The sequence below is a fragment of the Podarcis erhardii genome, assembly GCF_964252035.2.
Source record: "Podarcis erhardii genome assembly, chromosome: 17".
Taxonomy (NCBI): domain Eukaryota; kingdom Metazoa; phylum Chordata; class Lepidosauria; order Squamata; family Lacertidae; genus Podarcis; species Podarcis erhardii.
In genome coordinates this window covers 34936431-35509080 of record NC_138515.1, presented here as the reverse complement: position 1 = coordinate 35509080, position 572650 = coordinate 34936431, and the positions used below count along the sequence as shown (strand labels likewise).

Below are 572650 nucleotides of genomic sequence, written 5' to 3'. Positions count from 1 at the left end.
CACCTGCACCAAGTAAACAAATCTTTATCTGGAGCTCCAGCCTTTCTTCCAGTGCTCAGCGGCTGTGATCGATGCAGAATTAGGCAGTCAAAAGCAGCCTGAGGGACGGCACCCTGCACTTCTGAATTAAGAGATTAAAAAAAAAACCCCAAGCAAGCAGAATGTATGAAAGTCACCTGAGCTATTCCCCAAGACCTGCTGGATATTATGGGTATCGGCTGGGAAATGTGCACATTACCCCTAACATATATATCTCTATCTCTAAATAACATTATGCACACCTGACAAAGCGGTCTACAGTCCACCAAAGGCGATGCCACAATAAATGCCCTTTAAGGTGCTGCAAGACTCTCTCAGTGCTTTTGGGTGCAAACAGTTCTATTCCAACGTGCTTTGACAAATCTTGAAGAAATCTCATCACCTAAGACACTGGAGAGGGATGCAACCAAGTCATGCAGGAGAGGATAAAATCTATGCCATTAAGAAGGCAATTGTGCATATTTTGTACGTATTTATGGAAATTAAGGAAAATCAGGAGCATGCACCGGCACACGTCTAATTCTCCTTAAACAACAGCCAACTGTAATTGTAAGAATCTCAATAGCTCTAACTTGCTCCATTCCTGCTTACCAATTTCCTGCAACTTCGTTAAAAGTAAATATTGGCAATAAAATAAAATAAAAACCCAGCTCACGGCATCAAATATGAACAGACACTTGACAAAATGTCTTCTCGTCTTTGAAATTTCAGTGCAAAAGAATGAACACCTTGGAAGAGGTGAAAGTGGATCCCGCTGGATCAAGAATATATAATAAACAAAATCCATACAATGGATTCATGAAATAATTATTCCAGATGTGAGTCAAAAGCAGAGGAGCCAAAGAAATCAGCTGTGCTGTCAAATTCCTTCTTCTACACACTGGTTCTCCCCCTTTGCTCCAATGAGGGTTGTTTTCATCTTTCCGTTGCAAGAGCTGCTGAAACAGAGAGCAACAAGAATATATTTTAATGAAACTATGCTTAAGGCCAGGCTGGTGTTACAGAACAGATTAATGAAAAGCAATCTCAAGAGACTGCAAATTTGATTGGAGCAGCAGCAGAGGATCCTTTCCCTTTCGGGGCATTTCCCCCACTCAAAATCACCCACCACCACCACTGCCTGACATATATTTCCTGCTGGGGGGGGGACATTTGGGAGGGGGGGTTCCAGAAAGAGAGGTGTACAATTGCACAATTAGGCATGTGCAACTGCCTTTTTTCTGGGCCACTAACACATGAAGAAGTGGCTCGAAGTGCAATTTTTTAAGCAGAACCCCAAGCACAGCAGCTGGTCCCACACATCTTCCAGCTTGCCAACATTCTCAGGAGAGGTCTGTTTGGAGCATTAAAAATACCCCACAGCAAGAAGAAAAGGCTCATAAAGAGGTGGGTAAGATGATAGTAAGGATGTTGGAAGAAAGACAGGTTACTAAAACACATATTAAAATCATTTCTAATTAAAGTAGTGTTGAAGACTGAATCCTCTTTTAGGCTTTGCTGTAATAATTATTTTAAAAGGCAGTGGGGCATTTATATAAGTGCATACACTCAACCTCAGTTCCCGAACGCCTCCGCTTTGGAATGTTTTGGCTCCCAAACGCCAAAAACCCAGAAGCAACTGCTCCGGTTTTCGAACGATTTTTGGAAACCGAACATCCTATGCAGCTTCCGTTTTGAGTTTCCCTATTGTAATGAGGTTTCCGCTTTCAGTTTTCGGTTGTCAAACATTTCGGAAGTCAAATGGTCTTCTGGAACGGATTACGTTTGACAACCAAGATTGACTGTATAGTCCTATAGACTATAGATCTATAGTCCGCCTTTCCTCAACAAGCTCATGGCATAAGACCTTTTCAAATAAAAACGCTAATGGGGTTTTGGGCTCTCCGCTGCAGCTGGCAAGGTGGTGGTCCGTGTCGTTTTGGCCCCTTGGGCCACATTTTATCTGCAGTTATTGTGCTGTATGTCTCAGCTGCAAAAACTGAAACAGCTTTGGACACGTTTTGATTTAAGGCTGTTTTGCCCTGTTCATATGAACTACTACATCCCTGTTCAAACCAGCTTTTTATGCCCTTTGCAAACAAATGTGTTGAGATGTGTCTGTCTGTACACAAATGTGTGGGGTGTGTCTGTGCCAAACTGGGACTTTGAAATAAAGCCTAGTTTCAAGCATTCTTTTATTTTTAACCTTCTGTGAACATTTCAGTCTCCTGCTTTAAAACAGAGGTGAAGAAACTGTGGCACTCCAGATAATGTTGGATTTCAACTCCCTTTATTCCCTGGGCAGATCTACATTCATGGTTTATAATGTTAGGAAAGGGTTAAGAAAATGTTTCAAAATGTAAGGGTCATATTAAATTTAGCTTAGAACATTAATCATGCACTATTAAAATGTGACACAAGAGGGCACTGCAGAGGAACTAGTTATTATAAACCAGATAGAAGTTGTGGAAAGGAAACTAAGTGAAACCAAATGGGACTGATGTTTAATGATGCTTAAAAGGCGAGTATAGATCCTGGCCCTGACTTCTCTCCATGTTGACTGGGGCTGATGGGAGTTGACATCAACATCTGCAGGATCATGGATTCACAACCCAAGTTTTACAAACAAAAACCAGGCTCAAAGCGGCCAAGCTCAGAAGCGCTGCATGCTGCAACATTAGATTGCAGGGCCCCATCTGGTTTATTTTTGTTCTGAGATAGATAGATAGATAGATAGATAGATAGATAGATAGATAGATAGAATATTATATTCTCTTTTAATTGTCACCCATCCTGAGTCTTCATGCTGTGGAAGGCAATGACTAAATGGATACAGTGGTACCTTGGTTCTCAAAGTTCTCAAACGCCTTGGTACTCAAACAACTTGGAACCCAAACACTGCAAACCCGGAAGTACGTGTTCCGGTTTGCGAACTTTTTCCGTTAGTCGAACATGCTCCATTTTGAGTATTACGCTTCCGATTTGAGTGCCACACTTCCGTTTTGAGTGTTACACTGAAGTCTGTCTGGTTTTGCTATTTATTTTGCATTTTTGTTTTTGTGGCTCTTTTGTTTTGAACCCAGTTCAGCTACTGAATGATTGATTGTGTGACTGCAGTACATTGTTTATTGCTTTCGTTTTATGGATCAATGGTCTCGTTAGATAGTAAAATTCATGTTAAATTGCTGTTTGAGGGTTTTTTTTTTAAAAGACTATAACGGATTAATCCATTTTGCATTACTTTCTATGGGAAAGCGCGCCTTGGTTTTGGAATGCTTTGGTTTTGGAGCAGACGTCTGGAACAGATTAAGTTTGAAAACCAAGGTAAAGGTAAAGGGACCCCTGACCATTAGGTCCAGTCATGGCCGACTCTGGGGTTGTGGCGCTCATCTCGCTTTACTGGCCGAGGGAGCCGGCGTCCAGCTTCCGGGTCATGTGGCCAGCAGGACTAAGCCACTTCTGGTGAACCAGAGCAGCGCACGGAAACGACCTTTACCTTCCCGCTGGAGCGGTACCTATTTATCTACTTGCACTCTGGTGTGCTTTCGAACTGCTAGGTTGGCAGGAGCTGGGACCAAGCAACGGGAGCTCACCTCGTCGTAGGGATTCGAATTGCAACCTTCTGATCAGCAAGTCCTAGGCTCTGTGGTTTAACCCACAGCGCCACCCGCGTCCCTTTGCTTTTGGAACGGACTTGCGGAACAGATTAAATTTGAGAACCAAGGTACCACGGTATATTAACAGGCAACTACAAACTATTTTGCCTCGCCAGGGGAAGTAGAATCTGTCACCTTTTAAAATCAAGGCAACAGAAAATAAAAACGAAGCAGGGGATAAAATGGCTGCTGATAAAAAGGACTATAAAGAGTACATTCAACTCGCAACTTTTTGCAATTTCAACTTTCTGCTGTTGATGGCCAGCAGGCTGAACTCACACAAATTAAATGCATGGAAGCCGGACAGCTTAAAAGTGCTTTTTTGTGTGCAGGGTCTTCCCAACGGAAAAAGAGCTTTTAAGCTCTTGGTCTTGCTTGAGGTGGTGGGTAAGGCCAGTTCAGTGCGCTGGCTCCAGAAGGGGGCATTCCAAGGGGTTGTTTTGACTAGATGTGATTTGGGCTTTATGCACTATCCCTGGAACGTAATCCCCATGTAAGACGGGGTATCTAGTTGGCCACTGGGAGAACAGGATGCTGGACTAGATGGGCCATTGGCCTGATCCTGCAGGGCTCCTCTTACGTTCCTATATACACAAAGAAGGGAAATTACGTGCAAATCAAAAGCTCTCTGCCAGGATGCTTCACCCTGGCCCTGCTAATAAATATATTGCCCCATATATATTTTGTAGGTGTTTCGTTCCATGGGCTTCAAACAGAACTTTTTAAAAGGAGTGTTATATAGCATGTCGAAGTTAGTCCATAAAGAACAGACGTACATTTTCTATACAGGAGGAACCAGCTTACTACTACCATCATGATGACACATATTATGAACAGCACTCGGGTGATGCGTCTATTTCTCCCGTTAGCAGTAATTCCTTAGAAAGAAAATTTGAAAACAACAGGTTAAAAAAGAGCCATCTCAAATCAATACTTTTGGATTGATTTCATGGATCAGGTCAATGTCTTTGGATGCAGAGGGGAACAAACCCCAAACACTCAACACCTTCAATGCAAAAATGTTCAGCTGAATGGTATAAAGGTAGAAGACCAAGAACCCACCTTTAATCCCTACATGCAAAAGGCAATTTAGTTTTATTTATTTTTTTACTGCATTTGTACTTCTTTCTCAATCCGTCTCATGCACACTCTGTTTTGCTCCTTTTCCCTCTCTCTTGGGATATATCTTCCTCCCAGTGAACCCCTGGGAAGGTTGATGGTTGAGGGATGGGTAGCAGTCTCTAACAGAATTATTAATGCAGATACCAAACTATAATTCCCAGGAATTTGAGGGAAAAACCATGACATTTATGGACTTTCCCCTCAACTTTCTTACTTAAAAATGAAAAAAAATGTTGCCCGACTGGTGTAACCCATCTTGGGTTAGGCTGCAGTCTGGGGGTTCTGACCCACCAGCACAGACTATTGTTGGATATTTTTCAGTGTTTGATTTTATATTGTTATTTAAGGCCATTCCTATACACACACACACAACCTGAAGCAGTATGTGAAAAAGACATTACAAATATACAATAAACTATTGAAAACTGCAGTAAACATGCAATAAAGTATTGTAAAATACAAAAAGACAGGGTCCATCTTAATGAGCAGGGAAAGCCTAGGTGAAGAGATGTCTGAAGCAGGTAACTGATGGTGCTTCCCTGTGGTGGTGTTGTGTGTGTGTGTGTGTGTGTGTGTGTGTATTCACTACCTGTATTCACTAAGTAATGAAGGGAAGTTTACAAGTTCCATAAAGAGCCAGTGTTGTGCAGCAGTGTCAGACTAGGACCTGGGAGACCCAGGTTCAAATTCCCACCCAGCCCTGACCTTGGACCAGTCACGGCCTCTCAGCCCATTCTACCTCGCAGGTTTGTTGTGGGAATTACATGTGGAGGCCAGAATCACGGGCACCACCAGGCCAGAGCAGTGGAGGCAGCCGGGGGGGGGCCAACTGGCATGGGCCTACGATTTTGAGGGTGGCCAACTCCAAGTCCCCATGGCAATGGCAAAGAGGGACCCTTTGGGAAAGATGAATGAAATGGGCCCTACATTGTATATCTAGCCTGGGCCTCTTATACCAGCTTGACACAGCCTGGCGTGCCACCTTATGCACCCTGAAGGAAAATGGTGGGAAACAAGCAAGCAATGATAAAGGCCAACGGGATAAACACTTACCTGACAGGTAACACTTTTGCACACTGATGGATGTGCTGGCGTTTGAATTGGTGGTGGTTATGGTACATGTGATTTGCTCAGAAGGGTTTAGGCTTCCCTTAATGCTGACCACAGGCTGGTCAGAAAGAAAGGTATTTTTTAATTCCCAGTGGTAGGTCACAGGTGGATGCTGGAAGCCTGGCATGCAGAACACCTGGATGCTGTTATTGTCAACACGGCAGATTAAAAGAGGTGACCGTAGCTCTCCTGCAGAGCGGAAGTAAATGGGTGAGACTCCGCTCTATTTCTCCTTGACATCTGGAGGCGAGGCAGTGGAAGTGCTGGCCCAGTGCCTTGCCTCCGTAATGGACTGGATGAGAGCCAACAAACGGAAGCTCAATCCAGATAAGAGAAGGCCTGTTCTCGTGTTGCCACTCTCTAGACCTCTCGAGGAGGAGGAGGAGGCACACAAAGAAGGGCCTTCGAAGATGCTCTCAGGGTCTGGGGAGGTTCATACGGAAAGAGGCGGTCCTTGAGGTACTGCGGACTGCACTGGGCCCGGAAACTAATTGGTAGCCAGTGCAGTCGGACCAGGACCGGTGTCAGATGCTCACACCGATCCGGGGAGCAACCTGGCCCAGTGCAGTCGGACCAAGATTGGTGCAATATGCTCAAACCGTCTTACTCCGGTGAGCCACCTGGCCGCTGAATTCTGCACTAGCCGAAGTTTCCCCACTGCCTTCAGAGGCAGCCCTTTGTAGAAGGCATTGCAGCAATCCAACCAGAGCATAAGGTAGGGACCCACGTGGCACTGCGGTCTAAACCACTGACCCTCTTGAGCCACAGCTGTCAACCTTCCCTTTTTTTGCAGGAAATTCCCTTATTCCAGCGCTGTTTCCCGCTGCTATCCTGGATTGTTAGATATCCCCTAGACTGTCCCTGGGACAGGTGAGGCTGCTGACCCCTTCTTTTTGAGGCTGCTGATCCCTTATTTTCAAATCTGAAAGTTGACAGCTATGTCTCATGCTTGCCAGTCAGAAGATTGGCGGTTCGAATCCCTGCAACGGGACAGGGTGAGCTCCCCTTGCTCAGTCCCTGCTCCTGCCAACCGAGCAGTTTGAGAGCAGGCCCCAAAGGGCAAGTAGATCCAGAGGTACCACTCCGGCGGGAAGGCAACCGCTCTTTCTGGGCGCCGGCTCCCCTGGCCAGGAAGGTGAGCTGAGCGCCGCAGCCCCAGAGTGGCCATGACTGGACTTAACGGTCGGGGTCCTTTCCCTTCTGTGAACCCCCGAGTAGCTTGCTTCGCCCTGTCCGGATCGGGGCGCAGCTGGGGGGCAGCCAAGGATCCCGGAGGCCCCAGCTGGGAGGAGCGGCTCCTTCCGAGGAAGCCCAGCCCCGCCCGGGCCCTTTGCTCCCCTCTCTCGAGCCGGAGGAGCCGCTTGCTTACCCGGCGGGGCGGCGGAGCCGAGGGGGCCTCTCGCCCCAAGCAGCGCCGCCAGAAGCAGCACCGCCAGCCGCCTCCCGCCCCGGGGCCCCGCCATGCCCGCCCTCGCCCGGCGCCGCCCCTTGCCGGCCCGCCGCGCCCTCCCGGCCGCCTCCCGGGAAGCTTCGGGCCCGAGAGGAGGGAGGGAGGCGGCATTCCTCGCGCCGCCACGGGGCGGCCGGCGGAACTCGCCGCCTCAGGAGGGGAACCTGGGCCTCTCTCCTGCTGGGCGGGGGGGGGGGGGCCTCGCCCCGCAGATTGGGGGGGGGTGTGATCCACGCCTTGCCAGCAGTTCTGTGGAGGGGGGCTCACCCGCCCCCGACATTTTAGTCCAGCTCCCACCCAGTTGGATTTCAGAGAGAGAGAGAGAGAGAGGACCCGCCTTGCCATTGGGATCTTGCAGATGGAATCATTGGAAATCCCCCCCCCCGGCACCCCCCCCCCCTTCTTGCACTCACTTGTGCACATTCGCGAAGAAAATGGTGTTGGGCGCAGCACTGCAGCAGTTCTGCCCCAGAAAGCTGTTTGAAACAGATTCAATGCTTTTGGTGAATGCTGCATCTTTCCCTTTGAGTGAATGGGAGCGGGGGGGGGGGTGCCAGGTGGCACCTGTGAAACATCACCACACACCTTCAAAGAAACAGAAGCACAATGGGTGGGCCTCCGTTAAGGTGGGATTTTGGATTGGATTTACTTCCCTTAGCGGATGCTCCCCATACTGGGAAACCCCCTCATTTAATGGCGGTGATGGGAGTGCTGGCAAAGTAATGGAGGATAATGATTTCATGGGTATCTGTCAAGGCCAGGATGAGGCGAAGAAAACTGAAGCGCAGGAAGCATTGCCATGCTCTAATCCACCACAGGGAAATCTGGGGGGGTCCAGGATTCCTCTTTGCAGGGATGAGCCCTAGGCCCATGCGCCAGCATGCTCATGGCCTCCCTCCAAACAGCCACCAGACATGCTGTCGGCAGGGGGCGGTTGTTAAGCATCTGCATGCTGGGCATAGACTCATAGAACAGTGGAGCTGGAAGGATCTGTGCCCCCTGGCAGCATGGGGGCTTCACTCTTTCTCCAGTTATCAATGCTTCTTGCAACTCCCTCCCCTGCTGGGTTTTCCCACCTCCCCTGCCAGCCTGCTCTGAGACCAGCGCACCTAAAAGCTGAAAGGAAGGATGGCATGGAGAGAATGAGAGAGTGCAGAGCAGTACAGGGAGTCAGCAGCTAGCCAAGTTTATTTGTTAGAAACCTTGGTCATCACAAAAACACTAAAAATGCAAACAGTATAGAAGTGCATCTTGACATAAGGCGGCCCCCGATCCACAGAACCCCTTGTTGTGCAATGAAATTTTGAGCTGCTAAGGCAAACAAAAACTCCTTATACCTAGCAGGGGTGCCAACTGGAATAAATTATTGTGGGGGTCCCCACATAACTGATCACATGGCGCAGTACACACACACACCATTTGAATGGGAATGCACATCATCTTTGTGGGGGCCCAGCCCCCTCAAATATTTCATTTCAGGGGCCAAAGCCCCCACGGCCCCTCGGAGTTGGCTCCTATGATACCTAGTTTTATTTATCCCCACCCACCAATAAATAACACAGGCAGACAAGATAGCTATCAAAGGTTCAAAAAATTAATATTTCCTCAGGTGCAGTCCTTCACACATTCCAGGCAGTCCTAATTGCCTGACACAATCCCAGCAGAGCAAATTCTGGTGGTGTACCTTCAGGGCAATCAATCCTTTGCCTAAGTTGGGCATTTGTTACTTTCACATGAAAGACAGAGCAGCAGCTTGAGAAATTAATTCATTGGGTACAAAGTGCCCTTGGAGATAGACTTTCTCCTGTCGTGTTTGCAGCATCTTCTGCACAGCCTCTTGCCATTGATCTGAGGCCGCCAATCAACAGCTTCATTCCATCCCTATCTTTTGAAACAGAGTTAGTAAACAGTGCTTTGACTTTTGGCCAGATGGTTGTGTGGCTTTGATTCACCAGTGTTTGTCCAGCGGTCTGAACAGAGGGGTCATTGAAATGCATAGAAAACAGGACTTGGAACTCCTCCTACTGAGCTGACGCCTGGATTCAACGGATTGTTGCAAAGGGGAAAGGAGCTGCTAGTGTCCCAAGCCTCAGTGCTTGTTGACCATTGACCAAGACCCCAGACTGATCCACTGGGCTTTAGTTCACACACTCGTTCATCTACTACAACCAGGAAGGACCCATCAGGGAAGATGGTTACTGACCTAAGGAGATGTCCTCTCTTAACGATCATGGTACGACTGCTTTTCATCTTTGTTGGTGCAGGTAAGGAAGATACTGGCAGGAGTTTGAATGGCAGAAGTGGAGAGAGCCAGGATGCCTCTCACCATGGTGCATTTTGACAGTGAGCTCAACAAACAGTAATGCAAACGAAGGCATGCAGGTGGGTTGAGATAAAGGTACACAGCTGGTCATCTCTCAAGCTGAGCTCTCAACCATATGCTCAGGGCTCCTCTTGTTTTGCAGGCCCAACTAGTGCAGCTTAAAGGAGACGGGCTGCAGGAAAGCAAAGGGAGGCAAGCAACCTGCCCCCCTCAGGATTTGTTCTGCTGCCTGGCCAGAAACATTTAGTGCAGTGGGAAAATATGTGTGCTGGGAACTAAGCTTTGTGCAGTTGGGCAAACAGAGTTTGAAAAGGAGATGGATTATTTACTTGAGAAGAAATGGGTGGGGGAAAGGTAAAAATACACAGAAAATGAAGATTAATATTATCTCTTTTGTCAGATTCTGTTATCTTATACTAACAGTAGATCGTCATCATCATCTAAAACCAAACCTGGGTGGCCCTTGCACCTCTCAGTTTGAAAGCAAAAAAATAAGATTGATTAAAAATAAGATTTATTCAAAACACCCCACCAGGGTCTTGCATGCAGTAGCTTTCCGTACCTGTGCGGAGGGAAGCTGAGCCATGGAATGTTGAGGTTGTGATTTTGGGGTGGGGTGGCCTGTTTGATCCCCTGACATATTATTGTATCCTTGAGGAGAGAGTTGCGTTGGAGGGGCATAAGTCTGAAGGTTTCACAGCATAAATTTTCTATAGGAGTCCTCCCGCCACCCCAGTGTTGGCCAAATAAGATCAGAATCTAGGCTGAAATCTTCACTTTCCCAGAAGAGTCCAGACAAAAACGATTTCTCCAAAGTTGTCTCTAAGACTTTCAACAACTTTTCTTGTGCATAGTTAAAGGGATGGGATGTGGGAAGCTTCAGAGAAGCTATGCAAACTGTGGAAACGGATCCTTGGTGTTTGAAGCACCATTTAATAATACCACACAAGTTTTATTTAGTGCTTTTGTTACATAACAGCTGGCTGTGTGTACTTTGCTTACATCTCATTTCAGGGTCTGAAAATATTACAAGAAGCCAAGCATGCACCGATTTCCAGTCTGCAAACTTATTGCGCGGCAGCAGTCTAAAAGTTCAGTTTCTCCTGTTCTCCTCTTCCAACCCCAGCTGTGGACAGCTGCTCTCCACACGTGAGGACTTGCAGAACTCCAGTTTCAATGCCACCTTGGGAACCAAAGTAATAATCCATGGTTTCAGGTACAAACATTAAAAAAAAAAAATGGATGGTCAAGCTAAAGTTAGATTAAGTGGCAGCCATTTTCCTTGTTTACAGCTTTTCCATTTGTGTGGGGACTTTCGATGGCCCAAAGTGAAGCACAAGACCAGCCATCGAAAAGCTAGCACTCGGGGTTTTCAGATGAACCCCCTTGCATGTCACAAGCATGGGGCTGCCTTCTGGCCAATGTGCTCACCCACTGTATTCTGCTGGCTGCATGTTCAAGAAGCATGTGCAGCAACTAGGGATGCCGGAAGAGTTTGGTTCGGTTCACATTTTAATAGCATGTGAAACTCCCTAATTTGTACTTCCTCAAACAATATGCAAAAGGAAACACAGTTATCTGCTGGAATTCACGCTTCTCCAAATTTAGGGGGTGCAGTGCTCCAGCTCCCCCCCCCTCCCAGTGCAAAAGTCAGCATGAGCTCCTGCCTTCTTCCCTTGCTTCTGTCTTCTCAGGGTCTTGGGTACGAAGCCCTCCTGGATAGATGGGCTGATCAAGGCCTTGCTGCAGGCAGCCCAAGGCAATGTGATTGCTGTCGACTGGGTCCATGGCAGCACAGCAGCCTATTATGCCGCAGTGGAAAATGTGATGAAGTTGGCGCTAGAAATAGCCAGTTTTATTCGCAAGTTGCTGGTAGGTGGAAATGGATTTCTGAGTTTGGGTGTTTCACGAAAATGGGCCAACCAGCTACAAAATGGGGGTGGAGAGGAGCATAATCAACTGGCAATTACGGACATAATTTTGTCTATATATCTAATCCCTCCCTCGAAGTTGCTAAACTCTTTGCCACCTCAGGGTGTTCCACACTTCAGTATTCCCCAAGCTGGGTAAAGACATTGTCTCAGACTCCCTTTTATAGAAAGTATCTGCAGGTCCAGAGGCATTAAGTTGTGAAAAGATTTTATTTTATATTTTCCCTCCCCCTCCATGCTTCTCAAAAAAACCCACAAACTTCTTACTCATCTCCTGTCATTTCTTCTCCTCTAATACTAAATTTGTGTCCTATTCCCACCTGCAAACTGCCAGTTTCCATCTCTGCTCCATACTCCTTTCATATTCATTTCTTCCTCCGGTAACAGCTTCCCCACTTATCCCCGTCCTATCTGTCCCTGGTGAATTGCTATGACGTTTAAAAATATTGGCCCTTTTATTCTCTCTTTCTAACTTTCTTTAAAGCCCAAAACTGATCCTTTTCCCACAGAGAAGGGATGAGGGACTTCTGGGTTCAGCTGGAGACTTGATAGGAAGGAGAGGGGAGTACTGTGTGTGTGTGTGTGTGTGTGTGTGTGTGTGTGTGCGCGCGTGTGTGTGTGTGCGTGCATGAGTGTGAAGCAGAGGGGCTAGAAAGCTCAACAGAAGCCCTAGGGGACTTCTCCTTTTCCTCTCTCTCAGTGTGTCCATTTCCTCTCTTCCTTCTTCTTCCTTTCTTCCTCTTCAACCTTTCATTCTATAGCCTCTAGTGGCATAGCATGGTGGGGCAAGGGGGGCCGTGGCCCCAGGGACAGAATTCTAACAGGGCACAACCCAGCGCCCTCACGACAGGCTCCCTTGTGTGGCTGCTGCCTTCCAGAGCCACGGGGAGGCAAGTCACACGCGAGCTGGATCTTGAGGGCTGCAATGGTGCCTCCTTCTCCTCATGGCCAGTGAAGGGACACCTGCCCCGGGCAGAACTGCTGCTGGCCAGAAAAGCATGCACCCCGTGGCGGGAGCATGGAAAGGAGAGCTGCCCACTCAGCTGGGATCGGCTGGCACCTGTCCTCGTGCTGTGCGGCCCAGGAGAGATGGCCAGGGAAGGCTGTGCTTGGTGCCTCGGCCAGCTCTCCACCACCCTCCTCTTAGGCCTGCTGCAGCTGCGGCTCTGGTGCCACCAAGCCTGCCCAAGAACACCAGCTGATGCAGGAGCTCGCTGAGCGCATGAACGCAGCAACTGGCAAGCAGCCTCCATGAGGAGCGGCCACCACAGGGGCACAGCGAAGTTCCATTATTGCCTCCTGCACGACGCCTGCCAGGAGGTTAGGGGGAGCAATCCTTGCCTTGCCCGGGGTGCTAGCAACGCATGCTATGCCACTGATAGATTTGCTTTCTAGCCAGCCCCTGTTCTGATGCTTTCCTATGTGCTGTACATGTGGGGAGCCGTTGCTAGTGACCATCCACCAAAAGGCTTGCAAGACAAAGGGAAAGGCAGCAGTGATGAGATCTACGGGAACCTCTGGAGGGCTTTAGGGAAGAAAAATGACGGAACTGCGTCAATTAATCCTGTTCATCCTAACTTTTCAGGACTTGGGAGTGCCTGAGAAGTCCATCCACCTTATTGGGGTGAGCCTTGGAGCCCATGCCGGGGGTTTGGTAGGCCATTTCTTTGAAGGCCGACTGGGAAGGATTACTGGTAAGGAGAATAAAAAGGAAAAATGTCTATATTAGCCCATGAAAAAGAAAATCTGAAATGAAGGATTCTTGGCCACTTTGCCATTACACCTATCAAGGTGATTTCTAGCAATCCTACTGGTTTGACTAGTTTGACATATCCACAGTCAAAATTCAAGGGCTGGATAACCTCTTAAACCTTTTTTGAGATGATTTATGTATGTTCCCACTGTAGCCCATGTTTGGTTAGCCCCAAAACAGAAAATGAGTGAGGTCCCAACTAAAGAATGACAACTTAAATTGACAGATTATGCACAACTCACACTTAACATATAGAATAAGAGAACAAGAAGAACTTGTTGAAAGAAGATTGGAAAACGTTTATTGAATATATGGGAAATATATTGAATATATGGGAAATAATTGTATACAGCTGAAAACGCTGGCAGAATTAAGATAAATTCAACAGTTTTGATGGATGTAATAATGGAATACTGAATGGTATAGTTTTTGTAAAATATGCAGGGATTTATGATATATAAAATGAACCATGGAAAGAGAAGAAGGAAAGTCATTGATATCTTCAGGATGTAAAACAATTATTTTAAATTGTAAAACAGAAAAATTAATAAAAATTACACACACACATTCACAAAATCATGGAAAGGATATTGATGCCTCTTTAGTTCAATATTTATAGAATTAATTGGAATAGCTAAAGTATTTGGCACAATGTATTAAGAAAAAAAGTTGATGGTAAGAAAAATGTAGGATGCCCACAGATGTTTAATAGCCACTACAAAATGTTGAGGATTATAGCACAAGCCCCAAAATCCAAGATCCATAAGAGAGTCTGGATCTTGGGCTAAACTGCTGCAAGGGCCCTTTGGCTGAGCTAGAGACCTGCTGAGCTGGGGCTAAGTCCATAGAACCTAAAGCCGCAATACGCATGCCCGTTTAAGTCCCCCCAAAGGGGTGTTCTGAGGGGCGAGATGAGGCAAAGAGAGGTTTACACCCACCCCAAACCGTAGCATATTTGGAAGGAGCATCAGTGTACCTCTCCTGAGACATTTTCTTGTCTGCTTTTGTCTTTCTTGCAGTAGATCTTCCTGCAGAGGAAGGAACTGCAATTACACACTTTGCACAACATCAAAAGCTTTTCCTCCTTTGAACGCCAAAGTTGCTGAACCCAGAGTGCTAGCGGAACTCTGACTCTGGGCATATTTCACCCAGGGCTCTCTAGTCACTATATTTATAATTTCTCTCACCAGTGCCACGTCTGGAGGGGGATGTAAAAGGGGCACACTCCTCAGGGGGCATTTTAGGAGGGCAGCAAAATTATGTGGGGGCTCCTGGAAGGTGGCCCAGCGGGAGGCAAGCAAAATGGGGGTTGGGCTGAGGGGGCGCCATTGCTCCTGTTCCTCTCGCAGCCTATTATTCGGGTTTGGCCAACATGGGGGCATCTTTTGGCTCTTCTGACCCAACCACTGAAACCTCAGAGCTCTGAGGTTGCCCTCTGCTCTCATCTAGTGATCCCCCCTGAGCCTAGAGAGAGGCCTCTTACATGGGGTGGGAAGCTACGGAGGGCATCCAGGCTACTCCAGCAACGAGGGGCGGTAGCAGACAGGGCCAGTGTTATGTACTGAGTTGAATAGGATCCAAAATGCAGCAGTCTGATTGGTCCTAGAACAATAGGATCCAAAATGCAACAGTCTGATTGGTCCTAGAACAATAGGATCCAGAATGCAGCAGTCTGATTGGTCCTAGAACAATAGGATCCAGAATGCAGCAGTCTGATTGGTCCTAGAAGAATAGGACCCAGAATGCAGCAGTCTGATTGGCCCTAGAACAATAGGATCCAAAATGCAACAGTCTGATTGGTCCTAGAACAATAGGATTCAGAATGCAGCAGTCTGATTGGTCCTAGAACAATAGGATCCAGAATGCAGCAGTCTGACTGGTCCTAGAAGAATAGGACCCAGAATGCAGCAGTCTGATTGGTCCTAGAACAATAGGATCCAAAATGCAACAGTCTGATTGGTCCTAGAACAATAGGATTCAGAATGCAGCAGTCTGATTGGTCCTAGAACAATGCAGCAGTATGATTGGTCTGCAGGAGCCACCCAATCCAGCTCCAGATGGAAGTGAATCCACAACCTGATTGGCCTACAGGAGAATTCCGGAATTAGCCAATCATGTGCAGCCCATTGTGTAAATAATGTATATAAAGCAGATACTTTGGGGAAATTTTCATTCCTCCTCACCACTATCAGCTGAATAAAGAGCATGAAATCCACTCTCGACTCTGAGTATATTTCAGCCAGAAAGTTTCCAAAGGTGGGGGACTTTGTAGCAAAGACCTCTGAGAGCTTGCAGAATCTCTCCCCCCCCCCCCCCCCCGTCCCTGCATCACGGAGTCATCACAATCTGTACCCCCACCCCCATAAGGTGGAGCTAGACTGGCTGAAAGCAGGGTAGAGAGTGGGCAGGCAGATCTGGAAGGGGGGTCAGGAGGAAGTGCAGAGATCGTGGCTGGGAGAGCGGGCAGTTGTGCAGATTATTGCCAACTTCAGCAAAATTTTGCCGATCCGGCAGTGGCTGTCACAGTCTTCTTTGCCTTCAGTGGTGCTATGAATACGATTTTTTATTTAAAAAAATAGTCCCTTGATATTCCTGAGCATTTTGGTGTCAGAAATGCTTTTGCTGCAATTTGGTTTGAGGCTAAGCTGTTCCCGGAGCCAGATTGTCTCATCTACCAGGGCTGCAGCCCAAGCAAAAGAACAATACAGTGGTACCTCGGGTTACATACGCTTCAGGTTACAGACGCTTCAGGTTACAGACTCCACTAACCCAGAAATAGTACCTCGGGTAAAGAACTTTGCTTCAGGATGAGAACAGAAATCATGCTCCGGCGGCATGGCAGCAGTGGGAGGCCCCATTAGCTAAAGAACAGCTTCAGGTTAAGAACAGACCTCAAGAACGAATTAAGTTCTTAACCCGAGGTACCACTGTAGTTGAGAGATCAAGGACTAGATTGGTTGAGAGATCAAGGACTAGATTGGTAAAGAAAAAGTTTTATATGCGTTGTATGTGCAATATAGGACGCGGGTGGCGCTGTGGGTTAAACCACAGAGCCTAGGACTTGCCGATCAGAAGGTCGGCGGTTCGAATCCCCGCGACATGGTGAGCTCCCGTTGCTTGGTCCCAGCTCCTGCCAACCTAGCAGTTCAAAAGCACATCAAAGTGCAAGTAGATAAATAGGTACCGATCCGGCGGGAAGGTAAATGGCGTTTCCGTGCGCAGCTCTGGTTCGCCAGAAGCGGCTTACTCCTGCTGGCCACATGACCCGGAAGCTATATGCCAGCTCCCTTGGCCAGTAAAGCAAGATGAGCACCGCGACCCCAGAGTCAGCCACGACTGGACCTAATGGTCAGGGGCCCCTTTACCATTACCTTTATGTGCAATATAACACTGCGACACTAGTTGGTGCTGTGGAGTCCCATCTTTCCCTACCGGATTTCCCTGTATGAGTTTACCACGCGTTGAACTGAATCGCCTCTTTGATGAGTCTAGAATCCAGCCCTAGCCACAGACTTCCCAAACCATAGTAGTACTCTGTTTTTCATCCATATTCCAGGTCTGGATCCTGCAGGGCCCAAGTATACCAAGGCCAGCCGCGAAGAGCGCCTAGATCCTGCAGATGCTGTCTTTGTGGAAGCCATTCACACGGATGCAGACAGTACGTTGGTTGCACTGGCCAATCCCATGATGCTTCCCAAGCCCTTTCTTTGCCCCTCCTTCTGCATTGTGGAGAGCTGGAGCCGAGTTTTATGAAGATACTAACCAAAACACCCTGCTTCCTGCGGTGGTGAACATGCAGGAGGTCCAAGCTCTCTAATCAAGGTGGTCACTTGGTGAATGTTGTCCCTACCACTCTCTATTCCTGGCCAGGAGAAGATAGAAGTTAATTTGTCTGCTCACTTTTTTTGACTGCCATCAGTACAGTTGTACCTTGGCTCCCAAATGCACTGCGAGTTTAACGTTTTGACTCCCGAACACCGCAAACCTGGAAGTGAGTGTTCCAGTTTGCGAATGTTCTTTGGAACTTGAGCGTCTGATGCAGCTTCCGATTGGCTGCAGGAAGCTCCAATCAGAAGCCGCGCCTTGGTTTCCGAACATTTGGGAAGTCAAACGGACTTCCGGAACAGATTCCATTCGACTTCCAAGGTACGACTGTATATGTTGTGGCTTACAGAGTTCCACAGGCAAAATGTAGGCAAACCCCTGTTCTCAAGGAGCTTATAATATAAAACAAGCAAAGGGGAGAGATAGAGATCTCTATAGGTCCCTCCAAAGCCTATGATTTTATATCTGTAAGGTGGTAGTCTGTAGTAGAAGGAACTGCTGAAGTGGTCAAAGCAGTTAATGCCCCCAGCTAAGTCCTTTTTACATGTCTAAAATGTTGGTCAAGTACAAGGGTCTTGCCATAGAAGCTAGTGATACTTTGAGAAGGAGAGGGCAGGTCTTTCCTCCACCTGCTTGCCTGTCTGGAGAACATGTCCTCTTATAGGTAGGAGACCAAGGCTGGCCTTTATCTAGTCTCACCTGGAGCTGGGGAGCCACAGAGAGACTAGATTTGTTCTCTGTGCTGAGTACAAAGAAAGCTAACTGGGAAATAAGATTGGCTGGAGTGTTAATGCTGTGAAACCCTCCAGCTTATATGTGTGTGCAAGTGAAGCCATATATCATAAAGAAACCAGTGACCTGCATCCCAGAGAAATCAAACCCACGATTTGCTCTCACACCCCTGAAGTCTCTCACCACTCAGAGATTGCGGTACATATAACAGTGCCTTTTTTCCTATACGAGTAGTCTTTCTCCCATTCTGGCTGGCACACAACAGTGAATTGCACTACTGTATTTAAGTTTTTTAAATTATTATTATTATTATTATTATTATTATTATTATTATTATTATTATTTCACAAGATCAACATACAATGTGGGTGCAATAAAACCTCAGAGCACTTTGCAAAAAGGTTAAAACAATAAAATGATCGGTTAAGAATATTTATAAACAATTGCTGGTTCACTGTTAGTATGTGCTTTGTTAGTGTATGTTATTAATTTCTGAGTGCTAATACTTTCCCTTTGTTATATTTAGCATTTATATTAACATTACTAAAGTCTACAAATTGTAATAAAAAAGTCTATTTTATAGATCCACAGCACATTGTTTTGTTGTTGTTTAATCATTTAGTCGTGTCCGACTCTTCGTGACCCCCTGGACCAGAGCACGCCAGGTGTTCTTATGATAAGATCTCTCCCTCTCCCATATATGTGCGTTCGTGTGTGTGTGCGCGCGCGCACACACACACATAAAGGTTTTGAGAATTAGGTTAATGGATTTTCCATTTGTGGTCAACCCTTCTAACTGGGACTTTGTCCTGAATATCCAGATGGAATATTTCGAATGCGAGATAGTAGTGCAATCCTAACTCAGGTCTTCTTTCAGATTTTGGCATCCGGATACCTGTTGGCCACATTGATTACTATGTCAACGGCGGCAGAGATCAGCCTGGATGTCCCCGTTTTATATCATCTGGTAAGCTTACTAATAGAAGCTGCTTTTCATTGCCATTCATCACTCCTAACCATTTATCATTGCAAGTTTTCAATGAAATGGAGGTAGGCTGTGTCAGCAGGTCCCTCTATTCAAGTCCTGCTTTTGCCCCTCTCTCTCATTCCAGTGAGTGCTGTCAAAGTAGTAGCAGGTTTGCCAGCTGGGCCGGCCCACCCACAAGGCAAGGTGAGGTGGCTGCCTCAGGCAGCAGGATCCAAAAGGGCAGAAATCTTTGCACTGATGTCCATATTCCCTTAGCAATGAATACAACCCATGGCAGCAAGTTCCTCAATTTATTATTTCGTTTTTATTAATTTTGTCGGTCACTTTATCTTGTTGCCCAGGGCAAACAAATAGATAATAAACCACACATTGATACATTGAAACTAAGCAGAAAGAGAAATACCCATACATCTTAAATCTCTAAAAAGCCAAAGGTAGTTAAAATTAATTGTTGTAGAGACTCTCCACGACACGCGGAATTGAGTTTCATAGCTTAACTGGTGTGTTATATGTGCACTAGTTTTATTGAATTTTCTCTGATACTTATTTAGAGAAATGTAACTAAGTGGTACTGCAGGGACGCGGGTGGCGCTGTGGGCAAAACCTCAGTGCCTAGGACTTGCTGATTGTAAGGTCGGCGGTTCGAATCCCCGCGGCAGGGTGAGCTTCCGTCGTTCGGTCCCAGCTCCTGCCAACCTAGCAGTTCGAAAGCACCCTTAAGTGCAAGTAGATAAATAGGGACCGCTTACTAGCGGGAAGTAAACGGCTTTTCCGTGTGCTGCTCTGGTGCTGGCTCGCCAGAGCAGCTTCGTCACGCTGGCCACGTGACCCGGAAGTGTCTTCGGACGGTGCCGGCTCCCGGCCTCTTGAGCGAGATGAGTGCGCAACCCCAGAGTTGGTCACGACTGGCCCGTACAGGCAGGGGTACCTTTACCGTTACCTTTTAACTAAGTGGTAAAATAATATGGGCTGATATAGCCTTAAAATATATTTTACCCCATCTGGTGCTCCATGTATTTATGGTGATGTTTACATTGAGATCAGATTCCTATAAATATTTTTGACACTTTCTGTTGTAACAACAACAACAACAATTCTACTCTGGGTGGATTCCCAGCCCCCCAAAATCTGAAAAAACGCCAGACATTTCCTTTAAAATGTAAAATCCACCCTGATGGGCGTGTTGGCCCCCGAAAAGAGGACATGTCCGGGTTTTCCCAGACATATGGCAACGCAGTGCTTCTGGGTGCATAATCTTTGCCAAAGGTGAGAAATGCTATTCCACCCGCTGAGTTGATAATCAGGAGTGCTTGCCACATTTTCTGTGCTGTTTTTCTCTTCTTCAGGCTATAACTACCTGATCTGCGACCATATGAGATCGGTGCATTTCTACATCAGCGCCTTGACTGACCCCTGTCCCATGATGGCTTTCCCTTGCACGAGTTACAAGGATTTCTTAACTGGCCACTGCTTGGACTGTTTGAACCCTTTCCCCCTCTCCTGTCCAACAATAGGTATGTTGCTCAGCTTGTCTCTTGGATGAATTAGAAGCAGCATCAGGCATGCAGAGGGATCCAGAAATCCAGAATTTGGCTGGAAATTTTGAGTGTAGGAGAGGTGTCAGGGATCCAGTCTTGACTGTCAGGAGTGGAGCTGAAGTCTTACTGTCCTTAACAATCATGTTGTAATTTCTACACGGAATTGCAGACATAAACTCTGAATGGCAGGATGTAAGATTAAATAGCCCGAATCGATGCAAGCACCCCTGCCAATGGTTTCGTGAGTTGCTTTGCCTTCAAACTGTGGCTTGGCACTGTATGAATCAGCCTCGGCAAAGCAGCACCAGGCTCACACCCTCCTGCATCTTGTGTGGCCAGGAGAAAGAGTTCTGCTGAGAATCCGTTCAGTGTTAAATATTCTCCGCAATGCGTGCAAATCAGAAATTCTGCTTTAAATGGTTAGTTGCTAAACAAGCCAGTCTCAAAGCATGGGCTATGAAGCGGGCTTATTTGACACCATGCAGAGTGAGAAAAGTCCTTGGCCCCCCTTGGTGGCTAACCTCTCAGGCGGCAACATGAGACAGGTAACCCAGTCAGGTGAGCTGCGACACAGGTGTTTGGTACCCATGAACTGCCTGCCTGTGCACATGGCATAATTTGAGGTGACCGATAATCAGATCTAGAACTGCAGTCCAGTTTGGGATCCACATTTAGTGGTCTGGAGATCCAATTTGTGTGCCTTTATCTGTACCCGTAGGCATTCATGTATAAAAGTTACTGATAATGAAGTACAGTCGTACCTCGGCTCCCAAACACCTTGGGAGTTCCTGCTCCCGAATGATCAGAAACCAGAAGTGAGTGTTCCAGTTTTTGAACGTTCTTTTGGAAGCCAAACGTCTGACGGGACCTTCCTGCAGCCAATCGGAAGCTGCACTTTGGTTTCTGAATGTTTTGGAAGTCGAACGGACTTCTGGAACGGATTCCGTTTGACTTCCGAGCTACAGCTGTCTTTGTCTTCCTGATACACCCTCAAGTAAAAAGCCACTTGTCTTGCATTGTACTCTATACTGAGCTCAAGCCAGAGTTTCTCTGGTTTTTACTACCACTTGGCGTTCCCACACTCAGGTCGCCACAGAGATATCACAGGGATGGGTTATTTCCTACCATTTCCTACTACATCCCTTCCGACTAAGGCTGGGCAGGTGTTGGAATGGAAAATACCTGATCCCTTCTCTGGTTAAAGGCTTGGAGAGAACCAGACCCCCCACCCCAGCTGTTCTTAGGTCTGTAAGGAGAGGGGGAAACGCAGGTACAGGTGCTGTAATAATAATAATAATAATAATAATAATAATAATAATAATAATAATAATAATTTATTTATACCCCGCCCATCTGGCTGGGCTTCCCCAGCCACTCTGGATGGCTTCCCAAAAAATTAAAATACTGTAATACATCAAACATTAAAAGCTTCCCTAAACAGGGCTGCCTTCAGATGTCTTCTAAAAGTCTGGTAGTTGTTTTTCTCTTTGACATCTGATGGGAGGGCATTCCACAGGGCGGGTGCCACTACCGAGAAGGCCCTCTGCCTGGTTCCCTGTAACTTGGCTTCTCGCAGGGAGGTGAACTGCCAGAAGGCCCTCGGTTCTACACCTCAGTGTCTGGGCTGAACGATGGGGGTGGAGACGCTCCTTCAGATATACTGTTCTTGGGGTGTTTTTCTTTTTCTTTGCAGAGCTACCAGCAGGTCTCTCTGTGTGAGAGAGATTGGTTGCTTCACATTGCGGAAAAGTAGTTCGGAGGAAAGAGTTTACCACTTCCTCATCTTCAAAGAAGCAGCCAGGCCTTAGGCTCTGTGCTGGTTCTTGCTTTACTAATCACAGACCTTTCCTGGTTTAGACCAGGAGGCAACCCTTGGCAAGGGGCCGGGTGTCAATTCAAGCAAACAGTCTCTTACTTGTGGTGACAGCTAACACCAAAGAAGAGGAGTAGCAAAACACCTCCCCTGCTCCCAATTGGTATTTTTACTTTCCAAATTATGAAGCTTCTACATATACTTCCTCCGTGAGCCAGTCTTGTGCTACGCTGAGGAGACCTGGCCACAATTCCCATCGTATCCACGAAGCTCAGTGGTCCCCGTTTGGTCCGTCTCCTTACTTCAGAGGGTTGTTGTGAGGATAAAATGAGAGGAAATTCATGTGTGCTGCCCTGAGCTGCAAATGTGACCATAACAGTCTCTTAGTAACAAAACAGCTTTGTTCTCATTCCCTCTCTTTGCTCAGACAGTAGAAAATAAAACCACCAAAGAAGGGATGTATGAGAAACGAGCCTAGAGGTGGTCTTGTTTTGTGATCTAGATTCTGATCTTGCTTATGCTTAACACAGAGTTACAGAAATATCTTCAGTGGTGATGTTGATGATATTTATTTATTTATACGCCACCCATCGTGACGCATACAGAGATAACAGCGTACATGTCTCCAAAGGCTCTTCTTCTTTCCTCATACCAAGTTCTTCTAAGAGATGCGTTTGACAGTTTGTATACCCATGCACAATAAGCAAAACAAGAGAGATGTGTTTTCTCATTTCACATATATTCTACATCTGCTAGCTATGCTGAGGACTGAAAATCTCCCCCTTGACTGCTGGGTATCTTATTCAGCCTTCCTCTCACATACTTCTCTGACATAAGGACTAGAAACTTCATTTATTCTTGTTTTAGGACTGCTAGACAATGGAGGAGTCCACGTGGGGAAGCTATCGACAGAGGTCAAGGTTTACCTGACCACAGCTGCATCAGCACCATTCTGTGGTGAGTGCATCCAGAGGGCTGAGATTTTCTTGATATTTCACGGCAACAGTAGAGAATATAAAAACCCCACAGAGAGCCCCTTACAGATGTAGGGTAGGGAATGGGCTCTCATGCACTGTTCTCACACATCTGACCTGTGCACATTTGTTTGAAGGCCTGCGTGGAGCCTGCAGATGCGCATCTCTCTCCATATGATTGGGAACTGTGTTTTTTCACAGTCACATGGGAGACCTCTAGACACACAGAGCACCTATCTAGGCTTTGTGCAGACTATCAAATAAACTTGTCGGGCATGGGTGGAGCACAATGCCATGATCTACTACCAATCTTTGGGGGGCCAGAGCGAGGACCTTTGGAATTTGGAGGAAAGCACATTGGGTGTTAGTCGGACAAAGTGGCTGCCACAGAGCCATGGCCTAACACAAAATGGCAGGAGAGAGGGTGTAGCATAAAAGAAAATGGCTTCCACATCTTAAAAGAAAAGAAAAATAGACGGGGCCACAAAACGTGGGGGCATCGCCTTCCCATTGGTCCCCAAAGGGAAAAAACCTGTGCCAGCCATTGCCATACTTACAGATAGATGCTATTTGCACCTCTTTTCTGTTCAGAATGGAAATTAAAACAGGTGTTCTGTCCTAGAATCCAATGAACTGTGGGTAGGTTTAAGGGGGCATGTTCACTGTAGGAGAGCCTGAGCCAATGCAAACAGGAATTTAGCAGGAGGAGCAAACAGTCTAATGCATTATGGATTTTGAGGGTATATTTATTGGGACCATTCGCAGGCCCCGTAAGAGGGACACTCAGTCATGCTGATTCCATGCTGGCAACCCCTGATCCATGCAGATCTTTAGATAAACGTGTAGGTCAGGAGTGGAACAGCTGCTATGATCCTGCCCCCCCCCCTGCACATGTAGCATGTACAATTTAAAGATCTGAAAGGGGCTCGTGGGGGCTACTGCTTCACTAATGCTGGCTGCGTGAATTGATTTCTCTTCACTTGATGGCTGGAACTGAATGTGTGAATTGGCTCCAGTAAAAAGCATTCATGGTCAGAGATAGAAAAGTTCAGTCTGTAGTGTTAAGGTCTCTGATGCTGAGGAACCAGCTCTGAAAAATCTGTAAAACACATCCAGAGCTGTGGATTATGTCAGTTCCTAACCCTGACTCTAACCTTTAACAAAGGAGCAGTTAAATGGTTTGAAGAGGGGTAAATTATGGATGGCTTTGCAGAAGATATAGCAGCCATCTTCTGTTCAAGCCGGAGTCTAAAGATATTCAGTGCTTTTTGCCCAAAATGTGATCTCTGTTGCCTAGTGTATCATAGCCTGGTAGAATTTCGCCTGCAGACAAGGAGGACTTCGGACACCAACATTGAGATAGCCTTTCTCAGCAGCAACTCCTCATTCAGCACCAGCATCATCATGTAAGTAACAACGGACAACTTTGATGCGCTTCTCACGATTCTCTCTGTCGCCTTTTCCTTTCAAGATTTGCTTAGCTGACCGTGCAATCCTATGCATGGTTCTTCAAAAGTAAGGCCCATTAAGTCCAATGTGACTTACTCCAAGGTGAGTGTGTACAGAATTGCAGCCTAAGTATCTTCACGAGACTCTCTGCAACAGTCACGTTTGTGGAATATAACAGCAGCACAAACTTCCACCCAAGAGTAGACACTTTCCCCTTCCCCTTCCCCTAAATAACAGGATTATTACTTTGAACCTTCATCAATTTCCTGGGGAAGATCCACCCACTGAGATCATTCACCTAGAAGCACATTATTGTATTATGAACCACTTCCCTTATCATCCCACTCCTCCCATATTTCCACCAAACTCAGCCAAGGAACACACAGTTGTTGACCAGAGACACGTCTTTATTATTCATTAGTTGGCAGGTGAAAGCAAGCAGCAACTCATGCGATTCCTTCCCAGGGACTGCAACCATTGTACTTGAAAGTGTTACTTGCAAGCTAGTAGCATCCTGCCAGAAGAATGCCTGATTGGCAAGGATAAGGGGCCACATGGGGACACTGAGCACCACAGATCCAGAGAAGAGGGTGTCAGTCTCCAGCTTTTCAGCAAAAGGGGTGGCCCAGTCTGAAGATGGTGGTTCTTTCTCAAAACACTGGCATGCACATCCCTGAAACAGCCCAAGGCATCCACATCTGCTTGCAGAACCATGTTGTTGCAGAACTAGGCCCCCCTTCAGAGCCAAAATTTCAACGTGGGATGAATCCAAGGTGACCTAGCTCATGGAAGCCTTTGAAGGTGTAGTCTCTGGCTGTGGGTGTGCAGCCCATCAGGGGATGGTACATAAACTGATAGAGGGGAGTGGTCCCCTGTTGCTGCAACTACTCCAAAGGGTGTGGACTGGGAAACAGCTGCCTAGACACTAGGCTGGTGTGTGGGGGTATTCGGAGCTGTAGAAGTGACTTTGTCAGCTTTGACAGTAAAGCTTTAACTATCTACCATGTGCGTTCCTTTGGATGGAGAGGGCCCTTGGCAGTCAGGGCCAGGCACTTCACTCATAAGTTCTCTGAGACGCCTTTTCAATTTATGTTAATAGCAAATGTGTGAGCCAGGAGATTGCATTTTCTTTGAAATAAAGAAAAACACTCCCATTGGCATGCAGCAGGAGAGAAACCACCCTGTCCCCAGGACACCTTAGACTATGAGCAGCACTGGGTTAGGGTAGTTGCAATATTGCTTAAGTACAAATTGAACAGTAGGGGGACCAACAGGTAAAAAAAAGGTGAAAGTAAAGGAGCCCCTGGACGGTTAAGTCCAGTCAAAGGTGACTATGGGGTTGCGGTGCTCATCTTGTTTTCAGGCCAAGGGAGCTGGTGTTTGTCCACAGACAGCTTTCCGGGTCATGTGGCCAGCAGGACTAAACCGCTTCTGGCGCAACAGAACACCATGACAGAAACCAGACTGCATAGAAACGCCATTTACCTTCCTGCCACAGTGGTACCTATTTTTCGAATCGCTAGGTTGGCAGGAGCTGGAACAGAGCAACAGGAGCTCACTCCGTTGCAGGGATTCGAACCGCCAGCCTTCCAGTCGGCAAGCCCAAGAGGCTCAGTGGTTTAGACCACAGCACCACCCGCGTCCCAACAAACCACCTAGTTGTCCACCCCTAGAGGTGGGCATACTGTCGAATAGTTTTGCAGTGCCCTATCAGAACATTTCATTGTTTGCTCATTGCTGAGAATAGGGAGATTAGTTTACATTTTGCTAGGTCAGTCTTGTTGTCTTTCTTGATTATTGGGGCCACCCTTCTTTCATTCCACCCCTTGGATAATTGGCCTCTCTTGTTTAGAGCTGTAAACATGGGACTGTAAATTGTTGTTGTAGTTGTTGTTAATGTGTGTAATATATATATATAGAGAGAGAGAGAGAGAGAGAGAGAGAGATTGTTGAGGGAAGGCAAGCAACATCCCTCTTTCCTGCAGGAGGCTTGTCATCTGACTCCTTTGTTCTTTCTGCCACAGAGAGAATTGCTCTTCAGCTGCCAGCCTTGCAGGCTTGTTTACTATGCTAAAACCTGACAGAGCAAAAAGATTGTGGAGCAACTTCTCTCATTTTACCGAAAGGGAAGGTGATGGGACTTCCCAAACATAATCTTGGGCAATTTCACCCTCTTTTTGCACCCAGGAGGAAACCTTGCTGCTCCCCCACCTCCCTTTTTTTTACTCTTCCCTTTTGTAAAGCTTAGGAAACAGTCAAAGAAAGAGGAAGGGACACGCAAATACATACAAAGAAATAAACCAACAAATGTAATGGTGAAGGTGCAGCCAGGAGGGACGTGAAGAGGTGCAGGGATTAACCTCCCATAATCTCATTGCACGTGCAAAAGACGACACACCCATCAAAGGACTGGAAAGTAGAAATATAGGGCATGCACACTGGTAGAGTTTATGCTACTATTTCCTAGTGGGCTCAGGGTGGAGGTAAATCAGGCATGTCCACAGCCCGTTTTGGGGGCCTAATCCAGCCCACCAGCAGGTTCAATCCGGCCCCTACGGTCGGCCCTCACACATGTTCACTGCATCAGATCTGGGCCTCTTTGTAAAAATTTTGGGCACCCCTGGGGTAAATGGAATGGGGGGGGGGAACAGGGAATAACAGCTGGGGAAACATGAGCTGTTTACAGAAGGCTGGTAATATTGTGTGGACACTGAGGTCCAGCTCCGAGGGCCTTCTGGCGGTTCCCTCAGTCAGTGCGAGAAGTGAAGCTACAGGGAACCAGGCAGAGGGCCTTCTCAGTAGTGGCACCCGCCCACCAGATGTTAAAGAAATAAACCACCATCTGATGTTTAGAAGACATCTGAAGGCAACCCTGTTTAGGGAAGTTTTTAAAGTTTGATCTTTTGTCGTGTTTTTAATATTCTGTTGGGAGCAGCCCAGAGTGGCTGGGGATGGAGAACCAAGAACCCCCTGGGAAGAGAAGGAACATTCTTCTCTGAAGCCCAGCTGACTTGGACAAGAATCGACCAAATATGGATAACTAGAGGTCTGGCACCCAAGGTTAGAAAAGTGGAAATCTGCCCAAAGACCTGCTCCGACCATAATGCACTGAAGATGGACATGACACTATTGCCAACCGGTTCCTTTAGATGGAAGATGAATGACAACTTGTTTAGAGACCAGGAGATTATTAAGAAGGCCCCAAAAACTTTGAAGGATTACTTTGAGATAAATATGAACACTACGGTGGAAAAAAGAACTATCTGGGACGCAAACAAAGCTGTGATGAGGGGGTTCTTGATACAACAGAATGCCGTAAAGAAAAGGACACAAAATGAAAGGAAAGATAAGATCTTGCAGAAAATCAAAGAACTGGAGAAGAAGTTAAGATCAAATCCGAAGTCACAGCCGATTCTGAGAGAAATTAAACTTTACCAAGCACAATATTCTGAATTGATAAACCAGGAAATAGAGTGGAAGATTAAATTAATGAAACAAAAAACTTTTGAATCGGCGAATAAATGTGGGAAACTGCTTGCGTGGCAGTTGAAGAAGAGACAAAAATTAAATACAGTCACAAATTTAGAAATTGAAGGAAGAAATATTCAGAACCCCATGGAAATTAGAAAGTGCTTCCAGAGATACTTCAAAAAGTTATATACTCAAGGGCCGCAAGACAAGGTTGAGATGAAACAATTTTTGGAAAGAAATGGACTAACAAAGTTGTCACAAAAAAACAGATTAATCCTGAACAACAAAATAACACAACAAGAGATTGAACAAGCCATTCAGAACATGCAACTGGGCAAATCTCCAGGGCCAGACGGCTTGACTTCCAAATATTATAAGACATTAAAAGACTATTTGATCCAACCAATGATGGAGGTCTGTAACGAAATTATGGAGGGGAAGAGGGCGCCGGAATCGTGGAAGGAAGCCTTTATCACATTGATACCAAAACTGGAAACTGAAAAGACACAACTCAAGAACTATCGTCCCATTTCCCTTTTAAATGTGGATTACAAAATATTTGCAGATGTTTTGGCAAGTAGATTTAAAAGAGTTTTAAACGAGGTAATTCACAAAGACCAAGCAGGCTTTCTCCCAGGTAGACACATGTTTGCCAATACAAGGAACATTATTGACATTCTGGAACTTTTGCAAACAGATATAAACACAAAAGCAGTCCTAATTTTTATAGATGCGGAGAAGGCCTTTGATAATATTTCTTGGAAATTTATGAAGGGAAATCTAAAAGAAATGGGAGTGGGACGGGGGTTTGAGAATGGGATTGATGCAATATATTCAGAACAAAAGGCCAAATTGATAGTTAACAATGTGGTTACAGAAGAGTTCAAAATTGAAAAAGGAACACGACAAGGCTGCCCGATTTCCCCTCTGTTATTTATTTCGGTTCTGGAGGTGCTCTTGAACATGATCAGAGGGGACCGGTTGGTGGAAGGGATTCAGGTCGGAGCGAAACAATACAAACTCAAAGCTTTTGGAGATGACCTAGTTTTGACCCTGCAGGAGCCAGAATCTAGTACGAAAAGAGTATTACAATTGATTCAGGACTTTGGTCAGGTGGCGGGATTTAAATTAAACAAACAGAAAACCAAGGTGCTGGGAAAAAATTTGACAGATACAGAGTCAGAACGGTTTCAGAGAGAAACAGAACTAACTATGGTTAAAAAGGTAAAGTACCTAGGGGTAAACATAACAGCTAAAAATCTGAGTCTATTTAAGGATAACTATGAAAAATGTTGGTCTGAAATTAAGAGAGACTTGGACAGTTGGACAAAACTGAAGCTTTCTTTGCTAGGCCGAATTGCTGCTATTAAGATGAATGTATTGCCAAAAATGTTGTTTTTGTTTCAAACACTACAGATTGTGGACAAGACGGAGTGCTTCCGGAAGTGGCAGAAAGATATATCTAAATTTGTCTGGCAGGGCAAAAAGCCCAGAATTAAGTTTAAGATATTAACAGATGCGAAAGAAAGAGGGGGCTTTGCCCTGCCAGACTTAAAGCTGTACTATGAAGCCGCAGCTTTCTGCTGGCTAAAAGACTGGCTACTTCTCGAAGATACTGATGTATTGGACTTGGAAGGTTTTAACAATGCTTTTGGTTGGCATGCATACTTATGGTATGACAAAGTTAAGATCAATAAGGCCTTTAAGAACCATATTGTCAGGAAGGCAGTGTTCAATGTCTGGACAAAATATAAAGACTTATTGGAAAATAAAACTCCAAGGTGGCTTTCGCCTCTGGAAGCTAAGGCCCGAAAAAGACCCAATATGGAGGCCAAATGGCCAAAATATTGGGAAATATTAGAAAAAGATGGAGACAATTGGAAATTGCAGAGTTTGGAGAAAATGAAGGATAAGGTGCGAGACTGGTTACATTATGCTCAGATTAAAGAAGTTTTTAAAAATGACAAAAAGTTAGGGTTCCAGGTGGAGAAATCGAAGTTAGAAACAGAATTGTTAGAACCAAAAACTAAGGTACTATCTAGAATGTATAACTTGCTGTTAAAATGGAATACACAAGACGAAATGGTTAAATCGGCTATGATAAAGTGGGTGCAGGACATTGGGCATAACATTATGTTTGAGGATTGGGAAAGGTTGTGGACCACTGGGTTGAACTTCACCGCATGTAATGCTCTGAAGGAAAATGTAATGAAAATGATATATAGATGGTACATGACCCCAGTTAAACTTGCCAAAATATACCATTCGTCTGATAATAAATGTTGGAAATGTAAAGAAAATGAAGGAACATTCTTTCACCTCTGGTGGACATGCCCTAGGGTGAAGGCCTTCTGGGAAATGATATATAATGAGTTGAAAAAGGTATTTAAGTATACCTTCACTAAGAAACCAGAGGCCTTCCTTCTGGGTATTGTCGGCCAGAAGGTGTTAAAGAAGGACCGAACATTCTTTATGTATGCAACAACGGCAGCAAGGATACTCATCACAAAAAACTGGAAAACCCAAGATCTACCCACACTGGAAGAGTGGCAGATGCAACTGATGGACTATATGCAACTGGCCGAGATGACTGGCAGAATCCGAGACCTGGGAGAAGAGAAAATGGAGGAAGACTGGAAGAAATTTAAGATGTATCTACAAAAACATTGTAATTTGGTTGAATGTTAAGAAGGATGCTAGATTATAAAAAATTGGCCACCACTAAATTAGATTTAAATTTGATGATAAGTGAGACTAAAGAAAATATAAAAATTTTTTGGAAGAATTGCTAGATTATATTTGAATGAGTGGATATGAGATTGTAAACAAGTTGATAATTTGTTTGGAAAAAAAACTTTTAATGATGTAAATGGGAGCGGGAGACGTGAGGGAGTCCAAAGAAGTGATGAAACTATGTTTGTGACAGAAGTAAGATTGTTTATTATTTGTGCATTTATATTTAAAAACTTTAATAAATATTTATATAAAATAAAAAAACAGAGTGGCTGGGGAAACCCAGCCAGATGGGCGGGGTATAAATAATAAAATTATTATTATTGTTCCCAAAATATGTGAATGGGGCATATAAAGGATTGTCTGTAAACACCTTAAAGTTTGGGTGAGCAAACAAAAGCCACACATTTATCCTGCAGGCACAAAAAGTCCCTGTTGCTCACTCACACCCCCTTGTTGTGTTTCGCAGACCCAAGCAGCAGACCGTAGGCAAATGCCTCCTGCCCCACTCTGCCCCACTGTGCCAGATGAAAAGCGTGGTGCTGCAGTACCGTCACAAGACCTGGAGGAGGAATAAAGACGAGACTCCTGTTTTGGGCCAGTTCTGTACTGCTCCCCTGCCTGTCGACACCAGGTAACCAAGATGCATGATTGCTAAGGACAACTGGCAAGGAAATTTTACCGAGTGAGGAATGGAAAGCCTTTTTGTCTTTATTTTATGGTGTTTGGGGTCCACGCAGATAATCAAGAGGTTAACATGAGGGATTTCTTCCCTTTTCATTTGGGGTTGCTCTCAAAGCCCAGACAATGCCCACTTGTGTGGGAGAAACTGGAAATATAAAACAAGCCATTGCCTCCCAAACCGAGACCTGTCACTACAGCTGCCTTGCATGTCCCACCCTTTTACATGGTTTTGGATGTTTTGTGGTATTTTATGCATTGTGACCTTCCATTATTTTTATTGATTATAGTTTAGGAATTCTTTATTGTAATCGTTAAGTGTAAACAGTTCATTATTGGCTGACATATAATTCTACTGTTTACTATTGGAATCTATTCCAATTGAATATTGCTTTATTTGATACAAGTTGTATATTTTAAAGTTATGTTTGTATTATATTATGGTTTTTGGTATTGGATCAGATTATTAGAAGGTGCGTGATCTTTGCTGTCTGTTTTGTTGTTTCTTCATCTTGCAAATCGCCTTTTCTATAGTAATATAGAAAAGAGGTATACAAATTAAAAGTGAAATGAAATGAAAATGAAGGCTGGCAGGCTGACAAAACAGCCTGAACAATCCTGAGGTGGCCGCTTCCCCTTGCCTCCTGGGTGGGCCGGCCCGAGGCCTGAGGCCCTGTGGCTCTGGCCTTGCACAGGACAGATGTGCAGTGGGTAACCAGCTTGATGTGTTGCAGATGTTGGACTCCAATTCTCAAAAGGGCCAATAAAAGTTGTACTATGAGAGCTGTTGTCTAATCTTCTAGTCACCATGTTGGCTGATTTAATATACCTTTACCAAAAAACCTCCCCACCTCCCAACCCTATCCCTGGATTTGTTAGCATCCTTTAACTTCAGTCTTTTTCTTTTACAGTAAGGAGATATTCTGTCTCCCTCAGCTGCTGACTCTGACACGAAACAACCCACTTCTACATGGCCTCACCGTTGCCTGTGATTAGCACAATTGAGCTAAGAGATAGCAAGAAGAGTCCATAAGGGTGGAGGCATATATTCTAAAATAAAAAATGTGATAGAAGCCCGGTTGCCGGGGAATTAAGTGGATGCAGATACAGAAATTCTCTCAGTTCCCGTGTTCTCTGAGTGTTTAGGAATGGGATTCTTTGAAGCAAATGTGAGCTGCATTTGTCCACAGCACATTCCTGTCTGTAGATTAGACATAATTAATGTTGCGTTCTTTACATGTCGCTTTGCTTGATGTTTCGTAATGCTGTTATCCTGAAACTCCCTGCGAGAGGAAGATTTTATTATTCCCTCCCTCTTCTACATCACCTCAATATACTAGCTGACAGCATGCTGGGAGTCAGCAGACTATGAGAGACTGGGAACACTTCCATTCCCAAGTCAATCCAGGAAGAGTTTGCCCATTTCTAGTGATGAGTGTTACCTGTAGAGGTCGTATTGTTTCCGATAACAGCTGCTAAAACTCAGCCATTTGCAAAACAAGTGCAGTCATCACTGAGGAGTGTCTGATATCATGATTTTGGCTCAGGTATTCACTGATGCTAATAGTCTCCTTTGATATTCTGTTTGTAGGTTCTGCTGCAGCTGTTATGCTTTCCTAACATGTCAAAGCAAGTAGCATGTAAACTATGTATTATGACATCAGATTGTTCAAAGTGGTGAGAAGGAAAAAGGATTGCACGCTTGAGTACCCCCAAGGGGGGGGGGAGCACTGGATACAACTACAGTATGTGATTTACTGAGTCAATAATAAAACATAACAAGAGAAAGAGGATTATGTGGTTTATATATTATCGGTTCTGTACTGTGGCATACCATCAGGGGGAGAAGCACTGCATTTAGGGTGCCTGAATTGGCAAGGAAAGAAGTATTGGGTTGTGATAGTCAACAAAAATGTTGTGTCATTGAGTGGTAGCTGTGAAACAAGGTGAAATAAAACTGGCAATATCATAATGCCATTATAAAAATCTATGGTGCAATCGCACCTGGAATACTGTGTCTAGTTCTGGTTGTCTTGCCTGAAAAAGGATATAGAGCTGGAAAAGGTTCAAACAAGGGCAACCAAAATGATTGAGGGGCTGGAGCAACTCCCTTACAAGGAAATATTGCAATTTGGGGGCCTTTCTAATTTAGAGAAAATGTAAAGCGGGACATGATGCAAGGTAAGGTAAAAGGTAAAGGATCCCTGGAAAGTTAAGTCCAGTCAAAGGCGACTATGAGATTGCTGTATTCATCTTGCTTTCAGGCCGAGGGAGCCGGCGTTTGTCCACAGACAGCTTTCTGGGTCATGTGGCCAGCATGACTGAACCACTTCTGGCGCAACGGGACACTGTGACAGAAGCCAGAGCGCACAGAAATGTTGTTTACCTTCCCACTGCAGTGGTACCTATTTATCTACTTGCACTGGGCTGCTTTCGAACTGCTAGGTTGGCAGGAGCTGGGACAGAGCAACGGGAGCTCACCCTGTCGTGGGGATTTGAACCGCTGACCTTCTGATCGGCAGGCCCAAGATGCTCGGTGGTTTAGACCACAGCGCCACCTGCACATGGTGTGGGAAAGTGGATAGAGAGAGGTTCTCTCTTTCTCATAACATTAGGACTTGGCCCCGTCCAATGAAGCTGGATGTTGGACAAAAGAAAATCCTTATTTACGCAGTGCATAGTAAATTTGCTCCCACAAGATGCAATAATGGCTTCCACAGTGGATGGCTTTAAAAGTTGTTGTTGTTGTTTAGTCGTTTAGTCGTGTCCGACTCTTTGTGACCCCCTGAGCACGCCAGGCACTTCTGTCTTCCACTGCCTCCTGCAATTTGGTCAAACTCATGCTGGTAGCTTCGAGAACACTGTCCCACCATCTCGTCCTCTGTCGTCCCCTTCTCCTTGTGCCCTCCATCTTTGCCATGCATCAGGGTCTTTTCCAGGGAGTCTTCTCTTCACATGAGGTGGCCAAAGTCTTGGAGCCTCAGCTTCAGGATCTGTCCTTCCAGTGAGCACTCAGGGCTGATTTCCTTCAGAATGGATGCGTTTGATCTTCTTGCAGTCCATGGGACTCTCCAGAGTCTCCTCCAGCACCAGAATTCTTTAAAAGAGGAGTAGGCCAATCCATGCAGGATGGAGCTATCCGTGGCTGCCAGGCATGATGACTATGCTCTGCTTCCAGAGTTGGAGCCAGCAGGCTCCTGAATATCATTTTGGGAATCCCAAGTGGGGATTGTGAGCTTCCTATCTCATAGAAGCATCTGATTGGCCACCATGACAACAGGATGTTGGACTAAATGTGCCTTTGGCCTGATCCAGTCGAGCAGTTCTTCTGCTTACAACTGCCAACATCCCTGGCCTTTGGCCATGTCAGATCTTGTTTCCGGATGCAGCATCTAGAGAGCAGCTGAACTCTCCGATTCAAACTTTATCCTAACAGTTTCCCTCAATGTTCTTGAATTGCCCTGGAGTCGCCCTTTGGCTCACATCTGCATTCTGTTCTCCTGCACCCTCTTTACAGAGCCGTCAATTCCCAAACTACCAGTTTGTACCCACTGGGGGAGGAAGGGGTGGGTGGTGTGTGCGGCCCAGCCTGGGTGTCATTCCTGACCGGGGGGGTGACATCGCTGCCCCCCAGGGACACTCGCCGTGGGCGGCACCCCCCTGGGACACTCACTGCTCACCGCAGGCAGCACTCCCCATGAGTAGCTGACCCTGCCCCCCCCCCGAGTGCACAGCATGGGTGCCGGAGCAGCTAGCTCCGCCTCTGTTTGTACCCCCAGTTGAGGTAAAAGTCACTCTACTGCAAGAAAGGTCAGTCATATACGTAGGTTATGACTTCCTCCTTCCAACCATCCCCTCTTAAATTTCAGTTCCAGCTAGGCAGCGTTTATCCTTCGTCAGCCAGATCGGAAGACATGAAGAAGAGAATACAGTGGTACCTTGGGTCACAGACGCTTCAGGTTACAGACACTTCAGGCTACAGACTCCGCTAACCCAGAAATATTACCTCGGGTTAAGAACTTTGCTTCAGGATGAGAACAGAAATCGCACGGTGGCAGCAGGCGGCCCCATTAGCTAAAGTGATGCTTCAGGTTAAGAACAGTTTCAGGTTTTTAATATAAGATGTTAGCTTAAAGACATGCCCATATTGTACTCCTGCTGCCAGCAGACTACAGACTGCGTGTGATCGAGATCGCAAGTCGCTGTGTGCATTATCCCATAATCTTTGCTTTAACATCTTTACGGCACCTTCATAACCCAGGTAATACAGTTGGGGGGTGACAGACCAATAGAGGTGGCTTTTTCTGCAGTGTTGGATGGCAGGTTGAGAGGAGTTCCCTACCAGGACAAACTTTGCTCGTGTGCTCAAGACATTGATTCCATAAAACATATTTTGTTGCACTGTGCAAAACATGAGCAAGCCAGGGCTGAACTGATACTACCCTTGCTGGTACCTTTCCCGGGAAAATCAGAGGCTCACTATGTCAGGTTCCTATTGGAAGACCGGACAAACACTAGAACATTAGCAGTGGCAAAGTTTTTATCGGTGGTTGCAAGAACCAATGATCCCTATATTCTGAAAAAGATGCTTGTTTAACCTGGAGGTAGGCTGTATGAATTGTGTATTGCTTTGTAACGATTTGTTGGGTCTCTGGACCATAATAAAGATTGATTGAGTTTCAGGTTAAAAACGGACCTCAAGAACGAATTAAGTTCTTAACCCAAGGTGCCACTGTAATTCCCTCCTAATATGTTTTGCAATAGAAGACTACTCAACAGCCCCTCAACAGAGAGCAAATTCCATTCATTAGCTATAGATACCATTTCCCAGACGTTTAATTCACCTCACAGCAGAATCGTACGGCAAGTGCTCAAGAGTACAGACAATCAGAAAGCGCCCGGTGCCACTGCAGCTCAACAATCTGTGGGAAGTGTTCCAACATCACACTTCAGTCTCATGCATGCACTTCCAAGTGCGCCATGCTGGTGCTGGTGCAATCCACGTGTCGACACACAAGTAATGAGCACCATTATGATCAGCCATGAGTGACCATATGGTGACGTCTTTGAGAGTCCAAACTCTTTCTCTAGAGTTCTGGGGTCTGCGTAGGAGCCAGAGGGGCTCGTCTTTCTGCAGAGGCCTGGCGATTACTCCTCAGGAGGCTTCCAGAAGCTGCAGGACAAAAAGCATATTGTCATTCTCGTTAGAACTTTTTATCCACATTGTTATGCATTTGTGGGTTCCAGAGTTTATGGGTGCAATACACCCATAATTTGTGGATCTAGTAAATGTTGGCGTTTAATCAGTGCTTGGAGTATTGAAATTGGCCAGATGCTGGATTGAGCCAAACCTCTGCTCAGGAAATTGCCTGGGAGAACCATCAAGGAGATACAGTGGTACCTCGGTTTTCGAACGTCTCCGTTGACAAACATTTTGGTTTATGAATGCTGTAAACACAGAAGTAAATTCTTCGGTTTTAGAACAAGCCTCAGAAGTCAAACATGCCACGTGGCTTCCACTATGTGCAAGATCCGGAGGCCTAGCTGTCAGCTGTTGAGTCTTCGGTTTTCAAACGTTTCAAAACTAGGACCCTCGTACCTACGGGACCGCCTCTCCTGGTCTCCCCTGCGGAGGACCTTAAGGTCCATAAATAACAACACTTTGTCAGGTCCTAATTTGCAACTTCTTGAACTGGCTTTGAAAGCTTATGCTGAACCTACATATCTAGCAGGTATAACATCCAGGCAGGCCTGAGGCTCAAACCTCACATTTGAAGCTGCTTGGATCGGGGCTACTTGCCAGGGACAGTGCTGAGGAGAGCTGCACTGAGAAGGAATGGTGGGAGCCTCCCCCTCCCCCTGTATCTTCCCAAGAGCAGAAGGACAGTATAGATTTGGAATAGTGGTTTGCAGAGGGGCATAGTTCAGAAGGCAGAAGCTGAGAAATACTGGATGGGGAACAGCTAGCAGAAGAAACATTAGAAGAGAGAGAGTTAACAGAGTCACAGTTTCTGGACAGCATTCACCCCCCTTCTCCAAGGACATGGAGAGCTCAGAAAGTGTTAGAACTGAAAACGCAGAAGTGATAAGCTCAGGTTACAAGACATAGGAGTGGCGTAGATTAATAGGGACAAAGGGGGAGGAGTGACCCTTAATTGGGAGCACCGCCATTTCTAGGAGACGCACTCTTTGTTCTCTCACTGTGATTATTAAAGATTCTAACTGGTAAGATCGTTTGATCTTTTGTTACTGCCATGGGGGAGGAAGCCAATTCCCCAAAGCCTGACACTACTTCGTGCTGTAAGGAGGACTCAGACTAGCCTTTGGGAGTCTAGATGTGCGTCCTTCACATCCTGCAAGGAAAACCAGCACAATGGTGTGCACAGCATGCTGGACACATCAAACCCCACCTCCCAGCACACACAGTTGTGTTTCTTCCTAACGTCACAAAGAGTACTTACTTACACAGGGTGATGTGTGCCCATGTTAGAAGTGCCCTCACTTCATATATTCCCCTTCGCTCAAATAGTCCATAAAGGACCCTGTCAACTCAGCAAAATCTTCCAATACAAGACTGGTAGAATCCTCACCAGACAGGTCACTGTCAGGCCGAGGTCTCCTGAGATGGGCAGGAGGGGCAGGAGGAGACACAGTGCAAGGGGCCGCAGGAGCTGTCTGGACAAAGGTGGGCGAAAGGCCCGAGGGTGCTGCTGGACCCTCGCTTTCCTCTGGTTCTTTCTCCAGCTCCATGTCAGAAGAGGCAGGTCCCAGGACGTGGTAGAGGCTGGGAAGGCGGATGTCAAACCGCAAGCCGAATTTAGCAAAAAGCTTCTCATTCAAGGCATACAGTTTCTCTGAGATGTCAAAGCCAAGGAGGACTGAGAAGAGGCGGGCAATATAGCGCTCTTTGGCCAGGAGCAAGTAGAGATCCTTCCTTTGCCAAGTGATGAAGCTACAGTCAGTCTCTGCTGTCAGCGTTACCTGCAGAGGGAAGGAGAGAGGAGAGGTGGCTACATCAGACCTTTTTATTGAGTGTAAAAAAAAGTCACCACGCTGTCCGAACTTCTGCTGCAATACTGTCCCTGTTAAGTTGTGGGCGAACATATCAGACGACACAGCGATTCTTCAGACAGCTCTTGTTTATTCACAGGCCAGAACAGAACTGAACTGAACGGTTCAGCCAGCCTGCTTATATAGAGCTCCACTACAACGTAACTGTAACCACTTTCTGTAGCTATCCAATCACTGAATGCCACTTTCAATCCCTTATTTGCATATGTGGACCTGAGTGAAAACTATCTACAGTACCTCCCTGCTGGCCCAGGGTGAGAACTTCAGTACATAACACCCCCCAGGGCAAAAAATGTATGAGGGCTCCAGATTAATGAGAGGGTGTTTATGTTGCCTTTGAATTCAGATGTTTTTGGAAAGGAGATTTTACAATAAATATGCCTGGAAAAGTTTGTATTGTACTGTAGGAGTGTTTTTTTTACTATAAAACGCCTTAGTACTGAAAGATAACCTCTTCTCAGGTGTATCTACCTGTGCCCCATGATTATCAGCTGAGGCTCTCCTTCAAGTATCCTCATAATCAGATATATGGGAGATGTGGACACAGAAGAGGACCTTTTTAACAGTGACACACAAATGTACACTACTGTGGAATGTTCTTCTCGAAGAAGCATACCTGCAATCAACCATAATGTATTTTTGGTGCCAGGTGAAGATCTTTTTATTTTCAGAGTCTTTAAAAATTACTTAAAATTAGGAAATAGTGAACATTAACATTTTAATCTCTGAATCTCACCGTGATTTTAGGTGTTTTTACATCACAAAGATGCTCTCTGCTGCTCTGCAAATAGCTACACAACAAATCCTAAAATCCATAACAAATTATGTTCTAGCAGAGTTCATACATACAAGTTTCAAACACAGCTTAATAATATGTGGCTGAACTGCATGTACAAACTCTGCTCAGACATAATTTCTTACAGTTTTTAGGATTTTTGTTAGGCGTTTTCTTAGATTCGCAATTATAGGCTGTTAAATTTGTTTATTGCCAAGAGAAGTTTGGTGATGGGGCCTCCGATAAATGTAATGAATAACATTTGCCTCCACTGTGTGCGTTATGCTTGCACAGGTGTAAATAAAGCAAATATCGCAAACCACTGTATGGTGCCGATTCTCTCTGACACCCAACAACACCGTTCCTGTATTTTATCTGAAATCATTTAAATGAGAGCTGCTTCTTTTGTTTTTACAGGTTTGGGGAAATGCAAAACTCTGGCAAGAGAGAAAAGATGTGTGTTTCCCCAGACTTGTAAAATGTACACAGGATTTCATTCACTGGAGTGGGTAAATGAGACGTTGGCATGTGCAAGATGGCAAGAGCTCAGCCGCGTTATCCCAGAGGCCTCCCTGGGTCCAGGAACCTCCTTGGCCAAGACCCAAGGAATGGTGGCTTGGGAAGTAGAACACGGACAGGCGACACGCCATGTCCTTGAGTCTGATATTTAATGCTGCTGCCAAGCAAGCAGTTGCTTAGGTCTCTTCACTGAGGGGAGCCAGAATAGGATTGCTTTCCTAAGAGAGGACTGAAAGACTTCAGAGGATGAGAAACCCATTTTCCAAGCAGCATTTTCCAGCAATTAGAAAACTTGGTCAGCTTATAGTGAAGTCCTATAATGTTATTCCAATGCAATAAAAATCAGTTTTTGCTGTTTTCTACAAGAAACGCAGTCAAACCTAATAGGGAAAAAGGATCGGCTTCTAAGGGAAGCAAGAGGAATGCTACTGTGCTTGTTTCCTTGATACAGCCTCAGGCTTTAAAAATAATCTGATGCTTCAAGGAAATTTCAGCCAGTTTTACGAGCGTGAGGGCAAAATTAGAGATGTGACAAGCTGCCAAACTGTCTCCCTGTTGTTGTTTTTAAAAAAGCACACACACAGAAAATGTTGATTATGAGCAGAAAAATATCCAGAAGGGAATGGGTTAAAGTGTGTGTGTGTGTGTGTGTGTGTGTGTGTGAGAGAGAGAGAGAGAGAGAGAGAGAGAGAGAGAGAGAGAGTGTTCACACACACACACACACACACACACACACACGTGTTCTTCAGAGCCTCCCATGGCTGTTTTTTGGTTTAAAAAAGAAAAAGAAAATTGAGGAAACATAATGTATGTCATATTTTTAGTTTAGGCAGCAACAAAACAGTACAGAATGTACAAAAGAAGTACGGTATGATGTCTGTGATGTTGAGCTCATGAATTTGGAAAACGGCAAGCATCAAAGACCATTGCAGCCTATGCATTCACAGACAGCTAAGACTTGAAGCATCCTGGAAAGGGCCCAAATTTGCCACCTCCTTTCTTCCTAAAACTGTGTCCCATATCTTATCTACATCCCCCCTTAACTTTTGTAGCACAGCTATTCCATGAAGACGTTCGCCTCAGAGGCAGCTGCTGGGCGCTCCATACAGGAATGGATATTTGAGATTTTTCCAGGGCTTGTCACTGTGCATTCTATTTTAAAGTTTCCTGCAGGCCATCACCGTCCCATTGAGTACAGTGAACAATCCATTTATCAGCCCAGACGACAAAGCTCTTACTGTGTCACAGATCCTGACTCTGAATTCTTAAAAGGACCTCAGACACAGTGCGGCACCATTCATTCCAAACATTTATGCAGGAATTGTACTTGGGCAATTTGGGGAGGGCTTACTGTGTGTTTTAAAAGAATTTTTTGATAGAGCAATCTTATAGCGTGTGGAGTTGTCCAGTGTTAAAAATACTGTGACGTGGATGTCCCATAATAATGAAGACGTTAGCCACAAAGTCAGCTTTCCTCTGGAATGTCATGGCCATTTCAAACGTATACAGCTGGTCTCAAGAGAATTTAAAGGCAAGCTGAACCCAGGACACCTCAGCTTTGAATCCCAACCCTTGGGCTTTGGGGGTCCAGTTGCTTTGGAGATCCAAACAGTTATTTTAAGCATCCCCGATTTGGATTTTCACCTTTCTTTTGTTTAACGGCAGATCTCCATAGATCACCACAGACACTGCTTTTGAAAGTCTCCTCGCTTTCAAAGTACAGTCGTACCTCGGCTCCTGAACGCATTGGGAGGCGAACGTTCCTGCTCCCGAAAGATCGAAAACCAGAAGTGAATATTCTGGTTTTCGAACGTTCTTTTGGAAGCCGAACGTCTGATGGGGCTTCTGCAGGAGCTTCCTGCAGCCGATCAGAAGCCGTGCTTTGGTTTCCAAACATTTCAGAAGTCAAACGGACTTCCGGAATGGATTCTGTTTGACTTCCGAGGTACAATTTGTATGCAGCTTGCTATGTGGCACCAGTGGGGTAGAGGTTGGATTACTAAGAAGCATAAGCCCAAAGATTTATTGAGGGCATGGAATGACTAGAGCAGTTCTTTGCCTCTATTACACCCTCAGAGGTCAAGGAAATAAACAACCACGGTCAAACCTTGGCTCCCGAACAGCTCCGTTTTCGAACAATTCAGCTCCCGAATGCCAAAAACCCGGAAGTAAATGCTCCGGTTTTCGAACATTTATTGGAAGCCGAACACCCAATGTGGCTTCTGCTGAGTGCAGGAAGATCTTGCAACCAATCAGAAGCCGTAATTCAGTTGTCAGAACATTTTGGAAGCCTGGAACGGGCTTCCAGGTCGGATTACGTTTGACAACTGAGGTTTGACTGTATCTGACTTTTGGAAGACATCTGAAGGGAAGTTTTTAATGTTTGATGTCTCACTGTGTTGTAATTTGTTGGAAGTTGCCCAGAGTGGCTGGGGGAAGCCAGTCAGATGGGTGGCATATAAATAAGTTGTTGTTCTTGTTGTTATATGATTCTGACCCAGAAAGTAAACAAAGAAACAAAAACCTCCACACACACAACACACAATCTCAAAAAAACCCCAAGATGCAATTGTGTTCTGTGAGGTTACCTGAAATGTTCCCTCTTCCGAAGGGGGCAGTGATTCCCACTCCGGGGAATCCAGGAATTGATATGGGAAGACATAATGTAGAAATTGTCCGTCCTGGCTTACTCTAACCCTAATTGGGGCAGGGGGAAGGAAAAAGACATATTTTAAAGCAGATTCATTTTTTAAAAATTCTTCCCAAAGTTTATATAGTGCATTATAATACCTGCCCCCACCCCAAGGTGGATCTCAACAGAAATTACTCTTGTGCCACTGGCCTCGCATCTGATGGTAGGGGCACGTGGAAAATGATCTGGCAGGTATCTGTGAGAGCAGGTAAGTGGTCCTCATGCAGTTGTGCAAACATTTTTTTAAAAATATGTATTAATTTGTTGGATTCACATCCCACCTTTGCATTAAGGCAGTCAAGGCAGTTTATAATATAAAATATTAACCTATCCTAACAAATGCATACCCTCCAACATTTCTCCAATGGAAATTTGGACGTCCTGGTACAAAATTTGGACGTCCTTGGAGATAGTACAAGAATACTTGGTTAGTCTAGATGTATTCAAGTCTCCAGGGCCAGATGAACTGCATCCAAGAGTATTAAAAGAACTGGCAGATGTGATCTCAGAACCACTGGCAGTCATCTTTGAGAATTCCTGGAGAACAGGCGAAGTCCCGGCAGACTGGAGGAGGGCAAATGTTGTCCCTATTTTCAAAAAGGGGAAAAGAGAGGACCCTAATTGGGGCAGGGGGAAGGAAAAAGACATATTTTAAAGCAGATTCATTTTTTAAAAATTCTTCCCAAAGTTTATATAGTGCATTAATAATTACCGCCCAGTCAGTCTGACATCAATACCAGGGAAGATTCTGGAGCAGATCATTAAGCAAACAGTATGTGAGCACCTAGAAAGGAATACTGTGATCACCAATAGTCAGCATGGATTTCTGAAAAATAAGTCATGTCAGACGAACCTGATCTCGTTTATTTGACAGAATTACAAGCCTGGTAGATGAAGGGAACGCAGTGGATATAGCCTACCTTGATTTCAGCAAGGCATTTGACAAGGTGCCCCATGATATTCTTGTAAAGAAGCTGGTAAAATGCGGTCTTGACTATGCTACCACTCAGTGGATTTGTAACTGGCTGACTGACCGAACCCAAAGGGTGCTCATCAATGGTTCCTCTTCATCCTGGAGAAGAGTGACTAGTGGGGTGCCACAGGGTTCTGTCTTGGGCCCGGTCTTATTCAACATCTTGGATGGTGGACTCAAGGGCATCCTGATCAAATTTGCAGATGACACCAAACTGGGAGGGGTGGCTAACACCCCAGAAGACAGGATCACACTTCAAAACGACCTTGACAGAATAGAGAACTGGGCCAAAACAAACAAGATGAATTTTAACAGGGAGAAATGTAAAGTATTGCACTTGGGCAAAAAAAATGAGAGGCACAAATACAAGATGGGTGACACCTGGCTTGAGAGCAGTACATGTGAAAAGGATCTAGGAGTCTTGGTTGACCACAAACTTGACATGAGCCAACAGTGTGACGTGGCAGCTAAAAAAGCCAATGCAATTCTGGACTGCATCAATAGGAGTATAGCATCTAGATCAAGGGAAGTAATAGTGCCACTGTATTCTGCTCTGGTCAGACCTCACCTGGAGTACTGTGTCCAGTTCTGGGCACCACAGTTCAAGAAGGACACTGACAAACTGGAACGTGTCCAGAGGAGGGCAACCAAAATGGTCAAAGACCTGGAAACGATGCCTTATGAGGAACGGCTAAGGGAGCTGGGCATGTTCAGCCTGGAGAAGAGGAGGTTAAGGGGTGATATGATAGCCATGTTCTAATATATAAAAGGATGTCACATAGAGGAGGGAGAAAGGTTGTTTTCTGCTGCTCCAGAGAAGCGGACACGGAGCAATGGTTCCAAACTACAAGAAAGAAGATTCCACCTAAACATTAGGAAGAACTTCCTGACAGTAAGAGCTGTTCGACAGTGGAATTTGCTGCCAAGGAGTGTGGTGGAGTCTCCTTCTTTGGAGGTCTTTAAGCAAAGGCTTGACAACCATATGTCAGGAGTGCTCTGATGGTGTTTCCTGCTTTGCAGGGGGTTGGACTTGATGGCCCTTGTGGTCTCTTCCAACTCTATGATTCTATGATTCTATGAAAATATTATCAGGCCAACTTCAGGAGCTGATAGGCATTTGGTTCCAGGCCTGAGTTTCTCTTAGGCCTTCCCAGAAAGCACACACGTCTTAAATAGCTCCGGAGTGGGTGGGTGGGGTGAGGGGGCCCTGACATGTCTCTCAGGGTTGTAAAAACAGAAAGCAATGGCAAGGAGCTTCAAAAGAACCACTCCAAATGGAGTGAATGGTTTTCGACATGAGTTGCGCAGCAAAATATCACTTGATAAAGATAGGAAACGAAATTTCTGCATAAAACTCAAAAAGAAAAGGCCAAAACAACCCCTAGAAGGCAGGATACGTGCTTATTATAAGCAACACATGTGTACAGAACAGGATAGACAGCGATCCAGTCGTGGATAATTTGCACCAGCGAACAGGCAGAGTAGCTCAAGTTCCGCTTAGGCAATTGCATCATCAACATCATCATCATCATTTAATACAGTATCATCTATGCATATGACATTTTACAAGATTAAAGGCTACATTGAGAATTGTGTGATAATGGCAATTATTATTCTATATTATAGTGGTACCTCGGGTTAAGAACTTAATTCGTTCTGGAGGTCCGTTCTTAACCTGAAACTGTTCTTAACCTGAAGCACCACTTTAGCTCATGGGGCCTCCCGCTGCCGCCTCGCCGCCGGAGCACGATTTCTGTTCTCATCCTGAAGTAAAGTTCTTAACCCGAGGTGCTATTTCTGGGTTAGTGGAGTCTTTAACCCGAAGCGTCTGTAACCTGAGGTACCACTGTATTCTATATTTATACACTGCCTTTCCCCCCTGATGGGACAGTATGGTCTTTGGTGCAAAAACTGGCCATGGACTCTTCAGTTCTCTTTGTTGCAAATCCCCTACAGCCATCTCCTTTCCCTTACGTTTTATGTGCCCCAACCCTAATTCCTCCAGGTTGTGACAACTGCAAAACAGTCTCCAAATTCTGCATCACAGCATAAACTAAAACAAGCCAACGAATCAAGCAAACTAGGTAAAACCTGGCCCACGGTAGAAATATTTTTCTTTTTTAATGTAAAATTCCGGATCCCTTGAGTGTGGAACACTTCAGACTTAACCAACATATGACAGAAAAGAATGGAATAGATACAACCCAATTACGGTAACTGTTCCCCACCATACAAACAAACCCTGAACCAACCTTCAGCTGCCACATTTAAAGCTTGTTTTTTTTTTTAACCCTTTGAGGAGCTGAAGCATCATTGTTGTTTGCCAGCTGCTTTATCTGCTTTGTCAGGTAACCTTACCTGAAAACAAGGATTCACTTGCAAGGAGCCATGACCTTAATTTTACAGTACACCTGTCTCCCTAAATGCTGAGGGTCAGATTACATGACTGCAGGGCCATGTGCAACTTTAGCTCAACAGTCCTGCAAAGCATCCTCAGGAGGAGACCATTTGCAACAGAAAAGCATTATGGATGGGGTCCTTAAGCCCCCCCCTCCTTCCCCTTTTCCCATGGATAGCCATGTTTAGAAGGTAAAAAAAAAAGCCTAAATCTGTAAGAAGGTAAAGCTGGGCTGCACAACTTCAGCATACAAGCTGGGACTTCAGAACCTCCAAGTGTTCCTATTTTCCAGGGACAGTCCTGGATTTACAGAAGACATCCCAGTTTCTGATTTGATCCGGGAATGTCCCGATTTTCCTTAGAACGTCCCTATTTCCATCGGAGAAATGTTGGAAAGTATAGAGTTATGTGACCCCCGAGCCAAGGAGATAAGTAACTAGACAACCTTTAGAAGACATCTGAAGGCATAGGGAAGTTTTCTAATGTTTACTTTGTTATTATGTTTTTATATATGCTGGAAGCTGCCCAGAGTGGCTGGGGTAACCCAGTCAGATGGGCAGGGTATCAATAATAATATTATTATTATTTTGGAATAGGACGTCCCTATTTTCATTGGATAAATGTTGGAAGGTATGGGATGGAATGCTTCTTCATACATACACACATAAGGAGCCCTCCATTAAGAAAACTAGATCAGAGAGGAAGTTCTAACCTAGTCTTCTCAGTGGCATACAAGGTCTTTTTTGGAAAAAATGACAAGAAGGGGGTATTCTATCACATGAGTTGAGTCCTCAAATGCAGAGTACAGTGATACAGCGAAGACACAGGTTTTACCACCTATGTGAGAACTCGGAGAATGCATGGGTTGGTTTGTTTTTCATGCCACTCCATCTATTTTTCAAAAGCACCAGATGGGTCAGTTTTCTAATGCCAAGAAAAAATATTGTCAGGGGAAGGTGAGGCCTACCTGCCAGACAACAAGAATGACAGACGATCAATTGAGGTCTTGCCCTCCACAGCATAGTTCTGGTCTTTGGCCAGGGGCAAAACCTGTTCCTCACAACACTTGACGATTTCTTTGTAGACCTGAGGTGGCACTTGCAGAGGCTGACACAGTTGCTTGTAGAGCATGTCGAATTCTTCAGGGAAGGCATGTTGACGGAGTTGGTAAACTAGGTGAGCCAACTGAAGCAGACAGATCAGAACTAAGAGCATGTTCCAGATGAAGATGTCCAGTCCACAAGCATCTAGCCAGCCCCAGAGCGCAGCGCAGAAGAAACCAGCGGTCAAGAAGCCAAAGATGAAGATGGAGCCGACCGTTCCACTTCCTCCCATGAATCCCAGGAGGAGGAGGAAGCCAGCAAGGTGATAGATTGCTCCTTCCATATACTGCCTCCATCCCTCACATAAAACTGGGTAGAAAACAATCCGATCCAAGAGGGTGGTGTTTGTACTCATTTTCCTTGTCTCCTAACCTCTGCACCAATATGTCTTGAAAAATTATATTGGAGAACTTGTAAAACCAGTTCCTAGAACTGGAGCTGAACAGTAGCTATGTCTTTCTCAACCTGTGGGTCCCCAGAACATTTTCAAAATTATTAATGCGTTTGCACCAAACACCCCCAGCAACCCCTTCCCACAAAGTGGAAGACCACATGAGGTTTGCAGGAGTCCAGTATCATACCAATCAGCTGCACCAACTTGCAAAAGCACCAGAACCTCAATCTGGAAGGAAGCGGCACCTTTCCGTTTGATAGCTCCCTGAAAGAAGAGCTGCGGCTTGCTCCCTTGCCGGCCGAGTGAGAAAATGAAAATAGACTCAGCAGCAGCAGCCAGGGCAGAAGGGGCGGGGAAGGGAGCAGCGGAGGGTACTTGTGTTTAATTTGGAATGTGTAGCACATTCCGGCCACGGAAAGCAGAGCGACCCCAAATAGATAACCATGTTTGGAATTGAAATCCAAGAAGCAGAGGCTGAGAGGCGAAGAGAGGCCAGCCGGGCGATTGCCACTTAACATAACCCAGAGAACTAGATTACACGTAGTATTGTCTGTGTAGATGCTTTCAGTCTGTTCCCAGAGCTTGCTTGGCAGAACAAATTGCCTCTCATATCACAAGGCGGGGGGAGGAATTCCCTCTATCATGAACTGCAAGCCACAGAAAACAAGATAAGGTAGGATTTTAGGAAGGGGGGGCGTGTTGGCTGTAGACCACAGTATCCAAAGCAAGTGGCGACAGCTGGGATTTTAAAAATTAGACAGAAGCTGTGGACCAGAGTCTGGTCAAACAAGCTGCAATATTTGGAGGCTGCAAATTTTATAAATGATTCAAACAGAAGACTGGAGTGGTCAACGAAGGAAGGTTGCTTGACCTCTAACCGTGATAAATCAGAAGAACATCTGCTTTGCGCTCCCATTTCTTGCTTGGTGTTCCCCAAAACTACTTCCTTCCAGTGGTGGAACGCTTTGATTCCTATTTTTCAGCCACTAGAATGACACAACAGATGCGGTGGAGTGGACTTTCCACTTTTAAAATTGTGCTGGGTCTGACTGCAGAGAAAGAGAGTACGGCAGAGCTTTCCAAATTTGCATCATGACATTTTAGTGTGTCGGCTTTAGTGTGCAGGTGTGTCACGTGAATGCTCCCGGCGCTCCTCCCGGGGCTGGAAATGGGTTATTTTAACCTTCCTTTTGCTAGTAAAACTGAATTACTGTGTCGTGAACTGAAGCACGTCTAAAAAGTGTATCACCGACGTGAAAAGTTTCGAAAGCTCTGGAGTACCGGGGGTCTGAGGGGGACAAGTATTCCTGTCTTTCTCAGTGAGATAGGAAGACAGCTGAGCTGCTGTCACAAAGCAATGTCAGAAAAGCCTTACCTTACATTATCAATATACCGGTAGTTTTTCTCAGCAGGAATGTGAGCAGGTTTATGTGTAAATACTGCATTGGGCAGGGAGGGGGGAAACGGAAAGAGATGAAAATTATTCCCTTAAAAATGGAGTAAAATATAGTATTTTCCCTTTCTTTCAAAATAGAGTGATCCCCAAGAAAACAGAAGCTGGCCATCCTGCTATAAGGCATTTTCATTTATGATTTTATGTGAAGTGGAAAGAACTATCAGGCAACAAGGAACCCAGGATTAAGATGGTATTCAGACTTCAAATCACCCTATAAAACCTGCAGAGTTAAACTGATCTCACTTGATTCAGCAGAGGAAACACAGCCCAGAATAACTAAGGAGATAGTACAAGAATACTTGGCTAGATTAGATGTATTCAAGTCTCCAGGGCCAGATGAACTGCATCCAAGAGTATTAAAAGAACTGGCAGATGTGATCTCAGAACCACTGGCAGTCATCTTTGAGAATTCCTGGAGAACAGGCGAAATTCCGGCAGACTGGAGGAGGGCAAATGTTGTCCCTATTTTCAAAAAGGGGAAAAGAGAGGACCCAAATAATTATCGCCCAGTCAGTCTGACATCAATACCAGGGAAGATTCTGGAGCAGATCATTAAGCAAACAGTCTGTGAGCACCTAGAAAGGAATACTGTGATCACCAACAGTCAGCATGGATTTCTGAAAAATAAGTCATGTCAGACTAACCTGATCTCGTTTTTTGACAGAATTACAAGCCTGGTAGATGAAGGGAACGCAGTGGATGTAGTCTACCTTGATTTCAGCAAGGCATTTGACAAGGTGCCCCATGATATTCTTGTAAAGAAGCTGGTAAAATGCGGTCTTGACTCTGCTACCACTCAGTGGATTTGTAACTGGCTGACTGACCGAACCCAAAGGGTGCTCATCAATGGTTCCTCTTCATCCTGGAGAAGAGTGACTAGTGGGGTGCCACAGGGTTCTGTCTTGGGCCCAGTCTTATTCAACATCTTTATCAACGACTTGGATGATGGACTCAAGGGCATCCTGATCAAATTTGCAGATGACACCAAACTGGGAGGGGTGGCTAACACCCCAGAGGACAGGATCACACTTCAAAACGACCTTGACAAATTAGAGAACTGGGCCAAAACAAACAAGATGAATTTTAACAGGGAGAAATGTAAAGTATTGCACTTGGGCAAAAAAAATGAGAGGCACAAATACAAGATGGGTGACACCTGGCTTGAGAGCAGTACATGTGAAAAGGATCTAGGAGTCTTGGTTGACCACAAACTTGACATGAGCCAACAGTGTGACGCGGCAGCTAAAAAAGCCAATGCAATTCTGGGCTGCATCAATAGGAGTATTGCATCTAGATCAAGGGAAGTAATAGTGCCACTGTATTCTGCTCTGGTCAGACCTCACCTGGAGTACTGTGTCCAGTTCTGGGCACCACAGTTCAAGAAGGACACTGACAAACTGGAACGTGTCCAGAGGAGAGCAACCAAAATGGTCAAAGGCCTGGAAACGATGCCTTATGAGGAACGGCTAAGGGAGCTGGGCATGTTTAGCCTGGAGAAGAGGAGGTTAAGGGGTGATATGATAGCCATGTTCAAATATATAAAAGGATGTCACATAGAGGAGGGAGAAAGGTTGTTTTCTGCTGCTCCAGAGAAGCGGACACGGAGCAATGGCTCCAAACTACAAGAAAGAAGATTCCACCTAAACATTAGGAAGAACTTCCTGACAGTAAGAGCTGTTTGACAGTGGAATTTGCTGCCAAGGAGTGTGGTGGAGTCTCCTTCTTTGGAGGTCTTTAAGCAGAGGCTTGACAACCATATGTCTGGAGTGCTCTGATGGTGTTTCCTGCTTGGCAGGGGGTTGGACTCGATGGCCCTCGTGGTCTCTTCCAACTCTTCTATGATTCTATGATTCTATTCACACTTCTGAGCACATAACAGTGTGGTATACTTTACATTTTTCTTGGCTTCCTTGAAAAAAAGTGGCAGTATGCAAGGATTGGAGTTTTAAGAGTTTGAAATGCAAAACAATGTCCTAAAAAAATTATGATTGGTGCACACCTTAAAGATAATCGTTTTGTGTCACCGAATACAAAATATCAGGTTGACCCTTTCATCAAGAGGGACAAAAGACACCTCACACACTGCAAGATAACATGTCCTTGCAGATTTAAGTTATCCAAAGTAAGTTTTGGGTGCAAAGATTTCAATATTCTCAGAACATCTGAAGTGTGTTTAATCTTGCCTGGCCTCCTTGGGAACAGGTACGCAGGGCCCAATTCAAAGTGCTGGTGCTGACCTATAAAACCTTCCATGACTCAAGACAAGACCTGAAGGACAAACCTCTTCCCACATGAACCGACCCAGACCCTGCACTTGTCACCCAAGTCCCTTCTCTGTGTCCCCCTCCCTGAGAGATTTGGAGGGTGACAGGAAAACAGGCCTTTTCTGTGGTGGCTCTTTCTCGAGGCTCACCTGGCGCCATCATTAAATGTCTTTAGGCTCCAGGCAAACATTTGTCCTTATCCAAGCCTTCAGTCATTAAATATTCTTGTTTAGTTGTTTAGTCGTGTCCGCCTCTTTGTGCCCCCCTGGACCAGAGCACGCCAGGCCCTCCTGTCTTCCACTGCCTCCCTCATGCTGGGAGCTTCGCGAACAGTATCCAACCATCTCGTCCTCTGTCGTCCCCTTCCCCTTGCGCCCTCCATCTTCCCCAACATCAGGGTCTTTTCCAGGGAGTCTTCTCATGAGGTGGCCAAAGGATTGGAGCCTCAGCTTCAGGATCTGTCCTTCCAGTGAGCACTCAGGGCTGATTTCCTTCAGAATGGAGAGGTTGGATCTTCTTGCAGTCCATGGGACTCTCAAGAGTCTCCTCCAGCACCAAAATAAATACAGTGGTGCCCCGCAAGACGAACGCCTCGCAAGACGGAAAACCCGCTAGACGAAAGGGTTTTCCGTTTTGGAGGCGCTTCGCAAGACGAATTTCCCTATGGGCTTGCTTCGCAAGACGACAGCCCATAGGGAAATCTCCGGGACAGTGGGGAAGCGCAGCTCGTCTTCCCCGCTGTCCTCGGACCTCCTCCGAAGCCTGGCGGCGGGGCGGGGACACCTCCTCCCGCCGCCGGGCTTCGGAAGGATGCCCCGATGCCGGGCGGCGAGGCGGGAAAGTCTCCCCCTGCCGCCTGGCATCGGAACGATGTCCCGAAGCCGAGCGGCGGGGCGGGAAAGTCTCCCCCCGCCGCCTGGCATCGGAACGATGTCCCGAAGCCGAGCGGCGGGGCGGGAAAGTCTCCCCCCGCCGCCTGGCATCGGAACGATGTCCCGAAGCCGGGCGGCGGGGCGGGAAAGTCTCCCCCCGCCGCCCGGCATCGGAACGATGTCCCGAAGCCGGGCGGCGAGGCGGGAAAGTCTCCCCCCGCCGCCCGGCATCGGAACGATGCCCCGATGCCGGGCGGCGAGGCGGGAAAGTCTCCCCCCGCCGCCCGGCTTCGGGGCAGGAACGCCTCCCCCCGCCGCCCGGCTTCGGGGCATCGTCCCGATGCCGGGCGGCGGGGCGAGAAAGCCTCCCCCCGCCGCCTGGCATCGGAACGATGTCCCGAAGCCGGGCGGCGGGGCCGCGAAGCCTGGGCACGCTGGCAACTCTCCGCAAGGAGCGCCCAGGCTTCGTCCCCCCTGCTTGCCTTCCCAGGGGCTTTTAAATCGCCCGGACAGCGGAGAAGTCCTCCGCTGTCCCGGGCGATTTTAAAATGCCGCCAGAAGAGGTCGGGGGAAGGCGGTTTCCATAGGAACGCATTAATTGATTTTCAATGCATTCCTATGGAAAACCGTGCATCGCAAGACGAAAAACTCGCAAGACGAAGAGACTTGCGGAACGAATTAATTTCGTCTTGCGAGGCACCACTGTATAAGATTGTCCTAATAATTTATTCTAATTTCAGAATTTAGGATTTCCATACATAAGGCCTTTGTGTGAGAGTTAGAAATTCTAATCTATTATCAGCCTTCAAGGAAAAATACTAGTGGAGAATACAGAAAACATATCAGAATGCAGAAGTCAACAGTTGTATCCAGTGCTTTTTTTCTGGGGGGACACAGGGCTATGCATACCCCTAAACATTTTGTGAATCTTTGTACTTTTGTCCATTTACTGTATTTATTGTTCCCGATTTGAACTGTAAAATGGTGATTTTCTTGAGTCAAAATGAGAGTACCCCTAAACATTTTTTAGAAAAAAACAACACTGGTTGTATCCATGGTGGCTTTGTCTGAGCAAAAAGTAGTTTTTCTCTTGCAAGTTGGGTACCAGATTTTTAGTGAACCCCCCCTACTGATTTGTAGTGCCCATGCACCACCCCAAAAGCTGTTCCTGAGGGACCCTCTAGATCAGTGTTTCCCAACCTTTGGTCTCTAGCTGTTTTTGGACTACACTTCCCATCATCCCTGACCACTGGTCTTGCTCGCTAAGTATGATGGGAGTTGTAGTTCAAAAACAGCTGGAGACCCAAGGTTGGGAAACACTGCTCTAGATATAATAGGATATGACAAGGACACTGCAAAGGGGAGGGGAGGTGGCCAGAGACCAATAAAAATCTGGCGCCTCAACTTCTAGGAGCACATTTTGCTAAAGCAACACTGCCAGTGGATGCGATTCCACAGAAAACGGAACTCCATCATGCAGCTGCTCTCAGTTAAGGAGCTCAATTACATTGAGCTAATTCTGATTCAGTAATATTGAGCAGACTAGTATTCTCTGAAATTTACAAGAACTGAAATGTCTTCAAGTGTCCTTTTTTCTGTTTTACACACATCAGAGTCTGAAGGTGTCAGAGGCAGCTTTCATTTTATTTATTTATTGACAAAATAATTCCATCTACAAACTTTACACAGGCCAGGGCCTGTCCTGCACTTCAATATAAGGTCACTTGGAAAGCTTTGCATCTTACTCTGAAATCCCTGACAGAAAGATTAAATACAAATCTAACAAATAAAAGAAAACCAACCAACCCAGCTTCACCACCCAACTACGCAGTTGACATTTGTGCAGCTTTGCTATGGATTTACTACAGCAGCCTCTGCTCAAGAGAGGTAAATCACACAATGCTGGAACCCATGAATTATATTTTTCACACACAAAATATTATTATGTCCATCTACCAAGCTGGGTAGCCGTGCAGCCTCCATACAGCAAATCTGCAAATTGATTTTGACCTCTGCTGAAAAAGGAGCTTGGCAGATTGCAATGGAAACTTGAGTACGTGCACACATATTTGCCCAATCCCACAGCATCTCTGAATTCAACCAACTTTGTTTTTATTGATTTAGCATATTTAATTCCAGTGAATACATGGGAGGGTGGTGACATAGTTTCTCAGATACAACTGCATCATACAGGAACCCGTTTTGTTGTGCTCAAATGAGAATGCTAAAACGTTTATTCAGGAGAATCTCTCATATTATCACTTAGGCAGGATCCAGCCATGGAAGAAGACTGTAACACAACACACTCCTCTGATTTTAGAATCCATCGTATTTTTCCCCAATAAATTCATCTTCTGATAAATAAACACCCGTGCTCAAGCAGCCATGAAGAGTAAAGTCCCCAAACTAATATTTCAACAGCAAATCACCTAGAGGGAAAAGGGAGAAAAGGTACAATAAGAAGCAGTTTTAGCTATATATCTCATCTATTAGCAATGATGTTCCTCTAAAACTTATGTTGGGAAGTTAATGAAAGCAATACCTGCAAGTAGAACATACCAAGGATTAATTTATGCCTTATTTGTAGTTATTTTACGTCTGCCATCCTCACGGCTACCTGCCACCACAGAACTGGCGGTTTTACTTAACCACAGCGACTTTGAAGACTTACTGGACTTGGAAGGTTAACACAATGGAAAATATACTTCAAACTTTCGACAGAATGTTTGTACCCAAAGAATCACTAGCAGAAGCCTGTCCAAGGAAGGAGAGTCTGCAACTTGTTCCAGTGCTAAATTTCCCTTGCATTTAACAAAATCTATCTCCTGGCTTGTTACAAATCTAAAAGCATCAGTCACCCAATGCTTGCTTTTGTCAGGCATACAAAGTAGACACATTGACATTTTTGCCCAACGATTTTTAAGGTGTTTGGTAAAGTATATTCAGAGTACTTATGAAAGGCTCTCTCATCATGTTTTGATGTTCAAACAATACACTATAAAAGGAAGTTTATTTACTCCAAACTTCCTGTTTTAAATTCTTTACAAGCCTAAATCTGCAGGGGCATGTTTACTATGTTAAAAGGTATTATCATGGTAATGACCCCTTGTTTGTTTTATTATTACATTCATATACCACATTCAAGTGGGACGCAGGTGGCGCTGTGGGTTAAAATACAGAGCCTCTTGGGCTTGCCGATCAGGTCAACGGTTTGAATCCCCATGACAGGGTGAGCTGCCATTGCTCAGTCCCTGCTCCTGCCAACCTAGCAGTTCAAAAGCACCTCAAAGTGCAAGTAGATAAATAGGTACCGCTCCGAAGGGAAGGTAAACAGCGTTTCCGTGCGCTGCTCTGGTTTGTCAGAAGCGGCTTAGTCATGCTGGCCACATGACCCGGAAGTTGTACGCCAGCTCCCTCGGCCAATAAAGCGAGATGAGCGCGCAACCCCAGAGTCGGCCACAACTGGACCTAACGGTCGGGGGTCCCTTTACCTTTACCTTACCACATTCAAAGAGCTCAAAAGTGGCACAGACACTTCTCCCCTCTCCATTTTATCCTCACAACAGCCTTGTGAGGTAGGCTGGGCAGAGAAAAAGTGAATAGCCCAAAGTCACTCAGCGGGCTTCATGGTTGAGCATGGATTTGAACCCTCGTCTTCTAGGTCCAACACCCTAGCCACAACTCCACCCTGGCTTCTCATCATTATGATTATTCTCCAGAGAAACCTCATGGTTTCAGTGTAGTGCTCAAACACTGCATTTAGTTTAATGCCATTACATCATCATCATCATCATCATCATCATCATCATTATTATTATTATTAATACCCCACCCATCTGGCTGGGTTTCCCCAGCCACTCTGGGCAGCTCACAACAGAAATAAATAATAATAATAAGCAAAAAAACCCCAGACATTAAAAACTTCCCTAAACAGGGCTGCCTTCAGCTGTCTTCTAAAAGTCAGATAGTTGTTGATTTCCTTGACATCTGGTGGGAGGGCGTTCCACAGGGAGGGTGCTACTGCCAAGAAGGCCCTCTGCCCAGTTCCCTGTAACCTCACTTCTCGCAGTGAGGGAATCGCCAGAAGGCCCTCAGAGCTGGACCTCACAGTCTGGGCTGAACGATGGGGGTGGAGACGCTCCTTCAGGTCTACTGGACCCTGTGTGTCATTGCCAGTAGTCAGAGCAACTTGTTCTAGGTTCATTTAATTGTATATATTATCATAATCCATTCCTGAATGCAGTATATATTATCTTTTCCTGAACCCTGAATAGCACGGCAGACAAAACAGTATTTATATGGCATTTCTACATCAACAATATTACATTTTGTTACAGAGTTCCTCCAGAGAAGTGGGAAGTTATATTCATGACCTTTTTAATGTTTTTACACAATGGAAATATGGCACTGTTAGAAAATGTGGAGAACAGCAATGAAAATGGTCGCTGTGCACTCCTGCTGCAGTGGCAGAACAAAGTTCTGAGACTCTATAAAAACTTTTTTAAAAAAAGCAGTGCCACAGTATATTACCAAATTTAAAGGGGGAGTAGACCTACAGAAGTGTTGTAGATATCACAAGCTCTAACCAACTGATGTCCTTGACATCACACAACAATCTCCATGTTCCACACAACAGTCACAAATGCAATTCCCCCCACAGGGGTTAAACTGCTGTAGCAATGTTACCTTGACAACTAAGGTAAAGGACACCTGACCATTAGGTCCAGTCGTGACCGACTCTGGGGTTGCGCGCTCATCTCGCTCTATAGGCTGAGGGAGCCGGCATTTGTCCGCAGACAGCTTCCAGGTCATGTGGCCAGCATGACTAAGCCGCTTCTGGCGAACCAGAGCAGCGCACAAAAACGCCATTTACCTTCCCACCAGAGCGGTACCTATTTATCTACTTGCACTTTGACGTGCTTTCAAACTGCTAGGTTGGCAGGAGCAGGAACCGAGCAACAGGAGCTCACCCCGTCGCGGGGATTCGAACTGCAACCTTCTGATTGGCAAGTCCTAGGCTCTCTGGTTTAACCCACAGCGCCACCCGCGTCCCTCACCTTGACAGCTCCCAGCATGCATTTCCCCTGGAAAATGGCTCCGTTGCAAGAGGACATCCATTTACCTTCCAAACATTCAGATGTGTGCTTCATCTTGCTCATATCTTAAAACCCAAGGCTCTCATGCACTCCTTGTGGGCCTCAATAAGAGCACCACAGTGTTCTTCTCCTTTTTCGATGATGCTGCAAGACAAAATTTCCCAATTAAGCAATTTCACAAATTAGGTAGTTGACTCGATCAGCGCTGAGGAAGACTAGCCTGGATTTGACTGCACTCTTTGGTACAAATGTCCAACTGTACCTGCATTTTCAGATTATGCTTTCTTCCTCCAAAGGAATGAATGGTTGCAGTTGCGTCCCATTCAGATCACCTTTCTGCTAAGGTTACAGGAAAGCTGCATGTTGTTGGTTAAAAAGGATCACGTAAACTGTCTTTTATGTTTTACAAAATGCAGTGGCTGATGTTTTGATGTGAAGAGAGGAGAAGAGGGGTCCAAGAGGTGTTTTCCCATTGAAGCGTTCTCACCAGCTTCTCAGAAAGCATGGAAATATAAGGGATGGGAAATCCCTGTATGGGACAGCTACATATTCCGGCACTGCAGGGGCTTGGAGTGGATCAGAGCTTTCCTTTTTTTTTTTTTTAAATACTTTTTTATTCGAGCTTTAAATAATACACATGTCTATATAAATATACATTGTACAAATCATCATATCACTGAACGTATAAACATACATATAAATAAATTATTGTTCATTTTTTCTTTTTTACAAAAGAGGAAAGAAAAAAAAAGGATCAAAAAACAAAAATTTCTTATCATCAAAACAAACAAAAAAAAAACAAAAAAAAAACCCTTTGGACTTTATTTAGTCCTGGACTTCCCTCCACCCTATTGGTAAGTATCAAATAATCCTACATTCACGTATTTTCTCTTAATCTTAAATATTAGACATTCTCTGTTAGAGTTAATCCAGGCCCACAGTGTCTTCTACTATTTATTTTCAATATATTTCCAGTATTTACTCCAATTTTTATGAAATTTTTGCTCATCTTGGTCTCGTATTCTACCCGTTAATCTAGCAAGTTCGGCGTATTCCACCATTTTAACCTGCCAATCACTTATACTAGGTATGGTTTCCATTTTCCAGTTTTGTGCCAGCATAGTTCTTGCGGCTGTGGTGGCATAGAGGAATATATTCTTGTCTTCTTTTTTAATCTCTTTACCCAACATTCCTAGCAGAAAGGCTTCAGGTTTTTTGGGAAAAGTATATTTAAGAATTTTTTTAAGTTCATTATATATTAGTTCCCAAATTTTTTTCACTTTATTACATAACCACCACATGTGGTAAAAATCGCCTTCTGCTTCCCCACATTTCCAGCATCTTTTGTTCTTTAACCTGTAGATTTTAGCTATATTCCGGCACTGCAGGGGCTTGGAGTGGATCAGAGCTTTCCAAACTGTGTGTGGCGACACATTCGTGCGTCAACTGCAGCCTGTCGGTGCGTCAAGTGAACACTCCACCAGGGGCTGGAAAGAGGCTAGTTTTGTCAGTTTGCATTTCTTAGCGCAGAAAGTATTGATCTGATGTGTAGAGATCTTTCCTATTCTACTTAATTCAAGAGGGTTCTGGAAGCTTCTGTGTGTGAAAGAAACAAGCAGAAGGTTCATGACTGGATTATTCCTGGCTTAAAGTGGTTTTGTTCTCTCTTTTCTGTCAGGGCCATGCTGACTATAAAAGTAGGGCCAGAAGGAGCCTGGGTTTCATTTTCTCTATCTGTTTTCCTTCTGGGGGGGTGTTCCGTACGTAGTACAGTGCTACCTCAGGTTAAGTACTTCATTCGTTCCGGAGGTCCGTTCTTAACCTGAAACTGTTCTTAACCTGAAGCACCACTTTAGCTCATGGGGCCTCCTGCAACCGCACGATTTCTGTTCTCATCCTGAAGCAAAGTTCTGAACCCGAGATACTATTTCTGGGTGAGCGGAGTCTGTAACCTGAAGCGTCTGTAACCCGAGGTACCACTGTATGTTTAGTGTTAAGGTTTAGACTTGTTACAAGTTATTTGCAAGTTACTTGTAAGTGAAGTCTGTTGCAACTGGGTTTCTTATGGACAGGGCCAATCCTGAATGTGCTGGATTTGTGGCCATTATGCTCAGGAAACATTAATTGCCTCGTCTATTTTGGGGGAATCCTCCAACGTGCTTTAAGTTTTTACTCTGCTAACTAGACATGGGAATCTGTTCTGGAGAATTTCAATGACAAGCTTGACCTCTGGTTTGCTAGTCAAACCGAATTAGCGTGTCGTGGAAAGACGCGTGTCTAGAGGAGTGTCTCGCCCACCTGCCAAGTTGGGTGAGCTCCGTCCCCTCCGAGTCCCCCCCGACTCTGCGATGCTCCCCCCAAGGCGAGACCCCCCCCCGAGAGGAAAGGAGCATTTCCAGCAGGGGCTCCGCTTCCTCCTCCTGAGGAGAAAGAGGAGGAGAGCTCCCGACCCCCCCCCCCGCCCGTGCCCGGTCCCCTGGGGCCCCCGAAGCCCAGCCTGAGGCTTCCGAGGGCCACACTGAGCCCCCCGCTCCGCCCCCCCCCCGTTACCCACCAGGCGTCGCGCGCCCGCTTGGTCTCCGGGCAGGCGCAGCAGGGCTTGAGGGAGGCCGGAGGCTTCTGCTCGGCCGCCGCCGCCGCCGCCGCCGCGGGAGACGGGAGACCCGGGGAGTCGCGGGGGGCCACGCTCGACATGGCGGCTGCCCAGGCGCAGAGAGACGGCGCCGGATGTCCGCCTCCCCGCCCCACTCACTTCCGCCGCCTCTTCCGCCACACTTGGCTCGCCATTGGATGCCCAGCGAGGGGGGCGGGGCGTGTGGGGTCGGGGGGAGTGCGCCTGCGCGCGCGCCGCAGAGCGGACAAAGACCCGAAATGATAGAGGTGGGAGGACGCGGCTTCAAGAACTGCGCGAGGGTTTATTGCAGCAAAATAAAATAAAATAAAATAAAAATACACGACAGCACAATCGCCTTGGTTTGCATTTTGGCCCAAGGGGGGGTGGAGAGGAGGCAGAACTAGGCTGGGCCAGCCTGCAGCCTTCAACCTTTTCAGGATCAGATCCTGCATTTCATATTGCAGCTGTAAGAAGGGTTTTGTTTCTTATCCACCCACCCCGTTTATGCCCACTTTTCTTTTTTAAAAGGAGTGGCCGTGTCACGCTGGAATGAAAAAGTACCAGGCTCTAAGAAAGAAAAAAAGAGAAGGATAAAAGAAGGCAGACGAAGGGGCAACAACTTCAGCGAGAAGCGGGGTTTGTTGGTTTGTTTTGAATGGAATAATAAAGCACCATATTTAGCAAACCCCAAAAAAGAAAGAAAAAAAGAAAAGTATTACGCTCCAAAATGCTTTCTGACACTGTTACTGTATTTGGGACTGCAAGCTCTGCAGAACAAGCAGCCTGCCCTCTTGTCCTCATAGATTCACAGAGTTGTGGAGGTGGAAGGGGCAACCAGGGTCATCTAGTCCAACCCCCTGCAAGTCAGGACTCTTCCGTGAAGTCCTACGCACACTGACGATGCTATGCGAAGAAATGCAAGCTTAAAAGCTAAGGGAATTCTGGACTCCTTTCCCTCCCTCTCCTCTCCTAAAAGAAAAGGGAAAAACCCAAAGAGAAATTAGCAGCGGTGTCTCTGATATGATCAAGACCTGACCCACTACTGGAAGACAAATGCACTAAGCAACACATGGATACAAGCATTACAGTGGTACCTCAGGTTACAGATGCTTCAGGTTACATACGCTTCAGGTTACAGACTCCGCTAACCCAGAAATAGCACCTCGGGTTCAGAACTTTGCCTCAGGATGAGAACAGAAATTGCACGGCAGCAGGGGGCCCCATTAGCTAAAGTGGTGCTTCAGGTGAAGAACAGTTTCAGGTTAAGAACGGACCTCCAGAATGAATAAGTTCTTAACCCGAGGTACCACTGTATATCCAATGTCCTAAACATTGCTTTACCTGCCTTGTAAAAAAGAGGGGGGAAACTGTCAGGCAACCCAGGTCTCCCTAGGAATGAAGTTCCACAAGTTTAGAGTTGCAAAGGAGGCCCCAATCCCACAGCTGAGCAGAAAAAAACCCCACAAACCCATGATACAAAATTGGCATTGGGTTGCAACAAAGGCCCGTCTGGTCAGTCTGCCTGCTGCCACATCTCCCTGAAGAAGCTTTGCACTCCTTTTAATGTGCATGCAGCAAAGCATCGCAAAGCATCCCAAGTTATTGAGAAGAGGGGCAGGGGGTGCACACACATCCTTCCTAGAAGAGCATCCTTTCTCAAACTTTGGGGTCCCAGTATGTTGTTGGACTACAACTCCCATCATCCCTAGCAGGAAGGGCCGGCTGTCAGGGATGATGGGGGTTGTAGTCCAACAGCGACTTGGGCACTAAGGTCGAGATAGGCTACTGCTCTACACTTCAGAAGAATCTTTATTTGCATCAGCCACTAGCCATAGCAATAAAATAAAATAAAACGTACTGAAGACAGAGGTAAAAACTTAACTATAGAAAATACATTTTGTGGGTTTACATATATAATCAAATAATTGCCCTCCCCAAAAAATCTTGCAGTTTTTGCTCTCACCAGGTCATCTTGATCTGCTAAAAAAAAGGACACAGCAGCAATGGTTGAGTGACCCAGGAAGGACAGAAATTTGTTGTTGTTGAGTCGTTTAGTCGTGTCCGCCTCTTGGTGACCCCCTGAACCAGAGCACGCCAGGCACTCCTGGTTTCCACTGCCTCCCTCATGCTGGGAGCTTCCAGAACACTGTCCCACCATCTCATCCTCTGTCGTCCCCTTCTCCTTGTGCCCTCCATCTTTCCCAACATCAGGGTCTTTTCCAGGGAGTCTTCTCTTCTCATGAGGTGGCCAAAGTCTTGGAGCCTCAGCTTCAGGATCTGTCCTTCCAGTGAGCACTCAGGGCTGGTTTCCTTCAGAATGGATGCGTTTGATCTTCTTGCAGTCCATGGGACTCTCAAGAGTCTCCTCCAGCACCAGAATTCAAAAGCATCAATTCTTCGGCGATCAGCCTTCTTTATGGTCCAGCTCTCACTTCCATACATCACTACTGGGAAAACCATAGCTTGAACTATACAAACCTTTGTCGGCAAGGTGATGTCTCTGCTTTTTAAGATGCTGTCTAGGTTTGCCATCACCTTTCTCCCAAGGAGCAGGTGTCTTTTAATTTCGCGGCTGCTGTCCCCATCGGCAGTGGAGGGGTAAGAACCTCCCTCCTCAACTCTTTCTAAAGAGTGCAAGCTCCGCAACCAGAAAGAAGAGGAACACCAAGAAGACTGGAAGAAATTTAAAGACTATTTGAATAAATAGGCCTAGGATTAAATTGGGATTAAATAAATAAATAAATAAATGTACGATAAGAAAAGTTAGGAACTATGATTGTGACTGTGATATGGTTTTATGAAATAATGATATTGGAAACTGCTATATATAATTACTAAGAAACTCATATGGAAGAGATTTGAGGAAGTCAAATAATATGTTTATGAAGATGGATTTTAATTAATTAATTGAGTTTTAGTTTATGTGGTGATTTGTTGTATTTTATGCTTTATATTCTTTTTTCTTTTTCTTTTCCCCCCGTTTCATTCTTTTTCCTTTATTATTGTTAACTTTATCTTCTGTTTATGGATGGAAAATAAGAACTATTATTGTGCAGGAGAAGAAAAGAGCGCGGGCTCCTCTGGCCTTTTCCTCTCTCTCGGGCTCCAGGTGTGCGAGGAGGCCGCGCCCCCTCCCCGCCCGGCCGGCGTTGCTATGGAGACGGCTTGGGCCTCGCGGGCGCGGCGAGGCGGCGGCGAGATGAGCCGCGCGGTGACGGTGGGTCGGGCGGCGGCGGCGGCCCCCGGGGCTCGCCACCGCCGGGCCGTGGCGCCCAGCCGGGCCTTCGACTTCCTCTACGGTGATTGGCGGCAGCAGCGCGGGGAAGGGGAAGGGGCGCCGGGCGCCGAGGGAGCCGGGCGGCGGGCGGGCGGGCGGGGCGGGCGGGCATCTCGGCCGTCTGCCGCCGCCTCCTCCCTCCCTCGCGGGGACTCCGGGCGGCCGACAGACACCAAGAAGAAGAAGAAGAGCTGGAAAGAGAGAGAGAGAGGCGGGCGGGGGCGCCATCGCGTGGAACACACAACTAAACCCGGAGATCCATTGAAAACACAGATCAGTACTATAAAGACAGCGCAGGAAGTGGCATGGTTGATAATAATAATAATAATAATAATAATAATAATAATAATAATAATAATAATATTTTAATACCCTGCTTTTCCCCCAGACACAGGGACTCACAAGCAGTTTACAGATAAAAATAAGAAGAGCTAACAACAAAGCATGGGGAGGAGGGAGGGAGGAAATCGTGTGGGTTTTCTTTAAAAAAACCCACAAATATGGAAATTTTTATAAATTTATAAAAAGCAGTTTACAGATAAAAGAGAAGAGCAGCTAAAAACAGAGCATGGGGAGGAGGGAGGGAGGAAATCATTAAAAAAAAACCCAACCACAATTAATCATGGAAATACATTAAAAACACAGGTATTTACAACAAAGACAGCACAGGAAGTGGCATTGTTATTATTATTTTTATATCCTGCTTTTCCCCCTGAAAGGGACTCCCAAGAACTCCCAAGCAGTTTACAGATAAAAATAAGAACAGCTAAAAACGAGGGGGAGGGGAATAATCATTTGAAAATACAATTAAACATGAATAGAATTAAGACTAAAGCACCCATAAAGATAGTCAAAGTGGGGCTTCATGGGAGCAGCGCCCACAACAGGCACACAGAACCACAACATGCCGTAATAAAGGTGGATTATACCCTCCCTTCCAGTGAGTGCAGAAGACAGGAGATCATATTCATTTCCTGCTTAAAATAAAAGTTGTCACCAATGATGTTTCAATCAATAGTTGCAACTCATGTTAGAGCACATTGTCTTTACCACTACCAGCCGCTGCCCTGGGTGAGTGCTGCAAAGTGGAGTTTGTGTTTTTTTTCTTGCTACCTTTACACCTCTGCTCTAATGTGTTGGCTGCAAACATCAATTTACACAGGTAACTATGTACCTGTTTTACTATGTTTAGGCATTTCACTCCCCATCCCCAATGTGATTCCTGGAAATGCAAGTTGGCATGAGATTTTATTTTCCCTATAGTTATCCTGTTATTGCCCACCCCCCACCCCCCACCCCCCACCCCCCACCCCGTAAAGTCATTTGGGAAGCTATTATTTCCACCAGTTTTTCTGACGCTTTGACACATTTTGACATTTAGCTCTTACCATTCGCTCACCGATGTGGTTGATGAAAGCAGTAATCAATATTATTTATCTGTTTTCTGTTTTTTGTATCACAGCCTTTTAACAGCGCTCCTCATCCAAATCAGCAGGAAAATTATGATATTTCCTTTCAACCTTTTTTTATTGTGGTAGCACATCTGATTTGATTGATTGATTGATTTAATTTCTATACTGTTTAATATATTAAAATTTTCTCTAATTGGTGTACAGAAAACTGAAGCAACAGAAAACTTAAGCAAACTATTACATTTTTAAATGTTACATTAATACCAAGTTACACACACACACACACACACACACACATACATATATATAAATTTATTTTCCTTCTGAAACATCTCTCAACCTCTGGGTTCTCACCCAGGGTCCAAACAAACTCTCAGCTCACCCTTGAAAGTCTCTCAACAAGAAGAGTTTGTGGAAATGGCAGACCTCACCCTAGTCTTTCACTCTAGACTTCCTTTATGTGGGCAAGCCCCAGGTGGATGGTACTTCCGCAGGCTGCCCACAGCTGTGCCCCATTCAGCTCCACACTCGACAACCAGCTCCAGGTAGAGCAGGTTTGTTTATTTTTCTAAGGGGCCCAAAGAATGGGAAAAGGTACTCCCCACACTCACAGCTGTTTCTTCAGCTGGACACACACGCACCCAACATGAGTGCTGCAAACAGCATCACCACCTTCTTATTGTGGCATCCCCGTCTAATCCTCTCCCCCTGCCCATGTGGTTGCTGGAAAAAGGAACTTAAACCAACTATATTCCCCAATCTTACTTTATGTTGTTGAGATGTGTAGCTCCCCCCCCCCTTCCCGGCCCTTAAACACCATAGTGCTTACACAGCAAGGGACACACTAAGTGCATCTCTCTAAAAACAGGAAAACAATGGGAAGTGAAACAAACATTTGACCAGGAGTGTCACATAAAACAAACCCAGTACTTAACCTGGTTCAACTATTAGAAACAACGTTCCCCCCACCAGCCAGATGTGCCACAAGGAAACTAGGAGGGGCTAAAAGGTGCACGCCTCTTCATGTTCCATGGCAGACGTGACACGGAAAGGGGGAAGAAAAGAGGCTGCCATGAAGTGCAGGGCAAGTCACGGGCCAGCACTTTGCTCTCCAGACTCCAGGTGAGCCCTACCATTGCCAAGGCTAGCCTGAGTCAGTCTTGGTGTCTGCGCTGAGGCAGTGTAAGCCCTCGTTGGTAGCAACGTTTCATCTGAGCCACCAGTTTCAAAGTGAAAGAATAGCTGGGAGGAAGGGGAAAGGTCCTATACGGTATCACTCAGCCTAATATTCCTTCATAAGTTTAATGAAAATGTTTCTATTGAATGTATTTATATGTGTTTTAGATCCATTATATACACTTTCAAGTGAGAGAGACCATGCACAAGCAACAGTCCAGTCTCATCTGCTTCACGATGAAATGGTAGGTGGTTGCAGTCTTTAAACAGTTCTTGCAGAACTGTACTCTCATATTTCTATGCAAAATACATTTGCTGAATGGCTTTTCAAGTTAATGGACTATGCAGAGATGGCGAAGCTGGCACAAAAATAAGAGGTCAAAAAGATGAGATCTTTGTTGAAGAGTAGAGGTTCTTTTCGGACTGTTAGAGGAAAAAACTACAGCCAAATGAAATTGTGAGCAGGATTTGAATAATAGGCAAGGGAAGTAGAATAAATCAGTGATAAATATAAGTTATAATACAGTAGAATATAAATGGCAGTTATGGCAGCAGATAAAGAAGCACAACAGGAATAGAGATGTAAGGATGGGAAGTCAAAATGCAAGAAATTATTATATTGAAAGTGAATTGAATATTGTCAAATTTTGTGTAAAAAAACTAGTAAAATTATTTTTAAAAAATTAAAAAATACATTTGCTGAGAGATAAAATTGGAAATATACTTCATAAGCAGAGAAACAGCTTTAAAGACAGGGCATTATCTATACATGACACCAGATTTTGCCCACCCACAGATTTTGGATCAGTGCTGGCAGGAGATAATTGCACCAGCAAAGGCTGCCAACCTGCTAACACTGAGGGACACTGGAACTATATGACTTTTTGTATATAAAATTGTTACAGAAAGATTTTGGAATAATTACATGGCCTTTAAATAAAGGCAGTAACTGCCCATGGCTACTGTGAAACATTTCTTTTCAGATTCCCTTGTAATTTATAGTGTAAACCTAAAAGTGGCAGTTGATTCTCTGTGGATACACATTAGTAAGGTTTGGCAGTGAATGTGTTTATTTGTCTACTATACATTACCAGGGAGAGAATTTCCAGAAACAATTGTTTGTATCCTGGAAATTCCTCTCTCATCAGTGCAGCCTTGTGTCTGTTTTAATTATCTAAGAAGTTAGGCATAGGAAAGTTATGACTAAAAGGAAGAAGAAAAAGGCACTAATTTATAAAGCACCAAACTTCTTGATTCAAAAGGTTTTGCAGCTCTGACCAGGCCAGGGATGCAAAGGAGCGTTTTCCCTTTGCAGCCACTGCTTGATTTGAAGCCAGACTGCTTGATTCAAGCCCATTTGCAAAGGGACTTTTTTTGTTCAAGGCAAAGGAGGAACTGGAAGCACAGTTAGAGGGCTTTCAAATCTGTCCATTAAAGCTGGCATCCAGTGGTTGACAAGGAGACAGCCCTGCCCATCTGTCAAGTAGTCAGCGGTAGCAGATGAGCTCAAGATCCTGGTCATTTCCCAATATTTATGTTTCCACACAAATACTAGCTCTTGTGATGTTATTCTCCATATATTTACCTGCAATATTTGCCTTTTCTATCTTTTTTCCATATAAAAAAGAGGAAAGTGCCGGCATTTAAAACCATGTTCAGTAACCTGATTCACTATCCACCATACTCTATGCAATTAGAAGAAATAAACCCTGTTCCCCCATTCATTGACCGAAGATGGAGAGGAAGGGCAGAACGGCGCATTGAGGCTCTTCAGAAGCTTGCTAGGTAAGGGCCCTCCGGAGTTGTAAATGTTTTTTTGAAACGATTGTTTAGCCTTAGTTGCATTTCCCCACAAAGTAGGTCAGCCCTTGGCATGAATGTAGCTTAGCCCTAATTCCATCTAAAATATGGCTGCAGAAACAAAGAACCATTTCTTATTTTAATTTAATTTATTGGTGTGGCTTATTCACTTCAGTGCTGATGATGGCCAGACTACCCATCTCTTTGCCATGATCGCAAACTTCACGTACAGCAAAACTTTTCAGATGGTGGCTCTAGGAAATGGCCAAATGGAGGTATAACCAAATGGCATAATTTCAAAGTTGAGGTCATATAGCTTTTCATGCACAGTATATTTTACTGCAATGTATGTAGTGCAGCACAGAAGCTTTTCTCACCAGTTTCACAGACCTGACAGCCCTTGTTAAGGATCCTGCTTCATTTTTTATCCTGCCGCATTTGGACAGAAAACCCAAGAAAGCTAGATATGCAATATTTAAAGCAATGGAAACATAGGAATCTGCCTAATACTGAGACAGACCAATCATTTGTTTGTCTAGCCCAAAACTGATGACATTGACTTGCAGTGTAACAACTTCAGACCAAAGGGAAGATGTCAGTGGTTGAGGTTTCTGACTGATTTCAAGGGCAGCCCCACAGAGAATGCATTATAGTAATCAAACCTGGAGGTAACAAGAGTGAGAATGACTATGGTGAGGTCTGGCCTATTTCGGAAAGGGTATAGCTGGCAAACCAGCTGAAACCGATAAAAGGTACTGCTTGTTACTGCTTCTATAATTAGTGCCAATTCAAGGGCCCACCCCTAAACTTTTAGGGCAGGTGTGGGGAAACTATGGAACCGGCAGATGCTGTTGGGCTCCAAGTCCCATCAGCTCCAGCCAATGGTCAGGGATGATAGGAATTGTAGTCCAACATTGGATAAACCACAGGTTTTCCATCCCTATTAACAGGGAGTCAAACCCCATAACATGCTGCACACCTAATTTCAAGACTGAAGGACACTAAATACCAGCACTTCATTCTTGCCTGGAATGATTTCCATTTCAGCCACAAGTGACAGAGTTTAGTGTTTCTGCTGCCTCTCTGAATACGATGTAAGTGTGAGAGGGCACTAGGTGTCACTAGCATAATGTTGGTTCTGTAGCTTCAATCTCTGTGCATCTTTACCCAAGAATTTCAGCTAGAATAGATGGTGAAAAGCATGAGGGAAAAGACAGAATTCTGTGGGTCCCAATAGGGGCTGTGCATTAATCTCCCAGCGCTGCTTTCTGAGGTCTACCCTCTGGAAAGAAGGTTTTCTTTAAAAAAGAAAGATAAAGGACCCCTAACAGTTAAGTCCAGTCGCAAATGACTCTGAGGTTGCGGTGCTCATCTCGCTTTACTGGCCGAGGGCAGCCGATGTTTGTCCGCAGACAGTTTTTCCCGGTCATGTGGCCAGCATGATTAAGCCGCCTCTGGCGAGCCAGAGCAGCACACGGAAACGCTGCTTACCTTCCCGCCGGAGCGGTACCTATTTATCTACTTGCACTTTGAGGTGCTTTCGAACCGCTAGGTTGGCAGGAGCAGGGACTGAGCAAAAGTGTTTCGCACACCCAGAGAAGTCCAGGACAATCAGGAGGGTCATACTTCCTCTGTGCATCTTGTGACACATCTCTGACCATCTCTGGGTGACCAGGGCAGGTTCCATCCCAACTTTGGGCCAAAAGTCCCGTTGAAAATGATCTACATAATAACCAAGGGTGTCTGGAACAACTCTCCCTCCAGGAGATTCTTGGGCAGGTGCCCAATTTATACATTGTATTCTAGCAGGAGATATCAGTTTCTTACCACACCTTCTTTTTTAAAAATTAGATCTCAACCCTCACTTCAGATTCCAAGAATTGAATATGAAGATCCTGATGTTGGTGGAAGGAATCGCTGGAAGTATTTTGAACGGTGGGCACTGAACAGAGCAAATCATACTCGATTGCAATACGTGTTTTTATCATGACCAAATAAATGAGTATTCCACCAAAATATGTGGAAAGGACATTTCTGTATTTTGAGTTTCCCAAGGCATGGGAGTGTCTTGATCATATCATTTGATTTCATGTGTGTGTGAAGGCTGTCAATCACAAGAAGCACCTCTTGCAATCTATGTTAGACACCCACATGTCTCCATCCAGGCAAGGAAGAGTTTGAGGACGTGTCGCAGCCAGGAGGGCACAGAGCAGGACTTGCTAAGGGTGTAGGCTGAGCGGGGGCACGGCTGGGAGAGTCTCATGGGCCGGATAGAAAGGCCGGAAGGACCACAAATTGGCCCTCAAAGGCATCTTAAGCAGTATCCTACCTCTAAATATGAGAATAGTGACTGAAAAGTGTCCATTACAACTGCAAGGTAGCTAAATAATAAGCTTGTTAATGGACCAGACAGCCTAGGAGAGCTGTGCTAACTGAGGAAATGTTCTGCTTGTTTCCTTCCCTGAGTTGGCCTAAACTCACTTTTCTCTCTTTTCAGACCTTTCATCCCATTTCATAAGCCGATGCCACTAAATGTTGTCTATGCAATGTCCAAGTAAGTAATGATATGCTGGCCTAAGTTTGTTCTCACATGGTGATCCCGTTGTTTTTCAAGAAGCTGATGTTTCTAGTATTGAAAAGTCCCCCCAAAAAAGAAAGGAAGAAACTTTCCCCCGTAGGAGAGGGTTGCCTGTCCTTAGTTATCTGATCATTGGTTGGTTGACTGACTAAATGATTGGCAAAGATAAGGAGGGAAACATAGACTTCCCAATCCCTATAATGACCCTGTGAAATGCATGCAGATGCCACCCTAGTTCACAGATCCAGTTATACCTTGACAAATTAGAAAGCAAATTTCTGTGGGGTGGGGACTTCAGGTAATTTGGGGTGGGGTGGGGGTGGGAGGGAGTTGTGCTCACTTCATTAACTGCTGAAGGGGTGTTTTTGCTATTATAGTTTCAGGTGGCACTTCCTGGAAAAGCCACAGTGGCACATCCAGAGAGTTTCATACTATATTATGACTGTAAAAGTTGTCTAGCAAACAAAAAGAACCTTAGGTCTCAACAGATTGTCAGTGTGGTGCAATGCCGAGAATGGGGGACTGTGACCATAGAGACCTGGGTTCAAATCTCTGCTTAGCTGCACTTGGGTACTCTCATGCCAACTTTCCCCAACCTGATACTCACCAGATGTTTGGGACTACAATGCCCATCTTCTCCAGCCATTGGCCCTGCTGGCTGGGGCTGAAGGAGAGTTGTAGCCCCCCAAAAGCATCTGGAGGGTAAGAGGTTGTGGAAAACTGTCTCACTCAGAGAAACTACCTCACAAGATTGTTTTGAGGACATTGTACAGTCATACCTCGGTTTTCCAAAGTAATCCATTCCAGAAGACGGTTCGAGTTCTGAAACGTACAAAAACCAAAACTTCGGTACAGAAAACTCAATACGGAAGCTGTGTGGCATGTTTGAATTCTGAGGCATATTCAAAAACCAAAGAATTTACTTCTGGGTTTACAACGTTTGAAAACCAAAATGTTCATCAGCGGAGATGTTCAAAAACTGAGATACCGCTGTACATTGGTAATATAAACATGCGATAAACAAGGCAATCAAAAAATAGTTTGTTTCATAAAATTTATATACCGCTTGGTTGTAAAAACAATAAAAAATTCAATAACTATGGTCTAATTTAATAATAATAATAAAGTTTTTTAAAAACAACAACAATGACCTTAATTTCCTTTTAAGTGGGTGAAAACATTTTGAAATGTATTGTTTTGCTCTCCTTTGCTTTTTAGGCCAGAGGCATACATTGACAAGGTGAAATCCAGGGACAAGCCAGCTTATCTCATTTCACGAAGTGTGGGTACACAGACGGATTATCGGGATGGTGAAGCTCAGACAGATCCCTACAGCCCTGAATATGTGGTGCCTCCAGGTTCCATCCCTGAGCTCCTGACCCTTGTCACGCTGACCTGGGGTGAGTTGAGCAAAGGACTGATGAGGGCTCTTTCCGACTTGCATGAAGCAAAAACACAGTTTTCTGAATGTTAGAAGATGGGTTTGCTCCCACATTCCACAGACGAAATGGACCCAGTTCCCTGATCTATTACCAGAGCATTTGAGTTGGTTATAAATTCCTCAGTTAGGCTCAGCAGGTTTTTAGCAGTTCTAGTAATGCAGAAAAAGCTAAATCTTTTGCATTGTACATTGATTTTAACTTGTTAATAATTTCAGGTTTCTTATTCCTGCCTGTGCTAGTGGCTAAAGGAAGATTAGTACTTTGTCCCACTGATTTCAGTGGAACTTAAGAGCTATTAATTTTAGTTGGATGTGAACCATAGTATTGGGCCACAATGGAAAGTTCCTCCAAATGTTTTTGTTATTATTGTTATGTTTATTTGTATGCTGCTTCCTCATAATTATGGTCAAGACAGCTTACAGAAACAGTAAATGAAACAACAATATATAGGATATCCATAAATAAGAACAACCAGAAAAAATACGCATCTAGCTTACAAACCTTTCACTAACAAAACCAAATCCCGAAAAATATCAGTAGCCGAAATTGCTGTTGGCATCCATCTGCCTGGAGAGACAATGGCGTGTGCCTCCAGGGATGAAGTCAAACTGCTGTGTTAGCAGTGACCTCACTGTGGTGCAGGTCTGGGGGGGGGCTTGTCTGGAGGTTCTGGGCTGCCCAGAGGACAAGACCCCCATCTTGGCCTTGCTGATGTGGTCCAAAGAAAAGCAGAACAGTATGTTTGACACCAGCTTGGTGCAGGAGTTGCTGAAAGGGAGAGTATAAGGTGCCATCCAGTGCTTTTTTCCTAAAAAAAAAAAAGTTTAGAGGTACTCTCATTTTGATTCAAGAAAACCACCATTTTATAGTTCAAATCGGGGGAAATAAATTCAGTAAATGGACAAAAGTACAAAGGATATGCATTACCTCGTATTACACAGCTGACAGCTCATAGTAACTTCCATTACTTCCAAATCTCCCATTAGATTCACACAATGTTAAGCGTTCCCCTGTGTCCCCCCAGAAAAAAGGACTGGAACTGTCTTACGGACTCTGCTCTGGATTTGTGGAGGGTTTACTCCTCAGCCTTTTCTTCTGAAGGTATCCTGCAAGTCAGTGGGCATTTAGGATCAGAGATTTCCTTCTTCTAGATCAGCTGTTTGTCCCAGGCTGACAAGCTCCATCTGTCCAGTAGCACATTTATACTGTATTTATATTTATAATATTTATATTTATATTTCCAGGGCAGCTTACAACAAAACACTATTAAAAATACAGTGTATAATAATTAATAACAATAAAAGACAGCTATGGAACTACAACATTCTTTATATCAGAGTTAGCATTAAACAATTTACAACCCAGAGTTAATGCCTAATTAAAAAGCCTGACTGAATAAAATGTTTTCATCTGGTGCCAGATTCAAAGTCTATCAGAGCAGCAGCAGTACAGAAGGGCAGCAGAAAGTGCAAATTGCATTTGTCTTAATTAACATTACAGCAGCAGAAAATATGCTCACATCTTCTGTTATCCCAGCTACGTACAAGCGATGACCAAGCAGCCTCTCTATTTTATTGGCCAAGTTCTGCAAGAGAAACCTGACTCTTTTCATGATTACTGTAATGAGAGCACCTGCAGTTTAGTCACTTTTAAAAAACACCAGCTTTTGGCCACCTCAGAAGTGTATGTGTTTTTCATACTTCCGTTTAGGCAGCTTTTTGCATTGTGGTTTATAAATTATATCACATTGGTAAAAAATAAGCTATACGCTCTTATTGTTTCCTGCCCTTTGAAGGACGGGGCCTTCCAGCAACCCAGGCAGAAGTGGAAGTGATTGAACGAGCCCGAGAAAAGCGAGCCTGGGAGGCAACGCTCCCCCCGCTCAGCGATGCCACACAGATTGCAAAGAGGCGGAGGATGATGGAGGAAATGGAGAGGAAAGAGTGGGCCTTCCGGGAAGTAGAAATAGAGGAGTAAGTCTTTCATTTTTACCTTCCTGTTTTCGTAGCTCATGGTCCTAAGGAATCTCTGCTCAAGTTCAAAACAAGCAACCAAAACAGGTTCTGAACAGAAACAGTAACTTCAGGAGACCATCGCTTTAACCACAATTCAAAGTGTTGGTGCTGACCTTTAAAGCCCTAAATGGCCTCGGTCCAGTGTACCTGAAGGAGCGTCTCCACCTCCATTGTTCAGCCCAGACTGTGAGGTCCAGATCCGAGGGCCTTCTGGCGGTTCCCTCTCTGCGAGAAGTGAGGTTACAAGGAGCCAGGCAGAGGGCCTTCTCTGTAGTGGCGCCCACCCTGTGGAACGCCCTCCCATCAGATGTCGAGGAAATAAACAACTATCTGACTTTTAGAAGACATCTGAGGGAAACCCAGTTTAGGGAAGTTTTTAATGTTTGATGTTTTATCATGTTTTTAATATTCTGTTGAGAGCTGCGCAGAGTGGCTGGGAAAACCCAGCCAGATGGGCGGGGTATAAATAATAAATTATTAGTAATATCATCATCATTGTTATCATCATCGTATCCATGATGGATAAGTTAATGGTCCTCCATGTGCACGTGTCCCTAGAGATTAGTTTCCAAACTGGGCCATAGTTAGTGGTATACAGTTGATTTAGATTCTTTGTCACCATGAACCCTAGATACCTAAGTTTGGTATGGCGTACCAGGATTTGAAAACCCTCATTATCCTAGACTGTTCCCCCAGTGGGATGTTAAAAAACATCATATCTGATTTGCCAAAATGAAATTTCAGGCCTGCCACCTCTTGAAAAGACCTCATAGGCTCTTGACAACCAGGTGCTTCTTTTTAATTAGCAGGAAATGTTTGTGGGCGTGGCCACCATACATAGCTGGCAGGCTGCATTTATTTTATTGGGTCATTGGTTCTGCAAGCCATTATAAAAGGTACATGATAAAAATGTGCACTGGATATTTGGAACAAAAAAAGAGAAACATTTGTTATAGGTAAATCATCTAAATCAGGCTTCCTCAACCTCGGCCCTCCAGATGTTTTGGCCTACAACCCCCATGATCCCTGGCTAGCAGGATCAGTGGTCAGGGATGATGGGAATTGTAGTCTCAAAACATCTGGAGGGCCGAGGTGGAGGAAGCCTGATCTCTATAAGGATGGCAGTAGTGTTTGAGATCTGTTGAACCCTCTTCTTTTCCTCTTCTTTTTTTGAAGATTGCAAGAAGTTAGACTAGAACTCTTAAAGGCTCTGCTGAGGAAAAGGGAAGAGAACCGCAACGAACTGATGGTCAGTCGCTTGGATGCTCACTGGTTTAACCTCATGCAAGAAAAAGAAGAAAGAATTAAAAAAATTCAGCATGAACATATAAAAGGTAAAGGAAATGGTAATGGAGTAGAAAGTCTATACCACTGTCTGCTTTCCCAAGCTATAGAAAGCTGATACATATTTTCATTTAGATGTGTATCTTGTCTGAAATTCCTTCTCAGCAATCCGAAGACTGATAGCCAAGGGGAAAAATGTGGAAGGAAAACTGGATAAAAGAAATGTCATCAGGGACTACACTGAATTTGATTCACAGCCTTATGCTCCTCTATCAAGAATTGGCTACTTTCCAGACAATAGAGCCGACCGTTTCATAGTGAAGAACCCCTTTCTCAACACCTATCAAGGTCAGTCAGGCTAAGGAAATCTTCTAGTCCCTTTTCCCTTTTCCTGGACACATGTAAGCTACAAAGGACATGCAGACTTCATCTCCTTTCTGTTCAGGGGAAGGTCAGTGTCAGGTGCTCTGTTGTAATCTCTGTGCCTGATAAGGCCACATTGGATCAAAGTGAGTCACTCTCTTTCATCACAATTCCAATTTCTCTGTTCTTCCTCCACTTCCGCTTCCACCCCACCCCAATGCTTGCATTCTCTCTTTCCTAGGATTACTTGAGCTGGAGGCATCTCTTCCTGACTCCGTCACTCAGCCCCGAACTGAAGCTCCCAAAAGGAAGACCACCACTAAGGATGGGTTTATTAAACGGTCGGCTAGGCTAGAATTGGAACTGGCACAGGTTTACCAGGTACAGTGCTTTATGTGAGGCCATTGCAACGCTTCCTACCTGAAATCTGTCTCTTGCTTTGCTTCCTGAATACCAGCTTTAGGCCATTCTAGGCAAGAAAACTGTGTGCTGCTTTCTTAACCTCATTTTCATAAGCCTCTTTTAAGAAAGCAAAAATGTATGTATGTGTCTATGTTTGTTGTTGTTTGTATTGTTTGGTGTTGTTTCGTTGTTAAAATTGGAAAATTAATAAAAATTATTTAAAAAAGAAAAAGAAAACTGTGTGCTGAGGCAGAGGCGCCATCTTGGGTGTCAAGGCTGTGGGAATGTTGTGGAAAGTAGGAGAGGATATATTGATTAAATATTATCCCTCCTCACTCAAGCTAGTGAGCAAGGAGCAGAGCACATTTCCTTGTACATTTCAGGAAGCTAGTTGATGGATTCGTGAGATCATTTAAGTTAACCAAACCAGTCTGGCTTGTCCAGTCTGGATTGTTCCTGGTAAATTTCCCCTTTATTTCCCTCTTAAAAATAATAACATGACAGTCTTCTTTAAAAGTAATGGTAAAGTCCGAAAGAAAAAAATGGAATCCGAAAGAAAAAAATGGAAAAAGGCGAAAAGAGGAAGGTGGCTGTGTCACTAGCCCTTTTGTAGGGTCTGCTGGAGTCTCACCCATCTACCTGGTCACACACAGGGGGGGAGGCTCCAGAGCAAGTATGACAAGAATGCCTTCCTGTCTGGAGCAACATTCCCGTGTGTGTCTACTCTAGGTAACAGGAATTATATTTGACTGCTTCAGTGATGATACATCCCACAAATGGCACCCACAAAATTTTTACTGTGAGTGCCTGGCCAGGCTACCAAACATATTGTGTGCTGCAACAGGGCGCTCCATCTGCCCTTCCACTGCGGCAGCGACATGTGACGTCATGCAGGTACATGACATCACATACACACACACACACACACACACACACTGGGCCCCCACAATGCTGGGTGGAACCTGGCGTGCCTGTGCTGAGGAGAAACCGTGCCATCTATTTTTAGAGGTTGCAGGCTGCTATTCAACTTCTCTTGTTCCTTTTACCTTCATACCATCCTTCTTCATTCTCTTCTCCTTCCCAGCCTCCCCTCATTATCCCATTACTTTCTAGCAGATTGGGAAAATATGTGAAATGAATAGTGCCAATGTAAAACATGGACCAGCTGTTATAAATGTTTTGTACTACTGCAACAGTTTTTTGGGTGAATTAAGAAAACAAAAATAGTGAAGAGATGCTCTTCAGGTCACTTAGGCCTAGTTCCTCCGGTGCTACTAACTTCTTTTCCAGATATTGCAAGACAGAAAGAAAAAGGTTAAGGAGCCGCATAAACCACTTCGTTTCCTTGAGAAGGTATCAAAGATCCCCGCTCGTCCTCCTACTCCAACACTGGAAGTGCCTTCACTGGTAGGTGGAATATTTCTGACACTCTGAGGGGCCTTGGCCTATCTCCAAGGCGGGCTGCAGTTTTGGTGTGGGTGGAGGAAGATCAGAAAGGCAACAGGTAGAAATAATGACAGGCAGACAAGGGTCAGAGACAAGGGCGGAATCAGACCAGGCAGAAGATCAAGTTCCAAGGCACAATAGAGGGTTGAAGAGCTCAGAATCAAGTGGTAGGTCTAAGGCAGGCAAGGCCACAACCTGACAAGGTGACGGTGGTCCGGGAAAGAAGGAGAGAAAGTGGGCAGCATCCTCATTCTTCAGATAAGTTCCTTAGACTCAACAAAGGTTGCTTGGTTCTGAGAGCTTAATGGGGTCTGGCGTCTCACGATTGTTTTGGAAAATCAGCTGACAGTATTCAAGCTGGAATGGGGGCCTAGAGGTCTCCCTTTCCCCTAAGGCCTAGAGCACAACCTCCAACATTCCCCGTGTCTTTCAGTGCAGTGAGTCAGCAGCACCAAAAGATGCCCATCTTTTGGTGACACAGTTTTACAGAAGCCAGCTGACTTGCATGGGAATGCAGGCCACTGCAAGTGCTTGCTCACCGTCCTCCCTGAGCTGGGCAGCAGCACTGGAGTGGGAAGATGGGACATTCTGGGATCAAATCAGAAGCTGGGATGGCTTCTGTAAGTCTGAGATGTCCCAGGAAAGTTGAGACACTTGAAGGATATGCTAGAGTCCTCCTGATCTCCTGTGGGCCTGGAGTGCCGGTAGCACAGGAGGCAAGTTACAGTGGAGACTAGCTGCTGGAGGCCCTGGATTTAGAAATACACACCTTAACACCTTATATTGCTATTGCCACAAGTATACTGTTGTGCCTGAAATTATATACATTTGGATTAGAAAAACAGGAGCGTTTACAGTTTTTGGGTGTATAACACTTTGCCTTTTACAAACCAGTCTTAAAAAGTTGGCAGGCTGCATTCTCTTCTGCTTTTACGGTGCCTTCCCTTTGCAGGATTCAAAACCTTCCTCCATTTGTTAAAATGTCGTACCCCAGAAGTTGAATGGACTCCATTCCGGAAGTCCGTTCAACTTCCAAAACGTTCAGAAACCAAGGCACGGCTTCCGATTGGCCGCAGGAAGCTCCTGGAGCCAATCAGAAGCCGCAGAAGCCATGACGGACGTTCGGGTACCAAAGAACATTCGCAAACCGGAACACTCACTTCTGGGTTTGTGGTGTTCGGGAGCCAAAACGTTCAATTTGCAAGGCATTCAGGATCCAAGGTATGACTATATTTATATTTACTTAATGTACATATTTCAGTATATATAAAATAATGTATACTTTAAAACTTTACTGCAATTAATTTGCTTCCCCCCGTAATGGATTTCTGTAAAATTTTAGGCTAATGCTGTAGCAGAGACTGCTTTATATTAAGTCAGCTGAAACTATCTCCTATTTAGCATTTTATACAGATTCGGGATACATCAGGGCAGGAATTTATTATGGAATCAGTGTCGCTTAGGCATGCAAGTTTTCCAGTGCCCACATGACATCATCATCCTCAAAATGACAGTCCATTCTTTTTTCTTTTTAATATTTATTCCATTACTGGGAGGAAACTTATTAAGTAAGAATAGCCTGTTCTACACCTGCAGTTACTGCTGATTTGGAATCTCATTAGCACTTTCGCCTTCTTTTTATGGTTTGCCACATGTCTAGTAATGTTTCAGTGACTGGCCTCTAATGTCACACCCCTACTTGATGGAAGAGTGAAGGAAGAGGGATTGTGGGGTGTGACAGAGAAACACAGCCCCGATACATTCTGTGAAGCATGGCCCCCTGGGTGTGGATGGCAAGCAGTGGAATAGCAATGAATAGCCACTACTAAAAGAAGGGGAATGTATGGAAGCTAACATGCCTAACATGCACACAGAATATTCAGATCCTAAGCATCCTTAGAGTAGATTTGTGCTTTAAAAATCTAATTCCCCAATCTTTCCATTGCTAAGCTTCCCTTATCTCTCCCCCCCCCCCCCATATCTGTAAACCAACTAGGCTGGTATACAGGGATTAAAGTCAATAAATGTGAGCCACATTCTCAGAAATCTAGGTAATATTGTACAGATCATTCAGTGATGTCCTTTCCTGAGTGTCTTCCTGCAACAAAGCAGTTGGCAATGGCAAACTCTTCTTGTCTTTTGCAGATTGAAGAAGAGAGAGAACTTGCTGTGATTACACTGCAGAGCTTAATCCGAGGCAGAGCTATCCAGAATATGGTATTCTCTTGGTTTTTCTTTTCTTAAGCATCTAGTGGCAGATTAAAAACAAAATAATGAGAGAAAGGTGCTGATAGGCCAGCACAAGAATCTTGGGAGAAAGGAGAAATTGGGGTGTGTGGGATGGGTGGCTGCACTTGGAACAGAGCTTGGGTGGATCTTTAATAAAGATGTAAGTAAGCCTGCAGTCCAGGGAGGAGGAGAAATAAGAAGACAGCACAACCATCCTCCTTTATTTTGTTTTGGAATGATGATATTTCTTCCCCCAAGCAAGATGTACCTTCTTTGGGCTAGAGTCAAGTGGGTTTTTAAGTTATTCAGCTGCCTTGCTGGGCTTTAGAGAAAATAAATCCCTTGACCTCACATAGCTATTTAGGACACACTTGAGTCCGTTACTAGGGAGAAATTCATTATAACTAGAAGAGGAGTCTGGTTGGATCAGGCTGATGACCCACCTAGTCCAGCATCCTGTTATTGCAGTGGTCAGCCAATGCCTCTGAGAAGCCTGTAAGCGGGAGCTGAGGGCAAGGGCTCTCTTCCTGCTTGCGTTCTCGGAATATTTCACATAGCTGTATTGATAAAGACCACCAATGTGCTTTTGCCTAGTGTCAGACCTGGTCACCCCTTGTCTGAACACCAGGATCTCCTTTCCTGGTTTATTTCTCACGGTCAAGATCAGCTTCCCACCCTACTTCTCTGGAGTGGATAATCAAAGTGTGGAAATTAATGGTTCTGCAAAAATTAACTTGTCAAATACATGAAAAGCAAGTGTTATTCCTTTCCCGATATATTGTTTCCTTTCTTTAAATACATTGTGACTCTGAAGGGGAAACAGAACACTCCCCATAAATTCAGATTTGTTTCCCTGTGTTGTCAAGCATAGCCTGGTTCTTTAACATAGTTTGTTTCTCTACCTGGAGAAATGATTCTCTTATGAGGGAGTAGGCGGCTATATTTATGTTTTATTTGTATTTTACTTGTTCTGTTTGTTTATAAAACCATGTAAAAACTAGGGTAATTTATATATTTAAAAAATGAGATGACAACAATAAAGTTTGGTGGAAGAGAACATTCAGTGAAGCTGCATCTTCATTCCTTCCTTCCCTCTGACTTCCTGACAGATGTTTGAAGGGAAGGAAAAGCGACTGGAACTGATCCGCGAGTTGCGCACCACTCATGCGCTTCAGGAGGATGGGCAGCTGTTGAAGAAGGCGGAGAAGCAAGTGACGTTGGCCTTGCAGAGGCAGCGGGATCTGCATGAACACAAGGTCTGGCCATAGACAGAGAGGCAGCGGACCAGTGTCTGGTCTAAAGTCTTTCCCTTCTGTCTCCTACAACAATGTCTGCAACAGAAGCTTATGATGGAAGATGGCATTTGGTCATCTGAGGGAGGAATATAATCTCATAGGGAGGGCTTTGTTCAAGATAGGGCTTACTAGGAGTTTTGTATGCTAGGGTTACACAGAGGAACAAGATGGCTGGGTTAGCCAGTTGTTGGAGTCATTACTTTAGGCAACTTGCGCCGACTGAGGAGGTAGCTGTTAGGTGGCTTTGCAGCTAGTTGCCTGACCAAACCCAGAGAGTGCTCATTAAAGGTTCCTCATCATCCTGGATAAAAGTGACAAGTGGTTCGCCGCAGGGCTCTCTCCTGGGCCCATTGTTGTTCAACATCTTTCTAAATGACTTGGATGAAGGAATTGAGGGGTTGCTCATCAAATTTGCAGTTGACACCAAACGGGGAGGGGTAGCTGATGCTGTAGAAGGCAGAACCGGGTTTCAAAATGACCTCAACAGATTGGAGAACTGGGCTCAAGCTAACAAAATGAATGTCACTAGGGACAAATGTCTAGGTTCTGCACTTAGGCAGAAACAACTAGCTGCACAAATATAAGATGGGGGACACCTGGCTTGCCAGTAGTACATGTGAAATGGATCCCTTCTTCCTTTGGGGGTTCTCCAGCGGTTTGCTCCCACCATTCCTGTGTAAAACCAGTCCATGACCTGCAGGTGTAGTTGGACTCCCAACTCCCATCAGCTCCAAACCACCAACTAGTGTGGGAATTGCAGCCCTGCAACATCTGGAGGGCACCACGTTGCCTATCTCAGTGCAGCAGCAGCAGCAGCACACTATTCCAGATTACTTTCACGTCTCCGGAAATAGCATGCATAATCTTTTCAAGGCTGGGTTCTGATGCTCAGGCCTGGAGCTCATTTCCTGTGGAAAAAGTAACTTGTTTCATAGAACGGAGAATAATTCTTCCGCGTTGCATTTAGATGTCTCTCATGGAAAAGCACTTGGCTCGGGTGGAAGGAAGAGCCCTCTCCAACATGCTAGATTTCCTCTCCAAAGAGCTGATTCGGCTCCAAGACGAACGGAGGATCCACGCTTTTGCTATGCTTGCTGAAAGGCAACGCCGAATTCGGGAAGCCGAGGAGAGCGGCCGCCGGCAAGTGGAGGAGCGGCGCAGGCGTGAGGAAGATGAGATCTTTAGACAGGTATGTGGGGGGACTGCAGCCCCAGTCATGGGGCTTGAAGTTTGTCCTGATACCTGCACAGTAAACTGAGTCAAGTGTGCTGTCCCTGTGGGAATTATTTGTAGAGGACTCTTTCTGCAGGGCAAGAGGGAGCTAGACTGCTGTGGGGATGTGCAGGGCTCTCACAGTCGAGGGAGCATAGAGAGCATACTTTTTATCATCGTGTTTCATCCCAGTATTCGACATGGACCCATGAACCCACCTTCTGAGGCCCTTCTTCCTGTGCCGCCTCCTCCTCGAGAGGCCCAGAGGGTGGCAGCACGAGAACGGGGCCTTCTCTGCAGTGGCTCCCTGTCTGTGGAATGCTCTCCCCGGGGAAGTTCACCTGGCGCTGTCATTATACTCCTTGAAGCGCCAGGCAAAAACGTTCCTTTTTAACCAGGCCTTTGGTTGTCCTGACTGACATCCTTTTAAAATGTGGCTTTTTTTTGAGGGGGGGGGTGTTATTGTTTTTATTTTATATACAGTGGTACCTCTGGTTGCGAATGGGATCTGTTCCGGAGGCCCGTTCGCAACCCTGAAAAGAACGCAACCCGCGTTTGCGCATGCATGGGTCGCAATTTGCGGCTTCTGCGCATGCGGTGAAACCCGGAAGTAATCCGTTCCGGTACTTCCGGGTCACCACGGGACGCAACCTGAAAATGCTCGACCTGAAGCAAACGTAACATGAGGTATGGCTGCATTGTGATCTTTTCTGTGAACCGCCCTAAGACCTCCATGTATAGGGTGGTATATAAATTCAATAAATGATCATAATAATAATGTCTAGATTCTGTCACAGAGTACACATTCCATACTTTGGAGTAAACTCTGACCATTCTGCATACCTGACAGCTGATCCTTGGGCTGAACGTCTATGTGCGAAAGTAAATCCGCAGATAGATAACTTAGTCACACAAACGCAAAAGCGAGCTTTGTGTTATTTATTCTTATATCTCACCCTTCCTCCCAGCTGGGGTTGGCTGGCAATGATCATTAGGCCAAGTGAGGCAAAGTCTTCAGGTGGCAGATGCTCTGGGAGGGGAGCAGCAGCGGAAGCTCCCAGCTAACTCCTCCTGAGCCTCTCCCCCCCCCCCAACATCTTCCTCTCTTGGAGGACAGAGCTGGGTAAGCCATACAGCCTCTCCGAAGGCCCCTAAAGTAGTCTGACACCTCACGTGCAGAGGAAGTGAGCTTGTGCGTGTTGGAAATGAAGAACCACCACCATCTTGGCCTCAGGTAGCAAATGTATTGGACTGGCTATAGGAAAACAAGAGTTGGAATCGCATCAGTCCCTTCCACAATAGAGCCCTTTAGGGCTGGAGAGGCGATGCTTTTCCACAATAAATTGGAATTGCGATTAAAAGTGTGATTCTACACAGCATTTAATCTAGTGCTATTTTAACTAGAAATGCCTCCCCCCTCCCCCCGCCGGCCAAGAGCTTCTGAAATGCCTACTCAGAAGTAAGTTCCATTCAGCAGAGGTTATTGGCAACTTAAAAGGATATTGCTTGCCAGTCAGCTGTTCTTGTTGCTTCCAGTTGATCCTGGGGCTGGGGCTGGCAGATTTTTGAGAAATTTATCATTGAGCAGCTCGTTAATTGACACATGTCAGTGTCTTTGGGGTGCGGCACCAACTAAAAAGGGGAAGAGATCCACAGCTAAAGAATCTCTCCCCTACCCCTCCAAGAAATAAGCTGGAATGAGGCAGTTCAGAAAAAGGCTATTTAATGGGAAATTACACACTAATCCATCAGCCAGAATCAATAAAACAGGTACAGCCAGCAAAGCGAATGTGTTTCATTCAAAGGTACAAGATGTGAAAAGCCTTCATAGCACCCCCCACCCACCCTTTGGACAGGCACCTGATACAATAGCATTGTAGGATTTAAAAGTCACTACAAATCTTTTTTTAGGGGGGTTGCAAGATAGGGGGCATGAAATGCAGAAAATACTGGAAGTCTACAATTTGGAAACATCATTTGAACACACTGTAAAATGGTATACAAAGGTCCTAGTGTGGAAGCACCCGACCTATAAATGATTTGTGCTCACTCATCATAGGAGATGGTGCTAAGAAGGAAATTCTGCTTGGGGCTGTTTCCAGGTTGTTAAGGTGCACCAGAGTACAGTTGACTCCTACCTGGAAGATGTCATCCTGGACAGCATGGAGACCACGGCTGACGAACAAGCTAGAGAAGAGATTCAAAGAGTGGCTGTGGAAATCAACGACATCGCTTATGAAATGGAAACACGGTATATTCTCCAGGGAACAGCAGCATATATCGCAATATAAAGTATTGTGGCACCTTAAAGTCTTAACCATTTTTGTGCAGGTTCGTATCCTGCCGGCTACATGCAAAGTGTAATATTTTGGTTCCCTGCAGATTGCTCAGTGGGTAGATTTTATTGTGGCATAAAGGTTTGTGGACTAGAGCCCCTTTTGCCCATAACGTGCACTTCATAAAAGTGTACATGTCACAGTAAATCTGTTGTTCTTTGAGGTGCCACAAGACACTCTCCTGATGTTGTTGCAACAGACTAATTCAGCTATCTGTGTGAGATGCTGTGACCCTTAAAGCCTAGCAGATGCTAAAAAAAAAGATTTGTAATGGCCATCTAACCGAGGAAGAAGCTTGATTCAAAAAGTATTTCACTGTGAGTGTGATGTGAACAGCAGTTCTCTGTGCCCACCTGTGGTTTTTGTACCATATTGCAAACTTTTAAAGTTTGTGTATATTCCTTTGTACAGAGTTGTTCCAACTCGGGCATGTAGCTCGTATATATTTTATTATATATTTTTCACACCAGCGAGATGCCTCTCCTTCATCCATTTGCCCTGGATCCTGCATTGCTCCTCTTTCCTGAAAGATAGATAGCAAATGCAGGTCCTCCCCTTCCCCTGGAGTAGCGCCCATCCTGATCATGGTGTGGAAGTGAGGTACTACCCCGCTCCTGTCAGATATGGTCTTACGCCCCCTTCCCATCATGTAGGAAGTGTCCTCACTGACAGAACATGCACAAATATTACTGTTTCTCTTTTTTAAAAAAACAAAAACCCTCCTGATGTGAAACAAAAAAGAGCGGAGGAATTGGGATGAGAGAGGAAATGAAGATAATGACAAAAATAGAACCTTTTGTACAAATGATCTCCTCTTTAGTCGAACACATCTTCAGTCTGAAGAAATTGTGGCCGAGCTGGTTTATAGTTTCCTGATCCCCGAAGTGAGGAAAATGGCCATCAAGGAGAAAGGTAGGAAGTGTGAACAGCTTGTTTATCTCCCGAGATTACTTAAGTCTTAAAAGGGGATGCGGGTGGCACTGTGGTCTAAACCACCGAGTCTCTTGGGCTTATCGACCAGAAGGTTGGCGGTTCAAATCCCCGCAACAGTGAGTTCCCGTTGCTCTGTCTCAGCTGCTGCCAACCTAGCAGTTTGAAAGCACGCCAGTGCAAGTAGATAAATAGGTATCGCTGTGGTGGGAAGGTAAACGGTGTTTCCGTGCACTCTGGTTTCCGTCACGGTGTCCCATTGTGCCAGAAGCGGTTTAGTCATGCTGGCCAAATGACCCGGAAAGCTGTCTGTGTACCAACGCCGGCTCCCTTGGCCTGAAAGCGAGATGAGCACCACAACCCGTTGCCTTTGACTGGACTTAACCGTCCAGGGGGCCTTTACCTTTGTGTCTTACCATAAATTTTGGATATGTTTTTTTCCTTTTAAAAGAAGAGGCTCGTGCTGCAGTGTGAGCCTTTCCATGCCTGCCCACTTCCTCCACTACCGTCCTAGAAGGCAGTGGGGGATTCCTGTATAGGAGTGTCCTCTCCCTTTGCCATTTTTAATTATTTTGCTCTAATTCCTTTGAGATCTCCTTTGCATAGCTCTCTGACACCTTTAGAAGGCCCTCCCCTGGGGGCCTCTTGTTTCTTCAAATGTAATCCAGGGTGCATTTTCCCATCCTTGTTCTGAAATGAGTGTGGGAGCCAGCTCTGGCAGAATTTTATTTCTGTGTCACAGGAGTCTCTCAAAAGGTGGACTTGGCAAGCCACCCGAGTCTCTGCTGGTGATGTTAGCAGCTCTTGCTTTCCAGGGTTTCCCTTTGTTTTGGAAGACCGTGGCTGACTTAGCTGAGCGGAGGCCGACCCCTTGGTCAGGAAGTTTCTCTTACACACCTGTCTCCTGCTGAGTTAAGAGAATGATGTGGGAGATGAGGGAGCCCGATTCACCATTCTCACTGTTGGCCTGCCTTGGATCTACCACTTTCTCCTGCACAGTGAGACAGTCCCAGAGAAAGCACATTCACGCAGCTCATCAGATCATTCATGGGACTACAGAGACGACCGTGGGACAGCTCTTTGAGCTCCAACTGGCCACTGGTGTCGAACTTTCTCAGCTAGCAATCCCAAGTGCAGATCTGCCTCCTGCAACAGCTGAAGAACAAGGCGCTCCTGAGCCCCACGAGCTGCATGAATCCCATGAGTCGCATGAGCCGCAGATTCCAGTCAGTCAAACAGAGCCTGAAATGCCACCTGAAGGTGATGGTACAGACCCCTCAGGCAGTGAAGAAACGGAAAAGAAATAAGGTACACTTAGAATTGTGTTCCTTCCCAGTCCTGCTCATGAGGCATCATGGTCCCACCTATGCACAAGAAGGCCCATCCTGGGGGGGGGGGGTTGGTTTCAGGGAAGCTTTGGCCTTTGTTTGTAGCCGTCACTTGAATTGTTTGCTTTTCTCTGTTCCATCAGTTAGCAAGCAGAGTGGATGTACCTGCAGCAAAGTTGGGGGGTGGGGTGGGCTTTTGTTGGTGGTTGCCGATACTTGCCTGGGAATTTTTTTCTTGCCCGTTTTCAGAGTGATGCTTCCATATGTCTCTCTGCCTCCCCCCCCTCCCAATTTGGTCAAAGAACTTTTTCGTTTCTTACCCAGGGACAAGAAAGCTTGCCCTGGACTCCAGTGAAGTCTCAGAAATTTTGAAATAGTGTGGAAAACAGTTGTCCTTGAATGGATACATAGCCTATTTCTATGCCTGTTGGCTCAGTCCTACTGTGGTCAATGGAGCTTACTTGCAGGAAAGAATGCAAAGGGTTAGTTGTCATTACATAGCTAGTATGAAGCTTACCCTTGGGTTGGATTTTTAACAGATTTTGTGAGAACTATTTGATCAGGGTTACAGATATGTTTCCAAGTGAATTCAGCTGTTGTAAGTTGAGTATTTTTTATTAAGTTCGAGTTTGTATGTCTCTTGTGTAAACCGATAGTGTCTAATTGGGTCATAAATCTGATGTTTATAGTATTACAGTGGACCCTCTGGATATGAACTTAATTTGTTCCAGGGGTCCGTTCGCATCCCAAAAATTTCATAGAGGCGCACTTCTGCACATGATTGAGCGCTTCTGCGCAAGCGGCGAAACCTGGAAGTATACACTTCTGGGTTTGCCATGGCCGGCTTAACCCGAAGATTCTGTATCCAGAGGGATACGAAGAGGAGATACAACCGTATAGGGATTCTTTAGGAGAAATCAGATGAAGTTTCATTATTGAGGTGTTTTCGTGTTTAAGACCCATTATGCAAACTCTTGCACATTGTTTCATAATGATGTGTATTTTTTAAAATGAGTTTTACAATTCTCATTATTCATTGCTGATGGTTTGTATATCTTGCTTTTCTAGTTGCCCCTGAGGAACCAGCAAAAGGCTTGAAGTACCTTGGACTAATATTCACCTCTGAGGTCTTCCCCCCATTTTTTGCATTGTGCCCTCCTTTCTTTCTAAAACATCTTTGTGTTTACCATATCAAACAAACCGAGAGCAACAGCAGAATAATTTTTTAAATATTTTCATAGACTGCAGCGTTAAAATCTTGAAATCCAATTGGCAGCAAGAAAAATAAGAGTTTTGCAAGAAAAGCAGAACAATTAGAAATACTTCAAAAAACATACATTTGCCACCCCGAAGCTTAGGGTTAGGGCTGTTGTTTTTTTGCAGCTGCGGGGAAAAGACAGCACACAGGAGAGTTTGGAAGTCTTGTATCTTCTCATCATAGAATAAATCACGCCCAACTACCAAAACTCTGGGACTAGAGGGAAAGTCTTGCAGAGAAGCCCTACAACCTCTCTTTGTCTCCTCTTCAAGCTCCAGCAGCCTTGGAAAGACTTGGGCAAAGGAAACCAGAGAGAGACAAGCAAGTAAGGAATCTGCAGAAGAAGGGATGTTCTTGTGAAAGACAGAGCAAGAATAGGGCACACAAGAAGAGACGGAGTAAAAGAAGTCAGGGCTGGAACATATTGCTGCCCTGTGATCTTCCAGCTTTGGGACAGTTGCTCCTAGGACAGGGGCCATTTCCTGAAGATAGGGCATAGGAAGGTAAGACTAGTCAAAGGTCCTAGGCATGGCCAGCTCAGGGTAGCAGGGCGCAAGGCACAGCAAAAAGGAGCTTGTGGAAAGCTCACAATGGGCATCGCTTGCCATGACACAGTCAGGGACAACTGCTGAAACTTCAAGGCTTTCTGAAGGTAGGCTGGCTGGCACTTTAACCCCCCCCACCACCTTGGGTTTTCTGTTCTTTTCAAGGACCATCACCTTGTTCTAGAACCACGGACTGCTGTGCATTGAGGGATGAAATGGTTGAGTGTCCTTTGGAGGAGTCCACACCTTTTGGCCTAGATGGTCTACGACGAAGGAATAACCCTCCTCCTCCTCCTAATGCATCTGTTCTCCAAATCTGCCTGTGAGCCAGATGGAGGATATGGGCAGAGAACGCAACAGTTGTGGGAGAGCCAGGGCAAACAGAAGCGGAGTAGGGGAGGGAAGGTGAATAGGGAGAAAATCAGAAGCAATGTAGGAGTGGCTGCCACCTCCCTCCCCCAAGATGGACTCTTCTTATTGGCTATCTAAGAACTGAAAACGAGAAGTGCCAGCCTCCCAGGATTACTTCAAGCGTCTTCCCAAAACTTCTGCTCTGCCCCAACCTGGCTGTCGCGTGTATGATTAATAAAAATGAAGGAGTCTTTTTTGCAATATATTTTTTTAATTTATTGAAGCAGTAGTCACATGACCTTGCATCTAGCCTTTTAGTATAGTAACAGAATAGATCTGACCAGTCATTCGGCTTGAAAAAGAAATTTTCTTTTGCGCAAACAAACATCACATTGAATACATACATTATCCAGGACTGAAACCCAGCTCAGAGATAGCAACGTGCCGATTTGTTGGAGGAACAGCCCCACAAGACATGGTTATTATAAACTCTTCACACCATCACCAGGTTTACTCAGGGGCTCAAAGAAAGGAAGTGCATTATAATATTTCTCAGCACATCTTGCAGATAAAGTAGGGTCATCAAGGATGATAACTGTCAAAGGGTTCCTCTTCCTTTCCATCAGATCAAATGGTTTGGTGGAAGACAGAAGCTGTTATCTCTTGCAAAAGTATCACAGATTAATACAGACCATTTAAGAAAACATGCTAGCTCCCTGTGTTTATTATATAAAGAGTCAAACCCCCTTGTTGGGCGGGGTGAGGAACAGTTCTGGAAAAAGGTGAATAGGAGCAGAAGAAGAGACTTTTAATGGAGGTGGGATACAGAAAAGTTCCAAGAGTTTTGAAATAAAGACCACACACTTTGTATTTTTAAATTTCATGTCCAGGCTAACCTACTTTTTATTTAATGCAAATTACAGTACCAGTTAACTATTTCCGAACCAAGTCACACAGAACAAAATGTATTTACAAAGGAGCAGAAGGGAGGAGGCAAAATAATAAAACATTAAGCATACTCTCCACAAAAAAGTTTATATTTAAAATGAAAAAATTAATCAGTCACAGAGGCATTCAAGTAGTAATAATGTTATACATGTTTTGCTTCTTCTTTGAATCAAGACAGCTTTGTACGTGTATGCAATAGTTTGTATACAACCCACAGTCCATTATATATAGATTTTAGATTTTCTGCTTTTAAGATGGAAGTGATCACGGTAATTGTGTGCACAAGCCCAAGTGATCTATCAGCAACATAGTAACAAACGCAAATTTTACAGGCAAGCATATTATTTATATATATAAACGTTCATTTATATATATAAATTGTTTTTTTCCCAAAAAAACCAAGAACAAACAACACAAGGAAGGAAAATATGTATCTCAAGCTAACCCTTTAGGTACAAGTCTTTATTACGCCTTTTCATTTTGCTTTTATTGCCTTGTCACAAATGAAGCAAGAAATTAGCCTCTATAGAAATATTGGGAATTCAAAGGCTTTCTGATGTATACACCTGGCAAATGTAGGTCCTGGGTTACATACTAAACTGTGCTTTTCATTACTGGCTTTGACCTCTAGTGGCTGGGATTTATAATGGATAATAGTTTATTGGTAGCATTTCTTAAGAAGCATTACTAATCTGGGAACATTTCAGATTAACACTAATTATGGACATTCACCATCACTTGGCTTATTTATAAAAAGAAGTATATGCTCAAGTATCAGTCAGATGACTTCAGAGTAATCTTTGTTGATTCCACACACCCCTTTGTTTAAAGGAAGGTACTTCAAAATTAAGATAAGTGTCTTGATTGACTTTCAGATGGGGACACAGAATATTGTTAATGCCATCTCAGGGACATGCACAGTTGCAATGCAGACAAAGGATAGATCAAGAGACCATTAAGGTACTTCATTTAAAAACAAGCCACAAAAACAGACTTCGGAGTGGACTGTCAGAAACAAAATGCTATCACTGACCTTTGTGTCACCAGAAAAAGTGCAGCCTCCGCCTTACTGGAATGAACACAAGATGATTACAAAAAGACAAAAAGCCAAAAACAAAACAGAAACCTTTGGTTTGATAAAAAGTTCAGCATTTTGCCACCGAAGAAGAGAACCTCACGTGGAATACTAACAAGGTCAAACACACAAGTGAGCAGAGTTTTCAAAGCAAGGCCTTTGTGCTGGGCACAGAAATTAAGGTCAACTTCAAAATGACTTTCATAAGAAAATAAAACTTCGGGGTGAGAGGGAGGGCAAGTGATAATCTACAACTACAGACTCTCAATACCACAGATTAATCTCTGGCCAAAAAAAGCAGAAAGGATGTGTGAGTGAGTGAGTGAGACCCCAATTCTTCCACCCCCCTGCTGCCCCCACCCCCCATTCCATGACAGCTTCTTTGCAAAGCCCTATTTTGCCTCTACAGAAACAAAGACTAAACTAAAGCTCCTAGCCAGAAGCTGTTGTCTACAAGTAACTCTGGACAAACGTACTGGGAAAAGACGAGCAAAATGTAAACTTGCCACTTAGATGCCAAGATAGCAAACGTAAAATGAAACCGGTCACTGCTATTGTGGGTAAGGAGAGAAACTTTTAAACACCTACGAACAAAGCCATGGTTTGAAGTAAAAATAAAAATAAAAATTGAATGAATTTTCTTTTTAATTATACTACTGACATGAAATAACTCAAAGAAGTGAAACAAAGATTTCCATGTGTGAGACATCTGGTACAAAAAAAGGAATAAAATAAAATTTAAAAAAAAATATGGAAGCAAAGGCACTCCAAACTATATAGATATACTATACATCGCTAGAGTTATTGTTACAATAATACAGGCCGGTTATCTACTGTACAGAGTTAAAACTATATGGCTTTAAAAAGCTCGTCTACATTTTGTCTGATTATTAAAACAGATTTAACTGCCCTGAATGGTAACGTTTTGCTCATTAACAGCAGTTCCTGGGTCCACATATTTACATACAAAGCAATACAACTCAAAATTTTAAGAACAACTAATGTACAAACTTGAATTTGGTGAGGAGCTTTTGTCTTGTTTATTTACAAAAATGGTATTGAAACACCTGGATCTAGATTTGTATAAAATTTTGTCTGCAGTCCCGCCATGATCCACGAGAAAATAAAACCATCAGGATCTCAGTTTACACATACACACACACATACACACACAAAACAATTTTTTTAAAAAATAATTAACGCTTTTCATTCTTCTTCCCTGCTAGCATCAAACTAACAGTAATGCAAATCCTAAGACACCATCTCTCTCCTGAGCCTAGACTGTCCTGCTCTCATGACTGCAAACTGAGTTTTCTCTAGGTCATCCTCCTGCTTGTTCAAGTGTCTCAAGAGCTCTGATCACGAGGGCTATAAATCAACATGGAAGACACCTATAGGCTCCTTTCCTACAGCGAGATCCCCTTCCAGGCCTCTAGAAAACTGGAGTGTTTAAACAAATATGGGTTCCATACCCATTCCCCTTGAGGCTATTTTAATAACCATGTATCTGAACTTTCTGTTCATCCTTTTTTGAGACAGCCCAACAGCTCCCTCCTTGACAAGCACCTTTAATCAGATGAGACTCTCAGACCCAGCTTCATAAACGTGAGAAGAAAGAGGAGGCCTTGTTGCCTTCCAGTGGCTGCATCTGCATAATGCTGAGTTTCCCCCGGGCCAAATCAGCAAATCATGTTTCAAAAGAGTCAACAACGAAATAAACTCTCACAAGCACCAAGATGACTGAGATTCATTTGAATGAGTGTAAGGCTAGGTGAGCACATCTCTCAATCAAAGGAGAAAGCTAGACGTAAAGAGCCTGCCTCGGTTGCTCCGGCAGCAATGGCATTCCTTCTTGCAACTTCCCTAACGCCTTTCAAGAAGTATTGCTTTCGCTTCAAAAACAGAGAGACTTGACTTCTTGCCACTACAAAATAACCCAGAACACAGACACTAGAAACAGGCATTTCTGCTTCAGTCAGACCAATTATAGATTAAAAAATAAAAAGCAGCACTGTATCTATGTATATATTTATAATATATATATATGTATATGTATATGTGCATATATACACACACACTTAGCTTTCTATAAGTCAGCAAGAGCAAGTAAACTGATTTGTCTACTCATTAATATACTACCATTGTGAAAGCACCACAACAGCAACCGTGGAAGATCAATAAATAAAGATTAGAAAGAAGGAAGCTTTAAAAAAAAAAAAAGGTGACATTAAATACAAAATTCCAGATTTGGATTTTAAAATCACCTAAAAAAAAAGTGTTGATTTGAGAGCTCTAATTGCAATGGAAGTTTACGTCCATTCACGTTATAAACCCTGGCATTGTTTTCCTGTTTGCTTCTTTGAGAAAGAAGCCAGTTTAGAGTTTAAAAAAGAAGGGAGGCAAGGTGTAGAAGTACCTCTCCACTGGTTTCCTGTCTGTTTTCTGCACCTGGAGGGAGGGTACACTTGCTCCCACCTGTTGAAGAATGCAAGTGACTGACTATGGTCTCTTTTGTGCTTTACAGAACCTTTAATGTTCAGGGATCTTTAAGGTAGGTGAATGAGCATTTTTCATTCAAGCCGATAGTCTGTGTGTGTATATGTAACATACATATCTGCAGAATTCTCCAATGCTAGAACGGAATTTAAGATCAAGATTTGCCCTTAAGCTTTATTCATACAGCAGTTGCCCCCCCCCCCTGGCTTTGGCAATTCAGTGTATTTTAGACCTCACATTTTCCTTCCTCCTCATCCCAACTCAAAGATAGTTAAGGTCTCCTGTGTATGTTATTCATGGTGAGCAACTCCTGCTAAGCTCCCAACCAAATTCAAGTTGTGCACTACACCAAAAGTTGAAACTTCACTTAAAAATACAAGGCTTAACAAAAGGAGCTTCGGCAGAATGAGGGTTCTCCTTTCTGTTGTGGGGGGGCATGAGATAAGATTCCTGATTCTAAAGTACACAACAGCAATTGTTTGAAATTAGAAGATTGTCCTGGGAAGAGACATTGGTGTGTTCTATTGCTCCACTTCCCCTCTTCCCACCCCACCTCTTCCCCTGCCCCAAAGGGCCCGCAGCAGAGTGAGCACACAATGAAACTGGTTTGAATTTCTATTTTACAAGGTTAAATAAGAACAACAATAAAAAAAAAAATCGAACACTATAATGAACAGGTTTTTTTTCCTCTTTTTAAGTTTTCTTTCCAAATGTGACCAGCGTTGCTGAGCAAGACTCAAAATTACTGGCGATTGTTCCTGTACAGGTTGCTGCTTGTGACCAGTTCAGGTGGAGTTGGAGGCTGATGCTGAAGCTACATTATTGGTCTGAACTCGATCTCCTGCATTGGCATCTGCAAACACCGCAAAAGAAAGCAAAGACACCGGTTAAATATTGGAAACTTGCTGCTTGCGGGCAGGCCTCTTAAGCCAGCTGTAGCAAGGGGAGAGACACCTGAATGTCAGCGAGAAATTGGGCACTTTTTAAAAGGGCCTGTTTGGTACCTGGAAAACAAGAGAGTCCTCTTCTGGCAGGAGAGTTACAAGCATGTAGAAGAGCAGACAAGCCTCACCTCAACCCCCAATGTTTGCTGGCTCCTTTTCGATACGAAGTCCCTGAACAAGGCTTCTGCTTCCACATAATCAGGAATCCTGGTAAGGTAGGGATCCTGATCCTGTGGAGACTTCTAATTTATTTGGTAGAACATGCACAACAGCTCAGCATGCAAAGGTCTCGGAGGAGCTGGTGTGCTGGGGGATATTGGGAGGTTGGTTTGCACTTTTAATCCTTGTGAGTTCCAGCAAACATGCAAAGATGGCTAAGGCCTAGATCAGACTATTTGGTTCAACTACAGCTGGACATGCCCCAAAGTCATGGCTCTGGGAAAGCAATGGCAGGGCCTGAGGCCAAGAACAGGTTTCACGTGCCACACACTGAAGGGTTGGGAAAGCAGGGAAAAAACATCTCTGCCCCTTTTCTCATGAACACAGCCAGCAGATTGTGAGGTACTGATAAATCAAGAGGAACCAAGCAATATCGGAAGGAAAGGTGGCAGCATGTTACAGTGATCCCTGGCTATATCTGGGGCAGTTCCTCGCATAAAACCCGTCTGACTAATAAACCTTGGCCAATCATGGTTCTTTACCAAATAGCTGAGGTTTAGGCCTCACATACGCAACATCTTTTGAACATAATTTACTGATGAACAGGTATTAAACACTTGATTGATATAAGCAGACACAAATAAACAGGATGCTAAGAGGTGACACTATTTGATTCTACAGAGTTAGAAAAGTATTGGGAGCCCCCTATGCTCCTTTTCCCTAACTCCTCTCCTGAATTCAGTAGACAATAAAAACAGGGTTTGGAACAGCGGTGTGATCTACTGAGTCCATAATAAAACACAGCAAGAGGGAAAGGATAATTTAAGAAGGGTTTCATGGTGCAAATCAAAGCAATTACAAAATTTTATATCAAAAAAAGAAAAATGTTGGACTGCAATAAATTGAGACACTCGCATAGACCTATAGTATCTGATGTTCGTGAGTTGCTCTATTTGGTAGCTATTGCTATCTGAAAAAAGTGGGAGAGGTAGCAATGCTGCGAAGTTTACTGTGATGGGGCTGTCCGGTACTTGGTGAGCCATCTTTACAGAAGACAATAGCTCTGCAAGTACCCGAATTCTCATTCTCATTCTCTGGTTGGTGCTGCTAAAAAGAAAGAAGGTTGACCTGATCTCTCCCTCTTCCAGAGGAGTGGGGAATCCACTTTCTGCTGGATGGTGTAGTTCTCCTAAAGTCTACCTACAACGGGAAAGCTTTATTTTGCTTGAAACATACGCATTATGTGCTGGTGGAGCTCTGCTTTTGTTCTGCTAAAGTGCAGTTGCAGAGGAGAGCTGCTCCCCCACTATTTAGCAAAGAAAAACCAAGCACTTCTGTACTTTGCACGTTCTGCTTGGCATTCACAAAACCTGCTGTCATTGCAGGAGCCTTTGGGAGAAGTACATCGCCAGCAGACATCACCTTCTTTTCCTCTTCTAGCAACAGGGACAGCTGCTGCTGCCACTGGAGGGGGGGCAGTTGGTAAAAGGGTTGAAGCACATGAATTCATATTTTGCTCAATAATGAATTAGTTTTGCCCACTGATTCCTGGATAAAGTATTTCTGAGACAATCTGATGTAAGCGAGAGCCATCTCTACCAAAAGGCTGCTATCCATTAGATCAAACGAGAAAAATAATGGGGGGGGGGGGGGAGAGACACTTAACTTTGTGTAATATAATTAAGTAGCTCTTTAACATTTTTAAACAGTCATATAAATACCCAAGTAGGAAAAAAGGATGAGTCAATAAATGCAGAACATACTCATTAAACCAGACTCCACAGCCAGCTATAGATCACCAATACATTTTTCATTCTCTGATGAATCTGTAATTGTCCCAACATACAATGGTTTAGGCAAAGGTTGGCTGTGCCATGCAGGGCTGGACTGTGCTATAGGGTTCCCAAGAGGCAGTGATATACCCCGGGGTATAGGGTGGTATAAAACAAACAAACAAATAAATAAATAAAATAAGCAAATGGCTGGGAGTGCACTTTAAGGTTCCCAGATATTCGCTGGCAGCTGGCTGTGGTTTTGGGCAAACCGCCTTAGGTAGCTAAGTATTTAAGTTTACAGAAGACACCAAAGCACTGAGGATGATAAAATTCCAAGCAACCAGAATGCGCCAAAATGGCTCCGCTAAGCTGAACAAATAGTGAACAAAGTGGCAAGAAGTGTAAAATGGTGAACCACTGAAGCAAACAAATGCTTATTGCATACACATTTTGAACTAGTGCCTATTATCCAGGAAAGAGATGTTGGGACCGTAGCAGCTAGTGCTATTAAAACTTGACTTGTTATGCATCAGCAGTGAAAAGGACAAACTCTATGTTAGGGTTTATTGAGAGAGAGATTGAAAATATAGCATTGTAATGCCCTTTTATGCATCAAATCAATGACATAGCAAGATTGGGAATCCTGTATGTAGTTCTGGTTACCCACTCATTTTTATTTCTAACTTTGGTCAACGCAATCTAGGGATGTGGCATTCATCACATTTCCCCTGAAGAACCTGTTCCGCAGTTTGTTGGTGCTGCTTAATCTAGCTCTGCTGCTGGACACTGAAGTAGCATTCAGGAGCTTGCAGTATTTTTACCAATTGTGTTCCCTCTTCAAGAGAGATGACCCGGCACATCTCAGTCCAAGCAGAGTCATGTAAGAGATGAGGTCCTTCAGATACTCTGGACTCAAGTTATATAGGGCTTTATAGCTCATAACCAGTAATGGACTGGTACCCTGTGGTGCTGCTGTGACGGTGTTTCTAGTCTCCCTGCAATTAGCTCCAGGGAGCAAACTGGCTGCAGCATCGTGGACCAGCTGAAGTTTCCAAATACTTTTCAAAGGCCTCCACACATACAGGTCATTGCAGGAATCCAAACAGGATGTAACTAAGGCATCATGGCCAGAGCAGACATCTCCAGGAACAGGAACAGTGCACTAGTTTTAAATGTGCAAATGTGCTCCTGGCCACTGCCTAAATCTGGCCATTAAGGGTTCAATCTGTGAATACTCCCAAGCTGCGAACCTGAGTTTTTCAGGGAGTGTAACCCCCTCCAGCACATAATGAATCCCTAGTCCCTCATCTGCCTTTCAACTGACCATGACCTTCAATTTTTTCACCTTCCTCCAGTCCGTTACTAACACCAAACCAGCTTCGTCATATTTAGATGGAGAGATGGAATGGTGGCAGCAACCCCCAAAACTCTGGACAACCTCTCCTAGAGGCATCCTGCAAATGTTAAATAGCATTGGGGCAGGACAGACCCCGAGGGACACCTCAGGTTAAGAGCAGCAAACAGAAGACCCACAGCAACACCTCCCCTAGGACTAAGTGGCTCAGGAGCACCATCCCTCAAGGACTGCCTCTCTCCTTATGACCCTACCAGGCCCTTCTTTGTACCCCTCCTCAAGCAGTCCAGAGGGTGGCAATATGAGAGCAGGCCTTTTCTGCAATGGCTCCCTCTTTGTGGAATTCTCTCCCCAGGGAGGTTTGGCTGGCACCTTCTTTATGCACCTTTAGGCGCCAGGTGACAATGTTCCTCTTTAACCAGGCCTTTGGCTGAGTGACATCTGGTACCCTTCAAAATGTGTTGCGGAAGGGGGGATTATCAGGTTGTCTTTGCTCTTATTTTTGTTATGTATTTTGTGTTTATTACATTGTAATTTTATGTTGTGAACAACCCTGAGATCTACGGATATAGGGAGGTATGCATATACAAGACATAAATAATCACAATAAGATTATACAAGCACCATAAAACAGTGCCTCCAAATCCCATCCCAGTGAGGTGTCCCACAGAGAAACCAGGGCCAATGGTATCGAAGGTCCAGGAGAGCCAACTCCTCTTGTCTGGTTCCTGATGTAGGTCATCCACTAACACAACCAATGCTTTTTCTGTCCCATAATCATGGCTGGAGCCAGTATTAAATGGATATGGATGGTCTGTCTCATTCAGAAAAGCTTGGAGCTGAGAAGCGGCCACACACTCCAGCACCGTGCCTAAGAATGGAATATTGGGGACTGGCCAGTCATTATACAAAACAGTGGGTTTCAGGGAGGGCTTTTTCAGCAGAAGTCTTATCACTGCCTCTTTATGGCAGGCTGCAACCCTGCTTTGCTGAACATGTTCAATCGCCACCCTTACCCACTTGGTTAGTCTTCCTCGGCTGCTTTCATGAGCCAGGAAGGGCAAGGATCCTGCACACACGTGGTGGCCCTCACCTCTCTAAGAAACCTGTCCCCATCCTCAGGCTGCACTATCCCAGTAAGTACAGGTGTTGAAATTGGAAATCTGGAGTGGAAATTGCTGGTGTTCCCTTATTCACCCCATGTCTGAAATGGAAATCAATCTAGCAAACACAATTGGTATTGGCTGCTATTTTTTCCTTTTCAGTTCGCAAACAAGATATGATCAGTAACTGAGGACACACCGTGTCAGGGAAGACAGTTTGGGGGGGGGGTGGAATAGTTTCGCAAGCAGAAACGTGGCAGGCATGAAGGAAGTCTCACCTGAGGCTGCTGGAACATTTGTCGGGGTTGAAGCAGCTGCCTGATTCCGAGCATGAGCAGGTATGAGGGTCGAAGCCAGAGACGGATTACTTGACAGTTCTAGAAGGAAGTTGAAGAAGAGAGTATTCACAACCAGCCCACAGGGAGCCTCTGCCAGTCGCTTCACAGTGTCTCCTATCCCACATCAGCCACATGGCCATGTCTTGCTAAGAATCTATGATTCTAACAGGCTTTCCCAGAGCTGGAAACTGCTCAGACAACTTCACTGGGCAAAGACTGTCATCCTTTGCATCTTCTTTTCTGTTGAAAAGGTATTTCTCTGCCATGACGTCTGCCAAATTGCCTATATTGCACTTCTTTTAATTTAAATTTCCCCCTTGTTGTTTTTGTACAGACTGTGTATTTGTGCATTTCTACACCCACACACTCTGCGCTCTTGGAACTGTGAGCTATTTAAAACAAACAAGCAAAATGATTAGTACGATTACACCACTAAATCACACCAATAATGTTGAAGGGAAGCGAGTATGAACTATGAGACTGAAGCAGCTGGTATTATATTGCAATCACTCTACCTTCCAAATCCCTAAAAAAAACTGTCGTTATTAGTACTATTTCAGCTAGAGTACAAAAATGAACTGCTACAGACATGCCCTTGGAATGCGAGTTTCAAAAGAGTATTCTAATTGCTTAATGACTTCTTGTGACTGCATTCTTAACATCCTCTGCTGAGGCTGGGACTGCCTACGGCCAGCTCTGTCTGGTACCCCAACTATAGCAATATCTAGACCAGGATCACTTGGCCACTGTAGTCCATGCATCCTTAACCTCGAGACGGGATTACTGCAATGTGCTGTATCTGGGGCTGCCCTTGGGCCTGGTCCAGAAGCAGTATCTGCTGTAGAATGCAGCAGCTGGACTGCTGGTGGGGGGCAGACATACAACAGTGTGTGACAGCTATACTGAACTAAAACATCTGCACTGGCTGCTCACGTGGTACTGGGCCAGAGTCAAGGTTCTCATTGATCCTGTGCCCAGGATACCTTAAGGGCAATTATATCACAGTTTGACCAATGGAGGGAAGATGAGGTATACCTTAATTTGGTTCTGGACTATGTTCCTGAAACAGTATACAGAGTTGCCAGGCATTATAGTCGGGCCAAGCAGACACTCCCGATGATATTTGTGAAGGTAGGTAAAATGAAACGATAACCTAGATGGTTGGTTGCTTGGTTGTTACATCAGACATAGGGCAGCAACCAGGTTTAGATGTTCGCTGCTAATGCCCTTTGTTTCTTTCTAATGGCGGCCTCTTGCCCATTGTGCAGTGCTGCTCTGGAGAGCTCCTGGGCAATGGAGACGCTTGGTTGGGGAGCCTGCTGCTACTGCAAAGGGTGGGACGCTCAGGTGTGCCATACGACTGCCCTCTTCTTGAAAGGAAGTGCAGGCTTGTCTGAGTGAGGGTTGATTTCGACACGCTGTCGTATCTACATGAGATTTCATAGCATACCTTTTTCAAGCGGTATTGCACATGGAGAGGGAAGTGTATAGATGATACACGTATGTTTTTATTTATGCAGACGGTTGGGCTAGATGACCCTCGTGGTCCCTCCCAACTCTACAATTCTATGAGATCACCCAGAAGAGTGCTGCTAATTGTCCCCTGTGTTCCAGAGGCCTGGCTGGCTTCAACTAAAAGTCAGTGCTTCACATCACCAGTCCCATGCTGTGGAACATTGCTCCAACAGAAATTTGGCAGCTGCCCTCACTTTTGACTTTCAGGTGTCTCTTGAATACCTTTATAGGGACAGGCCTTTACAAAAAGTGAAATTATAGAAGAAATGTAATTTAAAACTTAGTAATTTGCATCTTCATATCAATATATTTTTCCAAGAATTTATAAAATATTAAAAATGAACTCATACATAAAATTATCATGATCAAATGCTGCAGCTTATTACTATGCTTCATGATTTAGCTCTATGTCACCTATATTTGTTCTCATTTTGTTTTGTAATACATACATTTTCTCTTAATAAAGTATTTTTCAAAAATTATTCAAAGTATCCCCAAAAAAGGGCATTAAATCAGGACCGTAAATCAGAATGTTATGTCTATTTATACTGGTCAAAATGTAACAGACTGAATTGTGGAATACTTACGTGTTGCTGTTTATTTGATTCTGTGCTGCCCTAGATGGAGGTGGAGGGTGAATTAGCTGGCTGTAAATTATGTTTAATGCTGCCAGTGATTTTTTTTTGTAGACCCAAGGTTCATTTGGTGAAAAATGGTTGGCTGGGGCTTAGCTGTGTTATGGATATGGTTGGTGGGAATGCTTGATAGTGAGGTTTATAGGTGGACCTTTGTCAAGGTTGGATTTGGTAGACGTTACAGGCCGTGGTGGCGGCTTCTATTTCAGTTATGTTGTTTAGTTTCTAATGATGCTTTATACCAGGAATTTTATTGTACAGTGGTGCCCCGCAAGACGAATGCCTCGCTAAACGAAAAACCCGCAAGACAAAAGGGTTTTCCGATTTTTAGCGGCTTCGCAAGACGAATTTCCCTATGGGCTTGCTTCGCAAGACGAAAGCCCATAGGGAAATCTCCGGGGACAGCGGGGAAGCGCAGCGCGCCTTCTCCTCTGTTCCTGGACCTGTCCTGAAGGCTTGCGGTGGGAGGTCCGGGAACAGAGGAGAAGGCGCGCAGCGCTTCTCCTCTGTTCCCGGGGCTTGCGGTGGGAGGAGGGTTTTTCCTCCGCACCGCCAGCCTTCAGAACAGCATTCTGAATGTTGGCGGTGGGGAGGAAAGCCCTCCTCCCACCGCAAGCCTTCAGGACAGGTCCGGGAACAGAGGGGAAGGCAGCAGCGCTTCTCCTCTGTTCCCGGACCTGTCTTGAAGACTTGCGGTTGGAGGAAGGTTTTCCTCCCCACCGCCAACATTCAGAAGGCTGTTCTGAAGGCTGGCGGTGGGAAGAAAAGCCCTTCTCCCCCGCCAGCCTTCAGAAGAGTTCCCCGCAGAAGAGTTCTCCAAGCTGCGGATAGCAGCCTGCTGCCCCTATCCGCAGCTTGGAGAGCCCTGTGGGGAAGTCCTGCAGGGCTCCCCAAGCTGCGAATGTCTGCCCCGCGCGAGGGGCGCTCTGAAGCAGAGCGCCCCTCGTGCGGGGCAGCAGCCTGCTATCCGCAGCTTGGAGAGCCCTGCGGGGAAGTCCTGCAGGGCTCCCCAAGCTGCGAATGTCTGCCCCGCGCGAGGGGCGCTCTGCTTCAGAGCGCCCCTCGCGCCGGGCAGCAGGCTGCTATCCGCAGCCTAGGCAGCCCTGCAGGAACTCTTCTGAAGGCTGGCGGTGGGAGAAGGGCTTTTCTTCCCACCGCCAGCCTTCAGAAGGCTGTTCTGAAGGCTGGCGGTGGGGAGAAAAGTCCTTCTCCCCCCGCCAGCCCTCAGAAGAGGTCCGGGGACAGACTGTCCCCGGACCTGGTCTGAAGGCGGTCTCCCTAGGAACGCATTAATTGATTTTCAATGCATTCCTATGGGAAACCGTGCTTCGCAAGACGAAAAACTCGCAAGAAGAAAAAACTTGCGGAACGAATTAATTTCGTCTTGCGAGGCACCACTGTATTTGATTTTTATTTGTAAAGAATCCATGGGCCGCACACTGAATTAAATCTCCATTTAAAAAAAATTAAAGTGTATTTAATATTAATATACACAATTAATATTTTTAATTAAATATATGTAATTAAATACACACTAGATTTAATTGATTTAATTATTAAACAATTCCATTACACAGACAGAAGTATGTGCTTTCATTAACAATTTGTGACACGTGCCATTTTTAAAAAAGGCTTTATGGTGTTTTTTTCTTGAATGTTGCCAAGGGCCACCCAAAAAGGCCCTGAGGCTGCAGGGACCACCCTGGCCTGAAGAATGCTCTGGTAGAGACCAAACGATAAGAAGAAGGAGCTTCCCCATAAGATGGTGGAGAGGAAAAGCCAGGAGGTTCCCTCCATCCATCCTTTTGTCCTTGGGCAATAAGGACACAAGGGCTACAGATCCCCGGGGGCGGGGAGTGATTTCTGGATTACTTACTTTTGAAGTCAATCACAATCTGTCTGCTGGTAGCCAGCCAGATCAAAACAGTTCTGACTGTCTAAATGGCTAATTGAACTCTCCTCTGTCTCTAACAACTCATAGAGACTAGATGACCCAATATTCATGGGCAAATGACCTATGCCCAAACTATCCCTATTTTTCCTGATACATCACTGCTTCTATCCCCCTCCCTGGGGGCTTCCAATTTGTCTTTCAGGGATGACTTTTTAAAATAGGCTTTTTTTTTTAATGTCTACATGTGCCCTACTAAAGGTAAAGGCTAAAGGGACCCCGACCATTAGGTCCAGACGTGGCCGACTCTGGGGTTGTGGCGCTCATCTCGCTTTATTGGCTGAGGGAGCCGGCGTACAGCTTCCGGGTCATGTGGCCAGCAGGACTAAGCCGCTTCTGGCGAACCAGAGCAGCGCATGGAAATGCCGTTTACCTTCCCACTGGAGCGGTACCTATTTATCTACTTGCACTTTGAGGTGCTTTCAAACTGCTAGGTTGGCAGGAGCAGGGACCGAGCAACGGGAGCTCACCCCGTTGTGGGGATTCGAACCGCCGACCTTCTGATTGGCAAGTCCTAGGCTCTGTGCCAGGCTTACACTATGTTGAATACAACCATTAATTTCCCCTCCAGCCTGCCATTTACAGAACAGCAGAAATAATCCAAGACATACCAGTGATTTTAACAATATTAGTTTGAACTGCCTCAAGTAATTCAGTCCTGAGATAAGGCAAATTAAACATCCTGTTCAGAGCAGTGTTGTGGTTACTTCCCTATATGCAGAAATGGAAGTTGACATGCTGGGTCTTGGGTCAAGAGGAACTGGCAGCATTTACTGTTACCAATGCAACCAGGAAAGGAAGTACCATAACCCAGAGTGGAGCAAATGCTTTAGAGGCAGAAAAGGTGCATCCCAAGAGCAGCAGCATTTGTGCGCTTGGAAAAGACTATCCCAGCACTCTCAGCACCCTTTCGAAACCTGACAAGTGGCCATGGCCCTTTCACTGACTTTAACATAGAAAAGGGTATCTTCAAATAGGGCTGCAATATTATTAACTGGCTAGATTAAAAAAAACAACAACTTTAAATTAATTAATTAACATGAATAAAAATAAATATAAAAGGTACTGCTGATTAAGCAGGTAACATTTTATTTTAAAAAATTATTTCCAATATAAAGACAGCAGATGGCAAATATTATCTTCTCTCACATGCCAGCAGAGATGCCTCTTCCAATGCCTGCTTTGACACATAGCATCCTATAAAAGAAAATATGCTTCTGGCTTCAGATCTTTTTTAACCATGTGCAAATTAAATTGATATGTTAACTATAGTTGCCATAAATTGTTGAGCTGCTTCTTCTTTTTGGCAAAGCTGTTTGGCAAAATTGCAAGAAGAAAAATGCTGTTTTTGAGCTATTTGGGGGGGGGGGGGAAACAGCCCTGCCGACATGGGCAAATCCAGACGTATGGCAACCCTATGTTAACTGAAATGCATGAGAGTAATTGTAATTGGGTAGCAGCCATCTTTCCAAAGAATCTGAACAATACAGGCCACAAATTCTGCTTCTGTTTTACAACCCCTAACAACTGTACAGTTCTTGAAAACATGTGCAAGGCAACTGCGAAAACATACTTCCTTAGCCTGCATTTCAGCTGATCCCCTAAATCTGGACTCCTGGATGTCCTAAGTTACATACTCAATTAGCTTATTAAATACGATTCCTGGTAAAAATGTGAACATGAGCAGTAGTCTCTATTCTTCCAAGAATATTTTAATCTTCTATCTAACAAGCAATTTCATCTATGACTAACTAGGAATTGAATGTCCCAGTAATAATGGCAATCATGACACAGAAGCATCAGCCTATTGAGATTATGGATGCGTATCTATGTCAAACAGCCTTTCTTCGATCAAGCCCGATTGACTGAGGGGTAAAAAAGTCTCTCTCTCAGACTTTATTTTGAACCCTTTCTCTACACCTTCTCAACACAGTTCACTCTTTGAAATATTTCCACTCTTTCCAGCTGCCCAACCTTTCTATCCATCCCTTCTGACCACTATTGGAAATGATGCCATCTTTGTGCCATAAGAAACTGCGGACACACAATCTTCCTCCATGCTCCCAGACTACCTTGAGTGGTGAAGTTAAAGAGTGCAGGTTTCTCTCGCCCACTCGGTAATTTGATGTTTGGGTCCCGTAATTCATCGAAGAAAGAGTGTGCGCATGCTTCCAGCGGAGTCAGGCGTGCCGTGGGGGTATATTCCAGCAGACGGCTACATAGCGCTATTGCTTCTGGTGGAGTGCGGGGCCGGAAGACCTACGGCAGAACAAGAGGGACAGTCCGTCAATACTCTTCTTTGCTCTTGTCGTTGAAGGACAGAGAATCTGAGGAACTAAACCGCTCAGAGTAGGAATGAGACATTAGCTTATAGAGTACTGAAGCTTAATCAAGCTTCTAGGGTTGAATGGTTAAGTGCAAGGAAGGTTGTTGTACTAAGGTGAAGTTACAAGGTCACAGGGTGGGGGGAACACAAGACACAGCTGAGAAGAACTTTTAGGAAGAGAGAAATAATCCATTCCAAACATAACAGGAATGCAGTCAGCCATGCATATGGGTTGGAGGAGAGAGAAAAGCAAATGAGCAGGATTTTCTGAAGACCACGTTCTGAAGCATATACTGAAAGCAAAACTTTTAAAGATTTCCACCTTTTAAGCAACCAACTGATTTTGTACTGGGTGTGGATTTATGCTGACTGGTAGGGACACTGATCAGGTCTCATAGTTTTGGTTTATCCTTTAATAATACACAGCAAGTAATTAATTAGGATAACTTCCAAATTTTAGGCGTTTGGGAGTATTGCCGAAGGGTACTCAGCCAGCTAGTTTTTCTCTCAGACATTTGCCTTTGGAGGTCAGGTCAAACAGCATATATTTCCACTATTCACAATCAGTCTTTTGTCACCAATGTTGCACTCCATCTACCTTCTCCTCTCTCACACACATAAAAATTAAATAACCACACATTCACAGGTTCCTTAAGCATTTTCTTTCACCTACACTACAGGTGCAATATATGTCATGAGCCAACAGTATATGTAAAATCTTGAGACAAGGGTGGGACAAAAACTGGCAAATCCAACTCACAAAACACAAAGCATGAGATTCAGCTGTGACAGCTCACTTGCAGAGTGGAAACCTGCTTTTGCCATGAGACTTTTGCTTCCCCTTCTTCCCCATCCCTGCACACACCCAAAATCCGCCCAGGAAGGACGCTCAATCCTCTGGAGCAGATTTTTGGGTGCATGGAAGGCTGCTAGCGGGAAGAGAGGAAGGAGAAACCCCACCGAGGGAACAGATTCCCACGCATGTAAAGTTGGACCAAACCCCAAAGCAATAGCATATACCACATGCAAAATCAACTGCAAATCTGCTCAAACAGATTTTGAAGAGAAGATATTTAAATTCAGCAGAACATAAACTGCGTCAAGAATCTCCTCATCAGTAATAATGGTATAGGCTATTGGTGGGATTTATCAAGAGTTCTGAGTTCGTACAGAAAGCTAGTTTACATATGTGAGGGAAAGTAAAAAAGCTGAAGAATTAAAAGACAAGAATTAAGTTAAGGTAGGCAAACGATCACATAAGCAAAACTCTTCTGCAGTGTCCAGATGTTGCAAGAACTATTAGACTGAACCAGGCTGCGGCTTACTTTCATGCCTGGGACAACTGTGGGAATAAGTAGTAATACCATAGTCTGAGAGGAATCCTGTGGACCTCTAAAACAGACCATGATATTAGCCCCTCTCCTGCTCTAGCCTGCTCAGGCCAAGAGAGAAGCCAAAGCAAGTTCTCTCTCCCCACGTGTATTGAATGTAGGGGTGCTCTTTTCAACCCAGGAAGACATTACCATGTTTCACAGCCATAGATTTTCTTTACTCTTAAAAATCAAAACTACACACACGTCAATGTAGTATCAATGTAGAGGAGGGAAAACTGGTCTGGGAGAATCAACAGGGGAAGGAATGTTTAACTATTCCCTCTTGCAAATGTCATGAACACAGAAGCTCACCTGTCTCCCCCACCCTAAACTGAATTTGTGCTTAGTTCTAGTTTCAGAACCCAGCTGCAGAGGGAGACAAGGAAAGGGCTAAGCAACCTCACAAAACACCTCTGAAAACTCAGCACTTCTCCTCCTCTTGCTGGGTTAGGAGAGGTCATGAGAAGCTACTGCATCTGGCTTCCCTGGTACTACTCTGGCAGCAACTCCTGAATAAGAGACAGTGGCATCTTCTTGGAGCTACTTTTAAGTGCAACCTGTGACGTGGGTTTATCTTTTACATTTTTACCAGGTGTCCCCTTCACTTACAACAGGGATGGGGAATTTGTGGCCCAGGTGATGTGGGACTACAGCTCACACTATCCCTGCTCACTGGCTGTTCTGGTTGGAACTGATGGCGGATGGAGTCCAACAACAAAATATCTGGAGGACCTCAGGTTACCCATCCTAGAAACAATTTAAAAAACCACATTTCATCTCATAAATTTTGGGGAAATCATCTCCATTAAAGAAGTTCAAATTCTTTTTTCCAGATACATAATCCATCAAGTTACTGAAAATCCCACATTCAAATCTGAATATACATTAAACCAAAACTTTCCCCAAATTTTATGAACCCCAAATATTGTCCTAGAGCTTGTCAAATAAAACTGTACCCCTCCACCATATGAAATCAGGTGGAAATTCAACCTAAGGTTGAAATGCTTTAGGTATACTTGCCTCCTTTAAAATAAAATGATGCTTTGTATTTTTCTTCATTACTACTATCTTTAGATGAACTGCTAACTGTGGAACATTCCTTTCTTTCTTTCTTTTTTTACTTGTCTAGCAGAACTCAGGCGGACTCTATCTTTCACTCCTTCCATGAGTAAGCAAAAGCTATTCACACTTAGTATGTCCTATAATGTACTGTAGCATGTATTGTAGCTTCCACTATAACTGCAGGCCCTCATGAAGATCAGGTTGCCCTTTCTCTGCTGGGACTTGGAAAAAGTAATTTGATACAGAATGTACTAGAGTAACAATGCCAGAAAATTGAAAGCCCAACCGCCGCAAGAAACTAGCAGCTAAAAACTGAACAATGTTGAGAGAGAGAGAGAACATTTGGCTCAGTGACCTCAATGGCTGCTTGGTGTCAACTCTTCCATCCTCATTTTTGCCTCTCCTCCTCCAACAATAAACCTGATGATATGAAAAAATATTTATGTACATACCCGTACTCCTGAGGTGAAATGTCCTGTTCCTGACGAGTCCTAAAGATGATAATGCAGTGAAATAATCCAAACAGGGGGAGTCAATCCAAAATAATAGTCCAGCAAGGAAAAATATATCCAATATTATCAGAAATCCATGGTGATGGGGAAATATTAAATGTTTAATACAATTAGAACCTTTAAACATCAGTCTCCATAGCAGCAAGTCCAACTTTTAAAAAAATGATTTTGCAAGGGTGAGGCATAGTATAGAAACATTTTATTTTAAATGCATGTTCCAATGCCAGTGACTTTAGTAAAAAGTAACAAAAAGATGAAATCAAATGTCTATGTAGAAGTAAAATTATACTGAATTTTCAATATTAAACTGCAGTCTTCTTCCCAGTCTTGGAGACAGATTTCCACAGACATGGGGGGAAACATGAGACATGCTCTCATGTACAGACTACTCTTTTTTTCTCCTCCCCTTGTCCCAAAAGCACAAGATGAGAAGTGTTTTTGAAACCGCACATGTAATAGATAAAGATCTTTAAGATTCAGTACTAAAAATAACTATTTTAAATTTCTATAAGCTATGTGTGTATCAGGCCGCCGCGGATTATTCTTCATTTTGGATTGACTTCCCCGCCAATGGATTGTTAGTGTTTAGCTTTTTTGGCAGATATCTCTTTAGGATGCTTCAGGAACTGGACATGACATTTCAGAAGTGCTGGTAAGATCTTAACTGTCCCCTGCCCCTTGATTGTGGCTTCCTTCCTTATGCCCTCATGGCCATTTAAAAGGGGGGGGGAGGATTTGTTTGGTTTTTTCTTTTACAAGCGCACACTGATAATGAAAGAAACACACTACCGTTGTTTAATTCTTCTTACTTACTGCAACCTCTTCTACTGCCTTATTCACCCACCAAGAACTACATAGAAGCATACAAACAACAAACATTAAAAGCAAGGGACTGTCACAGTTACAGGTTAAGTGGTCGATAATACAGGTTGCCAACACTTAAGCACAATGGGCCGCATTGCAAGCTGGGGGTGGTCTCAGCGTTCTATTGTGCCTAGGTGCAAAAGGGCAGGTGGCAAAGTACACTGTTAGCTGTGAACCGTCCTCACTATTATGTTTTAAGCATCATGGTTACTGTGTTTAATGTAGTTTTCAGTGAGGGAATTTCTGGGGCAAATAATCCGCGGATTATATTTTAGTCTGCGGACTAAAATTTAGCACTCGGTCTGAAAACCGGCCCGTCACAGTGAAATCTATTGCAATCTAAAATAAGTCTTGGTGAAGGAAAGGAAAAGCTAAGAGCACAAAAGAGAATGCAATTGGGCAGACTAACCTTTAGTATGCAGACTAAATACGGCCAGATAAAATGCACAGGAAAGCCACACGCAGAAAACAAAAACTAAAATAAAACATGTGAACACTGATAGGAACTTTTCAAGTAACTTTTAAATATTATCTCACTTGTTCATTAACATATGTTATCATGGTCACAGCTATTTTAGGTAGACTTGCTTGATTAGTTAAATAATTTTCACAGAGGAAACCACACTGAAAAATGCATATCTACATGTGGGCCCTGCAACATAATGTTCCTTTGTGGAGCAGCCCTGTTCAGCGCTCAAGCCAACCATAGTCTCAATTCCATGATATTCCACTTCAATTTTCCTTCCCCTCCATTACTGGAATGAAAAGTTAAGAATGAAGAGATGCTATTATCACCATGTAAGTTGCTTTGGACTATTTTATAAATTAACAAATATGATTCAAGTAATCTTAAATGAATTGGTTGGGCAGAAAGTAGAGATGACAAGTTTCTAAATTCTGTTTTGAAACAGTGGATTACAATAATTTAGAAAGAAGTACTTTCTAAATTATTGTGATCTCTGATTCAAAGCAGAACTTATGCTGAAAAGCGGGGCAACAACTCAAAACATTCATTATTGAAAAAAGGTGATTTTTCCCCCTTTCCCTATTATTTGTACAAGAGCTCTACTTCTCAATACAGTGGTGCCCCGCAAGACGAACGCCTCGCAAGACGGAAAACCCGCTAGATGAAAGGGTTTTCCGTTTTGGAGGCGCTTCGCAAAACGAATTTCCCTATGGGCTTGCTTCGCAAGACGATAATGTCTTGCGAGTTCCTGCGGGGTTTTTTCCCTCCCCCCCCCCTTTTCCTAAGCCCTAATCCGCTTATCAGCTGATCCGCTGATAAGCCGCTAAAAGCCGCTAAGCCGCTAATAGCGCTAATCCGCTAAGCCGTCAATGGGCTTGCTTCGCAAGACGAAAAAACCGCTAGATGAAGAGACTCGCGGAACGGATTAATTTCATCTTGCGAGGCACCACTGTATATCATCAGGGCTGAATCAGTGCCATGATGGATCCTGAGATGTAGCAGACTTTTCCAACTCCAAACTCATGTACCTGACAGTTCTGCACACATATGAGCATACACACACACACACACACACACACACACACACGAAGAGTAGAAGAGAGCTACATCATGCACAACAAAATGCAGGAGAGAAGAAACTGCTACACCTTTCCCATGCTTCCTGAAAGCAAAAAAAATCCACCCCCTCCCCACCGACATGCATTCATTTTGCAAAGGGGTCTCCCTGAGTAAAGGGAAATGGGGCTGCTGGTCTTGTTTCTGACTTCATGCAACTTCTGTGGCCCAACATAAGGGGCACTCTTGCAGCTCTCCACTACCCTCAGAAGCTCAGAGAGTTGACACCCAGAGGAGGGCATTTTCATATAAGCAGTCACACAAGCTTATACAGTCATACCTCAGGTTGCAAAAGTGATCCATGCGGGAGGCTCGTTCGTAACCCGCAGCGTTTGCAACCCACAGTGCCGCGTCTGCACATGCTTGTGATGCGATTTGGTGCTTCTGCACATGTGCAAAGTGCAATTTAGCGCTTCTGAGCATGCGCTGAAACCCGGAAGTAACCCGTTCCAGTACTTCCGGGTTTGGCGCGGTCTGCAACCCACAGTGTTCGCAACCCGAGGTATGACTGTAAACCAAAGTCGGTTTTTTATTTAAAAGGAACTGACTATTCAAAACAGTATGGAATGCTACTCAGCCTATCTTGGGGCAGTAGGCTGTAAGTAGAAAGCATAAGGGCTGTCCTCCAGGAGCCTGTGGAGAAAGTGTGGATAGCTCCCCCCTTCCTCCTTCTCCCCGCCTCCCTCTCTCTCATACACACCCACCAGTAAATCTGGAGAAGTGGGAGCATGTAATAAGACATGGCTGAAACAAAATACTGTGCTGTGGAATCCATGTATGCAGGGCTGGCCCAAGACATTCTGCTAAGGTGGACCATCAACCAAGTTATTTTGGCACCTGAGACAGAAAATCCCTCTCATTCCCAGAAGCAAAAACAATAATAGAACTAACAATTTGCTGCCCTTTCATCACCCCCCCCCAAAAAAAAATCAGCTGCCAGAGGCGGCCTTTTCCTAGTGGCAGGACTGGCCCTTTACGAGAGGAAAATGAAGTTCTAAGGACACATCTGTGTGACACCCAAAATGAAACTTTTGCATCTCTCCTGTTCTGCAGGTGGCAGAAAACATAGGGAAAAAGAACATGCTTTCTGCTCTACATGGTTCCGGCCATCAAATACAGCCATTGGGGCTGCATGAATGGGGCAAATGAATTTTGACCCGATGCAATGAAGGTTTGTCACTTGCTTTGAGGAAGGCAAGGTCTCCACAAATGCATATGATGGGAAGTAGCAACTGTCTGTTTTCAGAGGAATCCCAAGCGGCGAAGAATGAAGCAGCAGGTGAATGCAGATTGTTGAAACATTGCAGGGAGAGACATCATGATGTAAAGCAGTGGGTCCTGAAGAGGAATGCAAGGGTGCGAAGGCACCTCATTTGCTTTCGCTCTCAGGTAGTGGGGCAACCTAAAGGAAGTGCCTGTTATATGACTAGACAATAACAGCTATTAAGAAGAGGGAGGAAGGCACCCTGCAGCTAAAAATCCATAGTGGCAGTAGTCTTGCACATTTTGTTTTCTAAAGAACACAAAGGTTACCCAACCTACAAAACGAGAGGCTGATGTGTAACCTATTTATTTATTTATTTAGTTAAAACATTTCTACCCCATCTTTTGAGTAAGATACCCAAGGTTGTGAACAATAACTAAAGGCAACAAAACAGTCATTGCAACAATAAGATCAAGGAACACAACAGCAAATAAAATAAGTAGCTGAAAGGCCAAACATTCTGGTGAAAATAAAACATGCCAGGAAAAATGTAAATAATAACCTTCCATGCACCACACTAAATACTCCAAGAGGAGCTAAAACACTTTCTAGAGGTGGCCAATAATGACTTACCTGGAACCTAAACCCTGTGGACTGGGATAATTTTTGTTGTTTTTACTAGGAGTCTTAATTAATACAAGCCCTAGGAGCACACGGTTATCCGAGGGCCACAGGACCTCAATTTCCCTAACCTAAAACTAGGGGTGGGGAGGAGGAAGCAGGGGTAACCCTGCAACTGGTCAGAGACCTTTCTAATGAGAAGAACTCTGGACTCATGGGCATCTGAGGGAATACTTTGGTTCTGACCCAACCAGTTCAACCAGCGTTCAGACTTTCTTGGATGAACTCCAGTTTCCGCCAAGCAAGGCATCCTTCTTATCGGTCTAGCAGGTGGCCTTGTTCCAATGGTGCTTCCCTTTGCTACTGTCTCCCCCAACTTTATGCCCTGCTGGTGTAAGCCCTCCTGGATTGTGGATTTATCAGTTCATTTACTTCATTGGCTCCCTCTGTGACCCAGTAAGATTCCTATGTGTAGAATGTCTTTCGAGTTACACTTCCATATGCTCATTCTACAGTAACTTTATGGGGTAATTTGGATGTGAAAATGAAGAGGAAGTCCTTAGTGAAAGAATTGGGTTGACAGCCAGATACCAGTTAACAGCATCAGATTGAGAACATTTGCCATTTTCAATTTTGCGGTCTAGCTGCCACTTACCACTAGAGCTGAATCACCGTATCTTCAACTACAGCTCCTTTTAGTGTCTATTTAGGAAATGTCAGATTTGAGTGCCTTAATGTCTCCTATTTTTGCTGGAAGAAATAACTGGATCTTCACGGTAAACTAATAGAGTGTTCTATTCATTCTATTAATGAAACACTGCTTTATCATCTATTTGGCTGTTTCTTTAATTTTTAGCCAAAACTGAGTCAACAGAACATGATGTTTCTGGTATGCTGGACTCCAGCATGCCTTTGTAGGAAGAAATGATGTAACACTGAAAATGTTTTGAGGCATACAATGTGGTCATGGTCCTATGGTGTCTTCTTTCTGGCCAGAAACTATTGTTCATATTAATGTTGTCTGGGATATTTGCAGATGATCACACACTCTTAAATTATATCCTTGAGGTATGGTGACTAACAGATGGACAACAAAAGTGAATTCTGTGAGCCTTTTGGTGGCCCAAAGATTAAATTGCAAGGTTAGAAGTCTAAACATCCACTATGTACCACTCAGTGGTCTGAAGATCTCTGCCCTTTATCTGAGCACATGGTTTATAACTATTTGGACATAGGAACTGCTTATATTAATCTATACATTTAAATTAGGATTGATGTAATATTTGTATTATCAATGTCAACTGCCTTTGTTTGTTTTTTCTCCTTTCCCTCTATTATATTTTCAAGTTTGTTTTTAAAATTGCCCCGTGCAACAAAAATTACCAGAAATCTACAAAGAAGGCTTCTCAATTGTTATGGCAGCAATTATAGCAATGAACTCTCAGTGCTCTAGCCACAGTAACAGAGGAAACAAGGAGTAAGACTCCACCTACTGACCTGAAGATAAAATTAACCGGGCCATTAAGGGCTTTAAAAGTAAAATTGTAGTGCCTTGAACTGAACCTGCTACATGTTTCCTATACCCATGTTGAGCCTCACGAACTATCTACCAAGGATGGCTTCACAGACAATGTGTTGGATAATTGTCATGAAATCATTTTTTAGTGAGGACAGAGTGCAACCAGCTCACACTTAAGGAGCTCTTTCACGGAGAAAATAATCCCACTGAAAGCACAGAACCTGTTTGTCCCCAAATGAGCTGACCTCTTAAGCATCAACATTTCTACCCTGCCTGAATTCTTAAGTCAATTTAATTGCCCCCATCCAGCCAATAAAAGGCATTCAAGAAACCCTCACTATCTGGATTAGATGAAAATGAAAAACAGAGTTGGGCGTCTTCAGCATACTCATAATGTCACATCCCAAAACGTGCTTGTCTCTTCCAGCAGCCACAAATTTCAAAAGAATTAAATACTATTGGGTAGAACAACAGTCACTCAATATTACCCTCAATTTTGCTCAGACAGGAGTGGAACTATCAGAGTGTGAAGCCTGAATACTGAACAGCTTCTAGCAACCATATAGCGTACAATCCCTAGAACCTTTGTTGCAGATGGTAAACCACCACAACAAAAGTGATTTCTATTCTGTATTCTGCCCTAATTCTGGATTGATATGGATCATGGAGATAAATATAATCCAAGGGTCACTGGAATTGCAACCCTGCTGCCTACCCATCATCTCTCCCTCCAATTTTGTACTCAAAATTGATTTCAGCAAGACCCTCTCAGTTAAGAGGACATGTCTAAGCTGAAGTTGTCCGAGGAAATATATGGAGGAAAACACACTCTGTCCCATTCACAGCTGCAATCCTTCCCTCCAGAAGAATAATGTGGCAAGGGGGAGAAAAGCTTGCCCTGGCATCCACAGCAGAGATGAGGCAACTGCAAAGCTTGCTTCTCCCCACCCGGCTCCAAGTGAGCTGAAGGGAAGCTCACTTTGGTTTCTGGCACTTTACAGAGAAACAAGTACTAAGAGGTGTGTGGATGTATGTTTTTTGCTTGTTTACAATTGTACTGTGATACTACTTCCCTGTGAGGCAGGAAATGATTCTATTTTCATTCTATCGCTCACCTAAAGAAAGAGAATCATATAGGTTCACAATACATCAGGCCCTGCTTGTCTCCTTATTGGTGTGGACAACAGCTATAAACATGAACGATAAGGATCTCTATTCATTTTTATTTTTGATTAATAGCCAGAACATTCATGACAAGTGTGATATAATAACATCACCAAATTTTGTATAGCGAAGTGCTACTGTGGAGGAATCCAGTCAATACTTCTTTCCTTTCTCTCCCTACACACCTCACTTTTCTTTCACCCCCTCCAAAAACACTCAGCTTTCCATAACCACAATGAGCATTCTTAACCCTCAATGGGCTTTAATTCCTAAATTTGTTTCGTATGTCTACAAGCCTTGGGGCTAACCTGAGCATACTGCAGCCTCCCTCTTGTTCCTCAGTTACTTTGTTTCAGCTAAAATCCTATCAATATTCACCAGCTGAATCTCCTGTTAAACAGGGTGAAGCTAATCAAGTAATAAGGCACCCTGAAACTTCCATATTTACACAAGACTTCACACACACACACACACACACACACACACACACACACGAGAGTTGGCTATGGAGAAGAAAGGGTTGGATTCCCAGTACATACGTAGGAGGGGGTGGGATGTAAAGGAAGGTGTAGTTGAAAAGAGAAATATGTGTTTCACCCCACCTGACTGGAAGTGTCTTCCAGTTACAGTAACAAAAATACTATTGTGGACATGGTTAAAATACTCGCATTAACATTTATAGGACCACTGAGTAATAGTGCCTTGGTTTGCCCATTAACTTGTAAAGATTAATGTATGGACCTCAGCGTATCCTCTCCAGGCACCCACTACTAGTTCAAAGAGGCTCTCACCTTAGTCCATGGATGTGCCTTAATCTGGGGAAATTTAAATTCAGTGTAGTTTGGATTCATTTCTCTAATCTGTTCTCTTGTAGGAGTTCCAAGGACCTAGAAAACAGAAAACGTGGTCTATTAGCACCTTGAGACAATATAGCTATTGCAGCCAACATCTGCAGCACGCAGCACTTATAGAAAAAGGAATGGATGCAAACAGGAACTGCACATTGAGTGATCTCTCCAACTGCGGCCAAGTTTACATTTTAATCACTGGCTGTATCTCTTACTATTCCCTGGAGTACCGATCACATAATTAATTCAAATGTATGTAGGACTATGCACCATAATTAACATTATGCAGACCATCTCTGAAGCACTTAGATAATTTTGTACAAAATGCACTTTAGATAAGCCAAGTGCTACCTTAAACATACTTTATTTTACTACCAACAAAAACAAGAACCTTCATATGAGTACGTTCTATATAAGAAACGCCCTTTTTTCCCCTCCTCATGGTGTGTGAGTGACGGATGATTTGTGTCCAGCTCCGTTAAAAAACACACAGCCTTTGAGGGGATGCAGCCCTATCTGCAGCATCTGATCACAGCAACTCCGTCGCAGAATGTATATTCTACGAGACCTATTCAGACCTGCATTTGCAAGCACAAAAGTTGTATAAGGAGCCAAAGCACACAGCATGTTCTACAATGTGGACATGTTAAGACTTAAAATTTTGCTGTCAAGAGAAGATGAACACTGAAGGACAACGGCTGTAGCAGAAACTCCTACAGAATGAATTTCATTGGCTATACACCAAGAGATCTAAATGAAGAACTAAACTGAATATGATGAACTGAACAAAATCTATTATTTTTGTCTGCATGAGAATGATATATCTGTGTGCATTTATATAAGTTTGACCACTGAATTTTGTGGAGAATGATTTTGTTCTGTCAATTACAGATTGAAAACCACCTCTTGACGCTGATATAAGCCGACCTAGTTTCACAACTTATCCTCTACGTTCCTCAATTCCAGGCATGCAATTCCTTTTGACAACTTCTCTGGCCTTGATATCTATCACATGTAAGTTACAGGGCTCTGTTTTTTGTTTTTTGAAGTTGGATTGCGGGAATACACAACCAACTTAGGATTGGGGCAAAATACATGGAAGGAAACTTCTGAGTCGCAGTAAATACACCTGCTTCACAAATAAGCAGAAGATTTCACTCCTTTCCATAGCTAGGGAAGACTACTTGCTACTGGATCATGTCACAATTGAGGAGCAATTAACATTGTGAGGGGTGTGGGGAGCAGGAATCATTATGTCTGGCCATTTGGTAGTGATTCCAATACGTATTTTTGCACTTTTAGATACGTTTTCTGTTTTATATTTATTACTTATTTAGGTTATTCATATCCTGCTTTTCATGGTAGAAAGATTCACAAAATGGGTTTCTTGCATTTCTAATGTAGTGAAGCGACTCTGAGTGTCCTATGTGCAGAAGGGGTAAAAATGACTTTTTTACTTACCTGGAAAATAAAAGCCAGTATCACATTTACTTTTAAATATAAGGAGGGTTTTATATAAACCAAAGTTACATTAAAATTACTATTATTTCATTTCCAATTTAAAATGATGCCCAAATAATAATAAAAACCCCTCATACCTTGATTATTTCCACCAACTGATCTACACCACTGTCACCTGGAAAAATTGGTTGTCCTAGCAACAGCTCTGCCAATACACAGCCTGCAGACCAAACATCTGGGGGAGGGGGGAAGAAACACAGGAAGATATTGTGGGTTACATATATCCATTTTCTCTCTCTCTATATATATATATATATGCACGTGCACGCACATATATATATATATATACACGCACAGTATAAATAGAAATAGAAACAGAACAGTAAGGCTTACTTTACCAGGTAAGCATTTAGGCAGCTGCAGAGAAGCACCGACAACGTTCATACAAATGGTACCTTATATGAATCTGTACCAGGTCAAAACTTGCAAAGCAAAATTATATACAAAAGTAACTCAGTAAGACGGTGCCGGTGTTCTTTTCAGATTTTGCCAGTTTCCACACACCCCTCCCTCTAATATGAAATTCATTCTATTCCAGAGATATTTCCATTTGCATCTCCATGCTGCTGCTCACATCCCCACTCACTCTCATTCCAGACCTTGATGCCTTGGCTCACCACCTTCCTCTCTAACAACATCCCAGTGCTCTTCCCTGGTAACTTCAACATGTGTGGTTCTTTTAAAAATGTGTTCTTAGTAACAAAATCTTACTCAGTATTACAGAGCCATTATTGGTTAGAGTGTTGGACTAGGACCTGGAGAACCACAGTTCAAATGCCCTCACCATCACGAAGCTCACTGGGTTACCTTGGGACAGGTACACACTCTCAGCCTAACCTGCCTCACAGGGTTTTTGTGAGAATAAAATCAGGGAGGAGAACTATGTATGTCACTTTGAGCTCCCTGGAGGAAAAGTGGAATATAAATAAATAAATAAAATATTTATATATACAATGTAAAATTTAAATCTCAAAAGAGGAGGAAGGAACTGTGCATTCTGGCTTCTAGTTTACAAGGAAGGACAAAGCAGCATAGCTCAAAGAAGACAACTGCACACTATTGTCTACAATACGGTATTGTGGCAAAGAAAGCCAAAGTCACTTTTTAGGCTGCAAGAAAAGAAGCCTAGTTTCCAATATTTCAGAAAGAACAGTGCTGCTCTACCAATACTGACAAGATCGCATGCAGAGTACTCTGCTTCAGTCCCAGGTATAGGTTAGAAAAGCCATCCCCAATCTGGTGCCTTCCAGATGTTTTGGACTACAACTCCCATCAGCCTCAGCTAGCAGTATGCATTAGAAGAATGATCCTGCTATTCTGGAAAGGGTTCAGGGAATGCTTGATGTGGCATGCTGAAAATGATTCAGGAAACAGCAATGGTAAGGCAATGGACTCATTAACTGGAACTATGCATTTTCAGGTGACCACATAAGCTGACCATATCAGCTAGAAAACTGAAGATTTCACTTATGTAATAAATAATGGGTGGATCATGGCTGACATTCCGCTTCTTATATTTCTGCTTGTTCTAGAGCTGTGGTAGAAATGTCTCATTTTAAATGCAACATGGTAGCAAACTGGATTTATACTGAGAGACCCAGATTCAAATCCTCAAGCATCCATGAAGGTCATTGGATAAGTATGGACCAGCATCGCTATTTCTCAGTCTAATTACCTAACAGTGTTGTTGCAAGGATAAGAACTGAGGGAGAAAGGCCACGTACATTGCCCTCAGCTCACTGGAGGACTGGCAGGATTTGTAAAATATGCAATTAATCAATCCAATAATCTCTATGCCAGTCCAGGGTCTGATGCCATAAACTTCCCTGCAGCAGACTTTGGGTAACCTTTATGCCTTTTATAGTTGGGCTATCTCACTACAAAGCATAGCTTGCATCCTGCAGAAATAAACAAAGGTGGCATTGTTGATATGGCGCAAAAAAAAAAAAAAAGAAGGATCAGAAAATGCCACGATGTCACACAGAAATAGAGGTGGAAGGTCCTGAATACTAGAATTTGCCTCAGCACCATTTAACAGGATGCTGAAAATATAGCAGATGAGAATCTTTTATCTTGATTTTCAGGTTGGTTTTATAATGGAACAGCATGGGTCACCTACAATTCATTGCAAATAATGGCTATGCATGTGAACTATAGCTTTGGGGGGGGGGTGGAAGTGCAGTGTTCCATAATAGCTCCTCAACAGGAAGATTTTAAGCGGTTTGGTTGTTGTTGTATTTCAGGATAGTTGTGATTGTGTAGTCTACCATTCTGATCACATAAAACAACTATTTTAAAAATAAATACACACATACCTATACTGGAGGTATAATCTGTAGCTCCAAAGATCAACTCTGGTGCCCTATAGTACCGAGAGCAGATATAAGAGACATTAGGCTCTCCACGAACAAGCTGTTTTGCACTAGACATGAGGAAAGAAAAAGGAAGACGTTATTTTTTAAAACAAAAACATGCAGTGCAATTAAACATACAAATGTTATTTTGCTTTAAGATGAACCTTCATTTGCAGCTCTTCACTACGTAGACCTCCTGTTGCCTAATTCCTTTTCACTTTCCCAAAGTCTGGGAGAAGGCACAGATGTTTAGGATCAGGGGCAACAGAACCACAGGATCCGAACTACAGAAAAGGCCCAACATCTTTAACAACAGCATGACAGCTGTGTTATCAAAATATTCTGTCTCATTATGAATCTAATTCAGAAAAGGATACCACTGCTATCACATTCAACAGACAGAGGGAGTTAAGACATCATGAAACACATTAACTGTGTTTTAGCTTCCTGGTCTTTGCAATACAATGTACCACAAGGTACAATCTTGTCCCCAATGCTGTTTAAAGCTATATAAGGTCTATGGATGAAGTCCTTAGGAACTGGGGGCAAAGTGTCATCACTGCTCTACTTCGCCATAACACCTGAGTCACAAGGGGTTTTGCATGATCTGGGCCATTCTCTGGGTGCACTGCTGGACTGGATGAGGGCCAATAAACTGAGCTTAAACCTTGGAAACAAAGAGACACTCTGGGTTGGTAGTTCCCATGCCCACAAGACACATCACAGCTAGGCTACTGATGGGGACAGACCATCGCCAGAGCATAACTGCAGCGCTCAAAAGTCTGGAGCGCTCAAAAATCTGGAGCACTCAAATGTCTGCAGCGCTCAAATGTACTGGCTGCCCGTACATTACCAGGCCAGGTTCAAGGTTTTTGTATTAATTTAAAAACCCTTAAAATGCTTAGAGACTATTGCAGTTAAGTGGTATAGAAATTGTTCAAATAAAATAAAATAATGAATTCCCCAGACACTTCAATCATTAATTCTTCTATTGTCCTGTATTGGATTAGAAATGTCCTTATGCTGTCAAGTCTTACAAATTTCAACTACTCCATTAGGCACTAAAGTCCATCTAATGACCTGCTGGGGTCAAGAGGAGGGGTAGTCAAATGTTGCACTCCCAGCCGTGGCAATGAAGTGGCCCTGCAGAACTGCTCTTCCATCCTCTCCTGCAGCCTGATGAATGGCTGCTGCCAAGTGACAGCCGCTGGAGAGAGACTGGCATCTGAGCAAAGCAGATATTGGCCCTGCATCCCTTCACTTCTATGCTGTAACAATAATGCCGCTGTGTAGTTTGCCTGTCTTTAAAATATTTACTTTCAGACAGATTTTCTTTGACCATATTTGCCACAAGACTAATGTATTTATTGCGACGAGACTTAATGTGTGGTACAAAATGGCCTAGCTGTTGCTTCACCATAAACTTCAATATACATACCTATCCGACATGACTCAGCCATGGAAAATTTAATGCAGAGGCAATCACACACACTTTGCTCATTTCCAAAATTAAGTGTAATACTGTTATAAATGGCAGTGGCCTTGTCATGCAAGCCAGAATAACCACAACTACTGAAATGGAGCTCAGGATAAACACCACTGTCCCTCCACTATGTTCAACTGGACTAATTTTTGCCAGAGACACTTACCTTCCAAAATCACAAAGTTTTAGGACAGCTGTGTCGGGGTCCAGCAAAAGATTTTGTGGTTTTATATCCCGATGGCATATTCCAAAGGAATGGATATAGGCTAAACTTCGGAATAGTTGATACATGTATAACTGTAATATAAATAAGAGATTTTAAAATAAATATTATCTCCCATACTAAAACATGGCAGGAGGTTTAACGTACTAACTTTTCTATAATGCTTGACAACTAAAAATATGGTTAAAATGAACACTTTGATGTAATGTCCAAACACTGTCCTTTTTTCATAATAAATGTATTCTGTGTTTTATTTTTTTCTTTCACACTTGTCTTCCACTTCAGAATTCAAAGCAGCTTAATAATAGAAATCAAAACAGTAGCAGAATAAAAAATAGAAGTATAAAATTATTGGAAAGATTAGACAATAGCAAATTCTAGTTCATCAGTTATTTTATCAATTAAACTAATTAACACTACTCTGCATCAAATCCAAAGAGGTTTAACACTTCCTCCTCATTTATAAAAATAGAGAAAAGCTGAATACTATTTTAAATTTTATGGAAACAAGTACTGTGGAAAGCTGAGAAAATATTTACATGCAAGAAAAAAGAATGAAAATCGAAGGGAACAGGAAATCCAAAAATATTTTTTAAGAAAGGCCCAGCTGACAATGGGGACAATTATAGAACAATTAGTACCTATTATGAACAAGTTACGGTATATTTCAGATTCTATGGCAGCGTTTGATCTGCTCCCCCAGAGACAAGCTACGACTGAAACTGAGTAATGTCATTGTTGATAAAAGACTGCTCCATCTTAGTCTCTGAAAAGAAGTCTACACAAAAGTGTCAGTTATTGGATGGTCAAACTCCAGAACAGGTAAAGAGTATTAAGTACCTATACAGTATTTCTTGGACCACATATAGACTCTATGATGTCCAGAAAGTGAATACAAGTGAGAGAGGCATTACGAAGGGTGAGCTCTCTCACACAATTAAGTTACAGAGCTCAGCTCTTTTATGGAGTTCTACTGTGGGGATAGTCATCTGAGAACTGGGTCAAAATACATTAAAAAAAACTTATTGGAGTCCCTATAAATACCCTGCCTCATTAATAGGAGGGGTCTTTCACTCTCTTCCAGAGCTATGGGACAATATTTCTTACCAATTAGACTTACAGTGGTGCCTCGCAAGACGAAAAGAATCCGTTCCGCGATTCTCTTCGTCTAGCGGTTTTTTCGTCTTGCGAAGCAAGCCCATTGACGGCTTAGCGGATTAGCGCTATTAGCGGCTTAGCGGCTTTTAGCGGCTTAGAAAAAGGGGGGGAAGGGGGGGAAAACCGCAGGAACTCGCAAGACATTTTCGTCTTGCGAAGCAAGCCCATAGGAAATTCGTTTTGCGAAGCGCCTCCAAAACGGAAAACTCTTTCGTCTAGCGAGTTTTCCGTCTTGCGAGGCATTCGTCTTGCGGGGCACCACTGTATTAGTTGTTTGTTACCTGTGGAAACCAGGGAAGAAAAGCCGTTTGGCTCAAGCCACACCGAGAGAATCCAAAGCTCTCCAAGGAGAGTTGCATACTCTATTTTTGCAGTCAGCAAATGGGAAGCAGACTAGTGACTAAACCAGGGACCTAGCATGATCTAAATCCATCCCCTTTTCAAATTCCTAACTAATTATCTGATTTTTATTTTATCTGTCCTAAATGTGAAACAGGGGTGCAAGATCTACTACCATTAAAATATAAGAGAGAAATGAAAGAGGTAGATATACAATAAGCTTGTTTAAGTTTTTCTCAAATCCATAATTGCAACTTCTGAACTCTAAGGAACCATTCCATCCTGATATTTAAATTTATATTCTATTTGTATTTATATTATATTTATATTGTACTTAAATCCTGATATTTGAATTTAAATTTCACCTACTAATGGGTGGCTTCAATTATTCTCACACGGAGAATAATTCCAGGCATGACGAAGAGGTAAAATGTCTAAATATCCTTAAAAACTGTGCCATAGATTAGCTGGTCATGGAACCAACCAGAGGGAAGTCAGCCCTGAATTTAATTTTAAGTGGCACGCAGACACACAGAAGTTAGTGCAAGCTGTGCTTTTGAACCGGCCGGGAAAAGTGACCACAGTACAAACAAATTCAACATGTATGTAAGTGGACAACTGCCAAGAAAATTAAACACAGTCACGTTTAACTCCAGAAATGGAAACTTCCTCTTTTAGCAAAAGAAATTTAAGCAGACAACAAAGGATACATAAATAAAATAAAAGACTGAGCAGTACGTTGCTAAAAATAGAATAAACAATGACAAAAATCTTTAAATACATGAGTAGCAGGAGACTGGCCAGGGAGCCGGTTGGATCATAGGATGAAAAGAGTTAAAGTTGTGCAAAAGGAGGAGAAACAGACTAAGAAAGAAACTGAATGACTTATCTGCATCTGTCTTTACAATGGAAGATAAAGGGAGACTCCATACACCTGAACTTTTGAAGAAACTGAGGAACTGAGGCCAATTGTAGAGACAAGGGACCAAGTTCTTGTACTCCTGGCCAATGAGCCAAACCATTTCCTCCAAACCATGCATACCTGTTAAACAGCTGGTGCCACTGGGTGATGGGCAGGGTTCAATTCTGCTGAGTACTGCTTTGCCAGCATGTTCCCTGTGGGCAATATGCTGGCAAAGAAGAGCCTTTCCCCCAAACCCGCGAGTCAACCTGACTGACAGGTGGGTGGTACCAAACATCTGTCAAAGTTAGCCGGGGGGGGGGGGAGATATCTATCTGGCCTGCTGAGCCAAAAGGGTTCCCCATCCCTGTTATAGGCCTTACCAACAAAGTAAAAACGATCATAACATATTGTCTTGTCAAATCTTGTGCTGAAGTCTTGCCGGTGGGTTTCCCACAGGCCTCTGGTTGGCCACTATGAGAACAGGATACTGGACTAGGTGAGCTGTTGGCCTGATCCTGCAGGCTCTTCTTATATCACCAAGTCCAGATGGCATCTACCTGAGAGCATTTAAGAACTCAAATGTGGAATCGCTTATCTGACATTATCTGACATTTAGAAGACATCTGAAGGCAGCCCTGTTCAGGGAAGTTCCTAATGTGTGACATTTTAATGTATTTTTTATCTTTTATCATCATCATCATCTTGCTTTACCTTTTTTTTATTAACATAAAATAAAAATGCAAACAAACAAGAGGTGGGTCCTTCTGCATTATCATTACATTACACCACATTTCTAATATAACAGCTTTGTTTTATTACTGGAATGGCTCATAAGAAGGGGACAATAGAACAGAGTATGTTACAATAAAAAGATCTATGGATTTTGCTGGTTTTTAATCTAACTCTTTCTGTTCTACTATTTATACATAATCCACACCCTTTAAACACACTGAGGATCGGGGGGGTGGGGTGGCAGCAGTGTCTTTCTCCAGAAGGCCCTCGGAGCTGGACCTCAGTGTCCGGGTAGAACGATGGGGGTGGAGACGCTAATTTCAATTCATTTATTGTCCAAACACTTGCCAGGACATGTCAAGCAGAAGCTATTCATCAGAAGAGAATCAACAAAGCTATTCCTGCTCAATATCTAAAATAGTCCTTGTCGTTTTTGGGTTTTTTATCAGTACTTCCAAGATATTGCAAGAATCAGCCTTTCTAGTTTTTTGGCACTTTGCTATATAAGCTGGAAACCCATTGGAAATGGCAAATGGAAGCCATTTTGGCATATGGGTTGTATAACTATATAAGTAATAAAATTGTAAGGATGTCATCATGCTGCAGTTCATGGGGCCACCACTGGGTAGTGCTGCAACTACAGCATGATGACCAACTAGACCAGTGGTGTCAAAGCTTTTTTCAAAGAGGGCCAGATTTGATGAAGTGAAGGGCCGTGAAGGCTGACCAAAGGGCCGACCAAAGTTGTTAACCTTTTTTATTATTTTACCCCAGGAAAAACTGCCACAGGGGCCGGATTGAACCGACCGACCGGACGGATTAGGCCCCCGAAACGGACTTTGGACATGCCTGAACTAGACTCTCAAAGCTACTGGGCCATCACAGCAGCTCAGAGGCAGAGGAGGAGGAGGAAGACAGAGGCAGGACATCCCTGGCCCAGGCCAATGAGGGTATCAGCATGCCAGACAAGTAGACTGGCTAAGCCAGCCTTCAGCTTCACAACTGCAGCAGACTGAGATGGAAAAGGGAAAGCAGCCTGCACCACTCCTTTTGGATTGGAGTTTGAAAGAATCAGTGTCGGGCTTAATCGTCCAACCTTCCCAAACACCCTTTGTTGCTGCCACTGCTTGCAAAATTAAGGGGAACAAAGGAGATAAAGTCTCCTCTTCCCTCCCCAACATGGCTGCCGCCGCCACAGCTGTTGCTGTGATAAAGAGAAGTTTGTATTTTAAAATGCAGCAAGGGGGGGGGGGACTACATAAAAGATTGGTAAGGTGTATAGGGAGGGGGAAAGGGGTTGGCAGGTGGGAGATGGGCTGGAAAGCAGGGGTAGTAACCCCTAGCAACCTAACAGAATCATAGAATTGTAGAGTTGGGAGGGACCACGAGGGTCATCTAGCCCAACCGTCTGCATAAATAAAAACATACGTGTATCATCTATACACTTCCCTCTCCATGTGCAATACCGCTTGAAAAAGGTATGCTATGAAATCTCATGTAGATACGACAGCGTGTCGAAATCGACCCTCACTCAGACAAGCCTGCACTTCCTTTCAAGAAGAGGGCAGTCGTATGGCACACCTGAGCGTCCCACCCTTTGCAGTAGCAGCAGGCTCCCCAACCAAGCGTCTCCATTGCCAAGGAGCTCTCCAGAGCAGCACTGCACAATGGGCAAGAGGCTGCCATTAGAAAGAAACAAAGGGCATTAGCAGCGAACATCTAAACCTGGTTGCTGCCCTATGTCTGATGTAACAACCAAGCAACCAACCATCTAGGTTATCGTTTCATTTTACCTACCTTCACAAATATCATCGGGAGTGTCTGCTTGGCCCGACTATAATGCCTGGCAACTCTGTATACTGTTTCAGGAACATAGTCCAGAACCAAATTAAGGTATACCTCATCTTTCTGGAAATGGGAAAAAGGAAAAAGACAGGGATGAAAGAAGAAAGATTATATGAAACCAGAAGTATGGTATTTTTTATGGTGCTTTTTACAGGAGGGAAACCATATATTTTTTTAACACAATCTTGTTTACATCCATAGACTATATACCAGTAAATGCATTAACTTTTGTAGCACAAGACAACCATGTCTGTAAATGCCATATCATGCTGATTACATTTTTTCAGTGCAAATGAGGCCAGGCAAGTGGTAGGATTACTTTGACCCATATTTCAACCCCTTGAAAAAGGTATTCATCTCTTTAAAAGGAACTGTATTTAAAACATACGCAAGTATATGGTGACATGGTATCTTCAGTAACAGATTGAAGGGCAGGCTTTCTGGACAATGTGTGTATGAGAACTAGGTACCATGAAGCATGGCTTGGGAAGACTGGAAAGAAGAAACCAATAAATTTAGAAACCGCAAAATGTGTCCTAAATGAGGCACGTGGCTGTAACAGTTCCTTCCCAATGAGTGCCATTTGCAATTATATTTTGCACATTTGAGATTTTACAGGGTACAGTTAAAATACTGCCTCTGTAGGCATATGCGTTCCAAATGATCAGCATGTTGTAGCAGAAGGCAGGGTGGGGCACTGGTGCTCTAGCCTCCGATGTCACTGTTGCCTACTGGGAGGGTGAGAGGGAGGGGACATGCAGCGGCAAAGATGGTGTGGAGCAAAAGCACTGGCAGAAGTGGTGGGTTGCCTTTGCTGGGCATGTCTTGCTCCCCCCCTGCGTCCCAGTATGCAGCAATGATGTGGGCAACCAAAGATCAGATGAGCACTACTGCCCCACCCTGCCACATGCTACAGCTCCTGACCAGAGTCTCTCTAACCAATTATTCATCTGATTTAGCTTCTCTATATCTTTCTCTTACTCTCTTTATAAAAGATTCTATTAATGTGGTCTCCCTGTCCAGAAGAGGGTGCTGAAGATGCCAGCTCAAGTTCTCATTAAATTACTCCTCCTTGCCACTGTTGGTTCACTCCTCCACCTTCTGACTTTGAGGGCAACTTTTGTAGGATGGTGACAAGAATGAGGAGGAGGAGGAGGAGGATGCACAACTGCCTGAAGTTTGCCAGCAACTGCTGATTCCACTACTCAGCTGCTACCATCTCACAAACCCAAATGATTTGCTTCCTGCGCGCCTCTCAAAACGTACCTTCTCTCCACTGGAGTAAAAGAAATAGCGCAATCTGACAATGTTACAATGATCGAGCTTTCTCATGATTTGAAGCTCTCGATTCTGAAAAAGAGAATAATATTTGGCAGATATTACAAAGGCACACAATCTTTGCATTAATTTATTTATATACTGCTCACTTGTCAAAATGGCTTCTAAATGTTTCAGTTACAGATAGGTAGCCGTGTTGGTCTGCCATAGTCAAAACAAAATAAAAAAATTCCTTCCAGTAGCACCTTAAAGACCAACTAAGTTAGTTCTAGGTATGAGCTTTCGTGTGCATGTGTGTATCTGAAGAAGTGTGCATGCACACGAAAGCTCATACCTAGAACTAACTTAGTTGGTCTTTAAGGTGCTACTGGAAGGAATTTTTTTATTTTGTTTTGGCTTCTAAATGGTTTGCAAGTATACAGCCAAGTATAAAAATATATTATTAATATTAACAGTAATATAATTTTATCGAAACATTTAGAATGAAACATTTTAAGACAATTAAAATAGAGTAACAGTTAAAACAGAAATTACAACAAATAGATCAAGCCAGGAATTGAGGGTAATGCTTCTCTAAACAGGTGGGTCTTCACGAGTCAGCAGTGAAGCTCCTCATATTTCAGCAGGGAGATTAATTTCATATGTAAGAGTTTAAACTCATTTGTTTTGTTATAAATTATCTCTCATTAAAACACAATTGTTTATTTACAATATTTATATACTTCCCAATAACCAAGTTTTTCTGTACAGCTAATTGTAAAAACCGAAAACTTCAAGAAGTAAAATATAAACATGAAAAATGAGACAGAACCAAACAGAATATTACATTAGTGCAAAGAATTTTAAAAACACTAAAATAATTAAGACTAAATGGTCTGGGGAACTAAAATAGTATTTCTCTGGCACTGAACAGACCCCCCAAGTAAGTGTCAAGTGATGGTATCTGATGAAGGCATTCCACAACTGGGGTGTGACTACTAAAAAGGAATTCTTTCTAGTAACTGCCCACTGCGCTCCATTTGTCAAACGACGTTAGTATGTGGAAGGCATGAGGAAAGGATTCAAGAACATTTCAGCATGGCTAACCTATATTTTGCTTTTCAGAAAAGCTTATGAATCTTAGACAGTGTCACACACCATTGTGCATAATTCATCTAATTTTGCACTTTAATTCACTACAGAAGTAAGGCTACACCTGAAACTAGCATTGACTCTGGGACAGTAAAACTCAGTCTACAATCTCTGTCATTCTCTAGTTCAGGGATCTACCACTGTGGGGGGCCTGAGGGCACATTTGAAAATCTAAGGAAAGTTCGCAGCAGTGAAGCACCAATTTTACAGAAAAGACTGATGTACTCAGGGACCCCCACCACCATCACAGAAAAAAAAATACAACAGGCCAAATCCATGGAACAAGCAAACAACCCCAACCAAAACACACAAATAAAATTTAAAAACTGAAGGGGCACAAGGCTTTGGGGGGCACCATGATACCTTTGAGTATCTATCTAGGGACCCCAGCTTTAGTTTGGGGGCAGATAGGCAAGTTAAAGCTATTCCTAAAGCCTTAAAGCCCAGCATTAGAGGTCTCTTTCCTGCTCCAAAGCAATATCCTTACTTCCAAATTCAAAAGCAAAAAGGTGTCTCTTGACATAAAAAGATTACCTGTTACTTATTTTTCAGGCTGTTTCTCTGCACCAGCTCATCCTTCCATTTCAGAGACCTATTACTCTCTCTTAGCCCATTTAAACTAGTTATAGCTAATTAACATTTCAGACGGTTAAAAAGGAAGTACCTTCACAAAGCCCACTTCCAGGAACAACCTGGACCTGAGCAAAAGTATCAGTCAGAAGAACATTCAACACTACCTCCATTTATAAAAAATATTCATATGTGTTTGGTAGACAATCAAATGGACACAACTAGGTCAATTCCAATTAGAGCAAGCTGGTTCCTCAGTATCTTCTGGGTACTCCATGCAACAACACATTTACTTGAGTCTGCATGTACGCTGGTCATCAGATGAAACTTTCGGAACCCATATTAGAGAGCCAGAATAGTAAAATAGCTATTAGACTGTTCATTTGGGCCTCAGGAGAACCTAGGTTTAAATCCCTGCTTAACTATGAAGGTAGCTCAGTAGCTTTGAACAAGTCATTATCATGCAGATTAGCCTACTTCATATGGCTGTACAAGGATAAAATGAGAATAATTCCATGTATCCCACTTCCCTGATCTCTTTCAACAAATAATTTTCAAATCCACTTCAGGGCCAAATTACATGTAACATTAAACACATCTTTCTATCTAGCCTACAGGATTGGTTTTTTAAACGCAAACTTCAAAGCCAAGGAAGGCTGATAATTAACAGGATCAGAGCAGAAACCAAGAAGGGATTTCCTCCTCTGTTGCAGTTCCAAAGAAAACATCTCTCCTGAACCTGGTACTGTATTTTTCACTCCATAAGACACACCTGACCATAAGATGCACCTAGTTTTCAGAGGAGGAAAACAAGAAAACAAAATATTCTGAGTGAACGGTGGATGTGTGATTTTTGTGGTTCATGCTGTGGCCACAGACATGATATGTGATCTGATGGTGAATTTGGGGTGACCCAATGCAAAAATCCTGAGAATCCATCTGGATCTGTGCTTTGTAACCACATTTTTGCACCACTGTGGCCCCATGAAACAGTGGGTGCATGGTTTTTTTGGTGCAGGCTGTAGCCATGGACATGATATGTGATCTGATAGTGAATTTGAGGTGACCCAATGCAAAAATCCCAAGGATCCACGAGCTTTTACCTCCCCCCCTCCCAGGCAGCCTCCTTTATCGCTAACATCCCTTATCTCCCTTCTGATCGCTTGCCGATCAGCTGCTCAGTGGCTTCGTTTCAACACCCCCTTCCCTCTTGTTTGCTTTAGCATCTCTTCCTTAGCTGGAGCAGTTTTTTGCTCCTCCTTTTCTTCTAATTTCTCTCCTCATTGCTTGTTTTAGTATTCCTGTCTCCTCTCCTTGCAAGTTTGCGGTCTTTATGCCTCCCCCCCCCCGGCAACCTCCTTTACCCGCAGCCTTATCTCCCTCCTGATCGCTTGCCGATCAGCTGCTCAGCAGCTTCCTTTCAACACCCCCTTCCCTCTTTTTTTTTTTTAAAGCAAGATCTGCTTTTCGCCCCTGGGCAATGCGGCTCCAGGGAACACACATTCGCTCCATAAGACGCACAGGCATTTCCCCTTACTTTTTAGGAGGGAAAAAGTGTGTCTTATAGAGCGAAAAATATGGTATTTGCTTTGGAGGTTGTTGGGTCAAGCAAGGAGAGGAGGCAGACCTCAAAACCCTCCACAATAGAACCCTCCACCACCCCACAATAAAATACAAAACAGTCTATTCTTGCTTGGAGTTAATTTTAATTTTGATTGCTCATATTACATCGCAGAGCCTGATTCCCCCCCCCCCTGAATCTTTTTGTCCCTCCTTTACTTCAGGAAGTGACCAAGACTCTTCCAGACCCCGCACACCAATGAAGCTTATTTTCTAATAAGGGAAGGGTTAAGGACATAGTGAATCCCAAACTTTGGTCTTCTGCTTGTAGGTGTATGAGCTGTCCAGGTCCTTACTTCTGTCACTCAGGATGCCTGGGGAAAGCACTGAGTTGTAAGCTAAAGCCCAGGTTCCCTTTGTCCCTTCACACTCTTTTGGCCAGTTAATAGCTGGTTCCGATCCCTTTCTAAGGACCAGGTGAGCTATAAGGGGTCAGGAACTTTGACTGAAACCACCATCTTTTTCTTGCCCCTTCCCTGTGCAGCAGTTTCACCAGAAATTTAAATGCCTCCGTGTTGCTTCACTCTGCCTCATGGGGTTCATCCCTGTTATTGACTTGGATGGAGGCTGATCTGCTCAGCAGAGGTGTACTGCACCAGCTGTGTGGTTCATAAGCAGTTGAGTGACTCAGCTGCTTCTATGTAAAGCCAGATCCTCATCTATCCCTGGGAAGCAGTGACAGGGGTAAATCTCCCGCTGGCTCAATGTATTATTACTTGGTAGTTGGTCTGAAGGCTGGCATAGTGAGGGAGCTGTTGAGTCCTTTAGCCACTGCTGATCAGAGATGCTGGAGCAATCTCCAATTTCTCGATGGGAGAAGTGTCTGGTGGCAACAGATAAAAAGACTGGGCACAAGAGAATCACATTCTGCTGGTTCATCCAGACACCCTCCCAGCAAGAAATAGACTGCCCCAGGGGAAATCTCCAACTACCCAGGGGGGAGCGTGCCTAAAGGAAGCAGTGCAACCTTAATATATTGGAAAAACTTGAAGTTTTAAAAATGAAATGACTAAGAAAGTAGTTTTCTTTCCACCTGATTGTTGAGATGTCATCACATCACTACAAGGTCAAAAGAAATGCATTACAGTTCAAAGGCAGAATTTCCAGCTTCCTTCCTATATATCCTGCACAAAAATACAATCATAAGACTACAGTGTCAATGCTCACCATATACTCCCTAGGGAAACATCATTCATCAAGGACTGACTCATAAGAACAGAATAAATAGTAGCATAATGAATGTTCTTAACTTTTCTTACTTCTTACCTTAAACCTCTTGTCTTGCAGAACTTTCTTAATGGCAACCAGTTCTCCTGAATCACAGAGCTTGGCCTGATATACGACACCAAAAGATCCATTTCCAATCACTTTGGTGTCTGTGTAACTAACTTCTTGAGGCCTGTCTGGACCCTGTCCAGGAGTTGCTACCACTGTGGTCACTTTGCTGCCATCTTTGTCTCCTGGAATATACAAAAAGTGAGACAGTTAATAGGGAAAAATCTATTACAAAAGAAAATATCACACAAGGTATATGTCCATATAGAAAACTGTGTTATGAGAGATAGCTTTTTTCCTTATAAAAAGAGTATTCCAACTACTTATTTGTTCCACAATATATATATTTTATTTTTGCAGTTTTCTATTTTCATAAGATGGAGAAATATAAGCTGACATATTTATTATTGCTTATACTGTTCCAATGAATATTGATCTACTGATTTTACTGAAACTACTGCAATAAATCTTGAGTATCTGGCTAAAACCTGTAAAGTGCTATTCAGGTGAGATCCTGATAAAAAAAGGACATTGCTGTGCAAAGTCAGAGATCTGGGACACATGATCCCCACTGTAACACATTTCTACTTTTCTGCAGATAAAAGCATTCCTATCCAGTTCTCCTTTTAGCTTCTTCTCTCTGAAGACTTTGAAGATTTGGCATTCAGGTTATCAGTAGCATCAGGGTTAAGAACACAAAAAGATAAAAGTTCTTACATTATATTTGGCAGAATATCAGTAAGATTTGGGCTCCCTTATTGTTTTTCAGTGTTAGTTACAACAGAGTATATTGGCCAACTATGAAAATAACCTGAACTCAACTGGGTTGCTTCTTTGAGAAACATATTCTTTTAAATATGCAGAGCACTGAAAAATACTATAATAAAATCAATACTGAAAGGTTAACATTGCAGAAGCACTCAAACAGAAACTCTGTGCTGGAAAGAACTCATCCTTTTTTTGTTTTCAGTTTTACAATTACACCATTTTCCATTCTTATACAGTAGTTCTTTTCGACTTCCCACTCAGCATTCCATGACAGTTCTTTTTAATTCTTGCTCAGCGGCATATGCATCAATTCTTTCATCTTATTTTCCACACTTTAGTATCTTTTATATTGTCTACTCTTGGTCACAAAGTATCCCCTACCTGGAATTTATATTTGAGGACATTTTTTTGGTAAATATTCCCCTAGATATTCTCACTCACTCATCTTTTTGTCATCTTGATTTCTTATTTTGGATGTCATACTGGCAAGCTCTGCATATTCAGTTAATTTATTTAGCCATAGTTCTTTCCCTGGGGCCTCTCTTTGTTTCCAGTATCTTGCTTATACAGTGGTGCCTCGCAAGACGAAATTATTCCGTTCCATGAGGCTCTTCATATAGCGGTTTTTTCGTCTTGCGAAGCAAGCCCATTGACAGTTTAGCGGGTTAGCGCTATTAGCGGTTTAGCGGCTTATCAGCGGATCAGCTGATAAGCGGATTAGGGCTTAGGAAAAGGGGGGGGGGAGGGAAAAAAACCCGCAGGAACTCGCAAGACATTTTCGTCTTGCGAAGCAAGCCCATAGGGAAATTCGTTTTGCGGAGCGCCTCCAAAACGGAAAACCCTTTCGTCTAGCGGGTTTTCCGTCTTGCGAGGCATTCGTCTTGCGGGGCACCACTGTACTATCCTCACAGCTGTTGCTGCATATAGAAATAGGCTGTGAGCCTTCTTTGGTAACTCATTCCCAAGTATGCCTAGAAGGAGTGCTTCCGGTTTCTTGGGAAATGTGAATTTAAATATATTTTTTAACTTGTTGTACACCATCTCCCAAAATTCCTTTGCTCATTTACATTTCCACCGTAAATGAATAAATGTACCCTCTACTTCTAGACATTTACAGCATAGTTTTGAGCTTCTTTTATACACTATAGTTTGATTGGTGTCAAATACCATCTATATTGTATTTTTTTGGCATATTTTCTTTTATATGATCATGCAGAGTTCATTATTGAATTCCATATTTTTTCCCACTCAGCAATTTCAATAATATGCCTAATATCAATAGCCCATTTTGTTATTGCCTCCTTTATAAGTTCATCTTTAGTCTCCCTTTCTAGCAATAGTTTATATATTTTAGATATTATTATTTTTTGTTAGACCCTAAAATCACTTTTTCACATTCTGATTCTTCTTGTACAAATCGTTTTCATCTTTTTTAAAAATCTGCTTTGTTTGGAAGTATTGAAACCAGTCAAGTATCCAATTTTGACACCTCCTCCCTATCTCTTAGTTTTATGTTGCCATTTTATATTCAAGGAGGTCTTTGTCTGTTTCCCAGATCATATCCATATGTATCCTTTTTACTGCAACCGCTTTCACCAACCAGGAGTGTTGCTTTCTAAAATATATTTATGCCTCATCCAGACCTTAGACAGACACATGATTTAAAAATCCCTTGTGAACCCTAGTTTTCTTATACCAGAGATAGGGACGTGGATGTCACTGTGGGTTAAGCCACAGAGCCTAGGGCTTGCCGATCAGAAGGTCGGCGGTTCAAATCCCCGTGACAGGGTGATCTCCCGTTGCTCAGTCACTGCTCCTGCCAACCTAGCAGTTTGAAAGCACGTCAAAGTGCAAGTAGATAAATAGGTACCGCTCCGGCGGGAAGGTAAACAGCGTTTCCATGCGCTGCTCTGGTTCAGAAGCAGCTTAGTCATGCTGGCCACATGACCCGGAAGCTGTACATGACCGGTCCGCCAGTAAAGCGAGATGAGCGCCGCAACCCCAGTGTCTGTCATGACTGCACCTAATGGTCAGGGGTCCTTTACCTTTATACACGTGCCACCCATAGATCAGATCAGCACCAGTATATTTACACCCTTCAATTTGATCCACTCTTTCATCCATCTTAAACAGGTTGCTTCATAATATAATTTCAAATCTGGAAAAGCAAACCCCCCTCATGTTTTTCATCTGTTAGTATTTTATATTTAATCTTTGTTTTTTTCTTTTGCCATAGAAAGTTTAGTATGTCTTTTTTCCATTGTGTAAAGCAATTGGAGTTGGATATTACCGGTAATGATTGAAATAAAAATATCATTTTGGGGAGAACATACATTTTAATTACAGATATTCTACCCAAAAATGACAGATTCGTTTGCTCCCATTTTTTAAAGTCTTTTTTAATTTCGGTCCACACACTTTTATAGTTATCTTGAAATAAGTTCAGATTTTTAGATGCAATCCAAACTCCTAAGTATTTAATTTTCTTTTCCACTTTATTTCCCAATTTTATTAATAAATCTACATTTTAAAAAACAGACAAAGATGGTGGACATGTTGCCACCTAATAAAGCATAAAATCAACAATATGCATACAGTATAGGTACAAAATATCCATTCCTCATACATTCAAATAAAAATGTTTATAATTCACTAATCACTCATCTCCGACCCTGCTCTGTCCAGACCCGCTGGTCCTGGAAACAAGGAGAAACTGTATTATGAAAGAGTCCTGAGTATCTGTTTCTTAAAAGACACTTAATGCAACATCCAGATCAAGTTTTCACTGAGGCAGGGGCATATTATTGTTTGGTGTGGTGTGAAAATAGCAAAAAACTAATCTAGAGTTTCCTTGCTCCCAGCTACTCATAACTGATGTGTTAGTTTGTCCACAATGGCTACATCCCATACATTGTGATACAACAGTGACAAGTCCAGGCATTCCATATTCTTCTATTTTTGAACTATCGGTAGGATGCTATTAGAAATATTAGTAACTCTTTTAATGTCTGAATTACTATGCTCATATATACTTAATAGACATAATTGAGGGGTAAGCTCAGTGTTTTATTTCAATATCTGAGCTATTTTCTGAGAAACCTCTAACAGAAAGCATGCCACTAACAAGCACTCCCAATCCTACCACAGTATGCACTTTTATGACTACAATTTCTCCAACTTTTTGAGTTACGCCTACTAAAACCACTGGGGCAAGCAAAGTTGCAGCTGCATCAAAAGGGATTGGCAGAGAACTCTGAAGCCTCAACTATCAGCTGATTGTCAGTGCTTCAAAGACTCTCTGCAGGCACCAAGGATCAGCTGATAGGAGGAGGAGCCTGAAAAGAACCTTGCGCAGCTGAAATCCCAACCATCATCTGAGATCAGCTGCACAGAAAGCAGTTTGTATTCAAAGTGCTCCCTCCAATGCTTTGAATGCAAACAGCTTCCCCTGGAAAGAAAGAAAAAAATGAGGGTTTTCTTTTCTTTCCAGAGGAAGCTATATGAAGTTTTTTCCACAAAGGCAAAAATGCTCCATTTTAGGAACATTCTCCCCCCCGCAGATACTTTAAGGCGCCTGCTGTACTGGCTCCACTCATCAAATTCAGAACTTGAGCTTTCACCACAACCAGGTTTGATTCAGGAATTCAGCACAGTGCCCAAACATAGGTCTACAGGTGACAAAATAAGGCACAACAGAGCTTTAAGTTATATGACCAGGCATTGCTAAGCTGCTGATTCAACGAGCAACATACACTCCACACTGTGCCGGCTAGGCACTCCTCTGAGTTGGCCAAACATGCAGTGTCAGCTTGCACCACCACTGGCGCCACTGTGTCCTTTGAGATTGAGATGCCAAAAGTAGCTTAACTACCTAGGTACCTCTCCTAGGGGGAAGGCTTCTCCCTGAAAGGAAAGGGCTCTCTAGCCAGTTCTCTCTTGCAGGTACAGAAGCACCCAGAAGACCCACAGATAATTCATTCCAGCCCTCCTGGAGATCCAAATCTCCCCCCATCCAATGCCACTAGGACCTTCCCCTACATCATCCATGTCTTGGTGGCCATAACCCTAAACCCCTACCCACTAGAGCTCTCGCCAGATCAGACTCCCCCAAAACCAGCCCATTCCTCCTCTGCATCAGACCACCATCTCCAGGAAGTGTCCTAGGGACTCATTACATCTCTCGTTAACCAAGGATGAACTAACTGGCGTTTCCAGGGACCCTCTTTGAAAGTGTGCTCCTGGCTGGGCGGTATCTGGTTTTCAACATTGTGATATACCATCAGTTAAACATCGTGATATACCAACATATCATGATGTCCAAAAGAAGGATGTAGAGGCATTGGCTGACTTCAAGGTTTCTCCTGCATTGTGATTTTTGCCAGCACTTGTTCTTGTGATTCACTGCCCCCTGCATGAGGCAGGGGAGAGTTGAGTCGGCAGAGTTAACAGGGGCTGCAGGAATCAAGCGAAGCTTTGGCTGGCTTCATCATTTTTCCCACTGTGTTTTTTGCATGGCACACAGACACATACCATGATTCGCGATATATTGCCAGGTCAAAAATTATGAAACAGATATCACGAAATGGACTTCAAACCGGTTTTGGACAATATATTGATATTTCGCCCAGGCCTACAGATGACTGGTGCTGAAAGCACAGCTTCAAAGGGGGTTGCTATAACCACCAAACAACAGATTGACAATTGTACAAAACTCCTTTGAACTTTTAACAGATTATGCAATGATGTCAAGTGATTTACAGGTGGCCTGCATGTGAAAGGAGAGGTAAGCATCTCATGTTTCCTAACCTTGCTCTAAAACAAAATTTTCTTTTTCCTCTTTCACGCACATTGACTACACAGTATCATTGAGATTCTTGGGCTTCCCAAGTATTGCACAGCACACACACCAGAAAAAAGCATACTGGCAATATATTAAAAAGTATTTGTACATAGGTTATCAGCAACCAAGGGTTTTCCAGACTTTTTAGGTATTCTTGGCAGATCCCAAAGCAATTATTTTCAGTTCACAAAAAAGTATTATCAAGATACTTAGCATGTGGACATGCAGGTTTATGTTTATGCAGCACTGTCCAGTAATATGGACAGACATTCTGCCTAATTAGTAACACAACCACTTTTCAGTAGCTAGGATTATCTACACACATGCCTTCTCATTCCATTTAAGAAAGACAGTTCTACTAGAACTGGCTACAAACTTGGGACATTATCAAGCTAAAGTTAAGCATGTTTAAGACCTGCTGATTTCAGTGCCAGGGATATATGAGCAGGTGCTTAACCCAACATGGTTAATTGGGCACATACTCAGCTCCATGCAGAATTAAGCATCTACATTTTTTTAAAATTAGGAAAACCAGAGGGCCTTGGTGCCAAGGGAGATGTTTATGATAGTGCAGTTTCTGCTGCCATTGTGGTGGGGACTCCAGGTCTAGTGCATGCTGGTTGCTGGGACACTTACAAAACAACGCATAAGCACCACATTCCTTCCTTCTTGCAGTTGTTATTGTCATATGCTGACAGTGAACTGCTTTTCCTTTGCTTCAAAAGTTGGGAGGCAGAATACTACAGGGCTCAACAAACCTCCCCCACATTTCCATTTTGGAGTTGGAAGAAAGAATAGGCTCATGATGAACAGAATGTGTTTCTAGCCCTAAGATTACTTCAAAAAATTACTTTTCCTTACTGAATATGTCTACCAATGGCTATTGATAGCAATAATAGCCCCAAATGGAACCTCAATAACAGACACCAGACATAAACAGTAGGGGATTGCTATTAACATTAAATCCTGTTCGTGAACTTCTCAAAAGCACCTAACTGGCCACTGTGGGAGAAAAGATGGACTAGATTGGCTTTGGTCTGAATGAATATTCAGGATCAATTTATGTTTTAACTGTGAAGAAATCTTAAAAAGTTTGCTTTGTAAATTTAAATACATGCCAATCAATGGATCATGGGAATTCCAGAAAGGGAGAAAAAGCAGACCCTAAAATTGTAGGGTCAGCCGATTCCTGCCATTCAGGCCACACTCAAGCAATTTCACTATTCAAAATTAACCACTTTAGTGAAGGCAGTTGGTTTTACACTTCCTCAGATTCAAAGCTATATAGATCAGTTATTCTCAGATCATACTTTATGAGACATTCTGACATCTTTTACAGGCTAAATACAGAACAAAATCCCTAAACAAAACTCACTTCTTTATGTGAAGTAAACTGTTGCAAACAGCATAGATTATAAAATGACTATAGCTTCATTGAGACAACCATATCTTAATAATCCACAAGATGAACAAGGCTTTTGCTCTTCAGTCAAACTATGATTAAACCAGGGATATTCTAATTATTAATAATTCTATGCTTGTCTAACTATGGGGAAATGTGGCTACAGCAGTGTTAGGAATTAGCCAGGCGCCAGGCGGATGTGCATCCACTGGCAGAGGAATGGGAGTGCAGGGGGAGCACACCGCCCCCGGCAGCGCGATCCCAGTGGGGTGCCATTGAGGCTGACCCGCTCCACGCACTGGGTGCCATACCCCCGCAGGCGACATGCCACGCCCCCAGGATGCGCGCCAGCCCCGCCCCCACCTACTCTCTGACCCCCCCCCCACTGTGTGCATCTGGCTATCAACCACTTGCAACCAAGTGAAGAAGCCTGGTCACCAGGATGGCCCCTGACATCTCCACCATCGGGAGAATTCTATCAGTTATATTTTATCTGCACAATCAGAATGAATTTTAGAAACCATCAAGTCATACTGAAAATGTCTTGCCCAAAAATGGCAACTAGGCATTCCATTTTTGCAACTGTTACCCTTGCTTAAGGAATCATTTGGGACCTAGCATATATATTTGAGTTTCTAAGTCTGGGCTACAATTGAGGAACAAGCCCAAATCTTAAAACAAATTTCAAACCAGTTTGCTTATAGTCCACTTGATTGGGGGGACCCCAGGATCTTTGCTTGTCTTGAAGCTGGCAATCATAGTTTTCCAGTTCAAAAAAGTGGAAAACTATGACTAGGCACTACTGCATAGCATTCCAGTATACCACAAAGGGATGAATGAAGAGGCTTGCTGTGTATTCATTTTGTATTTTATGTCATGAACCACTTTGTGATCTTCAGATGAAACAGGGTATTCAAATTTTAATAATAATGATGATGATGATGTCAGATCTATAAAGTCCTGTTGACTGTGGAATGTGGAGTTAACTTTTGGTATAAAGGTTAACATCAGTCCATTATACCAGTGTTTTTCAACCACTGTTCCACGGCACACTAGTCGCGAGATGTTGCCGGGTGTGCCGTGGGAAAAATTGAAAAATTCGAAAGATTTTTTTTTTAAAAATGTCAAGTTTTCACCCACTAGGCAGGCGCCGGACTGTGTCCTGGGTATGGGGGGTGGTGGGGTTTTTTACTCCACCCTCGGCCAGCAGGGGCGCTGATTGGCGCTCCTCAGGGGGACACCCTCCACTTTTCTGATGTCCGGGCTGTGATTGGTCCAGACTCCAGCCTGGACCTATCACAGTAGGACATCATCTTCCGACTTCCTTCCCGCCCGAGCACACTGTGCGCAGCAGCGGAGAGAAGAAGACGTCGTGACTCGAGTCACCAGGAGGACCGGAGCAGGAGGAGATGGACGGAGACCAGGACTTGGCGGGAGTCGGCATTGCAGAGAGACCGCATCTGGATCCAGACCAGGCCGCAGGTGCAGCGTGAGGTGAGGAGGTCATCTGGAACCAGTCGGTCACGGTCGGATCTGGATTTGGAGGAAACATGAGCAGAAGAGCAGAAGAGCGCTGACTGATGGATCTGGATGGAGACATGCGCAGAAGAGTGCTGAGTGTGACGGACAGCGGCTATCTGGAGGAGACAAGCGCAGTAAGTACTGAGTGACAGTGAGATACTGCAGTGATGGACAAGTTTTTGAAAAGGAAAGAACTGGATTCTGAACAAAATTTGGAGCCAGATGAGAGCCCAAGTATGAGTGGGGATCAAAAGAAAGCAAAGATGGTTAGCTCAAGCAAATTCTCTGGCACAAGGCAATATAGCGAAAGCTATATTTCATTTGGATTTACTTTCACCGGAGATGCAAACAAACCAACTCCACTGTGCGTGGTGTGTGGTGAAAAGCTAGCTAACAGTGCTATGGTCCCAAGCAAACTTGAACGCCATCTCCAAACGAAACACCCTTCGCTTCAAAACAAGAATGCGGACTATTTTGTGCGCCTGCGTGAAAACACGGAGAAACAGGCAACTTTCATGAGAAAAACCACAAAGGTAAATGAAAGAGCTCTTAAAGCTAGCTATCAAGTTGCTGAACTTATAGCCAAGTCAAAAAAGTCGCACACTGTGGCAGAGACATTAATACTTCCCGCCTGCAAAGCCATTGTAGAGGAGATGCTCGGACCTGAAGCAGCTAAGGAAATATCCAAAGTCCCTCTCTCAGACAACACAATTTCCAGACGTATTAATGACATGTCTGCAGACATCAAAAGTGTGGTTTTGGAAAAGATCCGTATCAGTGAGAAATTTGCATTGCAACTTGACAAGTCTACTGACATCAGTGGACATGCTCAACTCTTGGCCAATGTGCGTTTTGTTGCTGGTGATGCAATTAGAGAAAACTTTTTTTTGCAAGGCATTGCCAGAAAAAACAACAGGAGAAGAAATTTTTCGGGTCACATCAGAATACCTTGAACAAGGAGGACTTAAGTGGGAAAACTGCACAAGTGTCTGCACCGATGGAGCTGCAGCCATGGTCGGGCACACCAAAGGCTTTGTAAGCAGAGTGAAGGAAAGAAATCCAGATGTGATTGTTACGCATTGTTTTTTACACCGTGAGGCCCTCGTAGCCAAGACTTTACCAGCAGACCTAGTTCATGTGTTGGATGATGTTGTGCACATGATAAACTTTGTAAAGTCACGACCCGTGAAAAGTCGCATATTTGCAGCTTTGTGTGAGGAGATGGGAGCGAAGCATAAAACTTTGCTGTTTCATACGGAGGTCCGGTGGTTGTCGCGTGGCAAGGTCTTGGTTCGTGTGTATGAGCTGCGGGAGGAACTTAAAGTGTTTCTGACAAATGAGAGGTCAGATTACGCAAAGCTGCTTGCAAGTGATGAGTGGTGTGCAAGGCTGGCACACCTGGCAGATATATTTCATCATCCGAATGAACTGAACACACGAATGCAAGGCCGAAATGAAAACCTGCCTACAAGTACAGATAAAATAAATGGATTCCGTTCAAAGGTGCAACTCTGGCATCAACACGTGGAAAGTGGCAATCTTGAAATGTTCACACTCACCAAGCAATGGCAAGGTGTTCGCACTGCTGCACTGTGTGAGATAATAGGTAAACATTTAAAAACTCTCGAGGAGAAGTTGTCATTTTATTTCTCTTCAGTCTCCACTGAATGCCTTGACTGGGTTAGGGACCCTTATAGCTCAGCATCAGTTGGTGGAAAGGACATGACTTTACAGGAGCAGGAGGAACTAACTGAACTGAGACAAAATCGTGGTTTCAAGCTAAGATTTGCTGATCTACCTTTGGGCAGTTTTTGGTTGGATACTGCCAAGGAGTTCCCCCTTCTGGCAAACAAAGCTATTTTGACATTGCTCCCATTTTCCACTACATATCTGTGTGAGATGAGCTTTTCAAGCATGAATGCTATAAAAACTAAATACAGAGAGAGACTGAGAGGCTGTTGACGAAGAGCTACATGTGTGTCTTTCTTCGATTCCAGCCAGAATATCAGCTTTGTTTGTGTTCAGCCAAACAGGCCCAGGTTGCGCACTGAATAAAGTATTTTATATTTTTTCATATTTCTGTTTACTTACTATTTCATAATAAAGTAATTATAAAATACTTTCTTTGTGTTTATCTGATTCCTATTCAAGAGAATTGCTTTATATATAGTCAATATAGGCACAGAGTTAAATTTTTTAACATTTTCTAATGGTGGTGTGACTCGTGATTTTTTTCATGAAACAAGTGTGCCTTTGCCCAAAAAAGGTTGAAAAACACTGCATTATACTACAAGATCTCTATAGATTATACACAATTCTTTTAAGATGGACAAGGTCCCAAGTTCAGACATGAGTCTTGCTGAGGTCACAGAAACCAGGAACAGCACTTTGCACAATAGGATTCAGAGTGGCACCTTCTTCAGGGGCTTGAACAGTAGGCGTTGTAAGACCATCATGACAGTATGTCGATCTCATGTTGGGAACGTATGTTGTATCACGGACTGCTTGAGATAAGGATGTGAGCCAATGAACATCTAGATAGGATCGAGGACAATGCTGAAACCTGTCTTTTCAACATGTTTGGTTTGAGACCCAATTTGAACCCATCTTGTAGGAACAGTACAATTTCTGGTAGTGGCACTTTGGAAGAGCTTTTGTGTTTCTTCTTGTACCAGCATAAGAAGGTCTCCCAGGTAGAACCACAGGGGTGACTGGTTTGTGGGAGGCAAAAAATGCTGGGATTATAGTCCAGAAATCCACCCCTTTGTGAGTCTTTTCCCGGTGGTCTTCCAAATGGTCAAGTTCAGCCATACTGAGTGGATGTTTGAGCAGCTCCTGATGTGCTGGCAGAGTCCATGATAGCGCTACGGCCAGACACAATATATCTGAGAACCACAGCTGACTTGGCTAAAATGGCACTGAGGCATTGCAGGTACCATTAGAATGAATTCTGTCTTCTCCAGCCATATTTTCTTTAGCAAACTTGCAAGTAAGAGGGTCAGATGAAAGGCATCCCATCCCTTCCACCATGTGGGATGGGAATCTGATGAAGCATCTTCTGAGTTGGTGGTCTGAGTCAGATGTGAATGGTTTCACTTCATTTTGTGCCACATTTTCTTGTATATCTGTCTACAGAGGTGCTACAGCCCAGGCCTTAGCAGTGGTCTGCTCAGCCAGTCCACCTGAATGTTCTCTGTCCCCTTGACGTGGCTCATTGTCAGGGAGGAAAGATAGTAAGCCTCCTTTTATTGACAGTGCCCTGAGTAGGATGACATCCAGTTAGAAGTACAGATGAATCCCTTCCTTACATATTGTATCATGAGTGACCATGATTGTCATGCATATCAGGCCAAACAGTAAAACACATGTGATCACTGCCACACAAGTACTTTATAGTTTCTTGATCTTTCATTATAATCAACACGACTGGACTGAACTGAACTGCTTTATCAACCCACTCATATATTTGTAGAATGCCAGCAAATTGGGGGGGAAACGGAAAAGGATGAGCCAATATGATACAAAAAAGGGTCCAAATTTTCAGACCACTGGATGGATGCTATGGTAGTTTCAAATGCTTCTTCTTGATGCTACCATTGACATAACTGGCAGACATATACCGTAGAAGTCCCTTCCCTGCGTTTTGAAATTAAAAGTCTTCTCCACATTTTCTCTGCCTAAGCCCTCTTAGTGATGAGTTCCCTTGATCCAACACATACTGTATCATTTTTATAAAGAAACTTTTGCAACAATATCCCCAGAATGAAGGGCAATCCTGTTCCTTTCCAGTACTGAACACAAGGTTCCTACCTCAGGTGGTCAAGATAGTGGCAGTCACCAGATATTCATCTCCACACATTATCAGATTGTTTTTAGTCAAAACTGTCACTTTCTCCTTCTTTTCCCATCAGCAAACATCTCACTGCTCCAAAGGTCGATACCAAATGCTCTCCATCGTTGGAAACAGACAATCTCATAATGCTTGGAATACTATATACTATATACTGCCTCAGCTCAAAAAAGGCTATTGCGAAGTTGGGAAAGTTCAGCAAAAGGCAACTGAAATTATCAAGGAGCTGGGAAAACATTCCTGTGAGGTAACATCACATTTGGAGGGGTTCTAGTTTGGGGGGGGGATGTGAGTAAATGGGGAGGGGGCATAATAAAAGATGCATAAAACTCTGCAAGGTGTGGAGAAAGGGAAGAGTGAAGAATGTTCTCAATAATACTAGAACTAAGGGTCATTCAATGAAGCTAAATGTGGGAGGATTGAGGGCAGAAAAAAAGAAATACTTCTTCACACAGAGCATAGTATAGAATTCACTAGCACAACATGCAATGACAGCCACCAAATTAGACAGCTTTAAAACAAGTTTAGACAAATCCATGGAGAATAAAGCTATCATCAGCGACTACCGTTATGGGAGACTATATGGCTCTGTATACCAATGGCTGGAGTGGACTCATGTCTTGCCTCCAGGCTTTCCACACACATCTGGTTGGCCACTGCAGGAACAAAACGTTGGACTAAATGGACCTTTGTTCATATGTTCCTTTTTAGACCCCGTGGCTCCAGGCATAAGTGAGTTAGCATTCAACTTCCTCCTCCAGGCACACCTCCCATAGGAAATGGGAAAGTGCCCTAGTGACCCTTGCAATCTCCCATTTCATGATTATGGGGGGGGGTGCCTGGCTACAGTGTTGTTGTTGTTTAGTCATGTCCGACTCTTCGTGACCCCATGAACCAGAGCACGCCAGGCCCTTCTGTCTTCCACTGCCTCCCGCAGTAGCCTGGCTACAGTAGCTCACCTCAAAAAAGCATCATCAACGGAGGACTGGGAGCATCAATTTTTTAAACAATTGGGTCAAGAACTTTCATTCATCATTTTGATTCATCAATTAAAGCTGCAGCCCTAATTTTAAAATAAAGGGTGGCATTCAGCATAACACTAAATGCATGCACATAATGAGGTCCACTCGTGCAACAAGACTCCCCCCCATAAGGCTGAATGTCACCTAAACCTTTTCTGTGGGTTCCCCTAGCCTTCCAGAGAAAATGGGGGGCACAGGGGGCAGATAGAGGGACGAGAGGAAAGAAGTCCCAGGTGTGCAAGCAAACATCATTCCATGCATGTAACAACTTAGTTGAATATCACCTTTCATTTCCACCAATGAATAACCCTGAAGTCATCAGGAACTGTAAAGGTTTTTGATATACCTTATTTTTCGCCCTATTGGACGCACCGGCCCATAGGACGCACCTAGTTTTTTTGAGGGGGGGGGGAAATCAAGGAAAAAGATTTTATTTTCCCCCCAGGTTTGCGCAGCCATCCCCAAGCTAGAAGAGGGAGACGGAGCGCTCCGTCTCCCTTTTCTGCCTTCAGGGACAGCTTCTCTAGCCTCCGTAGGGCGGCGGCTTGCCCCGCTGTCCCCCGAGCTTGTGGGGCTGGCGATGGGGAGAAGCAAGCTTGCTTCTCCCCCCCCCCCCCCGCCAGCCTCCAGACCAGGTCCGGGAATAGCGGGGTGGCGGCGCTCCGCCTCCCCGCTATCCCCCGAGCTTGTGGGGCTGGCGATGGGGAGAAGCAAGCACACACATTTCCCCTTCATTTTTGGAGGGGGAAAAGTGCGTCCTATAGAGCGAAAAATACAGTAAGCATGTTTATATTGAAAGTATTAATAATTATGTAGCAACCCTGCATAGAGTAATATAAGCAAACAGTGACCTCTTCCAAGCTCAGGAAAATACAATCCAAAATGTTAATAATGAAGGCGAAAATTGTAACAAGTAATGAATATAAACAAAAACTGTCCTAAGTCTGTGTAAACAGTTGGTAGCTGGATGATGTGACAGTCTGTAGTGATGAAATGGCACTCCATGCAAACTAAATACAAATACATTATTTCAAAACACAAATTTCATCATAATTTGGGAATACATTGTCTCCCTGGAGACAAATCCCATTTGATAGCTTCTGTTGTAACCATGTTAATTTAATAATCCAAACAGCTATCACATTATTTCTCTCTTTCTCTCTCTCCTACCCCATATATGAAGCTGCCTTTTTTCAAGTCAGACCAGCAACCCATCTGCCCAATACTGCCTACTCCAGCTATGTCCACAACATCTGGAGGTATCCTGTTGGCTTACAACCATTATCCACGATCACTGGCCATGGTGGGTGGAGCCAATGAGTTGTAATCCAAAACACCTGGAGGGTGCCATGTTGGCTTTCCCTGGTCTACTTTGTCTGGCAGTGGTTTTTAATGGCCACAGGCAGAAATCTTTCCCATCACCTGCTGTTTAATCTTTTAACCAAAGACGCCAAGGACCGAAACTGAGAAGCATGCAGAGTGTGCACTCTAATACTGAGCCTCCCCATTCTTCCTACCCTTACTGTATTGATTTTAAAAAGTGTTCTTAACATGATCTTATGCATGTTTGCTCCAAAGTAATTCTTACAGACTTCAGTGGTACTTATGCCCAAGGAAGTGGAGAGATTGGAATATCAAAATTGACTCAACTGCAACTTCCAAGTGCTGTCCGCCCACATGCGCAATGAAGAAGCAAGAGTGAGGTCAGTACTATGCATTGCACAGCCTGTTTTAAAACACAGCTAGACAACAAAAAGAGGGTGGGTACTCTGCTGGAAAGAGTCTACTTTTTCATACCCCAAATACAAAATTAGAGTAAGCAGAGAGATGTCACCATAAAATCAGAACTTTTGCAGTCAACTGTTCCAAGGGAAAACCAAGTACGTAATCAACAGATAAGTCAGCATCCTCAGGGGCATTTCACCTGCTTTTGTGTTTTCTTTCTGTCAATCTGGCCTTGAGGTAAGAGCGAAATTGAGACTGCCTGGCCAAGGGGTCTCGGGGAAGACCCCTTCCAGAAACAATAATCCCAGAATCTGTTTCTCTCCTGTGACTCAACTGACTTAGAATGAAATAATTCACATCCCTGCCACCACCATTTAAGACAAAAGGAAACTTTCAGGTAGTTGCAGGTGGCAGAAATGAAGGAGCAACTGTCACAAGGAGGTAACAGGAAATATGAGCAGAATTATGGTTGCATGGGCAAATAAAAAGATTTTAAAAGTACAGACAAGTGTGCTGGGTAGCAGGACAAGATGGTAGCCAGTGTATACATTTTAGAAAGTTTCTGTGAGAGACATGACTGATTTTGGAAGCAGAAAGTGAGAAGACCTAGCTGTATCAATGAACGGTCCAAGAGAATATAGGCAGCCTTCTTATGCAACTTTAGGTGAGAGTTTAGCCCCCAAAACATGGTAGGACTTTCTTCTAAGGAAACATTCATAAGTTGGCGCTGAAAACAAGAGACCAACAGGTTGCTTTCTTTGCGTGCAGAAATACAGATCACTCACAGATAGGAGAAACCGCTTTTAAGACCTGAAGATGATAAGCACACTTTCAGGGACTGCCTCATTGGTCATCAAGACCATGAACAGACCCTACATGGCTATTTATCTTAATGACTTGAAGGATTTAAGCGTCATGAGACAATCAAGAGGAGGCAACCAGGCCACTGAAGACCAGCAGAGATGTGTGCCACTCCTTGCAATGTCTCCTAATGTGAGAATAATCTAAAGTGACCTGTTTTAAAGTGGCAACAGTAATGTCTATCCCAAGTAAGACACAGGAGGAAAGCCTATTTTCATTCAGTCACATTCAGTGTGAAAAAGAGTGCAAAGAAATTTTGAATTATTATTATTTATTGAATTTATATACTGCCCTATACCCGGAGGTCTCAGGGCAGAAAATATCAACCTAAAAATGAATGATAGTATTATAATATATAAAACAGGTATGAGTAAGAAAATAATTTAATGTGGAGTGTATGAAGACTCAGAGATTCAATTGGATCATTCAAATTACATTACTGAAGAGACATTATGACTTTATGCACTGAAAACTACTCATCCCTACCAATTACATGAACGTGTTGAATAGTGACATTTCACGTGGTTTTCATTCCTCTTTTTGTAACAATGAGTGTAGCGGCAGCATTTACACTTAGGAGGGCCACAATGCTTATTACATTTTCCTAACTGTAACCTCCACTGAACACTATGGCCAGAATTGGATTATTTATATCCTGTATTGATGAAATACGAATGAGACTTCTGGACACACATGCAACCACTTTGTGCAAGACAACAAACAAATTAGGAAGTTTTCAGTTAACCATGGTTTCCTATTTTGCCAAAGTAGGGCTTGCCTTTGAAGACTGTTCAGAAACTGCAATGGGCGCAGAATCTGGCAACCAAATTGCTGACCAGACAGTCTGAATATGTAACACCAGTTCTAGCACAACTGCACAGGCTTCTAATCAGTTTCCAGGATCAATTCAAGATGCTAGTTTTGACCTGTTAATCCTTATGCAGCACAGGACCCCAGTACCTTAGGGTGCACCTCTCTTCACATGAACTAACACGGATTCCATGCTCATAATCTAAGGCCCTTCTCTATGTGTCTTGTCCGAGGGAAGTGAAGAGGGTAGCAACATGGGAACTGGGCTTCTTAACAGTTGCTTCCCATTTACAGAACACTCTCCCCAGGGAAGCACACCTGGTGCCATCATTACCCATTTTTAGGCATCAGGCAAAAAACTCTTTTCCATTGGGCTTTTGACTTTTAATTATCTGTGCCCCCCTTCAGTGGATTGGATGTCTTACTCCCTAGCTTTTACTCCATTTCAGTTGTACGTTGCTTTTAATGTATGCTTTAAGTTGCTTTGAGTGACTTTTGGGGTTTTTTAAAAAAGTGACCCATAAGTTCAAATCAGAATAAGATGCTTTCTAACAAGGGGGGTGCATGCACAACCGTAAGGCTCCTTCATATGCATTCATAAGCAGAGATGTGAGAGTATACAATCATAGCCAGTGGATCTTGCTTTCAAGAAAACATGCACAGGATTGCTCTGCATTGACTTTGTGGTAAGCAACACTCCTACATTTATGAAAAGCTTTCGTTACAGAAAAGAACATTATCCACAATATAAAGTAATATACTATCAGTATATACAGTATTTTTAAGACAATCCATTTTATACCAAATCAATAGTAGAAATTGCAGAAACAGCTAATTAAATGCATATTGCACATAGGAGAAATGGATCTATTCCCTTGGTTTATTAACAGACAAAAGGGCACTTTTAATTTATTTACAGAATATATGCTGATTTGTTTCTGCAAACCTAATTTTAAAACATTTAAGCCTTTCTGTTACCAAATATATATCTTAAAAAATATTAGTGGCACCAAATCAGATTTAGACTGACCTGAGTTCTTTTGAGATTGCTTCCTATGTTTGACTCCTTGTTTGTAAGATTTTAAAACTGCAAGCAATTTATATTTGTTCAGATTTTTTTAATGTAGATTGGCTTTTACTTTATAATGTGGGGACTCGTATAGACTGCTCAGGATTCACTTAAAACTTTATGCCAGACAAAGAATCTTAGCCACAGAATTTGGATATTTGATTCTGGATATATGAATTATGTGAACTTTCAGATCTGTCATTTGGTAGGAATTATCAGTAGTTTTGTATGTATTTTGGGACTTGGTATTACTATTATTCTTAATGATCCTGGGTATTAGGGCCATGCGAATTATCAGAACAATCAAATACATAATTGCATTGTTTGGTCTGACATTTATTTGAGGTTCAAATCAACACACACAACTGCCATTCACCTTAGAAAACATGCCTCCAACTAAAACCTAAGTGATCATACAGTGACTACAAAGAAATCTTGAATGGTAATCCACATTTTATGTATTGTATTGCTGCCGTAGTCGAAACAAAATGAAAAAAATCCTTCAGGTAGCACCTTAAGAGGCCAACTAAGTTCGTTATTGGTATGAGCTTTTGTGTGCATGCACGCTTCTTCAGATACCATATCTTGCTGACTGACTGTATAAAGCGTAAGAGGTAATAAGAATTTTACAGAGAAGTGCCATAGGATGGCTAGGGAAGGATTGCCCATGCATTGACACCAGTAAAATCCCGCAACGAAAATGCTGCAGTGTTGAGTGCTTCTGTTCAGCCATTCCATTCTGCCACTCCATCATGTCCCACAGTCAGTTCACATTCTGCACAAAGTATGCTTAGACCTCAATGGTTTGAGGGCTTTTCCCCGCTTCATGGGAGGGGTTGGAGGGGACTAGACACAGATGTCAGATCCCAACTAAAATAAAAGCTTGGATTTCTACATTGATTTCTATGTGCAGTTCTCCCATAGACATTTAAAAATAGCTTCTTATTGTGGACCAGGAAATGACCTACCCAAACAATGAGACTGTTTTCTATAACCTTTATTTATTTAGAACCATCGAGCTAGAAAAGACCTCAAAGGTCATCTGGTCCAAATCCCTGCTGGTGCAGGAAAACCCATTGCTACAGCATACATCTTTGTGTTTCTTCCTTGACCCTCCTTTTCCAGTCATTCCATTTCCCTTCCCACCCATTTTTTCCTTCTCTATGGTCAATCGGCATTCCATGGGTACTGAGCAAGCACAAGACTCATTGGGCTGTTTTTTGGAGGGGGATACACAAGTACTCAATCTCAGCTAATGTGTTGGATTTCTTTATTTCATCTCTCTGAGCAGCTCTCAAACCCAGTTTTCAAATTTCCCTCACTCCTCAAGTCAGTCAGCATTCCATAGACATTGAGCATCTTCGGTCTTCATTAGATTGTTTTGGGAGGTGGAGAAGGGATGAGGGTTTTTTCTAAAGATTTGTTTATGCTTCTGCAAACCTTCGTTTCCCCAAATCTGTTCATACCTCCCTCTTCTGTGTTGTCATTTTGGCTATGTAAGCAACAGCAGTCAAAGAACAGAATTGTAACTAAAATATAGGATTATGCTTTGATCAGCCTAGTAGGTGACTGAGCAAGTGGGATGTTCCTCTCTTTAGAACTAAAGGCAAATACTGTATCAAAAGGTGGAGTAGTCCAATTTCACCTGAAGACAGAGCTAGATATATCCCAAGGCCCTCATATTATCTGGTGTCAAAAGTGATATAAAGTGTTACTCTTTTCTACCTCAAAAACCACTGATTTCTGCATGGGGTGAAATCAATTAGTAACAGCCAGATCCACAAAATCTGTTAGCCAATAGGTTTTAGCAGATTTAGACCCTCCAATGTAGCCTCAATTTGACTGTGCTTCCAAGTCTCTAGGTGCTTCCAAGTTCTTCTAGATAAAAGGCACTAAAAGAATAAAGAAATAACCTTAAACTCAGAGAGAGTCAAGCCCAGACTCACTAGGATGCTCAGCAATATACAAATCCCATTCTGCTTTAAATTAAAATAACACTAAGATTTGTGGTGCCCACTAATAACTGAATAACTTGATTAAACATTACAGTCCAGGTTATCACTTAGGTTAATCTTTTTAAAAATATATATGTTTGAAGAATGTCACAAATTAATTACATAGCAAATTTTAAAAAATATATATTAAAGCAAGTGTTAAAAAAATTGCATGTGGCAATTTAAAGAGGCATCCATCACAACCTGGGATGCTCAAACAGTTAAAAAATCTTCTTACTAATAGAACTATTAGTTTGTTGATCTGCTTACTAAGTATCATCAATGGGGGGGGCGGCATCAATGGATGGCATCTCTCTGCCACAAGGATGGGGAACCACTCCAGACTGGTGAACCAGATGGTTATTATCCCCGCCCCGCCCCCTCTGCACAGGCCAAGTTTGACAGGTAGCCCACCTGTCAATAACACGAGGTGACCTTTTTTGCCTGCTATTTTGCACAGCACTTTGAGCAGGGCTTCTGAAAATATGACAACTGGCTGATTGTTGGATCTTCCAAAACCCAATTCAAGGCACCACAGAAAATAGCACTTTAGAATTCTTCAGAAGCCATCCTGAGACTGCTAGCTTGCCCTGCACTGTGAAAGAGCCTTGGCAAGCACTGCCAGTGAGCTAATCAGTAATGCTGCAAGCACCCCTTCTGCCAAGCCCCGCCCTTACCTGCCCCAGACCTGACATCATACATGACATCAGGTTAGGGCAGGTGGACGTGACTTAGTTGAAATAGCCTGATGGGCAAAATGTGAAAGGCCTGCCAGGCATAATTAGACCCACAGGCCAAAGGTTTCCCACTACTGCTCTATCACAGAATTGCAGAACAAACAACCAGGGCAAGAATTATGGCAAGGAAGGTTAGACACCCCTGATCCCGATTTTTCCCTAGGAATGACTTATGTACAAACCCCAGCCTGCATTACTGTGATGAGATATACAGGGAACCTCACATTTGCCTTATGTATAGTTTTACCCAGAGAATTTTAATACAGCACTCTGAAATTTGAAACAATCTTGAAAATCAATATGTAACTTACGATGCAATCTAGGAGTTGGAAACCTGTGACCTTCCAGATGATGTTGGATTTTGTAAATCACTTAGAGGTTTTATTTATAACCAAGCAGTATATAAATTCTGTTAAGTACATTCCGATTCAAATCAGCCCCAGCCAGCATGGCTGTTGTCAGGGATGATGGGAGGTGTGGCTCAGTAACATTATGCAGGGTCACAAGTTCTCTATCTCTCTTAGATGTGTCAAATAGGGTTTACTTCTGACTAGACACATACAGTACAGGACTGACTGTTACTGTCATGTTGTTCTAGGATTCCAAATAAATAATATAGCAACTCTAAAAAACCAACATTACATCTCTGCAAACTGATTAATAATAGTTAAAAAAAATATGTGTAATTCTAAAATTTGTGGTCAACTAACATTTCTTCCAAGAATACCTCAAAACTGATCAAAGAATCACCCACAGAATTATAAATGAACACTTCCAAGTCTTAATATGCTGTGTTGTCACACAGTTAAAAGTTATGTGGTCAACAAAGCTTTGATGAATGGGCTGCAACCTCTCAATGCTTTTTACATGAGAATAAGTAAAACACAGGCAATGTGTCTAGTATTTCTGATAAATAAATAAGTTCTGTAACACCAAAAGTATATTATCTAAAGCACCCAACATGTGCCAATTATATTCTACATTTTTACAAGTACTACTGACACTCAAGGCATTAAATTAAGACTGTTTACAACTTGAACCCGTGGCCCAGGTCTTTGTAACTCATAACCAATCAAACAAAAAAACCAGGAGCCTGATAAACATGTTGTGCTTGTTGCATGGTCCTTCAAGAACTGCAGGGCTGTCAGGCACCTGGCAGTCTGGTGAGCTTTTTTTGGCTTGGTTCTGAAGGCCGCCTCCTCCTCCTCTCCAACATTCTTAAACATTTAATTGCTGTGACAAACATTTCAGAAATTAATGGATAAATATTCCATCAAATTTCTGCCAAACAATAATCCTTAATACAAGGCCATATTATTGCATGGTCAGATAAAATCCCAAGCCAGTGTTTTTAGGACTGCAGCCTTCGGGTTGGGGAGGGACTTTTTCAGGTCCATAAAAAGGTAGCCAGATTAGAGCCTTATTATAAAATCCATGTCCTACAATGGAGCTAACCACAAAGTCCTTTTAGATACAAGCTATATCCATAAATATGAGTTCTTTGAAAGCAGCTGGATTAAAACAAATTTGAAGTTCTATTTGTAGTAAGTTTTACAATACCACACACATTTTGATTTAAACGATTTGAGAACTGATAGTTCACCAGGAAGTTCCATTAGCTATAGGCATAAAGAACTCAATCCTTGTTCGGGTGTATGAAACAGGGGTGTATAAGATCAAATGGAACCACGGGCCTCGCCATTAGAAGGCACCCCTCATAAAAAAGGCCAAAAATATAAGAAAACCTGAAATAATATGAAGAGAGTCGATCCACATCCAATCACTTCTTAAAGGTTGTGTGAACCAAGTAAATCCATCCTTGACAAAAGCCACTATGCAGATCCGAAATATCACTACACAGAGGGATCTAGCCGAAGCACCGAGCAATTGTACTTTAGGTTGGGAGGAAATGCGGAGAATCCCAGGCTGGCTTTTTATTCTACACGGAGGGCGGAGGGTGGGGGTGGGGAGAGGAGGGAGGGAGGGAGGGAGCCCGGGGGAAAGAAAGGAAGGAAGGAAGGAAGGAAGGAAGGAAGGAAGGAAGGAAGAAAGAAAGAGCTGCCTCGGCAAGAGCCGCCACCAGGCCTCGTCCGGCTCGGGCACTCGGGGCGAGGCAGCGCCATGAGGGACCGGGAGGAATCCGCGGAGAGACGCGATTGGTACCAATCAATACTCACGGCTAACTTTCATGCTGCCAAAGGCCGAGGGCTGCTGCACCGGCTTGCAGCTTTCCGCAAAGGAGGTGGTTCTCGGCCGCCCGGACATGGTGCCTCGCCTGGCCTCGCCGGATCAGCTCCCCTCTCCTCCTCCTCCTCCTCAGGTGCCGAAAGGGAAGGGGCAAGGCGGCGGCGGGCGGGCGGGCGGGCAGATCCAGGCTCTCCCGCTCCCGCCCCCCTTCAAAATACCAATAGGGGGGGCTCCCCCTCAAAAAGACCGTCTCTTCTCTCCCCCCCCCCTTATCGCCAGGGGGCCGCCATCCTCTGCCTGCCTTCCTTCCCGGCGGCGGCGGCGGCCCAACCCTGCCCGAGCCAGTCGCCGCCCCCCGAGGGCCAGCGAGAAGAGGAGCCGGCCTTGCTCCGGGGCGCCGCTCCTCCCGTCCTTCCTCGGCGGAAAGTCAGTCACATGAGGCGGCGGCGGCGGCGGCGGAGGGAAAAAAGAGGCGCCCCCCCCTTCCTCCTCCTCCTCCTCCTTCTCTCCGGGAGACGCGGGGGAAAGGGCGGACTCTTCCTGGCGGAGGAATACGAGAGGCCGAGAAGGAGAAGAAGAAGAAGAAGAAGCTGCGGCGCGCGGTCCCCGAAGGAGAGGCGGCGGCGGCGGCGGCGGCGGCGGCGTCGTGTGAGGAGCTGCTCCGGGCTGCCTTTCTCCTCCTCCTCCTCAGCGCGGAGACGGGCCGGGCCTGGCGCTGCTTCTCCTCATAGCGCCCACCAGGCGGGCGAGCGGCGGCCGGAGGGGCGGCGGAGGAGGCGGGCGCTGCAGTGCGGCGGGCGGGCCAGGGCGGAGGCGAGGGCGGCGGGGCGGGCCATGGCGGCGGCGGCGCTGCTGCTCCTCCCGGCCCGGCCGGCCCAGGCGTCGGGTCGCGCTCGGCGCCGCCTTTCCGCCCGAGCTCCTTTGTCCGCTGCGCGCTGTGGGGCCGTGGCGGTTCCTCCTTCGCTATTTGCTTCCGTACTCTCGGGGCTGCTAGGGCTGGCCGCGCTTACGCAGCCTTCCTAAGTGCCCTTCGAGAATGCCGAAACGAGCGTCCCGTTCCGAAAGGCGCCGCTGCGCTTTCTTCCATACTACACCAAAAAAGGGGGAGGAGGGAGGGGAAGCAGCCTGCTCACGCTTACGCAACCCGGCTAAGTGTGCTCCGTGAATGCCAAACCGAAGGGCCGAAGCTGGCGAGACCCGAGAGGATTCGGGCCGCCAATCCTCGAGAGCGGCCGCCGAATGCCCTCCCTCCTGGCACTACCTCGCCACCAATGAGCGACGGCGAAAGGAAACTTCCTCCGCTCCGCCGGTGCGGCCAATCACATACGGGGTACGAAAAGAACCCAAGGGTGTACCCGTCCCTTCCCTTTCGGGATCCAATAGGAAGCCGGTGTCCCTAAATTGTCGCGGCGGCAGAGCCAATGAGACGACAGGATGTTTCCCACGACAGTGGGACGGGCCCGGAGACCGTCTGATGCAAAATGGGTGGGGCCTCAGGCCAGCGCGGCTCCACCCTGCGCAGCTGCTTCAGCGCAGAAGAAGGGAAAAGAAAAAGCCTCACCCGGCTTGGGCGGAGACTTGGCTTGGGCTGGATTCAGATTGGCTCTTCGCGCCTGAAGTGCTCTTTTGTGATTGGGCGGCCGCGCTGAGGCGGTCTGGGAAGACCAACCAGCTTCCTTTCCGGCCCGCTGTGCGCCTCTGACGCGCGCTCCGAATGGGCGCGGCCTGGCCTTTCTCTCTGGCCTGGCTCCCCTCTGAGGCGCCGCAGTCTCTTTCTTCGGCGAGGCGGGTTGGGCCGCAAAGGACAGCGGCCTCCCGGGCGGGAGCCGAGGGGCGGCTGGGAGCTTCCTTCGCCCTCGGCTCCTCCTCATCCGAAGATCTCAGGGCGGCTGACGGCAAAAGAAAAACACAAAATACACAAGAGAACAAAAAACAAACCCAGAACCACCTTTCCCACACAAGCACACTTAAAAGGCCATACAGTGGTACCTCAGGTTCCAGACGCTTCAGGTTACAGACTCCGCCTACCCAGAAATAGTACCTCAGGTTCAGAACTTTGCTTCAGGATCAGAACAGAAATCGCACGGCGGCATCAGGAGGCCCCATGAGCTAAAGTGGTGCTTCAGGTTAAGAACACTTTCAGGTGAAGAACAGACCTCCGGAACGAATTAAGTTCTTAACCCGAGGTGCCACTGTATTATGTTAATCCGGGCCGGCCCTCCCATGAGGCGGAGTGAGGCACTTGCCTCTGACAGATGCTGAGGTGGTGGGAGAGACCTGCCCTGTACCCCCGGTGCTAGTCTGCTGCCCTCACACCTGGAAAATGCTGTCCTTTTGAGGCATCTAATCATAAGCCTGCATTTTTATCAAAGCTTCTATATATTTCAATCAAGGCTTGTATTTAAAAATGAGCTTAAAAAAAAAAAGGATTTTCAAATGTTTCATGCCAGGCAAAAGACCAGCTGCCTAAAAGAACCTTGGCAAGATGTTTTTCCTCCTAAGACAAGAAGGGCCCCATTGATTTATAGTAGAAAAACAATTCTCAAAGTCATAAAAAGGGAGAATTACATATGCTGCCCCAAGGCTGAGAAAACACCATTAGGAATGGGGAAAGATAATACTAATGTGCCTCCCAGTAAAATGAGCCAGATCTTCTTTCTAAGGTTAAAAGGCCAGGAGCAATGGGGAGAAACATTTAGCTGGAAAGAGAACATCTTTGGGGGAAGTCTTTTTCTAAAGCTGTTTCTTAAACTAAGAGAGTTAAAAAAGGTTAAAATGTGTTAAATGTTGGAAAGGCAACTGGCTTGGCAGAAGAAGCAGCTTCTTCCTATTTTATTTTGAGGCTGGAGAGGAGGGGGAAAGGGGGAGGTGCAAACTGAAGAGGCTTCTTTTAAAAGCTGTGTTTTATTGAGTTCCTTCCTTTTTACTTTGAAAAGCTTTATTCTTTTAAGAGGCTACCTATGATAAATGTATGAAATATATTAGCTTAAATATATTGGCTTAAATGTAATTATGCAAAGGATTTAAGGAATGCTAGATTCTTATTTCATATGGTTGTAAGAGTTGTATTTATCCTGAAATTAAGTCAGCCACCAGCCCCCCACCCTGCCAGACAGAAGACGCCATCTAAGCAGTCTTGATATATAGTTGTCAGGCATTTTGTTTAGAAACATTAAATGAAGGAAATCTTTCAATGTTGATGTGAAACTCAAGATCCTTGACATCTGTTGAACATAAAATGTAAGATTAAACCATTTGTTTTAGAAGGCAATAGGGCAAGAAGGGCAAGAGGTGAGCTGGTAATTAAGATTCCATGTAAGATATATTATTACTTATTTGTCATTTATATATAGCTCTTTGTCTCCCATATAAGGGCAAGGAAATGGGTGTATCTTTTGTGGGTGTATCTTTTGTGATTGGCTCTAGCAAACAGCCAATAGGAATTTCAACCAGGCTGATTGGACAGAGGCAGCCACAGGAGGAGCAAAGGGGGCTGGATTAAGGGAATATAAGTGCTGGCCAGAATGGCAGGAGGCCAGGCCAGAGCTTGGTAACCATGTACCACTGAGCCTCTTATTTATTTGTCTGACAAATAAATTACTATTTTAATTTCTCTATTGCTGCGTTGAATATTTCATTCCAGCTAAGCGTTAACCACAAGCAGGGTGCTACATTTTATGGTGCCCTGTGACTCGGATAAGTGGTCTGCTGGAACGCAGCCCCTTCGCCCTACTGGGCAGGGTACAAGAGAGAGGACAACTGCTTACCCAAAGCGCGCACTGGTAATTTTTTCCAGGGGGAACGCAGAAGACTCGTCTGTCTGATACCCTGCTCACTGGCGGCGACGGACCGGGGGAAACAGGGAACCAACCAAGGGTAAGTGCACAAAGGGATTTTTGGCCCTCCAATTAATTAGGAGGAAGAGAAGTCTTGATCAAACTTCTGCGTCTCAGTAAGGGGAAACTGAGTACGCTAGGTGGTTGGGTACATCAGATGGTGATCTGGTGTAGGGAAAGGGAAGGATTGGGAGGTAGAGTGTGGTGAAGTATCCAGCGCATTGTATGTGTGAGAAAGTACAGAGCAATCTGTAGCTGACCCGAGTGTGGAGTGGGCAGTACTTCGATTCCTAGTGAGGCGACTCCATCTAGGCAAGGAAACCCACGAAGCGCGTCTGTGAGTGACTGAGTGGATACTTCACAGGGCCATACAATGGGAGTTGGGGGTTCAAAGGGGGAAAATACACCTCTTGAGTGTATGTTAAATAATTTTAAGAAAGCCTTCTCAGGGGCATATGGAGTCAAAATGACGCCAGAGCGCTTGAGAACGTTATGTGAACTAGAATGGCCAAAACAAATTACTGGATGGCCATCCCAGGGAACCTTTGATATAAATTTAGTAAGCAAACTTTGGACTGATATCGCCAAAGAAACTGGAGGGTGCCCAGAACAATTTCCATATATAGATTCCTGGCTGAGCACATTAAATAAAAATCCTCCATGGATAAGGGAATGCAAAGTCAAACGATGCAAATTATTGGCTGTAAAAGCCGAAGCTAGGAAAGGAATCTTGCCAAATAAACTCAAACCCATTTTTGAGGGGCCAGAGGAAGAGGTGCTTCCACCTCCACCCTATGCTCCACATCGAAGGGAGCTTAATCCAAACACTCCACCAGTTGTAACCACAAGGCAAGAAACTGGAATGAATAATGGGAGTGGAGTCACAGAGCTTGATTCCTTGATAGATTATGATAAATATCTTCAGGAGGCATTGGAGTTCTATAATAAAGCCCAAGCAGAAGTGGTTATTCCACCTGTGACTCCTAATAGACCTCCATCTACAGTCTCCTTTAGTGGAACAACTGATTGCCCACCCCAAACCCCTGTACATCCAAGTCCCAGAGAAATGTTACAGAAGTTACAGGGAGACCTTGCTCGGTCAGCAAGCAATACAGCCAGGCGTATAAAGCTGCTAAAAGAACGCCTTGCGACAGATACCATCCCCTATGATTTGAGGCCCCTAGAGCAAAGTGAAGAGAAAGATCACGTAGTAGCCCCTCTTAGAAGAGTATTTGATGCACTTGAGGAGCCTGCGCTGGTTAATGGGCAACCCGGACCACGGCCACCTCGAACTTCGACCCTGCAATATATTCCATTCACAACTACAGATCTGATGAATTGGAAAACACACACCCCATCTTTTGCAGAAAAACCTCAGGCTATGATGGACTTGGTGACTTCAATAGTAAATACTCATAGCCCTACTTGGACAGATTGTCGCCAGCTCCTAAATACTCTGTTCACCACTGAGGAAAGGAGAGACATAATTGAAAAGGCACAGATATATTTGCGTGAGCAGGCCAGAGCGGGAAATATTTATAATATTGACCGTCATCTCCAAGATAACTTTCCCTTGGAAGATCCTAATTGGGATCCAAACAATGCAATTCACCTGGCCAGACTCACCACCTACCGCCAGACACTTGTGCAAGGTATCCGCAGGGCATGCCAGAAGCCCACTAATATGTCTAAAGTCTCAGAAGTAGAACAAAAACCAAATGAGAGTCCGGGAGACTTTTTAGAGAGGCTGCAAGAAGCCTATCGTATATGGACTCCTTTTGACCCTGAAGCCCCTGAAAACAGCAGAATGATTACTGCTACATTTGTGGCCCAGTGCGCTTCTGACATTCGTAAGAAAATTCAGAAATCAGAAGGATGGGAAGGGATGCTGATGAGCCAAATTATGGCCATTGCACGCCGAGTTTATCGGAATAGGGATGAGGCTGAGAAACAAGAGAAGAAGAAGTGGCAGAAGGAAAAGATGGTAATGCTAGCCACAGCAGTGAAGCAAGACCACCGCCCCTTAAATGGAGGGCGAGGGCGAGGAAGGAATCCACCACTGGGAAGGAATCAATGTGCAAATTGCAAGAAGGAGGGTCATTGGAAGCGGGAGTGTCCTGAACCCCTGAGGTTGGAAGAAGTACGCCCAGGCCCAGGCCCAGGCCCAGGCTCCGGCCCAAGAAACCAGGGACGGGGACGGGGAATGATCCGAGATGGAAGATATCAGAGACCAGGACAGGGACGGAGTAGAGACAATTTCATTGGACTGGCAGAAGAGGATTTTACCCAAGACTAGGAACGACCGGACTCCATAAAGTTAGGCTTCCAGGAGCCCACGGTCACGATTCAATTAGGGAGCCATTTAATAGACTTTATGATTGATACTGGGGCTGAATACTCGGTACTCCCAGAACTATTGCAGAAAAAGGCATCTAAAAGTGTAGTCATTAAAAGTGCCACTGGACAGTCAGCCAAGAGGTCTTTCCTCCAACCTTTGGAATGCCAGATTGGGGGACATCGTTTAACCCATCAGTTTTTGTATATACCTGAGTGTCCAATACCTCTCTTAGGTAGAGATATGCTGTCCAAATTGCAGGCCCAAATCACTTTCACTCCTCGAGGTCCAGAAATGAAACTGCCATCAAAAGCAGCAGGAATAATTACCCTCTCAGTACCTAAGGAACAATCATGGCGCCTAATGTCAGCCTTGCAAGTCCAACCCACATTGGATACAGAATTAAACAAGCTCCTCCGAACTCTACAGGTGCCACCAGGAGTATGGGCTGAAAATAGCCCACCAGGAATGGCTAAGAATATAGCTCCAATTGTAGTAACCCTAAAACCTATGGCTACCCCTGTATCTGTAAAGCAATATCCCTTACCCCGGCGAGCAGCGGAGGGCATCCAGAAACATTTGGACCGCCTATTAAAATATGGTCTGCTTAAGCCTTGCCAATCAGAATGGAACACACCCCTTTTGCCTGTTCGAAAACCTGGGACAGATGAATACAGGCCAGTGCAGGACTTGAGGCTCGTAAACCAGGCTATCGAGACCTTGCACCCAAATGTACCAAACCCATATACCTTGCTGAGTTTGATCCCACCAGAAGCAACATTTTTTACTGTATTGGACTTGAAAGATGCATTCTTCTGTTGCCGGCTGGCACCACAGAGCCAACCTATATTTGCCTTCCAGTGGGAAGACCCTTTGACAGGAACAAAAGGCCAGCTAACCTGGACAAGATTGCCCCAAGGATTCAAAAATTCCCCAACTTTATTTGGCACTGCCTTGGCGAGGGATCTAACAAGTTACCCCTCAATACCGGGAGAAAAGGTGGTTCTGCAATATGTGGATGATCTTATACTAGCTGCAAAGGATTTTGATACCTGTAAAGAAGGGACAGAGGAACTGCTCCACTTGCTCTGGGAAGCTGGCTACCGAGTTTCCCAGAAAAAGGCACAGTTATGTTTAGAAAAGGTCAAATATTTGGGCTTTGACATCTCACACCAACAACGAGCATTGAGACCAGAGAGGAAAGAAGCTATTTGCCTTATCAAGGAACCTACCACAAGAAAACAACTTAGGGGATTCCTGGGAACAGCAGGGTTTTGTAGACTATGGATACCTGATTTCAGCAGTCTGGCCAAGCCCTTACATGAAAGCACTCGAGGTGCAGAAAAGGACCCATTCGTATGGGGACCTGAGCAGAAACAAGCCTTTTTAGTTATCAAACAGCGACTTATGGAGGCACCAGCCCTTGGATTGCCTAATTCGGAAAAACCCTTTCAGCTGTATGTACATGAACAGAATGGGATTGCAGCGGCAGTCCTGACCCAGAGATTAGGAAGTTGGAACCGTCCAGTAGCTTATTTGTCTAAACAATTGGACTCAGTAGCAAAAGGATGGCCTCCATGCCTAAGGGCAGTAGCGGCCACTGCGAGCCTTGTCAAAGAAGCTGATAAATTTACCTTCGGCCAGACGATGTATGTGAATGTACCTCATGCTGTTCTGACACTCATGGAATATAAGGGTAGTTATTGGCTAACGAACCCAAGGATGGCTAGATACCAAGGCCTATTGTGTGAAAATCCCAGGATTCATCTACGAGTAGTGAATATGCTCAATCCAGCGACTTTGCTGCCCCTACCAGAGGTAGATGATGAGGAATCACATGATTGTCTCCAAATAATGGATGAAGTTTATTCCAGTAGACCTGATCTGAAAGATGAGCCATTAAAAAATCCAGATGTTGTATATTATACTGATGGTAGCAGTTACCTGCATGAAGGTGCCAGACGAGCAGGATATGCTGTGGTCACCAATGAGGAAGTTGTGGAAGCTGAAGCTTTGCCTGCTGGCACCTCAGCACAAAAGGCTGAACTTATAGGTTTAACTAGAGCTCTGCAATTGGCAGCCGGATGTAAGGCAAACATCTATACTGATTCAAAATATGCCTTCTTAACCCTGCATGCACATGGAGCTCTATGGAAAGAAAGAGGTCTAATCGGAGCCCACGGGAAGGCTTTGAAATATGGACCTGAAGTAGAAATCCTGTTAGAAGCAGTATGGGCTCCAGAACAGATTGCTGTAATGCACTGCAAAGGTCATGGACGAGGAAGGGATCCAATAACCAGAGGAAATCATGCTGCTGACAAAGCAGCCCGAGAGGCAGCCCAAAAGCCTGTGGGAGGATTTATAGCAGCCCTCATACCAGAGGTAGTTCCAGAAGAAGTTAAACCTCACTATACCCCAGAAGAGAGGAAGTGGGCTGAACAGGAAGGAGCGGTTGTGAGGGACGGTTGGATGATCCTGCCGGACAATAGGATTTATGTACCTCATCATCTAGCAGGCACAATTGTAAGAAATTATCATGAATCTACTCACCTTGGCGGTACTGCAACTAGAGAGAGTCTCAGTCGGAAGTTGTATATTATTAATCTATCACAATTAGCAACTTGCATTTCACAGAAATGTGTTCTTTGTGCTAAAAACAATCCCAGGCAGGGACCGGTACAACCTCCTGGAATTCAGCATGTGGGATACGTCCCCATGGAAAGCCTAATTGTGGACTTCACAGAGCTGGTCCCTTCTAAGGGATTCAAGTATCTCCTTGTGTTTGTAGATACTCTTACCGGATGGGTTGAAGCTTTTCCCACCCGAACTGAAAAGGCACGAGAGGTAACTAAAAGACTCCTCACTGAATTGATCCCAAGGTTTGGATTACCTAGATGCATTGGAAGTGATAATGGGCCAGCGTTCATTGATCAAGTAGTACAAGATGTATGTCGAGTCCTACAAGTAAAATGGAGACTGCATACAGCATATAGGCCTCAGAGTTCAGGGAAAACTGAAAGAATGAATCGGACTCTGAAAACCCAATTGGCAAAATTAACCCAGGAAACGGGATTGGGATGGGTAGATGTGTTACCCATAACACTGTTTCGTGTTCGGTGTGCACCCACAAAAAGACTTAAGTTGTCACCTTTTGAGCTCCTGTATGGGAGACCGCCCTCCTTTGTTCAGGATATTCCAGCTGACCTTAAACAAATAGGAGATCATGTGACACAGGAACAAGTGCAATCTCTCTCCCGTGTTTTTGTTTCTCTTAACAGGTGGGCCCTCGAGCGCACGCCGTGCAGCATTGCCGAGCCGATTCATCAGTTCCAGGCTGGCGATAGCGTATGGGTGAAAGAGTGGAAACGTGATCCACTTGCACCTAAGTGGCGTGGACCTTACACCGTCTTGCTCTCTACTCCAACAGCGGTGAAGGTAGCTGAGGTGACCCCCTGGATTCATCACTCTCGTTTGAAGAAGTCTGAAGGCAGTTGGACGTGCAAAGGTGACCCCTCTAATCCTTTAAAACTAACTCTCTCCAAAAACCCCTGTATCTAGCCCTACCGGGAACGGGCTAGGTCACGGGCAACATTTGACGACCGGCCTGCTGCAGCCACAACCTGGAAGCTGGCTGACCTGCGCACGCCTGAAGCTTGAGGAGCGTCTGAACCAGCGACTGTGAACGGAAAGATTCTCTAATACAATTGATTGACTGCCCCCCCCTTGTGGAACAATTATCAGAGATATTACTCATTGGGGATCCTCGGGATATATGTTTTGGTCTTGGTGGTTCCCCATTTCTGTCACTGGGGGAATTATATTGGGGCTAATAATTATTTGCTATCACAATAAGGTAATCTTTTGTGGAAGGAATGCATATACTAGACATCAACATGATTTTATTAATCCTGATCCCTTGGGAAGGGGAAGGGTCCTTGAATCTGACCAAATTGGCTAAATATGGATTCAGCCATGACCACAATATGTGGGTAGGTTTAGCTGAAATGGTAGCTAATGTTGCAAATAGGACCAATTGCCTTGTTTGCTCTCTTGGGCCAGATGATTCAGAGGGAGGTATGCCGTTATTACCGATACCATTAGATGCTATTGGTATGGTAAGCGAAATGCCACACCAAACTGAAATACAGAATTTCCCCGGATGGAACTCAACTAAACCATTACGAGTTATACCTGTACAAGGGGAATTCTGTGTACATAAATCATCAGATGCAGCTGATTCTCCCATGATAGGCTCTTCTCATTGTCACTATACTTGGGATTATAAGAAGAATAGTCATACCTGGGCACACGGTACTACCTATCGAACTCGGAATGCCTTGCCCTGTGCACCTCCTTTTATTCATGCATGGAAAGTGGTGTGGAACATAACTGTGACAGAAGAAGGCAATCTAACATACTGCACTGTGAACTCTCTACCCCTTTTGGTATTTCGCCTTCTGTATTCCCCGTACCAAAAACCTCAGACCCGATGGTTGTGGTGGATATGTGGAGAATGGGCATACAAGAAACTCCCTTCCAAATGGAGTGGGACTTGTTTCTTGGGTTGGGTATTACCACCAATGTGGATTATGCCCACTAGTTCGGCCAGGCGAACACGAAGGAATGCTGATATTTCTCATATAGCAGGAGGAAGTACCCAAAGTTGGAGCGGTACTGATGATTGGCCGCCAGAGCGCATTATAGCCTATTATGATCCTGCCTCCTGGAATCCTGGTGAGCTCATACAAGGGGCACGGGATCCTATTTATAATCTAAACAGAATAATTCGATTGCAAGCAGTAGTGGAACTTGTAACCAATGCAACGGCCCAGAGTTTGAGACTTATTGCACAACAGTTGGATGAAAGTAGAGCCGCCATTTTGCAGCTGAAAATGGGAATGGATTATGTACTTGCCAGGCAGGGAGGCCTATGTGGAGTCTTGAACTTGACAGGGAATGCCTGTTGCTTTAACATTTCTGATAATGGTGAGGCAATCCGTGTGTTGGCCACAAAGATGGAGAATATAGCACATGTCCCAGTACAAACATGGGAAGGATGGGATATGGGATGGCTCACCAATTGGTTACCTAATGTCACAGGACTCAAAGGGATACTATTGTCTTGCTTGTTTTTCTTGACAGTAGTAGTATTGGTTTTATGTATGATGCCATGTATCATTTCATGTTTTAGAAGTACAATTAGCAAGATGGTTTCAAATGAAACTCTACCTCATATCATGGCCCTATACAGAGCTTTACCTCAGGAATATGATGGAGGTCAAGCTATCAAGAACACTTGGAATGAAGGTCCTTGAGCTTGAAAGGGGGGAATGAGGCATCTAATCATAAGCCTGCATTTTTATCAAAGCTTCTATATATTTCAATCAAGGCTTGTATTTAAAAATGAGCTTAAAAAAAAAAGGATTTTCAAATGTTTCATGCCAGGCAAAAGACCAGCTGCCTAAAAGAACCTTGGCAAGATGTTTTTCCTCCTAAGACAAGAAGGGCCCCATTGATTTATAGTAGAAAAACAATTCTCAAAGTCATAAAAAGGGAGAATTACATATGCTGCCCCAAGGCTGAGAAAACACCATTAGGAATGGGGAAAGATAATACTAATGTGCCTCCCAGTAAAATGAGCCAGATCTTCTTTCTAAGGTTAAAAGGCCAGGAGCAATGGGGAGAAACATTTAGCTGGAAAGAGAACATCTTTGGGGGAAGTCTTTTTCTAAAGCTGTTTCTTAAACTAAGAGAGTTAAAAAAGGTTAAAATGTGTTAAATGTTGGAAAGGCAACTGGCTTGGCAGAAGAAGCAGCTTCTTCCTATTTTATTTTGAGGCTGGAGAGGAGGGGGAAAGGGGGAGGTGCAAACTGAAGAGGCTTCTTTTAAAAGCTGTGTTTTATTGAGTTCCTTCCTTTTTACTTTGAAAAGCTTTATTCTTTTAAGAGGCTACCTATGATAAATGTATGAAATATATTAGCTTAAATATATTGGCTTAAATGTAATTATGCAAAGGATTTAAGGAATGCTAGATTCTTATTTCATATGGTTGTAAGAGTTGTATTTATCCTGAAATTAAGTCAGCCACCAGCCCCCCACCCTGCCAGACAGAAGACGCCATCTAAGCAGTCTTGATATATAGTTGTCAGGCATTTTGTTTAGAAACATTAAATGAAGGAAATCTTTCAATGTTGATGTGAAACTCAAGATCCTTGACATCTGTTGAACATAAAATGTAAGATTAAACCATTTGTTTTAGAAGGCAATAGGGCAAGAAGGGCAAGAGGTGAGCTGGTAATTAAGATTCCATGTAAGATATATTATTACTTATTTGTCATTTATATATAGCTCTTTGTCTCCCATATAAGGGCAAGGAAATGGGTGTATCTTTTGTGGGTGTATCTTTTGTGATTGGCTCTAGCAAACAGCCAATAGGAATTTCAACCAGGCTGATTGGACAGAGGCAGCCACAGGAGGAGCAAAGGGGGCTGGATTAAGGGAATATAAGTGCTGGCCAGAATGGCAGGAGGCAGGCCAGAGCTTGGTAACCACGTACCACTGAGCCTCTTATTTATTTGTCTGACAAATAAATTACTATTTTAATTTCTCTATTGCTGCGTTGAATATTTCATTCCAGCTAAGCGTTAACCACAAGCAGGGTGCTACACTTTCACCAGGCTGCTGCTATATGTGCCTGGACGGTTAAGTCCAGGCAAAGGCAACGGGTTGTGGCGCTCCTCTCGCTTTCAGGTCGAGGAAGCCGGCATTGGGCCACAGACAGCTTTCCGGGTCATGTGGCCGGCATAACTAAACTGCTTCTGGCACAATGGGACTAGAGTACATGGAAACGCCGTTTACCTTCCCACCACTGCAGTACCTATTTATCTACTTGCACTAGCATACTTTGGAACTGCTAGGTTGGCAGGAGCTGGGACAGCAACAGGAGCTCACTCCACACGGATTCGAACCGCTGACCTTCAGATCGGCAAGTCCAAGAGGCTCAGTGGTTTAGAGAGCACACCACTACCCATATACCATATACAGTAATGTGGAATCTGATCTAATGCAAGCTTGCTCTAAAGCAAATCCCACTGAACTTACTCCCAAGTAATGTGGCTAAGATTGCAGTCTTATTCCTCCATGATGTAGTGTTTACATTCTTTGCTTATGCCATTCACCTGGGTTACAAGTTTGGAACTACCCTTGCACTCTTTACTGTGAAAAAGCTGAAGGGATCACTCATTGTTTTTATAATATCCCTGATGGAGCTCTTGCAAACTAGTCATTCACTCTATGGATAACTGGGGGCTGTACAGTCTCTAAACTCCAGAGGTTTAAACAGAGGCGAAACTAGGCTTTATTTCACCTGGGTCACATTTGCATAATCACAAACTGGGAGCCTCAATGGCACCCCTCTGGAGGTTTCACCCAGGGTAATAAACCTGGCTAGATACACCCTCCCAGTAGCTACGGCTCTGAGTTTAAACAATCTCACTGAAAAAAGTAGAATTACAAGCATGCAGCTAAAAGAAATATTAGGCTTCCTTGGGGAGCATGAAATACTGCTAAGATATTCTCACATTCATACAGTTAAATATTGGGGCCAGATTCAGCTAATGAGTCCTTCTAGCACAAGAATTTCTGCTAAGGCAGCAGGTCTTCCCTGCCCCCCCGTCCCCCATGCTGGGGTTGTCGTATTTCAAAAAGTGAAAATCCGGACACAAAAGTTGTTGAGCTATTTTTTAGGAAACTTGCCCAAAAATCAACACTATGGGCATATGGGCTACCGTATGCCTGGATTTTCCTGGACATTTTAACCAAATTCTGAAAATTCCCCCCAGACACTATTTTTGGGGAACAAATCCCGGATATGTCTGGGAAATTCTGGATGTATGGCAGCCCTACCCCATGTGGCCCAGAACATGTGGGATGAGGAATGGGGAGATCATAGTGCTACATTGAATTCCTCCTTTGATGTTTTGCTCACCCATTTGCAGCACCCAATTCTTTTACTGCTAGGGTGGGGCTATAGCATGCTGTGAAGGCTTCCTCTCCCATATTTATACCTCTTGACACTGACACTCAGGGCAGACATGAAAATTGGCTATGGTTGAGCTTGTGCCAAGACCCAACCCCTGTGAGGGTTTCACTGCTATTTGCAAATAATTAGAATTAACCAAAGCCCTCCTAAAACTAAAAGCTTACTAAATTCCCAGTCTTATAGCCATTTAACTTAAAGACTAAAGAAGGAGGGAAGGGATTATAGCTACCAATCCAAGCAGGGATCCAAGGAACTGGTTTCTGTGGACTGATGGGGAAAGCTGAGGAAGATGTATCTAGAACCCAATATATAGGACCCAGAATGGTCCAAATGGGAAATAAGTTTGGGGAAAATAGAGGGAAACATTTTAAATGGGAGCCTCACAAGTTTTAGAAGGTAAAATCAAACTATAAAGGATATTCAATATAGTGGTACCTTGGTTCTCGAACAAAATCCGTCCCGGAAGCCCGTTCAGCTCCCGAAACGTTTAAAAACCGAGGCGCGGCTTCCCATTGGTTGCAAGAGCTTCTCACACTCAGCGAAAGCCATGTCACATATTCAGGTTCCAAAAAACATTCGAAAACGGAAGCATTTACTTCCGGGTTTTCGGCATTCGGGAGCCGAAACATTCGAGAATGGAGCCGTTCGAGTTCCGAGGTACCACTGTAAAACAAAACTCTGTAAGAACTAAATCCATTCAGAACTGTTCATGAGCCCAACATTCAGATGCAAAAAGGTTGGAAGCCACCCAGAGAGGCTGGGGCAACTCACCTTCATCATGCATGCAGATTCACCCCCAAAATGCCCTGAGGCACAGGCAAAAAGGAAGTGATGAGATACTATAAGTGGACATACACCCAAAGCCAAAAGAGCAGCCATCCCCACTCTCCATGCTTTGCTTGCTATGCTCTACCCTGATTGTTTTTCTAATAGAATGGGATGCATTTAAATAATCAGAGGCAAATGTATCTGTATAACACTGAGCATGAAAAAACAAGAAAGAAAACAACAGATCACAAAGGATCAGTAAAACTGAAAATTTGGAAGAGAAGTACTGTATAGCCATACGAACAGTATGATTTTAAAAGTATTATAGAAAATTATAGTATCTCCAAAGTCCTTTTTCTAAAGCAAGATTACCATGAAAAAGGAACAAGGGCAGATAGGCTCTTTGCTTAAGGGCTCTCCAAAAGACTAATACAATAATTGTCTCTACAATTAAATCCTCTACCATTGATAGCTATTTATCACTCTAGAAATAGCTAGTACGTTTGCTGTTTACAAAGTATGTCACTGTGCTTCTGGAAAAGCCAAGGGAGGAAGATATTGCAGCATTTCCGCAATCTACTTTACCCAAACCATTAACAGCTCACAGAGAGTTCTTAGAAAGGGCAACACTGCCAGTGAGAGTCCATTATAAAAGTATTGAAGAGTGATAAAATCTTGGGTTGAGATGGCTTTCCTGCATTTTTTAAAAAAATCATAAATATTTTGGGCCCATTCACAGGATCCTGGTTGGTCCTTATCATTCGCCTGAATCAAGATGTTTACATCCCTTTTAGCTCATTGTCTCAGTATTATTACTAGCTTTTATATAAACCATTTAAACATGATTTTATCTAACACAGACAAAATAGCAGGCACTGTCAGTAGAACTATAGATGAAATACTCTGGTGTCCATCTGCCAGTGGAACAGATTCCATTGGCAGAACAGGAGCAGGGTTGCCATATTTCAAAATGTGAAAATCCGGAAAAATTCCACCCAAACACCTTTTCCACGGGCAAATTCCGGCCATGTCTGGGAAATTCTGGACGTATGACAGCCTTAAATAGGAGAGACCCTCTGGAGCAAAATTGGAATATGGAGAAAAAGAGTGGCAGATGGAGGGAAAGGAAGTCCCTCTGAGCCATTGGAGATCCACTCACATGATGTTGGATCTCACTCTTAGAATACAACCAATTATTGTGAATAAAATACCATGTCATGCTATTCCAGGCTTCCTCAACCTCGGCCCTCCAGATGTTTTTGGCCTACAACTCCCATGATCCCTAGCTAGCAGGACCAGTGGTCAGGGATGATGGGAATTGTAGTCTCAAAAAATCTGGAGGGCTGAAGATGAGGAACCCTGTGCTACTGTCACTTGATGTAGAGAGGGCATATGAGTACATGGAAGACGCCTGCCTTTTAAAACTAGACAAACTATAAAATTTACCTGTGACTTCTTCCAGTGTGCTTCACCAACTGCTCAAGTTGAAAAAGAAACTGCCAGGGATTTTCTTTTTCTCCCCTTTTATCCACACTGTTTATTAATTCTGTTTGCAGAAACAAGGCCACAAAGGTTAAAGGCAGGGCTGGCCTGAGACATTTTGGCCCCTGAGATGGACCACAAAATGGCTTCCCCCCTCCCTGCCACGGAAGAAGGGGTGAGTGACAGTCTACATTGGGAACAGGCAAGTAATAAAGACCTACATTGGAATCTGCTGCTCTGGGAATCCTGCCACCTGAGGCAGTTGTCTCACCTTGTCTCATGGGTGGGTCGGCCTTGGTTAAAGGCCTTGATTAATCACTTATTTTATAAGCCACTTATAAAAGGGACTTCTAGTTTTTCTGATTTTCATTCTTCAATAATCTTCCTACAAGAGCTAATAGGTAGCTCTGGCAAAAGGTCAGGTTTCTATGTAAACCATTAAAAGATCCGAAATCTTGTCAATTAACATTTCTGATCATGCTAAGACATTCATCCAATCTCCTTTCCAGTACAAAGGAGCACTTGGGAGCAAATATGACAACCAAATTTAAGTTTCTTCCCATAAATAATTATGATAAACTCCATGTTTGAGGCTTTCAGAAATGGTTTAAGCTGAAGCTGTTGTTACTAATTAAATTTAATGCTGTAAAACCCACTCACCCTGAATTCCCCACAAATGGAAGAACTTTTTAGGTGCAATTTTAACTCCACTTCTCTGAGAGTAAGCACCATTGAATCCAATAGGATTTACTTCTAAGTAGTTATGGTTAGGATTGTGCTATTGGATCTGTTTATACTGAATGATAAGAAGGAAATCAGCCCTGATTGCTCACTGGAAGGACAGATCCTGAAGCTGAGACTCCAAGACTTTGGCCACCTCAGGAGAAGAGAAGACTCCCTGGAAAAGACCCTGATGTTGGGAAAGATGGAGGGCACAAGGAGAAGGGGATGACAGAGGACGAGATGGTGGGACAGTCTTCTCGAAGCTACCAGCATGAGTTTGACCAAACTGTGGGAGGCAGTGGAAGACAGGAGTGCCTGGCATGCTCTGGTCCAGGGGGTCGCGAAGAGTCGGACACGACTAAACGACTAAACAACAACAACATAGAGCACATGGAGTCAACTTGTGAAGACAATTGGCAAAGTATCCATTCTTATTGACCATTCTTAAGCATATGGGATAGCTGACACCTGATAGTTCACCTGTGTTCTACATTTCTAGGCTGAACCTTTTTCCTCCTGGACAAGGGGCTGGATCCTTTCAAATCTGAAAAGAGGACAGTGTCAATAGATGGAATGGTATAACAAGTGATTGCCAGACAACGCTTCCAGACTGATTGTGATAATGGATAAATTCCATGGAACCAGTCCCTGCAATTACAACACCTTATCCAATTACATGCAAGCAGCATGCCCAGTTTCTGAAACAGGACATGAATTGGAACACAGACATCCTTCAACATTTGTACTTCTCTGAATTTTGCAATGTTCTCCAGCCAAGGAATGTGTACAAAGATGCACATGGTAAGGTAAAGTGTGCATATAAAGGCACATTAGTGGAAATGAGATGCAAAAATGCATTATATTGTGTAAGTTTTCTGGGCAAAAATGAATATACTTTGGAAAAGGTGCACACACAAAATGAAATTGGGATAAAATCATACTAAAATGCTGATGAATTTCATGAAGACTTTTTTTGTGGGGGGGTGGAAATCACAAAGTGATGTGGAAAACCAGACTTTTGAAGTATTATAGAACTTTATAATGTTAACTGTACAATAGAGCAGTCAAAATGTAGGCATATAGATACAGGAGCTTATATTACAGTTCTCAATGGAGAAACCAACAGTATAAAGCAGGCCTGGATCCTTTGGCCAAGGCCACAGTGACACACAAAGCTTCCACTGGGGGAAATAACCCAATAATAGGATCTGTAAGTGTCTCTTTTACATCTAAAGGACAACTGAAAACTGTAAAGGTCTTAGTAGTACAAGGGAAAAGACCCACCTCGTTTGGCTGAATATTGCTGAAAGCACACAGACTACATTAGAATGAAATACATATAAATTAGTTGTACAGACATTTTCAGCCCTACGAGAAATCTTCAGTCTTAGATACGCTGAGGGGGGCAAAGGCTGGGATTCATATCCAGGGATGCAGCCAGTCAAAGTAGTTTAAATCCAGGGTCGTTCCATATGTCTTTTGAGGGATAATCGAAAATGATCAGAAGAGACTGGAATAAGAAGGCGTAATCTTCCCTGGAGTTTTCCGAATGGGCAACACCTATACAACCCCCAGCTCAACTTGATGGAACTGTGAGGACTATAAAGTCGCAATTGCTCAGCTGCCCCATTCCATGAACGGAAGGTAACTGGCGTTTCCATGCGCTCTGGTTTCCACCACAGTGTCCCATTGTGCCAGAAGTGGTTTAGTCATGCTGGCCACATGACCTGGAAAGTTGTCTGTGGACAAATGCCGGCTCTCTTGGCCTGAAAGCAAGATGAGCGCCGCAACCCCAGAGCGCCTTTGACTGGACTTAACCGTCCAGGGGTCCTTTACCTTTAGCTCCATGAATGGAGGACTCGCTAGTCATGTTGAGAGGATGCCTACAATTTAGCAAACTGGACGTTTCCCAGGTATTGAATAGTTGCCATTTTTCACAAAACCTTTCAGAACCTTGGGTACATCTAGGGATATTGAATCAGCAGCATTGGTTCCTTCCAAAGTTTTCAGCACTCTTGGAATCTTTGTAACACCTGCTAAGAAAATGAGTTTTGTGGCACCTGGGAGACAGGCAAGAAGAAGTCTTCCAGGGCTTCATCCTATGGAAGACTGCCTGTCACATAACATGAATTCCAAGGAGGATTTGTAATGCACTAAATAAACCAGAAATAGGGACACGGGTGGCGCTGTGGGTTAAACCACAGAGCCTAGGACTTGCCAATCAGAAGGTCAGCGGTTCGAATCCCTGTGACGGGGTGAACTCCCGTTGCTCAGTCCCTGCTCCTGCCCACCTAGCAGTTCAAAAGCATGTCAAGGAGCAAGTAGATAAATAGGTAGCGCTCTGGAGGGAAGGTAAACGGCGTTTCTGTGCGCTGCTCTGGTTCGCCAGAAGTGGCTTAGTCATGCTGACCACATGACCCAGAAGCTGTACGCCGGCTCCCTCGGCCAATAAAGCGAGATGAGCGCCGCAACCCCAGAGTCAGCCACGACTGAACCTAGTGGTCAGAGGTCCCTTTACCTTTAAATAAACCAGAACAGGGCTATTAGATGGGAAAAGAGAGTCTAGATACTGAAATGTCACCAGTATCTATGGAAAACATTTCACCATTGTAACAGAAACTTTAGTTGGACTATTATTTTAAGGGAACAAATGCACTGAAAATCATGATAGCAACTCAGCTACAGCATTCGGCTTTAGCAGCTTACAAGATCATTTACCAACTGGGCAGTCAGCATGGGAATGCTGAATGATCTACCAGTCTCAGACTTCGCCCCTAGATTGGAACATCTGGAACATACCCCAGTAAATGCTTCCAAAATAAGATGTGCAGAGCAGGAATTTCTCCTGTCTAGGGTAATGCACTGCTTCTTAGGAGATCTTGGGCTTTTTTAGACCAGACATATCAAATTAAGGATAGAGGATAGCTGTATTTTGTGAGGCATGTAACTGGTTGTCTCTCCTCAGAAATTTCTGATGGAATTACATGACACACAACCTAGGATTTCCCAGAAGAGAACTTTATTCACTTCAATAGTTAAGTAAGGTGGCCATATCTGGAAGATCTGAAAAAGGTGCTCAAGCACTGCCCCTAATGTATATCAGCAGTTTCCAGCAGAGCACACACACTCTTGAATCAGGACAGCTTCAGTCTTTTCCAGCCCCGATTTGGGAAAAGAGGTTTGTTCCTGATAGATGCTCATTCAAAAGTATACAGACCTACAAAAAGTGAGTTGATACTGTCAAGTGAGGAACTTAACAGCTGGTGTGTAGAAAACCCAAAGATCTATGGCAGTGGTGTGCAACTGCCTACGCACTGATGGCCTGTCAGGACTCAGAGGCTGGCCTACTGACCTATTTTTGACAAGCCACACCCACAGTTTCTACACCCCGTGTCCTATATATTGGAGCAGGTGCAAAAAAAGTTCAAGCCACGGCTGCAAAGGAAGAATCAGGAGCACTGATTTGCTTTTTTTGGTCTCCAAAACTAGAATTTAATATAGGTTTCTGGTTTGCAGTAGCCCCTCAAAGACCTCCCTGCTAGGGTAGAGCTAAAAAAAATGGTTCTGCAGGCTTCTCACCCCTAGAATTTAGCTCATGTGTTATAAGTTTGCAGGATTTAGTTCCTAACACACATGTGCCCTTACTTTAGTTTAATGTTATGCATTGAATGAATGAATGAATGAATGAATGGTGTTTACCTTCTAGTCACTCAGGTGCCTGCCACCTTGGCTCGCTGCTTCATCACAAGGACTGAGATGCTTCAATAGCTGGGGCTCCACTTCTGGAATGAGCCTCTTCACGAGATGGTTCCAAATTTATAGACCTGGCTAGCTTCCCCCAAGTTGCTGCAGACAATTAGATCAGGAGGTTCTCATTTGGAAAAAAATATCGTCATGTACTAATGAAAGGAATGAGAAGCCAAGCTATTTGTGTTGGTAAACATGGAGAACTCAACTTAACCTGTTGCCTCATGACTCATTTTTTTAATTGCAAGATCAAAGCCAAGGCACGCGAAACAGGTCATTCACTAGAGACAGAATACGTTCTTTAGGTCAAGCAATATCTATACCAGCAATGACCATTTGGAAACCTATCTGAAGGCTGCCACTTAGACGGCCCTTACGGGGCTCCTGGGGCTTCCAGAGTGCTTTGTAGACAAACACAACAGCTGCTGCCACATAGCAGCCAACTTCTAGGGGCTGAGGCCCTTTGGCACCCCCAATAAAATATTTAAGGGGGCTGCCCCCCCCCAAGTTGATGGACATTGCCATTCAAATGGTGTGTGTGTGCTTTGCACATGTGATGTGTGTGTGTGATGTACCCGGCCTCCCCGAATATTTTATTCAAGGTTGGCACCCCTGTGCTGCCCACCATTGGCATGTGGCTGATTGGGAAAGTTGTGTTGCTTCAGCTGTGAAAGGCACAGGGGATCTACAAAAATGAAAAGTTGGTAGCCCCATCCCTCCGTGTTGCTGTCAGAGCTTGCTTCGCAAACGATGCTATCCAATAAACACTGCAGTTAGGATCACAGCTACATTATGTCAGTGTTAGTTCCTCCACATTAGCCAATGACATAGCAGGGCCGTAGGATCTACCTATCCAGCAAGTTTTCTTATGTAACATGGTTAATAAAATGCCACACAGAAAACTGTACAGTGGTACCTCGGGTTAAGTACTTAATTCGTTCCGGAGGTCCGTTCTTAACCTGAAACTGTTCTTAACCTGAAGCACCACTTTAGCTAATGGAGCCTCCTGCTGCCGCTGCGCCGCCGGAGCCCGATTTCTGTTCTCATCCTGAAGCAAAGTTCTTAACCCGAGGTAATATTTCTGGGTTAGCGGAGTCTGTAACCTGAAGCGTATGTAACCTGAAGCATATGTAACCCAAGGTACCACTGTATTTGGATAGGCATGGCTTCAAGTTCAGTAAGCCCACAATTATGCCCACAATTATGCCCACAATTGCCTTCCATTTTCATACAAAGCTGTTTCTCTTGATTTATTGCCACTAGATGGCAACACAGACAACCATTTTTAAAGTCCTTTTTTTAAAAAAAGGACAACTCCACTTCTCTCTGGGGTGCGAGTCTGGGCAGTGTGTATGGAGGTTCTGGGCTGCCCAGATGACAAGAGCGCACACACACCTTGGTCTCGCTGATGTGGTCCAAAGGAAAACAGAGCAATGCATTTGGCACCAGCTTGGCTGCAGAAGTCTCTGTCCTCGATGAGAGAGCTTGTTGGGAGGCAGCTTCTTAAATCCCGGGACCACACCCTCCCCCCCCCCCCGGGATGCCACTGCCCTCCCTGCCAGACCTCCACGGCTGACCTGGTCTCAAGGTTTGTCTGCCCCCCTCAAGGTAGCAGAGGGAGGCCTGCACACCAGGATACCACCAGGGGCCACCCCTAGGTCTCAGGTTTCCACCCTGAAATATCAGGGTCTGGGGGGGGGGCGCTCTTGACTTGACAACCCCTACACATAGGTGGGCTCCAAATCCTCAATGAAGTTCACAACTGGTTGACGCTTGCCATAAAGCTTTGCACAGTAGTCCAGGGCCACACCAAACTCGGGATCCGTATCAGTGATGCAGCTATCACTAGAGGAAGACAGGCAGTCGTGGCAAACTTCACAGCGCTGCCTGGGGTCGCAATGGGTCAGCCTCCCAGAGGAACTGCTGCCAGAATCAGAATCAGGATAAAAGTGCTGAGAAGGGACAGCGCCGAGCACTGTGTGTGTCAGGAAATTCTGATGATGACGGAGATTCCTGGATCTGCTAAGATAAAGAGTGGACACGCTATTCTTCCCTTGGCACTTGTCCAACAGCCAGCCACACCCATCGTTGCTGGAATGCTTGGACCAGTTTTCAGCCTGATAGTTAAGCGTTTTCTTAACTGCCGGTGATGACAAAGAGGGTGGCTGATGCAGGGAACATCTGCCCTCAGTGTCTCCTGCCGCAGCCTGACGAAATTCTGCTAATCCACTGAAACGTCTTTGCCTTCTGCTGGTTGCCTTGTCCACAGTATGCCAAGTATCAGGAGCCGTGGAGCTGGGGGTTTTCCTCCCCTGTCCTGACTTACAAGGACTAAGCTTCATAGACTCTCCTGCCTGAATCTCCTCTGGCTCCCATAATGTGCACATGTTGCAATCGACACTTGGCTCGGGTCCCCTGAGAGATATCTGGGCAGTAGGAACGTGGTTCATACTTAGCTCTTGCAATATTTCCTGAAGCTTTTCACTGCTCACATAGCTGGTCCCTGGAAGCTGCCTCTGAGGCATACATGGTGGCTTTGCTTCCTCCTTCGGTGGGTCCTGCGGGGTGCCCATACTAAGTGTGGTGGCATATTGGGTGAACCATTGATCTTGGTCACTTGAATGACCAGCGACATTCTTGCATCCATTCAGAGGTCTGTACCCAACAGCAATTTCTGGCAGTATTTTCTGCTGGTGTCGATATGTGAGTTCCAGATCCTCAGTGGAATCTTTTTTACTAAGCAATCCTGGTTTGCACTGTGAATGTGAGAGCCTAGGATGCTGCCTTGAGTTTAGCCCCTGGCCAGGTAAAAAAGGAGAACTCATTGGGTTTCCAACTGCTGCAGAAGAACAATTGGCTGCAGAGTAGGAAGAAGAAAGAAATGGAGAGTCAATCGCATCGTATTTTTCCTCTCCAGTCACAAGTCTCATCAGCTGCTTCTTAGCATTATTCACTTGCTCTTGAAGAGTTGCAATTGCTGTATCTTTCTATATTGAGTAAACCAAGGTAAAATTTGTCAGAAAAGCGAGGGTGTGCAGAGAAAAAACAGAAGTTAGGCCTAATTACCCATACAGAAGAATTGAGGTAGAATAATTCAGAAAGAATGAATAGATATGCAGTTATTTAACATATACTTCCAAAGTAAATTATCTATGCCGTTTACAAGTACAGTCGTACCTTGGCTGTCAAACAGAATCCATTCCGGAAGTCCGTTCGACTTCCAAAAACGTTTGACAACCAAGGCATGGACTCCAATTGGCTGCAGTAGTTTCCTGCACTCAATTGGAAGCTGCAGAAGTTGCGTTGGACGTTTGGCTTCCAAAGAACGTTTGCAAACCAGAACACTCACTTCTGAGTTTGCAGTATTCGGGAGCCAAAACAGACAAGTACCAAGGTGTTCGGGATCCAAGGTACGACTGTACAAGTTACAAGCACATAGACATAAAAAATAAGCAACATAAAACCACAATATCCAACTCAATACTAAAATCTCATTAGATCTTAAAAGCCTGGAAATTGTTGTCTAGCAAAAAAAAAATTATTTACCGTATTTTTCATCCTATAGGATGCACTTTTTCCCCTCCAAAAAAGGAAGGGGAAATCTGTGTGCGTCCTATGGGGCAAATACAGGCTTTCGCTGAAGCTTGGAGAGCGAGAGGGATTGGTGCGCACCGACTCCTCTCGCTCTCCAGGCTTCAGGAAGCTATCCGCAAGCCTTGCAAGCCCGGCGGGAGGTCCCGCAGGGCTCCCCACGCTGCAGATAGCAGCCTGGCGCGTGGGGCACCCTGAAGCAGAGTGCCCCGCCCGCCGGGCAGAAATCGGCCAGCCCCACAAGCTCAGGGGACAGCGGGGAGGTGCCATCCCGCTGTTCCCTGACCTAGATTTGGGGGGGGGGGAAATAAAGGAAAAAATTTTTTCCTTTATTTCCCCACCAAAAAACTAGGTGCGTCCTATGGGACGGAGCATCCTATGGGACGAAAAATACGGTATGTATTTATTAAATCCAGTTCACGGCATAAGAATACAAGATAAAAACACAATACATAATTTTTAAAAAATAAGGAAAACAAAACAATGACTCTCCCACTCACAACCTAACAACAAATAAACAACAATGGTTCTATAGATGGGGTGCAACCATGGAGGAGAGCTTGCGGCCAAAGAACATTAAGGACCCTGTGATTGCTTATGCTCCACCTGGATAACCAAGGTCCTCTGATGGGACACTCTTGGTGGTCCCCCCCCCCCCCAGTATGAGGTTCACAAGGGAGCAAGCCTTTACTGTAGCAGGTCTGCCCTGTGAAACTCCCTACCAGCAGAGCTTCTCTAGGAATCATCCCTCCCTTTCTTCATTTTAACCAATCAGTACTTACTGATGGTTTTAGGTTGTTGCTTTTTGCTGATTTTATTCTGATGAGTTGTATACCATCTTCATATATATTTTTATAGAAGTGTGGATAATAAATATGTAATTAAATAAATAAGCTTTGCATTTTGCCACCCGCCTTACTTCATTTGGTGAACAAACTTCTTGGGGCATAAAGTTAAGGGTAAGCACATATTCAGAACGGTTGCACATTCGAAACCTCTTGGTAGTGCTGGACATGCATGTGGGTTCAGACACACACAGCATCTGCGATATTCGCTTATGGTTTCTTCTCAAAGATAGGATAGTTTTTTGACAGAATGTTGTGAGCATCTCTTCATTTAAGCAAAATGACATTCTCTCATAGAAACTGCTCCACTGAATCAAACTACCCGCCTGTCAAATCCAGCATTCAGTGAACTGAACACCCCTGGAAATTTCACATACGGGGCAAGTTCTTTGTTCTTGTGACATTATGTCACCATAGGTCCTAAGAACCATTTTTGTTCCTCACAATATCTAGACAGTTAGATGCACCAGACCATAAGACGCACCTAGTTTTTGGAGGAGGAAAACAAGAAAAAAAATATTCTGAATCTCAGAAGCCAGAACAGCAAGAGGGATTGCTGCGCAGTGAAAGCAGCAATCCCTCTTGCTGTTCTGGTTTCTGGGATAGCTGCGCAGCCTGCATTCGCTCCATAAGACGCACACACATTTTCCCTTACTTTTTAGGAGGGAAAAAGTGAGTCTTATAGAGCAAAAAATACAGTATCTCCTTAACTGTGCTGTGTTCTGATCCGGCTGAAGAAGGAGCTAAAAGGGTTTTCTTGTGTGTGTGTTTCTTGTGGCTGATTAGCTGCTCTCCCTGTGCAAAGGTCAGAGGGGGCAGGGTTTCTGTTGAGGTAGGTGATTAACTGTGGGAGGAGCTTATCAGAGCTTGTAGGGCAGCGGCGCGCGCCTAGCGGCGCGCACAATTTGATCTATCTTTAGATTTAGGGGAGCTAGTCTCAAACGTTTGTTGGGGGAGACCTAGGGTTTTTTGGGGGGGAGTTACTTGTCCTGTCTGCACGCTTCTTATGATGGAGGACCACTGTAGCCAGCCCCAACAACACGTTCTCAAGATGGAGAGTGAGGGAACAGCTGCAGTCGCCTGCGGTTCCTGCACAATGTTTGCCATCTTGCCAAAGGTTGCAGGCAGCTTTACCTGCAGCAATTGCATGTTGATTGCCCTCTTAAAAGACAAAGTCCAGCAACTGGAGGAACGTGTGGCTACGCTCCAAAGAATTAGAGAGCTGGAGCTCTTCTTGGAAGCAACAGAGCACACCGTCTCCACCAAGGAGGAGACAGGGGACTCCCCTGAGAAGGAGGCTAGTTCACCAACACAGGAGCCAGATATATGGAGAAACGTGACTCAAAGAAGTAGGAGGCCCAGGGTTCGTTCTGATTGTTTAGAAATACACAATCGCTTTGAGGTCCTCTCCCCTAGAATGGAAGACGAAGAGCAGACTCCATTTGAGGATCTCTCCCTCGTTACAATCGATCAGGTATATGAAGACGAGCATCAAAGTCAGTCCTCAGGGAACGTGCAGGCGACCTTGGAACGGACAGATCACGGAAGAACCCCGACCAAACCTAAGAGGAGGCGTGTAGTGGTGATAGGGGATTCCCTACTGAGGGGAACAGAAGCAGTGATCTGTGGGCCTGACAAGATGTCTCGGGAAGTGTGCTGTCTCCCCGGGGCTAAGATCCAAGATGTAACTGAACGACTGCAAGGAATCATAAAACCCACTGACAAATACCCCTTCCTTTTGGTTCATGTGGGAACCAATGACACTGCAAGCAATAGCCTCCAGAAGATCAAAAGAGACTATGAGGCTCTGGGCAGGAAATTGAAGCAATTAAATGCACAAATTGTCATCTCATCTGTCCTCCCAGTTGAACGACGTGGCCCAGGGAGAGAAAGAAAAATAGTGGAAGTGAACAGCTGGCTTCGCAAATGGTGTAAACAGGAACGGTTTGGATTCTTAGATCACGGACTGCAGTTTCTTGAAGATGGACTTCTGGCAAGAGATGGGCTGCACCTCACAACGGTTGGGAGGAATGTTTTTGCCAAAAATCTCAGAAACCTCATCAGGAGGGCTTTAAACTGACTAATGTGGGGGAGGAAGACAGTGCTCCTGAAGGTAGGAGTCTATCAATTGATGAAGATGATCATCCAAATGTCATAGACCAAATGGAGCAAACAGCACGCAGACCTAGTGGTGGGAGGAAAAAATCCTTAAATAAGAGACACGGGGGAATGATTAATGGACTTCAATGTCTGTACACTAATGCGCAAAGCATGGGTAATAAACAAGATGAGCTTGAGCTCTTGGTACAGCAAACTAAATATGACATAATAGGCATCACTGAAACCTGGTGGGATAAGTCCCATGACTGGAATGTAATAATGGAGGGTTACAATCTATTTCAGAGAAACAGACCAGACAAGAAAGGAGGAGGAGTGGCATTATATGTCAGGGATGTGTATACCTGTGAAGAGATCCAAGATTTAGAACCTCAAAGCCAAAGTGAGAGCATTTGGGTCAAAATTAAGGGAGAGAAGAATAACAGGGACCTCATTGTGGGAGTTTACTATAGATCCCCAAGCCAAACGGAGGACATAGATGATGCCTTCCTGGAACAGATGGCCAAGCATGCAAAAGGAAGGGAGAGAGTAGTAATGGGGGACTTCAATTACCCGGATATTTGCTGGATGTCAAACTCAGCCAAGAGCATAAGGTCAAACAGATTCCTCACTGGCCTTGCAGACAACTTCATTGTCCAGAAAGTGGGAGAAGCAACAAGAGGAACAGCCATTTTAGATCTGGTCCTAACCAATGTTGATGACCTGGTTAGTGGAGTAGAAGTGGAAGGATCATTAGGCACGAGTGATCATGCTCTTCTGAAGTTTACTATACAGCAGAAAGGAGCAGCCAAGCATACTAGGACTCAATTTCTTGACTTTAGGAAAGCCGACTTTATAAAACTTAGGGAAGTGCTGGGTGAGATCCCATGGACAGTAATATTAAAAGGAAAGGGAGTTCATGATGGCTGGGAGTTTGTTAAGAGGGAGATAGTAAAAGCACAACTTCAGGCAATACCAATGAGACAGAAACATGGAAGGTGCCTAAAGAAGCCAGGGTGGCTATCTAAAGAACTTTTAACCGAGTTAAGATTAAAAAAGGATGTGTACAAAAAATGGAAAAGGGGGGAAACCACCAAAGAGGAATTCAAACAAATAGCCAGCATGTGTAGACACAAAGTCAGAAAAGCTAAAGCACAGAATGAACTCAGGCTTGCTAGAGAGGTTAAAAGCAACAAAAAAGGCTTTTATGGGTATGTTCGTAGCAAAAGGAAGAACAAAGAAACAGTGGGGTCACTCAGAGGAGAAGATGGTGTAATGCAAACAGGGGACACAGAAAGGGCTGAACTCCTCAATGCCTTCTTTGCCTCAGTCTTCTCCAATAAAGAAAACAATGCCCGACCTGAAGAATTTGGAGCAAATGATTCAGCAGAGGAAACACAGCCCAGAATAACTAAGGAGATAGTACAAGAATACTTGGCTAGTTTAGATGTATTCAAGTCTCCAGGGCCAGATGAACTGCATCCAAGAGTATTAAAAGAACTGGCAGATGTGATCTCAGAACCACTGGCAGTCATCTTCGAGAATTCCTGGAGAACAGGCGAAGTCCCGGCAGACTGGAGGAGGGCAAATGTTGTCCCTATTTTCAAAAAGGGGAAAAGAGAGGACCCAAATAATTACTGCCCAGTCAGTCTGACATCAATACCAGGGAAGATTCTGGAGCAGATCATTAAGCAAACAGTCTGTGAGCACCTAGAAAGGAATGCTGTGATCACCAATAGTCAGCATGGATTTCTGAAAAATAAGTCATGTCAGACTAACCTGATCTCATTTTTTGACAGAATTACAAGCCTGGTAGATGAAGGGAACGCAGTGGATGTAGCCTACTTTGATTTCAGCAAGGCATTTGACAAGGTGCCCCATGATATTCTTGTAAAGAAGCTGGTAAAATGCGGTCTTGACTATGCTACCACTCAGTGGATTTGTAACTGGCTGACTGACCGAACCCAAAGGGTGCTCATCAATGGTTCCTCTTCATCCTGGAGAAGAGTGACTAGTGGGGTGCCACAGGGTTCTGTCTTGGGTCCGGTCTTATTCAACATCTTTATCAACGACTTGGATGATGGACTCAAGGGCATCCTGATCAAATTTGCAGATGACACCAAACTGGGAGGGGTGGCTAACACCCCAGAGGACAGGATCACACTTCAAAACGACCTTGACAGATTAGAGAACTGGGCCAAAACAAACAAGATGAATTTTAATAGGGAGAAATGTAAAGTATTGCACTTGGGCAAAAAAAATGAGAGGCACAAATACAAGATGGGTGACACCTGGCTTGAGAGCAGTACATGTGAAAAGGATCTAGGAGTCTTGGTTGACCACAAACTTGACATGAGCCAACAGTGTGACGCGGCAGCTAAAAAAGCCAATGCAATTCTGGGCTGCATCAATAGGAGTATTGCATCTAGATCAAGGGAAGTAATAGTGCCACTGTATTCTGCTCTGGTCAGACCTCACCTGGAGTACTGTGTCCAGTTCTGGGCACCACAGTTCAAGAAGGACACTGACAAACTGGAACGTGTCCAGAGGAGGGCAACCAAAATGGTCAAAGGCCTGGAAACGATGCCTTATGAAGAACGGCTAAGGGAGCTGGGCATGTTTAGCCTGGAGAAGAGGAGGTTAAGGGGTGATATGATAGCCATGTTCAAATATATAAAAGGATGTCACATAGAGGAGGGAGAAAGGTTGTTTTCTGCTGCTCCAGAGAAGCGGACACGGAGCAATGGTTCCAAACTACAAGAAAGAAGATTCCACCTAAACATTAGGAAGAACTTCCTGACAGTAAGAGCTGTTCGACAGTGGAATTTGCTGCCAAGGAGTGTGGTGGAGTCTCCTTCTTTGGAGGTCTTTAAGCAGAGGCTTGACAACCATATGTCAGGAGTGCTCTGATGGTGTTTCCTGCTTGGCAGGGGGTTGGACTCGATGGCCCTTGTGGTCTCTTCCAACTCTATGATTCTATGATTCTATGATTCTATGTATACGATGCACTTTTCTTATGCCAATAAATGAGATTGATTGAGTGAGTGATATTTTCGTACCAAAAAGCCTTGAAGTTAGCTTGGTAGCAGACTGGCAGCCAGTAAAAGTCCCCTAAACAAGGTGTTGTTATCTGCTAGCAACTGTTTGCCGCCACAACTGAGCGAAAGTTTCTCACCTCTACCAGCTGCTGCATCATGGAATTCTTTTCCCCCAGCAGCTGGTAGATCTCTTCATCACTGTACATAGTAGAGTGGAAGTTCTTGCTTGAGCTGGTAAAATACTTGGCCATATTGTTGATGTCATCTTTCTGTTTCTCAAAAGCCTTCCATTTTCTGACCTGCTGAGCATCAAAGCATATTGTAGACCTATAAATTAGTTGTATTAGAGGAAAACTGAAAGATGATGAAGATGGAAAGAGGAAAAAACAAGTGAGAATTAAGAAAACAAAAACATTTATCCCTGAAGCTGCATTATAGGCTTAGGCCTCTGTCTGTAAACACAACACATACCTGAAGCTAATGCCATATTTGAACCTTTTTCTTGTTTTTTTCCTAATATGAAAAGGCATTGCTCAAGCAGATAAGTTTCTTATCCTATACAGTGGTACCTTGGTTCTCAAATGGCTTAGAAGTTGAACAACTTGGAGCCCAAACACTGCAAACTCGGAAATAAGTGTTCTGGTTTGCGAACTTTTTTCAGAAGCTGAACGTGCTCCGTTTTTAGTGCCACCCTTCCATTTTGAGTGTTATGCTGAGGTCTACCTGTTTTTGCTATTTATTTTGCTTTTTTGCGGCTTTTTGGGTTTTTTGGGTGACTGTGTGGAACCTAGTTCAGCTATTACCGTATTTTTCACTCTATAAGACGCAGCAGACCACAAGACGCACCTAGTTTTTGGAGGAGGAAAGCAAGAAAAAATATATTCTGAATCTCAGAAGCAGCGATCCCTCTTGCTGTTCTGGCTTCTGAGATAGCTTCGCAGCCTGCATTCGCTCCATAAGACACACACACATTTCCCCTTACTTTTTAGGCGGGAAAAAGTGAGTCTTATAGAGCAAAAAATACAGTGGTGCCCCGCAAGACGAATGCCTCGCAAGACGGAAAACCCGCTAGACGAAAGGGTTTTCCGTTTTGGAGGCGCTTCGCAAGACGAATTTCCCTATGGGCTTGCTTCGCAAGACGACAGCCCATAGGGAAATCTCCGGGACAGTGGGGAAGCGCAGCTCGCTGTCCTCGGACCTCCTCCGAAGCCTGGCGGCGGGGCGGGGACGCCTCCCCCCGCCGCCCGGCTTCGGGGCATCGTCCCGATGCCGGGCGGCGGGGCGAGAAAGCCTCCCCCCGCCGCCTGGCATCGGAACGATGTCCCGAAGCCGGGCGGCGGGGCCGCGAAGCCTGTCCTGGACCTCTTCTGAAGGCAGGCGGGGGGCAAAAGTCTTTGTCCCCCCTGCTTGCCTTCCCAGGGGCTTTTAAATCGCCCGGACAGCGGAGAAGTCGCTGTCCCGGGCGATTTTAAAATGCCGCCCGCCAGAAGAGGTCGGGGGAAGGCGGTTTCCATAGGAACGCATTAATTGATTTTCAATGCATTCCTATGGAAAACCGTGCATCGCAAGACGAAAAACTCGCAAGACGAAGAGACTTGCGGAACGAATTAATTTCGTCTTGCGAGGCACCACTGTACAGTAATTGATTGATTGTATGATTGCAGTACATTGTTTATTGCTTTCATTTTATGGATCCATGGTCTCGTTAGATAGTAAAATTCATGTTAAATTGCTGTTTTAGGGGTTGTTTTTAAAAGCCTGGAACAGATTAATGTATGGGAAAGCACGCCTTGATTTTGGAACGCTTTGGTTTTGGAACGGACTTCCAGTACAGTGGTACCTCGGTTTCCGAACGTAATCCATTCTGGAAGACCGTTCGAGTTCTGAAACGTTCAAAAAACAAAAACTCAATAGCTGACAGCTAGGCCTCAGGATCATGCACTCAGCGGAAGCTGCGTGGCATGTTTGACTTCTGAGGCGTGTTCAAAAACCAAAGCATTTACTTCCGGGCTTATGACATTCGAAAACCGAAATGTTTGTCAACAGAGATGTTCAAAAACTGAGGTACCACTGTATATATTTAACTTCTACCCTGCCTATCAATCCAGAAGATTCCCTAAAGTTGGCTACATACAATACAATACAATACAATACAATACAATACAATACAATACAATACAATACAATACAATACAATACAGTACAGGCTGCTTCTATCCACTGGTTGATTAACAAACAGATAAGTGCTATCTTATACATATTTGAGGCTAAATTATCTCAGTAACGCATTCCCAGCTCACTGCCAGCACCTCAGCTATCCTTTACAAATCTCATTTTTGGGGAAACGTATTGAGCTTTTCTGGGAGGCAGAGGGCAATTAGCAATGTTTTGGGTGACTTCTTCCTCCCCTCCAGTTTCTTACCTGTGGAATAAAGATTAAACAATTGATTGTAGATGTGCAGACAAAGATTCCTCCTGAGGTAAATCCAAAGACCAGGTTGTGCCACAAGTGGAAAAAACGATTCACCACAAGAATAGCACCCGTTGAGAGGAAAATAATGGCTATTCCAATGATGAGGGTCAGGGACTGATTGACAGGTGAGCAGCTGAGATCATCTGTCAGGCCAGCAAGGTAGGCCCCATAGATCAAGAGGATGCCCTGCGGTGAAACAAAACAACAACACATGGTTATAGAAGCGTTAATTCAGGAGAAAGACTTCTAGCATTTTGCAGAATGTGGGTACTTTAGTAAGGTGTCGTCTTCCAATTAACCACCCCCTTATTATTATTTTCATTACAGTATTTATTAAATTAATATACCACCATTCCTCTTCACAGGGTGGTCTACAATATAAAAACACAAAAATAATGTTTCTGGGCCCAATTCAAGGTGCTGGTTTTGATCTATAAAGCCTTCAAGGGCTCAGAAGAACTGCCTTTCCCCATACGAACCAGTCTGGAGCCTGGGATCATCATGTGAGGTTGTTCTTCTTGTGCCCCCAAGAGGGATGGAGGGGGGCAACTCAAGAGCATTTTCTCCAATGGCTCCGTGCTTGTGGAAGACGACACCAGGCAAAAACATTCTCCTTTGGCTAATTAAACAATCTGCAGCCTTTTAAACTACTTGTGTGGAGTGGGGGTATTGTTTAAGGCTTTATAGGTCAAAACCAGCACTTTGAATTGGGCCCAGAAACTAATTGGCAGCCAGTGCAGTTGAACCAGGATTGGCGTGATGTGCTCAAACCATCTTGACCCGGTGAGCAAACCAGCGGCCAAATTCTGCACCAGCTGAAGTTTCCAAACCGTCTTCAGAGGCAGGCCCATGTTTAACATGCTGCAGAAACCTAATCAGATTCAAACACATATTTGTTGCAGGGTCAGCACCTTTACTGTTGATTTAAACTAAAATTTGTTCGGCCAATATGATCTAGCAATTGCCTTCAATAATCTGTTCCTCCCTTGCAGATTTAAAGGGAAAGTTGAAAGCAACAATGTGTTGGGAAAGGAGAGAGTCTGAATTAGGCCACCCACCAAGAACCCTCCAACCATGCAGTCTTACCAGATAATTATAAAGGTAAAGGGACCCCTGACCATTAGGTCCAGTCGTGGCCGACTCTGGGGTTGCGGTGCTCATCTCGCTTTACTGGCTGAGGGAGCCGGCGTACAGCTTCCAGGTCATGTGGCCAGCATGACTAAGCCGCTTCTGGCGAACCAGAGCAGTGCACGGAAACGCCGTTTACCTTCCCGCCGGAGTGGTACCTATTTATCTACTTGCACTTTGACGTGCTTTCGAACTGCTAGGTTGGCAGGAGCAGGGACCGAGCAATGGGAGCTCACCCCGTCACAGGGATTCGAACCGCCGACCTTCTGATCGGCAAGTCCAAGTCTCTGTGGTTTAACCCACAGCACCACCCAAGTCCCTTACCAGATAATTATCAAGCATTAAATACAGAAGGGGCAAGGAAGCGCCTATACAATAAGAGAAGCAAGGCAGGTATGGGAAACCTGAGGTTCTCTAGATGTTGCAAGACTACAACTTCCATTTGTCTTGACCACTGGCCATGGTGGCTGGAAACAGTGGGAGTTGGAAGACCTCTGGAAAGGCAGTAGGGTTCACCAGCCCTGCTATAAAATAATAGGTTTTAAAAAAGGTAAAGGACCCCTTGACGGTTTAGTCCGGTCAAAGGCGACTATGGGGTTGCGGCGTTCATCTTGCTTTCAGGCCGAGGGAGCCAGCGTTGGTCCACAGACAGCTTTCCAGGTCATGTGGTCAGCATGACTAGACCGCTTCTGGCGCAACGGGACACCATGACGGAAGTCAGAGCGCACAGAAAAGCCGTTTACCTTCCCGCCGGAGTGGTACCTATTTATCTACTTGCACTTTGATGTGCTTTCGAACTGCTAGGTTGGCAGGAGCAGGGACCGAGCAATGGGAGCTCACCCCGTCACAGGGATTCGAACCGCCAACCTTCTGATCGGCAAGTCTTAGGCTCTGTGGTTTAACCCACAGCGCCACCCACGTCCCTTTTTATAATACAACTTAGAGAAGAGCTTTTACAATGTGTGCCAGCAGAGGGGCCAATGTTCAGGGAGAGCCCTGGGTATGACAATGAGTTACAAGTGTTATAAAAGTTCGTCTGCGAAATGTGGAGGTATGAGGGCCAAACGAGATATGGCGTTTGTCACACACTTTGCCCTTGCCTGGTTGATTTTCTAAAAATAAATAGCCATGATCAACGAGAAACTGGAACCAATTTCATACCTTAAATCCCAGAAAGAGAAGAAGCCAAAGATCAGAGAACGCGGAGGTGCAGAAGTTCCCTTGGCTCACTGTGCAAGTCAAACCTCTCTCTGCCACCTAGCAGAGAATTGAAACACAAAACGAAAGGTTTCTTCCCATTTGCAAAATGCCCAGGATGCAAGAATTGAAATGTCTGCTTCTGATTGCACTTCAGTACTGAAATCAGACTTGGAACAAAGAATGGATTCACATGGATATGCTGGAATTGTTTCTTTGCTTGCTTGCTTGCTGCAATCACTGGCAACATCTATAAAGGTTAAAGGGACCCCTGACTATTAGGTCCAGTCGTGGCCGACTCTGGGGTTGTGGTGCTCAACTCGCTTTACTGGCCGAGGGAGCCGGCATACAGCTTCCGGGTCATGTGGCCAGCAGGACTAAGACGCTTCTGGCGAACCAGAGCAGCGCACGGAAACGCCGTTTACCTTCCCACCAGAGTGGTACCTATTTATCTACTTGCACTTTTGACGTGCTTTCGAACTGCTAGGTTGGCAGGAGCAGGGACTGAGCAATGGGAGCTCACCCCCTCGCGGGGATTTGAACCGCCGACCTTCTGATCAGCAAGCCCTAGGCTCTGTGGTTTAACCCACAGCGCCACCTGCGTCCCACTGGCAACATCTACATTGTCACTATTTTCAGGTGGGATTCAATCCTATCCTGGCAAATTCAGGCTGCACTATTAAAGCATATTTGGAGCTTTTACACAACAAACCTGCTTCCCCAAAAGATAATGCATTTTGTGATAAGAAAAGTGACGGGAAAATGCACTGTCAAGCCGGATAACACCTGCTTTGATGCACATTATCTAAACTCTCCACAAGTTGATCAAGCTGAGTGTGTACTGAACAGCTAGTTTGAAAGCAACCACAATCACACCCACTTCAGCCACTGCTTTCTTTAGCCTCCTTGTTTCCCATTTGTAAAACAGAATGGTCGTCATTAGGCTCCTTCTGTGTGATGAATCTACTAATTAGCTGGCATTTTTAATCTTTCATCCTCTATATTCCCGAGTTGTAAAATGGGAACAGTGCTGTACAAAAGCCTGTTGAAGTTTGCGTGTAATAATTCTCTGGCATGGATTTGCTAAGCAGCTTGGCTAGTAGTCCCTTCTCTCTGATAGTCACTGTTCTGTAACAACAACAAAAGATAAGTGTGTCCTAAAATACCTAATTATACAAGCTAAATTCCACAGCAATGGGTTACATATGTGTTTTGTAACTCAATAATCTGAGGTTTGCCTAGGGAATTATCTGCTCAAGGTCTGCCTTAAATTCTCATTTATAGCACATTTACAGCAGTGATTGCATTGGCTCTATCTTCAAACTCAAAGCTCCCCCAACCCCATATCATTAGGCTCCAACCTGACCTCACCCAAGTACTGTATGTGGGGCAGAGTTTTCCTTGTTTTCATATTTTGAAAGTTGGAGGGTGCACAGCTTTCTCTTAGTGATGCACCCATGTTCACAATTTATGTCCAGACATCCAACCTGCACTCCCTCCTCATCTTACCTTCAGATCTGCATTGAGACTTTGGAGACACTGGACTGGATCCATGAACATCCATATCAAGAGCAGGATAATGTCCGCCAACACTAACACAGACACCATCACCAGCAGCTGGAAATCTTTGATAATCTGTAAAAGAGACGCCCAACTTGCTCACTTTGTCATCTGCTGTGTCAATATCGCAGTTCATCTTTTTGTGCACACAGAGGAGTTTTCCCCAAAACCATATACAGTGGTACCTCGGGTTAAGTACTTAATTCGTTCCGGAGGTCCGTTCTTAACCTGAAACTGTTCTTAACCTGAAGCACCACTTTAGCTAATGGGGCCTCCTGCTGCCGCCACATGATTTCTGTTCTCATCCTGAAGCAAAGTTCTTAACCTGAGGTAATATTTCTGGGTTAGCGGAGTCTGTAACCTGAAGCATATGTAACCCGAGGCACCACTGTACAGTACTGAGATAAACAAGACTAGAGAACATAGCCAGAAATCAGGACCAGCTAATCTTTCCTTTGTTATCAAATACAAAAAAGAGTGAGATGACAAAATAACACCACAGAAAACAAATTCTTTATAGTGCCTGGACTCCCCTTCTAATTTCTGAGTGCCAGATGCTGAATTTAGCATGTTAAAATATAAGCCATGTTAAAATATAAGCCAGACTGGCTTCCTGATGAAGTAATTGCCTGGCAAGATGGACCATTAAAAGAGCACAAAGGGAGGGTGATGGCCCATTAAGGGAGTCGTTAGCAAAGCTAAAACTGCACCAGTAGGAAAATGGGTGAAGCCCTTCCCTGACCTCAGAGTTAGGTAGAAGATCAAGGTCAGTGGTAGAGTTTTTGGGATTGCAGTTTTGCCTGATGTAGGCAAAAGGAAAAGATAGTTGCAGTTTGCAAGCTGGAAAAAGGTGGGGTCTGGTCAGAGTAATGTGGGCTGCCAGTTTGAATCCAAGTCAGCAGCAGCCATGGGAGGGACAGAATCCTGGGCGCCCCTCCATCAGGCTCAGGCTTTATATGTGCAAATAAATCATACCGGTATATCCTAAAGACACCACAGCGCAAGTAGATAAATAGGTAAGGAAGGTAAATGGCATTTCGGTGCGCTCTGGCACTCATCACAGTGTTCTGCTGTGCCAGAAGCGATTTAGTCCTTCTGGCCACATGACCTGGAAAGCTGTCTGTGGAGAAACACTGGGTTCCTCGGCCTGAAAGCGAGATAAGTGCCACAACACCATAGTTGCCTTTGACTGCATGTAACTGTCCAGGGGTCCTTTACCTTTACTTATCTACTTTGAGTGGTCAGTACAGCTTCCCGGCACGAGGCTGAAAGCTGTGTGGGAATTCAAGGAATGGCCAACTAATCTGAAAATACTGCCAGCCTCTACAACCACCTGCCATGTTCTGAGCCCAGCACTGCTGAAGGAAAGTTCCACTGACAGGAGTGAGGGGGCATCCCTAGGTGAGGCCTGATGCCTCCAGGTAGCAGGTCTCCCTGGGGGCACTTTGTCCAGGGGCCACTGAATCCGGCCCCAGACATGGGGATTACTTCCAACATGTATATTTCAGTCCCAATAACCGTGGCCCCGTCTTATTTGTTTCTGACAGCTGAATGTACATTGTAAGAACTCACCACTCTCTTGTCTGGAACTTGCCGACTGAACACTTTATACAACCGCCAACTTTTCCCTAGAATGGGGCCAAAAGCCAGAGAGGCCCCAATACACAACAAGCTGATTCTCACCTGTAGGGGTATGCGTTGGGTTGTGGAGGAGAAGGAGAGAGAGAGAAATAAAAACACAGAGGTCCATAAAGCTAAGTTTCAAGATAAACATGGGGTATTTGTACTCAAGATCCCCTGTAGCTTTTAAAAATAATGGCAGCCACTCTGCCACAAGGACAGAAGAAGTGTGATCCCACTAATTCTCTTCACTGCCACTAAGAAGGTTATCCCATTCCTGGTCCTGTTCACATCTTGGGAGCCAATTCCAGGAGCCTGGTGCTGGGGAACGGCTGCTGAGCTCAATCCCACACCCAAGGAATACAAAGAGGTAAATCACAAACTAAACAACTCTGTATGCTGATTTACAGAAATTCGTTAATAGTGTATGACATTTCAACAACTTCTATTCCAGGAAATCTTAAATAATATACACAATGCCAAAATAACATCAAGATACCCGGATTTCAGTGTGTGTTTCGTAACTCTTCTTCTGGTTGGACCGAAAAGGAACAATACAATGGCAATCAATGCTCCACCAAACAGGTCAGCTCCAGTCTTAGAACGGCAGTTTGCTCTTTTCAAAAACAGAGATTGAAATCTGGGTATCTTCTTGTTCCATTGGGATCCCACTAGCACAAGTATATACATAGAGAGTTGTTTTCATGGACTTATTTTAGGAATATTCAGACTGTTTGGTTTTGAGATACTGAGTTGCGCATGTCATTATTATTTTTGGCATAGTAGATATTATTCAAGATTTCATGCAATGGAAGTTGTTGAAATGTGGGTTTCATGGCTGAATGAGGATTATAACCCCAGTCTCAGTCCAACACTCTATTCCCTACATTGGACTGGCTCTCAAAAACTATTTATTACATCTCTCAGATATTTATCTGAGAGCCAGTGTGGTGTAGTGATTAAGAACGGTAGTCTTGTAATCTGGTGATCTGGGTTCGCGTCTCCGCTCCTCCACCTGCAGCTGCTGGGTGACCTTGGGCTAGTCACACTTCTCTGAAGTCTCTCAGCCCCACTCACCTCACAGAGTGTTTGTTGTGGGGGAGGAAGGGAAAGGGGATTATTAGCCGCTTTGAGACTCCTTAGAGTAGTGATAAAGCGGGATATCAAATCCAAACTCTTCTTATCTCAACATAGGCTACATAGGATTCCCAGGCAGTCCCCCCCCCCCAGATGCCAATAGAACCAAGCCTGCTTAGTTTCTGCAAGGTTATTGCATCACATTCCTTCAGACCATGCCTTGAAATGTTGCACTTTAGGAGTTGAAAGAACAGTTGGACATTCTGGAAGAGTTCTTTCTGAAGGGGAACTATGGGGCAGGATTGATCTGTGTGTGCATGCATCATTTGTCCACGTACCGCTTTGAATTCTGCCTAATTTGCAATATAAAACTGTCCCCACAAGAACAATGCCCCGCGAGCCACACCTCTGGCTTTCACCCACCTGAACCAGCATCTCCAGGGATGGCCTGGTCAATGAATTATGTCTTTCAACTCCAAAGAGGTAAGCGCTACTGTAGGTCAAGCCACTGCCCAGCAGGGTCACTATGTTCAGGTTAGGACTGGACATTTTCACGATCCTCCAGCAGACAAAGGAGATAAGAAAACATGGAGGCAAGCGTTATGAAAGAGGAACCATAGAATTGTAGAGTTGGAAGGGCCCCTGAGGATCATTTAGTGCAACGCAGGAATATGCAGCTGTCTCGTACAGGGATTGAACCTGCAACCTTGGAGTTATCAGCACCATGTTCTAACCAAGGGAGCTATCCAAGCTTGCCTTGGATAGAGAAGTTAGGCTTGCCCCACTCTTACAACCCATGTAATGCAATAATTTCCCCCTCTTGCTATGCTTTATCTGATAAGTCCTTTTTCAATGCTCCCCACTGCTTTCTGCCACTGAAGACAACTGGGCCTCCAGAGCTAGAGGCTGGGTCTAATAACACCTCAGACCGCAGACCTGATCCCTAAGGAAGTTGGCAACGTCATCCAAAGGAGGCCCAATACTATCTCTGAAAGCAAAACATCTCCATCTTACCAGGATTGAGCTTTAGTTGGTTGGCCCTCAACCACCCCTTTACTGGTCCAAGGCCCTGGTTCATCTCTTCCACAGCATCATTGACGAAAAGAAGATGTACCTTTGGGTGTTGTCACCACACTGATACAGCAAAATGGTGACACTGCACTTGAATATCCCAAGTGACATGACTTAGTAGCAAGGCTGGATTAAAGTGGTTGGGGGCTCAGGTGCAGTTTCCAAAATAGGGGGTCTCTCCCCACCAAAAAGGAACACATAAAATCACCACAAACCCTTCCAGGCCCTCCAGGTGTCCCTCTTTTCCAGGGACAGACCTGGATTTACAGGAGCCATCCTGGTTTCTGATTTGATCCCAGAATGTTCCCCTTTTTCGTAGGAAGTCCCTAGGATGAGGATTCTTAGTAAGTTTATGTTGATCTTTTCTGTGAACCGCCCTGAGACCTCTGGGTTTAGGGCTGTATATAAATTCAGTAGAGAATAAGAAGTTCCTGAACTTCAGCTCCTGCACAGCAGAAGACACACCTAAACCTCTTTGCAAAGTTTTCACATTTTGCATCTGAAGTTGTCCTTTTGGAGACACGTAAACACCTTTTCATTTCTCCCAGACCTCCAGCCATCAAATGGAGGCATTTTTCTGATGCTTGTTCTGAATTTGTTCTAAACCGTTTTATATTCATTGTTTTACTTGCTGACTTAAAAACAATTTTATTAACCTGTGGCAACCTTGGGAATCTTTGTTGTTAAATATCTGCAGTGTAAATGTAGACAAGCATGCAGTTTGCACAACATGATATATTCTGCTCTTTTTAAAGCTAATTTTCAAATGTTCAGAGGAAAAAATGCCTTTCTATACTGTATATGATAGCAAAAGAGCAGTTTGACCAGCTACTGAAAACATGACCACAATATATTTCTGGCCTTACCTGTTCTTTCTGAAGTGAATTGTGAAGATGAGAAAGAAGAAACTGAGCAGGACTCCACTGGTAAGGAAGACCCAGGCAATGCCCAGGATGGCTGCTGAAAAGGGGGAGAAGTTCTTACAGCTGCTGTCAGAGCATGTCTGAGGAAAGACAGATGGGAGATAGTAAGGACCCCTTTATCTCAAAGACAGATGAGGTGGGGGGGGGACCTACTTAACTCGAAGCAGCATAATTTAAGAGCTATATTAGCCATCTCAGGAAAACCAGAAATAATTAATATCCACAAACAGAATGCACACCCTCAAGTGTCCCTATTTTCCAGGGACAATCCTGGATTTACAGAAGCCATCTTGGTTTCTCATTTGATCCCGGAATGTCCGGCTTTTCCTTAGGACTGCCCTATTTTCATCGGAGAAATGTTGGAGGGTATGGAGTTATCCAACCCCTGAGCCATCTGAGGGCAGCCTTGTCTAGGGAAGTTTTTAAATGTTTAATAATGTTTTGATATATGTTGGAAGTCCCCCACTTTGGGGATAAAGTTGCTTGACTCTGGTTCAGCTCAAAATGCTCTTCCATCCTAACATTATAAGAATCCAACCCCCCCACACACACACATTTTAAACTGGCATATATTTACTTCAAATAACATTAAAAGTTGTAACTCTTTCCTTATACATTTACCCACAATTGTTATAGTACAGAGGTCCTGCACGGTCTTCTGCTGCTGTTCCTGGGTGTTATCGCACTGGTTAGAGTAATTGAATCCCATTTCCACGGCGCATTGAAAGCCTTCGTTCAACCACATTGTCTGGGCAGTGCAATTTACCGTGTCGCAGTCCCAATAAACTCAAGATTAGGTATATCCAGTGGCAGCAAGCAAGATGTGCAACAAATTCCTCCCCTCTAGGGCGTCCTGAAAAGGGGGAGGGAGGGTTGATCATAAGCAAAACAGTGACAGAAACATGGCAGCAATTAAGTTAACAATCAAAGTCATCTTGCTCATGGGAGCCAACTTGAAACTTGGTTTGGAACTCTTTGCTACATCTCACCCAACTCTGATGATATACCATAATTATTGTGTGAATTAGGGTGGTGGTAGCATTTGTCGTTTCTCCTAGTTACGTGTGTCCAGGCAGGCGGTCGTTGTATAGAATGTGGCTCACTCGAGAACCGGTGGAGTGGCCTGGCTGAGGCATGAACGAGGAGGTCTCTGACTTGCCCACCTGGTAGCTCAGTCAGTGGAGCACGAGACTCTTGATCTCAGGGTCATGGATTTGAGCCCCACATTGGGCAAAACGTTCCTGCATCGCAGGGCGTTGGACTAGATGATCCTCGTGGTCCCTTTCAACTCTACAATTCTGTGTTTCTGGGATCTCTGCCATGCAGTGAAAATGCCGTGCGGTGAAATTTTTCATAGGGGGACCGTTAGGGCCAGAGGTGTCACCTTGTGAGTGCTGTGGGGGACAGGGACGTCATGCCGTGCGGTGAAATTTTTCATAGGGGGACCGTTAGGGCCAGAGGTGTCACCTTGTGAGTGCTGTGGGGGACAGGGACGTCATGTGCGTGATGTCCTGATGTATAAGCATCAAACCTCCCACTCCAAGCTGGGCAGAAGCTTTCCAGGCTTTGGGAAGGTGCCAGGAAGGCTCTTGGACCCATCGGAGCATTGCATCTCCCTCCCTAAGCCATGCAGAAGCTTCCTGGGCTTTGGGAAGGTGGCACCAGGGAAACATTTAGACAACTCGCCCAGTCCCCCTAGTCCAATGACCACCTGCCACTGCTGCCCTGCACTCATTCATTGGCCTTAGGTCAGCCTCTCTCAGCTTCAGTCCCAGGGAGGAGTACACCAGGGATAGAACCTGGACCTTTCTGTATGCTAAGCATGTTCTCTGCCACTGAGCTACAGCCTCTGTTCCACACAAACACACGCCATGTCTTTATGCTTCTTTTCAAAAAGTCTTGGTCCAGGGAAGAATGGGTAAGGAGTGGTCTTTCATGTTTGCCTCTTTCAAAGCGCTCTCTCTCTCTCTCTCTCTCTCTCTCTCTCTCTCTGTGTGTGTGTGTGTGTGTGTGCAAAGCATTAACTGGCCTTGCGTAATAAGCCAAAATGGACAATGGTCAAGCACAGAGGCAACAGGCAACAGTGCTCCTCCCAGCACACTGTCAAGATCTCAGTCTACAATAACCGAAGTTACAGGTAGGTAGCTGTGTTGGTCTGCCGTAGTCAAAACAAAATAAATAAATTCCTCCCAGTAGCGCCCTAGAGACCAACTAAGTTTGTTATTGGTATGAGCTTTCGTGTGTATCTAAAGAACTGTGCATGCACACGAAAGCTCATACCAATAACAAACTTAGTTGGTCTCTAAGGTGCTACTGGAAGGATTTTAAAAAAAAAATTGTTACAATAACCGAAATTCATCAAGACACAAGCAACTAGCTGACCCTGAGAGAAAATTCTGGCTGGACAAATGGAGTGTCCAAGTCAAAGCAGATTCAAGTGCTGTACATCAAAAAGCCACCAAAGGTTTAAATTACCATTTGAGGGGTGAGATGGAGAAGATTTGGAACAGTTCCATTGGACAGCTTTGGCCAGGTAACGTGCCTCACACCTGGACTTCCATTATTGGAAAAGAAAGAAGGGGAGAAAGTTGTGCCCTCTTCCGTTGTCATGGTACATAAGGGGGGCGGGAGAGCGCAGAATATAATGTCCCCACTTCACAACAGCCTTGTGAGGTAGGCAGCAAGGCACCAGCCATCTACCTTGAGAGAAACAGATGCTTATAAAGTGAGCAAAATGAAGTCCAGACAACCAGCCTGGCATAGTGGTCAGAGGACCTGACTTGGAGGGGAGAGACCTGGGTTCAAACTTCTGGATGACCTTGGATGGGTAGCTCTCTCTCAGTCTAACCTACATCACAGGGTTGTGGTGCATCTAAATTTGGAAGAGGGGATGGAGCAGGTATGCCCCCCCACCCCTTCCGGAAAGGTCCATCATGCCATACGTACATTAACCCTTCCTCAACTAGGCAGGCCAGTTACTGATCCAGGTGAGAAAAGCCTTCCCCACTACTGATGAGGTCATGGGAGCCAATTAGGCGGGGAGTAGTACAGTATCCTTGTTTCCCCGCCAAACGGGAGAAGGTGAATGAAAGTCATGCTGCAAGGAGTTCTGCAGATCCTCCTGGAGCCCCACCAGCCACGAAGGGTAAGGATGCACACCAAGGTGAGCATGGTCACAGAATTGAAGAGTTGTAAGGGACCCAGGGGTCATCCAGTCCAACCCCTGCAATGCAGGAATCTCAACTAAAGCATCCAGGACAGAGGGCCACCCAAACTCTGCTTAAAAACCACCAAGGAAGGAGAGTCCACCACCTTTTGCTGTCAGAAAGTTCTTCCTGATGTTGAGTCGGAAACTCCTGAAGCCAGTGGTTCGAGTCCTACGCTCTGGAGCAGGAGAAAGCAAGCTTGCTGCCATTTCCAGGTGCGCAGTGCGCCCCTTTAAATATTGGAAGATGGCTATCATATCTCCTCTTTTATCCAGGCGAAAGATGGTCATTCCTCCTCCACCCTCCACCCTGGACCAGGCAGCGCAAGAAAAGTCCATCCTTCTTACCTGGTTGGGGGGCGAAATGCAGGAAGGGAGGCGGCGGCGGGTGCGCAAGTTTCCCCAAGCAGCCCCGCCGCCGCGCGCTTCGAGGGCGCACCAGAGCTGGACACCTCCGGCCAGAGAGCGGGTCGCAGGAGGAAGAATCGGTGGAAAGGAGGACGGTCGCTTCTTCCAAGCATGGGAGGGAAAGGGGGGTGGGGTGGGGGGGTGGCAACCTCGGCTGCACTGCAGAAGACGAGCCTGAAGCGGGTTCCTGGTCGCCCCACCAGCTCCAGATCCCCAGAGCAGAATGGATCCAAACTTGGGCTGCTGCTGCTGCTGCTGCTGCTGCTGCCCAGAGATCAAGAGCCGGAAAGGGGACCCCGTTGGGGAATCAAAGCCCCCCGAGTCCAGTTTGGCAGACTCCGCAAAACAAAGCAAAATACCTCCTGGGTACCACCCCCTCTCCAATCCATCGCCTTCATTTCAGCCGCATGGGGGCTGGAGAGACGTTTTGCTGCTGCTGCTGCTGCTGCTGCGATTTAGAGAAATCCTTTGCTAGTCTAGTCCCTTATGAGATCTCTCCACCAGAAGATTCCAGGGAACTTTCTTTCTCCCCATCTCCCGCGAGATGCTCCAGCCAGTGCCATTATCTGCCTCTCCCCGTTGAATCCAGCAGGTTTTTTCGGTCAGCACCCCGACTAGGCTTGAGAGGAGTCAGAAGGGGGCTAGCATAGCCTTGAACACTTCTATGACCCATGTATTTAAGCAGGGATTTGCTGGGCTCCTGGGTTGCCTCACATTATTGCGTTTTATTATTTATTTGTGCTTAACTGAATATTGGGTGGTGCTGTGGGTTAAACCACAGAGCCTAGGACTTGCCAATCAGAAGGTTGGCAGTTTGAATCCCCGCAATGGGGTGAGCTCCAATTGTTCGGTCCCTGCTCCTGCCAACCTAGCAGTTCGAAAGCACGTCAAAGTGCAAGTAGATAAATAGGTACCACTCTGGTGGGAAGGTAAATGACGTTTCCGTGCTCTGCTCTGGTTCGCCAGAAGCGGCTTAGTCATGCTGGCCACATGCTGGCCGGAAGCTGTACGCCGGCTCCCTCGGCCAATAAACCGAGATGAGCACCGCAACCCCAAAGTCAGTCACGACTGGACCTAATGGTCAGGGGTCCCTTTACCCTTTACCTTTTTAACTGAATATTTAACTGAATATTTTATTGATGGCTTCTCTGTTTCTAATGATGTATTTATTTGTACAGTATTTGTTGCATGCTGCATATTAAGCGGTATATCACTGTTATCAATGTTGATTGTTTTCTGAGATGGGGGAGGATTTCCTCCTAAGGCCTTGGGTCATAATAATAATAATAATAATAATAATAATAATAATAATAATAATTATATCACGGCCAAACACCCCTGACCCACCTGTCAGCTCCTTGGTATTCTGAAGAACCATGTAAGAGAGTAAATGGTAAAAGACTCATGACAAATATGACCAAGCACACATGGGAATCTAAATGCAGCAGCCAGTAAACTCTCCACTTTTATTTCTACCCAAAAACCCCATCTCCAAGGTTTACACCGGTAAACGTGTAAGGTTGCGTAATACTAAAGCAGGACATGTACAGGCTTAGGAGAGGTAAAAGGGAAAGGACCCCTGGATAGTTAAGTCAAGTCAAAGGTAACTATGGGGTGCGGCACTCATCTCACTTTTCAGACCAAGGGAACCGGTGTTTGTCCACAGACAGCTTTCCGGGTCATGTGGCCAGCAGGACTAAACCGCTTCTGGTGAAATGGAACACTGTGACATAAGCCAGAGCGCAAAGAAACGCTGTTTACCTTCCCGCCGGGGTGGTACCTATTTATCTACTTGCACTGGTGTGCATTCAAGCTGCTAGGTTGGCAGGAGCTGGGACATAGCAACAGGAGCTCACCCCGTCGCGGGGATTTAAACCACTGACCTTCTGATTGGCAAGCCCAAGAGGCTCAGTGGTTTAGAGCACAGCGCCACCCGCGTCCCCTTAGGAAGGGGATGACAGCTCTGTATTGACTGATGTTCTCAAATTCCACCAGGCAACTTCCCACTGCACACGGTCTACTATCGATTACAGCTGTCACCTGTCCTATGCTCATTGTTTTGTGGTATCGTGTTGCCTTTTAAAGTCCACTTCTTTTGTTCCAGCAGCTGAGGGAAAGCCTCTGTTTGCTGTTGGGTGCACAATGGGCCCTCTTGGTACCTTGATAAAACTATTAACTTTGCAGCTGTGACTGGTTTTGTTTGTTTGGAAGGAAGGAAGGGGAAAAGAGCGCTGAGCAGCTTTGCTGCAAGGGAGGCAGGAGTTTCCCCATCAAATTGCACTTCTATAGCTGGCAATTCCAACTGGAGCTGGCTTGGTAATTGTTATTCTCAATCCAGCACCTCAATTGCTGCTGAGACTGCTACATGCACAAGTGACTTAGTCACGGACTCCTATGTGACAATGCTTATATTATACACCAGTGACTGACATAATCAGCAATGATCATTTATGGGCACGATCCCATCAGCTAAACAAAGTCTCATCTCATAGTCTTGAGAACTTAAAAGATCAGCAAAATAGCACCTCTGTTAGAACCAACCAACATTCCCAAAACAACTCTCCCTCAGCTCCCAAGAAGTCCACATCACACTGTATTTGAAGTTTAAACAATATTTGCTTTTTCAAAAGTAAACACTTCGTGTTCATAATTCAGCTTTGGGAACTTAAAAAGCAAATGCAGTTGCCCTCTTGTAATATGCTGCTTCCTTCACCACAGTTCTATTAATAGAAGTTTTTTACATAAAACAAAGCAAGTTGTGTTGTGTATATTGCATGTTATTCGAGAGCTGAATTACCTCCAGTCCTCGATGGCATGACAGAGCTGAAAAATTATCCCCATCTATCTTTAATCATCCCTTTTTCAAATTACACAAGCCTCATCTTAACAGGCCCAACTATAAATTACTGTGTGCCAAAGGAGGAGATATCCTATCAGCTTGATCATTAATAGAAGTTATGAAGATGTATCACTACACATTAAAGCTTGTTGATGGACGGCCACCCGGACTCGGCCCCAGACACACTGATCAGATGCTTGGAGGCTGTGGCTGGATGGTTTCGTGGGAGCCGGTTGAAGTTAAATCCTTCGAAGACAGAGGTCCTCTGGCTGGGACGGGACGACTTGGGACTGAGGGGGCAACTCCCATCTCTTGCGGGGGTGCAATTAGTGCCAGCACCATCCGTTAAGAGTTTGGGTGTAATCTTCGATACCTCCCTCTCTATGGAGGCGCAGATTGCAGCTATAACAAAGGCGGCATTTTTTCATCTCCGCCAAGCTAAGCAGTTGGCTCCTTACCTCTCTCGCCCTGACCTAGCCACTGTGATCCACGCGACGGTCACCTCCAGACTGGATTATTGTAACTCGCTCTACGTGGGGCTGCCCTTGAGACTGACCCAGAAACTCCAACGGGTGCAGAATGCCGCAGCGAGACTCCTTACGGGGTCTTCGCTTAGAGATCACATTCATCCGGTGCTATACAAGCTGCACTGGCTCCCGGTGGAGTACAGGATCAGGTTTAAGGTGCTGGTTTTAACCTTCAAAGCCCTATACGGCCTAGGGCCCTCGTACCTACGGGACCGCCTCTCCTGGTATGCCCCACAGAGGAACTTACGGTCTTCAAATAAAAACACCTTGAAGGTCCCAAGCCACAGAGAGGTTAGGCTGGCCTCAACCAGAGCCAGGGCTTTTTCGGCTGCGGCTCCAACCTGGTGGAACGCTCTGTCACAAGAGACAAGGGCCCTGCAGGACTTGACATCTTTCCGCAGGGCCTGCAAGACAGAGCTGTTCCACCTGGCCTTTTGTTAGGGCGCAGCCTGACTCCCTCCTTTGGCAATCTTTTCAAGACTTTAGCTTATGGTTGCCATTAATTTTGTTTTAAACTCATTTTTATAATGTTTTATAATGTTGTATTGTTTTAGTGTTGTTAGCCGCCCTGAGCCCGGCTTCGGCTGGGGAGGGCGGGATATAAATAAAATTTATTATTATTATTATTATTATTAAAGATGTACCACTGCGCATTGAAATTACCTACACTCACACTGCTCCTCGTAGTTTTGTAGGTTTTTTCTCCCACAGCAATCTGTCATGCATATATATATATATGTAAAGGTAAAGGGATCCCTGACTGTTAGGTCCAGTCGTGACCGACTCTGGGATTGCGGCGCTCATCTCGCTTTATTGGCCGAGGGAGCCGATGTACAGCTTCCGGGTCATGTGGCCAGCATGACTAAGCCGCCTCTGACGAACCAGAGCAGAGCACGGAAACACTGTTTACTTTCCTGCCAGAGTGGTGCCTATTTATCTACTTGCACTTTGACGTGCTTTTGAACTGCTAGGTTGGCAGGAGCTGGAACAGAGTAACGGGAGCTCACCCCGTCGCAGGGATTTGAACTGTCAACCTTCCACTCGGCAAGCCCTAGGCTCTGTGGTTTAGACCACAGCGCCACCTGCGTCCTGCGTGTATATATCCCTTTCCAGTATTTTTGCTGTTACTTAGTGTCCCATTATACCCCCTTCTACGTTAATGTATTATTTTGGTCCTTTGATATAAATAAGAGCACTAACACTGGTCCCTCGTCCCATGTCTAACTAGTGCTTCTCACGTTTCGGGTGCAGTCACTTGTTTCCCTAGCATCATCTTCTCATTAGACTAAGCCATTCTTTTCATTACATTGTTTTGTTGTATTACTAATTGCAGAGAAAAACGTTTTCAGAAATAACTTTAACTGTTCCTCGTAATCTAACCTACTTACCGTGGCTACTCCTCTGCTCAAAAGCACACATGGAAGGACTTCGTTGACTTATCTACTAGGGATCTTAAGATGCCTCTGACAAACTGCAGATCATCCACTCGGTAAGTCACTTTATTATTAGGAAATGTGATCTATTCCTGTCTGGTCCCCTGAGCTTCCCAGCCTACTGAAATATTTAACGTCCATTTTTGCTGAATAGAAGCAGGTGTTCGGCTCCACGGTTACCTCCTCTGAATCATTCGGAGATCTGTTCACAGTGCTGAAGAGAAAAATCTACTCTGCTGGTTTCTTGTTCTGCAGCACATGCAACATCACACTCAGCAAAGCAGGGATACGTATCTCTCTCTTGATTCACCGGGGAAAAACCTCAACACTGGAATTCATGTTAGCAAGACAGTATTACAAATGTATCGCTTCTATCTGACACGGTAATATGGCAACTATAAATTTAAGGATTTTTTTTTTTAACCCACAACTGATCAAATCCCATAGGTTGGCAATAATTAAAAGAGGTAAGAGGTATAGTTAGAGCATGGTGCTGATAACGCCAAGGCTGAAGGCTGGATCCCTGTGCGGGACAGCTGCAGATTCCTGCCTTGCAGGGGTTGGAGTAGATGATCCCCAGGGTCCCTTCTAACTCTACAGTTCTACGATTCCCTCCCAGTGGTTGTTTCTTTAAAAGTTAAAGTCAATGCAGGTGGCTGCACTTTTGAATAGAGGAATGGGGAGGTAGGTATATTCAATAGGGTACATCCATATTATGTTCCATGCAAGATGATGTTGTATGTAGCTATCTGTTCCCATTAGGTAACAACCATTTCTGATTTTTTTTACTCAACCTGTTGACCTAGATGGGTCCTCAAAACATCTTACAAAAAATAAGATTGAAATGCAACTTGCCTAAAGGTTGCTTCCAAGCCTTCTGATCTGTAGCACTGCTTTGGGGTAGCTCGACTGACCCACCCACACAAATTTCAGGCCTTATGAGGACATTGTGGCCATTTTCATTGCTATTCACCCCAGTGCAGGCACGGTTCTGTAATCCATATTTCCTTTTGCTTATGACTGCAAAGTGCTTTCATGGTCCAGGGGCAGAGCAGAGGTGGGGGGGGGGGAAGAGGTGTAGCCGCTGACTTTTAAAAAAACAAGGACAAAATCTTCTTTATTTTTGAAAATGCAAAATAAATGGTAAGTTGGCTGCTAAAACCTGTAGAACTTAAATAATGTAAGAAGAGAAAGCCTAGCCTGGCCTAATCACAGAAGAACTGCTGAAGGATAGACAGACATATAATTATTTGTTCTCTTCGCTGTGGAAGGTGCAGATCAGCTTCCATACCTGCATTGGGATTTGTTTTCCGGAAGCTTGTCTGAAGAAGTAAGCCAAATAGAAGTGACAAAAGATTAGGTTGTTGAACTTAGCAATAAACCAAAAATCAATTGATTTACTTCAGCCTACCTGCCTTGTGGCTGAACTTTCACAGCTACTTAATTTGTCTTGCTGCTTTTCATTTCCTTGACACTGGCTGCATCTATGAAGGCTCCTCCACAAGCCAGCCAGCCCTACACATGTCGGCTAGCAATTTTTTGTAGATCTAATTATATTGCAAGGGCCTAGTTGAAAAAAAGAGTAGTAATTTTATCAGTTGCAGCCTTAACTACACTTAACTGGGGGTAACACTCAGAGCTCTTAGTAGTTCTTATTTCTGAAGGAACGTAAGACTGCACTGCAAGTTAGTTTGGTCCCTCTTGGAATGTATGCACCCATTTTACGCCTAGCTAAATTTATACTTTATTTTTAGGTACTGTAAAGGGACCCCTGACCATTAGGTTCAGTCATGACCGACTCTGGGGTTGCGGTGCTCATCTTGCTTTATTGGCCGAGGGAGTCCGGGTCCAGCTTCCGGGTCATGTGACCAGCATGACTAAGCCACTTCTGGCAAACCAGAGCAGCACACGGAAACGCCGTTTACCTTCCCGCCGGAGTGGTACCTATTTATCTACTTGCATTTTGAGGTGCTTTTGAACTGCTAGGTTGGCAGGAGCAGGGACTGAGCAACGGGAGCTCACCCCATCGCGGGGATTCGAACCGCCAACCTTCTGATCGGCAAGTCCTAGGCTCTGTGGTTTAACCCACAGCGCCACCTGCGTCCCTACTTTATTTTTGGACTGAACTAAAAATTGAATTCAGTAAAGAAACTTTTATAGAGATTGTATACAATTAGCAAACAATTTTTTTCAAATGGCAATCTTTATGTAGCCAAAACACTTCTATCCACATACAAGAGAAGTGTCATTGAGCTTTGGGAACCCTAAACTTTGCATAAACAAGAGAATATTTCAAGAACATGGGGGGGGGGACAGATCAGCGAGGGCTGAGCATGCTCAGTTGCCATGCAATGCTGGCTGACTACTGGAAGGGTTGGGGAGTGGGGCAGAAATAAGAAAAAACCAGGGTTCATAAGGAACATATGTTCTACAATGGGGCATGGCTGGCTTGCTAGGACACCAAAGAAGAGGACTCTACACATCAAAGTTGTGTTGCAAGCCCACATGTATTGAAACAATGCTTTTAAATATACTGTACAGCCGTACCTTGATTTTCGAACAGCTACTCAAACGTTTTGGCTCCCGAACGCCACAAACCCAGAAGTTACTGTTCTGGTTTGTGAACTATTTTTGGAAGCCGAACGTCCGATGGGGCTTCTGTTGCTTCCAATTGGCTGCAGGAGCTTCCTGCAGCCAATCGGAAGCCGCACTTTGGTTTCCGAACGTTTTGGAAGTCGGACTTCCAGAATGGATTCCGTTCGACTTCCAAGGTACGACTGTATAGAAGATAACCAGATGAAGAGGCAGTGGGATTATTAGATAAAGGTGTTAAAGAGTATTAGGAGGACTACAGGAAAGATAAACCTATAATCTTCACTGTAAACGCTGAAGAAATCTACACACAAACCATTGTTTTGGGGGATGGCATGGGCAGAGCAACCAACAACAGACAGCAGCTGCAGCAGCAAGTAGTCTCTGAAGCTGCATGCACAGTAAGTGCTTAGGAGAGAGTAAGAGTTACCCAGCTATTGCAGCCGTTCTCCTAGGTAAGGAACCTGTTAAGGAGTTCTAGGGGAAATGTTTGCAATGGGCACAAGTTCCCATGTGAGCTCAGGAGCCAAACATTTGGCAAAGTGGTCCCTTGTGCTAAAGTGCGCTTTCTCCATAACTTCCCATCACCAGAGTTTGCCTTTGCAAACTCAAGGACACACGACACATGGCTAGAGAGAAATTGCCCCATTACGGCATTTTCCAAGTCTATAGCCTGCTGGAGGTGTGTGTTGTGATTGGAGGTTGTGTTACACTATTCCAACACAGTGTGGCAAATTTATTTCATTTGTTCCCTTTCGCCTATCTTCAATGGGAGGAAAAATACTTGCATCACACACACACTTAGAGTAGTCGAAATGTCACTGTGGGTGTACTTCTGAAAATTATGCCCTGCGCTTTTATACTAATTTGTCAGCCACCTTGATGGTGTTCAGGTCAAAAGGCAGGTTAAAAATCCCATAAACAGAGGTGATAAAAAATATCATTTTAACAGAATACAGAAAAGAACCCATTTTTTTCTGGTGGTGGGGGGACAGGGAGAAGAGGGGGGGCCGACTATCCTTTCACTACAAGAAATCATTGTGTGAGCTTCCACTAGCAAGAGTCATTTGCTGAATCCATCCCAAACACTGGAACACCAGCCAGGCTATTTGACACTTCTCCCCACAAACAAAAAGAAAATATTTTAATATTATATACAGTACAGATTACACACTGGGGGGGGGGGGAGTTTTGCAGGACACATATCCAGGGACAATTACTTCACATAAAGGCAAAACAGACACTTAAGAGTCAGGTGCAAGTTTTAAATAATTATTTGATTTAGTGTTCAAAAGCTCCTTAACAATTCATAATGACATACTTTTAGAAATACAGAACTTTGCATATCTAGCAAAGTGAGGTTATACAAACACAAGGCACCTTTAAAACTTGGTAAAGCAAATATAAGGCACATGATTACATTTAACGAGAGAATTAGGTGAAAACTCTGGATCAGAGTTCACTGTGCAATCAAGCATGCTAGATAAACAAGCAACGTAGTTTGACTGGAAAGTTTTTTGAAGATGGGAATTCTTTTTAAACCACACCACGCTCCAGCTCATCTGTTTGAAGGGTCCAAGGAGCTTTTTCAAGCAGTGAAAAACATCTTACTGGTGCAGTTTAAGATGATTAAAATGACTCTTTGAAGTCAGTAACAAAGCAGCACTGTAAGGATTAAGTTTCATTACTTCCCATCGGTTAAATCCCTCCCATTCATTGCCACTAACTAAAGAGGACCAAGATCTCCCCCTTGCCAAGCGATCCAAATAAGCTTTCAATAAAAAGAGAAAAAGATCAGGAGGGCCATTCAGAGCCCCATGAGAAAGTGCATGAGTACCTTTGAAGGGATGCTGAAAGATTCTACAAATCCTGCAAATCCTAACCAGAGAGAAGCAGGAAGACTGGAAACTGTATAAATTGCTTCCAGTCAAGTAGCTATTTTGTCCTCAAAGCCTTCCCTACTGATCTTAAAACATTACACTTGCATTTACAAACAGCCCATCTGTAGTTTTTTTGGCTAAAGAGATGGCAGGAGGAAGAAACAGCAGGAAAAATGGAATTATTTATTCACTTTCAGGGTTAGCTGAAATGAGAATAGTAGCTAAAGCAGTAAGAATGCTTTGATGAAGGCTAAAAATGCCTGTTTGGTAGTGAAGATTCATAAAGACAGCAGCTTTAGCTAGTATTCTGAACACCAAATCAGAATAATCTCACATATTAAGGGTTGGAAAGGAAAGTATATACTCTCTATACTTATTTTCAAAGATGCTATAAAATTCATCAAGATAGACTGGAGGTAAGAAGTGCACCTGGGTGGGGCTAACAGTATGTATGAAACATTTTTTTTTACTTCATTTATTCACAGATTCAATCCTACATAAGAACCACTAATAAGGAAACACGCTGACAATTCATGGCTCAAGCAACAAGATTTAATTTGGTATCGCTGCTATGAAGTTGTGGGGGTTTTTCACTGTATGTTATTGAACTAGAAGTGGGGTGATTTGATTTATTTTCTAATACATATATCCTGCCTTTCTTCCATGGAATCGAAGGCTAAATGAAGCAGGGAAGAGATGGGTAGAAACAGAACCGCATGCAGATCCAAGCTTTATCACAAGCGACTAGACTCTTCCTAATAGCCCTGTCTACAGGAGCAGCAGTAGGGTTCCCTTCTCACCCAACTGCTCTGTGCTAGGGGCTTTTCTAGATGTGATTTCTTCTCCAAGCCCTGCTACCCAATCCAAATGTAATTCCTCAAAACAGTGTTTCCATTGCAAATAACTTTTCTCAGCATTAGCCCACAATACTAAATTCATTGTTCAAAAAATGAACTCTCTGCGCAGCGAAAGCAGAAAATCTTGAGAAAAGTCACTGTGGATCTTCAACAAAAACAAGTGACAGAAACAGGTAAAAGGTGTGTGAAAACACCCGTCACTTGAGAGGAGGAGCACATCCTTTGAAACTGAGTGCTGTGTGACGCTGGCAACTGTTAGAGCTAGCGAAATCTCTAGTGATCAATGAAAATTCCTGTCTGTCTGTTACTTTAAAAAAATATTCTACAGAGGCTAGACATTTGCCTACTGTACATGATAGAATCTCCAACAGTGACAGATAAGCACAGAAGTGGGCAAAATCCACAGGAAGCCAAAACTAATATGAGAAAGGCAAACTGAGTTGTAAGAAGGAGAAAAGGGCCAAGTGTATGATGTAAAAAAACCTTTGCCTTGAAGGGAACAGGGAACATTGTAGTATTGGTAGAAACAACTGACTCTTCAGAGTTATATAGCTACAAGGCATCATATTATTGTAACCACCGAAGTTTACGACGTAGCTATGCTCTTTGAGCAGATATTGTCGAAAGCATAAAATTCTTAAAGAATGGCACCTGTGTGTATAAGAACCAAGTTGGAAGCAAAGGATTAGTTTGCAATTTACTAGTTAGTTACACTTTTGCTTCAGATGGACTTAGACCAGGGCAAGTAATTCTTGGACCACAAATTATCACAGATAGTGATGTAGCAACTGTAACAAAAAGGAGAAAGTCCAAAGAAGGCACGAATGCTGTAGTGCAAAGCACTGTAATGTAAAGAAAAGCATAGTTCTGTTAATAGAGCAGAACACCTGGTTATAGGCAGTGAACCCAGCCAAAGTAGTATCAAAATTAAGATATTTCTGTACTTTGGAGGAATGTTGTTAAAAATAAAGACCAAGCTCCTCCACTGAGAGAGAGAGAGAAATGTTCAAGTATGGCAGATGCAGCTGCTAGCACTCTTTCCACCCTGCACTATCATATCGTTATTTGTTTTATCACAGTGACAAAGATCCGTCTACTTCATCCTTAGTCTCAGTACTGAAGCACTCAAAGCACCCTTTTAACTGGTCCCCAGTGCCAAAAAGTCCTGAAATGTCTAACCCTAGAATTATTTCCCCAATGGCATTACCTTCAAAGGTTCCTGTGTCAATTTCCACCCAAATGCACAAAGTAACTTTAGCCTCTCAGGACACACTGCCCAAACTTTTCTGTTTGGCCACCCACATTTCTATGAGCCACAAAGTAGAGACAGGTCAAGGTGGGGTTCCTAGGATGTCTCTTGCGCAGCACCAGACACCGTAGTTCCACAACTGCTTTTCTTAACACGATTCGCATCTAGTCTTTTCCTTCCTTCTCCTAGCCAAGAAGAACTTTCTGCATCCTGCGCGCTGCAACAATGGCTTCGTCTTCTGAATCAGACTCACTCTGGGAAGTGGAACTCTGAGATGCAGAACTGCAGGGGGAAGAGCACTCTGGGGAACACAGGTAGTGCATGAGAGGAAGGCGGTACTTCCCACAGAAGTCCACAAATTTGATTTGGCGGACACAGCTGTCAAAATAGACTCCTATGGGCAAAAGAAACGTAGTTTAAGACAACAAATGCTTTCGTATTTATACTTAAAGTGTGCATGTATCTTATTTGTATAATTCCTATGCAATATTCAACTGTGTCCAGTCAGCACAAGGAATTCCATTAGCACAAGGGGACTTCCCCCCCTCTTCTTCCCTTGCATCCGCCCCAAATCTGTTCCTAAGAGGTAGGGGGAACCCCCTTAACAGAATGAAGGGGTGCCCAGGGGAAGGGGGGCGAAAGTCCTATTGCGCAAGCAAAATCTTTGTGCTGATTACACATTACTGTCCTCAGTGCTATTTTAGATGAAACCCTAATTATCTGTCTGCAAAAGGGACTAACAAACAGGAAAACCCGGTTGCTGATTTAGGCTGTCTCTGGTTTTAAACTGATGGGCCAGAAAGCAGAAGTGGGTTCTGACCCATCCTAACTAGGTTGAATTAGTGGCACCGTTCTCTTTTTCCCTCTTGAGGATGGGAAGGTATTTTGAAGAAATAGGTGAAGGGGTACTACTGATTGCCAACTGCTGCACTAGGTGGACCAATGACAAAAACAAATCCTAATAGGAAGTAGGAGCAAAACAAATGGGGAAGAGACAGAGATGGAGAAAGGTAGATGTAAACAGTAAAATAAATAAAAGTCCCATGGTGCATGTTGCAGTTAACCACTGTTGACACAATTCTATTCAAGTCTACTCTTCACTTCATTGGGGCTTATTCACAGGTAAATGTGTATAGGACTGCAGCCTAAGTCTCTGTTCTGAAAAGGCTGATGACTCCTTTCCTAAATGAACTGAAGTTCTCACAGTTCTGATTTAACACCTATTTCTCCAAATTATCTTCCAGAAAAGTTATTTTTTTTTCTGGGCAAGAAAAGTGCAAGGTTGCCTTACTGAAAGTTGAGTGCTAGTTTGTTAAGTTCAGTGGACCCTCCAGATACAAACTTAATTCGTTCCGGGGGTCTGGGCATACCCTGAAAAGTCCACAACATGAGGAGCTGCTTCTGCACATGCATGCGGCACGAAGAGCGCGCGGCAAAACCCGGAAGCGTGTTCGCAACCCAAAAGTTATGTTACCCGACGGTAATGTAACCCGAGGGTCCACTATGCAGACAGGGATATATTTTGTACTAGTCTCTAAATTGCTATGCCCTAATATTAAATAAAATTGACTGAGTAACCTCACATGTGAAAAGCAAGTTAGTTCCTCATGTGTCAGCTTTAGAAATAAACCTGAGCAATTTGGGCACTAAGTCAAATCGAGGCTGGGCTTTGCATGTCATCCAAGCCAAAATTTATGATTAGCTGTAGCCAAGGTTTGCTCTTGAATGTTGCTCATGGTCACTAAGGAAAGAGTGTAACTATGACAACATGTTTGATCAAACCTTAGGTTGGCTTATCATGGCAGTAAAAAGGAACGGGGAGGAACAAAGTGGCTGTGAGTCCTCTCCTGGTGCCTGTATACTTGTGTAGGAAGGTAGGAGGAATGTCCCACAAGAACAGGGAATAGGGCATACCTCCACATTTAGGGTTGGGGCAGTTGCTGGCCAGGCTCAAATAGCGGAGGAGATTCCCAGGGAGGTCACTAGGAACATAGGGAACATTGCGGGTTTTAATGGTGCGTCCAGCCAGTTCTTGGAGACTTGGAGGATTGTAGGTCAAGTCACGGACAAATCGTACAACCAATGGGTTCCCACGCAAACTCAATTCTTCAAGATGAACCAAATTGAGGATTTCCCGAGGAAGGTATGTCAGCAGGTTATTGTGGAGGCTAAGGGAGCGCAAGGAATGCAACCTGGAAACCAAACATCAGAAAACAACCTGGGGTAAGGCAATACCATAATTCCAGTCCTCCGGTCCATCTTTCCCTTACACTTTCCACAGGAGAGCCCAAGTCTCCTGGATTAAACCTTGAAAATTCCTTTCAAGAATCCAAGCATATGCAGTATGTTTAAAGCGCTTTGTATGTTCAAAGGGCATTGGATTGCTGCTTTGATCCAACGACTTACATCCTGGTTTTTGCTGCTGTGATAACCTCATTTCAAACTTCAAATCATACATAACGCCTTTCCCTTCACAGGTCTGCATGAGATTATTTCCAAACCATTCAAAGATGTCAAAATAACCTGACTGATACAGAATGCAAAACAGCATAGACAAAACAGCCCTAAACAGACTAATGAGAAATCCAAAGGAGACAACTGGATGCAAGATCCAGTATTGCCATTTTTGCGTAAATTTAACAGTACACATCAATGAGATTAAGCTGCATGATTTCATTTAGAGACTTTTCCTATAGCACACAAATTGCATGCAGATTGTCATATGACACAATTGCACAATCTGTTTTGCGACATAAGCGTGCTGTGAAGCCACAGCTAATCACAACTGGCTTGCACATACAACAAAACACCTTGCATGCTTCTTCCTACACACAAATACCTGCTGAAGCAGGAGTTACCAGGTTCTGAAGAGCTAGATATATTCAAAACAGTTAAACTGCTCAAAATACTCACTGTGCCAACTGAGGGGGAATACTCTGTATCTTGTTATCACACAGGACTAGGTAATTGAGTAAAGGCAGATTAGCCAACTCTGGTGGAATCGAAGTAATGAAGTTTCCTCCAAGGTACAAAAACTCCAAACTGGAAGACAAAGAGAAAAGCGACACAAAAAGTTTATAGTAATGATTTCTCTCAGCTCAGAATTTCAATTCACAACACAACCCACTTTTGGAAAGAATACGGTGCAAAGGACCGGTACGGTCCAAAGAGATTTTACATAAGAGCGGCTGAAAGCAGAGCCATGAGAAAGGTGAAGCGCCCGCCTCAGGCGGCCGAAGTGCAAGGGGCAGCACTGTCTGCTCCACCACAGAGCTGGCCCACCCATGAGACAAGATGAGGCGCCCGCCTTGGGGGGCTAAAGCACAAGACGTGGCCCTCCGTCTGCCCCACCACGAGGGAGGTATTGTGCCGTGTGGGGACCCTGAGCGGTGGCATAAGTGTGTGGGGATGGGGTGGCAATTCCCGTATCACCTCGGGGGGCTGGATGGGATGGGCGGCCCCTGGCTGACAAGACATGCAGTTGAACTCAGGGGTAGGGTGGCCACGATTATTACAGTCAAACCTTGGTTCCCGAATGGCTTAGTTGCCAGACAAATCAACTCCCAAACGACGCAAACCTAGAAGTAAGTGTTCCAGATTACAAACGTTTTTCAGAAGCCGAACGTCCAACGCGGCTTCCACCTGCGTGCAGGAAGCTCCTGCAGCCAATCGGAAGCCATGCCTTGGTTTTCGAACGGTTTCGGGAGTCAAATGGACTCCCGTAATGGATTAAGTTCGAGAACCACTATATTACCACAAGTTACCACTATATTATTATTATTAACTGAATTTTTATACCGCCCTATACCTGGGGGGGGGGTCCTCAGGGCAGATCACAGAATAAAATCAAGACATAAAACCACAAAATACCTAATAAAAATAAAAACAACAACCCAATAAACTAGCCCATGCTTTGCGTGGGGAGATGCTGCACTTGGGGGGGGTGTCCTTTATTTATTTGCTTACTGAATTTGCATTTTATTTGTTAACATTCTTATATTTCATCGGTAAACATTGTCATATTACATTACAGGACTTACTGTAATATAATTTCATGCATGCATGCATACAAAAATTATATACAAATATAGAAAGAAAATGAAACAAAAAAGATAGAACCAAGAAAAAAACCAAAAACAATTCCCCCCCCAAAAAAATCATATACATACCAACACACTAGACTTCCTGTCTTTCCCGTTGTATATTCCTTTTTTTACAAATGAATGTACTTTTATTATTGTGTATTTCTTGATATATTATCTAATCCGTTTCTCTATCAATATGTGCTCTTCGAGGAGTACGACAAGGCTGTATACTGTCTCCCTGCTTATTTAACTTATATGCATAATTCATCATGCGAAAGGCTGGGCTGGATGAATCCCTAGCCGGAATTAAGATCGCCGGAAGAAATATCAACAACCTCAGATATGTAGATGACACAACCTTGATGGCAGAAAGTGAGGAGGAATTAAAGAACCTTTTAATGAGGGTGAAAGAGGAGAGCGCAAAATATGGTCTGAAGCTCAACATCCAAAAAACAAAGATCATAGCCACTGGCAAACAGAAGGGGAAGAAGAAGAAGAAGAAGAAGAAGAAGAAGAAGAAGAAGAGGAGGAGGAGGAGGAGGAGTTTGGATTTGATATCCCGCCTTTCACTCCCCTTCAGGAGTCTCAAAGCGGCTAACATTCTCCTTTCCCTTCCTCCTCCACGACAAACACTCTGTGAGGTGAGTGGGGCTGAGAGACTTCAGAGAAGTGTGACTGGCCCAAGGTCACCCAGCAGCTGCAGGTGGAGGAGCGGGGAAGCGAACCCGGTTCCCCAGATTAGGAGACTACCGCTCTTAACCACTACACCACACTGGAAGAAATGGAGGCAGTGAGAGATTTTACTTTCTTGGGCTCCATGATCACTGCAGATGGTGACAGCAGTTACGATATTAAAGGACGCCTGCTCCTTGGGAGAAAGGCGATGGCAAACCTAGACAGCATCTTAAAAAGCAGAGACATCACCTTACCAACAAAGGTTTGTATAGTTAAAGCTCTGGTTTTCCCAGTAGTAATGTATGGAAGTGAGAGCTGGACCATCAAGAAGGCTGATCACCGAAGAATTGATGCTTTTGAATTCTGGTGCTGAAGGAGACTCTTGAGAGTCCCATGGACTGCAAGAAGATCAAACTGATCCATTCTGAAGGAAATCAGCCCTGAGTGCTCACTGGAAGGAAAGATTGTGAAGCTGAGGCTCCAATATTTTGGCCTCCTCATGAGAAGAGAAGACTCCCTGGAAAAGACACTGATGTTGGGAAAGAAAGAGGGCACAAGGAGAAGGGGACGACAAAGGACAAGATGGTGGGACAGTGTTCTTAAAGCTACCAGCATGAGTTTGACCAAACTGCGGCAGGCAGTGGAAGACAGGAGTGCCTGGCGAGCTCTGGTCCAGGGGGTCACGAAGAGGCGGACACGACTCAACGACTAAACAATAACAATAATTCATAATAATATAGATGTAATGGGTGTAGGGACATGGGTGGCGCTGTGGTCTAAACCACAGAGCCTAGGACTTGCTGATCAGAAGGTCAGCGGTCTGAATCCCCGCGATGGGGTGAGCTCCCATTGCTTGGTCCCTGCTCCTGCCAACCCAGCAGTTCAAAAGCACGTCAAAGTGCAAGTAGTTAAATAGGTACCACTCCAGTGGGAAGGTAAACGGCATTTCCGTGCGCTGCTCTGGTTCGCCAGAAGCGGCTTAGTCATGCCGGCCACATGACCCAGAAGCTGTACGCCGGCTCCCTCAGCCAGTAAAGCGAGATGAGCGCCGCAACCCCAGAGTTGGCCACGATTGGACCTAATGGTCAGGGGTCCCTTTACCTTTTACCCACCACCCAAAAGTACAACAGAAGTTCCTTTGCATGTCTGGAGCCGGAGTCAAGTCAGGTGATGAGATTTGGCTTCCCTTGGCTAAGGATGAGCCCAGCAATCGTCACCTCTGGGAACTTCCTGGAGTCCTTTTTTAAGGGGAAAATAGCTTTGGAATGGAGGAAACGATTTTATATTATTTTTTTAAAGCTAGGTAACTTCCCTGAGCTGTCAAGTTGAAAGGATACATTCAGGCATAATATTTGTAATATTTAACTTTAAAGATGTGCCCCCCCCCCGTAATTTCCGTAACAGTGGGACAGCTACCAGCCTGAGTTTGACCCAACTGGGGGAGGCAGTGGAAGACAGGAGGGCCTGGCATGCTCTGGTCCAGGGGGTCCGAAGAGCCGGACACGACTGAACAACTAAACAACAAATGTTTTAAACGTACCTGCGATCTCTTGATGAAGGGTGTTATATCAATTTAATAAATATTAACAACAACCATCCTGAATTTGCAATTAAGTGTATTGGGGGGGGTCATTTAATTTCACTGCACACAGGTGGTGTAGTGATAATAAAGGTTTATTATTATTATTATTACTGTTCTGGAAGCTCCCAGCATGAGGGAGGCAGTGGAAGACAGGAGGGCCTGGCGTGCTCTGGTCCAGGGGGTCACCAAGAGGCGGACACGACTAAACGACTCAACAACAACCATAAATTTTTGTCCCTGCCGGGTCGCTCAACCATTGCTGCTGTGTCCTTTTTTTTAGCAGATCAAAAAAAATCTGGTGAGAGCAAAAACTGCAAGATTTTTTGGGGAGGGCAATTATTTGATTATATATGTAAACCCGCAAAATCTGGTGAGAGCAAAATCTGGTGAGAGCAAAAACTGCAAGATTTTTTGGGGAGGGCAATTATTTGATTATATATGTAAACCCGCAAAATGTATTTTCTATAGTTAAGTTTTTACCTCTGTCTTCAGTACGTTTTATTTTGTTTTATTGCTATGGCTGGTGGCTGGTGCAAATAAAGATTCTTCTGAAGTGTGGAGCAGTAGCCTATCTCGACCTTAGGGCCCAAGTCGCTGTTGGACTACAACCCCCATCATCCCCGACAGCCGGCCCTTCCTGCTAGGCATGATGGGAGTTGTAGTCCAACAACGTACTGGGACCCCCCCCCCAGTCCAGGCGGGCCTGGCGTGCTCCGGCCCGGGGGGCACCGAGAGGCGGACCCCACTCGGCCACAGCCCCGCCGCGTCCTCCTTCTCGGCCGTCCTTCTCCCTCCCGGCCTCACCTGCGGAGCTGCTGGATGGCGGGCGGGATGCCCTGGAGGCGGTTGCTGCCCAGGCTGAGGCTGCGGAGGCGGCGCAGGCCCAGCAGCGCGCCGGGCACTCGCGTGAAGCGGTTGCCGCTGAGGTTGAGGACGCGCAGGCTGCGGGCCAGGGGAGCCCCGGCCAGGCCCTTGGGCAGCGAGCCCTCGCCGCCCAGCCGGTTGTTCTTGGCCAGCAGCGTGTGGAGCCGCGGCAGCTCCAGCAGCTCCGCGCCCAGCGCCGACAGCCCCGTCCCGCTCACGTCCAGCACCTCCAGCCCCGACGGGAAGCGCCGGCCCAGGCCCGGCGGGAGGCCGCCCTCCGCCAGCCGAAGGGTCGGCGACGCGGCGGCGGCGGCAGCAGCAGCCAAGGCCTCCGCCGCCGCGGCCTCCTCCTCCTCCGCCTCCGCCTCGGCCCGGCCCGGCTCCGCCGCCATCGCGCTCCGTCTGAGGAGGAGGAGGAGGCCCCGGAACCTGCGCGCCAGGCCCGCCTCGCCCGCCTCGCCCGCCTCCGTCCTCGGGGCTGCGCGCCTCGCCCAGGTTCCCGGGCGGCCTCTGGAGGGATTTCGCCTCAAGTTGATACGTACACCGCTTGAATGTAAAGCAGCAGCAGAAGACGGGGCCTTCGCCTTCCTCAAAAGCATAAGGCAAAGTGGTGTCAGCCGCCCTGAGCCCGCTTTGGCTGGGGAGGGCGGGATATAAATACAATTGATTATGATTATCATTATGAGGATGATGCCTCAAAAGTGCTGTTCAAAAAGATGAAACGGTGAAATTGAGGGAAATGCTTTAAAAGCAGCAGAAGTTAAAATACTGAAACAGATGATGATTTTATTACTACTACTACTACTACTAATTATTATTATTATTATTATTTCTACAAACCTGCCTATCTACTTATTTTCTGTCTACCTACCTGTTTCTCTCATTTATCTGTCTATTTATTTCATAAAATTTACACACCATTGTAAAACAACACCACCTTCAAAGCAGTTTACAAAAAGACGAAACAGTGAAACTGAGGGAAATCCACAACGTTGCTTTAAAAACGGAGCAGAAGTTAAAATATTGGAACAGATGGTGATTTTATTATTACTATTATTACTACTATTTATTATTATTATCATTATTATTATCATCATCATTTCTACAAACCTGCCTACCTATTTATTTTCTGTCTACCTACCTGTTTCTCTCATTTATCTATTTAATAAAATTTACACGCCATTGTAAAACAACACCACCTTCAAAGCAGTTTACAAAAAGACAAAACTGAAAGTGAGGGAAATGCGCAACGTTGCTTTAAAAACGGAGCAGAACTTAAAATGCAGAAACTATTATTTTATCTACCTGGTTATCTATTTATGGTCTACCTTCCTACCTATTTGTTTCTCTCGTTTATCTATTTCTCCTGTAAAATGTGTACACTGCTTCACTGTAAAACAACACTGTCCCAACGCGGTTTACAAAAAGATAAAATGGTGAATCATCAAACTCTAGATTTGTAGAATTGGAAGGGGCCGTGAGTGTCAACCCCCTGCATACAGGAAAACAGGAGTGTCATCTGTACACTTCCCTGGCCATTTGCAACCTTGAACTTGGCCCTTCCAGCAAACCAGCAAACAGCAGAGCTACCTGAGCCCAGGTGTTTTATGCTGACAAGATCTCACTCTGGTCAGCAGTTGTGCTGTAGCATTCTGCACTAACTGCAGCTCCTGGATCAAATATAAATTATTAGATACTTATTTATACCCCCCCCCCCGAAAGAGACTCAAGGTGGCTTACAGATAAAAAGTTAAAACATGCAGATTAAAAACATAGGGGGGATCATTCAAAAACAAACATAGAATTAAAACTATGTGTGTACGCGCACACACACACACACACACACACCGCACTTAGAACCATGCAAATAATTACAAAAAAAGCACAGCACCAGCCATTCCATTAAAAGATGTCAGATCCTTGTTGCCATTCCTGACATGGAGGTGGTGACGGGGTGGTGCTTAGTGATGGGAAGGCCTGGGAAAAACCCAGAAAAATTAGGGGGGGACAAACGGCTTGGGGGTACAGGAAAAAAAAAAGGTGTTTTCCCCAATTTTCCTGGTCCCCCCCCCCGACCTTCCCATCTCTAGTGGTGACTGGGCACATCAGACAGGAGGGGCCTGGCCTAGAGTATTCCCTGGCCTGCTCATTTTCCAGACACGGGGCTTGCTTTTTTGTCTGTTGGGTTTTGGTAGGAAGGAGCTAGATTCCATCACACCAGCTCCCCCCCCCCCCCCGCAATCTGAAGTGTTAACGGCCCAAACACAGCTCCTGCCCCACCAATCCTTAGTCAGCTCCCACCTGCCTGCCTTGCTTACCACCAGTCCAGGTGGGCGGTACTACCTGCCAGGTGGCCCCTTTTCAGCATTGCCTTTGCAGAACTTGCCTGGGAGCAGGATGGGGGACTCAGCCTGTTATTGGCTCAGCCTGTTATTGGCTCTGGTTCCACCTACTATTGGGCTCCCTGCTTTCCACCCTAACAGGTAAAGGTAAAAGGACCCATGACTGTTAGTTCCAGTCGTGGATGACTCTGGGGTTGCGGTGCTCATCTCGCTTTATTGGCTGAGGGAGCCGGCGTACAGCTTTGGGTCATGTGGCCAGCAGGACTAAGCCACTTCTGGCGAACCAGAGCAACGCACGGAAACGCCGTTTACCTTATCTACTTGCACTGAGGTTCGAACTGCTAGGTTGGCAGGAGCAGGGGCCGAGCAGCGGGAGCTCACCCCGTGGCGGGGATTCGAACCTCTGACCTTCTGATCGGCAAGCCCTAGGCTCAGTGGTTTAACCCACAGCGCCACCCATGTTCCACCCTAACAAGCCCAGCGGAAACCAGGCAGCCCTGCACTCAGGATGTTGTCATCTAGCAAGTCAATGAGATTAGGCTGAAGGTTGTGGGGACCCGAGTGGATAAGAGTGATGCTGTGTTCTGACATGTGCAGTGGTGGAATGGTGAAAAGGGGTTGTCTCCCAAACGTGCCTTCATCATTTTACCGTGAGAAGTTCAATCAGATTATTTCCAAGGCAGCTTACAAGCAACAGGTTCTAGTAATGCAAAACAACAGTTCACACCCACCAGCCTTCTTACTCATGGTTGGGGCAGACCAAGCTGCCCTTCAGCTCTGAACTTTCAGGACAACTGGCAATTAAACCTGATTGTCCTCTTCAGTGTTGCAATTCCAAAGTAGACAATTCTGAGGGAAATGAAGCCTTGGTTTGACTCAGGATGAGGAGGGTGGGGCACAGGAGTGGTCGAGTCCCTGCAGAAAGCGGCAGGTTCAATCTGCAACATCTCTAGTTAAAAGGATCAGATGGGAGGAAGATGGCAAATACCCTCACCTGAAGCCCAGGAGTTCGCTGGACCAATGATCTGATTGACCCATCCTGTGTTGGGTGGATTCTAACTTTACAGAAACACCCCTTTATTTTGCAGTTCGCTGTTGGGTCACTCAGGGATCTTGTTAAGTTTCTTCTTTGTTCGTAGCATGGCAGTTTGGGAAAGATCCATACTGTGAACTGTGCTTGTGTCTTCTGCATACCAGGCAGAAGCTATGGCTATGCATGTAGTACATTGGTGCTCCAGCTCTTCCACTAGCTCTCCATGGTCTTCTAGGTGTTGCTGAAGATGTTGGGATTGACCTATAAAGCTTGAAGTGACATACTTAAGATTTGTCCCCAGTTTCTCTTTTCCTAATCTATGGGATTTACCAAAACTTCTATCTTCAGTGTACTATCTGTGCACCAAGTCAAAAATGGCAAACAACAGAGGCACAACTCCATTTGCTCTAGAACTTCCTGCCCTGTGAAGACCCTAGCGGTTAAAATGGCACAGTAAAATGCCCTTCAGGCTGAAAGGGACAGCTAGTAGATTTTAAAGCTGTGGGATACTGGGGTTGTCTGTGCTTTCAGGGGCTGGAATAAAGGTAAAGGTAAAGGGACCTCTGACCGTTAGGTCCAGTCGTGAACGACTCTGGGGTTACGGCGCTCATCTCGCTTTATTGGCCGAGGGAGCCGGCGTACAGCTTCTGGGTCATGTGGCCAGCATGACTAAGCCGCTTCTGGCGAACCAGAGCAGCGCACGGAAACACCGTTAACTTTCCCACGCAGTGGTACCTATTTATCTACTTGTACTTTGACGTGCTTTCGAACTGCTAGGTTGGCAGGAGCTGGGACCGAACAACGGGAGTTCACCCCGTCGCGGGGATTCGAACCGCCGACCTTCTGATCGGCAAGTCCTAGGCTCTGTGGTTTAACCCATAGCACCACCTGCGTGTAGGCAAATAGCACGGTCATGGTTATTGGAATTTTTGGGGCACAATCCAGTTTAGAGTTAAGTATGCTTAAATCCCCTGAAATCATAGGCTCAAGTAAATCTATTGACTTTTTGAGGGTTTTTGGATTTTAACATTTTGAGGGTTTTTGGATTTTAACATTTTTATAACCAACAATTCAATTAACCCTTCTCATTACAATTCCCCCCTCTATCCTCAGGCCATATTTCCTAAAGTGATGGTGGTAAGAATTGAGAAAGTGGTTCCAACAGTTTGTATGCATTAAGGAAGTCCATTCAGTTATGAGGGGAGGGGGAAATCCTGCCTTTCCCTTTTGTCAAAGTCTGTTTGAATCCCTGGAAGTTTTCACTCCTGATGCAAGTAGCAGTTGGGGGAGATTTACATCAGGGAGGAACGACATGGGGGAAATTACTTTTGGACTTATTCCCAAAGATTGGGGCTATTCAGTAGGACTTGAAATTTCAATCTAGGATACAGTTTTCTCTTCAAAGATATGCACAAACAACAATGCTCCTGGTGTTTACTATACCACTGTGGGGAGATGGAGTCCCCTGATTTTATTGCCAAAATTCCTAAATAGCATGGAACAGTCTCTGGTATCACACCAACAAATGCAATGTATTGATGGGTTTGCATATTCTCCTTCCTTTACTTGGTGTTTTCCTTCCCTCCTTTGCTGGAGGTTCTTTCCTTTCACTGCATGGAAAAAGTTGTGTCAGCACTCAGGTCAGCAACCTGCTTGGATACCCCAGCTGTGCAAGTCTCCTTTTGGAAATCACAGAACCAGTCCCTAAGTAAAGAAGCAGCGGGAACTTACACATCTTAGTGACGGCAGTTCCAAAACTGCTTCCGTAGCATGAGGAAAACTTATACGTGTTTGCCCCACATAATATTTCCTTCCATTTAATGTAACAGGATTGGCCTTCAATTCTTCCTGAAGCGAATAATTCTCCCCCTCCCCTTCCTTGAAGAATTGATCCTGTGGTAGACAGGGTCTCCTTTGAAAACCCCATCCAGCTCTATTCATGCACGAACGAAGGCTCTTTACCATAAAGGATGCTGAAATATCAAATCCAGAAGGGCCCCGTATTCTCTGAGACCCTCTGTGTGCTGCACGGATTTGACTTATTTGATACATGCAGCTATAATACAAAGCACGAACCAGAAGTACAGCATTTTCCAGTAACTATAAACAATATCTATAAATCAAAGATACAAAAAGCTCAGTTAAAAGTCATTACTTAAAAAAAAGAATCAGTGTAAGAGTGTGATAAGAAAATATACTGTAGCACCTTTGCAAAGAGAGAGGGAAAGAAAATGAGGTCAATTTGGAACTCAATGCAGTGGGCAATCTGGCTTCTGGCAGAGATTTGGTTCTGTGTTCACCAGGAACCCCCTTACACAGGCACAGAAAACCAGTCTGAACGGCCAGATACTCTTTGGGAGCAGACTATGGACAGGAAAGGGAAGACGGGATGAAAGTTGTTCATGTGTGAAAACAGAAAAGCCAGTTATCAAGATCGTGAGGCATAGCAATATCCCGTGGAATATATGCTTCCCCATAGGCACTTCCTTTCCAAGTCCCTGCAGTTATGGTAGTAGATTTTAGGCTGTCAGCAAAACTCAAGAGAGGCAGCAAGATCCCACACAGGATATGAGCTCCGGTGTCAGGGATGCTACACCCTATGTGCCAGAGCTGGAATTATTTGTGGTCCTCACTAATGCCCTCAGTTCAGTTCCTTTCCTCATTGTAAAAAACAACAACCAACCATGATACAGAGGGGTTTCTCTTAAATTTTAAAAGAACCTATTTTTCTTTTCTTTGCCCCCCCCCCATTGCTATACAATGTAAATATCTGTGACTGGGCAATAAGTCCTACACACATTTGCATATTGAAATCAGCACTGAAGGAAGATGGGTGGGTGAGTCAGGCGACACACACCGGCTTCGGGCATCTTCCACTTGCGCCTTTCGCTTACATCTCTTTGGTGGCTGTTCGCTTGGTCTTCTCAGATGTCTCCTGGAAAGGAAAAGGAGAGAAATCTAATGCTTGCACTGTGATTTCACAAGCTGGTGCCAGGATAGGGTGCCCACAGAAAGAAAAACCTACTTATCTGGTCCACTTTATATACTCATTTCTTATATTAACCACAGGACACAGTTCTTCCCCCACCCCACTAAGATCTGTCTGGGATGAAAACATGCTAAATAGGGAGCTGGAACAAATTTTCAAAATGTTTCCGTTCCAGAACTCTTGTATTAGGACCCAGAATCACACTTCTGATTTGAGTATTTGTCTATGTCAGGGATCAGCAACCTTTTTCTGCTTAACTATGAACCATTTAACTGATCCATTCTGAAGGAAATCAGCCCTGAGCGCTCACTGGAAGGACAGATCGTGAAGCTGAGGCTCCAAGACTTTGGCCACCTCATGAGAAGAGAAGACTCCCTGGAAAAGACCCTGATGTTGGGAAAGATGGAGGGCACAAGGAGAAGGGGACAATGGAGAATGAGATGGTGGGACAGTGTTCTTGAAGCTACCAGCATGAATTTGACTAAACTGCGGGAGGCAGTGGAAGACAGGAGTGCCTGGCGTGCTCTGGTCCAGGGGGTCACCAAGAGGCAGACACGGCTAAATGACTAAACAACAACAATGAACCATCTGCAAAGGCCCCCTTGAGGGAAGTTTTCCTCTCTCTTGTAACACTAGTACTCAGGGCCACTTGATTTGTGGGATGCTATCCCCAGAGGGGCTCCCCAGGCACCTTCATTACATATATTTAGGCACCAGGTCAAAATGTTTCTCTTAGGCTTAGGCTGACTGAACATTCAACGGCCATTTAAATGTGTTTGTGAAATATTGGTTTGTTCCTGTTTTTGTTTTATTATGCATTTTGGGTTCTCTTTTTTATATTGTGAAATGCCTTGTTATCTTCAGGGGAAGGATGGTATACAAATTTAATAAATAATAGTAGTAGTAGTATTAATAATTATAATTATAAAACACAACACAAATACATCCCATCAAGCACTGCCCACTAGTGTTGACAAGATACATCAAAATGGATTTTGGAGGCATAAAACCGGAAGTGCTTATGTGTGGAGAAAGGTGCACAAATGTACACATGGTAAACAGTGACTCGTGTATGTGTTAAACTCTACTGCGGACCCAGGCTCAGGGCAAGGGGTTCTGTCCATTTGCCTGTATAAAATTCCTTCTTGACTTTAGTGACCAGGCAAGTCACTAAAACAAAACTGGCATGAGTTATGTAGTATCCCTAGTTATTCTCACCAGCCTCCAATAGGTACAGAATCTTATAGCTGTTCAGCAGAAAGACCTATAGAAATAAATATATAGCCAGCAGGTTTGCAAGGCAAAGAAATCTCTACAGTCCCCTTCCAACCTGATGTTTTTGCAGCTCCTGAACATATCTGGCCAGTTCTTCTTCAGTCATCTTATCTTCAGGCTGCTGCCCTTCAGAAGGCACTTTTTGGTTCTTGCCTACAAGGATAAGTGGATTACACAACTGTCACAGTCGGCAGAATACATTGTTTAGGAAATTCAAGGCAAAGAGGGTAAAGGTAGAATCAGAGCAAGTTCTACCACCACATCAAATTTAACACAAAGTGTTGGCTCTGTTGACCAGAAGACAGAAACCACTGAGGTTGAATACTAGCAAGGAGAAGGAAGCTGGCTTAGAAATATCTCCATACATATCCTATCATAGAGATGTTCATGGTGAAATTCATAGACACACCACCAAATTAGTCTAACCTTTGCAAAAACCCAATTCCAGCTGCCCAGTCGTGGTCTTTGCAGGAGCTGCAGAACCCTGGGGTAAGCAGCAAGAATACTGAAATGAACTTCCTTAATGTACCCAAAAACTAATGATGAAACCAGTTCATCTCATTCTCTTCCCTCATCCCCACCTCCTTGGTAAGTATCTTGGAACCATTCACACAACCTCCCCAAGCTTGCGACAATCTTCAGGTAAAAGAGTAGCACGCTACTAGACCCCGTCTGCCACCTGGTGCAATTTCTTACTACTTGGTGCAGCCACTTAAAACTCTTGCTGATGAGCTCATCGTGGCAGCCTGTCACCCTGTTAGACCAGCCTTTTCCGGCACCAGTTAGTGAGAAAATTGAATGGGCCAGTCAAAGACTGAGAGGTAAAAGTACCGTCACTGGTTTAAAACATGATGAAGGAAAGGCAGACCATCAGTTTTATGCCTGGCATGTAGTTAGATTCAAAGAGAGGCAGAATCAACGGTTACAAGACTAAAACATAAAAGAGCTGGAGTTCTCCCCCTTATAAAGGGATCAGTAAGAGGAAACATAATCAAAGGGACTCTCCTCGCATAATAATAAGATGCCATCAAAAAGGAGCTGGGGTTTGGGCAGCTGAATAAATGCAAATTTTAAGCTGATCAAAGGCAACAGTGCGGTGCAGTTTTTCTAATTAGCTTAGAGTTTATTGCCGCTTTGTGTGCCCCCTCCTGGCCATCAGCGTTGCAGCACCTGCAATTTATCCTCCCTGTTCCCACTTCCCACTTGCTCTCCTGGCCTTAGATCTAGAGGGTAAGTGGTTTAAATTCACCCATGTCCTCCTCAGCTTTGGCTGAACAAAGGCATGAGCTCCCACCTCCTTCAGCCATATGCAACAGCAAAGTTCCTCAGGAGCTTTCTCCTTTCTCACAAGACATGCTGGCCTCTAGCTCTTAAAAGGAACTGCCTTGCACCCTGGACCCTGGACATCGTATGCTGGGCCTTCGTCTGCCATGGGCAGCCTTGGGGAAATGGACCACCCTGAGGGTACAGGCAAGGTCACGGGTCAAGATCAAGAATTTAATGTCATTCAAAGAAATGTAACAAACAAACAAACAAAACCAGAGTCAAACCAAATGCATCTGTGGTTGTTATGGAAGGGAGAACAAAAGAGCAAACAGCCTCTCCTCTTTTGCTCACCTAAGTTATTAGTGTTGCCATCATTTGTTTTCCACTCAGGGAAGGGTGGACATTTTTCTATTGGACAATTCTATTTCTATGTGCAGTAGACCGTGGGGTCGGTCTTTCCACTCACCCCATTCCACCAAAATTCCGTTGTTCTCCCTACTTTCCAACTGGCAGTGCTAAGCTGACATTTGGCTTTTCAGAACTTTCTTTTGATACAAATTACAATCTAAGAGTCATGTTTACATGTCCTATATATTTGGAAAGCTGCTTGTTTATCTGTTTGCTGTGCATTGGGGCTCCTCCTAAGATAGTGTAACCTAATTTTGCATGAGGGTTGCTGAGGTAAAAGAGGAACAGGGTTTCATCTCCTAAGATAGTAAAGGTAAAGGGACCCCTGACCATTAGGTCCAGTCGTGGCCGACTCTGGGGTTGCGGCGCTCATCTCGCTTTATTGGCCGAGGGAGCCGGCATACAGCTTCCAGGTCATGTGGCCAGCAGGACTAAGCCGCTTCTGGTGAACAAGAGCAGCGCACGGAAATGCCATTTACCTTCCCGCCAGAGTGGTACCTATTTATCTACTTGCACTTTGAAGTGCTTTCAAATTGCTAGGTTGGCAGAAGCAGGGACCGAGCAACGGGAGCTCACCCTGTCGTGGGGATTCGAACCGCCGACCTTCTGATCGGGAAGTCCTGGGCTCTGTGGTTTAACCCACAGAGCCACCCGCGTCCCATCTCCTAAGATAGTGTAACCTAATTTTGCAGGAGGGTTCCTTGGGTAAAAGAGGAACAGGTTTTTATACAGTCATACCTTGGTTTTCGAACAGCTTAGTTCTCGAACATTTTGGCTCCCAAACACCGCAAACCCAGAAATGGCTGTTCCGGTTTGCAAACTATTTTTGGAAGCCGAATGTCCAATTGGGCTTCAAATTGGCTGCAAGAGCTTCCTGCAGCCAATCAGAAGCCGCGCTTTGGTTTCCGAACGTTTTGGAAGTCAAACGGACTTCTGGAATGGATTCCATTCGACTTCCAAGGTACAACTGTACTCCATTTTGAACCAGTTCCCATGGTCCTTTGATGCCTTCAAATAATTAATGGCCAAGTAGTCCCCGGAACTGAAGTGACCAGAATAGAACATTGGGAGTATACTGGGTACTGGGAGAAGGTCTCTTCTATCATGAAAACAACATTTTCTGATTTCCAGGTTATAAAATAACTGATCCCAGACCAAGGCTGGTTCATGCGATTTTGATCTGGAACTCCTTCTGCATTCAAGTACTTAGAGCAAAAAACCAACGGTCCAGACATCACATTTCTTTCCTCTGAGGAAGAAAGATTGTTCTAAAATGATCCAAGATTTCCTTGGTTGACATACCTTCGCAGGTCATGGCAGTACACACCCAATTCCCACAGGCACAGACACAACGGTTACACTCCACTTGGGTCTCGGCTCCATCCTCGTATGTTTCATCTTCCAGGGCACATTCTAGAAAGATAACAGAGAATGGAATATTGTCTCAATGTACAGTGGTACCTCTGGTTACGAACTTAATTCGTTCCGGGGGTCCGTTCTTAACCTGAAACCGTTCTTAACCTGAGGTACCACTTTAGCTAATGGGGCCTCCTGCTGCCGCGCAATTTCTGTTCTCATCCTAAGGTAAAGTTCTTAACCAGAGGTACTACTTCTGGGTTAGCGGAGTCTGTAACCCGAGGTGTTTGTGACCCGAGGTACCACTGTATATGAAACCTGTGGCTTAGTGTGATATGTGGTTTATAACAGATGGATACTGATAGAGCAGACTAAAGATTAATCACTAATCAGAGACAGGTTGATAAGGCACTGGCTGGTTTTTGAGACACATTTCCAGCTCTAAATCTCTCTGCTCTTTCTACTCTTTTAAGAACCTCAGTCTCTCTCTGTGCAGACAAGGTGTTCCTACTTTTTTCTGGTGGGTTGAAGGCTGGATTGAGGCATTTCAAAAATTCATTGAAGCTAAGCTTCCAGTCAGCATTCTCATCAGAGAGCTCAATGAGGGCATCTACGCAGAGTCCCCTGCAAGGAACACAAAAAACACAAGCATCAGCCTAGAAGACATCACAGCAAAGCAGGAATGGCTAACATGTTTACAATGAAATGTTGTCAAATCGTTTCTGAACATGTGAAGCAGTCCACCAGATTATCGGCATTCGATGGCTGCTGATTCTTCCTATGGTCTAAACATGAGCAACTATTCCTTCTCAGGTAACTTGACAAGTTCTACAATCATCACTGGCAGTTACTAAACACTTTTACATGCAAATGCAGAAGAGCAGGAATGTAGGGTTAGGTTCAAATACTTGGTCATTAGCCTTGCTGCTTTAAAAGCATAGGTGACAAGGTTTTTTGCCTGGCAAAGGCCAAGAACGGGAGTTTTCTGACAGATTTGTCTACTGTTTGAATCAGCAGGATTCCAGATCATGACTAGAACCACCCTGTGATACGTACAAGCTGACAGCGCACTGTTTTTGCTTGTGTTCCTGTAAAGGAGGGGTGGACCGTGGGCCTAATTAGATCTGGAACGGGTCCCAATTTGATCAGGGGAAAGAATCATGAACCTAAGTGCCGTTTGTAGTTTGAATCTCATTCGCTTTGATTTCTGCCCCACGCTACCTGAGCAGCTTGTTGGTCTCTTGATTCACATAGGTGGTGATGTTGACCGCTGTCTCATTTTGTTCCACAAACTTCAGGAACTCACTGGAATCCAGGCGAGAATCCCCATCATCGAAATTCTACAGAAGTACAAAGCAGCGTGCAAGAGAGGCTGAAAACAACAGCGCTGCTTCCATGGACCATTAGCTATTTCCTTCCACAACTTCCACCACTTCTTCACTGGAATGTAGCAGTGGATGACGTGGAGGGGCCGTGTCGCTCACCTGACTTCCATGCAGGTGAATCGCTGCAGAGGGGGAGGAGTATAGTGGTGGCAAGGCTAGTGTGGTGTCAGTGCACTAGGAGGAACACTGGATTGACTCCATCAGTGTGTTTGTTCTGCGAGCATTCATGTCATGCTTCAGAGATGCACCTTTGGCCGTGCATCAGCAGAACAAAGCGATTACGAGTCTCTTACCAGTTTAAGAGTGTTTAATGATCACAGCAAAAGAACACAGCAGCCATTCTCAGAGCGGAGGTGCTCCCCATTAAGTTTTCCTCCTCCTTCCCCCGAGTCATCGTCACTTCCCCTTCTTGCAACCTGATCTCGCAACCACTGAGCCCCCTGCGTAGCAACCTTACCAGCTCTCCTTGCCCTTGGAGAGATAGGCTGGACCCTCTCTAGCGAAGGGGTTATCTCTTTTCCTGTTCTGCTTATTCTAGCTGTTCCTCACTCAGCTCTTCCCAGCTGTTGTTTTCTGAACTATGTCCCTCTGCAAACCAATTCTCTAAATCTATAGTGCTCCACTGTTCCTGAGCAGCTTCAGGATCCTCGTCAGGAGCAGGAAGAGGGGGAGGTTCCCACCATTCCTCTTCAGAGCTGTAATCCTCAGTCTGGTCTCTGGCAATCCAGCCACCATCACATTGCTCCCTTTCACCACCTGGCTATGCTGGAGCGACTCAGCCAAACAGCAGTCAGGTGAGTGGCACAGTCCCTCCGTTCACCACCCCCCGCTGCTTGATCTTTATTTGTCAAGTACCTTAATCACCTCAACTGTAATTCAGACAGCATACAGAGTATTATATGGCCATACTGGCCACCATAGGAGTCAACTCCTAGGGGACTGTGGGGGCTTCGGACCCCACAATAAAATATTTGAGGGGGTCTGGCCCTCCACAAAGTTGATGGGCATTCCATACAAATGGGATGTGTGCACTGCGTCACATGGTTGATTGTGCAGGACGCGACTTCCCTGGGCCCCCACAATATTTTATTCAAGTTGGCACCCCTGCTGGCCACTGAAGTTTAGAGACTACAGCTTTACGCTTTCCGTTTAGGAGGATGGATACAACTTGCTCATGTTCAGGTCTGAATGAATGAAAGCCATATGTGCAGTGGGGAACAAATTCTCTCCCAAATCTGATTAGCTTGACTTCGCTGCCTCAGACCTCTACAGTTTTTTTCCATAGTAAGCTGCTTAATTTTCTGTCTTATTGAAAGGGTCCCAACACTGTTTGTTATTTTTAGATTGTGTGGGAGACTGAATTATACTTGACACAGTTCCAACACCACCCCCAGGGCCCGCTGTTGTCTGAGAGTATTAAGCTAAGTCTTGCACATTTATCTGCAAATCAGGCATAATTGTTTTGTTGAGAAATAACAGTTTATCCAACATGAATATACAGGCCAGAATAATCTATAATATGGTGATAGTGACTCTCCACGAAGCTGTTTTGTCTTCTGAATTAGCCATGTGTTTACTTGACGATTTCTCATTCATTTACTATCGTGACTGAAGGCTGCGAGAAGATCTAATGCCGGGTTTATTATAGAAGCCTATAATCTGATCACATCTCTTTTGTAAATATAGAAAAGCAAGTGAAGGCTAAAGGCAGAAGTGAGAATGTAGAATATTCACAAGCTAGTTTGCCAAACAAATTAGTGATTCAGGAAAGTTCACACTAATACTATGAAGCAAATCTCTAACCACCTCTTCCATCAGTTCACCATTTCTATTTTTCTTCTCCTGCCATCTGTACCTTGAAGTACTTGTCTAGGATTTCAGTGTAGTTGTTGCCTTTAGAAAACCAGCCATCAGGAATGATCTCAGTTTCAAGCCACTGGATGACACGACGCCGGAGTTCGTCTCGGTCAGTCTGGTAACAGACAACTATTGAGTGACAAGAAAAGGGGAGAGTTGGACCAGGAATGTCAGAGAGATACAATGAATTGAAAGTGGGGGAGACAGCTAGATGGCAGGCAAGAAACAATGCAGCTTCTCTTCATCTCAAGTGGAAAATGGATCAGAAATCAGCAGACTCCCAGCTTAGGGAGTGAGAGGCCATGTTTATTTTCCTCTGCTGTTGAGGCACATGAGAAACTACCACTGATTATGCACAGTGCTATTTTCAATGGGCAAGATGAACAAAATAAATTCTATGTTTTATTTCTTCAATCCAGAATATTAAAGGTGACAGTTCAGGAGCAGGCAGAAGGCAAAATCTCTTTTGCCATTATCCACTGATCCTCAGTCAACCAGATAGGCTTCATTTTTCATATTCTACTTGGCACATTTCTGTTACTGTTTTTTATTATTAGCCTGGTGAGGCACAGTAGCCAACTGCAATTGAACTGAGACTAAAAACAGAACAGAAAAGGTAAATTGGGTGGGGTAGGGGAGAGACACAAATTCCCTTATCTTTGAATTTTGCACATGAAGTAAACACCGCAGCTCAAGACATAGAACATAGCTTAACCCCTTTTGTGAGAAGAGTGTCGTGCCCATAGGCGAGATATTAACAATGATATGTTGAAAGAGGCAGTGAGGAAGGTGACTCATAGCCAGCTGGGATATAGAAGTTCCACTCTGTAAACACCTTTCCAGGCAGAATCTGCACTTGAAGGGCATTCGGACACGTTTCCCTTGACCTGTATTGAACAAATGTAACATGAGGAACAGCCCACAGGCTGCGCAGCACAGGCAAAGGGATATTTACCTGGACTTGCAGCGGAGTTCTCAGGCTTCTTCTCTATTTACAGAAAGAAATAAGAAAACTTCAGGTTGAAGGTACTGTAATGGGCTATGGTTTTCCTGAAGTACACCTCATATCTCCCCCAGACATTGCTGGGGGTGGGGGGCAGTACAGTGGTACCCCTTTCTGTTATTGTAAGCTGCTTAATTTTTGCTTACCTTTGCAGTGACCATCATAGTCCACCTGAATTTTGGAGCCAGTGAGGCAAGCATCACGATGCAGCTCACAGTGGTTCAGGTATGTCTTGCCGTTGCTGCCACAAACTGGCCTTTTGTGAGGCTTGCATCTCTGCAACAGCAACAGAAAGAAAAAGACAGATCCAATATAACTAGGCTCTAAAGGTGGAAGGAGACACACAGGGCATAGAGAGAAGCACTTTCACACAGGCAATATAAATTAGGAAGGCTTGAGAGGGAAGGCCAAACTACAATTTACATAAATCACAGTTTGCCTGAGTGCAAAGTGAGGGTGAGAAGGCGTTTGGGCCGGATCCGGCCCCCCAGGTCTTAGGTTGCCTACCCATGGCTTATTGCTTTAGTTCTCATCCTTTATGGAAAACTAAGCCCCACTACGTGTAACTGAAAGCATTAGTCTCCCCCTATTTGTGCTTATTTACATCTTCTCCCTCCTCTTCTTCTTTCGCTTCCTGCTATAATGTGGGCAAAATATATTGTGCGCAAATGCACATTAGGGAAACCTACATTCGTGAAACAACAACTAATAATGATAATCATAGTCACAGGTTGCATCAAACAGGTGCTTATGACGGTTTGCTAAGTACAGTGGTACCTCAGGTTAAGCACTTAATTCGTTCCGGAGGTCCGTACTTAACCTGAAGCACCACTTTAGCTAATGGGGCCTCCTGCTGCTGCCGCGCCGCTAGAGCACGATTTCTGTTCTCATCCTGAAGCAAAGTTCTTAACCTGAAGCACTATTTCTGGGTTAGCGGAGTCTATAACCTGAAGCGTATGTACAGTGGCACCTTGCAAGACGAATGCCTCGCAAGACGAAAAACTCGCTAGACGAAAGAGTTTTCCGTTTTTTGAGTCGTTCCGCAAGACGAATTTCCCTATGGGCTTGCTTCGCAAGACGAACGTCTTGCGAGTTCTTGCGAGTTTGTTTCCTTTTTCTTAAAGCCGCTAAGCCGTTAATAGCTGCTAAGCCGCTAAGCCGCTAATAGCCGCTAATAGCTGTGCTTCGCAAGGCGAAAAAACTGCAAGACGAAGAGACTCGCGGAACGGATTAATTTCGTCTTGCGAGGCACCACTGTAACCTGAAGCGTATGTAACCTCAGGTACAACCTCAGGTACTACTGTATATTCCACATACCAGTCAGAAGACCAAAATGCTTTGGAGGGAAGCCGCATAATAGGATGTGCTGTTAAGTGCTCAGGAAATGTGATGTTGCTACAATGAAAGAGCTACCTTGAAAGAAGACTTGAGTCATCAATGCAAAAAAGAAGCATACAGTGGTACCTCTGGTTACAAACTTAATTTGTTTCGGAGGTCCATTCTTAACCTGAAACCGTTCTTAACCTGAGGTACCACTTTAGCTAATGGGGCCTCCCACTGCCACCTGCATGCAATTTCCGTTCTCATCCTGGGGCAAAGTTCTTAACCCAAGGTACTACTTCCGGGTTAGCGGAGTCCGTAACCTAAAGCGTCTGTAACCCAAGGTGTATGTAACCCGAGGTACTGCTGTACATGCAACAAACCAAGAAGGCTGGGCAGAAAATCCCTAGGACCACAGAGGAAGCAGGGGGGAGCACACATCCGCCACTACCACTAGGCGTGCTGGTTCTCCACATTTGGGATGACATCAGCCTTTGATCTCAGCGGTCGGTCCCAGGCCTTTGCTTACCTCAATGCAGAGACAGGTGGGCTCGCTCTTCTCTGTCACAGCACACTCCCGGCCAGCTCCACAGAACACATTAGCACAGATTTTAGATTTGCTCATCGGCTCTTCCTGCAAGGCATAAAAGGAAAAAAATACTTTGTTTGGGGGGGGGGGGGAGAAGCCTGTGTCTTTTATTTAGCTACTACATTGATATCCTGCCCAATAATAAAAGTTATGGGTGGCCAACAATGAAAGAAAAACTTTAAGAGGTAAAAACCACAAACAGCAACCAATAACTGCAACCTTAAAAGTTCCAAAAATATCAGAAGAGCCACAGATCACTAGCAGATTGAACAGGCCTTTGTGGGCAATTTGTTGACTTTGGCTGGCAGGTGTCAATCAAAAAGTTATTGACACCTTCTCAGTGCCTTTGCCAGAAAATGGATTCTAAACTACATGGTTACATGCACATCTTTAAATGTTGCAGCTTTTCCATCAATCCGATCTGCTGCTGTCCTAACATATCTTTCTCAAAATTAAAATTGAACAAAGGGTGTATTTCTTGTTCACTGGGAAGCACAGCAGTTAAAGCACTAGGCTGTGAGCTCCTGTTGGCAAAAGTCCACTTTGAGAGGATGGGCCATGACAAGCCAATTAGTCAGGGTGGGGAAGCAGTGGCCCTCCAGATGTTGTCAGCCATGCTGGCTGGGGCTAATGGGAGTTGCCATCCCACAACATCTGGAGAACCACAGCTTCCCCACCCCTTAGCACAAGTTGGTCCGAGAAGCAGAGAAAACAGAAAAGTTAACCTCTGCTCTCTAAGCAAAATTTCACAAGCCAAGATGCACTAGGATAACCACAGAAAATATTAAGGCTACCAAGGTGCGTTTTTCAAATTAGACAGGGAAGTATTTATTGTTGATTCAGAGTCATCTCTCAAAACAGAAGGGCCAGGTCTGTGCATCTGTGGTTATGTGCGTGTTATTGTGACCATAAAGAAGGCTGATCGCCGAAGAATAGATGCTTTTGAATTCTGGTGCTGGAGGAGACTCTTGAGAGTCCCATGGACTGCAAGAAGATCCAACCTCTCCATTCTGAAGGAAATCAGCCCTGAGTGCTCACTGGAAGGACAGATCCTGAAGCTGAGGCTCCAAGACTTTGGCCACCTCAGGAGAAGAGAAGACTCCCTGGAAAAGACCCTGATGTTGGGAAAGATGGAGGGCACAAGGAGAAGGGGATGACAGAGGACAAGATGGTGGGACAGTGTTCTTGAAGCTACTAACATGAGTTCGACCAAACTGGGGGAGGCAGTGGAAGACAGGAGGGCCTGGAATGCTCTGGTCCAGGGGGTCACGAAGAGTCAGACACGACTAAACAACAACAATTGTGACCTGGAGTGCAAGGAGACTGGCATTAATGCCAACCCCCTTCACAACAGTCTGAGCAAAGGGGAAATAACAGCTTTGAGTCTATTAGTTCAAGCACCCCACAAAGCTTCTGTATTAAAATGTCCAACTCTGACAAAGTTTTCCCAGCTTGTCATAAATATTTCCCCACCCTGCTTCACTTTCCGAGACCAGCCAAGCTCAAACTCCACCCATCTTACATCTTACATTCTTGGCTCTCATACTTTCTAACAAAAACCAACTGCAAAATACACCCCCAGGAGGAACGAGGTCGCTGCCTATTCAGTCAGACCTCAAGTCTCCAGGAGGCTGGCCAATCAGAGCATTCCAGAGTTACGTGGTCACAGGGGCTGAAACCATTGTTTCAAAGGAGCAAGAGCCTCCCAAAGGATCTGGCTGCACAAACCCAGCGCAGCAGAACATGCAGATCCCCAACTCTGTCAGAAGATTGGAATGCCCTTTAAAAGGCAATATTGCAAATATGGACAAGGAAAGTCACAGCAATGTTTTTATTCCTCTCTTAGCAGCTTTGGAAACTTTTCTAGCACCAAACAGTTGAAACCACATGAATGCAACAAAGACAATGGAAAATCAAATGCTGGAAGCTTCCTCCCCTTGCAGTGCCTCTACTAAAATGTTAAAATGCTACGAACTTAAAAAATAAAACCCTTTCCGTTTCTACCATTCCATGTGCTAAACTTAGGAAATCGGAGCACAGTTTAAGGAGGACCTAATGCTCAATGCCTAGACTTTTTTAAAAAAAAAAACTCCACTCTTAGAACAATCTGAAGGCATTGAATTGTTTATGTAAAATGTCACACAAGAACATTCAATCTGCATATTCTTAATATTCTCAAACGCTCCAACCTGATATAAGAACTCTCTAAACAGAAGTGAAGATCAGGCAGCAGGCCAGGACCTGCCCTAGGCTTAGGTCACTCTGCAGAAGAGTTTTTCTTCCCTCCTCACCAGCTGTTTTGCAGTTCAGTTCTTCTGAAGCCTTCCCAGAAAACTGGCCCCAAACCACCTTATTCTTTACATTTATATTCTACCTTTCCTCCAAGGGAGCTTACATGGTTTCGCCTCCATTTTATAATCACTGCAACCCTGACAGACAGCAGTGAGCTTCATAGAACCTGCACCATCTTCATAGAATAGAATCATAGAATCATAGAGTTGGAAGAGACCACAAGGGCCTTCGAGTCCAACCCCCTGCCAAGCAGGAAACACCATCAGAGCACTCCTGACATATGGTTGTCAAGCCTCTGCTTAAAGACCTCCAAAGAAGGAGACTCCACCACACTCCTTGGCAGCAAATTCCACTGCCGAACAGCTCTTACTGTCAGGAAGTTCTTCCTAATGTTTAGGTGGAATCTTAGTCTGGCTCTTCAGGTTCAGACCTTATATCATTCAATGCCAGCTAGGGACACGGGTGGCGCTGAGGGTTAAACCACTGAGCCTAGGACTTCCCGATCAGAAGGTCGGTGGTTCGAATCCCCGTGATGGGGTGAGCTCCCATTGCCCAGTCCCTGCTCCTGCCAACTTAGTGGTTCGAAAGCACGTCAAAGTGCAAGTAGATAAATAGGTACCACTCCGGCGGGAAGGTAAATGGCATTTCCGTGCGCTGCTCTGGTTCACCAGAAGCAGCTTAGTCCTGCTGGCCACATGACCCAGAAGCTGCACACTGGCTCCCTCGGCCAATAAAGCGAGATGAGCGCCACAACCCCAGAGTCAGTCACGACTGGACCTAAAGGTCAGGGGTCCCTTTACCTTTACTAGGAGCAGACCAGCAATCCAGCCTCACCTCACATGTGTTCGACATCTACCACTTCAACCAGCAAACACACAACTGCTAATGGCAGGTGTGTGTCATGCAACACCATGCATGCCTAAGTATGCTTACTCAGGTGTATGTTCCACTGTGTTCAGTGAGGCTCCCGCTCAAATAAATGTGGTTATGATTTCTTCCTAAGACCAACTTTAAAACTAAATTTATTCACCGCGCTGATCAAAATTCCAGGTCAAAAATCAAAATAGCACTACTAGGGCCACACTATTGGCCCTCTGACCAGAACAGTGACAATGACCCTGAAATACAAAAAAGGGATCAGGGAGGCAACTAAAGCAGAACATCTTCATGCACAGGAAGCCACATTCCTGCATGTGCACACAACTCCCTCTCACACACACATTCAAGATGTGTTGCTAACACACTTAGGAGAAGTTAAGGCACTTACAGATTCGCTCAGTGTGTTGAACCCAGAGCAAACTGCTCCAGAAGCTCTGCATCTTGGTAATCAAGATAGCCCCACAATTAATTGATAGTTGCTGTAACGATGAGCTCCTATATAAAATCATAGAATTGTAGAATTGGAAGGGATCTCTAGAGTCATCTAGTCCAACCCCCTGCAATGCGGGAATGTTAATGTTTATGAATATATGTTTTTTATTCACTTGCTTTGATATAAGCTAACTGGCTTGCTTTCACCTTATCTGTGGGCTTGGGGTGCTGAGCTCTGAGCCCAGAAAGGGGGACTATCTATAAGATTTGGGTATTTGCCACCTATGCCCTCATCTGGTCAAGTGATGCAAAGTCCTGCCCAAAGTGGCATATGCTGCTTTGTGTACAAAGAATGTATAAACATTTGCTTGGGCACAGACTAGTCACGGCAACCTCTCACAGTTGCAGTGTCCGTCCTGCACCTGTAAAGGCAATGTGACTGCACAGGCTATGCTGCAAGCTTACATTTCCTTTTTTCAAAAAAGCACTAGAACCGATCACTCTGGCATTTTTGACGTCCTTCTTCAGTATACCTGCCCTGCTTTGGTCTGGTGGACCAGCATACTCAGGCTCCAAAAGATGGCAGTGGAGCATCACTGAAGGATGTGGGAGGAGTCTGAGAACTGATCTGGAAAAACAGCTAGATGGCAGCATTGTCCCTCCATCAGTTGTTCGCTACAACTACCTCCTAACTGATGTGTGCCTGCTGAAACAAGTGGGGCAATGTTTAGTGCATTTGCACCGAGTTGCCCAACTGAGCTTTTTCAAGCAGCCAAAAGTCCTGCTACCTCTTGGTCCACTCAGTAGCCTTTTGCACAACACTTTACAGATGAATTTGCCCAGTTGCATGCCGACACAGAGGTCAGTTAGCTGATACAACTTTGGCTCCTGCTTATCCGGTTTCATTTATTTATTTAGATATTTTTTCCCCTGTTCCGCCCTTCTAATGCTCGTGCCCCCACTTTGGGCGGTTATTTGCACAGCCCAGGGAAATGGACTGACAGGATCCTTGGAGGGGAGAGACCTCCTTGGTGTGAGTGATTCTTAAAGCTGCCCGGGGGACTGGTCAACCGGATAAGGGCATTAGTAACTGTCTCCTTATTCCAAGAGGACGTGGCATTGCAAAGTATAACGACTGCAGAGCTCTCTCCCTCCACCAACTCTCTGATACACGTGAGAACTTTGTCTTGACCAAACTGTACTGGTGGAGCAATACTCCCTCCCCTTAGCAGCTGGGATCAGCTTCTTCCACATCAGAGACGTAAGGGTCAGCTGGAAAGCTCTCTGCTGGTGAGTGCCAGGCCCACCATTCCAACCACAGATGTGAAAGCCAAGCCTTCATGAGGACTTTCTCCCTTGCAGCATCATAGCCTGGCCACACAGGACAGGTCACTGCACACACAGAGTCCCACTGCAACTCCCTACAGGGGCAGGGATGCATTGTCTCCATCACAGCAGGAGGGAGGCTGAAGCAAGAACATTTGAAGAGCACCACTCCCTTTCTCCCAATCCCTTTTCCCGAAACACTCACGGTTCACCCAGGTCCAGACACCATGCATTGCAGCCACTGATCAACGTTTCGTTGCCTACTCAAGGCTCCAGGGAGTGTAAACCAACAAAGGTGGCATGAGCTTTTCCTTTACAAGAAAAGCTACCTCCTGTTTAAGGGCAGATTAAACAATTCCATTTTAGCAAAGACATAAACAGGCGGACATAGCTGCACTCAGTCAAGACAGGTCCAGACCCTGGTCTTGACCATTTTACGAATGTGATGAAAAACTGATGTACTTAATAAGAGTGCTGTTACTTTGGCAGGAAGATGATATGGTTTCTGGTTACAAACCTCTTTCTTATGCAAATAAAGCAATTTACTGATCAAAGGCGCTCTTGTTCACCTTGCCATTACCATCCTTGCCAACAACAGCATCCAGAGCTGTTCAGGAACAGCCAAGAGTTCTCACAACCCGTCACATTTTCCAGACTCCTAAGCACCTTTCTGCCAAATTACAGCCAAAGAGGTCACAATATGTAGCACATTCTTTCTTGGCTACATACTGGAAAGGTTTTGCACAAAAGCAGCTCAAAGCAAGTGGTGAAAAAGCTGCTTGCTTTCAAAGACATCAGAGGCATTTCTGTGTTACAATTTCCCCAGTTTGGGAGCTTGTGGTGATCAGTGGAGCAGACCAGACTGCTGGATTAATCTGAGAATGTGGCCAAGAAAAACCCTCTCCAGCAAGACACACTTAAGAGTGCACTAAGGAACCCCAACATTTGCAGAGAGAACGATCTTATTCTCAAGTGACACCTCCTGATCAGTATCACTCCCGAGTCCTCTGCACATGGTGAACTCAAACACTGCACCAGGGGAAAAATTAAAACCGGCATTCCGGCCCTCTTCCACTGGCAGAAGACTCTACTCCTACGCCAGTGGAGCACTGCCAGCACATAGGACAAAAAGACGGCAGAGGTGGAGGCATGGTGAACAAGGAACAAAGCTCGGGAGGAATCCTAGGCTTACTCAGGGCTCATTCCTACTCACTGTGAGGGCACAGCAGTAGCATCCTGCAAAAGCTGTCATTCACATTAAAACGCACCCTTTGGAGACCATTTAGGTTCTCTCATCAGGGAGCCTTGCCAGGTGCCGAGCCTGAAGTTTTCCTAGTGACAAGTGAAAACTTTTTTATTTGCCTTTGCCTTTTGGGTCGGGGACGGGGAACCTGCAGCCCTTCAGATGTTACTGGACTCCGGCTCCCATCAGCGTGACCAGGATGATGGGAGCTGGAATTCAGCAACTAAGGCTGCAGGTTCCCCACTCCCGTTCTAGAATCTGTACGCTTTTAATCAGACTCTGATAACCTCTTTTTTTATAGGCTCCTCTCCTGCTGTGTTCTCTGGTCTCAGGGCGTAGTTCAAAGGCACGGGAGTCAACCTCCTGCCAGGACAGAAGACTCTCTGGGAGCCATGTGCCCATTGCCTTGAGTCCCACAATGGAAGAACAGCCAGAAGCAAATGTCATAGACAATTCCGTGTTTCTCATGTATCATTTTTCAAGTAGTGTTTTAAAATATTCTGCCAGGCACTTGGAGAAGGTTTTACTTGAGAGTGGGGTAGAATATGGGGATAGGGGAGTGGAAGTGGAAGTGGAAGAAAGGCTGCAATAGGGGTCATCCCTGGGGATACATTGCCCTGCAGTAAAAGCGCCTTTTTGCCTCCACTTAAATAATGTTGCATGTTGTTGTTGTTTTGCAGGGGGGAACAGGACAAATAGTACAATGACAGCCTAAGTACCCAGCTTTCTCTTATCCAAAGGAAACTAAACTTGGTCGCAGTGCCCTTGAAAATATCATCGCTTAGAACCGGGGAGCCATATTTCGGTACCTTTTACCGAAAGCCTTTATTTCTGTTTTGTTACTGGTCCAAAGCCGAATTCACCATCTGCAGTTAATCTATAAAAAAGGGGCAGCGGGCAGCCCACTAGGGACCTCCGACCTCCAGAATGCATATTCTGTCCTTTTTGCCCGCTAGCCCACAGCAGCTTGAGTTTATTTTCTTTAAATCACTTCCACATTTCCCAGCCGTAATCATCAAATATTTTGCCTCTGACCTCATTTTCAGGGAGGCTGCAACTCTGGGGATTCAGACACCATTCCTTCATTCCTGGTCAAACAAAACGTTTGGCTTTTGAAAGAGAGAAGAGTCCCAGCGAAAATACTTGTGGAGAAGTAGATGATCCTCTAGAAGGGCTTCCAATTTTTTTTTTAAAAAAAGAAGGGAGGTGGTGGCACTGCCGCCAAGGCTTTATGAGGAGACCTTTGCGACCTCATTTTGCTCATGAGGTCTCCTTAAGGGACCTCACTGTGAAGCTGAGGATTGCTTTCCCCCAAAGGAAAGAAGAAAAGCTGTTTCTTAAAAGAAAGGAAACCCATCTTCTCTTCCACTTGGAAGCATAACTGCAGGGGTACCCTGGTTCTCAAGTCTAAATACCCTTGGTACTCAAACAACTTGGAACCCAAACGCTGCAAAGCCGGAAGTAAGTGTTCCGGTTTGCAAACTTTTTTCAGAAGCCGAACGTGCTCCGTTTTGAGTGTTACACTGAGGTCTGTCTGTTCTGGCTATTTATTTTCCATTTTCATGGCTGCGGCTCTCTTTTTGTTTTTGTGACTGTGTGGAACCGGGTTCAGCTCCTGACGGATGGACTGCATGACTGCAAGCACATCCTTTATCGCTTTCCTTTTATGGATCCCTGCTCTCCTCACTAAGCAGCATTCATGTTCAACTGCTGTTTGAGGGGTTGTTTTCCAGAGTCTGGAATTCATCCCTTTTGCATTCCTTTCTATGGGAAAGCGCGTCTTGCTTTTGGAACGCTTTGGTTTCTGAACGGAGTGGCGGAACGGATGAAGTTTGAGAACCGAGGTGCCCCTGGATCAACTCTCTTTGGCCAAAGAAAAGTTCTTTCTCGCTGGAAAAGCGCCGCCCCCCCGTCCCGTCCCGTCCCGTCGCGAGCTTCTCCCGCCCGCTTTTGTTCGCCCGCCGGGCGCCTGTCCCGAGCAGCGGCCTCGGGCCTTCCAGCCCCCCGCCTGGAAGTTCCCTCTGGCCGAGACCGGGCGGGGGGCGCCGGGGGGCCGCGCCGGGAAGAAGGCCGCCGCCTCGCCCTCCCTCCCTCCCTCCCTGCCTCCTTCCCGCCTGGCATCTCCTACCTCCGCGCGGAGCCCCAGGAGGGTCCCGGCCAGGACGGCCACGGCGAGGCTCCTCCACAGCTGCTGCTGCTGCTGCTGCAACTGAGGGAAAGAGAGAAGAGAAGAGAAGAGAAGAGAAGAGAAGAGAAGAGAAGAGAAGCTTAGTCGGAGGAGGAGGAGGACGAGGCGAAACTTGCCCGGCCGCCGCCGCCTCCTCCTCCTCCTCCTGGTCCCTCACCATCTTGGCGGGTTCCTCTTGGGGCGGCCCGGAGTGGCCAAGGGGAGAGGGCGGCGAGGGGCTGCTTCCTTCCTTCCTGGCTGGCGCCTCTGCCTCTCTGCCTCGGGGGCCGCGGATGCTGAGGGAAGGCGGCTCCTCCCCTCGCGGCTCCCCTCCTTCTGGGTCGCCCTCTCTTTCTTCTTCTTCCTTTCTTTCTTTCTTCCCTTCCCTCCATCCCGCCCCCTCAGCGCAGGGAGGGTCGTCTGGGGCGCGGCGGGCGAAGGGCGGCCTGAGAAGGGAGGGAGGGGGAGCGGAGAAGAGGGATGGAGGGCAACTGGAAACATGGGGGAGAACCAGTTCCCCCCCGTTTTTCCCCAAAGCCGTTTTTCCCCCTGGAAAAAAGGGGGAAAAAATGTGTGTGGAATTTCCAAACTATATCAAACTGCTTTTTTCCATTTTTCCAGACCCCCCCCGGTTTCCCCCCAGTTTTTACTGGGTTTTTTCCCCATGCTTGGATGCCAATGTGACCCCCTTGAGTCTCTGCATGCCCCTGCCTTCACTCTCGCCAGCCCCCACTTCCTCCCTCCCTCTCTCTCTCTCTCTCTCTCTCTCTCAATCCCAGCATAGCCTGGAGAAGAGAATCGAGACACACGGACTAGCCTCTCCTCGCCCACATCCACATGTCTAGCAGCTGTGCTGAATATAAGCAGTGAGAGAGGAAAGGGCAGTTGAAGTTTACCTGGTCCCCACTGATGGGGGCCAAGGTAGAAACCTAAACTCAGGCCTGATTTATGAGTTTGGAATACAACATTCTTGCTTGTGCATTGTTCAGTGTAACCAGTTTCCTGCTTAAATTGGGCTCTCAAGAGCATGGCTGTTCAGCTACCTACTTATGCTCAGAACAGTGCATGCATTTCAGTGGCATAGCGGCATTTGCCGGTGCCCGGGGCACGTGTGAGCAGTGGCAGGGTGTGGAGGGTGAGTGGAGCCAGCCCAGCCCTCGCCACTGGAGTCAACGCTGTGCCACCAGCCTGCCTCTGTAGGGGGAAGCCCAACCAGCCGACACAGCCCTTGGCAGGTGAATGCCCTCAACACCCACAATGAAGGAATGCCCTGCCAAGCCATGCTGGGGTCACCCCTTGCCCGTCTCCATAGGTGGCCATTCAGCAAGGGGGCTGGGGATGCGGCGTTGGGGCCAGAGCCCCTGGTGGCAGGCAGGGCAAGACAAGGATCTTGGGGTGGGGTGGAGGTGTGTGTCTGGTTTGCACCCCCTTAAAATTTTGTGTCTGGGGCCACGCTTCCTCCCAGTCCCCCAGACTACGCCCCTTGCAGCATGATTTCCCCGCTATCCTCTCCTTGGTATGACCCTGGAGAAATCCAATACTTGGTCATTCTTTTATTTAGAATTGCTTCTGGATTCCATATATCTGGAGTGATCCCTCATTTCCCATGCACCTATCAACCATGTTCACAGAACCACGGGCGTAACCAGGGGGGGCGGGGGCAGCTGCCAAACCCCCCCCCCAGTGTCAGGTTTGCGTTGTGTTTTTTTTGGTACAGAAAATATTGGTTTAGAGTGTAGAGATCTTTTCTATTCTATTTACCATATTTTTCGCCCCATAGGACGCACTTTTCCCCCCTCCAAAAACGAAGGGGAAATATGGGTGCGTCCTATGGGGCGAATGCAGGCTTTCGCTGAAGCTTGGAGAGCGAGAGGGGTCAGTGCGCACTGACCCCTCTCGCTCTCCAGGCTTCAGGAAGACATCCGTAGCCTGGTCAGCCCTGCAGGAGGTCCGGCAGGGCTGTCTAGGCTGCAGATAGCAGCCTGCTTCCCGGAGCGTCGGGCGCCCTGAAAGCAGAGTGCCCGGCGCTTCAGGAACACATCCGCAGCCTAGGCAGCCTTGTGGGAGTTCCCCGCAGGGCTCCCCACGCTGTGGATAGCAGCCTGCCGCCTGGCAGGCACGGCACCCTGAAGCAGAGCGCCCCGTGCGCCGGACAGTCATCCGCAGCGTGGGGAGCCCTGCAGGAGTTCCCCGCAGGGCTCCCCACGCTGCGGATAGCAGCCTGCCGCCTGAGGCAGACATCGGCCAGCCCCACAAGCTTGGGGGACAGCATGGAGGCGCAGCGCCGTTCCCCGACCTGGTTCGGTTTCCCCGACCTGCTTTTGGGGGGGAAATAAAGGGGGAAAAAATTCCTTTATTTCCCCCCAAAAAAACTAGGTGCGTCCTATGGGACGAAAAATACGGTAATTCAAGACAGTTCTGGAAGCTTCTCTGTGTGATACATACTGGAAGTTTCTATTCCGCCTGGAAACATGCAGAAGGTTCCTGACGTTTGGGTTATTCCTTCAGAGAAGCTGATTGCAGCTGCTTTAAACTGGTCCTGTTATCTCTCCATCTCAAAGTCAGGCTGCGTACAATAGCAGCCCAGAGGAACCTGGTTTCCACTATTTGTCTCTCATTCCTTCTGGTGTGGCGGTCTGTATATGCTGTTGTTGTTTAGTTGTTTAGTCATGTCCAACTCTTGGTGACCCCCTGGACCAGAGCACGCCAGGCACTCCTGTCTTCCACTGCCTCCCGGAGTTTGGTCAAACTCATGCTGGTAGCTTCAAGAACATTGTCCAGCCATCTTGTCCTCCGTCGTCCCCTTCTCCTTGGGCCCTCCATCTTTCCCAACATCAGGGTCTTTTAGAGGGAGTCTTCTCTTCTTGTGAGGTGGCCAAAGTCTTGGAGCCTCAGCTTCAGGATCTGTCCTTCCAGTGAGCACTCAGGGCTGATTTCCTTCAGAATGGAGAGGTTTGATCTTCTTGCAGTCCATGGGACTCTCAAGAGTCTCCTCCAGCACCAGAATTCAAAAGCATCAACTGTATATAGTACGCTTAGTGCTAAGGTTTTAGTCTTTCCTGCAGCTGGATTTTTGCTATGCCAATCCTGAGTTTATGGATTGGAACTTATGCTCATTTACCTTCAGTAAACTCTGCTGAGTGGAGCTGATTGCCTCTGAGTTATCATTTGGGAACCCTGCATCGTGTTTGAGCCTGAACTCTACAAATTATATGTTGAGGTCTGCTCTGGAGATTAAGATGGAGCAAAACTATGACACAAGTAAAACAATAGAAATCAGTTAAGTGACCAATCAGGTTGGCTCTGCCTCCCAACTAAGTCCTGCCTCCCCCCAACAAAAATCCTGGCTGCACCCATGCATAAAACCATAGAATTCAAAGGGACCTCAAAGGTCACCCAGCACATCCCCAATCTAGCAGTGTTTCATCCACGATCGGAAGCCAGCCTCTGCTGAGAAACCTCTGTTAACAGAGAGTGTGCGACATTCCACATGAGTCTGTTCCACCACTGAACACTTGTGGCCATCTGGAATTTTCCTCATGCTTAATCTAAACCCCTTTCCCCTTCACTTTGAACTCACTGGTTTAGGTCCTATTCTGTGAAGCAATAGAAAATAAATTTATTCCATTGTTTATGGGACAGCCCTTCAGGTATTTGAAGATGGCAATCATGCTAACTCATATCCACTTCTTTTTCAGGGCAAACATACCACGCTCCTTCAACTTTTCCTCATGATACAGTGGTACCTCGGGTTACAGACACTTCAGGTTACATACGCTTCAGGTTACAGACTCCGCTAACCCAGAAATAGTACCTCGGGTTAAGAACTTTGCTTCAGGATGAGAACAGAAATCGTGCGGCAGCAGCAGCAGGAGGCCCCATTAGCTAAAGTGGTGCTTCAGGTTAAGAATGGACCTCCGGAATGAATAAAGTTCTTAACCCAAGGTACCGCTGTACTTGGGTCTCCAGGCCCTTCACTATCTTTATCATCCTCCTCTGGAGATGTTCCCGTTGTCTATCCTTTTTAATCTGTAGTGCCCAGAAGTGGAAACAATATTTCAGGTGGGCCCTAAGCAAAGTAGAATAGATCCCTGCTTGTGAACTGCTTGAAGACAAAAGAGCTTAGAAAAGAAAAGAAAGAGTGGTGGACTTATTGATGCTTCCCTTCAAAAGGGAATTCAGACAGAGAAAAGGAAATGGACTCCACCAAGATAAAAAACTCTGGGTTTTCCTACTGGTTCCCACAAGTAAAAGCAGTCAAAACCTGTGCCAACTACTTGGTGGAGATCACTGATCCCACCCTTTGGAGAGCTTTCACCATGGCACGGTTTCAAACATTGCCAACTGCTTATCTGACCGGTAGATACACAAAAACCCCAGTAGAACATCGTTTATGTCCTTGCCTTATGAAAATTAAAGAGGATCTTACACATTATTTCCTCTATTGCCCCATTTAGTCGGGCTTTAGAGACGCATTGCTGCAAATTATACCCAACTCTATAACCAGTCCTGAAGATAGAGTGAAATTTTTGTTAGTTGATGCAAACCCACGCATTACCCATGTGGTAGCGGTCTTTGTGATGAAGGCCATGAAAGCCAGGGAAAGATTTATGGTCGACAATGTAAAGACCCCTTCATCGTCTGTTTAACTCGCTGCTCATTTTCCCTCCTTTTCTATTTTGTGGAAAGAAGGTTTTGTTGGCATAGTATGTAATGAATTTTAATATTTTTAACTATTGTAGTGTTGATTTTTGTGCACAGGCATGGTCCTCACAATAAACGGATTTGATTGAAGGAAATGAGGACACATTTTGAAGCAGGCTTCCTCCACCTCGGCCCTCCAGATGTTTTTGGCCTGCAAGTCCCATGATCCCTAGCTAACAGGACTAGGGATGATGGAATTGTAGTCTCAAAACATCTGGAGGGCCGAGGTTGAGGAAGCCTGTGAAGGCTGGACAAGTTTGGTTTTGTGCAAAAAATAATATTGATCTTAGAGGCACTGCAGAGATTGCTGGCAATCCCGACATGGAGATTTTTCTAAATCTCACTTAATTGATTAGCCATCATGATAGCAAAGTTAAAAACCATTTATGAAATCATAAAACTGGGCTGTAAACTTTCACGTAAAATACAAAATTACTTTTTAAAATGTTTGTGCTGAAATGATTTCTAGGAGAAAGAAAAAGCAAAGTATTATTCAATACTATTTTATTGCACTCCAGACATTTCTCACCATCAGCAAATGTATCGGATTATCAGGTCTGTCCATAACTGATGCGGGAAACATTTTGATCCAGGAAAGTTTTGTAGAGTTCACTGAAACGAAAGGGAAGACGGGAAGGTGGTTTAGTGGATGAAATCATGAACAAATTTAAACAAGACAGCATCGATATTAAAAATGCCTGAGGACAAGGATAAAATAAACAGCAAGATATGTCTTTCATGTACGAGGGTGTTCAAGCCTTTATATTAAAATGAAACACCTATTTCTGACCCTGAAATATATCTCATGGCTTTGATGGGCCTGGGACAAAATCAATGGTACTTTGGTAATTAACTCATACTAAGGACATGCCAACAGTTCCCTTTCTTCTGCTCTTTTCAGGCAAGACCTGCAATTTAAAGTTCTGTGTCTGCCCTTTTCTTTTTCTCCATAGCTTTCCCTGCAAAAACCCGCTCTTTAAATCTCAATCGGAACAAATGTCAATCTGCAGAAAACCCAAATTGACATTTGCTCTGATTCAGCTTGAAAGGAGTGGGTTTTTGTGGAGAAAGCTTGGGGCAGAAACTAAAAGGATTACATTGCTTTAAAGGACCACATTGTTGCTCTTCCTTTACTAAAGATATACAGAGCTTTTGTTCAATGTGCCGGCACTACAGGAGCATTACTAGGGGAGAATCTCATCATCGTTTATACCACGGGAATGGGATGTGTCCATAGCTGTCAACTTACAGATTTGAAAATAAGGGACCAGCAGCCTCGAAAATAAGGGATCAGCAGCCAAAATAAGGGATTTTCAGAGCACAGGTATGTTCAACTTCTGAGCCCCTCCGAGCCAAAGGCAGAAAGCCCAGCCAGCAGCCAAACGAAGCCTCAAGCGGTGGTTCCCACAGCGCAGCAACCCAGCAAAGGGGATGCAGCAAGGAAAACCACCGTCACCTCTCCGCTGGGAAGCGCTGAGCAAAGGCGAGTCCCCAGGCAACGCGGCCGATTTGATTGGCACAAGGCATGCAAGCTCCACCCCCCCAGTCGATCTTAGACTCCTTATTGGGTGAGCAACGCAGTTGGAGCCTCCCTCCTCCCTGGCCGGCAGGGAGGGAGGGAGAGGAGCTGCTTCCTTTGAAACCAGGGAAGTTTACGGGACATCAGCGGGACACGGTGCTGGGCTAAGGGAGTTTCCCGCCAAATAAGGGACGGTTGACAGCTATGGATGTGTCCAACATGTTGCTAGTGACAGACATGAAATGCATCTTTTATCACATAATATTTCACTCTGTATATGTTCAGCTGTATGTCTTTTTAAACATTGCCCTTTTTCACATGGTAGCTTTAGGGCAAACATACGAGCTACAAATTCAATGTGTAGGGTAGGATTCTGGGGAAATTGTTTTTTCCCATGTATCATTCTGAATAGTTGAAATGTATATTCGTACAGTTTTTTTAGACCTATTCAAGTGATGCTTATGCTATTGTTCTTGTGTACCCATAATAGATTTCGTACTTTTTTCCTTTTTTTTTTACTGTTGCCCTGCTGTGTAATAAACACTGTATCTAGTTTACCTAGCAAAAAGCTTGAAACTGCTATAGTAAGAATTTTGACAGACTTAGTTTTTGCACATAACCTTGTACAATCTCAAAACAGAGGCCAGCAACATAAAAGTACGGTATATCTGGACTCTATTGTATTATAAAATTTTCTTGTTCTTGAATCTCCTTGACATTACAACTGATGACTACGTATTTCTGAGCCATTTTCTGAAATCTTTTAAGCTAAAAAAAAATCACATGCAAGAAACAAGTTTGCAGCTACTAATTTTGACACCTTTTAAATCTGTATAAAAGTGTGCTGTGTTAAAGCAGCATACAGAAATGAGTTCTGCATTTTTGGATATTTCGTTTTATCTTTAGTTAACACCAACACGGCGTTGTGTTCATTTATACCAATTCTAATATATGACACATTGTTGTAGTATGGATAATTTGTCATCCTTATTTCCCCTTTGTATTCATTCAAGCTTCTAAATAAATTGCTGTATTGTGCAATAAAGAACAAAAAATATTGGTTGCCTTTTGGGAGGGGCTGTAGGATTTTAGTTGGTGCCTGATGTGAAAATCTTGAAAACAGAATTGCAGTAGAGACAGGGATGCAACGAGGCAGATTTCATGTCTCTGAAATGGTTGCACTTTTCTGCAAGCAATCATGGCTAAAGAGAAGAGAACATGTTCTGAAAACAATGCAGCGGTTTGTATTACAGTATATGAACACATGGCTCACGGCAAACAAGACGAACTCAACAGCAAGGTCAGCTGAGTGTCCAGGGAAGGGTGGAGATCAAATTAATCTTCCAGGGAGTAAGTCTATGATCTCATCTAATTAGCACACAATATGCCCCCCCCCCTTTGTAAATCCTACTCGCTGGGGAATGGGTAGTGCTGTTTATCTCATACTCCAGTTGGAGCCAACTGTGTCATTAGCTCTTGGCCGCTGCTACACGGTCTCCTCTTGAGCTCACCTTCTGAGCTGGCATTAAGGAGTCCTGCCTGCTTTAATCAGTGTCAGAATTATCTGTCCTCCAACGTAGATCCCAATGTCATCTCCAGCAGCACAACCTCGAGGAAGGCCTATTTTTAACCTCACGATAACTCTGCGTTTCTCAGCGAAGAGAAATTGCCTGACTATCCAATCAGGAAGCAACTCTCTGTGAAGCAGAGAGGCCCTTGGAAATATTTCTCATGGTACCAGGAAGGGAAAGAAAGAGCTGTCCAATAACCAACCCTGGGTGTATGAAACACCATCCAGTGGGTTTAGTTATTAGATTTATAGACCACCTTTTCCTTCCAAGGAGCTCAAGGTGGAGTACCATGGTTCTCCTCCTATCCATTTCATCCTCACATAACCCGGTGAGGATGCTTAGGCAAATCCAGAATGCGGCAGCTAGACTGGGGACTGGGAGCGGCCGCCAAGACCATATAATACCGGTCTTGAAAGATCTACACTGGCTCCCAGTACGTTTCCAAGCACAATTCAAAGTGTTGGTGCTGACCTTTAAAGCCCTAAACAGCCTCAAAGCCCCAGTAGACCTGAAGGAGGGTCTCTCCCTCCATCGTTCTGCCCAGACACTGAGGTCCAGCGCCGAGGGCCTTCTGGCAGTTCCCTCCCTGCGAGAAGTAAGGTTACAGGGAACCAGGCAGAGGGCCTTCTCAGTGGTGGCACCCACCCTGTGGAACGCTCTCCCACCAGATGTCAAAGAGAAAAAAAACTACCAAACTTTTAGAAGACATCTGATGGCAGCCCTGTTTAGGGAAGCTTTTAATGTTTAATAGGTTATTGTATTTTAGTGTTCTGTTGGAAGCCTCCCAGAGTGGCTGGTATGGGCCAGATGGGCGGGGTATAAATAAATTATTATTATTATTATTATTATTATTATTATTATTATTATTATTATTATTAGAGGTGGTGACTAGCTCAAGGTCACCCTGTGATTTGAACCCTAGTCTCACTCTATCCATTCTTCTTTGGCGATCACTTGTAGGGGAGTAAGATTGTCTTCCATGAGCACAGTCTTAACAGTGAGTCCATAAGTGACTGTGGAGGCCAATTCTGGATCCACACGTCCTTCCACAGTGGGGACATAGGTTTCCGGGTGGGAATTGATCACGGTGTGGATTTGCCAAGCGTGCCTTCCTCTTAGCACGTTTCTCCCTTGCGTCCTGAGTTCGAGAGTCTTCAAAGCCCACGACACCTTTGGTAAAGGCTGTTCTCCAACTGGAGCGCTCACAGGCAAGTGTTTCCCAGTTGTCGGTGTTCATACTACATTTTTAAAGATTTGCCTTGAAAGAGTCTTTCAACCTCTTTTGTTGACCACCAGCATTACACTTTCCATTTTTTAGGTTGGAATAGAGGAGTTGCTTTGGAAGACGATCATCAGGCATCCGCACAACATGACCAGTCCAACGAAGTTGATGTTGAAGAATCATTGCTTCAACACTAGTGATCTTCGCTTCTTCCAGTACACTGGCATTAGTTTGCTTGTCTTCCCAAGGGATGTGTAAAATTCTTCAGAGACACCCTTGATGGAATCTTTCGAGGAGCTGGAGATGGCGTTTACAAGTGGTCCATGTTTCACAAGCATAAGCTATTCATTACGCCACATTGGCTCACGATGGGTTGAATTGATGTCCACCTGCTCTTTCGGTGGTACAAGTTCTGCAAGGTTCAAGGGGCATTGCCGGCAGGTGGCTGGGATTTGCATGTAGGGAAACTGGGCCCATACCACACCACATCCATTCCCAGCCCATGGCACCTCCGTTTTAGCCATACCACTGGCTGCAGCTCAATAGTATAGGACCTTTCCACACAGAAGGTCCAGGTTCAATCCCTGGGTTATCTAGGTAAGACTGGGAATGTCCCTAATCTGATACCCTGGTTTATGTATCTCTGTATGCTTCCTCCTGCTCCGATCCTCTTCTGGTCCTGGGAGACAGTGAAGAGGTGGAGGTGAGGGGAGGAGGAGGAGGTGTGGAAGGCCCTAATTCTGCACCAGTTTGGCCAATTTCTCCCTCGTGCACGCATTCTTCACTCTCCAATCCTGCAGCTTCTCTTGCCTCTGATTATCTTTTTTTAAAATATAATTTTTATTAGGTTTTTTTAACATAACATTTTCAACAGTAATTAAACATTCTTTTACATCTTATTCAAATTTTTGACTTCCATCAATCCTGCCTGAAAATTTTCCAATCTAATCTCTCAGTATGCGTTTCTTATATTCCCTATTACATTTCAAAATCATAACCAAAATCTCTATCTTTTTCTACTTTGTAACACTTCGTATATTTCTCCTTACAAAACTTCTTGTAGTCCTACCAGCGTGATTTGTTGATTACTGTTGCTCTTCAAATAATTCATATACTTCTTCCAATCTTCTGTAAATCTCTGGTCCCGCAGGTTTCGAATCCTTCCTGTCATTTTGTCCAGTTCTGCATAGTCCATTAATTTCGTCTGCCATTCTTCTTTCGTCGGAATTTCTTCTTGTTTCCATTTCTGGGCTAACAATACTCTTGCCGCAACAACTGCCATTTTGTCCAGTTCTGCATAGTCCATTAATTTCATCTGCCATTCTTCTTTCGTCGGAATTCCTTCTTGTTTCCATTTCTGGGCTAACAATACTCTTGCCGCAACAACTGCCATTTTGTCCAGTTCTGCATAGTCCATTAATTTCATCTGCCATTCTTCTTTCGTCGGAATTTCTTCTTGTTTCCATTTCTGGGCTAACAATACTCTTGCCGCAGTTGTTGCATATAAGAACAATTTAACATCTTGCCTTCTCCTGCCTCTGATTCTCGTCTCTCATCTGTTCCGGGCGCACCCAGATCACGGATCCCTTCTTCTAAGTCAGTCCTCATCCCCCCTTCTCCCGGTGTCCACTCCTCAGTGTCCAGCCAGTCCCTGACACCCTTCCACAGCACGTCAGCGGCAGTAGTATATAAATACCTGCCACCAATCATTCAGAGGAAAGGGCACACGGCTGTCTCTGTCTCTGTGGCCTCATGTCACACCTACTTAGAGCACACAAGGAGGGATTTTGGGTGGTGATAACTATGGGAAAAGGGTCCTTGGCACAACGAGATAAGCACAAATATAGGAAGAGCACATTGCTAATACTTATATTTTCCAAAACCTTGCACCAGGGCTGGGGAACTGATGGGTCTCCAGATCTTTCTAGACTTGCACCCCCATTATTTGCAACCGTTGGTTATGCCAGCTGGGGAATGAAGGTTGCAGTCCCCGCCACAACATCTGGAGGCAAGTAAGAGGAGACGTGAGAGAAGTTTATAAAATTAAGCCCTGCATGAAGAAAGTAGATAGAGAGAAGTTTTTCTCCCTCATAACAGTCATGGACATTCAATGAAGCTGGATGCTGGCAGATACAGGAAAGATGAAAGAAATGGGTGACAACAGGACTCTTGTCGGCATCAATAAATTAAGCTGGGTAGGTATTTTCAAATATCAAAATACAACTATGGGGGCAGCTTCATCTGTTGACATTCTGCATTGCTTGTGTGCAGCACCCCTGATTTACTTTTGGGCTCTAACCCCTCTCCCACCTGCAAAAAGAGGTCACACATTTGCATATGCCTTAATGTGTACGCAAACTTTATGCCATTCTGAGTCCTTTTTGCAAGTGTGCAGATGGCTCAAGTCATGTGCACATGTACAGTGGTACCTCGGGTTAAGTACTTAATTCGTTCTGGAGGTCCGTTCTTAACCTGAAATTGTTCTTAACCTGAAGCACCACTTTAGCTAATGGGGCCTCCTGCTGCCGCCGGAGCACGATTTCTGTTCTCATTCTGAAGCAAAGTTCTTAACCCGAGGTACTATTTCTGGGTTAGCAGAGTCTGTAACCTGAAGCGTATGTAACCCGAGGTACCACTGTATTTGTTTATCCGTGGGTGTGGTCATTTCCCCTTTATCCTTGAGTTTTCTGATATATCAGACTTATATAAAACAATGGGTTAATTAACAAAAAACAACAGGTGTGTGTCGCTGCTGGAACCCAGCAGTAGCCCACCCTCCCTGAGTTCCAAAACCTGGAGGTTCATTGTCAGCATACCCCTCAATTAAATGGAAGTATGGGATGCCACTTGGATAAGAACAGGGATCGTCAACCTAAGGCTACATAAAGGACTGAACCTCATTGCAATGCGTTACTTGTTACTTTGTAACGTTATCTTACTGTACAGTCAAACCTCGGTTCTTGAACGGCTCCGTTTTCAAACGTTTCAGCTCCTGAACACCAAAAACCCGGAAGTAAATGCTCCAGATTTTGAACATTTTTTCGGAACCCGAACATCCGGCGTGGCTTCTGATTTGAGTTTCCCTAATGAATTGAGGCTTCCGCTTTCTGTTTTCGGATATTTCAGAAGTCAAAGAGTCTTCTGGAACGGATTACATTAGAAAACCGAGGTTCCACTGTAACTAGTATTTAAGACTGTTCGGGTTCAAGATGGCGATGAGGTAAGACGCATTTGCCGGAGCTCATTTTGAATCCTCCCTAAATTTGTGTTGTGGCTCCCAGCCTTTCAAGTTCTTGCTGAAGATTGTACCAGGGTGTTGGAGTCCATGCTAGGAGTTCACATTGCCGATAACTGTAAAGCCTGCATCGTAAATCAGCTTTAATGAGCAGATAATTGTATTCTCCGGCAGCCTTGGAAGCAGCCTTCGACTCACTGGTTTTCCGCCAGCTCACACTCAGTTGTATTTTTATTACCTTTTATTACCTTTTAATCACTGCTATTTTAAACGACTCATAACGATGGGTCAAGGCAAACGCCTAAGGGATTGTGACGAGGCTTTGCCCTCCCCAAGAGCCAAACAACCAAAAACCGACCCCCCCCCCGTGTCTGGCAAATGGAGTGGCCCCACTGAACACTGCTATAGGGTGAAAACTCAGAACCGTTTCTACCCACTAATGTCCCCAGAAACAACGTCAACACCAGAGGAATTGTTTTCACCTCAGATTAAAACTGCAAACGGCAAGCTTGGAGGAGGAGAGTGTGTCCCACTGTTCTACACAATGCTGAACTGCTCTAACAGGGCCATGCAGAAGCAGCTCCGGTGCAATCTCGGCTGTCACTGCACCCCCCTGCTGAATCCCACTGCCTCAAGTGCCTGTTTCAGTCTTCCTTGTGGTCTGGCAGCCCTGTGTGGGATGCACACTGGATCCACTTTAGACTGCTAGGAAATTAGTTCAGGCACTACCTTGCCTGTCTGCAGGATTAAACACTGAAAGGGAAGAGAAGGGGAGTTTCTTCCAAACAAAAGATTACTATAACGTCTGAACATTTTGTCTTGTATCTCAAGTACTATCACTGCTAGAAACTTACCTCTATCTTTTTTTAAAAAAATAAAAATAAAATTACAGCTGAGAATTGGAGGATTGTGGGGGGGTTTTTTGCAGGGGAGGGTGGGTGCAGCAGCAGCAGCGAAGACAGATGCAAATAATTCCTCCAGTTTCTCTGCTATCTCCTTCTCCTTTTGCGCACCTTTCATCCTTGCTGAGTTATGCAGATCACGGCACAAAGACCACTTTCTGCCTCACCAACTGCAATATTCGCAGCTGACTACCTTGCAGGGCTGTCCCGAGCCCCTGGCCTCACCCCCTGCTCCCCCACCCACAACATGGAGAAGCATAGTGGAAATAATAGCCTTTGTTGGCATTAGCAACTTGCCTAGAAGGGACAATTATTTTTCCCAAAAAATTTTTATTGCTTTTCACAATATTATAAACAAACAAACACATAAGACAAACCAACATAAATCATAGCCTTATTGAAAATTACACTGATTAACTTTGTTAAGTGACTTCCCTGCTTCCCCTTGGTTGAATTTCATTGCATATCCTTTTAACAGGACAAATTTTTTTTAATGTTTAAACTCAAAAAAAAAGTGAATGTTTCATGAGAAATAAGCCCTGAGTGTTTTTCCCCTCAATTTTTTTTGTTGGTTTTCACAATATTATAAACAAACAAACACACACACACACACAAGACAAACCAACATAAATCATAGCCTTATTAAAAATTAGATTAGATTAGATTAGATTAGATTAGATAAATTTATTGTCATTGTCCGTATATACACAGTATACACAACAACGAAAATCAAACACCCAAGACCGGATTCACATACACATTTGCACATAATTAGTTATTAACTTTGTAAAGTGACTTCCTGGCTTCCCCTTGGTTGCATTTCATTGCATGTCCTTTTAACGGTTTCCCAAGTCCCATTTTTTATGAAATGAAATAAGCCCTGAGTATTTCTTTTCTTTTCTTTTTAGGGCACAAAATTCCTCTGGTTATTCTGATTCTGGGGGGTGCTGGCTGGGAAATAACCCAGCCCGGGAGAACTCTCTCCCTTCCTCCAAATGGCTTCTCTTCCAACCCGGAAGCCTCCCGCGCCGGAAACGGAAGAGGCCGCTCTGCCCTTTCTTTCTTTCTTCTCTCTGCGGCGGGCGGAGGCGAGAGAGAGGCAGCGCTTCCGGGTCAAGGGGCCGGGAGGCGGGGCTTGACCTTGGCCGCGCTCAAGATGGCGGAGCCCCCCTCGCCCGGCCTGCCCTACAAGGCGGCGCCCCTCTTCCCGCGCCCGCCCGAGCTCGACCCGGCCGAGTACGACGCCTCGCCCCACAAGCGCGCCGCCGAGGCCGAGCGCCTGGCCATCCGCTCCCGCCTCAAGCGCCACTACCTGCTGGAGCTCAACGACCCCCGGAAGACCAGCATCGTGAGTGGGGCGAGGGGCGAGGGAGAAGCCGGCTGCGGGTCGGACTACAACTCCCAGCACTCCTTGCCCCGGGTCCTGGTAGCGAGGGGTGAGGGGAGTTGTAGTCCAGCCGCAGCTGGAGACCCCCAAGTCTGGGGAAGAACGGAGACCCCTAAGCTCAGTTTAAAATGAAGGCAAGAGAAGGAAACGGGGGGGGGTGCAGGGGGGGGAAGAGCATTTTATGAACCTCCAGTCAGCTGCAAGTTTGAAGAAGAAGAGGAATAGTAGTAGTTGGTCATTGCTTGGGAGAAAGGCGATGGCAAACCTAGACAGCATCTTAAAAAGCAGAGACATCACCTTACCAACAAAGGTCCATATAGTTAAAGCTATGGTTTTCCCAGTAGTGATGTATGGAAGTGAGAGCTGGACCATCAAGAAGGCTGATCACCAAAGAATGGATGCTTTTGAACTATGGTGCTGGAGGAGACTCTTGAGAGTCCCATGGACTGCAAGAAGATCAAACCTCTCCATTCGGAAGGAAATCAGCCCTGAGTGCTCACTGGAAGGACAGATCCTGAAGCTGAGGCTCCAAGACTTTGGCCACCTCCTGAGAAGAGAAGACTCCCTGGAAAAGACCCTGATGTTGGGAAAGATGGAGGGCAGAAGGAGAAGGGGACGACAGAGGACGAGATGGTTGGACAGTGTTCTCCAAGCTACCAGCATGAGGGAGGCAGTGGAAGACAGGAGTGCCTGGTGTGCTCTGGTCCAGGGGGTCACAAAGAGGCAGACACGACTAAACAACAACAAAAAATAATAGTAGTAGTTGTTGTTGTTGTTTAGTCGTGTCTGCCTCTTCGTGACCCCCTGGACCAGAGCACTCCAGGCACTCCTGTCTTCCACTGCCTCCCTCATGCTGGTCACTTCGAGAACACTGTCTCACCATCTCGTCCTCTGTCGTCCCCTTCTCCTTGCGCCCTCCATCTTTCCCAACATCAGGGTCTTTTCCAGGGAGTCTTCTCTTCTCATGAGGTGGCCATAGTATTGGAGCCTTGCCTTGCATCACTGCCTTGCCGTGGTGAAGGGGCTTGAATAACTCGGAGAAGCTATGAGCTATGCCGAGCAGGGCCACCCAAGATGGACAGGTCATAGTGGAGAGTTTTGACCAAACATGATCCACCTGGAGCAGGAACCGGCAAGCCTCTCCAGTATCCCTGCCAAGAAATCTCCATGGACAAAGACAACAGGCATATAAAAAAGTAGTAGTAATGGTAATAATAATAATAATTTATTACTTATACCCCGCCCATCTGGCCGGACCACCCCAACAGAATGTTTAAAAAATGCTGAAGCATTCCTGCTTTGACTGGGGTATGTCTTCCTCTAAGTATGGGGTTTGCCAGGTGCTTTATTGTTTAAATATTCATAGACACACACACATATGAGGTGCATGAGTGCAAGAGGAGGGGTATTACCTCTGGTTGGAAACATGCTGTGCTCCCCTGGGGTAGTTTGTCCATCTTTGGTCCCCACTCTGCACTGCTCTCACCTGTGGCTCCTAGAAGCTGTCAGCAGGCGACAGAGCCAGCATCCCAGGAACAGCTTTGAACAGCGGTCTAAACCAGGTGAGGGGAGCCAATGGGCCTCAAACCCTCAGGGAGTAAGGGACTTTGTCTGCATGCAAAGTCAGGCTCCTGCGGATTGAGCAGGCGAGACCAGTAGTGAGTCCAGTGGTCAAGTTGGTTTCTCCACGTGCTGTAGAGGGAAGTGAGGGGTAGATGAGGCTCATCCACCTAGGAAGAAAATCCATCTAGGAGAAGGAAAATTCTGCTCCATCCATCTAGGAGAAGGAAAATTCTGATCCTAAAGTTCTGCTGTCTTGTGGGATATCTTCAGGAGAAATAAAAGCTAAGGAGTGAGCCCTACACAAATCCAGAGTGGAGTCCCTAAGGTGTTTGGATGGCGCCTTGGTACACCGCCTTCTGGCACCTGCTGCAGCCAAGCTGGTCCCAACATATTGCTCTGCTTTCCTTTCGACCACATCAACAATGCAGGGTCTTGTCATCTGGGCAGCCCAGGACCTCCATATACACTGCTCAGGCTTGAGCCCTCGAGAGGACACTTTAGGGCTGCTAATGCAGCAGTTTGACTTCACCCCCAGAGGTGCACCAGAGGTGCCTTCATTGTCTCTTGAGACAGATGGATGCCACACACACACACAACATGAGCAGAGGTAGGGCCGTAGCTTAGTGGCTGGGGATCTGCTATGCAAGCCAAGGGTCCCAGTGCGCAGCAAAAATACCCAATCTGCTAGCACATTTGCAAAGCTAAGTTGGGTCTGCTATGGTTTCATACTGGGTGGGGGATGGCCCGTTGAGATTCCTGCATTGCTGGGGTTTGGACTAGATGACCCTTGGGGGTCCCTTCCAACCCTACAATTCTATGAATTCCCCAACATCTCCAGGACTCCTGCTTGATGTTGCTGGGCTACAGCTCCCATCATCCCAGGGCTGGTGGTCAGAGATGATGGGAGTTGCAGTCCAGGTTGAGAAAGGCTGGCACATAAACAGGACTGACTAGAAGGACCAATGGTCTAACTCAGCGTAAGGCAGTGTCCTATGTTCCTTTCTGTTATAATTCACAACATCCGAGCCTATAACTCCCACCTGGAAAGCTGAAGAAGCATAGTCCGGGGGAAACACTCTTATTATCTTCTGCATTTGCCTGTGGTTGTACTTTTTGCCTAAGATGTGCAGTAGATTACAAGTGTCAAGGTGAGGGCTGACATTACCTGCGTAGATTTGTCACAATGCGCATTTGGGCAGATGCTCACTATCCTCTCTCTGCTTTAGGATGACCCTGCTGTGACTCGTTGGGTTTATGCCCGAATGTACAACCCCTATCCTAATTTCCGTGTCACCCCAAAAACTTCGCTGCTGGGAGCTGCTTTCGGACTAGGGCCCATTTTTTTCTGGTGGTATGTCTTCAAAACGGACAGGGTAAGGCTATAAGTATGTGATCTTAAACAACTGTGTAGTATGAGATCCAGTAATCCTGGATTTACTAGTATAAATGGCTTGCTGCACAGGAACACTAGGTTTTGTGAGAGGCATATCGTAATAGGAAATGTGCGTTCTGCTTTATCACACCTTCCTCAGTCCCTTTCCCCTGTTATTTTTGTATCAGTCTGGGGACTCTTGACAATTGACAACAATTCTGATTTTTTGGGCATCCCAAACACTGGTTTCCATATTTCAGAAATGTTCAGTTAGCTTTTTTGTTTGTGAAAGCTTTTGATGTTCCTCCAGTGATGCACAAATAATTGTATAAATAAAAGGTGGCAGGTTACCACAAAAAGAAAGCAGCTCAGTGAGTGGAGTAGGGGATTAAAAACCCTGTAAACAGTTGAAATCAAAAACAAAGTAATCAACCTTGCTCATCCTTATAATTTGCATTGTGTAGCAAATGTTTTCCTGTTGCCATTTATTTATTTTTAGGATTTCTTGCCTGCCATTCACCTTAAGATCCAGGGAACGTTACAACAAAACAACAATAAAATTTACAATTGAAAAAACCAAACACAATAAAACACCAAAAACACAATATAAAACGTAGACTAAAGGAAGTCTTTAACATAAAATAATTCAGCTGTTAGAAGCAGATGAAGGGGTGTGTCTTCAGCATATGACAAAAGCTGTACAATAATGATGCTAAACGAACCTCTTTGGGGATGGAATTCCACAACTGGAAGGCTGCAACAGATAATGCTTTTCCCCGGGTCTCCACTGCCTGGACTAATGGTGCAGAATTACCAATGTGGCCATCTCTGCTGATTTTAACATCCAAGAGGAGGAAACCTTTCAGAAATTTGGGGCCCAATTAGTTTAGGGCTTTGAACATTAAGAATAATAATATCCTTGAACTGAGTCCAGGAACAAATTGGGAACTAGTGCGGCTGCTTCAGAACAGGAGTTATATGAGTTCTAAATCAGGCATAGGCAAACTTGGCCCTCCAGATGTTTTGGGACTACAACTCCCATCATCCCTGACCACTGGTCCTGTTAGCTAGGAATGATGGGAGTTGTAGTCCCAAAACATCTGGAGGGCCAAGTTTGCCTATGCCTGTTCTAAATGGTACCCAGGAAGTAATCTGGCAGCTGCATTTTGAAACAGTTGGAGATTTCGCACTATCTTCAAGGGCAGTCCCACGTAGAGTGCACTGCAGTAGTCCTGGAGGCGTCCCAAGGCCAAGTAATGAAGAGGCGATAGCTGGCTAATTAGCCATAGCTGAAAATAGTCATTGCTAACCACCAAGCCATCTAACCTTCCACTGATAACTGATCCAGGAGTACCCTCAAGCTACAGCCTTCCTTTCAGAGGAGTGCAGCCTCTTCCAAACAGACCATCTCTCCAACTCTCGCATTCTAGAACTTAACAGCATACAACACTTCTGACTTTCTTTAAATTGCCCTGAAATTTTTAAATTGAAAGCGGGTGAAAAAATACTTTAATAAAATAAAATGTTTACTCGGAAGTCTCATTGCTTGGGCTTAGTATCTAGTAAGGGTTGCCGTCTTCTGCTAACTCTGTTGTCTTTGGGCAGCACTTTTGTTGGAGCATTTCTTTACCCTTGCTTAGATTGGTGATTTTCCCCCCTCTGTTTTTGTTTTGCACAGGATAGAAAAGAAAAGCTCATACAGGAAGGCAAGTATGAGCGACCTTTCCCTCTGTTCTATTAAGTGTCCTGTACCTGTTGCTGAAGGGGCTTGTACTCCGTCTCTAACCTATTTCAAAATAAATCTCAGTTAGAAACTCATTTGTTTCCTTTGCGTTTCAAGTGCAACACCTACAATAAATCTTTTGCGTGTGTGCTGAAATTTATTGTGTCACTACAGCTTGCAATTCTGCTTTCAAAACCTGGGTTTTCAGTGTCTTCACATTTTCACAAATTACCGTATTTTTCGCTCTGTAAGACACACCTTTTCCCTCCTAAAAAGTGAGGGGAAATGTGTGTGCGTCTTAGGGAGTGAATGCAGGTTGCGCAGCGATCCCAGAAGCCAGAACAGCAAGAGGGATTGCTGCGCAGTGATCCGTCTTGCTGTTCTGGCTTCGCCGTGCGAAGCCTCTTCAGGGCAGCTGGCTTCTGGGATTCAGAATATTTTTTTCCTTGTTCTCCTCCTCCAAAAACTAGGTGCATCTTATGGTCTGGTGCGTCTTATAGAGCGAAAAACACATTACTGGCCAGAGGGGGGTGCAAAGGCCAGGGACAGAGGAATATTGTTTGAGCGAGTGAAGGGACAACTGACGTGAGGCCTGGTTCTTAAATCTGATATTAGAGTTACCTCTACACAAGAGGCTACAGAATTCCGGAACCTTCTGTTTTCACGATAATGAGGTGACCTCCTTTACGCCTTCCATGGAATCAATTTGTAGAAATGTAGCTTTACCCATTTCAGATCTGAGACCTGAGCCTGACATTCGACTATTTTCTTCCCCCTGGTTTCAAAAGCATTTAGGAATGTCTACTTCTTAGGTGTGGATTGTGCCATTGCTAATGTTTCAAGGATAAAATGGCTCCCATTCACCAGCCTGCCACGGATTACGATAACCCCAACCAGTCTGGGAGGTGTAGCCCAACAACATGGAGGGTCACCGATTCCCACCCCCTCTTCTAGGCTAAATTACTGCCTTTGAAGGCTGTCCTCAAAAGCGCAGTTACTCCCAAATATAGCTGCTAGGATTCTACCTGGGATTGGGTGTTGGGTCACATCTCACTGGTGCTGGCAAGTGTCTGCAAGCCTTGTGCGCCTGGCGGGAGGTACTGCCGAGCGTGCAAGGCTTGGGGCAGCAGCCTGCCACCCGAAGCACGGGGAGCCCTCCGGAGGGCTTCCCGTGCTTCGGGCAGGTGTGTGCAAGGCTTGGGGCGGCAGCCGCGGCTGGGGGGGAAATAATTTTTTTTTATTCATTCCCCCCCCCCCCAAAAAAACGCAAGCTCCGGGGACAGCTGGGAGGCGCAGCGTGTCTTCCCGCTGTCCCCGGACCTGGTCAGAAGGCGGGCGGCAGGGAGAAGAGCGCTTCTCCCCGCTGCCGGCCCCACAAGCGCCTGGGGGGAAATAAATTTTTTTTCCTTTATTTCCCCCCAAAAAAACTTGGTGCGTCCTATGGGCCGGTGCGCCCTATGGGGTGAAAAATACAGTAAATTGACTCCTGGTTCATTTTCTGGTTCAAAATTCAAGTGCTGGGGATAGTTTTTAAATCCTTCTGTGTCTGGGATGTATGAAGGATCACCTCCACATCAGCCTGCCCAAACATTTCCATCTTTAGAGGCCTTCAGGTGAGGTGGGGAGATAACAATAGGAGATTTCCCCAGGTGTTCCCCCAGAGAGGTTCACCAGGTGCCAGCTTGTTTTTAACGGTAGCATAGATTTTCATTAATGTTTCATTCTTGATTAAAATCCATCATGTTTTAAAAGCTTTTTTGCTGTTAGTTTTAATTGTATTGTAAAGTTGCCCTAGAGCAGGGGTCAGCAACCTTTTTCAGCCGGTCCTGGTCCACCATCCCTCAGACCATGTGGTGGGCCAGACTATATGGGGGGGGGGGAATGAACGAATTCCTGTGCCTCACAAATAACCCAGAGATGCATTTTAAATAAAAGGACACATTCTACTCATGTAAAAACACGCTGATTCCTGGACCGCCCGTGGGCCAGATTGAGAAGGTGGCTGGGCCGCATCCGGCCAACGGGCCTTGGGTTGCCTATGCCTGCCCTAGAGCAAAATATTTTTTTTTTCTTTTTTATAAATTGCTGGCATCCATCTGTCTCGAGGGACAACTGAGTGCACTTCCAGGGGGTCAAGTCAAACCACTGCATTAGCAACACGGAAGTGTCCTCTCCAGGGCTCAAGCCTGAGCAGTGTGTATGGGGGTCCTGGGCTGCCCATATGACAAGACTCTCGTCAGCATTTGTGCTGGTCCCGGGGGCTAACCGAGAGGCGAGGTAGCTGGGTCCAAGGCAGGGAGTCGGGTGAGGTCAGGAGCTCCGGCAGAGAAGCAGGACAGGGTGCAGGCAGGAACAGGCTACCAACAACGTTGCTCCCACAACTTGGGACTGAGGCTGGCTGGCTTTTATCTGCCCCGAGGCATAGGGCGGCCCCGATCCTCTGGTGACTCGCCTCTCCTGGCCTGGAGGCGAGCACTCCTCCTGCAGGAACTGAGTTCCCTCCGCCTCTCTAACCCTGAGCCTCTGCAGCTCAGGAGAGGCTGGAGGGTTACCGGACCCAGAGGCAACCTCAGCTTCCCCTGATGGGGCTGAGAGTGGAGCACCTACAGGCAATGGGTCCTCCATCACCTCAGGAGCCAGAGCAGACTCAGCTGGTGCCTGCACCTGAGGATCCAGCACAGGTGAGGACCCTTCAGGCTCAAGCCCCAGCCCCAGCTCAGCTGGTTCTGGAGGCGGGGGATCCTGTGCAGGCTGGGATCCCTCAGATTCAGCATCCGAGTCTGAACCCCAGGCCATCACAGCATTGTTGATGTGGCCCAAACGAAAGCAGAGCAATATGTTTGGACCAGCTTGGCTGCAGCAGTTGCCAGAAGGAGGTGTACAAAGACACCATCCAGTCGTCTTAGGGACTCCACTCTGGATTTGTGTAGGGCTCACTCCTTAGCCTTTTCTTCTCCTGAAGAAATGCCTCCCTAGGTTGATGAGCCCCATGTGCCTCTCACTTCCATTTACAAACTGCCAAAAGTTGGATCCAATATTGTTTTTGCCCTCTCAATCCGCCACAGCCTGTTTTTGCATGCAGGGGAAGTCCGTAACTCACAGAGGGTTTGAGACCCATCGGCTCCCCTCACCTGGTTTAGCTGGCCAGTCAAAGCCATTTTCTGGAGTGCGGCCTTTGTCATCTGTTGAAACCTAAGAGCCACAGGTGAGAGCAGAGTGCAGGGTGGGGACCAAAGGTGGACAAACTACCCCAGAAGGAGCACGATGTGTCCCATCCCCCCGAGGTATTACCCGCCTATTACACCCCATGATTTTTTATTTAATAAATAATAAAGTAGTAACGTTACAATGGCAGTTTAGCTTGTGCAGTGTGTTGAATATGATAGCTCATGAGAAGGACTTGGGTGTCACTGTATGTCAGAAATCATAAAAAAAGGCAAATTGCTAATAATCGTTTATTTTAGCTTAAGAGAGAGACTCAAAAACTCTTTCTTGTGCCAGAGAGACCAAGTACAAAATCATTTTGTTACACTGGGTATTATTATATGATATTATATGATGGGAGGTTTTAGGCTTTTACATTTTCAACAAATGTAAAGCTGCACTTGGCAAATCAAAATTTGTGGTAGTTCTTTTGTTTTACGCTTACAGGTCATTCGTCATGTCAGCTGTCCATGAGTTTCTGCATGTAATATGGACCAAGACACTGTTAACAGCTACACAGTTGCCTTCAGCTAAGCAGGAAAGAAAAATCAGAGTGACTGCACATTGGGATTCTTCGGATTGAAGTGGCTCTTCAGGGTTTCCCAGCACTTGTAGTAGTTTTTATCTAGGGAACTTTTCAGCCCCCATTTGGTGACAGCCAAGCTAAAAGAAGACTCAAACATGAAGGCCTGCAGGAAAAGTCACATAAAATGTTGAGGAAGGGGAAAGTATCTAGCCACAACCTATTAATTAAATGCAAACAGAAGTTGCTTTAACAAGAGTTGTTGCACAGAGTGTTGCGCAAATGATTTGAGAGAAAATCCGTTATACACACGAGACCTTAAATTGTATCTAGGAAGTATTGACAAGTCTAGCCTTTGACTACTCATGTTTACAGTTCTCATAAGGTTGTCCAGATATAGAAATAAATATTCAGAACGGGGTTGACTCCGCCATTAGAAGTCTACTGAGAAGCTGAATTTTGCTTATCAGTAGAAATAACCAGACTTTCATATAAAGTGGTGCCCCGCAAGACGAATGCCTCACAAGACGGAAAACCCGCTAGATGAAAGGGTTTTCTGTTTTGGAGGTGCTTCGCAAAACGAATTTCCTATGGGCTTGCTTTGCAAGATGAAAATGTCTTGCGAGTTCCTGCGGGGGTTTTTTCCTTCCCCCCCCCTTTTTCTAAGCCGCTAAGCCGCTTATCTGCTTATCCGCTAAGCCGCTAAACCGCTAATAGCGCTAATCTGCTAAGCCGTCAATGGGCTTGCTTCGCTAGACGAAGAGACTCGCGGAACGGATTAATTTCATCTTGCGAGGCACCACTGTACAGTGGTACCTTGGGTTACAAACACCTTAGGTTACAGACTCCGCTAACCCAGAAGTAGTACCTCGGGTTAAGAACTTTACCTCAGAATGAGAACAGAAATTCTCGCGGCGGCAGTGGGAGGCCCCATTAGCTAGAGTGGTACCTCAGGTTAAGAACGGTTTCAGGTTAAGAACGGACCTCCGGAACGAATTAAGTTTGTAACCAGAGGTACCACTGTAGTTCTTTTGTTGCAATTATTTTTCAGTTCTGTTGATCCCGACTTGATTTCAGGGATACATGAGTCACTGAAACACTATATCTTGATAACTGGAAATCCTTTTCACCACCCCAGCCAATCCAACTGCAAATAAGATAAAAGCTGGACATCTCATGATGATGAATTTTAAGACTATTACCTAACTCAATTTGTGTAGTATATTTGCATGAGCATGTCACACAGAACTTGGTAACAGGCACACAATTCTGCATATACTTTGCTAGACTTGACAAATCTGAATTCTTACAAAGCCTGAAATCTTACAAAGCCTGAATTCTTACAAAGCCCGAACTATTTACAAAAGGCAGCATGCCTTGGCAAGACCTCATACAGAGGCCCAAGTTCATAAAACACCACAGATTATTCCTGTGCAAGTTAGAAAATGCTTAATGCCCACAAGTGATTGCTGCTCTACATAATTTACATCACGTGGCTGTTGTGAAGAGAGCTTTGTTCACTACCTTGGGCTCCTTAGATGAGCCATGGAATATAAATGAAATAAAAAATGCAATACAGTGGTACCTTGGGTTAAGAACTTAATTCGTTCTGGAGGTCCGTTCTTAACCTGAAACTGTTCTTAACCTGAAGCACCACTTTAACTAATGGGGCCTCCTGCTGCCGCCAGAGCACGATTTCTGTTCTCATCCTGAAGCAAAGATCTTAACCTGAGGTACTATTTCTGGGTTAGCGGAGTCTGTAACCTGAAGCGTATGTAACCTGAAGCGTCTTTAACCTTTAGAGAAGATGGAGGAAGACTGGAAGAAATTTAAGATGTATCTACAAAAACATTGTAATTTGGTTGAATGTTAAGAAGGATGCTAGATTATAAAAAATTGGCCACCACTAAATTAGATTTAAATTTGATGATAAGTGAGACTAAAGAAAATATAAAATTTTTTGGAAGAACTGCTAGATTATATTTGAATGAGTGGATATGAGATTGTAAACAAGTTGATAATTTGTTTGGAAAAAAAACTTTTAACGATGTAAATGGGAGCGGGAGACGCGAGGGAGTCCAAAGAAGTGATGAAATTATGTTTGTGACAGAAGTAAGATTGTTTATTGTTTGTGCATTTATATTTAAAAACTTTAATAAATATTTATAAAAAAAAAATAAAATGAAGCGTCTTTAACCTGAGGTACCACTGTATGTCTATAGTCTTAACATCTAACACATTCAAATTCCTTTGTAGTCTCAGGCTGCTTGGAAACCCCTTTTTGCACCTCAAGTTTAAAAGGAAGAAGACGCCCCCCCCCCCTTTTCCATGTTGACTTGGGACACCCATTCATCTTTGAAGCATCCATGGGCTTCCTTAAGGCATGATTTTCATAGAATCAGCATTGTACAGTTGGAAGGGACCTCAAGGGTCCTTAGCTCCTGCAATGCAAGAATCCCACCCACAGTCGTCCCTGGCTGGTCTCTTCTTGCCTTCCTTTGGCAGCCCACAAGCCACTTGACTAATACAGTTCAGTCTCTGGCTAGCTAGACATCTTACTTCTCTCTCCCAATCTTTTGACTGGTCAGAAGTTATTCCCCCTTGTGGATCATTTTCTGTGTAAAATAGGAATGACTCTTGCTGCCCAAATGGGCAACTCTTCCATTTGCATCTCCGCCCGGAGAGCAAGCTGGAAAAACCCCGTATCGCAGCTGCTAGGCTTCAACGTTTTAGGCTCTTACCATGGTTCCTTCTGCAATTCTCTCAGGCACCAGCTTGCTTGTGCTCGCCTTCTCAAAACAAGCGCCATCTGGCCCGTGGGGCGTCATCATACTGTGAAGGGTGGCACCTCCAGCAACAAATCCTTCTTCCTTTGCCTCATAAGTCCCTTTGATCAGGCCCATAAACTCACTCATGCAGTTCCCTGTGGAAATTAAAAAGGGGCAAAGTCACAGCTGGTCTGCAATTTGGCCACCGTGGGAGTTGGTCAACTATGTTGTAGAGGCTCAAGTCTGTCGTAGAATTGGAGATATCTGAACCACATTACAGATGCTTTGAGAGGTGACAGTCCTTACCCGTTCATTATTAAATTAAGCTTTTCTAATTTTTTAGAAAAAGAATTATAGAGATCTCAATTTCAACCACACAGGAAACTGTTTTAACTGCTATAACGAGTGTCTCTGGATCTTAAATTGAGGCTCATACAACAAAAAAATAATATTTAGAATATACTGGACCCCATTAGGTAAAGGTAAAGGTACCCCTGCCCGTACGGGCCAGTCGTGTCCGACTCTGGGGTTGCATGCTCATCTCGCTCTAGAGGCCGTGAGCCGGCGCCATCCGAAGACACTTCCGGGTCACGTGGCCAGCGTGACGAAGCTGCCCTGGCGAGCCTGCACCAGCGCAGTGCACGGAAACGCCATTTACCTTCCTGCTATAAAGCGGTACCTACTTATCTACTTGCACTTAAGGGTGCTTTCGAACTGCTAGGAGCTGGGACCGAAGGACGGGAGCTCACCCCGCCGCAGGGATTCGAACCGCTGACCATACGATCAGCAAATCCTAGGCATGGAGGTTTTACTCACAGCGCCACCCGTGTCCCCTGGACCCCATTACGTTTGTTTTAAAAAGGGCTGTCTAACTGTTGGAGATGCAATAGGGATAATGCTTCTCTAAAACATTTGTTTTTTCATTGTTCTGTATTGAAAGATTTTTGGCAGAAAGTAACGGAAACCACCAACAGAACTGTACGGAACAACCTTACATTTACAGAGCAAAATATCCTCTTGAATTATATACCCAGCACATGGTACCTTACAAAAGGACAATATGAGTGGACTCTCTGTGCCCTGACCACAGCAAAAAAGACTGATACTGATGAATTAGAAAAATAAAAATGCGGCTCCCTTCTACGATTGGATTGAAGACTTATACAAACTCGCAACATATGAATAACTTGCATATAAGCACAGACTTGCCATGGACAAATTTAATGATATTTGGAATCCATTCTTACAAATACTATAATAGGTTATGATCTGGTGAAGTGCAAAAACAACCTTGTAAAAAACATTTAAATTAAGCTTTTACAGCGTTTTTAAAGAATGAATAAGCAGCAGGCCACCTTTTCCTCTATTGTACTTCCTTTTATGGAGGTTTAGAGGAGAGTGGCTTTTATCCAGTCACCACTCATCCCCCTTTCCAGGTTCTGTTGAAGAGACAGCTAGGCTAGCAACTAAACTCTGCTAAAGGAGGTCTTCTATCTGTTGTGCAGAACTGAAGCCTTTGTGGATGTATCTGTCAGGGACCATGCTGAGGAGGCTACACTGAGGAGGAATGGTGGGAGCCTCCCCCTGCTCCTGATCAGGATCCTGAATCTTCCCAGGAGCAGGAGGACAGTATAGATTTGGAACAGCGGTTTGCAGAGGGGCATAGTTCAGAAGGCAGAAGCTGGGAAGTACTGGATGGGGAACAGCTAGGAGGAGAAGAACTGGAAGAGAGAAAGTTAACAGACTCACTGTCGCTAGAAAGCGTCCAGCCGCTTAGCCCAAGGTCAAGGAGAGTAGATAAGGTGGCAGCACAGAAAGCACAATGGTTGCGAGATCAGGTTGCAAGACGCAGGAGTGACGGGGGGACCAGGGAGGAAGTGGGTAGAACCCTTAATTGGGAGGACCTTCATTCCTAGGAATGAATTTTTTGTTCTCTCACTGTGATCATTAAAATTTCTAACTGGTAAGAGACTCCTTTTGCTTTGTTCTGCTTATTTACTGCCAAAAGGGGCGGGAGAGGAAGCCAATTCCCCAAAGCCTGACAGTATCTACTGTAACAGTTTCACAGCACAGCAGAGTAAGTGACAGACATACTGTGGTAATAAGGTGGACGGAAAGTCTTGGTGGCCACTGCCCAGCGGGGTGGGAATATAACAAAGTCAGCAACCGCCACTCCAGGACGAGTTGACTTTGCCGTCAGGACAGTGAAAATAGAAGGATCCTGCAAACAGAAAGAAGATTGACAGGTTATTTAAACAGGGCCAAGTGCTAACCTGATACATCAGATATATTGTATGAGACAGGCAAGGCACATCTTCTAGACTACATCTCATTGATTCTGTGATGGCCTGGGACTCGGAACCAGAGGAGTCCCAGTCTGCACCGGATCCTTTGCCTCAGGCATCATCTGAACCAAGCCTGGGGCCTGATCCTGAAGAGTCCCAGTCTGCACAGGTTCCCCTGCAACAAGCACCAGCTGGGCCAAGTCAGGGGCCTGAGCCTGCCCTGGCTCCAGATGCGGGGATGACCTGGTTGCCTTCAGCAGGGCCATCACTTACAGCTGCTCCACTACCAGCTGGGCCAGGGGAGGCTGAGGCGGCCCCTGGGTCTAGTCACCCACCGACGTCTCCCGAGCTACAGAGACTAAGGTCTGAGAGAATGAGAGACCTGAGTACTCCCAGGAGGAGTGCTCACCTTCGGGCGAGACAGGGAGGTGAGTCGTCGGGGGATCAGGACCGGCCGTTACCCTGACAAAGATAAAAGGCTGTCGGACCTCGCCCCAGGTTGCGGGAGCAACGTTGCTGTATGCCAGATCCTGCCTGAGATCCTGTACCTGTCCTTGCCTGGTTTCCTGCCTTGGCCCTGTCGGACTGACTCCTCGCGGAGCCTTCAGATTCTGGACCGCACCTGGACTGCGTTTCTCGGGTTACCCCCAGCACAGATTCCAGCATGAATTATATATTCCCAGGGTGGGGTTTTAGCCTCCAAATGTATTTATATTATTATTGCTATAGGACTATTCTCTCCCTTGATTCCAATCTTGCCTTTGATGGTGCTGGCTTTGGAAAGAATTACCAAACTATAGAATGTTTCCTAAGGTGAGAATTCAAACTTACCCAGGACATCCAGAAACTTACCGCATGGTCAAAAGCCACAGAATTAATGACCATGAAATTGCTGAGATTGTACTTGTATGGGGTGTAGTTCCCATGCCAGGCCACAACATTGAATGGAGAAGAGCTCTATAAGATTAAGCAGAATGCAAGCACCTTGACTTGTGCAAAGTGTCTGGTATTTATGGAGATTAGAGAATGTAACTGGTACAGTCTAAACACATCCCCGCCTCTTAAATGTATATTTTATCTTTCTGTTACAAAATTGTACACACAGAAATTGTAAAACATGACATGACTGGGGGAAAATGGGTCACTAGGGGGGTAAAATACGAAACATATTATTTTAAAGTAAATAATAACATGGTGAAAAGGGACACGGGTGGCGCAGTGGGTTAAGCCACAGAGTCTAAGACTTGCCGATCAGAAGGTCAGCGATTCGAATCCCTGTGACGGGGTGAGCTCCCGCTGTTTGGTCCCAGCTCCTGCCAACCTAGCAGTTCGAAAGCACGTCAAAGTGCAAGTAGATAAATAGGTACCGCTCCAGCGGGAAGGTAAACAGCGCTTCCATGCGCTGCTCTGGTTCGCCAGAAGCAGCTTAGTCATGCTGGCCACATGACCCGGAAGCTGTATGCGGCTCCCTCGGCCAATAAAGCGAGATGAGCGCCGCAACCCCAGAGTCGGTCACGACTGGACCTAATGGTCAGGGGTCCCTTTACCTTTACAAATAACGTGGTGATTACAGTAAACCAGTTCAATAATCTCCATTATCTGCTCACTTGCAAACAGACAACCTCTGCCTGCTACTACGCATCGCTTCTCCTTCGTATTTGGGACGGGGTCTTACCTGCATCCCTGATTCCTGCAATTTCTGATTGATCATCTTTGTCATGGGGGTAGGAACCTGATCATAGATTACATGGTGGGCTCCAACTGAAGCCCATTGGAAGTTCCCTTGTTGGTTTCCCTTACTGCCTAAAGAGCTGGCCTTCAGTCTTCTCGTTCCACTCACCTCACCAAAACTCCAAAACATTGCAAATCTGCTTAACCAGATTCCTTTGCTCACCTTTGAACTATTTAGCTTTGCCTCGCTGGCTATGCACAGAACTTGCATGGTTTAATAACAACAGGAGAAAGTCAGTGTGACGGACTGCATTTAACACCTCAACCCTTAGACTGACGTTGAATGAAACGCTTCATTTTCTAAACGGAAAACTGTCATGTCCTCACCTGCTGTGCTGTAAAGAGTTTCCCCTGGTACTTGTTGACAACTGTGTAGCCCTCAGCTACTTGGCGATCTTCGTACCAGGCAACGGGCACAAGGAAATCTCGGGGGTTCGCCAAGCCATTGGCACCTGGGAAGGAATGGCACAATCAGGTCTTTGTAACAAATTGTATAACTGGGCACTGGGAATACACACACACACACAGTATAAAAAGGTAAAAGTAAAGGACCCCTGACTGTTAAGTCCAGTGGCAAACGACTCTGAGGTTGTGGAGCTCATCTCGCTTTACGGGCCAAGGGAGCCGGCGTTTGTCCGCAGACAGTTTTTTTCTGGGTCATGTGGCCAGCATGACTAAGCCGCTTCTGGTGAACCAGAGCAGCGCACGGAAATGCCGTTTACCCTCCCGCTGGAATGGTACCTATTTATCTACTTGCATTTTTTTGGCATGCTTTCGAACTTGTAGGTTGGCAGGAGCAGGGACCGAGCAACGGGAGCTCACCCCATTGCGGGGATTCGAACTGTTGACCTTCCGCTCGGCAAGCCCTAGGCTCTGTGGTTTAACCCACAGCGCCACCCATGTCCTATATATACAGTGTATGTATGTATGTATGTATGTATGTATATGTGTGTGTGTGTGTGTGTGTATAGTTTTCAGATTAAAGTTTTACAATCATGTATCCAGCATACAACATAAAAACAAGATTCCAAAGACTCTCCTGGACTTCCCTCCTCCCCTTTGTGGGTCCTATTGTTAATCATTTCCTCCTGTACCTTTTATGATAATCAAAATCTTTTATATCTCCATTATGTCCAAAATTCACCATTAAACTACAAGTTTTATTCCAATCCTCCTATCAGTTTTAGCTGTTTACAACGGTTTTTAAGATAAATTATAAATTTCCCCCATTCCTTATTAACCCTTATTAAAATTTTAGTCTTCCTGATTTCTGATTCTTCCAGTCATTTTTGCCATTTTGGCATAATCCATCAACTTAATCTGCCATTCTTCTCTGGTAGGGACTTTATCTTTTTTCCATCTCTGGGCCAATAACATCCACGCAGCACTGGGAATATCAGTCTATTCTTGGACAGCCTCAAAAAGAGCTTCTCTGTACTTGAGATGAAAACATTTTATGCTGTATTGTATATTTAGATATTACTGTAGAAAGGTTTTTTGCCAATGATTCTTGTGGAAAGTAGGGATTTCTAAGTAACAGAAAGACTCCCGTACCCTTGCTTCAAAATGTGCATGTCCTCTAATGGCTGGGAAGTATCTGGGAAATGTGAGCCAAGTCACATGATTCATATTCCTAAACCCTGCAGCAAAACCTATTGGTAGCTCATAACGTTACCAGGTTATGTTGGTAGGATCTGGTAATATAAATTGGCCTAGAAGACCCTTGAGGTTCCTTCAATTCTATGATTCTATAATAACTGTAACTTCAAGAGGCTGGAATTCTAAAAGGCTGCTTGGAGTAAGTATCGCTCTGCTGAACCATACCAGGGTACAGGTCCACAGAATCTTAGCATTTGGTTTGAAACAGCAGCCACCAAGTACTTCTTGGTCTTCATAAACTTTGAGGTGGCTCATCCACACTTTCTTTCGTCCCACTGCTTTTCTCCAGAGAAAACTGCTCTTTAGCGCTCAATAAATGACAATTTTGGCTTTCTGTGAATGGACATTTGCTTTGATTGAGCACTAAAGAGTGGCTTTTCCCTGGGAAAGTGTGGGTTAAGTGGAAAACTGCTCAGACCCAGATTTCAAGCACAGGACAAGCGGAAGTGCTCTTGTTGCTTGTCTCCTGCATCTAGTGTTCAGAGATACACCATTTCTGAATATTCCACCAAACCACCATGCTGACAATAAATGAATTTAAAGGCATGGATTTTAGTCTAAAACCCTTTTCAAAGCCATTGAAGCTAATGCATATCACCACATCTGGTGCTACTGAATTATGCATTATGTAAAGAAACATCTTGTTTTGCTTGTCCTGGAATCTTCTGCCAACCAAATTCACTGAGTAACATGGCAAATTGTAGGCATTTGTGCAAGCCTGAAATGTGGGGTGGGAATTCAACAGTACTGCTGCCTGTGTGAACCAGCTTTCAATTCTAGTAAATTAATATTTTACTATAAGAAAAGATGGAGGAAGTCTAATCTGAAACATCAGTGTAGCTCTGAAATCCTTTTTCAACTTCTGGGGCCCACATTTTATTTTGTTGTTAGTAGTGCGAAGAAGAAATATGGGGGGGGGGTTAATTGCTCTCTGTTTTGTGGTGTTGTAATGATTCTAATAAAAAGCATTATATTGTTATTGAAAGCAATCATCAATAGTTACCAATAGGTCCCAAGTCTGGCAGCTCAAAATGTCCCCCATATATCTCCAGGATATAGCCTCGAGTTTCTCCAAATACTTCTACACTGAAACGCATTCCTTGCTGGGAGACAAAGAACAACAACAACAAAAAACCCCTATTAGGAAGCTCACCTCAGGATTATTGCTTCAGGCCATTAACTAATTGACCACACCAATGACTAAGGATGTGTCAATAAGACTTGTCCAACATTTGGATCACATTATGTAGAAGCACAATGCAGCTTGCCTGACCTAGAGGGATCCAAATAGCTAAATCACAGACATGGCACAGAAAATGTAGCTTTCTGCCCTAGGATGCCAGAATGCTTTAAAAAAAAAAAGCACCGAGTTGCATCTTTTTGTTTCCAGTTACTGCATCATTCCCAAAAGAGCCAAATATAAGAATTTACAGAGGCAATCTGTAGAGGTGAGTCACTTTAGTTTTCTTTAATGCATCATAATTTTTGGCAGAACAACTTTTAAAGAGAATGTGCTGATGTCAGAGCCGAAATAAGAGACAAGGATAACAACATTTTCAATATTAATAGAATGAAATTTATTATCTAGCAATGTCCAGACTTCCTTCCTTCATAGAAACATGCCACAATTTCCCAGTGAAGATGTATGCAATTCAACCTGGATGTGAAACCTAATTCAGATGTGGAAGCACACTGCAGTGCTCATCTGGCCAGTGCCGGATTTACGTATAAGCTAAACAAGCTATAGCTTAGGGCCCCACTCTCATGGGAGCCCCCAGAAAAATTTAAAGGGGAAAAAACTGGATGTACATTTCCAAAATATAAGATAAAAAACAAATAAAATAAAACCTAGATACAGCAACAGTGTTTTGTGTTGTGTAGGCTCCTATGATGTAAGTCATGGGCTCCGCCTGCTAGCCTGCTCCCTAAAATATCACTGGTTTGCTCATTTCTATATATAGGGTGCCTACATTCTGCATGGACTGGTTGCAGGGCAACATGTAGCATGCAGCTGCAGACTGCAGTGCAGCGCAGTTGAATGTAGGTCAAGCTGTTGTGTTGTTGTTGTTTAGTCGTTTAGTCATGTCCGACTCTTTGTGACCCCCTGGACCAGAGCACGCCAGGCCCTCCTGTCTTCCACCGCCTCCTGCAGTTTGGTCAGGCTCATGTTTGTAGTTTCGAGAACACTGTCCCACCATCTCGTCCTCTGTCCTCCCCTTCTCCTTGTGCCCTCCATCTTTCCCAGCATCAGGGTCTTTTCCAGGGAGTCTTCTCTTCTCATGAGGTGGCCAAAGTATTGGAGCCTCAACTTCACGATCTGTCCTTCCAGTGAGCACTCAGGGCTGATTTCCTTCAGAATGGAGAGGTTTGATCTTCTTGCAGTCCATGGGACTCTCAAGAGTCTCCTCCAGCACCAGAATTCAAAAGCATCAATCCTTCGGTGATCAGCCTTCTTTATGGTCCAGCTCTCACTTCCATACATCACTACTGGGAAAACCATAGCTTTAACTATACAGACCTTTGTTGGCAAGGTGATGTCTCTGCTTTTTAAGATGCTGTCTAGGTTTGCCATCACCTTTCTCCCAAGGAGCAGGCGTCTTTTAATTTCGTGACTGCTGTCACCATCTGCAGTGATCATGGAGCCCAAGAAAGTAAAATCTCTCACTGCCTCCATTTCTTCCCCTTCTATTTGCCAGGAGGTGATGGGACCAGTGGCCATGATCTTCGTTTTTTTGATGTTGAGCTTCAGACCATATTTTGCGCTCTCTTCTTTTACCCTCATTAAAAGGTTCTTTAATTCCTCCTCACTTTCTGCCATCAAGGTTGTGTCATCTGCATATCTGAGGTTGTTGATATTTCTTCTGGCGATCTTAATTCCGGCTTGGGATTCATCCAGTCCAGCCTTTCGCATGATGAATCAAGCTGTTGTACCTGTTATCTAATATTAAAGACTGATGATCAGGCAGCATGGACTAAGGGGATGAGCCTTACGCCTACTGATTGATTTCATGTAGTACATAATTTATTTATTTTGATCCCATTATGGTTTTGGATACCTGTTAAGTCCATAAATTACCATATAGCATCTATTCAACACAAAAAAACACCAACAATTTGTTGTTGACAAAAGACAGCTGGACATATAAAGGTCCCCATTACCTTCAGTAGCTTAAGGCCTCATTAAACCTAAATCCGGCCCATGCATGTCCCTCTCCAAGGCCTGCAGTCACATGCAGAAAAGGGCAGCTATTTCCAAAAACGAAGAATAGATCCCATTGTACTGCATGAGGCCAGCATCAATGGAGCAGCTGCACAGCTGTGGTGGTGACTCGTATGTAGGAAAAGCAAAATACGAGGAGACCCTCAGGTGGCCAACGGCTGTGTGATAGGATCCTACAGGAGTCTTGCAGAACTAACATTTTTGCCTAGAAGATCAAGGGCAACGTACAAGGGTGTTTGCGTGTTGTGCTGTCCAGGGCTTACCTGAATAACACAGATCTCATTGGGCTCCACCATCAGCTTGCCAAACTCTGTAGTGATGAGCAATTTGCCTTGCTGTGGGACTGGAGGAAGGAAGCACAAACATATATGCTGTGGGACTGGAACACATTCCTATCCCCAGGCAACACTCCAGATGTACAGTGTTGTGTACCTGATCCTGCCCTAGGAAAGCCACTTGGAGTAGATGGTTCTCTAATACTACAGAGAGCTATGATTCCATTGTTATCTTCTTACTCTCTGCAATCTTGCCCTTTGCTCCAAAACCCTCCCAGTCCCCTCTGTGTCAATATTGCAGCTTTAAATAAAGAGAATAAAGTGAAAAAATAAATAAAGAGAGAAGACAAGAGTTGAGAAGAAGAAATCAGAATGATAAAGGTCAGAGGGACAACTCACCAATCAGGAAGTCTCCATCGGAATTATAAAAGCATCTATAGAGGAAAAAGTAATTGTCGAGTGTTCAAAATTCAAGGTATCTACAATAGAATCTTTATTTTAAACTCTTTAAGGAAAGTTCAACTGATTTCAGTGAAACTTCTTTTCAAGTGAGTCTGCTAAGAAAATTCCACAATGCTGTGTGCCCAGGTGTGGAAATAAATGTTCCTAGACTCTGGGGTGTTTTTCAATGTCATCGTTTTCAGCTCACACATTGAGTGCAATTTCATGACAGAAACGCCGAGAGCGTTAGGTTAGAATCGTAATCTTTGGCACCCTAGTTTTCTATGTTCAGGGAACATAAGAGGTATTCCAGGAGTGAGGAATCATGTGAGGCCCCACTCTGAAGCAGCACAACTGGGTACAAGTTTACCAGCTCAATGTCTACCATTATGGGATGTCATTAAGAGTCTTTCCTAGTAAGTTGCTTACTAGACAAGAGGTGGCCATTGTGGTGCCTCCCAACGATGTCTCTGAACCACAACTCCCATAAGCCCCTGCCAGCATAGCCAATGGTCAGGGATGAAGGGATGATAGTTGTAGTTCATCTACATATGGAGGCCTGTTGTCTTTGTCCATTTTATCTTGTCTATCCATTCTGAAGGAAATCAGCCCTGAGTGCTCACTGGAAGGACAGATCCTGAAGCTGAGGCTCTAGTACTTTGGCCACCTCATGAGAAGAGAAGACTCCCTGGAAAAGACCCTGATGTTGGGAAAGATGGAGGGCACAAGGGGACGACAGAGGACGAGATGGTGGGACAGTGTTCTGGAAGCTACCAGCATGAGTTTGACCCAACTGCGGGAGGCAGTGGAAGACAGGAGTGCCTGGCGTGCTCTGGTCCAGGGGGTCACAAAGAGTTGGACACGACTAAACAACTAAACAACAACAACACATATGAAGGCATAGGAGCCAACTCCTAGGGGCCAAGGTCCCTTCACACACACCCAATAAAATATTCAAGGGTGCCTGCCCCCTAAGCTGATGGGCATTGCCATTCAAAATATGTGCGTGCGCCGCATCATGTGATCACTTATGTGGGGCGGGGCTTACCTGCCCCTCCCATATTTTTTTCAAGTTGCCCCCCCCCCCCGCCCCTTGGAGGGCAGAACACTGGCTACCCTTTTACTTAGAGACATAGCGCTCTGGTGCCTCAAGCAGCATTCAAAATACTTACAATGCATGGAATAGGAGAAAGGGGAAAGAAAAGAGGGATAATCAAGGTCTCCAAATATTCAAATAAATCTTTATAGCCTGCCCTTCACGAAAAAGCGATTCCATGGTGAGGTACAAGAAAAGCAAAAATGGCAATGCTTATAAAGAGAGGGACCGATAAAAGGAGCATTAGCAGCAGAAACAGCAATGGCAAAAATGTATAAATCTAAATCAAATAAGTGTTGGAAATGTAAAGAGAAAGGTTTTTTTTATCATATATGGTAGTAAGGTTAAAGCTTACTGGGAAATGATATATAATGAAATGAAAAGGATGTTTAAAATAACCTTTGTAAAAATAACAAAACCCAGAAGCTTTACTTTGGGTAATTATAGGGATAAAACTACCTAAAATGTATAGAAACGTATTCATGTGTGCTACTACAGTGGCAAGAATGTAATTCACCCCAAAATGGAAAGAAGCAGAAGTCCCAGCAAAGGAAGAATGCATGCAAAAACTTATGGAATATGCAGAAATGCTGAAACTTACCAGAAGAATAAGAAATCAAGATAAGAAACTTTTTATAAAAGAATGGAAATGATTTATTGAATATTTACAGATAAATTGTAAACAGATAAAAACATTGGCAGGATTATTTTAATAACTTGCAGTTTCATAAGAGTATATATTTAAAGGAGATTAATAAATGAGCAAATTAGGTTAATTAGGATAAGCAGAAGATATTAAAAATAAAGTTAAGGAACCGCAGAAAGAGGGGGAAGGAAGTCAAGTTTTGAAATGTCAACATGATTGTAAAATTAGTGAACTGCATAAAATTAGTGAAATGTTTAAAAGAAACAGCAATGACAATACCATAACCCACCCAACCAATTGCAGCACAAATTATAGCGAAACAATATTTAGTATTAGCCAGAACTGTCAAGGAAAACCTTCATTGCTCACGCATTGCTCACAGACCTGTTAATCATGGAGCTGTTACAGGTAAAGATGTGAATCGCAAGTCCTTCTCGAGACCTGGGCTCACCAGCGCCACACACAGTGTGCAATCCCTATGGAAAACGTGCACTTAACATTAGCCTAAATCACAGGTGCCTTTGCTTCGTCTAACCCCATCCCCAAATTCTCTCCGCCTTAGATAAACACTTGGCTATTGCTTTCAGTTTAAACAACTCTAACAACTTTGAAATCCACTCATGATTGTGGGAATGTTGTGGATAGTAGGAGAGGATATATTGATTCAATATTATCCTTCCTCCCTCACGCTGGTGAGTCAAATAGCAGAGCACATTTCCCTTATACAGCAGGAAGCTAGTTTGCAAATTCGTTTGAATCTCTTTAGTTAAGCAATCCAGTCTGGCATGCCCAGATTGGATTATTCCTGGGAAGTCCCCTTTTGACCCCTCTCTAAAGAATAAAGACACAACAGTCTTTCTTCAAAAGTAACAAGAAGTTTACTTACATTCAGTTCACAGTTTGATCCCTGAAGGCAGGTTTTGGCTTGTAGTTACAGTTACAGAGAAAGGTGCGGATTCATCCCATAGGGGGACTTATCCCATTAGTCCAAGAGAATCAAAAGGAGTCAAAAGAGTAAAAGAGGAGGATGGCTGCGTGACTGGACCTTGTATGGGGGGTCTCTTGAGGTCACACCCACCTACCTGGTCACATGCAGGGGGACGATGCTCCAGACCAGGTGTAACAGGAAGTCCTCCTGGCTGGAGGAACATCCCCCTGTCTGCGTCCACTCTAGGAAAACAAGGAATGCTGTATTTGACTGCTCCAATGGATTACATTGCACAATGATGACAATTAAAAGTGGTCACTCAGTGAAGAGTTAGAGGGATACAGAGAAGTGTTTGATGTTTTTGAGGGAGGTAGGGAAGGTCCGTGTCAGTTTCAGAATTTCTCAGGACTGGGATGGGGGCTGGAGGACAGCATTATCCCAAGAAGTCATACAGTTCCCCACAATTACATGTGAATTAAGTGGCCATGGGGCTGATGTAGCCTGTCTAGCCCCTTGGGTTGTTTTTCTTTTTACATTGGCCTGTCCAGTTATTTCAGATAGATGGATAGAAAATGTGTGTGTATATTTCAATTACAGAGAAGAATTACAGTATTTTTTCATGTCATCTTAATACCTACAAGCAGAGAGGTTGAGTACGCTTTTGTTAACAAGGTGTGGTTTGCAGCAGATCGTACTACCTCAGTTTCCTCAGCCACAAAATGTACAGCACGATTCCTTGTTATAGTTTGTGGTTTTTTTAACTTACATTTTAGTCTTTAACTTACGGTTACAAAGTCCAGCTTTCTCTGAGTGGCCTTTGGGATCTCAAAAGGTTTCCATCGCAGCTAGAATGAAAGAGAGAAATAAAAATTATTCTAAGAATATATTATGACATCTTTAAAAGAACAAATGCTTTTTTGAATGTAAAGGCAAAGGTAAAGGGACCCCTGACCATTAGGTCCAGTCGTGACCGACTCTGGGGTTGTGGTGCTCATCTCGCTTTAATGGCTGAGGGAGCTGGCGTACAGCTTCCAGGTCATGTGGCCAGCGTGACTAAGCTGCTTCTGGCGAACCAGAGCAGCACACGGAAACGCCGTTTACCTTCCCGCCAGAGTGGTACCTATTTATCTACTTGCACTTTGACGTGCTTTTGAACTGCTAGGTGGGCAGGAGCAGGGACCGAGCAACGGGAGCTCAACCCATCACGGGGATTCGAACCGCCAACCTTCTGATCAGCAAGTCCTAGGCTCTGTGGTTTAACCCACAGCGCCACCTGCGTCCCTTAAGAATAAATTATGACATCTTTAAAAGAACAAATGCTTTTTTGAATGTAGGGGTCCCTATTTTTGCCCCATCCTCTTTTCTCAATAACACTCTTGGCCCACTAGACTAACTGCCTTAAGTTTGACCTTGGCTCTTATGATGTCAGTCCCTTCCACGGGCACTTAGCTGAGCCCAACATTTGAGAGTTCAAATTGGGGTAAATAAGTACAGTAAATGGACAAAAGTACAAAGATTCACAAAAATGTTTAGGGTTATGTGGACCCCTGCACCCCCCCCCCGAAAAATAGCACTGGTTACGATTATTGTCTGTATAGAAGTGATCATGCTGAGGAAGGATTTTAAATTCTCTTCCGGGAAACAAAGTTTGAGTTCATGTGTCTCTGGCATATCAACTGCTATCTCTGTGAAACATTGGCCTTCCTGGGAAAGGAGCCAAAGGTTTCGACTTGTAATGTTATCATTATTCCTTGCACCTGTGATTACCTGATTGGGTTCAGGCTCAGCTTCGTCCCAGCTGTGTGTCAGGTAGCCCTGATGCACAGGCTGAAAGGGCTTGTGGCAAACAGAAGGCAGGATTCTGTACAGCCAGCTAGAGAGGAAAACAAATGCAGAGAAGTCATGGAAATTTGGCTGACTAAATGCCTCTGTGACATGCACTGCTCCAGTGCAGAATCTGTCATTGTGCTCTGGACTGCGGAAGAACTGAACAGTCTCTGCTCCCATGAGTGAGATAGATTTTCTGGGCTGCAGTTGCTGTGTGTGTTGAGAGGAGGCAGTCGCCTTCCACAGAGATCACCACCAGGCATTTCCAGGACACTATTGTGCTGTATGAATGAGCATCAAAGAAGGAGTCTCTCTGGGAGGCAGGATACATTGAATCTGCATCATCGATGTGGCCATAGCTGTGTGACTGTAAGCAGATTCCTTCCTGGGCATTCCACTCCTGCTTTCTTGCAGACGTGGACCTCTCTTTCAGGACTGATTAAGGGAGCAAGAGTTCTTGAAAGCTGTCCTGTAAGCCTCTATACCCTAATCCCTTAGATGAGGGAGCGTTCGGCAGTTGCTCAAAGGCACACTCCACAATTACAAGCTTGCATGTCCCAAGACTAAGTAAGCCTTTCTATTGGAATCAGATCCCAGAGCAAAACACTGGGAGCCTCTGCATGGAAGTCAAGGACAAGGTATCCTATGGACACATTCCTCAAGGGCTTCTGCACATGAAATTGAGAAGATCCATAGTTGAGAAGATCCACTTGGGGGGGCCAAATTTTGGCCTCACTCATACAGTCAAATCTCGGTTGTCGAACGTAATCTGTTCTGGAAGCCCATTTGGTTTCCGAAATGTTCAGCAACCAAGGCGGGGCTTCCGATTGGTTGCAGGAGCTTCCTACACTCAAGCAGAAGCAGCATTGGACGTTTGGCTTCCGAGAAACATTTAAAAACTGAAGCATTTACTTCCAGGTTTTTGGCATTTGGGAGCTGAAACATTCCAAAACAGAGGTTTTTGGGATCCAAGGTTTGACTGTACTACCAAATATTACCAAAGTCTACCCCTAGTCTGTCACTACCAATACTAAACAGCATCAGTGTCTTTGGAATAAAGTTGCAGTGACTTGTAAAACACCATGCTGGGGCCCAGTGGCATAGCGTGGGGGGTGCCAGGGGTGCCGGTCGCACCGGGCGCAACATCTGGGGGGGCGCGAGTCCAGAGGGAAGGGACAAGTTCCTTCCTCCGCCGGGCTCCCCGCCGCCACCGCCAGCCTTGCGCCCTAGCGCGCGCGTGCCCCCGCCGCCGCCGCTGCGCTCCACTCACTGCTCGCAGGAGGAGCAGCCGCTGCAGCAGCGCCGACGCCGCCACCAACGCCTGGCCGGGCACGGGCAGCCTCCGCACCCCGACGCCGCCGCCATCCCCTCGGCCCAGCCACAGGCGGCGGCTGCTTCTGCCGACTGGGAGGGAGGAGAGCTCCGAGGGGCCTCGCCGCGCCCTGCTCTCCCCAAAACCCTCCGAGAGGAAGCCGGCGGGCGGGCGAGGGTCTCCCGGCGGAAGGGGGCGCCGCTGGCTCTGGCTCTCAGCGCAAGTCTCAGCCGTGGGGGGGGGGTTCCGGCGAGGACGGAGCGCGGCTGGAAGCCCCCGGACCAGGCCGGGGGGAGGAGAGGCGCTCGCCAAGCCCGGATCTGGAGCACCTCGGAGCGCGGGCTCCACCTACAGCCCAAGGAGAGGAGGGGGCGGGGAGGCGCCCGAGGGGAGGGGGCTTCGGCTGCCTCGGCCCGCGAGGGCTCCGCAAATAATAAATTTAATAAATTCCTGCTGAGCCTTAAGGGGGGGTCCTTGGCTCCTTCGCTCGCCCCCAGCCCCAGTGGCATAGCGTGGGGGGTGCAGGGGGGCGGCCGCAACATCTGGGGGGGGCGCGCTCGCACTCGAGTGCTAAAATCCAGGGGTTAGGGGGCGCAAATTACTTGCCTTGCCCCGGGTGCTGACAACCCACGCTACGCCACTGCTGGGGCCAACAACATTTCACTATCTCCCCCTCACTATACACACACACACACATACGTTATGCATGATTTCCCCAAATCCATCCATACCTTCTCCGGTTCGTGGATCGTGGGCAGGTGAACGCTGACCCAGAAAGCTGCTCAGCATACAGACCATATGGGCAGATCTGAGGGCTATTCTAAACCAAAACAGATAAGAAGAATTAAGCATCCATGACGATGGCCATCTAACCTCAGCTTCAAAACCTCCAATGGAAACCCCAACACTTTTTTAAAAAGTCATGGAAGGGATGAATATGGATTCGAAAAACTGTCTCAAACTGCAGTTTCTCTGCTTTAAACACACTCCCAGCCACTTGTTCTCTGAGGGTGCAAAAATATCTATTTGCAAAGTAAATGGGTGGTTTGGGCCTCTAAGTAGCACTGGAAATTATCACGGATGGCTGAGTCACCCCAGAGGCTGGCCGTGGCTCCCGCTGTGAATAGCATCCTTCTCACATTTCAGGTGTCACAAATACCTGTCCTTCTGGCAAGGCTCCAGGGCAGCGTGGATCTTCAGAGCTAAACTCATTACCAAATCCTGACATGTACTGCAAAACAAAAAGTTGTTTCACACAATGAAACCAGCGCCTATAAATAGATATGCTACTTCCTCCCCCAGCACAGAGCCTCCAAGTGTCTATTTTCCAGGGCCATCCCTGATTTAGAGAAGCTGTCCTGGTTTCTGATATGATCACAGAATGTCCCACTTTTCCTTAGGATGTCCCTATTTTCATTGGAGAAATGTGGGGGGGGGGGTGGAGTTATCCGATCCCCAAGCCGTCTGAAGGCAATCCTGTATTGGGAATTTAAAAAAAGAAATGTTTAATATTTAATTATGTTGGAAGCTGCCCAGAGTGGTTGGGGCGACCCAGTAAGGTGAATGGGGTATACTGTAGATAGTAAAATTATCATTATGGAATGGGACAAGCTCTGTTTTGAATTTTCATACAAATAAGGAGCTGGGAATTAGCAATCCATTTCCGCATTTGTCCAAAAGAAAAAATGTCACGCTTTCTAGTCTTTATTTTGCTTACTTGTGTAATATTTGTACAGTGCTTAATGCAAATATATTTAAAAATTCATCTGGCAACATTTTATCTTTGGTTTGGCATTTTTCAAACAAAATTGGGAGATGAAAGTCCACCAGAGCATAAAAAATTAAATGATGTTCATTTATTTGAATGAGCTGAATATAAAGTTGAGTGCTCTCATTGGAAGTTCAGCTCTGGTCTACAAACCATGACCTTTCATTGAAGAGATTAGACAGCAGGCATGGACATATACTTTTGAAGTTGGGTTTCATGAAGTGGAATATGATTAAGGTTGCTTCTCAAACACCGTGCATAATGCATTTTCTGAAGGCCACCCTGGTGATGGCTGTCTTTGAAGAACTCCTGTTATTCTTTTACAAAACGTGGGAGGCATTCCGTGTGGGCCTACACATACAATGCAGGCTGCAAAGTTGAGAAAAATAAAAGGCTTTAGATAAATAAACCATGTGTGTGTCCATCTCTGGATGGAAAAGAGACACACATCTGACCAGTGCTAGAACCACCCATACTAGAAGCTCCATCTTAATTCTACCTGTTTGTGGTGTCAAACTCCCCAAATATCCCCCCCCCCTTTGGTGAAAAGGAAAGTATTTCAGCTGCAAAGGCTGTTTGTGATGCACCCTCCCTGCCTCTCAGTCCAACACATGCACACATCTTCTCTGGAATAGGTAAAAGGTCAAGGTCAAGGACCCTTGGGTGGTTAAGTCCAGTCAAAGGCAACTATGGGGTTGCAGCGCTCATCTCGCTTTCAGGCCAAGGGAGCCGGCGTTTGTCCACAGACAGCTTTCAGGGTCATGTGGCCAGCATGACCAGCTTCTGGTGCAACAGGACACCATGACGGAAACCAGAGCGCATGGAAACACTGTTTACCTTCCCACTGAAGTGGTACCTATTTATCTACTTGCACTGGCGTGCTTTCGAGTGGCTAGGTTGGCAGAAGCTGGGAAAGAGCAACCGGAGATCAGTCCATTGCAGGGATTTGAACCGCTGACCTTCCGATCAGCAAGCCCAAGAGGCTCAGTGGTTTAGACCACAGCGCCACCCGTGTCCCCTTCTCTGGAATATTTGCATACCCTCCAAGGGTTCTGATTTTCCAGGGACAGTCTTGGAATTGTGATAGGATTGCCATATTGTTGAGCTTTTTAAAGGAAGATTTCACAGTGTTACAATTCTTCCCGGCATGCCTTAAACGACAGTGTCCAGAACTCTTGGAGGGGGAATATATGCTTTGAATGTGCTTTAAAGGTATACTGTACCCTAGTCAGGCAGCAAAGCAGGCAGCAGATTTCTGCTAGAGCTTTTTTTATGGTGCAAATAAAAAATTAAAAATCTTCCAACACATCTGGAAAGTTCTTGTTCAGTCTAGAGACTTTAGAGTTAACTGAGAGTTATGCAAAAGCAAGACGGTATCAGTACGATTGGCTGGAAGAGGAACACCCCCCAAATACCAAGAGGATGTGTGCTGGGGGGAAGGGATGTCAAATATTCAGCTGGGAAAGAAAAGACAGTCTGGCTTGTGAAACTGAGGGGAGTTGGGATCTGCAGTTAAAAGAAAAACCCACTTGCAACCCAAATTTAGACAGCCAAAATCAAAATATGGGGAGAAAATGATTCAGTTAAATAGAATGACTGATGTTTAAAACTTTTCAGATCAGCAAAAATGGAAGGGACATTTGAAAGCTTGCAATTAAACGAACTGGTTAATAAAATAGTTGGCTCCTCTGTCCAAGCCAAACAGTAGAACGATCTGGAGGCACCAGACTTCCCCTGCACACATCTGGATTTAAAAGCACATGAAAACATCTGGTTTCCATTCTGCACGCTGAAAACGTTTGCAGCCAGGATTCCAAATAAGATTTAAAGGGATTCCCACACCAGCTTAAAACAAAGTATTCTATAGATCTCCTAAGAAATAATAGTTGTTAGAAGGAAATTGGAAGGCGAGGAAATGTTTTAGCTCTTCCAGAGAGAGCTCAGGGGTCTCAGTGCTACGGTTGTCTTACCTTCAGCTCTGCAAATTTGTCCATGCTTGTTGTGTTACAGGGGAAGTCACAAAAGCTAAGCCAGGTGTTTTGTCCAGGTGATAAGCCAGTGAGTTCCAGTGATGGAATATTCTTTATTTTCTTGTGGCAGCAGCTGAGGACAGTTTTGATCGTGTGATGGCAAGAGATCGACCCTGCAAGTGAGACAGTCCAAGAGAAGTTTTGAACTAGTTACTCAACCAAGCCTGAGTTTAATAAGAAACAGACTTCTCTGCTAGAGCAAACGGAGGAATTGATCTTTGCAGATCAACAAACAGAAAGGGGGGAAAGAGGAGAGGGGAAGGGCAGCTTGTTGGCAGTTTTTGTTCACTTTATTTCAGCTCACGTTAGCAAGGAACCAAGAAAATCTAAGTATGGATAGACATTTAAGTTAAAATAGCAACAATTAATAAGGAATGATTAGAATTATGACAAACATATGTACAAAAAAATAGAATAGCCCTTTTGAGCAATTGGCAATATGCCTGGTTTTATATTGAAGGTAACTTTTGGGGGGCTCGGGGATATTGTGGTTGTGCCTCTTGTGTGACCATCATTTTAAATTTTCTTTAGCTGTACCTTAAGAAAGTGTTGAAGGGACGTGGGTGGCGCTGTGGGTTAAACCACAGAGCCTAGGACTTGCCGATCAGAAGGTCAGCGGTTCGAATCCCCGTGATGGAGTGAGCTCCCGTTGCTCGGTCCCTGCTCCTGCCAACCTAGCAGTTCGAAAGCACATAAAAGTGCAAGTAGATAAATAGGGACCGCTCCGGCGGGAAGGTAAACGGCGTTTCCGTGCACTGCTCTGGTTCGCCAGAAGCGGCTTAGTCCTGCTGGCCACATGACCCGGAAGCTGTACGCCAGCTCCCTTGGCCAATAAAGCGAGATGAGCGCCGCAACCCCAGAGTCGGCCACGACTGGACCTAATGGTCAGGGGTCCCTTTACCTTTACCTTTAAGAAAGTGTTGTGAGCCAGTGCAATCGATTCTTTCTTCTATATTCAAAAGGAAAAGCAACTGCTCTATGTGGTCTCTCCAGCACCTCATCTTTTTACAAAAAAGAGAAAGAAACCCAAACCCCAATCTCACTGCATAAGCTATTGTTTAGGGTGGCATTTCTCCGAGGGTACGCCACGCCACAGTGTTGTGGCAGGAGAGGGTGGCAAGTGTGGCAGGAAGATTCAAGGACAAGCCAAGAAACATTTGAACATTTCAGGGTAGGATAGGATAGGGCAGGGTGGATGCTGGGGGGGGGGCGGGCCGCCCTGGGTGTCACCACTGAGGAGGGTGACAAAAAGCCAGGTGGCACTCACCGCGGGGCCTGCAATGCGCCCGAGCCACACATCTCTCCTGGGAGTGATGTGGTGGCTTGGGCACGTGCAGCCTCCATGGTGCCCCAAATGGTCCACCCACACCCTCCCCCTCAGCTGTAGGGCGGCTGGGGGGGGGGAGGAGGCAGGCAGACTCCTTGGAGGCCCCGTGGAGCATCCTGCCCTGACTCGCCCCATCCTGTGGGCAGCTGGCCCTGCCTCTGGGTGCAGGGCAGACGTGCTGCTCCAGGCGCCTGATCAGCTTCCTGTGCCACTGGGATAGAGTAGAGTCCTTTTCTAATTTATTTTTTGTGGAATATGGATAGAAAAGTTTCAAAACGAGAGCAAGAGCATTGGCTATTCTTTTATTATTACTATTACTATCATTTTGTTTTACATATTTAATATTATAATCATATCACAACACATCCAAAGTTACAAGGTTCCCCCGAATCTCTGGACTTCCCACCTTCCCCTCCATGGTTCTGTTGTTAAACCTTTTCTACTGCATCTTTTTAAAAATAATCCATACTTTTAATAACTCCCTTGTGTCCATGGTTCTTGTTACATTACAGTGGTACCTCGGGTTACAGGTGCTTCAGGTTACAGATGCTTCAGGTTACAGACTCCACTAACCCAGAAATAGTTTATTTCCTTGACATCTGATGGGAAGGCATTCCACAGGATGGGTGCCACCACCGAAAAGGCCCTCTGCCTGGTTCCTTGTAACCTCACTTCTCACAGTGAGGGAACCACCAGAAAGCCCTCGGAGCTGGACCTCAGTGTCTGGGCAGAACGATGGGGGTGGAGACGCTCCTTCAGGTCTACTGGACCAAGGCCGTTTAGGGCTTTAAAGGTCAGCACCAACACTTTGAATTGTGCTCGGAAATGTACTGGGAAACTATGCTCATTCTAATTCCATAGTTAGCACATGCTTGGAAGTGTGGGATAAGTGTGGCACAAAATGCAGACATAGGGGACCTGTGCTTGCAGTGCCATTTTATTCAAACTTTTTATGTCAGCTGATGGGTCAGGGCTCATATCTGCACTGTCTCAGGTGCCTGCAGCCAAAGCAGCAGGATTTAACCCCCCACTTAGCAGATGATGGGTTAAATCCTGCTCAGTTTGATCGAACTTGCCCATTCCCTCTTGTGAACAGATGCACAAAGCCAAAGGAAGCAGCGGGGGGGGGGGGGGAACAGGTCTGCTATCCTTCACTGCATGCCTGTTTCTTGGAAGGTGTGTGCTGCAAAAACAAATAGACTTTTTTCCCTGCATCCCTGCATGATGAAGAAGTCTTGCTGCGTGGAGGGAGAAACCTGCTTTATGTAGACATGGGCTCCGACAGGGACTTCTCCATGGTGCAGTGCTGCAGGAAAAAATGGCGTCTGCGTGCTTTGCTGATCCTGGGTTTTTTCACCTACATCACTACACAACAAAGAAATTGTGCCTCCCACAGGAAAAGGGAAAATAATTATTTAGAAAAAGCAGTTCCTTGCAAAAGGGGTTCTTTCACCTCTGCTCCCTGTGAGCGCATGCTGAGCATGGGTTAAATTCTACCCAGTTTTGCTGCATGCAAGTCCCAGGGGGAGGAGTGTTTACCCAAGGATACTTGCCAGTGCAAAAGATACACAAAGCATGTCATGGCTGAAGAGAGTTTCTGATGGACAGTGACTGGATTTAATACGGCCTTCAGTCCTATTTCTCAACCTTCCCAGACATATGCTCTAAGTATTCGAGTCCTGTGCATATGAGTATCTAGTGTTCTTTGCTTAAATGCAAAAACTCAATTAAATATCCACCAGGTTTTTAATTTTTTATTATTGTGCTTAGCAACATCATTTATTTTCAATGTCGGCTTTCCAAATCTCTTCCCATTTCCCTCGCTTATTTTTTACACAACTCGTTACAGCTCATAGATATTTTGGGTAGGGGGTCCCTTAGCAACAGGATGAAATCAACGTCATAGCATCAGCAAGAGTATTGTTCAGTAAGCTGGAATGCTGATGTTTTCATTGCTTATAAGCCTTTGATTCTTAAATTATTTTTCCAAATCCACCTCAGCGCAACCATTCTTCTAGGGGGTGGAAGCACAGGTTCATAAAACTTTCAGAACACAGAAAAAACATGGGTTTGCATTCAACCAAGTCATGCTCAGAGGAGACCCCTTGGAAATAAATAAACTTAACTTGTTCATTGACTTCAGTGGGCCTACTCTGGGTAGCACTTGGATGGATATAACCCCATTTTATGGGGCAGCCTATTCCACGATGCTGTTGCCTATCCAGTGAAATCATTGCACTCTGTCCAAAAGATCTCAGGTTCTTTCCAGAGGTCTGGAAAGAGATCCTTCTGCATATGTTCAGAAGCACTTGAAGTGGAGCAGTCTTGGCGATTTATGTGCTCCAAAACTTGATTTTGTTAGCAAAAGTATCTGTTGCGGTAACAGGAATGTTGCAGTAAAAGCGTTTTCGTTCTTTTTCCATAGTCTCTAGTTGGCAAGTGGTGGTCAGTCGTAGTGAAGATTCTTTACAAAGCCGCCTCCAAATCTTTTCCTCTCTGGGAAGCTAGGAATCTGTTAGACAAAAAACCTTACATTAGAATTGGTTTTTACCAGTCCTTTTCAACCAGTGTGCCGCGAATGATGGTCAGGGATGCCACAGGCAACAATGGCCTCTGCCCCTCTTTCCTTCCCTCCCTCTTCTGATCCTTCTTGCATCTCTGCCCCCCATAGACTTGCAAGGCTGTTTGTTGCAGCAACTCTGGCTTCCAGCTCTGCAGGCGAATGGTGCCTCTGGGAGGCTCCTCTCTTGGGGCGGGGGGAGGGGGGAGGGCAACCCAGAGACATGAGGCAGTAGCAGCGGCTGCCCGGAGGACTCCCAAGTAGAGGGGAGAGGAGAGGAGGTTGAGGGAACACTTCATAAAGGAGGGTGTTCAAAAAGGGGTGAGGGGTTGCTGGTGCTGCAGGCTAGGGGTGACATAAGGGGTGCCGCAGAAGGAAAGTAGTTGGTCAAGGGAGCTGTGGACTCAAAATGGCTGAAAATCTCTGGATATACAATAGTGGCAGAAGTACCTGGCATTGCCCGGGAATTTTTAGAAACAAAAAAATACTGCCTTTTGCAATTTCAGAACCACTTGAAGCATCCATTGCATTGAGGTATTTCAACTGATTTTGTTTGATGTGTTCATTGCAAACAGCTGAAAATCTGTAAATTTTGATAATAACCCTGATTTGCAATGGGGGTTGAATAATTTCGACTGCAACTCTATGACGACATAACTACCATTACCAGACATTACCTTCTGCAGACATTTTGAGACATACCTACTTGCTTTCCTTCCCAGCTCTTTGCTGAGGAGATTAAAAATTAAGCAAAGCAGAGGCTTTATCTCATTGGTGAGTTTTGCAATGACTTGGATTACATCAGTGCTTGTCCTTTTGACATCTCTTCCAATTTTTTCCCCTTTGCCAAAGCTTTCAAAATTTTAACTGTTAAGGAGAGAGCACACATACCTGGTTACCATCTCGTAAGTAGTACCTCTTCTCTATGACCTGAAACAAAAATAAAAAGGGAAGAGTGAGTGTTGTGCATTGGTTTATACAACAGATTTTGTGGCGGCCCAATTGGTTTAAATAAGGATGTTTCCATACGGTGCCATTGCCCAGCCTGGCTGAGCACAATGAAATTCACACAGCATTGCAGCCTGAAACTGGTTACAATCTATGGGAAAGACTGAAGTACCATGGGACTTTTTCTATAAAAAGAAGAAAGACTTTTAAACACAGGCAGTAGAAGGGCTTCTCAATGAGAAGGTATTTTTCTCCCTCCAAAAGATTGCCCTGGATTTTTTCTGGGGCATTCTGGGAAGAACTGTCGAGAAAAATCCGGTTTGATGTTGAAGTCAGGATATCTGTATTAACTTTGCAGCTTCAACATCGTAAGCCAGCACAAGAGGCTTGGGCCAAGAGGAGAAACAAATCTCAAGGACTCCTGCCTTCCTGCAGTGGTTGGGGAGAGTTGGCTTCCATGGGGTGTTGGCGAGGGAATGGAGAGTTGGACCTCCTCCACCATCTGCTGGCTCCTGCTTCCTCTGGCAAGACCACTGCCATCCAGCCAACCTGAAGGGAGAGGCGCTGTTCTTTTTTATATAACTTTTATTAAATTTTATGTTTTACAATTTAAAAGACTCATGTTAACATCCTTAAAATATCAATGACTGCCCTTCTTCTCTTTCCATAGTTCATTTTGCATATCCCTGCATATTTTACAAAAACTAAACCATTCAGTATTCCATTATTGCATCCATCCAACTTATTTACACTGATGAATTTATCTTAATGCTGCCAGCGTTTTCACGTGTACACAATTCCCCCCCATATATTCAATAGACATTTCCCAATCTTCTCTAAACACATGTTCTTCTTGTTCTCTTATTCTATATGTTAGGTCTGCAAGCTGCACATATTCCATCAGCTTAAGTTGCCCTTCTTCTTTGGTTGGGACCTTGCTCATTTCCCATTTTGGGGCTAAGGAAACACGGGCCACAGTAGCAGCATGCATAAATAAGTTTAAGTGAAGTCTGCTGCAACCGGATTTCTTATGAACAGTGCCAATCCTGAATGTACTGGATTTATGACCATTATGCTCATTTGCCTTCAGTAGCAGTAAAGCTCAGCTGAATGAAATGCCTCTTTGGGAATCCTGCAATGTGTTGTAAATTTTTACTCGGCTAACTATACACTGGAATCTGCTCTGGATCAATATTGAGTAGAATTTCAATGACACCTCATTGCCTTCTGTATACAGCTGCTGCATAGTCAGACAGGCAGAAAAATCTCAGAGCCTTAATTTAAAACCCAGAAATAGGCTGAATCAGAAATGGGTGACTTCTTGCCTGTAGCCTTTTTCTGCATTACAAAAAGTGCTTCTTGTATGTTCTCTTATCCTGCATTATTTCCTGGCGCTACCTGAACTCTTCATCTCCAGTCTTGTTAATCTGCCTATTTATCACTTGTCCAGTGTGCCTGAACTGCTCTCACAGAATACAGCTCTCCCTGACCACGAATTTTTAGGTCCTCAACAGGTTGTCTCAGCCTGACCTGCTCAGTTACTGGAATCTGTTCAAGCAGCTGTAAAGGAAATTCAGTGGCCTATGCAATTCACATCAGGCTACTCAAGGCTAATGCTCTTCACTTTCTATGCTGCAAAAATGAAAAAGCAATAGATATGCAGTACTTGAAAGACTCACCTTGTCAAAGAATCTGCTAAGCTTCACAGCATTGGAGGAGCCTGCAGCCAGGTAGCGAGGATTGGTGCAGTCCTGAAAACATCAACAGGTAACTTTCTCTTGAGAGTCATTGAAAGCACAATCCTTAACAAGCACATGAGTTCTGAACTGCAAGACATAATCCTGTGCTCAATAGGGCTGGGCAATATATTGTCCAAAACAGGTTTGAAGTCCATATTGTGATAATGATTTCATAACGTTTGACCTGGCAATATATATAGATTGTGTGTGTGTGTGTGTGTGTGTGCGCGCGCGCGTGCGCTATGCAAAAATCACAACGTGGGGAAAACCGTGAAGCCAGCCAGTGCCTCTAAATAGCTCCATCCTTATTGCAGACATCATGATATATCAGTATATCACGATGTTTAGCTGATGATATATCACAATGTTGAAAACCAAATATCACCAACCCTAGGGCTCAAACTGAAGCAATAGCTGTGTATTAGAGTCAGTTCACACAAGGGAATTTTTTATGTGGACAATCAATTTCACGTAGAAAGACAGGAATCAACCAGTCATGCCCAAGCTTGGTAGCCAACAATTATTTCTATTAGCCACTGAGAATATAACAGAGATGTCCTTGACCACCTGAAGAGTGCTGCTCACTTTCCACTGACCAAATGAAGCCTGTCTTGCCACTTACAAAATTAATAAAAAGAACAAGTAACATCTTTTCTCCACAAGTTCATGTCCTTGAGCATCTATGTCCTGAATGAGGTAACTCTGCCCTTGAAGGACCAGGTGCGCAGCCTGGGAGTCAATTTGGACTCACAGCTGTCCATGGAGGCACAGGTTAAATCTGTGTCCAGGGCAGCTGTTTACCAGCTCCATCTGGAACGCAGGCAGAGACCCTACTTGCCCACAGACTGTCTCGCCAGAGTGGTGCATGCTCTAGTTATCTCCCGCTTGGACTACTGCAATGCGCTCTACGTGGGGCTACCTTTGAAGGTGACCAGAAACTACAACTAATCCAGAATGCGGCAGCTAGACTGGTGACTGGAAGTGGCCGCCGAGACCACATAACACCGGTCTTCAGAGACCTGCACTGGCTCCCAGTATGTTTCTGAGCACAATTCAAAGTGTTGGTGCTGAAAGCCCTAAATGGCCTTGATCCAGTATACCTGAAGTAGCGTCTCCACCTTCATCGTTCTGCCCGGACGCTGAGATCCAGCTCCGAGGACCTTCTGGTGGTTCCCTCCCTGCGAGAAGTGAGGTTACAGGGAACCAGGACGAGGGCTTTCTGGGTAGTGGCGACCACACTGTGGAACGCCCTCCCACCAGATGTCAAAGAAATAAACAACTACAGTGGTACCTCGGGTTAAGTACTTAATTCGTTCCGGAGGTCCGTACTTAACCTGAAAGTGTTCTTAACCTGAAGCACCACTTTAGCTAATGGCCCCCCCCCGCTGCTGCTGCACCGCCAGAGCCCGATTTCTGTTCTCACCCCGAAGCAAAGTTCTTAACCTGAAGCACTATTTCTGGGTTAGTGGAGTCTGTAACCTGAAGCGTCTGTAACCCGAGGTACCACTGTATCTGACTTTTAGAAGATACCTGAAGGCAACCCTGTTTGGGGAAGTTTTTAAGGTTTGATGTTTTATCGTGTTTTGAATATTCTGTTGGGAGCTGCCCAGACTGGCTGGGGAAACCAAGCCAGGTAGGCAGGGTATAAATAATAATAATAATAATAATAATAATGATGATAATAATAATAACTGAAACCCTCCCCTCACTTACCTAGTTCCACACTTTTCTGGAAAAATACAAACTCCCTCTCCCCCAAATCCAGCTCTGCTTCCCCATACAAGCCGGGTCTTCATTCAGTGCACTCCACCTCATTTGTGCCTGAGCACAGCCTAACAGAGTTTTGTTTTCAGCAACAGGCTAAAAGGGTTTCCCCCACAGGATAAATCTACTCTAGGTTTTTCTGGCAGTCTAATTTAGTTGCTGTAATGGAACCTCTCTCCTGGCCTCCAGCTCCTGCTGCAACCAATGCTGTCAATAATTAGGCTGCCGCTATTAAAACTGACAGAGATGCAGACTGATTATCATTCTTTAACAATAGCAAATTCTCTGAATTATTTGAAGTATGCGATGCATACTATTCTGGTTAACTCTGTAACGTTTGCGTAACTGATCTGCAGATTGCATAAACACAATAAATCTGATTTGGAAAAAAAAAAGTATTCATGCCCTTTTTCGTATATATATATAAAATCTTAATCCAAATTGGCAAAAATAAGGTACAAAATACCAACCAGATTAATTTCTTCTGCACTGAAATCCTCAGCAAGGAAAGCAGTTCTGGTCAAGACATCGCTGCGTTTCACTTCTGGAATCTGGTCCAGCTTGGTCCCTATGACAAGCAGCGGGATCTGGTTATCCGCAAACTGCTCACGGTCATAGTCCCTACACAAGAAAAAGAGGATGTGTGTGTCAGTAAACAATATTTTCCACTGGTCATTAAAGACACTAATATTAATTGGGAGGGAAGCACTTGAAAAGTCTAGTGAAGCAGCAGCAGATGTAGAACGTTTTTTCATATGTGATGGACTTGTTAAAGTGTAAAAGAGTATTGGGAAATGATCCATAATGAATCGAAAAAAATGTTTAAAAGTACTTTCCCCCCCCAAACCAGAGTCCTTCCTGTTGGGGATAATTCAGACTGAAATTAGGTACTGCACTCAAAACACCTGAGGTTTGCAACAAACACAACAAATTTAATTACAAGTACTGAAGCATCATCTGGAAAACTGCCTGGAGTGTTCAAGAACACACCAGGTTCCCTCAGTCTCTGAGGGCAGATCATTCAAAGGGTCCCACCGCTTTTATGGATTGCTGTTAAACAATATAAAGATAAAGAGCAAGGGCCTGCTCTTCAACACACATTCTGGAAAAGGGGAGAGACGCTCTCAACTTATCTCATCCCTCCATCACATCTGCCATGATTGTCAGGTCCTCTGCACACTCACCCATTGGTCACCAGCACTCCTGATGGAGCCACATCTCTGTTGAGAGCTTCCAAGGACCACCGATACAGGTTCTGGGAGGACTTCTTGTTTGTTAAGTCATGTACTAAAATTATGCCTAAATAAGTACAAGGCCATTCGTAAATACAATGACTTCTTCCAAACACCGTCTAAATTATGTTGAAAGACATTGCAGGGTGAGAACACAAGGCAAAGTTGAAAGAACTGCATAACTAGTTTCACATACCCAAGGTAGTTTGGGTGTTTTGGTTTCCTGTACAGCACCCTATGCAATTTGCTTTTGAAATCAAAGGGAGTCTCCAATTTACTGCCCTTGATTATTCTCTTTTCTATTGTTCCAAGCCCTCTCCTACAGGAAAATGGGGTTACATGCTTCCCTCGCGCCACTCACTATGGACTCCCTCTCAGAATTCCCTTTGATCAATGCAGGAATTTTGAAAGCCATTTTATTTAAGAGATGTTGCAACTTATGGAGATACCGTAAATCTTATACCACCCCTTTCCATCCCCAGCCAGATAGTTTCAAAAGAACATTGCTACACATGTTGAGGAATCTAGTCCCTAAACAGGAAAGACAATACATGTTAACTATTTAATATATCCTGGTAAGTGTTCTTCTCCTTCAGAGTTGGTGTTGTACATTTGGTTCTTTTCAACCATAAAACTCCATGAACACAAATTATAAAAGGACCAGAGCTCCAAAGGGCCTTGTGCTTTTAGACCCCAGTCTCTCAGTATGTGTGGCGTTGTGGGCACTGTGGCAGAGGGTTGCCACAAATTTAATCTGTTTGCAAACTTGTGTCTACCGGGTTACAAATAGGCACCATGAACACCTTTACACCCAGAAAATGATTTCAAAAAGCAATTTTAAGCAGATTTGCCAGAATGTACATGTATATGGTATCTACAAAAGTAAAACATTTTCTTATCTAAATTCAGCCGAGTAAGGAACCCTGCTTTGATATCAGAATCTCTCCCTTGCAGTACTTCTGGAATAGGTTCTGCATGAACCAAGTTCACAGGTGTTCTCATAGAATGAAAGTAATAGGAAACAGATCTTAAAACCTGCATACATTACCGTTAACTGAGTTGTAGAACACAACACGTGTGCTTTTTACACTACTGGCACTCCCCACTGAACCCCCAACATCCCATAATTCAATATAATAAGTCTTCTCTTCTGGGGTTCCTTCTTTGTAGTCATGAATCTGAAAAGGAAAAACCAAGAGTGCCACGTATGTAGAACAAGGCAATACAGATTTCTACTTGAAGGCACATGGTTTGGTTACAAACAATCAATCTATTGCTGTGCCTTTTGTAATGGTTTCGTCCATAAAAATAAATACAAGATTCGTTTTCGTATTATCCTTACAATTACTTTATATGGGGTCATTAGCATTCATAGCACTTTGCCGCTCCTCCAAGGGGCTTCGTGAAAAAGGTGGGTTTTGGAGAGGGGTTTAAGAGTATGAGAACTGACATGCTGGATCAAAATCCATCTGGTCCGACATTCAGCTTCCACTAGCAGCTAGCTACCAAAAGCTCAAGAACCAGGGGCACGACGATGACAGCTGTCCTCTCTTTTGGCTCCAGCATTTGGTAAAATAGGTAAAGGGACCCCTGACCATTAGGTCCAGTCGTGGCTGACTCTGGGGTTGTGGTGCTCATCTCGCTTTACTGGCTGAGGGGGTCATGTGGCCAGCATGACTAAGCCGCTTCTGGCGAACCAGAGCAGCACATGGAAACGCCGTTTACCTTCCCGCCGGAGCGGTACCTATTTATCTACTTGCACTTTGACGTGCTTTTGAACTGCTAGGTTGGCAGGAGCAGGGACCGAGCAACGGGAGCTCAGCCCGTCGCGGGGATTCGAACCGCCAACCTTCTGCTCAGCAAGCCCTAGGCTCAGTGGTTTAGACCACAGCGCCACCCGCGTCCCATATATAGAGTGTATGTGTGTGTGTGTGTGTGTGTGTATCATTTTCAGATTAAAGTTTTACAATTACATATCCAACATACAACATAAAAACAAGATTCCAAAGACTCTCCTGGACTTCCCTCCTCCCCTTTGTGGGTCCTATTGTTAATCATTTCCTCCTGTACCTTTTATGATAATCCAAATCTTTTATATCTCCATTATGTCCAAAATTCACCATTATACTACAAGTGTTATTCCAATCCTCCTAACAGTTTTAGCTGTTTACAATGGTTTTTAAGATAAATTCTAATTTTTCCCCATCACAAAACCATGGTCTACTAGCTTTTCAGCAGTTTGGGAAAAAATTGGTGCGCCCATAACTTTTGTGGGCTTATTTACAAATCTGCATTACTTTATCTACACTGGAGGCTGGATTGAAAACAGATCAACCTACTAATGTTTACCTGCTTCAGAACTAAGATTTCTTGCTCCCTACTGCAATAGCCTATTGTTTTACAATTCCCTTTGCAACCTGATTAGATGATTTTACTTTGCCAATAAGCCTTCAGAATTTCCCTCGTCTTTGAAGTGAAATACCACCAAACAATAGAAATTTATAGTTCCACCTACTCGGACATCAACGGAGCAGCCTACAGTCCAAGACGGGTTTCCCAACATCTGATTGTGACATAAGAGGTGAACAAGCGAAGACTTCCCCACACCTGCAAAAAAAGGCTTCATAGTAAGTGAAACATCACTGCCTTTCTTGTAATTTTTCTGTGTAGTTTAAATTAAAGAGGAACAAGTAGATTTTGAAACTCCTAGTAGGATAGCCCTTAGAGCAGCCTTCCCCAGCCCTGGGTCTCCAGTTGTCCTGTACCTTTCATACCATTTACCTGCAGGGTGAGAACTAGAGATGGGAAGGCCGGGGGGGGGGGCTGGAAAAATTGGGGGGAAAGCCAGGTTTTTTCGAAATGGAAAAAAAATAGCTTTGGAAAAATACCTGGTTGATTTCCCTATTTCCCCGGTTCTTTCCCAGGCCTTTCCATCTCTAGTGAGGACCAAAGGAGGGTGATGTGTCCCCCACCAGAGGCACTACCCTTCTCCCTAACACCCATTAAAGGTAAAGGACCCCTGACAGCTAAGTCCAGTTGTGAATGACTCTGGGATTGCGGTGTTCATCTCGCTTTACTGGCCAAGGGAGCCGACGTTTGTCCGCAGACAGTTTTCCCAGGTCATGTGGCCAGCATGACTAAGCCGCCTCTGGCGAGCCAGAGCAGCACACGGAAATGCTGCATACCTTCCTGCTGGAGCGGTACCTATTTATCTACTTGCACTTTGAGGTGCTTTCGAACTGCTAGGTTGGCAGGCGCTGGGACCGAGAAATGGGAGCTCAACCCATGGCGGGGATTCAAACCGCCGATCTTCTGATCGGCAAGCCCAAGGCTCTGTGGTTTAACCCACAGCGCCACCAGCGTCCCTAACACCCATTACATCTATATTATTATGAATTATTACTATTATTATTATATACAGTGGTACCTCGGGTTAAGAACTTAATTCGTTCTGGAGGTCCATTCTTAACCTGAAACTGTTCTTAACCTGAAGCACCACTTTAGCTAATGGGGCCTCCTGCTGCTGCTGCGCCGCCACTGCATGATTTCTGTTCTTATCCTGAAGCAAAGTTCTTAACCCGAGGTACCATTTCTCATATCCACTCATTCAAATATAATCTAGCACTTCTTCCAAAAAATTTTATATTTTCTTTAGTCTCACTTATCATCAAATTTAAATCTAATTTAGTGGTGGCCAATTTTTTATAATCTAGCATCCTTCTTAACATTCAACCAAATTACAATGTTTTTGTAGATACATCTTAAATTTCTTCCAGTCTTCCTCCATCTTCTCTTCTCCCAGGTCTCGGATTCTGCCAGTCATCTCGGCCAGTTGCATATAGTCCATCAGCTGCATCTGCCACTCTTCCAGTGTGGGTAGATCTTGAGTTTTCCAGTTTTTTGCGATGAGTATCCTTGCTGCCGTTGTTGCATACATAAAGAATGTTCGGTCCTTCTTTAGCACCTTCTGGCCGACAATACCCAGGAGGAAGGCCTCTGGTTTCTTAGTGAAGGTATACTTAAATACCTTTTTCAACTCATTATATATCATTTCCCAGAAGGCCTTCACCCTAGGGCATGTCCACCAGAGGTGAAAGAATGTTCCTTCATTTTCTTTACATTTCCAACATTTATTATCAGACGAATGGTATATTTTGGCAAGTTTAACTGGGGTCATGTACCATCTATATATCATTTTCATTACATTTTCCTTCAGAGCATTACATGCGGTGAAGTTCAGCCCAGTGGTCCACAACCTTTCCCAATCCTCAAACATAATGTTATGCCCAATGTCCTGCGCCCACTTTATCATAGCCGATTTAACCATTTCGTCTTGTGTATTCCATTTTAACAGCAAGTTATACATTCTAGATAGTACCTTAGTCTTTGGTTCTAACAATTCTGTTTCTGTTTCTAACTTCGATTTCTCCACCTGGAACCCTAACTTTTTGTCATTTTTAAAAACTTCTTTAATCTGAGCGTAATGTAACCAGTCTCGCACCTTATCCTTCATTTTCTCCAAACTCTGCAATTTCCAATTGTCTCCATCTTTTTCTAATATTTCCCAATATTTTGGCCATTTGGCCTCCATATTGGGTCTTTTTCGGGCCTTAGCTTCCAGAGGTGAAAGCCACCTTGGAGTTTTATTTTCCAATAAGTCTTTATATTTTGTCCAGACATTGAACACTGCTTTCCTGACAATATGGTTCTTAAAGGCCTTATTGATCTTAACTTTGTCATACCATAAGTATGCATGCCAACCAAAAGCATTGTTCCAGTATACCGCACGATTTCTGTTCTGATCCTGAAGCAAAGTTCTGAACCCGAGGTACTATTTCTGGGTTAGCGGAGTCTGTAACCTGAAGCGTCTGTAACCCGAGTGTTATGTACTGAGTCGAATAGGATCCAAACTGCAGCAGTCTGATTGGTCCTAGAACAATAGGATTCAGAATGCAGCAGTCTGATTGGTCCTAGAACAATGCAGCAGTCTGATTGGTTGGCAGGAACCACCCAATCATGCTCCAGATAGAAGTGAATCCACAACCTGATTGGCTTACAGTAGAATTCCGGAATTAGCCAATCATGTGCAGCCCATTGTGTAAATAATGTATATAAAGCAGATACTTTGAGGGGACTTTCATTCATTCCCCCTCACAACTATGAGCTGAATAAAGAGCAAGAAATCACTTGGCGACTCTGAGTCTATTTCACCGAGGTCCCACTGTATTATGAATTATTACTATTATTATTCTATACACCCGGAGTGTTGGGAAGCCACTTCCTCCCCGCCCCCCCCCCCGCAGCCTGAGGTCCACTCTGCGGCTTTTCCTTCCCTCTCCCCCTTCCTGCCCTCACCTGCCCTCGCCCCCCCCCCCGCCCCCCGCTCACCTGAGTCCCCCAAGACCAGCACCTTCACCCTCTCCAAAGCCGCCATCTCCCCTTCTCCCCCTGAGTGACGCGCCCGCCAGCCAATAGCAGCTCCCGCTTCCCGCTGTCAGTTACGCTCTCCCAGGTAGGCAAGCCCGTCGCCCTTCGTCTCTTTCTCCCTATTGGCTGGCAGCTGCGCCGCTCGCCCCGCCCCGCCCCAGCTTTCGCGCTCCTCATTGGCTCTCGGAGGCGAGCGAGGCGGGCCGCTCCGCGAGACTCGACCGTTGCCTCACCTTTCGCCGGCGTCGCGCGGCAGTGACGCGGCTGCGCCGGCGACGGCCTCGCTCGCCCACTTGGTGCGGCCTGGCGGCGGCGGCGGCGAAAAACCTGACTTGTCCGGGGCTCCTCGCAGGTCAGTCGAAGCGGCCCTCGGGGGGGGGGGGGAGAGGCCGAATCCCCGCAAGCCTTCGCCCCCCCACCCCGGCGCGCGCTTATGACGTCCCACACCCCCATTCTGCCCCCTCAGCCTCCGGGGTGCCCTTAGCAGCGGGAACATCCCTTGGTCCCATAGCCAGACCAGAGATGGGGAGGCCTGGGGGGAAACCCGGGAAAATGGGGGGGGGGACCAGGATTTTTCGGGGGGGAAACGGGGGGGGGGACTGGATTTCCACCCAATTTTCCCGGTTTTCCCCAGGCCTTCCTATCCACCCCGGGCGGCTCTCCACAGAAGACCAGAAACACAACAAAACTTCAAACATTAAAAACTTTCCTAAACAGTTGCCAGTCTTTTTGGTGAGGTTTTTCTAATTTCTCCACATGAAATTTAAAATCTCAAATGAAAGGTGGAGAAATAGTGAAGAGTATGCAGTAGAAGTAAAAAAGAGAAATTATATCAGATTCTAGGATGTAATTTTGTGCCTGTTCAAGTAGAAACGGGGGGATTCCCCCACCCCGTAACTGATACGTAAGCCCATAGAAAATAGAAAGCCCAAGTAGAAACTTGTTGAACTTTATACTTTATTAGGCACTATGTGAGGGGGATGGGGAAAAGATGAAGATTTATCGAAAGAAAATCAGAAGAAGATGGTTTGAAAGCCAGAGGAGTGTGGTATGATCGACAATCCCCTGGAAGTTTGGGAAAAGGGCAGAGAAGATGATGATTTGTCCAGGAGAAGATCCATGAATACCATAGTGAGAGCACTTCTAATGAAACTAGATTGAAGAGGATCAAAGAGAATTGAATAACAAGCAGGAAAGGCAGTGTAGCTAGAAGAGGTGGGTATGACTGGAAAAACTTGGTTCAGCTGAGTAATGAGGAGATGTAGCTTATGGTAAAAAAAAAAAAACAACTTTGTCCTCGAGTATGGAGGCAGGAAATACAGAGAAACAGATGAGATTCGTATTACATGTTATTAATCTTTTTCTACAAGATTGAAAGATCTGGATGGGAGGAGTGGTTAAGAGGGTTGTGATGGAGTTACATAGCCTTGAATATATGTAGATAACTCCATCTGCCCACAAAGCCAGTAAAACAAGATTAACTTGAATGATGTGTCTGGCAAAAGGTTGAATAGATGTGAATAATAGGCTGTTGCTTATTTAGATAATTGGCCATTGCTGGCACTACTTTGTACTAAAAGGCAATTTCAACTTAATTTGATCACATAGCCAAATTAAGGCTGCTTACCTAGGAGGAAGTCCCACTGAACTCAGTTGGGCTGAGAAGACAACTACAGAGTTGCATTGTAAGCCTGCAGATATGTCTCCCTTTTCATCTTAAAATCAAAAATTTCTGCAGATAAGGCAAAATTGCACCTAACTTTATCTTTGTTGGGTGGAATATTCTTGAACACCCAGCACAAAGAAGCATAATTCAAAAACACTGGCCCCATTACAGGTAGTATAATTGTTTTTGAGATTTCATTTCTTGGTACGGATTTAAAACCCATCTGTGTTGACTGGTGGTGTGTATCTACCATTTTATGGTAAACCCAGTGCAATGACAGTGGCAATACTGTTGCTAACTGGTAAGGGGAACACATAGTTGTGGCAATCAAAATTATTGGGCCACGGAGCTCATTTTTATAATTTCCTTCTATTGTGTTTGCAGACTTGATATGACAGACCCAGATGTTCTCACGGAAGTCCCAGCTGCTCTGAAGCGCCTTGCCAAGTATGTAGTACGTGGCTTCTATGGCACTGAACATTCTTTGGCCCTGGACATTCTAATTCGGAATCCATGTGTGAAAGAGGAGGACATGTTGGAATTGCTGAAGTTTGACCGGAAGCAGCTCCGAGCTGTTCTCAACACTCTGAAAGGGGACAAGTTCATCAAATGCAGGATGAGAGTGGAGACAGCCTCAGACGGCAAGACCACCCGGCACAACTTCTATTTCATCAATTACCGCCTGCTGGTCAATGTTGTGAAGTATAAACTAGACCACATGAGGAGGAGGATTGAGACGGATGAAAGAGATTCCACCAACCGAGCCTCCTTCAGATGTCCGATTTGCTTTAGCACCTTCACAGATTTAGAGGCAAACCAGTTGTTTGATCCCATGACAGGTAAGGCACAAGCATTCAGTTCATAAGCAACCCAACTGGGTTGGACAAATTTTTGGTGCCTTACCTGAGCAGGTGGAAGCTAATGTGGGAACAAACCACCTAACTTGGTTAGTCCATGTGATTGATCCATGTTAACAGATATTACCCTGGTGGTGGGGATATGTGGCTCAGAAGCATGGAAGCATCTTACAGGCTTCATGTTGCCTATGTCTGGCTGAAGGAGGTGAAAAAGCCTTCTGGAATTAAGTCTTAAATGCATCATTCCAATATCATTGTGCTTTTTTTCTTTTGGTATTCTGAGGGAAGTGTTTTTAATAATAAATTATTCTACTTAAAATGCTACTTAGTTGTATCTCTCTTACTTCATAGCAGCTTCTCTTCTTAGGACTTTTTCGCTGCACCTTTTGTGAGACTGAAGTGGAGGAAGATGAATCGGCAATGCCCAAAAAGGATGCACGGACGCTTGTGGCACGGTTTAACGAACAGATAGAACCTATCTACGCACTCCTCCGCGAGACTGAGGATGTTAACCTAGCCTACGAATTACTTGAACCTGAGCCTATGGAGATTCTCGCGCTGAAACAGAGGTGGGCTTGGGGTACTGAACCTTCTGCACCTGGTACTGGTCTGTTGACATTCAAACATCATTTTGGTGTAGGATATGTTAGGACTGCTCATGTGGTCCAGTCTTTCTTTGCACAACCTGCTGTGTGAAGAATCAGGATGCAGCTAAGGGGAAAGGAGACAGACCGCTGAAGAAGTAGAACTCTGTAGTGTGGCACGTAAGATTAGTTTCTTAGCAATATGTATTACCAATCACTTTGTCTGTTAGGACACTGGGATTGCTTAAGCTCATACAGTGAGAACACAGCAGTCAAATTCCTATGGGTAGCTAATTTTTTAAGCGAAGCCTTAAGTTAGGGTGGCTAACCTTTTTTTTAATTTTTTTTTTTGAGAGCAGCATTTACCCTTCACTAATCCTCCAGGGGAAAGTATGGCCTCCTCACACCCACATTATGTTCCACACGACCCTCACTGTTGTCAGCTGATCAGCAGATTGCTTCCTCTCTGTTCATCAGTCTGGTGACTGAGGAGTGGACAATTCCCATTCCCATTACGCTGCTAAACTCCACCCACCCTAGTTCTGTCTACCTTATTTGTTTAGTTATTTCTGTTTCCACAACCCATGTTGGTGAGGCCTTGGGGTCTGAAAATGCTGGGGGTGTGGGGGTGTGGGTGTGGGTGTGGCTGGATCAGGCCCCTGAACTGAAGCTTAGTCACTCTGCCCTAAGTGTTTGAAACTAGACTCTTCAGGAAAAAAGAGCAACAAAAACATAACACTTGCTTTAACAACACAGCTGATATAAAGGTGTCCATAATCCAATAACTTGTTCCAAGAAGAGATGCTAACCATTCGTCGTCTAACGTTATAATTTTTCTCAAGACGCTTATGCCCAATTGATTTATATATAACAACTGCAAATATATTATGGCCCAATTCTTAGTTAAAAGTTCAGAATCCTGTTGGAAGATGATACTGTCCACTTGTTACAGATTACATTGCTGATATATTAAATTAGGGCTTATCCCTACACATGACGCAAGACTAGGTGATAGAAGCCTGAGGTGATAAAATGGATTGTACCAGGCCTAATGTCCCACCCATGCACATGTAACAAACCTCAAACTGCCTGAAGGTTTAAGAAACAAAACCCCAAATACATCAGAAGAGAGGTACTAGCCCAGACTGCTCCTTGGCTGTACCAATTTATACTCAGAGGTAAATTAGTTTAACATATAGGAACTTACAGGAATCCTTCACCTATAGTCTGAAGTGATACTGGCTGTTATATCACCTCAGAACTCTTCCAACTCTCTCTGCTGTGTGTGTTTAGAACAGACTTTTATTTAGACAATATATGCCTATCCCTAATGGTTCCATTGTTTGTCTTTATAGGGTGGCGCTCCTCTTCATAATCCAACATTAATAAACCTATAGTGATACTTATATCCCCCAGTTGAAATTTCCAGAAATTCCTGAGATAATGACACTGCTGTGAAATCTGCATGGTTTATGGGATCATTCTATTTATTTGATTGCATTGATTAATCCCCCCGCAAAGCAATGTTCTGAGAGCCACAAATCTAGTAAAACACCAAAATCACAGTGCAGAACTCTTATGAAACAAACAATCCACATCAGAGCAGAAGCTAAAAAAAATTTCAACCATAATCACACCTTCTAATAACAGAGCCACAATTTTTTCCTTGTAGATCTAAAATGTAGAACGCTGTAAGTGTGATTTAACAGGTCAATTTATTTAAATGAGTGGAAATACCTGTGTTAGCAAAGTGTTGTGTTTTGTGGACTGGGATGTGGATGGCACTGTGGTCTAAACCACTGAGCCTCTTGGGCTTGCCGATCAGAAGGTCAGCGGTTCGAATCCCCATGACAGGGCGTCCCAGCTCCTGCCAACCTAGCAGTTCAAAAGCATGCCCGTGCAAGTAGATAAATAGGTACCGCTGTGGCGGGAAGGTAAACTGTGTTTCTGTGCACTCTGGCTTCTGTCACGGTATCCCGTTGGGCCAGAAGCAGTTTAATCATGCTGGCTACATGACCTGGAAAGCTGTCTGCGGACAAACACTGACTCCCTCAGCCTGAAAGCGAGATGAGCACTGCAACCCCATAGTCGCCCTTGACTGGACATAACTGTCCAGGGGTCCCTTACCTTTTTTTTAACCTGTGTTTTATTATTGTCTATAGCAAGGAGCGGGCTGCCGGTGCTTTGGCAAACAGCAGTCTATCAAGTGGGCAGCACAGGGAAGCCTGGTCTACAAAGGGACCCTCTTATGAGGACTTGTATACCCAGAATGTGATCATCAGCATGGAGGACCAAGAGGATCTGCATCAGCCAGCTAATGAAGGGAAGCCGCCTAGAGAGAGACCGGTTTGGCTGCGTGAGAGCACAGTGCAAGGGGCTTACGATCCTGATGAAGTGAAAGAAGGTAAGAAAGCTAAAAGGCAGTGATTCATGAACAGGTAACCTCAGTACTTGATTACTGCAACGCCCATTATATGGATCTACCCTTGTGCGTGTTGGAAGCTCCACCTGGTGCAAGATGCTGCAACTAGACTCTTGATGGGAACAGACCCTCGCCAGTACATATCAATCCATCAATCCTATCAATCAAATCTTTATTACGGTCATAGACCAGCACAAGGAGGGTGGGGTACGATCGTTTAAAATCTGTAAAACGTTTTGGTTGAGCTAAAATTATTAAAAACAGATGGTATATATAAAAGACTATAGGAATCTAAAAGAAACTAAAAGAGTCTAAAAGAAAGGTTGGGAGCATTAAACGAATGTGAAAGTGCATAAAACATTATGATTACCAATTTACAAAGCACTCTGATATGGTAAAGGTAAAGGGACCCCTGACCATTAGGTCCAGTCATGACCGACTCGGGTTGCGGCGCTCATCTGGCTTTATTGGCCGAGGGAGCCGACGTGCAGCTTCCGGGTCATGTGGCCAGCAGGACTAAGCCGCCTCTGGTGAACCAGAGCAGCACACGGAAACACCCTTTACCTTACCACCTTACCTATTTATCTACTCGCACTTTGACGTGCTTTCAAACTGCTAGGTTGGCAGGAGCAGGGACCAAGCAATGGGAGCTCACCCCGTCACAGGGATTTGAACCGCCAACCTTCTGATCAGCAAGTCCTAGGCTCTGTGGTTTAACCCACAGCGCCACCTGCGTCCCTCACTCTGATATGAGTGTTCATTAAATCTAGTTTTTGGTACTGGTCATCATCCGACAAATTTTGAACGCTGCTGTGCAGAACCTGGCAACGTTGTATGTTATAGCAGGGCTGGTAACTAAAAGTAGCAGAGAGGTATAGAATTGTCCTGTTAGCCCTGGATACTTAGGGAGTAGTGGGGAGATGAGGCTAATACGAATGTCTCTATAAAATAGCCACTGGAGAAGCACATGCTCTATTGTTTCTATTTGTCCAGAATTACAGGGGCATTCTCTCTCTGAGTAAGCAACGCCAGTACATAACCTCAGAGCTTTAAAGCTTGCACTGGCTGCCCATGTTATGGAGGCGGGTTTAATGCTCTCATATTAATTTCCAAGGTCCTTAGCAACTTGGGTTTATGATATCTCAAGGAGCGCCTGATCCCTCATACCCCTGCCCATTCATGGAGATCTTTGGAGAAATTAGCTGAATGGCTCAAAACTACTGGAAGATGTGCCTTCAGTGTTGTGGGCCCAAGCCTGTGGAGCTCCCTCTCAAGTGAGATTAGATAAGCAAATTCCTTACTGAACTGCAGGCACGTAACAAAGACTTCCTTATTTCAGTAGACATTTTAAAGTACACTTTGAAATTCTGAGTATTAAGCAATATATCAATATCGGAAATTTAAACAGATCTGGGAGAAATAAAGAAGTGAAAGTGCGTAATTCAGAATGGGGAAGTGTGTGCTCTACATATTTGTGCACATGCGGACACACTGTCTTAGTTCTTACTCCTGTTAAAGTAGCTGCCTTCTCAGACACATGTAAAAAGTGTGATTAGTTTACGCTCCTTAGAACATTTACACCAGGCATAGGCAAACTCGGCCCTCCAGATGTTTTGGGCTACAACTCCCATCATCCCTGACCGCTGGTCCTGTTAGCTAGGGATGATGGGAGTTGTATCCCAAAACATTTGGAGGGCCAAGTTTGCCTATGCCTGATTTACACTGTTTGTTTTCTAACACTGAAGTCTCAGTGACAGATGCTCTGCCCCATGTTGATTTTTAGAACTAAAGTTTTTTGGAAGGTTGAGTTCCAGAAGGCTTAGTTCATTGCAGCAAAACTAGCAATGTCTTGTGGGACATCTGTAGGACTTAAAATTGACATGATGTTTTCAGAAAGCTTGGAAGCAATTTATGCACATTATCTTACTGTAATTCTCACTACAACCATTTCAAGTAGCCTGGTACTATGATCCCTATATTTCCCATTGGGATGTGGGGTCAGACTGAGCAACTGGGTTGCAGAAGGCTGACTGATTCATGATCAAGGTGAGATTCAAGGCACGATTTTTCTTATTTATAATGCAATCTCATAGCTGCATTATACCAGCTTGCCTTAGAAACCAAAATGTTGGTTGTGGCATTGCACTTCTTAGTGTAACCACACCTTTGTGGGGTTTAATCCATCCCCAGTTTCACAGGTTTACCTCATTTCCTAACTGGGAATGGAAAGAGGACTGAAGATACCTCTTCTCTGCCATGTTGTTTTTTCTATGTACAGAGAAATCTCTCATAGAAAAACATTCAGATATTCATCTTCCCACCCCCACCTTTGAAATTACATAGTGCAAGAAAAGGTACACCACTTTGCTCAGTTTATAGCAGGGGTCAGCAAGGCTTATCGGGCATGGGCCAGATCACTCCCACAGAGATCCTCTGTGGGCCAGACTGGCACAGCGCGATGCTGGAAATCGCTTCTGCGCATGCCCAGACCCCGGAAATCACACCTGAGCCTCTTGGGCTTGCTGATCAAAAGGTCAGTGGTTCAGATCCCCGCAACAGGGTGAGCTCCCATTGCTCTGTCCCAGCTCCTGCCAACCTAGCAGTTCGAAAAGCTTGCCAGTGCAAGTAGATAAATAGGTACCGCTCCGGCGGGAAGGTAAATGGTGTTTCTGTTTGCTCTAGTTTCCATCACGGTGTCTTGTTGCACCAGAAGTGGATTAGTCATGGTGGCCACATGACCCGGATAGCTGTCCGTGGACAAACGCTGTCTCCCTTGGCCTGAAAGTGAGATGAGTGCCGCAACCCCAGAGTCTCCTTTGACTGGAATTCATCGTCCAGGGGTCCTTTACCTTTTACCTTTAGTATCGCAGCAGTAGCATGTAAAATTGCTTCCATTGTTTTCTTGCAGGTGGTCAAGATGCAGATATGTTACAGGAAGGTGAAGAGGGTCAGGCTGCCCTAGACAATAACGAGGAGGTGATGCAGGCTCTGCTCATCCACGAGAAGAAAACCCCCTCTGCCTCTGTAGCTGCCATGGGAGGTATTGCCCCATTATCTGCCACCAATGCCAGTGACTCTGAGAGCGAGACGAGCGAATCCGATGAGGACTCCCCTCCCCACGTCGCCCCAGCTGCAACAACACTCTATGGGCTGACAGAGGAAGATGATGATGATGAGTTTGAGGTGGTGACGGAAGACCCCACTGTCATGGTGGCGGGACGCCCATTTTATTATAGTCAAGTAACCCAACGACCTGAGCTGGTGGCCCAAATGACTCTGGAGGAGAAAGACCAGTACATTGCGATGGGCCAGCGGATGTTTGAGGACATGTTTGATTAGCTCCCTTCTGCTTGTGTGCAGCATTGATAGATGATAGTCACCTGGAAATTCTGGAACAGAGCAAAATACTGAATTATATTCCCATACATTCTTAGTTAATTCAACTGTTCTTTAGATTTACACAGAAAATGCCACATGAGTAATCGGACAGATAGAGAGGCGGCCAGCCAAAGATGTATGAGAGAGTGAGAGCTTGCTGGGCAATCTGGATTCCCTTCCTCACATATTTGTGTGCAGAGCTACACTTAGACTGAAAGTTTCCAGATCCATTCATTTCCATGTACTTAATAATTGTTTGCTTTGGATCTGGGAAATAGGAATGCCCTTTTGGTTGCTTGTTTTTCTGTCCTGAAAGGGGGTTGTAGAAGGCATTGTACTGAGTTTCCTAGATTCTGAGTCAGTGATAGCATCTCCTCTGAAAACAATATCTAAAGCTGGTTGCTTCAGAACTGCATATGATCTGCTTGTAACTACTTAATGCTCTGCATACTTAAGATATGGGTATTTTTTATTTCTTACACCCAGACAAGCAGGATATATCTTTTGTTCCCCATGTACCATTTTCTTATAGATCCTATCGTTTCTAAAATAGATCTATAGCTGCAGAGAACATATGTACAATCATGTTAATTAATAGATAGTAAGCCACCACAGTGGTTGAAATAGCTTCTTGGAAAAGAGGCACACTGGAGACAGGTAGACATTTTGGTTATTGCTGACTCGGAAGAAGTTGTCACAGCCTCAAAGAGCATGGTGAATTTTACAGTCTTGTAAAACTTGTCATTTTTGAAATTTATTTTCCAGGTCAGTGATTTTATTTCTTTGCTAACATGGGCGGATTCCTGGCTTTTCATGCGATCACTTCACCTGCAGTGCTATAATTTTCAAATGAGTGGACTTGACTTCAAAATGTAAATTACCTTCAGCCCCTACTTCCAGAAGTGCTCTTATACTTCCCATTGTATGTCATAATCTAAAGATGGGCCAAAACTGTCAAAACATATTTTCCCCCATGCTGGATAGTCCATGTTGAATGAAAAACACTCGTCTCCATTCTTGGACTCTGCCCCCAAAAAGTGATTTTGCCTAAGTTAAGACTCGGGCTGGGGATATTTTAATTTGGCACAAACCCAAAAGGTTTTCTCGATTTTAAATGATTATGCAGAACTTTGTTGTGTGTCAGTATTTAGCACAGAACAGTCTATTTTATATATGCAGCAGTGCCTACACAAGCAAAGCCGATCTTGTAATGTTTTATGTTTTAAAAACATTTACAGCTTTTAAAAATCATTGTTTTTCTTATTTGGCATTATAGTAGAGCTAAGTGGTAAAAGAACTGTGTATTTTAAAACTTTAGCATCTGCCACACATGCTCTTTTAATTTACTGAAATGGTACACGTTATCGGTCCCTTAAAATGTAAAGCCGTTGTATACTGACCCTCTATGTTTTGTTAGTCTGTGAAGTTTCTCTTAAGATTTTATCTTTGGAAATTTTGATAGGTAATAGACACACCATCTTTAAACTATGGTCTAAATTTTTATTCCCTCTTAAAATAAAAAGGCACAAACAACATGTTCCACTGGTTTTTCATTGATTAATAAACAAATCAGAGCAGCTTGCTTTTTTCTTTTTTAGCTTAATGGGATAATACTTGTTGAAGAGTTCTTGGCTCTCTTGTAGGTCTTCCTACACAATGTCACAGTCTGCCTTTTGTATTCCTCTGCTAGATAAAACACCTTGTTTTGCCAGTATAAGACAAAGTCAGTCAATCATAGTAGGCTTTGGATTGTAATACCATGTTGCATGTAGACTTGCTAGGTAACTTGGGCCTCGTTGCTGCTGGCTGGCTCATTTGCAGTGCAGTGGGGAAATCCACCCAGATGGGCGGGGTTTTATTTATTTAATGGTGCCATGGCCTGGCAATTGGAAACAATAGCTTGTCTACCCCACCTCTACCCCAGGTGAGGAGAAGATGACGACGTGCAAAAGCCCAAGGGATCACCAAACCATGGTTTAGCATTGCAACTGCATTAAAACTCTTGCATTACAGATGAGATCTGAAGCATAATTGTTGTATGAAGTAAGAAGTAGATTGTGAAGCTCTTTGAATGGTAAAACTATCTGTGTCTCAAGGATGTTTTAGACAAGGAATGTCTTTGGTATGTGGATCCATGAAGAAACAAATATTATTTCCAACTGCCTTTATTCCTCCACATTTCCAATGCTGTCTTAGATTGGACTATATGACACTCAGTACTATGAAATTCCATCCAAGAAGAGTTTTCAGAATGGTCCTGCCTTCCTTAGGGAAGTACGGTAGTTTGTTACAGTTCTTTTAACCTGCATGTCCAATGGGATTTACTCTCACGTTTGTGTGCCTGGGTCATAACCTAAGAGCCTATAGATGTTTACTGAGAGATAATTGGGTTCACTCCCAACATATAGTGCACATAGAATTGCAGACTAATACTGCAGATAAATGAAGCAAGTTGTTACAGACTGGTTGCATTTATGAGTCTTGACATTCTAATTTTAACTAATTTCTTTTGGGCATCTGGTGTCCCAAAGGCCCAGGCAGGGTAAGTTATAATCTAAAAATGAATAATTAAAATATTTCCAGCAGTCAGACTTCCTTGAATATGTCTGAGCTGGGTTTCAAGGAGACTAAGAGAAAAAAATGCTTCGCTGGTTCTCGGAAATCTAGTTCTATAACACAGGAAGCTATTTTGTCTGGAAATGTCAAGTTCTTCTGCCCTGTTTTAAAAATCTCTTCTCAGGAACCAAGCCCCCACACACATATGTTTCGCTTTCTGAAATATGATTCATGCTGCTCTTGGATAGGCTTCATCGTGTTGCCTTCACGCGGTGACAGCAATCTGTGCACTGCTACCAAGTTTGCTGTAGCATTCGTACAATAGGCTATTGTTGGGTGGAGTGGCAGGGAGGATACGCTCAGGATTGTGGCAATATATAACAGATGCTAACATGCAGGTGCTGCTGTATTCAAGGTTCTCTTTGCCGCCCCCTCCTCACTACTTGCGTAAGGTAATGGAGTATAATACCAGCACAAACTCCTCATCGTTAAGCTTAAAGCTCTCATCATCATCATTTTTATTTGTATGCCGCCATTCTACAGTTTAAAAAACAATGCTCAAGGCAGCTTACAGCATAACAAGATTTACATAATTACAAAAGTCATAAACAATAAATAGGTAAAGGTAAAGGGACCCCTGGCCATTAGGTCCAATCGTGGCCGACTCTGGGGTTGCGGCGCTCATCTCGCTTTACTGGCCAAGGGAGCCGGCGTACAGCTTCCGGGTCATGTGGCCAGCAGGACTAAGCTGCTTCTGGCGAACCAGAGCAGTGCACGGAAACGCCGTTTACCTTCCCGACGGAGCGGTACCTATTTATCTACTTGCACTTTGAGGTGCTTTTGAACTGCTAGGTTGGCAGGAGCAGGGACCGAGCAATGGGAGCTCACCCAGTCACGGGGATTCGAACCGCTGACCTTCTGATCGGCAAGTCCTAGGCTCTGTGGTTTAACCCACAGCGCCACCCGTGTCCCTTTTAAACAATAAATAAACCACATAAAAAAATACACAACCAAATGGGAAACAATTTCCACATAAATCAAAATCTAAAACAAAGAATACAGCATTAATAGCACAGTTTAAAATGACATTGGTAAAAAATAACAGCAATTTAAACAAAAACAAAACGGAGCCCTCTCTGCCCAGCAGCAGCAGCAGCGACAGCAGTCCTTTATAGAGCCCATCAGGCCCCACCCTGGCCAGGTGGTGAGTGGCAGGACTGGGGCCCTCAGGCGCTGAGCAGGGGAGTCCTCCTGGGTGGTCATGCCCTTGGGTCATGCCTACTCGAGTGTAGGCCGAGTTCTTGACAGGCCCACCCTATCTTTCATAGGTTTTCCTGAACATTTATGCCCCACTTTGCCATCTGAAATGTTACTACAGTGGTGCCTTGGTTCTCAAAAGTAATCCATTCTGGAAGTCAAACAGTCTTCTGAACAGTCCAGAAGACAAACAGTCTTCTGAAACATTCAGAAAACAAGGCGCTACTTCCGATTGGCTGCAGGAGCTTCCTGCACTCAAGCGGAAGCTGCGTTGGATGTTTGACTTCCAAAAAACGTTCACAAACCAGAACACTTACTTCCGGGTTTGTGGCGTTCGGGAGCCAATGTGTTAGTCAATTAAGCCCTTCCAAGAACCAATGTTCCACTGTATTGCTATTTAATGCATTAGTTGCTTAGCACAGGGCAGTCTGGGAGAGTTACAATCCAGTTAAGAAAAGACAACATGGTTAAAATAACCCAACCGCCATCTAATTTAAACACCATCTAATTTTAGCATAAAATATTATCTTCTGCAAGGGAGGAGGGAAAGCTGTTCAGCAACCCAAAGTTGCACTAACATAAAGCCTTGAATCAGCTGGACCAAATGTCGAGTTTTAATCTGGCACCTAAAATATGTCAGTGTCAGCAACAGACATGCGCCACTCATAATGAGCGTGGACATTGCCTTCCACCATACCTTCTGTGTTGATTGAGGATACCTGGAGTTCAGTTCAAAATATCTAGAGGGCATTGGCAAAGGCTGCCTTATTCTGACTCCCGGTGATCCATCTATAACCCAGTCACTGGCAGCATTTCTGCATCACCCCAGGTAAGTCTTTTCACAATCTGACACCTGAAGCTGGAGGCAAGAGCTTGCTGTCCTTTTAGCTAGAGCGACTAGGGACAGAATCCGATACAGGGGTACCTTGATTCTCAAACTTCATCCGTTCCGGAAGTCCAAAGCGTTCCAAAACCAAGGTGCGCTTTCCCATAGAAAGTAATGCAAAATGGATTAATCCGTTCCAGACTTTGAAAAACAACCCCTAAAACAGCAATTTAACATGAATTTTACTATCTAACGAGACCAGTGATCCATAAAATGAAAGCAATAAACAATGTACTGCAGTCACACAATCAGTAGCTGAACTGGGTTCCACACAGTCACAAAAACAGAACAAAAAAGCCGCAAAAACCAAAACACAAATAGCAAAAACAGACAGACCTCAGCATAACACTGAAAACAGAAGTGTGGCACTCAACACGGAAGCATAACACTAAAAACGGAGTGCGTTGGGCTTTCAAAAATGTTCACAAACCGGAACACTTCTGGGTTTGCAGTGTTTGGGTTCCAAGTTGTTTGAGTACCAAGGCGTTTGAGAACCAAGGTACCACTGTATTTTGCATGGTTTCATTTGAAGAATTAGGTATTCTTCCGAGCCCAAGGGGAAGGTGGAAATTTGTTTTGGCACTGAGTTCCAACTCACTTGGCAGCCCAGTAATCAAAGAGCTGTCTTCTCCAGGAGAGTGGGCATAGAATAGGTGGCATAAAAATTGTTTGCTAAGGAACCTGAGCTAGGGAATCTTGAAGAGGGTTCTCAAATTTGTGTAGAAGGAACATAGATCACTCATGATGTTCAGTAAATTGCAATTTTTCAATAATCCCCCCTTTCTTTGTGGACTCACTGGAATCGGGGGGGGGGGGGGTTGAGGTGGATTTTCTTATCCGGTATGGGCATGTAGGCTTGGCACACCTCTAGGAGTAAGTCTTGACACTTGGAGAATGGCATTTTCAACATCTGGGCTGGGAGAACTTGTTCAACAACCAAAAGTGGAAGTGAAAGGTGAGAACTGGGAGAGATTTCCAATTGGCTTGTGGCAGACCACTGCAAAGAGGGATTCCAGTCTGTGGGCATGAAGGAGACTTGAAACATTAAAGGTAGAAGGCTTTGTAATGAGGGAAAGCTAAGCATTGTGTCTGGTGCATGGAGAAATAGTTTTATTCGTAGAGCTTGTAGTGAAGCAATGGCAAACACACCCAGCAGCTTGAAAGTGTGAAGAGTCTGTCCTGTTTTGTAGGAAACTCTAAGGTTTTATTACTGCTTGAAAAAGACTATCTTAGAGCATTTTTAATCAACTTTAAGGAAAATGCTGTGGCCTAATTTTGTAACGGGGGCTTTCTTGGCATATAAGTGTGTCGCAACTGCAGCATTATTCAAAATGCTGTTATGAAACTTTAGATTTGCCTCTATATTTGGCTTTCCATTCCCCCTTTTTTGTTGCTTTCTTGATGCAAAGCAATTATCCTGATAACAGCAAAGAATATGTGAGGCAGGGGCTAGATTCCAGCAAATAAATTAGGATGAAAGACTCAAACAGTTCTCTGCACATCTGTGCAGGCACTTAATTATTTAAGATGGATAATGAGAAGGGGGGAAACACCTATCTCCTTTTTCTATTTAAACTAATGTAGCAGGCTCTGAGCAGGGAGGATTGGCAAATGCAAAGCACAGAAGTGGTCTTGAAAAATGAGAATGGAAGCAGTAGGCAAATGCCTCACCCACAGCTTCAAGCTGTTCATAGAATTTTCATAGGTTTTTAAGACCAGGACAAATTGTTTAATTAGGTAGACTGATTTTCAGAGTTTTATTTATGCAGAAGACTCAACTGGCATTTCTTGAAGGAGGTCCAGGAAGTATGCTTGAATTAGAGGATTTTCTTCACAGAAGGATGGGAAGCCAATTAAGATAGGTCCCAATTTGGCCCAGCCGTCCCGCCCACCAGAAAATACCCACCTCCTTCATACTGCTGACATAATATTTATTTTGATTATTTAATCAATTTATATTCAGCCCTTCTTCCGAAAGGAGCACAGAGCAGCAAACAAGAGACTTAACGTCTTAAAAATAATTCCAGTACAGATGCAGATCTTAACTTAAAAGGCTTATTGGAAGAGGATCTTGAGTAGGCACCAAAGAGAGAGAATTCAAAAGTGTAGGTGCCTCAACACTAAAAGCCAGATTCATGTGGGACAGATAAGGATCTGGCTGCAAAGGAACAATCACAGATTCATAGAACTGGAAGGGACCAGTTCTAGTCATCTAGTCCAACACCATACAATGCGGGAATCTTTTGCCAAGAGCTTAAAGTGAGTTTGTGTTGGTTCCTTTGCATGTGGGGCTTGCAGCTTGCATGTACACGGAACCATATTCGTGGAAGACAATCTTACTTGGCTACAAGCAATTGCCAAAGAAGAAAATATGGAAGAAGCACTGCTGAGAAATAAGCAAAACAAGTAGTTCCCTAAGAATTCCTTTGAGAGCAGCTAGGATAGCGTTGATCCAGCAGATGTAAGATACATAGACTTCAGTATCTCCAATAGCAGGGGCCCATTCCACTTTTCTATTTAGTATTACTCACTTTTCTACTGCATTACTAAGTTGTATACCTAAAAAAGTGAAGTGTGAATGTGACAGAGGTGTTTGCAAACACCCATTGGAAATAATCAAATCATTAGGCATTCTAAGGCAAGCCACCAACTGCAATATGGCGATAATGGTAATCTTAATGGGTAGAGCATCAAACTCTCCTCATCTCAGGGTAGTTTGTTTGAGCCCCACATTGGGCAAAAGATTTCTGCATTGCAGGGGGTTGGACTAGACGCCCCTCAGGGTCCCTTCCAACTCTACAATTATATGAATACTCAGAAAGTGCATCGTATATGATGGTAACAGCACCACCACCAAAAAAGTCCAGAAAAGCTGCACCTGGAGCTGGATTGGGTGGCTCCTGAGGACCAATCAGACTGCTGCATTGTTCTAGGACCAACCAGACTGCTGCATTCTGGATCCTATTGTTCCAGGACCAATCAGACTGCTGCATTCTGGATCCTATTGATTTAGGACCAATCAGACTGCTGCATTGTTCTAGGACCAACCAGACTGCTGCATTCTGGATCCTATTGATTTAGGACCAATCATACTGCTGCATTGTTCTAGGACCAACCAGACTGCTGCATTCTGGATCCTATTGTTCCAGGACCAACCAGACTGCCGCATCCTGGATCCTATTCACCTCAGTACATAACAGGCGGTCTATAAATTCATTAAATAATAATCGGCGCCTCCCTGAGGGACCAGGCCGCGCGCGCGCCCCCGCCTCCCTCCCTCCCTCCCGGCGCCGCAGCGCTTGGCCGCCTCCGCAGATCTCCCCTGATTGGTCGGCGCTCCGGGTTTGTTTGGGGGTTGCTTTCGCCCGCCTTGCGATTGGCTGCCTCAAATTTACGGCCTGGCTCTCTGGCCTATCAGAAGATCCCGAGGGGGCCTCTCATTGGGCCCTTGGCCTCCCTCCGCCCCGCCCCCCCGCCCCAGGTCCCTCTCGGCGCCCGGCGAGGCGCAATTGCCGGCCCGGCTGGCTGCGGGCAGGCGGGCGGGCGCGCTGCTCGGCCTTCCCTCCCTGCCTCCCTGCCTCCCTCCCTCCCTCCGCGGCCAGCTCGAGGCCCAGCCCGCCGCCGCCTGGGGCTCCAGCACCTGGGAGAGCGCGCGGCTGGAGGGAGCGGGAGCCGCGGCGCGCGGAGAAGGGCTCAGGGCTCAGGGCTCAGGGCCAGGCCGCCGCCGCCGCCGCCTGACAGCTCCCCTCACAAGCCGAGGGACGGGCGCTCTGGGCGCCGCCGCTGCCATTGCCGCTGTCTTGGCGGCCGGAGGGCTCGGCGGGCGCGCTTCGGGGTCTCGGGGTTCCGGGGCCCGCGGAGACCTCCTCGAGGGGCAGCCGGCCAACCAGTTCCCGCCCGGCCTCTCCTCGCTCGGCGACCCGCTTCTCCCGCCAGTCGGACCCTTTCGCTCCCCTCACAATTAGTATTAGGATGATGATGATGATGATGGGCGGCTACGTCGGGATGAGCCCGCCGCGTTCGCCTCTAGCCGAGGTCGCGGGTCGGGCTTGAGGAGGCGAGCGAGACCCGTCGGGGAGAGAGAGGGATCCCCATCCAGATCCCGGGGGAGAGATAGATCCCCATCCCGGTTGCCCGGGCGGGAGAGAGAAATGCCGCCCCGCCAGAACCGCTATTTGGATGTCCCGGAAGCAGCCCGCTGAGGGCCAGTGGATTCCTCGCCCGACCAGATCCCGAATGCGAAGCTTGGCGCGGAAGATCGCGAAGGATCCGCAGTTGCTGTAGGTGGCAGGCAAGCTGCCCTAGCAGTGGCGGGATCTGGTCTTTCAAACATACGCAGCCGGGAGAGGAAGAAACGCCGAGGTCCGGATCCAGCCATCTGTTACAGAAGGGGGCCTGGGGCTTCGGAGCACCAATTCATATGGAAATATCTTTTTTCACAAGAGGGGAGGAAAGTCAACATGTCAGTGAGTTCATAGGCCAATAGGGCAGTTTGAACGCTGGCTTGAATTCTGATGGATAGTCTTTTTTAATATATATATATATATACACCTATACACAATGTGGATTCTTTATAAACGGCTTCCTGTGAGTAGCTATAATTCACCTCTTCCGAATTCCTCACGTTGGGTTTGCTGAATTGGTGGGATTCTGCTCTCCCAGCCCTTTTTAAGAGTTTTGATAAAATGGAGTCTTTATATACTTCCATCAGTAAAACACCATCCTGATAAAATTCAAAAGACCGTTTTGCTGCATCACTGAAACATTTGAAAGGCACTTCGTTTTGCTTTCCACTTTGGGGTTGCTAAATGTGATCCTCACCAAGGCAAGCGGTTCTTTCTCCTTTCTAAGGTTACTTTCTTCTTCTTCTTCTTCTTCAAAATGAAGAAATTTAATTTTCACAAAGTTTTGGATGGTTTAACTTCATCCCCGGGTGGAAGCGGCGGCAGTGGCCCTGGGCCTGGCAGTGGTTCTGTGCACCCAGGAGGAACTGCAGGGACTCCCAGAGAGGAAATCCAGGAGACTCTCACGTCAGACTATTTTCAGTTAAGCAAGGTAAGAACAGCGTCTGGGTTCTTTTAAGCACAAGAAAAAATCTGGAGTGCTACAGTATGTTAACATTAAAAGCCAAGTCAAAATGCCTAAAGGATGAAGTGGAACAACATCTTTTACTTTTTAACTACTGTTACATTAGAAGTTGGATCCCAGTTATTTTTTCTTCCTGGTCAGAGTAAGTAAAAATGTCAGCATCATTAAGGGTCCTTATAGGACTTGGTCTCAGACATATATAGCAGATCATACTTTTGTATGACTGTGGGCTGTAGTCAGACTGAACTATGACTTAAAAGTGTTTACAAGTGCTCATCACAAATACTAGTTTACCATATTTATCATTTTTTAAAATTCTGTGAACACTGGGTGCATTCTCTGAACATTCTGTATGAAATATATTCACTTTTGGCCTAATTTTAAGCAGGGATCATCTGGAAGGCTTCATTTTTAAATTATCTTGGGTAAAGGCCTTTTCATTTCGTAGGAGTATTACTGATACATTAATTATAGATTGTGTCTTTGTCTATTGTTTTGCTTCTTGTATAATGAAGTCAATATTAGAAACCCAGCACCTATAATTGGCAACTTTAATAATGGAAAATAGTTGGGATCCATGTTTGAGTTGCTGACATGCAATCTGAATTATGTGGGGATTTTATCTGAAAAGGGAAAGCAGATTTGATTTTTAAAAAAATGTTATCCAGCATTCAAATATTTTAATTTTTTTGGTACAGGTTGAGAAGTTATTTTTTGTTCTGTGTTAATCATAGTTTTAGTAGTAATTTAGTTGTAAGATGGAGAAAGCAAAATGGAATGATGTTCTTTATGAGCATGTTTAGAAAAATAAATAAATGTATATATTGTCCTTTTTCAATATAGGATTTTTTAGTTACTGTTAAGTGAACAAAATTGAATTCTTTATAACTGAGGTTTTCTTCACAGTATCAAAAGCATGTAAATGGGTACAAAATGTAACCATGCAAACACATTTGTTGTGCATTAGATATTTCAGTAATGTGAACATTTGAAATAGGGTAAAGATGAAGTACTCACTTCATCATATTTTTCAGATTTAGTATCTAGAATTGCCATTAGCCTCATAGAGAAAAGTATCTCTTATTTCATTTGTTTTTAGGGATATTTGAATTAGCCTTACAGAAACAATGATTAATGGTGTTTTGGCCCTTTTGGATCAATTGATTTGTCAGCTGCGCTGAATTAAGTGTTTACCCTTAATTGCACCATGGTAAAAGCTGGCTTAATTGGCTACTTCAATAGAACTAATATTTTTCCCCACATGAACTTTACATTAATGTGGAAAAGAAACTGAAGACATCCAACAGTTATATTGCATTACCAGTACAAGGCCTTCTTTACTGAGTGACAAACACACACACATTTTTAAAGGTGTCTAAAGAGTAATCAGCTCCCTAATATCAAATTCACATGATTCTTACATAAGAGATCAGAGGCCCTTTAATGGTACTTCATCCCACATTGCTTGCAAAGCCACAAAATCAGTAGAGACTAGGTAGTCTGCATTGGTGAATTTTGCTTTTTGAGCAGGAGAGGACCCCCATAGGGAAAAGCAGGTGTGTTTTGGTAAACATAATGGTGTGTTTTGGTAAATATATCGGTGTAAATTTGTGAGCTTTTCCCTGCCCCCCTCCCTAAGTCCCTCATCCAAGACTTCAGTGAAGAAATGAATTGTGGCATATTACCAGATTTGCAGATGTTGTCATCCCTATTCTCAGGGTTTTAGTTTTCCAGCCGGAACTTACTGGAACTCAGTTCTGGCACCTCTCAGGTAGCCACCATTACCGTTATCAGAGAAGGGAGGAGCTCATAGTGAGTTCTGGCACCTCTTTTTCTAGAAAAATAGCACTACTTATGCTTAAAAACTTCCCTATGAAAACCTGGACATTCTGCTGATTATCATCTACAAGACAAGGTTTTTTTAATGTCAAATAGCCTGGAGAAGAGGAGGTTAAGGGGTGATATGATAGCCATGTTCAAATATATAAAAGGATGTCACATAGAGGAGGGAGAAAGGTTGTTTTCTGCAGCTCCAGAGAAGCGGACACGGAGCAATGGCTCCAAACTACAAGAAAAAAGTGTTAAGTTGTGGGTTGACATAGCCGACGACACAGCGATTTCTCCAACTAGCTCTTTATTTCGTAAGCTGGAATAGAACTGACTGCAAACAGCTCAGCCGGCCTGCTTTTATAGGCAGCCGGCTGTCAACATTGTAACAACAACAGCCCAGAGTTCCCGCCTAAAATAACTGACGCGGACCTGAGTGAAAACTATATACAGTATCCCCCTGCTGGCCCAGGGTGAAACTTCACTACATAACACCCCTCCCCACCGAGATAAGGCGTTAGTTACAATCGTAATGGTTTCCTTATATACAGCACTACGCGTAATGGTTCAATTAGGCACAAAAGCATATTGGTTACATTTCCCATACTTAGACCAACAGTGATACATGTCCAACAACATAGTCCTTTAAATAAGTTGGGCGCTTGGAAACTCTGCCAGACCGCCGGGGACTGGTAGCCAAGTCCGGAGGGCCACACAGTTCTTGCTGAGGCTGTGGTGCGACCCTAGGTGGCGTTGGAACCAAATCCCCTGGATCCGCTGCTGTGGGTGGAGCCTCCGCAAGTGGAGTGGTCTGAGTCTGTGGTAAGTCTGGCAGACCCTCTGAAGCGGCTTGGTTCGGCTCCACGCTGGCAGTTTGCGAGGGAGGTGTAGGTGGGGCCTCGCCATCTGTACGTGTCTCTTCTGGAGCCGCAAGCGCAGTTGGGGGCACCTCGGTAGTGTCCAAGTCCCCAACCCTGCGCCTAAGCTGGTCTATGTGCCGTCGCCACAAGCGTCCGTCTTCGAGTGCCACCTGGTACGAGCGAGGTCCAGTGACTCCCACTACTGTGGCTGGCACCCAAGGAATGTCCCCCACATAGTTCCGGGCAAAGACCTGGTTTCCTGGGACAAATGACCGTGGCGCGTTGGCACAGCCTGGGGGTTCAGCCACGGCAAAGTCCGGGTGTAGCCGGTCGAGCGGTGACCTGAGGCGGCGGCCCATAAGCAGTTCAGCAGGACTCCTCCCTGTGGCCGCATGAGGGGTGATGTGTTGCACGAACAAGTATTCGGCGACCCGCTCATGCCAGTCTCCCCGGTCCAGGCGCGCCAGTGCCTCTTTTGTCGAGCGCACCATTCTTTCCGCTTGCCCGTTGCTGGATGGATGAAAGGGTGCCGTTAGGGCATGGCGGATGCCCAGTCCCAAAAGATACCGCTCAAACGTGCCTGACGTGAACTGTGGTCCGTTGTCAGAGACAAGGACATCAGGACACCCATGCGTTGCAAACAGGCCTCGCAGCACCCGGATGACAGCTTCGGTAGTGGTGGAGGGCATCAGGGCGACCTCCAGCCATTTGGAATAGGCGTCCACCACTACCATAAAGGTCCGGCCGTGAAAGGGGCCAGCCAGATCAATGTGCACCCTCGACCAGGGTGTCTTTGGCGTCTCCCAGGTGTGTCCCTTAGCTGCCGGTGGTGCAGGCCTCGACTCTTGGCACGCTTGACAGGCGGACACCCAGGCATTGATGGCATCGTCCATATTAGGCCACCAGACGTAACACCGAGCCAACGCCTTCATTTTGACAATTCCCGGGTGGCCAACGTGCAGAGCCTCCAGGACGCGCTGACGGAGTCCCTGGGGAATCACGACGCGGTCTCCCCACAGCAGACAGCCGCGATGAGCTGAGAGTTCATGTTGTCTGGTTGCGAAGGGCTGGAACTCTGATGCAAAAGGCCCTTGTGGCCACCCCCTCCACACCCAGTTGAGCACCCGGCTGATGGTGCGATCCTGGGCAGACGCGGAGGCCACAGTGGCAGCTGATACAGGCGCTGCCGGAAGATCCTCAATCAGAAGGAGCGATGAAGCTGGAGCCGGGTCTTCCACAAATGCTGGAAGAGGGCAACGGCTGAGGGCGTCGGCATGGCCCATCGATTTCCCCGGGCGATGGATGAGCCGGTAGTGGTAGGCAGCCAGGAAAACAGTCCATCGCAGCATGCGTGGCGAGAGGACCGGTGGAGTTGGACGATCACCGGCGAGGAGGCCCAGGAGTGGCTTGTGGTCAGTGATGAGGTCAAAAGTCCTGCCATAGAGGTATTCATGGAACCTCTTCACTCCAGCCACAAGTGCCAATGCCTCCTTGTCGAGCTGGCTGTAATTCCGTTCCGTCAGAGATAGTGTCCTGGAAAAGTAGGCGAGTGGTGCTTCTCTTCCATTTGGAAAACGGTGACTAAGGACAGCACCGATGCCAAAAGGTGAGGCGTCGCAGGCAAGGACCAGCGGCCTGGATTCACTGTACTGTACCAGCACACTGTCTGATGAAAGGAGAGCCTTAACCGCGTTGAAGGCCGCCGTCTCCCGATGACCCCAGGCCCAAGGCGTCTTTGTACTAAGGAGTCGGTGAAGAGGCTCAGCCACTGTGGCTTTGTGGGGCAGGAACATGTTATAAAAGTTCAGCAGCCCCAGGAATGCCTGCAACTCCGTCTTGTTCTTTGGGGTGGGGGCCTGCTGGATAGCGCGGATCTTGGATGTGGTCGGGTGAAGGCCGGAGGCATCGATAAGATAGCCCAGGAACTCTACCTGTGGAACGGCGATCTGGCACTTCTCCCTCTTTACCTTGAGCCCGGCCTCTTGGAACCTGGTCAGCACGGCACGGAGGCGCTCGAACAGCTGCTGGTGTGAGTCTGCAGACACCAAGACGTCATCAAAATATGGTACCACGCCCGGAAGCCCTTGCAGGAGACGCTCCATAAGGCTTTGGAAGATGCCAGGAGCCACACTCACCCCGAACTGCAACCGGCGGCAACGGAATGCCCCCCGGTGGGTGACGATCGTCTGGGCTTCAGCAGTGGCATCATCGACGGGCAGTTGTTGATAGGCTTGGGCAAGGTCCAGCTTAGCGAAGACCTTACCCTCACCCAGGGAATGCAGCAGGTGTTGGACAACAGGAACCGGATAAGCGTGCTGCTGAAGTGCCTTGTTGATCGTGCACTTGTAGTCAGCGCAGATTCTCACCGACCCATCTGGCTTGACAGGCGTGACGATGGGGGTTTCCCACTTGGCGTGGTCAACCGGCTCCAAAACTCCTTGGGCGATCAGTTTGTCCAGTTGTTCGTCCACCTTAGCCTTGAGAGCAAAGGGAACCCGGCGTGGCTTTAGCTTGATGGGGGCGACTTGTGGATCAAGGCTAAAGGAGATGGGCGTACCTGTATATTGCCCCAAGGTGCCGTCAAAAACCTCGGCAAAGTCTTTGACCAGACCCTCAGTCTCTGCGTTAGAGATGCAGTTGATGCCGGTGACTTCCAGGCCGAGGGCATCAAACCAGTCTAGCCCTAGGAGGCTTGGCCGCTGACCTTCGACCACCACCAACCGGAGCAGGCCCGAAAAATCCTTGAAGGCAATCCGGAACCGGCCAACGCCTACCACGGGAATGTCGTTTCCCTGGTAGTCTCTCAGGTGTACGCGGTGAGAGTCGAGTTGCCTTTTGGACACTCTGGGTACCAGTCTTTTGATGGTGCTCCACGACACGATGGACAGGGCAGACCCGGTGTCGATCTCCATGTCACATGGAGCTCCTTCAATGAGCACCGTGACGTTCAGCTTGCGTCGCGTAGGCGAGTCGGTTTGGCCAATCGTGGTTCCAGACGGGCAGCGGCAGTTGGTGAGAGCGAAACAACTTTCCTTGGCAGACTGGAGGGAAGGCTTGGACTTGCGAGTCGATGAAGGGGGGGTGTCAGACGGAGCCGATCGGCAGACCTTAGCGATGTGGCCCCTTCTGGAACACTTCCTACAGATGGCGTCTCTGAATCGACACTTGGCACGGGAATGGTTGCCTCCGCAGCCGGCACATTCCGGTTGGCCCTTGGACTTCTGTTGGAACTTCCTGTGCTCCCGCTTTGTCTGGTGCACGTCATCGCCTTCACTGGAGGATGCCTCATCACTGCTGGCCTCTTCATGATGCACCGGAACTGGCTCCCTAGCAAGACGCGGGCTGCTGCACTTGCGGATCTCCTGGGCGGAGCGTTCAGCAGCTTCTGAGGCCACAGCCTCCTCAATGGCTTTCTGCAGCGTGAGGTCTGGCTTGGCGAGGAGACGCCGTTGCAGATGGATGTCCCGGACCCCGCAGACGATTCGATCCATCAGGGCATCGTCTAAGTCTCGGAACTCACAGTGCATTGCAGCCTGTCGCAGGGCGGTGGTGTAGTTGTTGATTGACTCCCCCTCTGCCTGGTTCCGGTGGTAGAACGCATGGCGGGCAGCAATCTTGGACGGCTTTGGTGCGTAGTGGTTGCGGAGCTTCTCTTGGATCGTGTCCCATGGTGTTGCCTGGACTGCTTCGGGCGCAACCAATGCTCGGGCCGTCTCAAACACCTCAGGCCCACAGAGGCTGAGGAATAGGCCCCGCTTCCGATCCTTTGATACTGCTGTCAGCTCGTTGGCTTGGAGGTAGCAGTCGAACCGAGCGAGGTAGGAATCCCATGATTCAGAGGCTGGCGCAAACGGCGGTAGAGGCACAAGTGAAGCCATGATTCCGATGCCGGCGTGAAGGGCGATGGATGGAACACAGTGCTCTAGCCAGAACAGTCAGCTCTGAATTGGTTCTGTCCAGTGATTTCGCTCAGTGATTTCGCTCTGTGATTCAGCTCAGTGATTCAGCTCAGTTCAGAGGCTGGCCGCATCTGGCTGTGCTCTGATGTCCATCAATCCCACCTTCGTCGCCAGTGTTAAGTTGTGGGTTGACATAGCCGACGACACAGCGATTTCTCCAACTAGCTCTTTATTTCGTAAGCTGGAATAGAACTGACTGCAAACAGCTCAGCCGGCCTGCTTTTATAGGCAGCCGGCTGTCAACATTGTAACAACAACAGCCCAGAGTTCCCGCCTAAAATAACTGACGCGGACCTGAGTGAAAACTATATACAGTATCCCCCTGCTGGCCCAGGGTGAAACTTCACTACATAACAAAAAGATTCCACCTAAACATTAGGAAGAACTTCCTGACAGTAAGAGCTGTTCGACAGTGGAATTTGCTGCCAAGGAGTGTGGTGGAGTCTCCTTCTTTGGAGGTCTTTAAGCAGAGGCTTGACAACCATATGTCAGGAGTGCTCTGATGGTGTTTCCTGCTTGGCAGGGGGTTGGACTCGATGGCCCTTGTGGTCTCTTCCAACTCTATGATTCTATGATTCTATGAAATAGGTAAGACAGTAGCTAGACAGATAAGCTAAGCTAACTTTGCAAATTCTTGTTTTTCAATATATATTTTCCCTAAAAGACTTATTGGGGTGAGGTGGGGGAGCTGACTCAGTCCTTCTAATTCATTGTGATACGGCGTCAGCGATCGCTTGAGTTCAAAGGTAGTAATAATTTTGACTTAAGTGATAGTTCATGTATATGTACTAAAGAAGATGCTGTCCATAACAATATCTTCCAATCCCTGCCACAAGATGTGTAGTTTAGTACCCGCCCCTGCTAAACGCTGTCCTTATTTTGTTCCTGTTTTGGTTTTGGGTTATTGGGGAAGCATTTTCAACATTTTGTTAGTGTGCCCTAATATATAGTGGAGCAATGGCCTCCAACTTTTGCAGAGCCGGGACATACATTTACTCTCAAATGGCTGTATACAAACAAACCACTTTTAGTTGTGTGTTATCATATCTGCTATCTGCCCCATCCTTCCCTCTGAGTAGGGACTGCCTTGGCATATAAGAAGTTGAAACAGCCTCCTGAGTTGATCTCAGCTGCCACAGTTATCAACACCCTTGATGATCTCAATAAATGTCCAAGAGGCAAGACTGGGGGTGGGGAAAAGGATGAGTAGTGAAGTAGATTTAAGCCACAGAGGCTGTGTGGTGAATTTTGTTATCATTATCATTATGCTTTATTAAATTTGTATACCGTCCTTCATGGTTTTGGAAGGGGTGGAGCAGGTGGAAGGTGGAAAGCTAATGAGAGATGGAGAATGAAATGGAAAGGTGAGAGAGCTTTTCTTCCTTGTGCTATGTCCAAAATACAGGGTTGGAGGGACATGTAAGGATCTTTACCTTCAGGGTAAATCCCTAAAAGAAAGTAAAAAAAGAGGAGACTTTCCTAAGCTGTGGCAAACCTCTATTAAGTGTCCATTGGAGGGGAGAGTGCAAAAAAAGAAAAACTCAATTCTAGACTTAAGTGAGTCTATGGTTATGACAGCAAGACTGTGGTTATCATAGGGGTCCAAGCTCTAGGCGGAATGTAAAATTTTAAAATGAAAATCAATCTGTGTGTTGTATTGTATTTTATTATTGTGTTGATTTTGGACTCGTCCAGACAACCTGTTTATTGAACATCCATTCTGATTTGCTTTTGCAAAGCTTATGGTTATATTTTGTCCGCTCTCAGTAATGGCTCCCTTGGTAGGACTGCAGTTTTAAACCTCACAGTTTTCCTTACTACAGGACTTGTACAGCACTTATCTAAGAAAGTGTGACGTTACATGTGTCTCCTCACTAAAAGCAAACAAGCACCTATGTACAGGGGAAGAGCTTTCATATAAAAGGGTCCAAGTATGGTTTTCAGAGGGACGCGGTTGGCGCTGTGGGTTAAACCACAGAGCCTAGGGCTTGCCGATCAGAAGGTTGGCAGTTTGAATCCCCGCAATGGGGTGAGCGCCCGTTGCTCGGTCTCTGCTCTTGCCAACCTAGCAGTTCGAAAGTACGTCAAAGTGCAAGTACATAAATAGGTACCGCTCTGGCGGGAAGGTAAGCGGCGTTTCCCTGCGCTGCTCTGGTTCTCCAGAAGCGGCTTAGTCATGCTGGCCACATGACCTGGAAGCTGTACGCCGGCTCCCTCGGCCAGTAAAGCGAGATGAGCGCCACAACCCCAGAGTCATCCACGACTGGACCTAACGGTCAGGGGTCCCTTGATTTTTACCTTATGGTTTTCAGACAAGATTGACTTCATACCTCTTACTTTATGTATAATATGTTGGTATGGGAAACTGTCGTGTAACGGGCCAATGGCCGTAATAAAGATCAATCCAATCCAATCCAACCTCTTACTTAGAAATTAAGCCATGTTACACGCCATAAATTTTTGAATTTGTGTATTGTTTACAGGAACACCTACACATCCATTGCAAAATAAAGCTAAGGAAACACACAACAACTTTAAAAATGTGAGGACGCTTACTTTGAGTTGCAGTGATTCCAAGGCCCATCCTCTAGCATATTGGGTTATTTTGGTTCCTTAAAAACATTAAACGTCCAACAACTTATTGTTCCTTTCTGATAATGGGGAGGCTCACAGTGCCAGGTGCAGCTGAATTTTGCTGGGTAGACTTTAGGGATGGGACATATCTGGAAGAGCTGCCAACACTGGTTTAGGTGTCTGTGAAGTCACCATCAAATAATTCTGATAGGGGAGCAGGTCATGGTGCTCCAAAGGTGCTTGTCATCACAAGGAAACTCTGGAGCCATCGTGGAGGATCTGGCCCATAAAGTTCATGCTTCAGGGCAGCTCCCTCCCCCTGTAGCGCCCAGAGCAGCTGCACCAGCCCTGGAGCTGCAGTTACTAGAAGAGACGGCCATCCTTTCCTAGTTAAGATTTATTTGTTTGTCCTGGGAGAATTGTCAGGGCTGAGTCACAGAGTTGAAGATTCCCATTCTGCATTAAGCAGCTCTGACACACAGAAGGAGCTTATGATACTGGCATTAGCCTGCAAAAGTGAATTAAATGACTGAACCAGAATCGTACTGAGGACCTGGAATCAGGGTCAGAAAACTGAACTTGTAGTTCTGTGCTTTCTCAAATTCTGTCGCAAGAGGCTTATTACACAGCTGATGCAGACCAGACTGGAGCTAGGCATACAATGAGTGGATCATTCTGAGAGGGACAAAGAGGCTTGGTAGTGACATTTCTGTATGGCACCGTGAAGGAGAAAATGCTGCTCCTAGTTTTATGGACTAATGCAGCAGAAATGTACCCCTGTTGGCTCTCCTGGACCTCTCAATAGCCTTCAGTACCTTCATCCATGGTAATTTTCTGTATCACTTGTCTGAATAGGAGTCGGGGGCACTGCACTTTGTTGGTTCCAATCCTGTCTTACAGGTAGTATTAAGAAGGTGATGCTGAGGAAACTCTTGCTCTGGGCTGCAGTGCTGGGAGGCAGTTGCTGTGCATCGTCATGCCATATGCTACGGGGTTTCACATGCCTTTAATATTTACGTGAAAACACTGGGAGAAATCAACTCAAGATTTGGGGCAAGCTGTCACCAAAATATGGGTGATGGCCATTTCTCTTTCCCCTTTTTGTATACGCCAAGTAAAGCAATGGATGTTAGTAATGGGATAGAGGGAGGCTAATAAAGTAAAGCTTCATCTAGATAAAATGGCAGTATTCAACCAGTTCTGGATGGGTTGCACTCTGCCATAAAGATCGGATTTTCAGCATGATACCACTTGAGCCAGATTTGCAGTTGGATAAACAGCCAGATGGGCGGGGTATAAATATTATTATTATTATTATTATTATTATTATTATTATTATTATTAAATGGAGTTCATAGCACTAACTTCATTTCCAGTGCCATCTGTTCTCCCAAATGTCAATTCTTTTCTATTGGACAAAACTGAAAAGGGGGAGGGGAGATGTTTTCTTTCCTGAATATTTCTGGGAACATTTTTGTCTGGTGCCTAAAGATATGTAATGAAGGCACCAGGCAAGTCTCCCTGGGGAGAGCATTCCACAAACGGGGAGCCACCACAGAAAAGACCCATTTTCATGTTGCTGCCCTCCAGACCTCTCATGGAGGAGGCACACAGAGAAGGGCCTCAGATGATGATGATAACTGGATCTGGGTTGGTTCATATGGGAAAGGGGTGATCTTTGAGGTATTAATGCCAGAGGTAACTGAGAAAAGATTACCACATTGGATGCAGGATCTTTGATAGCTCCAAAGCTGGCAACTTACTCCCACAAAAATCAAAGCCCAGCTAAGCTGTTACATACTGAGCCAGGCCTTGCTGTTCCAATCAGGCTTTGCCATCCCTAGTTGGGTATCTTCACACCTGAAAAACCTGGAAGTCCAAGGTGCTTGGAGACCTCTTAGAAGTTCTCTGGCACCTCTGTTGACCAAGGTCACTGGGACAGAACTTCATGGAGTTGCTGTTGGCAAGTTGATCAGGGCTAGTTGCTCAAGTCCAAAGATGCAATCTCTTTGCCGTTCTGTTCTTTTAGACTGAGCTTCTCGTTCAACCGAGGGATATACATCTTCTGTGGCTCGCTCTTCCTCCTGGTAACCTTGGCCAGTCTTGGGGTTCAGACATGTTGTTTCTTTGCTTTAGTGCCCATATCTGACTCAATGAGTGGGTGATGACAGAAGGGGAGCCTCATTAGCCCCATCTGTTAGCTCCAGCAGTGCCTCTTCCTGAGCAAGTTTCCAGTGTTCCACTTCCACTGGGATGTCCCCTCTCTTTGTGCCATCTGACATCATTGGCTTGAAGGACTGGTTCTCCCTGACCAATCTGCCCTGCAATTATTTGATACTTTGCCATTCAATTTCTTCTGTAGAGGTTTGTTGTGTGTATTTGCATACTGTGGGTGGAGGCAGCAGATGGGCAAGTTTTCCACAGCCCAGCTACCAACAGAGCTTCTTCCCTTCTATGACAATCTATCTCAGTCAAAGAATAGTGTTTGAAAGATAAATGGTCTGTGAAATATGCAGACTTGCTGTTGTTGACATCTGTCTGACTTACAAGAAATGAAGTGACCTCTGGGGGTGATATTAAAATTGCCCCATGTTGTAGATTAATTTTAGGCTTTGCTTTGTGCCCCTCCTATACTTTTACTGTCCAGCTATTTTGGGCCTTTGCTGCAATGTGTTTCTCCCTCATCTTTGTTTACCTTTTAACTTGGCCTGCCTGCAGCTTTCCCTACTGAATTAGGACTCCCTTTGTGACTGCAACTCTCTGTAATTTAAGAGTTTAATCATGTAAACAACTCTGTAGCAAATGTAGAAGCACAAGCCCAGGAATCAATACACTGCCTTCTTTGTCCTAATTTTGGTGGGGAAATATTATTGCATTGTACAACTATACCATATCACTCATGTATAACATTGCTTATTTAGAAGGAAAAATACAGCTGAACTGGGTGAAGGTGGGAGATGTGGTCTTCTGTCTTTGACTGAGAAGTAGACTGTGCATCCATTTATCTAAAGTGAGGTGCCTTTTCAAACCTGTTTACTCAGCCATGAGGGAAATGCACACAGAGTGGCAAAGGGAGGCCAGGAAATGGGGATTTAGGTTCTAGCTGTGTTCACTGCATGAGAGAGAGGCTGAGAGAGAAGCAGTGCTCTTGCTGCATATATGAAGGTCTGTCTTGCTCATGCGTTTGGATGAGCATTTCCTGCACTACCTAATGCGTTCTTTTAATCCATTTTTAGTCTGATGTTGTAAAGAAAAGGTATCTGGTTATTTTATTATGAGCATGCGGTACATGTCCTTCCTTCTCCAGAAGAGGCTGGCTTAAAAAAAGAAAGAAAGAAAGAAAGAAAGAAAGAAAGAAAGGCAGACATACTCAACTGCTGATATGACTCTTTAAAGGCTAACAGATTGATAGAGCTATCTAACCCTCCTGGGCAGAGGGGTGAGGTTGAATTAGGTGCCCAGCTGTCCTGGCTGAATTGGTCCCCTAATGGAGGGACACAAGCATCATTCTCTTGATGTGGCACTCCTCCTTTCACCTGCCAAAAGTGTGGGTGGGCATGACAATGATGCTTCTGTTGTTTTTTTTTATAATATTTTATTTGGATTTTTCAAACATAAATGCAAAAATTAAAAAAAAGTATAACATATATCATAACATCTTTTCATAACATCTTTGGACTCCCTCGCGCCTCCCGCTCCCATTTACATCATTGCCAATTCTTGCCAGCAATTTTTCATCTTGTTTACACTCTTATGTCAAATTCATTTAAATATAATCTATAAGTTCTCCAAAGGGTTTATAGTTTTTTCTCAAATTTACTTATCATCTTAATTCTCACTAATTTAGTGGTGCACAATTATTTATGATCTAGCATCCTTTCTTAGCATTCAACCAAATTACAGTATTTTTTAAAATAAATCTTGAATTTCTTCCAATCTTCTTCAACCCTCTCCTCTCCCAGGTCTCGGATTCTGCCAGTCATCTCGGCTAGTTCCATATAGTCCATCAGTTGCATCTGCCACTCTTCCAGTGTGGGTAGTTCTTGAGTCTTCCAGTTCTTAGCGATGAGTATCCTTGCTGCCGTTGTTGCATACATGAAAAATGTTCGGTCCTTCTTTAACACCTTCTGGCCGACAATGCCCAGAAGGAAGGCCTCTGGTTTCTTAGGGAAGGTATACTTAAATACCTTTTTCAGCTCATTATATATCATTTCCCAGAAAGCCTTCACTCTAGGGCAGGTCCACCAGAGGTGAAAGAGTGTTCCTTCATTTTCTTTACATTTCCAACATTTATTATCAGACAAATGGTATATCTTAGCAAGTTTAACTGGGGTCATGTACCATCTATATATCATTTTCATTACATTTTCCTTCAAAGCATTACATGCAGTGAAGTTCAACCCAGTGGTCCACAACCTTTCCCAGTCCTCTTGTGTATTCCATTTTAACAGCAGGTTATACATTCTTGAAAGTACCTTAGTCTTTGGTTCTAACAATTCTGTTTCTAGCTTCGATTTCTCCACCTGGAACCCTAGCTTTTTATCATTTTTAAAAACTTCATTAATCTGAGCATAATGTAACCAGTCTCGCACTTTATCCTTGATTTTCTCCAAACTCTGCAATTTCCAATTGTCTCCATCTTTTTCTAGTATTTCCCAATATTTTGGCCATTTGGCCTCCATATTGGGTCTTTTTCGGGCCTTAGCTTCCAGGGGTGAAAGCCACCTTGGAGTTTTATTCTCCAATAAGTCTTTGTATTTTGTCCAGACATTAAATACTGCTTTCCTGACAATATGGTTCTTAAAGGCCTTATTGATCTTAACCTTATCATACCATAAGTATGCATGCCAACCAAAAGCATTGTTAAAACCTTCCAGATCCAGTACGTCAGTGTCCTCGAGAAGTAGCCAATCTTTTAGCCAGCAGAAAGCTGCGGCTTCATAGTACAGCTTTAAGTCTGGCAGGGCAAAGCCCCCTCTTTCTTTCGCATCAGTTAATATTTTAAACTTGATTCTGGGCTTTTTGCCCTGCCAGACAAATTTAGAGATATCTCTCTGCCACTTCCGGAAGCACTCCGTCTTGTCCACAATCTGTAATGTTTGAAACAAAAACAACATTTTTGGCAATACATTCATCTTAATAGCAGCAATTCGGCCTAACAAAGAAAGCTCCAATTTTGTCCAACTGTCCAAGTCTCTCTTAATTTCAGACCAACATTTTTCATAGTTATCCTTAAATAGACTCAGATTTTTTGCTGTTATATTTACCCCTAGGTACTTTACTTTTTTAACCACAGTTAGTTCTGTTTCTCTCTGAAACCGTTCTGACTCTGTATCTGTCAAATTTTTTCCCAACACCTTAGTTTTCTGTTTATTTAGTTTAAATCCCGCCACCCGACCAAAGTCTTGTATCAGTTGCAATACTCTTTTTGTACTAGATTCTGGCTTCTGCAAAGTCAAAACTAGGTCATCTGCAAAGGCTTTAAGTTTATATTGTTTCGCTCCGACCTGAATCCCTTCCACCAACCGGTCCCCTCTGATCATATTCAAGAGCACCTCCAGAACCGAAATAAATAACAGAGGGGAAATCGGGCAGCCTTGTCGTGTTCCTTTTTCAATTTTGAACTCTTCTGTAACCACATTGTTAACTATCAATTTGGCCTTTTGTTCTGAATATATTGCGTCAATCCCATTCTCAAACCCCAGTCCCACTCCCATTTCTTTTAAATTTCCCTTCATAAATTTCCAAGAGATATTATCAAAGGCCTTCTCCGCATCTATAAAGATTAGCACTGCTTTTGTATTTACGTCTGTTTGCAAAAGTTCCAAAATGTCAATGATGTTCCTTGTGTTAGCAAACATATGTCTACCTGGGAGAAAGCCTGCCTGATCTTTATGAATTACTTCATTTAAAACTCTTTTAAGTCTACTTGCCAAAATGTCTGCAAATATTTTGTAATCCACATTTAGAAGGGAGATGGGACGATAGTTCTTGAGTTGTGTCTTTTCAGTTTCAGATTTTGGTATCAATGTGATAAAAGCTTCCTTCCACGATTCCGGCGCCCTCTTTCCCTCCATAATTTCGTTGCTGACCTCCATCAATGGTTGAATCAAATAGTCTTTTAATGTCATATAATACTTGGAGGTCAGGCCGTCTGGCCCTGGAGATTTGCCCAATTGCATGTTCTGAATGGCTTGTTCAATCTCTTGTCGTGTTATTTTATTGTTCAGGATTAATCTGTTTTCTTGTGACAGTTTTGTTAGTCCGTTTTTTTCCAAAAATTGTTTAATCTCAACCTCCTCTTGCGGCCCTTGAGTATATAATTTTTTGAAATATCTCTGGAAACACTTTCTAATCTCCACGGGGTTCTGAATGTTTCTTCCTTCAATTTCTAGGTTTGTGACTGTATTTAATTTTTGTCTCTTCTTCAACTGCCACGCTAGCAGTTTCCCACATTTGTTTGCCGATTCAAAAGTTTTTTGTTTCATTAATTTGATCTTCCACTCTATTTCCTGGTTTATCAGTTTAGAATATTGTGCTTGGTAGAGTTTAATTTCTCTCAGAATCGGCTGTGATTTTGGGTTGGATCTTAACTTCTTCTCTAGTTCTTTAATTTTCTCCAAAATCTTATCTTTCCTCTCATTTTGTATCCTTTTCTTTACAGTATTCTGTTGTATCAAGAACCCCCTCATCACCGCCTTACTTGCGTCCCAGATAATTCTTTTTTCCACCGTAGTGTTCATATTTATCTCAAAGTAATCCTTCAAAGCTTTTTGGGCCTTCTTGGTGATCTCCTGATCTCTGAACAAATTGTCATTCATCTTCCATCTAAAGGAACCAGTTGGTAGTAATGTCATATCCATCTTCAGTGCATTATGGTCGGAGCAGGTCTTTGGGCAGATTTCCACTTTTCTGACCTTGGGTGCCAGACCTCTAGTTATCCATATTTGGTCGATTCTTGTCCAAGTCAGCTGGGCCTCAGAGAAAAATGTTCCTTCTCTTCCCAAGGGGTTCTTTATTCTCCAAATGTCAATCCAGTCCATATTGTCTGTCATTTCAAAAAAAGTCTTTGGTAGTCTGCCATCTTTCGTAAGGTTTTGGCTTTGTGACTTATCCATATTAGTTGATACGACCCCATTCATATCTCCCATCATAATGATGTTGTTATATTCCAGATAGTCCAGCATAATCTCATGCAACTTCTTATAAAATTCCGATTTCCCTTCGTTTGGTGCATAAATTCCTAATATCAAAATCTTCTCTCCTTGATGTTGTATCTCGATTGCTAAGATTCTTCCAAGTTCATCTTTAAATAAAAATTTAGGTGACAGGCTCTCTTTTGCATATATCACCACGCCTCTCTTCTTTACTTTGTCCGAAGATATAAATTCCTGACCAAGTCTTTTGTTTATTAACACTTTTCTGTGGAGCCTAGTCACATGTGTTTCTTGTAAGCAAATAATGTCCAATTGTTCTTTTTTTAATATATGAAAAATTTTCCTTCTTTTTTCCGGAATGTTGCAGCCATTTATGTTCCAGCTCAAAAGTTGCAGAGACATCCTGAATAAATCTGTTTAGTTTCCTGGGGGTGGTACCTTGTTCGCTGGGTCTTCAGAATCCAAGGGTGCAGGTTCCCCTGGTGCTCCTGGCCCAGAAGGTAGTTCAATTCCTTTTTGAAGGTCCTCTCCGTATGTAGTCAGAAATTTATCTCTGTCTTCCAGTGTTCTAATTTTAACCTTCTTCCCTCTAAAGGTAAAAGATAATCCTTGAGGAAATTCCTACCTGAAGATAATTGAGTTACTCCTCAACAGTCTAACCAATTCCAGATATTCAGATCTAAGATCAAGCAGCTGTTTAGGAATGTCCTTGTAAAGTTCAATTCTTTTATCCAAAATGTCCAGTGACTTTCCGTAGTGTAGGCCTAAAATCTTGTCCCTTCCCTCCTTTGATCTCAATATTATCAAACAGTCTCTGGGCTTCTCTTTCTTTGTAAGTCTTCCAAGCCTAAAAGCTGATACGATTTTAAAGTCTTTTTCCTCTAATTTCCAAAACTTGGAAAATTCTTTAGTCAGAAACTCAGCCAAGTTGCCTTCTTCCACTTCTGGTATAGACCTTATCCTTAAGTTACTCTCCCTGTTTCGCAATTCCAACATAGAAAGATAGGTCTGGTGTTCTCCTACTTGTTTGCTGAGTGGTCTTACCTCTTGTTCTAACTTTCCAAGTCTTTGGCTGGTATCCTCAGCCAATTTCCGATTTTCACCTGTAGCCTCTGTCAGTTCTCCTATTGCCTGTACATTCTGTGCCACTTGTCCAGTTAATCTATTTAAACATTCTGTATTTTGATCAATTTTAGCAGTTTGCTCATCAGTTTGCTTCTGGAAGGCACCAAGGTAGAGAATGCCATGGCTGCTTCTGAACTCTCTGCTTCAGATCAGGAGTGAGAGGAGAAAGGATGAGACTATGTCAACTTTGACATGATGATGAAGCCCCTGCTCTTCTTCCAGACATGGCCTGGGCCTGAAAAGATGGGAGACTCGGGGGCTGTGGAGGATGATGGGGGCTCAGGGTACAGTCTGTTGTTATAGAGCAAGAGAGTTTAGACAAGGAGGTGGGCCTGGGTTCCTCCCAGGGAGAGGCATCAAGAAAAGGGAGGAGACCCATCTCCTTCCTCCCAGAGGAGTGCCCATCTTCAGGCCGCGAATGCCCACATGGAAAGGGATTCTTGGGAGTGTACTTTTTCCTTCTGTGCTTTAAAGCTTGGTGGGTAGGCAGGGTAACTTGCTGGAACAACATTACAGCTCCCATATAGCCTTGGAATTCTTCTTGCTGATCTTGGACTTGTAAACCCTGACCCTTGTGCCTGTACTCGACACATTACTGCTAACCCTTCACCTTGTAAGAGCTGCTGGACTGTATTTGGTATTTCCATGCCTCTGATTCCATGTCATTAATCTGCTTTAATAAAATGCCACCTTCTTACTTATAAGTAAGTGCACCTGCTGTTGTTGTTTTTAGCAGAAACCAGGACAAGGAGGGCCTGGCCCGGCCCGGGAACCATTGGATCCCAATCTCCTGTATTCTCACTGGCATCATGAGATTGCATTGGGACCAATCCTGCAACTCACGTTTTGCTGCAGCTGCCATGAGCAACAGGGCTGCAAATGCAGCTGTGCTTCCAATCTGCTCCACAAAACCCCACCTACATGGAGGTGAAGTTAGGCCTGCACCCGTAGTCTACTTCATCGAATGTGTGAAGTGTAACCCTGAATTTGCAAACATATGCTCACTGATGGGTGGGAGATGTAGAGCAGGCTTCCTCAAACTCGGCCCACCAGATGTTTTGAGACTACAATTCCCATCATCCCTGACCACTGGTCCTGCTAGCTAGGGATCACGGGAGTTGTAGGCCAAAAACATCTGGAGCGCCAAGTTTGAGGAAGCTTGATGTAGAGCAACTTCAAAAGAACAGGCAGTGACAATTGCCTGAAAGCAAAATAGTTACAGAGAGCAGTTAACAAGGATGTACAGTGACCAAGTTAAAATGGAATGTTACTTGATGTTAAGACACATGTCCTGGCTCTGATAAGCCAGTTTAACATATGCTGCGGTAAGAACCAACAAAATTGCAGTCTCAATTCAAGTCATGGTTGACAAAACTAAACAGTCTGATAAATTGCAATAAATCAGCAGTTTCCTTTGAATCTCTATGTTCCAGTGTTCTCATTTTACAGTGTAGTTACAGTGTTCCCTGTTCTAATTGGCTGAAATTTCCCCCTGAACCTGTGGCACAACTGCATTAGCTACTGAATAGTTTTCCGGTCCAGATCAAAGTGTGGTTTTGATTTATAAAGCCGTATGCAGCTTAGCACCTCACTGTCTCAAGGACCACCTCTCCCCACATGAACCAACGTGGACCCTGCATTTGTCATCTGAGGCTCTTCCTTGTGTTTCCTCTCTGAGTGGGGTGCAGAGAGTCACAACATGAGAACAGCCTTCTCAGTGGTGGCTCCCAATTTATGGAAACTCCCCAGGGATGCACCACTACTGTGTATTGTTAGGCGCCAGGCAAATGCATTCTTGTTCCCCCAGGCTTTGGGAACTTATTTTTTGTTTATCTTCTGGAGTTGAGTCGATTCTGTTCTTTTCTATATGCTACTGATGTATTTTGGGTTGTATTATTATTGTTTTTCCACTTTTAAAATATTACTTGTAAGTTGCTTTGAGTTTTCTTTTCTGAAAATAACGATAATAGCAATACTAATTTCTTCAGACTCCGCTGCCACAGGTTGTACTTTACCTTAATTTATCTGTATTTCCTTTTGAACTGAGATACAAAAGGAGCTTCTATATTAGGGTATGATAATATTTATGTAGATGTGTATATACATTATTATTAAATATTATAATTTGCCTAGTTCATTTGATAAAGAATATAATTAATTTGTTAAAAGATCTGCACTCAGTTGACAGCCTATTAATTAGTTTGGTTATCCAGAGCTTTGTTTGCACCAGAAATAATACTTAATGATACTGTAAAGCAACTACTCTACATCAACTGAGTTTCTTTCTTCTTTTGCAGACAGTTCGCCATGGGTTTCCTTATCTTCCCACCGCCTTAGCTTTTGACCCAGTTCAGAAGATTCTGGCTATAGGGACAAGAACAGGTGCTATTCGAATGTATCCTTTGCTAGTATACCAAACAGTATGATTTGCAGCATAATGTACATTTTGCAATCTGCACTTTTAGCTGGTTTTCCTGCATTTGTACATTCCAATAGGGGAACAGGAGGAGGATGACATAGGGAGGGGGCTGAGACAGGAGGGGAGGCAAGTGCTTCCATCTCCCCGTTGCTCTGGATGGTGAAGCATCTCTTCCCTCTCAGTTTGGGGAGCACAGCAAAGGAATCTAGGGAGGAGGGAGGACATCTACACTGCCTCAATAAAGGTTGCTTGCTGCTCTTCTCTGAGGTTCTCTCCCCTACTTTTGCAAGATCCAGATTAAAGCAGCATCAAACACAGTCTTTTTTCTTCTTTTCTACCAGTCTTTGAAACGAGCAATATATCCATGTCAGCTCATTGTTCAACCTCTGGGTTCATCTCTGATGGATTGATTGAGAGATATAAAAACTCTCATCTTTCTCTCTCTTTCTCTTTCTCTCTCTGTCTCTCACACAAATAAACACTTAGATTGATGGTAAACTACCCCAAAAGTATGTTTGGCGTGCATGCAGAGTGGTGATGGAATTTGGATTATTCATGAGCTTTTTATTGTTAGAATTTGTCTTTATAAGTAATCTCTGTGTGCCTTATGCTCCAATAAGGAAACTTTTGGAGGAGGCAGCTGCACTGGGAAAGCAATACATTTAAGTACAACAAAGCCTGTGACTTCAAAGTATAGGAGTGTACATTAGGGAATTCTCACACAGGGCTTAATCTGCCCCAGAGAGACAGTGGAAGGAAAACTGTAAAATTACGGTAATGTTAATTAAACACACCTGGAAAAGGACAGAGCTTGCTTGAGCACTAGACAGGTATCCACACAGAGAGTTAGAATTTATAAGAAAAGTATTTATTCTACACTGCCCCTCATCCCAGGATCACAGGGTGGTTTACAATATAAGAACACAAGACTACATAACATAGTAACAAACTAAAACAATACTCCCTAGTTTAAAAGGCCATATATTGTTTAATTAGCCAAAGACTAATTACATATAGCAAGGACAGGTCTGTCTTCAGACCACCGCACAAAACCAGCTTTTGTTGTCCTACCATTTGTCCCCGGACTATAAGAATATAAATAAATAAAGTGTATTAAATTCCACAAATATCAAGGGCTTGGCCAATGCAACATTGATATGGACAACAACTTCAGACACACACAAAATAAAATAATACTGTGGTACCAAACATGCCCACATCACATACTTCAGTCACACCTCCAGCACCTATCTGTATTAGACAGTGCCAGTTAAAAATGGTTAACTGTGTTTTATTTTGTTTTGCTTTTATTTCAGCTATCCAAAACTGGATTAACTGATCCTTAACTTTGACTCTAAACAGACTGGGCAGACCGGGTGTCGATTGTTATTGCCAACACGAAGGCGATGCTGCAGTTCTACAGCTTCAGTTTTTGATCAATGAGGTAAGGCTACATTTACAAAAATGCAGAGGTTTATTTAAACATGAGCAAAGTTATGTGTTCAAGTTGTTTTTTTCTTCTTTTTAAGGGGGCACCTGTGGGTGGAATTCCCAGTTTGAAAAAGCAAGTTCCCAGCATTTGTAGAATCTGAGATAAAAGGCAATATGTGCAAGCACACCTCTTTTGTGTGTGAGAAACCAGCCCCAGCCTACTCTTACCTTTCAGTGCTTTTGACCAATGAGGGCAGCCATAGAAATGATTCACATTTAGGATGTGATTAGACCAAGAGAAAGTTAGACTGAAACACTGATTGTTTAGACCAGGGGTTGCCTACCTTTGGGGGTCCAGGGCCACATGTGGAATTTTGAGAAGGTGCCGAGGGCACCAGTCAGAAAATGGCTGCCACCAGGGGTGGAACATAAGAAGCTGCCTATCTAGGTAAGTGGCAGTAAATCTTTGGGGCCTCAGGCAAAGGTTCTGCAAGCAACATTGACATTACTAGGTATGGAGTTGAAATTCAGAACCTCCAAGGCACCTTTTTCAGAAATGCTGTCACAAGAAACTGCTTATTGCCAAGTCAGACCACTGAGTCATCTAGGCCGCTATTGTCTACTGCAGCCTCTCTCAACCTTGGGTATCCAGATGTTGTTGGACCATAACTCCCATCATCCCTAGCAGGGTAATAATAATAATAATAATAATAATAATAATAATAATAATAATAATAATTGTACCACGCCCATCTGGCTGGGTTTTCCCAGCCACTCTGGGTGGCTTCTAACAGATTTATTATTATTATTATTATTATTATTATTACCTGAAGATTGAACCTGTTGGACTAGATGACCCTCAGGATCCCTTCCAGTTCTACAATTTCATGATTCTGTGACATTTCACATGCCAACATGTGCTGCACCACTGCCCTTTCCACATACAGGGCTAGTTAGACAGGTGGAGCTGAGGCATCTGGATGCGTAGATGAGATGGTGGAGTTGGAAGGAGGGGGTTTGGATTTGTTGGAAACTCTGGAGCATTTCGGGCCAGGCTGATCTGTGCAAAAGGAACAGATGACACTTGAACTGAAATGGAACCAGACTCTTGGTGCTTACATATAAAAAAAAAAGCAACAGAGCAGCTTTTGAACTAACCCCTGAAGGAAAGCACACCCAGGACTGGAGATCATCCAAGATGAAGGTGAAAGTGTTCCAGATCTTCCAGATGGCAACGTGATAGAATACCAATGGGCTACTGTTGTCCCTGGATACAAGCTCTCTAGGAAGAACAAAGAGGGCTGCCTGATACAGATCTGTGCTGTGAGATTGCCCAGTATCTCTTATTCCCCATTCTGTCTTGGTGGAGAAGTCATAGCCCCCCCCCCCCCCGAAAACACAAAGTGCAAAATAGGTTCTAAAGGGCAGGTAGATGCAGAAATCAGGTGGTAATTAATCCCAGAACAGCCCATCACCCAACTTCAGAAGGTTTCCCTGATGGATGTGAATGACTAGACAGAGCAGCTTGCCAGTCAGGATCCACCTGAGGTCAAATCCTTTAAACCTGGCATGTAGTTAACAGTCCTTTGTCACAGACTTTGGAACTCCCTCCCCAGAGAAGCTAGACTGGCTTCCTCCTTATTGTACTTCCTCAGGCAGGTGAAGACGTTTCCGTGCGCAGCTCTGGTTCGCCAGAAGCGGCTTAGTCCTGCTGGCCACATGACCCGGAAGCTGTCTGCGGACAAACGCTGGCTCCCTTGGCCAACAGAGTGAGATTAGCGCTGCAACCCCAGAGTCCTCTGCGACTGGACGTGTCAGGGGTACCTTTTCCTTTAAGCTGGCAAAAGGAGAACCTGAAGGTGTACTTTGGGCTGGCAGAAAAACTGTCACAAGCAATAGGATCTTGTTGTTCAAATGCAACTTCAAGAATTACTAGAACCCAGCCACTTCCCCATAATGTCTGCAAGATTAAATCAACACTTGACACACTTGTTTCCTGTCATTATTATAGGGTGCTTTGGTCAGTGCAAGTTCAGATGACATGCTCCACTTGTGGAATCTAAGGCAGAAACGGCCAGCAATTCTTCATTCACTGAAATTTAACAGAGAAAGGTAAGGCATAACAAATTCTCACATTTAGTTCCACAGATTTTGCTGTTGTATATTCTCTTAGTAGCTGACACCTACTTAAACTATGTTTATGCAGTTAATCTTACAGTAGTTCCTGTACAGAACTGAGACCAAGAGCAGCCATGGCTCCTTTTCTCTGACGCCATTTCTTTTTGTCATGTGGCAGGTTAGGTGGGGGAGGGTTAGCGTGCACTATAATATTTGGGTTTTGAAGTAGTTGTAATTGCCAGGTTAAATTATACTTGTAGGGTGTATGAACATTTTTTTCCTACTGAGAAATCAGCTGGCTGTGGCTTCTGGTTTCAAAAGAGAAATGATAGGGAGGGGAGCCATGGGCGTAGCCAAGGGGGGGCAGGGAGGGGCAGCTGCCCCCCCCGCATCAATAAAAATACAAAAATACAAAAAAACTGAGGTTCTACCCTCCCCCTAACAAAAGGCCTGCCCCCTAACAAAAATCCTGGCTGCACCAATGACTGGGAGCTGCATAATTCTTTCTCCTGCCCCTGCTGTTTGTCCTCACAAAATCACCCCAACCCTGAATAGCTTTTCTCTCCACAGGGGGAAAGATGTAGGGACTGGTAAAGCAAGGATTAAGCCCCCCCCCCTGCTCCTGCTGCTCTTCCACCTTCATTTGCTGCTTCGTAGTGTTGAAAAAAGCCAGCGCATAAGTGAGACATAAACAGTTTCCGTCACCCACGTATTGTCTAGTTGTTGCCCCGTGATTTGCACTGTGAGAGAAAGGAAAAGGCAGGTGGTTCTTTACAACTCACAGCTGCTAGAAAATTAAAAAAATGGTGTATGGAATCCTGCTTCCTCTCCTTTTAGTAGTCAGAATCTGATTTAAAATGCCCTTTCATCAACAGCATTTTTGTTGTTGTTGATATTTCACCCGGCTATCCTTTGTAACAGACTTTAAAATGTATTCTTAATTTTGGTAGCACTGTCTGTTTCATGTACCTAAAATTAAAATTAGGGCTCAGTTCACACTTTCACTTGTCCCCTATTTTGATCGGATTGTACACCAATTAATGCCCTGGTTCAGAGAGCTTTTCTCATTATTCCACAGTGTACCTTGTGAAAATTCAATCTTACCTGCTGAATTGAAGCCTGATTAAGCAAATTCTCTCTTTGGATTTTCCATGCATCTGATAAGATCTAATTCAGCAGGTAAGATCCAATTTTCACAAGCCCCAGCTGCAAAATAGTGAGGAAAAGCTTGATGCACAATACAGTGAAAAAGGAGGTCAAGCAAAAGTGTGGATGAGCCCTTAGTGTAATCCAGCATGGTTTCATTTCAAAAATCTCTCCTATTACCTTGCAGTAACAAGATTTAAGTCTTTTTGAAAGTAAAGCTCACATCTCTGGATAAAGGCACATGAGGGCCAATAACCCAAATGACTTTATCATGAAATGAACTCAAAGCTCAGTGTTAAGCAAGGGGAGAAATTCTCCACTGATCACTTCTGTTGGTGGCAAGGGAAAAAATGTAGGTATAAAAGGACAATTCACAGGATACCAAGATCCAAGTTTGGGGCAAATACTCTTTGGTGAGAGAACCCTAGCAGAGATTTAAAATCACAAAACATGCAGGAAAGTAAAGCATGGAAATATATGCTGTTAAAATTTTAAAATATGTGCCCTTGTGAGTTCCTTCCAAAATTTCCATTTTGCCTGAGCATAGAAAAAAACCACACCTTTGGTAAGTTAACAATATGCTTTACTGTACTTGCCAAAGATCTTTCCAACTTTCCAAACTTTCCAAAGATCAGATTCATGTGCTTCAGAATAGGTTGCACAGACAGTAAAATTTAGCTGTTACAAAGTGGTGAAAGTTCTTAAAGTAGAATTAAAAGACTCTATTGCGATGAATGAATTAAAACAAAGAGAAGTGAACTTAAGATTTAGACAGATCCCGGAACTACAAAATGAAAATATAAAGGAAAGATTAATAAAAGAGATAGCACAATGGATGGAGTTAGAGGAAGAGGAGGTGGCAAAGACAATACAAAATGCCTACAGGATGAAAATTAAGTCAAGTAAAGTAAAGAGATTTCCTGGGGATTGCCTAATCACATTTAAAGATAGGGAGATGAGAAATTTGATCCTACAGAGGAACAGAGAGAAGAGACTGTACATTGACGGGAACTACGTAATTATTTTCAAAGATATACCTATAAGACTCTTGAAACGGAGAGAATCTTATAAACCACTGGTGCAACTCCTTAAAAAAAACAGGATAGACTTCCGCTGGGAATTTCCGGAGGGCGTCTCTTTTTTCTATAAAGGAGTCAAAAGAAGATTAACAAGCCCAGAGGAAATAGGAAAGTTTACCAGAAGATATAAAGAACTTCAACAAGGAGAGGAGGAACTGAAAGGAGCTGAAGGTGGAACAAGACAGAGGGAGGACTCAGAGCTGGGAGAAGAGGAAGAACAGATTAGAAGAAAGTTGGAGGAAGACGAAGAAGAGGAAGAAGAAGAAGAAACAGAAAGGCTTTAGCGAAAAACTTAAACTTAAACCCAAATCTAATTAGTGGTTAACTCTTTAAAAAAAAAAAAAAAATGACACTAAAATTATGGAGTTGGAACATCAATGGGATGAACGATAAGAAGAAACGGAATGGTATCGAGCATATATTAAAAAAGAAAAATCTAGATGTCATATGCCTTCAAGAGACACATGTGGCTAAGAAACACAGGAAAATTTTGATCAACAGGAGGCTAGGGAATGAATTTATCTCCTCAGATAAAGAGAAAAAAAGGGGAGTAGTTCTCTATATTAAAAATAAAATCGAAGCTCACCAACTATTTAAGGATGAGGAAGGGAGAATAATTGCGGTGCGCATTCGCTGGCAAGGTGAGACAATGATAATAGTAGGGATTTATGCACCTAACGGAAATAAGACACAATTCTTTAGCTCATTGGAAGAAAAGTTATTTGAATATGCGGACCAGAAAATTATTATAATGGGAGATATGAATGATGTGACCTCTATTGAAATGGACAGATTAAGAAAATCAAAGAACAATGAAGGAAAACTTCCCAAGACCTTTTTTACGTTGATTAAAAACTACAACTTAATAGATATATGGAGGTTGAAACACCCCCTAGAGAAACAATTCACTTATCATTCGGAACCGAATCAGTCGTTTTCAAGACTTGACCAAATATGGATATCGAGTGAGCTGACACCAAGAATAAAGAAAATTGAAATTCAGGCCAAAGTTATATCAGACCATAACCCAATAGAAATGGAGATGAAGGGAGTAGAAGAACGGACTTTTAGATGGAGACTAAATGATAATCTATGGGATGATCAAAAATTTACTGAAAGAATGCGGAAGAAATTAGCGGAATACTTTGTGGATAACTTAGATAAAGGGGTGAAAACAAGTACGGTGTGGGATGCAAGTAAAGCTGTAATGAGGGGCCTCTTCATCCAACAAAACGCACTGAAAAACAAGATTAAGGAAAAGAGGTCAAAAGAGATTTTGGGACAGATTATGGACTATGAACAAAAACTGATTAAAAAACCAAATAACGAAAAGATAGTGCAGGAAATAAAATCCCTTCAAACGCAATTCGCCATGATAATTAATAAGGAGGTTGAGTGGAATATCAAAAGATTAAGACAAAAAAACTTTGAATATGCAAATAAGTCAGGAAAATGGCTTGCGTGGCAAGTCAAAAAAAGGAAAGAGCAAAATACAATTAGTAAAATAATAATAAATGGAAAAGAAACAACTGATTCGAAAGAAATTAGAAAAGGATTTCAGGATTTCTATGAGCAACTGTATAGGTACAAGGAAAGGAACAATAAGAGAAAAATAGAAAGATACCTAAAAGAAAAGATAGTGAAGAAGATGTCATCAAATCAAAGAGAACAGCTAAATGTCCCAATTTGTAGAGAAGAGGTGGAAGAAGTGATAAAAGAATTAAAAAGAGGAAAGGCCCCGGGCCCAGATGGGTTTACTTCAAGTTACTATAAAGAAATGAAAGACACGCTAATGACGCCGCTAACTGATGTAATGAATAACATCTTGACAGGAAAAGACATCCCTGGCTCCTGGAAAGAGGCCCTTATCACAATCATCCCAAAACAAGACTCCGACCTAACTCAAATCAAGAACTATAGACCCATCTCCCTATTAAATACGGACTATAAAATATTCGCTGGAGTTTTGGCTAAAAGATTAAAAAAGATACTAATAAAGCTGATACATGAAGACCAAGCGGGCTTTCTTCCTGGAAGGTTTATAAGAAACAATACGAGAAATATAGTTAACATCATTGAATACCTTTCTGATAGATGTGATAAACCAGCAAGTTTAATTTTCTTAGACGCGGAGAAAGCCTTCGATAATGTAATTTGGGAATTTATGTTAAAGAATTTGGAAGCTATGGAGGTGGGACAAAAGTTCTTAAATGGGATAAAGGCAATTTACACAGAGCAGAAGGCGAGATTGATAATTAACAATGTGATTACTGAGGATATAAAAATATGTAAAGGAACGAGGCAGGGCTGCCCGCTCTCGCCTCTGCTCTTCATAACGGTTTTGGAGGTGTTACTGAATGCAATCAGACAAAACAAACAAATTAAAGGGGTAACTTTAGGCCTTAATGAGTATAAGGTTAAAGCCTATGCAGATGATGTGGTCTTAACGGTGGAAGAACCTATAGAAAGTATAAGGGCATTTCTGGATGAGGTCGAACAATTTGGGAATCTTGCAGGTTTCAAATTGAATAAGAGTAAGACCAAGATGATTATTAAAAATATGGAGCAAGATGAGGTTACAAGACTGCAACAACAAACCGAAATTGAGGTTGTCAGAAAGATAAAATATTTAGGTATCTGGATTACCAACAAAAACATCGACCTATACCAAAATAACTATGTACCGGTGTGGAATAAAATTAAAAAAGATCTGACGCTCTGGACCAGGATGAAATTATCATTCTGGGGAAGAATCTCCATGGTGAAGATGATGCTGCTACCCAGGTTGTTGTTCCTGTTCCAAACACTGCCCATTTTAAAAGGAACAAAGGACTTCAAAGAATGGCAAAAAGCGATTTCCAGATATGTCTGGGAGGGGAAGAAACCAAGAATTAAATTTAAGTTGTTAACAGACGCAATAGAAAGAGGGGGCTTCGCCTTACCAGACATGAGACTTTATTACGAAGCAGCATGTCTGTGTTGGTTAAAAGATTGGGTAAAGTTAGAGAATAAAGAGTTATTAGATCTGGAGGGGTACAACAACAGGTTTGGGTGGCACGCGTATTTATGGAAGGATAAAAAGAGAGTGCATAGGGGATTCGGTAGCCACATTTTTAAAGGACCATTAATAGAGGTTTGGGACAGATATAAAAATATATTAGAACCAAGAACACCACACTGGTTGTCCCCACAGGAGATGATAGGTGTAAAGAAAGTTAACATGAAGGAAAAATGGGGGAAGTATGAAGATATGGTTCTTTATGAAGGAGGGAAGTGGAAAGTTAAACCATACGACCAGGTCAAAATGCTCACACAAGGTTGGCTGCATTATTTCCAGATAAATGAGCTGTTTAAAACAGAGGTGAAGGAAAGAGGATACGTAGAAAAAGAATCAATATTCCAAAAAGAGATAATAAATAGTGATTACAAAAACCTTTCCAAAATGTATAAATTACTGCTGGAGTGGAATACGAAGGATGAGGAAGTGAAGTCAGTGATGGTACAATGGGCAAGGGATTTAAGGTATAACATCCAAATGGAAGATTGGGAAAAGTTGTGGAGAGTGAATATAAAGTTTACAGCCTGTACATTATTAAAAGAAAATGTAATGAAGATGCAATACAGGTGGTATATGACTCCTGTAAAATTAGCTAAGATGTATAAGATAGACAATAAGTGTTGGAAGTGTAAACTTATGGAGGGGACGTTTTATCATCAATGGTGGGAGTGCAAGAAAGTTAAAAGCTTCTGGGAGGATGTATATAATGAATTGAAAAAGATGCTAGGTTACACTTTTGTTAAAAAGCCAGAAGCTTTTCTATTATGTATTATGGGAAAGGACATCAGGAGAAAGGATTGTAAACTATTCCAGTACGCGGTTACAGCAGCCAGAATTGTGATAGCTCAGAGGTGGAAGCAGGAAGAAATGCCAACAGTTGTAGAGTGGAGAGCAAAATTGACAGAGTATGCTGAGTTGGATAAATTGACAGGGAAATTAAGATACCTAAAAGATCAAAAGTTTATTGAAGATTGGGGGAAATTTGTGGGTTATCTGGAGAATAAATGTTTTCTAAACACAACGCTAGTGGGTTTTAAAGAGGCACTGTAAAGAATTAACAAGTATTGTTCAAATCGAAATAATGTATAAAGGGAGATATGTATGGCAATATGTAAGGATGGAATGTGTTTCAAAGACTCAAATTCGAAGGAATGTCAACGTCGCTGAAGGAAGTCAAAAATGAATGGAAAGTTCTGTATTTCGGATATATTGTATTTAGAATGAAATTAATAAAAAATTTTAAAATGCAAAAAAAAAAAAAAAAAAGAAAGTTCTTAAAGTATGGATATAGGAACTCAAGACTGAGTGGCTGGTGAGACCCTTGCGGTCCGAGCTTGGAGCAACCAGCTCCACATCCTCACACACTAAGCTCCTCAGGTAGATTGGGGAAACAAAGACTTGCTTACCTAGTCCCTCCCCAGGTGAGCTAAGCCTTTCAGGACAACTTACTCTATGGTCTTAACTCCTTCATGCGTTAATTAGAACTTAAACACGTTGGTTATATGAGGCTGGTTATCCCACAAGTTCAGTGAATGCAACTGAGAGGGAAGGTAGACATATTGATCGCAGCCTCATATGTATCTGCATTGGGTTGCTATCATGGTTGCCCTATAAAGCAGTGTTTGGGGTGATTAAATAATGAAAAATGGAGGATCAGTGTGCAGGGTCAAGACGCTGAACTAGCCCCCATCTGTGACTTTCATCACTGAATTGCTGGGGCTCATAGTCTGAAAAATAAACCGCACTGAGTGGGGGGGGGGGGACCGGTGGAGAGATGGAGTTTTCAAACTAGGGGAACAGTTCCACACTGCTCATTGCTGCTTGCTTTATTGGAAATTAGCACAATCCATCTATTTTGCCCCAAGTATTATGTGATGGGCACAAGGCAGCAATTGGATACTGGAGTTGTAGGCAAATTCACTTTGCAAAAATATGACCCAGGCCCGATTCTGCAGATTTAATTTTTTAAATTTTTTCCTCAGTGCTAAGCAGGAATTTGTCACATACGAAAGTACATAAGGGCATCCTACATTCCATGCTCATTTGTCCTTAATTGTTCAGCAGTTCGTGCCACACATTTTTTAAAATAATTTTTTCATTAATCTGGGCAAGTTCTTCTCTGAAGCTCAGTAATGATGATGAGCTTCTGTGCCTGTAGCAGGCTCCCTCCCACACAACCCATTTTCTGCTCATTCTGACTTGGGTTACCAAGGCAATGAATTATTGCACATAAACAGAATCTCAAAGGAGGATAAAGTTTCTCGCCTGCAAGTTTCTCATGGTGCATGAAGCATTGTGCTGGCCAGCGCCTCTGACGCACCAGTGACCCACCTTTAATTGCTAACCGCATGGTGAGAGTGGCAGTGATTGCTGCTCTTGGTATGCCAGCTTTGTGGTTGTGGGCCGATGAAGGACACAAGGCATCAAGGGGGGAGGCCAAGCCATCTCAGCCTGCCCCCTGGCTGTTCCCATTGGCTGTGGAACCCCAAACAGAGAGAGCTCACTGCCATTCTCTCACGAGTTCAATTTTTAAATATATATAATTACAATTTAAATGGTGTACAGGTGGAGTGTTGGCTGCTAATGCAATGATCAGTACTTTCTGTTAGGTCGGCCATAAAGAAAGCTGTCCTCATTTAAATTCTCTCGGTCTATTTTGCAAGATTATTGTAAAGAATAAGATGTGGGAAAACCTGAGCTCCTTGGAGAATGGGTACAATTAAACAATGGCACAACTCTAACTACTCTTTAAGCTGCCCTTCCCCTTCTCTAGCTTGCCATTTTCCTCCTTTGAAGTCTCCTCTTCCCAAAGGAGCTATGAAGTGCATACTATTAAACACATTAGTGTGTAATGTACAATGTGCAGCCAAATACAGATGTAGAACCTTCTCCAAAATACTGAATAATTATTTACTCCTTACCAGGAGAGCTTGTCTAGAACGATAATCTCAATTTTTCCTATACATACTGGAAAAGCTCCAATTTAACTGCTGCAACCTGGTATGATTTGTGCATGTGAAAACAAACTGTTGTCACTGTATTTGTATCCATAACTTCGTTGTATTTTTCCAAATACAGAATTACTTTCTGTCACTTACCATTCCAAAGCAAATGGCTCTATGTTGGAACAGAGAGAGGAAATACTCACATTGTGAACATTGAGTCTTTCATACTTTCTGGATACGTTATCATGTGGAACAAGGCCATAGAACTGTAAGTTTTTAATTCACCAGTTTTCTATTTGCTGGTGTTTTTCTTGTGTTTTTTTAATGAATACCAGTCTCTGTCTATTATATGTGCTGCCTTGAAGTATATTTTTAATCTTCCTCACTTGCATCCATAAAAAGTATTTTCAACAAATGTATTTTCATATGTCTATTTCCACCCCAAGAAAAATCTTCTGTTAATCTAGAATTAACAGAAATCAAGGACTTCCAAAAAAGATCTGTGTTGACTTTACACTGCATAATTATTGTTCATATAAGAAACAAACATAGACTTAAAGGTAGGGAAATGCAGGACTTTGCTTTGCAGAAGCCAAGTTGATTCTTCCTTGGCAAGGCTTATTCTTCTGTATGTTTAATAATTCTCTCTTTTAATAATGTTTTCCACCAATTTGCCCATGACAGTTCCCCACCCGCTTTTAATTCATTGCCTTCTGTCAAGGAGGCTGATTTTGAGTATAATTGCCACTTTCCACCCACAGTTAGGATTATACTCAGTTCAGTTATATCACAATATCCACAACATTTGGGTCGACTTCCTTTAATATTGCCCACTTGGCCTACAAGGTAACCCCCCCCCCACTTTACTCAGTTTTTCATAGCATTGGTTTTGATTTGCAGATCCACAAAGACTCATCCTGGCCCCGTGGTGCACCTAAGCGATAGCCCAAGAGATGAAGGGAAGGTGAGTAAGAGGAACTACAGTATTTTTCTTTTGTCACTCCAACCCTTTTCCTCCAAGGAATAGCCTTACGTAAGAATTATTGAACTACTACTGCCTGGTTCACAAACTGCAGCATAGTGAGACTTCACAAGCGTGTGGACTCCTGGAGAGGAGTTTGCAACCGCTTTGCTTCCTTTTTGATACTACCCCAGACTGAACTAAGTCAGAGGGCTCATCCCACTTTGCTGTCACATGCCTAGAAAACACAGCTCCATGCAGTTTTCAATTTGTCCTGCCACTTTCTCCAGGAAAAGCTGCTCTTTACCACTGAATCGGAGTAAAACTCAATCCATGGAAAACCCATTTGCTGTTTGTGCTGGTTCAGTGGTAAAGAGCGTTTTCCACCCCACGCAAAAACAGCAGAACAAGCAGAAGTGTGGTTGAGCCCAAAGTTTGACTAAGTGTTATGTCTGGGCTTGTGCTTAAGCGCTCTCTCCTCACTAACTGTAAGCTCTAGCTAGGAACACTCAAAGTTTGGCTTAGCAGGCTGTGTGAACCAGGCTATTAGATACTAAGCAATGTGCTTCAACTGTCTTCTGTGAGTCAAAAACATAATTTTATTTACATGGAAGCATTTACTTGTGGATTTTGTCATGTGTATATTAGTGCTTGATAAGACTCGATCTCTCTTTTTTTTTAAAGTCAGTTAAATTTCTTGTGCTTATGAACTGACTGCTTAGTTAGCCAATATAATATTACAGCATGATACAGTTGATTCTAAACTGCATATACAATTTGTAATAGAAATGTACCCTGATAATAATAATCTTACTGGGCTTTTTTTAAAAGTCTCAATAGTTCTTATGACCACTACTTTGCTGATACTGGAAAATGTTTTAGCTAGCTACCATCTGTTTCAGAATGGCATAGAAACCCTGTCAAAGAAAGGGAAAACCACGTGATGGGTAGAAGTTGTATAATTAGACATTTTTTGAATTAGTAATGCCCTTTTAAGTGGTTGGGACAATTTCTGTAAAACAATGTTGGGGGATATGCATGGCTTTTCTAATTTCTGACTTTCGAAGTACAATTTTAAAAATTATATTAAGTCACTAGAGGTAATATTTTATGGATATGTAACAACTTTTTAAGGCTGGATAACCAACAAGTCCCCCACCCTCACAGAGCTGCTATTTTTAAGAAACTGCAGTTCCCAGGGTTCTTGGGAAGTCATGTGAACTGGATGTGCTTTAAATGTATGGGGTGCATCTGCCTGAAGATGCACTAGAAAGTGTTGGATAACGTTTGTTTGCTGCACTATCATTTGATTTCCCTCAAGCATGTCAGGATGAATCCTCCTGAATGCAGGTCTTTTGGAAACGACCAAGGTCCCAGTACCACAGTCATAAACCTGTGAATAAATCGCAGGCTTGCTGTTTGGCAGATTTATCTGAAGAGTGCTATCAGAAGATGTAAATGGCTTGTTCTAAAGACTGCGATATATATTTATGATAAATAATTTATGATAAATGATTATAAAATAAAAGGCAAGAATCGAGAGCTGTCCCTCTTTGTATGAATAGGCTCAATGTTGAGTATCACATGTAGGCCATGGTATCTGAAGAAAATACGATAAATCATTTTGCTCTGCAACTACTTTTTTCGCCTCTCTCCCTGATTGATCTAGTAACAACTTCAGCCCTATGGAATACACATCTGTAGATTTGAGAAAAAGATTGACAGTGCAGAAAAAAGCAGGGTTCATCACAGAGACACAGTTATGCTCTTAAACTGAGTCACCGGGAGATGACTCAGTAAACTGGAACGGGCAGCTGAAAATGTACCTTATTAACACAGTCATCTGTACTGTGATAAACTGACATGCAAAAGTTAACTGTTCTGGATTGGCAAATTTTGGGTTCCGTTGAGTTCCCCTGACAAAGCGGTGAAGGCTAAGAGACTAAACCACAACAGGGGAAATAAGAACAGACCTTGACTGCTGCTCATTGTTAGCCTGAGGAGCTTCCCTTCAGGCAACACGATAAGTCAAAAATGGGTAGCTTAGTGCGACGCAGCAGCAAATTGAACAGGGAGGAATGAAGTGACCCTTTGTGCAGGGTTCCCTGCTGGGAACTGGCTTGTTTGCTTGCACCAAGCAAGATTGAATTCCCTGTGATGCCCAGGAGTTCAGCCCTCCTTTCTGCAGCCACATGCGATGTCAGGTGTAGGACAGGTGATGTTGTTTCATGGACCAAATGGAGAGGCTTGGTTTAGCATTATGTGTGAATTTATCCACTGTGTGCTAATTGAGTATGTCTGGCTTTGAGGTCTTAGGCTGGAGACAGGCAACACTTTAAGAGAGCCGGAAGTGGTATGATAGAAGCATTGCTTCCCATGCTGTACGTCAGGGATAGCTATTGTGTTGTCCACAAGATGTTGTTGAAGCCCAACTCCTGTGATGGCCTGGGAATCCGATTCAGAGGCTGAACCGGAGGAATCCCAGCCTGCACAGGAGTCCCCGCCTCCAGGGCCAGCTGAACTGGGGCAGGGCCTTGGATCTGAAGTGCCTGCACCTGTGCCGGATCCTCAGGAGCATGCACCAGGTGATTCCACTCTAGCTCCAGAGGTGATTAACGACACAGTGCCTACAGGTGCGCCTCTCCCGGCCCTGCCAGAGGAAGGGGAGTCTCCCCCTGGGTCCAGTAACTCCCCAGCCTCTCTTGAACTGCAGAGGCTTAGGGCAGAGAGGCGGAGGGAACCGGTTTCTCCCAGGAGGAGTGCTCGCCTTAAGGCCAGGAGAGGCGGGTCTCCTGGGGGCCGGGACCGCCCCTGGCCCTAGAGGAGATAAAGGCCAGTCAGCCTGGTCCCAGGTTATGGGAGCAACGTCATTGAGTACCTGCTCCTGCCCGGACCCAGACCTGACCTTCCAGTGTTCCTGTCCCTGCCCGGCTTCCTGCTTCGGACCTCGCCCCGCTCCTTCTGAACTGTTTCCAGGCTAGTGACCCAGGACCGGACTTTGACTACGCCAACGGTAACCTTCCCCCGGGACCAGCCCAACTCCCTTCATCCCTGCTCATGGGCCATGCTAGCTGGGGGAGTGTCAGAGTCCAGCAATATTTGAAGGGCACCACATTGGCTACCCCTGGTGTACATAGTATTTTCTTGTGTCCCATTTTTGCCTCATGTAAAAGGTTATGCAAATTTACAAAGTTCTTTAAAAAAAAACAAACTACAAAATGTGCGAACGAGAAGCCAAACTTGATGTGATGTTAAACACATCCTTGAATAAAACAAAATAAAAAAATTCCTTCCAGTAGCACCTTAAAGACCAACTGAGTTAGTTCTAGGTATGAGCTTTCGTGTGCATGCACACTTCTTCAGATACACTGAAACAGAAGTCACCGGACCTTTCTATATAGTGAGAAGGTGGGGAGGGGTATTACTCAGAAGGGTGGTGGGAATGGGTGATTGGCAGATAGCTGCGATGAGCCTGTTGACGACTCTTAACGGCTCATCGCAGCTATCTGCCAATCACCCATTCCCACCACCCTTCTGAGTAATACCCCTCCCCACCTTCTCACTATATAGAAAGGTCCGGTGACTTCTGTTTCAGTGTATCTGAAGAAGTGTGCATGCACATGAAAGCTCATACCTAGAACTAACTCAGTTGGTCTTTAAGGTGCTACTGGAAGGAATTTTTTTATTTTGTTTTGACCATGGCAGACCAACACGGCTACCTATCTGTAACATCCTTGAATGTAATAAAAAATTAAAAAATAGTCCAGTAGCACCATCTCTAAGGTGCTACTGGACGATTTTTTAAATTTTTTATTTCAACTGTGTCAGACCAACATGGCTACCTACCTGAATTTTGAATGCAATGTTCATGTTTTTAAAATGCAAATAGCATCAGAATGGGGCGGGGAGTTTCCTTCCCATGTAAATTGCAGTTTCCGGGGAGAACTTCCTTCAGGAATGAAGCAGGGGAGGAAAAGTTGAGATTCCCACCTACATACGTGCAATGGTCCTGATAAAACATCACATCTGGTTTGGCCCAGAGACAATAGTGGGACAGGAGAAAGAGTGTACTTATCGGGAGCTGCAACAACTCTGACATACCATCTTCATCTCGCTGAAAAAACCAAAACCTATTGTCTGTCTCCAGCCTTCATTGTGACACCTTCCAGAGACACAACAGATAATGAATATTATGCAACAAGTTCCATTCAGGTCTCACAGAGCATTTGGAAAGCAGAGTAACAGGTAAGGCAGAACCCAAGCAGATTATATTAGCATAGGACGCAGTGCTGTTTCCACTGAAGTCAAAACAAAACCTGTTGATTCCACTTGACCTGTACCTAGAAAGCATGGGTCCAAGTGGTTTTCTGAGTGGTCTTTGCTCCACTGCTTTCCCCTAGAAAACCTGCTGTTTAAGAGTAAGAACAAATGTCAATCTGTAGAAAACCAGATGGCCATTTGTTCCAATTCAGTGCTAAAGTTTGGGTTTCCCCAGGGGGAAGGACTGGGGCAAACACTGGTTGGATAAGCCCTGAGTAAAATTGCAGCTTGAGTAATTATTCCTACTTAGTGTCTTCCGTTAATTAAGTTGAACTGTTGCCTGTAATTAGGAAAATAATTCTTCGCAGTGGAATAAAAGCAGATTTTCTTTCTATGCTTACCTCAACTTAAAACACCCATTTTCTTTTCTGTAAAAGAAAATTGTTTTATGCATGAAAAGATGCTAAGGATATATAATTTAAATAAATAGTTAAACAAAAACAGATAAAGAAGCATTCAAAATAAATGTTTCCTATATTGCCTGTGCTCTGGCGACCTCTAAGTTAGTTTCCTGCAATGTGTTATACCCAGCGCAGCATTTGAAAAGGGTCTGGAAACTGCAGCTGATGCAGGATTCAGTGGCCTGATTGCTGACTGGAGCAAGACAGTTTGAATAAATCTACACCAATCTTAGTGTGACTGTGCTGGCTACCAATTAGTTTCTGGTCTCAATTCAAAGTGCTGGCTTTGAAATATAAAGCCTTTTGCTGCTCAGTACCTTAAGGACCACCTCTTTCCACATGAACCAGTCTGGACTCTCCTCTGTGTGCCGTTTCCATAGGAGTTGAGGAAGGTGGCAACATGAGAACGGGCCTTCTCAGTGGTGGCTCTCAGCTTGTTGAATGCTCTCCCTAGGGAGACATGCCTGCCACCATCACTGTCTGTTGGCGCCTGGCAAAAGCCTTTCTGTTTACCCAGGTTTTTAGCCCTTAATTTGGAGGGTTTGTGCTCATCTTTCTTGTGGGGTGAAGTGGAACTGCATTTTAGGTTCTTTATTCTTTTTTATACTTGGATTTAATGGTTGTTGTTTTTTACACTGTAAGTCACTTTGAGACACTTTTTTTTTTGGAAAATGTGACAACGAAGTGTAGTAAATCATAAGATAATTATAATTTGAGAACATAATTGTTTTGTTTTCTTTCTCCCCCTTAGCTGTTGATAGGCTATGAAAATGGGACTGTGGTATTCTGGGACTTGAGATCCAAAAGAGCAGATTTAAGACTATACTACGATGAGGTAAGCTATTTATATTTACTTTAAAAGCACAACCCAAATGTTTGGGTGCATTGAAAAAAATGCTATTAGTTAAAAGGGGTCCATTTTCAAAAATGTGTACAGTTGCTGTAGTTGTGCCAGAGGGTCTAAGTAGACCATTGTAGGCAGGTCAAAACATTAGCAGGATTTTAATCACACTTGTAAAGTAATGGAAAGTATGGATAATTTAGAAGGATAACAGTTTGGATAAGTATTGATATGCAGTTGTAAATATTACCATTAGGACCCAGGGGAGGGATGGGGGGAGGTCAGGAGATTCAATCTCAATATTTGGATTTGGAATTGTTTTTTGTTACATGTTTATATTTTTAAAAAATCAATAAAAATTTATCTTTAAAAAATAAGTAGAGTTGGTTAAGATTAGGTTGCTAATCTGACTATGTATGGCAGTTCTGTGTTGATTACTTCCTCTATGAATTACTGCTTGAATTGTTGTGAATTTATATATAAAAAAGCTTATTCAGGCTTCTCAAAGGAAGGCAAGCATAACTTTCACTTTATTTGTATTACCTTATTGATACTATTTAGGGATGCGGGTGGCACTGTGGTCTAAACCACTGAGCCTCTTGGGCTTGCCCATCAGAAGGTCAGCTGTTCGAATCCCCGCAATGACGGGGTGAGCTCCCGTTGCTCGGTCCCAGCTCCTGCCAACCAAGCAGTTCAAAAGCATGCCTGTGGATAGACTTCCGGTCGGCGCCAGCGTTTAATGGCGGTCCTTGCTTCGAGCTCCGAAGCACGACTGCTCCGTGAGTTCGGGTCTGACCCGCTACGGCGAGCGGGGGACCCCTAAAATCACAGGCGCTGAAGCCTGTGAACAAGGAGATTCGGTAGGCACCTTTGCGCCCCCCGGTATCGCGAAAGAGCCTTTTTAAAGGCTCCGGAGCGGCATCGGGTGTGAGCGCGGTGCTGAGGATCGCAACCCAGCTCACGGAGTGAAGCCGCGTCGCCATTGACGGAGAGCGTCGATTCCTTCCTGAAACTACCGATTGGCAACAATACCCGTGAGTAAGAACTGCAAAATAAAGTGAACGGGACTTTTAAATTAAGAAGATTTGGCTGAAAACGGGAAAGGCAAAAACTAAGGAAGTCAGCCTCCCGGAACTGCACGATTGACTGAGCAATGAAAAGAGCAAGCTGTATTTAAAGCAACGCTTCTTAAATTCTGTTAAACCTGACATTGAAAGGGACCTCCCCCCACTGAGCGGGAGAAAGGGGGAAGAAAATTGACTTAATTTAACCCGCTAGAAGAAGAAAGTTGTGAACGGGAAACTCTCCGCTGCCGATACCTCTGGCCAGGCTGCCTGAGCGGTGAGCGCCTGGAAGTGAACTGTCAAAAAAAAAAAAGGGACTGTGGATACAAAGTAAGACTTTATTTGAAATATAATAACGGGACTTTAGTGGACAGAATCTGCAATACTTCAAATTGCAACAAAGTAGGGCTTTGGGTTGGACTTTTGTTTTTTGGGACTTTGTATCACTATTTGCTTCCCTGCTTCTTTGTTACTCCTGCCTGGATACAATTTCTCCCTCTAGAGGACTAAAAGAGAGACAGTTGCATTGAGGTAAATAAAGTGGGATTTTCCACTTGCAATCTTCCTGTGTGAACGACCTTGAGTTATGAGCACTCCACTGGATGAAATATCAACAAGAAGCAAAACAAAACAGGCTCAAAAGCAGGCTCAAAAAAGAAGCTCCATATCAGGAGCAGCAGCTGCACAGGAAAAAGTAACAACAGCATCAATGGATTCTATGACACAGGCACTGCTCAGAATAAATCAATCTTTAGAAGCACTTACTAAGCAATCTACAGAAAACTCTAAGAAACTGACAGAATTGACAACAAGACTGGACTTGAACACAACGACAATATCATCTAATACAGATTCTATAAATCGTTTAATTCAAGAAAGTACGGAAACAAGGAAAATAGCTGAGATCGCCAAGAGCACTGCCGAGGAAACTAAGGGAAAATTTGCGCCTATTGCAAAGAAGGTACATGAACATGATGCAACTTTGGCCCTTATGGAATTGGAGAGGAAAGGTAAGAATCTGAAACTGAGATTGGTACCAGAGGAGGAAGAGGACAATCTTGGGGAATTTCTCACAGACAAGTTTCAAGAATTTTGGACTGATGAGCTAGAAGGAAAAGAAGATGAATTTGTAATAACTACAGCTTTCCGGATTGGCAGGAAGCAAGGCAAGAAACCGAGGGATTGTTTAATCACATTGAGATCCAAGGAAGAAAGAGACAAAATATTGAACCTACATTTCCAGAAGGCTTTGATTATTAAAAACTCCCAAATACAGATTTTTAAAGATATTCCTAAATATTTTTTGGAGGTGAGGACCCAATTCAAAGATTTAGTGGATATATTGAAACAAAACAACACTCCATTCAGGTGGGAGTTCCCACAAGGGTTGTCCTTTAATTTTAAAGGGAAGAAAATCAAAATAAAAACAATTCAAGATAAAGAACACTTTTTGGAGAGAAACTTTGAGGACTTTCAGAAAGGAACTGTGAGTGAGAGGGAAATACCGGATATTGCAAACTTATCATTTGGATTGAATCCAGCACCGACCGATCAGGAACAAGAACTTGGAGCAGTCGGTGGAAAAGATACCCAGTAACAAAAATGTCTCTGCAACTTCTGAGTTGGAACTGCAATGGTCTTAACCATCCCCGAAAAAGGGCTCAAGTGTTTCATATATTAAAGAAAGAATATTTAGATATAATATGTTTGCAAGAAACTCATATTGCCAGGATACATAGAAAACTTCTGACAAATAAGAGATTAGGACTGGAATTTATTTCTTCAGATAAAGTTAAGAAAAGAGAGGTGGTGATTTATGTTAAGGAAAAATTGGAACCAAAAATGATTTTTAAGGATGAACAAGGAAGATTTCTGGCAGTGGAAATTCAAGCCCAAGGAGAAAAAATTTTGATTGTAGGAATTTATGCACCTAATGAGGGGAAGGCTGAGTTCTTCAAGAAGTTGCATGAGACCTTAATGGACTTTATGGACTTTAAAATCATAATGATGGGTGACATGAACGGAGTTGTCTCCACAAACATGGATAAAGCGCAAAGACAAGTAATTTCCAAGGATGGGAGACTACCAAAGACTTTTTTCGAACTGACTGACACTATGGACTTGATTGACATTTGGAGAACAAGGAACCCTCTGGAAAGAGAGGGGACCTTTTTCTCTGAAGCAAAAATGACATGGACCAGGATTGACCAAATATGGATTTCTAGCAATCTGGCACCAATGGTTAAAAAAACAGAAATCTGCCCAAAAACTTGCTCTGACCACAATGCAGTAAAGATGGAAATGAAATTGACAACAGCTGGAACCTTCAGATGGAGAATGAATGACACCCTATTTAGAGATGAAGCAATTTATAAAAAGGCCCAAAAGACACTGAAAGACTACTTCGAGATAAACCTAAGAACAGATGTGGAAAGAAGAATAATATGGGATGCAAGCAAGGCCGTGATGCGTGGTTTTCTAATCCAGCAGAATTCTATAAAGAGGAAACAACAGAATGAGAAGAAGGAAAAAATTTGGAAACAAATGAAAGAAGGAGAGAAGAAACTGAGATCAAAACCTAAATCTCAGGAGATTTTAAGAGAAATAAAGTATTATCAGACCCAATATATGGAACTGATGAACCAAGAAATAGAATGGAAAATAAAACAAATGAGGCAAAAGACTTTTGAATCAGCAGATAAATGTGGGAAACTGCTGTCATGGCAATTGAAAAAGAGACAAAAGTTGAATACTGTGACATCTCTCGAGGTAGATGGAAAATCTATTAATAAACCAAATGAAATTAGTAATTGCTTTCAAAGTTTTTTTAAGAAACTGTATGCACAAGGGCCAAAAAATGAACAAGAGATAGAAGAATTTATTAAAAAATATGGACTGTCAAAGATTTCGGAAAAAAACAAAAGGATTTTAAATGAGAAAATCACGAACCAGGAAATAGAGGGTGCCATCCAGGATATGCAATTGGGAAAATCACCAGGACCAGACGGGCTGACTGCAAGATACTATAAAGCAATGAAGGAATAGCTAATACAACCATTGAAAGAAGTTTGTAACCAAATCTTGGAGGGAAAAAAGGCTCCCGAATCGTGGAAAGAAGCATTTATCTCACTTATACCGAAGACAGAAACTGAGAAACATCAAGTTAAGAACTACCGCCCTATATCACTCTTAAATGTGGATTATAAAATTTTTGCAGACATTTTAGCAAAAAGATTTAAAAAAGTGTTGCTAGAGGAGATTCATAAGGACCAAACAGGCTTTCTCCCAGGGAGACATATGTCAGACAATGTGAGGAACATTATAGACATTTTGGAACTATTGGAGACTGACATAAATAGAAAAGCAGTTTTGATTTTTGTGGATGCGGAGAAAGCCTTTGACAATATTTCTTGGAGCTTTATGAAGAGGAATCTCCAAGGGATGGGGGTAGGCCAAAACTTTGAAAACGGTATAGGTGCAATATACTCTGAGCAAAAAGCTAAATTAATCGTGAATGGTGTAGTTATGGATGAGATCCCAATAGAAAAAGGGACACGACAGGGATGCCCATTATCCCCTCTATTGTTTATATCGGTCCTGGAGGTGTTATTGAATATGATTAGAAGGGACCAGCTGGTTGAAGGAATACAGCTCGGAGCTAAACATTATAAGTTAAGAGCATTTGCAGATGACCTGGTTTTGACTCTGCAAAGGCCAGAAGCCAGTACAAAAAGAGTTTTAGAAATAATTGAAATATTTGGTCAAGTGGCAGGTTTTAAATTAAATAAACAGAAGACAAAGGTGCTGGAAAAAAACTTAACGATGGGGGAAAAAGATAGTTTCCAAAGGGAAACTGGTTTGGAAATAACAAAAAAAGTGAAATATCTGGGGGTGAATTTAACATCTAAGAATGTGAATTTATTTAAAGATAATTATGAGAAATGTTGGTTGGAAGTTAAGAAAGATCTTGACATATGGTCTAGGTTGAGACTCTCCTTGTTAGGCCGAATTGCTGTTATCAAGATGAATGTATTGCCGAGATTGTTGTTTTTATTTCAGACATTACAAATTCTGGATAGGATGGACTGTTTCAAGAAGTGGCAGAAAGATATATCCAAATTTGTCTGGCAGGGCAAAAAGCCCAGAATAAAATTTAAGATTTTGACTGATGCAAAAGATAGGGGGGGTTTTGCTCTGCCGGACTTAAGACTTTACTATGAAGCAGCAGCTTTCTGCTGGTTGAAGCAATGGCTACTTCTTGAGGATACAGACATTCTAGACCTGGAAGGGTATGATAATAATTTTGGCTGGCATGCATATTTATGGTATGACAAGGCAAAGGTTTACAAAGGCTTTAAAAATCATATTGTCAGGAAAGCTTTGTATAATGTTTGGAATCGATATAAGGATTTGTTGGAAAGTAAAACACCCAGATGGTTGTCACCAATGGAAGCTAGAGCGGTGAAAAAACTTAACATGGACTCTAATTGGCCAAAATATTGTGAAATTATAGAATATGATGGTGAAAAGGTTAAATTACAGAGCTTTGAGAAATTAAAATCCAAGGTTCGAGACTGGTTACATTATTATCAGATAAATGAGACTTTTAAGCAGGACAGGAAACTAGGATTTCAGAAGGAGAGGTCAAAATTGGAAACAATTGTTAGAGACCAATACTAAGAATCTGTCTAAAATGTATAACTTGTTGCTGAAATGGAATACACAGGATGAAACGGTTAAATCAGCTATGATCAAATGGGCACAAGACTTAGGTCATGATATTATGTTCGCTGACTGGGAACAGTTATGGACCACAGGCCTTAAATTTACGGCATGTAGTGCCTTGAAAGAAAACATAATGAAAATGATCTATAGGTGGTACATGACCCCAGTCAAGCTTGCAAAGATATACCATTTGCCCAATAATAAATGCTGGAAATGTAACGAATGTGAAGGAACCTTCTACCACCTTTGGTGGACCTGCCCAAAGATTAAGGCCTACTGGGAAATGATCTATAATGAAATTAAGAAAATCCTTAAGTGGACATTTGCAAAGAAACCGGAGGCTTTTCTCTTGGGCATGGTCGGCCAATTGGTACCAAAGAAAGATAGGACATTTTTTATGTATGCAGCTACAGCAGCAAGAATCCTTTTGGCAAAGTATTGGAAGATGCAAGAATTACCTACTCTGGAAGAATGGCAGACGAAGGTGACTGAATTTATGGGACTGGCAGAGATGACCGGCAGAATCCGTGATCAGAGGAGAGAGACAGTGGAAGAGGACTGGGAAAAATTTAAAATATATCTTAAGAACTGTTGTAAAATTTCAGACTGATAAAATGTCAAGGGATAAGAAACAGAGAATTACAGCTGTAAATGTTTAAGTTAAGAAAACCTGAGGGAAGTTAAATATAAAAATGGAATGAAGGATTGCTAAAAAATTGGAAACAAGGGTGCAGTGAAGGGGAGGTATGGGGAAATCATGTGTTGTTTGTGTATGTTTTTTTTTTGTGTGTGTGTGTGTGTGTGTTTGTGAAAATTAATAAAAATTATTAAAAACAAAAAAACAAAAGCATGCCTGTGAAAGTAAATAAATAGGTACTTCTGCAGCGGGAAGTTAAACAGTGTTTCAGTGCGCTGCTCTGGTTTTGGTGTTCCATTGCGCCAGAAGCGGCTTAGTCATGCTGGCCCCATGACCTGGAAAAACTGTCGGCAGACAAACGCCAGCTCCCTTGGCCTGTAAAGCGGGATGAGCACTGCAACCCCAGAGTCGTCTGCGACTAGGCTTAACTGCCAGGGGTCCTTTACCTTTACTACCTGCTCATGTCTGGTCAGAATTAAAATTCTGGTAACAACTTTCCCATCCCTAAGCAGTCTGGAGTCTTAAGGAGCACTTTTGCCTGTGTGACCCTGCCTGGCCTTTCAAGATCAGTGGTGAAGGCCATACCACCTGCCCTTCATTAGCAAAGGTTTGATGGGTGGGTACCAGGAGCAGGACCATGCTGAATTTCCTGCCCAAGAGGTAAAGCAGGCTCCCTCCTCCCTGTTTTTAGTTGAGTGTGTCTTCCCCTTGTGCACTGTTCTGCTCTCTGGACACCACCACCCTGAGCTAATTTTATTGGGGGGGGGGAGAGAGGGGAAATCCCATTGCGCAAGCCAGGTTCCTTTCATAGGGCTTCAACTGATGAAATTCAGTGCATTGGGCTTCCACTGATAAGAGTTTCTGACTAAGCTTGAGGAAATGCTTTTTGACAGTAAGAGCTACAGTGGTGCCCCGCAAGACGGAAAACCCGCTAGACGAAAGTGTTTTCCGTTTTGGAGGCGCTTCGCAAAACGAATTTCCCTATGGGCTTGCTTTGCAAGACGAAAATGTCTTGCGAGTTCCTGCGGGGTTTTTTTCCTTTCCCCCCCTTTTTCTAAGCCGCTTATCAGCTGATCCGCTAAGCCGCTAATAGCACTAATCCGTCAATGGGCTTGCTTCGCAAGACGAAAAAACCGCTAGACAAAGATAATCGTGGAACGGATTCTTTTCGTCTTGCGAGGCACCACTGTATTAGACTGTGGACACTCCTCCTTGGAGGCTTTTAAGCAGAGGTTGGGTGGCCATCTCTCATGGATGCCTTGGCTGAGATTCCTGCATTGCAGGGGGTTGGACTAGATGACTCTCAGAGTCTCTTCCAACTCTACAAATCTATGATTCTATGGGATGCTTTAGGTGAATCCTGCCTGCTATGTTTATTTTCATGTAGGACACTTTAGAAAATTAGTTTGAAAAGTGGACTACAGTCGTACCTTGGAAGTCAAACGGAATCTGTTCTGGAAGTCCGTTTGACTTCCAAAACATTTGGAAACCAAAGCGCGGCTTCTGATGGGCTGCAGGAGTATCCTGCAGCCCATCAGAAGCTTTGGAAGAAGTGTCGGATGTTCAGCTTCCAAAAATCATTCGAAAATCGGAACACTCACTTCCGGGTTTCGATCATTCAGGAGCCGATTTGTTCAGGAGCCAAGACGTTTGAGATCCAAGGTACGACTGTATAAATAAAATAGTAATATGGAGCTGATCTATAGTAGCAGAATACTTGTGAAAAATGTTTCTTATGAGTAGCTTATTTTGTATCATTTTGGTTTTATGTGTACATGTTCCCTAGAGCTGAATTATGGCATTTGGATGGTAAAATAGGATATTTTAAGCTTCTATAATTCTAAGGTATAATGGTTTTATTGTCAAATATAGACTATTTTGCCTGTCATTGCTAACATTTTAAATTGTTTTTTAGGCTATTCATTCTATTGGATGGCATAATGAAGGGAAGCAGTTTATGTGTAGTCATTCTGATGGCAGCTTGACTCTGTGGAATCTAAAGAGTCAAAGCCGACCTTTCCAGATAATTGTTCCACACGGTAAGTTATGGGGGGGGGGGGCAGACACTAAACCCTTTTTGGTCACACAGAACAGGGACCATAATCTTGACCTTCTAGAAAGTAGGTAAATAGTGTGCAGATTGTTGTTTCTGGGGGCAAAAGAAGCAATTTACTGCTGTACAGAATTGATTACCCTGATAACTCAATGAAATGCAATGGAAGGATTGCTAAATTTGAGGTGGGATTTTCGTTGCACCATTTACTTGATTTTATGTTGTAGCTGCTTCACCTAATCTCGATTGCCATTGTAAAGAATATGTCAGGGGAATGAATACCCCCACCATCTCTGAAAAGAGAGAAAGTCTCCAGAAATGGGTCCCATATGAGGTGCAGACTGCACCAGCTGCTCTTGGGATATATCCCAGCAGAGAACCATGCACCCTTCTATGAGTCTAAATATGTGGGATAAATAGGTCAAGCTTTGCCTTCAAGTAGGGAGAATTGCAGCAGTTTCTGAGTTCAGGCCACAGAAATTGGTTTATCAGCACCTATCTGTTCTTCTTAGCTCAGGACACCCCATCCATCTCTGGATGAACTACTGGCCTGGTTTCCTTTTGACCAGGTGTGGGGAACCTTTGGCCCTCCAGATGTTGTTGAAGTACAACTCCTATCAGCCCAGCAAGCATGGCCAATGGCTAGGGATGGCAGGTGTACTTCAGTAACATATGGAGGGCCTAAGATTCCCCATTTCTACATGTTGTGACCGGAAAGTTCGGTGAATGGTCACAGAAATCGGACAGTGAGAAATATTCGAACATGCAATCAGCATTGGAAACCCACAAAATACTCACAATTGTGTACAGAGATGAAGCTGTAACTCGAAAGACGGTGTATGAGTGGTTTAAGTGTTTCCATGAAGGGTGGCAAACCATCAAAGATGACCCTCAGTTTGGCAGACCATTGATGAGCAGAACGGCAGCAAACTCAGGAACGGAAATGAGTTCATGAGTTATTGATGTGGGACCGGCATTTGTCCGTCCGAATGATGGCAGAAGAATTGCATATTCTGTTTGAAATCGTTACTGAGGTTACTGAGTTGTCCCATCCTCCATATTCTCCCGATCTGGCCCCACTGGATTTCTTTCTTTTTCCAAAACTGAAATCTGTACTGAAAGGGCACAGATTTTCCAACATTTCACACGTCCAAGCTGCTGTGACAAGGGAAGAATGCAGTACAGAAAGAGGACTTCTCCAAAAGTTTCCAACAGTTCTATGAACTTTGTCAACGATGCACTGTATCAGAGGGGACCTACTTTGAAGGTCTGTAAGGCATGTATGTTCAAATATTTCTTGCTTTCCAATTTCTGTGACTGATCACTGACCTTTCCGGTCACACCTTATATTTTAGCCTGTAAATGTTGCCTCCCACCTGACACCCATTCCAGGCAAAATCTGGTTCATTGAATGGTAGGAATCTACAGATAATCACTACGTGGAATGTTTTTTTTTAATGCACAGTAGGTTATTGTTTCCACCCTGGATTAATAACCCTGAATTTAATAGCCAGTACAAGCAGTTGTGATTTTTGCAAACGCCCTGGCCTTAAGGTAAAATAAATTTGCTATTTCTGTGTGAACTTTTAACAGGTAAGATTCAACGAGATGGGAAAAAAGTTGAATCTTGTAAACCAATTCTTAAAGTAGAATACAAGACCTGTAAAAATAGGTAAGTAGGGTTTCCCCCCCACATTGCCCTTTACTGTGCTGGAAGTTTAATCGCATTAGTAGCTGTGCTGAACCTCACATACATGCTGTTTCTGGAACACAGAGACTGGCAGAATGCTGTAGGTTCCATGTCCACTCTCAGAAAAACAGCACACAGTCCCAGCTAGACTCTGCCCCATTTTCAAACATAGGTCTAGAGAACCTCTTTAAAGCCTATGAATATGCTGTGGACTTCCCCTTCGTACCTTTTGGAATAGTTGTCCTAAAAGTTTCTGTATTGCAGGCCTTAAGGGGGAGGGCCCCTAGCCTCACTTCCCAGCATATTTCCACATGAAAGTGCTAGAAAATAATTTGCTTGAAGCAGAGCTGCTAAAAACAGCAGGCAGTCCTGGGATAAATGGACCAGTGGCCTGACTTGTATCAGGCAGCTTCATAATTAAATCTTTTCGCTACTCAGTTCCAGAACCCTATAAAGATCAATGCGAGTCCTTAGAATTTAATCACAATTTACATACAGACTGCATTTCTTTTTTGCAACTTGCAAAAATATCTGGGCTGAAAGTCAGTGCAAAAATCTGAAACAATCATTTATTTATTTTTTCATTTCTTCTCAATATAGTGAGCCTTTTATCATTTTTTCTGGTGGACTTTCTTACGACAAACCTTGGAGAAGACCTAGTCTGACAATCATGCATGGAAAAGCAATTACAGTACTTGAAATGGATCATCCCATTGTCGACTTTTTAACTCTTTGTGAAACTCCATACCCAAATGGTGAGCGTGTTTGTGTTACAATCTTAGCCAAAGGTCTGAAAACAAGTAGTGACCTTGTACTCACAGGAAAGCTGAGAGACCAAATATAGCTGGGTTGGAAAAAATCCTCCAATAATTCCAGTCTCAAAGGTTCTGCCACCCACAGTTGATCTAGGATTTTGCAGAACCGCCTCATTGTAGGCAGATTTTTGTGCCTTGTCTATGGGAATGTGTGGAGCAGAGAGTTTGTTCATACTAATATTGTCAAAAGTTACTGAAGTGTCTCTCAGTTTAAGTGTGTGCATCAGATCTGATCTGTATGTGCCATAACAGCAGAGTTACCATAAAAAGTACTTCTGTGTCGTTTGGGCCACATGTGGCAGCGGGAACAATGTAATAGGCTTCCAATGTGGATTTTCTGGATTGCAACTGGTTGGTTGGCATCTGTCTGTCTCCGGAGACAATGGAAGAGTGGACCTTTGGGAATGAAGTTGGAGAGTTACAGCTCCTGCTGTGGTTCTAGAGACCGATATGGGAGAGACGTGGTTTGTTGCAGCTGAGGCAGATAAAGCCATCCCATTGTGCCGATTCAGGTTTACCATGGTGTTTCTTCTTTCTGTACAGTCGTACGGTTATGTACTGAGTTGAATAGGATCCAAACTGCAGCAGTCTGATTGGTCCTAGAACAAAGGATCCAAAATGCAGCAGTATGATTGGTCCTAGAACAATAGGATTCAGAATGCAGCAGTCTGATTGGTCCTAGAACAATGCAGCAGTATGATTGGTTGGCAGGAACCACCCAATCATGCTCCAGATAGAAGTGAATTCACAACCTGATTGGCTTACAGTAGAATTAGCCAATCATGTGCAGCCCATTGTGTAAATAATGTATATAAAGCAGATACTTTGAGGGGACATTCATTCATCCCTCCTCACCACTATGAGCTGAATAAAGAGCATGAAATCACTTTGTGACTCTGAGTCTATTTCACTGGCGACGAAGGTGGGATCCCGCTGAGCTGACTGCCACACACAGCACCGCTTGGTGAACAGCTTAGTTTCCAAACACCTCAAACCCAGAAGTGAGTGTTACAGTTTGCGAACTATTTTTGGAAGCCGAACGTCCGACTGGGCTTCCACGGCTTCCAGTTTGGCTGCAGGAACTTCCTACATCCAATCAGAAGCCGCACTTTGGTTTTCGAATGTTTTGGAAGTCGAACGGACTTCCAAGGTACGACTGTACTTCTTTCTGTACTCCTCCCCATGGTCATTCCTCCTCTGGTCGCTGCTGCAGATACACAACTTGACTGTCTCCAAGCGCTGCAGTCGTCTGCAAGGGATTCCTACACTGTGGGGTTAATGTTGCCAGTCTTCACATCATGTTTGCAGACATCTTTGAAATGCAGAGTTGGTCTGCCAATGGGCCTGGTGCCTGAAGCCAGCTCCCTGTAGAACACGTCTTTGGGGGTCCTGACATCTTCCATTTTGTGGACGTGGCCAAGCCAACATAGCTTTTGCTGAGACAGGAGTATGAACGTGCTGGGAATTAGGGCTTGGGAGAGCACATCGTTGTCTGAAACTCTGTCCTGCCATGTGATGCCCCAAATCTTCCTGATACAGCACAAGTCAAAGGCATTGAGGCGCCGCTCCTTGTCTTTATACTAAAGACAAATGTATAAGTTCATAACAATCAAGTTTACGACCAAAATAACATCATCTCCCCATCAGTGTTCCAAACAGGCTTTTTCCTTTTTAAAAATCATTTTATTTATTTTTCCAAACCATAATTAACAACAGCATAAATTTCAACTCATGGTACAGCTCATAAGGCAGCTACATAACTGACAGTCCAATAGTTCCCATTATAAATCTTCCCCTTTCCTTCGCAGGGAAGTCTTCTCTGCATCAGTAGGGATGTAGTTTAACAGCATTTCTTTCAGTTTGGAAAACCCTTTTCAGCGATTCAGAACCCTGCCTACAGTCCTTCATTTTGTGAATATATTATTATTTAATGTTCTAGTTCACTAATATATGTGCTTAATTCTTGATTCTTAGAAGTGCAAGAACCCTATGCTGTAGTTGTACTATTGGAAAAAGATCTCATTGTCGTCGATCTGACTCAAAGCAAGTAAGTATATAGTCTGCAGGATGCTACAGCTCATTTGAATGAAGGTCAGCTTTATTTATTTATTGTATCCAAGCTTGGAAATATAGAGTAACAAAGACAAGCCATTATGTGTTAAAAAAATAAACAGGCTCAGTTTCCATCTGTAATTGTGTAAAATCCATCTTTACATAATTACATAAGTACATAATTAAGAGCCTCTTGCTGTGTAATCACTTTTTATGTGCCTTTCCAAAGCTTGTTGAGTTTTTTGTTTTCCATTTTCCCAATTAAAGGGAGGTGGGAAGAAAATATTCTGGGATTAAAGTTCCAAGTGATAAATGTCCTGCTTTTATTACATAAAAGTTTGTGACTCTGTTGTTTTTTCTATGGTTTTTTCCATAACTTTCTTGCTTATCCCACACTCTTGAGTCTTGCCACCTCAGGTCTTTGCAAAGAGTTGAAAGAGAATGAAGACCGGTCCCTCATTTTGTTGGGTTAACTTGGTTCCCATCACTCTGATTAAAGAGAGGCAAAACTGCCTTATAGTGGAATTCAATTTATCTTTTTAAAAGTTCTGATAAGCTGTCGGGTGTTTTTTTTTAAATTCCTCCCATAGATTGCTAGTATGTTTTATTTTAGTAAACTTTATGTATTACATAATTTTCTGCTTTAAAAGGTGTGCTAATACAATCCCATAAAATATCTTTCTCAAATAGCTTTCCAATATTTGAAAATCCTTATCCCATGGACATTCATGAATCACCAGTTACCTGCACAGACTATTTTGCTGACTGTCCTCCAGATTTGATTCCTGTGCTATATTCCATAGGCGCTAAGCATAAGAAGCAAGGATACAGCAATAAGGTAAAAAGAGGAAAAGTTGGGTGCGTTTTATTGAAGCAGAACTGTATATTTATTGGCACAGTCTTCTGTATAAAGCCTCCAGACTGTACTGTCTGCTTTACAGTACAAGCTTTTAAAAATAAAACTTATTAGTTGATGATGTAATGCAGTTAGGAATGTGGCCAAGCAGGTTTCTTTTGAAAGCATATTCCAAATAGTTTATGCTGCTTCTTGGTTTGATTTACTGGGTTGAAAGATAGAACATAGAGCATAGCTTCTCCCTCAAATTTCAGGGGGATAGGAGGAACATATATGAAAGAGAGAGAGGGAGAGCGCGCCAGCCCTCCTGGACATACATAGGAACCACCCAATTTAGGGCTTAAAAGTAAACACTGGAATCTGGCCCTAAAGCACAAAGACAGCAACTATAGTTGAATGATGACCAAAGTTTATTTTTCTCCCTCAAAGTATTCTGTTAGCTTTACCCCTCACACTTCCCAACAACCCTTAAGAAGCTACAGTATCCAGAATCCTTTGGGGGCGGAGAGAATGAGTGTGCTTTAAAGCAGGGGTCAGCAAACGTTTTCAGCAGGCAGCCAGTCTACTGTCCCTCAGACCTTGTGGGGGGCTGGACTATATTTTTTTGGAGGGAATGAACGAATTCCTATCCCCACAAATAACCCAGAGATGCATTTTAAATAAAAGGACACATTCTACTCATGTAAAAACATGCTGATTCCCAGACTGTCTGCAGGCCGGATTTAGAAGGTGGTTGGGCTGGATCCGGCCCCCGGGCCTTAGTTTGTCTACCCATGCTTTAAAGGTATAATACAGAGCTTTCCAAACTTTTCATGCTGGTGAAACTCTTTTTCGACATGCATCATTTCACTACACAGTAATTCAATTTTACTAGCTAACCAGAGGTTAAACTAACCCCTTTCCAGCCCCGGGAGGAGCACACGCAACATTCACATGACACACCTACATACTGCAGCTGACACACTAACATATATACAGCTGTAAGTTGTCACTTTCCTTGAAATAAAATGCAGCATTTCAGTATTCTAAATGTAACCCCTCTCATGGTGTTTAGGAGTGGCCTATCAGTGGCGGAGCATGGAACCTCGGAGCCCAGACGTATCCTGAAATTATCATAACAGGGTAAGGAAGCTGCTATTATAGGATGCTGCTTACTGAAGGAGTGGTGGACCCATTTACAGACCCAACCAGTTTCTAATTTTCCCTTGATCTTGCTAGCTGTCCTCGGGGGTTGTCTCTGGTGATTCACAAATTGACTTCTAGGCTTCTTGTCCCAGTTTTCAGAGCTCAGTCTTTCCATGCTTTAATGAAGAGCTGAAAGATGTGAGGCAGCTAGGCTCTTCACAGCTGCCTAACAAGGACTGGCTGTCACAATGACTTACCAGCTGTGTTCAGTCTGTCTCCCTCACCGCAGGGAGACGCAGGGCCCCTCCAGTACAGTACTGCAGGTGTGTTCCACAGCATGTGCTTAACACGGGCACCCCCAAACTCAGCTCTCCAGCTGTTTTGGGACTACAACTCCTATCATCCCTGACCACTGGTCTTGTTAGCTAGGGGTGATGGGAGTTGTAGTCCCAAAACAGCTGGAGGGCTGAGTTTGGGGGTGCCTGGCTTAACACAATAATAGTGAATTCATGGTGGATTTAATTGTGCTTTATTAGTTGTTCTACAGTGTTTCCTCATTATTGATAATGTGGATGGACTTCAGCATGAAGTTGCAGGATATGCACTGATTGGAAAAGAAGCATTTGCTGCTGCAAACAGTATTGAAAGTGGGATTGCATTTGGCTGCCCCAATAGCACCATGAGCACAAATCATCATGAATGTGCAATATATAGGGCATCTGCAGGGGCCTTGGTATATATGTGACGTTTAGGCTGTGTACAAACTGGAGCTTTAAAGCACATGTGAAGCAGATGGGTGGGGTATAAATAATAGAATTCTTCTTTCCCTCAAAGAATCCTAGCCACTGTAGTCTGTTGTAACTCTATGAAGGGTTAAACTAGAATGCCCAGAATTCTTTGAGGGAAGAAATGTGTTTTGAATGTGCTTTAAAGCTTCAGTTTGTACGCAGCCTTACTAAAAGGTTAACTGTTCTGTACTTTGTTTTAATTGACTTTTAATCTATTCTTTTTAAGTCATGCAGATGGAACAGTGAAATTTTGGGATGCTTCTGCCAGTAAGTGCCAAAACACAATTTTTAAACAATTAATAACTGCATGCTACAAATTTAAGGGAAATAATTGTTTAATTTGTTCATTATTGAAAGGATGGGATTAAACAAAATAATTGTTAAATTTGTTCGTTATTGAAAGGATAGGATTAATGTAACAAATGGAATGAAATTGATTCCTGACATTTCAGTGAGAATGTTGGTGGAAGGAGACCCACATCACTGTGTGGTTTCTTTGTCCAAAGCCATTTGTTCCCCTTTGCCTCCTGTTTCTGTGACATCATGCTCCAGGGTGACAAAATAAGAAATCCGGAAATGTATATATGTTGATTTCTTTTTAATTCTAAACCAGAGATGGCCAACCTTTCAACATCTCACTCTTCTACACAATTTTTCAAGGTAGAGGAATTCTGTTTCTAGGGACAGGGTGATCAAGTGAAATATTCAAAGGACACCTAGTTTTTACGCACGTTTACCTGGGAGTAAACCTCACTGAACCCAGCGTGAATTACTTCTGAGCAATGCATGGGGTTGAACTGTTATCCCATTGCAAGGGAAATTATGGATTTAGAGAGGGATGATGAATCAGGGCTTTTATGCTCTGGAAAGGCATTAGTTTATGAAAATTATTATGGCTGGAATTCAGCTGAAGAGCTCCACTAGCGCAAACACTTTTGGCTGTGCAATGGAACTTCCCCTCCCTGTCCTCTTCCCACATGTCTTCTTAATCTGCTGCAGAGCGTTGGGGGGAAATCCAAAACAGATTTAGGAAGCATGCAGAGAGAGGAGAGGAAGTTCTGTAGCTCAGCCAGCAGAACTGCTTAGTTTGATACTGCCCTGTGCTGCTATGCTTTCGTTCTCTGAATTATATATAGGCTAAAAAAAGAGCCTGGATACAGCTAGGTTGCATACATGCTATCTAAGTTTGTAGCACAAAAATGTAGTTTTCATGTTTGCCCTCAACATGCTGCTTTCAATCTTGCTTAATTCTGGATCTAGCCATGCACAAGGATGGGTGTGTGGTTACTTGATATGTGTTTGAAAATCCCCCCATTAGGTTATCCACACCTTTTCCTCCCTGCACATGCCCGGGAGAAGGAAGATAAAAGTGGTGGTTGCAGTCTTGGTATATGCCCACCCAGAACGCTATTGGGCAGGGGTTGAGACATCCCCTATGGCCAGACCACCTACATGGGTTTTCCAGTGGACGCATTGCAGGGTAATACGGAATCAACCTGCAATGAGCTTTTATTTTTGAAACGAAACCAGTTTCTCAGTAACTGCTTTTTAGGGGCAACAAATACGCAATGGATCTAGACTGTGTGTGCCCTAAATAGAAAACAACAAGTATTCCCTCTCCGTTGGTTCTGGAATGAAATGCAGCCTATGTTGTAGCCCTAAGAAACAAAACGAAATGTAGTGTGTGTTGTAGTCCTAAGAAACAAAATGGGTAAGGGGAAATTTCAGTGATGTTTTAATTCTATGCTATATGGCAGCACAGTGGGGCATATCAGTATAGCTTGTGGTGGTGGAACAGTGGTTATACAGGTATCTAATTCTTGTATTGGTTGATTTCCAAGTGAATCAGCCACACACTGTTATCAGTGAGAGTAGCCTTGATCCTGCAGAACTGGTTTGGCATCCTTTTTTCCTCATCTTCTTCTCCTGCCCCATCTTCAACCTTTGAGCAGGTGGGAGTACGCACTTGTGAAGCTGTGAGTTGGGCTTAATTTAAAAGCCTTAAATTTCAGAGTCAGAAGGCTGGGGGAAGGGGCAGGGCAGAGGAATGGAAGATCCTGGGTCCAAAAAGGAAGAGTGGTGGGGGGGGCAGGAGGAAGAGGCTCCATTGCCGTCCCTACACTACATCCAAGTACATTTGTTTTGGATCTTGTTAAATAAGTGGTTGTTTAAGGAATTTTGCCATTCCTTTTGAGAACAGTGTAGCATGAATGAATGCAAATTCAGACTCCGCTTCCAATGCCTTTAACTCTTTCTGTTTGCTCTGCAAACAAAAAAGAAGACTAGCAGGTTGGTTGCTGTGTCCGTGGCACAGAAACACATATTTGTGTTGTGAGCAATGCTTTGCTGTGTGAGGTGCTAGAATGTGCAGCGGTGGGAACTCCACTGTCTGTGGCTTTTTAATGTTGTGTTTTAATGTTGTAACCCGCCCTGGAACCTCAGGATGAAGTGTGGTTAATTAATAATAATTAATTACAGTGCTGAGTGACACAGAGTTGTGTGGTAAAGAAAGATGATAGGAACCTCCTGTAGCACATAGCATAGAATTGTGTTTAGAACAAGGGAGATACAGTATTTCATACAGTGTGACCCCTGAGCAGCAGTTGTGTTCCCTAAAAATGCCAGTGCAGTGCTCCCTAATCAGGGAAAGGTGCTTCAGTGTGAATTGCACCAGTGTTACAGGGAAAAAATACTGAAAATACATTTGTATCCCATATAAATGTGTTGATAATTGTTGCAAATAATTCAACAATAGACATACGAAGGGAGTTGTTAGGTAAGGCCTTTTGAGGCGTTCTCCCTCTATCTGTGTGGCTTGTGTATTTTTCTGCATTCACCTTGTTGGCCTTCCTTTTAGTTTCTCCTAGGTTTTAGGGTTCTTGCTTTTGTCCAGGATAGTCTGGTAGATTGGAGATCCTTCCCATGGATGAGTCAACCAGCAGTTGGCCTTGCTCCTTGATTAAAAGGGGGAGGGAATGTCTTGAAGGATATTTAATGCCTCCCTTGAGAATAGGAACTTATGGTAAGAAAAATCCTGGGTTTTGCACTTTTCAAATGGAAGCTAGTAATGTCAAGCTGGCCAGACATATATTGAACAACTGTGTCCAACTTACAAGATGGGTAGGGTGATAGATAAAGATTTGAGCACCCTTTGCACATCTTATGGACTCAGAATTGTATGAATATCTTCAGTATATACGGTATATTTTCATTCTTTTTACTGTAATCTTAAAAGGCATTACACAAAAAAGCAAAGAAAGTAAATGGGCAGGATTGAACTCAGGTGTTGCATGTGTGGAACGTGGTCTGCTTGCACAACAGGAACATGGTCCATCTCCTCTCCACCAGTAAATCCGCTCTGGTGGTGTGGCGAAAACCCCAGAACAGGTTTGGAGGGAGTGCAGAGGGGGTTAAGTCCCACTGCATGAGTCAACCTTGTTCTGTACACACCTACTCCACTTAGTGCTACATTGGATTCCATCATATATATTCAATTTTTTTAAGGTAGAGGATTCCTTATGTTGAAAGGTTGACCTTCTTTTTCATACGCCCTAAAAGAGCAGGGCTCTATCCTGCTGCTAAGGTATGTCTCTCTTTTTGGTCTTATCTGAGAGCAGAGCAAAGAAAAGGGTAGATATGATATAGTATGAAACTCAATAATGCTGCCTTTTGCACTGTTTCACTGTAGTATCTAACAATACTGGAAAAGACAGATTGTGATATTTACAGATAATGAGCATATATTAATCTAGTTTAAAGCAATATAATAGATGTCTTCAATATTCTCCAGTTACACTGCAGATGTTATACAAGTTAAAAACCTCAAAGGTTTTTGAAAAGCAGAAGTTAGAAGGAAAACCAACCCCAGAAAACACAGAAGAGGATCCTTTTGCCATCCAGCTGATGTTCTGGTGCCCTGAAAGTAGACTGTTTTGTGTAGCAGGGGTCTCTGCATATGTTATCGTTTACAGATTCAGCAAGCATGAAGTTAATACTGAAATCTCAGTAAGTTTGCATGAGTTTGCTTATCTATTGCATTGCTTACTTCAAGGCTTGGTGTGGAGTTTTGAAACACATCATATTCCAGAGTTGCATGTAGCATAAGTGAAAAGCTTAGATTTTGTTAATCAAGTAAAATTTCAGATCGATGGGATGTTGCAACACAGAACTGTGTTTGAAACAGGCAGTGCAATAATGACTGCACGTTTTAACTTCCTCTATGTAATGTATAAATATATGCAAGTGATTGTAACACTATTTCATGTGTACTACTGTGAACTGTTATGTAGGAAGGCCCTGGGTACAGATCGCATTTGAGCCAGTTGATTACTTAGAAAAACAACAACCCAAAATCCAATTCTCAGATGCAAAACATTTTACTGGGTGGTACTGTCTTTCTTCATAATGACCTTGTGTTTCTGTTTCTGAGATAACATTAGTGGCACAAAACTCCCAGGAGCCCAAATTCATGGTGATGAATCTGTTGAACAACTGCTTTAAGTACCCTCTATCTCATGCTTAGCAAGAGAGGGCAAAAAGCCCATTGTTATCCTCGAAATTCAGGTCTTAGGTTATAAGACTTCCCACCCCATTTGTGTTAGTTCTTTAGATGAAGGTCAATTTCATCTTAAGTTGTTGTTGGGGGGCAGGTATTGGTTGGTTAATGGGCAAGTTCTGTGGAGGATATTTAGTGTTGATGATATTTCCATTCCTCCCCTTAATTCATTCCTCCCCTTCATTTTAACTGAACTAATACCTTATCAAATGAATCTCTTGATTGCTATACTAGGAACTGACCAGATTTATTGCTGCTACTTATTTTATTCAGAAAATACTTGATTTCATAAAATAACTTGGGTTTTAATTTCCTTAAGTCTTTAGAGGTGCACCTCCAAAGTGAGGCTGAAGATATCATTAGTCCCGAGGCAGAAATGATTCCTCCTTTTCCAAATGCCTCTTCCCCTCTTCCATCTCTAAAAGATCTCTCAGGCAGTACAAACACTGTGGCATCTGAAGGAACGATGAAGGACAGTATCCCATGTCTCAGGTAAACAATTTAGATGGTTGAAAGGTTTGTTTCCCTCTCCCTCTGTTGTCCTCTCTTCTGTCAAAGCTTAGGATATAAAATTCCTTAAGGCAGGCAGGGATTTGGGTTTTTTTAGATTTGCTTGGCTTGTATTGCATTGTGTAGAACCCAGTAATGGCCAGTGGAATGAAATGAGGTGGCAAACCTTTACTGGCTTCCAAGGAGCTGTGCATTTAGTATTGTGGACCCAAATTTATGGAACTCCCTTCCAGCTGAGGCCAGCTTTTTTTTTTTATTCCAGCAGGCATTTTAATTGATGCTTGATTTTCCAGTTGTAACTAACTTTTATTTTTTCATATCTAGCGTGTCTAAATAAATAAGTGATGAGATAAAAATTATTGAAATTAAACAGGATGATGATGTATCAAAGATGATATATAAAGGGGCAGATAAAAATATAGAAAGTATACTAGCCAAATGTTTTGACCGCATAGTCTTCTTTGGTGGATCAAGCACTGAGCATTAGGAAGCAGGTGTGAGGGATCAGTGACATACAGAGGCAGAGTGGGGGTTAAACACAGCCCCAGTTTTTATTGATTCCCATAGACTGTCTTGCAGGACGTCTTTGGGAGAAGAAAAGGTTGAGTAAACCCAACACAAATCTGGAGCGGAGTCCCTAAGACAGTTGGATGGTGCCTTATAGGCTTCCATCTGGCAACTCCTGCAGCCAAGCTGGCGCCAAACATATTGCTCTGCTTTCCTTTGGACCACACCGGTGAGGCCAAGACGGGGCAGATTTTGTCATCTGGGCAGCCCAGGACCTCCAGACACACTGCCCAGGCTTGCTTCCTAGGGAGGTCACTTCGCTGCTGCTAATGTAGCAAAAACAACATGGGGGGATCGCAGTTACATGTTACCAGTCTCTGTCCCCACAGCAGGCGCTGTGGTTCTCCAGCAGTTCCCTCTGGAGGTGCACTCCATTTCCTCTCGAGATAGACAGGTGCCAACAACAACAACAGACTGGGGTTTTGTGCAGCATCAGGCAAGGATCCGTCCACCAGGCAGCCTGTTTTCTAGCCTGCTGTTTTCACCTTGCCTGTCTGCTGGGTAGCCTGAAGGAGTTGTCGACAGGTCTGTCCATGACATGGGGCCACTCTGGGAGGTCCTGCCACAACCTGCATCCAATAACCAACCGAGGTCGCTGATTGACTCCCAGAGTCTGATCAGGTCCCATGTAGCAACACTCCCACTGACTGGTAAACAGACTGACTTCTTGCTCTCTGCAGTGAATGACTTGGCCTGTGATGGCAAGCTTCAATCAATCCGACCTCCTGAGTCAGTTTGCCTTCAGGCTTCCATACATTAGGTACAGCAGAGGTTTTTTGTTTTGTTTTTTGAGAGAAAACCTTTGAGAGAAAAAATTCTTATAGCCTTATAGATTATTTCAGATATTCTGCCCTAAATCACAGTCTCTTCTGAAAACTATAGCTGTTTACTAGATGGGTAGCTCAGTTGGTAGAACATGAGACTTCAATTCGGGGTTGTGAGTTTGAGCCCCCTGTTGGGGAAAAGATTCCTTTGTTGCAGTGGCTTGGACTGGATGACCCTTGGGGTCCCTTCCAACTCTACAGTTCTATAGGCATAGAAGAGGAAGGATGAAAAGGCAGCTCCAGGAACACACTTAAGAACTGAATTCCCTCTCCACGGAGGCCCGTTTGGCACCCACATTGCATAGTTTTCTTTACATGCTGAAGACACACCTCTTTGCCCTGGCCTTTGATACATTAGATATGTATTTTATGACCCACCCTATTCTGTTGATTGAAATCTCTTTTAGTTTTTTCTAAATTACTATATTTATAAATAGGTGTAACCTCATGCTGAAGGGAGGGTAAAAAACCAAATCATAATAATAATAACAACAACAACCAATGAAAGCAGGGTTGCCATAGTTCAAAGAGTGAAAATCCAGACAGAAAATTTGTTGAGCTTTCTCTATCTTTTTTTGGAGGAAAATTGCAAAGAAATTGGACGTTTCTGAGGAAAATCGGCAAAAAATACACTGCCAACATGGGTTGCCATACATCCAGATTTTCCCAGACATTTCGCCTATTTCTGTCTGGCCACTGCTTGCAGCTGCAGTATTCCAGATATGTCCGGGACATTCCGGATGTTTGCCAACCCTAAATGAGAGTAGAGGTAATGCCCAGGAAGTTCTCTCCAGGTAGTTTTTACAATTCTGTCTTCTGGTATAGCTTGGTCATTCTGTTCACAGTTTGTCCTTTTGCTCTTAGTGTTAAGACTCGTGCTGTGAGGATGCCTCCTGGTTACCAAGCGGTCCTTGTTATTCAGTTGGTCTGTGCTGATGGCGACTCTCCCCAACAGATAACCAGCCTAGCAGCAAACTCAGCATATGGCTTGTAAGTTGAAATATACTCAGAGGGACTTCCGGAGGCGGCGCGAAGGGTAATGGCTGCCCTTTCCTAACGGGAAGGGAAGCTCCGCACGAGAAAGGGTCGTCCGCTACGGCGCAGCGGAGACCCAAAAACGGAAAACCGCAGGTAGCAGAAGCCTGCGGTCCCGGGACCCGGCGGGCGCCAGAAGCGGCCACCGAAACGTTGAGGGAGCCTCGTAAGGGGCTCCGGATCGCGGAGGAGGCTGCGGCGCTGTGGGTCGTTCCGCAATCGGCGGAGTGAAGCCGCGTAGCTGTTGCCAGTGAGCGCTGACCTTTCTTCCTGAAATTTATGCTTTAAAAACAACAACCCGTGAGTAAACAACGGACTGTATGTAATTCGGGACTTTAAAATATTAAATTTGGCTGAAAGCGGATTGACGAAAAACAGGAAGTCCGTCTTCCGCTCCCATTGAACTTGAACGCAAAGAGCGTGGAAGAGTGGAGGCAAAGAGAGACCTTTTAAACTATTTGATCTGAGCACCCATTGAACTTTATTTTAAGTGGAATAAATAACCTCATGTGCTGGACTCTTATGAATTTTAGTTATATTTTAATCTTTCTCCCTTTGGAGCTACATTTTAACTAAAAACCCCAGGCGCTGGAACTGCCTGAGAAACTGAGCTGTCAGCTTGCAGTTTGCAGCTTGGATACTTTGAATCTGAACTTTGAAACAATCTGAGAGAGTCTGAACTTGTTACTTTGAAGCATTTGGATTACCAGCTTACACCATCAGAAATACTGTTGTTGCACTAAACCTTAACTCTGCTGAAAAATCTTTTTATTGAAGGTTCTTGGACTTAGAAATTTGACTTTATTTTAACTGAAATTGATTTCTTCCCTGAAATATTTTAAACTCCCCCTAGAGGATTTGGGACTTATAACAGTGACTTTTACTTTACTTTCTTTTTCCCGGCCCCTTATTGACTGTGACCATCTGTGCCGGGGCTTTCTCATGGGAACAACTCAGCTTGACCTTGAATTTTAGATAACTTTGGAATGAGTGGTACAAGAAGGAGAGGAAGAACTAAACAAACAACTTTGACAACTTTAACCGCAGCCTCACAGGCACGTAGATCATCTGTGCCTACTTTGCCCTCTGAGGTCGAAACTGTTTCTCTGCCACGGGCAGGGGAGGGAGAAACTGAGGAATTACAACTGGAAGATATGGCCTCAGGGGCAAGCACTACTATTTTAGAGAAAATTTTTGAAAAATTAGAATCTTTGGATAAGAAAGTAGAATCTTTGGACAAGAAAGCTGATGAGCAAACATATAAAATTGAGCAGAACATAGAATGTTTAAATAAATTATCTGGACAAGTCGCACAGAATACTCAAGCAATCGGAGAATTGAAGGAGGCTGCAGGGGAAAATCGGAAATTGGCTGAAGATACCAGCCAAAAACTTGAAAATTTAGAACAAGAGGTAAGACCACTCTGCAAGCAAGTAGGCGAACATCAGACCTATTTGTCCATGCTTGAACTGCGGAACAGGGAGAGCAATTTAAGGATAAGAGCAATACCAGAAGTGGAAGAAGGCAACCTAGCTGAGTTTCTGACTAAAGAATTCTCCAAATTTTGGAGTTTAGAGGAAAAGGACTTTAAAATTGTTTCAGCTTTTAGGCTCGGAAGACTTCTAAAGAAAGAGAAGCCCAGAGACTGTTTGATAATATTGAGGTCAAAGGAGGAAAGGGATAAGATTTTGGGCCTACACTACGGAAAGTCACTGGACATTTTGGACAAAAGAATTGAGATCTACAAGGATATTCCTAAACAACTGCTAGATCTTAGATCTGACTATTTGGAGTTGACAAGACTACTAAGGAAGAATTCAATCATCTTTAGGTGGGAATTTCCTCAAGGACTATCTTTTACCTTTAGAGGGAAGAAGATCAAAATCAGAACATCGGAAGACAGAGATAAATTTCTGAACGTATACGGAGAGGACCTTCACAAAGGAATTGATCAACTTCCAGGGCCTGAAACACCAGAGGCATCTGCACCCTTGGACTCTGAAGATTCTCTGAACAAGATACCACCCCTTGAAAAATAACCAGATTTATTCAGGATGTCTCTGCAACTTTTGAGTTGGAACATTAATGGCTGCAATATCCCGGAAAAAAGGAGGAAAATTTTTCATATACTAAAAAAAGAACAATTGGATATTATCTGCTTACAAGAAACACACGTGACTAGGCTCCATAGAAAGGTGTTAATAAACAAAAGACTTGGCCAAGAATTTATATCTTCGGACAGAGTAAAGAAGCGAGGAGTGGTGATATATGCAAAAGAGAGCCTGTCACCTAAATTCTTATTCAAAGATGAACATGGAAGAATATTAGGAATTGAGATACAACACCAAGGAGAAAAGATTCTGATATTAGGAATTTATGCACCAAATGACGGGAAATCGGAATTTTACAAGAAGTTGCATGAGACTATGCTGGACTATCTGGACTACAACAACATCATTATGATGGGAGATATGAATGGGGTCGTATCGACAAACATGGATAAGTCACAAAATCAAAACGCTACAAAAGACGGCAGACTACCAAAGACCTTTTTTGAAATGGCTGACAATATGGACTGGATTGATATTTGGAGAACTAAGAACCCCCTGGGAAGAGAGGGAACATTCTTCTCTGAAGCCCAACTGACTTGGACAAGAATCGACCAAATATGGATATCTAGAGGTCTGGCACCCAAGGTCAGAAAAGTGGAAATCTGCCCAAAGACCTGCTCCGACCATAATGCGCTGAAGATGGATATGACACTATTGCCAACCGGCTCCTTTAGATGGAAGATGAATGATAGCTTGTTTAGAGATCAGGAGATTGTCAAGAAGGCCCAAAAAACCTTGAAGGATTATTTTGAAATAAATATGAACACTACGGTGGAAAAAAGAACTATCTGGGACGCAAGCAAAGCTGTGATGAGGGGGTTCTTGATACAACAGAACACTGTAAAGAAAAGAACACAAAATGAAAGGAAAGATAAGATTTTGCAGAAAATTAAAGAATTGGAGAAGAAATTAAGATCAAACCCGAAGTCACAGCCGATTCTGAGAGAAATTAAACTATATCAAGCCCAATATTCTAAATTGATAAACCAAGAAATAGAATGGAAGATTAAATTAATGAAACAAAAAACTTTTGAATCGGCAAATAAATGTGGAAAACTGCTAGCTTGGCAGTTGAAGAAGAGACAGAAATTAAATATAGTTACAAACCTAGAAATTGAAGGAAGAAATATCCAGAACCCCATGGAAATTAGAAAGTGCTTCCAGAGATACTTTAAAAAATTATACACTCAAGGGCCGCAAGATGAGGTTGAGATTAAACAATTTCTGGAAAGAAATGGATTAACAAAGTTGTCACAAAAAAACAGATTAATCCTGAACAACAAAATAACACAACAAGAGATTGAACAAGCTATTCAGAACATGCAACTGGGCAAATCTCCAGGGCCAGACGGTTTGACCTCCAAGTATTACAAGACATTAAAAGACTATCTGACCCAACCAATGATGGAGGTCTGTAATGAAATTATGGAAGGGAAGAAGGCGCCGGAATCGTGGAAGGAAGCCTTTATCACATTGATACCAAAATCTGAAGCTGAAAAGACACAACTCAAAAACTATCGTCCCATCTCCCTTTTGAATGTGGATTACAAAATATTTGCAGACATTTTGGCAAGTAGATTCAAAAGAGTGCTTAATGAAGTAATTCATAAAGACCAGGCAGGCTTTCTCCCAGGTAGACATATGTTTGCAAATACTAGGAACATTATTGACGTTTTGGAACTTTTGCAAACAGACATAAATACAAAAGCAGTGTTAATTTTCATAGATGCGGAGAAGGCCTTTGACAATATTTCTTGGAAATTTATGAAGGGAAATTTGAATGAAATGGGAGTGGGACGGGGGTTTGAGAATGGGATTGACGCAATATATTCAGAACAAAAGGCCAAACTGATAGTTAACAATGTGGTTACAGAAGAGTTCAAAATTGAAAAAGGAACACGACAAGGCTGCCCGATTTCCCCTTTGTTATTCATTTCGGTTCTGGAGGTGCTCTTGAACTTGATCAGAGGGGACCGGTTGGTGGAAGGGATTCAGGTCGGAGCGAAACAATACAAATTGAAAGCTTTTGCAGATGACCTAGTTTTGACTCTGCAGGAGCCAGAATCTAGTACGAAAAGAGTATTACAACTGATACAGGATTTTGGTCGGGTGGCAGGATTTAAATTAAATAAACAGAAAACTAAAGTGTTGGGAAAAAATTTGACAGATACAGAGTCGGAAAGGTTTCAGAGAGAAACAGAACTAACTATGGTTAAAAAAGTAAAATACCTAGGGGTAAACATAACAGCAAAAAACCTGAGTCTATTTAAGGACAATTATGAAAAATGTTGGTCTGAAATTAAGAGAGACTTGGATAGTTGGACAAAATTGAAGCTTTCTTTGTTAGGCCGAATTGCTGCTATTAAGATGAATGTATTGCCAAAAATGTTGTTTTTGTTTCAAACATTACAGATTGTGGACAAAACGGAGTGCTTCCGGAAGTGGCAGAAAGATATATCTAAATTTGTCTGGCAGGGCAAAAAGCCCAGAATTAAGTTTAAGATATTAACAGATGCGAAAGAAAGAGGTGGCTTTGCCCTGCCAGACTTAAAGTTGTACTATGAAGCCGCAGCTTTCTGCTGGCTAAAAGATTGGCTACTTCTCGAAGACACTGACGTGCTGGACTTGGAAGGTTTTAACAATGCTTTTGGTTGGCATGCATACTTATGGTATGACAAAGTTAAGATCAATAAGGCCTTTAAGAACCATATTGTCAGGAAAGCACTGTTCAATGTCTGGACGAAATATAAAGACTTATTGGAAAACAAAACTCCAAGGTGGCTCTCACCTCTGGAGGCTAAGGCCCGAAAAAGACCCAATATGGAGGCCAAATGGCCAAAATATTGGGAATTATTAGAAAAAGATGGAGACAATTGGAAATTGCAGAGTTTGGAGAAAATGAAGGATAAGGTGCGAGACTGGTTACATTATGCTCAGATTAAAGAAGTTTTTAAAAATGACAAAAAGTTAGGGTTCCAGGTGGAGAAATCGAAGTTAGAAACAGAATTGTTAGAACCCAAAACCAAGGTACTATCTAGAATGTATAACTTGCTGCTAAAATGGAACACACAAGACGAAATGGTTAAATCGGTTATGATAAAATGGGCACAGGACATTGGGCATAACATTATGTTCGAGGACTGGGAAAGGTTGTGGACCAATGGGTTGAACTTCACTGCATGTAATGCTCTGAAGGAAAATGTTATGAAAATGATATATAGATGGTACATGACCCCAGTTAAACTTGCCAAAATATACCATTCGTCTGACAATAAATGTTGGAAATGTAAAGAAAATGAAGGAACATTCTTCCACCTCTGGTGGACATGCCCTAAGGTGAAGGCCTTCTGGGAAATGATATACAATGAGCTGAAAAAGGTATTTAAGTATACCTTCACTAAGAAACCAGAGGCCTTCCTTCTGGGTATTGTCGGCCAGAAGGTGTTAAAGAAGGATCGAACATTTTTCATGTATGCAACAACGGCAGCAAGGATTCTCATCGCAAAAAATTGGAAAACTCAAGATTTACCCACACTGGAAGAGTGGCAGATGCAGCTGATGGACTATATGCAACTGGCCGAGATGACTGGCAGAATCCGAGACCTGGGAGAAGAAAAGATGGAGGAAGACTGGGAGAAATTCAAGATGTATCTACAAAAACATTGTAATTTGTTTGAATGTTAAGAAGGATGCTAGATTATAAAAAACTGGCCACCACTAAACTAGATTTAAATTTGATGATAAGTGAGACTAAAGAAAATATAAAAATTTTATTGGAAAAAGTGTTAAATCATATTGGAATGTGTGGACATGAGATTGTAAACAAGTTGATAATTTGTTTGGAAAAATTTTTTTTTTTTTAATGATGTAAATGGGAGAGGGGGACGTGAGGGAGTCCAAAGAAGTGAAGAATTTGTTGTTATAAAAGTAAGATTGTTTTATGTGTGCATTTATATTTTAAAAAAAAAACCTTAATAAATATTTATAAAAAAAAAAAAAAAAATGAAATATACTCAGAGTCCTGTAGTGATTTCAGGCTCTTTATTGCAGCTTGTAAAACAGTGATTTGATTGCCCCCCAAACCTCAGGCTTTTATATACATTATTTACATAATGAGTCCCGTCTGATTGGCTGATTCTGCTTCCCTCCTGAAGCCTGATTGGTCTTTTCCTGCAGGCCAATCTGTTGTTGCATTCTATGATCCTACCAGCCTAATAGGCTGATTAACATCCTCCTGGAGCCTGATTGGTCTTCTCCTGCAAGCTAATCAGTTCTTGCATTCTAGGATCTTACTTGCCTATTGTTCTAGGATCCAAGCTTAGTACATAACATAAGTTAACCCAAAATATTTTAATTTTCTTCAGGAGATCATGTTTCTGCCACTGCAGCGTATCCTTTGGTGCTAAAGAGCTTGTTTTTCCGGGGGGGGGGGGAGCAGCAGGAGACTGGCAAAACTGCTCAGACACATGCCTTCGAGGCACACGGCAAGCATAAGTGTTTCTGAGTCCTAAGTATCTACAGAATTATGCTTGGTTTGGTTACTAACTGAGCGGTGCCCTGCTGCTGTTCTTCCAGCAATCAAGCCCCATTGCTCCCAGAGAGTGTGTGGTTTGTGTGGTGGCAAGAAGACCCGCATGTTAGCCACAGCAGGCTGTAAGTGGCCAGATGACTTCCTCTGGAGTGTTATAAAAGGAGAACATTTTTCTTTAAAAAATCTATCAGAGGCAGCACTAGAGCACCCTAAAGCAGGCTAAAGTAGACATGATTTGATCTGGGTCATGAACTGCCTGGATTAAATCAGGTGAGTCCACTTTGGAATCCGAGATCTGTGGAATTTTCATCCCTAAGGACAATGCAGCCTCATGAGGTGGGAGAGATGAGTTTCTCTTGTGCTAGAGCTTCCAGTGCATTGAGGACACCCAAGGATGGTTCTGAGAACAATCCCATCTCCCATTCTGCAGCTCCATGGCCTCAGTCCCCTGAGCTGGAAAACTGGAATCCAGGCTCATGACAAGCTGTGTATTGTATGAAGGAAATGCATGATCAGGGTGAACAGACGTGTTTCAGCGTCAATTGAATGAGAGTTGGAGTGGTATTTTCACATTGCAAGAAGCATTTGGTTGGGGATGGGTGTAAATGGAATGAAGAGTCATGCATAACCCAACTTCTTCCTTTAACTGTGGCTGGATCATTGCTTGAAGCAGATAATACCAAAGCACAGTGTCCTTGAAGAATGTTTCTTTCCACAGAGTTGCCTTTGGAAACTGCAATGGTTTGGCTGTTGTGGATTTTATGCAGAAGACCACACTGCTGAGCATGGGGAGTCTTGAGCTCTATGGGTCAAGTGATCCTTATCAGCGCCAGCCTCGTTCTCCGCGCAGAAGCAAGCAGTTCACTGCAGGTAGGAAGAACCGGGACAGCCTTTTTTCTTGTTGCCTGCAGCTTTTGGAATGGGTTAAAATGCATGTGTGCTAGATGAGAGAAAGCTCATAACAACATGAAAAGCACCGGACAGACTGCTTGTCATGTACTGATGATATTATTATTATTATTATTATTATTATTATTATTATTATTATTATACCAACCCTTCACCCTTAGGTTGTGTAGTGGGTTACAACAATTTAAAACGTGACATGAAAATTATTATTTTTTAGAACACCTTCTCCTGGGCTGCCACACCCCACCCAAGCTTCTGAGGGCAGTGGAGCTGTGAAGAAGGCCCTCTCTGCCAATCTTAACACCTTTGTAAACACCTGAGACGGTCTGTAAAGAAGGATGCAGCCTAAGCCATTTAGAGCTTTAAATGTTAACATGAGCATCTTAAATTGGACCCAGAAACAAAATGGCAACTAGTGCAGCTGGTTTTAAAGCAGGGGTTACATGAGATATAAATAAAATCCCAGCTAGTAATCGGCTTAGTCATGCTGGCCACATGACCTGGAAGCTGTCTGCGGACAAACGCCGGCTCCCTCAGCCAATAAAACGAGTCAAAACAAAATAAAAAAATTCCTTCCAGTAGCACCTTAAAGACCAACTAAGTTAGTTCTAGGTATGAGCTTTTGTGTGCATGCACACTTCTTCAGATACACTGACACAGAAGTCACCAGACCCTTCTATATAGTGAGAAGGTGGGGAGGGGTATTACAGAGAAGGGTGGTGGGAATGGGTGATTGGCAGATAGCTGTGATGAGCCTGTTGACGACTCTTAACAACTGCAATAGGTCTTACAGGAAAAAGCAAGGGGTGAGAAGGTGAAAATGGCTTTGTCATGTATAATGAGATAAGAATCCAATGTCTCTGTTCAGACCAGGTCTCTCCATGGTTTTAAGTTTGGTGATAAGTTGCAATTCAGCAGCTTCTCTTTCCAGTCTATTTCTGAAATTCCTTTGTAATAGAACAGCTACTTTGAGATCTTGTATAGAATGTCCTGGGAGATTGAAGTGTTCTCCTACTGGTTTCTCTGTCTTGTGATTCCTGATGTCAGATTTATGTCCGTTTATCCTTTGGCGTAAGGTTTGGCCTGTTTGTCCAATATAGAGAGCTGAAGGACACTGTTGGCATTTGATGGCATACACAATGTTAGATGATGAGCAATTAAATAGTCCCGAGATGGTATGTGTGATGTTGTTGGGGCCAGTAATGGTGTTGTCCGGGTGTATGTGGCAGCAAAGTTGGCATCTGGGTTTATTGCAGGCTCTGGTGCCAGTGTCCGTGTTAAGTCTGGTAGTAGTATTATTGTGGGTTAGTTGTTGTTTAAGATTGGGTGGCTGTCTGTAGGCAATGAAAGGTCTTCCTCCCAGAGCTTGAGAAAGAGAACTGTCATTGTCCAGGAGAGGTTGTAGATCTCTGATGATGCGTTGTACTGTTTTAACTTGGGAGCTGTATGTGATGACTAGAGGTGTTCTGTTATTTTCTTTTTTGGGTCTGTCTTGCAGCAACTTCTCTCTGGGTATCAGTCTGGCTCTGTTGATCTGTTGTCTAACTTCATCTGCTGGGTATTTTAGTTCTAAAAAGGTTTGCTGTAGATCTCTTAGGTGAGAGTCTCTGTCTGTAGAATTGGAACAGATGCGGCTGTAACGTAGTGCCTGGCTATATACAATGGACTGTTTGGTATGTTTGGGATGGTAGCTAGAGACCACCTCTAGTCATCACATACAGCTCCCAAGTTAAAACAGTACAACGCATCATCAGAGATCTACAACCTCTCCTGGACAATGACAGTTCTCTCTCTCAAGCTCTGGGAGGAAGACCTTTCATTGCCTACAGACAGCCACCCAATCTTAAACAACAACTAACCCACAATAATACTACTACCAGACTTAACACGGACACTGGCACCAGAGCCTGCAATAAACCCAGATGCCAACTTTGCTGCCACATACACCCGGATAACACCATTACTGGCCCCAACAACATCACACATACCATCTCGGGACTATTTAATTGCTCATCATCTAACATTGTGTATGCCATCAAATGCCAACAGTGTCCTTCAGCTCTCTATATTGGACAAACAGGCCAAACCTTACGCCAAAGGATAAACGGACATAAATCTGACATCAGGAACCACAAGACAGAGAAACCAGTAGGAGAACACTTCAATCTCCCAGGACATTCTATACAAGATCTCAAAGTAGCTGTTCTATTACAAAGGAATTTCAGAAATAGACTGGAAAGAGAAGCTGCTGAATTGCAACTTATTACCAAACTTAAAACCATGGAGAGACCTGGTCTGAACAAAGACATTGGATTCTTATCTCATTATACATGACAAAGCCATTTTTCACCTTCTCACCCCTTGCTTTTTCCTGTAAGACCTATTGCAGTTGTTAAGAGTCGTCAACAGGCTCATCACAGCTATCTGCCAATCACCCATTCCCACCACTCTTCTGAGTAATACCCCTCCCCACCTTCTCACTATATAGAAGGGTCTGGTGACTTCTGTTTCAGTGTATCTGAAGAAGTGTGCATGCACACAAAAGCTCATACCTAGAACTAACTTAGTTGGTCTTTAAGGTGCTACTGGAAGGAATTTTTTTATTTTGTTTTGACTATGGCAGACCAACACGGCTACCTATCTGCAACTGGAACAATAAAACGAGATGAGCGCTGCCACCCCAGAGTTGGTCATGACTGGACCTAATGGTCAGGGGTCCCTTTACCTTTACCTAGTAATCTGGCCACTGTGTTCTGAACCAATTGACGTTTCTGGGTGATCTTGAAGGATGACCAAGATGATAAAAGGTCTGAAAATCAAGACTTTTGAAGAACAGTTGAGGGTATTTTTAGCTTGGAGAAGATCAGGCTGAGAGAAGATAGCTATCTTCAAATACCTAAAGGGCTGTCTTGTAGAAGATGGAGCAAGCTTGTTTTCTCTGGAGGGTAGGATCCGAGCCAATGGATTCAAGTTACAAGAAAGGAGATTCTGACTAAACATCAGGAAGAACTTTCTGGTGGTAAGAGGTGTTCAACAGTGGAACTGACTTCCTCAAAAGCTGGTGGACTCTTCTTCATTCAAGTTTATTAAGCTGAGGTTGGGTGGCAGTCGGTCATAGATGCTTTAGTTGAGACTCCCTCATTGCAAGGGTTTGAACTAGCTCACCCTCAGGGTCCCTTCTAACTCTACAATTCTATGATTAAGTTCAGAACAGACAACTTTCATGCTAAGCTATGCTGTGCTCTTGGTTAGCATTTTGATTCCTCCCCTTGTTAAATCCTTCAGAAAGCTAAGAAATGTTTAATTTGCATTCTGCCTTTATTATCTTTTAAAACATTAGTTGAGGCAAATGAAACAAACTCTGAACATCTAATCATCAGTACCTAAGTGCAGCAGTATGAAGATCACAAATTTCAGATATAGTATCACACTATATAGAGTTTTCTGAAGCTCTGCATAGAGCTTACTCTTTTGAATCAAGTATTTGTTTACTTTTGTTTTATCTTGTTTGAAATCCACTCTTCAGCAAAGCTTACAGGATAGTTGCTGACAGGGAGAGAATATTGTATTTTGGATGCTTTGAAAAATAAAAATTAATTTGTTTTAGACAACTACGTAATAAATATTTCTTTCAAGGTTGGAGTCAAGCTATGATTTGGTTGAAAGCCTCCACTGCTTGTAGTCTAGGAGTGAGGTTTTTAAATAGTTATACTGCTGATGTTATGTTCAACAGAATGTTCATTCTAATGCACATTTCCCTCTAATATATTCAGTTTTGTAAATCTTGTTGAAGAATTGGGTTACAAATTGTGGAGAAGTGTGAATTTTGAAGGATGGTGGTGTTTTGGTTCTCATATTGTTCGGGAAAGTGTGGGTTTGATTCGTCTTCAAATGCAACTGAATTGAACTGCTCCCCCATCTTTGTCTTGTGCTCCAAGAGGACTATCCACATACTTTAGGAGTTGCCTAATGACTAAAGCATATCCTTTCTGTTTTTCCATTGGTCAGTAAGCATTTTCTCACTGACCTAATTGGGAGCAGATTGGTTTTTCAGTTGGTAGAAAGTTCAGAGGACACCTTAAGTCTGTTCTCCAAATACTATTTCTCTTCATAAATATGCTATAAGCTCAGAGCAAACACACATGATGATGGCAATCCATCTTTAAATCTTCCTGATACCTATTTGAACCTTAAAAGCAGCTGGAGGTGGAGCAGAATTTGGATCTGTCTCCTGAACCTGAGGAAGGAGAGATTTAAACCCACACCCCAAGTCATTTCCTTGCTGGAAATTGCTCACTTGAAATAAGCCACGGTGCAGCAATTATTTTCTGTCTTCCTCCTCCTCCCCTCCAGCAAAGGCTAGTGACAGCTTCAGGGGCTCATTTCCATTGGGAAAATGGTGTGGAGCAAAGGGTTTAACCCTGCACAAGTATCACAACCCTGGTGCAAACCCATGACTGCTTACAAAGCTAGCAAGAAAGCTGAGTGATCAGTTATGGATATTGTGCGTCATGCTTGGTCCTCAGGATCAGTTTTCAGTGGCACAAGGATGCAAACTTTGCATAACAGACAGGTGGGCTGAGCAAGGTGCAAAGGAGAATCCAAGAATAAATGAAGCAACCTTAAATCTCCCAGGTGAAGTCAGATGTCGTAGTTTTGTTTATTTTTGGCACTTACATCCTACGTAGTCAACAAACTCCACTGGACAGTTTCTACTACAGCTTACCTGGTGAAACTTTAGAGCAGCAATTAAGCTACTGGAAAAAAAGGATGAAATGAATTTTGGAACAGCAAAACTCTCTAAGCCTTTCAGAAATGGCTTTGTTTAAAAAAAAAAAAAATTACATACTTGCACTCTCTTTTACTGGCTCTCCAGTATCCATCCCACATTTTTTAGTTCTTAAATTAATTTATTTGGTGTGTCTTCTGACTCAGAGGGGCCTCTGAAGACAGGTGTGAAGGTTCCTTCACCTGTAGATGCTCTTATCATTTCCTTTCACTTTGGACTGTTTTTTCCCCACTCTTTCCTCTGCCTGCTGCTGCTGCTGATATTCTGGCATGTTCCCAAGACAACTTTTGCATGCGTGGCCTGTCTAACTTTTATCCTGATTTAACGAAACGGATCCGTACTTCCTATCAGAGTAAGTTCTCCAAAGAATAGGACAAGTGCTTTGTCAGGTCTCAGTGTGTTTCCATCCAACATGCATGCCATTTCCTCCTTTTTGGATGACGCGTGAAACATGCCTTGTTATACAGTGGTACCTTGGTTCTCAAACTTAATCTGTTCCAGAAGTCTGTTCTAAAACCAAGGCGTGCTTTCCCATAGGAAGTAATGCAAAATGGATTAATCCATTCCAGACTTTTAAAAACAACCCCTAAAACAGCAAATTAACATGAATTTTACTATTTAACGAGGCCATTGATCCATAAAATGAAAGCAATAAAGGATGTACTGCAGTCACACAATCAATCAATCAGTAGCTGAACTGGGTTCCACACAGTCACAAAAACAAAACAAAAACGCAAAATAAATAGCAAAAACAGACAGACCTCAGCGTAACACTCAAAACCAAAATGTAACACTCAAATCGGAAGCGTAACACTCAAAACAGAGCATGTTCGGTTTCTAAAAAAAGTTCTCAAACCGGAACACTTACTTCTGGGTTTGTAGTGTTTGAGTTCCAAGTTGTATGAGTACCAAGGCGTTTGAGAACCAAGGTACCACTGTAGTAGTTATTGTAACTGTACCATCTCTAGATCTGATGATGATTCTAGTTGAAATGGTGGTGAAATTTAGCAGAAATGGTTTTAATTTTCATTCATTTATTTACTTCATGAAATTTATACATTTGGTTGCAAAAAAGACCACCTCATAGTGCTTCACCCAAAGAAAATTGCTAGAAGAGCAATGGATTTTCTGTTGAGGTGGATGGTCGCGGATGGTGACAAAAGCTGTGGAGACTGGGCACTTGCGAGAGCCTGCGTAGACTGCCTCTTTAGGCTGGGTATTTGCAAGTGTCCTTTGTGTGGTGCTGCATAAAGTGTGGAACCATCTTCAATATTTCTGCAATATGCATGTGTGTGTGAACATATGTCTCAGAAACCCTGGCCCAACGAGGGTTGCAAGACATACATAAATGGATGTTTAAATATGTGTGCATGTTTGTCGCCCCCCCACCCCCCGCTCTGTTTTTCTTTCCCTTCTTCCAAATCAGTGGCAAACCCTTGTTTGCTGTAAATGGGGTAAGCTACCACAGTACAGAACACACAGCAATCAAATTTGTTTCTGCATGAAGTACGAATCTGTCTCCAGTACTTTTGGCAACTGAAGAGAAGCATAATGCTCTTTGTGCGTTAAAATCTGTTTTTATATATATTGAAAAAAATGATATACATTTGAATGGAAGTTGAGAGGTTAGTACTTTGTGCAGATGTACCACATTTGGGGCACATGAACCACCTTCTTCAAATCAATACAAAGGTGAAGCTGTGCTTGCACAGCACTGGTTTGCAAGCCATTGTGTCAATATCACATCCTCTCTCATCAGGACAAAGTGGTCACAGTAGAAGCATTTATCTGGATGGGGAAGGACTGCAGCATGGCAGGAAATGGTTGAATGTTCCTTCGCTGTGCACTGCAGTCCCAGTGAAAATTGGGGAGTCCCACATACATACACACCTTGGCATTCACTTAAGAGCACTCTTTCACCACACCAGCCTTGCTGCCATCTTGTACCTCTCCGTCTTCATCCGGGGAGGCAGCAACAATGGGTGGCTGGAGGTCAGGGGAGCCCCTGCTGTCTTGTTACTGGTGTCTCGTCTAGTTCGTCTCTTGACTCGTCGGAATGGATTAGTTTTAACGTGAATACACGGTTGTAGCCTTCTGCATGAGATAAAATCTCTTGGGGCTTGCCAGAAATTCTTGAAACTTTAAATATATACATTCAAAAGTCGTTTCTCCTACTGAAAGTATTAATCTGCAGAAATATTGTACTAGGGATATTTAGGGAAATTTAGTTTTTGCTTCTGAAATTATTTTCTCTGCATTTCTTACGTGGAAGCATACTTCCTTGCTGAAAGATATGAGAGGCACTTTACTTTTATATTTACTTTAGAGATCCTTTTTTGTTAGCACTGTTTTGGTTTATGTTTTATTGATATGGAATTCATCAAAAACATGAATCAAATCAATTTTTTAAAAAAGAATAGTATCAGGTATCCAAACTGGGATATATATAAAAAAGAATTGCTACACACTGAGGAAGAGCCTAACATCCAGCTGAAGGAATAATAGGAGGAATTGTCAGTGTCTGCTAGTAATTGCAGGCATGCTTGCATTCTTTGAAATGACTATTTTGGTGTTTCTGTTGAAATTTATACAGTGTTTCTGTATGGTAATAGCTGTTTGTTTAAATATTCCCCCCATGGGTGAAATTAATTACTATTGTTAGTAGTTAAGTGGTGGTTCAATGCCAACAAAAGTAACTAATCTCCTTTTGTAGAAGCGTCCTTTCAGAAGGTAGCTGCAATTACCACTCAGCTACATGAAAAGCAGTTGAACTAAGTTGTTTAGCTCTGACATAATGTTCATGTATACTCAGAAGTCTGTTGCACATGTTTAGTAGACCTCACTCGGTAGTAAGGATGCTTAGGATTTTAACTAACTACTGATTACGATAGTGCTGATACCTCCTTTATAACAGCTTCTGTGAAATTATATGCAGAAAATAAGTTACTATTGAAAATTACTTCTTCATGAAATGGCTGTAGAAATCTCTATTTTCCCTTAGCTGCCAAAATCAGGGGAGAACTGGCTTATAGACTGGGTACCTCCAAGCTGGTCGCATGGGGCTATTGTCCAAGAGTCAAATCCTGTAGCTCCTACCCTTGCCTTTTAACCACATTCATTTAGGACTGATCTCTCTATCCCATCTCAAAAGACTCCAGGGTTTCATTTAGAGTATCAGATGCAACTGTAAAAACAATCTTTCTGCAGTTATTACCAGGGATCCATAGGACAGGAGCACACCACCAAGAATTAATGGTCTTGTTAACTTTAATGGACTCTGTGTTTTGCTCGTGACTCAAATATTTCAAAAGTGGCTCAAGTTCTTCCTCTCCCCTTCTCTCCAATGGCTATCTGGTGCATTGCTGGCTGGCTTCATGCCCACTCTCCTTATATTTAATTTTGTACACCTGCAGCTAATTAATTTTGCCTGGTGCCTAATCCCATGACAGGGATCACATCGGTAACAAATGGTGGAGATGAATAAGGGTAATAGCTTCTGGAGAAAAGAGCACATCATTTAGTCATTTAATTTATGGGACTCCTCACTGAATAATTTATCTAGCCATCGTGCAAATAAATAACATTTAGGACTGCATGAATCCCATAGCCTTTGTTTTCAACAGTTAGGAGATTTTGAAAGTTCCTAACAAGCATGGTTAAAAGAGAGAGGCTGTGCAGAGTTAGTAACCACGTCTAGTTTTCAAACAGCTAAAATTAGCAATAAAGATTTAAATGTCTGAGGGGATTGAAACAGAGCTTAATTTGTACTAGGCACAGCTGCAGAATTCCTCTGCTTTCATTATACCAAGAGGAAATAGGAAATTGAAGATTTTTTCCCCAAGTATGTGCAGATTCCTTTTAATACGCCAGTTCCCACATACCAGGGAAGGTGGAATGCAGGCTTTACGATTTAGCTCACAGAATTACAAGGTGTCTGAACTTCTATTTCAATCGTTTGCAGATGGCAGTGGTTCATGGCATTACGGATTCTCGTCAAGAGAGGTGCAGTCCATGTATCCCTTCAAACTCTGTCATTATGCAACCAATCCTCAGGTTCCCAGACAGCTAACCTCTCTAGGGGGCTGTAGCAGAAAAATGCAGTTTTGTTGTCTGAGCAATCCATTTGCCTTGCTTGCTGGAAACGTTGTGCTAGATCGTGACTTTCAGAGTCATGAAGTCCATGCTGCTGAGTGGAATGAAAGGTGTTTGGAAGCATGGATCACCATCACCTCCAGGTGATGCTTTTGGATTTATTGTGGCATTTTTCTCATGAGATCAGGGGAAGTGACGGGTGACATGTAGAGAATGCCGTGTTGAAGTCTGTAAAGTGCCCCAGCTGACATTCACGGGAATGTCGGATTTGACATGAATGATGTGCTGTGAGAAGTGAGGCTGCATTTTCAGAAACTGAGAGCTTTGCTTTCATGAGAGTTTAACTCCATCCACTTCCATCCACATCTCAAACATCTAGAAAGCCATTTCAATTTTGGATAGCTCAGTTGGATAGAGTGTGGTGCTAATAACACCAAGGTGACACAGGCAGTGTTAGAAACCGAGATATGAAAGCCAGGAGCTAAATGGCACCTTAGTCCTAGGTTATGGGCGCAACAATGGAATGTCTAGGTGTGCTTTTTTATAACAAGAATACAAAGCTGAAAATGAATGAGCTGCAGCTAATATATATATATAATGATTTTATTGCATTAGCCATGCAGCCATAGCATAATATACATAGAAATAACAACATAAAATATTATGTTCACTTTTCACATGGTCTAGTGCTTCCCCTGCCCACCCCCCTAATATTCTTAAGAGGGTCTCTTCTCCGGTCTTCAGAGAGTAGCTGGCAGTAGGGAGGCAGAAAAAGGTCCTCCTTTCCTTCCACTCTGCAGTTTTAATCTGAAATCGTAGGCGCAGTACTACGATTTCAGAGCTCAGATACTGCTTGCGCTAATGAAATTCCCCATGGCAAAATGCGCCTAGAACAATGGGAGTTTCGAACGCTGGTCAAAGGTTTGATCCCTGGCGCATGGGGCAGCTGCCTATTCCTGCACTGCAGGGGGGTGGACTAGAAGACCCTCAGGGTCCCTTCCAACTCGACAATTCCATGATATCTAATTTGTAACCGATGCCCAAGCAACTTGGTCCAGCTGCAGCCAAGTTATTTGTTTCAGTGTAGTATTAGTAAGCGGACTGTCAGCAAGCACAGGTTTAATCTGTCTAGGATAAGGAGGTGCGTTTTATTTCTTCATCACCTCTAAACTGTGTAACAGCACCAGGACCGAAATTACTGGTTCATAGAATAGGATAAGCAGTGTCAGTGTGATATTTTATGTGGTCTTTCCTTTCGCTTGCAGTGGTCAGTGAACTGTGTAAGGCATGCTCCAGTTGATGAACCCCCCCCCCCAATCCAAGTGTGTTAATGTTTCACAGCTTCATCAAGTGGCATAACTGAGTATATTGGGATTTCAGGATCTGGCAAGGAATCCTTGGGATGAAAAAGCTCTTGTAATGGCAGTTTAGGCATGTAGTGAGCATCTATTTCTCACCAAATATGGAAATCAAATGGACACATCAACCAGTTATGCCTCTTGGATACATACATGATTATGTAGAGTTTAATATTGGCTCCAAGTGGCTTGATTTTTTAATTTCATATTGGAGTGTGTAAAGCATGTGGCCAGGTCTCTGTTATATTTGTATGCTTTGGAGGGGGGGTATGTGAACAATCCTGATTTTTTAACACCATGTCACCCCACTAAAAATGTTCCTTGTTGAACAAGGTATTTGTGGGCAAAAAAACTGTTTCCATGCTTGTTTCCACCCCTACTGTCCCTAGATAATTGATTATATCATATTTTAATTGCATTTCCCCCCAGGTCTTACTGAGCTATCAGATGGCCCAGTGTCATTGGAGCTGGAGAGATGCAAGTCTCCCACAACTTCAGGTAAATGTGCTCTGGTATGTCGGCAGTTTGTGATGGTCACTCTGTTTCTTGCTTGTGAGATGAAGCACATCTCCACTGTTGAAATATTATATATTATGTTCGCTGGGAAATATATTTGTAATAGGAATAGCAATATTATTATAGCTACATTATGATTTTATACACACACACACACACACACACACACAGATTCCTGCAAACTACAGTGGTACCTTGTGTTAAGAACTTAATTCGTTCCGGAGGTCCGTACTTAACCTGAAACTGTTCTTAATCTGAAGCACCACTTTAGCTAATGGGGCCTCCCGCTGCTGCCATGCCGCCACTGCGCGATTTCTGTTCTCATCCTGAAGCAAAGTTCTTAACCCGAGGTACTATTTCTGGGTTAGCGGAGTCTGTAACCTGAAGCGTATGTGACCTGAAGCGTATGTAACCCGAGGTACCACTGTATAAGGTGCTTTGGAAAGGTATGAAATAACTTGCTCAATCGTGTTTATTTTATTTTTCAGATTATTTTATGTTCGCTTATATTTATTTGTTTTATTTAATCCCAAACTTGTGCCCAAAGTGACTCACAGCATAGAGGATTAACAGCAACTAATATAACAATTTTTGACCAAGCTGCGGGAGGCTGTGGAGAACAGGGGTGCCTGGCGTGCTCTGGTCCAGGGGGTCACGAAGAGTCAGACACGACTAAGCGACTAAACAACAACAACAATATAATAATTAAAAAATATGTAGTGACTTTTTAATTTTATTTTTAATGTCACTACAGATCACATAAACGGACACTGTACAAGTCCAACTTCCCAAAGCTGCAGCTCTGGAAAAAGGATGTCTAGTGCGGATGTTTCAAAAATAAACCGCCGCGGTTCTGGAAAGCCTCCATTCAGGAAAGTGCAATCTGCTGCTTGCATGGAGATTTCTTTGCCAGTCACAACGGAAGGTCAGTAGACATATGCATTTGGGAGCTGCTGTTTTCACCTTTTTAAAATTTAAAATTGATCTATGTGGTATTTTACTTCACTTTTTGTGGTAGTAGCATTTATACTGCTGCCTGTCGATAATTATTAAATGAGTAATTCTTTGGAGGTACAGTGGTGCCCCGCAAGACGAATGCCTCGCAAGACGGAAAACCCGCTAGACGAAAGGGTTTTCCGTTTTGGAGGCGCTTCGCTAAACGAATTTCTCTATGGGGTTGCTTCGCAAGACGAAAAAATATTGCGAGTTCCCGCGGGTTTTTTTCGCTCCCCCCCCCTTTCCTAAGCCGCTAAGCCGCTTATCAGCTGTTCCGCTGATAAGCTGCTTAACAGCTGATCGCTAAAAGCCTCTAGACTGCTAATAGCGCTAATCCGCTAAGCTGTCAATGGGCTTGCTTCGCAAGACAAAAAAACCGCTAGACGAAGAGACTCGCGGAACGGATTCTTTTTGTCTTGCGAGGCACCACTGTATGTGCATGTGTGACATCCTACAAAGGTGGCCAATTAACGTGGAGGCTCCATAATGTGACAAGTAAAAAAGAAAAACTCTGAGAGGGCTTTGAAAGCACAAACGGGTTGGTGAATGCATTGAAGGACCCCTGGCAGCTATGAGTCGTTTTTGTATTTTAATGTGGTTTTTAAGGGGTTATTATTCTTAGATATTTAAAGAATTTGGCACACAAGCTTAGCCTTCTAGAGTTTCTAATAAGCACTCTCTCTTTTGGGATTATTGCAAGTAATCGGTTTGTGAGATTATGAAGACAAACAGGCTTGGATGTCTATTCTGGGACAATGCTGTTTTATATGCTCTGTAAAGACCACCTGTAGCTTAGATGCGTAGGCTTAGAACATATCTATCTATCTATCTATCTATCTACCAACTATCTATCTAACTACCCTTCATCTGAAGATCTCAGGGCAGTCCACAGCGTAAAAATGCAGAATAAAACCACAAAATACATAATAAAAACAAGAACAAGACAAACCAAGAATCCCCCTGATGCATTTAAAAAGACATCAACTGTTAATCAGCCAAAAGCCTGGCTGAAGAGGAACATTTTCGCCTGGTGCCTAAAGATTTATATTGAAGGTGCCAGATGAACTTTCCTGGGAAGAGCACTGCACAAACAGGGAGCCACTGCAGAAAAGACCCCGTTCTCGTGTTGCCTCCTTCAACTGCATCTCCAATTACACAGTCTCAGGTAGCAGCTTTGATACCTTGGAGAGCTGCTGCTAAATGGTGAAGGCAATAATGGACCAGATGGACCCCGTGGCCTATTCTTGGTATAAGGTGTGTTCATTTGTGTTGCTCTCTTTCGACAGAAACCAGGGAGAACTCCATCAGCCATTCTCGAAGCTCCAGTGTCTCCAGTATAGACAAAGAATCTAAGGAAGCAATTACAGCGTTGTATTTCACAGAGTCCTTTTCACGAAAAAATGACACCACAGTGTCTCCTTGCCTTTGGGTTGGTACAGGCCTCGGTGTGGTCTTGACGATATCCCTTAATCTGCCCACTGCAGATGAATTGAGGCAGACAGAGCCGGTAGTCGTTTCTCCAAGCGGTAAGAAATCTTGATTTCCTGACTTTCTGGGAAATACGTAAAAATTCGCCACTAAGCACAAGAACTTGTTAAACTCAGGATTTGTCTCCCTTTGGTGCTGTGGAGGGGCAGTGTGGTCAGAAATCTTACGATTTAGGCTTAGTTCTCACTGAAGTGCTAACCCTACGTTTGAGCTGTACCAAATCCTTACTTCCTGACATGGTAGCTTTTTATGTTCAAGGAGTTGTTTTGTAGGGAGAAGGATTAATTGTTACACCCCGCCTTGCCGCCCAAAGTGGTACAGCCCATGCAAATCAGTGAGGGGCAAGCTCTCTTATAAAGCAAATGCTACTTTAGATTATTTTTGTTTATTATAAACTAGACTTTAAACCTCTTCTGCCTTGCGGGATATCTTCAGGAGAAGGAAAGGCTAACCCTGCACAAATCTGGAGGGGAGTTCCTAAGACAGTTGTATGGTGTCTTGTACGCCTGCTTCCAGCAAGTTCTGCAGCCAAGCTGGTGCCAAATGTATTGCTGTGCTTTCCTTTGGACCACGTCAGCGAGGCCGATAGCGGGGAGTCTTGTCATCTGGGCAGCACAGGACCTCCATGTACACTGCCCAGCCTTGTGCCCCAAAAAGGTCACTTGGGTGCTTACAAATGCAGTGGTTTGACTTCCCCCCTGGAGGCGCACTCTATTGTTTCTCGAGATGGATGCCCGCAACAGATTAACTATTACTTCCTTTGCCCGACCAGACACGAATGGTTGATGAAGATGATGGGTTACGCCAAAAGGGGAAAAATGACAGGGAAAATCAGGAACCAGGAAGATAAGAAACTTTAATAAGGAATGCGGGGGGGAATACAATTTACTTTGTAAACAACTAAAAACTTTGGCAGGATTTGAGTAACGCTTACAGTGATTAAAAACTAAGGAGAAAATGGATTATCTTAAGAATATAGAGAAAATATATAATGCAGTAAAAAAAGTTTGATCATGGAGGGGTGGAGAGAAGTCTAAGGATTCAGGGAATCCTAAATGCTGATGATTATGATTAAAGTTTGAATTCAAATCTAAAATTGAATAAAAAAGATTTAAAAACAAATAAAACTATTATTTCCTTTGGAAGTAGCAACTGCAGTAACCAGCTCCATCTTCTGACTATTACTAGCTGCGAGTTTGCTGATTGGCTATTTTTGGCTACAGTGCTATTTTTTCTTGAAAAATAGGTGCCAGAATTCTCCATGAACACCTCCCTTGTCCCTTACAATTGCAATTGCGCTCACCTGAGAAGTGCCAGAACTGAGTGCCAGTAAGTTCCAACTGAAAAAAAAACAAACCCTGGCTTTTTCTTACATTAAGAATAGCTTCCAATTTTTCAAAGGAAAAAAGACTCTCACTTTGTCATATTTCCTATTTTGCTCATTCCAGGAAACATGACGCCAAGATTGTGCTCGTCCCTTCCGCTCCAGTTGCACATGAGAAGTTAATGGCATGGGTGGGAACTATTCAGATAATTCAAAGAGGTGATAGGAGATTTTCTGACCAGCATAATCTCTTGAGTGCTGCCAGCAGGTTGGCATGCGACTTCCCGGAGTTGACTCCCTCATGGTTTAGAGATTTATAAACCAGCATGGCTGTTTTGTCATTTGTCAACGTCATGAGGCAACAGAAGAGGAAGATGCACATATACTCAACAAATGACTGTATAAAGTTGGTTAATGTGTGTTGGCACCTTTATAGCTAATTTGGGGAAGTTAATCAATCAATTTGAATTATGTTTCCTAGGTACCGTTCTGTCACTGAAGGGAGCAGTGTTAACGTTTGGTTGCTTGAGCTGCACAGGGACCCTAATACACCCACCCTATGAAACATGGAGAGATCCAAACAGCACCGACGAAAGTGAAAGAACAAGGAAAAGAAAACTCGTCATGCATTCTCCCTGCTCGTCCCAGGACATGGGAGACCACCAGTTTGCTGTTGTCTGTTCAGAGAAACAAGCCAAAGTTTTTTCACTGCCTTCCCAGATCTGCCTCTATGTTCACAATATCACAGACACCTCCTTTCTCTTGCGAGCCGATGTGGTGACCATGTGTAACCATGCTTGCTTGGCATGCTTCTCTGCCCATGGGCATATCATGATACTGAGGTATTTAAAATTATTGAGTGAATCTGAGCTATTCCCTATCGAAGGGAAGGGGGAAATGGCCAGCAGTTAGGGGTGATGTGTATTTGCTTATCAAAGGAACCTCTGAAACAGGCTTCCAAGGAAAATCCTAATCCTTCGCCTATTCCACATATATGGATATGGATAACACTCTGGAGATATAATATATATTTAAGTTTCTTTATTTATTCATGTTTAACAACCTCTCAGGATGTTTCTGGGGGGAATTTACTGCTGACATGTCTGGTCGATCTGCATGTTGCCAACCCCTGGAATAGGGAAGTGGTCTGGCCAATTAGACAGGATTGCATCTAAGCACTCTCTCCCATTCCTCTTGGTTCTTCACCAATTTGAGGGCAGTAGGAAGATGGCTGAAATGCAAGCGATGGAAGATATGAAGCAAGTCCAATAACACTGCGATTAGAGAGAGCTCACTTTCAGGCCTACTTTGTGACATTGATAGTGATGAAAAAGCCTTTCTTCTTTGCTATTGTTTTAGCTTGTTGGCCTGTAGAACTGTTCCAAATGAAGGACTACAATTCTGGCCTGCAATTTTGAGTTGGTGGTACACTTGGTACTAACACCCGGTTTAACTAAACACTTTGGTGATAAAATCACTGGCATCTGCTCCAACTCGGATGATGCCTTTTTAGAGTAGAATCAAAAAGGCTCATTGCAAGGGCAAGATCTAGTCATGCTGTGCTGGATGCTTCTCAGCTTCTTTGTCTCAGTTGCTTGGACAGCTACCATTCGCATGCTCAACATTGTGGCCTGTCAGAGTTGCCAATTAAGGGAACACTGCTATTTGTTTGTTTATATTTACACACTCCATTGATTCTACAAAAACATCAAAGCAGTTTACCAAAATATAATAGAAAAAATTACAACCATACTTTAAAACATAGAGAAGTTTAAAATATTAAAACAGATTGAAATTACCTCAATTTTGTAAGCTTCTGGGTAGACCTTTCTAAATAAGAAATTTTTTTGCAGTAGTTCCACTCATTCCTAGAGGAGCAGTTTAAAACATGCCTTTTAATATCTTGGTAGAACTTCTGAGAAAGATAATCTAGAGGTTTGGAGAGAAGTGTCATTGTGTTGCTGATAGGCATTTGTACCTCACATTCCCATCCTCTAATCTCAAGGCAGGGGCAGAAGTAATAACAAGAACAATTTATTATTCATACCCCGCCCATCTGGCTAGGTTTCCCCAGCCACTCTGGGCAGCTCCCAGCAGAATATTAATCATATTTTGGAGGCAGTTAGATAATTCGCACAGCTAGTAGCTTTGCTACCTGCGAGGTTTGGATATGCTTTATGCTAAATGTTTATCATAAGATGAAATTTTACCTGGGGCTGCTGTAGGACCTGAATGAACCTGACCATTGGTTGATTTACAACCTAATACTATACAGGAGCAAGTGGCACTGTTTTTCAGGGGACATACTCCCAAATAAATATGCATAGGATTGCATCTGCTTTGATGGCAAAGTTGAGAATCTGGACTGTGGGGAATACTGTATTTTCTCTTCCAACGTATAACGTATGCTTGTTTCTTTCCAGTTTACCCAGCCTCCGCCCATTGCTAGATGTTCATTATTTGCCTGTAACAGACATGAGGATTGCCCGGACCTTTCGTTTTACCAACGAAGGACAAGCGTTGTATCTTAGTTCTCCCACAGAAGTCCAGAGATTGAACTACAGCCAGGAGATGTTTGACAACCTGCAGGTGAGTCTGGAAACCTCGTCAAACACTGTGACTGGAAGTGTCTAGAAATGGGCCAAGAAAGAAATTAGAAGAGGGGAAGACATCCCCTTCTGATCCAGAGTGTAGTATGGTGAAAGTACCTGCCTTCTGGTCTGTTGTTTTGCCTAAAATTGATTTGTTTTTGCCCAGGACATGCTTGGGGAGTTGTTCATTCCTGTGGAAACTCCGGAGGCTCAGTACAGAGGCTTTCTGAAGGGGCTGTTTGGTGGAACCGGAGGCACGCTCGACAGAGAAGAGCTCTGTAAGTGATTTTCCCCCTCTCCCTCGCATCAAATACAAAACGAAGAAAAAAAGCCAAAGAGAGCTAATAGTGAAGGAGGCATTTGTGTGGCGAGTTCCCGCCTCCCCCCTCAGAAATAAAGACACGAGACACTAGAATTCGAGTTAATGGGTCAAATTAGGCCACAACTTTATTGATTACAGGAATTGGGCGGTATTGGCTTAGGCATTGGTCCTAACAATTAACCGGCTTCAGCCTGCTGGCTGGAAGACTGGTGATGGTTAACCACCAGTAGGGGGAGTCCTGCTGAGGCACGTCAACTAGGAGCTCCCCCCGCAGTTACCGCTCGGGGGCGTGCCGTGGGCCCACACCTCCATAGGCTTAGGACAAGGCCACGCCCCCCGGAATCCTTTACCGGACTACCCTTTGTTTTGGGGGGAGGTGATGGCGCTTCCTCCCCCCTTCATCTGCATAACAAAAGATCCATTCCCCTACGAATGCCTAACCGCCAATACCGGGGAGTTGTGACGGATTGCTACGAGGTAGGCGAAAACCAAGTGGCTGGTGCCAATCTGCCAAATGGAAAAATTCCTACCAGGCCCCTTGACGGCGACCAACCAAAGCCCATAGCATCGTCATAGTGCCTATGCTAACGGGTGGGAGGGAAGGGAAAAAACCTGGCTAGCTGAGGCGCGGGAAAGAGCCTCGGCTGCGCCAGACCTAAATGCATGAGGCCACACCCCCCGGGCCAGCCAATCGGCTAGCCCAGGGATGATGCGTCTGCGGATTCCCTGGCATCGCAGGGGCGGGAAGAAAATGAAATTGGTGGCCATGCCTACGCAAGTTTTTGGATGTGCTGCTTTTCCCGGTGCAACAAAATGGAAAAGATTATTCAAATAGATAATTTTGGTGATAGAGGGGCACCTTAGCACTTGAACGGCTTCCTCCCAAACCAATCGGCTCCTGAATGCCGCAAACCTGGAAGCAAGTGTTCCAGTTTGCAAACGTTTTTCGGAAACCAAACGTGGCTTCCGCTTGAGTGCAGGAAGCTCCTGCAGCAAATCAGACGTTGCACCTTGGTTTTTGGATGGTTTCAGGAGTCGAATGGACTCCCAGAACAGATCAAGTTTGAGAACCAAGGTATCACTGTACTATGTTTGACACCACTAATTTAAAACAGATCTTCCACAAGTTGGTGTGGGACGCAGGTGGCTCTGTGGGTTAAACCACAAAGCCTAGGACTTGCGGCGGTTCGAATCCCCGTGACGGGGTGAGCTCCCGTTACTCGGTCCCTGCTCCTGCCAACCTAGCAGTTCGAAAGCTCACCAAAAAGTGCAAGTAGATAAATAGGTACCGCTCTGGCGGGAAGGGAAACGGCGTTTCCGTGTGCTGCTCTGGTTCCCCAGAAGCGTCTTAGTCATGCTGGCCACATGACCCAAAGTGAGATGAGCGCCGCAACCCCAGAGTTGGTCATAACTGGACCTAACGGTCAGGGGTCCCTTTACCTTTAGTGTGCCAAGGGCTATGGCCAGGGTTCTGCATAGATAGGAAGGGGAAATGGCATCCCTTGTCACTGTTCACAAGTTGATCTAACAGGTAAGACTTTCTCCAAAGACTCTTGCTACCTTTCCCTTGTGTGAGTATTTTCCCCTAAGTGTGGGGAGGAGGGAAGTGAGCCTCTGGGGAGACAGAGTTGTGTCTCAGTTGAGTATTCTAGGGTGGCGTATTGGTTAGTGTGTTGGACGAGGACCTGGGTGACCGGGGCCCCAATCCCCACTCAGCCATGCAGCTCATTGGTCTTTGGGCCTATTGGTGTCTCTCAGCCTGAGCTACAGGGTTGTTGTGAAGATAATATGGAGTGGGGGAGTACCATGCCTGTCACTGCTCATTGGAGGAAAACCGAGGATATAACTGATTAATAAAATGAAATAATTATCCCTTCAGAAGATGGAGCCGCTTTTGCACGACAGCCCCAGGCTGTTGAACTGTCAGTACAGCGTTTCAGCAAGAGGGCATGAAATAACATGTTGGCTGTATTGAATAGATATGTTGAAGGGAAATCTTCTCCCCCCCCCCTGTGGCGATCACACAGGGTCCCCGGACGTTTGACGGTCTATTGATCCCTGGGCCACCGCTGTGATCGCTTCCCACCTGCGACCAACCCGTTTCTCTCGGGTACACATGGAGTCCAGACAGTTGTTAACATTAAACCAAATAAACAAGTTTATTTTAATTTTTTAAAATACTTTTTATTGTCATTTTCCAAAAAACAAAGTAAAACAATCTTTACATTCATTCTTAATGTCATCTTATTTACATTGCGCTAAATCGCGCCTTGACTTCCTTCCCTCCCACTTGTGGTTTTCATAATGTACATCTCCTCTTACAGTTTCTTCTGCTTTTCTACACACGTCACAGGAATTATCCTAGTCCTGCTGTAGTTCTTAAACTTCTGCAGTTCAATTCTATATATGTCATAAATTTACTCCATTCTTCTGTGAACTTTGACCCTTTTTGGTGTCGAATTTTATTCGTCATTATTGCTAATTCAGCATATTCAAAAAGTTTTACCTGCCATTCCATAACTGTTGGAATCTCTGATGACTTCCATTTTTGTGCTACAAGGACCCTAGCTGTCACCATTGCATATTGAAATAACTTATGGTCTTCTTTTTTTATTTCATCCCCTATTATCCCTAATAGGAATGCCTCTGGGGTTTTTTGGAAGGTGTATCTAAAAAGTTTCTTTAATTCATCATATATCAGGTTCCAAAATCTTTTCATTTTCTCGCATACCCACCACATATGATAAAGGTCCCCATCTTTATTTTTACATTTCCAACAAACTTTGTTTCCCGTTTTGTACATTTTCACCAATTTGACCGGGGTAACAAGTTTATTTTATAAGCCTTAACAAGTTCATGGTTTCAGATAATTTTTCTTGTCAGTTTATTAATCTTAGTTTCCTTACTGGCCTATACCTTCCTATTACCTCTAACTGATTATCCCAACTGTCTATCTGACTCCTCTCAACAGATTCTCTCACTCCCTCACATCAAACTATCCCAACCCACAGACTTAACCTTCCTCTCCCTTCTCTAACACCCGACTGACTCCCCAACAACTCCAGCGCTAACTAACTCCTCCCCTTGGGTTCCCACTGGCCAATCACTTCACACTCATTTAACCCTTTCCTGATGACCCAGCATGATGTCACTTAGGAGGGCAAACGCCACCCCCTTTTTTTTACAAAATAGCATCAACAAAGGGGGGGGGAAGATAGTATAGAAAGAAAACCCTCTGATTCAGTTCTGAATTCTCTTTGTAGTTGGCGAGGCTACGGCAGGAAAAGCATCTCGCAGTCTTGCTCAGCACATCCCCGGATCGGGTGGCGTCGAAGGGGTGAAAGGAGCCGCGGGCAGTGCCATCGGAGAGCTGGCTCGGGCGCGCATTGCTCTGGATGAGAGGGGGCAGAAACTGGGGGAACTCGATGAAAGGACGGCGAGAATGATGGCCAGTGCAGAAGCTTTCTCCAAACATGCACATGAGGTGAGCGGTGGTCCTCGAACGAGGCGTCAGTTTGCATTTTTTGGCGCAGACATTATGGATCTGATGTGTAGAGATCTTTCCTATTCTGCTTAATTCAAGAGGGTTCTGGAAGCTTCTCTGTGTGAAAGAAACTTCATGATGTTTGGGTTATTCCTTCCGAGAAGCTGAGTACAGCTGGCTTAAACTGGTTCTCTTATCTCTTTTTGTCAATATCGTGCTGATTATAAAAGTAGGGCCAGAAGGAGCCTGGGTTTCTCTGTCTCTTTTCCTTCTGGTGTGGTGTTCCGTACACAGTATGCTTAGTGTTAAGGTTTAGACTTATTATATTATATGGAGGCGGTTGGAGGATGGATGGCGGCTAACAGATTGAGGTTGAATCCTGACAAGACAGAAGTACTGTTTTGGGGGGACAGGAGGCGGGCAGGTGTGGAGGATTCCCTGGTCCTGAATGGGGTAACTGTGCCCCTGAAGGACCAGGTGCGCAGCCTGGGAGTCATTTTGGACTCACAGCTGTCCATGCAGGTGCAGGTTAATTCTGTGTCTAGGACAGGTGTCTACCAGCTCCATCTGGTACGTAGGCTGAGACCCTATCTGCCTGCGGACTGTCTCGCCAGAGTGGTGCATGCTCTGGTTATCTCCCGCTTTGACTACTGCAATGCACTCTACGTGGGGCTACCTTTGAAGGTGACTCGGAAACTGCAATTAATCCAGAATGCGGCAGCTAGACTGGTGACTGGGAGCGGCCGCCGAGACCATATAACACCAGTCCTGAGAGATCTGCATTGGCTCCCAGTACGTTTCCGAGCACAATTCAAAGTGTTGGTGATGACCTTAAAAGCCCTAAATGTCCTCGGTCCAGTATATCTGAAGGAGCGTCTCCACCCCCATCATTCTGCCCAGACACGGAGGTCCAGCACCGAGGGCCTTCTGGTGGTTCCCTCATTGCAAGAAGTGAGGCTACAGGGAACCAGGCAGAGGGCCTTCTCGGTAGTGGCGCCCGCCCTGTGGAATGGCCTCCCACCAGATGTCAAAGAGACAAACAACTACCTGACATTCAGAAGACATCTGAAGGCAGCCCTGTTTAGGGAAGCTTGTAATGTTTAATAGGTTATTGTATTTTAGTGTTTTGTTGGAAGCTGCCTAGAGTGGCTGGGGAAACTCAGCCAGATGGGCAGGGTATAAATAATATATTATTATTATTATTATTATTATTATTATTATTATTATTATTATTCGCTATTGTAAGTTTAAGTCTGCTGCAACCGGATTTCTTATGGACAGTGCCAATCCTCAGTGTATTGGATTTGTGACCATTATGCTCATTTGCTTTCAGTAGCTGTAAAGCTCTGCTGGATGAAATACAATTTCCTCTGGTTTATTTTTGGGGAATCCTGCAACGTGTTTAAGTTTTTCCCCTGCTAACTATACACTGGAATCTGCTCTGGATCAATACTGAGTAGAATTTGATGACATGAGGCTTCTCATCTAGACATCAGTGGGGTAGATGGAGTGTGTATTGGCCAGTAATAGCCAGTGTCACTTGGCTTGCCTCAATTCATTTTCAGCTACCGAATGTTAACCCCGCTTGTGGGCGGAAGAGGTGTAAAGGTAAAGGGACCCCTGACCATTAGGTCCAGTCGTGACCGACTCTGGGGTTGCGGCGCTCATCTCGCTTTATTGGCCGAGGGAGCCGGCGTACAGCTTCCGGGTCATGTGGCCAGCATGACTAAGACGCTTCTGGCGAACCAGAGCAGCGCACGGAAACGCCGTTTACCTTCCCACCAGAGCGGTACCTATTTATCTACTTGCACTTTGAAGTGCTTTCAAATTACTAGGTTGGCAGGAGCAGGGACCGAGCAACGGGAGCTCATCCCGTCGCGGGGATTCAAACCGCCGACCTTCTGATCAGCAAGTCCTAGGCTCTGTGGTTTAACCCACAGCGCCACCCGCATCCCTTTTTAAGGTAAAGGGACCCCGACCATTAGGTCCAGTCGTGGCCAACTCTGGGGTTGCGGCGCTCATCTCGCTTTATTGGCCGAGGGAGCCGGCGTACAGCTTCCAGGTCATGTGGCCAGCAGGACTAAGCCGCTTCTAGCGAACCAGAGCAGTGCACGGAAACACCGTTTACCTTCCCGCTGGATCGGTACCTATTGATCTACTTGCACTTAGGAGTGCTTTCGAACTGCTAGGTTGGCAAGAGCAGGGACCGAGCAACGGGAGCTCACCCCGTCGCAGGGATTCAAACTGCCGACCTTCTGATCAGCAAGTCCTAGGCTCTGCAATTTAGACCACAGCGCCACCCGCGTCCCCGGAAGAGGTGTACTCTGCTACAAAATATTGGGAATCAATGTTGAACTGTGACTTCTTCATTTGTGTCTCTCGGATAATATTGCTTTTTCACTCCTGCAGGTAATGTTGAAATACAAGGACAAAAAATGGTACCAGTTTTGACTTTTAACCACAAAGAAGCAACACTTCTGTGTACTGAGAACAGGAGTCAAAGGACCTTGAGGCCTTATTCTAAAAATCCAGTCACTGGGGACAGAAGCAGCTCCTTGGAATCCCTTTCACACTAGAGGATCAAGTGAGAACTTTTTCAGAGACCTAGACGTGGTGGGTCTTTGTAATCAAGTCTCTTCCTCCCAACTCCCACCGGAACAATCATCTTTAACAGGTAATGATTTCACTGGAATTAGGTTTGAACTGTGGGGAGGCCTGTCGATAGTTTAAAATGTCCTGTACAAAATAGATTGTTAATGCATTTAAACTTTAAAACTTTGCATGACTAATTGACTTCTCATACAACAAAAGGCGCAAAAGCAAAGCATGCTGTGATTGAAGAAAAGGGATTTCCTTCTAAGTTCCACAAAAGAAATAAGCAGCAACACTTTCTTTTTATAGCAAATTAGTCCGTACATCTCAAGCATGTTGCTCTCAACAGACAATGCCCTGCATTCCTCTCATTTGACATTCCTTTTCTGTAGACAATCTTAGTTTGAAAACACTTGTGCATTTCATTAGTAGAAAAATAAAGTAAGATTAAACTTCCGTGGCCAAATGATGGTGCTTTATTTATGCAGCGGTCAACGTTAGTCAAAGCCCAAGAGGACATCATGTAGCTGTGAGAAAGGAGAACCTTTGCTGGCGATTGGAAATCGCAGCAGGATTGTATAAATACGAGCTGCTTTCCTAGTGTTGGAAAATATAGCAGTGAACCAGTTTAGGCCAAGAAATCAACCCCTGTGATCTGTAAGCATGCCAAACACTGAGGGAGACTGATGACCCCATAAAGGGGAAATCGGAAGGTGCCTTGGAGGGAGTCTGAGGTGAGGATTCGGGACCAGGTTCCAGCATTTCAGGGGGTTGGACTAGATGACCCTCAGGATCCCAACTCTGATTCTGTGGGCAGTGCTCCTGCAGCAGAAGCCAAACATCCAAGTTGTCTCAGCAATGTTCTAGAGCAGCCGGGCGATCATTGACTGGCGTCCCGGTCAGGGTCTGTTTTCTGCTGGGGCCCTTTGGGATCTTGGGGTTTCCAGCTGTGGGGATCTCTCCTCGGGGCGCTTGTTTGCCCCCCAAAGTGTCTGGACCAGAGTCCACTTTGGGGGCAAAAGTCCCAAACCATGGGTCTTTGTCCAGTCTGCTGGCTTGGCCCACTATTTAGTATGAAACCTCTTTAGTTTGCCAATCAACTACCAAGTTTGTATCAGAGGCGGTTTTAGGGTAGTTTTATGCCACTAAAATTTGGAAACCCAGAGTCTGCCACTTGGGGCTTTTAAGGTTGCATAAATTGTATATGATGCACTCATGCAAACAAAGTGGAACCTTATCATTTTTAGTTAATCATGAGGTTTCTAATACAGTGGTGCCCCGCAAGACAAATGCCTCGCAAGACGAAAAACTCGCTAGCCGAAAGGGTTTTCCGTTTTTCGACGCGCTTCGCAAGACGAATTTCCCTATGGGCTTGCTTCCCTATGGGAGTCCTCCCCCTTTTTTTCCTTTTTCTAAGCCGCTAATAGCGCTAATCCGCTAATGGCCGTGCTTTGCAAGACGAAAAAACCGCTAGACGAAGAGACTCGCAGAACGAATTATTTTCGTCTTGCAAGGCACCACTGTAATAGTAAATTTTTATTTGTACCCCGCCCTCCCCTGCTGAAGCCAAGCTCATAAAACTAACACAGCATACAAAGAACATAAAAACAGGCAATCAATTAATTAAAATACATCTTAAAATTAGTTCAGAGCAAATTAAAATCTTGACAGATGCAGTCCATGGGCAAAATTAATATTCTCCAGGGACAACTGTTGCCACTGGTCTTATAAAGGGCCAGGAGGCCTCTTTAATGCTTGTTCCTATACAGAAAGAAAAGAATCAGACCAAACCCCAACCAAAGGCCTGGTTTAACAGCTCCGTCTTGCAGGCCCTGCGGAAAGATGTCAAATCCTGCAGGGCTCTGGTCTCTTGTGACAGAGTGTTCCACCAGATTGGAGCCACGGCCAAAAAAGCCCTGGCTCTGGTCAAGGCAGTCTGATCTCCCTGGGGCCTGGGATCTTCAGGGTGTTATTATTTGCAGACCTTAAGGTCCTCCATGGGGCAGACCAGGAGAGGCGGTCCCGTAGGTACAAGGGTCCTAGGCCCTATAGGGCTTTAAAGGTTAAAATCAGCACCTTCAACCTGATCCTAAACCTGAGCCACAGAGAGGTTAGGCTGGCCTCAACCAGAGCCAGGGCTTTTTCGGCCGTGGCCCCGTTCTGGTGGAACGCTCTGTCCCAAGAGACCAGGGCCCTGGGGGACTTGACATCTTTCCGCAGGGCCTGCAAGACGGAGCTGTTCCGCCTGGCCTTTGGCCAAGGCACAGTCTGACCCCCTCCTTTGGTAATCCTCACAGAACTCTAGCCCAATTGGTTGCCATTAATGTAATTTAAATTAATTTTTATAATGAAATGATTTTAGAATGTGTGTCATTTTATTGGGGCGGGATATAAATAAAATGTTTATTATTATTATTATTATTATTACAGTGGTGCCCCGCAAGACGAATGCCTCGCAAGACGGAAAACCCACTAGACGAAAGGGTTTTCCGTTTTGGAGGCGCTTCGCTAAACGAATTTCTCTATGGGCTTGCTTCGCAAGACGAAAAAATCTTGCGAGTTCCCGCGGGTTTTTTTCGCTCCCCCCCCTTTCCTAAGCCGCTAAGCCGCTTATCAGCTGTTCCGCTGATAAGCCGCTTAACAGCTGATCGCTAAAAGCAGCTAAACCGCTAATAGCGCTAATCTGCTAAGCTGTCAATGGGCTTGCTTCGCAAGACGGAAAAACCGCTAGACGAAGAGAATCGCGGAACGGATTCTTTTCGTCTTGCGAGGCACCACTGTATTATTATTATTATTATTATTATTAATTATTATCCTATACTCCACCGGTAGCAAGTGCAGGTGGTATAGCACGAGATGAATGTGCTCCCGCAGCGAGGACCCCGTGAGCAGTACACATAAGAAATTATTGATAAAACACATCTAAAACTCACATGCACACATAAAATTATAAATACCGCAAATACAAAAATCAGTGTAACTTTTAAAAAAACAACCCGCAGGCATCTAACAATATATCAGGTGGCCTACCTGTCAAAGCACAGTGCTATTCCTTTTTTCAAGTATCGCTCCAGCGAAGGAAAGTGATATAAAAAATCTGTTTATTATTTACACAGCAATGAAATAATATCATAGTTTACAAAGCAAACGATTCATTGGTTAAAATGCTAGCAGAAAACCCACAACAGGAGCCAGAATCACAGGATGCTGCTACCTGCTTTAGAGACAGGAAAATCAGAGAAAGTTCATTTTCTCAAAGCAAACCTATTTCACAAATTTACTGCTTTTGAATTGTGCACACTTTGGAAAGTCTGCCAATGTCTTCTACTGTCTCCTGTGCATAATGCAGTGAGTCATATGCATGTATGAATTCCCAGGAGAATGTCATCCTTTTTTTTTTTTTGAAAGATGCAAGTATCACAGAAATCTGAGCTATAGCTGCCCTCAATTGTATATTCAGCTGCGCACATTGTGAAATGTGGTTTTTTTTTGGGGGGGGGGGAATGAACTGACACAAGCAGCCGGGGAATCAAATTTTCCAGAGGATCCCAGCTGGAAAAGCTAATGTCAAAGCTCAGAATGCTTCTCCCAAGTCAGTTATGAAAGAGAAAAATTGTAGGCCTTCAAATAAATAAATATATTACTAGGAATTAATTTAAATCCTTTGCATTTCATTGTGATTTCTAGTTATGCGACACACGACATTTAGAGCTGCCTTCTCCAACCCGTCACCCTCTAACTGAATTGGACTATGGAGGGCACCAGGTTGGGGAAGTGCAATTTAAAGATTCATATGAGAATTCAAAATTGTCATTGAAAGAAATGGATCCCGTTGTCCAGGCTCGTCAGAGATGTCTTGCACTTCGCTGCTGCATCAGGCAGTGCAGTACAAACTTCTATATTACCTGTTCACAACTCCAGCTCTTGCAGGTCTCCCCAGCTGGGCCCAACTTTGACTTTTACCGACAGTTTCGCCGAGAGTTTTACAGCGTGTTCCATTTCATGTTTAACAATCTGTGCCACCTAAAGGACAAGGCACTTTGAAGAATCAGTGGGACAATAAGGCAGAAAGGGCCGCAGTTTACCGTATTTTTCGCCCCATAGGGCGCACTTTTCCCCCTCCAAAAATGAAGGGGAAATGTGTGTGCGTCCTATGGGGCGAATGCAGGCTTTCGCTGAAGCCTGGAGAGCGAGAGGCATCGGTGCGCACCAACCCCTCTCGCTCTCCAGGCTTCAGGAAGCTATCCGCAAGCCTTGCAAGCCCGGCGGGAGTTGCCGCGGGCTCACAAGGCTTGCTGGCAGCAGCCTGCAGCCCCAGTGAGTGTCCGCAAGCCTTGCGTGCCTGGCAGGAGCTCCCGCCGAGCGCGCAAGCCTGCAGCCCGCGGAGCCCTCGGAGGGTGCCCCGTGCTTCGGGCAGGCGTGTGCAAGGCCTGGGGCGGCAGCCGCGGCGGGGGGGGGGGAATAATTTTCCAAACAAACTGATGTGCGTCCTATGGGCCGGTGCACCCTATAGGACGAAAAATACGGTATTTAGTCCAGTTGATCAGACATTTCCAACTGGTATCCTATCTGGAAACGCCTCTAAAAGCGGGTCAGAATTAGGCTGAAATTCAGAGAAGCTGAAGGCAAATTTCTGGGAGCCAGAACTCTCCCAGGAAAAGCTCACAACACACCCTCAAGTTTGTGTCTCCCTTTCAAGAAATGCAGCTTTGTACACCCACAGAAAACAGTTATAAGGTATAGGTAAATTGCAAGTTACGGCAGAGTAAAAAGCCAATACACAAGTCATTTGTTGCAAACACAACAAGGTGAGAAGAGGAGAATCACATATAAACACTGGGAGATACTATAGATTGGTTCAGTGACAACTCTGAATGGCACCCATATTTCCATCGTACTTCTATAGTTTATTGAAGCCAACACTGGTGAACAAACAGGGTGGATTTGATTTAAATCAAATTGATTTAAATCACTTTTTTACAGAAAGAGTCATTCTTGCTGGTATCATCTTAATATTTACAACCAGAGGAAGGTTTCATTTTTGGAATAATTAATTTTCAGAGTAGTTTTTACAGTTATATCAAAAATTACTGATTTGCTTATACTATTAGAAATAGGTAATTATGAAATTATTGTGAGGTTTAATAAGTTAACTGTTTATGTTAGGACAACTTTTCTGCTGTACTTTATTAGAAGGAGACAAATAATCATTTCCTTAATAACCAATTATTTAACTAAAACAGTAACATTATAGCATATGTATCCATGTTTGTTACCTGATGTGGTTAAACAATTAACTGAGTTTTAGCACACATGAAAGGCTTACAACAAATCCTTATTTCCTGATGAATAGCCTTTGGACTATAATGTAATTGAAATAGAAAACTATCTCTAGAAAGATTTTTCCTCCAAAATGTTTTATTTTAAAAATCTGATTTAAATGGAAAAAAATATATTTTGATTTTTTATCCACCCTGTGAACAAACACACCAGCCACATTCTATTAGAGGGATGCACTCCCCAGTTTTCAGTAAAACCAGTTCCTCCTACCTGAATCAGGCTGTCTTCTGCAACCTCATAGAGAAGCTCATCATGCAGCTGGAGGATGAAGAAACCTCCAGGTACCGAATGTATCATCTTCTTCTTTTCCATCCTCTCTGGTTTTCCTAGGCAGAAGGAAACCTAAACAATGACTTCAATAATGCTTATGGTAAGAGCTATACAAATGCACATGTACCACAAGACATTATTTGTATTTGTTCTGTATTGCTATATAATTGTTATGGCCTGTAAACAACTAAAAACTTGGGCAGGATTTGAGTGATGCTTGTCGATGTACTAAAAACTAAGGTAAAAATGGATTGTTTTAAGAGAGAGAGATAAAAGATACGATGCAGTAGAAATAGCTTGATATTGGAAACCACGGAGGGATGGAGGGAAGTCTAAGGATTCAGGGAATCCTAAATGTTGATGGTTATGACTAATGTTTGAATTCAAATGTATAGTGTAAAACTGAATAAAAAAGAATTTGAAGAAAGATATATAATTGTGATGGCTTTACTTCTTTACTGCTCTAGCATTTCTATTTCTTTAGTATTTCTGTTCCTGTATTGGATAATATAAGTTTTTAAATAATATTTAGTTTTATATAAGAATGTTTCTAAAAATTAAGAAATATGGAAAGTATATTATTCATAATTTGTTATATTTTGTATCAAATATCTTTGCATCTGGGAAAATCATGTGTTTGTAATGCCAGTGTTCAATTCATTCTGTTTAATTCTGCCTCTACCTTTCAGTCTTAAAATAGCTTGTAAATTTGGCCATAACTGTGTATTGTACATTTTTTGTTCCCATTCCAAGTCGGATTTGAGTCTTTTTTCCAGCAACTAGCATAAAGCAACCCAGTCAGATGGGTGGCGAAAATAAATATATTCTTAGACTGCAACAATCATATAGAATATTAGTTTTTATTATTGTACAGGTACCTGCATTAATTAACAAGAATAAAGTAGCATTAAGATTTAATTGTAGTTTCATTATTTTCTGTATTTTGAAACCAAAAGCCACTATATGGATAAAGCTGCTACTTTTCCAACATTTATCATATATATTATGAAGCTTTTCAGGGGTCATTTGGTTATCATTTATCATTTTACTGCAGTTTTAAAGTATATTTGAACATGATGAAAAAGTATTACCTATCCTCAAAATATTCACTCTTGCAGGCATCAAACGTTATTGCAGCCCCTAAATAAATGAATGTTCTGCAAAGTGTATTTCTTTCTTTGTTTTTCCCCACAATGCTGGATAAAAAAAGGTAAAATTCTACTTGTTTTACCTAGGGCACTTTCTAGCACTAGGAAGCTGTTTTCAAAGTTTATGCTGTCCCTTGCATAGAATCATAAATGAAATAAATCATGAATGAGTGCCCTTGCTGCTGTAATTTAAGAAAAATCCATTTTTCTTGGCTAATGCCATCACCTCTAATACAACAAGCCACGTGAGTCGTAGAGTCTTTTATCTGATGAAGCAGGGTCTAATCCACGAGTTCCTCATACCTCGAATTCTTCAAAGTCCTCAGAACCTTGCTCAAGGGATCAGGAAAATGTAAATGAGCACTGGACAATCAGGGCAACCCACCATCTGAAATCATTTTACTGGCATACATGCAGCCCAAATCCAGCTGTTTCATACAAAGAGGCGGCTCTCGGAAGAGAACACTGCCTATTTATCCCCCACCCAGTAACATTTTTAGATTAGGAACATTTGCTACCAAATACAAAGCCAGAGGAGAAAACATACCCGTTTGTCTTTTTTGGAACGAGCTCTCCAAGTGTCCATAAGATTTTACTGCTGAAGGGAAAGATTCCAGCTGAGCCTGAATATTCCCTGTGGCTGTTTTGACAATATCCGCTGCAGAGCCCTGGACGACAGTATTCACAGCTTGCCTCTCTGCCTAAAGTTACAAGATGACTTAGAAGAAGAAGCCAACTTCCCCTCCCCAACAACAACAAATCTTTTCAGTGCAGAGTTTCTGAAGTGGACAGCCTGAACCCCTAAAAGAAGAAATAGAAGGGACAGAAGTTTTGAGGAAATTGCAGCTGTCTAGTCTTCCTTCCACATCTCAAGCCTGAGTGAGTGGGACAAGCAGGGAGAGAACAGATGGGAAAGAAAGCCTTGCAGAAAGCAAGAATCCCAAAAGTAACCTTCAGCTTTGCACAGTCCCTCCAATCCCTGCTCAGCTGCAATGCACAACTAGTTGAAAACAGCAGTGGATTCTGAAGTTTTAGAAGGAAATGTTAGGAGCAGCTATGGAAAACTGCTATATTCTTCTGGTATTGCTTGCCGTTTCAGTAAGACAGTTGAGGGCACCTTGGTCCCTGAAAGCTCCTCCAGCAAAAAGGAGATCCAACATGCACAAGAAGTGTGCAAACTAAATTTAAGCTGGCTCATCTTAGATTGAATGGGCACAGTAATATCACTGGGGGGAGAGTAAAACTCAGCTAGCTCAATGGATCTCCCTGCTCAGCTAGATTTTAGCAGCTGAAAAAAACACTTCTTTGCATACCTGGGCCTTTCTGTAAGGATTTGAGTCCTTAATTGCTGGCAGGTATCTACGCCGTCCCATGATTGTCTGCACAAACCCATCTCTGCTGCACTTCCGGACTGTTTCTCTCAGGAATTTCTGAATACCTATTTAAAAAAAGAAACAGTGTTGTGCAACTTCCAGTTCAATCCAAAATATTCAACAGCAGCTGCTCTAGTTAATTCTGTGTATATGCTGACATTTCATATAGACGCTTCCATGCGTGGGTGTCAATATGTTCAGAACTTCCGTATCCCATCAGCTTAAGAAAGGAAAAGAAGATACAAGGAAACTCTTCCCGATTTATTGTGTTGTTATATTTTACATTTCAGCTGCAAGATTGTGGAAACGTGCAAATCAACAGTGGATGTACAGCCTTCTTTGCTGTTTTGTTTATTACATTTCTATCCCACCTTCCTTCCATCATGAAGTTTAAGACAGCATACATGCAGTAAGGTAAAGGTAAAGGAGCCCTGGACGATTAAGTCCAGTCAAAGGTGACTATAGGGTTGCAGCGCTCATCTCGCTTTCAGGCTGAGGGAGTCGGCGTTTGTCCGCCGAAAGCTTTCCAGGTCATGCGGCCAGCATGACTAAACCACTTCTGGCGCAACGGAACACCGTGACAGAAGCTAGAGTGCACAGAAACGCCATTTACCTTCCCGCCACAGTGGTACCTATTTATCAACTTGCACTGGTGTGCTTTTGAACTGCTAGGTTGGCAGGAGCTGGGACAGAGCAACAAGAGCTCACTCCATCAAGGGGATTCAATGACCCCGAAACTTTGTTCAGTCACACGCCAGTGTTTTATTTTCTTCTGCTATCCAATTCTGCAGCCTACAGACCACTGTATGTACCATGTACATGTACATTCATAGCGTTTCATTTTGAATTTTGGATAATACACGGAACTCCAAGTTGCCCCAACTCTTAAGAGTTTATGTAAGGTAAGTTCTTGGCTCAGTATCTTGAACTCCCTTTTAAACCCACACCAAAAAGGTTACCAAAAACATAGGCAAAGAGATTTACACAACTCACTATATGCTTGATATTATTAATCAGTTAATTATGCCAAAAAGCCAAGACAATCAGAAGCTAGCAATCTTTACCTGAGTATCTTGATTTGAAGGAGTCAATGTAGCAGGAGGCATCTTTTTCCTCAACACCCATCTGCTCTCCTAAAGATTTCGCTCCTATTCCATATATTATTCCATAACAAATCTAGAAAAATAATGCAATTTTAATTCTAGAGTACACTCTACAACCAAGGGGACTAAAGTGCGCAAAAAACTGTTGGATTACTTATAAATGAGGTTTGTTAGCAACAAAGGACACAAATCTAAAACATTCAATATGCCAGAGTTTGCTCATTTGCTATTTAGTTGAATCCATCCCTCAGCCTGTACAACTTATTTCAAAACCCACTATCATTCAATTATATGAAAATGTTCCAAGAATTCTAGATGCTTCCATAAGTTACCTGCTTGGCTTGTTGCCTTAAATCATCCCCAACTGCTTCAGAGTCAATCATCTTCCACTCGGCTGCAATGCTTTTGAACACATCAGAACCATCATTTAAGACCTGGAGAAGCCGCTCGTCACAGCACAAATGAGCCAGGATCCTCAACTCAAGCTGGGAATAATCAGCTGCCAAGATCAAGCCTCCTGCAGCCAATAAAACAGAATAATTCCTAAAGTGGACATTTATTTCAGGTAGTAAAACAGGTTCCTTCTTTGAAATTATTGTTGATTCAAGCAATCCACAAACATGGGATTCTGATTTGTTTGAAAATGGAAGCAAATGCTCCTGATTTCTTCCTCGCACCTGTGAAATATGAGAAAGGAAGGAGCGAGTGCACGAGCCCAAGGTCGGCCCAACTCATTCACAAAGCAGGAAACCATGGTTTCTTGTTAGGTCTGTAAAGAACCATTCTGCATACTATTTTTGAAAACATTGAGCTTCTTCAGATGCAATGCCAAAACATGACGACTAAGGAGCCTAGTCGCTACAATACCATGCCACTTCATCTGAATGTGCAAACTATGGTGTGTTTTTGCCTGCAAACCTAGGGCCGCCATACATCTGGATTTTCCCAGACATTACCAGAATGTCAAAGGTGGAATTGACGTCCAGGGGGAATTTCTGTAAGGCAGCGCTTTGTCCTGGATCTTAGGCAAGTCAATCAACAACTTTTGGGGTGTCCTGGTTCATACTTTTTGAAATACGGCAACCCCATGCAAACCATGACAATAAGCCCTGGTTTGCGACCTTGGTTAGATGAAAAGTACAAGCCATAGTTTGCCCATTTCAGAAAAAGCTGATAAACTATGATTTCCTTCAAAGAGTGACGGGGAGTGACGCATAAGAGGCGGCAGCAGTACATGATGCTGCCAAGTTTTCTCAGGCTTGTTCATGTAACATCAAACCTTGGTTGCCATTGGGTCTGAATAGGCTCATTGTGTCAGCACAATATAATTGCTCAATTCTGTATATCCCTCTTCTACTTTTTAGCTCTATAATGAGGCAATTCTCAAGGTGTTACCTGGAAATGGCACAAAGGCATGCCTCATGCTAACAGAAAATGGTACTTTCCCCCCACTGGGTTCAGCAAGACTCCTTTGTCCATGTGGTAGCACAGAATGCTTTCTCCATCTGTAAAATAAAATTAAATAACTGGCATCTAATTGACTTCTGTAAGACACACAATGTTAAACCAAACAGCAGGGTTAAATCTAATATCTGTAGCAGGTAAACACAAAATAACTTCATATTTATGGCTGACTGTTACTCTGGTTTGCATGCAATAGGCTAGTCAAAAGCAGTAATTTCTAGAGGGTGGGTTTTGTTGCTTGATAGGTCTGGCTTGTAAGGTTGGACATTTAGAGCCAAGCAAATAATTATTAAAAAATGCATCTATTCAGATACTTCAAAGTTTTTTCTCATCTTCATTTTCATACAACACTCCACAGACACAGACTTCTTTTCATTCCCAATATGGTTCCAATAAGATGTTACAGTACTAGCTTATTATAGCAATGCACTTTGTATGTACTTATTGTGATGTGCCATCTCTGGCCTTGGCAATAGGCACATGAATTTCATGTACATCCTGCAGTTTCAGGACGTGAGGTTTTGGTGACACTTTGCATATCACAGCGATTCTAAGTGGGAAAATATCTACCTTGAAGGCCTTCGTTTTAGAGAGTACTTGTACAAACCTCACTCCAGCTGGCTTTTCCTGAACTCCAGTATATTTACCTAAAGATCAGGTTTTGAATAATTAGATGCTGTAGCCATGCCACCTTATTTGTGTGCCCCTTCCGCCAGAGTTCGGGGGGGGGGGGGCAGCATGAGAACAGGCCTTTTCTGAGGAACGCTCTCTCCAGGGAGGCTCCCCTGGCGCCTTCATTACATGTCTTTTGGCGCCAGGCGAAAATGCTCCTCTATAACCTGGCCACTGGCCGATTTGACAAATCAACAGATTTTTAAGTGTATTGGGGGGAGGGGGCTACTGGCTTGTTTTTGTTATTTATTTTGTGTTTTCATTTTGTATTTTTATGCTGTAAAGCACCCAGTGATCATTGGATGAAGGGCGGTATACAAATTTAATAAATAAAATAAGATACTATGGGAAAGAACAAAACAATGGACCAAAAATTGTCCTTTTTTGTTTATAAATGCAAGTGTAAAGGTAAAGGGAACCCTGACCATTAGCTCCAGTCGTGACCGACTCTGGGGTTGCGCTGCTCATCTCGCTCTATAGGCCAAGGGAGCCGGTGTTTGTCCGAAGACAGTTTTTCTGGGTCATGTGGCCAGCATGACTAAGCCACTTCTGGCGAACCAGAGCAGCGCACAGAAACGCCGTTTACCTTCCCGCCGGAGGGGTACCTATTTATCTACTTGCACTTTGACGTGCAACTGCTAGGTTGGCAGGAGCAGGGACCGAGCAACGGGAGCTCACCCCGTCGCGGGGATTCGAACCGCCAACCTTCCGATAGGCAAGTCCTAGGCTCTGTGGTTTAACCAACAGTGCCACCCACATCCACAAATGGAAGTGTGGCAATGTGCAAATGCAGGCAATTAAGCAAACTCCACAACCACATCAGTTTACAGATTATTCCTAATGTTTCCTGCCAGCAGCTACTGTATTAACTATAGACCCAAGACGTGTTCAAAGGGGACAAGATGCAGCCACCTTGCTAACGTCAAGCCAGTGTGATTAATGCTTTGATGGAAGACGTTCTGGGAACTCAATGCAAACCACCTTCAGTTTCATGGTGGAAAAAAGGCACCCTAATTTTGATACATTCTGTCTTTTCAGGAATGTATCAGAAAAAATCTGAGAGCTGATAAAAAAAAAAAATAGATGAGAAAACTTTACCTGCTTCTGAGTAAATTGAACCCATTGTGTTCCTTCTGGGAAGGTGGGCTTTCTTCAACCATGGTTGGCATTTCAATTTCAAAGTCTTTGGGCACATTCTGTATATTTGGTTCCCTGAAGCTTATACGGCCTAAAAGCAAACGTGGTGAAAAGGTGAAAAGACAGGCAGTATGTTGCAGTACAGCAGACGTCTGAAGGAATACTTGTTTCCTGCTTGGCAGGGGATTGGACTCGATGGCCCTTGTGGTCTCTTCCAACTCTAGGATTCTATGATTCTATGAAGCTAAAACTAAAGCACTAAATGCTGAACTGCAAAAACAGACTTGACCAACAGGCTTCCAGTTTTGCAAAACAAAGTACTCTTTAAAAGATGGTGCTCAATTAGTACATTTCAAAATTCTAGTGTTTATATGGAATACATATGATGCAAATTTAAAAAGCTCACTCCATGAGTTACAGAGAGCTGAGGTGACAAAGCATCAAGCAAACTGGCAGGTTAAGCAGCCAAGTGACTGGGGGATAAGTAACACCCATTTCAATAATTTTTTTAAGCATCAGATTTGACCAACAAGGGCACAGCAATGGCACTATGTTCAAGGAAATTTTGGAGAAAGGGTAAAAAGAAAACTGCACTAATATACAGTTCCACACAATACATATCTAGCTAGTAGAACAGCTCAGAAAAAGAGGCTTAGTTAAGAGCAGAGTGAGTTCAGCAGTTGGGCAAGGAGGCCTCAAAGTAGCAGGTGGGCATTTCAGTAATTTAAAAAAAAATGTAACCACAGGACAATGGTGGGGAAGCTCCAGTCTGCAGACCCAACTGCAGGTCCACCAGCCCTCTGAATTTGGCCCACAAGGCCATCTGAATAAACCATACATGCCTGTTAGCCACCTGACATCAGGCACAGAGGTATCTGATCTCCAATATTAACATGAAGCACCACAGCGCAAAGATGGGGAAGAAACCTCTGCATGCTTCTGGGATTTGGCAGGTGGGCAGTCCTTCCAAGCTGCCGAAATAGCCTGTGGAGTTTGGGCCAGTTCTGGATGTGGTCCCACAGCTTGAACCAGTTCCACATTCCTGCTCTAGGGACACTCAATCAACGAGGGATCTTTCCCACAACAAGTGCCATCAGACAGAAACCGCAAAGCTTCCATGATTCCTTTGGACCATGCGCTAGCCTTCCTGGTTCTTTTTGATAAACCGCCAAGGAGATACCTTCCGATGTAAAAAGCACCTGCTACCTGTAGCGCTGTGAGTCTGAGAAACAGGATAGATCCGTTCCATGCCCAGCACAGGGTTTAAACGCTTCTCCCTCTGCAGTGGAAACACCACTTTGGTCATGGCATTGGTGATCTTCCTCCATTCTAAAATCAGGCCTGGCAATGGGTGCAAGGCCCTCAGTTTCTCCAGAACATCCTATGGAAATTAACCGTGGCACAAGTCAGTTTGCTGTCTTTCACACTGATTCTTTGTAACATAGGGAACAACCCTTGAAAAATATTCTGGGCTATATGAGGGGACAGCCAGGCTAGCATGGTACCGGGAGTCCTGTACCAAGGACCTCCTTTCTTTTCTGCTTTGACTCCGCCGTAGACGGGACAGAAGATGACAAAGCAGAGCCATGGTGACGCTTGGAGAACAGAGACCTCCTAGCACATAGGGAGGGGGTTGGGAGATGATGGGAAAGGTCAACCAGCCCCTCTCTCTTATGGTTTACTGCCTTTTCTCTTCTTGGACCTTTCCCCCTTAAGCCTTACAGAAAGCCCTAAGCAAACTTGTCTTCTCATCCCAAGGCAGGAAGCCAAAAAGGCTTTTCCTGGCTGAACAATTGCCTTAGTGCCATGTTGAATGGAATTCGCTGCCACAATAATGCGTCATAGCCACTGGCTTAGTAAACATTTTTGAAAGGATCAAGCAGATTGGGGTTGGGCTAGGTGGCCTTCGCGGTCCCTTCCAACTCTACAATTCTAGGATTCTATGAAGACCAGTTAGGCATGGTTGCTACGGTGAGCTGCAGTTAGTACAGTTCACAGGCGAAAACATCTGAGGCCTTTAAGTAATGCATGGAATTCATAATACCGAGTCAGTTAACACAACGGTAATGCGCTGAAATTGAAGTAGGCAACTTGATTTTTGTGTGGACATCACTTATGCAAAGCTAGCAATTGTGAAACATACAGTGGTACCTCGAGTTACAGATGCTTCAGGTTACAGACTCCACTAACCCAGAAATATTACCTCGGGTTAAGAACTTTGCTTCAGGAAATCGTGCAGCGGTGGTGCGGCAGCAGCAGGAGGCCCCATTAGCTAAAGTGGTGCTTCAGGTTAAGAACAATTTCAGCTTAAGTACGGACCTCCGGAACGAATTAAGTTCTGAACCCAAAGTACCACTGTAATTTCACCAGTGGGTTTTTATGAGTGACCAGCTTCCCACAATCACACATAGGCTAGAAAGGATGCTTCTCCAAGGGTTGCACACAAGCACTATACCTTGGTTGTACTGAATTGCTTGCCTAATTTGGCAATTTTTCCATTTGCTATTTTCCTTCCAGTGTAACCTAATGTTTTCTTGCCCCTTTGCACTTTTGATTCTCCATTGAATGGCAACTTCAGCTCCAAAAACAGCACCTGAAAGAGGTAATAAATTCAGTCAATGGAATCTTGCCATTTTCTTGGGGCTTAGACAACTTCTCCTTCCCATGCCTACTTCTTACGCTACAGTTAACTGAGATTGTAGTTAATCCATTAGCCGACCACCTCTGCTAAACCACAAACTCCCATTTTACCAATACTGGATTTTTTAAAAACCAGCTTTGTAACCAAACACCTTTAGGCACCAGGCAAAAACGTTCCTTTTTAACCAGGCCTTTGGTTTATTTGATTGACATCCTTTTAAGATGTGGGGTTTTGAGGGGGTATTGAGTTGTTGTTTTTATTTTGATTGTGTATTTTGTGGTTTTATATTCTGATTTTGTTCTGTGAACTGCCCCGAGACCTTTGGGTATAGGGCAGTATATAAATTCAATTAATAATCATAATAGTGAGGTAATTAAGGAGAAGTTAGTTAAGTAAGAACGAGCAGTTAAACAGAATCTGACCCTTCATTTTCTGCAGAAAATATTAAGAACACTTTAACTAAAATGACGCAAATAATGGCAGCTGCCGATTTAAATTTTTATTGGAAGTTTAGAGTCTGAGTGTCTCTCTGGTCTCTCTCTGGACTCAGATGAAGAAGTCCTACTAGTGCAACGGGGCTTTCCCTCCACTCTCTTCCCTCAGCACATTCCTCCCCCCCTTAATTGGCATAGGGAGACCCGGAGAACCCCTGGAACAGGACAACGAGGCTGGGGGGGGCGGGGAGAGATGGAACATCATTCCAGGAATGCTTGCACTGATGCAATTATTGCCTTAGCAAAACACTGAATTCCTCCCACGATGTGTTGAGAACAGCCTCTCATCAGAAGGAACCGGCACTCTGGCCAACTGAAGGACGGCAACTTTGTCCCACTCAAAAGTTCACTGGAGGATTTGTTTATCAGTTTTCTCCCACTGATCACAATAAGGACAGGGCTCACTCTCTTGAAAGGGGCCATGTGTTCAGTACCTCAGCAATGTCATCAGGACAGGTCAAGGAGAAACTGTGACCTGCCAGCTGATATATCCGATTCTCAATCTCGTTGAGTTTCGCTTCCATGACGTGTTTCTGCGTCTCACACTCAACTGTGCTAAATCCGATGCCGTTGAGCTCCAGCAAGGCCAGGCAATACTGATTTGGCATCTCCACTTTACGAAAAGTATCTGTGGCACACAATGACAAATGAGGCAAAAGACAACATTCGTTCAGTGTCACAAAACACACAATGACGGAAGAGAATTACTTGAATTATTATTATTATTATTATTATTATTAATAATAATAATAATAATAATAATAATAAAAAAAGATGATGGTGCTTGCACCAGTTACCCCTCCACTCCATCCCACTAACATTCTCAGTAGCTCTTAATAACAGGTTGCACAAGGAGTATCTGCAGAGTGCAGAGTGAATGAGAATTTGTGGGTCAAGGAATTGAAAGCAAGACAGCTAGAGTTAGAGGCCTATCACACCTGAGAAGGTTTCATACTGGCAACAAACAAAATGTCAGTAGAGCAGGAGACTCTTAATCTCAGAGTTGTGGGTTCGAGCTTCACCCTGGGAAAAGATTCCTGCTTTGAAGGGGGTTGGACTAGATGGCCCTTGTGGTCCCTTCCAACTCTACAATTCTAAAAGTCTATGAAAATGTACCTATTGAATCATAATCATTCATTGTTTGTATTGCCAAAGTCACACTCCTTGTGCCCAAGGTTCAGGGCATCACAATTACATAAAAGGACTGTGTTGCAAAAAGAAAAATGTGGGGCGGGTGGGGGAGAGAGTTCATTCTCACGTGTGAAAATCTGTTTGTCATTAGTAAAAAGTACTGATATTCTGTCACTTTCCAAACATGTTTAATCATAGCAAAATACAAACAATTTCACACTACAGCGTATAAGGTTTTTAGATTTTCTAACGTGCGTCTGAAATTCAACTGGAGACTAGCGTACTTTAAAATTAATTCATAGGGTGGTATTTAACTAAGTGAATTGACATTAATGAACATGGCTATGTTAGGTGCATTAATATTAATAGCTCTACTCTGAGTAAAACTTAGTTAAAATCACCCATGGGGTAAGCTCTTAGCCTTCTCACCTTGCAAGTTATCTTTATGCAACAGAGTATTGAGATGTTCCATAATATGAAAGACAAGAACAGACTCCACAGCTGCTCTGTATCGTCCAGAATGATCTGCGCTGGCGCTGAGCCCCAGACTCTGACACCCTTGGCCTGCTCCAAGTTTCTCCAGCAAGAACATCTCCTGAGGAAGGAAATTGGTGACCATGTTGTGAAGGGAGCGCTCTTTAGACTCAGGATCCAACAGCCAGCACGCCACCTAGAATGAGGGAAGTGCAAAGCACACTTAACTCAAAATGCGTTCTCCGTCCCCCACAAGAATGCAACAAGATTTGGGTATATGCATGTGCGCCCCTCCCCAAAGATAGGAACTTATAAGTTCTATTTCTGGCAGTTGCTGGGGGATTTAAACATTGATTTTAAACCTCACTCCCGCTTTACAGATAGAGGTAGGCTGTCTGAATTGTGCATTGCTTTGTAACAATTTGTTGGGTCTCTGGACCATAATAAAGATTGATTGATTGAGAAGATAGAAAAAGGGTTAGCTATAAAACCTTTGGGTCCTCATAGCATCCTGCCAGAGAGATGCCACAGGCCTTCAGGAGGATCTTGTAGTGCTGAATGAAATCATACACAGCAAGCGAAAACGCTCTCTTGGAATCCTGCAGGTGTAACTGAAGATGCTGCAACCTCTCTGCTGCGGCCAAGTTCTGATCCAGGGGAGGTGGTTCCAAACTGGCACTGATTTCTAAAAGAACAGAGAAACCAGCTTATTTAAGTATTATGACAAGGACCCATGGGGGGGGAAAGAGGGGGGAAGAGTGTATGCCTATACATACATTGTTTTTCCTTGTACAGGGCAGTATAAAAATCATCCTTGCCTCTTGGCTCTCTTACTCGCAGTCTCCAGCTCCCATTATACCTGCCATTCGCATTAAGAGCAAAGCACCACCATCCTTATTCATAGGCTTCAAAGCTCATGCCTTATTCTTCCATCTTTCCCCAGTTCTCTACCATTCCCACCTGTCCCGTTTGGTCTTTTCTCAGAAGCATCCTACTTCTTCCCATGGATCTGAACTCCCAGCCGTCAGCTTCCCCACTTGCACCTTACACAAGGCTGCCTCCCAAACTCAGTTCCATCTTTTCATGCTGGAATCCTATGTGAGATTTTTTATCCCCAAGCAATCCAAGCTCTGCCATCCCTCAGAAAAGCTGCACCTTTCGTCAGTATTCTGCGATTGTTCTCTGTCCAGATAAACCATAACTGCCACTCTTATGGATAAAACAATACTTTATAATTTCGTTAAGATGGATTTGGGAAGGCAGCAAGATGCTACGCATAGGCTTCTCTAAAGTGTATTCCATTAGAAAACACTTCCTTACCAGTCTGTTCTTGAGATTTCTCTTGCAATGAAATGTAATAAGCATCCTTTCCACCCCAACACACAGCTAATCCAACTACCAGCAGGTCTTCACAGGCTGTAACAGGAAATCCATCACCTTCATATTGAATCACCTGGTGCACGTTCCCTATGAACACACAAAGATTAAAATCTGTTAGACCCCCTGAAGTTCCTGCAAATTGTGCGCAAAGCATACTTTCCATTCCTGCTTTTAAAATTATCTTTATGATAGCGGTAGGGGAACCTTTGGCCTGCAGACCTGATTAGGGTCCCAATGTAGATTGCAGGGCAGTTTCTCCCAAACCCACCTGCCCCACACCTGGCTTCATCTGTGATGTCATGTGAGGGCTTGTGGAAACAAGGCTGACAACTGGGAGCCTTGAAGTGTGTTCCAAATGCTGCGCTGTCAAGGAAGACTGGTAGTCGTTACTGATCAGCTGATAGGCACTGACTTCAAGCTCCCCGCTAGCCATTCCCAGCAGAAAAGTAGAGCTTGAAGTCAGTGCAACAGTCATGGTTCTTTGGGCCACATGTTAAATGACAGATATATATATAGTTGTACCTTGGAAGTAGAACGGAATCTGTTCTGGAAGTCCATTCAACTTCCAAAACATTCGGAAACCCAAGCACAGCTAGTGATTGACTTCAGAAAGCTTCGGAAGCCCCGTCAGATGTTCAGCTTCCAAAAATAGTTTGCAAACTGGAACAGTCATATCCAGGTTTGCGGCATTCGGGAGTCAAAACTTTCAAGAACTAAGCTGTTCAAAAACCAAGGTACGACTGTATACTGTATTGTATGTATGATTCGATTTCAATGTAACAAACTTAGTGCTTTCTATAACCTATAAATCCATGAACCATGATAGCCGAACCTTTGTCACTAAATGGCATAAGAAACTGTGGAGAGGAAACATTATATGCAATTTCTCATTAACCAGTGAAGAATCCGTATTTGTCGTCTTTGGTATCTCCAAGTGACTTTTTGCTACTAAAACTAGGCATATGCCTTCTTCCTATTTGGCACCACTGTATAAACATTAGAATATAAACTCTGTTTCCTTCCTAGATTCAGATCAATCTGTAGATTATCTTTCAGGTATAGGGCCACTTGCCACTTTACTAAATCCAGAGTAAAATGTCTAGAATATACATTTCTAAAATAATGGAAGGAGCACAGGGGGGCAAACTCACCTTGCTTGAACTTGGCACCAATAGCTGATCTGTGGGAAAGGGGGCCTTTTGCTCTTTCACAAGCCACCGAGATAGCAAATCTCTTTTTCGTGCTCCATTCTTTAATGAAGGTTTGGAAAAGAGCCTTATCATTCGCTACATCAATTATAGCAAAATTTTCAGCACTGCAGGATGGTAGATCTTGAGATAACTGCAGTGAAAAACCTTCAATTATAATAGAGTCATCCTCAGATGGAAACTCAGCATGTCTGCCATTTTCTGGTTTTGTTTGTGGGTGTGAATCAAGTGCAGCGTTCTGCAGGAGCTGAAGACAAGGAGCTTTGTCTGTGGGGTTCATATTTCTGGCTTCAGCATGTGTCACAAAGCATTGTTCCTGTGAAGGAAGCTCCATGAACTCTGCTGGAGAAGGAGGTTCCTTGTTCCCATCTGTCCAAGAAATGGAACTACCTTTTCTGTTGATTAGTAAAGAGCCACAGGTCTTACTCTGATCATCCATGCTCTTAAAATCTTTGCGAAATTTGCACTGACCACAGGATAGGGCAGAATCCTGATTTTTCTCAGATAGCACTACTCTCAAATTGCTTCTTGTATCCATTTCAGGTTTATTTCCAGTGGGGCTTGGCCATTCATCTAAGACTTCTTTCATTCCTGGACTTAAATCAAATAAAAAATCACACTTTCCCACTTGGTTAGCATTTGCATCTTTTCCAGTAATCTCAGGTCTGACATCATCATCTGCCTCTTTCACATTTTTCAGCTTGTTGAGAACGTTTCTGTGAAAACAAGGCACGGACTCACCATCTCTCATTTCTGCTATGTGGAAAGAATCAGCATCTGAGAACATTAGAGAATCATCCTCATGATACTCTGCCAGTCGCTGCTGGTTTATAGTGGTATTTGATAGACCGTTGCCTGACCCCACATTCTGTTCACCTGGAAGATCATCTTCTAAAGTGGATTTAGAAGGAGCAGGGATAATTTGCCGCAGTGGAAGTTCTCCCATGGCAACAGCTTCACCAATGTGAACATCCTGAGGGTCATGAATGTGGTTAAAGTCTTCATCAAATAACAAACTATCACTGCTATTCAAATTTATTTCAGGCAAGGGACAGCACTTGGCATTTGCATCGACAGCAGGTGGGTACTGATTAGGAGTAAAGGAAGCCTTTGAAAGAACAATAGTTTCCTGCTCTTCTGCCAGATTTGGAGTCCGATAGTCTCGTAAGAAGCTTTCTAACTGGGAGTCCATAACAGAAAAACTGTTTCTTTCAAGGCAAAATGGTATTTCTGGGTATTTCATAGGCTTTTTGTGAGCGCCTTTTGCTTTACAATGCAATGAAGCTGTGTTTCCTGCTACATCGTTTTTTTTAACAGGTAACGGTTCTGCTTTTCTGCAAGCTAGCTTATCCATTATAGATGCAGCATTAGTTTCTGAAGTACTAGCACACTTTATTTTCAGTGCTGAATCTGCTACTAAGTCTTTTTGTCTATCAGCTGCTGTAGCTGCCACCTCCTGTTGCAATATCCTCTCAGTTTGCGTATCTAACTGGAAGCTTTCTTCAAATTCTTTGAAGACAAAATACAGATCAGGAGAACAGCTTTTGATGCATTCAGAAGGCTTCAGAACATTATCAGGGTGATTATGCACTTTACCCATAACTGTACTTGCATTTTCCAGGGTGGGGTTGAATCTTCCAGGGTCATTTTTGTCTGCTTTTCGAGAACTCTCTGCTGTTTGCTGATTTCCTGTTGTGGTGATAGCGCCACTTGCTGCTTCATTAAAAACATTTCTACCTCTGTCCATTTTATTTTCAGTAATTATGCTTCTAGCACCGTTTTTACTGAGCTCCAATTTGCTGCAATTTCTTATCAGAGTCAATTTCTTATCAGATATCACCAGATCGTCCATAACATCTTGCATTTCCATTTTATCTTTAACAGGAGCTGCATCTCCCTCTACTGAATTCAAAGCGGGTGTTTTAATGTGATTATTCAGTGTTAACTTATATTTGGATTCACTAGCATGTATAGGTTCTATAAGCAATTTGTGCACAGTTTTCCCACTATCTTGGTATATTTCATTTGCCTGTAGGGATATTTTGTCAATTCCTTCCTGGTAGCCTAATGATCCTTTAGTTACAGTTTGGTGATGTTTCTGGTTTGACTCACAGCTGTTGCCGGAGGACGGAAAATGATTGTTGAAACTTGATTCTTGACTCCAAGGCCTATTCCATTTTGCAACTGTGCTCTGTTCCCTACTTTGATTTAAATTAATTCCAGCCTTTTTCTTAAATCTAGCTGCAACATGATGTTTTTTTGAAGTAGCTTTCAAGCCTGGCTTTGTCCTCCGTTCAGTACTTATCATGGGATCCAACTTTTGCTTCACAGAGGTCTCTCTCATACTTTCCCCATCTTTTCTCAGATTTAGCCGTTTGCTTGCACTACAGCATACGTCATCATTTATTGTCTCTCCCTTAGTTTCATCTACCAGAGTCTCTTCAAGTCTGCCATTTACTAAACTAGCATCTAACGACCTCTTGTTTTTTTGTCTAACCCATTTTGCACTATCAGATTGAGAACGGATACTTTTGTCTGATGAAATTATACTTTGGCTATTTCTTGATATCTGTTTCCCACACAGCCTATGTTTTTCCTCTTCCTCAACTTGTCCTGTTACGGAAAATGTGGAAGAGGAATCTGATAAGAGAGAGGCATTGGGGTTCCACTGCACCCCCAAAGCAGCCAAGTCCTCCTTTAAGAGAGTTTTAGCCTCCTCCACAACAAGATTAGCGGCTTCAATCTCAGTCAAACCCTTCAGTCCAGACATCCATATAAGGGGTGTAATTTGGTGCTCCTCAACAGCCTGTTCGTCTTCATCCACTGCCCTACGACTGAAGCAGAAGAAACAAGACAATATTACCTGAAAATCATGCTTTCAAATTTTAAAAATTTGTGAAGAATTCCTACCATAGCACTCTTACTGTCACAGAATCATAGCATTGTCGAGTTGGAAGGGACCTCAAGGGTCATCTAGTCCAACCCCCTAAAATGCAGGAATCTCAGCTAAAGCAGCCATGACAGATGACCATCCAGCCTCTGCTTAACATGTCACCTAACATGTACCCATAACAAAAAGTCAATTTTTATATTAGTCTGCACACCGATAAGGAAGTGAACAAAGTGAGTTGGGAAGCAGTGGTGACAACTTAGCTTGCATCAGAGGTTAGGTGCATTCAGAGATCAGTCGCTGGACACGAGTTCCAGGGAAAAGCTAAGTAATAAGAAGAGGGGTGCAAAACCAAAGAAAAGAAAGGATGGGGAGGGATATAGTTTTCCCTTCAGGATTTCTCTAAGATGCTGCTCTCCTTAAGAAGGTGCAGAAGAGCATGAAGGAGGAGGAAGAAAATAGCAGAAATCTCCTACTGAGAAGAGGTCAGTTTAAAAGAACTGCACATCCTAAAGTGATATATATCATAATTTAGGGGAAATGTATATTGCTCTTCATATGTGTTTCCAGGGCAGTATAGAAAGGGGGGGAATTATTAACAAATATAAATTAACAGTGACACAGTAATGAAAGTACAGAAACAGCTGAAGTTAGAACTGAAAAAATAAAAGTAAATAAAACACAGGTGCCTTGGGGAGGGAATTATGCTACCAAAAAGGCCCTCTCTTCTGACACCACTTGCCTCACTCCAAGCAGGTGGGGAACCTGGAAGACAGCACACAGGCATGCTGACATGGGAACACATTCCTTAAGAGTAGGATTGAAACACCACCATATTATGAGTCTTACATAGAATCCTAGATATTACCTAGATAAAGCATGACAAACATTTATGTATAGTATTTTACACCAATAGCCATCTCAGACATACCACACTGGCACTGAGGAGTATAAGAAAGCTAAAATAAAATTACTGGAGTGTAACATACTAAACTCTAGTAAACCGACATCCAAGAGTGAGAATCAGATCCATTTCCCAAACTTATACTAGCTAAAACTGTATCAAAGGGATAGCTTTCTGTCATACTAGAAATACTTTTAACCTTCTGAAAGGTGCTGCATTCCTGAAGGCATTTTCCACCTCGGCAATATTCCCTTTGGCGACATCAGCGACCGTGACAAAACCAGCCTTATAGAGAGCTCTAGCACACTGTGCATTTAACAGAGATATCCGGACAAGATCACAGAGCTCTCTCTGGATTCCAAACGTGAGACGACTCTGAAACTGGGAGAGCAATTGTTCCATATTGTGCCACCCCAGACGGTTACAGAAAATGGTAATCATCCCTGAAATATATAAGAATTGTTACAAAATTTAGCATTTTAAAACTTTTTCTTTAAAAAAACATTAAGTTGTTATCAAACAGTGTGTGTATAAATGGTGCAAATGATCACTTTCAAGAGATCATTTAAGATAGCTACCACAGGGGTGTCTTCATATGTTCACTCTGGCAGTGCCAAATATTCCCTTATCAGATATATATATACATTAATACCTCCGGTTGAAGTTGCTGCAGGTTGAGCACTTTCAGGTTGCGCTCCACAGCGACCCGAAAGTAACGGAACGCATTACTTCCGGGTTTCGCCGCTTGCGCATGCACAGACGGTCAAAATGACGTCATGCACATGTGCGGAAGCGGCAAATCGCGACCGGCACATGTGCAGACACAGGTTGTGTTTGCTTCTGGATGCGAACGGGGCTCCAGAACGGAACCCGTTCATATCCAGAGGTACCACTATGTGTGTGTGTGTGTGTGTGTGTGTGTGTGCGCACACACACACACATACACACACACACACGCGCACACACACACACACACACACACTGTTATTGGCCAAATCTGCACACGTTGGAAGACTGAAATATATTGTATAAGATACAGCAAAGGTTACTGGATTTATTATCCTGCCATTCCTCCCAAAGGAGTCTCCTGCAAACACCAATTTGTAGTATAATAATAATAATAATAATAATAATAAATAATGTATTACTTATAAAATTAAATTATGTATCAGTATTGCCTCACCTGCATAAGTAGCAGCAGACTGTTGTAAAGACTGAAGCTGTCCACGATTGCTGCCGTATTTCTTAGCAACATCATTTATAGGAACCTCATTTATCAAGTCCAAGAGAGCCAGGCTTGTAAAAAATCTACATCAGTAAAAATTAAGATAAGTTGGTGTGCTGCAAAAGGGGCATGAATATTGCTTTATGGTAAGAACATAGAAACGAAAAAATTAGAAGCAGATGCAGTAATCGAGAAGGTTGCATCTCTACTGGTGTCGACATTTATGCCAAATGCATTTTCTGTCTGACTTTCTTCAACTTACCTTCCACTGGGAAGAAAATTGGCCGGGGGGGGGCAGGGGCTGGATGTGCAAGCTAGCTGAGAGATTAAAACAGAAATGCACGTTTGGATTTGGAAGTGCCTCCCACTAAACCAAGGATAGCATATAATGTACGTGCAGACACAGAGGCATAATAATTCCTAAAAGCAATGATATCAAAGATCATGGGGCAGGAAGGTGGAAGAGGCTTCATATATCCCTAAGCAGGTGGCAGAAACGAATCTCAGGAATAAACTCCCTACAATCTATCGAAACATCCTAATAGCAGGAGTTGAATAAGCACGTATGCGCCAAGCATGACAATCTCTGTTGAACCTCTGTTAAGTGGGTTCTAGTCTTGCTTCAAGAGACGTGTGACTGATTTCCCCATTCCACCCCAAATGCCCTCCACCAACTGCAAGCATTCTTCACTTTCTTTTAACTTTAACAGTACTGTAGTACTGTACTGTTCTCTCAGCTGGAAGAAAGGCTACAGAAAGCTACACACACAGGCCCGACTGCCACTTTATGACTAGAACAGCAGCAACAATCAGAAAAGACCATCTATAATTGTCCATGTTGCAGTCTGGTCCAAACAAAAATTAGAAGGGGTTGCGGTACACCAACTTAAATGTGCCCTGCAGATTAACAAGTGCCCTGCAGATTAACAAGTGTCCTACCATCTTATGGCAGTTGGTGAAGCTAAGGAGCCCTGGGTCTACCTAAAGCCTGAATGAGAAATTGGGGGTGTCTGTGTATAATGCAATGTCTTCTACTGAAAAGAGGGTGCGAGTGAAAAAGTAATTCATAAAATTAGAGATGATCCTGCCATTGTGCTGCTGGTTGAGAGTGGTAAAAAGTAAGTGGAGCTAACTGCAAGTTCTGAAATAAGACAGCTGTTCCATGGGGAAGAAGCACATCCATGCAGGCCCCTTGTCCAAGGTGCAAGAAGATGGATTGTGTGTGCCTTACTAGCAGAAAGAGGAAACTCAAATGGCACACTGGGAAACCTAAGTTTCAGGCTGGGATGCCTTTGTATCACCCACAATTTTGAATTCCCTCTTAGATTATATGACCACACGCTGCTAAATGAAGATGCAAACCTGGCAAAGAACACAGACAGCATGAGGAACACAGTAATTGCCTGCAAGCACTGGAAATTGCTTATTTACAAGAGATTCTTCAAAACTGCTCCGTATCAGTTGAATGTGTGTTGGGTATTATCAATCACAATGCCTGTTTCAAAAGTTATTACTCCCTTTATTTTGTACTACAGATAGGCTCCACGGAAATGTTTTAGAAGAAACTTGTTTCTAAACACACGCTACTTGCAAATCCAGTACAGTGGTGCCCCGCAAGACGAATGCCTCGCAAGACGAAAAACCCACTAGACGAAAGGGTTTTCCGTTTTTCGATGCGCTTCGCAAGACGAATTTCCCTATGGGCTTGCTTCGCAAGACGAAAACGTCTTGCGAGTCTTGCGATTTATTTTTTGCTCGCCCCCCCTTTTTCTAAGCCGCTAAGCCTTTAATAGCCGCTAAGCCGCTAATAGCGCTAAGCCGCTAATAGGGCTGCTTCGCAAGACGAAAAAACCGCTAGACGAAGAGACTCGCGGAACGGATTATTTTCGTCTTGCGAGGCACCACTGTAACTTCAACATTATACTTAGAGCAGAAAACTGCTGAATGCCAGTTGCAAAGGTGGAGTATTTTGCAATAATGTCACCATCACTTTGTGATGTCATATGCCATAGTGTAACATTGTAAGTTGTTCAACCATTACCTTTTATGAATGGCCATTTGCCTACGCTGCCTCTCTGTTCTAGTAATTATTTTGCCCTTCACAGAGCAAGCCAAAAAGCTTTCTTCAATTCCAACCAGCTCGGCAACTCTTTTCATTGAGGCAGGCAGCTTCTCCCACATGCAAAAGAATCGATACCAGTCTATTTTGGCCCAGTCTTCATAAACAGGGGTGACCTAAAAAAAAGGAGAACCAAAACAAGAAGAAACAGGTTTTGAATCTTACTTCCTTTACATACTATTTTCGCACCACCAAAAGAGGTGGGGAAAGCTTAACATGAATCAACAGTGTGACGTAGCACTGGAGCAATCGAGGGAGTTGGGTATCTTTAGCTTTGAATTGATAAAAAAGAGTATGTGGGATTAGCTTTAACCAAGCTGAAAAAGTATACCTGCAGTGGAAAAAAAAACTTTGAAAATTCAAGGCAGCAGTTTAATATGTTTGCTGGGCCAATCAGAATAAGATTTATTATTTGATTATAGATGTTAACCCCAAAAATGTTAAGTTTTTACCCTCTATCTTCAGTACATTTTATTTTATTGCTATGGCTAGTGGTTGATGCAAATATAATTTCTTCTGATTATGTTTAAGACATAACTTCATCTGCTGGGATAAGGCATAAATTATAAGCCACTGGTGTCAGAAAGGATTCCCCCCCCCCCTCGGAATCTCAGACTGTATACCTCAAGTAGCTGAAAAAGTCTGAACAAAATCATACCAAATAAAGACTGTGCAGATCATTCTCTAAGACAAAGCTCTTCATTGCTCTCTGGAGATCAGCAAAAATTTCTAGTGCTGCTACGGGTGAAAAGGACGAAAACAAGGTAGCAGAGCCAAGATGTGTTGGGCAATATATTTCTGCCAAGAGAAAAGATACATCTATTATTGTTATTATTATTAATTAAATTTGTATATTGCTCTTCGTCTGTAGATCTCAGGGTGGTTCACAGCATAAAAATACAAGATAAAACCACAAAATACATAATTAAAACAAGAACAAAAACAAAATATACCAATAACCCCCCTCCCCACCCAACACATTTAAAAGGATTTAGGATGTTAGCCAACCAAAGGCCTGGTTGAAGTATAATGTTTTCGCCTGGCTAAAGGTGTATAATAAGGACGTGGGTGGCACTGTGGTCTAAACCACTGAGCCTCTTGGGCTTGCTGATCCGAAGTTCGGCAGTTTGAATCCCTGCGACGGGGTGAGCTCCCGTTGCTCGATCCCAGCTCCTGCCAACCTAGCAGTTCGAAAGCATGCCAAAAAGTGCAAGTAGATAAATAGGTACCGCTCCAGCGGGAAGGTAAACAGTGTTTCCGTGCACTGCTGTGGTTTCGCCAGAAGCAGCTGAGTCATGTTGGCCACATGACCCGGAAAACTGTCTGCGGACTAACACCAGCTCCCTCGGCCTGTAAAGTGAGATGAGTGCTGCAACCCCAGAGTCCTCTGCGATTGGACTTAACTATCAGGGGTCATTTGCCTTTTACTAAAGCTGTATAATGAAGGTGCCGGGGGAAATTCCCTGGGAAGAGCATTCCACAAATGGGGAGCCACTGCAGAAAAGTACAAGTGTTTTACTGTTCATTTGCAAAATGCTTTGAGGCTTTGCTGCAATGAACTAACACAGCTAATCCTCAAGAATTTGTCTTTAATTATCCTGTTTCTTGAATTTTTTTAGTGGCTGGGGGGGAGGGAATTCTCATATCTTTGCAGACTGGGAACCTGAGACGGTAGGATCAATGACAGATTCATTTCTGAACTGAGACGAATGTAAGAAGTATAATTTGATAGTATTACACATAGCCATATGAAGCTGCCTTACCCCAACCACATCTAAATCTGTAGTGTATATTCTTACTGGATCTCAGAATTAAGTCGGCGGCAAAGCCTTTGCTATTGCTGGCTAGCCTATACTTTTAAAACTGATTCCAAGGACTGAACACTGTAAAATTAATAAATGAATCATATCCAGCAAACCAGATGAGGAAGTGGGAAGGAAAAAAGATAATCCCTGAGATTCAAATTAAACCTGACTAAATGCCCTTGGAGTTGTAATAGCTCCTTCTATGCAATTTTCTACGCAGCAAAAAAGAAAAGAAAACCTGAACTAAGGTGTGCGGCCTGATGAGCTACAGAAAGGCTGCATAGTCTCTTGGCTCTGATCTCCCCTGAATAAAAAACCTTCCATGGGTTTTAAACGTCTCAAAACTGTCCCAGTTTTGTGAGTGGGCACTGGGAAATGTTGCCTTGCACCCTAAACAGCAAAGAAGAAGCCCTAACAGATTATGTTAGACTAAGTAAAGGTAAAGAGACCCTGACCATTAGGTCCAGTTGTGGCTGACTCTGGGGTTGCGGCGCTCATCTCGCTTTATTGGCCAAGGGAGCTGGCGTACAGCTTCCGAGTCATGTGGCCAGCATGACTAAGCCACTTCTGGCGAACCAGAGCAGCACATGGAAACGCCGCTTACCTTCCCGCCGGAGCGGTACCTATTTATTTACTTGCACTTTTTGGCATGCTTTTGAACTGATAGGTTGGCAGGAGCAGGGACTAAGCAACGGGCGCTCACCCCGTCGCAGGGATTCGAACCGCCGACCTTCTGATCGGCAAGCCCTAGGCTCTGTGGTTTAACCCACAGCACCACCCGCGTCCCTTAGACTACTTGACACCAAAGGCCCTATTTGTATATTAAAATTTAGCCATGATTCTCTTAGCTTCTAATAATTTCAATTCCTTTCTCTTCTAGTTGCTTATAAACCCTATTGAAACCTCATTTACTATATTTTGTCAGTAATTCATCTCTCTCCTGCTCCGTAGTTTCTGTCCCTTGTCTCTTTTTTATCTCAGTTCCTTGATGCAAATCCCATGCATCACAGCTTTCATCCCCTCCCACTTGATTGTTATCAAGTCCTCAGAAGCATCATATTCAGTGAAATAATTAGTTAAAATTTCTTTCAGTTTTTCTGCACCACTTGGTGGTGACTAAAGCAGAGAGTTGAAGCACCACAATGGGTATGTGTTTTTCTTCCGAAAGCTTCCAATTCCACTGTGACTAGAACATGACCATTTACTCTAATGGCACCAATATCGGCCCCTTTGGAGATCAAAGTGACTTTACTGTCTTTGAGACTTTTTTCTGGTAGGTGGTAGACCTACTGCAGAGCAATAATTACAGTCTTGGTTGATGTTGCAGCTACATGGTATCCAGGTGGTACCAAGTGCATGATTAAAATGCCTTGAATTTATGGAACAAGCTACTAAACAATTGACTTCCTTTGAGTCTTTACTCCTTGCTGCCCCCAGGGTCAGGGCAAAGGGCACAGTTTCCAAATTGTAGCCTATTTTGTAAAACATCGATTGGGAAGATTTGTTAGGGCTTAAAAGGGCGTGGGAGGGTGACTGAGGCACAGAAATTAAAGAACAAGATTGAATCAATTTGTGGAAGAAGCTGAGCATAGAGACAGCATCAAAACAGGTTAGAGAAGCTATGCTCAAGGTTGCACATAAATGGTACAAATGTTTGCTGCTCCAAATCTGCATGTTTCATTTTTTTGCTTTAACATGCAATCCAAATGCAAATGTGCATTTTACCTTTGCCTGTATCAGACACCGAAATCAGGATAAATTCATTCTTAAGCAGCCACTTCACACAAGCATCTATAGAACCATGGCAATGTCTCTCCTGCTCTGTCCCATTGTCTGGGAAGTCTTTCAGACTTGCACCAAAGAGTGTACAGGAAGCGTAACTCTGGATGTCTTCTGGAGAGCTAGCTACTCCATTTACTATGATCTGTCAGAATAAGAATTTAATCAGCATACAGTACTTGCTAAAACGATACAGCAATTAAATCTGAAAGGAGACCCTTTTAGACGGAAAGGACACACTGCGCTTCTAAAATTTCTCAGTGAGCATGTCAAGGGCACTCAGTCTCTCACAAGGATACCCCTGGGCACAGAGGTATTTGCGTATGCATGTATAGATTTCCAGAATTTTGCAACTACATACCACTCCAGAATGAATAGTAACAGGAAAAGTGTCTTCAGCGCTTACATAATTCACTACAATAAGGATACAATAAAGATGCCTGGGCTCAGGTGGCTTTAGGAGAGGATCAGACATAAATATATGGAGGAAAGGTCAAGCAAACAAGTATTCGTCATTCTAGTTAAATAGAGATCCTGTGTTTAGGAGTAGTATACCTCTGAACACCCACTGCATGGTACAGCATAAGACTCTTAATCTCAGCGTCTGGGTTTGAGTCCAGCATTGTGGGAGAGTATCAGAGAAGAGACTCAGGCCAGGGAGCAGATGGCCTTCAGCTCCTAAAGGTGACCTGAGAATACTTTGTATGGTTTCTTTGTCTTGGTGGAGAGGCAGCATATAAAAGCATTAATAAAATTAAATTCTGGCATAACCTTGCAATTTTGGATGCATGGTGCTTTTCAGCAGTTTTATATATTTTGATAACACTGCTTTAGAGTCTGAAGATATGCCACACTGTCACCCTTTGGTAAACTGATATACAGTGATACTGCTCCCAGGACACCCTTCTCTGTCCTTCCCATACTTTGGATCTAGAGAGGATTTCATCTCACTGGTTCTCCTCCATTCCATCAGATTTATGTTATGCCCAATATAGGTTTAGCAGGGACGCAGGTGGCGCTGTAGTCTAAACCACAGAGCCTAGGGCTTGCTGATCAGAAGGTCGCGGTTCGAATCCCCGCAGCAGGGTGAGCTCGGTCCTGATTAGTTTTACCTGGTTGTTTCCTAGAAGTTTTGCCTGCTTTTTTACTTTGTATTTTATGCTTAATTATATTTTACTGAATTTGCATTATTGCTATCTTAAGCCTAATTCAGTGGAAAGACAGGATATAAATTTGACAGATAAACAAAGGAAATAAACCTCTGTTCACCCAATTATATGCTGCCATGTATGCTTGATTCAAGCAACATAGCCCCCAGCCTACTCTGAGTGTGAAGGATCACAGAAATTAGATCTAAGAGTGAAGGACTCACAGGATCCATTTCCTTAAATACACCTGGCAGCTCCTTCACCTAGCTGCATAGGTGGAGCAGGCTGAACTTAATGCTGAAGGTGGATATTAAAAGATGAAGTATTTCTAAAGATGCATTCACCCCTCAAATGACTACAACCCAAAAGCCTGCAGGTAATAAATATTGATCTATGCCTTGGGAGTAAAGTTTTATTGCCTTAGCATGAGCGTTACATACCTCAAGGATTGCCCGTATCATACTTGAAGTAATGTCTTCTCCCTCTTGGCTCAGCAAACAGCTCCGCACTGGCTTGAGACAGCCCTGGAGCAGCGCAATTCCTTTTGATTTCTCTGTGGCCTTGCACACCAGAATGCTCTCGCCTATCAAAACACACCAATTTCAACCGAGAGAGGGAAAATGCTTTATTTAATAACCAGTGCATACAAGAGTCATTTTAATTAATAAGCAGTTTCATTATTAATAAAATCAATGTTTGTTAGAACCAAGAACAGGTAGGTCAAGTGGCGCAAGAACATTTAAACTGAAAGCAGGGATCGCCAGGGTTAGGAAGAAAGGTACATATTTTGTTCTTCTGCCCTGACTATAGCCTGCTTACTTTCTTCTTACAGAAAAATCATGCACTCTAGAGGGCACACATCAGTGATTCAAATGGCAAAGCAGATGGGGGAATGGCAAAATCTTTGCAGATATATCACTAGGGACCATGGCTGGGTACAATCTGTCCCCTTTCCTATAAGCAAGAACAGAGCACACATTGATTCTGACTGGATCTTGAATTCCTCTTCCTCTGCATACAGCTGTGCACAAGATTAGGGCTTGGAGGCTAGGCAAATATTGTCAGCTATTCAACCAACTGACCAACTATCATTTCACCAAACCCAAACATTCTCAAGCACGCCATGAACTGAACAACCAAAGTGTCAGTTTCTCTTTTATTGCATCGTATCATCTGACAGCAGTGGCAGGTAGAGGGGCCAGGCCTCTTCCTCCCAACCTTTATGGGTATCTGGGTCACACACAGACATACCCTCGTTTTTGGGTGCCTTTTTCTGTGCTTAACACTTATAGAGCACATATTTTCCCCCTAATAACTGTACACATATTAAAAGATAAGGAGAAGGGAGAGAAAAGGAAAACAAGCACTGAAAGCAAGCAGCTGCTTCTTCACTGGCCAATGGATGGGGTCAGGTTGGCCTCCACTCTGCCATTTAGCATGAATTAGCATGAACATGCTAATTATAATGTTAGGAATGTTCTACACTGTAGATCTTCTCTGATGAAAACTGCATTTTAGATCAAAACATGCAATTAAGCTCTGTGGCTTGCACCTATTTATTTTCTTTGAACCTTGATTGCATGGGAACTGCCTTTCTTAAAATGGAACTATGTTACACCTGTTCTCTCACTCATTTTCCTAGTTTTTTGGTCTACTATATGGAAAACTGCCCACTCTCTAAAACCTATAGCAACTTTCTGGATGCCCCTAATCAAGTGGGCATTAGCCCAAGAAAGCCTAGGCCACAATAATTTTGTTGGTCTTTAAACAGTCAAGGAACTATTGTTAGTCACAGCTAGAGCAAGTGCACTTACCTATGGTGTCTACTCCCTTCCTTCCAGCTCTCCCGGCCATCTGTTTGTATGTCAAGACATCCAATGATCTGCCTCCAAACACAGGAGTTCGGATGATCACCCGGCGCGCAGGCAGATTCACCCCAGAAGAAAGCGTAGAGGTTGCTACTAGGACTCGAAGCACTCCTTGACGAAAAGCAGTTTCAATGGTATCTCGTTCATCAAATGTAAGACCTAAGATTAAGATACACTGTTAAATACTGACATATTAACCAATGGTGGCAGATAGTTATTGAGGCAATTTAATCCTGGGAAATCCAAATATTGTTTTATAGCATTAAAGTAATTCCACTTGTATACATATACAGTCATACCTCGGGTTGAAGTTGCTTCAGGTTGAGCGCTTTCGGGTTTGCCAATATCCCCCTTAAATTGTGGTGCCCAGACCTGGACACAGTACACCAGGTGTGTTTCTGATCAAGGCAGAATAGAGCAGGACTCTATTACTTCCCATGATCTGGACACTATACTTAGAATCATAGAATCATAGAGTTGGAAGAGACCACAAGGGCCATCGAGTCCAACCCCCTGCCAAGCAGGAAACACCACCAGAGCACTCCTGACATATGGTTGTCAAGCCTCTGCTTAAAGACCTCCCAAGAAGGAGACTCCACCACACTCCTTGGCAGCAAATTCCACTGTCAAACAGCTCTTACTGTCAGGAAGTTCTTCCTAATGTTTAGGTGGAATCTTCTTTCTTGTAGTTTGGAACCATTGCTCTGTTTCCGCTTCTCTGGAGCAGCAGAAAACAACCTTTCTCCCTCCTCTATGTGACATCCTTTTATATATTTGAACATGGCTATCCTATCACCCCTTAACCTCCTCTTCTCCAGGCTAAACAACTTCTGTTGATGTAGACTAGAATAACATCAGGCCTTTTTGCTGCTGCATCACACTGTTGACTCATGTTAAGCTTGGGATCTATTAAGACCCCTAGATCCTTTTCATATGTACTACTTGCAAGCCCCCCATCTTATATTTCTGCAGTTGGTTCTTCCTGCCTAAGTGTAGAGCCTTACATGTTGAAATTCATTTTGGTTTTTTTGGCCCAGTTCTCCAATCATCTTAAGGTCATCTTGAATCCCAATTCTGTCTCCTGCAGTATTTGCTACCCCTCCCAGTTTGGTGTCATCTGCAAATTTGATAAGCATCCCCTCAATTCCTTCAGCCAAGTCATTTAGAAAGATGTTGAACAACAGTGGACCCAGGACAGAATCCTGCGGCACTCCACTTGTCCCTTTTTTCCAGGACGATGAGGAATCCTTAGTAAGCACTCTTTGGGTTGTGCTCTGTAGTGTTTGATTCATAATGGCTATTTCACTTGAAGGACTGGTATTGCAACATCTAGTGGAGAAATACACCTCAAAGAAAGGAGGCTCCCTCTATGTAGCCTTTATAGATTTCAAATCAGCTTTCGATTTGATACCCCGGCACAGACTTTGGGAAAAATTAAGTGCCACAAACATCGATAGACGTCTTTTGCTTCTCATCCGTAGACTACATGAAAATACTCGGATCCGTGTTAGATGTGACCGTTATGGGAACCTATCAAAGGAAATCCAAAGTTTCCATGGTGTCAAGCAAGGCTGTGTTCTTGCCCCTATTCTATTTAATTTTTACATAAACTCCTTAGTTAGAAAGATGGAGGATGCAAGTACTCATCCCCCAAACCTAAATAATATACCAATCCCAGTCCTTTTGTACGCAGATGATGCGGCACTTATTTCCTTCTCTTGTGTGGGACTAAGAAAACTTTTACGAGCTCTTACAGAATATTGCGAAGCTGAACACCTAATAATAAATTACACTAAATCAAAAATTATGGTGTTCTCCAAGAGAAAACTCCGACATAAATGGAAAATTAATAACCAACCTATTGAGCAAGTAACATCCTTTAGATACCTTGGAATAATCTTTGATGAGAAGGGATCCTGGTGCCATCAGATTAAGAATTCCATTGCAAATGCGCAAAGATCTTCCAGAGCTATCATAAGTTTCTTTTATAGAAAAGGAGGTCAATATGTTCCTGCTGCCTCCCAGGTCTTTGTCGCAAAAATACTTCCACAACTGATGTATGGCACCCAGATATTTAATTGTCAAAAACTCAAGTCCCTGGAATATGTACAAACTAAATTTTACCGCTCCCTACTAGGGTTACCTACCTGTGTTTCCAACACAGCCATTAGGCTAGAGGTAGGTCAACTCCCTATCAATGCCAGGATATGGATCCTGAAGATTCACTTCTGGCTAAAACTCATATTTTTTCCAGTGGGAGTGGCTCCTTTGACTCTATTAGACCCGTTCCAGTCTAAATGGAGATTGTTGCTCTATGAAAAATTGAAGGGCCTGGGGCTTTCCCCACAAGAACTTATAGCCTCAGGTTTTGAAAAGGCTAAAAGGATGGTGAGCCAGCGAATAGGAGATGTAGAGCTTCAGGACCATATGAGCAAGATAGATAAATATCCAGCTATCCAAGATTATGGAAAAGGGTTCAATCTAACACCATATTTGCTGGATTTACAAATCGCAAAATACAGGCGGGCGTTTACCCTTACCAGATTTGATGTACTGCCATCTGCCTTACTAAAGGGCAGATACGTGGGCAAACCCTATGCTGAACGAGTCTGCCCATGTGGTCTGAAAGAGGTGGAAACGGCTTCACGTGTGTTGCTACACTGCGACCTCTATGGGGATATCAGGTCACTGTTTATTTCCCCTATCGTTCAGAAATTTCCAGGTCGATCTGAATCTCAGCGGCTGAAAATCCTACTAGGAGATAAAAACCCAGAAGTAACACTGAAAGTGGCCAAATTTTCTGCGGCTGCGATCAAGCGGAGGGCATTAGCTGTAAAAAAGTAAAAGACTTGACCCCTGGACAAGCCCACTCTTTTTTTAAGTCTATACATATATTGTAGCGCGTGTGTGCGTGTGTGCGCTATTTCACTTGAAGCTGCAGACATGAAGGATGGACATGCATCCAGAGGAGGGCAACCAAAATGGTCAAAGGCCTGGAAACAATGCCTTATGAGGAACGGCTAAGGGAGCTGGGCATGTTTAGCCTGGAGAAGAGGAGGTTAAGGGGTGATAGGATAGCCATGTTCAAATATATAAAAGGATGTCACATAGAGGAGGGAGAAAGGTTGTTTTCTGCTGCTCCAGAGAAGCGGACACGGAGCAATGGATCCAAACTACAAGAAAGAATATTCCACCTAAACATTAGGAAGAACTTCCTGACAGTAAGAGCTGTTTGACAGTGGAATTTGCTGCCAAGGAGTGTGGTGGAGTCTCCTTCTTTGGAGGTCTTTAAGCAGAGGCTTGACAACCATATGTCAGGAGTGCTCTGATGGTGTTTCCTGCTTGGCAGGGGGTTGGACTCGATGGCCCTTGTGGTCTCTTCCAACTCTATGATTCTATGTGCCCACCAGTCAGAAAAGTCATGGCAGGCCACACACTTACACAATCAGACTGATGTAGACAGATAAAATAATACAAGATGAACACACCCCAAAGGCATACCTGCATGGTGAAAAGCTACACCCCATTTTATAGTCCTCTGAAGCACGGAGTCCAAACCAGAAGGCGAATGCTTTAGCTGACCTATCAACTCCTCTATCCCTTCTTTGTCCAGGGCTACTGGTGAAAGGGTGGACATCTTTTGAAGGTCTTTACATAGGAAGGAAAGCATATTGTCACGTTGTGTGTACTCTTCAAGCCCCAGGCCTTCCTCAGCCCCTTAATTTTGACTCACACTTGTGCTGGAGATTGTAGAATTCCCGGGCAATGATGTCTGACAATTTCTCACACCAGTTCTTAGATGGGCAGAAAATAAGGACAGAATGGCCATTCTGAACAGTCTCATAACACAGAGTCACCACATGGTCCTCATCATTCTAAATAGAAACATTTTTTTAAACAACCAAATTTCATATATCTCTATGGAGGTGATGCTCTTGAAGCCTTTTTCCAATTCCTTCTTCAATTCAGAAACTCAAAAGCTCAGCTCTGTATGTCCAGCATTGAAAATTATGTCCTGTTCTAAACAAGTGCCCAAGTCATCCACCATGTGGTGTGATTGGGTGGGACTTTGGGTCAGGATTCACCTAACCAGCGCCATCAGAAGTCCCACTTAAGAATTTGTGCTTGCACAGCAAGGCTTCCCCCCTTCTCTTCAGCCCACCCCCTTGAAATTGGCTCTGGGAGAGGTCAGAAGAACCCCCAGAACAGCACATGAAGGGGAGGAAAGGGGAGACTGGCAAGCTGTTTCTGTCTGGCAAGCTGAAGAGCATGATGTTACATTCCACCATTTTTGTTTGCTTTTGGATTATACCATTAGACAGAAGTCCAGAACTTGCTAAATTATTGGTCAAAACCTGGAGATAGGAAAAGATTGCCCATCTACCTACCATGTGATACAACATGCTTTGACACATTACACACCTATTATACACTTAAGGGTTTCATTTTAAATTTTGGCAGCCAAGCAGCATTAAATTAAGTAAGACATATCCTTAGCAATATCTAGTTACCTTTATATGCAGCACAGACTGGATTTCTCTCACAACTTTAATGGAAGAGTCATAAATTTGGCTGCCAATTTTCACTTGCTCTACAAGGGGCACTGGTCGGAAATCTGTGTGGTATAGCTTTGCATTTAGCCAGGAGGCCAGAAGACCCAAGTTAGGAAGGGTAGCGCTCATGCCTACAATTTGTATTCCATTTGAGAGTGGTCCAGGCATCTTTGATTGTCTACAAGAAAAAAGAAAAGAAAGCCGAATTCTTAACAGTTATTCCATTGGAACATCGTCTCACAGGAAACTAGATTTTTGAGATCTTAAAAAACAAAGACTTTCTAGTCTACTCACTTGTTCTTCATTTTTCTGGTCAAAAACTGAACCTTTGTCAGCAGGAGTTCTAGAAGATACCCTCTCTGAGGATCCCCCAGCATGTGCAGCTCATCTACAACTACTATTCCTATGGAACAGAAAGGGAGAGACTACAGATATCAATTTACCTATTGTTATTTTAAATTTCTATACCACCCTTCACCAAAGCACATTCTAGGCTGCTGCAGAACATAACAAAAGAAAAAAGCAATAAGATACTTTATTGCATTTTTTAAACTTGAATAAATTTGAATAAAGTGCAAGGCCCAGACAGCTATACAATACTATTGAATTTTAGGAAGCATTTAAAAGGGCAGTTAGCTGAGCTGTTTTCATACTGTAGAGAAACAGAGTCTATTCCTAATAAATGGATGGGTGCAAATATCATAACGACACTTAAACTTAGAAAGGATGCCATCCAGCCAAATAGTTAAATGAACCCTCTAAATTTTAAGCTCCCATACTATTTTATTGATTTATAAAAGCATTTAAGAGTCGCTTTTACTCCAACAAAGGGCACCCAAGGTGACTCAGAAACCTTAAAACTAGCACAAATATCAAATTTAATTATGGGTTCTTCCTTTAAAAAACTTATTTACTTTCAAAGCAGTTCAGACATATTTCTTTAAAAAATGCTGGTATAGATATAAACATCAGGAAATTTACTAACAATAGCACTATGACTTAAGATTGCTATTGAATGAACTGACAAATATCTGTAGATATACCTACAATTTTTCAAATCAAGCCAGTGGAATGCAGACCAAGCTGCTATAGAAATTATATGCCGTATGTCCTCACGTATACGACAATGTTTCTTGCTTTAAAATTTTAGTCAAAAATTGGGGGCCGTCTTATACATGAATGGTTAATACCAGGGGTTCAAGTGTGAGTTTGGGCTGTTGTGGGAGGCCTGGGCTCAGGTTTGGACTCTAGTGTGGGCAGCCAGGGTTTGGGTTCAGGTTCGGGGTCTGGCGGTTCGGGATCAGGGTCTGGCTCTGGCCTGATTTCTTAATTTTGTGTTTTAAAAAATAGGGGTTGTCTTATACATGGGAGCGTCTTATACACAGAAAATATATATGGTATATATTGTGCAAAAAGAAGACTGATATGTCCAACTGGGAGACCACTTTTTTCACTGTTTCTTGATAATGACAAATGCTGTTACAGCTTACCCAGTGAGTCCAGTATTTTCTCCTCTATGAGTCTGTTGATCAGACCATTAGCTCTCTCAATAGTGCAGACAGCAACATCCAGGGCAGAGAAACGGACAGCAGGGGAAATACTCCCTATGTACCCCTCCACTTGCACACCTACGTCTTGGAACACTGCCTATTTGCCAAAGAGACAATGTACATATTTTCACATGTTTAGAATTTGGGCATGCGCTGTGTAAAGCAGTCAACCCCACATTGTATTTTGAAACCAACTCATCACTAGACAATCCCTCACCTAGGACAGGTATCTGATTGACCACTGTGAGAACAGGATACTTGACTAGTTGGGCCATTTACGTGATCCTCCAGGCTCTTCTTATATTCAAGCCTGATGAAAAATGAGACCTCGGGGTCATAGTGGGTAGCTAAGTGAAGATAGCCCCGTGTGCAGCAGCTGTGAAAAAGGCAAATCCCATACTTGGAATCATTAGGAAAGGGACTGGAAATAAAACTGTCAATGTCGTAATACCTTTACACAAATCTATGATGCAACCACACTTGGAATGCTGCACACAGTTCTGGTTACCTCCACTTAAATAAGATGATCATTCTGCCCTAAAATTCTGTCAAATATGTGCCTGCTTTTCTTCCCAGTACTTAAGATTCGGCAATATGACTTCTGATCTAGTACCGTACTTTAAATATCTTCTACTTACTTGCAGGTAATATTTCTTTTCTTTGGCCACAGAGATAAAGGGTAAAATGAACAAAGCTTTTTTGCGAGATTCCAGCACTCTCTTCAGCATAAGTAATTCAGCAACTAGAGTTTTCCCTGCACTTGTAGGAGCTGAAAGCAATTGAAAGGAAGACATTCAACATCTAGAAACAAATTCCAACCTGGAATCACAGGGAAGATCCCCACCTTCCTTCCCAATTAAACTTGGAGCTTGAAAAAGAAACAAGGCATTGCTCATAACCTCACACAGAGGTGGAGTAGAAAGTCAAGGACAACGGGCAGGCAAAGTTTGTGGATCACTGATCCTGCCTTACAGAATTGTGCATTACTGAAAATTCCTTACATATTTTATGTTTAGTGCCACCACAAGAGCACTTAGCATGAATATGCTTTTATTATTACTAGGACATGTACAAGTCACATTCTTTCTCTCTTTAGCTATCAAATGAGAAACAATGATGCGGGCTTCAGAAAAATGTTCTCAAGTAGCATCAAAAGGTACCAAGAGAAAGAAGCAATGGCAATTCACCCTTTAAAAATATGCAGCTAGCAGTTATTAGAATCAGTTTTTAAATCTAATCAAAATACACATAAGACAAATCAGAAATTCATTGTTATTTATGTATTAAGGAGGGTCCCCCATTAAACTCAGAAGTTAATCGCATTGTCAAAAGGAAAGAGGTATTTACTCACCACACAGCCAAACAGGGAAATGCTATATCAGCTACTTGCAGCAAGTGAGATTTGCTGAATGAGCATCAACTATTAGCATACCTGAGTAAACCAAGTTTTCCCCCTCCAGAACTTGTCCAACCATCAGGCACTCGGCTTGCCACTGGAACATACGAACTACTCCCAAACCATGGTATTTATCCAGGACCGCTTGGGGGAGCCCCCAGTTTGCTAGCAGCAGTTTGTCAGCTTGCTCATCAGGAACGCCCACATGCTGACCTTGTCCTGGGGTGAAAATCCAGCATCAGATTAGGATTTTTTTCCTCAGGGTGGAGATCAGGACATTTAGATGGCTCACACATATCAAAGAGTCTTGTGGAAGCAGCTTAGTTGTGACATAAACTGTCTTGCAATTCATTAGATGTGCAATGTTATCCTTAGTTCTCACACAAATGTGCATACACACAACTACAGTACAGTGGTACCTCGGGTTAAGTACTTAATTCACTCCGGAGGTCCGTTCTTAAGCTGAAACTGTTCTTAACCTGAAGCACCACTTTAGCTAATGGGGCCTCCTGCTGCCGCCGCGCCGCCGGAGACCAATTTCTGTTCTCACCCTCTAGCAAAGTTCTTAACCTGAAGCACTATTTCTGGGTTAGCGGAGTCTGTAACCTGAAGTGTCTGTAACCTGAAGCGTATGTAACCCAAGGTACCACGGTACCTGTGATATTTCTATGAACACCCACATGTGTACATGAGAGATATGATAGCCATCTTCAAATATCTAAAGGGCTGTCATATGGAAGATGGAGCAAGCTTTTTTTCCCCTGCTCCAGAGGGTAGGACCCAAACCAATGGATTCAAATTGCAAGGAAGGAGATTTCAACTAAAAATCAGAAAGAACTTCAGGGAGCTGTTTCACAGTGGAAAGGACTCTGGGCTCATCCAGACTTCCTTTTGTGTAGTGTGTTTCCTCAAGAAAACCCACTCTTTACTGCGGAAAACGCGAATTGCCATTTGTTCCGATTCAGCATTAAAGAACAGGCTCCCCCGGGAAAGCGGCAGGCCAAAAACAACCCCCCAAAACCAGTGCTTGGATACGGACTGGGAAAGTGTGGGGCCAGGGGTGGAAATTGATTATTGGTAATAGGGTGCCATGAGCAAAGCCAAAATTTGACCCCCCCCAAATGGATCTTTCCAATGTTGTGTCCCCTCGACTCAGCGCCCTGCGTGAGAAAGCTGCCTGCTGCCCCCCCCAAAAAATCTGACGCTGGGTAGGGCGAAAAATAAAGTGTGGATGAGCCCTAACTGGACAGGTGGGGGACTCTCCTTCACTGGAGGTTTTTAAACAGAGCTTGGACGGCCACCTTGCCAGGGGTTTTTAGTCGCCATTCCTGCACTGTGTGATAGGAATTTTATGGTCTTAGATATATGTTCATAAGCGTACCAACCAAGCACATACATAGATCAGCACAGGAAGGCCAACCTGGAACCATTTTGATTCCCAAACTGACCAAATGTTTCTCTGCATGGTCAAAAGTAGAAAAGCCTCCCCATTGTCTTTTCCTTCACAAATCCTGTCTTAAGGGTGTTTGAATAAGTATTTATCAGGCAGCCCTGTTCAGGGAAGTTTTTAATGTGTGATATTTTACTGTATTTTTGGTTTTTATGGAAGCTGCCCAGAGTGGCTGGGGAGGCCCAGCCAGATGGGCGGGGTATAAATAATAAATTATTATTATTACTAGAAAAGAATGGCCAGGCTCCCCAGGCAATCCAGTCAAGTGAGCATTAACAGGTGATCTGCCAGACAGGAGATAAACAAGGACAAGAGAAAAACAACATTTAAGTTTCTGTTTAGACCGCCTTTTTCTGTGATGTATGTATGATGTTTCTGGGCGTGATCTTGATCTACAGGATGGGAATTTCAAAAGTCTTTATAAGGCCTTGCGCACCATTGTTCGGGGTCTCTCCTCCCTCCTGCATGTGGGGAGTGAGGACCCTGTTGCAACTGATCAATAAAGATCAGGCTTACTAGCTGCTTTGCTTCTCAATATTCTCTGCTTGGCCTCTGTTATTTTCTCCTACCAATAGGGAACCTATGTAAGGACTCTATCTGGGCTCTTGGATACCCCATAAGGGAAGAAGGGCAATTTTTATTTACAACAACCGCAGCGGGTTGGGCTAGATGACCCTTTGGGGTCCCCTTCACAACTGCCACAGCTCAAGAAGACTCTGGGTTGGGGAACCGCTCTGCGTTTATTTAAGGTGTGGGGTTAGGAAAGAAACCCCATTGCAATGGTTAAATCCAAGGGGAGGGGCAGCGAGGGTAGCTGCCCCCCTAAATAAATAAAAATACATAGGAAACGGAGGTTCTGCTCCCCCTAACAAAAGGCCTGCCTATCCCCCCCCCAAAAAAACCCCTGGTCACGCTTAGGGTCCAATATCGCCCCCCTCCAATAAGAGCAGCTGACTCGCCAAGCCGGCGCCGAGGAGCCGCCTCCGAGCTTTACCTGGAGGGCCGAGGCTGGGGCGGGGGGAGCAGCCCAGGCCGGGCGGGGGGCTCAGCACCAGGCCGCCCAGAGCCCCTCGGCGGGGCGAAGGGGAAGACAAGGACGCCATCTTCCCGCCCCCCTCGCCGGCTGCCGCTAAGCCAGCGCCGCCGCCGCCGCCGCCATCTTCCCGCGCGGGGATTCAAAGAGGCCGGCAGGGGCCGCGGCTGCTCCGCCTCGCTTCCCTTCAGCCCGACACCGGGCGGCCAAATTCCTGTCAGGAAGTGGCGGGAAACTGGGGCGTTTGGCCTCACGGGCAACGTCTGCGTCTCCCGGCCTAAGCAACTCCCAAAGACAGGGAGACAGCAAAGGGCCGCCCCGAATGCAGGCCTTTCTTCTTTGCCTCGTGGGCTAAGCCCATTTCACGGAACCGCGGACCCAGAAAGTCACCCGGTCCCGCTTTTTCCTCACACTCGGGTCCCCAGATGATTTTGGACTACAACTCCCGTCATCCCTCGCCACTAGTCCCGGTAGCTAGGCATGATGGGAGTTGTAGTCCAACACCATCGGGGGACCCGAGTGTGAGGGAAAAGCGGGCGTTGAGAGAAGACTCTCTGGGTCCGCACTTCCGTGAAAGGGGTTTAGCCCACGAGGCGTAGAATGCGAAGCAGCACAAACGGGGTATAAATAACAAATTTTAGTCCGACATCGTATGTTGGGAAACCGAGCGGAGGATGAAGGGATCGGATGCAAACAGCATTTGAAAGTGCTGCCAGTTTGCATGCAAACGAATGGAAGGGCAGGAGGGCTACTTTGTGCAAATGGGCGCTGGCTTTGGCCTGGGAGGGGATCTTAGGAGCCGCCTCCGGTACAGTAGAAGAAGAAGAAGAAGAGTTTGGACTTGATATCCCGCTTTATCACTCCCCTTCAGGAGTCTCAAAGCGGCTCACATTCCCTGAAATAGACTCAGAGTCGCCAAGTGATTTCATGCTCTTTATTCAGCTCATAGGGGTGAGGAGGAATGAATAAAAGTCCCCTCAAAGTATCTGCTTTATATACATTATTTACACAATGGGCTGCACATGATTGGCTAATTCTGGAATTCTACTGTAAGCCAATCAGGTTGTGGATTCACTTCTATCTGGAGCATGATTGGGTGGTTCCTGCCAACCAATCAGACTGCTGCATTGTTCTAGGACCAATCAGACTGCTGCCTTTTGGATCCCATTGTTCTAGGACCAATCAGACTGCTGCAGTTTGGATCCTATTCGACTCAGTACATAACATTCCCCTTTCCCTTCCTCCCCCACAACAAACCCTCTGTGAGGTGAGTGGGGCTGAGAGACTTCAAAGTACAGTGGTGCCTCGCAAGACGAAATTAATCCGTTCCGTGAGGCTCTTCGTCTAGCGGTTTTTTCGTCTTGCGAAACAAGCCCATTGACGGCTTAGCGGATTAGCGCTATTAGCGGTTTAGCGGCTTTTAGCGGATCAGCTGAGAAGCGGCTTAGCTGCTTAGAAAAAGGGGGGGGGACCCCGCAGGAACTCGCAAGACATTTTCGTCTTGCGAAGCAAGCCCATAGGGAAATTCGTTTTGCGAAGCGCCTCCAAAACGGAAAACCCTTTCGTCTAGCGGGTTTTCCGTCTTGCGAGGCGTTCGTCTTGCGGGGCACCACTGTAGTGTGATGGGTCTGTTACGGTAAAATCTGGGTGCGAGGCTGCTCTGCCACCCAGTTGGTCAGACTAAGTCCGCGGGTCCCTGCGGAGGAAAATGAGCTCAGCTGGAGACAGGAGCAAGATGGAAAAGATCCAAGTTTCTTGCGCAACAGGTTCAAGGCGAGATTGAACCGCGAGAAAGCGGTGACATGAACTTTTGAAATTTCCCTCCATGTCCCAGAATACAGTGCAAAATACATCCCAGTTACATCATGAATACATTAAAGAGAGGTTGGGTTACACAGATTACATCATGAATACATTAAGAAGAGGTTGGGTTACACAGGATTAACATATGGAGGAGGGAGGGGGGAATATGCAGAGCTGGAGATATGCGCAGATAAGCACATCCTGAGTACCGGTGATGAGAAGACAATGGAGACAATGGTCCATGTACTGGCATTGCCCGGAGGAAAGGCTTGGCAGAGTGATTTGACAGGATTAGGGTCTTGACACCTTGCGAACCCGGTTCCCCAAATTACGAGTCCACTGCTCTAACCACTACACCACACCACTGGCTCTCAGTATGATGAAAGGTTAGGCTTTCTCTATCATCTGAGATTTGATGGGCTTTTGCTGTCTCAAGCTGCACATCCAAGCCAGCTTCAGATGCACCTCTGTAATCATGGATGCAGGATGGAGTTTGGACTGCCTAACAGAACTACAGTGGTACCTTGGGTTACAGACGCTTCAGGTTACAGACTCCGCTAACCCAGAAACAGTGCTTCAGGTTAAGAACTTTGCTTCAGGATAAGAACAGAAATCGTCCTCCGGCGGCGCAGCAGCAGCAGGAGGCCCCATTAGCTAAAGTGGTGCTTCAGGTTAAGAACAGGTTCAGGTTAAGAACAGATCTCCGGAACTAAGTACTTAACCTGAGGTACCACTGTATGTCTCCTCCAGCACTCTTAAGCCTAATGCTGGTGGTCAACAAAAGAGGTTTAAAGACTGTCTCAAGGCAAATTAAAAAAATGTATTATACACACTGACAACTGGAAAACACTGGCCTGCGAGTGCTCCAGTTGGAGAACAGCCTTTACCAAAGGTATCATGGGCTTTGAAAGACACTTGAACTCAACCACAGGTATGAAATTTACGGCATGTAATGCCCTAAGAGAAAACTTAATGAAAATGATTTATAGGTGGTACATGACGCCAGTCAAGCTTGCAAAAATTTACCATTTGCCCGATAATAAATGTTGGAAATGTAATGAGACTGAAGGTACATTCTTTCACCTTTGGTGGACATGCCCAAGGATTAAGACATTCTGGGAGATGATTTATAACGAAATGAAAAAGGTATTCAAATATACCTTCCTGAAGAAACCAGAGGCCTTTCTCCTGGGCATGGTTGGCCAATTGGTGCCAAAGAAGGATAGAACATTTTTCATGTATGCAACAACAGCAGCAAGAATACTCATTGCAAAGTATTGGAAAACACAAGATCTACCCACCCGGGAAGAATGGCAGATGAAGTTGATGGACTATATGGAATTGGCGGAAATGACTGGCAGAATCCGAGACCAGGGAGAAGAGATGGTGGAAGAAGATTGGAAGAAATTTAAAGATTATCTACAGAAATATTGTAAAATTAAGGAATGTTAGAAAGATGTTGGAATGAAGTTATATGGCTTTAGTAGAAATGTTATAAGGAATTAAGTATAAATAGATTAATAGAGTATTAAAGGAAAAAATAAGGTTAGAATGTGCTAAGATAATTATAGGATAGAAAACAGAGGAAGATGGAAAGGAATTGCTGAAACAATTAACAGAAGTGGAATACAAAAAGGGAGGTGTGAGGAGGTCGCAGAAATAAGTGAATGAAAGCTAAGATACTGAAATTATTTGATGTGTTTTAAATTGTTTTGTTTTGTTAGTTTAATGTGTTAGTGTTATATAGTGTTTTGTATTGTATTGTATTGTATTGTATTGTATTGTATTGTATTGTATTGTATTGTATTGTATTGTATTGTATTGTTCTTCTTTTTTGTAGTGTTTAAATTGTTGGAAAAGTAATAAAGATTATTTATTGAAAAAAATGAAAGACACTTGAACTCAGGACGCAAGGGAGAAACGTGCTAAGAGGAAGGCACGCTTGGCAAATCCACACCGTGATCAACTCCCACCCGGAAACCTATGTTCCCACTGTGGAAGGACATGTGGATCCAGAATTGGCCTCCACAGTCACTTACGGACTCATTGTTAAAACTGTGCTTATGGAAGAAAATCTTACTTGGCTACGAGGGATCGCCAGAGAAGCACAAACACACAACTTGGAATACTGGAAAAGGTGTGATATAAATGAAAGGGGATGCTGAGTAAAGGCATTTGTCTCTCTTTGCTCATGGGCTTTTGTTGGGAAAAAGAAAGGAAAAACAGCTTCTCTTTTGCTTTCAGGTTTTTATTTGTATTACAAATTTAGGCATTTATATCTATAGTGTAGAATGAACAAACGTGTTCAAGAAAATATAAAACAAAGCGCATTCGTCTGGCTGTATTTTGCCAGAGACTTGGTTGCTCAGTTATAAAAAGGGTCACACAAAGATACAACAAAAGTATATACAAAATACTTAACTGCATTACTTAACCCAAATGGCAAATATATACAGAAAAAACTGCCATTCCCAGACCCTCCATACACACTGCCCAGGCTTCACCCCCGGAGGCACACTCCATTGTCTCTTGAAACAGACAGAGAGACGCCAATCAACCAACAAATACTATTTATGCCGGAGCACCTCTACTGAATTTCTGATTGAAATATTTCCTCCTAACTTTCATTAACTTTACGCTGTCCAGAAGAGTGCAATTTTTGCCAACTGCCAGTGCAAATTTGTGCACATTTACTCAAAAGTAAGTCCCACTATGTTCATTGGAACTTATCCAAAGGTGCATAGGATTGCAGCCTAAAATTGTTTTCAGCTAGTGGTTTAGAATCCGTTGGTGGGTTGCACAAATGTCCCCACAATATTGGATTTTTAATTTTTTTTAAAAAAGGAAGAGAGAAAGAATATGATGGTGGGAAGGACAAGCAAAGATTTAGAGTAAGATTATGGCTACTTTTTATGCTAGTTCTATAAAGGCTGAACCTTATGAGGAACAGTTGAAGGAGCTGGGTATGTTTAGCTTGGAAAAGAGGAGACTGAAAGGAGAGATGATAGTCACATGTCACATGGAAGAGGGAACAAGCTTGTTTTCTCCTGCTCTGGAGGGTAGAACTCAAACCAATGGCTTAAAGTTGGAAGAAAGCAGATTCTGACTAAACCTCAGGAAAAACTTTCTGACAGTAAGAGTGGAACAGTCTCCCTTGGGAGGTGGCGGACTCTCCTTCCTTGGAGATTTTTAAGCAGAGGTTGGATGGCCATCTGTCATGGATACTGTAGCTGAGATTCCTGCATTGCAGGGGGTTGGACTAGATGACCCTCGGGGTCCCTTCCAACTCTACGATTCTTTGATTCTAATGTCTTCCTGCCAATTTACACGAGCTAAAATTGTCTGTTAGTGCTCCAAATGACAATTCCCAATGCTCCATACACAAAAGGAACCACAGTTAACCAAGATGTCTGTAGTGTACGCATGCCCTGAAGACCTCGTGGGAGGCAGAAAGAGAGACAGCACAAATATATGAAAATGGATATATACATTTGTTTTTTTTAAAAAAAACCCAACACACATTCAAACTGGTTGGGATTGAAAGAGTCCTGGATCAATCAGAAAAGGCTGGGAGTATTCATTTAAGATACATTCTCACAATCCTATAAAGTAGAACATTTGATTTAAAAAAATATTATTTATACCCCGCCCACCTGGCTGGGTTTCCCCAGCCACTCTGGGCAGCTCCCAAGAGAATATTAAAAACACGATAAAACATCAAACATTAAAAACTTCCCTAAACAGGGCTGCCTTCAGACGTCTTCTAAAAGTCAGGTAGTTGTTTATTTCCTTGACATCTGAAGGGAGGGTGTTCCACAGGGCAGGCGCCACTACCGAGAAGGCCCCCTGCCTGGTTCCATGTAGCTTCACTTCTCGCAGTGAGGCCCTCGGCATTGGACCTCCATGTCCAGGCTGAACGATGGGGATGGAGACGCTCCTTCAGGTCTACTGGGCCGAGGCCATTTAGGGCTTTAAATGTCAGCACCAACACTTTGAACTGTGCTCAGAAACATACTTGATTAAGTCGCTTTTCAGTCTCTACAAAAAAGAATAATAAAGTAGGTGACAAGCAAGTGAAGAGGCCAAAATCTAACTGGGCTTGAACACGCTTCTGCTTGTGCCATGCCTAGAAAGCGTGGGTCCAAGTGGTTTGCCGTTTGCCCCTCTCCTTTCCAAGAAAACCCACTCTTTAAGAGATAGATAAGAACCGCGGAAAACCAGATTGCCATTTGCTCCAATTATTAGCTAAAGAGCAGTTTCCGCTGGGTGAGGGAAGCAGTAGGACAAAAGGAAGAGTGGATAAGCCCTCTGAAAGGAGGGCCTAGACTTGGCAGGGATGGGCAGAAGAACCTGTTTCAGACACATATGTTTATGAATGGAACACAGTGAGCTTACTCCATTGAAAAAAAACGTTTGTGTTGGAGGTAATACAGCTACAAGTTCTGTTTATGGCACAATGGCACATTCAAACACACAATCCACCATGATGTTACAAGTCACCAAGAGGTGATTGTGCTTGGTGTGAGTGAGTACTGATGCAGTACATCTAAGGCAGGTTGGACAGGACCTCCTGAATAGTCTCACTACAGCCACTCATCTCCATTTGGTTGAGGACATAACAAATGCGCTCCACAGTGGCCCCATGGCCTGCTTGCTGCCTCCATTGTCTCAGCATGACATATTGCGCTTCTCGAATGTGCCGATGCTCGGCATAAATCCTCTCTATTGAAATTTCATTCAGCCCCAGGCGCCGCACAAATTCGTTCCACCGGGTCAGCGGTACTTGATCCACCACAGCGTACAAAACTTCAGGACCTAGGGGTAAAAGGAACAAAGGAGATATCAAGTGATGCTGTGAGAGTTATGCTCTCAGTATTTGGTCTGTGTCAGGGTTTCCCAAACTTGGGCCGCCAGCTGTTTTTTTGAACTACAATTCCCATCGTCCCTGATCACTGGTCCTGCTAGCTAAGGATGATGGGAGTTGTAGTCCAAAAACACCCATGTTTAGGAAACCCTAGCGTAGTATAAATTGTCAGTAACAAAAATTATTTCCATTCTCCCTATTATTGAAAAACTGCTCTCTGAGACAGCCATGTTTCCCTAATAGCACATTCATTGTATGACAAACGTGAAATACAATGGTACCTTGGTTCTCAAATGCCTTGGTACTCAAACAGCTTTGGAACCCAAACACTGCAAACCCGGAAGTAAGTGTTCCGGTTTGCAAACCTTTTTCGGAAGCTGAACGTGCTCCGTTTTGAGAGTTACACTTCCTTTTTGAGTGCCACACTTCCATTTTGAGTGTTACGCTGAGGTCTGTCTGTTTTTGCTATTTATTTTGGGGGTTTTTGTTTTTGTGGCTCTTTTTGTTTTGTTTTTGTAACTGCGTGGAACCCAGTTCAGCTACTGATTGATTGACCGTGTGACTGCAATACATTGTTTATTGCTTTCATTTTATGGATCCATGGTCTCGTTAGATAGTAAAATCCATGTTAAATTGCTATCTGAGGAGTTGTTTTTAAAAGTCTGGAATGGATTAATCCATTTTGTATTACTTTCTATGGGAAAGCATGCTTTGGTTTTGGAACAGACTTCTGGAACTGATTAAGTTTGAGAACCAAGGTACCACTGTAGTGAAACATGAGCAATCTGCAATGCCCCATATAACCAGATAGCTGCACTTAAGAAAATAAGGGCTCTGATGGATCAGGCAAGTGTGCTTCTGTTCCTGAATCCTGTTCTCACAGTGGACAACCAGAAGCCCACAAACAAGATCTAAGTACAGCAGCACTTTCGCCACAAGGTTCTCAGCAACTGGCATTCCGCTTTTCTGGATTTCTTTGTAACATTCAAATTCAGGATTTTAGCACCTTCTTGGGTTTTTGATTCAGGCAATAGTCCCCCCCCCTCTCTCTCACACACAAACACACCTTTATAGGAGCAATGCACACATAACTCACATATTCTTCCCCTCCTCCCGCTGCCCACGTTTTATTTCTGAAATTAAGATGCACTCACGATCCGAGATTTGTGTTTCTCCTGCCACTCTTACACAATCTGGGAGGTCAGCTGGTGTGGCTTTCAGTGGCAAAAGATTGTCTGTCTGGTTTTGTTCCAGAAATATGCCTTTTCCTTTCTCTACCACCTAAGGAAGAAGAGAAACGTCAAGTATGCAGTTGGCTGAACTTAGAAAATAAGAAAGCTAGCCATAAACTGCAAACAATCCTGAAGTTTAGAGGAATTTTAGAAACCTTTGCAACAACTTACCTCTGGGGAAGGTTCACTTGTTGGCTGCAGATTTGAAGCTGAAAAAAATCCCAGAATAAATTATTTTACAGCCATCAAAAGAAAAAATTAGCTTTATTGTTATTGTCAAGCTAATAGACAGCTAGATGATTCTTTAGCAAACACAAATGGTGGCAGCTACTAGATCCTGGATGCATTTAACAGCCAGGGTTGTGTTGAAGACCAGAGCTCTGCTTATATTCACTTCACTAAAGGAACTGGAGTACGTATACCTAGGCTACAGAGATATTGGAGGCATTGCAGCCTGTTGGGTCATAAGCCAAACTTTTTGGAATTTTTGAAAGGTCTGGGTAAATGTTGGATCTTCTTGATTTTGCAGGATTTTACCTGGAGCCCCACCAAAAGCACATCAAATTAAAGCTTACTTGGGTAGCCTGCACAGTAAAGATGGCAGATCCTGTGCTTGCCAGCACCACAAGAACACAGAGAACCAGGCAGAGGGCCTTCTCGGTAGTGGTGCCAGCCCTATGGAATGCCCTCCCATCAGATGTCAAGGAAATAAACAACTATCTGACTTTTAGAAGACATCTGAAGGCAGCCCTGTTAGGGGAGTTTTTAATGTTTGATGGTTTATTGTGCTTTTAATTCTGTTGGGAGCCACCCAGAGTAGCTGGTGAAACCCAGCCAGATGGGCGGGGTATAAATAATAAATTATTTTTATTATTACTGATACAAGGCACAGATTCTCATGGATCTTCATAGCTTTTTTTACATAGCACGAAGACCACCAACAAACAGAAGTGGCCTATGATTTGATGATAGTTTTAAAAACATTATGAGGTTCCAAATGTACTTTGGATATAAAAGGATGTCACATAGAGGAGGGAGAAAGGTTGTTTTCTGCTGCTCCAGAGAAGTGGACACGGAGCAATGGATCCAAACTACAAGAAAGAAGATTCCGCCTAAACATTAGGAAGAACTTCCTGACAGTAAGAGCTGTTTGACAGTGGAATTTGCTGCCAAGGAGTGTGGTGGAGTCTCCTTCTTTGGAGGTCTTTAAGCAGAGGCTTGACAACCATATGTCAGGAGTGCTCTGATGGTGTTTCCTGCTTGGCAGGGGGTTGGACTCGATGGCCCTTGTGGTCTCTTCCAACTCTAGGATTCTATGATTCATATCAGGGCTGGAGAGCACTTGATCTGTGATTTGATGGTGATGGAAGTGGGAGGGAAGGGAACCCATGGAAAAATTTTACAATTTCAAGAAGATCTGTTTTACTGGCGACCACTTGCGAATTTTTTCTCTGACACTCCATTCTCTTTCTCTCCCAATTTCTGTGGCACCCTGCATTTCTTCTCTTGTCCCCTCTCAGCCCTCTTACTCTGTTTTCCTCCATTCAGTCTACCAGATTGTTCCCCTTCCCCTCCTACTTTCTAGATACCTGCTCAGTTGTCAATCTGAGCCTTGAGAAGCACTTAGAACTGAATGAGAAAATGGGAAAGAACCTGTCTGTCTGTCTGTCTGTCCGTCTCTCAACTAATTTATCCACTACATGTATTTTTAAAGGAGAAAAAGGTACCCGATCTCATCATCTTATGAAATTATGAAAATTGCATCAATGAGCAGCAGGGGCTGCAGTGGATGACCCTTGCTCCAAAAAGCGTGGTCAAAATTTAAGGGTTCAGGAACTCAGACCAGACCAAATTTCATAATATCATACACTGACTTTACTGAAACAAAACTCTGAGAGAGAGAAACAGCAAATAATTGCAGAGATTAAAAATTGCTCAGAAGGGAAGAAAATAACAAACACTAACTTATCCAGCTAATTAACATAAATGCTCAAACTTAAATCTCAGTAGGAACAAGATGCTGTCAAAAGCCCAAATAGATGCCAGGCTTACTGGCGTGAGCTCCCACCAACCCAGATTTTATGGGAACTTAGACCATGGGTGTTCACCTCTTCCACCCAATTACCTTGTGACACCGGCCTTGAAGCCTTAATGGGAGACAGCTGTATGTAAGCTCACTATTTCTTAAATTCTAACCTATTCCCATAAATCAGTCTTAAAGGGGCGAGATCACCACAGGGGCCTAGAAAGTAGTTCTCAAAGGTGTCACTGTGTCCATGGCGGCCACAGGTTTAAGCTGTGTGCTTATGTGGGAACTGCCTGCTTAAAGCAGAGCTGCTTTGAAAAGCACCTTTGCAAAGGGAAAGTCCTTGGGGTGGGACCCACGCTCCTTAAAGCAGCCCCCCTCTTCTCCTTTAAACACTAGAGCAAGCAGTTGGGCAGCTCTAGGGCACGGTGGAGTCATTCTGCTGACCATTCACTGAAAGAAGGGGAAGAGGCTGCTTCAAAAAGATTTTGCTATAAGACAGTGCACCACCACCCTCGGCCATCCATCTGAGCCTCTGGAGGATCAAGCATGAGCGCTGGGACTCAAAGCATTTGCAAGTTCCCCACATACTCCCCACCCACCTGCTCTCTCCAATATTTGAAGGATAAGGGGAGCAGTTGCCTCACAGAGAGTTTTTAGAAAGGGCTTTAAGGCAGCGTGTCACCCTGCACACGCTGCTCCTGTTTGTGCTTCCAGAGGTTAAAAACAGGAGCATGGGAGCTGCCTTAAAGCCCTTTGCAAGTCTCCCCTTGCTCAGCTTTGAAACCACAGACTTTTCCTAATCTGGATCCTCCAACAGGCAAGTGATATACTCACCATATGGACAGAAAGTGGAGCTGAACCTCTTCTGACAGGATCGTTTGCGAAGTATGTTCACCAACACCAATACACAGACAGTTACGAATAAAATGACTATTACAGTGAGGAGAAGTGCTTGATCTGTAAGGAAAAATAAGCATAATATAGATGATAGGGTCTGGAAGGATAGGAAAACAGGTGCGAAGAGATGGATAGGATAGCTAGAGCACAGAGGCAAATGTGGCGTGGAGATCAATGACTGGAAAGTGAATTCAATGTCAGGTATTAGAGAGCAGGAGTAGGGAACCTTTTTCAGCCTGAAGTCTGCAATCTCTTCTGCATAATAATAATAATAATAATAATAATAATAATAATAATTTATTTATTTATACTCCGCCCATCTGGCTGGGTTTCCCCAGTCACTCTGGGCGGCTTCCAACAAAATATTAATAAAAAAGTGACATCAAACATTGAAAACTTGCCTAAACAGGACTGCCTTTGTCTTCTAAAAGTAAGACAGTTGTTTCTTTCTTTGACATTTGATGGGAGGATGTTCCACAGGGCAGGCATCACTACTGAGAAGACCCTCTGCCTGGTTCCCTGTAACCTTACTTCTGGCAGTGAGGGAACCGCCAGAAGGCCCTCGGAGGTGGACCTCAGTGTCTGGGCTGAATGATGGGGGTGGAGCCGTTCTTTCAGATATACAGGGCTGAGGCCGTTTAGGGCTTTGAAGGTCAGCACCAACACTTTGAGTTGTGCTCGGAAACGTACTGGGAGTCAATGTAGGTCTTTCAGGACTGGTGTTATGTGGTCTCTGCGGCCACTCCCAGTCACCAGTCTAGCTGCCGCATTCTGGATTAATTGCAGTTTCCAGGTCACCTTCAAAGGTAGCCCCACATTGAGCGCATTGCAGTAGTCCAAGCGCAAGCATCTGGGGGGTCACATGCTAACAGTGGATGGCGCCAGAGGCGTAAATGGGTGGAGTAACAAATGTACATTTTACGTTTGTTCTGTCGGTTTCTTTCTAGACACCCCCTCTCTATCCTCCATCCACACAAGTAAATGATGTCAAAGTTCAAGGACATTCTCCAGTCATCAGGCGTGCCCTCTCCTAGGGGCCAAGCCCTTTGGGACCCCCCTCCCCATGTTCAAAGTGGGAGGAAGAGGCACTCCAGTGACTGGCTTCTTCTCCTCCTCCTGAATTGGAGGGGAAGGAATAAGGAAGCAGATCCCACAGGAGGAGGAGGACCAGCTGCATTCAGTTCCACCCCAGCGATGGACATAGCCAGGATTTTTGTTAGAGGGGGCAGGACTTTTGTTAAGCAGGGCAGAAGCGACGTGGTTGGTCAGTTACTTAAGTATTTGTATTGTTTTACTTGATCTAGGGGAGGCAACTGCTACACCCATGAGTCCGGCTCTTCCTGACACCACGCATCACATGACATCACACACACCCCCTTTCTCCCTTGGAAGTTGGTGCCTCTGCCAGCCATGCAAGAACAATTGAGGTGTGAAGCAGAGCTGGTAAAAGTTGTTGCTGTGGATTGTATCAAGGGCTAAAGAGAGAGACCTGGAGTGTTGTCCAAGTATTATTCCAGAACTTACGTGGGTTATTTTCTGGCTTTATCGCTTTATCAAAAAAGTCGCAGTCCATCTTGCATTCTTCTTTCTCATTGCAGCTGAAATAGGAAAAAGTGGGTCTCAGTTGCACAGGAGACAAATACTACTTTACAGTGGTATCTTGGTTCTCAAACGCCTTGGTACTCAAACAACTTGGAACCCAAACACTGCAAACCTGGAAGTAAGTGTTCCGGTTTGTGAACTGTTTTCGGAAGCTGAACGTGCTTCGCTTTGAGTGTTACGCTTCCAATTTGAGTGCCACACTTCTGTTTTGAGTGCTGTGCTTCCGATTTGAGTGTTACACTGAGGTCTGTCTGTTTTTGCTATTTATTTTGCATTTTTGTTTTTGTGGCTCTTTTTTTGTGACTGTGTGGAACCCAGTTCAGCTACCGATTGATTGTGTGGCTGCAGTACATCGTTTATTGCTTTCATTTATGGATCCATGCTTTCGTTAGTAAAATTCATGTTAGTTGGCTGTTTTAGGGGTTGCTTTTAAAAGTCTGGAACAGATTAATCCATTTTGCATTGCTTTCCATGGGAAAGCGCCCCTTGGTTTTGGAACGCTTTGGTTTTGAAACGGGCTTCCAGAATGGATTAAGTTTGAGAACCAAGGTACCACTGTATAGCACTAAAGTTCCTCCTATTTCATTGCCCCCTTGACACTCTGCTTGGAGAACGGAGAGTTCTGGGGAGGTCAGGATCTTGCAGACTATTCTGTGACATTTCAGTTGGTGTAATAAAGGTGTGGCCTTATACAGACTTTGTATTTTTGGGTTTTTTCCTTATGGGCCAGTTTCCTTATGGGTCACTTTCTGTGTGACTGAGAAAATGCAGATAACAAGGTTTCCCCCCACCTGCTGCTGCATGGGTAGCACTTGTTTTCATCTTCTTGGAGGAAGTATCCAGCGCGACACTCACATACTGTGTCACTGAATTTGGTACCTAGAAAGAAAAGGCAAGTGAGAAGTTACAGATAGGCAGCCGTGTTGGTCTGCCATAGTCAAAACAAAATAAAAATTTTTTTCCTTCCAGTAGCACCTTAAAGACCAACTAAGTTAGTTCTTGGTATGAGCTTTCGTGTGCATGCACACTTCTTCAGATACACTCTAAGTGAGAGAAGGAGATATTTTATTTCAGTGATTTGGATCTCACTCAAACACAGTAGCACCTAAGCGGTGTTTATTATCTGGGGACAAGTTAGATATGATGCAGAAGTTCCACCTTCAGGATCACTTGTGGCTTTAAAGGCAATTCAACAACAGCAGTAGGGTGCCAAAATCTGATCAACACTTCCCATATGCAGTGGTTTTCCCATTGATAACTGTGGGGCCAATTTACAGGCGGAGACATAACAGGTTCTCAGACAAAACCTGCGTATTTTTTCCTCTTGGGGAAAACAATAGCTTCAGAGATGGGATTTTAATCAAGAAAACAGCACTAGAGAAGAAGAATCAGAGGACATGAGAAGGAGCCAGCATCTTTTCCCAGCACTATGCTCCTGATCTGAATGAGGGCCAGTGTTGTTGTTACATTAGGAACAAATTGCAGGAGGTCCTGATCACAGATCTCCTGTGTCAACACATTTAACTGTGCCCTCTGCAGGGCGAAAATAGAACGGGTGAATTAACAGAATGGTTCTAAGAGAAAGAATCTGTTCTCCATTTAATTTCACAATTACAGCATTGGCCCGAATATAAGCCACAGCTTCAAAAGGGTGGGGAAGAAAAAAAACAATACCTGATATAAACCACTCCCTTCAAATTAGGACACAGGCTGAAAATCGCTGCTGTTAGTAGAATTCTAACTCCGAGCCAATTTAAGCCTTTGATTAAAGCCTGCAAAAGTTACCGTACAGTTGCTAAAATCGCAAATAACAATTCAGTTGCTATAATCCCACAGTCACTCACACCCATAAATGGCAAATGAACAGTCTTGAGCTTGCAAATTGGCAATAAAGCATTGTTTTTGTTCCGTTTTACCGTATGTTTGTTTCAGGAGCGATCTCGTAAAAGCCAGTTATTGTAATGTCACGAATTTAAGCTGCACTTTAACTTTTCATGGTCGGAATTTTGGGGAAAAGGACGGCTTATATTTGGGCCAATACGGTAAACGCAGCAGGGGAGCTCAAAATTCTAGGCCAGGGGTAGACAAAGTTGTGCTCTCCGTGTGTGGCATTAAGGGCATATTCTGTAAGTTTCTAGGTGTTTTTGTTTTTTTGTACCAAGCTAGGAGTAGGTACATCCTGCAGTCAGAATAAGTGCAGAAGGATAATTAGATGTGCTTGCAGGTGTATGCTGAGGTTAAGAACAAGGACAAAGCATGTTTGAGAGAACATTCTCTGCTTAAGAAGCATCTTCAGAAAGTTAACAGGTTAAATTTTAAGGACTGTATGCAGAGCACTATATAAATGCATCACCATCACCAGTATTCAAATTTAATACTGCTTTAAGGGTGCTGGTCTTAAGGACGTATCACGTTAAAAGAAATACAGTGGTGCCCCGCAAGACGAATACCTCGCAAGACGGAAAACCCGCTGGACAAAAGGGTTTTCTGTTTTGGAGGTGCTTCGCAAAACGAATTCGCAAGACGAAAATGTCTTGCGAGTTCCTGCAGGTTTTTTCCCCTCCCCCCCCCCTTTTTCTAAGCCGATAAGCCGCTAAAAGCCGTTAATCCGTCAATGGGCTTGCTTCGCATGACGAAAAAACCGCTAGACGAAGAGACTCGCGGAACGGATTAATTTCGTCTTGCGAGGCACCAATGTATATAAAACTGGAGAAGAGAGGGAGGGGTAACAATAAGGAAAACCAATATTATAGGACATGGAGAGTTGAAGGAATTCAAGTTTGCCAGCACACACAGCTTGCACCAAAGACAGGTGCACAGCTTTGCTGTCGGGGCGCAAGTCTCTGTTCCTAGTAGGAATGAATTTATTCATCAAGTCATTTTTTTAAGACATTGATTCTGTCCCACTGAACTCACAAGCCAGCTTGATTCTTCCATTGAGACAAGCACTGCAATTCTTGCACATGAATTCATCACTGTGACTACTTTGATATTGATCTCTGCCGCAACCGCAAACTGTGTCGTGCTCACTGGTACATTTGGATATCTCTATTTGTCCAAAGGCTAAGCAGAAAGAGAGGAAGTGTTGGTTAATTCTATGTGGGCCATTAATGCTCAAGAAACAAGTAAACTAAAGTCAATACACATATTCAACATTCCCAATGCAGGGGCCTTTCACTGCCACTTTTTTATTTTTATTATTTAAATTTTTATTGAATTCTTATGCAGATACAAACGAAACAAAGTACACAAACATTTCAACTGAATACAAAAAATAAAAAATAAAGAAAACAGAGCAAATGCAAAAAGTAAGAACATAAGTATAAAACAAGGTAAGTATAATAGACATCCCAGAATGTCATTTCTCTACCAAGATGCTGACCCTTCTGGGGTCGATCTCTTTTTATTATACAGTACTTTGGGGTTTTTGATTTCCATCAACCTCACGGTGGTTCATTTCCTATAACTAAAACAATTTCTCTGTATTTCAACATATTCCTCATCTTGGTATAAGGAGACATTTTCCCACTTACAGGTTTATTCTAAACACAACCAAATCTTGGTTGTTAAATCCTTGACTCGATAGGTAGGTATTTAGGCATTCCCTTTCTTTCCGGACTATTTTATTTGACTTGTTCCTTAAGGCTTCAGTCAACTTAGCGAGTTGCAAGTATACTTGCTCAGCTTTTGTAGCCATTCTTCTCTAGCTGGTATATGGTCACCCTTCCAGTGTTTGGCTATTAATACCCTGGCTGCCGTCACTGCATAGAAAAATAATTTTAATCTTTCTTTTGGAATAATGTCAGTTAGAATCCCAAGAAGGAATGATTCCGTTTTTTGGTGAAATGTAATTTTTAGTAATTTTTTCATTTCCTCGCTGATGCTTACCCCTATCCAACACAGAGACATGAACCCACACAGAGAAACGACTTACTTGGACGGCAGCGTCGGCATCCGCGACACTGCTCAGAGCTATTATCTTCATCAATGAAGGAACCCTCAGAGCATACTGAGCACTTGGTTGCCTTCTCAGAGTCTGAACAGTGTTGTGCAACGAAAGTTCCTGCAAAAGAATTATCCAAGAGGAAGCAGGAAAAAGTCATTCAGTGAGAAAAGGAATGCAAGGTTGAGCGTAGAATGAAAGTTTCAGTAGCTCAATGGTACAACAGCATGTGATTTATATACAAAATGCCCCAGGTTCAACCCAGCCCTACTTTTTATCACTCCCCAACCCACTCCTACGGGGTGGCTTAGGCTGCTGTCTAAAACCACTGCTTGGAGTTGCAGCTTGCATTTTAACCAACATTACACCCCAAGAGGTGAAGCTGAGGCTCCAAGGCTTCGGCCACCTCATGAGAAGAGAAGACTCCCTGGAAAAGTCCCTGATGTTGGGAAAGATGGAGGGCACAAGGAGAAGGGGACGACAGAGGACGAGATGGTGAGACAGTGTTCTCGAAGCAGCCAGCATGAGTTTGACCAAACTGCGGGAGGCAGTGGAAGACAGGAGTGCCTGGCGTGCTCTGGTCCAGGAGGTCATGAAGAGTCGGACACGACTAAATGACTAAACAACAACAACACCACACTCCAAGAGAGTCTTGCTTCTCCCACAGCTGTAGCCTGGGATTCAAACTCAGAAGTATGTCCCACTGACTTCAGTAGGAATACAGTCTTAATTTTTGGCGTGCCACCTCCAATCTCTGCAGCGGTGCGAGATTGCAGGGAGTTCCAGGCATGCTTTACCCAGGGAAATGCTTTGGAAATGAGGTACAGCACAGACTGGGATGTCCTTATGATACAAAGGTAAAGGACCCCTGGAAGGTTAAGTCTAATCAAAGGTGACTTTCCAGGTCATGTGGTCAGCATGACCAAACCGCTTCTGGTGCAAGGAACACCATGACGTAAGCCAGAGCGCACAGGAATGCCATTTACCCTCCCTCCACAGTGGTACCTATTTATCTACTTGCACTGGCGTGCTTTTGAACTGCTACGTTGGCAGGAGTTGGGACAGAGGAACGGGAACTCACTCCGTCACGGGGATTCAAACCGCCGACCTTCCGATGGGCAAGCCGAGGAGGCTCAGTGGTTTAGACCACAGTGCCACCCGCACCACATATATACCAGTAGAGCTTGCAATAGAGGGGCTCCCAGCATTACACTCCAAGAGAATCTTGAATCTCCCTGCAGCCTGGGATTTAAACTGACACCAGCCATGGCTCTGCCTGTCTGCAGCTTGCAGACTTTTTTCAGACGGGAATCTCTTATCCCTAAATAACATCACCACAACTGCAATCCTAAACTCTAGTCTGCTTGGACTCTGCTAAGTATCTCAGAGCTGAGGGAGAGCCCCCTCTCATGATAACATCTTTATCAACGACTTGGATGATGGACTCAAGGGCAACCTGATCAAATTTGCAGATGACACCAAACTGGGAGGGGTGGCTAACACCCCAGAGGACAGGATCACACTTCAAAATGACCTTGACAGATTAGAGAACTGGGCCAAAACAAACAAGATGAATTTCAATAGGGAGAAATGTAAAGTATTGCACTTGGGCAAAAAAAATGAGAGGCACAAATACAAGATGGGTGACACCTGGCTTGAGAGCAGTACATGTGAAAAGGATCTAGGAGTCTTGGTTGACCACAAACTTGACATGAGCCAACAGTGTGACACGGCAGCTAAAAAAGCCAATGCAATTCTGGGCTGCATCAATAGGAGTATAGCATCTAGATCAAGGGAAGTAATAGTGCCACTGTATTCTGCTCTGGTCAGACCTCACCTGGAGTACTGTGTCCAGTTCTGGGCACCACAGTTCAAGAAGGACACTGACAAACTGGAACGGGTCCAGAGGAGGGCAACCAAAATGGTCAAAGGCCTGGAAACGATGCCTTATGAGGAACGGCTAAGGGAGCTGGGCATGTTTAGCCTGGAGAAGAGGAGGTTAAGGGGTGATATGATAGCCATGTTCAAATATATAAAAGGATGTCACATAGAGGAGGGAGAAAGGTTGTTTTCTGCTGCTCCAGAGAAGCGGACACGGAGCAATGGATCCAAACTACAAGAAAAAAGATTCCACCTAAACATTAGGAGGAACTTCCTGACAGTGAGAGCTGTTCGACAGTGGAATTTGCTGCCAAGGAGTGTGGTGGAGTCTCCTTCTTTGGAGGTCTTTAAGCAGAGGCTTGACAACCATATGTCAGGAGTGCTCTGATGGTGTTTCCTGCTTGGCAGGGGGTTGGACTCGAAGGCCCTTGTGGTCTCTTCCAACTCTATGATTCTATGATTCATTTTCAGTCCCCTCTTTCTGCCGTTTCTAATGGCCCATTACCTTCCCTTTGCCTTTGGTTAAGGACTGATCTCCCAGGCCATTTCCTGAATGCAGAAAGCTGGTTGGCCTGCATTTTAACACTTGGCTAAATCCTGTGTCCGGCAGCCTTTTTAACACTCCAAAAATTGATTAAATTCTAACACCTATCAGACCCAGGAATTGTGGGGAATCTGGCATCCACAAACCCTGGCAACCACAACTCTTAAGAACCTTCTTCTAACAGCAAGAGCCGTTAGACAGTGGAACGGACTCCCTTGGGATAGACTCTCCATCCTTGGAGGTTTTCAAGCAGAGATTGGATGTCCATCCGTCATGGAGGCTTTAGCTGAGATTCCTGCATTGCAGAGGGTTGGACTACAGGGGTCAGCAAATTTTTCCAGCAGGGGGCCGGTCCACTGTCCCTCAGGGCTTGGCAGCGGGTTGGACTCGATGGCCCTTGTGGTCTCTTCCAACTCTATGATTCTAGGGCTTGTGGGGGGGTGGACTATATTTATGGGGGGGGACTAATTCCTATGCCCCATAAATAACCCAGAGATGCATTTTAAATAAAAGGGACACATTCTACTCATGTAAAAACACACTGAGTTCTGGACCGTCCGCAGGCTGAATTTAGAAGACGATTGGGCCTTAGTTTGCCTACTCATGGACTAGATGACCCTTGGCTCCCATCCAGCTCTACAGTTCTATGATTCTACAATTCTTTTTGGATTTAAATTGATGCTAAGGATCCCTGCCCCTTCTGCTCTGAGAGAGGATAAGAAAGAAAGCTACCATTTTCTTCCTACCCTTATGCAGAAAGGAAGGAAATGAATAATTTCCACTGTCTCTCCCCCTGCAGCTTTTCTGTTCCCAAAACAATTCCATCCTCCCCCACAGCCCGGAAGCCAAAGCAGTCCATTGTACAGCTTCATTCCAGCATTACTTCTCGTTCTGTCCTCTCTCTGCCACAGCCTTCACAGTTAGTTACCGAGTATTCATAATACTTTCTCAATGAAACTAAATTTTGGAAAATCTCTGATTTCATGTCTGTTGTTTCTAGAACACCTTGCAAAGTTGCTTTACTGTCTTGACGGAAGTTACTCATACTGCGCTCTGCAATTTGGAAAACATTCTATTTTCTAGCCAGCTGTACAACAGTTTGCCCTCCAGAAGAATAAACTGAGGGGCACGAGGAGAAACTGTTCCCCTAGCAGATTTGAGCTCAATCACTCACGGTTGTCTGTGTTCTGAAAACATATACAATGAACACAGGGAAGTTGTTTGCAGGTGTGAAAAGAGGTATGTGTGCCAGGCAGGTGTGGTAAAAGGACAGCTAGCCATTTGTATTGAAATATTTGAATAAATCATGCAAATTAGTAATGTATTCACCCGTTCGCTGAGCGGCTAAAGGAGGAAGAACTGCAACTAATGTCCAAGTATCAGTTCCTCCTTTACTCCTGCATCAGTCTGAGGTCTAAAAGTTATTGGAGCAAGCTTTGGTTACTGATATCAAAATATAGCCAACAGTTGCTGAGTAGGATGGATTTAAGGGAATGCTACGGTGGGGTAAGCACCACCACCACCTTTTACCTCGGTAAGAGCATAGGTCGGACATTTCCTTAGTCTAAATTTCAAATAGCCAGGGACTCCCCCAACCCTGGCCCCATCAGCAATCCACATGCCCAACGGAAAGCACAAACCAAGACTAATTGTATGTGGAATCTCAGCTTTATCTAGTTTTTAGGTTAGATTTATCTAGTTTTCTGGTGAGATAGGATAAAAGGGCACAACTGTTGCCAAAAAAAGGCTGTCTTCCTTCTGTCTCCCCTAGCAGTTCCCAACCAGCTGCAAGAACTCACTCGTTACAAGTGCATACCATACTTTGATATACTCCAGTGAAGCTATTGCTTTTCACTGCTATGCAATTATATTTGAGTTGAAGTGGGGGGAAATAAAAAAGTGCATTTTTCAAAAACGGGATTCTTGACTGAATCAGGGGTACACAAAAATAGGAAATCACAACTCATCGTTATTACTCTGTTTTACACTCTGTCATACCTTTGTGGCATCTAAGGCAGCAGTGGGTTTTATTTGGGTGAAGATAGTGTCCTATTTCGCACTCCACCTCCCTCTTTTGTCTACTGCTGGAGTGCAGGAAGGCATCCTTGTCCACAACTGCTGCAGGGATAGGTTTCGTAACAGGGTTCAGGGTTACCCGCAATGATCCCCCACTTTCTGTCCGAATGAGGTTCAAGTTGACCTGCAAAGAAAAAGAATAAATAAGCAAACTGCTTTTCATTTTTAAAAAAGGCTCAACTTCAGCCTTCACGAAATACCGTACTTTTCTGTGTATAAGACGAGGGGGGTTTTTTTAACTAAAAAATAAGGTAAAAAAATTGGGGTCGTCTTATACACAGATAGTGCATAGCAGGGATGTGTGATTGGCAGCTGCTGCAGGCCAGAGATTGTCTGCAGCTATTGGGTGTGTTATTGGTGACTGCAGCAAGGGCTGGTGTGGATTGGCTGCTGATGCATCAATTGGGCGGGTGATTGGCGTCTTCTGCTGACGAAGGGACAGAAGATAAGCAGCTATTGCGAGTGGCAGCGCAGGTGAGCGATTTTTGCCAGTCCCCCCCCCAAAAAAAGCTCAACAACTCTGGGCAATCTCCCCCCATTTTCTTAATATGGACTCCCCAAAAATAGGGGGCGTCTTATACATGGGTGCGAGTTATACACAGAAAAATACGGTATTATTTAACATATTGCAGTGCTGTAGCTATTGGGGGAGCAAATGGTTTTTTTGCCACAAGTGAAGCCCCTAGAGGGGCACCACTGAGGCCCCCAGCCTCTGTGTGTGTGTGCAAATGTGCATGCGGTGTGTGTGCCAAACTGAGTCTTTGACCCGGGGTGAAATAAAACCTAGTTTCACCTCTGCATAATGGATTGTAAAGTACAATATCTCTCTCAGGTGATTAGGAAAACATTATTCAGATTGGTAATGGCTGTTCCATGTGACATGTGCAACCTCAACTAAACATTAGAGCAAGGGCGAGCAATATAACGCAGATTGGTCACAATGCTAATTGTTGCTTGGATTCTGAATCCAAGGAACAGAAACATAAGGATTCTTCTGTAGTTAGTAACATTGCCAACAATTAGCACTTTGAGCTGTCCCATTTATATACTATTTTTTAATACACCCTGAATACAGACATTTGCTGATCAGTCCGTGAACAAAATATAGATGCATCAGGGTGGATAAAAATCAATGTTTTTTTAAAAGAATATGTTTTGTTTGTATTATATTATTGATGTGTTTGCTGCCAGGGCTCCTATGGGAGGGAAGAAGAAGAAGAAGAAGAAGAAGAAGAAGAAGAAGAAGAAGAAGAAGAAGACCTGAGAAGCTGCAAGAAGTATGCCAGCTCCCTCCTACCCAGCTCTGATTGGGAAGTAGATCAGATTGAGAAATCAAGTGCTTTGTGTGCTTCAGAAAGCGGTCTCTAAAAAAGCAGACAGAGGAACCTTTTATCTCACAACCTTAGTGAGATAACACAACCACAGTGTTAAGATCAGAGATACAGCTTGCCTGTTCTTTAACACTAAAAGGCAGTCATTCCACCCACCCCCCAATAGGGATAAATACTACAAAGAATGATCTGCATGGAGGTTACTTAGGGGGTCCCTACCCTCATTTAATAGTTCTGAGCAAACCCCAACTAATTTGATGCCAGCAGCACATGATATTCGTTTTCCAGGCAGACAGCAGGTCCATTTACCTCCCAGATTCCCTCAATGTGTAAATGACCACTATGAGATGTTGTTACTACTGCCAATGAGCAGTCAAGATGTAGGGAGCAGCTGGGTGTGAGACGGGAACTATGCAGTGGTACCTCGGGTTCAGAACTTAATTCATTCTGGAGGTCTGTTCTTAACCTGAAACTGTTCTTCACCTGAAGCACCACTTTAGCTAATGGGGCCTCCTGCTGCAGCTGCACCACCGCTGCACGATTTCTGTTCTCATCCTGAAGCAAAGTTCTTAACCTGAAGCACTATTTCTGGGTTAGCAGAGTCTGTAACCTGAAACGTATGTAACCTGAAGCATCTGTAACCCGAGGTACCACTGTATTCTGGCTATTCTCTGTGTTGTAAGAAACAGGGTCTGAAAAGCAATACCACTTAGCACTATGCTGTCTATTGTCATTGTTATGACTACTGCTATTTTTACTATTGTTGTTATTTATTAATGCATACTATCCTTCCTCCGAAGATCACAGGGCAGTTCACAACATTAAAATTGCAAAATGAAAAAACAAAATACATAATAAAAGAAAAACCAAAATGAACCAATAACCTCCCTTCCACAAACTCATTTAAAAGGATACACATATTGTTAATCAGCCAAAGGCCTCGTTGAAGAGAAACGTTTTCACCTGGCGCCTAAAGCTACGTAACAAAAGCACCAGGTGAGCCTCCCTGGAGAGAGCATGCCACAAACAGGGAGCCACCACAGAAAAGGCCTGTTCTCACTTTGTCACCCTCTGGACCTCTCGTGGAGGTGGCACACAAAGAAACTAACCACAGCAATGCAAATTCTGAAGTGACTGTAAGGCTTCTCAAACACTTAGTTTCCCTAATTTTAACCCTATTTTGTAGACTGCATTGAGTGTTCTCATGCAACCATAATGTCAGGTTTCGCTTAGTGCTGGGTTTAAAAACAAAACAAAACAAGAATGTCCTCAAACAGCAGTAGATAAGTGAAAATTCCAGGAGGTATACAAAGGCTATTATGTGAGACACTTGGAAATGCTCTCAGGGCTCTGTAGCAGTAGACCCCATGTGAATTATTGACCTGATCCTGACATAACCTACACTGCCTGGGCCTGGAACATGTTTTCCTATGACTATTCTGTAATTCTGGAAATCGTATCCTGACCTTTTTATATCCAGGAATTGATCAGTTCTTAAACTTCTGTCTGCTGTTGAATCAATGGAGTTCACTTCCTAATCAGAGTTACATGTCATGCCTCAACATGAGTTTGGTTCTGAAGTATTGGTATTAGATTATTTTATCACTATTTTACTTCGGCCGGAAATAAAGAGCTTTCCATTACCGAGTTCCAAAGCAATAGATCCTGGCCTTGTGTCAAAAATATTTCATTTACTACATTTCTAAACCAGCTGTGCTATCAAGTTCTCTCCGCAAAGAATATAGCAGATGCTGGTGCCAGCCCTGAGTTGTCATAATTGGGTTCTGAAGAAGGAGAAAAGTGCAAAGTTAGGGGAAGGAAAGAAACAGCATGCCTAGCAGCCAGTGTTAGAAACTGAGATATGAAAGCTAGGAGCTAAATGGCACCTTAAGCCTAGGTTACGGGCGCAACAACAGAATCTCTGGGTGTGCTTTTTTATAACAAGAATACAAAGCTGGAAATGAACGAACTGCAACTAAAATATTATGTTCATTTTTCACATGGTTTAGTCCAGTGGTTCCCAATCTTGGGGGGGGGGGATGCCCCACCTAAGAATCTCTAAAACCCTGATGCCCTCCCCCGTGACATATACCGGTAATTCTTATTACACTCATACCTTGGAAGTCAAACGGAATCCTTTCCCGAAGTCTGTTCGACTTCCAAAACGTTCGGAAACCAAAATGCAGCTTCTGATTGGCTGCAGGAGCTTCCAATCGGAAGCCATGGAAGCTGCACCGGACATTCGGCTTCTGAAAATCATTCAAAAACCGGAACGCTCACTTCCGGGAGCCGATTTGGTATGACCGTATTCAAAATGCGACCTCTTATTCACGTGAAGGAAGCCTAAAAGGCCATTAACTTGGTCTAACTCAATTAAAAGACGCCTGCTTTTGGGAGAAAAGCGATGGCAAACCTAGACAGCATCTTAAAAAGCAGAGACATCACCTTGCCGACAAAGGTCCGTATAGTTAAAGCCATGGTTTTCCCAGTAGTGATGTATGGAAGTGAGAGCTGGACCATCAAGAAGGCTGATCGCCGAAGAATGGATGCTTTTGAACTATGGTGCTGGAGGAGACTCTTGAGAGTCCCATGGACTGCAAGGAGATCAAACGTATCCATTCTGAAGGAAATCAGCCCTGAGTGCTCACTGGAAGGACAGATCCTGAAGCTGGGGCTCCAAGACTTTGGCCACCTCATGAGAAGAGAAGACTCCCTGGAAAAGACCCTGATGTTGGGAAAGATGGAGGGCACAAGGAGAAGGGGATGACAGAGGATGAGATGGTGGAACAGTGTTCTCGAAGTGACCAGCATGAGGGAGGCAGTGGAAGACAGGAGGGCCTGGCGTGCTCTGGTCCATGGAGAGTCGGACATGACTAAACAACAACAGCAACAACAACTCATTCTCGAATTGCCTCCCTTAAAAATCAAATTGCCCCCCTGTGGGGCATCTGACCCATGCTGGGAACCCTGGGCTTAGTCCTTCCCCTGCCCACCCTGTTAATACAGTGGTACCTCGGGTTACAGACGCTTCAGGTTACAGAATCCGCTAACCCAGAAATAGTGCTTCAGGTTAAGAACTTTGCTTCAGGGTGAAAACAGAAATTGGGCTCCGGTGGCGTGGCAGCAGCAGGAGGCCCCATTAGCTAAAGTGGTGCTTCAGGTTAAGAACAGTTTCAGGTTAAGAACGGACCTCTGGAATGAATTAAGTATGTAACCCGAGGTACCACTGTATTCTCAAGAGGGTCTCTTCTCTGGTCTTCAGAGAGTAGCTGGAAGTGGGGAGGCAGAAAAAGCTCCTCCTTTCCTTCCACTCTGCAGTTTTAATCCGAATTCCTGCGCCCAGAGCTTGGAAACCGGGCGTTTGAATGAGACTCCCTGTCGCAAAATGCGCCTGGAACAAGAGGAGTTTCGAAGGCTGCCAGGAGCCGCTCACTAAGCAATTCCGTGGGGCTACCTTGGAAGGTGACCTGGAAACTACAACTAATCCAGAACCCGGCATCTAGACTGGTGACTGGGGGCGGCCGCCGAGACCATATAACACCGGTCTTGAAAGACCTACGTTGGTTCCCAGTATGTTTCCAAGCACAATTCAAAGTGTTGGTGTTGACCTTTAAAGCCCTAAACGGTCTTGGTCCAGTAGACCTGAAGGAGTGTCTCCACCCCCATCGTTCAGCCCGGACACTGAGGTCCAGCTCCGGGGGCCTTCTGGCGGTTCCCTCATTGCAAGAAGTGAGGCTACAGGGAACCAGACTAGAGGGCCTTCTCGGTGGTGGCCCCCGCCCTGTGGAACGACCTCCCATCAGATGTCAAAGAGAAAAATAACTACAGTGGTATCTTGAGTTACACACGCTTCAGGTTACATACGCTTCAGGTTACAGACTCCCCTAACCCAGAAATATTAGCTCAGGTTCAGAACTTTGCTTCAGGATGAGAACAGAAATCGTGCTCTGGTGGCACGGCAGCAGCAGGAGGCCCCATTAGCTAAAGTGGTGCTTCAGGTTAAGAACAGTTTCAGGTTAAGTACGGACCTCCGGAATGAATTAAGTACTTAACCCGAGGGACTACTGTACAACAACAACCACCACTGTACCAAACTTTTAGAAGCCATCTGAAGGCAGCCCTGTTTAGGGAAGTTTTCCATGTTTAACAGGTTCTTGTATTTTAGTGTTCTGTTGGAAGCGGCCCAGAGTGGCTGGGGAAGCCCAGCCAGATGGGCAGGGTATAGATGATAAATTATTATTATAATTCCCTGTGGGGCAAAGCAAGGAAGCAAAACCAAACAAAGCTCCTCCATGCCCTAGATGGAGAGAGAGGCCGCACCCTGCCAATGGGGCCGAGGGCGGAAGAGGTTTTTCGGGAAGCAAAGAGACTCCTGAACCTTTTTCCAGAGGAAAAGCGGCGGAGGGAGTCCGAAAACTCCCCTTTCGAGGAGGAAGATGAGGCGGCGGCGGCTGCCTTCGCCTCAGGGACCCAACTGCCCATGACTTCTTCGCTGCCAGGCTTCCTCGCCCAGGAATTCAGCGCACAGGCGGCGGCCTTCCGGTCACACGAAAAACATGGACTTTTTCTGACCCACTTCTCTCCCCCGCCCCGAGTTCCTGACTTACCACGGCCACTAAGACTGGGAAGAGCCCCAGCGGGGCCATGGCGCTGGGCCCAGCTCAGAGCATCTGCGGCGGACAAGGCCCCGCTCCGTCTCCTCAGACCAGGCCTCTCGAGAGCGAGAGCGAAACCCGCTCGCCTGGCAATCCCAGTTCCCTAAAGCGCAGGAAGGCCGGAGCCGGGGAGGGAAAGGGAGGAGACTTCCCTTCCCACCCCCGGGCCGCCGCGCTCAGCCTTGCCCGGCTCCCTCAGTCACCCCAGAGAGGCGCTGGCGAAGCCGTAAAAAGGGCCAGGAAAGACGGAGAGGACCAAGTTTCCCTCCCCGGCTCCAGTTTTCCTTCCCTCACAAAAGGCTGGGCAATGGCGCTGAGGAGAAATCCAGTCATGAGAAAACGCAGGGATACGCAAAGCCCTCAACATTTTGTGAAGCTAGGTTTGGCCTCACGGAGGGCCTCAGTATTTCAATAGGAGTAGGGAAAGGAGAGGACCCCCAAACTTTTTCAAGTAAAAAAGCACTGGATAAATCCATCAGCTCACCTTTCCTTTTTTCAAAAATCATTTTTATTCGATTTTTACAGATATAAATTTATAACAAAACCAAATACGCAGTGCTTTTTGCTGTATACTCCTAAACATTTTGTGAATCTAGGTTTGGCCTCACGGAGGGGCAGTATTTCAATATGAGTAGGAAAAGGACAGGACCCCCAAACATTTTTAACAGGAAAAAAAGCACTGGATAAATCCATCAGCTCTCCTTTCCTTTTTTAAAAATCATTTTTATTCGATTTAACATATAAATTTATAACAAAACCAAATATGCAGTGCTTTTTTCTGGGGGGACACAGGGGAACGCATGCCCCTCAACATTTTGTGAATCTAAGTTTGGCCTCATTGAGAGGCAGTATTTCAATATGAGTAGGAAAAGGAGAGTGCCCCTAAACAATTTTAAAGAAAAAAGCACTGCAAATACATATCCATATATAGAGTTTTCCTTGGATCTCGAGACTCCCCCCCCCATCCCCTCCATGAGTCCTATTGTCAATGTTTCCAACTGCATATTATTTCATAATCTATATTTTATATCTATGAACATTGTCCATAGTATTTGTTACGTTACAAGTGAGATTAAAATCCTGCTAATGTTTTAATCTGTTTACAATGGTCTCCTAAGTAAATTATAAGTTTCCCCCAATATTTCTTGAAATATTTATCTTCTTGGTTCCAGAGCTTTCCGGTCAGTTTTGCCATTTCAGCATAGTCTAACAACTTGATTTGCCATTCCTATCTGGTAGGGTATCGGCTTCCCTTTCCAAGCCATCCGACACTTCACGGCATGGAGCCTTGTAAGCTCCTCACATTGGAGCTAAGAAACTAGTAATAAACAGAGAATTTAGTATTTTTTTCAGATATAAAACCACCTATTAAGGACTTACATTTAAAGCCAAATGATGCTCCTTGCAGCATTGTAATGGTTCTATATTCTGAACACACAAGCTATTTTTCATGCCCCAAATAACTCTTAGGACACTGCTATTATTTATGTGTTTATGGCAATGACAAACCTCATAAAAAAAAAGAGACATCACCTTGCCAACAAAGGTCCGTATAGTAAAAGCCATGGTTTTCCCAGTAGTGATGTATGGAAGTGAGAACTGGACCATAAAGAAGGCTGATCGCCAAAGAATGGATTAATTCTGGTGCTGGAGGAGACTCTGGAAAGTCCCATGGACTGCAAGAAGATCAAACCTCTCCATTCTGAAGGAAACCAGCCCTGAGTGCTCACTGGAAGGACAGATCCTGAAGCTGAGGCTCAAAGACTTTGGCCACCTCATGAGAAGAGTATACGCCCTGGAAAAGACCCTGATGTTGGGAAAGATGGAGGGCACAAGGAGAAGGGGACGACAGAGGACGAGATGGTTGGACAGTGTTCTTGAAGCTACCAGCATGAGGGAGGCAGTGGAAGACAGGAGTGCCTGGTGTGCTCTGGTCCAGGGGGGCACAAAGAGGCGGACACGACTAAACAAATAAACAACAACGTGTTTATGAGAAGGCCAATCTGGTCTGTATCACGGAGACCTGGGTGGGTGAACAGAGAGAAGCTTATCTCACCCAATTGTGCCCACCTGTGTATTCGACAAAGCATCAGGACAGACTTGTGGACTGGGGGCAGAGGGGGCGTTGTTGTAGTCTAGAGAGATTTTCTTTCTTACTCCAATTTTCTGACCAGCTGAATGGAGATCTACAGTGTTTGTGCCTGGTGTTGAGTAAATATTAGGGATTCTGCTGGTTTGCCACCTGCCTCGTTGCCCAGCAGTCACCCTACCTGAGCTGGTCTCATAGGGAGGCTTGAGGACTCTCAGGCTGCTGGTTCTGGTGGGCTTCAATATCCATGCTGAGGTGGCTCAGGACTTCATGTCTGCCACATGTCATCAGCCCAACACATATTGCAGACTGCATTCTGAATCTTGTATTTTCAACCGGACCGGGAAGAGGGTGATCTGAAAGTTGGGGGATATTGACGTCACTCCCTTGTCCTGGTCAAATCATCCAGGCTTGGACACAAAAATTGCCCTGGTCACCTTATATGATGACCTCTGTCAGGAGAGATAGGGGAGATGCATCCCTGTTAATCCTCCTTGACCTCCATACTGTATGCACCAGTATAAAAGGTAAAAGGACCCCTGGACGGTTAAGTCCAGTCAAAGGCGACTCTGGGGTTGCGGCGCTCATCTCGCTTTCAGGCCAAGGGAGACAGTGTTTCTCCACAGACAGCTTTCCGGGTCACGTGGCCAGCATGACTAAACCGCTTCTGACACAACGGGACAACGGGACAAAATCCAGAGCGCATGGAAATGCCGTTTACCTTCCCACCGGAGCGGTACCTATTTATCTACTTGCACTGGTGTGGTTTCAAACTTCTACGTTGGCAGGAGCTGGGACAGAGCAACGGGAGCTCACTCTGTTGCAGGGATTCGAACCGCCGACCTTCTGATTGGCAAGCCCAAGAGGCTCAGTGATTTAGACCACAGCGCCACCCACATCCTCTTTACCATATACATCAGTACTCCCTGCTGGTGAGTACTGTAACAAAAAATGGTTGCATCTCTGCTGCTATTGTTTTTGCATAACTTGAGTTTGTTTGATCACCTGCGCTGCTCAACAGCACCAAGGAACCTCTTGAACGCACTGGGATGTTCTTTGTTTCTGTCTGTTCCTGATCCTGCTATCCTGCAGCACCATGTGGGCTTTATTTCTCAGGCATTCCTGTGTGTGTCTTTGTAGTTCTGCATTTCTGCCATTGCTGACCCAGGCCGCTCCTGCAGCAACCATGGGCATAGCCAAGGGGAGAAGCTGCCCCCCCCACCAGATCAAGTAAAACAATAGAAATACTCAACCAACTGACCAGTCACGTCAGTTCTGCCCCCCAAAAAAGTCCTTTCCCTCCCAACATTGTCTTGCCTCCCCTAACAAAAATCCTGGCTACGCTGATGGCAGCAACCCTGTTTTTACTCTCTTCCAGAAAACAGTGAAGTAAAAATGGATAAAGCAGGGAGACAGTAATGGCAGGGAGCAGCTTGCTGCTAGTACTCTCCCATCAAGGAATCTGGTTGTACAGGGGCCAAAACTAGATCAGGGAGAAAACAACAGAAATGTGAAGGTGAAATGTTTTATTTTAAATAGGTGAAATGTTTTATTTTAAATAGGTGAAATGTTTTATTTTAAATAGGTGAAATGTTTTATTTTAAATATTTATATTTTTAAAATGAAATGTTTTACAGCTGGTTCCAGCAATGCCAGAAATGGGGCGAAAACTCTTCTCCATTGCAGAGATCCATAGCTCCAGGTATACAGCCTTCCCTCAGTTCCTATTTACTAAGAGGCCGATAAGGGAATCTGTGGGGAAACATTCAAAAATAATTGATGGTGAATAACACTGCCCAGTAAACCAGTTCCTGCAATGGGGAATTTTCCTATTGGCTACTGATTCTCCACTTTCCACTAAAAAGAAAATGTAATGATATTCTGGGCTTTACCCCCCAATCATCTCCTCCTGCTCTGGATATGAGAGAAGCAGGTCAAGGGCAAATAAGAGAGACCTGGAGGTCTGTACCCCCCCCCCCCCATGCCTGAGGTTCCCGACCCTATTATTCCAGAACTCACTTGAATAATTTTCGTTTCTGAGCCCGATGTTGCAGTCTGTCTGGCAATCTGGCTGACTGCAAATGAAACAGGAAAAAGGAGGCCTTAGTTGCACAGGAAATACCGGTAAATACTGCTTTATAGCTCCTTTATAGTTCCTCCTATTTCATTGCCCCCTTGAATCTCTACTCAGAGAAAGGAGTCTTTTGGGGAAGTCAGGATCTTGCATACTATTTTGTGACATTTTGGTTGGTTTAACAAAGTTCTGCCTTGGGTAAAGCTACCTAATTTGGCTTCTATATTTGCTCCTTTTACGAAACATGGAAGACTGGGAGGCAGGAGGAAAAGATGTTGAAGCTTTTGCAACTGTTCGGCAATTCTCCCCTGCAAAGGCTCTCAAAAGCTGTCCAAGTGCCAGCCAGACGTTTAATACTATTGTTTTATGAACACGGCATTGAGAATCCTATCATCATCTGAAATATTATTTGTATAGTTTTATTTTGTTTATACCCGCCTCCCCCCCCCAAAGGGAGTAAGGATTCATCCAACTGAGTGCTAAAAACAGTTTGGGGGGGCAGCAGGACAAGAGGAAGTGTGGATAAGATCTTGTTGTCGTTTAGTCGTTTAGTCGGGTCCAACTCTTTGTGACCCCCCTGGACCAGAGCTCGCCAGGCACTCCTGTCTTCCACTGCCTCCCGCAGTTTGGTCAAACTCATGCTGGTAGCTTCGAGAACACTGTCCAACCATCTCGTCCTCTGTCATCCCCTTCTCCTTGTGCCCTCCATCTTTCCCAACGTCCGGGTCTTTTCCAGGGAGTCTTCTCTTCTCATGAGGTGGCCAAAGTATTGGAGTCTCAGCTTCAGGATCTGTCCTTCCAGTGAGCACTCAGGGCTGATTTCCTTCAGAATGGAGAGGTTGGATCTTCTTGCAGTCCATGGGACTCTCAAGAGTCTCCTCCAGCACCAGAATTCAGAAGCATCAATTCTTTGGTGATCAGCCTTCTTTATGGTCCAGCTCTCACTTCTATACACCACTACTGGGAAAACCACTACTGGGAGAAGCTCTTAGTAAGGGCTAAACCATGGGTAGGCAAACTAAGGCTCGAGGGCTGGATCCGGCCCAATTGTCTTCTAAATCCAGCCCATAGACGGTCTGGGAATCAGCGTGTTTTTACGTGAGTAGAATGTATGTTTTTATTTAAAATGCACCTCTGGGTTATTTGTGGAGCATAGGAATTGGTTCATTCCCCCCCAAAAAAAAAAATATAGCCCGGCCCCCCACAAGGTCTGAGGGACAGTGGACCGGCCCCCTGCTGAAAACGTTTGCTGACCCCTGGGCTAAACCCTTAGGATACTGTTTTTCTACAAAGATGTACTCCCACCTTTTATGCAGGTAAGACAGATAACAAGGTTTCCCCCACCTGCTGCTGCATGGGTAGCATTTGTTTTTGGGAGAAAAAATCCATGGAGGCACTCTCACATACTGTGTCACTGAATTTGGTACCTAGAAAGAAAAGGTAAGTGAGAGAAGGAGATATTTTATTTCAGTGATTTGGATCTCACTCAAACACAGTAGCTCCTAAGTGGTGTTTATTATCTGGGGACAAGTTAGATGTGATGCAGAAGTTCCACCTTCAGGATCACTTGTGGCTTTAAAGGCAATTCAACAACAGCAGAAGGGTGCCAAAATCTGATCAACACTTCCCATATGCAGTGGTTTTCCCATTGATAACTGTGGGGCCAATTTACAGGCGGAGACATAACAGGTTCTCAGACAATACCTGCGTATTTTTTCCTCTTGGGGAAAACAGTAGCTTCAGAGATGGGATTTTAATCAAGAAAACAGCACTAGAGAAGAAGAATCAGAGGACATGAGAAGGAGCCAGCAACTTTTCCCAGCACTATGCTCCTAATCTGAATCAGGGCCAGTGTTGTTGTTACATTAGGAACAAATTGCAGGAGGTCCTGATCACAGATCTCCTGTGTCAGCACATTTAACTGTGCCCTCTGCAGGGCGAAAAGAGAATGGGTGAATTAGCAGCATGGTTAGAAGAAAAGGAATCTGTTTCCGACAGTGACACAGGAGGGAACTGTTCAACCATTTCAATCATTGAAAACAAGCACCAAATAGTTACATTTGGAAAGATGCGTCATTTTGCATTTAAAAAGCAAGATAAAAAATTACAGCTGAATGAAGATTTTAGCTTCTTTCAACTTTGGATTTTGGAATTTGTTAAAAATGCCTCATGTCATGTTTTGGCTCATCTGTTTGCTCATAATCTTATAATAGACAATTTGTTGCATTCCTAATATTAAAGTAAGATTATGGAACTGCAGAATAATTACTAGCTCCTGATATAATTTTTGCTTCAATTTATTAGGCTTTCTAAATCGAAACTTTTTAGACAAAATAGCTAATTTGATTACTGTTAAGTCCTCCTTAAATCTCCCCAGATAAAATTATATATATACACCACAACTAAATATTTTGGAGCTTGCTTGGAAAAAATAAAGGTATTGCGTCCCTGAAAATACCACCCCCAAAAAACCACAATGAGATGCAGCAGGGAGCTCAAAATTCTAGCCCAGGGGAACAAAATGTGGTGCTCTCCAGGTGTGTTTTTTAAACTCTGCTTTATCCCGGATCTTAGAGAAGTCAATTGGAAATTGCTCAACAACTTTTGAGCGTTCTGAATAAAAAAGCTCAACAATTTGGGGCCTTCCTAAAACAACTTTTAGGGTGTACCTTTTGAAATACGGCAAGTCTATGGTTGGGGATGATGGGATTTCTAGTCCAGCAACTTCTGGAGGGCCATGTTGGCCACTCCTGTTCTAGTCAGATGGAGGACAATGACCAATTACAGTATATAGAGAAAGGGGACACTCTTAAAATAAAATGGAAGGGAACTACTCCACAACAACGATGCTCAGATAGGAATACAGAGAAAAGGCAGACTTGGACCATTTGTGGATGAGTGAATACATGCATACATAAGCAGACATAATAAGAAGAAGCTTCTTTAAAAACAAAAAATTAAACAAGCAACGAGGTGGAAGAGGATATAGATACTTCGGAGGAAGGGAAGTAGAAAAAAAGAAGCAGTTTGAAGATGGCAGTGAAATCGTGCAATATTTTCCATTGATGGGAACTCTTACGCCTTCAGCTCTTACACAACTGACAGAAACGAAATTCACAACATGAATTATGACACGGCACACTTAAACATCCCTCTCTTGTTACTAAATGGCTTAACTGAAGGGAGGAATTGGGGAGTGCGGAGCTCGTATGGGGGGGGGGGGACAACACAGCTGAACTGCAAAGGTAAAACATTTTGCAAAGCACAAACTCCACAAAACAAAGGCTTGTGCTTTTCATTGGACTGTGCTGTTTAAATAAGTCTGAGTGTCCTGGGAAGGGAGGTAGCAGCTTGCACTGAAATTCTTTGCAGAGAGGGGAACGGAGAGCTGTTGGGTAGAATTCGATGCCACGCTCTTCCAATTGTTCAGTCTGTGCAAAAATTCCAGTTTGCCAGACGAAACAATCCCCCTTTCTTTCTGCCCCCAGCGCTGTTCTGGGCATCCCCCCAACCCCTCAGGCAGAAATCCTTGCATAGGACTTCCACTGATGGGGCTGGTTAGATAAATTCTGTCCAATGTCAAATGTGCGGTGTAGGGGTTGAGACAAATATATCAGTTTCGTTCCCAATTATGGCTGGATAGCATGCTTTTGATTGCCTTGCTTATTTAGCATTTGTCAGTGAATTTCTATAATGTAAAGTTGTGGATCCAAGTCTGTCTGGATATCTGTCTGTCTGGGCTGGTTCCCATTTTGCTTGCCCCACACTTAGAAAGCACAGCTTAGACATAACATTTTACAAGGACATGAAGAAACATCACAGACAGAATAATTGTCACACATGAAGAACAAGGATTAGTTTTGAGTGCCTCACTTGCAGTTTTATAAATCATTTAACGTGTCAACATGAATAGACGTTAACTATACTGCATTGCAATTGTTCTTTAAGGGGTTGTTACTTTGACCAGAATGTAACTGAAATGAATAAGATTTTGGAACACAGAAATAAACAAAACCTTCCAACCATCAATTCCAGCATGAGAGGGGGCCACCTAAATTATATAAGCTGGTATTTGTACGATTGGTATTAGTAATTGTATTATAATCTGGCATTGTTCTAATTGTTATGTAGTGAAGTTTCACCCTGGGCCAGCAGGGGGATACTGTATATAGTTTTCACTCAGGTCTGTAGATAGTTTTCCCTCAGGTCCGCGTCAGTTATTTTAGGCGGGAACTCTGGGCTGTTGTTGTTACAATGTTGACAGCCGGCTGCCTATAAAAGCAGGCCGGCTGAGCTGTTTGCAGTCAGTTCTATTCCAGCTTACGAAATAAAGAGCTACTTGGAGAAATCGCTGTGTCGTCTGCTATGTCAACCCACAACTTAACACTGGCGACGAAGGTGGGATGGATGGACATCAGAGCACAGCCAGATGCGGCCAGCCTCTGAACTGAGCTGAATTACTGAGCTGAATCACAGAGCGAAATCACTGAGCGAAATCACTGGACAGAACCAATTCAGAGCTGACTGTTCTGGCTAGAGCACGGTCTTCCATCCATCGCCCTTCACGCCGGCATCGGAATCATGGCTTCACTTGTGCCTCTACCGCCGTTTGCGCCAGCCTCTGAATCATGGGATTCCTACCTCGCTCGGTTCGACTGCTACCTCCAAGCCAACGAGCTGACAGCAGTATCAAAGGATTGTAAGCGGGGCCTGTTCCTCAGCCTCTGTGGGCCTGAGGTGTTTGAGACGGCCCGAGCATTGGTTGCGCCCGAAGCAGTCCAGGCAACACCATGGGACACGATCCAAGAGAAGCTCCGCAACCACTACGCACCAAAGCCGTCCAAGATTGCTGCCCGCCATGCGTTCTACCACCGGAACCAGGCAGAGGGGGAGTCAATCAACAACTACACCACCGCCCTGCGACAGGCTGCAATGCACTGTGAGTTCCGAGACTTAGACGATGCCCTGATGGATCGAATCGTCTGCGGGGTCCGGGACATCCATCTGCAACGGCGTCTCCTCGCCAAGCCAGACCTCACGCTGCAGAAAGCCATTGAGGAGGCTGTGGCCTCAGAAGCTGCTGAACGCTCCGCCCAGGAGATCCGCAAGTGCAGCAGCCCACGTCTTGCTAGGGAGCCAGTTCCGGTGCATCATGAAGAGGCCAGCAGTGATGAGGCATCCTCCAGTGAAGGCGATGACGTGCACCAGACAAAGCGGGAGCACAGGAAGTTCCAACAGAAGTCCAAGGGCCAACCGGAATGTGCCGGCTGCGGAGGCAACCATTCCCGTGCCAAGTGTCGATTCAGAGACGCCATCTGTAGGAAGTGTTCCAGAAGGGGCCACATCGCTAAGGTCTGCCGATCGGCTCCGTCTGACACCCCCCCTTCATCGACTCGCAAGTCCAAGCCTTCACTCCAGTCTGCCAAGGAAAGTTGTTTCGCTCTCACCAACTGCCGCTGCCCGTCTGGAACCACGATTGGCCAAACCGACTCGCCTACGCGACGCAAGCTGAACGTCACGGTGCTCATTGAAGGAGCTCCATGTGACATGGAGATCGACACCGGGTCTGCCCTGTCCATCGTGTCGTGGAGCACCATCAAAAGACTGGTACCCAGAGTGTCCAAAAGGCAACTCGACTCTCACCGCGTACACCTGAGAGACTACCAGGGAAACGACATTCCCGTGGTAGGCGTTGGCCGGTTCCGGATCGCCTTCAAGGATTTTTCGGGCCTGCTCCGGTTGGTGGTGGTCGAAGGTCAGCGGCCAAGCCTCCTAGGGCTAGACTGGTTTGATGCCCTCGGCCTGGAAGTCACCGGCATCAACTGCATCTCTAACGCAGAGACTGAGGGTCTGGTCAAAGACTTTGCCGAGGTTTTTGACGGCACCTTGGGGCAATATACAGGTACGCCCATCTCCTTTAGCCTTGATCCACAAGTCGCCCCCATCAAGCTAAAGCCACGCCGGGTTCCCTTTGCTCTCAAGGCTAAGGTGGACGAACAACTGGACAAACTGATCGCCCAAGGAGTTTTGGAGCCGGTTGACCACGCCAAGTGGGAAACCCCCATCGTCACGCCTGTCAAGCCAGATGGGTCGGTGAGAATCTGCGCTGACTACAAGTGCACGATCAACAAGGCACTTCAGCAGCACGCTTATCCGGTTCCTGTTGTCCAACACCTGCTACATTCCCTGGGTGAGGGTAAGGTCTTCGCTAAGCTGGACCTTGCCCAAGCCTATCAACAACTGCCAGTCGATGATGCCACTGCTGAAGCCCAGACGATCGTCACCCACCGGGGGGCATTCCGTTGCCGCCGGTTGCAGTTCGGGGTGAGTGTGGCTCCTGGCATCTTCCAAAGCCTTATGGAGCGTCTCCTGCAAGGGCTTCCGGGCGTGGTACCATATTTTGATGACGTCTTGGTGTCTGCAGACTCACACCAGCAGCTGTTCGAGCGCCTCCGTGCCGTGCTGACCAGGTTCCAAGAGGCCGGGCTCAAGGTAAAGAGGGAGAAGTGCCAGATCGCCGTTCCACAGGTAGAGTTCCTGGGCTATCTTATCGATGCCTCCGGCCTTCACCCGACCACATCCAAGATCCGCGCTATCCAGCAGGCCCCCACCCCAAAGAACAAGACGGAGTTGCAGGCGTTCCTGGGGCTGCTGAACTTTTATAACATGTTCCTGCCCCACAAAGCCACAGTGGCTGAGCCTCTTCACCGACTCCTTAGTACAAAGACGCCTTGGGCCTGGGGTCATCGGGAGACGGCGGCCTTCAACGCGGTTAAGGCTCTCCTTTCATCAGACAGTGTGCTGGTACAGTACAGTGAATCCAGGCCGCTGGTCCTTGCCTGCGACGCCTCACCTTTTGGCATCGGTGCTGTCCTTAGTCACCGTTTTCCAGATGGAAGAGAAGCACCGCTCGCCTACTTTTCCAGGACACTATCTCTGACGGAACGGAATTACAGCCAGCTCGACAAGGAGGCATTGGCACTTGTGGCTGGAGTGAAGAGGTTCCATGAATACCTCTATGGCAGGACTTTTGACCTCATCACTGACCACAAGCCACTCCTGGGCCTCCTCGCCGGTGATCGTCCAACTCCACCGGTCCTCTCGCCACGCATGCTGCGATGGACTGTTTTCCTGCCGGCTCATCCATCGCCCGGGGAAATCGATGGGCCATGCCGACGCCCTCAGCCGTTGCCCTCTTCCAGCATTTGTGGAAGACCCGGCTCCAGCTTCATCGCTCCTTCTGATTGAGGATCTTCCGGCAGCGCCTGTATCAGCTGCCACTGTGGCCTCCGCGTCTGCCCAGGATCGCACCATCAGCCGGGTGCTCAACTGGGTGTGGAGGGGGTGGCCACAAGGGCCTTTTGCATCGGAGTTCCAGCCCTTCGCAACCAGACAACATGAACTCTCAGCTCATCGCGGCTGTCTGCTGTGGGGAGACCGCGTCGTGATTCCCCAGGGACTCCGTCAGCGCGTCCTGGAGGCTCTGCACGTTGGCCACCCGGGAATTGTCAAAATGAAGGCGTTGGCTCGGTGTTACGTCTGGTGGCCTAATATGGACGATGCCATCACTGCCTGGGTGTCCGCCTGTCAAGCGTGCCAAGAGTCGAGGCCTGCACCACCGGCAGCTAAGGGACACACCTGGGAGACGCCAAAGACACCCTGGTCGAGGGTGCACATCGATCTGGCTGGCCCCTTTCACGGCCGGACCTTTATGGTAGTGGTGGACGCCTATTCCAAATGGCTGGAGGTCGCCCTGATGCCCTCCACCACTACCGAAGCTGTCATCCGGGTGCTGCGAGGCCTGTTTGCAACGCATGGGTGTCCTGATGTCCTTGTCTCTGACAACGGACCACAGTTCACGTCAGGCACGTTTGAGCGGTATCTTTTGGGACTGGGCATCCGCCATGCCCTAACGGCACCCTTTCATCCATCCAGCAACGGGCAAGCGGAAAGAATGGTGCGCTCGGCAAAAGAGGCACTGGCGCGCCTGGACCGGGGAGACTGGCATGAGCGGGTCGCCGAATACTTGTTCGTGCAACACATCACCCCTCATGCAGCCACAGGGAGGAGTCCTGCTGAACTGCTTATGGGCCGCCGCCTCAGGTCACCGCTCGACCGGCTACACCCGGACTTTGCCGTGGCTGAACCCCCAGGCTGTGCCAACGCGCCACGGTCATTTGTCCCAGGAAACCAGGTCTTTGCCCGGAACTATGTGGGGGACATTCCTTGGGTGCCAGCCACAGTAGTGGGAGTCACTGGACCTCGCTCGTACCAGGTGGCACTCAAAGACGGACGCTTGTGGCGACGGCACATAGACCAGCTTAGGCGCAGGGTTGGGGACTTGGACACTACCGAGGTGCCCCCAACTGCGCTTGCGGCTCCAGAAGAGACACGTACAGATGGCGAGGCCCCACCTACACCTCCCTCGCAAACTGCCAGCGTGGAGCCGAACCAAGCCGCTTCAGAGGGTCTGCCAGACTTACCACAGACTCAGACCACTCCACTTGCGGAGGCTCCACCCACAGCAGCGGATCCAGGGGATTTGGTTCCAACGCCACCTAGGGTCGCACCACAGCCTCAGCAAGAACTGTGTGGCCCCCCGGACTTGGCTACCAGTCCCCGGTGGTCTGGCAGAGTTTCCAAGCGCCCAACTTATTTAAAGGACTATGTTGTTGGACATGTATCACTGTTGGTCTAAGTATGGGAAATGTAACCAATATGCTTTTGTGCCTAATTGAACCATTACGCGTAGTGCTGTATATAAGGAAACCATTACGATTGTAACTAACGCCTTATCTCGGTGGGGAGGGGTGTTATGTAGTGAAGTTTCACCCTGGGCCAGCAGGGGGATACTGTATATAGTTTTCACTCAGGTCTGTAGATAGTTTTCCCTCAGGTCCGCGTCAGTTATTTTAGGCGGGAACTCTGGGCTGTTGTTGTTACAATGTTGACAGCCGGCTGCCTATAAAAGCAGGCCGGCTGAGCTGTTTGCAGTCAGTTCTATTCCAGCTTACGAAATAAAGAGCTACTTGGAGAAATCGCTGTGTCGTCTGCTATGTCAACCCACAACTTAACACTAATGAGGCTAATATTGGACTGTAATAGAAAGCTAATAAAAATTATTATCAAAAAAATGGAAAGCACAGGTCCCAGCGTTTCCCCCTTGCCCTGCTCCTTTCCCGGGGAAAACTCAATATTTAGCTTTAAATCAGAACAAACAGCAATTCGTGGCAAACGGCAAACCCAATTGTCATTTGCTCCAACTGAGCACTAAAGAGCAGCTCCCCAACCCCTGAAAACCAGTGGGGAAACCTTGAATTGCAAATATGTTTTTCTGCTATGCTCTTATGTGCCATGGCTCAAATGAAACAATTACTCTTGCCTTATTGGCTGAAATATTTTGTTCTTTCAGATAATGAACATTGATTTGTTTGGGGAAGAAAAGCGCATGCATTTAGAAGTGCATGTTCCTCACATTTTAAAAGTTTCTGTGTGTTGGTTTAGTTTCTTTGGCATTCTGGCATGGTTCCGGGACAGAAAGTAAGTTGCAATGTGGTTCTTTAGCAAGGCCAGAAGGCATCAGAAAGGCCTGAGAAACAATGGACTGTGTTCCCTACCTTTTGTTGCATCTTTTTAGTTACAGCAAGCGGAATGTTTCTGATGCTTAGCTAATGCCTTTTAGCTGCTGAGAAAAATGATTTTGAAAAGCTCTGAGAAGCTTTGAGCCTGCTTTGGTGGGGGGTGACTTCGGGCCTAGGTGAGGTCATCTGTCCTCACCTTCCTTCAGGATGAGCAGGTGTTATTGAGTTCAAAAGTGTATGTCATGTGGCAGGGTTCTAAGAGAGATATGGAGTCAGTCTTGTCTGAAAGCCATACTTGGAATATCTTACATGGAAGCTGGAACTTTAAATACCATTTTAAAATTCACCATAAGCGCTAGTGCTATATTAGCACTAGGATTGTGTAGGAATAAAGGAATGTTTATGTTGATTAAACCTACATTTTATATACTCTGGTTCGGGATGTTTCACTTATTTGTTAGAGTCTTCATCGTTCATACATAAAGTTTGAGAAGCTTGAATTAAATGTCAGCAGGGGAACTCAAAATCCTAGGCCAGGGGTAGACAATGTGCTGCTCTCCATGTGTGGCATTAAGGGGGCATTGTGTTAGTTTCTAGGTGTCAGTTTTCTGTACCAAGCTAAGAGCACATCCTGTAGTCAGAATAAGTGCTGGAGGAATCTTTGGTGTGGGTTCAGAACAAGGACATAGCATGTTTAAGAGAACATTTTGTGCTTAAGAAGACTCTTAAGAGAGTTAATAGGTTAGATTTTAAGATATAGAGGTTATTTTAATGTCTTCAGGGTGTTTTTGCCTTTTAAAGAGTAACCCATTAAGTTGATAGTTATAATAAGAGAGATTAATAGTCATTAGAAGTGACGTAAGAAGGCATACAAGTGGAGCTCAGCACCATTCCTTGAATCTGCTCCTTCACCAGTGCGGACTCCCTTACTTTGCTTCCGAGTTTGTTAAGTCCATGAGCTTTTGCTGTGAAAGGGTGTGAATGCTTACTTGTTTGTTTTCAGCTAAGCAAAATGAATTGCCAACAAAGGTCCGTATAGTTAAAGCCATGCTTTTCCCAGTAGTGATGTATGGAAGTGAGAGCTGGACCATCAAGAAGGCTGATCGCCGAAGAAATGATGCTTTTGAATTATGGTGCTGGGGGAGACTCTTGAGAGTCCCATGGACTGCAAGAAGATCAGACCTCTCCATTCTTAAGGAAATCAGCCCTGAGTGCTCACTGGAAGGACAGATCGTGAAGCTGAGGCTCCAAGACTTTGGCCACCTCATGAGAAGAGAAGACTCCCTGGAAAAGACGCTGATGTTGGGAAAGATGGAGGGCGCAAGGAGAAGGGGATGACAGAAGACGAGATGGTTGGACAGTGTTCTCGAAGCTACAAACATGAGTCTGACCAAACTGCGGGAGGCAGTGGAAGACAGGAGTGCCTGGCGTGCTCTGGTCCAGGGGGTCACGAAGAGTCGGACACGACTAAACGACTAAACAACAACAACAACAACAAGCAAAATGAAAACCCATATTGGATATCTGTCTCTCTCTCTGTGGGTTATCAGTGGTGCTCCGACTAAAACAGACGTCTGCTGAAGCCTCAATGTATGGGGAAGAATTGTTGTGAACTCAGCGACGGTTCCCCCTTAGTCAGGCCCAGAGTTGGTAGCAGCTTTAATTTTCATCCCTAGCACTTCCCCTGTCCACGGATGTACAGAAAATAATGGATGTGTTTCAGTAAGGAGGCAACGGTACTCTGCAATAGCACACTTTCCCGGTGAGGTTAAAACTGCAGCCCTACCACCTCAAAATATCACCGACCACCACTGTCTTTTCGTTTGTGCTCTGAGAAGCTTGGGCACTATATAAATGCATCCCCATCACCAGCATTCAAATTTAATACTGCCTTAAGGGTGCTGGGCTTAAGGACATATCACGTTAAAAGAAATACATAAAGCTGGAGAGGAGAGGAAGGGTTAAAAATAAGGAGAATCGCTATCATAGGACAAGGAGAGTTGAAGGAATTCAATTTTGCTGGCACACACAGCTTGCAACAAAGAAAAATGCTTTGCATTTGCTGTAGGGGTGAGAGAGCCTGTTCCTAGTATGAATGAATTAATTTGTGGGAGGTAGTAACATTTTAAACTCATTGATTCTGTCCTAATTGCACTCACAAGGTTGCTGGATTCTTCCATCGGGACAGTCACTGCAGCTCTTGCACATAAAGTCAAGACTGCGGCTACTTTGATATTGATCGCTGCCGCAACCGCAAACTGTGTCGTGCTCACTGGTGCATTTGGAGACTTCTATTTGTCCAAAGGCTAAGAGGAAAGAGAGGAAGAGTTGGTTAATTCTACGTGGGCCATTAGTGCTCAAGAAACACGTAATCTACAGTCGATACACATGCAACATTCCAAATGCAGGGGCCTTTTACTGCTGCTTACTCCTGTCCAAAACACAGGCATGAACACACACAGAGAAAAGACTTACTTCGACGGCACTGAAGGCATCCAAGACACCTTTCAGAGAAATGATCTTCAGGCATGAAGGAACCCTCAGAGCATACTGAGCACTTAGATGTCTCCTCCGCGTTTAAACAGTGTTGTGCAATGTACGTTCCTGCAAAATAATTATCCAAGAGGAAGTAGGAAAAAGTCATTTAGTGAGACAAGAAATGCAAGGCTGAGCATGGAATGAAAGTTTCCGTACAGTCATACCTCGGTTGTCGATTGCAATCTGTTCCGGAAGACAGTTCGACTTCCAAAACATTCAACAACCCAAGAGAAAGCATGGACGAAGCCTAATTATATATGGAATTTTATATTTATCTGGTCTTTAGGTAAGATCTATTTACTTTTCTGCTGAGATAGGATAAAAGGGCACATATGTTGCAAGAAAAAAAAGACTATCCTTTTTCTGTCTCCTCAAGCAGTTCCCACTGGCTGCAAGAACTCATTCATTACAAGTGTATCCCATATTGTCATATACAGTCGTACCTTGGTTTTCAAACAGCTTAGTTCTTGAAGGTTTTGGCTCTCGAACACCGCAGTGAGTGTTCTGGTTTGCAAACTATTTTTGGAAGCCAAATGTCTGGTGCCGCTTCCATGGCTTCTGATTGGCTGCAGGAAGTCGCGCTTTGGTTTCCGAATATTTTGAAAGTCAAACGGACTTCCGGAACGGATTCCATTTGACTTCCGAGGTGCGACTGTACTCCAGAGGAGTATGTTTTCCCAAAACTGGATTATTTACTTTTCTAAGAATCGGGGTACACGGAAACAGGAAATCACAACTAACAGTTATTACTCTGTTTTACATTCTGTCATACCTCTGGGGCATTTAAGGCAGCAGTGGGTTTCATCCGGGTGAAGATAGTATCCTTCGGAGCATTCCAGCTCCCTCTTTTGTATCCCACTGGAGTGGATGAGGGCATCCTTATCCACAACTGATGCAGGGATAGGTTTAGCATCAGGGATGAGTGGTTCCCCTGTGTCTGTCTGAACGAGGTTCAAGTTGATCTGCAAAGGGGGGAAAAAACCAAAACCCAGCATATAGAGGCAAACTACTTTTCATTAAGAATGGCTCAGTTTTGGGAATCCACCACACAAGCCAGAAGGTGAACGTTTACAGAGCCGTTATGTTCTCACAAAAAATGCTGACTTAGCCAGTGCTTTTTTCTGGGTGTACGCAGGGGTACGCATACCCCTAAACATTTTGTGAATCTTTGTACTTTTGTCCATTTACTGTATTTTTCCCCCCCGATTTGAACTATAAAATGGTGATTTTCTTGAGTCAAAATGAGAGTACCGCTAAACATTTTTTAAAGAAAAAAAGCACTGGACTTAGCTCTTTTCTCCCAGCCTCGATGACCAGTTTCCTTCAGGTTTCTCACTTACCATCGCCACTAAAACTGGGAGCAGCTCCAACAGAGCCATAGTTTTTGGCCAACTTGTCCCTTACACCTGCAGGCAGGACCCTCACTCTGACACCTCTCACAGGCAAAGAGAGTGAAATTTGCTTGCCTGGTAAACGAAGTTCTTTATAGCACAGGAAGCCAAAAAAAATATGATGGAAAGGGTGGAGACTTGACTTCCCACCCACAGGACACAGTTAGCCTTTTCCCACCTCCACAGTGCCTTGAGAGGATTCTACTTCGTCATATGAAGAAGGCAGTGAACCCAGAAACTCCACAAGTGGACATGGGAGTAGGCAGGATTTATACTGGGTGGGGGGCAGGTAGCTGGATTTATGGGGGGGGGGGGCGTCAGGGTGCCCACCTATCATCATCCTCTGTCTGGCTCCGTCTAGCAGATTTGGAATGAAGTGTCTCAACAACAGTTGTATTAAATTACAGTGGAACCTCGGATTTCAAGTGTCTCAGAAGCCAAAGGTTTTGGTTTTCAAGTGCCGAAAACCCGGAAGGAATTGCTTCCGTTTTCGAGCGCGCCTCGGAAGTTGAACGGCTTCTGCTGCATGTTTTTCGATTTTCTCAATGGATTTTGTCGACCACCCATTGCGTCTCAGTTTTCAAATGTTTCAACAGCTGAACAGTGTTCCAGAACGGATTACATTCGAAAACCAAGGTTCCACTGTTTCTTTTAACCCCAAAGTTCTCAGGAAAATCTCTCAAAATCTTTCTACAATTTCTACTTTTAGTTACAGTAAGTATTTTTTATTTATTTTCTTGATTTAGTGGGGGCAGCTGCCCCCTCCTTGGCCACAACCATGTTAGGAGAGTACATAAAAAAATTGTATGACTACTTTCTGCATTGATCTGCACACATGGGATACAGTGGTACCTCGGGTTACATACACTTCAGGTTACATACGCCTCAGGTTACAGACTCCGCTAACCCAGAAATCTTACCTTGGGTTAAGAACTTTGTTTCAGGATGAGAACAGAAATCGTGTTCCAGCGGCGCAGCAGCAACAGGAGACCCCATTAGCTAAAGTGGTGCTTCAGGTTAAGTACAGTTTCAGGTTAAGAACAGACCTCTGGAATGAATTAAGTACTTAACCCGAGGTACCACTGTACTGGCAAAAGTTCCTTCTGACTCTCCCCACCTCCTCCATAAATTCAGCATGTCGTTCTTAAGTTCTGTTCTTCCTGCCTCTCTTCCCATATCTGCTTCAGGACATAGTCCTAGTACACCACCAAATGTTCCCGGCTTGGCAAGTGCAGGAATGGTGAAAGCTACTTTTGTCTAGCAAAAGTCCAGAAAGATGCAACTTGTGTATTACACATTTTTGTGTTTTTATATTGTCAACCGCCTCATGATCCTCAGGCGAAAGGTGGTATAGAAATTATAGTAGGGCCCAGGGATGGAAAGAGGAGATGCCGACACAAGCGAACTGGCAGATGAAACTATTAGAGTATGCAGAGATGGGATGGCAAGACTGACAGGGAAAAATCAGAAATCAGTAAGATCAAAACTTCAATAGGGAATGGGACAAAATACAGACTGTACTTAAAAGATCACTGTAATCACACGAGTTCTTTGGCAGGCTTTGAGTAACTCCTGCAATGTCACAAAGACTTTGGATACTTTAGAGGGCCATAATGTGGAGGAACGATAATATGCATTTGATTTAGATATACAAAGGACCCCCGGAGGGTAGGAGGGAAATCATAAGATTCGGAAGAATCTCGTTTGATTTTAAAATTCAAATGTGGTAAATGTGAGATTTATTTTGTAAAACCAATAAAAATTATTTTAAAAGAAAAAGGGGGAAAGTAATTATAGTAGTAGTAACAACAACACCAACAATATTAAAAGCATAGACTATGATCAACATCAAAAAAACGAAGAACATGGCCACTGGGCCCATCAGCTCCTGGCAAACAGAAGGGGGAGAAATGGAAGCAGTGAGAGATTTTACTTTCTTGGGCTCCATGATCACTGCAGATGGTGACAGTAGTCACGAAATTAAAAGACGCCTGCTCCTTGGGGGAAAGGCGATGGCAAACCTAGACAGCATCTTAAAAAGCAGAGGCATCACCTTACCAACAAAGGTCTGTATAGTTAAAGCTCTGGTTTTCCCAGTAGTGATGTATGGAAGTGAGAGCTGGACCATCAAGAAGGCTGATCGCCGAAGAATTGATGCTTTTGAATTCTGGTGTTGGAGGAGACTCTTGAGAGTCCCATGGACTGCAAGAAGATCAAACCTCTCCATTCTTAAGGAAATCAGCCCTGAGTGCTCAGTGGAAGGACAGATCCTGAAGCTGAGGCTCTAAGACTTTGGCCACCTCATGAGAAGAGAAGACTCCCTGGAAAATACCCTGATGTTGGGAAAGATGGAGGGCACAAGGAGAAGGGGACGACAGAGGACAAGATGGTGGGACAGTGTTCTCGAAGCCACCAGCATGAGGGAGGCAGTGAAAGACAGGAGTGCCTGGCGTGCTCTGGTCCAGGGGGTCACGAAGAGTCGGACACGACTAAACGACTAAACAACAACAACAACAGAGTTGGAAGGGACCCGAGGATTATCTAGTCCAACCCCGTGCAATACAGGAATATGCAGCTGTCCCGTATGGGGATCGAACCTGCAACCAGGCCCGGATTTAGGTCTGATGAGGCTCTAAGCTACTGAATGTAATGGTGCCCTTTGTATGTACAGCTGTCCTTTGTCAACAACAAATTGTAGCTGTTTTTTGTGTTGAATATATTGCTATATGGTATATTTGGACAGTTTTTCTTGAAGGTGCCAGCATGAAGGAGGCAGTGGAAGACAGGAGTGCCTGGCGTGCTCTGGTCCAGGGGGTCACGGAGAGGCGGACACAACTAAACAACACCACATTTTTGTCCATGCCGGGTTGCTCAACCATTGCTGCTGTGTCCTTTTTTTTAGCAGATCAAGGTGATCTGGTGATAGCAAAAACTGCAAGATTTTTTGGGGAGGGCAATTATTTGATTATATATGTAAACCCGCAAAATGTATTTTCTATAGTTAAGTTTTTACCTCTGTCTTCAGTACGTTTTATTTTGTTTTATTGCTATGGCTGGTGGCTGGTGCAAATAAAGATTCTTCTGAAGTGTGGAGCATCCTATCTCGACCTTAGTGCCCAAGTCGCTGTTGGACTACAACCCCCATCATCCCTGACAGCCGGCCCTTCCTGCTAGGCATGATGGGAGTTGTAGTCCAACAACGTACTGGGACCCCCCAAGTCCAGGAGGGCCTGGCGTGCTCTGGCCCGGGGGGCACCGAGAGGCGGACCCCACTCAACGACAACAACCTGCTAGCACGGGGAAGCTGGAAAAACTAGTCTCCGCTTTCTCACAGAAGGAAACGCCTCGCGTCTTCTCTGCTTGCCTCTCTTTGGTGGGGGAAGTGGATCCCAAGTGCGTTGCCAAAATTGCACTATTTGAATTTCTGCCCTGCTTCCCAAGTGCAGAAGAACCAGGAAGTGTCGCTTCCGCCTCTGCGCTCCGGGGACGCGCGAGAGGCTGCTGGCTGCGGCTCTGGCGGCGCGCCCGCCTCTCTCCTCCTCCTCCTCTTCCGGAGAGAAGTCTTGCGCGCCTTGGAGCCATGGATCCGCCGGGCTGGGCGGGCGGGGAAGCGGGCCGGGGGCTGCCCGGAGCCTCCCTCCCGGCCCTGGAGCGGCAGTGGCTGCAGGCGCTGCGGGGAAGCAGCGGGAGCGACCAGGAAGCGGCGGGCGCCGCGCTGCGCTGCCTGATGCGCGGGAGCCGAAAGGACCTCTTGCAACTGCAGGGCTACAGGTGAGGGAGCCAGAGGTGGAAGGGCGGATAGGAATTTTGAGGTCTTAGATATATGGTCTTGGTTATAGATATCTATGAGATATCTATATATGATATATATATATATATATCATAGATATCTATAACCAAGACCATATATCTAAGACCTCAAAATGTGTATGTGTATATATATATACACATGTGTATATATATATATACACATGTGTATATATATATACACATAAATATATATATGTGTATGTGTATATATATGTGTATATATATATATATATATATACAAAATGTGTATGTGTATATATATATATATATATATAACCAAGACCATATATCTAAGACCTCAAAATGTGTATGTGTGTGTGTATATATATATATATATATTTGCTTTCGTAGATTTTCACGGGTACAGGAATGCAGGTTTTGGTGTCCTCGGGTGTCTTCCCGTGTAAAAGTTGGGGTGTCTAGGCGACGTTTCGACGAGGTCTCACTCGTCATCTTCAGGCTGGTGCTTTCGGCTTCTTGTTACTGGAACAGAGCAGGATCTCAGTGTTTGAGTTCCTATAAATGCTGTAGAGGGGGTGTGGTGTATAGCCTCCAATGTTCTGGGCAGAGAGGAAGTTCCCAGGCTAGTGTGCCTTTTCTTCTTTTGTTCCTTAGAAGCCGAAAGCACCAGCCTGAAGATGACGAGTGAGACCTCGTCGAAACGTCGCCTAGACACCCCAACTTTTACACGGGAAGACACCCGAGGACACCAAAACCTGCATATATATATATATATATACACACACATACACACACACACAAACCTAGACAGCATCTTAAAAAGCAGAGACATCACCTTGCCAACAAAGGTCGGTATAGCTCAAGCTATAGTTTTCCCAGTGGTGATGTATGGAGACTCTTGAGAGTCCCATGGACTGCAAGAAGATCAAACGTATCCATTCTGAAGGAAATCAGCCCTGAGTGCTCAGTGGAAGGACAGATCGTGAAGCTGAGGCTCCAAGACTTTGGCCACCTCATGAGAAGAGAAGACTCCCTGGAAAAGACCCTGATGTTGGGAAAGATGGAGGGCACAAGGAGAAGGGGACGACAGAGGACGAGATGGTTGGACAGTGTTCTCAAAGCTACAAACATGAGTTTGACCAAACTGCGGGAGGCAGTGGAAGACAGGAGGGCCTGGCGTGCTCTGGTCCAGGGGGTCACGAAGAGTCGGACACGACTAAACGACAACATAGGTTCCCTATTGGTAGGAGAGAATAGCAGAGGCCACCCAGAGAATATTGAGAAGCAAAGCAGCTAGTAAGTTTGATCTTTATTGATCTGTTACAACAGGGTGCTCCCCTTACCCGCAGGAGAGAGGAGGAACTCTATATGGGCTATATGGGCTCTTGGGTACCCCATAAGGGAAAAGGGCAATTTTTGTTTACAACAAAGGGACCGCCGGATCATGTAGCTGAACCCCCTGCGATGCAGGAATCTGAAAAAGATCACAAATATCAAGTTGTTCACTTAGGCAGGAAGAGCCAGATACACAAATGTAAGATGGTAAAAGGTATATTTCACATACAGTATTATTAACTTGTTTTGTGTCCTCTTGTGAAATTTTGAAATCAGTTTTCTGAAGGGTATTTTAGTAATTATTGTAATTGTTAATAAGTTTCTGTTTAATCATGATATGTTGGTATTCAAGAGTTAATTTTATTGTGTATTATTAAATTATAATACATTATTGAATGTTACTTTATTTGTTTATTTTAAAGTTATGTTTTTATTATGATTTTGTATTTCATCAGATTATTCTAAGGTGTGTGGACGTTGTTGTATATTTTGTTGTTGTAAACTGCTTTGTATATAGTAATATAGAAAGGCGGTATACATATTAAAGGTGAAATGAAAATGGAATCAGCACAATGAGGCAGCTTAAAAAGTATTGAGACCTATTCTTTTGGGTGATTCCCCACCCCCCACCCCCAAGCTGAGACAACTATTTTTTTATGTATGTATTTTTTAATGAATGATTCTTACGTCCAGACATTTTGCAGAATTCTATGTGGAAAATAAAAATGTTGTTTCCTAAATCAATCATTATTTCCCTTCCAGCCTTATTTCTGTCTCTGATCTCCAGTCTCAACAGCGGGTGCCTTGCTGCAGTCATCTAACCTGGAGCTCTGATGAATTCAGGGAATGGGTTCGTCAAGGTGAAGGCGTTTTCTCTAACCAGAGAAAGTTGCAACGGACGCACTTAATACTCGTGGGATACTTGACGGATGAAAGACTTGGGGAGAAAGAGAAGTTGGTGGATGGTAGTTTGTATGTGCGAGACAACACTGGCGAGTTGCCCTGCATGGTACGGCTTGAGGACTGCCTTCTCTTTTGCTTCCTAACACTGTTTCTAACAGAGATGCGGGTGGTGCTGGGGTCTAAGCCACTGAGCCTCTTGGGCTTGCCGATCAGAAGGTTAGCAGTTCAAATCCCCACACCGGGGTGAGCTCCCGTTGCTCTGTCCCAACTCCTGCCAACCTAGCAGTTCGAAAGCACGCCAGTGCAAGTAGATAAATAGGTACTGCTGTGGCAGGAAGGTAAATGGCGTTTCCGTGTACTTTGGTTTTTGTCACGGTGTCCTGTTGCGCCAGAAGCAGTTTAATCATGCTGGTCACATAACCCGGAAAACTGTCTGTGGGCAAACGCCAGCTACCTCGGCCTGAAGGTGAAATGAGCACCGCAACCCCATAGCCGCCTTTGACTGGACTTAACCATCCAGGCGTCCTTTACCTTTACCTATTCAAAGTACCAATTTCATAGAAAATGTGTGCCTAATAGAGTCTCTTTCTCTCTTTGGTTCAGCTCCTGCGTTTTGAGCTTGAGTGGCTAGGGTCTCTGTTGCTGTTTCCCAGCTGGATATATATCCCCAAAGCAGGCAAGAGCACAGCTGGATATTTGGAGATCATGCAAGACCCAATCCAAGTGATGCCTAGTCCAGAGAAAACTCTTGATATCCTCCCTGTTTTCTACCCGAGACAAGCTGCACAGCTGCTCAATGCCAGGTAAAGGTTCAGTGTTGCCTGCCAAATACTTCCAGCAGCCATGATTGTTAGACCGGTTGTTGTCTTCCACCAAGGGAGCAAGCTGTCTGAGAAAATGAATACAGTCGTACCTTGGATCCCAAACGCCTTGGTACTCGGACATTTTGGCTCCCGAATGCTGCAAACCCGGAAGTGACTGTTCCGGTTTGCGACCTATTTTTGAAAGCTGAATGTCCGACAGAGCTTCTTGCAGCCGATCAGAAGCCCCGCTTTGGTTTCCGAATGCTTTGGAAGTCGAACAGACTTCCGGAATGGATTCCATTCAACTTCCGAGGTATGACTGCACAGAAATATGATGTTCCACAAGCTTCTGTTGGAGTGGTGAATTACTTGGCTTAAGTAAAGACAAGCCATTCAAGCTTGTAAAGTGAATTATTTTCCTGCCTTTGGCAGAACGTAACCTAGAGAAGGATGGTCTAGCCAGATTTGTTGCTGCTGTTGCAATTTTCTGTTTATATAGGTAGACCTACCTTGGTATGATCTTTTCTTTTAAGGCCAAAACATAAGGAGATCGCAAAGCTGAATGTGGCAGGCGAACTGTGTAGGCTGAGCACTATTCTCTACATCCACCAAAAGACCTTCTTTTTCATCTTCCTGAAATGCTTTAGTTCAGCTACGTGTATCCCAGTATTTGTGCAGGTAAGGTGTCCCAGAATATTCACTTTTACATCTGTACTGTACTGTAGCTCAGCCAAGCTGAGTCAGAGCTATATTTCTTTTCTATGTTTCAAAATATTGCCTCTACACTAAGAGTTCGTATTGCGATATATTCATTATGTAGAAGGTCACATTTACGATGTAAAGTTACAGTCGTACCCTGGTTTTCAAACAGTTTAGTTCTCAGACATTTTGGCTCCCAAACGTTGCAAACCCGGAAGTGACTGTTCCAATTTGTGAACTATTTTTGGAAGCTGAAGGTTCAACAGGGCTTCCACATCTTCCGACTGGCTGCAGGAGCTTCCTGCAGCCAATCAGAAGCCGCGCTTTGGTTTCCGAACATTTTGGAAGTCGAACGGACTTCTGGAATGGATTCCATTTGACTTCCAAGGTACAACTGTAATAGGTAGCACAGTCCAGGGTTCAAATCTCCCATTGTTCTAGGCGCATTTTGCGACAATGAAATTCATTAGTGCGAGCAGTTTCTGAGCTCTGGGCACAGCACTGCGCCTAAGATTTCAGATTAAAGCTGTAGAGTAGAAGGAAAGGAGGACCTTTTTCTGCCTCCCCACTTCCAGCTACGCTCTGAAGATTGGAGAAGAGACCCTCTTAAGAATATTAGGGGGTGGGCAGGGGAAGCACTAGACCATGTGAAACATAATATTTTAGCTGCAGCTCATTCATTTTCAGCTTTGTATTCTTGTTATAAAAAAGCACACCTAGACATTCCGTTGTTGCACCCATAACCTAGGTCTAAGGTGCCATTTAGATCCTAGCTTCCATATCTCAGTTTCTAACACTGTTGCAGTCATCTTAGAGGTGCTGTGTAACTGCCGTGACCCATAAATACCAGCTGAGATGCATTGCAGCTAGTTTTGAGGCTGGTGGATAAGGCTCTTGTTGGAAGAATATATTTCTTGAGAGTGTGCTGAAGTCTGACTCACCTTCTGGTTTTTCTGTCCTAGATATCTTCCCAGTTGGTTTGGCATCACGTGCTACAGCTTGGGCATCGGTATGTCCTCACTGCTCTTAAAACAGCTTGCCTGAAAGCTTCTGGATTAAGGGTATTCATCACCAGCTCCTCCTCACACCTTCTACCTTACTGTACGGAACGAGTGAAGGAGCAATCTTTGGACAGTACTTCAGAAGGAAGTCCAACTGTGTCTGTTTCCACCAAGGCCTGTGAGCAGCTTAGCAGCTCGTTGGAGTTGGAGGAGGAAGCAAAGACGGTGGTTCCAACTCGGAAGTCCCAGATGATCTCCTATGCAGTAAGCAAGCAGTATCTCCTGCACAGAGAGAACCTCACCCTGAACTTGGTTCCTCTACCTTGGGATTCAAGAAGGTGTCTTTGGATTTCTCCAGAACAGGGCACGTCATTAGTAATGTTTCCTTTCTCTGTTCCTTTTCCAGGGCACTATCACCCAGGTGCTAAATGCCCAAGCTGGGCTCTATGAACTGGACAACAAGTTCACTCTGTGCCTTGCTTATCAGCAGATGTTGAATTATGGCCGTGGGCTCCGACCAGGAGCATGCGTAGAGGTGAGACTAAGGTCCTAGAGTTGGCGCTTTAAGAAGAAGTAGGGTTGGGTGACATCACCTAGAGACATCACCTTGACAACAAAGGTCCGTATAGTTCAAGCTATGGTTTTCTCAGTAGTGATGTATGGAAGTGAGAGCTGGACCGTCAAGAAGGCTGATCGCCGAAGAATTGATGCTTTTGAATTCTGGTGCTGGAGGAGACTCTTGAGAGTCCCATGGGCTGCAAGAAGATCCAACCTCTCCATTCTGAAGGAAATCAGCCCTGAGTGCTCACTGGAAGGACAGATCCTGAAGCTGGGGCTCCAAGACTTTGGCCACCTCATGAGAAGAGAAGACTCCCTGGAAAAGACCCTGATGTTGGGAAAGATGGAGGGCCCAAGGAGAAGGGGACGACAGAGGACGAGATGGTTGGACAGTGTTCTCGAAGCGACCAGCATGAGTCTGACCAGTGGAAGACAGGAGGGCCTGGCGTGCTCTGGTCCAGGGGGTCACAAAGAGTCAGACACGACTAAATGACTAAACAACAAGGGTTGGGTGATATCTGGTTTTCAACATCATAAATATATCTCAGCTAAATACTACGATATGCTGATATATCGCAATGTCTGACTCTGGCATGTATCTCAGCTGCTTCTTCCTCCCAACCTTAGAGAAGGAAAAAGCAGCTGAGGCACATCGCTCAACCCTGCTGCGCAAGCCCCCATGCTGCTCTAGCTCACATGAGCTGGGAAGGGACCAGGGCTTTGTTGAACTCAGCTGGGGGTGGGAAGCAAGCCCCTATGCTGCTGGGGCTCACACGAGCCAAAGGGGCAGGGAGCACGTGCAGGAAGTGCAGTGTAAGCGATGGAAGTCAATGAAATTTTATTATTATTTTCATATTGAGATATTTGTAGAATAAATTAGGAAGAAATTCTTCCATCTTTTCTTCTTTTCTCTTTATTTTTTCTTCTTATTTCTTTTCTTCTTTTCTTCTCTTTTGTTCCTTTTTCATGTATACAGTGGTACCTCGGGTTAAGTACTTAATTCGTTCCGGCGGTCCATACTTAACCTGAAACTGCTCTTAACCTGAAGCACCACTTTAGCTAATGGGGCCTCCTGCTGCCGCTGCCCGATTCTTGTTCTCATCCTGAAGCAAAGTTCTTAACCTGAGGTACTATTTCTGGGTTAGCGGAGTCTGTAACCTGAAGCATATGTAACCTGAAGCATATGTAACCCGAGGTACCACTGTATGTGCTTATTTGAAGTGTATATGTGTGTATTTGCATTTGTATTTGTTTTGCTTATATTTTGTAACAATTATGTTAAATAAAATTTATTTTTTAAAAAAACCAAAAACAAAGGGGCAGGGAGCTTCCTCAAAGGCGCTGACAGGAACATTCTTAGGCTCCGCCTGCCTGTCTGCGCTGTTGCTCTCTGCAGGCAATTTGAGCCTTCTCAAATTGTCTGAAACTGGTATCATGGGCTGAAAGCCATACAAGTTTCAGACAATTTATAAATATATCGCCCAGCTCTAATGATGGAGTCTGGCCTAGCCATTGCCCATCTCTCAAATGCAGCACAGCCGAGAGCAAGAACCAAGAGCCGCCGGAGCCCGATTTCTGTTCTCATCCTGAAGCAAAGTTCTTAACCCGAGGTACTATTTCTGGGTTAGGCGGAGTCTGTAACCTGAAGTGTATGTAACCTGAAGTGTATGTAACCCAAGGTACCACTGTAATGTTTGACTGGTGGGATATTGGGTGAAATCATTTGGTCTTTTTTATGGAAACTGCAGTACAGTGGTACCTCGGGTTACAGACGCTTCAGGTTACAGACTCCGCTAACCCAGAAATAGTGCTTCAGGTTAAGAACTTTGCTTCAGGGTGAGAACAGAAATCGTGCAGTGGGAGGCCCCATTAGCTAAAGTGGTACCTCAGGTTAAGAACAGTTTCAGATTAAGAACGTACCTCTAGAACGAATTAAGTACTTAACCCGAGGTACCACTGTAGCTTTCAGAACTCACTGTTTCCTTGATGCTGATCTGTCCACTTGTCTTACAGCTCCAAGACGTCCACCTTGTGCAGAAGCCCTTGGCTGCCTCGCCTTCCGTCCTTGGAGCTTGCCTGCGCAGCGTGGTTGTGCTGAAGAGCTTTTCGCCGTGCAGCACGTTATACCAGCCTGTAGCCTTATTTGGGAATTTTTATATTCAGCTGCTTTTGCGTTTCAATTTGAGCCTGCCGCTCTATATCTGGCTGGTCAGCTTGCTAGAGACCTTTGAGCAGAGGTGAGTGAAGTGTAGGTGGGTCCCCACGAGGCAAAACGCAGCGGTCACAGCGATAAGAACCTTTTTTGAACTACATCACTGGGAAACAGGGGCAAAGCAACTGTTTATATACATTCACGGTGTGTCAAGTGTGGAGAAAATTTCAAGAACGGTAGGCATTAAACAGCAAATAATTCTTGGCCTTTTATGCCTTGTGGACCCAGAGCATTAGCACAATAAACAGAACAAAATCCCATGGATGCCAGTATTTGTGCTGTAAAAAACTTAGATGTAGGCATTTGGGTGATGAAAAGACTCCTTCATTTTCTTCCTGTAAAATATTTTGTCTGTGTGTGTGTGTGTGTGTGTGAGAGAGAGAGAGAGGTGTGCACAGTCCACAAGATTTGATTTGCATCTGCAGCTTTGGGAAGCAGCCTGATACATTTCAGAGCTGCCCTGTTCCTTTTCAATTCCATGTATTATTCTGGACCGAATTAGATCAGTTTAAAAATAAGTTGTATTTGCCTCTCACTGTCTTAAAAGCTTATAACAGATTAAAACTCTGACCCAACCCCTGGTAATTTTACATACTGTAGAAAATAATTATTATTATTATTATTATTATTATTATTTATTTATACCCCACCCATCTGGCTGGGCCTTCCCAGCCACTCTGGGCGGCTTCCATAGAAACCAAAAATACAGTAAAATATCACACGTTAAAAACTTCCCTGAACACGGTTGGCACGCATACCTATGGTATGACAAAGTCAAGATCAACAAGGCCTTTAAAAACCATATTGTCAGGAAAGCAGTATTTAATGTCTGGACAAAATACAAAGACTTATTGGAAAACAAAACTCCGAGGTGGCTTTCCCCTCTGGAAGCTAAGGCCCGAAAAAGACCCAATATGGAGGCCAAATGGCCAAAATATTGGGAAATATTAGATAAAGATGGAGACAATTGGAAATTGCAGAGTTTGGAGAAAATGAAGGATAAAGTGCGAGACTGGTTACATTACGCTCAGATTAAAGAAGTTTTTAAAAATGATAAAAAGTTAGGGTTCCAGGTGGAGAAATCGAAGTTGGAAACAGAATTGTTAGAACCAAAGACTAAGGTATTATCTAGAATGTATAACTTGCTGTTAAAATGGAACACACAAGACGAAATGGTTAAATCGGCTATGATAAAGTGGGCACAGGACATTGGGCATAACATTATGTTTGAGGACTGGGAAAGGTTGTGGACCAATGGGCTGAACTTCACTGCATGTAATGCTTTGAAGGAAAATGTAATGAAAATGATATACAGATTGTACATGACCCCAGTTAAACTTGCCAAAATATACCATTTGCCAGATAATAAATGTTGGAAATGTAAAGAAAATGAAGGAACATTCTTTCATCTCTGGTGGACCTGCCCTAAAGTGAAGGCCTTCTGGGAAATGATATATAATGAGCTGAAAAAGGTATTTAAGTATACCTTCACTAAGAAACCAGAAGCCTTCCTCCTGGGTATTGTCGACCAGAAGGTGTTAAAGAAGGACCGAACATTTTTTATGTATGCAACAACGGCAGCAAGGATACTCATCGCTAAGAACTGGAAAACTCAAGATCTACCCACACTGGAAGAGTGGCAGATGCAGCTGATGGACTATATGCAACTGGCGGAGATGACTGGCAGAATCCGAGACCTGGGAGAAGAAAGGATTGAAGAGGATTGGAAGAAATTTAAGATTTATCTACAAAAATATTGTAATTTGGTTGAATGTTAAGAAGGATGCTTGATCATAAAATAATTGGCCACCACTAAATTAGACCGAAATTTGACGATAATTGAGATTAAGGAAAATATAAACCCTCTGGAGAATTGTTAGACTATTTTTAAATGAGTGGAAATAAGATGGTAAATAAGATGATAATTTGCTTGAAAAAATCATTCAACGATGTAAGTGGGAGCAGGAGACGTGAGGAAGTCCAAAGAAGTTATGAGATTTTGTTATGACATAACTAATGTTGTCTATTATCTGTGCATTTCTTTTATAAAAAAACCTTAATAAATATTTATTTTTTTTAAAAAAAAAACTTCCCTGAACAGGGCTGCCTTAAGATGTCTTCTGAATGTCAGGTAGTTGTTTATTGTTTTGACATCTGCTGGAAGGGCGTTCCACAGGGCGGGCGCCACTACCGAGAAGGCCCTCTGCCTGGTTCCCTGTAGCTTTGCTTCTCGCAATGAGGGAACCGCCAGAAGGCCCTCGGCGCTGGACCTCAGCGTCCAGGCAGAATGATGGGGGTAGAGATGCTCCTTCAGGTATACTGGGCCGAGGCCGATTAGGGCTTTAAAGGTCAGCACCAGCACTTTGAATTGTGCTCGGAAATGTACTGGGAGCCAATGTAGGTCTTTCAAGACTGGTGTTATATGGTCTCGGCGGCCGCCCCCAGTCACCAGTCTAGCTGCCGCATTCTGGATTAGTTGTAGTTTCCGAGTCACCTTCAAAGATGGCAGTTAATAACATAGTAATGAAGAACTTGAGACCAAAGTGGGAGGGTAACAAAGGACTTCGATCACAGAAGGTATAAAATGTCCCATTGTGTATCTTAGACTGACCTTTTCTTGGATGTGTAAATTCACATCCCATATCCTTTTCCCTTACTGTTGTCTGGCTTGTTCTGTGTTTCCTTCGTACTATCTCCACCTGTTGTTTGCATTTCCCCCTTCCTGGAGTTTTCATTTGAGGGTTGCTTGAACCTGGCAGGTGCTAATGCATCCATAATTCCTCCTAGGTTTTGTATCCTTCCGCACCAGCAGTCCTTGCACTGCCTTAGCCACCAAGCCCAGGCGGCAGCAGAGAAGTTTATTGTTCCTATTCTGAATGTTCTGGTGCCCCTCGGAAAAGAAGAGAGAAACATCCATCAAGAGATTTTGGCGGAAGAGCACCACTGCCCCCTTCAGCAGGTAATTCTACTCCTGACTGTGCAGGGACGCGGGTGGTGCTGTGATCTGAACCACTGGGCCTCTTGGGCTTGACAATCGGATGGTTGGTGGTTCGAATCCCCGTGACAGAGTGAGCATCACACCCCAAGGTCAAATTCTTCTGGACTTAACTGTCCAGGGGTCCTTTACCTTTAGCTCCATGAATGGAGGACTTGCTAGTAATATTGAGAGGATGTCTAAACCGATCAGAAGGTCAGCGGTTCGAACCCCTGCAGTGGAGCGAGCTTCCGTTGCTCTGTCCCAGCTCCTTCCAACCTAGCATTTTGAAAGCACACCAGTGCAAGTAGATAAATAGGTACCGCTCTGGCGGGAAAGTAAACAGTGTTTCTGTGCGCTCTGGTTTCCGTCACGGTGTCCCGTTTCACCAGAAGCGGTTTAGTCCTGCTGGCCACATGACCCAGAAAGCTGTCTGTGGACAAACGCTGGCTCCCTTGGCCTGAAAGCGAGATGAGCTCCACAACCCCATAGTCACCTTTGACTAGACTTAACCGTCCAGGGGTCCTTTACCTTTTCTTACTCCTGATTGTAGCCCCGAGTGCTTCCGTCTCTTCCTAGAGATAGAGGATAATTTGACGCTCTCAATCCTTTCCTAGTATCAGATTTTGGAGCCGCCATGTCAGATTCCGCCTTTCTCTCTGCTGTCTGCCATGGCTGAGAAGAAGGGCTGGGAAAGCCTCAGTCCCCTGCAACAACTGAACTCAGCCCCCGAGCTCTGCAACGTAATCGCCGTGGAGCTGAATCGCCGATTGGCCTGGTCCTACTCCAGTTTCTCTGCTGAGAGCTTTCAGCCTCGGATGGTAAGTGCTAAATTCAGCTTCCTAAAAGCAGCAACGTTCCTGAACTTGCTGGGGGTTGAACTGGATGACCCTCTGTCAGGGACCGTGCTGAGGAAGGCTGCACTGAGGAGAAATGGTGGGAGCCATCCCCTCCCTCTGCTCCTGCTCCTGAATCTTCCCAGGAGCAGGAGGACAATATAGATTTGGAACAGTGGTTTGTAGAGGGGCTTAGTTCAGACGGCGGAAGTTGGGAATAACTGGATGGGGAGTGGCTAGGAGAAGAAACACTGGAAGGAGCGTCTCCACCCCCATCGTTCTACCCAGACACTGAGGTCCAGCACCGAGGGCCTTCTGGTGATTCCCTCACTGCAAGAAGCCAAGTCACAGGGAACCAGGCAGAGGGCCTTCTCGGTAGTGGCGCCTGCCCTGTGGAACACCCTCCCACCAGATGTCAAGGAGATAAACAACTACCAGACTTTTAGAAGACATCTGAAGGCAACCCTGTTTAGGGAAGCTTTTAATGTTTGATGTATTATGGTATTTTAATATTTTGTTGGAAGCTGCCTAGAGTGGCTGGGGAAGCCCAGCCAGATGGGCGCGGTATAAATGATTAATAATAATAATAATAATAATAATTAAAAGAGGGGTTTACAGATTTACAGTCGTTGGACAGCATTCCTCCAGCACCCTCCCCAAAGTTGAGAAGAGCTCAGAAACTCTCAGAACAGAAAGCGCAGAGGGTACAAGCTCAGATTACAAGATGTAGGAGTGACGTAGATCAATAGAGACGGAATGGGGTGTAAGCCTTAATTGGGAGCACCGCCATTCTGGGTAGATGCTTTCTTTTGTCCTTTGCGGTGTTTATTAAAGAGACTAACTGGTAACAATTCCCTTTCATTTGATCTGCTCACTAACAGCCGTGGGGGAGGAAGCCAATTCCCTGAAGCGTGACACCCTCAGTGGTCCCTTCCAACTCTACAATCTGCAATCCTGTGATTTTAAGTGCTTTCCACACTCCCATCGTGTTATACAAATGCTTATTATTTCATTACAAAGAGATCCCTGGAAAATGTGTGGGAATAGCATCATTTAATCATTATGACTCGTCCGTGTTCTTCACCTTTTCCTTTTCTTTTCTCTTTTTTGGGTGGGTAGGTGTTGCTTGGGTGGCTGGACTCTTCCAGCAATGGCTTCCTCAAGTTACAAGACAGAAGCAAAGCAGTCCCTTGTATAATATTCCACAGAGATGGCCGGCCATTTGCTGATACGTCTTTAGTAGGTGTGTCCATCCTATATCGATTCTGTGATTTGAGTGCTCTTAAAAACCAACAATATGATGCTGGCTCTTAGGACTTAGAAAATTGTTACACAGCTTTGATTTTAAGAGGCTAGCTTTCTTCAAAAGAAACCATTGTATTGGACCTTTAAACAAAAACCCTGGGAAGATAGATTAGCACATAGTAAGAACTTAGTATAGTATTCTAAACAAATTTCCAAAATACAATACTAAGACAGCTTTTACATTTGAACAAAATTGCCAAAGTAGATTGTTACACATCACGATAAAAAGGTCTGACACCTGACAAGGAAACCAAATAGCCTGTTCTTAGCCATGCAATCTTCACCAACCAAGTCAAGAAAATGCATTTTTTTAAAACCAGCTTTGTATTAATTAAGAAGCACGGAAACAAATATTTGCAATTCCTCGGACTTTAGAAAAGGGTGAAATAATGTTGCCTTTAATTTTAAAAGGGCTCTTGATTATCTGTGGTTTAATCTTGCTTTGGGTTCTAGCTCTGGAGAAGGCCTGTGCAACATTAGGGACAAACATATTGTAACTTGTAACTAGCCTTTATTGGCATACGTTAAAACAGTAAAATCATAAAATCATCCAAAGTCATCCAAACAGATTGATAATCCAAACACATACAGTATATAAAAGACTAAATAACCACCATTGAATAAATCAGGTAACTTTAGATTTAGCTTTAAAGATCTCGGCTAAGTACCCTGAAACAATCTTGGTAGTTTTGGGAGTATCATCCCTCACCAAATATTGGATTGCAAGTTGATATTTTCAGTTGTAAGGGAGTCGCCAGGAGAACTCTGCAATGTATAACCGGCTGCCACTGTGGTTTGTGGGGCAGCAGGAAAAGGGGCTTTCCAATCCTTGCTAAATTTCTGATGCTCCTGAGGGCTCTAGCTTGGAGAAAGATCTTATTTTATCTTGCCCTCCAGCCTGCCTGCCCCTTCCCATACAGTGGCACCTCGGGTTACATACGCTTCAGGTTACAGACTCCGCCAACCCAGAAATAGTACCTTGGGTTAAGAACTTTGCTTCAGGATAAGAACAGAAATCGTGCAGCAGCAGGAGGCCCCATTAGCTAAAGTGGTGCTTCAGGTTAAGAACAGTTTCAGGTTAAGAACGGACCTCCGGAACGAATTAAGTACTTAACTCGAGGTACCACTATAATTGGAGTCCCCCTCATCCCTATTTTACCTTCATAAACAGATTGCTAACTTTGTCCCAAGTGACTACAGATGGAAATGCACTGGTGTCTGGACTACTTTGTGCTCAAAGGCGGATTCTCAAAGCTAAGCCAGATTTCTCAGTCTCTGCCCCTGGAATGTACTGGGTTAGATAAGGATGAGTTTGTGTTTTGAGAATAAGAGATTTGGCACAGAGAGTAGAATGACTTGCACAAATACAAGATGGGTGACACCTGGCTTGAGAGCAGTACATGTGAAAAGGATCTAGGAGTCTTGGTTGACCACAAACTTGACATGAGCCAACAGTGTGACGCGGCAGCTAAAAAAGCCAATGCAATTCTGGGCTGCATCAATAGGAGTATAGCATCTAGATCAAGGGAAGTAATAGTGCCACTGTATTCTGCTCTGGTCAGTCCTCACCTGGAGTACTGTGTCCAGTTCTGGGCACCACAGTTCAAGAAGGACACTGACAAACTGGAACGTGTCCAGAGGAGGGCAACCAAAATGGTCAAAGGCCTGGAAACGATGCCTTATGAGGAACGGCTAAGGGAGCTGGGCATGTTTAGCCTGGAGAAGAGGAGGTTAAGGGGTGATAGCCATGTTCAAATATATAAAAGGATGTCACATAGAGGAGGGAGAAAGGTTGTTTTCTGCTGCTCCAGAGAAGCGGACACGGAGCAATGGTTCCAAACTACAAGAAAGAAGATTCCACCTAAACATTAGGAAGAACTTCCTGACAGTAAGAGCTGTTTGACAGTGGAATTTGCTGCCAAGGAGTGTGGTGGAGTCTCCTTCTTTGGAGGCCTTTAAGCAGAGGCTTGACAACCATATGTCAGGAGTGCTCTGATGGTGTTTCCTGCTTGGCAGGGGGTTGGACTCGATGGCCCTCGTGGTCTCTTCCAACTCTATGATTCTATGATTCTAGATTTGAGGACCAAGCCTTCTGCAAGCTCCTCCATCTGCTTCACAGTTAAGACTTTTTATTTAGCCAGCTTTGCTTAACGGTTGGTGTGGTGTCTATTTCTGTTATTGTTGTTTGTTTATTGCAGGGTGCCTCCTGCAGGTAGAAATATTTCAGTTTGTAATCGAGCAATTCCTTCGAAGTGATTTCCCTTCCTGGCAGCAGCTGGGGTCACACGAGCACATAAAGGAGAAGAAAACAAGGCAAGTCTCCACAAGCTGGTCTCCGACCGTAATAATAAATAAATAAATAAATAATAGTTTTTATTTATAGCCCGCCCTCCCCAGCCAAGGCCGGGCTCAGGGCGGCTAACAAGAAATAATAATAACAAGTTGAATCAATACAACTTAAGAACAAGATTAAAATACAACATTAAAATACTGAAGCATTAAAATATTAGCCCAAATGCATAGGGGAGCGGAGGAAAGAGCCTAGACTAGACTCCCCCAAATATATGGGAAGGGAAAGGGGGGCAAAGCTAATTATTATTATTATTATTATTAAGGCAAGTCTCCCCCTTTCTCTGAGCCCCCGAAAGATTGAGACCATGGCAGGGCCTCAGAGTGGTACAAAGCACACAGGTGGAAGGTTCTAATATAGAAGCGGTGGAGGAGGAAGAAGAGAAGAAGAGTTTGGATTTGATATCCCGCTTTATCACTACCCTAAGGAGTCTCCAAGCGGCTCACATTCTCCTTTCCCTTCTTCCCCCACAACAAACACTCTGTGGGGTGAGTGAGTAACTCAGTAAACCTTCTGCTTCCCCCAAGGCTGTGGATAGCCCTTTTCTCATGCGCGGATAGTGTTAGGATTCTGTCCGTGGCTCCTGGCTGGTTGCCCAGAAAGTATAAAGACAAGGAAGGTTTCTTACCATCTTTTTTTAATTCAGTAACTACAGAGAGAAGCTATAGAACCCGAGTGAATCTCCACCCCCCCCCATCTCTCCCACTTCCCCATTCATCACTTCTGCGGGTGCTGCTATGTGCCCTCTTTCTTTGAGCTCCTTACTCTCCTACTTTCAAGGCTTGCTGGGTTTTGGGAGATGGAGGGTCTGGAATACTTTCTAAAGACACAGTGTCCATCGGCTGTCGCCCCTCTGCTGCTTCCTCCTCCTCCTTTCCCATTATTTCCCAACTTTCCCCCTCATCTGCCTCTGAGCTGTGACCCCCGTAAACCCCTGTTGTAAATCTAAACTGTCTTCCACTTCCTCCTCCCTGGAAGGGTCAGGGAGGGGAGGTGGTCTCTACCATTCCTCCTCTGCCCCTGACAGATACAGTGGTACCTCGCAAGACGAATGCCTTGAAAGACGAAAAACTCGCAAAACGAAAGAGTTTTTCGTTTTTTGAGTTGCTTCGCAAGACGGATTTCCCTATGGGCTTGCTTCGCAAGACGGAAACGTCTTGCAAGTTTGTTTCCTTTGTCTTGCAAGTTTGTTTCCTTTTTCTTAAAACCGTGCATTCACTTCTAGGAGCAACTCATAGCACGCGGTGTGGTAGCCTTTTTTGAGGTTTTTGAAGACTTTGGTGATTTTTGAAGCTTTTCCAAAGTCCATGCTTCGCAAGACGAAAAAATCACAAGACGAAAAAACTCGTGGAACGAATTAATTTCGTCTTGCGAGGCACCACTGTACAGTGGTTCCTTGGCTTTCGAACAGAATTCATTCTGGGAGTCCATTCGACTCCCAGAACTGTTCGAAAACCAAAGCGTGGCTTCTGGTTTTCTGCAGGAGTGTCCTGCAGCCAATTGGAAGTTGCGCCGAACGTTTGGCTTCTGAAAACCATTCAGAAACTGGAACACTAACTTCCAGATTTCGATCATTCAGGAGCCGATTTGTTCAGGAGCCAAGCTGTTCAGCTTCCAAGGTACGACTGTAGTGTCCTTTTGGTAAATAATGGTACAGTCTTGGAGTTTGCTGCTCTTCTGCCCTCGGGGCATTTAAAGCAGCTTCACAGCATAAGAAATGCAAACAAAGAAAAAATTACCTACTGGGACGTGGGCATACACTTTAATAGCATACGTAAACTAAAATTCAGCAATAATATGAAAACTGGCAGCAGCAGTCAGCAAAAAAGTCCTGTCCAACAGAGAGATGTTTTTAGCACCCCCCCCCAAAGGCTTGCCTCTGCAGTCCTTTTCCACAGCTATGTTTACAGTGGTACCTTGGTTCTCAAACGTCTTGGTACTCAAACAACTTGGAACCCGAAACACTGCAAACCCAGAAGTAAGTGTTCCAGTTTGCGAACTTTTTTCGGAAGCCGAACATGCTCCGTTTTGAGTGTTACGCTTCCGATTTGAGTGCCATACTTCCGTTTTGGGTGTTACGCTGAGTTCTGTCTGTTTTTGCTATTTATTTTGCTTTTTTTTTTTTGCGGCTCTTGTTGTTTTGTTTTGGTGACTGTGTGGAACCCAGTTCAGCTACTGATTGTGTGGAACCCAGTTCAGCTACTAACAGATTGAGGTTGAATCCTGACAAGACAGAAGTACTGTTTTGGGGGGACAGGAGGCGGGCAGGTGTGGAGGATTCCCTGGTCCTGAATGGGGTAACTGTGCCCCTGAAGGACCAGGTGCGCAGTCTGGGAGTCATTTTGGACTCACAGCTGTCCATGGAGGCACAGGTCAAATCTGTATCCAGGGCAGCTGTTTACCAGCTCCATCTGGTACGTAGGCTGAGACCCTATCTGCCTGCAGACTGTCTCGCCAGAGTGGTACATGCTCTGGTTATCTCCCGCTTGGACTACTGCAATGCGCTCTACGTGGGGCTACCTTTGAAGGTGACCCGGAAACTACAACTAATCCAGAATGCGGCAGCTAGACTGGTGACTGGGAGCGGCCGCCGAGACCATATAACACCGGTCTTGAAAGACCTACATTGGCTCCCAGTACGTTTCCGAGCACAATTCAAAGTGTTGGTGCTGACCTTTAAAGCCCTAAATGGCCTCGGTCCAGTATATCTGAAGGAGTGTCTCCTCCCCCATCGTTCTGCCCGGACACTGAGGTCCAGCTCCGAGGGCCTTCTGGCGGTTCCCTCACTGCGAGAGGCCAAGTTGCAGGGAACCAGGCAGAGGGCCTTCTCGGTGTTGGCGCCCGCCCTGTGGAATGCCCTCCCATCGGATGTCAAGGCGATGGACAACTACCTGACATTCAGAAGACATCTGAAGGCAGCCCTGTTCAGGGAAGTTTTTAATATGTGACATTTTAGTGTATTTTTCATCTCTGTTGGAAGCCGCCCAGAGTGGCTGGGGAAACCCAGCCAGATGGGCGGGGTACAAATAATAAATTATTATTATTATTATTATTATTATTATTATTATTATTATTATTATTATTGACTGATTGTGTGACTGCAGTACATTGTATATTGCTTTCATTTAATGGATCCATAGTCTCGTTAGATAGTGAAATTCATGTTAAATTGCTGTTTTAGGGGTTGTTTTTAAAAGTCTGGAACAGATTAATCGATTTTGCATTACTTTCTATGGGAAAGCGCGCCTTGGTTTTCGAACGATTTGGTTTTGGAACAGACTTCCGGAACGGATTAAGTTTGAGAACCAAGGTACCACTGTATTTATTTTTGTAAATAATGGGCTTGAGCTGTACTCACCCCTCTTCTCTGCTCTCCTCCAAGGCCTTGCATACAGTTTTGTTTTGAGGATGTGGAGATCCTTTATACTCCTGAAAAGAGAGCCTCCGAGGGCCGCCGAGCGAATGAAAGGACCTCCTCTCAAGCAGAAGGCGATGGCTCCTCAGCAGCCGAGCCAAGATCGCAAGAGGGGAGAGTATCCAGCGCAGGAACTGCAGAGTCGGGCGCCAGCACAGCAGAGCCTTCCCAGGGCAGTGCTGTGGAAGCCGGCTGCGTGTCCCGCCTGTTCCTCGTGACGCAGAAAGAGGGGCTCGTCTGGCGCAACTATCTGCCGACTTCCGGAGACGGGGGCAAAGGCGGCCGCGCAGCACAACTCTGCTTTCAAGCCACAGTGGTATGGATGGGCAGCCCTGAACTGTGCAAGAATCTTGGAGAAACCGGGTGCCGGCAAGAGTTTACCACTTCCGCTCTGCAAGAGACCAGTGAAGCCCAGCAGAAAGTAAGACAGTCGAGGGGGCAAGGGATGTTTTCAGAATCCTCTCCGGGGTTGGGGTGGAGGTAGCTGGGTTGACTTTTGAGATAAGTGCTGCTTCCTGCATTGTTCCTCTACTGATGCATAGCTGTCAACTTACAGATTTGAAAATAAGGGACCAGCAGCCTCGAAAATAAGGGATAGGCAGCCAAAATAAGGGATCAACAATTACTTTGATAAAATACATATTTTGTTGCGTGCAAATGGCTTTAGATGCCTATTAGGTCCATAAATTACCATATAGCATATATTCAACACAAAAAATAGCAACAATTTGTTGTTGACAAAGCACAGCTGGACATAGAAAGGGCCCCATTACCTTCAGTAGCTTATTTAAGGGACAGCAGCAGGACATGGCGCTGGGATAAGGGACTGTCCCGCCAAATAAGGGACGCTTGACAGCTATGTACGGATGTATATTGCATTTCCAGCGTTCCAGCTGGTTTTAATTCTCATGTTCTCTCAAATGATCACCTGTTCTTCATGGAAGCCAGTTCTGTTGCTTCTTAATGTGTTTTGCCTCAACACTTATAATCGGCTTTCTTCTCTTACTGGCCTCTCTTTTTTTCCTTTATTAAAAAATTCTCTCACTTCAGCTGTTGCTCCTGTTCCTGAGGAAATCGCTCCGGTGGTTCCCCTTCCTGCACCCAGATCACCTCTACCAGCTCACCATCCCTCAGTGCACGGTAAGGATGAAAAACGGCTCCGGCTCCAACCCATTCCTGGAAACCTTACAAGAGACCTGCCAGTCATTTCTGGGGTTCTTTGATTTCCTGTGATCAAAATGCTTGTTCTTTGCTGGAGGCTTGTTTATGCTGTGGCAATCTGGCGTCTCTTCCACGTTTGCTCTGCTAAATTGTCAGCCTGTAGTTCATATATTTGCTCTTGTATTATATTGTATTGTGTTGCTCAATATTTACCTGTGCCTTAACAGAAACACTTTCACTTGACTTGCTACTTTCCCCAAAGGATCCGTTACCTTTTCTTGTCCATTCTTCACATACTTCTAGGCTTGGGGACGGATGTGGGTCTCCCCTCCTGTCTACCCAGAGGATATAACTGATTGGGTGGTATATAAATGCCAAGTTCATGTTCCTGCATTGCAGAGGGTTGGAATACAGTGGTACCTCTGGTTAAGTACTTAATTCGTTCCGGAGGTCTATTCTTAACCTGAAATTGTTCTTAACCTGAGGTACCACTTTAGCTAATGGGGCCTCCCGCTGCTGCTGCGCTGCACAATTTCTGTTCTCATCCTGAAGCAAAGATCTTAACCCGAGGTACTATTTCTGGGTTAGTGGAGTCTGTAACCTGAAGCGTATGTAACCTGAAGCATATGTAACCTGAGGTAACACTGTATAGGACCTTTGGGCGTCCTTCCAACTAACAGTACAGTGGTACCTCTGGTTACGTACTTAATTTGTTCCGGAGGTCCGTTCTTAAGCTGAAACTGTTCTTAACCTGAGGTACCACTTTAGCCAATGGGGCCTCCTCCTGCTGCCACGCCGCCGCCGCCGCCGCCACCCTATTTCTGTTCTCATCCTGAAGCAAAGTTCTTAACCTGAGGTACTATTTCTGGGTTAGCAGAGTCTGTAACCTGAAGTGTATGCAACCTGAAACGTATGTAACCCAAGGTACCACTGTACAGTCATCCCTCGGGTTACAGCTGCTTCAGGTTGCGTTTTTTCAGGTTACGGACCGCTGTAACCCAAAGTACCAGAATGGGTTAGATAGATAGATAGATAGATAGATAGATAGATAGATTCTTTATTGTCATTACACAAGTGCAACATTGCACAAGTGCAACGAAATTGGATGCCATCCCTTAAAAACAACAAAAGCAAAACAACAACAACAACCAAACAAACCACATTCCAGCCACACCCACACCCACACCCATCAAACTCCCAGGTCACACTATCGAGTTACTGCATTTAAGAAGGCCACAGCTCTTGGATAGAAACTATTTTTCAGTCTATTTGTCCTTGACTTGATGTTTCTGTATCTCCTGCCAGAAGGCAGTAGTACAAACAGACTGTGTCCCGGGTGAGATGCATCCTGCAGGATATTGTTTGCTTTCCAGGTTTCGGCGGTCGCACATGTGCAGAAACGCTAAATGGCACTTTTCGCATGCGCAGAGGTGCCGAATCGCAACCTGTGCGTGCACAGACCCGGGTTGCGAACGCTGCAGGTTACGAATGTGCATCCCGCACGGATCACGTTCGCAACCCGAGCCTCCACTGTATTTTTCTATTCTGTACCACATCCAGTGCTTTTTTAGGTAAAAGTGCCATGGCTGTCGGCATAAAATGGCTGCCATGTGGCTCAAGAAAAAGAGGTGACTGTACTATTTAGTGAGTACTGTCACAGCAAGAAAAGCACTGACTCTATGTTTGGTGCTATTGCTTTTGCAGGACTTGGGTATCTTTGATCAACTGTGCTGCTCACCAGCACAAGGAAACCTGAATCCGCTGAGACGCTCCTTGTTTCTCCCTGTTCCAGATGGTGCCATCCTGCACCATGTGGGCTGTATTTCTCAGGTAGGCCTGTGTGTGTTGCCTCACTGTGAGAAGTGAAGTTACAGGGAAGCGAGCGGAAGGCCTTCATGGTAATCGCCTTGTGGAACACCCTCCCACCAGATGTCAGGGAGATAAAGAACTACGCAACTTTTAGAAGACATCTGAAGGCAGCCGTGTGTCAGGAAGTTTTGACACTGCATTGTGTTTTTATAAAGGAATGTTGTTTTTCAGCTGGTTTCGACAGTGCCGCAGATGGATCGAAGGCTGTTTTCCATTGCGGAGATTCTCAGCTCCAGGTAATCTAGCCTTCCCTCTGTTCCTATTTACCAAAGCTGATAAAAGAATCTGTGGGGAAACATTTAAAAAAAAAGATTCACAGATAACACCATGGCCCAGTCAACTAGTTCCTGCAATGGGGAATTTTTGTATTGGCTTCTGACTCTCCACTAAAAAGAAAATGTAATGATATTCCGGCTTTTAATGCCAACATCTTTGGCCGTGGATATGAGAGAAGCTGGTTTTTGAGAACCAGTGCCTTGTATTGAGATGAGAGAGAGAGCTAGCTGAGGACATGAGGTGCACACAGACCTCGTCTTAATCTGAAGAGTAATTTGCATGCGCAATGGTCAGGAGGATCAGGGAAGCGGCGCTCTCTTGAACCCCACCAGTCCCCTCCATACATGAGTGCCACCTCCGTAATGTATTGATTAATGTATGGATGCTTTTAAACAAGACCAAAAGGGATCATGTTAAGATTAAGCACCAGAGATGCAACTTAAGACACACATTGCTCAATATGCACCATGCGGCCGTGTCATGTCCTGACCCCTTCAATCCCATACCTCCTGCCACACACCTTTGCTTGAATCTGCACCTCTTCTGCCTTCAGCTTCATGTCTGGAAATTGTTCCTTCGGAACTGGGAAGTTTCTTTCTTTTTTTTAAATAATATTTATTAAGAGTTTAAAGATTACAAAAAGAAAGAAAAAGAATTAAACAAATCAATATAATACAATACAAAAACAGAAACAAAAACACTACATGAAACATTGAATTAACAAAACAAAACAAGAACAATTAAAAACACTTCCAATATTTTCAAGCTTATCTTTCATTCACTTGTTTCATTGACTTCCTCACGCCTCCCTTTTTGTATTCCGCTTCAATTAACTGTTTCAGCAACTCCTTTCCATCTTCCTCTGTTTTCTGTCCTGTAATTAATCTTAACATATTCTAACCTTGTTTTTTCCCTTTAATACATTAACAGTCTACCTGTACCTAGTTCCTTATAACATTTCTGCCAAAGCCATATAACTTCATTCCACCATTTTTCTAAAGCTCACAGAACTGGGAAGTTTCCACAGTGATGATGCTATTAGGGAAGTGGTTACTGACTCAGCCTGCACTGTTTTTTTGTGGGGGGATGAGGAATATGTGATGCTTAGCTCCATCTGCTGCAATCTCTGTCTGTTAAGGGTACAGTTTGGCAGTCCTTGCCTTTGTCTTGTGCCCATCTGTCAGTTGCCTCCTTTCGTCGGCCTTTGCCTTCAGATTTATTCCACTTTCTCTGCTCTTGTCAAAGAACTTGCCCTTCTCATGGCGTTGAGTTGCTGCCTCTACTTTTGCTCCCGTTTCCCCCTCCCCCCTTTTGACCATAGATGTACCAAGTAGATACCACTTCGGTGTTTGCTATCCTGGACTCCTTTAGGAAGAAAGGCAGGATAGTAATTTAATCAATAAATCCTGCTCTCGCTCAACATGATGCCAACTCAAGAGCCATAATTCTTTCCCGTTGAAGCATCTCTCCTAATGAGACATGCTGACACTCCAGGTGCTATAATAATAATAATAATAATAATAATAATAATAATAATAATAATAATAATATATTCCCCGCCCCTCTGTGGCTGGGTTTCCCCAGCCACTCTGGGTGGCTCCCAACAGAATATTAAAAACAAGATAAAACATCAAACATTAAAAACTTCCCTAAGCAGGGCTGCCTTCAGATGTCTTCTAAAAGTCAGATAGTTGTTTATTTCCTTGACATCTGATGGGAGGGCGTTCCACAGGGTGGGAGCCACTGCTGAGAAGGCCCTCTGCCTGATTCCCTGTAACCTCACTTCTCACAGTGAGGGAACCGCCAGAAGGCCCTTGGAACTGGACCTCAGTGTCCGGGCAGAACGATGGGGGTGGAGATGCTCCTTCAGGTCTACTGGGCCGAGGCTGTTTAGGGCTTTAAGGGTCAGCACCAACACTTTGAATTGTGCTCGGAAACATGCTGGGAGCCAATGTAGGTCTTTCAGGACCAATGTTCTATGGTATATTGGGTTGAGAATCTGGCCATTCCCAGAGACGGAAAGAAGATAAAGTCCCTACTAGAGAAGAATGGCAGATGAAGTTGATAGACTACGCCGAAATGGCAAAAATGACCGGAAGAATCAGGAGAGCCAAAACATTAATAAGGAATGGAGAAAATTTATAATTTACCTTAAAACCCGTTGTAAACAGTTAAAATTATTAGTGGGATTGCAATAACGCTTGTAATGTAACGACAAATTATGGATATAATGGAGATACAAAAATATGGATTATTATAAAAGATGCAGAAGGAAAAGATTAACAATAAGACCCACTAAAGGGAGGAGGGAAGTCCAGGGGATTCTTTAGAATCTTGTTTTTATATAGTATGTCCTTTATGTGAATAAAACAAAATAAAAAAATTCCTTCCAGTAGCACCTTAAAGACCAACTGAGTTAGTTCTAGGTATGAGCTTTCGTGTGCATGCACACTTCTTCAGATAAGTGTGCATGCACACGAAAGCTCATACCTAGAACTAACTCAGTTGGTCTTTAAGGTGCTACTGGAAGGAATTTTTTTATTTTGTTTTGACCATGGCAGACCAACACGGCTACCTATCTGTAACTGGAACTTTATGTGAATGTAAATTTTAATATGGAAAATCAAATAAAATTTTGGGGAGAGAATCTGGCCGTATTTGAGAACCTGGTAAAACGCTAAAACCTGTTCCCACTCATTAGTTTCACAGGCTCCCTGGTCTCTTTCCCTGGCCTAATAGTGCAGAGGACTTTGGTTCAATCTTACGTTGGAAAGAAGGCGCCTGGAGAGGTTTTGATGCAGCAGATGGGTGAGAACCTTGAATGTACGATAGAAGGAGCATTTCTGGTCCATGGCTGGGCCCATAAATGAGACACATGGGCCTGATCGGTGTGTCTGGGTCAGGTAGAATGATTCTGCAGATCTGCTCTGGTGCCAAGTCTTTAGATCTGCCTTTCCTAACTTAGGGTATTTACTGGATGAGATCCAAGAGTTGCCTTTCTTCCTCACACTTAGGAAACCTCTTATCCCGGGATTACACCATGAAGCTACGTGTATCACCTACAGTTGGTGCCTCTGAAGTGCTGGATGTGTACATTGAAGCGGCATTCTTGCCCTACCTTTGGGGTCTGCTCCCTGGCGCCAGAATTCTCTTTCAGAACTTGCAGCGCAAGGTTTCCATCAGGTATGTGGATCCAAAAGACGTTGAAATGGGCTTAGGTGCCTACTCTGGGCTGGTTGGTGTGTTTGTGCTGACCACCACCCAGGGCTGCAGCTACAGGGTGTTGAGAAATGCACAGGTGAGGGGTGTGTATTCAAAATGGGCAAAAACATATGTCCATAAATATGTCTACACAGTGGTACCTCTGGTTATGTACTTAATTAATAATAATAATAATAATAATAATAATAATAATAATAATTTATTATTTATACCCCACCCATCTGGCTGAGTTTCCCCAGCCACTCTGGGCGGCTCCCAATCAAATGTTAAAAACAGTACAGCATTAAATATTAAAAGCTTCCCTAAACAGGGCTGCCTTCAGATGTCTTCTAAAAGTTTGGTAGTTATTTTTCTCTTTGACATTTGATGGGAGGGCGTTCCACAGGGTGGGGGCCACCACCAAGATGGCCCTTTGCCTGGTTCCCTGTAACCTCACTTCTCGCAAGGAGGGAACTGCCAGAAGGCTCTTGGAGCTCAACCTCAGTGTCCGGGCAGAACGATGGGGGTGGAGAAGCTCCTTCAGGTATAATTCGTTCTGGAGGTCCATTCTTAACCTGAGGTACCATTTTAGCTAATGGGGCCTCCCGCTGCTGCTGTGCCACCGGTGCGCGATTTCTGTTCTCATCCTGAGTTAAAGTTCTTAACCCGTGGTACTACTTCTGGGTTAGCGGAGTCTGTGACCTGAAGTGTTTATAACCCAAGGTGTTTGTAACCCGAGGTACCACTGTAAATAAAAATATTGATTATTTCCGCATAGGAAAAGGTTTTAAATAGAGGGTCTTGAATGGGTGAAGGGGGGGGGGTTGGAGGAGAGGCAGAAAGAAGAGCTAATTAGTCCGTGGCTGGGGGGCGCAATCTGGACGGCTCTGCCAGGGGCACAAAATCACCCCGCTACGGCTCTGCCACCACCCCAACCTTGCCATGCTCTCATTACTAGATACAGCACCTCTGTATCTGTGGATGTCAAGTCCGTTAGGGACACCATTGAATATATGCTGCACTGTTAAGTTATATGAAATTCCAAGGGTTCAGCACTTAAAGGAATCAGAGATTTTAAGGCTGGCGCAGATACAAACAGGACTGAGTCAAGTCCGGATGTGGCAGTGGGGGGGGGGTATACTAAAGGGGTGTGTGTGGAATTAGCAGCTACCCTGAGCTCCAGTTCTTTGGGAATCCCATTTCTGCCCCGTGGCATTGATATATTTCTTTTAGGATAACAGACAGGCTGCTTCCTTGAAAAATCAAAACCTCTGTATTACAGATTCAAAAACGTCTATTGTACATACATTATGTCCAGCTGCGTGTCTGTTCTGGCTGCTGCACCCCACGACCTTTCTTCCCTGTGAGTACAAAACTCTTGACAGCGCTACCCTCTCACTCAACTCCCTATTGTGTTTGGCAAATGCATTTCATTTTTTCTTTTTTGTTTCCTTTAAAAATATATATATTTTTATTTGCTTTTACAAACACAAGTTTACAGTCAAACAGTTTATGTAATCATTTCATGAGATGCTCTGCACAGTGGTACCTCGGGTTAAGAACTTAATTCGTTCCGGAGGTCCGTTCTTAACCTGAAACTGTTCTTAACCTGAAGCACCACTTTAGGTAATGGGGCCTCCTGCTGCTGCTGCGCCGCCGGAGCACGATTTCTGTTCTCATCCTGAAGCAAAGTTCTTAACCCGAGGTACTACTTCCGGGTTACCAGAGTCTGTAATCCAAAGTGTTTGTAACCCGAAGCGTTTGTAACCCGAGGTACCACTGTATTCCTGACTTCTCCCATCCCCTACATGGGTCCTTATTACAATGTTTAACACGATATATCAGTCCGTTCTCCAAATTTTCCATTTTTCCAAATTATCCATAGTTTTCGTTACTTTACAAGTGTGTCTCAAAGTCCAGCTAAAGTTTTAACTTGCTTACAATGGTCTCCTAGATATATTATAAAATTTCCCCATTCTTTTTTAAAGTCCTTATCTTCTTGATTCCTGAGTTTCCCAGTTAGTTTTGCCATCTTGGCGTAGTCCAGCAACTTGGCTTGCCATTCTTCCCTAGCTGGGATTATTTCTTCTTTCCATCTTTGGGCTAGCAACATCCGTGCAGCTGTTGTCGCATACATAAAACGTCTTTTCTGTTCCCTTGGGATCTCGGTACCTATAATTCCTAATAGGAAAGCTTCTGGTTTTTTTAACAAAAGTTATTTTAAATATCTTTTTTCAATTCGTTATATACCATTTCCCAAAATGGTTTTGTTACCTTACATGTCCACCACATATGGTAAAAGGTCCCTTCCTTTTCTTTACACTTCCAGCAGAAATTTGAACTTGTTCTATACATTTTAGTTAATTTAGTAGGGCTCAAATGCCCACCGGTACATCATTTTCATATTTAGCGTACAGGATGCTGTGAATTTCAAATCTGTTTCCCAAAGCCTCTCCCAATCTGCCATCTGTATTAAGTCCTTTGCCCTGTGTACCATAACTAATTTAACCTGTTCATCTTTTGTATGCCGTTCCAGGAGCAAATTATACATTTTCGACAGTATTTTAGTATTGCTTTCTAGAAGTTCTTTTTGAAACTTTGATATCTCACAACTAAAACCTTTCTTTTTGTCTATCCTTTTTGTCTTTTTAATTTTAGGCAGCTGGGTGCCGCCTCTGCTCCTCCTGTGCTATATTTGTCCAAGATAACGCCTGAGCCTTCTGGTCTGGGCCAAGCCCAGGTTGCCTGTCACTTGGCGTGTGTCCTGTCTTTGTCCCTGCACTGGAGCTGTTCCCTTTGCAGCACCATCTTCTCAGAGGTGCCCAGCAAACTCATCTCCTCTAACTAGAACCTTTCTCCTGGTGTTTTTCTGTGCAAAGGGGGCATATTTTTAAATAACAATAATTTTTATTAGGTGTCAATTACAATAATCCAATGTTAGCCTCATTATAACAGTGCCAAATTATTATACAATTACTAATCCCATTCATTCAGATGCCAAATTATATAATTTAGGTGGCCTCCTGCGTGCTAGAATCGATGATTTGATGATTTACTTTGTTTCTGCTTTCCAACATCTTATTCATCTCCATTACATTCCAGTCAAAATAACAACCCCTTACACTACAACTGCAATATTAACGACACCCGCTTGTCTCAACACATTAAATGATTTATAAACCCAGAGGTGAAACATTCAAACTACAGTGGTAGCTCGGTTTTCGAATGTCTCCATTGACGGACATTTGGGTTTACGAACGCCGTAAACCCGTAAGTAAATGCTTTGGTTTTTGAACACGCCTTGGAATTCGAACATGCCACAAGCTTTCGCTGAGCGCAGGATCCTGAGGCTTAACTGTCAGCTTTTGAGTTTTCGGTTTTTCAATGATTCAGAACTCGAACGGTCTTCCGGAACGGATTACGTTCGAAAACCGAGGTACCACTGTATATCCTTTTTCCTCCTGTATGTGACAGTTACCGTATTTTTCCCTCCATAAGACACTTTTTTCCTCCTAAAAAGTAAGGAGAAATGTCTGTGCATCTTATGGAGCGAATGCGTGGTCCCTGGAGCCGAATTGCCCAGGGGCGAAAAGCAGATCATGCCAGTGGCGTAGCGTGGGAGGTGCAGGGGGGGCCGGCCGCACCGGGCGCAACATCTGGGGGTTAGGGTTAGGGGGCACAAATCCACGGATTAGGGGGCACAAATCCATGGGTTAGGGGGCGCAAATTACTTGCCTTGCCCCGGGTGCTGACAACCCACGCTACGCCACTGGATCATGCTTTTTTTTTGAAAGAGGGAAGGGGGTGTTGAAACAAAGCCGCTGATCATTCGCCAATTGGGGAGAGAGATAAGAGATGCTAGAGATAAAGGAGGCTGCCTGGGAGGGGGGAGGTAAAGACAGCAAACTTGCAAAGGGGGGAAAAGGAAGACTAAAGCAATAAGGAGAGAAATTAGAAGAAAAGGAGGAGCAAGAAACTGCTCCAGCTAAGGAAAAGACACTAAGGCAAACAAGAGGGAAGGGAGTGTTGAAAGGAAGCAGCTGATTGGTGGGATCGGGAGAGAGATAAGGGGTGTTAGCAGAGTCTGCCTGGGAGGGGAGAGGTAAAAGCCCATGGATCCTCAGGAATTTTACATTGGGTCACCCCAAATTCACCATCAGATCACATAGCATGTCCATGGCTACATCCTGCACCAGAAAAATCATGCATCCACTGTTTAGTTCAGAATATTTTTTCTTGTTTTCCTCTAAAAACTAGGTGCGTCTTATGGTCAGGAGCGAAAAATACAGTATTCTGTCCATGGTGTTCCCTCCTGTCCTTGTAAAATGTTATGTCTATCTATTCGCATTTTTGTGTGGAGAAAGCATTCAGTTGTAGGAACCCCGCACCTATATCCCGAAGGACATTTACTTGTTTACCACCTCAGTGAGAAGTGACCTGCGTTTGCCATCTTTCTCTCTCTCATCCAGGGAAGATGCAGCCAGTATAACCCACCTTGCCTGTCGCGTACAGGAGTGTGCAAGGCCCGTGCCAGGTGAGCACAGTGGATTAGATTCGAGGTGAATTTGCCTTCCACAATCTCCCTTTGATGTGGCTTTGAAGGTTCTGTTTCGTCAGAGTCAGGATTTGAATGCGATGTCTGTGCAGCCTGAGCAAGTCTCAAAGTTTGTCTGGTTTTTCTCAGTCCCTTTCAGCCCCTTCAGCCAAGTTTTCACCTGCCCCATACCTGACATGGTATATGGCACCAGGTATAGGGTAGGCGGGTGTGGCTTGGCCAAAAAGTCCCCATGGGCCAAATGCCAGAGTCGTCTAGGTCAGTGTTCCCCAACCTTGGGCGTCCAGCTGTTTTTGGACTACAGTTCCCATCATCCTTGACCACTGGTCTTGCTAGCGAGGGATGATGGGAGTTGTAGTCCAAAAACAGCTGGAGGCCCAAGGTTGGGGAACACTGGTCTAGGTGGTCTAGGGGAGGTTCCTCACTTGGACTGTACTGTAAGCCAGTTGAATAGACTGTCAGGCATGGAGAGTCCTCCTCTCCCTTCACTAACTTCACAAACAAGAAATAACAAGCAGTTTATAATTTATAGTTCTTTTATTCAAGCATCAGGTTGCAAGCAAAAATCCACATCCCTCCACAAGGAGAGCAGTTAGCTACTCTTAATCCTCCCACTTCTGTCTCCCGCAACATCCTAGGTGCCAACAGAAAGTCCCTCCTCCTCTTTGCGTCCTTTGTTCTCAAATATGGACAGACCTCCTAGTTCAGGGGTAGGCAACCTAAGGCCTGGGGGCCGGATGCGGTCCAGTCGCCTTCTCAATCCGGCCCACGGACGGTCCACCATGTTTTTACATGAGTAGAATGTGTGCTTTTATTTAAAATGCATCTCTGGGTTATTTGTGGGGCATAGGAATTCGTTCATTTCCCCCAAAAAATATAGTCCGGCCCCCCACATTGTCTGAAGGACAGTGGACCGGCTCACGGCTGAAAAAGGTTGCTGACCCCTGTTTTAGTTGGTGGGGAAGGAGGTTCCCCCACACTAATGACGTCTTGGCTATCTGCTCCCTCCCTTCTCTTTCCCTGGCTATTACCTCGTAGTTTTGTAACTCCTGTCTAAGCTGCTCTGCGTCTGTGTCTCTCGCTGCTTCTGAAACCACTGAAGACAAGGGTGGGTGGGTGAATCTTCCCCCTCCGGCTCCTCTTTGGAGTGAAGCTGATCTGTCTGAGAATGCATTCCCCAGTCCTCTGCCTCAGGCCATTCCCTGACATAGACAGACCACCATTCCGAGTCAGAATAATTTTGTGATCTCCTTACTCCTTCAAACCTTCAGAATCATAGTAGAAGATGGGACAAGCGAATTTGTGGTGGTATGCAAGAACCAACAGGTGCAGAAAGTGCTGGGTTTGAGCACCAAGGAGTGGGATGTTCTACAGAACCATGTTAAGAACACGGGCAGTATTGGCATTCAGCACAGTGAAGTTAATACGGCTCCTGGGGTGAGTGGTTTATTCTCCTCTGGTTGAACTGCTAAGCCCGTATCTGAATTACGAATTCTTCCTAGTGAGCTTCTCTGTGTATTTCACTTGCTCAGTACACTGCCAATCATCTTCTGTTTTTGATAGCAAACTGAGGAGCGTGAAGACCTGATCACCTGGTACTTGAGAAGCTTATGCAGAAGCCCAATTGTCTGTCGGCCTGTCCTGTTGACTTTCAGACCAGATAGAAAGCCCTCGGGAGATCACGAGGCAGGTATGTAGATATGTGTCCTCAATCTTATTGGAGCTGAGATGTCATGGACTTGTTGGATGCAGAGGAATGACGGGAGGAACCCTCAAAGGAAGAAAGCTCAGAGCCTGGAGAATGGTGGTGGGGCAATGATAAGTGCTCAGAGGGAGAAGACTGGGAAGAAGAGGCAACAGGGCTTAGTGAGCTGGGAGAGTCTGTGGCAGAGAGCAGTCCAGAATCAGAGGCAGAAGCTGAAGCAGGAGGATGGGGAGGGGAGAGTCCAAGAGGCAGAGATGAGTCAGGCTGGTGAAGAGTCCCAGTGTCTCTCCCTTCTGCTGCAACAAGCTCCCCTCCCTCCTAGTCTCCCAGAACCAGAAGAGGCATTAAGTGGTAGGAGCAAAGACAAGCACACAGGCACAATCTCTGATTGCTTGGAAAAAACCCTGGAGACTTAGGCAGCAGTGGAGAGGAAACTGCTTCATAGAGGGTAAAGACTGGCTGTGCCCATTAGGCCTGACACTCTGCCAAGTCTGTGCTGATTGTGTTTTTGCTAATAAAGGGTTAACCCCAACTTGCACAGTGTGATTTACTGCTGGCTTGCTTCTGACATGAACATACAAATCTCCACTGCTGAGGGAAGAAACTATGCATTTTTTAATAGGTTATGAAATGTCTTCTTGGGCAAAGCCTTGGGCAACACAGCGGGGTAAAGTAGTGGATAAAGTGTTGGACCTGGGAGAACAGGGTTCAAATTGCCACTCAACCATGAATCTCTTTGGGAGCCCACCTACGTGGCGCAGTATCTGCTTGGTTCTCTTGGTGTTGGTTTCTGCATGTTTTGTCTAGTACATTGGTGTCAAATCTCTTGGAATGGTAAGGGTTTTGGGAAACACAGTAAACCCAATTAAAGTTCTCTGTGTGTTTTTGTTTTTTCCCCAAGGCTTAGGACAGTTGAGGAGGTTTTTCTCCAATGGCTTGGAGTTCCTAAGTCAGACGAGGCAGCGGTGGAACTTGATGTGTCTGGATCTCCAGGAGGCGACATGAACACAAGGCTTGTAACAAAAGGCTGTACATCTCGGGTCTTACCCTGCTGCGGAAGAGAAATTACGACATTTCTGCTTCTTCCATGCAACCCATCATTTGGAGACACGTCATTTACGTTTCTCGTATAAAGTGCAGTAAATGTAATAAACAAATCTATTTTGTGGCTTTTTAAAGATACTCCTAATTGCTGTCGCAAAAATAACACTCATTTTAAACATCTAGCTTGTTTTTCTGTCATGCAGATATGATTATTAGTGTATTCTAGCCAATTTTTTGCAAATTCTGGCACTGACCGTTCTAGCTACTATGAATGCATAACATGCTAGTTTTTATTTTTGCTGAATAGTAGTTTGATATACATTCCGAGACTTTGATGAGTTTTGGGACGAGGGGAAGTCCATAGCTGAGAGCCCCTCAAAACACTTCCTTCACTTCTTGAGGTCTTGATTCATCAGAACTAAGAGGATTTCTGTGCAATCTTAAGGGTCATGTCAAAAACATGGGGACCGAGGTGCTCTCAGATTTGCTAAACAGGCTTTTTAAAAAATCTTTTCCACTAATCACTAAGTGGAAGCTGAGCCGTCTAGCTGAAAAAAATCCAGTGAACATTTTTGCTACATGAAGGAAGGACAGGTCAAGTATATTCTAAATCCATTTTTTATTCTCAGTTACTTCAACAATGTACACAGTTTCTAGCAACAGATAATGTACTTACTATACAGGCTTCCCCTCCCCTCCCCACCTTGTCCCATTCCTCCACTTTTTGGTGAACCAAGAATTTGCAGCAGCACAGTAAGTTATTTTTCTAACACTGAAAAACAGACACAAAACAAGGAGACAAAATATATATGAAACTGAACTGGCCAGTTTTAGGCAGGTACAGCACAATAAATAGACATCTTTATTTCAGATATAGTTCGTAAAATTTTACAGCATCCTCTTAAAGTAGTTATCGGTTTCATAGGCATGAAATGCTACAGCACAGTACAGTCAAATAGGTTTTCAGCAAAAGTGGGTTTTGCACAAATCATTCATACGCCACGCTTGAGGAAATTGACACTCAATGCAGAACCAACAGTAATGTCAAGATGCAGTTAGGTTTTAACTGGCATTTAACTTAAAGACAAGATACACCTGGGGGTTAGGAACCTAGAAACTTCCTGGCAATGTTATTTTATTTTTGGGTGGAGAGAGATATGGAGCATTTAACTTGTACAGGTGTCACCTGCAATTATAACCATTCTGCAACTAAGCAGGTTTTCTGCTGTTTAGAATAGGAAACTCACCCAGAAGGGGCATTGGGTGTTTTTTGCTAGGAACCCGTTTTTGCAGCAGTGACACAATGGCACTAGATGTTTATTCAGTGGAAACTAAGGTTCTTCTTCATTATTGAAACTGTAATCGGAACATGAGCGCTAGGAAAACTAACTTCTCGAAGGTGAGAAAATACTACCCTGCACACCAGAAGGTGACTGAGCAATATTGCCCAAGTGTCTTGCGACAAGACTAGCAGAGCAAATGTCCCAGAGTCATCAGCTCTGTAAAATAACAAATTCTCTATATTCTCTTACTCCACCACAGGGATGGGGAAACCTATGGGCTCAGCTGTTGTCTGCCTACAACTCCTATCATTCCTAACCACCAGCCATGCTACCTGAGACTGATAGGAGCTGGAGTCCAGTAAAATTCAGACAGCCAAAGGCTCCCCCATCTAGAGATGGGAAAGCCGGGGGGGAATCAGAAAAATTGAGGGGGGGACTAGGTCCACCCCCCATTTCCCCCCCAAAGCTGCCCCCCCAGAAAAAACGACTTTGGAGGAAAAATGGATCCCCTCCAATTTTTCCAGTTTTCCCCCAGACCTTCCCATCTCTACCCCCATCCCTACCCTATAACGTTAAGAACTACTGTTCCGCTATTCCAGTGATTGAAATAAACACAAAAATCCGAAGTAAAAAATGTGTGGCTTCCAATTTTGCTTTAATTGTTGCAGTAACTGTAAAGAATAACGCAGGCAAGGAGGCAGAGGAGGGGACAGCTGCCTTGGCCCACTGAAAAACAATTATTAAGTTTCTGCCTTAACCCACTGCATAGAGGGGAAAATATATATTAAGCTGCAGCACACAGAGATGTGACTTAATTTCTGTATTTGGGGGTGGAGATGATCTAGGAAGGGAGTGGAACCCATTACTAGCTGGAAGCATCCATGATTGTGAGTAATAAATGTAATCCGTATTTAAGGAAAATTGTGCTTCCTCAGATAAGATGAGCAGAAAGATTGCTGCTGGGCAGTCCTCTTTGCCCCACAAGCCTGCAAATTTTCAACACACTGGATGAAACAGGAAAATAGTGAAATAATATTGTAGCTAAGTGATTTTAAATATAGATTTGATTTTTTTTTTCAGGGTAGCAGCAGCAGCATCATTAAAGTACAATAAATAAATCCCATCTCTGATGCACCAGAATTGCCTCAACTGAATAGCAGTAATCCAGGAAAAGGGGTTCAAGTGCCCCAATGCCATCTATACATATACAGCAGCATATGTGGGTTTTTCTCTCCCCCAGAAAAACTCTTGAGCTCCCCTGGTTCTCTTCCAAAGAAAGGGAAACTGCTGGCTAAGAGGTCAAATCTGGTAAAGGAGACTTTCAACCTCAAAGGGACCTTTACAAAACCTGTTTTACGCTCTTAAGCTCAGATTTACACACACAAACACAAAGCTATCAAACTAAATGGGAATGTTTTCAAAGATAAAAGGAAATCTTCAGTGAAGTGTGCATCTTCTATCCATGGAAAAGCAAGAAGACGGAGATGAGGAACACACTCAGCTGGGGCTCCAGAAGAGTCGTGACTCTAGTCTTCCAAACTGCGGAATGCATTCTGCATGTCTTCAAAGAGCTGGGCGTAGTCTGCTTTGATCTTTGCCTCTCCATCTTTCACTGGGTCCTGAAATTGGACAGACCAAAACTCAGAAATTGCTGGGGCTTTGCGGTCCTTTGTCAGGAAGGAGGTTGCCAGGAGTATTTCCTTCCTAGGCAATTTCTACCCCCAGTGCCCATATATGAGCTTACATTTATCAATACAGTGGTGCCTTGGTACTCAAACAACTTGGAACCCAAACACTGCAAACCCGGAAGTAAGTGTTCTGGTTTGAGAACTTTTTTCAGAAGCCGAACATGCTTCACTTTGAGTGTTACGCTTCCAGTTTGAGTGCCACACTTCCGATTTTGGTGTTTTGCTGAGGTCTGTCTGTTTTTGCTATTTTGCATTTTTGTGGCTCTTTTTTTGTGACTTTGTGGAACCCAGTTCAACTACTGATTGATTGATTGATTGATTGACTGATTGATTGCGTGTCTGCAGTACACCGTTTATTGCTTTCATTTTATGGATCAATGGTCTTGTTAGATAGTAAAATTCATGTTAAATGGCTGTTTGAGAGGTTGTTGTTAATCGTCTGGAACGGATTGCTTTACTTTCTATGGGAAAGTGCACCTTGGTTTTGGAACGCTTTGGTTTTGGAACGGACTTCCGCAACGGATTAAGCTTGAGAACCAAGGTACCACTGTACGTGGGAGGCATTCTAATCTCCTCTTCCCATTGGATTGAGGTAACACAGTTTTAAACCACTGTCTGGATGGACTAGAAAAAAGCAAAACTGTCAGCGTGGACAACAGCCATGTTCATCCCAGAAACAGCCAACTGCGGCCATGGCAAGACTAGTCTAATCACTGATCTCAAATTGATAAATGAAATATGGCTTGTGGTCAGAGGAGGAGAGACTGTGGATCACTGTGACCACTAATGTAGCCCTTTCCTTAAGTTTTGTTATTTTTAAAAGGGGTAAGGCTCAACTGGAGACAATTTTAATCTTACTTTATAGCTCATGTCAAACGACCACATAATAACACAATGGCCATTATGCTCATTTGCCTTCAGTAGTAGTAAAGCTCTGCTGGATTAAATATTAATTACCTCTGGTCTATTTTGGTGGAATCCCGCAATGTGTTTTAAGTTTTTACTCTGCTAACTATACATTGGAAGCTGCTCTGGCTTATTTATTGAGTAGAATTGTATGACACAATAACCTGCTGGCAGTGGGAGTGAAGAATGGTATATGAAAATTGCCTACTTCATCTTTTTGTTTTCTCTTAAATATAAAAACACAACACTGCCAAGTTGGGCCTCAAATGCTTGCCAAGTTAAATAGGGGGCATTCTGACAATGTCCTCACGCTACCCAAAAATGGAGACCGCCTAACACAGCCAGGAGAAGGAATCTCGGTTTGTTTTGCTGTAACTCTCCCTCACGCAGAGGACATACCTTGAATTTCATTGATGTGAGTCGGTAAAGAATCTCATTCATGTTCTCTCTGATGATGGCCCAAGTGATCTTATTGTCACTCTGGGCAGTGGTCTCAACTGCTCGACGTGCCATATCATAAAAGGCGATCATGTTGGACAGTATTCCCACTGTCTTATAAAATGGGCAGAACCTAACAGAAAAAAGCAGAGGAGGCTTGCAAGTCCTGTTTGTCTTAAGGAAGCATTTGTGAATGAATAGGGTGAGCCTGTGACCTGGACTCAGGAACTCAAGTACTAACCATCACAAAAAAATGGCCAGGCTGCCCAGGTAGGGCAATCAGTGACGATTAACAGATATCCTGGCAGACAGGATTTCTGCTGTAGACCGCCTCCTTCTGTGATGTATGTATGATGTTTCAGGAGGTGGTCTTGGGCTACAGGGTGGGCAAAAGTCTATATAGGGGCTTGTGCACCATTGTTCAGGGTTCTCCTCCCTCCTGCGTGTGGTGAGTGGGGACCCTGTTGCAACAGTTCCTTTAATAAAGATCAGGCTTACTAGCTGCTTTGCTTCTCAATATTCTCTGGGTGGTCCCTGTTTTTTCCTACCAATAGGGAACCCACTTAAGGACTCTATATGGGCTCTGGAATACCCCATAAGGAAAAAGGAGCAGTTTTTCTTATAACACTACCATAAGCTCAACAGATTTCTACGGGTTAAGGAGTTCCAAGGCAGCTAAGCAAATCTGAAAGCTGTTCTTGCTCTTGCTTTCTGGAGATGACATTTTATTCTCGGCAGCAGATGAGTCATGGAACAGCAAACTGCTGCAGGAAGAGACCAAAATTCTAACGCCCTTCTTCCCCCATGAAAGTTAACTGGGAAAAGTCTAGCGTAAGACTGTCTACTTCTTCAGTGCCCATTTCAGCTCCTGAAACATCAGAAACTCTTGTGAAAATAGATAGCTGCAAACCTGTCATATGGAGTGTAGCCATTCTGTTGCAGGAAGTCATCTTTAATGAGCTTGGCAACTTCCAATGTAATTTTGTCTGTTTCTGCCAAGGAAGCCTAGAAGTGAAAGAGACTCGTTAGCTACCTGGCTCCCTGCTCCTCCTGATGTTACAGGTTCATTTATTTATTTTTTTATTTTAAAAATTCTCTAGTCCACCTGTTACTGAATCATCTGTCCGCCGTATTTCCCAACTACAACTTCTGTTCCGGCTTCTGATAACTTCCACATCTCCAGACGCTTCTCATTTACTCACTGCCAGTCCTTAACTGCTCACTCTAAGCCTTGTTTTGCCAATAAGGGAGAAAAATCCCCTTTGAGAGGGAGCGTATCACTTATAATTTGCATACCAGCACCTACCACTGTTTTAGATGCTAACTAAACCGTTTTAGTCCTGCTGCTATCCTCGCCCAAGTCCTTCACCCACCCCATTGATGCCAAGAGGCAGGCAGTGTCGCTGGACTGTATTGCATTATCCCACAGACATGCCTATAGCAGTTGAAAATATGGAGGAAAAATGTCTCCCCAAAACATCGCTCCCCCTGCCGCTCCTCTACTCACCTTCCCCACCAGCTGGACAATCTCTGCAAGATCCTCCTCTTCCTGCAAGATCTCCTTTGCTTTAGTCCTCAAGGGGACAAACTCTGGGAAGTGCTTGTCATAGTACTCGTCTAGAGCGCGCGTGTACTTGCTGTAGCTGATCAGCCAATTCACAGATGGGAAGTGCTTCCGCTGAGCAAGCTTCTTATCCAAGCCCCAGAACACCTGCCAAGCAACCAGGCTTTTATTCATTTAGTCTGCTTACAGACGGCTTGCTACACAATGCGGGTCTCTCTCCAAGCAGTTTGCAATAAGAAAGTCAGAGACTCTAAAATAACCAGGGGTCAAGGTCTCTAAAACATACAGCAGAGCAATAGACACCTACAGATAATATTAATAAATCACCACTGATAAAAAAATTGTTTTTAAAAGAAGAAATACTGACTTCTGATACAAACTAAAAACAATAAACAGTATAATCGCATGATCCAGAGATCAACTGTTGAGAAACCCCCAAGCGAAAAAGGCCATTTTTCATTCAGTGTCTAACACCGTCCAACAGTTGACGTACCAACTGAAGCTGACTCCTTGCTGCTGAGGTCATCTAATGACTACAACTGACCTTGGGGGTATCCTGAAACTATGTATAAGAGGGAGTGTAAAGGAAAAGGGGACCCCTGACCATTAGGTCCAGTTATGACTGACTCTGGGGTTGTGGCGCTCATCTCGCTTTACTGGCCGAGGGAGCCGGCATGACTAAGCCGCTTCTGGCGAACCAGAGCAGCACACGGAAACGCTATTTATCTTCCCGCTGGAGCGGTACCTATTTATCTACTTGCACTTTGACATGCTTTCAAACTGCTAGGTTGGCAGGAACTGGGACTGAGCAACAGGAGCTCACCCTGTTGTGGGGATTCGAACAGCCGACCTTCTGATCGGCCGACCTTCTGATCGGCGTCCCAGTCAAGAGGGAGTGTAACCCCATCCAAAACAGGAAGTTTCCCAACTCTTGAACCCAGGAACCATTCACCATAAGGATTCAGTTTCAGATGATTGGCTCTCACCTAGCCCATCAGCCCAGGTAATGCATGGCCCTGTCATGATTCAGATGTTAAAGAGAATCCCTCAAATATCAGCTCCCCTCTCCTTTCAGGGGTCCTGTGCCCTGGATATGCACTACGCCAAACTTCTGTTGCCCTCTAGCTAGGCAGAGTCAGTCTTGGGGTGGAGGGAAGACCCCACCCCCCTTTAATGGGGTACTTGCTAGAGACCCTTCCCCCTCAGCCCAAGAGAAGGTAACTCCCAGAAATAAGTGCTGCCCAACCACTAGAGAAAGGCATTTGGCCAAGACCCTGATGAGCCACTGTTGATAGTGGACAACGCTGGGCTAGATGAATCAAGTCACGTGGCACAGGCAGCAGAAGACCACTGGAAAGTGAAGCTTGCGTTCGGTTAAGGAACCAGAATCTCAACCTACCTGAACGATGCCCAGAGTAGCAGAAGTAACAGGGTCAGAGAAGTCGCCGCCCGGAGGAGATACACTGAGCACAGATAGGAAAGAAGGGAGGAGAGAGCGAGAGATGTCAGTGTTTATAAAAAAAATTAAAAAGGTTCTGACCTCCCTTTGTCGCCTCAGCCTGGTCCACGGACCCTTGTCGGCATAAAAGAGTCCACAAGGAAAGTATCCTTGCAGAGTACTTTCTGCTTTTATTTTTAAGAGACTTTCTGCAAAAAGCGACTGACCAACTGTACATACCTCAACACCAGCAGCTTTCACTAACTAACTAACTAACTAACCAACCAACTGACCAACCAACCCAACAACAAACTAACACTTCTCGCTGACCCAGCTTTTTAAGCATTAAAGAAACAGCGGCCAATTTTTAGTCATGACACGAGAGAGAGAGAGAGAGAGAGAGAGAGAGAGAGAGAGAGGGGGAGAAAGGGAGAGAGACATGAACAGCAGCAATAGACATTTCATGGGGAACGGCAGTTGTGTGACTTGGCAACTCGGTGCTCGGATTTGCACCCACCACACAACTTCTTCTGAAACACAATCTTGAGACAAGGGGATGGGGAAAATACCAAACCCAGATTTCATCCTCGATGCAGTGTTGTAAATCATAGTCTAGCATGAACCAGATGTTGTAGAAATAAGCCCAGTCCTTGGTACCATACCAAGGGTTAAGACTAATTCAGTGCAGTTACACACACACTCAAGCCACATTTATCATTTTACTCCTTTCTAGACCACAATGAAAATGTATCTATGTGGCGTGTAAGCACTCAAAGCATAACCATGAAATCAAAGCGAAATATTTTAAAGAAGCAGGAACACAGAACGGGTCACCTGGCGAGAAGATTATCAAACACAATAAATGTAATTCAGTAAAAACAACAGGTCCACAGCAGTCTAGGACTCAGCATCAGATCCACCCCCAGTGACACTCTTCAGCTCTTTAGAGCAATGCCCAGTATAAGTCTGGAAGGATAAAGATGGTTGTGTGATGTCAGAAAATAGCCAAAATCTTGTGACGGAGGTTGTTTCATAGTTGGGGTGCCACCACAGAAAAGGCCCCATCCCCACACAATGTGCTCCAGGAATAGGTAGGACAACAAGGGCCTCTTCAGCAGATCTTGATAGAGGGCGAGGTTGATACAAGGAGAGGCACTCCTAATATTTAAATCAGGTTTAGGGAACCAGCGGCCCTCCAGCTGATCTGACAACAACTCCCACCATCCCTGACCACTGACCAGTGCTGGCTGGGAATGATGGGACTTGTAGTCCAACGACTTGTTGAGGGCCACAGGTTCCCCATCCATGACTTACTCCTTTTTTGAAGCTGCAGTGAAAATCAAGTAGGCTCAGCGAAAGCAGCCGTAACACAGACACATCAAAGCTGCCTGGGTCAGACTAATGAGATTCTAATTGAAGATCTTTATCCAGTTTTGAAGAAGAAAGCACAAAGAGATAGGGTGGTTATCCCCACGCATTCTCTAGAAATGGCCTGGTAATCCTACAGGTTCAAATTCTGACATGGGTGCTGCATAGTTGGTTCCACTAAAGCAGCTTGCTCTGGATTCCACCTTCCCTAGCATGGCAGAGAATCAACAAACTGAAGACTGAATGTCTCCCTCTGGCTTTGTCATCCTCCACTGACTAGTCCTGGGCTTGGCCTTCCCTGCCTTGCTTCCTATGACTAAACCCTTGTGCCACATCTGACCCTGACTTATCTATTTCCAGCCTCTGACTTGCCCTCCTTATGTAGCTCCTCGGGAGACAGGGAATGCTCTGCTTTGCACAAGACAGACCTTGCAAACGAAGGACCAAGGGGCTTTGCCATACTTACGCTCCCACAATGCTGACGCTCCCTTCCCTCTCTGGGTTCCCCAGACACTTCACTCTGCCGGCCCGTTCATAGAAAGAAGCCAAGCGGGCACCGAGATAGGCTGGATAACCGCTATCTGCAGACGTCAACACAGACAAATGGAAAGTTAGCTTCCCCAACCACAGGAAGGATCAGGGCCTTTGTTGGATAAACCTCCCAAGGCGGTCGTCAGAAGCAGAAGGCCTACCAGCAGGCATCTCAGCGAGGCGTCCCGAAATTTCTCGAAGGGCCTCCGCCCATCGGGATGTAGAGTCAGCCATCATACTGACATTGTAGCCCATGTCGCGGAAATACTCAGACAAGGTGATCCCTACAAAAGAACAAGAACTGCAGGTCAGAGGGGGCCGCTAGGGGCTCCTGGGAAGATGGCCGACAACACTATCTCTCTGGCTCACATGAGGTAATTTAGGGGCTGATTATGGGAGTACATCAGCCTCCCGATTTCTTCCCAGGGGATGGGCACATGTCTTCTGGAATGGTGAGGGGAGGGCGAGGAACTGAGGTAGATACTGAGGTGGAGACAAGGTGCATGTAAAATAAATATCCATGTCAGTCCTCATCCCTTGAGCTGCACAATGGGGATCTCTGATCCTAATGAAGGGGCCTAGAGCGCCAGTATTTGGAAAAGAGGCCACTGGCACTGGGGTGGAGGGAGACAGGGTACCTGCCGAAACTCTGGCCTAGCTCCAAAACCTTCCCAATTGAGGTTCTGCCCAGGCAGAGCGACTGCAGAAACCACAAAGGAGAACCAGTGGGAGGTAATTTGCTACAGGCACCAATCTCTTCTACAGCAAATAGCAAGTCTTAAGCACAGAGTAAAATCCTTAATGATAAACTTAAGGACTGTCTGCACTGCCTTTGGCTGAAAAACCAGGAAAGATGCATGAGTCCCAAATAGCCTTTTGTATTCTCAACTCTTACCGGTGTAGATGGAAGCTTCCCTGGCAGCCACAGGCATGTTGGAGGTGTTTGCTACCAGAGCAGTCCTCTTCATAATGCTTTCGACCTTGCCATCAACCTCCATTGTCAGCTGCAAAGGCAAGAGAAACAGGACTGGAAATCCACTGGAAAATATGCAGGCAGTAAGAGGCTCATTTGACAAAATTTGGAGAAATAACAGGGTTGCAAATTAATTGGTCCAAATCAGAGATGATGATATTTAACTATGATGAAAAGAGACAGACAGACAGACAGACAGACAGACAGACAGACAGAAGAAGCATGCACACAAAACCTCCACAGGTAGATGAAGCACCTTGCTCCAGACCTTTGCTATCCGTGAGTGGGGATGAGAACAGAAGGATGGAGGTTAACATACTCAGCCCCCGCTCTCCCTGCTCACGTGTTATGTTTTACATGAGAGCAGAACATCTAAATAAGGCTAATGGCATGAATTCTTCTAAATGTAGGTATGAAGGGTCATCAGCAGACATTGAAATTCAATTACAGCAAGAGTCCTAACTGGACTGCTTCAACATTTCACTTCCAAACTCAGGGCTGCCCGATATTCCTATTCACATGTGCTCCACGGTTTGTGGAGAAAACGAAAATGGAATAGTAAGATTACCCCTTATAGCTTTGTTTACTCAATTTAAGTCAAGCTAAATTGACTTGGACATTAATGCCCTCCCCAAATCCACATACTTTGCTTAGATTACAACTGCATTGAGGCACGAAGACCACCGTCTACGTTTTGCTTGAACAGCATTTCCATACCCAATACTGACCTCTGGGAAGTCTCTGAGGACTTCAGACATTTCATTTCCTCGTTCCCCACAGCCTACGTATATGATAACATCACTGTTGGAATATTTGGACAGAGACTGAGAAATCACAGTCTTTCCGCAGCCAAAAGCCCCAGGAATAGCCGTCGTGCCTCCTTGAACACACCTAAAGGAAGAATATAGACTGGATTAGTATGTTAACTCGGAGGGAAAGACACAATGGAGAAACAGATAGAAGAGAAGTGCAACATATATTTTAAAACTGGCACAAGCCCCAATATTTAAAGAGGACATGTTGAATCTGACCATTTAAGGTACCCTGCCCTACTCCAGCAGTATTTAAAATGTCAGAAGAGTAGCTGTACCCTGTGAGCACTCTTAATGAACTTTGAAAGCCACTTTGGAGTGCTTTCAGCTAAAGAGTGAAATAAAAATGTTTCAAAGAAATATGGGTCTGTTATAGCAAAAACAGAAACCTTTGCTCTTGCTTCTATGTAAACTGGCAGTTCGCATGGGCTGTATAGGTTTGCTCGTTCTTGCCCAAACCCTTTCCCCTCTATATGCAACGATTTAAACAGAAAACACAACCGAAGACGTGGTTCAGCATTAATAGAAAGATCTTCAGCTTTTTAATATTAAAATCTTTATTGTGGTTTTAGTGCTCTAAGCATTGCACATACCGTTATTCCAGTTATGCTGTCAGCGACAGTTCTACTATACATAACTGGAGAACTTTTCTACTAAAAGAAGCAGCAAAAAACAGACTTTGCAATCATTGTTGCTACTTACGGAAAGAGGGCATCAAGGACTCTCTGACCAGTTAAGAGAGGGTGATTGGCGGGCAACTTTTCTGTGACAGGACGGACTTGCCGTACAGGCCAGACCTGGACCATAGTGAATTTCTCCTTCACTCCCTCAAACTCCAGCTCCAACACAACATCCTGCAAGAGGGAGGTGAAACCAAGAACAAACAAGATGTACTGGAAGCTCTGCTGGCAAAAAGTCAGCTAGGACGACGGCATGCTGCTGACTTCAGCAAAGCAGACAGGAAGCAAAGCGGTCTGCTGGTGGTGGTAGGTCCTGTGTCAAGCCACCTCTGCAAGCTGCCTCCATGACAGCAATTTTGGCATCCCTCAAGCAACCCTTATCTGCCAGGAATTTGTGGAAGTCAGTAGGACTCCCTGGTGGTGGAGAGACAGAGGGAATTTTACCAAGCCGGGTAACCTGTCTCTTCCCTGCCCAAGAGATTGCACATTCTGCACAAGTGCTGAGGCAGTGCTTGTAGAATATGGAGATCTGCCGGAAGGTCCACAGTTGTCTATACAGAGGGCATAACAGAGTGCATGACCTCATAACAGAGCATGGGAGTTTTTCTTGCACATTAAGTGTATCAGTGAAGTTGAGTCTATCGTACCTTCACCACCTCCTTCCCTAATCAGGCCCAATTTTGACACACACACACACACACACACACACACACACACACACACGTGTCCTGGCTGCTGGGAAAGCCAGCCCAGCCAAGGCAAGAACGCAGGTGCTGGAAAAGGGAGAATGAGAGCAGAGTTTTTCCTCTAGCTCCACTGGCTCCCCCAACTTAAAACACAGACCTGCAGAGACTCCATCGTTTGAGCAAGAGCAAAAATTTATGAAATGGGAAGTGTTTCCTCCACTGTGCTACCATGTCTGAAGCAGTTCACACAAAACCCGGCATCATGCCAGGACAAAACATTAGACAGCGGAGAAAAACTTATTATTTGCAGAAAAACTTACAGATGTGTCGTAATTCCCAGGTGGAGCGATGTACGTCACCGTCCCCCTGTTTCGCGGGGGCAACATGATCTTGTGTTTGATAAGAGAGTTTTCAGTCACTAGGCCATAAATATCACCACCTGTGATATGACTGCCAACCTGCAAGTCAAAGAAACTGCTAATATTAATATACAGAGGTATCATATGTCCACAGTAGGAGATGCACTAAAAACATTATGGATACCCAACTGCAAAGCGGGTCAATTCAGGTTGGTCAAAACGCTGCCAAAATACAATCAACAGCAAACATGTTCTCCGTTAACTTACCCGCAGGTTTTTGACAGGCGAGAAGTCCCATTTGAGATCTCTGCTCAGAGCTGTCACATTGACTCCTCGGGGGATGTAAATGCTCTGGGTTTGAGTGCTGATGTCTGACAGAGGCCTCTGAATACCGTCAAAAATGGCTCCCATGATTCCGGGGCCAAGCTCCACCGAGAGGGGCTTGCCAGTACGAAGTACAGGGTCTCCTACAGAAACACCAGCTAAACAATTGGTTAAGGAAGGAATCCTAAAGGGGGTGTCCAAGCTAACTAGAAATGTATTAACTGGTTCACTAACCAATTACCCTTCATGGTGGGCCACAAAAAACATCTTGCAACAGAACTCAGGTTTCAGCCAACGGCTCCCATTCTGGGAGGGAGAAAAACATTTTGATGAGCCAACAAGTACAGTCATACCTTGGTTCTCGAACAGAATGCGTTCCGAGAGTCCGGAACTGTTCGAAAACCAAGGCGCGGCTTCCAATTGACTGCAGGAGCGTCCTGCAACCAATTGGAAACCAAGACGGATGTTCGGCTTCCAAAAATTGTTCAAAAACTGGAACACTCACTTCCAGATTTCGATTGTTTGGGAGCCGATTTGTTCAGGAGCCAAGGCGTTTGAGATCCAAGGTACGACTGTATTTTCAGACATTCCAGAGAATAGCAACAAAGTTGTTTCAACTCCAGAGGTCTTTGACTTAACATAAACCATCCCAGAGAGTTTAGCAAGCCAATGTGGTTCTGAAGGTGGGCAGAATAAAGGTTGGTGCTACTTTTTGCCTCCTCCTGGGAAAAAGGAAATGAGTCGCAGGCCATACTAAAATGAACTGTATAATTCTGATAAACCTAGTGTGATATGAGTCTCTCTAACCTTCTACACATAATCCTTGTTTAGCTTACTTGTTTATACTTGTGATTTATTTATTTTTACTATTTCAAATACAAAATACAATTGTAAACCAAGAAAACTTTAATAATAATAATAAAGAGCTAGGGTTTTGTTTTTTTGTTTTTTAAAAAATACAAAATACAAAATGAATTGCTCAGTTCCCCAGGCAGATAGGATTATTCCCAATATGGATGGGGTTCCACTTGCCCTTAGGGATCAAACTAGCAATCTGGAAGTAATTTCAGACCAAGAATGGTGTTCTGGTGTCTAGGCAATAACTTTGGCCCAGAAGCTTTGGCTGGTTCACCAAGTGCACCCACTACTTGAAACCAAGGATCTTGGCTCCCACTGAAGTCATCATCCCGTTTTCATTTTTACTCCACTCAACATACCCCTGAACGGAAGAAATCACACACCAGCCAAAAGGATACAGGTTTCCTCATATACCTGAATAGTTGCCATGTCGCCCTCCAGCCGGATAATTTCTCCGACAAGTTCACAGTGGCCAACTCGGACCAGTTCATACATAGCTGCACCTGCCATGTTGCAGGCAGTGACAACTAGGGAAAACAAAATAAAGAGATGAATGCAGGTTCAACTGTGATTTCCCATTGGTAGGTAAAGGTAAAGGGACCCCTGACTATTAGGTCCAACTCTGGGGTTGTGGCACTCATCTCGCTTTACTGGCTGAGGGAGCCGGCGTACAGCTTCCGGGTCATGTGGCCAGCATGACTAAGCCGCTTCTGGCGAACCAGAGCAGCGCACGGAAACGCCATTTACCTTCCCGCCGGAGTGGTACCTATTGATCTACTTGCACTTTGACGTGCTTTCGAACTGCTAGGTTGGCAGGAGCTGGGACCGAGCAACTGGAGCTCACCCTGTCGCGGGGATTTGAACCGCCGACCTTCTGATCGGCAAGTCCTAGGCTCCGTGGTTTAACCCACAGCGCCAGCGCATCCCTTCCCGTTGGTAGGAAGGGACAATTCAGTAGCTTTGCATTTTTAAATTTCTGCAGATATAGTGTTTTGTTTGCAACTGGAAGTAGAGCCCCAAATATTTCTGTAACGCATGAAAGACTCCTATTACTGAAGTGGTAAGGGAACCACGTGTTTGGGCTTCTCGGCTGCGAGTCCTGGAAGACCTGCTCCCTGTCTTGCTAGCCTTTTCCAACTGGCCTGGGCGGGTGGGGGCCGACTTACCAAAGCTACAAAATCTGGGGCTGCTGAGCAGACGAGTGGGCCGAGGTGTCATTTAGGGAGTTTTGTGGGGATAGCAGTTGTTGCTGCTATTGATATTAATCTTCGCATCTTTATTTTAGATCTTATGATTTATATGGAAATGTTCAATTTGGTTCTGTACTTTTTGATGCTTTGCTTTATAACTACTTTCGCCATGTTTGTAATTATTCATTTCCGTTTTGCAAGCCGCCTCGAGAATGGTTTGAACTGTGGAAAGGCGGTCCACAATTAGAATGATGCATGTATGTTCCTTCCTTAAAGAAAGGTGGATGGCAGGAAGCAGGGTTCTAGCCTAGCCTTCTCCCTGGCATGCTACTTTGTAGAGCAATTTTTGTGTGTGTGCAGAGGAGAATACTGTCATGAGGTCACAGAATCATAAAGATGGAAAGCTGGAAAAACCACAAAGCCTAGTCCAACCCCTGCAATGAAGGAAACTTTTGCCCAGCCTGGGGCTCGAACCCATGACCTTGAGATTTGCAGTTAAGACGTGCAGTAAGGTCAGCAAGAAAGGAGATGGCTGGTGGTTCCTAATGTCACAAAAGCCCTGATGTTTCTCAAAAGCAGGGGGTGGGATCAATCTATGCAGATTTGCACTTCCTTGAGAAAGGGGGCGTTTAAGGGACTCTGTCAGGTGAAAGGATGCAGGTTCCCAAATGACTCCTATCATCCTGTCCAGAGCTTTCAGACCATGCCCCTCCTGGACACGACTATGGAAGATACTTCTTTCTAAGCACCATTTCACTGCTGCTCGTTTAAAGTAGACATACCAAGGGCACTTACCAGGTCCTGAAACTCCAAAGACATAGCCAAAGGCATCCTCTCTGTCTTCATCACGTACTTTGGGAAGTTTGGAGAAATCCATCTTTACTGTCCAGCTAGCTGAGAAGAAGGGGGAGAGAAAAGTCTAGTTTGAATGTTTGGTTAAAGGTAAAGGTAAAGGGACCCCTGACGATTAGGCCCAGTCGTGACTGACTCTGGGGTTGCGGCGCTCATCTCGCTTTACTGGCCGAGGGAGCTGGCGTACAGCTTCCGGGTCATGTGGCCAGCATGACTAAGCTGCTTTCTGGTGAACCAGAGCAGCGCACGGAAACGCCATTTACCTTCCCACCGGAGTGGTACCTATTGATCTACTTGCACTGGTGTGCTTTCGAACTGATATGTTGGCAGGAGCAGGGACTGAGCAACAGCTCACCCCGGTGCGGGGATTCGAACCGCCAGCCTTCTGACTGGCAAGTCCTAGGCTCTGTGGTTTAACCCACAGCGCCACCCGCGTCCCTTTGTTCAGTTAGCCTACATCAAATCACAGCAAGGCCACTCACAATTAGCACAAAGTGGAATTCCCCCACACACATTACATGCATTCCCTCACTTTTTGAGGCTGAATCTTGTGTTCTCCCCACAACTGTCAGTTAAGTAGCTGAGTAACTATGTAGGACTGTATACCAAGGTTCTTCTGCATCTTGAAGTGTATACGAAATCTTGCCATGTAATAATCAGAGTGCTAAATAACTCAGTAAATATTCTTTTCAGTTCCCTATTTTAGCTGCTGATCTCTGTGGAATGCCCTTCTGGCTTGCACTCTTTTTATAAAGGAATGAGGAATGAGATGATCGCCCCTGTCTTATTGTCCATTCTGGGTCGCCTAACCACTGCCACAGCGTCCTTTCTCCTGGCAGATCAAGAGGAGCAGATGACAGCAAAGGTTGCAAGGTTTTTAGCTGGGGCAATCAGAATAAGGTCCACTATTTGACTGCTGATTCAGGAGCCTAAAGTGTGTTTCATATAATTGACTTTTTATTTCTGTTCTTTGTATATTGCACTGCTGTTTTGTTGCTATGGCCGATGGCTGACGCAAATAAAGATTCATTCAAGAAGGATATCTGTGAAAATCTGCGGGTGCACAATATGCAATCACAACTGCTAGCTCAGCAGCCCTGGAATGTATTTGGTGTTGAGGAAGCTCTCAACACTATTCAGACATAGCTGCAAAATAAGTGTGCTTATGGTTCAAACATTTGCTGCAGGCCTTCCTTTGTGCTGATCTTAAGCATCACCAAGATAGCTCCATACAACCCTGGCTACCTACAAGTGTTAGAAATTAGCCAGGCGCCAGGTGCGTTTTGCTACTGGCATGGGTCCAGTTGCCACCACCTGGGAGATCTCTGGATGCCTGGTTGGCGAATGAAATCTCCATCTGGCCGGTCCCCCCCGATTTCTTAATCAGGTAAGCAGAAGAGCTTATTTATTGCATTTATAGCCAAACTTCCCCCCCTCCAAAGCATAATTCAGGAGTTACTCCAGAACAGAGGGTGCGGAGAAAAACTATGAATAATTAGCACACTGTGAGAAAATACTCTGGCCATAAACAAGAAGGGAGTAAATCATGGTAACATATTTGGATTTTGACCCTTTCAGCGGGTTCCTCTTTCCCTTAAAGCTGTTTTTAACATTCCCACTATTTTATGAAGCTATCCACTTACAAAGATTACACACTGTTTTGGAGATTAGCAAATGGGAGTTGCAGAGTTGAATACTGTACACACATTTCTACTACATTCTTTAAAGAATTCTGCTACATTAAATTTAAAACACATTTTCACCCATAACATGGCATGTTGATTGCCTGAGATCAATTTTAGCCAAACCAAATAACCATTTTACAGTGCAACGCCTAACAAGAAAGTTACCTTGTTCAGCTCACAATGGGGCGTCCAATATGTTTTGACCTAATGTTTTTTTAAAAAAGACTGATTTTTTTTGCAACAAAATCTGAATCAGTTTGAAATTAAAATCACATGTGTGTCACAATCAAGATTCTTGTCCGAAGCAATCACCCAGAAAGCAATGCATGGCAAAATACTAAAAGATCCATACCTTAGGAGGGGCAACAACAAAAAAATATCCACCAGCCTTATGAAGGAATCCAAACACAAGCTCTAAGAAATCAGGAAAAAGCAAATGATTTGCCTTCCTGGCTCCGAAAAGATAGGAAAGAAGGCATTTCAGGAAGACACAGCAAAGAAAAGATTGTCAGCTGACCAGATGAGTCATTCATCCCTCCCAAAAAGGACTGCTGCAATAGCAAGTCACGCTGCTCAAGGCCCAACTAAATTTAAAATGTGCTCTTTTTGAATTTCAACACACTCCATCGTGCTGAGGCTGAAAGCAAAATCAACTCTCAGTCACAAGCTGTTTCCGTGCTTGGGCAAGACCCAAAAGACACACACTGTTTTTTGCCATCTCAAGAGCCCATTTATAAAATGATCAAGTCAGAAAATAAAATGCCTCTGTTTTACTGCATTCTTCACTTCTGCAGAACTAATGAGTCACTGTCCAGTCCACTGACTTTAACTGCAGCAATTACCTTGTGGGGCAAGAATGGGGATCTGGCGACCCTATGAAATTGTAGTCCAGGTAAAGGACCCCTAGATAAAGGGGTCCAGTCTAGGTCCAGTCAAAGGCAACTATAGGCTTTTGGCGCTCATCTTGCTTTCAGGCCGAGGGAGCCAGTGTTTGTCCACAGACAGCTTTCCAAGTCATGTGGCCAGAAGGACTAGACTGATTCTGGCACAACGGGACACCATGACGGAAGCCAGAGTGCATGGAAACACTGTTTACCTTCCTGCCGCAGTGGTACCTATTTATCTACTTGCACAGGCATGCTTTTGAGCTGCTAGGTTTCAGGAGCTGGGACAGAGCAACGGGAGCTCACCCCGTCGCAGGGATTCCAACCGCTGAACTTCCGATCGGCAAGCCCAAGAGACTCAGTGGTTTAGACCACAGCGCCACCCATGTCCCTTTAAGTCCAGGCATGGCAGAAACATTGCCCACACATTCGCTCAGAATATTTTTTTGAGCTGTAAAACACTTAATTCCACACATTATTGCAATCATATATGAACAAATGTGGTGACACAACCAGGCACTGGTCCAGACCTGCTTAGTTGCAGCAAGGTGGACTTCATGTGCTTTCAGCTTATACCAAAGGGGGCATCCATATTTTATTACAAAACCTTACTGCTCATGAGGGGTTGCTATGTAACAAAAGAAGCTGCCCCCTCCCATTACTACAGTGGCACCTTGGTTCTCAAACTTAATCCTTTCCGGAAGTCTGTTCCAAAACCAAGGGGCGCTTTCCCATAGAAAGTAATGCAAAACTGGTTAATCCGCTCCAGACAATTAACAACAACCCCTCAAACAGCCATTTAACATGAATTTTACTATCTAATGAGACCATTGATCCATAAAATGAAAGCAATAAATGATATACTGCAGTCACACAATCAATCAAGCAGTAGTTGAAGTGGGTTCCACACAGTCACAAAAAAAGAGCTGCAAAAACAAAAATGCAAAATAAATAGCAAAAGGAGACAGACCGCAGTGAAACACTCAAAACAGAAGTGTGGCACTCAAATCGGAAGCATGGCACTCAAAATGGAGCACGTTCAGCTTCCGAAAAAAGTTCGCAAACCGGAACACTTATTCCAGGTTTGCAGTGTTTGGGTTCCAAGTTGTTTGAGTACCAAGGTGTTTGAGAACCAAGGTACCACTGTACTTTGCTAATAATCCTAATCCAAAAATATCAACACTGCCTAAAGCTAAGGAACATCCTGACAACTGAATGACCCAATCTGCAAGCCTGATTCTTCCAAGTCTTTAGGGGAGGATAGCTCTAATTCTCCACTGTACTACCCAAGCTTCCCCTGACCCCAGCCCCCAGAACAGGCTGCTATCCGGGAAGCTATCCGCAGGCCTTGGGAGCCCGCGGGAGTTCCCGCCGGTCTCCCCAGGCTTGTGGATATCTGCCCGAAGCCCAGGGCGTGCTCCGCTGCGCTCCCCAGGTTTCGGGCTGCAGGCTGCTGTCCGCAAGCCTTGGGAGCCCGGCGGGAACTCCCACGGGCTCCCAAGGCTTGCGGATAGTTTCCTGAAGCCTGGAGAGCGAGAGGGGACGGTGTGCACCGACCCCTCTCGTTCTCCAGGCTTCAGCGAAAGCCTGCATTCGCCCCATAGGACGCACACACATTTCCCCTTCATTTTTGGTGGGGGAAAAGTATGTCCTATAGGGCGAAAAATACGGTAAATCCAAGCCATCATACACACATTTTGAACCACATTCTTCCTTTAATGACTTCAAGTACAAATTTGGTGGTGTGAACTATTGTGATACAATTGCCTATTATGCATTTTGCCCTCTCCTTTATAATTAAAAAGCTGGTTCAAACTCCCACATAGAAAAAGTTGGAATTTTCAGTCAACAGACTTCTTCAGCATTCAGTATCTTAGACTGCTTGAATAATTGGGGCTATATGCATTGACAGAGGACCAAACCGTTCTCCTGCAACACAACACTACAGACAATTGTTTCAGAAGAGACCAAACCTAATCTTTCTAGTTTGGTTCAAACTTCCCCCCAACTCAGACACACTAGTTAGATCAGAAAGAATGATTAACAGTGAATGACTAACAGTGAAACATACATGAATTATTCTCTTAAGTCTATTGCTTGGCTTGAGTTGTTCCATTCTACCATACAACAAACTGCTTTGCAACCAAAGGAGAATCAATTTTCCCAAGGCAAATTAAGAATTAAGTTGATGGAAAATATTGACGTTACTTCCTCCACTTCTCAATTTTTTCTCTATTGAACTTTATTAAGACAACAGGAAACAGAACTCAAGCAGCTATTTGCATATACAAGAACAATCAATTACACCATAGGAAACCAATGGAGTTTAAATTGGGGAGGGGGAATGTATGAACATATGACGTACGGCATATTATTGTGAAGTCTTTTTCAAATGAATTTTGGATCACCTGCATAAAGAGAAACTGCATAAAGAAAAAGGCAGAATATGTTTTCTAATTACGTAAGGCTCTGTTCAGATATTAATATAAAGTAAGATTTACATCTATCAATTTAAGAGCCCACATTTTCAATTTCCAAATGCACAATAAGCAAACCAGGGTTTAGAGAAGCTTCTCATCTTTCATTTTCTGTTCTCTCAGCTTAAGCTCGTTCAGACACCACACCAAAATACAATCAGTGCAAATGATGGATTGCAAGCCTGCCTCCAATCATGCTTCTATTTTGGAATAACAGGTAATTGCAGACTATGGTTTGTCAATTCAGACTTCCTATCACAGCTAAACATTCTTAGCTGTAGTTTGGCATGGTATCAGGGCTGGATTGAGGTTTGATGAGGCCCTAAGCTACTGAAGGTAATGGGGCTCTTTATATGTCCAACTGTCTTTTGTCAACAACAAATTGTCGCTGTTTTTTGTGTTGAATATATGCTATATGGTAATTTATGCACCTAATAGGTATCGGAAGCCATTTGCACATGCAGAATGTAGGCACCCTATATATAGAAAGGAGTAAACCAGTGATATTTTAGGGAGCAGGCTAGCAGGCGGGGCCTGTTACTTACATCATAGGAGCCTACACAACACAAAACACTGTTACTGTATGTAGGTTTTATTTTATTTGTTTTTTATCTTATATTTTGGAAATGTACAACCAGGTCTTTTTTCCCTTTAATTGGGGGGGGGGGGGAGGGCAAGAGAGTAGGGCCCTAAGCTACAGCTTGTTTAGCTTATACGTAAATCCGGCACTGCATAGTATCTGAACTGAACCTGAACAAAAGCCAGAAAATAGAAAAAGAGGGAGAAATTCAAAGTTCCGACTGTTCCCCCCCCCCCAACCCCCAAATAAGATGCTGGACTTTGGTCTGATCCAACAAGACACTTCAAATGGTCTTATGCCATATTACTAAAATTAAAATAAACAGCATATAAAAATACCCAGCTAGTGTATTAATTGAAGGTGGGATTTTAAAAGAAATACTACCCCTGCTGTATTGGCCTATTACTTTTGTATGTTTATATGTGTAGAGTGTGGCATGAAAAGGATCCCGTTTCGTGTCATGTAGTTTAAAGAAGCTGTTCAAGATTTATGCAAAGGAGAATTAAAAGCAATGCTCTCTTGTGGAACCAGCATTTCTAAGAAAGAGGTTTCTGAAGAAGGGTTCCATATTACATAATTGGAAACCACTTAAAACCACAATCTAACAAGAAGACTGAGAGAGGCTTACTGCCAAATTTACACAACACTTTTAGTGTTTTATAGGATAGAAACACCATTTAAGGATACATAGGGTGAAATTCTGACAATACTAACTACCTCTGTGTTTGGCAGACAATATTTATAAGAGGACCTGAATATTCTCCAGAGGCATCAAAGGTATTTAGTAAGATTTAGAAAAACGCATGTTCTTCTAGGTACTTGCAAATGTGCGTAAGAACTGTGATGTTCATTTAGCTGTTAAGTCCCATTCTTCTCAAAGGGGTTTATTGCTAGGCAAGTGTATAGGAATCGAAAGCCATTTCTTAAATATCTAGTGAAGCTGTCCAAAACAAAGCATTATTGACAAAATATTATATATACAATACAATGAATGATTAAAAGTATCCCATGTACCAATTAACTGTTCTACTTAGCCATGATTCTCTGTCATGGAATGGTGGGCCTCACCTGCTCCCATATTAAAGGTAGGGCTGGCAAAATTATGGAGACTAAGCATCTCAGCCAACTGAATACATTTCTCTGAGAGAAGTTAGATTACAGCTAAAAGATGTTTGAGGCAGAAAAGCCCATCATTATAAAGGTGAGATATAATTAGGATATTAGAACATCATGAACTTTTCCAGATTATTTTTTATTGAGCAATTTCATATTGTATACAGAATTAATATGATAATTATCAACATCAGAATAAAAGAAGGAAGAAGCAAACCTTTACAGCGGGTGAACTGGAAGAGGAACTTACAAAGAAATGTGACTCAAGCAAGCAAGCCAAGACCCAAGCTGCAAAGGGAGACATAGCCATAAAAACACACACAGATCACTAAATTAATCTAATTGGAAATGTGAACTCCTTCTTAACCACCAGACCTTGAGCAAAAGCAACTCAACCCCCCCCCCCGTCATGCCAAGGAAAATATTACTATGAGCAGCTGTCATATTATCTAGCATTTGACTGCAGCTATTCCCAATACCTTGACAAAAATGATTTTACCTAGGAGCAGGCAACTCCTCATTGTTCACAATGGGCCCCAAATCAGAAACATAAGAAAAAGCCAGCTTCTTGGCATGGTTTTAAAAAGAGATAATTAGAAAGCTTTCTTCCAGCCAAATTTCTCCCCAGCTTTTTGAATTCTGAATTAGAATAATAGAATCTTAGAATTGGAAGGGACCCAGGGGTCATCTACTCCAACCCCCTGCAATGCAGGAATCTCAGATAAAGCATCCATGACAGATGGACCCCGGAAAGTTAATTCCAGTGAAAGGCGACTATGGGGAGCCGCGCTCATCTTGCTTTTTTTCAGGGCGAGGGAGCTGACATTTGTCCACAGACAACTTTCCGGGTCATGTGGCCAAGTAAGAAGAGTCCACAACCTGAGCTTATTTATGGAGAAGCATCCTACTCAGTCTCCTGGACCTCTCAGCAGCTTGTAAACATCCTGAAAGGTTTTCTGAGCTAAGGTGGTTCCATTCCTACCTGAGCTGACAAGAGACCACTGCTCAAAACCTGGGCTTGTTTAAAAGTGCAGGGGGACAACTATGGTTATGTAAACACATAGGATTTGAAGTGCCGAGGGCTCGTTTTTTCAGAGCACCTTTGCACATACAGTGGTACCTTGATTGCTGAATGGCTTAGTTGTCAAACAAATTGGCTCCCGAACGCCGCAAACCCAGAAGTGTTGGTGGAAAGAACATAGCAGTTCACTGCACCCTATGCAGTTTCTTTCTTCCTATCATAAAATAGTGCATCTGCCTATATGTTAAAATATTAAACAGAAGAGCTTCATGTGCCACCAGCATCAGAGGGGTGGTGAGCGACTACTGGAGAAAGGTCCTTTTTAGTGTGAGACACCCCAGCTGTAGAATACTTTCCCCAGGGAGACTCACCTTCATGTCTGAGACCCTTTATTTCCCCAGGCTTTTAACCCTTTTAATCATTTTTATCTCTGCCGATTGTCTCTCTGCTCCACTTTAAAATAATGCAACACCACCATTTTTTTATTTAAAAAATGTGTTTCCTGTAATTGTTATAAACCACCTGGAAACCTATTGAAGGTCAGGGTACAAGTCCTTTACAATACACACCCAGAGACGCAGATGCATTGGGGATCTACCTCTGCTCTTTCGCTTTTACAGTATTTTGTTTTCCTGGCTGCACATGGGTAGTAGCTTGCTGCAGTTTTCATTTATGCACCTCTCCACCACACATGAATTCATTATTAGGCCTCATGCAACACATCGAAATGTCAACCGCATTGTTACGTGAAAGTGCAAACAAGTGAATGAATACAGGAAGCGAGTCTTATTTACAGAACAACAACACCCTAAGCTCCTCAACCACAGATTTATAACTAAAACAGCCAAGACATAACTGAGGCAAGGATTTCAGAGGAGGGAAATGCCCCACCTCTGTGGTGATATGAGTTTTCATCCTGTTTTTCTCTGTAAGCCGCCTTGAGTCCCATCAGGGAGAAAGGTGGGGTACAAATAAATATGAGGATACGTTAGTAACCAGCTGTAGGGTGTTTTCGTTTGTTTGTTAGTTTGTTTCCGTTTGATTACAAGACTTGCCCTGCTGTTTGGTGCCGTCTCGTCAGAAACAAGCACCCAAAACACTGCCATATAAGCCCCCCCCCATTTTTTTGAACCGGCCTAGAGGTGAGGACAAACCTGGACAGCATCTTAAAAAGCTGTTGACAAAGGTCTATATAGTTCAAGCTATGGTTTTCCCAGTAGTGATGTATGGAAGTGAGAGCTGGACCATCAAGAAGGCTGATCGCCGAAGAATTGATGCTTTTGAATTCTGGTGCTGGAGGAGACTCTTGAGAGTCCCATGGACTGCAAGGAGATCAAACCTCTCCATTCTGAAGGAAATCAGCCCTGAGTGCTCACTGGAAGGACAGATCCTGGAGCTGAGGCTCCAGTACTTTGGACACCTCCTGAGAAGAGAAGACTCCCTGGAAAAGACCCTGATGCTGGGAAAGATGGAGGGCAGAAGGAGAAGGGGACGACAGAGGACAAGATGGTGGAAGACAGGAGTGCCTGGCGTGCTCTAGTTCAGGGGGTCATGACTAAACGACTAAATGACAACAACAACAACAACATTTGCCAGGTCAAGTATATCCCTCTCAGTGAAGTCAGTGATTGGATAGGAAACTGACATCCCCCCCCCCCAATTCTTGCCCAGTTTGGAATGGCAGGGCTTTCACTGCAGAGTTAAACCTTGCAGTGGTGCAGCACATCTCAAGCAATGCATGAGCCCCATGTGAGAGCAGAAGTCAGATGATGAGACACACAGTATGGACTCTCTCTGGCCCTATGCCCTAGCACATAGGAAATAGCTAGGACATGACTGAACACAGTGGCATAGCGTGGGGGTGCACCGGGCGCAACATCTGGGGGGGCGCGCGCACGCCGCCTCCGGAGTCGCCGAAGAGCCTCGGGCGCAGGCTGTAGCAGAGCCCCATGTCTCGCAGAACCGACGAGCTGTGCGCGCGTCCGGGCTGAAGGCGTCCGGCAGGCAGCGGCTCTCAGCGCTCGCCGCGGAGGGCGCGCCAGGCAGCCCCTCCTCACAGCCCCCACTGCTGCTGCTGCCATGTTGCATTTTCCTCGCCTCTCTGCCCTCCTCCTCCGGGCAAGCGGCGTCGTTTGGGCGGCAGCGCCAGCGGCAACTCGCCTCAGATCACCTGACACGGACCCCCCCCCCGCCGCCGTGTCTACCTTACCGTCAATACCCCAGCCCAGGCCGCAGCAAGAAGAAGCTGGCAGCGGCGGCAGGTTAGGGGTTAGGGGCGCAAATGCCTTGCCTTGCCCCGGGGGCTGACACCCCACGCTACGCCGCTGACTGGAGAGCAACGGAGGCGAGGAGGGAGGTGCTGAGCTCCTGCCCCTATCTGGGGGGGGGTGGGGGCGCAGCGACATTTCGCCCTCTCTGAGGGGCCCCCCCCGGAGAGAAAGGGGCCCTGCAGCGCAAGGGGGGAGAAGGGCTGACGGGGCGGGAAGGAAGCCGGTCTCACGGGAGGGAGGGAGGGAGGGAGGGAGGGCCGGGCGGCGAGGCGGCTCACCTGGCCTCGGTCGGATGACGGGAGGAGCCGCTCCGCGCGCAGGGACTCAGGAAGCGACCCGCCACCGAATGCCGACGCGCCCTTTCCCCGGCGGACTAATCCGGCGAGCGCCCCCGGAAGTGACGCGAGAGCACTTCCCCTCGAGCCTCTCGGGCTTGGGAGGACCTTCTCGCGGCGGCGCCTGCGCGCTGGGCCGCCTCTCTCGCTCCTCCGGGGGGGTAAAATGTCGTAAAGTAAATCCGGGGACGTCAGGGCGTTTCTTTTTTCCGGCCCGACGCCGCCTTGACGGCTTTGCCTCACAGACGGGGCTTTAGCCCCGCAGAGGGACGAAAAGGATAGAGGTGCGCGTCGTCCGGCCAGAGAACGAGCTTCCGGGTCCGCGTCGCGCGCCATTGAAAAAACTTCCCCGCAGAGGGATGGGAGTGACAGCTGCCCGTCGGGAGAAATCCAGGATTTCATCACAGCTGTTTGAAGGCTAGAGTGCACCGCCCAAAGAAAAGAAGCAGTGAGCAGGGCTTTGTATCTTTTTCTTTTTTTAAAAAAAAAGCTCATTTCATGTGAACATTTTTTTAAAAATTATGTTTTTAAACATTGGGAAATGGCCCTCCCAAAATAAATTCAAAACCAAAACTGTGCTTTTTTCCCTAGGGGGGACACATGGGTACACATACCCCTAAACGTTTTGTGAATCTTGGTACTTTTGTCCATTGAATGTATTTATTTTTCACGATTTGAACTATAAAATGGTGGGGTTTTTTAGTCAAAAGAGAGTACCCCTAAACATTTTTTTTTAGAAAAAAAAGCACTGCATATGCATACACAAGTTTAATTAAATATGCATTGAATGCAAAGTGTAATTTAACAGGGAGGAAAAAAACCTTGGCTGATGTTGACACTGCTGTTTGTCTGTGCTGGGGCAGTTTAGTAATTGTGAGTTTTCACTTGTCATATGTAAAATGATCAGCACAGAGTTCTCCCCCACTTTTATGTTAATGTAACTTTTCTGCCTTGAAGGAGGAGCAAAGAAAGTCTCTAAAGAGAGTATATTTCAGCTTCTCACAAGAATCTCTCCTGGATTTTAAAGCTCTTTGGAAGGCATTGCGTTCAGCGGTCATACTGGGGAAAGTCTTTTGGTAGTAATATACTGTAAAAACAAAAGTTGTTTTTCAAAAACAAAAACATAAATGCAAGAAATGATCCCATGTTGCAAATAAGGGAGGGGCTGCGGTGTAATCCACTGTTAATAGTGCAGACTGGAGTCAAACTGGGGATAAGAGTGTTTCAAAACAGCTCTGTAATATACCAGTGAAATCTTTTTTGCAGATTGGGGATTAGACACAGGCAGAAAATGGCAGGTGATGTCATGTAAAATCCTGAATTTTCATACTGATAGCTTTCATTTCTGCTTGAGAAAAAGCTATCAGGCTTTCACTCAGGTTCAGACACCTATTATTTACTGATTTATCATGTCTTCTGCCATTTACATGAGAAACGCAAGCATGGTCACATGCCAATTCTGCAACGTGTACGGTGATAAGAGCACAAAAATAGAATCTGAGAGACAAATCTCATCACCTAGATAACCCATTTTTTGATTCCTGTTGAGAAGCCATTCTTAAACTTCTCTTTGGCAGAACAGAGTTTCCCTTAAAAATAAATGCAAACTCTCCACTATTTGAAGGTGACTGCCGATATCCTAATACCATTTATGCAAATATATGGTACAACCGCATTTAGAAGACTGTACAATTCTCGTCGCCTCACTTCAAAAAGGCTATTGTAGGGTTGGAAAAGTTAAGAAAAGGGCATAGAGCGATTCCCCTATGAAGAAAGGTTGCAGCATTTGGGACCTTTTGGTTTAATGAAAATGCAAGAGAGCGACATGATAGAAGTTTATAAAATTATGCATGGCGTGGAGAGAGGAGAGTTTTTCTCCCCTCTCTGCATCCACTGTTGCGAGGCAGCCATGCTTCTGAATACCAGTTTATGGAAACCACAGGAAGGGATAGCACTCTTGTGCTCAAATCTTGCTTGCAGATTTCCCGCAGGCATGTCATTGGCCACTGTGAGAACAGGATGCTGGTCCAGGTGGGTCACTAGCCTGATCCAGCAGGCTGTCTTTATGTTCTAAATTCTGCCTTCTTTTAGACATCTCCTAAAAACTGTTATGCTTGCCCGGCTCAGGACGCAGAAGGGTGGCGCTTCAGCGGCCGCCGTGGTGCCGCAACCGCCTCATGCCGGGCTCGCAGGCGGTGTGGGCGAGATTCTCTCCCTCCCTCCCTCTCGGGCGGGGAAGGGCCGATGGAACTCCTCGCACCAGAGCGGCAGCTGCCCCGACGTGCTGCTTAACGCCCCCTCCAGCCAGTGCAGCATCTTCCCCCTCTGCATCCCTTTCCTAACTCTATTTTTATAAATCATTTGTCCATCCATAGTTCAAATTTTTACTGCAAGTTTTCTGTCAATCCTACCAATGTATGTAACTCGTTACAATAGCTTTTCCAATAAATTATAAACTTTCCCCATTCTTTATGAAAGAGGTCCTCTTCCTGGTTTCTAATTCTGCCTGTAAGCTTTGCCATCTCGACGTCGTTCATCAGTTTTGTCTGCTACTCTTCTTTGGTGGGAGTCATAGACCCTTAGGATCATCTAGTCCAACCTCCTGCAAAACAGAGTCAGTCGCAGCCAAAGCAGCATGGCTCCATCAGTGGCGGATTTCTGTACAAGCTAAGCAAAATCCCTTATTTTGGCTGCTGTTCCCTTATTTTCGAAGCTGCTGATCCCTTATTTTCGAGGCTGCTGGTCCCTTATTTTCAAATCTGTAAGTTTAATAATAATAATAATAATAATAATAATAATAATAATAATAATTTATTTGTACCCCGCCCATCTGGCTGGGTTTCCCCAGCCACTCTGGGCGGCTTCCACAAAGACCAAAAATACACTAATATGTCATACATTAAAAGCTTCCCTCAACAGGGCTGCCATAAGATGTCTTCTGAATATCAGGTAGTTGTTGTTCTCTTTGACACCTGGTGGGAGGGTGTTCTACAGGGCGGGCGCCACTATTGAGAAGGTCGTCTGCCTGGTTCCCTGTAGCTTTGCTTCTTGCAATGAGGGAATCGCCAGAAGGCCCTTGGTGCTGGACCTCAGTGTCTGGGTAGAATGATGGAGGTGGAGGCGTTCTTTCAGATATACAGCGCTGAGGCTGTTTAGGGCTTTAAAAGTCAGCACCAACACTTTGAATTGTGCTTGGAAACATACTGGGAGCCAATGTACCATATTTTTCGCCCTATAGGACGCACTTTTTCCCCTCCAAAAATGAAGGGGAAATATGGGTGCGTCCTATGGGGCGAATGCAGGCTTTCGCTGAGGCTTGGAGAGCGAGAGGGGTCGGTGCGCACCGACCCCTCTTGCTCTCCAGGCTTCAGGAAGACATCCGCAGCCTGCCGCCCGGTGCGAGGGGCGCCCTGAAGCAGAGCGCCCCATGCGCCGGACAGACATCTGCAGTGTGGGGAGCCCTGCAGGAGTTCCCCGCAGGGCTCCCCTCGCTGCGGATAGCAGTCTGCCGCCCGCAGGGCAGGGAGTGCTGAAGCAGAGCGCCCCGCGCGCCGGGCAGACATCGGCCAGCCCCACAAGCTCAGGGCATAGCGGGGAGGCGCAGCGCCGCCATCCCGCTGTTCCTCGGCCTGGTTCGGTTTCCCCGACCTGGTTTTGGGGGGGAAATAAAGGACCAGGGAGTCCTCCACACCTGCCCGCCTCCTGTCCCCCAAGAACAGTACTTCTGTCTTGTCAGGATTCAGCCTCAATCCTACAGCTATACTGTAGATAAATATAAGAAGTAATATTGAAATCGGAAAACCACCCAAGCAGCTAGGCTGGGAACAAGCTTTACTCGTCTGTGGGCAAATCGCAGAAAACCCGGAAGTCGGTCTCTGAGTGACTTCGAAACGGGGGGCGGGACGAAAGAACCCGGAAGTTGGTCTCTGAGTGACTTCTAACCGGGGGCGGGACAAAAGAATCCGGAAGTCGGTCTCTGAGTGACTTCTAACCGGGGGGCGGGACAAAAGAATCCGGAAGTCGGTCTCTGAGTGACTTCTAAACGGGGGGCGGGACAAAAGAATCCGGAAGTCGGTCTCTGAGTGACTTCTAAGCGGGAGGCGGGACGAAAGAACCCGGAAGTCGGCCTCTGAGTGACTTCGAAACGAGGGGGCGGGGCGAAGCGTTGCGCCGGGGAAGCGTGCTGCCGTCGTCGTCACGTCGGCGTCGGGTGAAAGGTCGAGCTGAGGCGGGTGCGGCGTTGTGCGCAGGCGCGCGCGGGAGCTCGGAGCGGCCTGAGGCCCATGTGGAGCAGCGGCGGCGGCGGCGGCGCCAAGAGCAGGAGCAGCAGCAGCTGAAGCGCCGCTGCTGGACCCCGCGGCCCCCGGCAGAAGCAGCAGCAGCAGCAGCAGCCATAGCCATGAAGGGGTGAGTGCGGGACCGGCGGCGGCGGCGGCGGCGGCGGCCGTGGCCCCCCCTTTCCCTCCCCCTTCCTTCCCGCCTCCCGCCTCCCGGCCCAGCCGGCCAGCCCGGTCTCCTCAGGCGCCCTCCGGCTTGGCTTTTCCCCTCAGGTTCTTCCCCCCGGGGCGGCGGCGGGTCTTTGTTTCCCGCGCTTCTTTCCCGGGGGGGGGGGCGGGAGGTCGAGGATTATTCTCCCGGCTCCCGGTTCTGTTCCGAGGGAGGGAGCGGGCCGGACTTGGCGGGTTCTGGGTTCAAGGTGTGCGCCATAAGGTGGCGGGGAGAGGGAGCCTTCCGGGCTTGTCTCTCCCCTTCCCCACCCAACTTTAGCTTCATTTTTAGAAATAATATTTTTTATTGGTTTTACACAATTTTTTACATTGTAACTTTAACCATTTCAAACATTAAAGCAAAAGGTCCTTTCCATAGTTAATTCCACATTCCACGTGCCATTACATCCCCGCCAGTGATTTTAACTGTTTACAGTGGTCTTTTAAATAAACGAAGAATTTATTCCAGTCCTTTAAAAATCCTTGATCTTCCTGGTTTCTGATCTTCCCCGCCAGTTTTCCCATCTCTGCATAGTCCATCAGTTTCGTCTGCCCTTCTTTCGTTGGCACCCACCCCAACTTTTTTAAAAAAAATATTTTTTACTGGTTTTACACATTTTTTTTGCATTTTAACCTTAACCATTTCAAACGTTAAAATAAAAGGTTCTTTTGAACCTTTGGACCTCCTTCCGTCCCTCCATGGGTTCCGTATTTAAGATTACCTTTTTTTTTGCATCTTTTACCGTTATCCATCTGTTATAGTTACCTTTAAAAATACTTGATCTTCCTGGTTTCTGATTTTCTCCGTCAGTTTCACCATCTCTGCATAGTCCATCAGTTTCGTCTCCCACCCCAATTTTCACTGTGCCAAGGAGGAGGTCACAGGGTTGAAATAAATTCAGGACGTTTTTTGCTTTCTTTTTTAAGCAACCACAACCCTTAACGCACATAAATATTTTGTCTGTGTAGTAAATCAGCATTATCTGTTGTGTTGTGCCTGCTTTTAAAAGAGGTAGATTTGCCTCACCATCTAGTCAGCCTAAAAGGGGGGTGTGTGTGGAAGATGCATGTATGTAACCAAACAAACAACTCCCCCCAAAAGTTGCAGGTTAGGGCTAGAAGTGAGTCCTCTGAAAAGACTGGTTAAACTTTCCCCCCTTTCCCCCTTTCTGGAAACATTTTACTTGATTTTACAGATATAACTTTTTTACAATATCACAAATATACTCAAAATACAAGATTCCCCTGAATCTCAGACTCTTCCCCCCCCCCGCCCCCGCTTTCCTTCCATGGGTCTTTATGTTGTCCTTTTCAACTGCATGTATTTCATCACCTATATTTTAAATCTATTTCCATTATCCAAAGTTTTTGTTACATTACAAGTGGTGTTAAAAACCTGCTAATGTTTTCATTTGTTTACATGGTCTCTCAGATAAAAGTTTTTTGAAACTTTCATCTACTTGGTTTCTGATTTCTTCCAGCCATTTTTGCTATTTCTGCATATTCCAGCAGTTTAGTTTGCCATTCTTCTCTGGTAGGGACTTTGTCTTCTTTCCATCTTTGGTTAAACTTAAAACAACTGGAGAACTGTTCCAGACACCAGGGCATCCTGGCGCTGCTGAAGTAACATCTTGGATTCGAAATGACTATTTTATTGGATGTGTAATAGAGAAAAATAGCTACTCTTGCTTACAGAAGAAGAGATTCCTACTGTGTGCAAGCCAAAGGGTGGGCTGCTTTTGGTGGAACATTTGAAATACTGAGTTTTAATATACTTCTGATGGCAACCCAAAACTGTATGGGCTTATGTGTTTGGGTGTTCATTTAAAACCACCACAGCTCTTTCAGAACTGAGCGCATGCTAGTATGATTGTGAGATGTGACCCTAATGTAACTCAAATAGTGGTGTCACTGTGTTGGTACAAATCCTCTAGCTTTGGATACCAGTTGACTACTGACCTTTTACACATGTAATAGATATTGTAACTGGGCTTATTAATACCAGGCTTGAGCTGTATCTTTGTTTTGGAAGAGACTGTAAGAACAGTTTTTGATAGAACATCTCAGTATCGCCTAGAATCCCAGAGGCCACAAAGAGAGTGAGCCGTGGTCCCCAAACAGCCATGTCAGTGAGCTAGAAAGGGGCTTCTGTTTGCTCTCCCTCCAATAACACAGAGGTATAAGGCAAGGAGAGTAAATCCTCAAAACCCACTACCACAATAGGCATAATGCTAGCATAGGGCTTGGTGTGTCCCAAAAGGACATCCCCTTTGGATAGGCTCTCTTCAAAAGTGGTCTGCCATTTCCCCCTACCTAGAAGTCTCTCTTTTGTGGCAAACAAGCAAGTCATGGTGTGGATCAGGGGTAAGCAACCTAAGGCCCATGGGCCACAAGCGGCCCACAGGGGTCATTTAACCGGCCCCCGAGCAGCCCCTGAACCGAGCTGCCCGCTTGATGAGTCCCCATACGCTGCACTAAACCGGTGCGGTGCGGGGACTCGCTTCCGTGGTGCCGGAAATTATGTCAGCGCAGATGCAGACACCAGAAATCGTGGCCACGCGCACTCAAGTGTGCGCGATCCGGCCCGCGGAAGGATCT

General features: G+C 44.4%; 18 protein-coding genes and 3 long non-coding RNA genes across 35 annotated transcripts in view; 6 read left to right on the top strand and 15 right to left on the bottom strand.

The window, feature by feature from the left end:
- LOC309332522 overlaps window positions 1-6744 on the bottom strand; it is a 7141-nt gene extending 397 nt beyond the window's left edge. Inside the window, exons 1-4 of the long non-coding RNA XR_014152101.1 lie at window positions 6527-6744; window positions 5850-6460; window positions 4451-4552; window positions 1-974 (exon numbers count right to left, since the gene is read on the bottom strand). The exon at window positions 1-974 is cut by the window's left edge and continues 397 nt beyond it. This is a non-coding gene — a long non-coding RNA (uncharacterized lncRNA). The remainder of the gene's footprint in view (window positions 975-4450; window positions 4553-5849; window positions 6461-6526) is intronic.
- Window positions 6745-8185: 1441 nt separating this feature from the next.
- PLA1A (phospholipase A1 member A) lies at window positions 8186-33271 on the top strand. Of its 2 annotated transcripts, none has more exons than XM_081845337.1 (11): window positions 8186-9589; window positions 10694-10895; window positions 11374-11551; window positions 13196-13304; window positions 16920-17021; window positions 18798-18887; window positions 20255-20422; window positions 23127-23216; window positions 24531-24639; window positions 31356-31520; window positions 32479-33271. In XM_081845337.1, the coding sequence occupies exons 1-11, from the start codon at window positions 9568-9570 to the stop codon at window positions 32561-32563; spliced, it is 1320 nt and encodes a 439-aa protein (XP_081701463.1). In that variant the 5' UTR covers window positions 8186-9567; the 3' UTR covers window positions 32564-33271. The 2 variants fall into 2 exon arrangements, with proteins under 2 accessions (XP_081701463.1, XP_081701462.1); XM_081845336.1 differs by having other exon boundaries at window positions 8188-9620.
- Window positions 33272-36385: 3114 nt separating this feature from the next.
- Window positions 36386-47765, bottom strand: POPDC2 (popeye domain cAMP effector 2). Of its 3 annotated transcripts, none has more exons than XM_081845452.1 (4): window positions 46963-47765; window positions 42521-42629; window positions 38029-38548; window positions 36386-36740 (listed from the first exon to the last, which is right to left on the bottom strand). In XM_081845452.1, exons 1-3 carry the CDS (start codon window positions 47451-47453, stop codon window positions 38066-38068), a joined length of 1083 nt encoding a protein of 360 aa, XP_081701578.1. In that variant the 5' UTR covers window positions 47454-47765; the 3' UTR covers window positions 36386-36740; window positions 38029-38065. The 3 variants fall into 3 exon arrangements, with proteins under 3 accessions (XP_081701578.1, XP_081701579.1, XP_081701580.1); XM_081845453.1 differs by having other exon boundaries at window positions 38033-38548; XM_081845454.1 differs by having other exon boundaries at window positions 38158-38548.
- A 6410-nt stretch (window positions 47766-54175) lies between these two features.
- On the bottom strand, window positions 54176-59894 carry COX17 (cytochrome c oxidase copper chaperone COX17). The gene is made up of 3 exons (XM_081845737.1): window positions 59735-59894; window positions 57207-57324; window positions 54176-54513 (listed from the first exon to the last, which is right to left on the bottom strand). The coding sequence occupies exons 1-2, from the start codon at window positions 59872-59874 to the stop codon at window positions 57240-57242; spliced, it is 225 nt and encodes a 74-aa protein (XP_081701863.1). The 5' UTR covers window positions 59875-59894; the 3' UTR covers window positions 54176-54513; window positions 57207-57239.
- Window positions 59895-62980: 3086 nt separating this feature from the next.
- CFAP91 (cilia and flagella associated protein 91) lies at window positions 62981-91680 on the top strand. Its single transcript, XM_081845015.1, has 18 exons — window positions 62981-63093; window positions 65828-65904; window positions 67287-67444; window positions 69311-69394; window positions 69957-70013; window positions 71256-71437; window positions 73275-73452; window positions 74671-74828; window positions 74944-75126; window positions 75383-75522; window positions 76834-76950; window positions 79135-79206; window positions 80328-80474; window positions 81481-81702; window positions 83828-83976; window positions 84882-84973; window positions 85991-86299; window positions 87388-91680. The coding sequence occupies exons 1-17, from the start codon at window positions 62994-62996 to the stop codon at window positions 86296-86298; spliced, it is 2424 nt and encodes an 807-aa protein (XP_081701141.1). The 5' UTR covers window positions 62981-62993; the 3' UTR covers window position 86299; window positions 87388-91680.
- A 611-nt stretch (window positions 91681-92291) lies between these two features.
- On the bottom strand, window positions 92292-155202 carry GSK3B (glycogen synthase kinase 3 beta). 2 transcript variants are annotated; one of them, XM_081845353.1, is made up of 12 exons: window positions 155051-155202; window positions 132266-132459; window positions 127667-127750; window positions 126353-126463; window positions 121366-121496; window positions 119678-119784; window positions 117440-117537; window positions 115785-115880; window positions 107980-108018; window positions 104839-105025; window positions 98606-98704; window positions 92292-93845 (listed from the first exon to the last, which is right to left on the bottom strand). In XM_081845353.1, exons 1-12 carry the CDS (start codon window positions 155136-155138, stop codon window positions 93778-93780), a joined length of 1302 nt encoding a protein of 433 aa, XP_081701479.1. In that variant the 5' UTR covers window positions 155139-155202; the 3' UTR covers window positions 92292-93777. The 2 variants fall into 2 exon arrangements, with proteins under 2 accessions (XP_081701479.1, XP_081701480.1); XM_081845354.1 differs by lacking the exon at window positions 107980-108018 and having other exon boundaries at window positions 155051-155201.
- A 22307-nt stretch (window positions 155203-177509) lies between these two features.
- On the bottom strand, window positions 177510-198004 carry GPR156 (G protein-coupled receptor 156). Its single transcript, XM_081845029.1, has 9 exons — window positions 197238-198004; window positions 196556-196692; window positions 195042-195177; window positions 193494-193604; window positions 191871-191996; window positions 190326-190421; window positions 187986-188222; window positions 185701-185865; window positions 177510-178979 (listed from the first exon to the last, which is right to left on the bottom strand). The coding sequence occupies exons 1-9, from the start codon at window positions 197355-197357 to the stop codon at window positions 177714-177716; spliced, it is 2394 nt and encodes a 797-aa protein (XP_081701155.1). The 5' UTR covers window positions 197358-198004; the 3' UTR covers window positions 177510-177713.
- Window positions 198005-208874: 10870 nt separating this feature from the next.
- On the bottom strand, window positions 208875-219222 carry LRRC58 (leucine rich repeat containing 58). Its single transcript, XM_081845465.1, has 4 exons — window positions 218749-219222; window positions 214516-214644; window positions 213517-213794; window positions 208875-211996 (listed from the first exon to the last, which is right to left on the bottom strand). The coding sequence occupies exons 1-4, from the start codon at window positions 219198-219200 to the stop codon at window positions 211788-211790; spliced, it is 1068 nt and encodes a 355-aa protein (XP_081701591.1). The 5' UTR covers window positions 219201-219222; the 3' UTR covers window positions 208875-211787.
- A 4394-nt stretch (window positions 219223-223616) lies between these two features.
- Window positions 223617-235702, bottom strand: FSTL1 (follistatin like 1). Its single transcript, XM_081845555.1, has 9 exons — window positions 235572-235702; window positions 233869-233998; window positions 233675-233707; window positions 232718-232848; window positions 230699-230817; window positions 229989-230101; window positions 229424-229534; window positions 226503-226600; window positions 223617-225118 (listed from the first exon to the last, which is right to left on the bottom strand). The coding sequence occupies exons 1-9, from the start codon at window positions 235665-235667 to the stop codon at window positions 225074-225076; spliced, it is 876 nt and encodes a 291-aa protein (XP_081701681.1). The 5' UTR covers window positions 235668-235702; the 3' UTR covers window positions 223617-225073.
- Window positions 235703-258272: 22570 nt separating this feature from the next.
- On the top strand, window positions 258273-263261 carry NDUFB4 (NADH:ubiquinone oxidoreductase subunit B4). Its single transcript, XM_081845712.1, has 3 exons — window positions 258273-258471; window positions 261300-261446; window positions 263124-263261. The coding sequence occupies exons 1-3, from the start codon at window positions 258280-258282 to the stop codon at window positions 263184-263186; spliced, it is 402 nt and encodes a 133-aa protein (XP_081701838.1). The 5' UTR covers window positions 258273-258279; the 3' UTR covers window positions 263187-263261.
- LOC309332619 lies at window positions 263105-264985 on the bottom strand. Its single transcript, XR_014152251.1, has 2 exons — window positions 264653-264985; window positions 263105-264246 (listed from the first exon to the last, which is right to left on the bottom strand). It is a non-coding gene; the product is annotated as an uncharacterized lncRNA (long non-coding RNA).
- Window positions 264986-266797: 1812 nt separating this feature from the next.
- HGD (homogentisate 1,2-dioxygenase) lies at window positions 266798-289036 on the bottom strand. Its single transcript, XM_081845344.1, has 14 exons — window positions 288822-289036; window positions 286243-286314; window positions 285815-285903; window positions 283712-283817; window positions 282730-282789; window positions 281401-281492; window positions 279233-279267; window positions 278822-278901; window positions 276342-276441; window positions 274007-274131; window positions 272801-272905; window positions 271758-271884; window positions 269637-269818; window positions 266798-267061 (listed from the first exon to the last, which is right to left on the bottom strand). The coding sequence occupies exons 1-14, from the start codon at window positions 288843-288845 to the stop codon at window positions 266921-266923; spliced, it is 1338 nt and encodes a 445-aa protein (XP_081701470.1). The 5' UTR covers window positions 288846-289036; the 3' UTR covers window positions 266798-266920.
- LOC309332580 lies at window positions 267931-269630 on the bottom strand. Its single transcript, XR_014152198.1, has 3 exons — window positions 269093-269630; window positions 268245-268675; window positions 267931-268210 (listed from the first exon to the last, which is right to left on the bottom strand). It is a non-coding gene; the product is annotated as an uncharacterized lncRNA (long non-coding RNA).
- A 2911-nt stretch (window positions 289037-291947) lies between the features above and the next one.
- RABL3 (RAB, member of RAS oncogene family like 3) lies at window positions 291948-303973 on the bottom strand. Of its 2 annotated transcripts, XM_081845627.1 has the most exons (8): window positions 303840-303973; window positions 300967-301058; window positions 299500-299629; window positions 298404-298518; window positions 297690-297840; window positions 295396-295467; window positions 293660-293698; window positions 291948-292720 (listed from the first exon to the last, which is right to left on the bottom strand). In XM_081845627.1, exons 1-8 carry the CDS (start codon window positions 303883-303885, stop codon window positions 292655-292657), a joined length of 711 nt encoding a protein of 236 aa, XP_081701753.1. In that variant the 5' UTR covers window positions 303886-303973; the 3' UTR covers window positions 291948-292654. The 2 variants fall into 2 exon arrangements, with proteins under 2 accessions (XP_081701753.1, XP_081701754.1); XM_081845628.1 differs by lacking the exons at window positions 291948-292720; window positions 293660-293698 and having other exon boundaries at window positions 295435-295542.
- A 156-nt stretch (window positions 303974-304129) lies between these two features.
- Window positions 304130-314330, top strand: GTF2E1 (general transcription factor IIE subunit 1). 2 transcript variants are annotated; one of them, XM_081845928.1, is made up of 6 exons: window positions 304138-304230; window positions 304843-305093; window positions 305929-306383; window positions 306769-306970; window positions 309148-309389; window positions 312316-314330. In XM_081845928.1, exons 3-6 carry the CDS (start codon window positions 305936-305938, stop codon window positions 312744-312746), a joined length of 1323 nt encoding a protein of 440 aa, XP_081702054.1. In that variant the 5' UTR covers window positions 304138-304230; window positions 304843-305093; window positions 305929-305935; the 3' UTR covers window positions 312747-314330. The 2 variants fall into 2 exon arrangements, with proteins under 2 accessions (XP_081702055.1, XP_081702054.1); XM_081845929.1 differs by lacking the exon at window positions 304843-305093 and having other exon boundaries at window positions 304130-304230.
- A 7277-nt stretch (window positions 314331-321607) lies between these two features.
- On the top strand, window positions 321608-421720 carry STXBP5L (syntaxin binding protein 5L). Of its 4 annotated transcripts, XR_014152057.1 has the most exons (28): window positions 321608-322539; window positions 342372-342469; window positions 343856-343937; window positions 345936-346036; window positions 354404-354538; window positions 355171-355234; window positions 360704-360787; window positions 369135-369258; window positions 370866-370944; window positions 371563-371717; window positions 373752-373824; window positions 374520-374667; window positions 375740-375807; window positions 376825-376865; window positions 380389-380603; window positions 381473-381645; window positions 383919-384044; window positions 391450-391601; window positions 396710-396781; window positions 402309-402377; window positions 403150-403320; window positions 404678-404917; window positions 406685-407045; window positions 408627-408792; window positions 408961-409072; window positions 412380-412600; window positions 415010-415274; window positions 420686-421720. XR_014152057.1 is itself a non-coding variant. In XM_081844824.1 (27 exons), exons 1-27 carry the CDS (start codon window positions 322366-322368, stop codon window positions 415049-415051), a joined length of 3546 nt encoding a protein of 1181 aa, XP_081700950.1. In that variant the 5' UTR covers window positions 321608-322365; the 3' UTR covers window positions 415052-415648. The 4 variants fall into 4 exon arrangements, 3 of the variants coding, with proteins under 3 accessions (XP_081700950.1, XP_081700951.1, XP_081700952.1); XM_081844824.1 differs by lacking the exon at window positions 420686-421720 and having other exon boundaries at window positions 415010-415648; XM_081844825.1 differs by lacking the exons at window positions 396710-396781; window positions 420686-421720 and having other exon boundaries at window positions 415010-415648.
- Window positions 418277-459003, bottom strand: POLQ (DNA polymerase theta). 3 transcript variants are annotated; one of them, XM_081844692.1, is made up of 30 exons: window positions 458709-458847; window positions 456301-456483; window positions 455507-455637; window positions 454809-454965; window positions 453613-453721; window positions 453277-453496; window positions 452499-452640; window positions 452267-452413; window positions 448712-448924; window positions 447338-447480; window positions 445696-445894; window positions 442824-442963; window positions 442088-442281; window positions 440005-440129; window positions 439021-439264; window positions 434971-437861; window positions 433760-433906; window positions 432931-433124; window positions 432395-432635; window positions 431269-431462; window positions 430155-430292; window positions 428906-429080; window positions 427661-427790; window positions 425822-425931; window positions 424759-424943; window positions 424388-424499; window positions 423264-423388; window positions 422498-422651; window positions 420743-420858; window positions 418277-419215 (listed from the first exon to the last, which is right to left on the bottom strand). In XM_081844692.1, the coding sequence occupies exons 1-30, from the start codon at window positions 458815-458817 to the stop codon at window positions 419102-419104; spliced, it is 7482 nt and encodes a 2493-aa protein (XP_081700818.1). In that variant the 5' UTR covers window positions 458818-458847; the 3' UTR covers window positions 418277-419101. The 3 variants fall into 3 exon arrangements, 2 of the variants coding, with proteins under 2 accessions (XP_081700818.1, XP_081700819.1); XR_014152053.1 differs by lacking the exons at window positions 418277-419215; window positions 420743-420858; window positions 422498-422651; ... (1 more) ...; window positions 424388-424499; window positions 424759-424943 and having other exon boundaries at window positions 428899-429080; window positions 458709-459003; XM_081844693.1 differs by lacking the exons at window positions 418277-419215; window positions 420743-420858; window positions 422498-422651; ... (4 more) ...; window positions 427661-427790; window positions 428906-429080 and having other exon boundaries at window positions 433010-433124; window positions 458709-459003.
- A 3774-nt stretch (window positions 459004-462777) lies between these two features.
- Window positions 462778-485702, bottom strand: LOC309332288 (tumor necrosis factor receptor superfamily member 1A-like). The gene is made up of 10 exons (XM_081845381.1): window positions 485557-485702; window positions 479541-479742; window positions 475109-475237; window positions 474091-474237; window positions 471972-472053; window positions 471097-471173; window positions 469510-469632; window positions 466818-466855; window positions 466569-466695; window positions 462778-465365 (listed from the first exon to the last, which is right to left on the bottom strand). Exons 1-10 carry the CDS (start codon window positions 485593-485595, stop codon window positions 465097-465099), a joined length of 1233 nt encoding a protein of 410 aa, XP_081701507.1. The 5' UTR covers window positions 485596-485702; the 3' UTR covers window positions 462778-465096.
- A 3577-nt stretch (window positions 485703-489279) lies between these two features.
- Window positions 489280-503880, bottom strand: LOC309332435 (tumor necrosis factor receptor superfamily member 1A-like). The gene is made up of 7 exons (XM_081845636.1): window positions 503227-503880; window positions 502659-502848; window positions 501824-501952; window positions 501508-501654; window positions 491115-491194; window positions 489713-489774; window positions 489280-489445 (listed from the first exon to the last, which is right to left on the bottom strand). Exons 1-7 carry the CDS (start codon window positions 503263-503265, stop codon window positions 489418-489420), a joined length of 675 nt encoding a protein of 224 aa, XP_081701762.1. The 5' UTR covers window positions 503266-503880; the 3' UTR covers window positions 489280-489417.
- Window positions 489833-540944, top strand: CTC1 (CST telomere replication complex component 1). 4 transcript variants are annotated; one of them, XM_081844821.1, is made up of 23 exons: window positions 489833-490115; window positions 509146-509392; window positions 509890-510089; window positions 510623-510767; window positions 511751-512053; window positions 512196-512324; window positions 514361-514584; window positions 517347-517518; window positions 518151-518354; window positions 519489-519612; window positions 521873-521987; window positions 525407-525860; window positions 526490-526579; window positions 528305-528430; window positions 528641-528705; window positions 531447-531553; window positions 531760-531928; window positions 533229-533309; window positions 534605-534764; window positions 536416-536480; window positions 537773-537938; window positions 538065-538191; window positions 539108-540944. In XM_081844821.1, exons 1-23 carry the CDS (start codon window positions 490012-490014, stop codon window positions 539209-539211), a joined length of 3681 nt encoding a protein of 1226 aa, XP_081700947.1. In that variant the 5' UTR covers window positions 489833-490011; the 3' UTR covers window positions 539212-540944. The 4 variants fall into 4 exon arrangements, with proteins under 4 accessions (XP_081700947.1, XP_081700948.1, XP_081700946.1 ...); XM_081844822.1 differs by lacking the exon at window positions 489833-490115 and adding an exon at window positions 502129-502172; XM_081844820.1 differs by lacking the exon at window positions 489833-490115 and adding an exon at window positions 506831-507048.
- Window positions 539851-555284, bottom strand: ATP6V1A (ATPase H+ transporting V1 subunit A). The gene is made up of 14 exons (XM_081845155.1): window positions 555144-555284; window positions 553557-553685; window positions 552244-552458; window positions 551938-552075; window positions 550954-551105; window positions 550168-550330; window positions 549362-549470; window positions 548628-548750; window positions 548402-548516; window positions 546529-546592; window positions 545073-545276; window positions 544476-544570; window positions 543527-543698; window positions 539851-542152 (listed from the first exon to the last, which is right to left on the bottom strand). Exons 1-14 carry the CDS (start codon window positions 555223-555225, stop codon window positions 542060-542062), a joined length of 1854 nt encoding a protein of 617 aa, XP_081701281.1. The 5' UTR covers window positions 555226-555284; the 3' UTR covers window positions 539851-542059.
- Window positions 555285-572650: the final 17366 nt, after the last annotated feature.

Excerpts from the sequence above, each read along its gene's own strand:
- PLA1A (XM_081845336.1), top strand. The coding sequence starts at position 9,548 with ATGGTTACTGACCTAAGGAGATGTCCTCTCTTAACGATCATGGTACGA. Across the intron at positions 10,896-11,373 it reads GTAATAATCCATGGTTTCAG|GGTCTTGGGTACGAAGCCCT; the intron begins GTACAAACATTA and ends CTGTCTTCTCAG. Across the intron at positions 24,640-31,355 it reads TTCAGCACCAGCATCATCAT|ACCCAAGCAGCAGACCGTAG; the intron begins GTAAGTAACAAC and ends TGTGTTTCGCAG.
- POPDC2 (XM_081845452.1), bottom strand. The coding sequence starts at position 47,453 with ATGAGTACAAACACCACCCTCTTGGATCGGATTGTTTTCTACCCAGTT. Across the intron at positions 42,630-46,962 it reads TCATTCTTGTTGTCTGGCAG|GGTTAGAGTAAGCCAGGACG; the intron begins GTAGGCCTCACC and ends TGCCCCAATTAG. Across the intron at positions 38,549-42,520 it reads CGGAAGAGGGAACATTTCAG|GTAACGCTGACAGCAGAGAC; the intron begins GTAACCTCACAG and ends TTCCCTCTGCAG.
- COX17 (XM_081845737.1), bottom strand. The coding sequence starts at position 59,874 with ATGTCGAGCGTGGCCCCCCGCGACTCCCCGGGTCTCCCGTCTCCCGCG. Across the intron at positions 57,325-59,734 it reads AAGCGGGCGCGCGACGCCTG|CATCATCGAAAAAGGAGAAG; the intron begins GTGGGTAACGGG and ends TTTGTCTTGCAG.
- CFAP91 (XM_081845015.1), top strand. The coding sequence starts at position 62,994 with ATGAGCCGCGCGGTGACGGTGGGTCGGGCGGCGGCGGCGGCCCCCGGG. Across the intron at positions 65,905-67,286 it reads ATCTGCTTCACGATGAAATG|AGGAAAGTGCCGGCATTTAA; the intron begins GTAGGTGGTTGC and ends CATATAAAAAAG. Across the intron at positions 75,127-75,382 it reads CTTTCTCAACACCTATCAAG|GATTACTTGAGCTGGAGGCA; the intron begins GTCAGTCAGGCT and ends TCTCTTTCCTAG.
- GSK3B (XM_081845353.1), bottom strand. The coding sequence starts at position 155,138 with ATGTCCGGGCGGCCGAGAACCACCTCCTTTGCGGAAAGCTGCAAGCCG. Across the intron at positions 127,751-132,265 it reads TGCAAGACAAGAGGTTTAAG|AATCGAGAGCTTCAAATCAT; the intron begins GTAAGAAGTAAG and ends TCTCTTTTTCAG. Across the intron at positions 126,464-127,666 it reads TTTACTCCAGTGGAGAGAAG|AAAGATGAGGTATACCTTAA; the intron begins GTACGTTTTGAG and ends TCCCATTTCCAG.
- GPR156 (XM_081845029.1), bottom strand. The coding sequence starts at position 197,357 with ATGTGGTTGAACGAAGGCTTTCAATGCGCCGTGGAAATGGGATTCAAT. Across the intron at positions 195,178-196,555 it reads ATTCACTTCAGAAAGAACAG|GATCGTGAAAATGTCCAGTC; the intron begins GTAAGGCCAGAA and ends TGTCTGCTGGAG. Across the intron at positions 193,605-195,041 it reads CCCTGGAGATGCTGGTTCAG|GTGAGAATCAGCTTGTTGTG; the intron begins GTGGGTGAAAGC and ends ATACCCCTACAG.
- LRRC58 (XM_081845465.1), bottom strand. The coding sequence starts at position 219,200 with ATGGCGGCGGAGCCGGGCCGGGCCGAGGCGGAGGCGGAGGAGGAGGAG. Across the intron at positions 213,795-214,515 it reads ATTCCCCCTCAGTTGGCACA|GTTGCATTCCTTGCGCTCCC; the intron begins GTGAGTATTTTG and ends TTTGGTTTCCAG. Across the intron at positions 211,997-213,516 it reads CCCCAACCCTAAATGTGGAG|GAGTCTATTTTGACAGCTGT; the intron begins GTATGCCCTATT and ends TTTTGCCCATAG.
- FSTL1 (XM_081845555.1), bottom strand. The coding sequence starts at position 235,667 with ATGAGCAAATCTAAAATCTGTGCTAATGTGTTCTGTGGAGCTGGCCGG. Across the intron at positions 233,999-235,571 it reads CCACCTGTCTCTGCATTGAG|AGATGCAAGCCTCACAAAAG; the intron begins GTAAGCAAAGGC and ends TTGCTGTTGCAG. Across the intron at positions 229,535-229,988 it reads CTTCAACCCACCAGAAAAAA|AATGTGCCCTGGAAGATGAA; the intron begins GTAGGAACACCT and ends TTATCTTTCTAG.
- NDUFB4 (XM_081845712.1), top strand. The coding sequence starts at position 258,280 with ATGGCGGAGCCCCCCTCGCCCGGCCTGCCCTACAAGGCGGCGCCCCTC. Across the intron at positions 258,472-261,299 it reads ACCCCCGGAAGACCAGCATC|GATGACCCTGCTGTGACTCG; the intron begins GTGAGTGGGGCG and ends TCTCTGCTTTAG. Across the intron at positions 261,447-263,123 it reads ATGTCTTCAAAACGGACAGG|GATAGAAAAGAAAAGCTCAT; the intron begins GTAAGGCTATAA and ends TGTTTTGCACAG.
- HGD (XM_081845344.1), bottom strand. The coding sequence starts at position 288,845 with ATGGACAAATTTGCAGAGCTGAAG. Across the intron at positions 285,904-286,242 it reads GAGCCTTGCCAGAAGGACAG|AATAGCCCTCAGATCTGCCC; the intron begins GTATTTGTGACA and ends GTTTTGGTTTAG. Across the intron at positions 272,906-274,006 it reads AACTCTTTACAGCACAGCAG|AGCTCTTCTCCATTCAATGT; the intron begins GTGAGGACATGA and ends TTAATCTTATAG.
- RABL3 (XM_081845627.1), bottom strand. The coding sequence starts at position 303,885 with ATGGCGGCTTTGGAGAGGGTGAAGGTGCTGGTCTTGGGGGACTCAG. Across the intron at positions 299,630-300,966 it reads GCTGCTCCGTTGATGTCCGA|ATTCATGACTACAAAGAAGG; the intron begins GTAGGTGGAACT and ends TTTCCTTTTCAG. Across the intron at positions 293,699-295,395 it reads TTAGCAGATTCTTTGACAAG|GTCATAGAGAAGAGGTACTA; the intron begins GTGAGTCTTTCA and ends TTTTTGTTTCAG.
- GTF2E1 (XM_081845929.1), top strand. The coding sequence starts at position 305,936 with ATGACAGACCCAGATGTTCTCACGGAAGTCCCAGCTGCTCTGAAGCGC. Across the intron at positions 306,384-306,768 it reads GTTGTTTGATCCCATGACAG|GACTTTTTCGCTGCACCTTT; the intron begins GTAAGGCACAAG and ends TTCTCTTCTTAG. Across the intron at positions 306,971-309,147 it reads ATTCTCGCGCTGAAACAGAG|CAAGGAGCGGGCTGCCGGTG; the intron begins GTGGGCTTGGGG and ends TATTGTCTATAG.
- STXBP5L (XM_081844824.1), top strand. The coding sequence starts at position 322,366 with ATGAAGAAATTTAATTTTCACAAAGTTTTGGATGGTTTAACTTCATCC. Across the intron at positions 374,668-375,739 it reads AGCAAGGATACAGCAATAAG|GAGTGGCCTATCAGTGGCGG; the intron begins GTAAAAAGAGGA and ends CATGGTGTTTAG. Across the intron at positions 408,793-408,960 it reads AGATGTTTGACAACCTGCAG|GACATGCTTGGGGAGTTGTT; the intron begins GTGAGTCTGGAA and ends GTTTTTGCCCAG.
- POLQ (XM_081844692.1), bottom strand. The coding sequence starts at position 458,817 with ATGGCGTCCTTGTCTTCCCCTTCGCCCCGCCGAGGGGCTCTGGGCGGC. Across the intron at positions 456,484-458,708 it reads CCCCAGCCTCGGCCCTCCAG|GACAAGGTCAGCATGTGGGC; the intron begins GTAAAGCTCGGA and ends TTTTCACCCCAG. Across the intron at positions 439,265-440,004 it reads GTCTGCTGCTACTTATGCAG|GGATGATTACCATTTTCTGT; the intron begins GTGAGGCAATAC and ends TATATATTTCAG.
- LOC309332288 (XM_081845381.1), bottom strand. The coding sequence starts at position 485,595 with ATGGCCCCGCTGGGGCTCTTCCCAGTCTTAGTGGCCGTG. Across the intron at positions 472,054-474,090 it reads TGGAAGAATCAAGCTGGCTT|GTACCAAATTCAGTGACACA; the intron begins GTGAGTTCAGTG and ends TTTTCTTTCTAG. Across the intron at positions 469,633-471,096 it reads AAAGCCAGAAAATAACCCAC|ATCAAGCACTTCTCCTCACT; the intron begins GTAAGTTCTGGA and ends TTTTCCTTACAG.
- LOC309332435 (XM_081845636.1), bottom strand. The coding sequence starts at position 503,265 with ATGGCTCTGTTGGAGCTGCTCCCAGTTTTAGTGGCGATG. Across the intron at positions 491,195-501,507 it reads TGGAAGAATCCAGCAACCTT|GTACCAAATTCAGTGACACA; the intron begins GTGAGTGCAATT and ends TTTTCTTTCTAG. Across the intron at positions 489,775-491,114 it reads AAATGCTACCCATGCAGCAG|TTGCAGTCAGCCAGATTGCC; the intron begins CAGGTGGGGGAA and ends TTCCTGTTTCAT.
- CTC1 (XM_081844820.1), top strand. The coding sequence starts at position 506,858 with ATGGATCCGCCGGGCTGGGCGGGCGGGGAAGCGGGCCGGGGGCTGCCC. Across the intron at positions 512,325-514,360 it reads GACCAGGAGCATGCGTAGAG|CTCCAAGACGTCCACCTTGT; the intron begins GTGAGACTAAGG and ends CTTGTCTTACAG. Across the intron at positions 533,310-534,604 it reads CCCCACGACCTTTCTTCCCT|GCAGCTGGGTGCCGCCTCTG; the intron begins GTGAGTACAAAA and ends TTTTAATTTTAG.
- ATP6V1A (XM_081845155.1), bottom strand. The coding sequence starts at position 555,225 with ATGGATTTCTCCAAACTTCCCAAAGTACGTGATGAAGACAGAGAGGAT. Across the intron at positions 552,076-552,243 it reads CGCCTGTCAAAAACCTGCGG|GTTGGCAGTCATATCACAGG; the intron begins GTAAGTTAACGG and ends TTTGACTTGCAG. Across the intron at positions 549,471-550,167 it reads TCCTCAGAGACTTCCCAGAG|CTGACAATGGAGGTTGATGG; the intron begins GTCAGTATTGGG and ends TTGCCTTTGCAG.